The sequence below is a fragment of the Mugil cephalus genome, chromosome 4, assembly GCF_022458985.1.
Source record: "Mugil cephalus isolate CIBA_MC_2020 chromosome 4, CIBA_Mcephalus_1.1, whole genome shotgun sequence".
NCBI lineage: Eukaryota > Metazoa > Chordata > Actinopteri > Mugiliformes > Mugilidae > Mugil > Mugil cephalus.
In genome coordinates, this window is record NC_061773.1 from 15,147,703 (window position 1) to 15,653,217 (window position 505,515).

The 505,515-nt window shown below is 41.3% G+C and overlaps 35 protein-coding genes and 1 pseudogene across 57 annotated transcripts; 20 read left to right on the forward strand and 16 right to left on the reverse strand.

Moving 5' to 3' along the window:
• The first annotated feature begins 6,164 nt into the window (after nt 1-6,164).
• On the forward strand, nt 6,165-8,010 carry LOC125007065 (nuclear factor 7, brain-like). The gene has a single exon (XM_047583636.1). The coding sequence runs from the start codon at nt 6,226-6,228 to the stop codon at nt 7,660-7,662; it is 1,437 nt and encodes a 478-aa protein (XP_047439592.1). The 5' UTR covers nt 6,165-6,225; the 3' UTR covers nt 7,663-8,010.
• Nucleotides 8,011-11,808: 3,798 nt separating this feature from the next.
• LOC125007054 (nuclear factor 7, ovary-like) lies at nt 11,809-13,731 on the forward strand. Its single transcript, XM_047583622.1, has one exon. The coding sequence runs from the start codon at nt 11,809-11,811 to the stop codon at nt 13,243-13,245; it is 1,437 nt and encodes a 478-aa protein (XP_047439578.1). The 3' UTR covers nt 13,246-13,731.
• A 1,277-nt stretch (nt 13,732-15,008) lies between these two features.
• Nucleotides 15,009-22,641, reverse strand: gmppb (GDP-mannose pyrophosphorylase B). The gene is made up of 10 exons (XM_047583798.1): nt 22,541-22,641; nt 20,841-21,038; nt 20,673-20,753; nt 20,281-20,329; nt 19,905-20,047; nt 19,212-19,370; nt 19,037-19,115; nt 16,964-17,091; nt 16,699-16,881; nt 15,009-16,622 (listed from the first exon to the last, which is right to left on the reverse strand). Exons 2-10 carry the CDS (start codon nt 20,967-20,969, stop codon nt 16,491-16,493), a joined length of 1,083 nt encoding a protein of 360 aa, XP_047439754.1. The 5' UTR covers nt 20,970-21,038; nt 22,541-22,641; the 3' UTR covers nt 15,009-16,490.
• Nucleotides 22,642-24,335: 1,694 nt separating this feature from the next.
• pde12 (phosphodiesterase 12) lies at nt 24,336-29,354 on the reverse strand. Its single transcript, XM_047584051.1, has 8 exons — nt 28,430-29,354; nt 27,345-27,772; nt 26,892-26,997; nt 26,489-26,633; nt 26,079-26,157; nt 25,866-25,988; nt 25,251-25,456; nt 24,336-24,919 (listed from the first exon to the last, which is right to left on the reverse strand). Exons 1-8 carry the CDS (start codon nt 28,990-28,992, stop codon nt 24,800-24,802), a joined length of 1,770 nt encoding a protein of 589 aa, XP_047440007.1. The 5' UTR covers nt 28,993-29,354; the 3' UTR covers nt 24,336-24,799.
• Nucleotides 29,355-30,631: 1,277 nt separating this feature from the next.
• atp6ap1la (ATPase H+ transporting accessory protein 1 like a) lies at nt 30,632-39,582 on the reverse strand. The gene is made up of 8 exons (XM_047584054.1): nt 39,378-39,582; nt 34,971-34,993; nt 34,705-34,778; nt 34,241-34,309; nt 33,821-33,975; nt 33,652-33,702; nt 32,540-32,777; nt 30,632-31,116 (listed from the first exon to the last, which is right to left on the reverse strand). The coding sequence occupies exons 1-8, from the start codon at nt 39,473-39,475 to the stop codon at nt 30,856-30,858; spliced, it is 969 nt and encodes a 322-aa protein (XP_047440010.1). The 5' UTR covers nt 39,476-39,582; the 3' UTR covers nt 30,632-30,855.
• A 1,277-nt stretch (nt 39,583-40,859) lies between these two features.
• rps23 (ribosomal protein S23) lies at nt 40,860-44,224 on the forward strand. Its single transcript, XM_047584056.1, has 4 exons — nt 40,860-40,982; nt 42,198-42,357; nt 43,714-43,834; nt 44,036-44,224. The coding sequence occupies exons 1-4, from the start codon at nt 40,979-40,981 to the stop codon at nt 44,180-44,182; spliced, it is 432 nt and encodes a 143-aa protein (XP_047440012.1). The 5' UTR covers nt 40,860-40,978; the 3' UTR covers nt 44,183-44,224.
• Nucleotides 44,225-45,206: 982 nt separating this feature from the next.
• Nucleotides 45,207-56,780, forward strand: LOC125007313 (dynein axonemal heavy chain 12-like). 2 transcript variants are annotated; one of them, XM_047584049.1, is made up of 13 exons: nt 45,207-45,379; nt 46,912-47,041; nt 47,623-47,663; nt 48,621-48,746; nt 48,835-48,993; nt 49,568-49,813; nt 50,604-50,775; nt 51,245-51,350; nt 51,452-51,631; nt 52,678-52,806; nt 52,899-53,027; nt 54,036-54,189; nt 54,282-56,780. In XM_047584049.1, exons 2-13 carry the CDS (start codon nt 46,917-46,919, stop codon nt 54,494-54,496), a joined length of 1,782 nt encoding a protein of 593 aa, XP_047440005.1. In that variant the 5' UTR covers nt 45,207-45,379; nt 46,912-46,916; the 3' UTR covers nt 54,497-56,780. The 2 variants fall into 2 exon arrangements, with proteins under 2 accessions (XP_047440005.1, XP_047440006.1); XM_047584050.1 differs by having other exon boundaries at nt 45,208-45,379; nt 46,836-47,041.
• On the reverse strand, nt 56,526-85,880 carry ip6k1 (inositol hexakisphosphate kinase 1). 2 transcript variants are annotated; one of them, XM_047584052.1, is made up of 9 exons: nt 85,687-85,880; nt 72,448-72,695; nt 70,504-70,649; nt 69,839-69,965; nt 64,195-64,435; nt 63,460-63,641; nt 62,102-62,277; nt 61,101-61,334; nt 56,526-59,953 (listed from the first exon to the last, which is right to left on the reverse strand). In XM_047584052.1, the coding sequence occupies exons 3-9, from the start codon at nt 70,618-70,620 to the stop codon at nt 59,417-59,419; spliced, it is 1,614 nt and encodes a 537-aa protein (XP_047440008.1). In that variant the 5' UTR covers nt 70,621-70,649; nt 72,448-72,695; nt 85,687-85,880; the 3' UTR covers nt 56,526-59,416. The 2 variants fall into 2 exon arrangements, with proteins under 2 accessions (XP_047440008.1, XP_047440009.1); XM_047584053.1 differs by lacking the exon at nt 85,687-85,880 and adding an exon at nt 85,285-85,641.
• A 2,369-nt stretch (nt 85,881-88,249) lies between these two features.
• ccdc66 (coiled-coil domain containing 66) lies at nt 88,250-100,291 on the forward strand. Of its 2 annotated transcripts, none has more exons than XM_047581880.1 (21): nt 88,250-88,397; nt 89,297-89,355; nt 89,598-89,620; nt 89,768-90,010; nt 90,538-90,781; nt 90,865-90,973; nt 91,118-91,212; nt 91,384-91,439; nt 91,739-91,831; nt 92,803-92,937; nt 93,018-93,235; nt 93,322-93,406; nt 94,283-94,441; nt 94,552-94,630; nt 95,053-95,127; nt 95,732-95,936; nt 96,065-96,281; nt 96,461-96,513; nt 97,423-97,610; nt 98,042-98,166; nt 98,408-100,291. In XM_047581880.1, the coding sequence occupies exons 1-21, from the start codon at nt 88,387-88,389 to the stop codon at nt 98,489-98,491; spliced, it is 2,556 nt and encodes an 851-aa protein (XP_047437836.1). In that variant the 5' UTR covers nt 88,250-88,386; the 3' UTR covers nt 98,492-100,291. The 2 variants fall into 2 exon arrangements, with proteins under 2 accessions (XP_047437836.1, XP_047437837.1); XM_047581881.1 differs by having other exon boundaries at nt 88,256-88,397; nt 89,771-90,010.
• Nucleotides 100,292-101,862: 1,571 nt separating this feature from the next.
• tasora (transcription activation suppressor a) lies at nt 101,863-129,082 on the reverse strand. Of its 2 annotated transcripts, XM_047583708.1 has the most exons (29): nt 128,584-129,082; nt 125,230-125,375; nt 124,483-124,575; nt 123,637-123,709; nt 123,415-123,506; nt 122,313-122,444; nt 121,999-122,129; nt 121,102-121,133; nt 120,903-121,008; nt 119,850-119,953; nt 119,324-119,427; nt 118,692-118,764; nt 117,881-117,955; nt 117,471-117,667; nt 117,104-117,391; nt 116,105-116,288; nt 115,681-115,809; nt 115,355-115,509; nt 114,553-114,724; nt 113,422-113,937; nt 111,924-113,167; nt 110,876-110,998; nt 109,562-109,721; nt 109,301-109,409; nt 107,777-107,952; nt 107,520-107,669; nt 105,731-106,502; nt 105,101-105,137; nt 103,757-103,900 (listed from the first exon to the last, which is right to left on the reverse strand). In XM_047583708.1, the coding sequence occupies exons 1-28, from the start codon at nt 128,855-128,857 to the stop codon at nt 105,125-105,127; spliced, it is 5,823 nt and encodes a 1,940-aa protein (XP_047439664.1). In that variant the 5' UTR covers nt 128,858-129,082; the 3' UTR covers nt 103,757-103,900; nt 105,101-105,124. The 2 variants fall into 2 exon arrangements, with proteins under 2 accessions (XP_047439663.1, XP_047439664.1); XM_047583707.1 differs by lacking the exon at nt 105,101-105,137 and having other exon boundaries at nt 101,863-103,900; nt 128,584-129,081.
• A 3,364-nt stretch (nt 129,083-132,446) lies between these two features.
• On the reverse strand, nt 132,447-163,332 carry arhgef3 (Rho guanine nucleotide exchange factor (GEF) 3). Of its 3 annotated transcripts, XM_047583763.1 has the most exons (12): nt 163,082-163,332; nt 156,557-156,623; nt 149,284-149,346; nt 142,902-143,009; nt 142,276-142,518; nt 142,093-142,155; nt 141,913-142,009; nt 140,591-140,667; nt 140,220-140,477; nt 139,451-139,621; nt 136,115-136,304; nt 132,447-135,498 (listed from the first exon to the last, which is right to left on the reverse strand). In XM_047583763.1, exons 1-12 carry the CDS (start codon nt 163,114-163,116, stop codon nt 134,825-134,827), a joined length of 2,046 nt encoding a protein of 681 aa, XP_047439719.1. In that variant the 5' UTR covers nt 163,117-163,332; the 3' UTR covers nt 132,447-134,824. The 3 variants fall into 3 exon arrangements, with proteins under 3 accessions (XP_047439719.1, XP_047439721.1, XP_047439720.1); XM_047583765.1 differs by lacking the exons at nt 156,557-156,623; nt 163,082-163,332 and adding an exon at nt 152,663-153,063; XM_047583764.1 differs by lacking the exons at nt 149,284-149,346; nt 156,557-156,623; nt 163,082-163,332 and adding an exon at nt 144,013-145,633.
• A 1,054-nt stretch (nt 163,333-164,386) lies between these two features.
• On the reverse strand, nt 164,387-193,724 carry il17rd (interleukin 17 receptor D). The gene is made up of 16 exons (XM_047584058.1): nt 193,568-193,724; nt 180,511-180,565; nt 176,384-176,506; nt 174,083-174,201; nt 173,227-173,347; nt 172,085-172,129; nt 171,662-171,813; nt 169,819-169,884; nt 169,602-169,656; nt 168,995-169,105; nt 168,645-168,829; nt 168,372-168,487; nt 167,624-167,869; nt 166,982-167,536; nt 166,607-166,896; nt 164,387-166,510 (listed from the first exon to the last, which is right to left on the reverse strand). Exons 1-16 carry the CDS (start codon nt 193,685-193,687, stop codon nt 166,386-166,388), a joined length of 2,484 nt encoding a protein of 827 aa, XP_047440014.1. The 5' UTR covers nt 193,688-193,724; the 3' UTR covers nt 164,387-166,385.
• A 3,628-nt stretch (nt 193,725-197,352) lies between these two features.
• LOC125007025 (kelch-like protein 10) lies at nt 197,353-202,996 on the forward strand. The gene is made up of 5 exons (XM_047583581.1): nt 197,353-197,730; nt 198,932-199,421; nt 200,191-200,802; nt 201,272-201,421; nt 202,428-202,996. Exons 1-5 carry the CDS (start codon nt 197,516-197,518, stop codon nt 202,782-202,784), a joined length of 1,824 nt encoding a protein of 607 aa, XP_047439537.1. The 5' UTR covers nt 197,353-197,515; the 3' UTR covers nt 202,785-202,996.
• A 445-nt stretch (nt 202,997-203,441) lies between these two features.
• Nucleotides 203,442-216,148, forward strand: appl1 (adaptor protein, phosphotyrosine interaction, PH domain and leucine zipper containing 1). The gene is made up of 22 exons (XM_047583839.1): nt 203,442-203,688; nt 204,694-204,792; nt 204,875-204,934; nt 205,870-205,941; nt 206,086-206,173; nt 206,550-206,591; nt 207,948-208,006; nt 208,672-208,818; nt 208,922-209,004; nt 209,107-209,268; nt 210,049-210,237; nt 210,607-210,649; nt 210,752-210,808; nt 210,900-210,991; nt 211,095-211,274; nt 211,491-211,543; nt 211,866-212,040; nt 212,651-212,687; nt 212,776-212,916; nt 213,000-213,050; nt 213,137-213,226; nt 213,488-216,148. The coding sequence occupies exons 1-22, from the start codon at nt 203,635-203,637 to the stop codon at nt 213,638-213,640; spliced, it is 2,127 nt and encodes a 708-aa protein (XP_047439795.1). The 5' UTR covers nt 203,442-203,634; the 3' UTR covers nt 213,641-216,148.
• LOC125007195 (ADP-ribosylation factor 4-like) lies at nt 215,562-219,017 on the reverse strand. Its single transcript, XM_047583843.1, has 6 exons — nt 218,779-219,017; nt 217,966-218,046; nt 217,760-217,869; nt 217,602-217,673; nt 217,243-217,365; nt 215,562-217,005 (listed from the first exon to the last, which is right to left on the reverse strand). Exons 1-6 carry the CDS (start codon nt 218,843-218,845, stop codon nt 216,919-216,921), a joined length of 540 nt encoding a protein of 179 aa, XP_047439799.1. The 5' UTR covers nt 218,846-219,017; the 3' UTR covers nt 215,562-216,918.
• Nucleotides 219,018-222,589: 3,572 nt separating this feature from the next.
• On the forward strand, nt 222,590-226,785 carry LOC125007194 (C-reactive protein-like). 2 transcript variants are annotated; one of them, XM_047583841.1, is made up of 5 exons: nt 222,590-222,833; nt 223,973-224,173; nt 224,945-225,243; nt 225,733-225,860; nt 226,386-226,785. In XM_047583841.1, exons 1-5 carry the CDS (start codon nt 222,734-222,736, stop codon nt 226,579-226,581), a joined length of 924 nt encoding a protein of 307 aa, XP_047439797.1. In that variant the 5' UTR covers nt 222,590-222,733; the 3' UTR covers nt 226,582-226,785. The 2 variants fall into 2 exon arrangements, with proteins under 2 accessions (XP_047439797.1, XP_047439798.1); XM_047583842.1 differs by having other exon boundaries at nt 223,973-224,145; nt 224,941-225,243.
• Nucleotides 226,786-227,632: 847 nt separating this feature from the next.
• dennd6aa (DENN/MADD domain containing 6Aa) lies at nt 227,633-247,020 on the reverse strand. The gene is made up of 19 exons (XM_047583840.1): nt 246,315-247,020; nt 244,760-244,798; nt 244,604-244,646; nt 241,971-242,083; nt 241,796-241,876; nt 240,852-240,957; nt 239,321-239,400; nt 238,186-238,245; nt 238,011-238,066; nt 237,230-237,352; nt 236,895-236,990; nt 236,407-236,501; nt 235,624-235,689; nt 235,471-235,535; nt 235,293-235,382; nt 234,966-235,129; nt 234,732-234,834; nt 233,751-233,825; nt 227,633-232,681 (listed from the first exon to the last, which is right to left on the reverse strand). The coding sequence occupies exons 1-19, from the start codon at nt 246,543-246,545 to the stop codon at nt 232,550-232,552; spliced, it is 1,818 nt and encodes a 605-aa protein (XP_047439796.1). The 5' UTR covers nt 246,546-247,020; the 3' UTR covers nt 227,633-232,549.
• A 4,083-nt stretch (nt 247,021-251,103) lies between these two features.
• slmapa (sarcolemma associated protein a) lies at nt 251,104-308,770 on the forward strand. 10 transcript variants are annotated; one of them, XM_047582379.1, is made up of 26 exons: nt 251,104-252,694; nt 269,721-269,868; nt 270,843-270,915; nt 280,189-280,225; nt 281,181-281,243; nt 281,547-281,642; nt 282,358-282,429; nt 282,517-282,657; nt 282,747-282,884; nt 283,139-283,307; nt 283,597-283,647; nt 285,824-285,970; nt 288,897-288,962; nt 291,923-291,982; nt 292,155-292,229; nt 293,440-293,520; nt 294,063-294,122; nt 294,333-294,458; nt 294,546-294,620; nt 294,709-294,809; nt 295,319-295,523; nt 295,643-295,760; nt 297,737-297,908; nt 299,141-299,275; nt 301,088-301,175; nt 306,543-308,770. In XM_047582379.1, the coding sequence occupies exons 1-25, from the start codon at nt 252,497-252,499 to the stop codon at nt 301,169-301,171; spliced, it is 2,691 nt and encodes an 896-aa protein (XP_047438335.1). In that variant the 5' UTR covers nt 251,104-252,496; the 3' UTR covers nt 301,172-301,175; nt 306,543-308,770. The 10 variants fall into 10 exon arrangements, with proteins under 10 accessions (XP_047438335.1, XP_047438334.1, XP_047438336.1 ...); XM_047582378.1 differs by lacking the exon at nt 301,088-301,175; XM_047582388.1 differs by lacking the exon at nt 285,824-285,970 and having other exon boundaries at nt 251,105-252,694.
• Nucleotides 308,771-310,640: 1,870 nt separating this feature from the next.
• On the forward strand, nt 310,641-371,827 carry LOC125007211 (filamin-B). Of its 2 annotated transcripts, XM_047583881.1 has the most exons (49): nt 310,641-311,093; nt 334,989-335,098; nt 335,241-335,376; nt 335,545-335,642; nt 337,140-337,287; nt 337,788-337,906; nt 338,001-338,075; nt 338,386-338,548; nt 338,637-338,837; nt 338,925-339,062; nt 339,139-339,265; nt 340,382-340,518; nt 340,842-341,035; nt 341,147-341,260; nt 341,533-341,676; nt 347,465-347,588; nt 349,846-350,006; nt 350,096-350,186; nt 350,324-350,478; nt 350,733-350,850; nt 350,976-351,055; nt 351,195-351,380; nt 351,464-351,778; nt 352,132-352,225; nt 352,818-353,018; nt 353,120-353,293; nt 353,382-353,544; nt 353,763-353,923; nt 356,049-356,340; nt 356,718-356,871; nt 356,964-357,153; nt 357,232-357,479; nt 358,348-358,431; nt 359,561-359,666; nt 359,894-360,034; nt 361,472-361,600; nt 361,857-362,030; nt 362,974-363,132; nt 363,256-363,459; nt 363,544-363,696; nt 363,879-364,001; nt 365,006-365,272; nt 366,139-366,276; nt 366,371-366,486; nt 368,025-368,157; nt 368,273-368,449; nt 368,564-368,782; nt 368,884-369,093; nt 370,240-371,827. In XM_047583881.1, the coding sequence occupies exons 1-49, from the start codon at nt 310,802-310,804 to the stop codon at nt 370,425-370,427; spliced, it is 7,824 nt and encodes a 2,607-aa protein (XP_047439837.1). In that variant the 5' UTR covers nt 310,641-310,801; the 3' UTR covers nt 370,428-371,827. The 2 variants fall into 2 exon arrangements, with proteins under 2 accessions (XP_047439837.1, XP_047439838.1); XM_047583882.1 differs by lacking the exon at nt 358,348-358,431.
• Nucleotides 371,828-371,915: 88 nt separating this feature from the next.
• On the forward strand, nt 371,916-374,060 carry LOC125007212 (E3 ubiquitin-protein ligase TRIM39-like). The gene has a single exon (XM_047583883.1). The coding sequence runs from the start codon at nt 372,306-372,308 to the stop codon at nt 373,689-373,691; it is 1,386 nt and encodes a 461-aa protein (XP_047439839.1). The 5' UTR covers nt 371,916-372,305; the 3' UTR covers nt 373,692-374,060.
• A 2,525-nt stretch (nt 374,061-376,585) lies between these two features.
• On the reverse strand, nt 376,586-378,057 carry LOC125006329 (nuclear factor 7, ovary-like). The gene has a single exon (XM_047582271.1). The coding sequence runs from the start codon at nt 378,020-378,022 to the stop codon at nt 376,586-376,588; it is 1,437 nt and encodes a 478-aa protein (XP_047438227.1). The 5' UTR covers nt 378,023-378,057.
• Nucleotides 377,864-383,181, forward strand: LOC125007043. Of its 2 annotated transcripts, XM_047583609.1 has the most exons (7): nt 377,864-377,993; nt 378,658-378,707; nt 379,654-379,713; nt 380,258-380,457; nt 380,602-380,749; nt 381,065-381,167; nt 382,237-383,181. In XM_047583609.1, exons 4-7 carry the CDS (start codon nt 380,282-380,284, stop codon nt 382,353-382,355), a joined length of 546 nt encoding a protein of 181 aa, XP_047439565.1. In that variant the 5' UTR covers nt 377,864-377,993; nt 378,658-378,707; nt 379,654-379,713; nt 380,258-380,281; the 3' UTR covers nt 382,356-383,181. The 2 variants fall into 2 exon arrangements, with proteins under 2 accessions (XP_047439565.1, XP_047439566.1); XM_047583610.1 differs by lacking the exon at nt 377,864-377,993 and having other exon boundaries at nt 378,674-378,707; nt 379,634-379,713.
• A 1,561-nt stretch (nt 383,182-384,742) lies between these two features.
• On the reverse strand, nt 384,743-388,399 carry c1qb (complement component 1, q subcomponent, B chain). Its single transcript, XM_047581913.1, has 6 exons — nt 388,381-388,399; nt 387,607-387,732; nt 386,733-386,895; nt 386,348-386,576; nt 385,803-385,920; nt 384,743-385,588 (listed from the first exon to the last, which is right to left on the reverse strand). Exons 2-6 carry the CDS (start codon nt 387,607-387,609, stop codon nt 385,379-385,381), a joined length of 723 nt encoding a protein of 240 aa, XP_047437869.1. The 5' UTR covers nt 387,610-387,732; nt 388,381-388,399; the 3' UTR covers nt 384,743-385,378.
• Nucleotides 388,400-389,283: 884 nt separating this feature from the next.
• On the reverse strand, nt 389,284-395,430 carry LOC125006148 (complement C1q subcomponent subunit C-like). 2 transcript variants are annotated; one of them, XM_047581917.1, is made up of 7 exons: nt 395,296-395,430; nt 394,380-394,495; nt 394,186-394,248; nt 393,947-394,097; nt 393,330-393,470; nt 392,218-392,344; nt 389,284-389,871 (listed from the first exon to the last, which is right to left on the reverse strand). In XM_047581917.1, the coding sequence occupies exons 2-7, from the start codon at nt 394,483-394,485 to the stop codon at nt 389,737-389,739; spliced, it is 723 nt and encodes a 240-aa protein (XP_047437873.1). In that variant the 5' UTR covers nt 394,486-394,495; nt 395,296-395,430; the 3' UTR covers nt 389,284-389,736. The 2 variants fall into 2 exon arrangements, with proteins under 2 accessions (XP_047437873.1, XP_047437872.1); XM_047581916.1 differs by having other exon boundaries at nt 395,258-395,418.
• A 3,638-nt stretch (nt 395,431-399,068) lies between these two features.
• LOC125006178 (complement C1q subcomponent subunit C-like) lies at nt 399,069-403,012 on the reverse strand. 2 transcript variants are annotated; one of them, XM_047581978.1, is made up of 7 exons: nt 402,891-403,012; nt 401,805-402,006; nt 401,373-401,546; nt 400,887-400,963; nt 400,638-400,754; nt 399,692-399,778; nt 399,069-399,460 (listed from the first exon to the last, which is right to left on the reverse strand). In XM_047581978.1, exons 2-7 carry the CDS (start codon nt 401,965-401,967, stop codon nt 399,302-399,304), a joined length of 777 nt encoding a protein of 258 aa, XP_047437934.1. In that variant the 5' UTR covers nt 401,968-402,006; nt 402,891-403,012; the 3' UTR covers nt 399,069-399,301. The 2 variants fall into 2 exon arrangements, with proteins under 2 accessions (XP_047437934.1, XP_047437935.1); XM_047581979.1 differs by having other exon boundaries at nt 401,805-401,999; nt 402,891-402,986.
• Nucleotides 403,013-403,272: 260 nt separating this feature from the next.
• Nucleotides 403,273-407,476, reverse strand: LOC125006212 (nuclear factor 7, brain-like). Its single transcript, XM_047582044.1, has one exon. The coding sequence runs from the start codon at nt 407,282-407,284 to the stop codon at nt 405,860-405,862; it is 1,425 nt and encodes a 474-aa protein (XP_047438000.1). The 5' UTR covers nt 407,285-407,476; the 3' UTR covers nt 403,273-405,859.
• Nucleotides 407,477-409,060: 1,584 nt separating this feature from the next.
• LOC125006193 (zinc-binding protein A33-like) lies at nt 409,061-413,349 on the reverse strand. Its single transcript, XM_047582010.1, has 2 exons — nt 413,239-413,349; nt 409,061-413,095 (listed from the first exon to the last, which is right to left on the reverse strand). The coding sequence occupies exon 2, from the start codon at nt 413,076-413,078 to the stop codon at nt 411,678-411,680; it is 1,401 nt and encodes a 466-aa protein (XP_047437966.1). The 5' UTR covers nt 413,079-413,095; nt 413,239-413,349; the 3' UTR covers nt 409,061-411,677.
• A 4,844-nt stretch (nt 413,350-418,193) lies between these two features.
• dnase1l4.1 (deoxyribonuclease 1 like 4, tandem duplicate 1) lies at nt 418,194-428,888 on the forward strand. Of its 2 annotated transcripts, none has more exons than XM_047583089.1 (10): nt 418,194-418,367; nt 424,463-424,548; nt 425,547-425,635; nt 425,751-425,837; nt 426,400-426,512; nt 426,606-426,718; nt 426,813-426,970; nt 427,528-427,624; nt 428,172-428,247; nt 428,336-428,888. In XM_047583089.1, the coding sequence occupies exons 2-10, from the start codon at nt 424,468-424,470 to the stop codon at nt 428,482-428,484; spliced, it is 963 nt and encodes a 320-aa protein (XP_047439045.1). In that variant the 5' UTR covers nt 418,194-418,367; nt 424,463-424,467; the 3' UTR covers nt 428,485-428,888. The 2 variants fall into 2 exon arrangements, with proteins under 2 accessions (XP_047439045.1, XP_047439046.1); XM_047583090.1 differs by lacking the exon at nt 418,194-418,367 and adding an exon at nt 423,071-423,271.
• Nucleotides 428,889-432,633: 3,745 nt separating this feature from the next.
• ccdc51 (coiled-coil domain containing 51) lies at nt 432,634-437,569 on the forward strand. Of its 2 annotated transcripts, none has more exons than XM_047583086.1 (7): nt 432,634-432,774; nt 433,359-433,452; nt 433,530-433,728; nt 433,823-433,960; nt 434,430-434,594; nt 435,044-435,250; nt 435,458-437,569. In XM_047583086.1, exons 2-7 carry the CDS (start codon nt 433,448-433,450, stop codon nt 436,028-436,030), a joined length of 1,287 nt encoding a protein of 428 aa, XP_047439042.1. In that variant the 5' UTR covers nt 432,634-432,774; nt 433,359-433,447; the 3' UTR covers nt 436,031-437,569. The 2 variants fall into 2 exon arrangements, with proteins under 2 accessions (XP_047439042.1, XP_047439044.1); XM_047583088.1 differs by having other exon boundaries at nt 433,602-433,728.
• An 18,622-nt stretch (nt 437,570-456,191) lies between these two features.
• osgn1 (oxidative stress induced growth inhibitor 1) lies at nt 456,192-470,303 on the forward strand. Its single transcript, XM_047582904.1, has 8 exons — nt 456,192-456,329; nt 463,334-463,395; nt 464,538-464,674; nt 464,766-464,957; nt 465,413-465,504; nt 466,055-466,254; nt 466,348-466,691; nt 466,782-470,303. The coding sequence occupies exons 2-8, from the start codon at nt 463,338-463,340 to the stop codon at nt 467,349-467,351; spliced, it is 1,593 nt and encodes a 530-aa protein (XP_047438860.1). The 5' UTR covers nt 456,192-456,329; nt 463,334-463,337; the 3' UTR covers nt 467,352-470,303.
• On the reverse strand, nt 470,019-472,368 carry LOC125006653 (nuclear factor 7, brain-like). Its single transcript, XM_047582905.1, has one exon. The coding sequence runs from the start codon at nt 471,951-471,953 to the stop codon at nt 470,538-470,540; it is 1,416 nt and encodes a 471-aa protein (XP_047438861.1). The 5' UTR covers nt 471,954-472,368; the 3' UTR covers nt 470,019-470,537.
• A 1,768-nt stretch (nt 472,369-474,136) lies between these two features.
• Nucleotides 474,137-476,447, forward strand: LOC125006330 (nuclear factor 7, ovary-like). Its single transcript, XM_047582272.1, has 2 exons — nt 474,137-475,774; nt 476,441-476,447. The coding sequence occupies exons 1-2, from the start codon at nt 474,333-474,335 to the stop codon at nt 476,445-476,447; spliced, it is 1,449 nt and encodes a 482-aa protein (XP_047438228.1). The 5' UTR covers nt 474,137-474,332.
• A 4,753-nt stretch (nt 476,448-481,200) lies between these two features.
• Nucleotides 481,201-485,317, forward strand: LOC125006331 (annotated as a pseudogene).
• Nucleotides 485,318-486,467: 1,150 nt separating this feature from the next.
• On the forward strand, nt 486,468-487,862 carry LOC125006332 (nuclear factor 7, ovary-like). The gene has a single exon (XM_047582274.1). It carries the CDS (start codon nt 486,468-486,470, stop codon nt 487,860-487,862), a length of 1,395 nt encoding a protein of 464 aa, XP_047438230.1.
• Nucleotides 487,863-494,432: 6,570 nt separating this feature from the next.
• On the forward strand, nt 494,433-496,041 carry LOC125006333 (nuclear factor 7, ovary-like). The gene is made up of 2 exons (XM_047582275.1): nt 494,433-495,892; nt 496,035-496,041. Exons 1-2 carry the CDS (start codon nt 494,433-494,435, stop codon nt 496,039-496,041), a joined length of 1,467 nt encoding a protein of 488 aa, XP_047438231.1.
• Nucleotides 496,042-502,099: 6,058 nt separating this feature from the next.
• Nucleotides 502,100-504,340, forward strand: LOC125006334 (nuclear factor 7, ovary-like). Its single transcript, XM_047582276.1, has 2 exons — nt 502,100-503,588; nt 504,213-504,340. Exons 1-2 carry the CDS (start codon nt 502,103-502,105, stop codon nt 504,338-504,340), a joined length of 1,614 nt encoding a protein of 537 aa, XP_047438232.1. The 5' UTR covers nt 502,100-502,102.
• Nucleotides 504,341-505,515: the final 1,175 nt, after the last annotated feature.

Here is a 505,515-nt window from a genome sequence, read left to right on the forward strand (position 1 = left end):
CCTCTTGTGCATGATTACAAAGAAAATAACTATGAACAACTGGAACTGTTCAAAAGCTCCATTAGAGTTTTTAACCCTACTAATTCAAAGTGGTGCTGAACGCAGGGAAGTTGAGCTTTAATAAGGGGCCAGTTTATCAGTCTCAGAGTTGAGCAGATTCCTTCCGTTGCGTTAGAAGAATGTTTAGGTTCCTCTTGGAAAATAAATCCACCTCCCAGTAAGACGACTGACCTTGGTGACACCTCAGGGGTATAACTAACTTCGTTTTTACCACCAAATTCCCCCAAACAACTCTCTTTGTGGGTCTCCCCAGTCTTGCATGGCCACCACAGATATGTTGAAAAAGTAATCCGATTACGAATTACTGATTACTCCTTTACAAAGTAACTTATATACTGATTGCTTGGTTTTAAAAGTAACTAAGTTAGATTACAATTTACTGTTGTGCATTTCAGCAGTTTTAACTATTTCCTGACATGTTGAATGTTCTGACTGTTTATAAAAGATCCAGCATTTCATATTCTTCAACTCGCCAAAGTTCAGCTTTGTTAGCTTCACCTGGTGGGACTTGCTTTGTCTGTGTTACTTTGTTTCACCGTGCCGTGCTGCGACTCAAAATTTTTCCATTCGATGTTGTGTTTTTCAATATTGTTTTCTTTAGCTGACAAACTCAAAATAGTGGCGGTATTTCCAGCTAGAAAACTGGTGTAGTATATGGTCCTCTCCATTCGTTCTCAGTATTTGTTTCCTTTTTGGGGATGTCTATATAAAGTTTAAAGGTTAAAAGGTGATGTGCCAGTTGTCAGTCCATAAAACTTCTAGACCTTGTAAGGAGACAAGTTTTGTTTGTGAATGGGGGTTCTTGGGGATAAGAACCATATATAAGGGGTCTGTAGAAGCTGAATGGCAGAGAGGATTCGACGATTGGCCAGAAGCTCTCTCAGATTGGGCTGTGATTTTTGACATTGTTCTTTCTCGTAAATAAACCTTTTTAAATGCAAGATAAGACTTGTCAGCGGTGATCACTTCTTTCTTCAGCACATCAATATACAACACTGGCATCTCTCGCCTCCCTCCATTTTTGTTACATGTGAATAGTCCTTATGCTGAAAACATGACTTGTTGCGTACGTGGCTTCACTCCTGCAAGAAGAAAGCAAAAATATCTCTTTTTACTCGTGAAAATGGGAAAAGGTAAGGCACAGAGACGTTGAGGAATCCAGGCACACTCTTCGGGCCCGTAGCCCTCCCATCCACGAGGTATTGCCAACCTCGTCCCCTGCGTCGAACATCCAACAGCCTCCGAACTGTAAACGCAGAGTGGCCATTAATCAGCTGAGGAGGAGGAGGTGCTACTGTGGGGGGAGACAGAGGACTCGAGCGGACAGGCTTGATCTGGGACACATGAAAGGTGGGATGAATGCAAAGAGTTGCAGGGAGCTTCAGCTGGACTGCAAAAGGGTTGATAACACGATCAACAACAAATGGCCCAATGAAACGTGGAGACAGCTTTTGAGACTCCACCCTCAAGGGGATGTTTTGAGATGACAGCCATACCTTCTGACCAGGGGCGTAAACTGGAGCTACTGCTTGGCGATAGTCTGCATAGGTCCGGGCCCTATTGGAAGCATGGAGAAGTGCTGCCTAAGCTGTCCTCCACGTGCGGCGGCAGCGGTGCAGCTAGTCCTGGACCGAGGGCACAGCCACCTCCTCCTCCTGACTTGGAAACAAGGGGGGTTGGTATCCAAGACAACATTCAAATTGTGTCATACCTAGAGAGGCATTGGTGAGGGAGTTATGGGCATACTCCACCCATGGCAGCTCCGAACTCCACCGGGAGGGGTTAGTTGAGACCACACAGCAAAGGGCGGCTTCCAGCTCCTGATTAATCCGCTTAGTCCGGCCATTAGTCAGAGGATGAAACCCAGAGGAAAGACTAAGAGAACACCCAAGAGCAGAGCAGAAAGCTCTCCATACCCGTGAAATGATGGTTGGCCAGCAAAAGCGCTGCCGAAGGAAGGCCAAGGTATGACCCAACCTGGGATGACAGGCAAGTCTGGTTGAATGGGCCCACTGGAGGACTTCAGAGTGGACTGATTCTGGGACAAAAAGGTAGTTGGGGAGCCGTTACCTGGATCAGGTCATGTGTGCTGTGCGTGGCGCACACAGGACTCAATGTCCCAGATCAGAGAGGCCACAATGCAGGATGGGGGCAGAATGGGATCTAATTCGGGAGGTGCATCAGCTGTGTACTTTTTGGGACAGGGCATCTGGTGTTCCTGAAACCAAGGCGATAAGTCAACGTGAAATTGAACCTTCCAAAAAACAAGGCCCACCTAGCTTGTCGAGGGTTGAGACGCTTGGCCATCTGGATGTAGGCCAAGTTTTTATGGTCCGTCCACACAATGAAAGGCTGGTTAGCTCCTTCCAACCAATGCTGCCATTCCTCCAGTGCCAGTTTGACTGCCAGAAGTTCCAAGTTTCCAACATCATAGTTTCTTTCTGCGGGGGATAGCTTGTGGGAGTTGAAAGCACAGGGATGCATTTTATGGTCAGTAGGAGAATGTTGCGAAAGGATGGCTCCTACCCCAGTCTCTGAAGCATCCATCTTGACCACAAACTGAAGATCTGGATCCACCTGGGTAAGAATGGGAGCTGAGGTGAAGTGGCCTTTAAGTTCTTAAAAAGCGGTCTCTGTCTCTGCAGTCCAGTGGAAGGGATGGGAGGTGGAGGTCAGTGTAGTGAGAGGGGCTGCCAGGCGACTTTAGTTGTTGATGAAACGCCGGTAGAAATTGGCAAAACCCAAAAACCTCTGCAACTGCTTTCGGGTAGTGGGGGTGGGCCACTAAGACGCTGCCTCCACCTTAGCTGGATCCATTTTCACCTACCCCTGTGTGATGGCATAGCCCAAAAAAGACACAGTGGAAGCATGGAATTCACATTTGATAGGCTTGACAAATAATTTGTTCTCAAACAGGCGTTGGAGTACCTGACGGACGTGTTGCTGGTGAGTGTCAAGGCTGGAGAGAAAATGAGGATATCATCCAGATAGACGAAGACAAACTGTCCGATCATGTCCCAAAGCACATCATTCATGAAGGCCTGAAAAACAGCTGGAGCATTTGCCAGTCCAAATGGCATCACCAGGTATTCAAAGTGACCCAGGGAGGTGTTAAAGGTGGTTTTCCACTCACCCCCCTCCCGGATACAGATGAGTATGCATTTTGCAGGTCCAGCTTGGTGAAGATCTTGGCTCCATGAAGAGGGGAAAAGGCAGAATCGATTAAAGGCAGAGGATGGGTATTCTGGATGGTTATGTTGTTTAATCCCCGGAAATCAATGCAAGGTCGGAGTGTACCATCCTGCTTTCCCACAAAAAAGAACCCTGCATCCACTGGGAAGAAGATGGTCGGATGATACCTGCAGCCAAGGAGTCCCAGATGTACTTTTCCAAAGCCTCCCACTCAGGACGAGAGAGGTTGTACAGGTGAATGCGGGGATATGGTGCGCCAGGCTGGAGGTCGATAGCACAGTCATACGGCCGGTGAGGTGGCCGTTTACAGAAAACAGGGGCCAGGTCATGATAAACTGGAGGTATAGAAGTCAGGTCAGCAGGCTCAGGAAAGGATAGGGGTAAAGACGAGGCAGGAGCAGGGGCTGAATGCAGACAGTTGGCGTGACAAAAATTACTCCAGGAGGTTACCTTACCAGCTGACCAGTCAAGTTGGAGTTATAAACTCTCATCCATGGACAGCCGAGAACCAGGGGAGAGTTGGGGCAGTCAAAGACATGAAAACTCCTCTCCTGATGATTACCCGAGACTCTGAGGAGGATGGGCACAGTTCTGTTAGTCACACAGGCAAGAAATCTACCATTAAGAGCTCTGGCAGTTAGGGGCGCATTCAGTGGTACTGTGTCTATAACCAATTGTGAAACATGGTTGCCGTCTAAAAAACTCTCCTCAGCCCCTGAATCTAGGAGTGAACACAAGGGTACTGTCTGTTCCTGGCATGTGAGGGAGGCATCAAGCTGGGGTCTGGAAGGAGACTGACTATGACTCAACAGTATCTCCCCCACTACTGCTGAGTCTGCCCTTTTCCCGGGTGGAGAGGACAGGTGAGTAGAAAATGACCGGACTGACCACAGTACAGGCAGCTCTCGGAAATGAGCCGGCGTTGCCTCTCCTCTGGCAAGGGTTTGGCTCGACCTAGTTGCATGGGCTCGGGATCTGGAGGACACTGAGGAACAGAGGCAGTCAGGGGAGAAAAACAAGGCAAGGTAGATGGTGCAGCGGGAGGAGTTCCCTTACCTGTCTTCTCCCTCTCCCACTCACGGATGCGGTTGTCTATGCGAATAGTCAAAGCAACCAGATCCTCCAGTCCATTGGGTTCTGGGTGAGAAACCAGCTCGCCCTTGATGGTCTCATTGAGGCTGTTCTGAAAAACCCCTTGGAGTGCCTCCTCATTCCAGCCACTCTCCGCAGCAAGGCAGCGAAAATGGATGGTGAATTCAGCCACTGAGCTCTTGGCAGCGCCTCTCCCACGGACGGGATGATCAAAAATCCTCCTCATTTCTGCTGTGAAGTTGGGGTAGGAGGAAACAAGTGGCGACTGCTGCTCCCACATCGCAGTGGCCCAGCTGCGTACAGACCCCCGGAGACAACTCATCAGGTATGCCACTTTGGCCTGGTTGGAGGCATAGGAACTGGGCTGTTGATCAAAAACAATATCACATTGCATCAGAAAATCTCTACAAGTGCCTAGGTTACTGTCATAGGGTTCTGGAGTTGGCACATGAGGCTCCCGGGCTTGAAGCTGATTGCTGCTGGTCACCGCGGGAGCTCTTGGCCTGCGAGTTGCAACTGGAGATCGGCCAGTGTCCGTGACATCTCAGTTACCTGAGTAAGTGAGTACTTGCAATACCTCACTGTGTTGTCCAAGGACCGTGCCCTGTCCTGTGAGTGCCTAGCGGACGGCAGAATCCTGGTCCGCTGGATCCATACTGGCCAAATTGTACTGTAATGGGATTGGCAGCGAGAGGACCCAAATGCGGACAGGCAAAAAAGTTCAGGTAGAATTTAACAAGTTTTATTTCTTGTTCCAAAAGGAAGACAAGCTGAGGATCCGGGGCGTGGAGGGGGCAGGCTAAGGAGGGAACAAGCTGAAACAGGAGCAGGCTGGGGGTTTTCAGGTGGAGACTGGAGCAGAGCGAGACCCGGGAATTGCGCAGGCAGGCAGGAGTGAACAGTGGCTACGATCTGGCAGCAAGGTGAGGCAGGGCTGAGTAGAAGTAGGCTGAGGTGATTGCAAGATGAGTTGCAGTCAGGAAGCTGCTGATGGGCTCTCCTCTGTCTCAGCACACCTGAAATCACTTACCAGACACACACACTGAAAAAGCAGCTGTAACAAGTAGTGATACACCTGAGTTTAAATGTCTTTACTCCTAGATAACACCACAGGGGCCAGTCTGTAGTGTGTCTGCGTACCTCTCAGAAAGTAGGTAGTTGCACTCCTGTTAATCATGAGAGGTTGTCCTGGCCCAGATGCAGCAAAAAAGGCCCAAACAAGGACATGTTTGTGTTTCATGTTTCATGAACTGGATGAAGTTCTGATGCTGGATTCTGCTACATAAGCAGGACTGGCTGGGGTCTATGATTGTTCAATTCTAGACTATACATGAATTTGAAGAGAGAAAAAGAGGATGTGGTTGGTTATGTTATGTCTACTCTGCATGACCGAGACAGTGTTAGACATTGAGAAGAAAAATTGGTTGTTCTAATGTTTGCAGTGTGTGCATCAGGGTTTTCTATCCTCCCTTTATGTCTCCAAGAACATGTATTCGTAAAATATACAGTTTTTCTCCTTACCAGTGGTAATATTTGAAATAATTGAGTGAGTGAGAGGAACATGCCAAAATAAATCATTGTGCAGCACATGACCTCGAAAGTATCATGTATGCCATGTATGTTCCTCATTCCAAGCCCATATGGGTATTAAATTACTTCCTCATACTGTTTCGTTTTGTCTATCTGTGTTTGAGACAGATCAGAGCAGAAATGACAACTAGAGAGAAAAGAATACTGGGTAGACTGGAAGACTGGATTACAGGGACATTGTCACTTCAAAAGGAGATTTTAAGATGCCACGGATCAAAGAGAAAGTAATTTTTTAAGGAACTTCCTCAGAAAACGGTATTTTATGAGTTTTGTTTTTCACTCTGAGACAAAATGTCTTTCCAGTCTGAGGACGATCTCTCCTGTCCCATCTGCCATGACATCTTCAAGGATCCTGTCATCCTATCGTGCAGCCACAGTTTCTGTAAACACTGTCTGCAGACCTGGTGGAAAGAGAAACCAATATCTGAGTGTCCAGTTTGTAAGAAGATGTCTCTGATGAAAGTACCTTCCCGTAACTTGGCTTTGAAGAACCTGTGTGAGACCTTCTTAGTGGAGAGAGATCGGAGTGCTTCAGCTGGATCTGAGCCTCTCTGCAGTCTGCACTCTGAGAAACTAAAACTGTTCTGTCTGGATCATCAGCAGCCAGTGTGCCTCGTCTGTAGAGACTCAAAAACACATGCTGATCACAAATTCAGACCGATTGATGAAGCTTCACAGGATCACAGAGAGGAGCTCCAGAAATCACTTGAGCCTGTACAAGAGAATCTGAAGATCTTTGACCAAGTTAAAGAAAACTGTGATCATATAGCAAAACACATTAAGGTCCAGGCTCAACAGACTGAGAGGAAGATAAAGGAGCAGTTTAAGAAGCTTCACCAGTTTCTACAAGAGGAAGAGGAGGCCAGGATCAAAGCTCTGAGGGAGGAAGAGGAGCAGAAGAGTCAGAAGATGAAGGAAAAGATTGATGCTCTGATCAGAGAGATAACAGCTCTTTCAAACACAATCAGAGTCACAGAGAAGGAGCTGAGAGCTGAAGACGTCTCATTCCTACAGAACTACAAGGCTGCAGTAGAAAGAGTCCAACAGCGCCCCCTGATGGATGGTCCACAGCTGGTCACAGGAGCTCTCATAGATGTGGCCAAACATCTGGGCAACCTGTCCTACAACATCTGGAACAAGATGAAGGAGAAGGTCTCCTACAGTCCTGTGATTCTGGATCCAAACACTGCTCATCCAGACCTCGTCCTGTGTGAAGATCTGACCAGTGTGAGATGTGGAGACAGACGGAAACTTCCTGACAACCCAGAGAGGTTTGACCAACATCCAGCTGTCCTCGGCTCTGAGGGCTTTAACTCCGGGACTCACAGCTGGGACATTGAGATTACAAATGATGAATACTGGAGCATAGGTGTTGTAAATGAGTCTGTTCTGAGAAAGGTAGAAGTACAGACTGGATTCTGGGAAATATATTTTTGTGATGGAAAATATTCAGCATCCGCTCCACCACTTCTACAAAAAGTACTGTCAGAGAAGAAGCTCCAGAGGATCAGAGTTCATCTGGACTGGAACAGAGGGAGGTTATCGTTCTTTGATCTTGACACCAACACACACATACACACCTTCAAACACACTTTCACTGAGAAGCTGTTTCCTTACATTGTCACCAAGCATAAATTACCCATGAAGATAATACCGGTCTCTGTAACAGTGGAACAGTGCACTGTCCCTATATCAACACGGTCTTGGTTTGGTCTATCTTCAAAATGAGCTAAACTTTATCTTCAAGTTCTAGTGAAAATGCTCAAGCACTAATGTGTACTTGACGTTTCACAGAAGCAAAACCGTGTTTAATGCAGGTTGAAATAGTTTTAGCTCGCTGCAGAAATGTGTTGGTGTCAGTGTATCTGTGATGTCAGAGCTATGTTGTAGAGAATAGGATTGATTTTAAATATCATAATATGTGTTGTGATAAATGGCTGTTAAACAAGGAAATTAAACCCTGCGATCAAGACAAACGTATTTACGCAGTGGAGTGAAAATGATCATGTTAATTAGCTACATTTATGTTGTAACTAGAAGGACTGAGATATTTGTGTGTGAGTAGTCAAGCTCTTCTAAAGACAACATTAAATTTTAAATTCATCATGAAGGACCTGGATGGCTCTTCTTTTTCATGTATTTGTATGTTTTCCTTTGTACTTATTAAAAACTTCATATGACTAATGATTTTCATGGTAAGGGTAACAAGAAGACTAACAGTGGCACAGGAAGTGGTAGTATCTGCAACTATGGACGCAGGGTTGTTGTGTAACCCAGCTGTCACTGTTGGACATGATTGAAATAATAATAAAAAAAATGAATTTTTGAACCTATGTATTGAATAGCTTCATATTGAATGCAAAATGATGATAACGATGTATATTTATAAACCGATATGGTAACACTTTCTATGATGGTTGTATTTATAATGCCCTATGAATGCACTCATAATGTTTTATAAGGTGTCTATAAAGCATTATAATGGTCATTATTACATCTATACATATTGACAAGTCGTCATAACCAACTTCATGATGAATTATGACAACTGGTTATGAATGATTATAATTTTAATCTGAATAGTGCATTATAAATATGTCAATATCTGCCTAGTCATTTGTTAGTTTTATGATGCATCATAACTACTTTGCTTTGCTAAATGTGTTAGTGATGCATAACGAGTTTTGACTTCTACTATAGTCCTTTATATCTGTAGCTGTAAGTGTATGTAATAAAGTTATAATATTGTATACATATCCCTACAGCACACAGTTATAAACAGCTATGCAATATCATAAGTGGTATTTGTCAGCTCTAAGTAAAGTGACAAGAATATGACACTATTATTAACAGATATAAGATACTATGAGTAATCAAAAGGTGCAATGAACTAAGTACTGAGTCTGGCATCTTTACCCCATATGCACAATATTAGAAATGACTATGTCGATATCATAGGTGGTATTTGTCAGCTTTAAGTAAAGTAGAGCAAATGAGGTGTTGTAGATATAAGATTATAAACAAATATGAGGCACAATGAAATGAGAGCCTGGACAGTAAAGACAAAAGGAATGCATTTAGTTCACTTTATTTTCATTTAAACCAACACACATAATCAGAATGATTATCAATGCTCTGAGCACATTACACAAACACATGAAACACGTGAAACAGGCCACAAAAGTGGCACGGCGTGGTCCTAGAAATGTGGTTCTTAAAAGTGCCTTTGGGTTGGTGAGGTGAATCAGGGTCAGAGGTCAGGGGATGGTTTTACAGCAACTACAAGAAGAACAGAGGCAAATCTTTAGTGCTCTAGCTGGGTTTGTTTTTATACAGAAAGGTTTGATTGAAAACACATAAACAGATCACGTTTTTTTTGTTTAAAGCAGCGTAATGAGACATTATGTTACCACATATCATGCAGGCAGCGCAGATTACCCGTAGGTGGCTTAAGATAGCTAGACGAAAGTTACCAGACATGGCTAGTTTTAATTCACAAGTTAGGTCGTTTATATATTCTTGAGTTTAATGATTGAAACCATTTGAAATCATTGCTTTCATACGTAAACCATGTGCTTCGTGTAAGCAAAGTAAGACATTAGCTCACAAAACACTAGCAGGACAGAGACACATCCTACCTGTCCTACAGAGGGCTCAGTGGAGAAAGGGCAGAAAAGCCGCTTTACGACTAGTACATACAGTCAATGCTTTACGACAGTGGGAGGAACTGGGGACGGAGGTGGGTGGGTGGGGTCAGAGGTCAGGGGTCATGTACTAAGGAATGACATTTCTACAATAATAGTAATATTAATAAAAACAATATTAAAATAATATCTGACGGCATTGCCAGTGTAGTGGTATCTTACCGTTCATAGGAAAAATAAATGCGGACATTTCTAGCGACCCTGTATAAAGAAGTGGTTAAATCCCAACTCAGTCTCACAGTGGATGTGAAACTGTCACGAAAATAAATCTATTGTTTGGTGCCTGTCGATTTTTCTCTAATTTTCATGCAGCTTGAAACGAATTTCAAACTGATGTATTTCAATTGGAAGTTATTTCGTGCTATGAGGACGACTGTCAATGTGACACTGCGCAATGAAGGGGTTTGATTTTATTTCATTTTTGAACCGTAATTACAACGGAACAGGACGTTTTATTCACCAGATATTCTTTGAGGAATGTGAAATACGACACACGATCGTGTATCGTATTTAACATTGGTTAATTATTTAGACTAGATATGTAATGGTCTTATTTCGGTTTTTATTGTAACGTCAATTTTGCTGCAGGATTCGGCACTTTGAGATTCGAAAAAAAATGAATGGTTATTTGTTATATCGGTTTCTTTATACATGATCGCTAGAAATGTCCGCATTTATTCAATGCCGTCAGATATTATTTTAATATCGTTTTTATTAATATTATTATTATTGTAGAAATGTCATTCCTTAGTCCATGACCCCTGACCTCTGACCTCACCCACCCACCTCCGTCCCCAGCCCCCGTTGACTGTATGTACTAGTCGTAAAGCGGCTTTTCTGCCCTTTCTCCGCTGAGCCCTCTCCAGGACAGGTAGGATGTGTCTCTGTCCTGCTAGTGTTTTGTGAGCTAATGTCTTACTTTGCTTAAGTGAAGCACATGGTTTACGTATGAAAGCAATGATTTCGAATGGTTTCAATCATTAAAAGCAAAAATATGAAAACGATCTAACTTGTGAGGGAAAACTAGCCGTGTCTTGTAACTTTCGTCTAGCTAGCATAAGCCACCTATGGGTAATCTGCGCTGCCTGCATGATATGCGGTAACACAATGTCTCATTACGCTGCTTTAAACAAAAAAACGAATCTGTTTATATGTTTTCAAGCAAACCTTTCTACATAAAAACAAACCCAGCTAGAGCACTAAAGATTTGCCTCTGTTCTTCTTGTAGTTACTGTCAAACCATCCCCTGACCTCTGACCTCTAATATGCATCACGTGTGCATATGGGGTAAAGATGCCAGACTCAGTCCTTACTTCATTGCACCTTTTAATTACTCATAGTATCTTATATCTGTTAATAATAGTGTCATACTCTTGTCACTTTACTTAGAGCTGACAAATAGCACTTATGATATTGCATGCTGTTTATAAGTGTGTGCTGAAGGGAGATGTATACATTATCATAACTTTATTACATATATTTATAACTACAGATATAAAGCACTAATCCCCTGTATAAAGCACAAAGTCAAAACTCGTTATGCATCACTATACACATTTAGCAAAGCAAAGTAGTTATGACGCATCATAAAACTAACAAATGACTAGGCAGATATTGACATATTTATGATGCACTATTCAGATTAAAATTATAATCATTCATAACCAGTTGTCATAATGTATCATGACGTTGGTTATGACGACTTGTCAATATGTATAGATGGTAATAATGACTTTGCTTTATAGACACCTTATAAAACATTATGAGTGCATTCATAGGGCATTATAAATACTGGGCATTATAAATCAGGGTTCAGCTATAGTGTAAACAAAATTAAGTGTATTATTGGTTTCTAGTGTTGAGAAACTTCTCTTTTACATTTAAAGTCCTTATGATTTGCACTTTTTGCCTGCATTTGCCACATCGTTTTGGATTTAAACATTTTAAATCAAAAAGAAACAGAGTCAAATGAACAGTAAAATATTTACTGATCTGACTCAGATGCGCCAAAGTCAGAAATCCCCAACAAAGCTCCACCCATTATTTGAGTCACCCGAAAAGGTTCTAACAAACCGTTGTCCATCAAAGCAAAAGTAAAACTTTCAACAGCTAACAGACAAAGAGACATCGTGAATTCAGGACTCTGAAAGGACGCTCTTCTTCCCAAAAAATGGCATCTCAAACTGAGGAGGATCTCACCTGTCCCATCTGCCACGACATCTTCAAAGAGCCTGTTGTCCTGTCCTGCAGCCACAGCTTCTGTAGATCATGTCTGAAAAACTGGTGGGGAGAGAAGAAAACACCTGAGTGTCCAGTCTGCAAGGAAATGCTGCTAATAGCTGAACCCCCTGTGAGTTTGACTTTAAAGAACCTGTGTGAGACCTTTGTACTGGAGAGAAAAAAGAAATTATCTACAGAGTCTGAGCTTCTCTGCAATCTGCACTCTGAGAAACTGAAACTGTTCTGTCTGGATCATCAGCAGCCAGTGTGCCTCGTCTGTAGAGACTCAAAAACACATGCTGATCACAAATTCAGACCGATTGATGAAGCTGCACAGGATCACAGAGAGGAGCTCCAGAAATCACTGAAGCCTGTACAAGAGAAACTGAAGATCTTTAAAGAAGTTAAAGGAAACTTTGATGAAACAGCAGAACACATTAAGGCCCAGGCTCAACACACTGAGAGGAAGATTAAGGAGCAGTTTAAGAAGCTTCACCAGTTTCTACAAGAGGAAGAGGAGGCCAGGATCAAAGCTCTGAGGGAGGAAGAGAAGCAGAAGAGTCAGATGATGAAGGAGAAAACTGATGCTCTGATCAGAGAGATAACAGCTCTTTTAGACACAATCAGAGTCACAGAGAAGGAGATGAGAGCTGAAGACGTCTCATTCCTACAGAACTACAAGGCTGCAGTAGAAAGAGTCCAACAGCGCCCCCTAAAGAATGGTCCACAGCTGGTCACAGGAGCTCTCATAGATGTGGCCAAACATCTGGGCAACCTGTCCTACAACATCTGGAACAAGATGAAGGAGAAGGTCTCCTACAGTCCTGTGATTCTGGATCCAAACACTGCTCATCCAGACCTCGTCCTGTGTGAAGATCTGACCAGTGTGAGTTGTGGAGACAGACGGAAACTTCCTGACAACCCAGAGAGGTTTGACCAACATCCTGTTGTCCTCGGCTCTGAGGGCTTTAACTCCGGGACTCACAGCTGGGACATTGAGATTACAAATGATGAATACTGGAGCATAGGTGTTGTAAATGAGTCTGTTCTGAGAAAGGTACAAATACAGACTGGATTCTGGGAAATAAGTTTTTGTGATGGAAAATATTCAGCATCCGCTCCACCACTTCCAGAAAAAGTACTGTCAGAGAAGAAGCTCCAGAGGATCAGAGTTCATCTGGACTGGAACAGAGGGAGGTTATCGTTCTTTGATCTTGACACCAACACACACATACACACCTTCAAACACACTTTCACTGAGAAGCTGTTTCCTTACATTGTCACCAAGCATAAATTACCCATGAAGATAATACCGGTCTCTGTAACAGTGGAACAGTGCACTGTCCCTATATCAACACGGTCTTGGTTTGGTCTAGTTTCAAAATGAGCTAAACTTTATCTTCAATCTTCTAGTGAGAATGCTCAAGCACTAATGTGTACTTGACGTTTCACAGGAGCAAAACCGTGTTTTATGCAGGTTGAAATAGTTTTAGCTCATTGCAGAAACGTGTTAGTGTCAGTGTATCTGTGATGTCAGAGCTATGTTGTAGAGAATAGGATTGATTTTAAATATCATAATATGTGTTGTGATAAATGGCTGTTAAACAAGGAAATTAAACCCTGTGATCAAGACAAACGTATTTACGCAGTGGAGTGAAAATGATCATGTTAATTAGCTACATTTATGTTGTAACTAGAAGGACTGAGATATTTGTGCGTGAGTAGTCAAGCTCTTCTAAAGACAACGTTAAATTTTAAATTCATCATGGAGGACCTGGATGGCTCTTCTTTTTCATGTATGTTTTCCTTTGTATTTATTAAAAACTTCACATGACTAATGATTTTCATGGTAAGGGCAAAAACAAGACTAACAGTGGCACAGGAAGTGGTAGAATCTGCAACTATGGACGCAGGGTTGTTGTGTTGTTGTTACTATTTACAAATTAATTTACAAGTCTGATAAAGGCAAATGTAAAAATGTCTCTCTCTCTTCAGACTCACTCTGACCTGGTGATGGACACTGTGAGCGCTGATTTACAGGGACCAAGATCATTTATTTCAGTGTCACAGTTTGAATTTTTGATTGATTAGATATATTTACATGCACATGATTGAAATAATAATAATAATAATAATAAATGAATATTTGAACCTGTGTATTATTTGAATAGCTTAATATTGAATGCAAAATGATAATGATGTATATTTATAAACAGACATTGTAACATTTAGTCAAAAAATTACTTAAGCAGTTATGCTATTGAGGTCAGTCAGTCTAATATGAATCCAACATGACGTCTGAACTGAAGAAAATTAATTCAGTCACGACAGGACTCAAGTCTCTCTGTGCGTTATTGTTAAAATTAATCAACTATGAAAATTCAACAGAGTAAATAAAGTCAACAGAGTAAATTATGTCTCTGTTATCGGTAAGAAGTGACCAGTGTGCTGTCAACTGTTACTAAATAAAGTAATGCATACAACAAAGTAAAAACAGAGTTCATTGACACAGTTTTAAGGATTTTTCAGGATGTTTCAGTTTCATTTCATTTCAATAACCGAACTAATCACCAGGTATGTGGCTGTGATGGAGGAAACCTGAGGTGAGGACTCTTAGGACGACCTCGGAGGAATTCATGGTAGTGATGTAGCGACAGAAGACATTGAACTCACTTTTTTCCTCTCTTTCCTGTTTGTGTCCTGCGTTTGCACCGTACCCATCTTAAGTTAAACTTCTGATTTAACAAAAAGAGGCCACTTCAACTTTTAGGACTTTTATCCGCCACATTTATTTTTCAGGTACTTTTTATTATTATAAACAGTTTTTATTGTCTTATTGAGGTAACAGAAGTGTCGGGGTCAGCTAGTGTCAGAATTAGCAGAGGAAGAGAAAACAACAAATGCTACATGAATATTAATCTGTAAGGACACTGCAGTGACTTTGTGTCAAAATATACCAAAGAGCTTGTGAACTAAAGGCATCAGAGACGCTGACATTTAGTCCCCAATAAAAACATTTTGAATTAAATCATCTTCACGTGGTAAAAACCAGAGCCCACAGCTTCTCCCTGAAAGACGTTAAATCTCCCAAGACAAACTACATCTGTAAAATATATTTATATATAAAAAAAAGAGATGAGACGTGATGCGTATGTTGTCAGTAGATTATATTATTCTTTCTTAAAAAAAAAAAAAGACTTTACAACAAGAATTTACTTCATTCATTCAGACAGAAGTCATGTCACGTTCAGATTATTGTTCATCGGAAAAACGTTTCCGACTCGCTGCTTTGTGCTGGAGCCGACAGAAACGTGGACAACATCCAGAAAGCTTCGACTGTAGTTATCTAACTTTACAACCTAATTACATACTGGTAGCCTACCTGGCTTTTACAACAAAGACCACATAGTAGGAACGGACTCTGACCCAGGCAGACTCATCCCTTTATGACGTTCACAGATTCTTAATTTCACCCAGTGCCACTAGTAAGACACTTTCAGATCAGGACAGAGTGAAGAGTCTCAGCATCCTTGCAGATGCACGCCCAGGTGTCCGCCTTCCTCAGAGTAGTGAACCGCTGAGGCTGAAAGCAGCCGTTATAAAAATAACATTTCCAATTTAACGATTCCAATTGTGCTACAGCCAAAAATACACAACATTCACCAAGTCCTTCACATTTTTCTAAAGGTGTTTACACTTTGTTCTGATGCACCTTTTACTAAACTACTGCTGCATCATCACCGGTCTCTCGGTTGGGATTTTATTATGGGAGCGTGTTTCTATACCAGTGCAGAGAAAATAACACCTCTGGATCAGCTGGAGAGTTGGACGTTAGCCGGTGAAATCATCAACCAACAAATAGATCCACTGATGAGTAAAGTGTTTTAAAGCAGATTTTTATATATAGTCATGAATCTTGCTTCCGCTCCAGATGTCAATAAAAAGGCTTAAATGTTGTGTCTCAATTATGGCGGCTGCTGCAGCTACTGTCTGAATCCCTTAAACAGAGCCCTGATAGTATGGACGCTCTGTTACAACGCAACTGCTACGAAACAGAGAAGATCTGACGTCTTTCTGACTTCAAACCAACCAGACAGCAGCATCAGTACTTGGATTATTCCAGTTTGTGGTCAGAGCCCGGGAGTCCTAGTTGTGTTTCAGAAAAGAACCCAACAAAGACTCTCATTAGCAATCCTAATGTGTAGCATGTCAGTGCTTCTATAGAGACTATGACCAATACTGCATTTTGTTTTAATAGCAATAATCTCAGTTTGATCCCTCAGGACCTGTTCAATGAATCTGTCCAGGAAGTGTAAATGCATAGTGAATCTAAACAGAAGTCTAAGCCCCAGGTCCTCAAAACACACCACCCCTCCCCATTTACCATCCGCAACATTCAGGACATAAATTTCACTAGTGTAAACCTTTCTGCTGTCTGTGGTTGGACCATCATGTCTGATGGATGTTGCAGCAGAGCAGGGCCAAAACGAGTCCAAACTAAATTTTAAAGAAGTAAACAAAAAAAAAAAAAAGCCTCCTGTTCTTTTTCTTCTCGTTCTCCTCCACCACCTTCGTCCTTCTCCGTGGCACAGATTCGAGCGTTAAGTCCAGTTCATATTAAAGGCGCCGGCGCTACATGATGATCCGCGGCTCTGGGACAGACTCGCTGATGGACTTGTGAGGCAGGACGTTTGCTCCGTTCAGGTAAAGCTCGTCGTTGACGATCACGTCCTCCCCCAGCACCGTCACGTTCTCCATGCGCACCTGACAAAACACAGATTGACCCGGTCAGAGCGTTTCAGGCGACGCTGGTTCGCGCCAGTGGACTCGTCTTACTCACCCACTGGCCAACAGAGGAGCTCCAGCCCACGATGCAGCTCTCCAACCACGAGTGCGACCGAACCCTGGACCCCTTCAGCACCGTGCACCGTTTTATCCTGACGCCGTCCTCCACGATCACGCCGGCGCCGATGGTGACGTTCGGGCCGATGGTGCAGTTCTCCCCGATCTGCGCCGTCGGGTCCTTGGAGAGGTAAAGACAGAGGATCGTCATCGTGGAGTAAAAACCTTCACGTGACGTGAAGCCCTCAACAAGCTGAACTCACCACCAAGACGTTGCCAAGGAAACCGGGCCCCGTGCGGAGCCTCTCCGGAGCGTGTTGTCTTAGCGACTGGAGGTACATACACATCCCCGTCAGGAAGTCTTTAGGCTGACCGATGTCCATCCAGAAACCTGATGAAAAAAAAAAACAAAGAGAGAAAGAAAAAGAAAGAGACGAACGACACAGAGATACAGACGCTAAGTTAGTTACTGAAACAACCTGGAGTCTCCTTGGCATCTGTAGCCAAAAATCATGCATCAGTCAAATCCAATCTGTCCAAATTGTTTTAATCCAAAACCATGTCCCTGTAGCAATAAGTTCTAATCTGAGCATTGTCTCTAAAACAACCATCGTCAGGGCAGAGATCAATAGACAAATAATAACTTAATATGTGTGAGTGCGAGAGGCTTCGCAGCTACTTCCAAATATGTATCACCCCCTAAGTCATGATGCACATAGAACAAACAGCTGTTTGTGGTTCTGATCCAGCAGCAGGGAGAGGATCCATCATTTATAACAATATTCTACTGAACAGATGATGATTGTTTATTTACATCAGATCTCAGGTGCCGGCTGGGGGGGACACATGTGGAGACACATTTTAATGCCAGGTCTGAACACAGGAGCTCAAAGCTGGACACTCGGGATCAGATTTCCCAGGAAAGATGTTAATGTAAGGTCTTAACATCTACTGAGGGTAGAAGGACAGACAGATGTTCTGTCAGGACTACAGGAGGGAGGGAGGAGGGGGTGGACTGATCATCTAGGTGATGAGAGGGATGAGGATCTAGAGAAGCACCAACAGATTCCTCCTCCGGTTGGTTCTGATCTGTTCACATCTGCACCCAGAAACTATGAGGCGTTACACAAAGATCAGTTGATCCGCAGACGCGTTTCATATTTCCTTATTTTTTTAATGGTGCTTCTCTAAAAGCGATTCCTCTCCAGACCTACGTGACGGAGCGGGTGTGAAGAAAAGCCCAAACACTTACGTCTGGTGGAGCTGTGAGCTGCGGAGACCGGAGCGAGCACATGGGTCAACTTCCAACAACAGACTCCATCACACAGACACTAACTAATGTTTCTCAGTAGGACAAAGGTTAACGATGCATTTCATGAGTCACCACCACGCAACGTTCTGTTAAATATGATCTTCTTTGGGCACTTTTTAAAAACTTGCACAAGCTGCTACTCTCTCCATCCACTGACAAATCTACAGAAGCTATTTCAACAAGATGGCTGTGTCAATAAAAAAAAAGAGAAACCTTGTGCAGGTTTAATTGCACAAAGACATTTTTCCTTGAGAATAAACATCTCACAGTAATTTCTTGCTGATAAAATTAACATTTCTATCGCTTTAACTGTTTTAATGTGAATTACAGACAATTATACATTAGACAAGTGAATGCAACACGCTGAAACTTGCTGGGGTTTGTTTGTTATTAAAAGTTTTGTGACTTGTGGATTTGTTGCTCCTCCTCAGTGGTGTTGGGAATATGTTTTATTTAATATACATATTTTTATTATTATTTTTTTTTTTTTTGCCTCTGAGGCTTTTCTTACTGATAATTATAATAGGACACTTTGGAATGCTTGAAATTTAGGAAAACAATGAACAAAAATAAATTTATTCATTTCTTTAGTTTCACCTTCTGTAACAATAATGTCCCAATAACTGATTCTAAACCAGAGGTTCATCCCACATTTTGAATTTTGTACACCATTACTTGATAGTCTGTAACAGCAGGTGGTTTAGTTTGGACAGATACTAAACATTATTTAGAAATAAACTATATTTAATACATAAACTTTCTTTTTTTTCTCTCAGTAAAAAGCCTCCTGACGTCGATCCAAAACAAGCTCGAATAAATTCAATGAAATTATCTGGAACCAAAATAAAACCTTAAAATTAAAATGTAAAAAATAAAACAAAAATCTGCTTTTTTTAAACACAACGGGACTTAATTGTTTTGTGTGAGAGTACTCTACCTCCACCTTTCAGGGGTAATCAAGAGCAGAGTATTAAAAATGTAATGTCATATAGTCAGAGGTGAGTTATGCAGAAGTAATATTTACCCTGCAGCTCCATGGCGTACAGCTGCCCCTCCTCTGCCATGACGGGAAATATTTCTTTCTCTATGGATGTCGGTCTCAGCTACAAATAAACAGACGCAATAGAAAGTCAGAACCGCACACCAAACACACTTCCTTCTTTTCAACTCCCAATACAACGTGTATGTGAGCGCCTCACCTGGATCCTGCTGAGCATGCTGGGATTGAAGATGTATATGCCGGCGTTGATCTTGTTAGAGACGAAGACCTGAGGTTTCTCAACGAAGCGATGGATCCTCCCGCTGTCGCTCTCGAACACCACCACGCCGTATTTAGAGGGCTCCTCCACCCGCGTTACCTTCAGGCAGCCAGAGAACACACGTCAGTCTGACACCACAACACCTTCTCTGCTCCTCTGTGCTGGATTTTATTAATAAATGTAAATGAAATCTCTCCAGTTCCAGTTAAATGTCCAGCACTACACATTTGATCCGACTCAATTCTCAGTTTTAATTACGTCCTCAGATGGGTTTATTCCAGCTTGGGACATTAGCGGCAAGTATACTATTTTAATTTTTCAAGTTCAACCACCAGTCAACATCAACTTTAAAAGGGAATTTGTCTGTTATATATTATGTCTTTATGGACCATTCTCATTCTCAACGAACTGCACGAACAAAAAAAGCATCTGTCACTCTTCATTTATCAGATTTAAAATATTAGGATGCTTTTTTTTTACTATTCATCCTTTGCTTCGAGATCTCGCTGCAGTCTCTACATAACGAGTCAGACTGAATCCTCCTTTTTTGAGGCAAATTGTAAAAAACTTGGCAGGATAAACCTGCAGCTGCTGAATAAAAACTAAAAAAATTTATGACCCCGTCTTTCTCACCACGATGGTTCCCTCCTTGCCGTGGTTGCGGTGAAACTGCAACAGATCTTTGAAGGGAAAATCACAGATGACGTCCGAGTTGAGGACGAAGAACGGCTCGTTGTCGACGTTCAGCAGCTCTCGTGCCAACGCCAGGGGACCCGCTGCATACAGAGGCACGCGCTCAGTTTTAATTCTTTTCTTCATTAAAACGTAAGGTCAAGGCATAAGGAAACTTACACTAGAAAACTGGCTAGGACTCTAAAAACGATACGGCTAAAAGTATTTGGACAGGCTTGGATTAGTCTCAGTCTGGGTCTGTTGTAGCTGAACTTTGCTGTGAGGTTCAAATAGTTTCTCGTCTGTTAGATTTTGCCTGAAGTGAAGAGAAACTCACCGGTTCCCAGAGGCTCCTTCTCATGAGACAGAGAGATATGAATCCCGAGCTGAGGAGGAAGCAGTGAAACACTGAGGATGCTGCAGACTAAGATCAATAATTATATCTGATCACGAGTTACAAGAATTTTAAACGTATAAACAACAACAACTACCTCCTTTTTTTGTTTATTTACTTAGTTCTACTTTTGAAATGGATCTGTGACGATCAAAATAAAACTGATGGTGGATTAGATTTTAAGGTAATGTGATCTCTTTATAGAGAATCAGTGCAGGAAATGGAAAAAAGTTTGACCCTGGCATTTTATAAATTGACATATGATCTTTCATATGATCTTTCAGTCTTGATTCTGTCAGTAGATGCTGAACATCGTGACGGTTTGTTGTACGTACTCTCTCCTCCTGAACTCTCATCTCTCTCTCCAGCAGATCCGACATGTAGCTCACCGCCAGTACCACATGAGTCACCCCAGCCTGCGAGCACACACAGTAACCGATCAACACAAACCAAATTAACACGTCAGCTGTGCAGGTAAATCCCGCCAGGTGTGTCCTCTGTACCTTGACCAGAGCCTCCACCTGGTGCAGCAGGATGGGTTTGTTGCAGAACTCCACCAGCGGTTTGGGGACGCTCAGAGTGAGCGGTCGCAGCCGAGTCCCGTACCCCCCGACCAGGATCAAAGCCTTCATGCTTCTGCCGTTAGCAACAGTAACCAGGGCACGCGCACTTCATCAACAACGATGAGCAACCGTCCTGAACTGGAGAGAGGAGAGTGACAGTGAATGACAAAATGTACTGTAAATGTTTTTATTTCTGATCCTTGTGTTATACTAGTCACAGGTTTCCAGCGTATCTAGGGTGACAAAATCTCATTTTTGTCATGAAAACAAGTGGTTGGAAGGAGGTGGACTTTCACTTCACACAAGATTTCTCCAGCCCACTTCAGGTAAGTTAAGTGTTGGATCATTAGAGATTGTGACACCCAGTACTATGCAGATATCTTTCTCTGATTCAGATGATCAAGGCCAAACTTGAAAAATAGGTTTAAATTATTCTCTAATTACTGGCTCCTAAACCCCAATGGGGGCAAAAATATAGGTGAAAAAATCACCACGAGTTACAGGACATTGCTCTTCTGTGAGTCCACTCTTTGTCTATATGAGCTAAACATAATCTAATCCAATGTAAAACTGAATAGCACGCTCACTAGACAAAACTTAGATTATCCTCGATTTATTCTATCGCAGGTTTTCCAGGTCTCACTTGATCCAGTGGTTTTTAGAATAATAACATTCACTACTTTTTAATATGTTAAGCATGGAAACCTATTTTCCATGTCTGTGTTTACTTTACATAATGTCTGAAACTTGATAGGAAAAAAATCAACTGTTAAAATTAGACTGTTAAAGAAGTTTGGAAACACGTACAGAACGTCTGTAAACTTGGAAAGAGATGAAACTGAAACTCAAATGACATAACACCAAAAGACACGTCATTTCCAGTTTTCCAAAAGAAGATTAATAACCTTTCCTGTGCTTGTTGTTTGTCCTGACAGAGGTCATCAGATTTACCTGCTTATTCTTTTACATGACACAGAGACACTAACAACTAGATCATTGTTTGGGTCAAAAGACAAATGTCCACCTCACGAAACTACCCGTGAATGGACTCCAACTTTGACTCAGCAAAAACTGAAACAGTTTATGGTGCCATTATAAATATGGATTTTTTATGGATGTTTCCTGAAACACCTGCCAGGCTCTAAATAAATTCGTCTTTATATCCCTGAGGAATGTATATGTATCCTCCTAATAAACTAGATCCTGGCACTTAGTCATGGTGTCGCCTCAGATCACAAGACTTTATTCATTCTTTAAGGAAGTCTGGCTGTACATCCGGGATAATATAATTACATATAGATGCATACAGAGCATAGATAAAAGTTGTAACAATTTCACCTAAAAAACTAACCAAACAACAAAAAACACATTAGTTTTCTCTTAAATAAAATACAGTGACAACTTATGAATGAAAAGCTGCATATTTGAGTCTGAAGAGTGAGTTAAGAGTCGAGATATAAATACAGACTGAACTCATGTTTTGGTCTCTGACCCACTAGCTAGCTCACGTTGGCTAAGCTAGCTAACCTGCTTTATTGTCCAGTAACTGACCATATACCTCCTCATAGGCTAATTAGTTAGCACGAAGCTCCTAATTTTCAGAGGTCTGTACGCGAGTGAAGAACTGTGATAAAACTTACTGGGATGTGTCCTCCGAAAGCCTTCAGTAGGTTCCTGAATCACTGAAACTCTGGGAATGACACGTAAGATCATTCAAACCCGAATTCCTTGTTTGTCTTCCGGTGCAGCCGCTCTGCGTCAAGTCACACGTCAAGGTATCCGATTCCGGATTTCAAAATAAGAGACGCTTCAAAGGGCTCAAATCTTCAGATTATTTGTTAATTTACATGTTTATGAACGGATTCCACAAACGTGGTAAATTAACAGCCTAAGTATGATGTTTTATTGAACATGTCTGACACAACCTGTGAGAGCGTGATAATATCAACTGGGACTAACTGGCCATTATTTGAGGAGCACAATGCAAAAGGATTTGTATTTGTAATGATGTAATGATGATTTGTATTATCTTTACAGAACAATCCAGGATTAGGAAGACAGGCCATTTATAAGGTATGTCATTTCTGACTTAAAAAGAAATTGCTAGGGATCTGACTGTTATCATCTCTTTTGGGTGCTTAAAAGCTACTTTAAACACAGAGTTTTTTCACAGTTTGAGGTTCAACAAAAATCATTGAATAATCTGGACTGTTTGTGATGAGATACCAAAGCATCAAAAGTCAAAATAAGTACAAAACCATAAAGATACTAAAGACGTCAATCAAAGTTCTTTTACAAAATGTTGCAAAAAGCAAAGCTACAACGTAAACTTGGTTTTGGTTGAATTCTTCCAAAATCATAAGCCGTCTATTTAGTTAGCATAACCTATGACTATCCTATTTATCTATTATTTATTTATTTATTTTTTTTTATGTATTTTGGGGAAGTTTTTTGGCTGCAAAAGACCAATTACAAGAAGAAAGTACGCTTTATCTTTTATTTTAAAGGTCAAATCGTTCTGTTTCCGGTAAACCTCATTTACCTTGACGGTTTCCTCCAACCGCCGTCGCTGGCTCAGGGATGTTGAACTATCTGGAATCTAATCTGAAATCGTTAAATTAAATAATAAATAAATTAGAGACACGTTTCGGGTGTATAATTCAACAAAACAATAAGTTGAATTGTTATGATTGTCACAAATGTTCCGTAAGTGTTAATAATCATTTTAATTGTTGTCCATAATACCTAATAATGGTATATGCCATCACTTCGAGCCCCGCCCTCTTCCGCACTTCTGGCCAATCAGAGAAAAACAGCGTGGCGAAGGAGGGAGGATAATCGATCACCGATTTGTATAAAATTAAGATGAAAAAAACACAGTTATTGATTTTACAGTCTGGTCGTTCGTGTTAGTTTGTTGACGTTTTACCGTTTCCATGGCGACGTTTCAAATGTCAAACACCTGCAAAGAGTGACTGTATGAAACTTTATTTCAGGAAAATAGCAAATAAATCAATTTTCCGACTGATATAGAATTTTTTTTTCTTTCCATACAGACGACCATAATCTGAAAAGATGAAAAGTCAAATACCTGTTTCTGATCAAGAAATCATGTGGGTTTAGTTTTACTTCATCATTTTAAATTTTAGACGTGCTTTTGCCTCATAATAAGACTGTGGTATCACTTGTAAAATATATAAAACTGAAAAAAAAGTTAAAAAATTCTGCAGTTAGCCAAAAAGGAATAAAGCAGAAAAAGTGATATGACTCTGGTTTAATATTTGTAATTTTTTTCTTCCATGATGGTAACAATATTGGGCCCAACTGAAAAAAAAACTAATAATAACAATAATGCAGCTTGAGTAGATAAATACAAAGAGTATTTGTTGGAAACTCAGTGTGCAACAATGAGCCAATGATTGTAGAAGTCACTGGTGTGGTCCGAAACTTTATTTAAAACAATCTTAAAGGCACCAAGAGCAACACATCTGTCATAAATAATGACAACAACAATAATGGCAATGATAATAAATATAATCATATTAAAAAGTTAATTTGCTTATTAGTCATGTCACAGAGCTTTTCCAGTGAAAGAAACCACAGGAGTTAATATGCAGCTCAGGACAATTATCAAACCAGTATGACGTAGTGATGCCAGTTTTCACCAAAGTAATCAAGTCCTTTTTAAAGAAATAACCTATGTTCTGTCAATTACGTCTTTTTTTCACCCAACACTGAATATCAGTGATGAACATGACCTTTCAATAATCAGGACAGTAAATAATGCAACTCAATCACAACATTTTCATCATGATGTAGTTTAAGACAGTTCTCATGCGGTGTGAGATTATTTCTCTGTTCTTCTCCAGTAAACTTGGAAGGAAAACAAAGGTCAGAGGTCAGGGGTTCCAGCGGAGGTCACAGACCAAGGCGATGTGGTCGGAGGGGTGAGCCACGCTGGGCAGAGCCTCGTAGGTGGTGACCTCCTGGTGGCTGGGCAAAGGAATTACCTGCTCCACCTGTACAAACACAGAGATGTTCACGGTTTATCATTTCTACGCTTTGTTTATAAAAGCGTACAACAGTAAAATGTTGTAAAATGACGTCGTGGCTCTGTAGGTGTAAGAGGTTGCCCACAAACCAGAGGGTTAGTAGAATAATGCCCAGGATGCTGCTCCTAGTGCTTTAACGCTGGTGTCTCAATGAGTGTGTAGATTGTGTCACTGTCACTGGCCGCAAATAATGATGAACACTTTCTGATGTAAAATTCAGACTGACCAAAAATGTTTGCTTTACAGGAACAGTGGCCTTAAAAATGGTCATTATTACCCGGATTATCAGTCTCTGTACCTGCATGCTATCTGGCTGTATAAAGATGTAATCCAGGCAGCCGTGAAACCCTCCCACGTAGTTGGTATACGCCGGCTGACCGCAGGCGCTCAGCAGAGCGGGGAAGGCAGAGAGCAGCTCCATGCTGCAGGACTCCTCTGGACCCGAGCTGCTCCAGTCTTCGTGCTGCTGAGGAACCACAGCCTCCATGAGCAGCTGGAACACACCTGAGACGGGAAGAAACCAACAAACAAGATTCACACACACCAGAATATAACGACACAAAAAGCAGCTCATTGAGTCTGTACTGGGCAAACATGCAAACCTGCAGGTGGGAGAGGAATCAATGACAAGAATATACGTAGGTGAGGAATCAACATTCTAGTCGGTCTAGTCACTGACTGACGCTTGCCTCAGAGCGTCAGTCAGGACACAACACTAGAGACTGTTTGCTCTTTCAGTATGTCAAAAATGCACCACCACATGTAAATGGTGAGGAGGACTCTATGTGCCATGCCACATGCAACTCCTATAACGCCCTATTACAGATGACTATAAACTATTGAAGCCTTTGTAATAAATTAAAGTGACAAACACTGTTGCCGTTGCCTTAAGGCCCATGAGCGATGGAGTTACCTGAGCTCGGGGTGGAGTTGAAGTCACCACAAAAGATCAGCGGGGCTCCAGGCGCAACCTCACGGATCACACGGCTCAGGTGCTGCAGAGCCACACCCATCTGGACCAAGCGAACGTTCCCTCCTTCAAAGCAGATGAATTCAGTTTTTAGTTTCTCGTGCTTGAGATCGTCACTCTGCTGTCTGATCTGTTTAGAGGTGTGAGCCGGTTTACCTTTCGGGTGCCAGTACAGGTGAGTGTTGGCCACGCAGACCTTCCTGCCTGGTTTGTTCAGGTCCTCGAGCACGGTGGCCTGCGGAGAAGCCAACGATTCAGAGAGAGGCGTAAATAAGATTCGAATTACTGACCAAAATGTTGATTTCTAACTCTGGTGAAAATGTCTTTATCATTTTTTCAGCAGAGATTTGTACCATTAACCTCAAACTGCCTCTATTTACAAGTTCCAGCATGATTACAGACAGACAGGGATATTAAAGACGCCACCAAACATACTTTATAGGACGATTTAAAAAAAGACATGCAGTTCTATGCTACTACTGTTTAGCATGTTAACTGCTGTGTCTTCCTCTATGGATCCGCCACATCTTCTATTCTCATGTTGCTCAGCAGGTGAGCAGCTGTACCTGCAGCGTGGTGGACCTCTGCAGGATCTTTTCCTTCAGGGTGCTGTTAGCTGAAACCTTGTCCAGCAGCTCAGAGTGGACGGGGTCGGATGTCAGCGCCTCACTCAGCAGGATGTCATGACGACTCAGCAGTCGAAACTTTGACCTAAAACACAACGAGATTTACTTCACAAAGGGAACGACTTTCATTCTATCATCGTCACACCAGAGAGGAGCAGTGCAGACTAGAAGAAGAACATAAAACAGTAAACAGCTCAGACTGTAAATGGTTAATAACAGACTCTAGTCATGTAAGGTTCAAGTGGGCAACAGATGTTCCAACCAGACATTTACATCTGAAGACATGGAAGAAACATCAACCTTCATTCATTAAATAGAGATGCTGGCTGGTGGTTGATCTGACCTGCGGTAGAACGTGGCCAGTCCTTCATGCTGCTTTTCTTTGACCTTGAAAACGCCGTCCAGACCGAAGGCGTCCAGAGCTGGAGTCAAACTGTCCATGAACACCCCTGAAGAAGATTTGAGACATGGCCAATATTTTAAAAATCAATTAGAGGATTTTATTTATTGATAACAAATCTTTAACATAAAGACTGATTTGACTTGTATGGTAGATTTTACCCAAATTATTCCAGGACAGCTCCTACAGCTACAGCTCTCAAAAAATACTTTTCACATGAATCATTTTTAAATTTAATTTTAGTTTCAGACTGGAAGTAAAGACAGAATCCAATCACCTGAAGTGGCCCGTTTTCTAGCTGGGTTCAATAAATCTCCCTTTAGTAACACATCTCGTAGTATTTGGAGTAATAATCTGAATGACTGTTCGTTTGTTAGAATAATCTGAAGTGGTTACCGTTGTCGACCTCCTGCAGACAGATGATGTCGGCGTTGTATCCGCTTAGCTCCTTTTTGATCAGGTTCTGCCTGTAGTCTAGTTGCAGGGCGTAGGGGGCGCAGTACGGGTACAGCACTGTCTTGGACAGGTCCGTCTGGGCATAGATGTCAGCCAGTATGTTGTAAGACACCACCCTCACGGCCGGCCACTCCGCCTCTTTCACAGTGTACATGTGACGGTTGTCAAACATGCACACCCCGGGTCCAGCCTCGACTTCTCCCACAGAGACCAGCTCCTTGGCCAGACCGCGGCGGCTTCCGTCTTTGGGTACGCAGCACAGTTTGAGCCGGCAACCGATGTCCTGGTTGGACGGGACGTGGACTCGCCCACTTCCAACCTGTGTCCAACCACTGCCCTCACCTGTAGCCTCCTCAGTGGCATCAGACCTGGAACAAGAAAAAAAATGACCTAAAGCTCATTTATGACACAAAGTCTGCAGATTTTTTTCCTCTAAACAAAAATACATTAAGTGGACAAATATTTTGGCATCAGTTTGTGCTGTGGGGGCAGTAGTGACACACCATCGGCCACTTTTCAATTTCTTCAAATAGATAAATTATGAGCCAACAAAAATTACACAAGATGAAAAGAGCAAAACAACTACAAAGACAATGACACTCATTGTTGGTTAGTGCCTCCTTCAGTCACTGTTTCTATGTATGAGGGTTGAGGGCATTTTACAAGTGTGTGTCCAGGGGCCCACTGTCCCCTGATCAAATCCATCCAAATTTACTATATAATCCACTGTGCACTGACCCATTTGAAACCACAGTATAACTACATAAATCCGATTGCTGAGAAAATAGTACCAGAATAGTAACTAACCCTAAACTGGACTGTCGATCAAAATAAATTAAACATATTAGTGAATGAAGTAAATAAAACATGGCAAGCACATACTGAAAGGAAGTTACAAAGTAGTTAAATAATCATTTAAAGCATCTTTTTTTTAACATTTCAAAGAGGATTTTTGTGGCAATCATTAGTGGCCGTTTCAAGCTTTGCATCATATGATCATAACGCCTCATTCTCTGAGTATTTACCTTGAGTTTGGCCTGTTTTCTTTGAACCATGTGAACTCGCAGTCCTGCAGGTTTCCAAACTCCACCTCCAGCTTGGGGCAGACAGGGAACCCGGACAGGATGGACCCCGGCAGCTCGGCGGTGGTGAACGTGGGAGCGTTCCTGAGCACCGTGTACTTCAGGTTCCCCACCTGCAGCACGGCTCCGTCCTGCCACGTCTCTGAGTTCGGGACGGCGTCAGACACCTCGTCCCCGCCGAAGAGCAGCTTCACCACGGTGGGCTCCTGCTGCTGAGCCTCCTGCTGGGGTTTCTTTTTCCTTTTCGCCTTTCCCTGGTTCTTGGCGATGGACTTGGAGATCCGGTCCAGGACCTTCCCCAGCGGCTCGTCCTGGTCCCGCAGCATGTGCTTGTGGCTGCCGTCCAGACAGAAGGAGATGGTGAACTTGGGCTCCCCGGGGATGCACCTCACTACGGCCGCCTCCATCCCGCCGAGGAAGCGACAGGTTCTGGTGACGGTCCTCGACGTGGAGGAGAGCAGGCGGCGGTGTAACAGCGCTAAAACACCGGGGAGGCTGTTAAACATGAAGGAACAGGACGAGATGGAGTAAACTGAACTGGTCTCAGCAGCAGGTAGAGTACCCCCCGACTGTCACGTGACCAAGTGAGCCTGTCCTACAGCCACACCGCTTAGCCAGATGCTAATTAGCGCGATGCAAACCCGGAAAATAAACTCGTTACAATTTTTTAATGCATCTTTGAGCGATCGGTTAAAACATAAACACTCTGCGGACCTCGAAACAAAAACAAATAAGAATAATCACGTGTTAATAATTATACATTATTAGTAAGTAGTTTCTGTCAGCACTTCTCTCCAGTCGACGGAGAGTCTTCTTCTGTGTCTGAAATACGTGAACGGATGAACCCTTCTACAGAACCACAGCGCCCCCACAGGACCGAGGTAGAACTACACCAGGAGCAATGTTACTGTGTGGAGACAAAAGTGTTTCATACAACATCAGAAACAGTCATTGTACAGGTTTTTAAACTATTCTGTATCAAAAACACGACTGTGCTAAATCAATGACACTCTCATAATAAATGTCTTACTGCTATTGGAGTTTCAAACCAAATTAGGTTTTATTGTCATTTTAAGACAACTATAATGCAGATAGAATGAAATGGCATTTCTCTGTGCAGACATAGCTAAATAATTAAAAATACTTGGCTAAATAAGTAAAAGAGTTAGTTAAATAAGTAAAAGATAATATATATATATGTGTTAGAAAAGTGCACGGCGCACATCCCAGATGAGATCAGCCTTTCAGTAGTCGTGCAACTTGTTGAAGAAAGCTGTCTGTTCGTTCAATCAAGTTGATTGAGAGGGTGATCTGGGTTTGTCATTATTTATATTATATTTAGCCCCAGCAGCTTCAGCATTTTAATTAGCTTTGGTTGTTTTTTTCACCAAACTGTAGTTGTCATTATTAGTAGTAGTACTTGTAGTGGTCTGCAAATTTAAAATGTAATTTTTTCCCCTCATTTTGAATTTACGTTCCACATTGCACCTTTTTTTTCCTTACAACTTAAGCTGTTAAATGTGCTTGTTGCATAAGTCACATTATAACCTTATTCTGTTCTGCTACAATTTAGAGACAAATATTTTTATTTTGCCACATTTAGTGATTCAGTACTTTGCAAGCTGAATTATTTGTATAGAAAAGGTACCAACTATAAGTGGAACAATCCATATACGGTCCAGTTCATTTCTCCTTGTTCTTCTCGTGGCTGTTTAGGCTCATGGCTGCACTAATGTCTTTTAAATTATTATCTTTTTTGTTTCTTTATTAAAATTGTTTTTTCCTTTTATCTAGTTGTTGTCTGTTATTGCACACTAACTTCTCTTTAACAGTTTTAAAATGTCACCCTAAATTTCTCTCGTGTGTGAGCATATAATGAAAAAAATAAAATTTTGATACATTTTTGATCATTCTTCACATGAACATGATTTGGAAAGAGGCTATTTTGAAATAAAATCTGTACGTAAAGAAAGAAAATAATCAGTAAAAAAAAAAACAGTTTCTCAGTTGTATCAATGTGTTTTTTAGTCTTTTTTTCATTCAGATTAATTCGTTCAGGAGCCTTTGATGAAGTCGGTGTAATTTGTGCCACATTTCAATCTTATCTCCTGTTGATGAGTCTATACCACTGGGAGACAAACCAAACACGATTAACAACAATAAAAGATCATTTTTTATTCATATTTTTATTAAATTTGTTATAAAGACAAATACATAAATTAAATAGGTAAATTACAAAAGACTATACATATTTTTTAGAAAAAGTAAATCCTAAGCTGGATGTATATCACTTCATAAGTTTGGTGCCAGGAATCAAATCAGTCGTCTCTCTCTTTTATAAGCAGCCTCTAACTATCCCCCTGTTAACTCTACAGAACACTTTTCTCAGTGATGGTTTCCATATCACAGTGCTCAAGCTCTTCTTCTGGGAATTCTGGGAAGTAGACGTCGGACTTGTGTTCGTCGTCGTGCTCGATGTGTTTCAGGTGGACGACCATGTGCAGGGCGTAGGCCAGGACGAGGAGCAGGATGAGGGAGGTGACGAGGCCCATCAGGATGGCTGGCGTCAGGAAGGTAGCGCAGTCAGTGGCAGGGGAAAACTTACCGGAGGAGACGTTGAACGCCTGAATCTAACATGGGCACGGAAGAAAAGATTTATCGTGAGAATCCAACTTACATTTATCTGAGAAAGTGAAAGTGTAACGGTGCAAATCCAAGAGAGATTGATGAGCATTTTGGAAGGCTTTAAATTTTAGGTAAATATTTAAACATCATATTAAGTTACTGATGTCCTGTCATCATCACACACATTCTTAAATCTGGTTTTCATTGGTGGCTCACACAGTAATCACCTATATATCTTTCCATACAGGCCTTTTGGAGAGTCTTGTGTTAAACTCAAAAATATTGTTATTTTTTTTAGTAATTTTTCCTCAAATTGTGACTGACAAATGGGAAATTTTCTGTGAGCTGTTTTTGTTTCTGTGTGCTAGCTGTTAAATGCATCCTCCTGGTTTTAAACTCTATTTCTAAAATATCAACCATTCCTAGAATGATAAAGATAAATTTGGTGACAACAAAAACAATGTGGTGTAAAAGGTCTGAGGTGTTGGATCAGAGGAACGGTTTAACAAATGGGCCGAGTTCCAGACTGACAGAAGAATATCAGCACAGGTTAAATACGCTTTGACAAATTCTTCGTTGCAGTAGTCGTTTTGCACTGGCACTGTTGTGACATAAGATAATCAAATAGTGTCTAATCTTTTTGTGTTCACTGACATGCAAAGCTTAATCCGACCACTGATTGCTTTGGTATTTACATATAGTCCAGTGAGGAAGTGATCAGCCCTGTTCATGTGTTTAATAGTAAACTGCAGTGGATTGTAAAATAAAGAAATAAAGGTTTGAAATTAAGATAATCCTTTTATTTATCCCAGAGTGGCGATGTTTGCAGTGTTGCATCAGCAGGCAGCTTAAGGACGGCAACAAATGTGATATAAAAAGTAGTAAACATTACACACATTTAAAAATTATACACAAAATTAAATACAATTCTGTTGGTTCAATGTTTAGTTGGACTCTGAAAATTTAATCAATTTTCTCTCCTGTTTCCTTGTTCTGCAAGTTTATTAAAGTGACCGTTGTTATCCTGCCTCAGTCCTTACACGTGTCCTTCCTTCCTGCAGCACAGTGTGGTGGTACTGAAGTTATCTTTTAATAAGAGCGGTCCAGATTCCTCCACTGACTGATCTCCAGTTTTTGGAGGCGTTAACATTGTTTCTGCTAAAGTTTGCACAGCAAGTTCAGGGCGCAAATGATTTATTCACATTATGGATTTAGGGACGGCATGTGCTTTTGGCTTCAGTAAATACAAAGGTTGTTTTATTTAAAATTTTGTTTAAAGATCTGACAAATTTTTATATGCAAACTAAATTTGAAGAAATTGAGGAAGCGTAGTATTTGTTTTACTGCTCTGTGTAAATGTTTTGGATCGCTGTACCTTCCTGGTGCCCTTTCCCCCCTGAGTCCCCCCGGGGGCAAACACACAGATACCTGGAAGTCAGTGAAGGTGACAGACCAGCGGCTGGCGTGGTCGGTGCTGGGCAGAAGCAGGGCGCTGTATCGCTGCAGGCTGCTGACGTGGAGGCAGCGATAGGAGGACGAGGCTGGAGCGTAAACGTCACTGGCGTTGAACACTGCCTCCTCAGAGCTGTTGTAGAGCAGCGAGACGCTGTCCACCGAGAACCACCACTGACCCGAGGACTCGTAGAATGTGTTGGACAGTTGCAGGCTGCGACGAAAAAGAGAGAGTCAAACTGTGCATGAGTATTTTCATCCCTTCTGCATAAAAACCCAATCAAACTAATAAAATACTCAAATATATTTGATTATTCAGGAAAGTTTGTCAGTGGGGGCCAGGACACTGTGACATCATTGATGGACCAATGGACTCTGAATTATACCAGAATAACTAGAAAATAATAACTACTGCTAGGACTACTACTCATACTACTACTTCTGATAATAATAATAATAACTAGAAAATAACGTCAGGACATATTTCCATGAATTGACTCTTTAGGGGACTCATTTGATTGTTGGATTGAGTTCTTGAGTAAAGATCCACTGATGCTTCGAGTCATTTTTATGCATAAAATGTAGAAAGTGTCTAAATGAATGGTACATATACCACCAGTGGTAAAGACCTAAGCGTAGCATTGTTCATTTATGATTGTTTTTCTGTCTCTGCAGCCCGTCAGTGGAGCTGTAGACTTTTTAATCCTTAAAGTTTCTTACAAAAATGAGAAACTTGCAGAGCTTATATCAACATCAAAGCCACTTTTGATCACATGTTTCACTTAACTGACATAAAGTCTCACAACTTGTGGGTCATACGTCATAAATGCTGGAGTCTATTTCCAAGACTTTTTTCCTGCCTGTACTTCCACTGTAGTTGTGTTCAGCCATATTATTGCACCGTGTGGCCACTACAGCTCGTACTGATTCCCATTTTACCCCGTTAAAGCAAATTAACCTGCATTTGATTTTCCCTTATGTTTAGTAGGTGACTTGGAAGTTAAGTTGAGTAGTGTTTTTTTTTTTCCAGTGTTTAACACTCGTCATATAAGCGAGTGGTCGTCAGAATGACAGTCAGACTGACTCACCTGATGGAGAGACCTCTCAGATCCTCCACGTCTCCAAACCTCATGACCAGCCTACAGAAGACCAGACAGAGGGTCACACTCCAGGGACAAAAGCTCCTTGTTTCTAGACATATTGTTCTAGTTTATGTACATTAGACGGACAGGTGGGTAAATGGACAGGTGCACATACGTGGCTTTGTCCTGCCGGCAGACGGACTGACTGGTGTCGACAGGTTTCTGTGGAGAGAAGGCTTGTTCCGTCAGGTCCAGCTGTTTCTGTTTATCGAAGCGGAGGGAGAGCTTCCTGGCCTGGAACAAGACACACGGCTCCCCATTGGACAACACCTAGAGGATGGAGACAAATTATATGTATAGTTGTGGAAACAATAGTTTCTACAAAATCAAATCAAAAATCAACTCTTCAAAGTCAAATTGGTGAATTTCTAATATGTAGTCTTACAACAATATAGTATAGAAATATATTAATATTGATATAACTATATAATAATATAGTTATATTTAGTAGATAGATATAAAAGCTGTTTTTAATGTTAATAGAATGCATGATGTGATGTAGTGTGGTTGAGAAATAATGTGGAGGCTACACCACCTTGAGAGGAGGGAAGGGAACTACAGCCCCTGACATCTGAAGCAACTTCCTCCGTGAACCGTTTGGTGACTGGACGCAAGGTTGGTGAAAAAAACAAACAAACAATAAAAAACAGATAATGGTGCAAATAGTTCATTCAACGTTCAGTAACAAAAAATACTGTTGGGACAAAAAATACACACTCACTTGCCACTGCATTAGGTACTAGTGAATTCATTCGTATATAACAAACCTGCACTAAATCAAATATCAAACGCAAATTCTTCCAGTAAGTGTTATTGGGTTATTTGATGATTGTTGAGAACAGAAATCACTATAATCATTGGTTTGGTGGATGCATCATGTACTAAACTGGGTCATTTCATGTAGACTTTGAGGCACCAGATACATTCTTCTTGTAAGGGCCAATTTTAATTATTTTGAATTGTCTTAAAAATCAATAACATTATATGTAAAACCGTTACCTGCTGCCGACTCAGTTGTTGCTCTGAAGGAATCAAACGCTCCTCCGTCTTCATCTTTTCATTGCTCCTTTCATCTGGAAATAAAAAAAACAAAAACAGATTAATTAACTTGCTTTATAAAATGACATATTTTCTTCTCAAAGAAGGGGGAACACCCCGCACAGATGTTTCTTATTTATACCACAACTTCCCACCAGATTTTTCGAACTGAAGACTTTGATTAACTCTCTGCATTATTCATTGAATTTATAATTAATAGCTCTTACCAAGACATGGAGAGATAGCAGCACTGTGAACAGAAACCAGAGGAGAATCAGTCATTTCAGTGCAATTTCTTTAATATTCAAACAGTTTTTCTCCAAAATCTACTTTTTTTTCGACCTTTTTTCAAATCAGTCGTCATTTGAAGATCTAGTTTATGCAATCCCATGGAGGAGATTAAATAAAATTACAAATATGTGTATATCAGTCAGTCAGTCATTTACCAAACCTCAGCTGAGCTAAATGACACCCACCAGTTAATACTGAATATTGGTGAGTTTATGTCACAGCCTATAAGGAAAAATAATTAAATGATGTAACCTGCAAAACTTAAAAGAAATCAAACAAGGGTTAATTTCCTTTTCAACATGAGTCACTCAACGCTCACTAAAGTCGTCACCTGCATTTAACTAAGCAACTTTCAGCTGGCAACAAGTTATTTAACCCCAACTGATGCAACACAACCATGCTTAAAGACACAACCATGCTTAAAGACACAACCACGCTTAACAACACATCCCGTGGTCGTGGAAAAGATGCAAAAACTACTAAAACTGGGTTAAGAACTGTCCAAAGCATTATTAAAAACTGTAGGGAACCATCGTCCTCAAAGAGGAAATGTGGTCGGAATAAAAGCCTGATTGATGGTGACTGACGATCATTTATACTGTACATTTGGTGAAATCAAACTGAAGAAAACCAACAGATGAACAGGACTGTTTAATAGTGAAAGAAAGAACATTTCAATATGTACAGTATGAAGGGAACTCGTGTAGCCTTAAGAAAACCACTAATCAGTGAGGCTAACCAGAAAAAGGCTTCAGTTTGTTAGGGATCATATAGATTGAACTCTGGAGCAATGGAAGGAGGTCGTGTGCTCTGATGAGTCCAGATTTACCCTGGTCCAGAGTGATGGGGGCATCAGGGTAAGAAGAGAGACAGTGATGCCGCCATCATGCCTTGTGTCTACTGTACCAGCCTGTGGAGGTAGTGCTATGACCTGGGGTTGCTGCAGCTGCTCAGATCTAGGTTCAGAAACATTACACCCAAAGAATGAGGTCAGCTGACTACCTGAATGACCAAGTTACTCTATCAGTGGGTTTTTTCTTCCCTGATGGCATGGACATATTCCAACATGACAATACCAGGATTCATCAGGTTCAGATAGTGAGAGAGTGGTTCAGAGAGCATGAGACATAATGTTCACACACAGATTGACCTCCACAGAGTCCAGACCTTAACCTCATTGAGAATCTTTGGGATGTGCTGGAGAAGATTTGACTCACCTCATCAATATCTATCATCAATACAGGATCTTGGTGAAAAGTGAATGCAACACTGGATGGAAATAAATCTGTGTCACCGCAGAAGCTTCTTATCGAAACAGTGAATGCTGCTGTAATCAAAGCTAAGCTAAATATCTGAGTGTGTGACCTTTACTTTTGACCAGGCAGTGTATGGTAGTTAGACGATGATGCCCTGTGCCCATCATAGAAAAGAACAGTGTCTTGTGTATGTGTATTAGGGTTAGTATATTAGTTTTAAATAGGATAAAGCAAGAAAGAGAAAAGCTACACGATGCTAAATAATATATGCTAATATAAATGATTTAAAGCTGAGGAGAATTAACCTTCAGGTTACCCAGAATGCATCTGAGCAGACCAGTGACCCGGCTGCTGACCCGGTGGATTAGTGTTTAAGGTGAGAGACACGGTGATCCGTCTGCTGCAGGGACAGGACAGGTGCACCTCTGCTGGGAGAACTCACTCTGACCTAGTTTGCTGAGGCCGTGACAAATAATGGATTGGATACGAGAATCAAGCTGTTCGTGCAGGATTGAGCAAAACCAATAGAAAGCTTCAACGAGAACTACACTTATAGTGGTCAGTATCTAACCTGCTGTACTGACCACCACACACCAGCAAAACCTCTCAAGAGCTGCAGTTCTGGAGATGCCCTGATGGTATCCTGATGGTCAGTTACGGAGGAGAGTGTAACCTTGTATTTGAATAAACCAGTCTGGAGCCAACTGTGCACTACAAGTCTGTCTGGGGATAAATGTAGAGAAAAACAGACAATAGAGCCATCAAATCCTCCCTGATTCACCGCATCCTGCAGCCCCCCAAAAAAAGAGGCTTTATCTGCTCTTACCGGGTCAGAGCAGTGGATTGTGTGGATGGCACAGATTACGCAATCGCACACAGATACGAGGTTGTGAGGGACGCGCGGCTCTCAGCCAAAAAGGAGATTTTACGGCTTCTCAACCTGCACAGCTGCACACACAGCCGAGAGCGTAACGTCTCCAAAACAATGTGGGCCATAATGAAAAAACATGTTACATATGTTCAGCTTAAATATTCTGCCACTTCATCAGGTGCTCTAGTGAATAAATCCTAATATAACTGCCCTGCACTAAATCCTGTCTTCACGAAGGATCTGGTTTTCACCAGAGAGAGCTGCTGATTCAACTGTGGGGGCTGTGGTTTGTGGACACATGTTCATATTATTTTCACATTGTAGTCATGTAGGCTAACAGGAACCACATCACCACCTTTCTGATGGTGCTTCTTCTGCTCTTGGCTAGAGCGGAGTTTAAACACACGCCCTATTCATTCAGGTGGATTACACCAGGCTTTTAAAAACGAAGACTCAGATGAAACCTTGTCTCAGTTTTGTTTCTTTGGATAAACCACAACCTGGATGACCTTCGCACACATCCTTGCAAATAGAAAGAGCGGCTCTCAGACTGAAATAAAATCAGGTAGTGTCTGGGCCTGTCTGATGTGCAGAGGTGAACTATACCAGGGTTTACAGAGCTGCAGGTGCAGAAGTACAACCTCCACTGTCCTTCATCCAGATGAAAGCGGTCAGCTGACCTGAGTGACCTCGCTGGGAACATGCGGCTGAAGGAGATCAGAGAGAAACGCTGGAGTAAACATCAGGGGACGAGTTTCCAGGAGGGACAGAAAAACAACCAGCTGTTCAAATGAGATGAACGAAGCTGAAATACATGTGGGCAGCAATGCTGGAGACGTGCAGACATCTCGGTCATCTTCTTCTTCTGAATCGGTTTCATGTTGGAGATGACGTTAGGGAAGACAACCCCTTGTTCTAAATCCAGTGGACTTGATGCTCCACAGCAGCAGAATCGCTTTGTTCTGATGAAAACCGTAGACTGTACAAAAGATGGACGCCATGACAGCACCTTAAAAGTGAAGCCAATGCACACAGAACTCCTCTGGTGACTGTCTCCAGTAAAGGTCATTATCTCTTCCATGTTAGTGGACGGGGCTAAAACACTGAAACACTGGAGCACACGTCGAATCTCTCTACATCTCTATTTTACATAGTTAATATGATGTTGTCTGTTTGAGTGTCCATTATTCTGATGAGTTTTGTTTTAGTTAGTTATTTGACGCTATAAAAACAGGATGTGACATCATGATGACTGGACAAAAAAAAATTTAAACAATAAGCACAGTGTGTAATCCAGCATTTCTTTGTTACTGGTGGAGGTAGAGCAGAGTGCAGTGTTAATTAAACAGTGAGTCTAGAGGAAGTGTGGGCAGGTCATTGATGACATGGCGCCACTCTCAGACAGTAGGCGCTCAGACTCCACCTCCAAACCACTGACTGTATATACTAGCTCCAAACTCATACCAGCAACAGTTTAACTAATAGGAGGAACTGAAAACTATATTTTCTATAGTCTATGATGTAAACACATAAATCTGATCAGGTCATTTAATTGTAGTCTCCATAGAAACAGCTTATCTCTGATCAGTGACTGATCAGATTCAACAACTATTGTCCATATTGTATTGTAAACATAACCAATGATGATAGATGAGGGTTTTCAACCGACTTCACAAGCCCATTAATGCTGGTCAGGGGTCTCTCCGTTGGGAACTCATTACGCTCCAGCAAAGATTTGCCAAGTCAATCAAATCATTTGGACGGGCCTTTATGTGGAGATGGGACACAGGGGTGACAGATTCAGCAGAAACTCTTGGGACAATTCAGTGGACATAAATTACAAGGTGTGGAATCATCAACTACAAACCCACAGAGCGTTTTCACCAACTATGCAGCATGAACAGAGCTCCAAGATTTGGTTTTGCAGCAGGCTAGCTGCTGCATTCAGGCTCAACATCCCCAGCAGAGGCAGAGCAGATGTTTCAGCTTGTTCTTCTGCATACGAACAAAATATACATTTAATACGTTTTTTTTTAAAACTAAAAAATAACGCATAATAACGATGACAGGGCTACTCAGATCTGATCATTAGAGACACGCCAGTAATGCTGGAGCTCAATGCACCAAGAGTCAAAGATTAGAGAGTCAGAGAGAAACAACTCAGCAATCATTCAGCTAAAACCACCATTTCTGTCCATTTCTGTCTCTCCTCCTACCTGTCAGTTTGTTGCCGATGGAGACAAGAGGACGTCTGCAGACAGAGGAGGAAGAGGAGGAGGAGGAAGAGGATGCAGCGTTTCCACGGTGAAGCCATTGCTGTGATAACCAGAGACTGATTCCAGCACACTCTCTCTTCCTCCCCGCTCCATCATAATCTACTTTAATCAGCCCACCATCTTTAAGCCCCCCCATGAACGACCGGAGAATCAGCCAATCAGGACAGAGCAGGGACTGCGGAGTGGAGTTAGCCCCGCCCACTGGTTAAACACTATGGTTTCGACTTTATGTCGTTTTCAGACAAAAATCGAATTTGTGCACATTAATGATCATAGGAACAATGACAGATGACTGGACGGAGAAATTATAATAAATAAAGTCATTTTAACATATGGAACATAAAGACACAGTGTTCAGTATTATCTGTTTGAATTTGGACATTACATCAATGGTAGGCAAAAAGCGCTCCATAGACCAAATATGGCCAATATATGTGATAAATATGACAGCCCCTTTTGGACCTCTTTTTTTGATATCAGACTTTTAATTAACTTCCACGGATTCGCTGCTCTCCGTACCCGGATTTGTTTTGGTTATAACAGCGCAGTGAAGAAACAATCAGATGAGTCTGCGCTAGAGTGCTGGATAAAACTATGCTCATACAGTGCTTTTATTTATTTATTTATTTATTTATTTATCTATTCATCCATTTTATACAGCCTCCATGAACGAAAGTCAAAGGTTTAGACTAATGGAAGACACTAGACTAATCTGTCATGCTCCAGTATGATTATCCCCTCCTCCAAACTTTTCCATCATATCTAACTTATACAGTCTCTACAGCTAACTTTATATTTACTTATTTATTTATTTATTTGACATTTAACCAGTCAGCCGTCGAATGCAATCAGTTATTCAAGGAATTTGATGTAAGTGCTGAGATTTGTAAAACTTATGTTATCACTTTTATGCCATGTCTGTGAAGGTTCCCAGTCACCCAGGTAAAACTCAAATGACAATGGATATGTTAATGTACAGATACTTACCTGTAGTCGGAGGAAACTCTTTTGATTCTGTTTTTCGACCACAAGATGAAAATAGTAAAACGTAGCTGACTTGCGATTTAGGCAAAGAAACCAAGCTGATGAGAATGACTTAGTAACTCTTTAAATTGTCCACCAGAGGGCACAGACATATATTTATTTGTACACTTAAAAGCTCTGTACATGTGTTGGAATATGAAATATGAAAAAGTCATCATTGGCCCAGTACTAATTTCACAATTTCAATGAAAATATACAGATTCTACTGTTATAAAAACCAACAATAGCAATATGAAAAATAAGCTATAAAAAAAACAAAATAGCATAATTGTAATAAACGGTTTAAATCTCAAATGCGTGTTTGTTTGTTTCATTGTTGTGCGTTTATATGTATATAAATGTCAAAAATACAATAAGATAAAATTAAAACTATTGTCACTTTTTGACAATTTTACTCAGGCGTTTCGGTAGACTATCCTGATCGGGGTCCTCAGACTAGACATTGCCGCGGTGCATCTTGGGTCCTTCCTTTCCATCCCAGGCTCGCTTCTGCAATCATGGGTACGGCTCAAACTTCACCTAAAACGCAGAATAATTGTGTTAATTTCACACATTTTTCGTATCCGTGTCCCACATAAGTATCTTCTAAGTCGTTTTCGATGTGTTGGTCTCGGTTAAACTCAATATTGACTTATAAAATTAACCGTTTTTTACGGCTCTCTTTCCGCAACGTGGAGCGGCCATAACATGTCTCGGGTACTTGCGGCATGTTAGCATAGTTGGGTTAGCACAGCGTCGGCTCCCTTTACATCCTGGTCTGTATTAAACGGTAATAGCATTGTGTAAAACAGCAGAATAGCGGAATTACTTTTCTTATCCCATGTAGTAATGAAAACATTTGGGATACCATGACTTGCCAAGGGAGAAACTGTCTGTATGTCACGTTAGCTTAGCACCAGCCCTGCTTTCATTTAGCGTTGTGATATGTGAATTTGGCTCCTTACAGTTGACGCTCATATATCGAGCAGTCGATGTAATTAGAGTGTAACTTCTGTGATTTAAATGCGGGTTTGTTCCACGTGTTAATAAAAATATAGTTAATTCCGTTGGACAAACTCCCCAAAAGGCCAGATTCAGCCAAATTCCGATTAACAAACGAGCTATCTCACCTGCGGAGCACTATACTACAAACTTTAAAACCATGAGTTACATTTGTGTGTCCTGTAAGAATGTGTAAGAATTGTAATTTGTTCCTACATTTTCAGAGTTTATAATTGTCAGTTGTGTCCATGCTTGTGTTAACATCTCATTGTGGCAATTTGTCTTGTGACATTAAGATCAGTAAGATCGACCAAAAAGGTTTTGCCATGATTATTTTTAAATTCTGTTTAAACTGAGCTGCTTCCTGACATTTATGTTTGATCGAACTTAAACTGATGAGTGGTTCTTCTTGTTCGGCTTTGAAAGGTGTAGTGACTACCTGACCTGACTTAAGATTAAGTCTGTTTATCAATTGCCCTGATTTCAGGACCCGGTTCTTTTTTAATACCGAGAAATTTGATAATGTTTCTACAAGAAGCTGTGTAATGAATCACTTCTCTAAACATTTAGATACAGCAATGTTTTGTTGATTTTTTTCTTTTTCTTTTTGGACCCCCGTGACAGCTCAGTGTTGTTGTGCGCCAGTACTAGTTTAAATGTTTAAATTGTGTTTTAATATTTCTTTGCTATTTTCAGCATTGAAGTAAAAATAATATTGCCTATTTCATCTTTTAGGAAAGTGTCGTGGTCTGCGTACTGCCAGGAAACTCCGCAATCACCGTCGTGAGCAGAAATGGCACGACAAACAGTACAAGAAAGCCCATCTGGGCACTGCCCTGAAGGCTAACCCCTTCGGAGGAGCCTCTCACGCCAAAGGAATCGTCCTTGAGAAAGTGTGAGTATCATGGGATCTACTGGTGAAACTTTTTTAAAATATTGAACGGCAGATGAAGAGAAGTCTTTCATCGATCCCTCTTCAACACAATCTAATCATAATTTATCTGATGTAGGGACGAGGTAGGAAAAAGCACTGCTGAAATATTTCTCTTTTGTGCCATTGTTATTTTAGAATCTACTTTCTGCCATTTTCATATTCAGCCTCTTAAAAACTGTTTTAGAGCCAAATGGTGGTATCCATTTCAAAATTAGTTAACTATTTACTGCTTGCATTACACATTGAATTGACTGTTATGAGTAAATCTACAATGAGTACACAGATGTCATAAAGGGGACGTCTGATGCCCCTTTCAACAAGATGTTTCTTTCATGACTGAATCTGTTACATGATTTGGTTAAAAATTCTCAATTGTTATACAGGCCCATATTCACCATGTCAAAAACAGCCCTTTTCACAAGGAGCTGTGTTTCTTGCTCCCTCTACCTCCTGAGACTGAGCTCCTCTCCTCGGGAGACTCACCCACACAGAAGCTGCAATGGCAACTGTTAAGAATATCTGTAGAGTACGAAATCCTGGAGCTTAAAGCTACATCAGTCCATACAGTTCACCCATTAAAAACTAAAAACGAGCATTAGAGCTCTTAAATATGTTGACGGAGATTCTTACACAAAGACATAATGCCATCAGATGGCAAACAGAAAACTTGTTAAAATATGAATGAGACAAGCGACGTGTTGTAGCTTCAGTGCGTCTGTGTGTTAGAAGACAAGTTAATAGATTGGTGCCATTAACTTGTCTTCTAACACACGGACGCACTGAAGCCTCATTTTATTCAGGCATCCATTCAAACTCTTAACAGTAAATTCATACAAATAGCTACAGATAATGTTATGAAATCATACTGTGGACTGTGTCTTATTACAAATAGCATCCTAGTGGCCCCAGTTGGTAAATAGACCAAGTGTTTCGAACACATCTGCAAGATTTTGCTCACAAGCCTTTACAGCCGAGCACATTGCAGCTTCATTGTTTCCGATTCTTTTATGAAACAAAATGTGGCATCACTTCGCTAGTGTTGTCACTACCTGTGTACAGGGAATCAGGAGGCTGTCTGAAGCCGTGTAGAGAGCAAGCTAGTTACGTCACAAATGAGGCCACTCGTAACAAACCGACTGCATGACTTTATCAGCTTTTCTGAGCCACACACGCTAATAGATGTAGAAAAAGCTCAAAAGGTGTGTCCTTAAACATTTTATCTGACCTGTGGTTCTATAAAAAAAGAGGGAGAGAAATTGAATAAACCTGAATGTTCACACACAGTTTAAATAAAAAGATATTGTTTCCATCCTGCAGCGGTGTGGAGGCTAAGCAGCCCAACTCTGCCATCAGGAAGTGTGTGAGAGTTCAGCTCATCAAGAACGGCAAGAAGATCACCGCCTTCGTCCCCAACGACGGTTGCCTCAACTTCATCGAGGTAAACAGCAGCATCATATCCACCCTTTAAAAGCAGCACAGTGTGGTTTATATGAAAAGTACTGTAAAAAAAAAAAAAGGAATTATGATTCCTTAATGATCTGCACAACATTTAAGAGAAATGACCTCGGTCGGTGTATGTTCTTCGTGTGTCGTCCCCTCTCTCTAACATCCTCTTCCTCGTCTGCTTGTGGTCCTCCAGGAGAACGATGAGGTTCTGGTGGCAGGGTTCGGACGTAAAGGCCACGCCGTGGGTGACATTCCTGGAGTTCGTTTCAAGGTGGTCAAAGTGGCCAACGTGTCTCTGCTGGCTCTCTACAAAGGCAAGAAGGAGAGACCAAGGTCATAAACTGTCGATGCAGCAAATAAAATAAACACGTTTTCAATTACACTCTGGTTTGTTTGGTGTTTTTATTTGTTCCCAGAAGAGATTAAAGACACACTGCATATTAAGAGTGAAAAAGATTTTTCTGCAGATTTTTAGACATTTTAACTGAAGATCAAAGCATGAGACAAAAGTAAGCACTGGATTTGAATTTTAATCATTCAAAATGCTGTTCAAATTATGACTTTTTGTACAAATTAACCTTTTTAGGGGATTATTTGACGCAATGCAGACTTTGTACTACACATAATGTAGCAGAGGGCGATCAACCATCTGTAGCAGTCAAAGGAGAGAGACTTGATGTAGCATTGTTAAATATCTTGGAGGGGTCTTAGACACAAACCTATCATTTAAAGCACATACTAGTAAAAATCACAAACACCCTTAAATTCAGACAAACTTGTATCATACAAGACTTTCATGTTTCCAAAACATCTATATGCATGTCATGGTATTACTGTTTTACAACCTGGGCACACGCTAAGGAAAGTACAGTAAAACCAAGTCCAGTCTCTTTTTTTAGAAGGCAGTTTAAATTTTAAACTGGAAACCTCTTCACTAAGGATGAGAGCTCTAACTAGAGGTGGCTGTAATGTACCGAGGCGCAGAACTAAATTCTCCCAAATGATCTCATCTGTAAGAAGAACACATTCCTGTTACCACTACACATCCAAAACTGCGACAACTACTGGGAATACGGCTGAAAATTAGCATTGGTGCTAAGTCCGGTGCATTTACACTGCTAACTAATGCGCCAGTGTTGATTAATGTGCATTGATCAATTCAATAAACTAATAATAATGTGTTATAATAGTGTATTTTCTCACAGAGAAGATGCTTTACGGTGTTGGCTCAGCTCCTGGGGGATAAAGGGCTTAATCATGCTATAGTCTGGCCCGCAGTGTCACACCGACTGTCTGCTGATAAACTCATGTGGAGCATGTAAATATAGTAACAGGTGTCAAATCCCCGTCCAGAGCGCTGCTGTCACTCAGCTGAAACTCGGCCTCGCGGACACAAACCATGTGGCCGTAGAGTTCTGGTTGTAGAGACCTCTCCTCTGGCCAACGGTCAGCGACAACTGTTTCATACAGAGGCTACACAGCTACTGCATATAGAGACTCCACAGCTGAGTACAACAGCCCAGCAAAACAACACAAGGTCAGCATTGAAATTTCTTTTGTTTCTTTTTTTTTTTTTTTTTTTAATGAATCAGCTGTTTGTGTGTTTTTCAAATCTCTGGTTAAGGCCAAGAAAATCTGTAGTTTTTACTCAATTGCATCAATAGTTGGAGTTCCTGCTTCCCGACACTGAACAATAGTGTTTCAGAAGCAGAAAAACAACTTTATTTATCCTCAAGGAGTAATCAGGCAGAAGTATCTATAGAGTCGAGATGTATAGTGATGTATATGATGAATATAAAAAATGTAAAATATCAGATTTAGTACAGTTGGGATCATTTGTGAACTTCTATTTCAGGTCTGTTGTTGTTGTTGTTGTAGTAGTTGTTGGTGAATGTTAATGCTCCTGTGGAGCTGTCATTGTGCGAGGAGACTATTGAACATTCAGCACAGGTGGGGCCTCGCTATGACAACATCAACTTTTCAGGTTCTTAAAAATCTTCCCCTGAGATTCTGCTCCACATTGACAGGATTCATCACATCATTTGTGCAGAGAGAACAGCTGAACATTCACGGTGATGTAACTGCACGATCATGTTCCAAAGGTCAAGAAGCCGCTTCACACTTTCAAAGTGGTTTCTGCTTCCTTGAAATTCCTCTATGCACAAAGTGACATCCAAGGTTTGCTTGGAGCGCCGAAGTAATTCATGACTTTGGAGTGAACCGGGCTTTATTGACCTCAACCGGCCATAACATGGTGACCTCTGAAGGTTTTGCTGCACCAAGACGTTAGCAGAAGATCCTTTAAATCTTGGGGTCTCCATGGATCGGACTCTATTGTTGTTCCTCAAACTATTCAAAGCATTGTGGTGCTGAAAGAAGCCAACAGGGAAAATGTTTCCATGAACATAAAAGTTCAGGAACCAGGGTCTCCCAGCAGAACATTAATCAAAGCATCACACTGCCTCCTCTTTGTCTTCTTCCCACAGTGCATCCTGGTGCCACGTGTTCCCCAGGTAAGACATGATCCACCGATCTAAGAAGAAATAATCAAAATTAATTTATTAGTTCTGACGCTCACTCGTCCATTGTCCCAGTCTTCACCAGTGGACATGGGTCGGCACAGACACCCTGGCTGGTCCGCAGCTACACAGGCCCAAACAAAACAAACCGAACCACTGTGTCTTCTAACTCCTTCCTATCAGAACAAGCAGCCACATCTTCAGCAGTTTGAGCCTCAGCAGCTCGTGTGTTGGATCAGACCAAACTGTTGTCGTCCTTGGTCCATGAACATGTCTCTGTTTCTTCTCCTTCCTTGGACCAATGTGGGGACTGACCACTGCAGACCAGGAACATCTCTGACCCAGCTGTCTAGACGTCACAGTTTGGTCCTTGTCAGAGTCTCTCAAATCCTTCCACTTGTGATTTGAAACCAACAGTGGATTTTTTTTTGCAGAGCAGATTCATTCTGATGGTTTGGTGTCCACATACTTTAGGTCCATTTACTGAAGAATGATCTCACACAAGGGTTTGGAGAAAAGCGCTCTTACAGATGTTGGTCCTTTTGTCCAGACGTCATGGACTTGGATCAATTTGTGATGGCGGATGGGGATGACGAGGATGATGCAGCTCTTCAGTACATGATTGAACAGAGTCTGCTGGAGAACAACAGGAAGAAGGAAAGCAGCAAAGATGAGAGAAGGTGAGTCCAACAGAAACCAGGTTAGAATATTTTTTTGGTAATGACTTTGTCTCGATTTAAAGGGCAACAGGGTTAAACCTTTACCCTTTAAGTATATTTGTGTTCTTTTTGGTTGCTTATTGATGTATTTATTGTTAATCATTGTTAATGAGACATCAAAACTAGATAATAACACATACAACAGTGAATAAACAAAATATGTGTTCGCTTAAATAGGTAAAATGTATTGTAAGAAGAAAAGCTGTAAGCTCCAGTTAAATGATCTTTTCCTTTCATCACTAAACAGCTGACAAAGTAATTTAATCAGGTGACCTATGTAAAATATTATTCACGTTATTGTTTATTTATTTGCAAATTACGTGAAATTAAGAACCATATTTATTAATCATCAGCTCATTTTAAGTTCCGGCTCCCAAAGTTCCCTTTATGTTACTTATTTCAATATTTAAATGCAGACACAGTTCAGTCTTAGACAGTGGGGAAGGGAGGGGCGGGGGGGTTTAAGGTTTCATGGAGGCGCTGCTGTTTACTTCTCCCGCTGCGTTCCACAGACCATACTGTCATTTCATGTTTCCCCGCAGGCCCACAGACATCAACACAATCTTCACCGCCATCAAACAAGGTGAGACCACATAAATTCTGCTCTTTGAAAGTAGAATTTCAATTGTGTGACATGTTTTGTGGATTTCATGGCAGTAATATGATAGTTCCTCATTATGAAATTCTTAATATCCGTACTTATATCATTATTTTGTGAAAAACATGGTTTCTTCAACAGAGGTGCGTTCAATGTCACTCACTATGACTGCAGATAACAGTTTCCACACTCACTGGTGACATACTAAGACTTTTTTTTCTCTTAAAATCATAAATGTGTAATCAGGAAAATATATTAGAACACAACCAGCAGCACCATTTTTAAACTTATTTCTCAGGGTTTTTAAAAAATTTTAACAGGAGGTTGTATATACGTATGTGGATATTCAGTCTGAAAGTATATATAAAGGAGGAAAAGAGAGTTAGAATAAAAATAAATGCATGAAAGAAAGTAAGAAAGAAAGAATGATATAACATTGTTAATGGGGTAACGTGTGCTGTCATATAATTTCTAGTAATCTGAAGATTACTAGAAATAAACACCAACATCAAGTGGGTCACAGTAGAATAGTAACAGCTGTTGTCTCTTCTGGATCTCTACATACTATTGGATCAGAACCACGAACAGCTGTTTGTTGTGTGGTGTGATTTGGGGAGAGGATATTTATTTTGGAACAAGACGTAAAGTCTCTTTCACTCCCCAAAAGCAAACGCATTGAGTTCAGTTTATCATTTATAATAGTGTTTGCATGTTTTTTTTTTTTTTTTTTTTCCAGAATAAAATCATGGCCATGTTAAACTTGTTTTTCCCTGACTCCCTTTACCTTTTTCCCTTTACTTTATTTATAATAAAGTAAACTTCACTTTAATCTTGTTAAGGTGGTTCTGGTGCAGTTCTGTAGATAAGTTGGTTTCCATGTAAAACTTACCATCATTTTTGAGCTGGACCACTCTAGAGAGCACCATCCATGTGTCCGTCCAGGTAACGAGAAACTCCTGAAGGATCAGCACAGAGACTCGTTCTTGCAGACAGACAGCAGGGGATGGACGCCTCTTCATGAGGCAGCAGCTCAGAGCAACCAAACCATCCTGGAGCTCACGTTCAAAGGTTTGAATCAGCTTGGTTGATTCTTCAGTTACATGAGGGAAGAATGACAAAGAGGTTCACTGAATCCAACAATGTGCTGGTTCTCCAGCTTCAGGCCCAGACTCTGTGGAGAAACGTACTCTCCGTGGTCAGACTCCTCTCTTCCTGGCAGTAGAAAAAGGTCTAATAGAAAACGTCTCCTTCCTCCTCAAACATGGAGCCACGCCGGACTGCCAGGACCACGACAAGGACTCACCACTGTTTGTAGGTAGGTTTGTTTTGGACTCGGACCTCATTACTGTTATAGTTTACAAGTCTTACTGGAGACTGAACGAATATAATCAAACTAAGGATTCTAGTCTGCTAACAATCGCCCTATATTTCATTATAGGGCGTAAAAAACAAACAAAACTAAAATACTCTGTGCACAAGTGGATATAACCTACAACCAACGAGAGCAACGATGTAGTCTGTGACATTAATTTGTGACAAATACTTCACGTATGTGTTAATCACTGTTAAGTTTGTGCTTTAGTTATTTCCTGTCAATATGTTTTATAACGGACGTGAATGCAGAAGCTAAATAACTCTCAGACAGCAGCCATGAAATGAATGACTACTCTTACTCTTCTGTCCACCATCACATAAAAACCAAATGATTCAATTGGCCTGGCCAATAGGGAGCCTTCAGACATATCTTTTAGCATGTTTAGATGTATTTTGAGGTATTTTCCTTGATTTGCTCCAGTACTTCACATGTACTGGAGCTCCAGGCAGCATTCATGGCTCCAGGGCTCCATTCGTTGATGGATCACCTCATCAAATCCTTTGCCTCTTTGCAGCGATCCGTGCAGACCGCTCTGACCTGGTGAAGCTGCTGCTCTCGTGGGGCTCTGTTGTCAACCAGGAGGGCATCCACGGCCGCCGACCCCTGCACGAGGCCTCGCGGCAGGGGAAACTAGGGCTGGTGACTATGCTGCTTCAGGCCGGAGCACAGCCAGACCCCCGCAGCCACTATGGCCTCACACCGCTGGCACTGGCTGCTCAGGGAGGACACCTGGAGGTGGTGGAGACTCTTCTGAGGAGAGGTGAACACTGAACGGATGGAGGATAATGGTAGATGCACAGGGGTGTAGGTTAGTTAGTTACTAATAAAGAAATAAGATTAACGCCAGATTATTATAAAAGTTATTATCAGGCATTAGTCTAATAAAACAGTTTATATGAAGTTTAAAAAAAAATAGTATATGAAGGTGTAAAATAGAGATGGAAAAAAAATAAATACATGCATGAAAGAGAAAAATACAAAGACAAAACATTGCTAGTGTGGTATTTTGTGGATTATTATTATTATATAGTCATATTAACTCTAAGAATCTCCATAATCGTCATGGAGATTATGTAGAAGGTAATAGTATAGTATAATATGTTACAATACCATATGCACAAACACAAACAAAAGTAAAATGAAATGAGTGCAGCAGGGTTTGGTCATCCAGGTAAGCAATGTTCTGTGTTTTTAATTTTATATTATGAGACTAAACATTTTGCAGATCTGAGCAGGCTGACGAATGACTGGATCCCTTTCCAAAGACAATCCCCAGACCCCTTGCTTTAGCATCCGGCTTAGGCAATACCCACACAAACTGTCAACTTTAAGTTCCTGTGGAAACTCAAGTACTTAAAATACACAGGTACTTAAAACTGGCAGTAAAATGCATCTCCACCTATAATAGAAAACTGACCTCAGTTCCTCTGTGTGTAAATGAGGTGGAGGTCGAACTTAAAATCCAGTCAGGTTTGCATCCAAACGCCGTTCCCCTAAAACCTAATATGTTCTTAGTATGTAAACATGTTAGAATGTTGTTTGTCCCACAGGAGCAGATGTCCTCTCTCAGGCGTACGATGAGGCGTCCATCTTGTACGAGGCGGCTACGACAGGAAATCCAGCCATCATCAGTCTGCTGCTGGAGTACGGCGCTGACGCCAACGTTGCCAAACACACGGGACACATGCCCATCCACCGGGTCGCACACCGTGGACATCTTCAGTAAATGCTTCATTATGTTCTTCCATTCATTGAGAAAATGCTGCAGCATGATTTGGCATGTTCTCCCTGTGTTCGCGTGGGTTCTCTCCGGGTACTCCAGCTTCCTCCCACCTCCAAAGACGTGCTCGTTAGGCTGATTGGTGACTCTAAATTGACCCTAGGTGTGAGTGCGAATGGTTGTATGTCTCAGTGTTAGCCCTGAAATAGGCTGGCGACTTGTCTAGGGTGCATCCCGCCTCTCCCCTGCCAGCTGGGATGGGCTCCAGCGACCCCCGTGACCCTAGTGAGGATTAAGTGGTACGGAAGATTGGATGAGATTCTTAAATGGTTAATTAAGCCAAAAGAGAGGTTCAAAATAAAGTAGGAAATCTAAGCTGAAACCTGAAACATGTAAGTCAGTGTGTGTGTGTGTGTGTGTGTGTGTGTGTGTGTGTGTGTGTGTGTGTGTGTGTGTGTGCGTGTTTGTCAGAGCTCTGAAGCTGCTGATTCCTGCCACCTCTATGTCCGATGTGAGCAACAGCGGGATGAGTCCTCTTCACTCTGCGGCTGCAGGAGGACACACTCAGTGCATTAAGGTGTGTCAGTTTGCAACATGATGACCAACCACCGAAAGTCTAAAAACAGCTCTACAGATCATTAAAAGGGAAAATTGCCCATTGCTCTCGCCTCCCATCAGGCTTTGCTGGATGCTCGGTATGACCCCAACTACATGCTCCATCCGTGGATTCGGCATAGCTACGACGATGAGAGGAAGTCCGCTCTCTTCTTCGCTGTCACCAATAACGACATACCGTCAGCTAAACTGCTGCTGGAGGCCGGAGCCATGACCAACCAAGACCCAGTCAAATGTCTGCAGGTACCGGGGTGGGGCCATACTCCTAATTAACGTTAACGTCAAGGGGACATTTTGGGTAAAAGCTAGGGCTTGGCACTTGAATGGCTCTTTTGAAAGAGAGCAGAAAAAGGTCTTCTTCAAGACCTGATTTCAGAATGTTACAGATGTGACTATGGTTCCATAAGTCTAGGACAAAAATGCGATTCAAAAAACTACAGTCAAAAGATAAATAGTTGGATAGTGTTGAAAGACAAGAGGGTATTTAGAGACAGTACCTGGAGGGCAAAACATTTATGGTGACTAACACACTAGACTCCCTGTAGGGGAAGAATATTTAGATCACCTCTCAACTGAAGAAAAAATAAGATGTAAAAACAATCTGCAAGGTTTGGGCACCCGTGATTCAAATACAGCACCCTCCGTGGTATATGACTGGACTTCGGCGTTGTTTACATTTAACTCGTTTCATGAAAAACTACATTTAGTAGTCTGAACCTAAGCTTAATGTCTGCATCATATTCAGTTATAGGTGCAAGAAAGATTACAAAATGCAAACATGGATAGCTAGTTAACTTTAGCTAAACCAAACTCAGACTCAACACCACTGTAGTAGGTCACCACTGTAGAATATCAGAAGGATTATGTAAAATATAAATTACGGCTACAAATATACAGCAGTTATTATACCTAGCATTTACTGGATTCATGTGAGTTTCCTGAAGTTGCCAGGTTTGGTACTACACTTCAGCTATCAACGTGTATGCTTCCTGTTGAGTAGTTTTGAAGCTCAGTGTGTTTTCTAGAGCCGTCTCCATTTTTCTTGCCGGTGTCTGATTCCAGCTAATTCAAAAATTCAAATGAGTGTCACGAATAGAGACATAGATCAGCCTGTATCAGGCTGTAAACGTCTTAATTTCTGCTGTAAAGTTGGAAATTTTAACATGGAGGTCTGTGTGGACTGACTCACTGTTGGAGTCTAGTGGACATGAGAGGAACTACAGTTTTTGGTACTTCAGGAAATACATGTTTCCAATGCTGCTGATTCAATGACTGATGTCATTATCAAGGTTGCGCTACGTCTTGGCAACTACGAGTTGATCAACATGTTGCTGCAGTACGGCGCCAACGTCAACTATTACTGCAGAATAAACACGACTCACTTCCCCTCGGCTCTGCAGTACGCTCTCAAAGACGAGGTGAACTGACACTTCTCAAACTTTTTACCGCTGAGCTCATTGGCTGCAGGCTACTTAACTTTACTGGCGTTGTTTCCACCCTGTGACGCTAGGTGCTGCTCAGGATGCTGTGTAACTATGGTTACGACGTGGAGCGCTGCTTCCATTGTCCCTATGGAAACGGATCTCACATCCCTGAAGACTATGAGGGATGGACCAACACTGTAATCAAAGACACTATGGTAACAAATTTATTATTCATGTTATATAAAAACACTGATTAGCTGACGGTAAGATATCTGTTGATAACTTCTTCTTTTCCCACACATCCACTCCCAAACAGACGCACCTAGACAGGCACGGGCAGCCGCCCTGATATTATTAACACCGACATGGACACTGGCCCCGAAATAGTATTATTCTTGATGATAGTTGATGATAGCTGTGATAATATTTGTTTATATTATATTTTAATATGTACTTAGAAGTTTAGGGTCAATTAGTGAGATTTTATGGTGATCTGCATATTTCTCCATGGTCGTGCAACAGGTATTCTGGATGTATATGTGTGGTGGAGTGGGGGTTTGTTTTATTTAAAGAGCTGTTTAGGTAGTCAACAAACAAACATAAACAGAAACATTTTTTTTCTTTTCTTTATTTATTTTTTTGTATAATTTTTTGGAGGTTTAAATAGCTGTGGTTGGATAAAAGTGTTTGAAGGTAGTAGGAGGGTAAATATAGGCTCAGAATTTGACAGAACAAATTTTCTGGTTTGTGTTTAGAAATGATAATAATACAAACACAACTGAGGTGAAGTGGTTTAACCCTGATGCTTGACTCATGGGTAATGTAGTGATTCTCCACAACCACATTCACACCATGGGGTCTTTGGCCTCCTACCTTTAAAAGGCACTGCTGTCATCTTTTATGATGATGATGATGATGACATATATTCTGCATGTAATAATAAAATAGGATAGTATAACTATATTACCCTGTTGCTTGACTGCCATGCTCTCACATAGAACAATGGTTTTGGTTGTCAGTCCAGCAGTTCAGGCTGTTTTATAAAAGTAATGCGGTACAGCCTTTTTTTTGTGGGGGGGGCGCTAAACAGACTAGAGCCGCCTCTGCAGCTAAAGCTCCCCGTCCATCTGTGTGTGTGTGTGTGTGTGTTTGTGTGTGTGTGTGTGTGTTTGTGTGTGTGTGTGTGTGTGTGTGTGTGTGTGTGTGTGTGTGTGTCAGTGCAGTTCTGTGAGGTGATCACCGTCTCCTGGTTGAAACACTTGTCGGGTCACGTGGTGCGTGTCATGCTGGACTACTTGGATCATGCCAGACTCTGCTCTAAACTGAAGGCGGCTTTGATGGAGCAGAAGCAGTGGCCCGACATCTGCAGGCTGCAAGGTGACTCACACTATCCGTCCGACCTGAGGGGAAGGAATCAAACGTCACTCATCACGTTTCTTCCTTCTCTTTCTCTCTTTCTGGGCCGCCAGAAAACGCCCGGAGCCTGCAGCATCTCTGTCGCCTGCAGATCCGCCAGTGTCTCGGACGCCTCCGCCTCCGGTCCCCGACGTTCATGAGCTTCTTGCCGCTGCCGGACCGGCTGAAGGACTACATCCTGTACCGGGAGTTCGACCTACGTAGCAGCAACATGGGCTCAGACAGCAGAGGGCGAAAACAAACCCGCCCTTCATCTATCTATGAATGAACAAAGCGGCAGAGAGTAAATTTGTGTTGCGCTGCTTCTACCTTAGAGATCTGCTGCAACCAGCTGATGCTCTGCTCTGGGGTTTAAAGGGGGTTGGACATTTTGTGGTTTATCGCACTCACCTGGTCAGGTGCGCTAGACCAGGACAGGCAAACCAAGAAAGCTTGGTTTTCATTTGCCATATTTTACAATGTCATACAAAGTTTATGAATAATGCATTGCAATTACAACCCCCCCAGGGCCCCTGTCTTTCTACACTAGGAGGGATTTTGCTTGCTTGGACTTGGGGTGCAACACAACATCTTTTTTTCTAAGGCCCCCCAGAACCCAAGATATCCACTACACCTGCCTGGTGATGTGAACCTTTTGGCTCGGCCTTAATGTGTAGTTCATTCCATGTTGTGTAGGGTTCAGACTGTAACCTACCAGTAGGAGCTTTGTTTTCTCCCGCCTTTCCTCGTCCTGTTTGGGAGCCAGCTGTAGGTTTGGTTTGTTACCGTTTCCATTCCTCTCGGTGTGTTGGTTATTTGAATATTTCCTTTCTAGACAGGGGGTGTTTGTTTTTGCCTCGGCTCTCCCTGATGCCATATTATTCTCCTGTGAATAAAACTTGTCTTAAAATGGCTCATCCAATCTCCTCATTTGTTGTAAGAGTCTGTAAAATGTTATTAAATGTTTCCTCGTCAAACTGAAAACGGACGCAGAAATAAATCTATTAGTACAGCAGCAACATATTCATAAAATGGCCATTCATCCGTTATCTGTCACGTGTGATGTCAAACATACGGTCCGAGGGCCAAAGTCCTGCAAGAGGGTCCAATGAAAATTTTAACTGCACCTTTTCAATAAAAGTAACTGCTATTCCTAATTCCTCTGCTAGGGGTCGCAATGTTTCAATAAGGAGCGCGGACACTTACACCCAGAACTAAACAGCAGGGGGCAGCAATGCACCAAAATTGCACTTATTTTTCTTTTTTTTCCAGTTTGTTCATTAAATGTTTTGTAAAAGGACATATTTATTAATGTAAACATTTTCAAGATTTGCTTTGCACTAAAACGTGCGTTGTCTTCATTTAAAGTTAATAATTTATTGTGTTAGTCTTCTAGCCTCCCGGAGATCAAGTTGAGCCGTATGTGGCCCCTGAACTAAAATGAGTTTGACCCTCCTGATCTAGAGGGTCGAGACCTGTCGCAACTGTTAATGTGCGAAAGGCTGGAGTCCTCCATGAAATTCCTATTTCTGAATTAATATTCCAGTGAAATATCCCCCCAGACTCCAAGTAATTGTTTCCTTGTCTAATTCTTATTTGTTGTTATGTTGCCTTGTTGTACATCTCTAGGTACAGAAAAAGTTAAAATAAAATCAATCAGGATGCAACATGTGTACATATTTATCCACACAGCGTAGTAGCAAACCATGATATTAAGGAAACTTTGTCAAAAAAGAAAACTTAAAACCATATGTTTTGCAAAAGGACGTGATGTGAAGGTATTTATGGAAAGCACAGTGCTGTGATGTGATGTGATGAAGATGTAGGATTAATATCTATTTATGAACTATTACACTTGTATTTTATTTAACTATTAATATGGATAAACATTCATTAAGAAACTTTCACTTCTTCGGTCTATAAAAATGGTACATGATGGATTCACAAATCTCAGAGGTGTTATTTATTGCTGCACCATATTTATTTGGGTCACACCAAATTATAATCTACATTATTTAAGATTTTTTTTTTTTTTTTAATATTTCCATTGTGCCAATACAAATCTACTTGTTCTTGTTCTCAGATCCTTTTGCTTATTTGAAGGTATATATTCCTAATTTTAATACAATTTTTCTGTTTTTGCAAAGTAAAATGTTAAATCTTAAAGCTTTAAGGAGTCTCTAAAGGGTCTTTTCAAGTCTTCAAGGAACCCGGTGACACTGGATCCTGCGACGCTCCAGAGGTTTCTGCAGCAGCAGCTCTTCACCTGTCGAGAGAAGCCCTGAATGTGTCAGGAAACACGACGCGAGCCCAAAAGCTTCTGGAAAGATTTAATCTCATTTACTTTCACTGCTCTAACAAACAGTCAGGATGATGTCAGATGCAGAAAATGCTGCTAAATAAGTCCAATCAGTCGCTGAGAGGCTAATATCCATGATCTGAGAGGACCGTAACACGGTGACTCAAACATGAGGACGTTGATGTGCATGCAGTTCTTTAACCAACTCCTTAAATGTGAAGTGAAACAAACCAAAGACTAAAGATGGCGTCTACGTTTTTTTTTTTTTTTTTTTCCTAACACACACACACACGTTGAACAGAGCTTCCCACCAGAGCAACAGCTCCACCACAGTCTGAAGTCTGGAAACAAATAATACTGCTCCTGACGTTTCACACACCGTGCCTCTGATCCACTTACGTTTCTTTACATTTTATACATTTAGGGGCGAGACATGTAAAAGACAAAACATTTACCCGCACACATGGGCAAAGGTACAATAAAAAAATAAATTATCACCTTGATAAACCAAAAATAAAATATTCATATTTGCTCTCTTTCTGTCATTCCAGCTCCTGGGGTTGAGTTCCTGTTGCCGTCCAGCAGGAGGCGCTGCTGCATCAGGGCCAGCCACAGGTCAGGGTGAAGCATAAATGGACAAATACGATTGGCTAACGCCGTCATATCTGGGCCAATCAGAGGAGACACACTGTGTCCAACTCTGCTGACAGGTGCAGGATGGGTCTCTTCATATATATATTTATATTTATATTGTTTTTGAGACAGGACTGGGCGATAATTTATTATTATTATTATCTACAAAATAATCTTCAACAATTAAAGAATTTATTTAGAATATTTTCCAAATCATAGCTGAATAAATTAGCTGTAAATTAAAAGATATACTAGATTGCTCTAGTTTGTTTTTAAAAAATAATGATTTATATCACATCCATATTTATGTGTATATAATTTATATAAAAAATATTATTCTTATTTTTCAGCCATATCACCCAGCCCTAACACACAGAATAAAGCCGGTGTTACTCTTTATTTTTGTTACTGTCAACAAATCTCATGAAAAGATCCAACAGTGTGACTGAATAAAAAAAACACAACAAGGTCTGTGAAGTGATTCTGATCAAGTCAAATGATCCATCGTTTTCATCTTTTTAAAAGCTCGTCTCATCTGTGCTGACATGAAGATGAAGGTTCAGACAAAACTTGGTCTAATTAGTAGCTACAACGTGGACGGTAAGTCCTTAAAGGAATTTCCTGAAGTGGTCAGACGCCTCCTGTCAGAGACACGACTCTGACAGGAGTAGAGCTTTTGTTTGGGACTATTTTCTGTGGCGGGCTGATACACATTTGTTGCTCTAGTGAGTATTTACAGCAACAGGACAGTGTGTTTGGGTGTTTGTCATCATTTCTGGACATTAAATCTACAAGGGCTTTTAGAGACACGTTAAAAACTGGTCTTTTCATGTTGACAATAATAAAAATATGTCTTCGTATCACCACATCAGATTTGGAGAAAGTGACACTTCGGACGTTACACAATGACCCAGAGGATGATTTTCACAGGACACGACTACTAACGTTTCTGAATTATTCAAAAACTGGACACACAGCGTTTTTTTTATTTTTTAAAAAGGATCTATATTCTCTCCGTTAACGCCTACGTCTACATGTTCCTGACGATGCCGTCTCTCGTCGCTACCCGATGCTTGGATGTGTTTGAGAGCGTTTCAACGGTAACGCTGAAGGAGTCCAATCACCCGTCCACGTTTGGAGTGAGGAGGAGGAGTAAAGTGATGGCTGGTCCCTGGGACTCAGCTGATTGGTCGATTAGGACGCTCTGTCAAACAGCTCCTTAGACAGCCGTTCCCAGGATGTTTGAGCCAGCTTGTCTATCTTTGTGAGGACCGATCGGAGGTTTAGACCTTGGGACTGAGGACGTTCGTTAACGAGAGCTGATTGTTACTTCACTGTGCAGACGTTTTCAAATTCTGAAGGAGGAACGTTTGTCTGAGTTTAAATCTGTTCCGAGACAAAATGTTTTTAGTCTCAATGTACTGGAAACAAGATGCTTCCAATTTAACTGTGAAATTAGTTTTCAGTGAATTAGTTTTCCCACCTGAGAGCAAGTAACTCTTCACACCAGCAGGGGGCAGTATTCTGTATTCATCACCGAAAAGGGGAAACGCGTAGAGCTGCTATTAGCTGGAAGGCTCGGAAACTAGGAAGAGCCGCAAACTGTCGCACGGAGCCGACCTCTACTGAAGCCGCTCTGAATTGCCTCAAAGCTGCTGACCGAGGTCCCACTAGTGGCATCAGCACAACTTTCCACCATCAAACTCATTCTGCACAGAGAGGAAACAACAAAATCTTAAAACATCAACTGGTACCGATGGGAAGAACTTACATCCTGTAATGTCACAGTGGTTAGAGAGCTGCTCAGAGCGAGTTAATTTACAGACCAACGCAGCGAATACGAGGTTAAATGTCCTTATAAGGTAATGTTGTTGTTGTTGTTGTTGTTGTTGATGTTGACGTTGTTGAGGCCTTTAATTGTGGCGGCTTTTATATCAGTCCTCACAAGAATAGAAGTCCAAACTGTGTGTGTTCTCAATTCCTTCTTAAACTAGCAGACGCTTTGTCTCCACTGTCCAATTTCCTGTCCATCGCTATAGTAACCATTTCCCTGCATGACGCTCGGTGCCACGGTGACGTCATGGCGAACCCTGCTCCATATTTGCGGCCGAGACGAGCCAGTTCTTGAGAACGATCCAACCTGAACAAACTCACAACCAGCTGTGTGTGTGTGTGTGTGTGTGTGTGTGTGTGTGTACTGTGTGCCTATCTTTGTGAGGGCCTGTTAGACTTTGGGTTGTCCTCACCAAGACACAAGTTAACCTGCGTGTGTGTGTGTTACTGAAGTTCCTCGTCCCGCAGGCTCTCCAGGATCTGGATTAGGCTCTCCAGTCCGAACACGTAGCCCCGGTCCGGCCCATCATGCACTGCGGTGTCACCGCGAAAACCCTTGAAGGTGGAGTGGGCGAAGTCGATCATACGAACGTCCACCAGGGGGGGCTGCCGCGGTGGCGGCGGCGGCGGCGGGGGGGCGGCAGGAGAAGGGATGGAAGTTAAACTGGGGGCCGGGGACGGGGAGTCTGGACGCGGGTGAGGTGAGGGGGGACGAGGGGCGAAGGAGTGGCAGTCTGACTTGGTGGGCGGGGCTTGTGTGGGAGGATGAGGGGAGGGGGCGGGCGCAGCCATCAGTCCAGGTCCCTGAGAGGACAGCGATCCTGGGTTTGGGTTCATGTCCGTTTCACAAGGAGCGTCAGGGGGCGCAGTAGCGAAGGGCCCGGGGCCACAGTTGGGCTCACTAGGGGCCACAGGGGTCTTCTTCTGCCACGCTGTGTGCTGCTGCTGCCCTGAGCCGAGGACCGAGGGGCCCTCAGGTTCCTACAGACAGAAACAACAGGAAACGTTTTCATGTGTTAGTTAAGTCACGTTTGTCCACTCCAGCAGGAACAAACACAACTGAGACATATTAAAACAGAGTTTTCACTGGAGGTTATTATTACACTTCAGCTGTGTGACAGTGTTCATGTACAGATGTTCAATCTGTGCAGTTTGGTGAGTTTAACCTGGAAGCCAGAACAAATGTTTGGGAGGGGCTTCGTGTGGTGGAGGACAGAAGAGTATCAGCGATGTAGTCATACGTCAGTGGAGTTTAATTCAGTTTAATTCATTATCAGCTGGAACACGCCCCATAATAATCGATTCAGGAAACCAGTCGAGATGAACGCACACTTGATGGAAGCAGCAGTGATGCTGCACAAGTCTCAGCTGGAAACAATCCCAAAAGCAGGACGAGGCAGAAACAATCAAGAGACAGGTCTATAGAAACACCAATAATAATGATGATCATAATAACAATAATAACAATAATAATAATAATAATAATAATAATAATAATAATAATAATAATGATAATAATGATGATGATGATGATGATGATGATCATGATCATGATAATAATGATGATGATAATAATAATAATAATTATAATAATACTAATAATGGGCGGCTGGTTTATTCTGGGGAACATTCTGAAATATACATATGAATAAAGAAGCACATTTGTCCACTCACTTTGACGAACTGGACAGATTAACCCTTTTAACCCTTTAACACCTGAGCCTCAAAATGTCCATCTGGACTTTTTTGCTATATAAAAAGGTCAGATTAGTGTTTTTCTAGAATACCTGGAAACTTCAATAACTGGCAGATATTTACAATTGACTTCATGTTATGAGATTAATAACTTCCCGGAGAGGCGCAAGTGAAATTACCGTAATTGACTGTGAAGTGCACCTCCTCAGCTTTCAGAAACCGCTATTTTTCCGATAGCTAAAGTGTGATCCATTTAAACAGATCTTCTATAAAGTCATATTAACTACGGAAGTCATGCTATTAATCACAATTAATTATGTTAATTGACTGACAGATATCTAATCATCTCGCTTAAAACCATTAAGTAAGCAGCTGTTTCCTGTGTTTGATACTTTGAGATGATTGTTAATTAGCGACGGAGCACCGGTCTCACCTTTCCCTCGTAGATGATGAGCAGCGAGGACGAGTAGAAGCGATAGGACGCCTGTCTCTCCAGCACCCCCTTCAGGCTGCGAAGCTTATTCAGGATTGGCTCAAAGAGGTCCCGCCTCAGGCCCTTTCCGTTGTGCATGTACTGGTAGAGCGCCTGGCGGAAGCCGTCGATCGACAGGCCGCGGCCGTAGTACTTGTTCCTGCAGAGGTAGTGGCCGGTGTTCATCTGATACACCTGCAGAGAGACGAGGTGGGACAGCCCTCAAACATGTCACTGACAACGGCCTCACGATCGTTCTATTTTCAAACTAAAATCAGACCACAGCTATAAATAAAAAATAATTTATCATTTTAGCTTATTAACCTTGGCTGGAGCCTACATTTCATCATACAGCCGCAGGAAGTGTGCCAAAATATTATCATCACGATTATTAGTACTATGAGCTACTGATCTTTGTAGGCCAACTACAGGATTAAATATAGATCATCTGATTCTCTTCCCCAGAGACATAATCTATAAAAATAGAATAAAGACTACACCAATCAGACATAACATTATGACCACCTTCCTAATATTGTGTAGCTCTCCTTTGTGCCTCCAAAACATTTGTGACTCATCAGTGAATGGACATGGGTTTTGTGACGGTGTCCTGTGGTTTCTGGTAACAGGATGTTGGTAGTGGGGGGACTTTGGGTTCTACGGGTTGAGGGGAGGAGCCTCTGTGGATCATCAGTTTGAGATCTACTAAATTTGGAGGCCAGATCAACACCTTGTGCTGTTTTTCATGTTTTTTGAGTTGTTCCTAAACTGTTTGTGTGTCTGTGTCAGGATACGTCCTGCTGCTGGAGGTGGCTACTGCCATCAGTGTTACTTACTGGTTTTAATGTTGCGGCTAATTTGTTTATATTAATAATTATTCTAAATGTGCATGAGGAATCCCGATACTGTGATAAAAATGTTACAGCTCTGTGGCTCTGTTGGAGCTGCCGTCGTCTTTTTACCTGCATGCCACAAACTCTGACCCCCAGCGTTGCTGAAGTACTCTGTTCACATTTCTTCATCTGTCTGGCCGCCTTCTCCTCGGAGGCATCGTCCCCGTGCTGCCTGGTGCCCATCTTCAGGTCCAGGATGCAGGGGTAAGAGAAGTGATGAACCACATTCTCCAGCAACAGGAACTCTGGGTAAAACGCTGCAGTTAAGGAGAAAACTGTCCCTCGTGTCGACCCCAACTGAATCTAAATAAACATCATTACAACAAAAGTCCTTTTTACAGTGAAAGTTGAATAAGAAACTAGTCACGTTATTAGGAAGTTTAATTTCTTTCTTCAACTTTCCAAAATTTACAATCTGATGTTCATGTCGACTTTCCTTTTTTCTTTTTTGTCAGAACCACCTGTGTCACTTTAATGTGTCAGCCTATAAATATCTTCATGGAGGAGCTTTATCTGAGCTGAATAACAAATTTAAAATGGCTCTGTCAACGCTGGTAAAACAAGAACCGTCCTCCACATGTCAACAGCAGGTTCACACAGACTCATTCACCAAGTAGCATTTTCCCTTTTTCACATTGTCCGATAATAACCCTCACATTTGACAGGACTGAAGGCAGATTTTCTATAAACAAAGTGAATGTATCATGTGTCTGGGAGCACTGGAGCTGACAGCAGCGTGTTGTCTCTGTTTTGACTGAGGGCAGATGGACCTTGTTGAGGACAGAGTGTGTTGCTCAGTTACTCTGCTCTCTTGTTTTTTTCCAGACAGCTGCAGGCTGCTCTCTTTGAAGCTGCAGATCAAAACATGACCTTTAACCCAATGACCTGAGACGCCGCGGACCACTTTTATTCTTTCCCTCATCTGCTCAGTGGCTCTCACATCTGCATGTCCTCATACTGTACGACAACCTAGCCTGGAAATTAAAGTTCCCGCCTCCAGTTTGTCCTGGACGGAAAGCTGATGTGAAGTCTTGCCGATGGGAAATCATCATGCGTTAATGCAAAGATATGGAGGGCCAATTAAATGGTTTGGGTGGGGCTTTATGTGGTGATGGACGTGTGTCTGTGAAGATTCTTGGTTATCCAAAAAACAAGGCTAAAACAAGGGCAACTGGACTTGATGAGTTTTCATCTTTAAGAAGTTTCTTCAGTTATAAATGAATAGGGGGGAATTTAAATTTTTATCAAAAACATCTGTGGGAGGAGCCCACCTGAAACTCACTCGATCAGAGTCTGTTAACGATATTCAAAACACTCAAGAAAACCCAACAAATCCAGTTGTCTTGTTTAAAAACAGCTACAATTTACATAGATTTATTTCGGTGTAGATAAACATCATTAGTACGAGACTGGCCGAAGAAGGATACTGAAGAGTTTACGGTCCTTAGATTCGGACCTCATGCGGCTCAGCTGCTGTTTGTGGCAGCGGAGGCTCCAGGGATTGTGGCTGATCTTCTCTGATGTCAAACCACTGTTCCAGTCCAGCATCTGGAAAGGAACGTCCGAGAGGATCTTTGGGTCGAGTCGGGGACTCTTCAGCTCTCCAAGACTGCAAGGACAAGGGAAGAGAGTCATTAGGTTTGTAAAAACATTACTGGGAATTCTCTGCTGTTGAATCTCTGTTGATCTAAAGTCTGTATTTAGCATCAATGCTAATGAAGGCAGACACTGGAAAAATTACTTCTTTACCAGTTTTTAGTTTATGTGGTTGTTCATATGTTGGGCTGTATGTCTGTGAAGGTTCACAGTCATCCAGGTCATGGTAATCTAAAAGGCGTTTTAAGGTTTAAGAGCAAAAAGACAACTGGCTTGTAGAGTTTTGAGAAGACGTTTCTTCACTTGTAAGGGACTGGTGGTAAGTTGAAGTTTTCTGACTGGTTTTTACCCACAGTTTCCTATTAAAACGCCCTTTCGGTTCTTCTGCTAAAGTCACACTTGTTGACTCATGTTTTTGACCCCAGCATTGCTATTATTAATCTAACGCAGCAACAGTAACAGAGAGAGAGTAGGAGCCCTCTTGTTGGTGGTCAGCAGACCAATCAGTCGTCCATCAAGGGGTGAACTATGAGCACTGTCAAATTTTACTGGTGGCTCCCTCTTACTTGTCAGAGTTCTCGGTGTCGTGCGGCTCCCTCCGGTCTGACCGCTCCTCCTTGTGTTCAGAGGAGGAGGAGGAGCGATGGAGGCTCCTGCGCGAGTGTTTCCTCCTTGGCTGTTCCCTCTCTGGGGGGTCGCGGTCCTCGTGCTCTCCAGTTCCCCCCTCCGTGTTGCTCTCCACGTAGGGGTAGGCCACCAGGTTGATGTAGCCGTCGGAGTCACCTTCAAAACACACCAGCACCACACCTGACAGGATGGAGCAGAATAAAGACGGGATGTTCAGAAACATTTCAGTAATAAAAGACAGAAGAAATGTTATTTAACTTCTAATATGCTCTAGCCTGGCGTATCTTGGATTTGGATTTCATTATGAGACGTGTTTCAACTGCCACAGAGTAAGAAATGCCTGTGCATGCAATGGGATAGTCCTCCAACCAATCAGAGCTTTTACTGGTAAGAAATTCAACGACAGACATGAGACGACATGCATGACTACTGGTTATTAGTCCTTAGTTCATCACCACGTAAAGCCCTGCCCAGACAATTTGAGGGGCTAAGCAGATCTTTGCTGGACCAGAATCAGTTCCCAACAGAGAGACTCCTCATCAACTTTATGAGAAGGGGAAGTTTGGTCTCGTTTCTAGCCTCTGAAATTTGGATGTGCGCCACTCACGGATGTTCTTAACAAAACCTAAACTTCCTCCCATCATTCAAAACTGAAGTACTAGCTACGTGGTTTTCAGACCATCGAATAAAGTCCACCACAACGTTTTGATTGGACCGGCAGATCTTTGCTGGTAAATAATCAGTTCCCAACAGAGAGACTCCAGACCAACTTTTGACCACAACAAATTTCTGTGCGCGCAAGTAGTTCTGCCTTCCAATCTAAAAATACTCTGGAATTTCTAGACTTTATACAAGTTTTAACGCTCACAGCAAATGCAACTCAACAAAGGAAGAACAATACATTTTTAAAAGTCAGTCCAAAGTTAAGTCAATCTCAGTCCAAATTATATCCAGTTTTATCACTTGTCTCAGTGTCTTATTGTAGTGAAGCAGGTTGTGTGTTAATATAATAACACCAGAGATGATCCAGACGACTCTCTGATTAGCTAACATTGGCTAGAATTCATACCAGAGAAAATCTTTCATATACTGATCATTGGTGCATTTTCAGCTCATGGTGGACGAACATCTGGCGAACACACTCTTAAGTTGTTTTTGCTGTCATTTGTCCTCCGTCTGTATATCAAGATAAAGACACTACTTTTGAAATGTAATTGAGAAACTGTGGGTAGATTAAATAAGCAGACAGAAATGTCTTGACAATGATTGATTGAAGACATTACAGTATTTTTAGCTTCACAAACAGGGCAGCGAATCTCAAGCCTGCTAAACTGAGACACTGCACACCCTCCGCATTTGTCCAAATTTAATTTCGCTGTCAGTTTGCTCACAAGTGGAAAAATCCACTTTGCACATTAAGCCCAAACTGAAAAATAGGAAGTGATCACCGTGTCTTCGCCAGCTCCACGGTCACCACCCAAAATGGAGTTTAATCTGATAACCGTGTGGATGAAACAACCTTGACCGATTCGGAAAGTCGTCGCCTGGCAGCTGTCCGTCTGTTGGTCTGTATGTGCTTATTTAATCAGCAGGACAATGGTAGTGGGTAGAGATCTAAATATAGAAATCTTATGGGGAGCTGTTGTCATGGCACTGGGGCCCAGAACACCAGCACAGTGGACTGGTGGGAATACAGATATACTACCAACTGCAGGACACTACTGGGAGGATGTCCAGCTCATCTGTTGTGAAGTGGCCCCACAATCCTAAAGATTTTCGTGATAAAACACAGAACAATTTGCAATTTTTTTATGTTTGGTGTTTTATTTATCCTCTGACTAGACTATAAAATATGAAAATGATATAAATATTTACTTTATAATACCAGAGACAGTGGAGATCATCATCATTTGAGGACTGGGTCAAACTAATGTTTTGCACAAGATGAACGAATCAGCCTGGATGACAGACAAACTTCCCCATCCACAAATCTTTTCGTGATGGAAAGCTGGTCGGAAGTCTCTCTGTTGGGAACCGATTCTGCTCCAGCAAAGATCTCAATTAAATCGTTTGGTTGGGGCTTTATGTGTTGATGGTGTGTGGTGGAAATTGTCTGACAGCACTTTGGACACATTACAATCAGGCAAAACTGAAAGCCTCAAAGTTTGAAGCATATTGTAATTACAATAGGACATCACAGTACATCAGCCCACAAAGTGGCAGGGAGGATCTCAAAAGTACTATCAGAGAGACATTCATCTCTTATAGTGTTAACAAAGACAGAGTTTGTCGTGCGACTGGCTGGCTTTCCAAAGTCAAGAATACACATGACCACTAGCCATAAGTATTCATGAAGATGACCATAACTGTACATCCCAACTAAACTACATTCCTTTTACACTGTGTCACACAAAAATAGAAAAAGGCCCCTTTCTTTGACATCAAATACCTAGACAGTGTCTCCTCTTGCATAACTCCTGGGCACTCGTGTCCAGTAAATCATCAGAAGGGTATAGTAATTACCTCAACAGAAACACTATCTTTGTGTTTAAAAATAACACAGTAAGAACAACAAACAGCAGACCATTATGAATTAATGATGAACTAGTAACTTCACGTCCACAATGGACGAAAGATTAAAAGCGACACAGTCATACACAACATCTGAGGGTGGTGCAGTTGTAACTAAATGGCTCTGATTGGTTGAAGGTCTGTCCACTTGATGAAGAGGTATTTTTGAGTCTTGGACCAATTCACGAAAACATCAACAATTAGCACTGACTCTCTGATCTCATATCACAGCTATCATGAATTGTTATGGTATAGTAACACACTGACATTCAGTAGCTACAACGTTTACCTTCTTAGTTTGGCATGGTGGCATACTAAACGTTGCTGAATAAACATAAACCTCACCCCAAACAATTTGATTGGCCTGGCAGATCTTTGCTGGAACAGAATTAGCTCCTAATGTAGAGATTTCAGACTCATTTTCTTACAAAAAATAGTAGTAAGCTGGAAGTTGCTCTGGTTCCCAGGCTACGTCTGATTCTGATTCAGAAGCTAAACTAACAAGACCCTCAGAGGATGCCGTCAGTTCGTATTTGATTACGATATGACGCTGTTAGTACAACAGAAATGTTAGCTAATATTAGCTGGTCTTAGATAAAGGTGCAAGCACACTCCTTATTTGGAAGTTTTTGGCTCCAATCAGTTACAAGCCATAAATACGGCCCTCAAATATTTTCCAACCAATGGATGGCGTGACATCTTGTTATCAGTCATATTTATATACAGTCTTTGGCCTATGATTTCCTTAAATCAGTATGTAGTGTCAAAATGACACTGTGCACTGCTGCTTTCCAGGCAAGTGTTTCCCATGGTAGACAATGACGTCAAAGAAAGGTCAAACTAATGAATCATAACTGCGACTGCTTTCCATTTGCTTCAGGACCGAGGTGCTTTTGTCTGCTGGCTCACAGCCATGATTTAGAGACGCACCTAAATGGAACAGAGCCATTATTAATGGTATTAGTTAGACCTGCTTCATCTACCATCAAACTACCTCTTTATATACACGCTGAAGAGGACAAGATGTGTGTGTGTGAGTGTGTAAACTGGCTGTCAGCGTTTGTTTGGATCTTCCACACCAGCTCAAACTGTTACACATTGTGAGTCTGAGACGAAGAGCAGAGCAGCTAAACCACTTCACTTCCATTAAACATCCGTACATCCTTCCTTCTCTTCTCTCAGTGTTCCTCTCCATCCGCTAATAAACACGGGACAGATTATTTAGTGGTAACGTTTGAATTACTAAAAGGTCTGGAGTCTGCTAAATGGGAACCAGAGCTTCTTTCAAAGCAACAAAAGTTCAGGTTTGGGGGCCAGCGAAATATGCAAGTTGCAAAAATCAACATTTATACTAAAAGATATGAGCCATGTTCAGGTTTAGGGATGATAAAACTAAGACCTTACATCTAAGATATTAATGTAAAATATTCAGTAGTGTCTGTTGCAATATTTGCTGAAATATAAAATTTTTGAAGCATGACTGTTAGCATAACAGTTGAGCTACATGCTCCCATAAATTCCAACTAAAATGCTTCCTCAGTGTTCACTAAACAGTACTGTGCATGGTGAATCCTTTGAGTTCTAAGATCAATCTTTATTTCTGTCAATGACGGGCTGAGATGCAACTGAACATTTTCCCTGCAGCAGATCCTCCTCTCAATCTTTGCAAACATTTAAAAGGGCAGGAAACCAGAGCAGAAACTGTATCTGCTACGTCTGAGGCATGTTAGAGACGGGATTTAGGGATTTAATATGTATCTTTTAAAGGAACTGTTCTGCATTAAATTGAGCATTATAAGGATATGTGAACACCCCGGCCCGGATGTCTGTCTGAAATTCCCCACATCACAAAATTTGGTCTGGAGCTGCTTCATTCAGAATTTAACAGATCTGCTTGAGCCTGTGTGTTGATGGACAGAAGAATAAGTATAACACTATGAATGAAACTTGTTGAAAAGGTTATTTGTCCAACGTCTACCAATATTAGCACGGTTGCTAACATTAGCTGTTGCCTCGCCTCCACATTACCTCTACGCTCTGTCTCCAAAGCCCATCCAACTAACCCAGCCCACATAGTTTTTTTGTGTTGGAAAGTTGTCTCCGTTCGGGACTGATTATGCTCCAGCAAAGATCTGCCAAACTATTTTCATGTGGCGATAAGGAAGAAGAGTAACAACAACATAGTTGTGCATGTCCTCTGAGAGAAGTCGAGTTGAATTTGTTCACAAATGGCTCTGACTGGTTGGAGAACTCTCCAGTTGGGTGCAGGGATGTTGTTATCTGTATTGGTTGAGAAGGCGCCTCATAGTGAAACCTAAATGGCACCAGGCTACAGATTTCCACCAATTACAGGTGGTTACTTGCTTGTTAACAGACTCTACAACCATAGATGTGTCTAATAAAACCAAACTCCCCACTTGTCATTTAGAGCTGAAGGCATGGATGAAAAGTCTTCAGGAAACCCAACTACTCCAGTTGCTTTTGTTTTTAGTTGTTTTTTCCCCTCAAATTGCAATAATGACAAAATGGCTATAATTGATTAGAGGACTATCCATTTTTTTCCTCTGTGTGAGTTGAAACATGCCCAATAATGAAGTCCAAATGTTTCCTCAGCCTAAATCCTAAATAAAAATAAAAATGTATGGCTTTACATTTACTCTTGGAGAACTGCTTATTATTGTACTACTGCTGTTTCCCAAAGTAGCAGCTTGTCAACTGACCTAATTAAGCGCTTCACATGTTTTTGTTCTCTCTGTTAAAGTCTGTTGGGCTTGTTCAGATCATGTCTAATTATCCTTGGGTCAGATCTGACTGTACTCACATCCCCCCGTGGGATTAGGTCTCAGATGAGTTCAGGCAGATATTTCACTCATCAGTTTTGCATCATAAAGACCACTGATATAAAACAACTTCAACAAGGCAGTTGCTCTACATGTGATTAATGTGTATTGAAAGGTGTAAGTACACCTTTAGGGTACATTCACCAATAATTACCAGTGAGCTGTGACTGACCTTTATACTCTGGAGAGAACTCCTTCATCTCTGGAGGCAGAGATTCGTAGAAGCGCTGCTCTCTGCTGATCAGAGGTTTACACACAGTGTGATCATCGTAACGCATCATACTGGTGTGACCCCCCACCTGCAAACACACATGCAATTAGGTTATAAGGAGCACAACAGACTAATATAAGATGTTGATATCCAACGAATAATTAACAGAAAAGTGAAAACAGTCTGGTCTTAATTTCTGGATGTACTCCAGGGGTTTATTTTCCTAAAAACACTCCCTAATAGAGGAGCTCCAATCATCATATTTGCAGACGATCACTGAATCCAGGATCTGTCTAAACAAATACAAACAAATTTCTCTGGAATAAAATTAAATAGATTAAACTTAAATATTATTTTATATATATATAAACAAACAGAATAACATAAAATGTGTCCAAGTTTGAAAATAAATATAATTTTATTGAAAACAGAAAAATAAATTCAGGAAGTGGAAACAAAAATTAGCTTGACTGGCAGAAAGACACAGTGTTGACTACCATTTGGGCGGCGTTGTTACAGAGCAAGTCAGACGGACGAGTGTAAACACGTCTCACGGCGGCCGAGGCTCCGTGTGTAGGTCAGAGGAAAACTATAAATCAGACTCCACACAGGTCGATCTCACCCACCTGGTGTATGAAGGGCTCCAGTGGAACCCCTCCTGCTCGCTGTCGAAGTGAAGCCCCTCCCCCTGTCCCCGCCCCCTGTAGCTTGCTGTCCATGTTGTTGGTGTGAGGGAGGCACATGGCTCCTGGCGGACGCACCGCGCCTCCTCCTGCAGAGAAGAAGATTTTATCCAGGAGGATAAAATACAGTTATACAGTTTATACAGTTTGGAAAAAGACGAAATGCAAAATCAAGCAGCATATTTAAACTCTTCCCCTCAGTAATCCTGTCTTGCTTAGCTTCTTCAATCAACGTAAAGACATCTTCACAAACCATGAGCGTACTACTACACTGCCGTCAGAGAAGCAGTGAGCATGTTAGCTTCTTATCCTGAGGAGGAAGCTTGAGATGATGCCAGTCTTGTTTTATTTATTATTCACTACTTGTGCTGCTTCTGCTTCTACTTGAGAAGCTCTACTTGAAACTAGTGACACTTGCAAACTGTTTACTCTAGCCACCTACGGTTAAAAGATAACAGAAAGCTTTAGTAGCTGCAGCTTCTTAAATGATGTGTTTTATAGGGGGATAATTAGGATAATGAGGCCCTTGTTTACACTGGTGTGGTTTAGGTTGTTGCCACGATAACAGAGTAAGTCATGGCAACACTTCATGAAGAGTTCAAACTTTTCATATGACGTGAAGTCACAACTTCAGAATTTGCATTATCATCTTTTGACCTCATTTGACCTCATTTGTTGAGTGTGAACACATAATGATTCCACAATGACCTGGGTTACATTAAACACCACCTAATAAAAAGGGGTGACCTGTAGGAAAATGAGTTTCCTTACCTCATTCATTCAGGACAAAAATAGACAACCACTTTTATAAACGATAACCAGAAAAGACAAAAACACCTTCACGGATGTCAGTTTATTAGTAGTGAGAGCCTTTAAAATACTTTGTCCATGCAGCTGTTAACTAAATGACAAACTAAATAGTAAGACTACTGAAGAAACTAATAATATGAGTACACTAGTCATTAATGTATCAGCATGTGGTTAATTATTGATTATTAATGCGATCATATTGAGCTGTGTGGAGTTAAGTATATGTCCTCAATAATCCTGGTGTCTTTATTTACCTTATCACTGTAGATTTTTCTGTAACTATCACAGCTTTGTCTCTAAAATAACATCAGTGTGGATATGAATAAATAAATAAGAATGAATAAATAAATTTTAAAGCTCTGCTCCCTACAACAAACAGCTGTTCATAGTTCTGATCCAGCAGTATGTAAAGATCCATTGGAGACGGCACTTATAAGACTCTACTCCGCCCCATGTGATGGTGGTTTACATACTGAGATCAGATCTCAAGCGCTGACTGAGGACGCATGTACAGAGGAATTTTAATAGCAGGTGTGCCCACAGGTACTTAAAGCTGGACACTTGGGTTTGGGTTTCCAAGTTCGGATGTTAATGCAGGGTCTGAATGGGACCTATGAGGAGACGATAAATGGGAGCAACTAATACAGTTGCAGTGCAAGAAATATGCAAGAGGTTTACCAAGTCAAATGTTTGGAACGTCCACTAGGCGCAAAGAGATGGACAACGAGCAACTTGCTTTGTATATGAATGGGATTTAACTCAAGATATTTGACGGTCATTTTCTCTTCATCTGCTTCCGTCAGCCTCAGTCAGCCAAATGTACCTTGACTTCTTCACAGTCACGTTAATCCAAATTTGATCTTTAATTTAATGTGGATTTTAAATTTGTCAGAGATTTTTACTAAATTTGATATATATTACTTTTTTTACTTAATTTTTATGTAAGTAAAAAATATAATTTAAAATATTTTATATATAGTCAAAGGAAAATATGTAAAAACCTTCGGTGAGGTCAAAGGAAGTCAAAATAACAGGTGAGGACATCGACATCCAGTTGATGGAATAACTCCGACTTACCCTGGGCATGGGCTCTGGTGTGCAGTGACGGGGAGGAGGGGGCACAGGGCACCACGGGCTGCTGGGAGCGCACGCCGGCCCCGGGGGGAGGCGGCGCCAGACCGAAAAACCACCTCGCAAAGCCTCCAATCAGAGTGCTCCAATCCACCGCCGGCAGCACTGACACCAAATCGGGACGGGGGGCTGGGTAGTAGAGACGGGGAGATGGCAGGAAAAGCAGGGTGTCAGTTCGGTAGGATCACCACTCCCTGCAGAGACAGAAAAGTTCAATGGTTTAATTTATGTTGAAAGACGCGTCCATTATTTATTATTTTGACAATAAAAACTGTAAAAAGAAAGAGACCTTACACTCTATAATTTTTCACCTCAAATGTTAAATGCATTAATGCACCTTTAACCTGACCAGTACTGATTTGTGTTAATGATTTAGAAACAAATGGTACGTCTGTGGTATGTCCAAAAAACAAAACTGGAACAAAGGCAACTGGACTTGTTGGGTTTCTTGACGTCCAGACTTAACCCGCTCACACAGTTTGTCTGGAGTCTCTCCATTGGGAACCAAAATAGTTCTGGGCAGGACTTTATGTGGTGATGGACAGAGGAGCAACAGCGACGTTGTCATACATGTTATCTGAGCACTGTGGTTTTGAATTAGTTTACAATGGATCTGACTGTTTGAGGGACTATCTAGCTGATGCAGAGGTATTTCTTGTCTATATTGGTAGAAACACATGACTTCAAGAAACCCAACAAGCCCTTGTTTTTAGTTATGTTTTGTTGGATAAACAAAAATATTGTAGAATGGGAGCAACTGTTCGAGAAGACAAGTTCTTGGGGAGGAAATCCCTGACACACTCTGCTGCATTACTTCAAGCAATCACTAATACTCTTATTAACAACAGCTCCAATCAACTGCATCTGTATTGGTCAACCTTCACCTTGTAAAAATAACACCAACAGTTGACATTGAATGTATTAGCAAGTGAGCTTTCACCGCTCTCTCTCAAACACACATATTTAATTCCCTCTGCAGCTCAATGAGGAAGGTCACAAAAAGTCCTGCTAATGACTAACTAAAAAACTTGTTGTTTTCTGTCACAAACTTTAGGTAAGAGCACAGTCAAAATCCCAATAATTAATTAACAACAAATGTGTCCTTCATTGTGTTCTGCTCTCAGATGCTTTTTGCTGATGACATGAAACTATTCTAAATTGTAAAATACACCATGATTTAGGTTTATTTTCCTTTCACAAATACCAATGAGGAACACAATGAAATCAAAGCCTGTCTATTGTTGAAGAACATGTGCAAAAAAAAAAAAAAAATAGCAAAACAAACAACAATTACGAGCGATTAGCATGTGAAACAATCTCAGTGGAGATGAAACCAATGAATGCCAGATTTGTTTTTGAATTACCACATCAAACGGACAAAAGTAACGGAGCTTATTTCTAACATTTAGTCCGGTGGATGTCATGTAAATCACCCTGCATCAATGTGTGACCTCTGTAAAGCTTTTGTGAACGATCTCAGTGTGAAATGCAGCTGTGTTATCGATCTGTTAAAGGGAGCATCCACCTACTACTGGAACTAGGGCTGTCACAATATCAGGTTTTCACTTCACGATTATCATGGACAAAAAATGTCACCATAACGGTTCTATCACGATATCAACGAAAATGTAAATAACAATGACAAAATCCAGGAAATGCATCATTCATTTTATATCGTTTTCTCCCGTTTGGGAGATGAATTACACTCAAAATAACAGTAGAAAACAGGGGCAGATAAAAGACAGACACTGTGTTCAAGTGGCATTGGATCCTTTCCACGATATTATCATATGCTAATTTTTAATACCATGATTGTTGTCAATACTGTTATACTGCGACAGCCCTAACTCGAACGTTAACAGAAATCTGCCGGGTTTTATAGGTCTATATGTGCGGAGACAAACCGCTGGGAAGCAGCGCTGCAATGCTAACCATTAGCCTCTGCTCTAGAGTATTTATTGAGCTCCGGTGTGAAACACAACAGATGAGGACACAACGATGTGTCCCAGCATCTGACCACCAACCAACAATCAAACAAATCCCTGGAATAGTCTGAACACTAATGTTGTTGTCTCTTGGTTTTGAATTTCGAAAGCCGGGAGACCCTCTCTGTTGTGCTAATGTGGTGGGTTGTTTTATTTTAGTAAGTGTGCAACTACCTGTGTCTTCGTTTTGTTGGTCATTTTCAGCATTCGTGGCAGTAGAAGCTACACGAACTGGACATGGATGTTTACACTGCAATGTGGCTTTGGGGCTGCAATGCCTCGACGTCAACATATCAACATATTCTATGCAAATACGTCGACAGGTCACAGTGTTTACTTCTAAAGTGAGGAAATTCATCAAATAGAGACACTCAGATTCTTGAAAGACAGTTGACATTGTTTATCCTTTTATCCAGTTGAGAGCAGTAATATGAGCAGTAAAACTACTCCCAACTGCAACTGAGCCACTGAATATTTAGACTATAACAGTGAATTTATTTGTTCTTTGTCTGATGGTTGGTTGGTGGTCAGAGACTGTGAGTTATGTTTGTATGTATACAAGTTGTAAGCGCATTGTTTCTGCACATATCAACAAATAAAATTAACCAGGTAGATTTCCATGAATGTCAGGCTCTAAAGCAACCTTTAGCAGTGGTTAGCATCACAGCATGAAGGTTGTGGGATCCAAGCTGCTGGTCTGCTGGGATCTTTATGGAGTTTCCTAGCATTTGCTGTGTTTCCTTTATCATAGACAGTGTTAAGTAAATGTGAGTATGAATAGTGAACATCTACTACATGATATTACAAATGCATTTCTAATCACCATCAGCACAAGTTGCTAAATCAAACTCAATATAACCTCATTAATGACAGTATTGTAAAGACATCTTTCCTAATTACACTTAATAAATCTGAACTTTTGACAAATGGTATCGTTTGGTAAATCGTCCATGTGTGAAATGGGTTCTTCACTCATACAATTTGTGCTCAAACATGTCATTATCATGTTTGAACAAACCGAAACTAATCGATTTGTCGACTATCCGAAAAAATAATCATTTGTTGCATCGCAACGTGTTCCTGTAAATTTACGTAATAGGTCGACAAGTGGCCGGAGCCCTACAACAGAATAACACCAACAGCTTTGGAGTAACGTGTTCAACGAACCACCACACCCCAAAGCTACCCCACAATGACTCATCACTTGCCTGAAGACAAGAGAGGAAGACTGGAAGTAATGAAAGAAGAACAAGACATTAATGATGCCTGTCTGTGTGTGGCAAACAGGCATCTGGTCAGTGTCAGAGCTGTGGTGGGGCACGATGCTCGCTCGTATCATCACAATCTGAGCTTCAAATTAAGGAGTAAAAAACACAGTGTGCATAACACAACGACAATCACAGCGGCCATAATATTTGATTTCATTTGGTTTTGTTTTGTTCTGTTATCGGATTTGGTATCGATCACGGTGAAATTTAAGTAGCACTGTCGTCAGCTCATATATTTCTGGTAATATTTCTGTGTTCTGCATCAGTTGCAGAACATACAAATGCATTTCTTTTATGACCCTGTGTGTGGATTATCACTGTAATGGTCAGTTATTTAAGCACTTTGTCACTAAAATAATGGAAATAAGCATTTTGATGAGCACTTGACTATTTTGGACATTTTACTGAATAAACAGTTAAACTGTAGGTTAATCAAGAATGATTTTGTTTAATTAAAGATAGGCTCCTTACTTGAACAGCTCATAATATGCAATAATAAATGATTGGGATTAGATTGGGCAAAAAATTCCCATCCGACATTGAATCAGAAAATCCTCTTATCAATTTTTTAAGTTCATGCCATTTGCTGCATCCAAATTTTGCTCCAAAGCAGAGACCACTGTCAGATAAAGGTAAATACTGAACAAATATCAGAAATATCTGTTTTATTTTAAACTGAAACTGTTTAACAAGATTTCTTTGAATGAAATTAATCAAATTAGATTCAGATTAAAATAAGTAGCAATATCCAGTCGTATTATTGTGACTTTACCAGTAAGGTTTGCTAGGAGTAATTGTTGAGATAAGACACCTCTTTATTTATCACACAGTGGGGAACATTGCAGCAGAAACTTAATATAAAACAAACATTTTACTCCTCACTGTGTTAAACTTATAAACAACCAACACACAAACAAACCGAGCTACTCACAAGAGAAGCTGCAAACGCCAGACGCTTCCTGACAATGAGGAAAAACTCAAACCTCCAAACATGTCATCAAGGTAAGAAATGACTCCGAGCGCTGAGTTCCTGTCGCACAAAATCCTGCACTCGCACTGGGCCCCACACGAATGGCTGCTCGGCAGACATCACAAATTTAACCGCGGTGGAAATTCAACATGCAGGAGTCAGACCTCAAGTCACAATCCAACCTTGACCAAGCCTCGGTTGCATGCCGCGGCTCACGCACACAAACCGAGTGTAAACAAGGTTTCCCCACGAGCAACGAGTTCTAAAGTTAGAAGAAAACTGTAAACACCAGGGCACATCTGCGCTGCAATCAGTGAAGTCACCCTGAAGATCCACATTCTCCTGCACTTGACAGCCCAACACTGTGAGATCTGTCCACTGAGAAGCAGATGTATACAATCACTGGACAGTAAAAACATTATAACAGTTCTGCACTAAATCTGGTCTTCACAGAGGTTCAGGATTATTAAAACATCAGATGTTTTACAGCGTAGAAAAGGGTAAGCAGACCGATTCTGGTGTTCCTTTAGTTTAAATAACTGAGAGAGCTGTTGATTCAACTACACTTTCGTTCTGGAGGCTGTAGTGTGCGGGGCTTTTAAACTGACACTTGTGCCTAATATTTTGACACTGCAGTCAGCGGGCTGCACAAAAAACTTTACTGTTTAACTGAATCCAGTTAAACAGCACCACAAACTACATCCTCCAAAGTTGGTGTGAATTCTTGCATCAGTATCTGAAGATTTTGTGTTAATTTTAGTTGGTGCATTTTTTGTCAATATAAAATAAAGTCAGAGTTTGAACGACAGTAAATCTAGCACATCCCTCAAAGCTGCATGATTATTTAACCATCTCATTTCCCTTTAAAGTCCTAAACTGACCGAATAGTTACAGTCCCTGAATACTGTTGAAGTGTTTGGCAGTTGTGTTGATGGGTTCATGCGGTTTAACGCCTTTACATTCAGCTCTGAGGAGTTTTCTTCTTGCGAGGCCACCTGACGCTGGCCGGGATCAGAATGGTCCATTTGTTGGTAGTAGGAAAAGAAAGTTGCAGACGGTGTTTCCTTTGGGCAAACATTGAACTTTGTGTTTGTGTTATCTGTCAATCAAACTAATCAGTTGCTCCTTTGGTCGCTGCCTCCAAGTTCAGACAAGTTCAACACAGTTCGCCCGAGTCACATCTCCGTTTTTCTCCAATCATTGCTACAACTCTGTGAATTTCATTAACATTCACGGTCTCTCTCTCTCTCTGTGCCCTTGCGGACTCAACATGTGATGATGGGTTTTGTACTTTGTATGTATTTCACACCCGAAGAATGTAGTTCTTTGTATTTAGAGTCCTGAAAAAAAAATGCAAAGGGAAACTTGTAACAGTGTGTTCAAGCTACATTCAAATCTTCAGCAGCAAAAGAGCAACAAGCTGCAATTCATTTTTAAGGGAAGCTGGTAACATGCGTTGGACACTTGTTGCCGTGTGATCGGTGAGAAGCGCGACTTGAAGATTAAACAGTCGATCTCAGCTCTGGGTCGTTGACTTGTTGCGGTGATCAGCTCTCTGATAGCGGATCTACACGTGTTTGCTGTGAATTCGTGGCAGTGTCCTGTATCCACTGTGTGATGCAAAGGGCTGGGAATAGGCCAGAGAAGGTCAAAGTCAAGGGCAGCTCACCTCCTACTCCTCTACTTTATGCACCTCGGTGTCACTCAGCTCGGTGGAACAGATGTGGATTTCTCCTACACACCTGGAGCCTGAATGACCGAGCATCAAACTGACCGCAGGAGTCAGTCCACAGTCCAAACAAACAAGCAGACAAACAACTCAGTCTCTAATTGCCCCTCTACTGTCGTTCCAGGTGTGTTGAAGAACGCGAGCAGCCAGCCAATCAGCTTAGAGGATCTGTGTGAGCATGGCTTACATCATCAGCTCTTGGCTCCCTACGGCTCGACAACATCAACAGACAGATTAAGACGCTATTTATGACCGACTGGCCATGAGTGTGTTCTTACTTTTATGAGGGCGCGGGGACATAAGCAGTGCGGAATAATAACATTGTGATGCCATGTTTTCCTTGGGCCCCACAACCTTTCTGAGTATTAAAACCCATTTAGACTTTTAGGGTGTGTTATTTATTATTTGTTAGGAATGTTCCGATCGATCCAGCCATTTATGAAATGATCAGTTGGGGATCAGGCGTCAATTAAGCCTAATGTTTTTGTAATTATTTATTTTAGGTCATCCATTAACCTTCTGTTTCAATGGCGGTTAGATAGCATGAAAGATGACACCAATCCCAGAAGAAGAAGAAGAAGAAGAAGAAGAAGAAGAAGAAGAAGAAGAAGAAGAAGCGAAACCGCATGACTAAACATGTCTGAACATCTTTGTAAAATGAGGTCAGTCAGAGAGTAATTAGTAAACTGTTCAATGTGGGCGTCTGGTGACTTGATTCACCACCTCCAAAAAAAAAATCCCACGACTGAACCGCAACCGAAGCAACAACAACAAGCAATGAACGTTTAAAGTTTCCCGGAGACGGTGTTGAGGAAATACACAATCGAACTGACATAAACAAAGAGCGGTTACTGTCACTGCAGCAAGATTTAACAGTTGATGCGATGATACAAGAAATACAAAAAGGCCCGTTCTCTGGCTCTGGATGACCAGAACATTCCTAGTCGGAGGAGTGGAGAGCACAGGTTTTCTGGAGCTAAGGTACGAGCTGCCCTCTCCACACGGCATTAACTTTGACAGAACTATTTATTGGACTGAATCCAGTCGCATTCAGCAGAGCACAAGGAAAACAAGAGAAGCTTTTATGAATCGGCAGGGGGCACATTTTGTTCATTTAAGATAGAATCCGGACATGGATCTGTAAATACTCAATAATAAAAGATCGGGATGAGATCAAAGAGCAAAATACTTGGTTATGGTTAAAGTGAGGGGCGAATGAAAGCATTATGTCAAAGAAACGCCCTCACAAAGACAGAAGCACACGTTTGTGTGTGTGTGTGTGAGAGAGAGTGAATCCTGTACTTAAGTCATTGAGAGATGAGAGAGCCAATTACAAACTTCCAGGAATACCTGAGTAAGTGAATAGTAAGTGAGTAGTTTGGCACCGGGTTGTTTCGGTGTTGAATGTTAAGAGTTAATTGGCCGCTTTGCCGAGCAGAGAACACGCATTTCTGTACTTCTTGTGTACTTCATAACATCAATTATTAAAACTTGCTGCAAAGACAATAACTGCTCTCTATTTATGCCACGGTGATCAAGTGAAGTAATTACAGAGTACGGCAGGTTTGTACTATGTTCCTGATCACTTCATTCTGAGTATGCCAATCAGAGTCACTATTCGATTTTTGTTCATTTCATTTGTTTTGTTATTTGTTTTTTTTGCACATTTAGTAAATAAACTACATTTCCTGGTGATTCATGGCTTTCAAAGGCCTTTCATTTACTGTAATCTCCTAGATTAGCTGTGCAAGTGTATTAAGCTTACAATAGGCTTAAAATTAAATCCAGTGTATGTTTGTAAAATGCACTAAGAAAAGAAAATTAGTAGTGGAGTCTTCTTCATTGAGCAAAAAAAGTAGCTCTGTGGTTTATAGTTTAACTTATAACACATGTTTGGTCTGTTTAGTCCCCCCCCCTTCACAAAACCCAAACTAAATAAATCAGCATTAAAAGGATTCATGAATTAGTAGAGATTTTAGCCAGTCCTAGTCAATTAGATTAGTTTATTTAGTCAATAAAATAGTCAAACACATGACAAAATGTCAGCACAGGTCCACATCTTAAATGTCACTAGTATGGTTTGCCTCAGAAACAGCAAATGCTCGAACACAAAAGGCAGTAAACATCTAATGACACAAATTTACTTGATGCATTTATGGATTACTTCCCTAAATCAATCCATCCTGTCCTTTTCTGCCACACCAATCACTTGTCTGTGCTCCGTTCACCACATGTTATTCCACAGTAAGGTTACTCCATGCGCTTATAAACCACAACCGCACCTGCTTCACCAGCATTAAAATCATCTGGGTTAATCGGATTATGATCGGTCAGACGTCAACCGCATCGACATGTTTGGACAGACCACGGTCATCGTCTACACTCCACAGAAGTGTCTCAAAGACGTGACCTGATCTAGGCGACGGGTTGTAACAGTTTAGGCTGTTTGATGGAGCAATGTTGCATCTTAACAGAAACAGGGTGTTTGTTTCATCAAGTTCTGTCCACTTTCTGAAGACACTTATGACCGGGGCAAATACTTTTTTAAGCCGCACTGTCTGATAAGTCTGAAGATTAGTCCAGATCTTCTGATCTGATTACCACCGGACGATAATATCACCTGTTATCGCCCTACGAAGCCGTTGGTCGAGCTGGTCGGGCTATTTTGTTTGACCTCACGAAAACTAAACCCAGACACTGCCGACCAGGAAACACAAGTATGAGCTCCTATAAACAGTCTGAGGATACTGACACACCAAGCTGAAGTACATCCTTGTTACAGTTACATGGAATCTTTTTACAAACCAGTGTGTATTTAACACAGTTCGGAAAGAAACAACCAAATGTCTAACGTGGACAGTAAAGTTATTCCAAAATATAGTTAGCAGTTACAAAAAATAAACTTCTTTATCTTTTATACTGTAGCTCACAATAACAACAGCAAGACCAAAACACGCATGTTTCATGTCCACTGAAGGAAACTGAAGGAAATCTACATGAATAACTTGTTTATTAGTTTCCATCTTCAGTTTCAGACTCAGGAGCAAGACAAATGTTCCAGCTAAATAAAAACAGCATCAAGACGTCACTATCAACACCCTCATCGTAATGCCCTATCTCAGCTGCCTGGGTGTGTTTTACTGCTGAGTGGTTGATCAGTGTAGTGTAGCAGAACCAGGCTAAACAATGCTAAATATGGGATGATGGCTGCTACTGCTGACACAACTCCAGTCACCCTGGGAATCATAAAAATACCAAGAAACTCTAACGCAGTGTGCAGCAGACTCAGGGCGGCAAAAGGACCAACAGGGATTCAAGTGTAATCAAGGTAATCAATCAGTGTGGGATCAATAATGGTAACAGCAAAAAGAAAGTGATGGGACGTAGTGAAGGAAAGGAGGCGACCATTAAGGAACAGGAAACAGAGGAAGGAAAGAAAATTATCATAAAAGAGAGAAGACAGTCAAGATGGGAGGTCAGAGGAAGCAATTAAACAAAGTATTGGATATAATGATAATGACATGAGGAGGTTTTGTGGTAACGGAGTCACCAGTTTAGGGAATCAAGATCCAGCTTTTGTCACAGCATCGTGCAGCCGTGAGGGGGGGCGAACCCAAAAAAAACATCTGTCAGTTTCAAAAATCACAAAATACAACAGGGAAAAACACAAAAACAAACACGCACAGCTGCTGCTCATGTCAACAGCTGCCGAGCGACAAAAACACACACACACACGAGAACTATATGTCCTGTAACAACATTTGCCTCGGCTGAGACGACACCTCACGACCTGAGACTCCCGGGTTACCGCGGCAACCAGAAGTCACGTAGTCGCCCTGCATGCCTCGAGGTTTAGGTCAAAGCTGGTCGGCGCAAGTGTAAACGGATTTCTACTACGGACAAGATGGGAGTCCAGTTTAACCCCTGCTGCAGTGGTATCAATAATAAATATACAGTTGAATTAATTTATTATTATTATTATTAATTTATGTTCTGGACTGTGTTAGAATTACCAACGCACCTAATAAATTGAACGCTGGGTCGAAGAAGAGTTTCTGCTGCTGTTGTAGAGAAACTGCCGACAAATAAACCGCTGAGTTGTACACAGATAGTTTAGTTTAGTTATATTATTTAAGACACTAAGACTAAGGCTGGTTAGTGTCTGACATTATTTCTAAGCAGTAATACTTATTTATGTCGTACTGTCACCTGATTTCTGATTACCATGTTGTTTCCCAGGGCCGCACAGTGAAATCTTTTCAGCTTCGGCTTGTTTTTATAACAACAGTCCAGCTGAGTCTTGTTTACATTCTGTGAAAGAGGCCGCATCATGTGGATAATATGTTTTTCTACATACTCATGAAATGATAAATAGTAATAAATAAAGAGACTTGTTATTACTGCTGAAATATGCAACTCAATATATCAGTATATGTAGCTATTTTGCATATAACAACATGTATGTCAAAAAAATGAACCACATGATGATATGAAGAAATATGTTATATTAAGAAATTTTATTTGTGTAAGAACATGGCACTTAACTAGACAACCCTCAATGTCACTCTACTTCAGGAAAGTGGTCATATATGTCGCACGCAACCTCCAAATGTGGTCTGAGGTCATATCACTCAAATGTGTCCGGGGTGTGGTCACACCTTTACTTGGAGCTGGTCACTTGTGACAGATCATTCAAACACCCACGTCTGAACACGGCCAGAGAATTGTGACAAACATAACATTTGCCACGGATTGAAGAATAAATAGTACACAAAAGAAAGGTGGCATGAAAAAAACACAACACACAACTTAAATAAACTTAAAGATGCAACTTCTAAAATATTTCTGCACTGTAATTTGTATATGTACTGTATATCTGTGAAAACTTACAGATATACTGGTCAGGCTCTGGTATTGGGTTCAGCATTAATATTTTTAATCAATAACCAATCACCACAACACTCCACTCACCAGTCCAGCTGATATTTCAGAGTTACTGCCTTCATAACTTTTGCCAGGAAAGTTTTTCTCAGCAACCGACCCCGTGGCTATTCACAGCTCTGACACCTGCTATCTAGTAACCATCCACAAAAGCAAGTACAGCAACAAGCACCGCCTACACCTGATATCAAAACCGTCAAATCAGTACCCTTGATGTCTCAAAATATGTCCGGGAAAGCAGAAATCCCTTCTGACTTTCACACACAAACACCAGCATTGCTGATGATAATGATCTCAGGTTAAATCCTCGTTTAACACGCTCACAAAACGGGCGTCAGACGCTGGTTAGTCCCTGTCAACCACAAAACCAGGCAAGTTTGTTCCATAAACATCACCACTACCACAAATCATTAAACTACACTGAATGCAACCATATTTGCTACAGAGAAATGTCGGCTTTAGGTTTACAAAAATTCAATCCTTTAAGTGTTTTTCACTAAATTAAAAGCATCTTTGCAGCTTTGCATGTAAGGCCATAAAAGAGTGAAACAAACATTTTCTCCTTTCCCACTTTCTAATGTAATATGTCTCTGTTACAGAGCTACACAGCTTTCTTTGATTTAAAAACACTTCTCACTGTTGTGTTGTATATTTCATTTTATTAATATTTCATTAAATATATTGGTGTTTTTTGAGCATATCAACAACGGTATTCATCCATTAGAATTCATTTGAATACTTAATTTCGGCTTTTGTACTTACAGTTATCCTGTGTGGTTGTATATATCAATAACCGTCTACAGTCACTACACAGTTAAAGCTCCACTTGTACATCCCACCTGTTAATGTTCTGTTTATATATCCCCTCGTGTTTTCTGTGAGAAGCGGTTGGAGTAGTGAAAGTAATCTAGTGGTATCTGCAGGAGCAGATATTGTCTGTCGCACAGTAGGACTGGGAGAAACAATATTTCACTCCTCAGTACGCCCTCATTCACATATTGTGGACGTATCAACAATAAATCTTGAATTATAGCTGACAAAATCACACAATACTTCTTAATATTAGTGAGTGTATACTTATCAATAATGGAGAAAATTAGAGGCAACAAAATATAGTTTTCCTCTTAACTTTCAAATACAAATACTGCACATGAGATACCTCTTTGCTTCTTTGTTATAATATAATACTTACATTTACACGTGTAGCAATACAAGCTTGTGAATGTAAAGCAACACAATGTTTCATGCATAATAAGGTCACAGTAAGGTATAATTTTGGTGCATGCTGTATACATGAAAAAGGTCTCTACTCAATCAATATAAACTGAACATTAAAGCAAATACATTCGTGTTCACTAGTGAATCTAACGAACTGTCAAAAGGAGTGATGTTGATGTCGCAAATTTCCCCAAACTGGGGCTAAATTATCAAGTAATAATCCTGTAACAACAACACTGATCATACGTATGGTGTGTATCGTGTTTCTGTAGAAATACCTGGACACACGCACAGAGAAAAAAACGTAGGAAAAAAAATAACCTCTCTTTTCATCTGTTATCTAGCCAACATCACCACAGACAGGTTGTTTACAGGAGGATCTTAAGCAGTACACAAAAACATTCACATCTTCTGCAAAGACACCAGTCACACGGAAGTGAGTCCGCGTATTAGCTCATGATAATGATAAAGCAGAGTAACAACAAATAAACTTAGCAGGCAGCCAGGCCATCATCAAAGACATTATTAACACAAACCTGGTCAAGGCTAATCCCCCACAACATGTCATGATAATCTGACACTCGGAAGTCTGGATACAAGGAACAGCAACCTCCGTTGAGATTATATTTACACCGAGCTGGCTTCCAGAGAATTAAACTTTTAGAGACCCACCTCTTAATGCTGAAAACGGCAGCAGCCCAGTCTCCGGTGATACCCTGCGTGTGCCAACGTTTCTAGACCCGGGCGGGTACCATGTTATTTAGCCTTAGCTGTCAAGACTGGCCGGCTTCTTGACCTTAGCCTGACAACATGCTAACTAGCCAGCTAGGTTCATTTATAATCCGCTCCGAATCAAAAATAAACCCGCACATCGTTTCATGTCATCTTTAAATCTCCCCTCCTCTTCGTTAGCAGCGGCTCCGCAATCGGTCTATAGCGGAAACCCGACTAACCCGAGTCTTTATTTGCCGTTTAAATTAGCCTAGCATGCTAAGGCTAGCTGGCTAACGTCACGGTTTACCGTTACGCAGTGTCTCCGCTTAAAGGCACGGAGCTGTCACGATAACTACACACCTTCGGGACTGTAGTGCAGACACCAGGGAGACTGTCGGAGGTCACGGCGGATGTGTCTCAGAGAGTAAAGAGGATCATGGATGTCGGCCCCAGGCACCTAGAGTAGTTAACGGCGAAGAAAAACAACATCCAGGAGGCTAACGTCATTACAGCCGAGCTAACCCGCAGCCAGTTTAAACCTGGCGCCACCTACAGACCACAGATGGAACTGCACAATTTACTCATGTTTTCATCTGGATAAATTTCATTTCACCAAGTATCCAAACATACAAGCACCCTGACTCCGGATTGGCATTATTTTCAGTGTACTCAAATAATGTACATGTATAATACAGTAAGAAAATGTTTTAAAAGGTGATCTGTTATATAAGATAAAAGTGGCAATGTTTACAGTGCGAAGTACATTATATTGCCAAAAGTACTCCCCACTCTTTCCAGATAACTGAAATTAGGCATCCCATTCACTTCCATGGCCACAGCTGTATAAAATCAAGCACCTAGGCTTGTGGACGGCTTTTACAAACATTTGTTAAAGAGTGGGTCACTCTCAGCATCTCAGTGAATTCCAGCGTGGTACTGTGATAGTTCAGTTGTAACATTTCCTTGCTACTAAATATTCCACAGTCAACTGTCAGTGGTTTCATAACAAAATGGAAGCGAATGGGAACAACAGCAACTCAGCCACAATGTGGCAGGCTAAAACTGGGCATAGGGCACAGTGTTTGCCAATCTTCAGAGTCGCTGCAGACCTTTAAACTTCATATGGCCTTCAGATTAGCTCAAGAACAGTGTGTAGAGAGCTTCAGGGAATGTGTTTGGCATCTGGCTGAGCATCTGCATCTAAGTCAAACATCACCAAGTGCAATGCAAGGCGTCAGAAGTAGTGGTGTAAAGCATGCCGCCTCTGGACTCTAGGGCAGTGGAGATGTTCTCTGAAGTGACAAATCACGCTTCTCCATCTGGTAATCTGATGGACCGATCTGGTTTTGGAGGTGACCAGGAGAACAGTACTTGTCTGACTGCACTGTGCCAAGTGTGAAGTTTGGTGGTAGGGGGATTATGGTGTGGTGTTGTTTTTCAGGAGCTGGGCTTGGCCCCTTAGTTTCAGCAAAAGGAACTCTGAATGCTTCGGCATAACAAGAGATTTTGGACAATTCCATGCTACCAACTTTGCAGGGACAGTTTGGGGATGGCCTCTTCCTGTTCCAGCATGACTGTGCACCAGTGCATAAAGCAAGGTCGATAAAGACATGGATAAGTGAGTTCAGTGTGAAGAACTTGACTGACCTGCATAGAGTCCTGACCTCAACCTGATAGAACATCTTTAGGATGAATTGGAACAAAGACTACGAGCCAGATTCCTTGTCCAACACCAGTGTCTGACCTCACAAATGTGCTTCTGGAAGAATGGTCATAAATTTGCATAAACACACTCCTAACTTGTGGAAAGCCTTCTAAGAAGAGTTGGAGCTGTTATAACTGCAAAAGGTGGGTCGATGTCATATTAAACCCTGTGGATTAAGAATGGGATGTCAGTTAAGTTCATACGTGTGTAAATGCAGGTGAGCGAATACTTTTGGCTATATAGTGTATTTGTATGTTTGCATTGATTAAAACAAAAAGAGCAGAGCATTGCAATAAAACAGTGAAATACACTCACTTGCCGAAACATTGGGTACACAAGTGAAACGAACCCCCTTTCATTATAATATTCTTGCTTTGTTGATTTAGAGGAGAAGTTATTCCTTCTGTCTACATGTTTTCTGTTCTGTGCATGTGTCCAGGTCTTCAGATTTGAATTGTAAAGAAACATAATTTACATCATAAGTATGTGATTGATTGCTTGATAATTCAGCCGAAGTCTGAAGCTTTATTTCCTGATGCAAGCTCAGATGCTAGCCAGAAATTGCCTAAATGAATGCAGATCATAAAAACCAAGAATACAGATACTGTATGTCTTTTGCAGCTCCCAGTATGGGGGTATTTTAACATGACGATCATGCGTTAAATCTTACCTTGATGACAGTCATATTGACATATGACAGAAATTTAGTTTATGTTGAGTGAGTATAGAGGTTATTTTTGTGTCTAAATGTTTTTCAGTGCGAGGATACAATACGTAAATAAATTATATATAAATTATTGTATGTATATATATATATATTATATTTAATATATTATCTTTATATATAATTATATATATATAGCTGTTATTGTTGTTGTTTTTCTTGTTGTTACATTTGAGACTAATGCTAATTTTGAGTGTCAGACTCTATTTTTAGTTTTATGTTGTTGAGCTGATTATGTAAAAAAAAAAAAAAAAAAGCAGCTTTATGACATGAGACCATGACATGTATTTTCTTTTACATTTAACCAAAACGCTTGAGGTCTTCGACCTTGTCGATTTATAAATTCCCAGTTAGCTTAAATAAAACGCTCTCTGACGTCACCGTCCTAATGAAAACGTTTGATTGGCCCTCTCATTTAAATGTGATAGAGAATTAGCCAATCAGAGACGCCGTTCTTGGTCGTTGCCAGCAACGGACGTACACAGTTAAACATCCCGGAAGTGGCTGTGCGGTCAGTTAGAGCAGGGTGGAAGCGCTTGTACTAAAGTATAATTTATGCACTGATATTCCGTTTATTTTTATAAGGTTGTCGGTAAACGTGCAGCTGTCTCTGTGTGTATTTTCTGTTGGCATGAATCTCGGGTGAGTCTTTAACAGTAACAATAGCTAGCTAGGCTAATGCATTTAGCGATGTGTCGCAGTGTGATGGATTATTTTGTTACCAGCGTGGGGGCAAACACACAACATGTCTGGTCATACAGATGATAGAAAGATATTAATGTGTAGATGTGAATATGTTCAGATGAACCGTGTGGTTTTTTGTGGAACCGTGTGTGTTAGCAAAAGATGAATGAAATTATTATTAGCTGAAAACATGAATGTGACTACAAATCACATGAACAAGAAAGATTACGGGAGTCCAGAGTCTGGAAAATGTGCCCATTTATTAAGTACACTCGTCTGTTTTAACGAGTCCAGTTGAATTCAACAATAAACTACTCAATGTTCAGTTTGAGTTGAATCTGAACTTGAGCTCCAGTAGATCCTTTGTTCATGACCTTGTCTCTAGTTTTTCTCCTTCCTTGAAACACTGTTGATAGTTACTGACCACTGCAAACCAGGAACACTTGATCCAGTCATGTAGTCATCACAGTTCTTGTCAAAGTCTCTTAAATCCTTCAAATTGAACATTTTCCTACTTCATCAACATCAACATCAACTTTGAGTGTGAAATATTTACTTGATGCCTGATATATCCCATCCACTGACAGGAGCCATGAGAGCCAGATAATAAAGTTAGTTTTAAAAGTTTTGATAAATATTAGTTAGGACTGGCCTAGTTGACCCTGAACCATCCTTATGTTATATTGTTATAGGACTACACTGCTTTTGGACTTTAATGTCTTCTCTCTCTCTCACTATCCATGCATCTTATGTGCTACTCCTGAATAATCTGCATTATTCTCTTCACCTGTCAGTGGTTATAATGTTTTGGCTGATCTATTGTCTGCGTTGCTGATGATTCCTCTGTTTGTGAACAGAGACGGTCTGCTGTTCGAACTTGAAAATGGAAAACCCCGGTTGATTTTACTCAGTCACGGTGAGTAAATTCCTTATGTTGCAATGAAAGAATAAAACATTCACTCAGATATTCTCACCTTTAATGTCTTAAAGTTTCCACTTTGTTTTGATACTATTGACCTGAAGTCATCATTAGAGCTGTGTAAAACCATTCAGTATTAAATATGTGAAACATTCACACTTAAGTCTTATAATCAAAATCTTGAAGAAGATTGAGTCGGGCTACTTACGGTTTTCTTTCCCATTTATCTTTTCCTGCAGGTGCTGATAAAAAAACAGTAAAGGTAGGTGTCATCTGTCCTATCTGGCCATATACATACAGTACCATTTCTATATATAACAGCACCCGGTTGGCTGTGAATAGTAGCATGTGTTTGTGTTATAAACTGTCCTACGTTACAATGATGTGATAAGTCGTGATGTGTCTCCAGCAGCCTCCCTACAAGCCCAGAGCAGCCAACGTCTTGAGCTGCAGGCAGCCGTCCTGTGTGGAGGAGGTACACGCAGAGGAGCGTCCACCTAGGCAGCTGGCAGGGAGGCACAAAGAGGCCAAGCATAAGGCTGGAGGAGCTGCTGCCTCATGCACCTCCAACACTGAGTGGAGGAGCACCACCTTGACTTCATTAAAGTCACAGGATCATCCCAAAGGGACTGGAGTTAAATCAGTGCCTAAGGTAAGGCTCAAGTTATTCTTGTGAAGTGGTAGCAAACACAATATCTGATCAACAGGTTTGGACATGCCTACTCCTAATTCTCAATAAATAGCAACATTTGGAACAGGCGCTGGTCGTACAGTGCTGCTTAAATTATTTGCATCCTTCAGAGCTTTCTACATTTCGGAATAAAAATGACTCATCATCAGCAGATGTCCTGAAACTAAGTGAACCAATGATTTCAATATCATGTGTGAACCCCAAGTGGAGCCACAACAGCAACTAAACGTTTTCAGTAACTGCTGATTGGTCGTCTATAGCTGGAGGTGTACTGTGGTATCTGGCTCCAAGTCCTACTTTAAACTTAATTTTCAGAAAACCAGCAACACTTCTCAAGAGCTGGAGATGCTCTGACCCGGTCCTCTAGTTTGGTCCTTGTCCAAGTCTCTCAAATCCTTCCAGTTGAACATGACAGGAGCCATGATAACCAGATAATCAGTGGTTATAATGTTATGGCTGAGTTGTCTTTATTTGTGTGTGTGATTAAGGGGAAAGCAGACAGACAAAAACACACCGGTACTGTTGGATCCCAGAGAGTCAATGGCAAAACGGCACAGAGCAGCGGGAGTCAAGATGGCAGAAACGCGGGACGTAACGACGCGCTGAGCGGTGGAGACGCAGGACTGAAGGACAGCGTGGTGTGTCTGACCAATGAGCAGCTCCAGCAGATCCTCAGCTCTGTCCAGGCGTCCAGCAACAACCAGCAACCAGCAGAGGATCAAAGGACGCAAGGTGGTGATGGTGGATTGAGCAGCCATAGTGGCGACCTGATGGGGAACTAGAAATTATAAACTTGATTTTCCTTTCTCTGTTAGGAAATGAGGCTAGCTCAAAATGTGACTCCTTGGGGAATGGAGGAGGAGGAGGAGGAGGAGGAGAAGAGGAAGAAGACAGAGGAGGAGGCTCACAAGACAAACATGACAGGTGAGGTACCCGTCATACAGATATTTTTCTGGATGTTATCCCATGAAGAGGACTGTGAAATATTTATTTTTACAACATGTTAGTGTTTAGAAATCTGTGTTTGTGAAATGTTGGTTTAAAGCGGATGTTTCTGCTTTTGTTCAGGCCGTCTGGATGTCTGCTGAGCTGGATGGAGGGACGACAGTTAGACGACAGGAAGGCCATCGACGCCAAGAAGGCTCAGTGGAAGAGAGAACTCGGTATACACACTCAAATATCTGATTTATTGTAACGTCAAAGGGAGTTTCAGCTCCATTTTAGCTCCTTTGTTTTTTTGGCATTTTTATTTTAAGTTTCTGGCAATAAACTAAAAGGAAGCACTTTATTAAGTAAATTAAATGAGATTTTTTGTTGTTTTGTGTGTTTTGTAGATGAGCAGGTGGCTCTGAAGCAGCAGCAGCAGCGTTCAGCCCCTAGCAGACTGCAGGTAAGGCCCATATTTCACTATTAACCTCTGGAGTTTGACTTGGTTTGTTCCATGAAACTTCTCCTCATATTGGAAACACCAAACCGTAAATTGTAATTATTTTCTAGTATGAATTCATCATTCTGTAGATTTGTTGGTGATAATATAATAACTTTCATCTGGCAAGAGAAACGTATCTGAAAAACTCACATAAATCGCCAATTAATAACAAAAAAAAATTAGTAACAATGTTAATCACTTATCTAAGTGATTTTGTTATTATTATTGTTAATATATATTTCATGGTCTGTGTGTTTCAGATGGAGGAGGATACTCAGAGTGTGTTGTCGGTCCAGAGCTCAGTCAGCCACAGGGAGCAGCCTGCAGCCATCAGATCCAGCCTCCGACTCGGGGTAAAACTTTAATAAAAGTGACACAGGAGGAGGATTCACTGAATTATCTCATCCACTCCTGCTTTCAGGGAGAAGGAAAACTGTCATTTTTTTTAATAAACGGTCAAATCTGTAATTAATATATATGGTTATGCTGCTGAATTTTGAACTGTCCACTTGAGAATCCATCTGCCTTTTAACTCACCTGTAGCCTCAAGATAGCTTTTGTTATGTAGTACAATGCACAAAACCTCCAACCAATCAGAGCCAGTTTAGTTTTTAACTAATTCAACTCCATGTCTCTCAGGTGATTTATGACGTTTACGTCTGTTACTGTTCTGTCCATCATCACATAAAGCCCTGAACAAACAGTTTGATTGGTTTGGCAGATCTTTGTCGGAGCATGATCTTTTCTCAATGGAGGGACTCAGATAATCTCAACCGCTGGAAGTAAATGAAGAAATATAATGAAGAATCTGAAGTAAATTATGAATTTTTAGATTTTACTCTGAGCTGGTGACACAGACACAGAGACTTATTATATGGTGAAATACTTCCAAGGCTTGTACGTTTAGGTTGGAGTGAAGTAAACAGATCTTTGACTTAAGTAAAAAACATCAACACAAAAAAGATTAGTTATTTGATTTTTAGTAATTTAAATGCATTAAAGGTCCAGTAAAGAGGATTTAGTGGCATCTAGTGGTAAGACTCCAGATTTCAACCAGTTATTCTCCCATCACTGTTTGTTTTCTGATATTCACTGGCTGAACCATGACACATCTCCAAAGATTGAAGTCAGATTTATTGTACAGCTGTGGGACAATGTCAATTCATATAATCAACATTCATTTTCCAAAATGGTGGTGACTGAATGATTATTATTATTTTAAGCTAAATAAAATAAAATAATTTTGTTTTGTGCAGATGAATTTAATGGTCTTCAATCAAACATTGCGAAGGGGAAAATAACAATTGTTGTACTGTCTGTGTAGGAGGTCAGTCCCATGGAGGAGGTGCTGAGTGTCGAGAGGAAAGAGGAGCAGAGGAGACGCTGGCTGGAGGAGCTGGACCGTCAGAGAGAGGAGACGAGTGAACGCAGGCGACGGGAGAAACTGCTGCAGAATCAGGTGCAGTAGACGACACACAGGGTGGTGGGTTCAGGAGATCCGGTTTTAACTTCACGGGTAACGTTGGGGCGTTCCTGCAGACGGAGGACCACGAGCTCTGGGCCACACACTTTGACTCGCTGCAGAGGAGGCCTCTGGTCCGGGCTGCAGCTCCGTCAGCTCCTCCTTGTGGCTCCGAGCGAGGAGAGTGGGAGCCCTCGTCCAGTCTGTCGCTGTGGGAGGCCACGAGCAGCTTCGGAGCGGAGAGCGTCGGGGCAGCCAGCATTGATACAACCAGCGGATACCCGGCCAAAACCAGGTAGGAGGGAAGGTCCTGACTCGCTAGGAGCCAGCTGGTCCCTAAAGCATTTAAATATATATTTAGTTTTTCTTTGTTTCATACAGTTATCTGAGGACCATGACCTCCCTGCTGGACCCTGTCCAGATAGAAGAGAGAGAGAAGAGGAGGCTCAAACAGCTGGAGCAGCAGGTGAGAGGAGGAGCAGAAGATGAAAAAGGAAGGGAAGGAAGGACGGTGGTGGAAATGATCAGCGGCAAATAAGAAATCAGTTCACTGGTATTTCTGTGTGTTTAATTTAGGGCTCACAGCACAAAGAATACACAGTGTAGATCTGTTTTATTCTTCTTACCTACTGGAGGTCACACTAGCTGCTTTTCCATTACACTTTTTCACAAAATAAAATCGATATTTCTGAAATTTCGATGAAGTACAATTGCGCTTTGTACGTGTTTCCACTGAAAGGTGTTTTGTGAATGGGCTGTAACTCTTGTGAAGTCTTGCCTCGTCACATCCCGTAATTCTCTTAAATTCCCATCATGCGAGACTTCGTTTTAAGGAATGGACTTCAAATGAACTGGTCACATGACCCCCTGCATCATCTCTGGTGACGCGGGTGATGGGGAATTTAGGAAAACAAAGTGTTTCCATTTTTGCGATAAACTGTCACATTGATACATCTGAAAAACCATGAGAGTGAGAGTGTTTTAGTGATATTTGACAGGTTTTTCAAAATGTAGGTGGGTTTTGTGCATTTCTAGGGGTAATGGAGCAGCAGTTGTTCACTGCTTCTTTCAGCTTTCTGTCTGGCTCCCAGACACAGGCACAGAAAGAACCAAAGCATGTTACTGAACATATGACATATACCTCAATAGACTTAGCATTTAAAAGGCCAAAACCCAGCCGCACAAAGAAGATCGTAACTGAGGTTTTTAATATAAGTAACCACTGTTCCTAATTTGTCCACTGTTTTAGTAAAAGAAAGAATTAAATTAAATTGTACTTACTTCTGTTGAGAGATGTCGGGTTGCTCATAAAAATGTTTTGTTTTTCCACCTCCTCCGCCAGCGGGCGATCGAGGCCCAGATGGAGGAGCGTCGACGGCAGAAGGAGCAAGAGGAGGCGAAGAAGAGGCAGGAGGAGCAGGAGGAAGAGAGGAGGATAGCGCTGGAAAGAGAGATGCTGCAGAGACAGTACGAGCTGGATGCACTGAGGGAGAGACAGAAGGTCAGAGAGCATTTTATTTTCTTTATTCATCATTTTTCTGCTCGTTGCCTTTGGTACGTTTTGCTTTCTTGTTGTTGTTGTTGCACATGTTTGACTGTGTGCGTCCTCAGGAGCAGTCGGTCAATGAAGAAGAGCAGCCAAAAACAGGTCATGATGATGTTAGAGTGCAGGAAACGACGGAGCCCAGCGGTGAGTCGAGCTACTGCAGCACTACCGCTTTATTACAAACCATGTTTACGTTGCAAATGGACTCTGGTGTATTTGCTTGTGTAGACCAGTTTGTTTAGGTTGATGTGGAGTAAACAAATTCTTGACTTGAATGTAAAGCAAGAAAACAAAAGTAAAGTAAAGTAAAGATGTCCGTCATAGTTTTACATGAAGCTATTTGACTCTTTGTATTTTCTTTGTACATTTGACTCAGTGTAGAGGATTTACTGACATCTAGGTAGCAGACCACAAACAGACAGTTACTCCTACATCACTCTCTGTTTTTGTGAATAAGAGAACGTACAGTGGCCATCAGGTGTGATCTCTATAAACAGATATCTGAATATGAATCTGAAAAAAAAGGAGGTTCTTTCATCTGTCTTCTGTTTGTTTGTGTTCATCAGTTACCGCCCGAGCCGAGGGTTTGGAGGACACCGACAGTCCGGCCTCTTCTTACAGAGACACAGCTGTGCAGACGGGTAACACAACCAATACTGAAACTATCACAGCCTGATTTAAATTCTGTTTCCATGAAGCCAATCTTCTTAACTGGCAGTTCATTAGGTACGCTGGTGAATTCATTCTAATGTAACAGTCGTGCTCTAAAATCTTCAGCCTTAGTTTCAAATAAGCGAGAGAGCTGTTGATTCAACTGGGATTTCATTTGAGGCTGTTGTTTGTAGCTTGTTCTAAAATATGTGTCATCTCCTCAATTGAATCCAGTTTAATGGCACCACAAACAACATCCTCCAAAACAACTTTCTGACTCTGTTACAGCTGAACATTAGATCAGTCATGAATGGATTCACTAGTGCACCTAATGAAGTGGCCAGTGAGTGTACAATGGTTAACTAATATATAAACTAGTAATAGTACTTACTAATATATCACAAGCCAACGCATGGATGACATCAGAACAGAAACATAATAAAGTTGGTTTTAATGTAAAACTAAAAACGTCCTACTATCAAAACATCTGTCACATCTGGAACCACTGGTCGTTATTTTAGATCCGGCAGTCAAAGCTTTATAAACTCATGAATGAGTGTGTGGTACCGTGTTTTCAATCCTCTCTCCGTACAGAAGCAGCTCCCAGTCTCCCGCACAGAGATGAGACTCCGGACGTCCTCAGCGCTCGACTCCAGCCGCCTCCGAGCGGCCGGAGCCGAGCTCTGAGGACGGGGAAGGAGAACGTCTGCGTGTCGGCGGGAGGTGACCCGTACGAGGCGTTTGCCAGGACGGAGAGGAACAGGAGAGACAAGAGGAGGCCAGAGTGGAACACGCAGAGGTAGAAACTGGATTCTGTTTCATAAGAGTGGAAGTAACTGTATTCTATATTTCAGGTGCTTTGATTCAGAAATGTGGAAAATTCAGAGTGCCACTGTTTATACTTAAAACTTTCCTGTGATGCTTCAGACCCAGCCGGCGTTTCGTCCCGGCCTCGGAGCGCTACCCAGCTGCTCTGCAGAGGAACAGGCAGGAGAGTCGACTGAAGAGACAAGCTGAGCTCCTCGCTCTGCAGGAGAGGACCTGTCTGTCCAGGACTGACCCTCCTCCTCCTCCTCCTCCTCCTCAGCAGCAGAACGAGTCTCGTCTCGGCCTCTCACAGACCAGGACCAGTCCCAGCAGGAAGGTCATCCCACTTCTTCATACTTCCTTTTTAAAAACAGATCATCATCAAACAGATCATTCAGCTCTATCATTGTGTCGGTTATTCTCTGAGTGGAAAAGAGGAAGAGACTGAACTGTTAGAAATGTAGAGGAACAGATCGTCCTTATTAGGCTGAACTTTGTTATAAACCTTTGTTTCAGGTGGAAACTGGCACCAACGGACACGACAACACCAGCAACAACAACAGTGAAAGGTGAGCAGCACCAAACAGCACTGGCTAAAAAAAACACATGGTGTCATTTACTGTGTTTTAGTGAAAGAAGATCCGTTTCTAAAGTTTCATGAATAGAAACTAAATTTAAGGTGAGGATATCAGAAACAACTTGGTTTTAATTTGATTCATTCTCATTACATTTTTGTGTCTTGGGTTTTTAATTTTGTTCAATTATTAGGTCACAATTTCCATCTAATATAGTGGAATAATACACATTTAATTTCTGCACTAACAGGTTAGATTAACAGATTGATTTCAGCTTCATGTCCTCAGGGTCCGTGGTTTGAAAACCAGAGGCGAAAACTGGAAAAACAACTGTTACTTGATTTTTATTTTTGAAATTCTAAAACCAAATAAAAATAATAAAATAAGACATATCCTTCATTCTTTTATTGTCTAAAATAAAAGAAAGAAAAGTTAATATTAGACTGAATTGTCTTTCTATTAACACGATTAAAAAATATTTATATAAATAATAAGCGCGTGAAAAAAAAACAAAACAAAAAAAAAACAGCCGTGTTTTTCCAGTGCTCATGGATCATGGATCATTACGACGGCCCAGAGCGTGTTCATCGCAAGATTTTTCTGATGTAAAAAAATATTGGTCATCGTTGTCTTCATCACTGACAAAAACTTGTGCTTTTAGACTCGGCTGTCATCTCTTTGAGTTTTCTTTTTTCATTTGTTAAAGGACGAAAGGTAAATTCAAATGTTTAGCATTTTATTGTAGTCTGTTAAAGCCAGATGCATTTAAATGCATCAGTGAAGTCAGTGGAGAAGGTTTTTCATAGATACTTCATAGACCAGTTCAATTTATTTATTTTATTTTTTTAGACCTTGACGACTATGAACCTTCACAGACTTTTAATGTGTGGTCATGTCCTCCAGGGGGCGCTCTCCTCCCATCCCTGCAGCCAGACACAGAAGTCAGGGTCAGCTGGCCTCCTCCTCTCCTCCTCCTCCTCCTCCTCCTCCTCCTCCGGTCCTGGAGTTCGTTCCTTACGTGCGGACGGATGAAGTCTTCAGCCTGGACCCCCTGGAGCCCGCGGACACCCCTCCACCTCTCACTCACTCAGGTTAGACTCTTTAAAACTTCATCGTCATCACAGCAACTCATCATTTACTTCACAAAAGTTTGAGCCCGAATCTCATTTTGAGTCATTTTACTGTTTTCTCTTCTCCACTGTTCCTCTTTCTCTTATTACTTCCTCTAACCCACCCACACCCAGTATAATTTATTCTTTATTTTCATTCTTGACCTTATTTAATTTAGTTTGTATCTCCTCTCCACATCCACACAGTGTGGGGGTTGATTCAGTTCCACTTCACCACCACTCTGTGAATTATCATCATCATTATTATTATTATTATTATTATTATTCCGAGGGCCGCTCCTCGTTAGGAGCAGTAGAGGAGGAGGGGAGTGTATTTCAGGGCGGACAGACAGGAAGTAGACGTATTGTGTGAGTTTGTATCTGAAAAAAAGCGACTCTCTCCTGGTCGACAGCTCCTCCACCTCCACATGGGCACCACCACCACCACCACCACCACCTCCTCCACCCAGAGCTGCTGCGAAACAAACAAACCCTCCGGCAGCAGGAGATCCTGAGAGGACTGGCTCAGCTACGACAGGTAACACCCACACAGACGGGTTGACTCCAGCTTGTGCCTGTAGGAGTCTGTTAATGTGTACGTGTTGTAAATAAAGGTTATTGAAAAGGCGCGTAACTCCTCGTTTCCCTCTGTCTCTACAGAGGACAAATGAAAGAGACACGTTCATGTGATGAAACTGTGAGATTATTTCACTGTTTCATGTCTGATCCTAAACTAATGAGAATGTCAACACATTGAATGACGCCTTGTGTGTTTTCAGGGTTTACTACAGAAGCAGAGGGAGCTAGAGACAGACCTGAAGCGCCATGACAACGAGCACCGGTCGCCCCCGACAACACGGTGACCTGTGGGTCGGGATGAAGAAGTTTTAATTCAGCAGGAATAAATACAGTCTCATTGATGACAGAGGATCAATCGCCAACTCGGTGGACAGTAAATGTGCCAAAACGTGATCTTCTGAGGGATCTGATCACAAGTGTCCAGCGTTGAGTGCGTCTGAACGGCTGTTTGTTGTGTGTGTGTGTGTCACGACTTGGGGACATGAAACATGTTGTTGAACCATCTTTGAAGTCTCTCTCTCACTGGAAGCGCACACGTCATGTTAGTTATTTTAGAGACAGGGTTCTGTCATAATCTGGGCTTTATCTATAAGATAACTAAATGACTAATAAACTAATAAATGAATGATAACTATAATATTTTTGCTTTCACTGAGAGACAGATTTCCCAGCTTGTTCCACATTAATAACAACATCTGTTCCTGCTTCTGAAACAGTGAAAACAGCTGTTACACTATTATACTGTGTCACAAAATTGTGTTTATTTACATACAGAAACTGTGTGGTGTCTTATGTCAGCTGTACATACTTGTACTTAACCTCCTGAGACCCAGCGTCCTCATATGGGGACATTACGTTTTACATTTGTAGCAGCTTATCCTGCTTCGTCCTCATAAGGAGAAACTTTTGTCTTGTTAGCAAAGGGTCAGTACACTTGTTTATTTATGTTTATTAACTTTTCTAGTTTGATATGACATGCAAATTTAACAAATTAACAAGTACTCGTTTGAGGACGTTGGGATTTCATCGTTTCCAGTTTTATATTTCGGTTCAAATTGGTGACTTAAATTGTCTTAAACACTGAAATAATCCCTGAGTCCACATAATTTCTTCCAAAACTACTTCCAGTTCAAAGATGATGCTTGTTTTTTTTTTGTCTTAATCTAATCTTAAAGACATTAAGATAAATTCCAAACAAATGGGTCTCAGGAGGTTAAAGCTGAGATGGGATTTTTCAGGAGACGTGTTGAAGTCTGAACAGGGTCCCAGTGTTTAGGCTACACATGTTTTCACCTGGCCGTGTAAATACAGACACTACTTTCCACTTTGCAAATGTTACATCACAACACGGCTGAAATGGGAGCTGCCATTTTGCACTGATGACTAATTTTCCAGGTCATGAGGTTCACTAGTGAATACAGCTATTGTTCTGATCATTTTGGAGGATGTTTGTAGTTTGTGGAGCTATTGAACGTAGATAGAATTAAACACTAATGTGTTTCTGTTATTTAGCGTAGCCCACTAACAACAACGTTAAAATATTAGGAACATGTGTCAGTTCAATATTACCACAAACCACGTCCTCCACAATGAAAATACAGATGAATCAACAGCTGTTTCCGTTATTTAAACTTCATGAAGACATGTTTGAGTGAAGAACTGTCTGCTGGACTTTGTGAACACATTGTGTTTGCTCATATTTGGTCCTGGATAACACAACTCCACCCTCCATCATCTCAGTGTTCCCTTTAAATCTGCTCCGTCTTTTTCTACCTCTCAAAATTCAACACCATCAAACAGACAAACGTTTCTCCTGCTGCTCACGGACTGAACTTAAGAGGTTGTGCAACACGCTGGGAAGACTTAATTGTAAAGTTTGTTTTCAATGCACTTTGTTTGAGAATGTCACTGGACCAGTCTGTACATATTTCCTTTTACAGAGAAGCTCCATCGACTTGTTTACACCAAGACTAAATGTCCTTTTTTTAGCTTCTGCTGGTCGAGGAGTTTCTGTTTGTGTGTTTTTTATTGTACTTTTTTATTTATTGTAAACATAATAAATAATGTGTTAGTGTTTTGATTGACGTTACGGCCACGGAAATTTAATTCAGTACATTTTTTAACAACTTGGAATGAAGTGATTTAATTGAAATCCCAGCACAGATTATAATTATTATAAAACAGGAGCTTGGGTTTAGTCCTTTAGGCTGTTTGACAGATTAAAGTTGGTTTGACGCTTTAGGTTATCGATTTAAAAACATTTAAATTCAAATCAGATAAATCAAGGTAAAGATTATCTATCTTGGATATTTTCAGTTATGTGAATTTACAATTGAATTTTTTTTTTCCAAAAGAGAGAATATGATTAAATCTAGTTGATCCAGCATCGTCACGCACTCTTTACTGAAAATGTATTAAAAGCAGTTTAAACCGAATGCTTTTTAAGATGAGCTAACGATTATTATTTTACTAGATAATACTTATTTTATCTTTCTTATTATTAGTACGGTAGTTGAATAGTGTTACTTTTATGTGCAACTAAGCTAGTGTGGCCAAATCATTTCCCATGTCAATTAATAGTGTCTATCTGAGGTTCCTCTTGTGTCCACTAGAGACTACGAACGTGAGTCACGCTCCATAGACCTGCAGTAGGACACAGGAAGTCATGAAAACTAGATGAAGGGTTGATAGTAAAGACAAATGTAGGAGCTTTAACAAACATGATATGGTCGAGAAAATCCAGCTTTACAGTAGAAATAAACACGTTTACAGCCAGCTACAAATCAGATCTGGTCTGTATAACCACGTTTTTCATTCACAACTCCAGGCTAATTCAAATATGGTGAAAGAGGCGGAGTCCTACAACCAAGAGTGACAGTGAGCTTAAAAACTTCAAGTGAAGTCACAGAGGGTTCATATATCTTTATGTCCACTCGTGTTTTACACATCTTGTATTTAGTTTAAATCATTATAAAATAATTCTTTCAGTTCATAACTTTCTATTCACAGAAGCAGTCGTCGTCTCTGGGCTCCATTCTTGAGCTTGAAAGGCTTTTAATCTGAATAATATAATATTAAAATCTGTTTTATATTAGTATGAAATGTAAATATGAATAGTTTAATTCTCATTTGTTATTAGTGGATTTTGGCAATTTTATAGATATATGAAAAAATAAATATAAAACCAATCTGCCTTGAAGTGTTTTAGCATATTAACTAAGCAGGGCTTTTACTGCCAACATTTTCATTCGAGGCTCCATGACGAAAATCTTCTTCAATCAAAGCTTCCAGTGTTTTCTGTCAAATGAAACTGGGCTTCAGACTCGTTGTGGGGCCTTGAAGAGTCTTCGGTCTCAGAACAGAATCATCTTGAAGGGAAACTGGACGTAGGTTTGTTTTCGATCAAAACCAAAGTCAGACTAAACAACAACAGTTAATGTTTTGTAGTGGACGGCTGAGGTTCTTTGTCATAAATGTAAATAATTAAGTTTAGTCTGACATTAAAATGTCTTTCTCTGTTAATCCGTGTGCTGCGTCCGTACTTTACGGCACTCGAGATCAGATCACAGGATGTCACATGTCAGTACCAGGTCTGAACGGAGCTCGATCCTCCAAACTGCACTAGTTCAACCAGAGACGGAGGCAAAGAAGTGTCTCGTTTGTGCAGGCAGTTTTAATACAAAAACCTGTTGTAAAAAAAAAAAAGAAACAACAACAACATAGAAAATGATTTTCAAGTTAAAACCAGTTACAGAGTCTCAACCTACATACAACAGACTCAACACAGGGTAGCAAACCAAACGTTCAGTACAAAAAAAATAATGTCTTTTTACAAGATATAAACAGTGTCCACTGGAAGACGTTTAAGGCAGTCTGTCTTTTTTTTTTTGTTTTTCTCACAGTGTCAGCTCCCACAAATAACGTCGTCGCTGTAGAAAACGCCTTTAAGAAATAAGAAAAATTTACTTCTGTGTCGGAAAAGAAAAGAAACTCTCTCCTTTCCCGGAGAAATGAACTGTCTGGGTTTTGGTGCATTCATGAAAGCTGGGAATTGAAGAGCAGTGCACGGTAATAAAAGAGAAGTCCTACTAAAAAGCTCCTGAACAGATTAAACCTGAACACCAGAAATTAACATATGTACATCTCAGTGTGAATCTGCTTCTTTTTCTCTTGTCTAAATTTAAATAAACTATCGTGGTCATTTTTTTTTTTTTGTGTTTTTTTTTTTATTAAATCTCCTGTGTACGTCTAAAAGCTGCGAAACCACCTCGTCTCTCAACGAAATTAAACCGGTTTCTACAATGAGGCCCAACACACTGCAAGCACACAAACTTCTATGAGGACTCAGTCTGCAGAGTTTTAATAAAAACTAACCAAGGGATCATTTTCAGTTAAACTGAACTGAAGCGATGCTCATATATTTGATCTAGTTTCAGGGACATTTTCCTGTTCTTTGACATTTCAGTCACTCAAGGGTTCACAAGAAATTACAAGATTGTCAGAAAATATCTGGCTGAGAAACAAGGTGAGTCAGTGAAGCCAACAAATGTTTGTCAATGAAGATGTGTGACAGTCGCAGCTAATGTTGATTTCTGTTGTGTCGAAAATGAATCAAATAATCAGTTACCATGACAACTTCCCAAAACGCTGCTTTTAACCTCTTAATTGTGAAGATTTAAAGCTTTTTAAATCTGAAACTGACCAAGTCTCAAAGGGTTCATGTGGGAAAAAAACAACATTTTTCAGATAATAATTTTTTTCCCACACATCTTTTCAGTTTGTGATTAACCATTTAGCAGAACTCGTTCTTTAAATCCTTAAAACATGGATCAGATTTAAAGCCACGGTGTCACACATTTGTCTCCCTGTTGTGGCGTTTCAAGCAGCTACACAAACACTGTGTAACAAATGTCTCCTGATGTGACGTAGCTGAGCTAAAGGAACCTGCTCTAAACGTCCTGATTAACATTCTTTTGAACCCGTTGTTTAGGAGCACGTAAATCGTGTTTTTCTTATTTTAAATCCAACATCAGCTCTTTCCTAACTTAAATATAATATGAAACAACTAGAGCCGAGTTTGTATTTTAAAGTTAATGAACCCTGAGTGAGTGAAACATCCAGACTCACAGAGAAGCTCTGGAGCTGCAGTGTGGCGCCACATTGTCATCCTGTCTTCCGTCTGGTTCTGTTGTACCGTTTTCTACCTGTTCAGCTGACGTTACATCCCATTGAAGCCGCCCCCTCGCTGGCCCCCCCTGTACCTGCCGCTGCCCTGACCTGCAGAGCTGTGGTACCCTCCCAGCAGCCTCGACCCGCTCAAGTCCCTGCCGGTTGGCTGGAAGCCCCAGACCAGGGTGGCGGCACCTGCGGGGCCCAAACCACCCTGCCAGACGGGCGCGGGCCCCAGGAGCCCCCTTATCCCCCCCAGGGAGGCCAGGGGTCCCAGCATGGGGCCTGCAGAGAAATGCTGGCTGTGGAGCGGAGGCAGGTGTGGAGGCTGCAGGAGGCCGACGCCCCGCGGCTGCTGGCTCTGGGGATGGAGGTGGGGGAGCGACGACGGTCTCGGCTGCTGCAGGTGTCGCTGCCGGTCCGTCGCCGTGGTGACACTTCCTGCTACCTTGGTAGCAGCAGCTGAGGTGTTGGCCGGCGTCGGTGATGCTCCCTCTTCTCTTAGCGGCTGTTCCTGTGTCTCTCTGCGGGAGGGACACACACACAGGAAGTCACGGAAACAATCTGGGTGGAGGGTTGATGGTAGAGACAAACGTCGGGACACTGTCCAGTTAAAGATGTAATTTAATCATCCCGGTCACAGTGTATCTAGAAAACAAGCTGAAACCAAGACAAGTGGAGTTGCTGAGTTTCATGCAGACGTTTAACAAAGTCTTCACTTTTACATGTCTTTTTATCTGTGACCTGAAAGTCACATGACTAGAGTACATGAACACACTGAAGTAGTCCAGTCATCATTCTTTCAGATTTGTTTTTGTGGAGATATTTTACTCTTCTTGCAGCTGTTTGTGTTCGTGTAGTATTTGATAACTCTAATAACGCCCACCATGTTTCTATTATAAAATAAGTATCTATTCTTGGTGCCAACAAAATGGCTTGAATCGTGTGGCTTTTAGCGTTCACTTAATGTAAGTTTGGCATAATATTCACCAATCAGCCATAACATTATGACTCCTGCCATTGTCTCCATGACCATGTCTCTGGTTCTTCTCCTTCACTGGATCACTGCTGACCAGGAAAACCCCTCAAGAGCTGCAGTTCTGGAGATGATGTGACCCACTCATCGAGCCATCACAGTTTGGTTCTTGTCAAAGTCTCTCACATCCTTCCACTTCAACACTTTCCTGCTTCCAACATCAGCTTCCAGGACAAAATGTTCAACTTGATGTATCCCTCCCACTGACAGGAGCCAGATAATTATAATGGTCATAATGTTATGGCAGAGATGTTCGCTCTTTTTCAGGCACATTTAAAGAAACAGACACAACAACAAACCAGATTAACATGTAGTGCAATAAGCATAGAGGGCATACAACGAGGAGATTAACAGATTTTAAAGCAACATTATGAAACTATTTCAGTTTAAAACAGCGGCTCTGATGGACTGAGCCCCCCCCCCGATGGTTTATGTAGGTCAGGCTAATCTGGTTGTTGGCTACAACTGCTAACAGGTTGTGCTCCACCTCTCGTCTCAACACGCTGAGCAGCACAGGAAGGAGAAGCAGAAGCCAGTGACGTGTGCTAAGCTAGACGGCCTGAAAACAGCACATACGGTATAAAACCAGGAGCTGGAACAGAGCAGGGCGCAGTCTGAGACATTCAGGGACACTCGGAAAGATAAATCTGAGAACAGCAGCGCAGCGGCAACAGAAAACGACACTTACCACAGGGCTGGACGTCCACACATGTCAGTATCTGTTGCTGTGGACAGTGAAATGACTGGTTTGTATTTGGGTGATTATTTTGTGTTTCGTCTTATTTTGTATTTTGTGTGTATTTGGAGTTCCCTCGAAACCAAGCAGAAATCAATATCGGTATCAGAGAGGTCAAATCAACATCAGTTTGAGTCGCAAAATTGACTTCTTTGCACCAGGAGCCTGTAATAATCACCTTTGGCCACAGAGGCCGCTGTTCCCACCTCTAAACAAAAGTTAAATAGTGGTTTAATTTAAAGTTCTTGGGAGATGAGGTAAAATCTGCTCAGTTTCACAGCGTAAAAGAAAAACTCAAGGCCCTAAGTGTGTAATAAATGTCACCAATGCTCTCCAATCTTGTAATAGAATGTAATGCCATGTTTGTCTGAGGAAAATAAATACACAAACAACAGTTATACTTGCCATAAAGTTAAAGTTCTACGTTTGAATTATTCGTACTATTTATGACTTTTTTTCTTGGTAACATCTTTGCTGGTGAGTGATTATAACAGTGATTATGAACCAGGGTTCATGTCTCAGGATGTTAAAGACACAGATTCCATCACATTTCTAATAAAGTGTAGCTTTTGTTCGACTTACCTCGACCTGTGTCCTGCTGCAGGACACGCCGTGTTGGCGGAGGACGTCGCTTCCTGCTGAGCTGCTTTTGAAAATCTCAACTCTCCCTGTCGATCTGAGTTCGTGTCTCTCTGGTCGCTGGTGGAGTTCGTCCGATGGGAAAAAAGAGCGGACGCGTCTCCCGTCATCATCAGCAGAGAGCCGTCCCGACGCCCTCTCCTCCTGTGTCCCTCAGCGGGACGGTTGTCTCTGTCCTCCTCCTGCTCCATCCGCTCTGGCTGCAGCACAGAGTGAATTAACTCCAGAGTGGCCGACACCGCTTCCCTGCCCTGAGTGAGTTGGACTGAGGAGGTGGGACGTCCCTGAGCCAGAGGAGGGGAGGTGGGACGTCCCTGAGCCAGAGGAGGGGAGGTGGGACGGCTGCCTGGACAGACGGGGTGAGGGAGGAAGCCTTCGAGCTCTGCCTGAGACTCCAACTTCTGCTTCTGCTGCTGAAGGTTGTGCAGCTGAGCCTGACGCTCGGCCCGGAGCTGAGAGATGGCCAGACGCAGGACCTCGAAGTCCGTCTCCGAGTGGTGCGGCGCCCCGTCCTTACAGAAGGAGTCCGGGACGAGCTGGTCGGACGTGTGGGGGAGAGAGGAGGGGAGGTCAGAGCTGGGCTGAGGGGGGAGGTGCTGTGGTTGGCTGCTGCCGGAGGAGGAGGAGGAGAGGGAGGGGAGGTGCTCTGGGAAGATGGAGGGAGATCGATCAGAGCCAGACACAGAGTCCCCGTGACTCAACTGTCTGCTGAGACCTGAGGACAGAGGACAGCGCTGAATAAAGGCACGCGGGGACAATGGCACAGGACGAGAGACGGCAGAAGAAAATACAGTGGGACAGGGGGAGAGACAGGAGGACAGGGGGAGAGGTATTAAGAAAGAATGAGAGACAGGAGAAGAAAATACAGGAGGACAGGATGAGAGGCAGTGGAACAGAATGAGAGACGGGGAGAGACAGGAGGACAGGATGAGAGGCAGTAGGACAGAATGAGAGACAGAATGAGAGACAGTAGGACAGGATGAGCAAAAGGAGAAGAAAAGACAGCAGGACAGAATGAGTGACATTAGGACAGGGGGAGAGGTATTAAGACAGAATGGGAGACAGTGGGACAGGATAAGAGACAGGAGGACAGAATGAGAGACAGTAAAAAAAAAGTAGGGCAGAATCAGAGACGGGAGGACAGGATGAGAGACATTAAGACAAGATGAAAGATAGGAAAAGAAAAGACAGGAGGACAGATGACTGACATCAGGACAGGGGGAGAGGCAGTAGGAAAGAATGAGAGACAGTGGGACAGAATGAGAGTCGGGATGAGAGACAGGAGAAGAAAATACATGAGGACAGGATGAGAGACAGTGGGACAGGGTGAGAGACAGGAGAAGAAAAGACAGGAGGACAGGATGAGAGACAGGAGGACAGGGGGAGAGATATGAGAAGAAAAGACAGGAGGACAGGGGGAGAGATAGAATGAGAGACAGTAGGACAAGCAGAATGAGAGACAGGATGAGAGACATTAAGGCAAGATGAAAGATAGGAAAAGAAAAGACAGTAGGACAGAATGAGTGACAATAGGACAGGGGGACAGGATGAGAGACAGGAGGACAGGATGGAAGACAGTAGAGGAAAAGACAGTAGAACAGGATGAGAGACATTAGGACAGGATGAGACACGGTAGGACAGGATGAGAGACATTAGGACAGGATGAGACACGGTAGGACAGGATGAGAGACATCAGAAATGAGGGACAAAGAGTTGAGGAGGACATACTGACCTTTAGGAGCCAACAGATCGTCTATGATTGGCTGCTTGTCCTTGATGTCATGGCAACCAACCAGTCTGGTGAAGTTGTGCAGAATGTCCTCAATACCAGCCACAATGATTCCTCCACTGGAATAGGCGGAGAACTTCTCACAACCGTCCTCTGATTTAAAATAAGGGACGAGGGAGTCAGATCAGTAATTCATTCACACCCATGGAGACATGTCGGTGTTAGAGTTGATGAAGAACCTGCGGAGGACACGTTCGTACCCGTGAGGAAGACGGTGTGTCGGTACTGAGTGTATCGGGCCTGGAGCTCGATGAGACAGTCCAGGTCTGGGGAGTGATTGTTCATGTCACAGTGGTGATATGGGAGGAACTCTACAATCTGCCTCTTCTGATAAACCGACAGCAAATCCAGCAGGTTCGCTGCATCCCTCCTGAACCTGACAGACGGACGGACAGAGACAGACAGAGACGGACAGAGATGGACAGAGACAGACAGAGATTAACCCACCTACATTCAAACCTCATATACTCCTCATCGGAGCTGCAGGATGTATTAGAGTCTATGTTCAGCACTTTTCTTTAAACACTGGAACTGACCTAAACTAGTTATTCACCAAGTTGTTATAATAGTTGGAGAAAGTAACATGTAGTTTGAAACGACCAATATCTCAACACTTACACATTAAAAAGAACTGAGAAAAATCATACAATTTGGTATCACATCAAAATAAAAACCAGCTCAAAGCGGTTACAGATGGTTACACCTGAAAGTATAATGTGCCTGCAAACGTGTCCCCAGCCAGCACTTGAGATCTGATCTGTTCTTCTGTTTGCAAAGTCGTAAACACTAGCTGCGTTTTTCCATTACAAAAAAACAACTGCACTTTGTACGTGTTTCCGCTGAAAGGCGTTTTCCGAATGAGCTGTAACTCTCGTAAAGTCTCATCTCGTGATATCCCATAATTCTCTTAAAATTCTCGACACCCAAGACTTCACTTTGAGGAAATGGACTTCAAATCAACTGGTCACATGACCCCCTGTGTCATATTTGCCAATATGTTTGACACAATCGCACCCATGTCCCATATTAAATACTGTCATTTGTTATCTCTAGTTCAGACTTATTTCTTATATGTCTAGTTAACAAGAGCAACACTTTAACAGGTTCTTGTTACTAATGACCAGACATCACTTCTGTCTTCTCAGGTGATTGTTTATAATAGTGGATGTGTGTGTTTTGAATGAATGATGAGTTAAACTCTTCTTCCACAGATCACCCCTGTTTATTAGATGGTCTTTAAAGTGACCCAGGACTCGTTGTGTGTTCACACTAAGTTAAGTCAAATAAATCCCAGATCACATCTGGTCAGTGGAATATGTTCATACTTTAAGATGGTTATTTGTGATCTGATGTTAATATGAGGTCTGAACAGGGCTTCAATGTGTTTTTATTTTCCCAAGTCATTATGTTCCATGTTGATAAACTCCTACCCATAAAGACAGAGCGCTGTAACAAAATCAAAGGGGGCTTCAATAAAATATTAGTTGAGGAGTGTGCACAGTTGAAGTTCTGACATTAATGATTTTGGTCTTTTACATCACAAAAACCTGGCATTTAACAGGGGTGAGTCGACTTTTCATATCCACTGTATGAACCGTGTGCAGGAATGTAGTGACACCATCAGGAAATAAAAGACAGACAACTGTGCAAAGACGTCGAGACTAATAAAGTCAAATTACTGATTAAGTTTAGGCTCAAACTATAGATTTAGTTAGAAACGGTACCTGGATTGTTCTTTCAGCTTTTTGTGGGTTTTGCAGTGAATCTTCCACCTCCACACACTGTCCAGAGAACTGTGCTGTTCCAGGAACATCAGCAGAGCAGCAAGTCGATCTGCAGAGCGTCGTCACAATAATCAGAAGAAACAACCGTGATGTATTCCTCTCATAAATCACACAGGAACAGTGTTAGGACAGATTTTTTTTAAAATTAAATCCATCCAGTGACACACTGTTATTGGTTTTGGTTCCTAATCGCAGACTCACCGTGACTGATGACGTCAGGATTGAGGATCAGCTCGTCTGAGACGACGCAGCCTCCGGAGACAAACAGCTCGTTGTAGCTGTTGTTCTTGATGTCGTCCAGAGTGTCGATTCCCACGAACGCCACGGACGAGTGTCGCTTCAGAGACACCAGGCCTGGGATCTGACAGACACACAAACACACAGACAGACGATGGGAAACACCGGGTTGGTTTAATAGTAATAAATAAATCATTATAGGACATGATTCAACCAACACATAGAGCAAAAATAGGATGGACGGTCCTTCAGCCAATCAGAAGAATCTTTTTAAAATCAACTCGTCAGTCATTAGATCTTCATCATCCAAAGGTTTTAACTTGCAGAGGTCAAGATTTAGGGGTAACAAATTATGAGCATGCAGCTTTTCCCATCTATAAAACTTAAATAAAATCATTGAACTGCTCTATTACAGTGTTTTTTCTCTTGGTCACTTATCCACATACTCATGTTTCATTTGTTTCATTCAGAGTGATGTGTTTATTTTACTTTTTCCTCAGAAAAATGAGCAAGTACATCGACCTCCAAGACACACGCCTCCCTCTATTCTGTTGCTCTTTAGTCAACTATCAGAATTAAGGCGTTTTATTTCTTTTAAACCAGCTCATAAGGGCATCCTGCATCTCCTTGCACTTAATACCATTTTGTTATCTTTGCCTTTTGTTCATTTTTAATTGGGCAAAACAACATAAATCCACATCCACAGTGACAAAGGGTGAGTTGTGGACATAAGTGGTGTGAGGACACCGACTGTGGGAGCAGGATGGCGTCACCCGTCTCACAGCAGATGTTAGAGCTCATCAGACGGCCCCGAGGGGCGTTCAGGTACGACTGGTTTGCATCAGTGCCACTAGGGCCCAACTCAATTAGTATTTATCCATGAAGGTTAGTCAGTCAGTCAGTCGCCCAGGTCATGGCGTGTACAGTTACAAGATTTCAAACCGTAGTGAACACAACAGTTTACAGTCGTGTTTATGCTGAAATGTATAAAATTGGGCACAAATACTTTTCAGCCTCACTGTTTTCTACCTGTAGTCTGGATGTTTGATCAAACTGAACACTTTGTTCATTCACAGAACTGGTACACAAGCCAAACTCCCAATGCTTTTCCTAAAACACGTTTTTTTAATGCAAATAACAATAACCAATAACCAATGTTATTAATTACCAATAACAAACCTGTTGCAAACCACATCATCCAGCCCGTTAGGACTGTGGTATGTAAGTGTAAAAGCATCTTCAGGGTCCAGATACTCATCAGTGTGTAGAAGTAAATACCTTGTGTACGTGTCCTGCTATGTCCTTGTTCTTGATGATGACCAGCAGTCGACTGTCTGACGTCTCTTGGTTCAAAAAGGAAACAGGACTCTGCTCCACGTTGCCCTGCTTTAACAGGTGATCCTGCAAAATGACAGTATGGACACAATGTTTAACCCTCTTATTATTACACTAATAATACATAGTCATACTACTTTAAATTGTACTCTAGAATTTGTACTAGTTTTTACTGTGGACATGTGACACTGTATAGGTATTTTTTTTATGTATACGTTTAGGAAAAAAACATTTAAAATAAATAAAATACATATAACCATTTGTTAACTTTGCATTTTCTTCATTTAAATCCATTATATTTTTGATGTAAAATTAACTTGTCATTTAAAAACACGAATGAATGTGGACGTGTACTGTGCACACTGAACCTAATAGACTGAGGTATAGAGCACTAGGCTACTCTGGGACCATGTTTACAAGTATTTGTTAATTTTAAAAGATCAACTTGATTCAAATTTTGTTTTAGACAGGAAACCATATATGCGCCCTAGAAGATCATTTACTGCTGATACATTACAGCAAATGGAAACACGCTGATATATATTTCATCTAGTACAATATTAATATACTTTATTTAAACTGATAATTAATTAATAATAATGTTATTATCACGGTATAAACATCAGGCGATGAATTTTAAAATGCATAAGTTGGATATGCTTCGTCTTGTCTCCATTTAAAAATGTTTTGAGAGAAAAAAAATGTATTTGCCACTTTTTAAAAAAAACAAAAAAACATTCAAATCATTTTTATGTCATAATTCATGCAACAGATATTATAAGAATATATGCAACAGATATAAAATAAATCTATAATTATTGATAATTTTCAAAAGTCACATTCCTGAAATTATTTTATCAAGGGTTTTAAATACCGTTTTTGCCGTTTTTTTAAATTAACGTAAATAATAACAGACGTCCATATGCGTCTCGCCCTCCCTGCTCATCCCCTGATTATCAATCAGCGTGAACGGAGACGTCCCACAAGTTACCTTGACGTCTTCGTAGACCTGGTCTCCTGGCTCGGTGCAGTGGAGGTAGAACTGCAGGGAGTTCTTCTTGATGTCTTTGATGATCTCCACCAGGTTGTTGAACACCTCTGGCTGCAGCTGGCTGATCAGGGAGGTCAGGGCTGTGGCCGGCGGCGCGGGGACGGCGCCTGGGACGGAGGCGGACGTGGAGCTGGAGACGGGCTCCGAGGGAGAGAGGGCGTGGGGAGAGTCCGTCCAAGTCTTAGAGACACCGCCGAACCCTGAGAGACTCGCATCGCGGCTCGTAGCTTGACCTTCCGCGCCGTCAGTGCAGTGTCCAGCCCTGGCGGTGTTTTGTGTCACAGAATGACTTCGTTGTGGTTTCCACTGGGACTGAGCTGATGTGTTAGGGGAACAGGGGACGTCCGTGTTGGGCAACTGGTAGACAGAGCTGGACGCGGAGGTAGGAACGGAAAAAGATACGTAAGAAGTTGGAGAACTTCTGCAGTTTGTTGCGTCCGGCTGCCACGCTTCAGTTTTTTTTTGCCCGTCGGCGGCCGTCTGTCCACCGAACGGAGCGGGGACCTCGTCCTCCGCGTCCGTTTTAGCGTTAGCTGCTCGGACGCTGGCCACGAAAGCGCTGACCGTGTTAGCCAACGTGCTGTCGGCGCTAGTCCGGCTCGCGTCGGGCTTCTGGCGAGGCCACGTGTCCTCAAACTCCGTCAGCATGTTGTTAATGTTGTCCTGCAGTGAGCTCACGTAGTCGTGCACTGCGGGACAGGGGTTGTAGAAAGACACGTACTGTGAGAACGGGGCCACGGAGACGTACGGGAGCGTGTGCTGCGGCGCGGCGGCGTCCGGGTTTAAAGTGGAGTGCGGCGACTGCGGGAAGCTGTAGTGGACGCTCTCCTCCTGCAGGAGGAGCTGCACGTCAGAGGAGAAGTCGCCCAGATGTTGGTCGACGATGCTGTCGATGTCTCTGCGGGGACACGCGGCAGTGGAGGAGACGGAAGGGGAAAACAAAGAAACCCCGACCTGTTCCTTCACTTTCCCCCTTTGCTCCATTTCAGTAGATGAATCTGTCACCTCCCCCTTGGTTTGTCCTTTCTCAGCTGCCTGTTTCTCTTGCTCGTTCTTCAAAAGTGAGTCAGCGGGAGGTGGCGAGGAGTTAGTCCTCCGCTGTGGAGCTGATGCGTTGGATGGACGGTTGGATAAATAAATAGATGGGTTCCCCTGAGATTTCTGTTCCTTGTAAATGGAAACTCCTGAAGGAGGGAGACTTGTGTTAGACTGAACGACTAAAGAAGCATTTATTTATTTTTGTTTTTTTTACAGTACCTAACTATTATGTGAACTGAGGTGGAAAAGAAACTGGGCCAAACTTGAATACTAAGCTCTGTGTGTAAAGTGGCAGACCCACACAACAGATTATCCAAGACAAATATCATATATATATATATATATTCAAACTGCATAAAAGTCTAAAATGAAGAAATGATTCAGTAGAAAGTGGGGTTACCTGCAAACTCCCTGGAGGACTCTGGTGCCAACTGTTCCTCGTTAGCACCACTTTGGTTCTTATTAAGCGGGATGAGCTCATTAGGCTCCAGGGGCTGGCAGCGTGAGAAAGAAGGGGGAGGGCTGGTTTTAGGGAACACACACAGGGAAGAGGACGTTGCTAGGGGAGCGGGCTGCGGAGACGGGGGCCTGAAGGGAGACTGGGGGGGGCTGGGCTCCGGGGACGGGCACTGAGACGGGGACGGTGGGGGGCTGGGCTCTGGAGATGGACACTGGGACGGGGAAGGCGGCGGGCTGGGGTCAGGTGACGGGCACTGGGATAGGGAGGGAGGGGAGCTGGCCTCGAGGGAGGGACACTGGAAGGGGGAGAGAGGAGGGCTGGGATCAGGAGACAAGGTGGGGCTCTGCCTGGGAGGCTTGGTTGTCGTACTGATGCTTGTTGCCATGGCGAGGTGGTGGAAACGGGGGTCCTGAGGGATGTTCCTGTCGCTGTGGTTGTACCGCTCCGAACACAGACCTGAAGACAGAGTTCAAAGTCAACAGCTGGTTTTCTGCCTAGTCACAATCAAAAAAAAAAACACATCAGCTGATTTTTACACAAGGCCTGAAGTAGACAAAGAGAGTCCAATCAAATCAAACCACTTTCAGGACTTTTTTTTGACAAAATGAATCCTAGAGGTGGACTGTAGGAAAACAGGATCCTATCTGTTCAAGTGTTTCCAACCAGTGTAATGAGACTCAGTAGATCAGGGATTTATCACAGTTTGACCTTCAACACATGTGTTTGTCTGGTTGTCACACCAGATACTAAAAACAACTTTTAAGTGGAAGAGTAGTAGATGTTTTCTGATTCAATATTTGCTCCATGTGGATGTGTTTTTTTTTAGCATCTCAACTTCTGGAAGCTAATATGACACAAACGCTATAAGTGCCAGTTTATTAGGTACACTAATGTAACAATGGCTTGTGAGGGTGAAGTTCATTACTCTAGACTTAATCAGTTCAGTTTTTTCGTTTGCTCTCATATGATATGATGGGATGAATGTTTGTTAATTCACGTGTCCAGAATTAGTCAGTTTTGTCTTTCTGTGTAGCCTGTGTGTCTTGCTGGTTTGCTGGCAGGCAGACAGACCTGTTATGGGGATGAGGACCCACGGGATCTCCCCGTCTTGCCCCTCCTCCTCGTAAACTCCTGCTTTCCTCCCCGTCCCTCCTCTTCCTGCTGCTCCGTGGTGATTCATCTCCCCGCTGTGGGAGCCGGGACTGAATCCCTCCAAACTGCTGACGCTGCCCGCCGTCTGTTCCTACAAACACAATGACCCACAACACCTTTCAACCTCACCTGCTCTATTTCAATGGTTTGTGTTTCATGAAAAAAAAAAACACTTTGCTTGTCCAGATACATTAACAGCACGTTGTAAGAAATAATATACACTGATCAGCCATAACTTTATGACCTATTATGTCCTAATATTGTGTAGAACAGATGCTAAGTGCTAACATGTCAGTGCTGCTTTTCAGTGTCTTCACAAGTTTAGCGCTACAAAACTAAACAACGTGGGTGTTAGCGACCTTTAGCAGCGTTAGCATCACAGCAGGAAGTAACTGGGGTCTTTATGAGAAGTTTCCATGTTCTGTCTGTGGGAATTTCTATTGTAGACATCGTGTTCAAATATGTTGTCATTACCGATTAATCATTTATTGCAGCCTTAATCAACACCAAATTTTTCAAAATGTTTAAACCCGAGTAGTTACTACACTCTGAGCAGTGAGCTGCCATAAAGGAGTTTAAGGACTTTTTGGACATAGCAGGGATTTGAACCCGTGACCTTAACAAACCCGATTCAGCTCATCTAACCACTAGTCCACTGCTTCCCTAAAATATAAAATGACGACGAGGAAAAAAAGACACGATAAGAGATTTTCTGAGTTACCTCCAGCTCCTCCTGCTTCCTCAGGTCAATGTCACAGTTGGGTGGGAGGCCCAGCTTGGTGGCCAGCCTGTCGAACGGAGACGACTCTCTTTGCCGCTCCTCCTGCATGTCTGAAAGGCTCGGATTTGTTAGTCCCCTGGCAGCCAGGTTGAGGCCTATAGGTGCGCAGAGAAAACAATGCAAAAACGCTCTTAACGTGATCAAAACGGGGGATTTTATGAGGATTTGTGATATAAAAGAGTGTTTTAATGTTCAACTGAAATAAGTTGTGGTGTAGGAGGGAGTTGGCGTGTGTTGTCCTGCAGAAAGCCTCCGTGTTGAGTCACCTGTCAGCAGGCTGATGAGTTTGGCTGCTAGTTCAGATCCGTCTTCTCGCAAATCAACGTCCCTCAAACCCACCGAGGCGATCACAGACGCAAAAGACACAGGAGAGGAGGGGATGTGGCTTCCCTCGACTAGGAGCCACAACCAGGAAGAAAACATCACAACAGACAAATCGTTGACTTCAACAATAAAATAAGAACTAACTTGTGTGTTTGGACAAAATGGAAAAAACAAAACAAGAGGAGCCCCAACACTGGACTTTAAGGTCTTGAGCTTAGACACAGTTTACACAGTCGTCATTTGAATGATCCAATATTGACTCATTAAATCCTTGAACTAATCTCTGGAACAAATGACGACTTCGGGTTTAATTTCTTGAAACTTAAATGTCTCTAAACAAGATCATGTTTGTTTGACGACGCCCACCTTGGATTTTGTTGGGTCTCCCGGGTTCCTGCGATGCTTTCAGGAACTTAAGGGCCCTCTCCGCCGTCTCCTGTTCCATTTTCCTCTTCCTTCCTGCCGCCTTCGGTCCTTCTCCTTCCTCCCTCTTGACCTCGTTTTCTGCGTTCCTCTTACAGGTCAAAACGAGGTCGATCAGCTGCTGCATCTGAGCAACGAAGAAAACACGTCAGTTCACTCTGATCGGTGGATCCGCTGAGAGAACCGATGCGGGACAAGAAAACTAGAAAGAGCACAAACGGCAAATTCAAAAGCCTGTTAGAAAGGCAACCAGCCTTTAAGCTAATAGCAGTGCTTCCCGTTCCAGATCCAGCAGTTTGTTGGTTGTGTCTTTGCGTTGTCAAACGTAACGTTTCAGCTCAGACACCTCGTAGTCAATAGTTCTCTGAGGTGTCCCCACCTTTTGCATGGACACTCCTCCTCTACGCTGGACGAAGTTGCTACTCTTGGCTACAGATTTTCTGAATCATTTGTATGTAAATTAATTTCTTAAACTATTTAACTAAGTTATGAATGAGATTTAGAACCACAATATTTTCACTCTGGCTTCTCATCTTTACCTCTCGTGTTTGTGCAGCTCTTCTGTCATCATACTTTTTAAATCCAGTAATGTTTCAGGTCTGACAGTGCTCTCAGAGCTGGAGCAACTTTCATGTCTAATTTCATAATCTGATCTCATGATATCTGTCGTGTAAAACAAGCTTTGTGAGACCACACCAAGAGGACGTGTCAGTTTGATCTGGAGATTTTATGAACCGATATGTTTCAAACCAAAATCGAACCAAAACCAGTATATTCTAACCCAGCCCTACTCCTCACTAGTCCGTACGTAACTGAGCCTGACGTGGGTCCCTATTTATTTATTTATTTATTTATTTTCACATCCAGCAACTTTGCTAAAGATCTCACCACAGACGGACAAACATCAAGCCACCACATCATCGTCCTGATGTTCACTTTCACCTTCTGAGTGTTGCTCTGCCCGTCCCTTGCGTTGGCTGTCGCCTCGTGCCCCGTCTCCTCTCTCTGGCTTCCGCAACTCTTCCTGGGCTTCAGCTCGTGATGCGGCTGCTCCGGGCCACAGTGAGCCTCCACCACCTGCTTGGCCCGGGCCAGCGACAGCAGGTAGAGGCCGGGGCTGTACAGGTACGAGCGCAGGTAGCCGTCCACGTTGGCCCGATGTTTGGGAGAAAACTGGTTTTCCCCTTCCTCCAGTCTGGAGTCGTACTCACCCATGGGGTACTGTCGGACCTGGAGAGATTTAGCTCTGTGTTAAAGTGTTACTTGTGAGTACACAACGGAGGTGTGTCTAAAGAGATGTTGTTCAGACCTTGCCGTCTTTCAAACCAACGAGGTATTCTCGCGCCTGGCGCTCCACGCCCGCTGACAGCTCAGGTGGGGGGTTGGCGCGGGCTTTGACCAGGGCGTGGTGCAGCGCCGGGATGAACTGGTTCAGCCGCGGCATCGCTACGGCCCCAGACATCTGTGACTCCGAGGCGTCATGGGAAGAGGAGGCACGCTGCGGTGCTAAAGATAGAAACAGTGTTAACGTCAACATTCGTACCACGGTGATGTTTTCCAGGTTAAAGCTCTGTTGACATGTTCACGGTTTTTAACGTGGCTCGTTTTAACGTGAAAGTTACAAACCAGTTTTAGTTTTAGATTGTTTCTGGAGCAATCGTTGATAAAACTGACTGTGGAACTTTGAGCAACAAAATGAAACAAACTGAATGCGCTCACTGGATTTGGCGATATCTCTGGTCTCTGGGAACACGAACAAGGCCTGAAGACTCCTCTTCCAGCTCTCGCCTCTCTCTGAAAACACATGAACATCATCATCGTTTGCTCTTTAATGCACCGTTCTATCAAACATAAGTCACTGACATCTAACAACATCTCTTTAGTACAAAAAAAACATACTTTTAACAGTGATATTGTTTAAAGCTAAAAATCCACTGTGTATTTACATTATCTGGTACTAGTTTCACACACAAATATGAACACATCCTATACACCGATCAGCCATAACATTGTGACCACTGAATATCTGGAATCTGATTACACATCAGGCAGCAACTTGAACATTTTGTCAGCCTGTGGGTCCTGTGGGTTGAGGAGAGTGGACTCCATGGCTCCGTGGCCATGGAGTGGGGGGACCTGGTTTGGTCTAGGTGCATTGTCACAAGACAGAAACGGGCAGTGTCACTTACCTCTAGTCTGAGTGGCTTAAATGTTGTGGCTGATCGTGGTATAATTAATGAATTTGTCCATCTGGTTTCTGTATCAACATCTACTCTTTTAGATTTAGATTTTCTGCCACATTTTACAATTTCAAATTTCTTACAGTTAATTGTGTTAAACTGAGATCAAAAACTTGAGCTGGCTTATGGTTGGCCTAACTTGTTGACTTACAGGGAAAAAATGTGAATCAACATTTTACGATTTTATTAATGCATAGTGTGGTTGTTATATTTTAATAATCAAATGTCTTGGCAAATATTATCCCGAACATAATTCACAAGAACCGTCCATCAGTGTAACAATATCATACCAGTGGGTGCGGCCATCTGAACGCTGGACAGGAGGAAGAGAAAGCCTCTCTCTGTGAGTGGAATCACCACAACCTGCAGGAAGAACAGACCACTGTGGATAAACACTTCCCATCTTCATTCCCTTCTAAACCACCTTTTTTTCAAATAAACAAATAACCCCTGTGAAGGTATCACTACTACTTCTAGAACTGATTTGATTCATTAGGAGAAAGAGATCTGCGGTATTTGCACTGTACGTTTCCTCTACGTTCACATCTGTAATGTGTCCTCGCTTTTGTGCAGCTCTTGTCTGATACTCATACTCTCATACTTTTTAAATCCAATCCATCCTCTTCTTTATACGTGTCCTGATGTCAATATCAGATCTTTCACATCAAGACAAATTTCAATGGAATTTTTTTTTTTTTTTTTAAAGAAAGCCTTAAATTTAATCACAATAATGTACAAGTAAACGGCACTAATTGCATTTTAAAATAAAGGTGTGATGTTGTCTGCAGGCAATTGAAGCTTCCAGCTGCTATTTAACAACTTATCTGCTCTGTACATGAATCCCTGCTAATCCTCTATGTAATTCATCCTCCTGTTTTGTCTCATCTTGGCAACTGATTTACAGCGTTAAAAATAAACCCACCACTCTCTTCAGCTCCAGTTCCTGCAGCAGACTCGTCACACTGGTCGTAGAGCGATTCCTGTCAACCGCCTCGAGAAGACTGCAGCAATGTCCATCTCTCACAACTACACACACACACACAAAAAAAAAAGCACTGACGTCACCAATGTTTAGACAATACACCAGTGACAATACAATACCCAGTGAATGGAAAAGGGACGCGTTATTTCCTCATACCTGAAGAGATTTTGCCAACTCAGAGTTAGGGGAGCTCAGATTACTGTTCACAGGGTTTGTCCGAAGACTAAATACTTGTTGCCTAACTTCTATTCATACAGTGTGGTTCCAATACGAGGTTAAAAAAGTAATATAATGTCTATAATGTGCTTCCTCTGGAGTAAAACATATACATATATATATTATAGGGGGCCGCTATATTCTGCTGCTGAGGCCTTATGTCATCTGATCAGATGACATAAGATAGTGGCTGTTTATAACTTCTGCATCATGATGTGCAATGAAAGTCCAAAGGTTAATGTGACCTCACCTTCTTGGCTGCTGCTGTAGAGGTCGTAAGAGAACAGGCTGGATGGGAGGAGCTTGGTGACCTGTTCCAGCGTCAGCAGGTGACTTATTTCCAACTTCTCTGGTCTGAAAGGTGAGATACACACGGAGAAAAGGGGTTGACTGTGGATAAAAGACTCGAGAGACAGATCGTCCTCCAACCATACGTTTCCAAAGACGGTCACAGGTAAAATTGTACGTCATCTGTAAAGATTTGGTAACTAACGTTTTCTCCTTATGTAGCTAAAGATCCCAAATGGATCTAATGATTAACACCGTTAACATGTCATCAATGTTCTTCTGGGAAACCTGGGTCTTGGTATTTATGTGCAAGCCCCAACGGCAACAAAAAGTGGATGTTTCTTACATCCTGGTAGCAGGTTAGTGAAGCACCTGTCCATCCAGGTGATGTAAAAGAAAACAGGATCGATCCATCAGCTCAGATCATGTTCTTCCATGTGTCCCCACGGCCAAGTTCTGTTTTCAGCTTTACAGTTTTGTGTACATGAGTGTGCAGCTACACAGTGCCAAACGAAACAAACTCTGATTCACTGTGTGGTCTGACTCTTCTCTCTTCGGAAGCAGCGTCGATTGCTTCAGCAGTTTGAGCTACAACAGCTCGTCTTTGGTGTCGCTCGTGTTTTTGATCGGTACTGACCACTGCAGACCAGGGACACCTCACAGTCGTCTCTTAAATCCTTCCACTTTAACATTTTGCCTCCTTCTAACATCAACTCTGAGGACCAAATGTTTAACCTGATGCCTGATAGGTCCCACCCACTGACAGGTGGCATAAATGGCATTCACTTCACCTGTGACTAGTCATAATGTTATGGCTGATTAGAGTATCACACAGATATCTACTTATATCTGTAATGTGTTTAACGACTTATAGAAAGCCATTACTATACTTTATATTGTAATTAAGTGTTAATTAATATGAGTGATATTAATTAACACGTACCACTACTTTGCAGCACGTGGGCACATGTTTCAGTTTAGCTCGATCAGTCAGAGAAGCTGGTTTCGTACTCACAGCCTGTGTGGCAAGAAGGGAGGAGAGAAGGAGCGCAGGGAGATCTGGAAGAGAACTCTGTCACCTTTCACCAAATCGCCAGCCCACACTGTGAACTGAGCACGCTCTGAAGGAAAACACCACAAGGAGAGAGGGAGATGAAAGTTCATCAACATCTTGTTGTGTCTTGTGTTTCGATCTGTGACGACCCCGTACTCACCTTTACTCCCGTCCACTGACTGACTGTTCATCCTGCCAGACAACACAAACAACATATTCTTAAGGGCTGCGTTAAAAAACACTAAACAAACACGCGTTTCTATTCAAACTGATCTTCACTGCAAAGATCTGACATCAATTAGAGCTGCAACAAACTGATCTCGGTTTAAAAGAAAATGATGCTACTGTTCAATTCAATCTTCATTTGAAAGATTTGATGATGATTCATAAAATCCACCATGCACCCTTTCAAGAATTTTCACATTAGATCGTGCAAAGAGATGAGTCCAACTCAAAAAGCATCGTCAGACCTTAAAGCTGACAGAATTTAAAACGTATGAAAACAGAGACGAGCTGGACAAAAGAAAATCCTGCAAATCTCCAAAATAAATGACAACAGTAGTTTTGCAAACATCAAAACTAAGCAAAACTTTTTTTTTTTTACTTTTGAAACCAGAACATCTCTGAATAAACTGGATTTATTTTAGTATTTATTTGGTCTTTCTGATAATCCTGTTAATACATTTTGCTCCATTTGAAACAAATCCTAAATAGTTCACAAGATTTATGGACTAACTTCAGTTTTTACTTTCCAGATTAAATCAAAGTCGATTCTAAAGTGTCTTTTGTGGCATCATTAACATTGAGCAGTTTTGTGGAGTTTAAACTAAATTTGTCCTTAAAAAGTGTTTCTTGATATTGTTTCTGTGATAATAATCACAATGAGTCAGACTTAAAAATAATACGTTCACACCTGACATTTGAAATGCGTCTCAAGGTCCGATCACCGTGCGGCGCCAACACCAACATAACTGTGGCGCTGTAGAATATTATAACATCCGCTGTTTCTAATGAATCTCTACCTGCCGTTGGATCAGAACTTGCCAGATCTCCGTACCTGATGGGTGCCAACGGTTTGCTGGGAAGTGGAGAGTCTTTTCCTTTAATCTGAAAGGTGGCGACAGCGTATGGACACACCTGGCGAGGCCGCGACCGCAGCTCATCAAATTCATACTCGTAGAAGTATTGCTGGAATAAACAACAGTTTAATTACTTTTTAAATCTTCACGTTGTTTTGGTCATTAAATAAACATGTGTCAGATAAGAAGGTTCCTGTATGACCGCCCAGTGCCCAAGTACTCTAACCCCTTAGTGTCCTGAAAGTAGACAAACTGAACGCCCCATGTTGTTGTTTTTATTTTGTGCGTGTACCTGTGTGAGTTCGAAGGCGCGGTAGGAGTTGACCGACGTGATTTTGCTGGCGTTCTTGGAGACGTGGCTGTCAAAGCGAGGTGTTGGGTCGAGAAGGTTCTTCATGTTTTCATAGATGCTCTTCACTTTTCCCTGAAACCAAAAACAGAAAGGATGTCAAAAATAGATTATTAGTCTGCGGGTGTGTCCTAAGTAATTTATATTTCACTACACAAAAACTGTCCACTCATGTGTTGGACAATACGTCCACATGTCTGGACGCAGTCTTTCAGGTGAAGAGTCTGTTTTGGCTTTTAGACGACTCAAACGTCATGAGGATGCAGTTAGATGCACTTTATTTTAACCAACTACATCCTCCCGTGCGTATGCGGCTAAACGGTCACAGAGCAGGTTGTTGTAAAGGACGCGCTGCAGCACTGGCAGTCTGAGGTGGACAAAACACAGAAGAGCTGAGACCTAAAGAACGGATCAGATTTAACAGTAAAATACGCCTGGACCGTCCTCACATCAGCGCGTGTGACTAATCTCTACTAGAGCTTGGTTTTAAACAAATCATCTTCCCTTTTCAAATCAATCTCATTACAAAGATTTGATTCTGATTTCTTGCATCCACTTTTAAGAAATCTCACACGACTGGTCGAACATGACTCGTCTCCAGAGAGCGCGACGTGTTTAATCCGCACATGAGGGAGATCTGAAACATAACAGGAGCTCCAGCTCTGGGATCACAGTCAGCCCTGAAAGATCATTTGATTCAACAAGTGTAGACAACAGAGAAGAGCAGAAAAAAAACAGAGATAAATGAAAGATGTGAAACTGGAGGGAAAAAACTCTTGCACCACTAAACTGATGCAGTCGCTTAAAATTGCAAGGAAACAGCAAATTCACTATGTTGATAGCGGAGCATCAGGTGAACCAAGATGGAGGAACGACGTCGTGGACTGAACTTTCTTTTCGAATAGAAGTGGCGCTAGCTCCGTTCATACACTAGCTTTATTTATACGTTCTGCTTGTTTCACTCTCCGTTTACCGCACATTCCTGCCCGTAATAGACGATCTGATAACAGCAGTAATGACAACAACCACCATCAAGCTGATTTACCTTCATCACTTTGAAGATGATGATCTCCCCTGTGGCTCCAGGGGTGAAGGCGTTCATCTGCAGCAGGTCCGAGTACCTGGACAGATACACACCTACACACATTTGCAACAAAATTAGGCTCACGGGTGATTTTACTGCCACCTAAACTGAGTTTATTTTTTGTCTTTGCGACCTCTTTCTTTAGCATCCAACATAGCATCGGTGAGTGTTTGTTCTTCTTACCTTTACTTGGGTTTCCCAGCACCGTTATCCAGCTCTGACTCACCAACAGGCCTTTCTCACAGATCTGGGGCAGCTGCAACAGTGAAGTCATTTAAAAATTAGACGTGAGGCTCACTGACAGATACCTGTTCCTCCTAGAGAGAAGAATTTATTTTCAGAACAAGGAAATAAGTGTCTCTACTGGTACGAAGTGTCTATGCCACAAGATAAATGCCATAAATGGTTATTTGGATATGCTCTCTGTGATCTGATCACAAATAACCGACCGGAAAAAAAAAATATATATATATATATATGTGTGTGTATATATATGTGTGTGTATATATATATATATATATATATATATATATATATATATTTATCACCTTTATAAATATCTGACCTCAAGCTGCTGCTAGAGATCAGTGCCCAACAAAATGTTATTGTAACTTGTGTGCGATGACAATAAGGTTCTTCTTCTAAAAAAAGTTCCAACCACAGTTTGATGTTCTGCATTTAAACAAACACCCACTTAATTATAATAGTGGTCGTCTCTAATGGACCTACACCTATGGCTGTATCAGAACCATGAACAGCTGTTTGTTGGTGCGTCATGAGGTTGGCAGTGTTATTTTTCTCCATCCAACACTCGATGTTTGTTCATACCACTGAACGAATGAGGTCAAATGTGTTTCAGATCACCTCAACATGTGCTCTGAGATCAGCTCCAGTATATGCGTCCTCAGTGAGTTCACATCTGTATCTTGAGCTGGTCACTTGTGATCGGATCCCCAATATAACCAGGTCTCAACTGAGCTGAAACCTCATGATGTCCCAACAATTCATTCAGCTCCGTGTTCAGCTCACCTTGGCAGAGTCAGCTAACAGGAAACAGTAGCTCTCCTCCAGCTCCTTGTCTGTCCTCCCCTCTGTCTTCATCTCCTTCCTCTTCTCCACAAACTGAAACGAGCCCAAACAAGCCATCAATGAACCAATCAATCTCTCACAGCGTATTGCAGTTTGCTTGCAGAATTTCTTGGTTGAAAACAGACTTTCATTTTATTCAAACATAAATACAAACTCTGCAGCCCAGTTTAACAACAATGGGAGTTACCACCGACTGTATAAATAAGGACTATGAGTCCCCACTTCCTTGTACTGACCAAACTGATGTTTTTTTTTAACAGCAAGAGTAGAGTCATGTGAAGCCACATAATTAGAGTAGTTAATATTACACTCTGCTCTACCTCCACCAGTTACAATAAAACATTGAACTATACACTGAACTTATTTTCAAAAACTGTTTTTACAACTCTCACGGTCCCATGGGTCCGCTTTACAGAGGTTGGCATGGCAACTGGTGGTCATCAAATGACTTATCCAGAAAATTAACACGTGAACATGCATCAACGTTATATTAACTACCCAAAATGACAGAAGAAATTCTTGGAAAAAAATCTATTTGACCTGTATTTTAATATTTTAGTTTGGCCCAAGTCCCGTCCACTAACACGGAGGGGGCGGAGCTTATGATCCATACTGCAGCCAGTCACCAGGGGGGGCTCTACTTGCATATATCTAATGGCCACGATTTTCCAACTGCTCATCGCTCACCTCTTTTTCGAGCAGCTCACTGTGGACAAGCCTTGGTTTGCTGTACGTGAAGCAGCCTGAAGAGGTTGTGTCAAGGTAGCTGGAGGTCAGGATAGTCATCATGTCCTCATATTCCCTGGACTCTGTGGAAATGTCCTGGAAGAGAGCTGAAAGAGAGACAAGAAACAAATGTGATGAGTTTTCCAGTTCACTTACACGTGTTCACAAAAGACACACACGGGACTGCAGACAGTGCAGCACATTCGTGAGAGTTAAACATCTATGCAGACAAATGTCTACTCAACCCTGGCTGTCAATCTGTCGTCCTAATCGCTCCAATCTTTTGGTTTCTGCAGAGATTGGCAGATATGTGGTTCATGGCTGAGCTAAGCTTGGTTTACACTCTCACTACGGGTCTACATAGAGGTCAAACTCATTTTAGTTCAGGGGCCACATACAGCCCAATTTGACCTCAAGGAGGCCGGGCCGGTTGCCCAATAGCTTATAACCTGGTAAATAACGACAACTCCAAATGTTTCCCTTTGCTTTAGTGCAAAAAAGTACCGCTACATGTAATGAAAAACTGTGAAACTTCTTATTTTGTCAAAGATTTCCAGCTAATATCTCCAGTGTAATTTTTGCAAATTCATCCCACGGGCCAGATTGGACCCTCTGGCGGGCCGGTTTTGGCCCCCGGGCCTTATGTTTGACACCCCTGAAATAGAGCCTACACTGGTGTAAACATTCATAGTTGGCATTGTTATGTAATACAGCTGCTAAAACGCTAGTTGTGGGTTTATCAGCTGTTTTTATTTCATTTCTTTGCATACTCCAAACAATGCTGAATGCAACTGAGCAGCTCTAGTTGGAAATGGAGCCAAATGTTGATTGATAGATACTTTTACTGAAATCACTGCCACTTTAACAAGATAAGACCTCTTAGTAGATGGTGTACAGGATGCAGAAGGAAGGAAAGCTTTCTGAGCTAGAGAGACGTGGACAAAGAAATACATTTCAACAACACCACAGCTTGTTTGTGTAACCACGATGTGTAGGTAGATTTCTGAAATTCACTTCATTACAAAACTGTTAGATAAGTAGGACTCGGTGCAAACTTCTCAGACAGGGCCTTCACTAAACTACTGCAAAGTCTTGTCTAAAATATGATCAGTTGGTATGTAGGTGATTAAGGAGACAAAAACAAATGCATTATGTCAAATATTCAGTTCTTCTAACAGACAGGGAAGATTTCTAGGATGATACCTTAATGAACTACCCTGAATTAAAATGTTCAGGTACAGGTGAAAGGAAGGACCTCGTCATTGACGTACATTAGGCAGATTGTTCAACGTTTTGTGTCCTCCATCCTTTGGCCTTGAGAGGACCCAACTTAGAAGGACGGCCACACAAAGGAAGCGTCTATTGTTTAGTTACGCGTTTCTCAAAGTCATAAAGTCACACAACACCTTTTTACTCCTTTACTCTGTGCTCTGGTTATTGGGAATAATGGTGCCAATCTTTTATGCTGCTTTTCAGTCTCATGGGTGTGGACGAGGAGCCCGCGAGAGGAGTCGCTAGTCTGCCTCAATTAAAGCGGGAGCGACACAGCCTTTTTAGCAGTGAGTCCTCAGGAGATCAAATAATGTGCGGCAGCTGCCTCCCCCGGTGTGGGAGACGGCCCAGAGGAGCTTCAAACTCCTCAGAAGTGTGTTGTGGACGTGCAGTCACATCAACTGATGACAGGAGCAGACACAGCAGTAGAAGATGTTTTAAAAAACTAGTGTGTTTATAAGTTCCTGAAAGGAATTGACTGTTTCTCCATTTACACTCACAATCAGGAAACAAAACGCACTTTAGAAATGATGAACACGCCTTCAATGTATTTTGTTTTGCGATTGCTTCATAGAGTTGGAACCAAATCGCATTTAACCCATTTGGATGTTTGGGGGGGGGGGGGGGGGGGGGGGCTCAGCCATGAATATAGGTCAGATCAGTGACCTGCTTCTGCTGCTTCTCTAACCACTTGTAAGGAATTTAACGTCAACGTTAACCTCTGTCCATGGGATGTCTGATCAATCTGAAGGGACAATAAACCGCCTCTCAACCTCTTGAACAATAAAACAACATGCATGAGTAGTTACACAAGGAAAAGGAAAATAAAAAAATGAGGTGACGGTGAAAAGCTTAAAACAGAAATAGGTGCCAACTTGCGGCCCACGTATTGTCATTTTAACGCAAAATGAACCATATCGATACAAGCGATATTGTCCATGATAGACGGTGCCAGGATTCATCAGGCTCAAATTGTGAAAGAGTGGTTCAGGGACATGGGACATCATTTTCACACATGGATTGGCCTCCACACAGTTCAGACCTTAACCTCATTGAGACGTTTTTGGGATATGCCGGAGAAGGTTTTGGATGGAAACAAATCTTGTGACACTGCAGAAGCTTCTTATCAAAACAATGCCTGTAATCAAAGCTAAAGATGGTCCACTGAATATTAGTGTGTGACCTATTGTTTTGGTGGTGACTTCTTTATTTTTGACCAGTCAGTGTCTGACGACTGGTGATCGCTGTGTTTAACATCTGATGGAAAGCTGAAGCTTTTACTGTGAAGGGTTTTCAGGGCAAATGAGTTAAGTTGTAGGAGGTTAAATTTGGTGATGACATGAAAATGTTTTTTTAAAAAAAGACACCTTTACACGTGAACATCACATTTCCATAAATATCTATCCTTGTACGGAGCTTGATTAAAGGGAAAAACTAAATATAGTGTCATAACGGGAAGTTTTATCTCATTTTACTGTCAGTTTTCAAAACACAGGAGCAATGAGCACCACTGCCTCAGATGTAAACAAGCTTTAGCAAACCGTCCTAAGAGGGAAAGTACCGTCTAAAACAAAGGCTGAAAACACCTTGTTGTATCTACATATACGTTCGTGAAAATGTTCACTCAACTACCTAGAGAAGTTGAACTAGACTAATTATTTCCCGTGATAAAGTTCGTGATAAATGGCTAACGGCTAGCTATTAGCAGCCTGCCTTGAGCTAGCCGATAGCTCAAACAAGCCACAACTTGTTTGGAGGTTATCCCATTGAATATCTTGATAACAATGGATATAAACACGTTAAGTAGTGGATGCCTGTAGCGTTGTCTCATGAAACCAAGCGTAGACATCTAAATGGCAGCAGATCTGTCCGATAATGGACGTTTTAGCCGTCCGATAATGGAACCTCTCAATTGCCTCCAAAAACTTCACTTGATGGCAACGGCTGAGACTTAAGCTAGATTAAATTATTAAATAAATATTTGTACATGAAGATGTAATTGAAGCATATATTTAAACGCATGAATAAGGCGTGACAACTTACCTCGGTTTTCCTTGGTTTTTTTCGGTATAGGGAACTTGAGGGGCCCCATCGGCATATGCCGGTGGTGGACCATTTGAGGTGCCGAGTTCCTCATCTCCATCCTTCCTGCGGCGGCACTTAGTCTGTCCGCCCAGGGTTGAGGCTCTCTGGTCGGGTACACATCGACCACCTCGACGTCTTGGAGGCTAGCGTTAGCTCCGAGCTCCGAGGCAGCAGCAGACCCCCTCCTCCTCCGCGGACGACCCGCCTCTCTTCGCGGTAGGATGTCGTCCATTGTCGGGACACGGACCGAACCGACTGCGACTTATCCTCCCGACCGTGGCTCCCTCACCGTTTCTCGGTTCGAGTCCCGCGGTGACAACAACGCTCACCTCCCGATCCTGCAGAGGAGGGACTCTGACCAACACACAACCCGCGCCATGTTTCCTGGAGATCAGATCTTCTTCCTCACTGAGATTTAACTGCAGCGGGTTCGTTAAGTGTTGCTCTACCGCCACCTTCAGGAGGCATTTTCCGCTGCCGCTTTAATCTGGTTTCCATGGTAGCTGGATAGAAACAGAAATTGAAAAAAATAATAGAACAAATAGAAGAGGAAAAATGATCAAGTGTTAATCAAAGAAATAAAAAGAGAAAACACATTGAATAAAAACGACCCAAAGAAAACTAAACATTCTTTTTTTAAATGTCTTATCTTCACAAAAAGCTGTGGTATGATCAATGCAGTCCGAAGGGTTAAGCATCCTGTGGAGGCCACCTGGAAAGTAACACAGCTTGTTGTTTCAGAGGAAATTTGAACAACAACAGTAGTCAGTGTCACCAGCGTTATGCCATATATGCACTTTATTGTTAAAGCAGGTTTAAATGCATTAAAAAACTCAAACATTGTTGTTGCACTATACAAAACCAAACAATTAACTTCACATGTTAATTTACTATGTTTTGAGTGTAAAGTTTGAAACTTTATACTTGATTCTTTATACTTGGTTTGTGAGCACACAACACACAATGACAATCTTATCCAAAATAGTGACTTCCTCCCCTTTAGTGGAAGTTTTACCCCTGCGCACAACATGGCACCATTTTCTGGGTCTAATACCAATCAAATATTTAATGGTATGGTTGTGCTCGTAGGAGGATTTGAAGGTTTTTCTGTGAAAATTTCAAAACAGTAAATAATCACACAGTGACCCTGTATCCAAAGGTCTCTACAATCTGATGAGGCATAATTCTGTGCAAAGTGTGTCTTTCTGGCCATACAATAGCACAAATGATTGAATGTTCTATACACTGACTTTGGTGGAAACAAAGAGATGGGCAAGGTGTTGTGCAGGTAAATTCAATCTAAGATACATGAAGGTTACCAAGAGTCTATGAAATGGAGTCAGGATTTTGTTTTGTGCACCAGTACTTTATCATCGTCTTCTCCAAAGAAGCCATCAGAGATCCTGGGCTCATCGGTTCTCTTCTAATACACAGTTCACTTCTGCAATGGAGCCCAGTCTGGGTCAGTCTCCATCATCTCGTATATAGGTTGACCTACAATAGTGTGAGAAGATTAGTGTGTGTATCAAATGTCTGTTCAATACTACATATAGCACTGTGCAATGAGAGTTAGCATGCAGTATCACAATTGGTAGCAGCATTTTCACCAGTTTCTGCTGCTTTCTCTCCACACGTGTTGTTTCGCTAGTTTAACATTAACTAAGCACCAACTTCATGAGCGTAACATCTTCTTCCATAACTTTACGAGACAGCCGATAATAACATGGTATTGTTATTTACATAACAACATCCTACCTTTGTAAAAATGCTGGGAGCAAAGACACACCCCGACATCTCTTTGTTGTATTCTCTACCTGCTGTAGATAAAATATAAATGTTTGTTCTAGAGGTCTGCCGATATTGGGGACATTCACAGGAGCGGGGAACAGTTCAGAACCATCTGGACATTTATTGTTCCTCTAAGGTTACATCTATCCAGCCATCACACGGCACATCAGTACCATTAGCTGCAGCAACTGCTAAGGAGTGGCCAATGAGCAGGGTCCCTGATGGAAAAATACAGAAGTTAAAATGTCACACAACATATTCTCTCTTATCCTCTTCACCAAACAGTAGGAGGAAGGTCCCACAGATACAGCGTGAAGACATCCAACCTATGGCTTCTTTGTCGTGACTAGTTAAATTCCAATGAGGCTGACAGCCTGTCTCTCTAACAAGGTTGTCTCCATTCTAGGACAGGATCTACCGTATAAAAGTGAGTGCAATGTCACTATCGTCAGTCGATTCTGTACTTGGTGTAGTGAATGTATCAGGTCCTTGCTGCAAGAAAACTTTGAAGTGAGACTCCAGTGACTCCAGTCATTCATGATGAAAGAATTTCTGTAACAGTCTCAATGGGTTGGACTCTGACTTTGTATAATTCTTTTTCTATCCAATAGCTCCCCACTATTGTTCCAGAGTCAAAAAGCAGCTGTATGGGAACTCCTTTGATCGCACAGGGAACTGTACATTGTTTCCCAATGAGTTGCGCAACACATTTTTTCTGGATTTATTTTGGGTCTTTACAGTTACAGGTTCCTCAATTGAAACAGTGTTAACTTCCGCTGAGGGGGGAGCGGTGGCTACCTCAGTCGCTCTCCATCGACTGCACACCATTTCTCGACCACTGTCCTTTTAGACAGCCGATGGGTCAATGTCCAGCCCGGCCACAGTGGAAGCAGTGACAGCGTGTCATGTTTCCACTGTGTGGAAGTGAAGTTACTAGTTGATGATTAATTAAAAATAAAAAATGGTTTGCATTTTGTTCTTCTTAATGTGTTATTTTCAACCACAAAGACTGTTTCTGTTGAGGTTATTATTATTATTATTCCCTTCTTCATCATTTACTGGACACAAGCATCTTAGACGGAAGAGGAGACACTGACTAGGTGTTTGTTATCATAAAAGGAGGACTCTTCCTATTTCTGTGTTACCGGAATGTGGGTTTAGTTATAGTGATCTTCATGACGTGTGTATTCTTAGCTGTGAGAAGCCGTGATAAGCGCATGACAAACTCTGTCTTTGTAAACACTATAAGAGACGAATGTTTTTCTGATGTACCTTTGAGATGTTGAGACGTTGCAGTGGTCTCCTATTGTAATTACAATATACAGAAATACTCCAAACCTTTCAGTTTTGTGTGATTATTTTGTGTCCAGAGTGTTAACCTACAGGGACAGTTCCACCACAGAATTGGAGATGTCTCTGTGGTCTCCCTCTTAAAGAACAGCACACTGTGAATGGATTGGGATCCTTTTAGTGTTACAGAGATTAATTGGCATAAATAACTGTGTGGGAATTGTATTTTATTGAAAGTTCAAATTTGGGAAATTTTAGGGGATTTAAATTTAAAGGAAACAATGATTGAGGTTGAAGTTTGTTGGTTCTAAGCTTAGTCGGGAGTTCTTGAGGAACTTGCATGAGAAGGAACAGGGGGCTAGACTGTGTTGTGTCGCTCTCTGACCCTATAACATGCGGAAATAGAGGCAATAACCTCCAGACGAGGGCAGTAACCCTCGGGCCATAAATTCCTTCGGTATGGGTTAAAATATGCATATTTTAATTTTAAGTTGTTTTTAACACAACCAATCACGCCCAAAGCAAAAGAAATGTTTAAGAAGTTCCAATTTAGTTTTTGTTGTTAAACAATAATAATAATAACAATGGTAATAATAATAATAATAATAATAATAATAATAATAATAATAATAATAATAATGAATTCTGTCTATTATTCCACATGCCAGGGTTACATTTTCATTTTATCATCACATGGCACCGTATTGTTTTTTTTATTTCACCAATAACCATCCATTTGGTGACATCTTTGAAAACAGTTTATTGATGCTTTGGTTTACGGACACACACACACATACACACACACATTACTTGATATCTCAGCTAAATATAAACTTTACATTTTTACACAACGGAGAAAATAGTTTTGCCCAGGAACATTTTTTCTGAGTTTTTATGAGACGTGCTATCTGTTGTCTTTAACCGAGTTTACATTAGATTTGATTGTCTTGACACAGGAAACATATTTCAAGTGTGTAAGCACATACAGCAACAATTAGACATTCTTGGCTTTGTTCCTACATTCATTTACACATCTGCATACCCTCTATACATTTTTACATACGTACAGTTCATGCACAACAGGCTCCTCCTTCAAGACTTTTTAGATCTTCATGACAAAACACTGCATTTTTGACTTGGTAGCTGCTTTGTAGTAACACCTACACAACAATGTGGTAATAGTGTACGGATATTGAATATTGCATGATAAGACTGACTGAGACTGCTCTTTTTATTTGTGTTTTAAAAAATGATTCAAAAAGGTTTGGAGTAGATAAAAAAAAGACTGAGTGAGCAGGAGTTAACACTTCACTGTCGAAAACAATAATTGAATTAGAACCAGAGAGAAAAGTTTAGTAAACTGACACTCATTTTTGCTAAATGTGTAAAAACAGAAAGCGGGTTAAAAAAAAATGTAAATAGATACACCAGTCAGCCACAACATTATGACCACGTGCCTGACACTGATACATGGACTCCTCTAGACCTCTGAACGTGTGCTGTGGTATCTGGCTCCCGGACGCTAGCAGCAGATCCTTTAAGACCTGCAGGTTGAGAGGTGGAGGCCTCGATAGGAATAGTTTGGTCCCTTATCAAAGTCTTCAACATGAACATTTGTCCTGCTTCTAGCATCAACTTTGAGGACAAAATGTTCAACTTGCTACATGATACAGCCTAACCACTAACAGGGTAATCAGTGGTCATAATGTTACGGCTTATTAATGTATGTCACTTCCACACGCACGGCTGGATGGGAAATCCCAGAATTAACGGAGACTGTTGATTTTGTGAAATCAGTTTTAGAGGCTGACCAGTGGCTAGACAGCCCTACATCTCCAGCGTGACTCAGTGCTCCATATTGTGAGGTCATAACGTGTTTTGTCTACACTGTAAACAAAACACCAACTGTCTTCATGAAGATTTAGAGCAGGGCTGCTGTATGTCACTTGTCAGTTCATTGGGTACACGAGTGAAACCTTCCAATGCAAAGGTCCTGCTCTAAATCTGGCACTGTAGTACTACAGTACTTTAGTTTAAAAGAACTGCTGTTTTCATTGTGTGGGCTGTGGTTTGTGGTACTGCTGAACTGTGTTGCATCGGCTCATGTTCATATTATTTTGACACTGTAGTGAGAGGACTAGGCAAAATAGAAGAAACACTTTTGTGGTTAATTCAGTCCAGTTGAATCACCACCTTTCTGACATTAAAATAGACACGAAGGAGGAATTCACTCACGTTCCTAATGAACTGTCAAGTGAGTGTATGTCACTATAGTCTGAAGTTTATTTAAATTTTCAAATCTATTTAGATTTATTTGCTTAAAGCTCCCTTTCCGGTAGAAAAATACAGTCTGTAGTGATCTGTTCCTGTTTTCTGCATCTGCAACTGCATCAGTGATGCTACCGTTCTCTTTCCAGTGAGCGGTGCCATGTTTGAGTCCAGTATCCATGAAGATGATCTAACGCAAAGGAGTGGACGCTGACGGAAGTGCTGGATGAAACATTTTGGTTTAAATTTACACACATGACAGCATTACAGGAATTAACTAGCTGTGGCATCAGATAATAAACGCTACTCTAATAACATCTTTTGAACAAGATACAGACTTGGTCGTGGCGTTGACTGTTCAACCTTTTCTGTTCCTTCGGGGTGTTGAGTTTCTTTGATGTCATGTTTGGTTTTCCTTGTTTCCAGCTTTATTTTGAAATGGTTCACCAGCCTTTGTCTTCCAGGTAGCTGTACTTCCTGTTTTTGTCTCCATTCCCTCTGTTGATCCTCTGCAGTTGATCTCGCTTCTTTTTAGTTTTTAGATTATTTGGATTATCCCTTCTCTTTCTGTAGAGTCTTTTGCTACCGAGATTGAAAATCTTTATTAAACTGAACTTTATTATTCCTTTCAGTCTTGCGTTTTTGTGTGTATTTTGCTGCTGTGCCTTGCGTGTGGAGAAATAAATAACATTAATCAGGAATATGTTTAGGGAAAAAGTGGTTGATGAACTGTCTCTGGTCTTTAATTGGGAGGACTGCAGGACTGGGTCTTTAAAAAGTCTGACGTGTTCTTTAAATCTTGATTCCTCAGTCTGATCGGCTGTAGTTAAAGTCCCGTTATTTGAAGCTAGCATCAGCACCGATGGGTCAGCTCCTCTTCGTGTAGAGAGTTAGCATCGCTGGTGTCCATGCCGACCTCCTCCTCCTTAGTACCACTCTGCTCCTCCTCCTCCTCCTCCACCATCACCTTCTCTTCCTCCTCCTGACTGGGACATGAGAGCAATGAAGTGGGAGCTTCAGCATCACTTCTGTTGAGAGTCTCTCCTTCTTCATCCATCTTCCAGCCTGTAGAAGCTCCTGGTCTGTCCCCAATCTGCCCTCCACCACCCTGGCCCGCTTCCATCTCCTTCTCCATCCCTGATTCTCCATCCAAACCCTCCTCCACCTCTCTTCCTGTCATTATCTCTGGAGTCAAACCAATCCCACCCTCTTCACCCAAACTGAGATCTTTCCCTACATTCAGACCTCCCTCTCCTCCCTGACCCAGACCCGTCTCCACCTCCCCCCAAGTCCCCTTTTCGTGTCCAAGCCCTGAATCGTTGCACAGACTCAGACTCGTCTCAACAAGCGACGCTACATGTCCACCCAGCCCCGTCTCTGGACACTCTCCAGTCAGCGCTGCAGCTTCCTTGGCTTGTCGGATGCAGTTGATCCACTGCTGTTTGTTGAAGGCGTCGCTGGCCTGGAAGCAGTGGCTCTGCAGCTGTCCTCCTCCGCTACGGTGCGAAACCCGGAAGAAGTTCTTTGCTGTGAGAAGGAGAAAGCGAGAGATCATATGGTTGGATGTTTGTGTAAATCTTTTTTATTTGTATTTTGTAGCATAAAGCACAGATTCTGTTCTCACGTTCCATACAGAGAGTGTGCGTCCACATTCACATATTAAAGGTTTAAAATATGATTTTAATGTGTGTTTGTATTTTCAAAATGGGATCAAAAAGAGTTTCATCTAACTCCAGGAGAGTATTTGGTCGTTAAAGATGCCAGTCATGCATGTTTCTAATGAGCAACAGACACAGATGTTCCTGTTTAAACCCAAAAAAATACTGTTTTTGGATAGCTATGTAAAAATAGGTTTGATTAACCTGATGGTGTCATCCAATGAATAGAGGTGGACTTAGTCACTAAAGTACTATTAATTGGAAGAAGAAGAAAAGTATTGAGACACTGCCCAGATTAATCTGAACAATGTCTTATTACAGGTATCAGGCCAAACTATTTTAATTTGGTATCATGTCTCCACATGTAATGACTCTATGAGGCACGGTCAAACTGTACCACAGACTTGTCTCAAAGCTGGACACTTTATCTCAGATGTCACTTTCTGCTGCGGCATTAAGACAAGGTAATTTCTACTAGTACTGACTTCGCTCGTTGTTGCTGAACGCCCCCCTGATGGACCCGCCCACTCTCATCTCTCCATCCAATAAGTCCTCCAGGTCCAGCTGGCGGATGGGGATCGGCTGGCGGCACAGCTGGTAGCAGACTGGCTGGTCGTTCAGGGACAGAGATCTGGTGATGACCAGGACGTCCTGGAACAGGAACACGTGGAGTTTCTGGAAAGAAAGAGAACAGACTCAATTGATTAATTATTTTTCCCACAAATGACAGTTTGGATCAGGTTTATGTTATAGTTTAACATTACGGAGCTTTAAAGAACCCAACATCACGTTACAAAGCATCAAAAGATAAGAAGATCTTCACCATAATCTGTCAAACAGTACGACCCCTTCACAAAACATTGGGATCACCAGTGAATCCATTCACTAACATAGCAGTCCTGCTGTAAATCCTCCTTCATGACCCCCTTCTCTCAGTTATTTGAAACTAATACCAGAACCTTCATGTGTACAACATTTAGAGCAGGTTTGTTATATTGGAACGTTTTCACTCGTGTACTTAATGAAGTAGCCAGTATAAGTGCATAGAGATATATGCATAATGTCTGTCTTATCTGCACCTCATTGAGATTTATACCGACCAACAGAGACCAGCTGACTTATAACCATGCTAGTGCTGGAGAGGCTAACGATCTGAATGCCATGATAATTTAGTTTTATTTAGTTTATAACAATGTTAGTTCATATACTTCCTTTCAGACAGAACCATGTTAGCTGTGTTCAGTCTTTGTGCTAAGCTAGGCTAACTGGCTACTAGCGGTAGCTTCATATTTAATGTTGACACAGATCCTCTAATCTTTGCAGTTAATTTTGGTCTAACTCCGTCATCACCAGTTCTTTTTTAATCTTTTTTTATTGATCACTGATTCTGTCTAACAAACAAACAAACAGAAACCAAATCCGAAAGTGTTCAATTTTAAAATCTACCTGTAGATAAATACAGGTAGGTGAATAATCCCAGTGAACTGTGAGTGTACTTAATCTTCAAGTAAATATTCAAGATGAAATTCTGCTTTATAGGATATGTGCAGCTCAATCACTTTAATCAGATGTTTGGATGAAGATGTGTGAATATTTCATTTCCTCTGAACACAACAAGTGGTGTCAAATGTACATTCCTCCCTCCCGACTTTGGCGTGTGACGTCATCCACTCTGCCATAGCCCAGATACAGACTCAACACCTGAGGGCTTTCACTGCTGTCTCTGGGTGATTTCAACCACGTCACCATGGCTAAAACACTACCAATCTTCACACAGTATGTGAACTGTTCCACCAGACAGGAGAGGACACTGGACTTGATGTATGCTAACATGAAGGACGCATACAGCTCCTCCCACCTCCATCCACTGGGCAGGTCAGATCACAACCTGGTACACCTCAGCCCCTCTGGTAAAGAGCCACAGACCAGTCACCACAAAGACACTGAGGAGATGGTCGGAGGAGGCTTGTGAGGCACTGCAGGGATGTTTTGAGGTCACGGACTGGCAGACACTATGCGAGCTGAACGGAGAGGACAGAGACGGCCTCATGGAGTGCATCACAGACTACATCATCTTCTGTGTTGACTCCATTGTTCCAGCAGAGACTATTTGGTGTTAACCAAACAACAAGCTGTGATTGACAAAGGACATCAAAGCCATCCTAAGTGAGAGATTTACAAAGACACCTGAAGATGAAGATAACATAAGAAAGGCTAAGGAGGAATACAGGAGGAAGCTGGAATGGAAACTCCAGCAAAACAACACCAGGTCTGGAGGGGGTGAACACAATCACTGGTCTCAGGCCAGCCGGCAGTAGAGCAACGGAAGGCAGCGTGGAACGGGCCAACAAACTCAATCAGATTTGATACCACAGCCCCTCCACCCCCTATGAACACCGTCACCAACAACTCCTCCATCAACACCTCTATTGTTCTGTCTCCGACAACACCCACTCCACCCACTCCACAAACCTTTGGCGCTGACCTCCCACATCATGAAGACCCCGGAGAGACTCATTTTGGAGCAGCTCCGACCTGTGGCCAAACCACATTTGGACCCCCTGCAGTTCATCTGTCAGCCCCAGCTTGGAGTCGAGGATGTCGTCATCTTCCTGCTCAACCACATCTACACCCACTTGGACAAGACGGCGAGCACTGTGAGAGTCGTGTTTTTCGACTTCTCCAACGCTTTCAACACCATCCGTCCGGCTCTACTGGGTGAGAAGTTGACGGCGCTGAAGGTGGATTCCCCCCTTGTGTCGTGGATTGTTGACCGTGAGTATGTGCACCTGCAACACCCCTTTTTCTTCACCCTTCACACCACAGACTTCAACTACTGCACAGAGACCTGTCAAGGAAATGACTCAGCGGTGGCTGGATGTATCAACAAGGCTGACGATGTGGAGTACAGGGCTGTTGTGAACAACTTTGTCACATGGTGTGAGCTCAGTGTGAAAGACAAAGACAAAGACAAAGGAACCTGGACCTGAGGAGGACCAAGGTGCTGGTGTCTTCTGTTTACATCCAGGGGGTCAGTGTGGACATTGTTGAAGACTACAAGTATCTGGGGGTTCACACTGACAATAAGCTGGACTGGGGGAAGGACACTGATGCCTTGTACAGGAAGGGCCAGAGATTTTTCAACATCTGCAGGACTATTCTCAGGATGTTCTACGAGTCTGTGGTGGCCAGTGCCATTTTCTATGCTGTTGCGTGCTGGGGCAGCAGGCTGAGGGTAGTGGACAGCAACAGACTGAACAGACTGATCCACAGGGCCAGTGACGTAGTGGGAGTGAAGCTGGACCCTCTGACGGTGGCGTCAGACAGGAGAATGCTTCACAAAGTGAAAGCCATCTTGGACAATGAGTCAAACTCACTCCATGACGTGCTGACCAGACACAGGAGTTCTTTCAGCACCAGACTGATCGCACCACGATGCACCACAGAGCGTCACAGGAAATCACTCCTGCCTGTGACCATCAACCTGCACAACTCCTCACTCTGAGTGTCAGACACTCTCAGTCAGTTGGTCGGATAAATTCCTTCTGTGCAATAACCCCTATGTTTGCTAATATTGTGCAATAACTCATGTTAAATCATGTTCACTTTCTTTTAATATACTTGTACATATTTCTTTATATATTTATTGACTCTGTCAGTACCCCATATTCAATGTTACTATAGAGCAACAACTCAGAAAATACATGTTCACTTGTACATATTTTTTATAGATTTTTCTGATTCTGATTCTGAAGTGCACATGACCTTCAGCCTAAATGAATGGGTTAAGGGGATTGTAGAACAGTGTAAAATCTACTAACGAGTCCTCTGTTGTTCTTCAGCTCTCCGTGACAGCTGAGGGTCTTGGACCGGTCGATGAGTCCGTCCCTCTGGCCGTCCTCCGCATATAACAGGCGGTCCTTGTAGTACTGACACTCGGACTCTCCCGTCCGCCGGTTGATGTCTGCCACCACGCTCTGAACCATTAGCATCTGTAGAGGAGGTGCAGAGACACTGATCTGTTATCATATGGCCTAGTGACTCAGTAACTTTTACCAGCTTTTAATTTCTTTAACTAGAAGGAGTGACATTCAGTCTCAGTGCATAGTACCGGTTATACTTTTCTGCATTTCTGCACAAAAATAACTCTAAAAATCCCATACACTTCCTTCCTGTTTCTGATTTGTTCTGGTCTGCTTACCCCACCAGAACCACATACTAATGAACACTAGGTAAACTTTGAATGAATTTAACTTGGAGGATGTGTTATTATTTTTTTCTTAACAATATAAGTTTTAGGTTATTTCCATCATCAGGAGGGCGTGTGGCAGCTTCTTAATCTCACCAATCAAATGTTTTGCAGCTGTTTGTTTTGCTTTGGTTTCAGGTTCATACACCTAAGTCTGGGTCTGATAAAATGAACACCCTTTTCACCTTTGGAGCTAGCAGAGTGAAATTGTTTGCTTTAAGCCAGTTATGCAAATCCACATATCTTCTCCGAACTTGATGCAAATGATTTAGCAAGAAATCATTTGCATCACGACGCAAATGATTCTTTGTCTGTGTGTCAGTGTTTCTTGCTTTCCTCACCGCCTCGTCCAGGTGCTGCCGGTCTGGGTGGTCGTTGGCCGTGTGCTTCAAGATCTCCCTGAGCAGCAGTGGGTATTTCACCAGCCGGCTGCGAGGGATGTCCAGGAAGTTCCACAGGTCCAGCTTCCTGCTGAAGGGCGACTGGAGGCAGCGCTGCAAGAAGTCCTGGACCCGCCGATCCTGCTTCTTCTGGTCCAGCAAGGCCTTGGCTTTGACCTGGTTACTGCAGTACGGAGTGTAGGAGCAGAGACAGGGCAGCTGCACGGACAAAAACACAAACCCAGTCACTGCCGAGTGGCTTTGATTCCCTGAACTTTAAACTAAATAACACCTCAGGACATAACATCCGAGCTAGTCAGAAAACCACTCACCCAGTCAGTCAAGATGTGTCCGACGTGTTCTGTGGACCCGTCGGGTTTTCTGGCATCTCGGAGGCGACTTAGCAGGTCTGAGGAAACCACCAGATGTTTTAGTGAAAACTGCCTGAATAGTTTTTGTTACTCATGCTGATGTAGAATTTATTTAACTGTTCAGTTCTATTCTATGCTCTGTGCTAAATCATGATGAGACTTCACCTGAATAAAGATGACCAATTATATGGTAACAGAAAAGTGACTTTCAGTTTTGTTATAAGTTTCATACTAAATCCTGATGAATAAGTTTAACTCCCAAACTACAGTGTTTGTTGTCTGCCTTACCTAAACTGAAATCAGTTTATCTTTAGCACCAAATTATTGCTTTCAGATCAAATTAGATTAGCCTGATGGACAGCATGAAGTTGTAAACAAAGCACAACTACATTTCAACTGCATCCACTCGGCAAAGAGACTCAGGAGGTTTCTGTCCACATGTATATGTTAGTCGCCCTCTGGTGGCACCTACAGGAACTGCAGCTTTACATGGAAAACTCTTCACCAAAGACTCCTTTCAGACCGTGAATTCACATTCAACCTTGAAAACTGAATCAAAAGTCTCCCACTCAACATACAAATGTGAACACACCCAGGACACATGTGACAGATCTGATTTCAGACCACATGTGAAATCATTCATTTGGTATGTAGTTAATTATTGCTGGCGTGGCGTCTTTATTTACCTTTACTCACAGATATTTTTCTGCAACTGCCTCAAACAGCTCAGCAGTGAAATTGAGTATGAAAGCTTCCATGGTTCAGGTATAATCTGAGCTTTGTCTCTAAAATAACTAAGGTGGAGGGTGGATGGGGTGGAGATCAATAATAAATAATAAACAAATAACTTTATGTGGGAGATTTCAGTGAGAGAGACTTCACAGTCTGTTCCAAAGAGATCCATTGTAATATTCTACCGACCAAGTGACGTCAGTTCTGTTTTTGCATATAGGGAGTGAAACTGATGTCGAAGCAGAGTATTATTTTCCCACTGATAACACGCCCGATAATGAAATCCAAATGTGGTGGTGCAAGTCTCTGTGGTGTGTTCAAGTACAGCCTCAGTTGGCCTCCGTTGGTGGCGGGTCTTTGAAGTCTGTTTTGAAGTCGAGTTTGCACCTTATACATTAATCTGACAGCATTAATTTCAGACATGCTGAATACAACTAAGATGGGCCACCGTAACATAAAACTCAATAAGGTGCCATCACATTAAGTCAAAAAGATGTTTTACAGCAAACTCTCAAACATCTTGTGCTCTTCTATCAGACTCCAGCTCCTACCTTCATGCAGCGGTATCAGTGAGTCCAGAGTCCCGAAGATCTGGTTCAGCTCCTGCTCGGTCATGATGGACAGCTTCAGCATCGGGTCATAATAGGCCTGCAGCACACACAAATACTGACATGAGAATACGCAGATCATACTGGAATGAGTGTAGGTGAAACATCAGAGGGTTTGTCCACCTTCTTGGCCAGCTTGAGGTCCTCCACCAAGTCCTGCTCACCCTGAGCCAGCTCGAATATAGCCTGCAGAGAAAGAGAGTAGTTTAAAGGACTATCAGACAGAAACGTAATGAAGGCAAAACTGCAACTGTTGATGTTTTGTGAATGAACGGATGCAAAGTCCAGAAGCAGGTAGATTTTCACCTCTTGTCGTTTTATCTCCTTGGGGCTAAGAGGTTGCGTCGCTCCCAGTCGGACGTCGAACGTCTCGCTCCACAGCTTGCTGTCACGGCGCTTGGAGGCCGGAGCCGCTGCTGTGGAAACCCGCGGGGCAGTCGCCGAGGACGACGCGTTGGAGACGGTCGCTGAGATGACACGCGTCTTCATTGTGGAGGAGGAAGGAGGAGGAACGACTGCTCGACTTTCGTTCCGAAAACTGATGGAGCGCTGCAAAGAGATATACTGTTAAAACAGAAAAAACACCACAGATATTTATCTCTTACTATAATTTTCCTTTTTGCATTTTATTTTCACCGTCTGCAGCACAGAACTACTTTAGTCGGCCAATTTTTTAGGAATAACACAAGATAATGTACTACGTGGTGGTATTTAAATCAGCTCCACCTACACCAGTGTGATGATGACATTAGTATATTCGAGATTTCAAATTTGTACCATAACATCTGTCCAGACTTTGATTAATTAACAACAATAATTCACAAAACTCATAAATCAAGTTAAACTTTTACTAAACTGAAACATTAATGACTAATCACTTTGCAACTTCAGTGACTTAATTGAATGAAGGAGAGATCTGATTGGTGGTTCACCTGCAGGGTCTGACCAATCCTCTTCAGCGGTGTGGTCTTGACGGGCGGCAACAGGCTGACCAGAGACGTCACCCTGGATACGGCCTTACTGCGTTTGGTGCTGGGCTCCTGGAACAGAGAGTTTATTATTATTATTATTATTATTAGATAGATAGATAGATAGATAGATAGATAGATAGATAGATAGATAGATAGATAGATAGATAGATAGATAGATAGATAGATAGACAGATAGATAGATAGATAGATAGATAGATAGATAGATAGATAGATAGATAGATAGATAGATAGATAGATAGATAGATAGATAGATAGATAGATAGATGTTTTTCCCTGACATGTTTCCATTGGACATGCTGTAATGGGTTTCAGAGTGTGATAATATTTGAGCTGATTCAATCTGACACTGATCGATTCAGAGCAGTTGGCCACCAACAGCCTGGTTATTGAACTGCAGCAGGTTCAGCGCTGACCTTTAAACGGTGGCTGACAGAGCTCCAAGCGTAAGTTATACGGAGAATCTGTAGCACATGTTGAGACTGATGAAGATGTTTTGTTTCTATGTTTGTGTTTTCTCGGCCTCTGCACCTCCACATGTCTTACCTTCAAACTTTTTGTCTTTACTGGCATGTAACACAACAGTGCATCTCTACAGGAAGTGAGTCACCCTTTCCTTAAAGGAACAATAATTACTCTTTTTTCTTTCTCCTGCAGTGGCTTAAATACCTTTTAAAATCATTTTACTCCTCACTGACAGTTTAAATCTATAATCTGAGTGTTGAGAGAGAGACAAACAATTAGTTGGATTAGAAATGGATTATTTTAGGTTCGACTTGATTAGATTCAATTAGAAATTACATTGACTCAAATGAGGTTACATCATTACACTCATTTAGATGGCATCAGATTACAGATTATATTTGTTGTATTTAAACAGTTTCAGATCAGATTGTATTGGCTACGTTTGCCACATCCGACAGTATTAAATCAGAAAAATGAACTGATGGCATAAAAAGTATACGTATTAAATAACTAATAACCTAAATAATTCCTGTTCATATTAATTAATTCACATTACCAGGCTGCACTAAGAGCAAATCCTCCACCTTACCTCCACCTCTTTCCCCATGTTGTTTTTCTGTCTGCCGAGCTCCACAGAGCATCCGAAGTTAAACTGCCGTACCAGCAGGCTGAGGGGCCTCTGCCCCAACACCATGCTGCTCAACCCAAAGCCCAGAACAAGGTCTGGACCTTACCCGGTACCGAGAGAGAGAGTGCATAAACACTTTTCAACATGGACTCCAGAAAGAGTTTGAATCCAAAAGGTCCAGAGGAAAGTCAGGAAATAGTCTGTAAAGTCCAGGGAGAGTTTGAAAAAGGCAGAAGATCCAGAGCAATAGTGCGGTACTGATAAAATAACAAAGAGCACAAAAAGAGTCTAGAGAGTCTGGTGCAGGTTGTATGTCCAGAACTAGTCTTGTAAAGATTGTTTTGTGCTGTTTAGGTGTTCAAAAATACTATTAAGCTTCCTGTTTTAGTTGTGCTTTTAGAATAAAAAAAAAATATATAAAGGTAGAAGAACAAAATACCCGCTGGGACTCTATGGAAGGTCTTGTTGTGGAAGTGCAACCTGGACGAATCTGGTGCCAGTGCTTGGACAGCCCCTGCTGGTAGTGTCAGATTGAACACCAGGTCGATAGCAGTTAAGTATCTGGATCAAGCCCGCAACGTTTCCACAGTCCAGCTCTGGCAAAACCCCAAAAACACCCAGTGCCATCAGAGAGTCGTCCAGAGTATCCAGAGTATCCAGAGTGTCCCTGTTTGGTGCTGAATCCAGATGTTTTTACAGAGCTTCTAGACGACACTGAGTTCTGGTGGAGCTTCACGTTGAGGGAGAAACGTCTGAGAAATGTCTGAGGCAGTTCTACCTCAGGAAAAGTTTAGTCTGGAGGAGTCTGGACCGTCTGGATGCCTCAGTCCTTTGTTTTGCGTCTGGTGGCCGCTCGCCCGTCCCACTTCTCCTCACGCTCTCTCACTTATTCACCGCCTTCCTCACTCTCCGGCTGATGAATTTCCTTCCTTTCTTTTCACCGTGCCCACTATTTTCATTTTGTTCCCTGCGCCTATACTCATGTGTATTTTTCATTGTCAACAAAGCCCATGAACACAACGCCAACAATAACCTGGGCATCCTCCCCTCCCAACAGGTATTGTTGCCTGATATAGCTCGTCCCTCAGCGCCACACAGCTCTACTGACCCTCTACATTTGCACTAATTGACCTGCTGCTGGATGTCTATATAATAATTTCCCAGTTGTGAGCTGCACAGTTATCAAATCAAACGTCCATTTCGACTCAACAGTTCGGGTCTCACGAGTTAGGTGAACATATAAACAGCTCCTCTTAAGTCTGACCTGTTAGTGTTAAAGGCAGAGCAGCCTGCAGGCGGCCATGGCAGTGTCCTGGTTTCCCAATGGATTTCAAGTCAATTACTGTGTGTGTGTGTGTCACTCATGTGGATTGTGTGGTTAATTATTTTCCAGAATTTGTCTCATGTCCCCATGTGAGCGCACATTTAACAAACAGCACCGTCCATTGTTCTGAAACAGCACTACATAGCGATCCATTGTTTACAACAGCTATTACAATATGCTGCTGCTGGTATTTAGAAATAAACTTATGTCCTGTTCAGACCATGCTGTTTTATTTGTGCATTATATGAGACCTGCACAAACTTTAATTTAAACTTAAAACTAAATTAACCTTTTTGTTAAATTCAAATTTTTGTTCTGTTTTATTTATTAATTAAGTAGTTAAAAGGCTCTCATCATTACTAATGAACACACATTAGTTATGGTGCTTTTGTCTTTTCAGGGGATCACTTATAACAGTGGTTGTGTGTTGTTGTTGTTGTTGTTTTTTTATCCTGAAACTCATCCTCCACAGTTCGTCCCTGTTGAGCAGGCGATGAGATCCAGGACCCAATGTGTGTTCACACCACCGGAGAAATTAGGTTCACGTGTGGTCTGAGATCAGATCTGTCAAATGCACCCTGGGTGTGTTCACACCTGTGATTTACATTTAACAATTACACGATCGGATTTCTGTCATAACATTGTACTGTGCCCACAATGATGTATGTGTGTTTATTTGGACACAGATCTCAAGTGCTGCGACCGCACATTGTTATTGGATCACAAGTTAGTACCGGGTCTGAACAGAGCCTAAGACATCAAAGAAAATGTCACATTAATATGGCGGTTGTTGGTTTGCGTTAATGTCAAAATAATAACAAAGATTCTCAGTGTATATCTCTGTGTACTCACTGAGTTTTGTACCGGAAGACGACATGAGGCAACCCCAGGAAGACTATTACTGACTGACAGTTTTCCTACATCACATCACTCTGAAATGGATTAAATGACTTAAGAGAAATGCTTAAAATACACGGAGCGGCCGCAGGAAGCAGGAATCACACCCACATTATATCATCCTCAGACTAGTTTTTCCTCTGGTTTCCTTTAAAAGCTGTGACTGTAGTCAGAGTCAGAGCATCAGTGCTGATTCCTGACATCTCATGGTCAACTAACAAAAGCTTCTCCTCTGACTCAACAATGGCTGTAAATCATGCAGTTGGTTCGGGGACGCCCAGACAGGAAAAGACTCGACTGTCTAGGACAAACCCAACTTATTTCATCAGCTGACTCATCGATTACACACTAAAGAGAGTGATTGTTGTGTTTAATAGATGTCAAAGTCAACAATTAAGATGTCAAACCAACACATTTTAATTAAAACATTTGACTGTAAAAATAAATATAAATAACCATATACAAATCATCCATAACATTAATATTGTGTAAGCCTGGACTCCTCTGTGTGGCCCAGTCGTCTGGTCATCACAGTTTCATTCTTTTCAAAGTCTCTGAAATCCTTCCACTTGTGAAACGTCCCAGCCTCGAACATCAACTTTGAGGACAAAATGTTCAACTTGCTGCCTGAGACGTCCCACCCACTGATCTGTTACGGCTGATCTGTGTAAGTCAACATAATCTAGTTTGTAATTTAGATCCAACACTGACTGCTTTCAAAGAGATCACTTTTCACATTATTCTGCACAATTATGTGCAGATTTATTGTGTTTGCAAAATAATTGTTTATGTATCATCTGTGTCCTCGTCACTGTGTAAGGACATAATAATAACCGCTTAGAAACATCTCGGCGGAGTGAGAGGAGATGTTTTTCAGGATCATTCTAGTCTCTGATCTCATTATTTCATCTGTTTTCCAGATGCATCTTTCTTCCGCCGCGGTTCGGTTCACTAAAGCACGTCAATATCTGTTCTGTTCCACAGTGAGAGCCCGAGGGTTCGCTAGGTCTTAATTAAACAGTAGGGGAGGAAAAAAAATCAATGATAGCGCTGGAGCCAGAGCAGAAACCTCCACAGTGAACATGTTGCAGCTCTGAATGACAATGACAACCCTCAAACCTCCTCGTTTATAACAAATCAATTAATCAAATCAACTGCTATAAAAGCTGAACTCGTCAGAACTCATCCACTGGTTTATCTCTGGTTGAACTAAATCCATTCCTCTGTTCTCTCCTGCTTTCTTCTATTATTTTCTCTCCTCCTCTTCCTCCTTTGACCCTTCTTCATCTTCCCCTTTTTCCTTTTCTCCTCCTCCTCCTCTTCCCGCTCTATTGTTTCTCCTCCTTTAACTCATTCTCCTCCTTTTCCTCTCCCTTGATCCTCCTTTAACTCAATCTTAATGTTTTGATGTAAACACATAACTGAGCAAATCATTTTATTCAGTCGCCATGAAAACATTAAATCTCTAATCAGAATGATTGAAGAAACATTGATCCTTGTGTAACTTTTTTAAAGCACCGTATTTACACAGACTCTGTAGTTTCCTTCATTTCCCTGTTCCGAAGTTGTTAAAACAATAATAATAAGTGGTATGTATCTAAAGCTGCTAAATAAATGTGCCAGATTGTATCATACTAAACTAAACTATACTATACTAAACAGTCCTGCATTAAAGTACTTCAGTAAATGTACTTTCTAGTTTAGTTACAATATACTTCTAAAAACATTACAGATTTACACCATAAATCATTTCTAAATGAATTAACCTGTAATTTAATGTTCTTGGTCTGCAGTCCAGATAAAGACAGAGCTGCTGTTAACATGTCGTGACCTGTGACCCCTGAAGCACTTCAAGTAGGTCCTTCAGTTTCAGCAAGAACACAATACAACAGAAACAGAAACAATTGAGCCGAATTATTAATTACTAATTAATCACGGGTTCAATATCCGGCAGCGCTGCGTTGGAACAAATACAAGACTGGCGGTGGTGTGTTGGGGTCTGTTTGTCCGTCTGTGTTGAACAACGTGGACTTCCTGTGTTCAACTGAGCAGAGAAGGGAAACGCCCGGGAAGGAACGAGCTACTGGCACCGCGCTAAAAATACAAGAGGTCTCCACCTCTTGGAGGGGCCCAACATGAGGGTGGAGGACCGCCGAGGGGCCATGGATTATGATTCAGGTCTGTACTTTTCTGACAGTTCAGGAGAATCTTTTTTCATTTATCGGGAACTGCCTGTGAATCAATGGAGTATTTGTGATTCAGAAGGGTCAGGCATCCAGGTCACGGCGTCATTGTAACTAAAACAATCGTGGTTTATTTAACATGTTTCATCCAAATCGTCTGTTTCTAAATTACTGGAGGAGAGGTGCACACCTGAACTCACATGACTTATCTGTTATCTTTTAGTTTGTTGTTCTGGTTACAGATGTTTCAGTAATTGCCTGTTTGTCGTCTACAGCTTTCAGCACTTCTTGTTTTATTTCTAAGTCCAGAACCACTTCAGTTTTGAGATGTTGGTGGGTTTCCTCATGTAAACCGTTTGCTTTGCTGTAATAGGCACCAAATTCTGCAGCTCTTTGTAACTTTTAACTTGTTGTTCTGGTCTGTATTCATGTTATTTTTATGTGTATCAATGTTTTATTATTTTTGGCATCTTTGTTTAATGCGGCCATTTCTAAAACTGCAGATTTTTAGGTTTTTGTTAAACACCTTGTCATGTTGAATCGAGTGAAAATTTAAACACAACGTACGGGTTCAAACATCTGAGGACAAACATCCAAACTCCTTAACACAGACTACAACCAATATAATAATAATAATAATAATAATAATAATAATAATAATAATAATAATAATAATAAAATCCATCAAAGTGCTACAGAATGTAAAAAACTTTGGATTTAAAACATAGGCAGATGCAGTGCAAACCGCACACTGGAGTAGTGAACACCCTGCCCACCCACGCAGTGTCAGGATATGCTAAGCCTCGTAAAAATAAGAACATTACTTACGTTGATGTCCAGACTGCAGAGACTGAGGGAGTCTGCATCTCTGCTGGCTTGCTTCCTCTTCTTCTGCAGCACAAAAAGACACAGCAAGCATTTTGTTAGAAAGACAACACGTGACTGTGTGCAGCAAATTACATTCTTAATTTTAAAGTAAATAAGATTAATAAAAATGTGAAGGTTTAATGAATCAGGTGAACAATATCCTAACAAGCTACAAGTGAAAATCAGTAAAAGTTCAAGTAACTGTGATAAATATGGGCGGAGGAACAGCTCCTCAAAAGTGAAGCCAGAGCAAGTAGAGCTCCCCCTGGTGTCTGGCTGCAGTATAGGTCCCGAGCTCCACCTCCATGTTGGTGGATGGGACTTTTTTTTTTTCAAGGATTCTTTCTGTCATTTTAGGTGATTAATAAAACACTGTCGCATATTCAGTGCATATTAAGTGTCATTTTATTCTGATAAGTTTAGTTGCCATGCCAACCGCTACGTGAAGCGGTCCCGTGTGACCATGAGAGTTGTAAAAACAATTTTAAAAATAAGTACAGCGCATAATGCAACATCTCCTCGTAACTGGTGGAGGAAGAGCAGAGGGAAGTATTAATTAAACGAAAACACGCTTGAGTCTGGAGGAAGTGTGGCCGGGTCATTCTCAGACTGTTGGACAGACTCTGGCTCCAAAGTTGCATGATCCCCGGGAAAACAGCAACAGCTTGACCAGTGCAGGATTGTCCATATTTACACAGGCTATGGTGGTGACAATCACTCATTACTAATTATTTTTGTCAGCTAATCGGTACATAACCTTTCAGTAAATATATGCCCAAACTGACCTGATTTTCAAATTATATACGTATGTTGAAAAAACACAGCTGCCAAATTAAATAATTACTATTTTTACTTTCACAAATCAATTTATTCTGAAGCAGCATTTTTAGGATTTGTTTTATAGTATTATAGTATATAGTATATTTATAGTATTATTTCTTCTCCTATTAATCTAATCTCAATCCGTTTTGAAGGGTTTTCCAGCCCAGAGTGGTGTCTGCAGGCTGCTACAACATCTGACTTTTCAGAAGTTCAGACAGACACCTGATAGTGTCCTGAGACATGTCCTGGTACACAAAAGTTCAGAAAATCAAAACTGCCCTAGCTGACATCTTCAAATTCTATTCATTGTCCAAACAGCCCAATAAACTCAAAGTCTCCTGATTTCAATTCAGACTGACACAGAGTTTAATACCTGAGTGGAGTCTGCAAGCCACTATGACTTCTCACTCGCCAGAGAGCTGGACAGAAAAAGGACATAATCCTGCTAGTCAAAACCCAGGGCAAATAACAATATAAAGTACTGCATCTACTGCAGCTTAATGGTTATAAGATAAGGCAACTCGGATATCCACTTTTTGATCACTCACAAGTGAAGCTGTTTAAATAACCCCTGTAGTCGCTATGGCAACCCACAATTTACTGTAAGCTGTGGAGGTGCCGCAACGTGCTGAAAACAGTTCCCGTATGCTGCCACAGCAACCAAAACAGGAAGAAATGACAGAAACACCTGACGAGCCAAGAAGAGGAGAGGAAGTGAAGGAAATAAGGAGGGAGAAGAAGGACGAAAAGCAGAAAAAGTACTGGAAGACATGGGCGTTCAAAGAGACGAGGAAAGGACGTGAAATAAGAGTGAGAAGAGGAAAATGAGGGGAGAGGAAAAGTGTAAAATGAGGAAGGAAAGCAAAGGAATAAAAAGTTCAGATATTGGGGAGGTAAAGAAGGAGTCTGGAAGAAAAGGAAAAGTGGAGGGGGATGTGAAATGAGATAAGGAAAGGAAAGGAAAGGAAAGGAAAGGAAAGGAAAGGAAAGGAAAGGAAAGGAGGTATGGTAGAGGAAGAAGAAAAAGGAGAAGACAAAAAAAATAAAAGTGGAAAGGAAAGGATCAGAGCCAATGGGTGGATATGAGAAGGATGGAGAAGAGATAAAAAGAGAACAGAATGTGGGATATGGTCAAAGAGATGTGGAGGACACGATGGGAGAGGACAGAAGGAGAGAGGAAGGAGGGTAGAAGAAGGGAGAAGAGGAGTAGAGGTAAAAGGAGGAGTAGAAGGAGGATGTTAGGATCAGCAGAGTGCAACAATAGCAGGAAGTCTGCTGTTTGTTCAGTGTTGTGTTGAGACTTTGTTGTTAGCCGGACGTTATATAACCTGGCAGACTGTACCTTTAAGTCACCATCGCTATAGAAACCAGAGCAGGAAGTGTCACAACCGGCAGTCCATATAAGGTCAATGACCTTATCTTCTTTATCATCGTAATGTTTATGGGCTCTTTATCTTTCATCCATCTATCCATCAGTCTATAATCATCCATCTATCCATCAGTCTATAATCATCCATCCATCCATCCATCCATCCATCCATCCATCCATCCATCCATCCATCCATCCATCCATCCATCAGTCTATAATCATCCATCCATCCATCCATCCATCCATCCATCCATCCATCCATCCATCCATCCATCCATCCATCAGTTTATAATCCATCCATCCATCCATCCATCCATCCATCCATCCATCCATCCATCCATCCATTCATTCATCCATTCTTCAGTTCTTTTCAACACAAACACTTTGTTGGGGTAGAACGTTAGTTTAGCTTCCAGGATATTCCAGTCCTTCACTTCTTCTCTTATTCCACTTTTCTATACAATCAGTTTAATCTCAGGTGCCACTGCTCTTAAAAACAAATAAATGCTTCCTCTTACATCTCTTCTATGCACTTTTAAAGTATGTTCATGAGTAACATCATCAGACATCAGCTCTGTTCATGAATCAGTTCCCAACGGAGAGACTCCAGACCAACTTTTACAGGACGCTGGTGAAAACGAAGTCGGAGCAAAAATGTGTCAAATGTAAAGTTGTTCTACATTTTTAATTTCTTTTCTTCCTCTTGGAAGTTGGTGAAGTTGCACCAGAAATAGAATTCCCTCCATGGAAGTCCAGAACAAACCACGGAAAAATACACTGGAGTGTTTTTTGAATATAAGCAGGAGAAAAAAGCAGAAAACAAGCTTATGATGACCTGGATTGATCCTTTGATTCTTCATTAAACGTAGTCTTTTAAGAGTAGATTTAGTAACATACATTTTGTTTTACTAATGATGCCTCCAAATCAAGTTCAAACCAAATCCTCTGGTTGCTCTGTGTGCAGTCCCTGGAGATGAGGAGGAGGTTGTTAACTCTGATCAAATGACATCCTCTCTTTCCCTGCTCAAGTGGAGATACGCTGGTTACAACAATTTGGGCATTTTTTTCGAAGCTGAAACAGAAACACGTGAACAGACAAGTAGTAAAAGTTCTCAGGAGGTTTGGACCTACAGGTCAGGTCACACTCACCCGATAATAAACAAACAGACAGCAACCCATCATCAGGATCTGTTCTGCTCCTCAAACACAGTTAATCACTTGTCTTCTTCTTCCTTTTTCTTATTTTCCTCTTCCTCCAGGTCACTTTCTTTTCACCCCAAAGTCACATCAGCTCTCCGTCCTTTATCACCTCCTTACATCCCACTCAACACTGGCAGTTGCTTCTCCTTTATTCCTCTCTCCTCCTCTGAATCACCTCCTCCACAGTCACATTGTGTCAAAACCTCCTCTTTCTCCTTAAAACTCGAGTTTGCCCTCTCCGCCTCCCTAAGTCCTTCTCGGCCTTCTCGTCTCTCCACTTGCTTCGTCCTCCTTCACCTCCTCAGGCACAGTGCAAGCCTCCTCTCTGAGTGTATCTACAGACCCTCAGGAACAGGAACCCCCTCACAATGTCTTTGTGTATGTGTCCACTCAGTTCCCACTGGACAAACAGGAAGTGACGGTCGCCGGCGTGGGGGGGGGTCAAGATGCCTATAATAAGGACCTACAGGAGACGCGGCAACAATGCCGGCGAAAACACTGTGTAATCACTCTGATTGATACAACTCAGTCAGACTAGTGAAGTGTATTCAATGGATTATGTTGGAAAATGACACAACTCCAAACAACACGAGGACAATAATTTTTTATTTTGCTACATTGGTTGTATATGATGACAGTTATTTTTCTAAATCGGGCTAAAACAATTAGGTAATTGACTCTGCATGCAACTAGCATCACTAATATACTAATACTAATACTAATACTACTAATACACTAATCACTAATGCCGTATTTGCATAGGACTAGTTTTACCTGGGGACCTCTGGTACTTTGTAATAATCATGGAGGTCATCTCTGATCTTAATCGCGTGCGAATCGTCGCGATTCTTAAAGTAAAAATTACACCGGAAATTACCTACCATAGATAATGCTCGAAAGACAGAGGTTCTCTTACCAATCGACATGTCTGTGATTTAGGAGTGATTTTTCAATTAGACTTGTTTGATTTTTTTGATTTTTCTGCCTCTTGTCACTTAAGAATTATGAAGGATGTGCTATAATTCAAAGTTTGGACTGATGTTAGCGTGCAAAGTCGAGATGTTGCTGAATTATTCACCTGTTTAGATGGATGAAACCATTAAACCAACCATCTGTAAAGGTGGGTCTGATGTAAATACTGGCAGGTCATTGGTAATTTCTTCTCTGCGATAATAGTGTCAAAAATATATTTGTTATCAATCCATTATAACTTGCAAAGTAATTAAAACCGTCTCTGACACGCAGAAGAGTGAGACGGAGAGTAGCAGAGCCATAACGACAGAGCGTAAATTTGACTAAAACACAGAGTTTGTTTATCCCGTGTGAATGCATCATGTGAAACACAGACGTAGGAGGTAATATTTGAATCACAGGACGTCTTCAAGTAAAAGTCATCCCGTTCGAATCGGTCTTTAGCCAAGTGAGTAACATCCCTAGCCAAACTTTCTAGACTAGTCACAGTCATTGGCTAATGATGAACATCCCTGTTTTAGCAATCCGCATTCCTAAGCTAGTCAAGAGCCTTAGATAAGTGTTACTATGCTAGCAATGAGCAACCCTGGGCGAGAGAATCACTCCCTTGCAAGCAATTACAGGGCTCCAGGTTAACTTTTTGCATTGGTTGCATTGGTACACCTAACTTTTTTTTTAGGTGCACTGGCACAAAATTTAGGTGCACCCACATTTTTCATTGCATCACCTTTAGGCTCCATAACTTTTAATATAACGTGAATGATTTTCAAACACGAATAAGATATAGAGAAATCCTTGTCTCCTCGTCTATTACCCTAATGAATTGGGCACATGCCGTATCATCGCTGTAGGTCGGGTTTTACGTTTAATCCGTTCTTCTTCATCAGAAGAATTTCTGATTTAAATTTGGTGAAAGGCAGCTCCTCTTTGGCAATGTTGTATGCAACATTAAACTTGATAATCATCTCTGATTCCTCAGAGGACCCGATTGCTGCTGCCTGCCGCTGAAATGCAGCTGGGAGAGGGACAAATTTCTCTACACACCAGTCTCAGCATGTGTTTTTTTTTTTTTTTGACATGCTGTGTTTTTTTAAAGTTTAGATACAAAACGTCGTTGACCCAAATGCACTATTACCGTTCATTTTCTGCACTCATGACAGTATAGTGCATTATATTACGTCCTTTATTGTACCTTAACCAGGGACACCGTTTCAACCATTCCTGCCTGAAAGAATGCGTTTTCAGCTTTTTACTTTGAGTCTCAGGGCCGGGCTCTTTCTTTTCTGCCTCTCTTCATTTTGCCTTGTTTTGTCTCGTTTCTTTTCCTTTTTCCCTTCCGCTGCTGGATCTACCATGATTGTCAGTTCAGTCACAGGAGAACACAAGTGCGACCTAGAAAAATCCTTAGGTGCACTCACCCTGAATTAGCAGAAAATATATTTATTTCAATTATGAATTATTATCTTCATCATTACCAGGGCTCTTAAGTTTTGAATTTAGCTTGGGGTGAGATTTTATTTCTGATCCTACTGATTGGTCGCTGATATTTTCTGATTGATGATTGAAGCAGAGCAGCCTCATCTATTCATAGATCACTAATCTCTTTTGAAGTCTGTGTGTGGCGAGTTTTATCATTTTTTTTTTTCAGCGTGAAAAATGTTGTGTGGCGTGACAGCGAGTGAACTTATTGAAATACGTGTGTCTCGATCATTACTGATCATTACCTACAAATTATTGGCCACATTAGCCAGGTCCATGTGCTTTTAACCTCTTTTTGCCATGTTTAAATAAAGGCTTTTCTATACATTCCCTGCCAGAGAGTGCCTTATTACATATTTAAATCAATCTAAACCTGATGTTTTGTGCTAAATGCTAATGTCAGCATGATAACATGCTAATAATCTCATCTTCTACTACCACTTATCCTCACTAGGGTCACAAGGGGCTGCTGGAGCCTGTCCCAGCTGTCATCGGGCGAGAGGCAGGGTACACCCAGGAATTAATACACTCATCCGCTCACACATTCACACCCTGGTGGTGGTAAACTACCTCAGTAGTCACAATTGAGCTGGGGCAGAATGAAGGAAAGACAGTCTGCACCAATGGTCTCTCCGACCAGCACCAAATATCACTCAAAACAGACAGACAGACTAGGGATAGGGCGGGATCGAACCACTTTTGGTTACTGGACGACCGCTCTGCCTCCTGAGCTACCTTATTTATATAGCAACTTTAAATTAAATTAATTACAAATGTTTGAAACTAATCAAACAATCCAAGCAACAACTAAAGTATGACACAGTTCAGGGCGCAGTGTTTCTGATATGTAGCATACCATTTGTAGAGCAGGACTGGAAACTGAGTGGACTTATTGCACCAACTCGATGCAAGAAGACTAAAGGACATTAATGCAGATTAGAAGGCAGCAGTAAGCGTCCCTAGGCTCATCACAAACGTATCTAAGCTAGTAACTGACCTTTCTAGGCCTGTCATTATTAGGTGATGACCACCATCCGTGTACTAGTGATTAGAGTTCCTAGACAATTAATGAGACCACCAACATTATTAAGATCAACACTCCAGCTGATTACATCTCCAGGCCAGAAATAATTATTCTGACACTAATCAATAGCGTCCATAGGCTATAGGTAAGACACCAGCAGGCAAGCAACAAGCAGATGATGCAACCATGCCTGGTAATAAGCATTAGGCCTGCAAACACCATCTACAGGCAAGAAACATTTAATATATAACTAATAATGTGCTGTTAAGGAGCACATTTTAGCATGTTTTTTATCAATATATGTGTCAACACACTGCATCATCTTGCAGAGGTAATGCAGTGGATAAAAAGAATCAGTTTGTTCTTACCCCTCTGAGGGACCAGCCGTCAGGAGAGAGAAGAGAGAAGGACGAAGTTTTCTTCTGCCGCTTCGACCTGGAAGAAGAAAAGAACATGAAGTTCTGACTGAAAGTTATCGAAATAACTAGTGTTTGTACTCTTTAGAAAAATTACGATTAACTAAATGGTTAGTGAACAGTGGAAATCTCTTCTGTTAGCAGCCATTTACTCACATTGAATATGACTTTGGATATTTCTAACCCTAATCTACTTTTGATATGCTCAATTTACAGTAAATAAATTTTATAAATGTTGTGGGAAAACAATTTACAAATTGTTCACTCACTAAATTAGATGGAAATATGTTCCACACTGATTTAATTTTAATTTTACTTTTCAGTTAACTAGCACTTAAAAATCTTTTAAACTTATCTTTTTTGTACTGGATACACGTGAAACACAATTAATGACCAACAGCTGTTTAATTTTATTTATTTATTGTTTTAATAATATAAAATAATCAGGACTCTCACATTTTATTTGTTTTAATTTGAAAATTATATGTATTTTCTGTTTTTCTTATTAACCAACTTTTTCATTTATTTTATTTCCCTGTATTTTTCGAAAATATTCGTTTTCATTTCACTTTATGTAAGTAATAAAATATAATAAAATATATGTCCGATGTGTGTAAATATAAGTGAATTTATTAGAAATCTTAAAAAATGAACTCTGTCCACCCTCTTCCTCTGTATGGCCACAACTAACAGTTTACTAGCTCCACCTGGTGGTTTGTTGTGGCCAGTGCACTCTGAACAAACCTTGTAATGGGTGAATCGTTCGAGCACGAGCAGTGATTTCCAACTCCATAAATTTGGTTAAAATGTCCATAAACATATTCTACACAGATGGAAATAAATGGCTTGGGACTCCAAAAAGAGTATTTACATCTTCAGTGACTATAAACTAGCAGCTGACTATAGACACGCCTCCAACCTGTGTGTGTGACCACGGGTGTGTAAAACCAGAAACAAGAAGGAGCTTAGCAAATGATGGATAAATGACAATAACAACAAGCGTCAGCCCCTCCAGGAGCTGGGAGAACACAGATACTCCAATTTTATAACAGAGGAAGGAGGAAACAGAAAGTTAGAGACATCATCTCACAGCCACGGCTGTTTGAAATAGGTGAATCGGTAACACAGAGACGGACAGCGGTCCTGTTCTGTTTCCTGCCCTCGGTCAGCTCAGGAAACACTGGTGAAAACTGGATCAAGTTATTTTAACCCCCAATTCTATCCCGAAACACTTAATATGGAACATTAAATCCCAATCCCAATATGATTTTTTGTAGGTTCATAAAGGTTTTCCTTGTATTCTTCTAGATATGACTGGATTCAGTTCAATAAACAGTCCGGAAAACCTGTGCTCTCTACTCTTTTCTCTTTTTTTCTCCCTTCTTTTAACCCCGTCAAACATCCACATTGAACAATTTACTAATTTATCCGTGACTGACTTAATTTTCCGGAGAAAAGTTCTTCCACACAGCAGAAGGAGACTTCACGCTACAGAGATGAGATGTGGTTTTGGTTTATGGGAGTCCTAAAACAAACAACTACAAAAGATGCCTGGATACCCAATGGGGAGATCCGTGTCTGCAGCAGCCTAGAAGCCAGCACAGCTGACCTGCCTGTAACAGAAAAGACACTGCGTTGGGAACTGAGCAAAGATCCAGCAAAGATCTGCCGAACCAGTCAGATTGTTTGGGCCGGGCTTCACGTTGCGATGGACAGAGCAATAACGTCATACGCATCATCCGAGGGGCAGGGCATGGCAGGTCACAAAGTATTAGCACTAGAACTGATATGGTGGTGGTAATAAAATGCGTCTGCACACATCTCAGACGTCCTTCAATGATGACGACGTTTTTTCTGGTTTTGTTTTTTACGTGGAAAATAAAAGGTCGGTGTGTGCGCTTGGCAATCGGTTTGAGCCGATAATCGAGCCACGTATCACATTCTGAGCTGCTACAGTGAATGAAATACAGCGGGAGATAAAGCTCACAACACAAACAAACTGAACCACCCTGCCACCTAACACGTTATGTCAACAAAGAAGGAAACATGAGTTTGTGCGAGGTGTGTGTACAGTTTAAAAGTGTGACTCATTCATTCCATTTCCAGCTCAAAATCATCCCACCCTGTATTCACTCATTCACACATGCACACACTTCCGTTTCCACCACTTGAGAGGACATTACATTGACTCACATTCATTTCCTAGAGACCTTCACGGTGACCACGTAACTACAACTCGCTGTGCTCTAACCTTAAACCGAGCCTTCGGGATAAAAGCTCTTAGTGTTAATGGGTCTTCATGCATGTGAGGCGACTCCCATCCCACAACATTTACAAGTGCACACGCAGATCAGAGGTGTGTTGGGCTGTTCAGTCTTTCACCCCCCCTCCCTCCATCTGTTTTTAATATCTCTCCTCCTTGTTCGGTTTTCAGCGTTCAGAGAGAAGCTGACGTTCCTTTAGCCTCAGCTCAACACACGCTCCACCTCTTTCTGAGTTAGATGGAGTCAGGCACTGCCAAGGTGCCTGGAAACTAGCTGGGGACGTTACACTGAGCCTCAAAAGCCAAATTAGATCAGGCAGAGCGAACTGAAAATCACTCTTCAACAGATAGCGGTAAAAAATAACGTGACACTCGGATACAAGTGCATAAGGTACACGAGTGAATTTCTTCTAATATAACAGTCCAGTATTAAATGCTTCTTCGTGAGTGTTTAAATGTTCAGTCAGAAACATGGTAATTCAGCTACATGATCATACTGTTAATTAGTTTAGTCCACTGACTACAACGTCACAATAATAGGAAGAAAACCTATGATTTAAATCAATGCCGAAACCCAGAAACTTCACCAGGTCCAGCTTTAGACCAGGACCGTTTGCAGAATCATCTTGTAAAATACCAAATTCTTGCTACTCCATAAAATTTCGCTCTGTGTTTCCAAACGATTCCTGGGTCCCATTAAAGAGCACCCACTCATCATATATTACAAACGATCGCCCAAAAAAGACAAAAGCGGTGCAGTGCAGCTGTTAAATAACTAAAAAATGTACTAATCTAAACAAGGATTAATTGAGGATATCTAATATGAGTGCACTGTGTGTGAATATGTCATCCACAAACATATCTGCATGTGGTTATTTACTGAACCATGGTTGTGTAATAATGACTAATGTCTGTATTTGTTATTTCTTTCTCTGCTTCAACAGCTCAGCATTGACATCACTGTGAGTATGGAAGCCTCCGAGGCTCAGGTGCGATTTACGCTTTGTCTCTAAAATAACTAACATCGGGGTGGAGCTCAATAAATAAATCCAGCAGTAGGTGGAGATCCTTTAGAGACAACAGTCATCAAACGGTGTTTGTGTTAATTTACATGCACAGAAACTGAGACGTGATGGCGGCTGGAGCTCGACCCCTCAGTGGGGCCTTGGAGGCTGGTATACATGTTTACTCCTACGCGTTACAGCGCACACGCAAACTCTCGTAACTATTTTCGCGAGGAGCTTCCACTCACAGTAAACCCTCATAACGCATCCCCTGTCCCCTTGCCCCAACACTGAGCTCTGTAAACCCTACCCTATAGCCAAGTCTTGACAGGTTCTAACCCTCTACAACAAGAACACACACACACACACACACACACAGAGGCGTCTCCTATAAACCGGCAGAGCAGCATACTGCAGATGGAAACATGATGATTAGTAGACAGAACAAAGCAGCAGAACAAACATCTTCATTGTTCCTCGACAGCAGCAGAACCACATTCCTCCCACGATCACAGCCTTCGACTCGACGCTGACCCACGTTCGACAGCGGGGTGTTTAAGTTTCCATATTAAAACGGTACATAACATAAACACAGAGCCGCGGGCAGAGTCTCACCGGAGGATATATGGACTGTTGGCATTCAGGCTTCACAGCAGAGCAACGTTTTGGACCATCACTATAGACCCTTACTACTTAACAGCTCTGCCACTGTGAAGCGTACGATCAGCTGCAAATATAAACAGACGGAGGAAAGTTTGTGCCCCAGCATTATCTCCAACAATGAACTGATTCAGCAGGAGATGACGACCAAGATCTTTCCAACGCTGCTGCCCACATGGATCCTTGTTACTAATTTAAAGACAAATAGATGTGCACATCATGTAACACAACAAGGCCCTATGAATATTCATCTCAATCTCTTCTAACCCTTTAAATCCTGAACGTGTCACTGGTGATACATTAAAGCACGCGGTATTTTAATTACCGTAACTCACAGGGGTCTGCTCTGTTGACAAAACTCAAAGTGTGGCTGAACTGGGAAGTTGTGCTATTGTCTGGAAGACCTTTGTGACATCTATATAACTAACTTTGGTTTTAACAACAAATTCCTCCAAACAGCTCTCTCTCTTCCTGGGGCTCTCCGGTCAACCTGCAGCCGACAGCAGCGGTGCCTCATTAATTACCGTAATGGCAGCTTTTTTAACCCCCCCGAAAGCCCAACTTCCTGTTGTTCAGCCACACTTTGAATTTTGTCCATTGGTGAGTTACGGTAATTCAAATACCGCAAGGTATTTTTTTATGCAGAGGTGGATGTTCTGGTCTTACAGGGCAAACGTCTATTTAGAATCTGGTGACACATGTATTTCCTTTCAACACCTGCTGATCGCAACAGTAAAGTCGCTGCATTGTCCTGTAGAGTCATCATTCATACTCACATGGTGATGCCAACACCTGCTAAAGGTGCTAACACCCATTTAGAGTGTAACATTGATGGAAATCCACCTGGTTTAATTGTATTGTTTTACATGTGCAGGAACGAACTGCTTGAAAGCTGCCCTGCCACGTTAGCCATGAGCCTTTCCATTAGTGTCGCCATTAGCATTAGCATCACCATTAGCATTAACTCTACTCTAGAGTTCTTTATCTCAACGACAACTGATGAGACAATGCTATCAACCATCAGACAATAAACTGAGAAATTTACTGTAAAAGTCCAAATATTTTTAATAATATTTTAAATAATTTTTGTAAGTGTGCAACCACTTCCTATTTTTCTTTTTCTTCGTCTTGTTTTGGGGTTTTGGCAGGTTTGTTATTGATTGTGTTGTTGCCCTCTGTAGGGTAACGTTATTAATGACGACAAATGTCTCTCGTGTGTCTGGGTCTTATTTTGATGAATTTAATCGTTGCATTGCTAAAGGAAACCAATGGCAGACAGAAGGATGCCACTGCAGATCAAAACCACAGTGAACTCAGCGAATGAGCTCCATCCTTCATCCAATTAGTCAGACGCCCTAAGCCTGGAGACCAAACCAAATTCCCCCGTCCATATTTTTATTTTATTATCTGGGCTGGTCTGTAGTCATTAGGCTCAGAGCTTCCTCGGCTGAGCACTGGTGTAAAGACCAAGGTAGACAAACATTCCTGACACGGAGGAGCCCTTTATACAAGGATAACATCAGCTCTGATCAAACATGTTGAGCCACGCCAGCTTCCCTGCATCACGTTTTAAAAATCACTTGTGTTAAAAAAAGAAAAAAAAAAAGAAAGAGCTGTCTACCAGGAGGAAGTATCTTTGGGCTTTTTTAGAGCTCTGTGATGATGATTGCGGGACTTTGAAAGGACAAATAACGTGTCTTGTTATGTCTTAAATCTGACATCCAAGAGCCCCTCAAAGGACTATTCCAGATCAGATTTGGTATCATCACTGCGTTGCTGAGGATTGTCTCGCAGACTGAACAGCTTTAAAATGAAATTACCGATAGTGAAAAAAAAAGTGAGGACCTGACTTTTGAAAGTGCTGCACATCTTATTTTAAATCCTAAAATTTACATTAGGATTAAATCTTGGATTATGACGGCGTTACATCTGTGAGGGTCCTCACACAGACAGAATTTACACTGTGAGGGTATTGTGTTTATTTTTGAGATGGCTAATATGAGTTGTAGATATTTAAGGAGACATTTGTTGTTCTGGACAGGTCTAGATTAGGATTAGGATTGTGGGTAGAGACATTGTGTCAACGACACTCCTCACATAGATTCAAAAGACATATAGAAAACCGTGTGTTTCATTTTGGGAGGATCTTTAGAGCTTTATCTTTTTTTAGTTTAAGAGGTTTAATAAGACATTTGTAGAAATGTGAGGACGTGTTTTTGAGGCTCAATTTAAACTCAAGTCTAAATTATGATTATTAGAATCAGGATTAGGTCAGTGAGGGTCTCACAAAGACAATAAAGACACTATGTGTCTGTTTGTACAGACTAGAAGTCCCTCTGAGACAAACTTGTGACTATGCAGCTATTAACCCTCTTTCTGTCTCCTCTCTCTCTCTGACAGGACCGTGTGTTTCAGGGTCTCTCTACCACACTTCATATTATCACAGCCATTAACCCTCCTCCGACCCACACACACCTCATCTTCCTTCTTATTTCACTTTTACTTGATTCATTAAATTGATCTGAGACGCTCAGTGGACATGAACCTCACCTTGAACCCCGCTGACATCCATCACCTGCCTGCATCGGACTGCAGCTCCTCCCAACGATCCTCCAACAGACTCACAATCAGCTGATCCAACAAACGGACAAACTAACAAACACTAACTCACTCACTCACTCGGCTGCTTCCGGATCTTTGTTTAACTCTCCCGGTGAATAAAAACTAATGAAAAGTTTTCTCTTTTTTTCCTAAAGTCAAACCTCAGACTGAGCTCAACAACAAACTGGGAGTCGCAGTGAGTCCTGAATCCTTCCCTTTTTTTTTTCAATCTTCAACTTCCGGTGACGATCTTCAAAATAAGTGTCGTTTTATTTCGAGTCAGAAATATCATTAAAAAAAATAATATATATATAAATATTATTAGAATTACCGATTTTTACCAGCTAGTGACTACTTTATCAATTAAAAACGTTTCATTAAATTAATTACTAAATAAATGAATAAATAAAACAACGGTGAAAAGTTAAGAATTCGTTTATTTTGAAATAATAAAAATATGAATAAAAATGATTAGTTGAGACACGCTGTTTAAATATCGCGAATACATTATCAACACTTTTAACATGTATTTTAGAGAGAGAAAAATAAGGCTAAAAACTTTTGGAAAAGAAATATTATCAGAATTACGAATGTGTCAATTGATTATTTAATTATTTATTAAATTAAGATTGACTTTATCAATTTATTTGATGTCAAATGTTACAGGTTCAATGTGTTGACGCTTCTTTAAACTTCACTTTCAGCACAAAAAGCGATCGTGAGAGTTTAGTTTTAGCACTTGTTTACACCGACAGTATATAAACAGTTCTCTCAACAATGAACTGGGCATCGAGGTTGAGCTTTTTGTTTTATTCAGTGTAAACAATCAAACAATGAAACATGAGGCAGAGTCATTGCTCCCAGGTCACTTTGTGCTTTTATGTTGAAGGCAGACTGTGTCTGGACTCGGTGCCTTTGAGCCCGTCCTTCTGTGAGCTTTAGTGGCTCCTGTTGTTTCAAGTGTTGCTGCCTCGCAGCTCAAACACTAAAGAGCTGTCTGCTGCTCTTTATGTCAGTGAAGTTTGGTTTTTTCCAGGAGAAACTAAAACCTGCAGATTGGCTTCAAGCTGAAGAGACGACGGCGACGAACAGAAAAGAAATTTAAATACTTACTATGCTGCAGCGTGTCTCCAAAAGCTCATACGGTAGTCAAGAGTGATGCATGAATCCCTCTGAGTTTGTTATTTTATTGTCATACTACAACATAAACTACTTGTGGGCTGTGACCAACAGAAACGATAAAGAGAGCAGAGGTTTTATGAGATGGATTTATTTCCTACATTAAAGTACTATAAAACAGTACATGTCCAAAATAAAACTATGTAGAAAAACACTAGCTATACAAAACTGAAACAGACCAGACACTTCCAGAGAAAAATAAAGGTAATATTTACAGAGTAGGAAACTAAACCTTCTCTTCCAACAAAGCTGGTGGTCGACGCTCGGCCTTCGGCAGCAACTCCAACATTTGAGACAGAAAACTGAATTTAATAAAACTTAAAAGTCATGGTTCTTGATCCAGAGACAAAAAAAAAAATGACTGCAATCATTGAGAGTCCTTTTATTATTATGAAAAATAAACCAGGAATGAATGGAAAGAGTTCAGAAACCAACTACTGCCAGGAAAAGATTTAAAAAGCTGGGGATCGTTCAAAAACAAATCTCCAATTAAGTGAAAATTTCTCTGAATTACGACTTGAATTACTGTTTCGTGGTTTTGCTTAAACATGCTTTTATTTTCTCTGATAGAAATGGGCAAAGTGTCACTTTTCTGTAATGCCCTTGTCTTTGTGCCTCCTGCAACAACATTAGAAAAGAATAGAAATATGTATGCAACTAATAAATGTAACATTAATAGTTAATACTATACAAGCTCAAAAACAGAAACCATGCTACAGACAAATATCTTCTAGGATGAGTTTGAATATTATGGTGTGGATTTTATGACTAAAAATATAAGGAAAGTTTTAGTTCAGATAAATAACTCTCTTCCTCCGTTTTACATCACATTATCAGGTTTTAGTACCAACAGTTAATGATTAGACAGGAGTCGTCACGGCTGCTCTGACGAACTCACGACGTCTCCAATGGTGGAAGAATTTAAAATAATTGGATACATTGATAAAAGATGGAGAATAAAAAGCTTTAATACGGTTTCCCTTTATAATGAAAGATGCTTCTCTTGATTAAAAAAAGGCACATTTACATTAAAACAGTTTTCTCCAAGTTGTTTCATGTTTAGCTGGTGTTAGAATACTGATGTTAGAATATGTCCTGTACTGTAGCCACGCTTCGATCCCATTGGATGTTGTTGCAGGGAAACATCTAAACCCGTGTCTTCTTGCACTTTCTGTATCAAAAAAAAAGTGTCCTAACAAACAGTTTGGCACCAAACATCAGCTCATACACAAGTCAGCCGTCTACCAGCCAATCACAGCGCAGAGTCAACGCCGTCTTTGGTTTGAACAGCTTTACCAGCATCTGTAGATCTCGTCCTTCAAAAACACTCAAAGCACCTGCACCTGTCAACACACACCAGTGTTGTGGATGCTATGGTTGCCATAGTCACTGGGAAGTAGAGCTCTAGGACTGTGACAACTGGACGTAGTGTTTTAGGAAGTGGTAACCATAGTTTCTGGAAAGTAGTGTTTCTAGAACCCAGTGGTTTTCATAGTTACCTGAAAATAGTGTCCTTGAATTTGGTGGTTACCGTAGTCACCAGGAAGTAGCGATCTACGACTCAGTGGTTACCATAGTTTCCGGAAGCAGTATTCAAAAAAAAGTCTGTGGTTGCCATAGATACCAGGGAGGCAGTGTTGTCGAATACAGTGCTTACCATAAATGCTGGGGACTGGCAATAGTTACCATAGTTACTGAAACGTTACAAGTCACCTCAGGAAGCAGCGTTGCCCAAGTTACCAAGGCAACCGAGGGTTCTAGAACCCTGCTGTCCTCTGCCAGTGTTCTTCCATCCAGTGGTTACCATGGTACCAGGGCCGCCACCATGGTCACGAGGAGGGGGAGTTCTAGAACCCAGCAGCAACCGAATCTGTTCTTTAGCGCAGTGGTTACCGTAGTTACTAAGGACCAGTTCTAGAACAGTTCTCCACAGTGGCAGTTAATTTTTCTAGTTACGTTTCCACAACGATGACAAGCTCCTCCTTCTAATTAATAAGTATATTAATCAGTATATTCAACATTTTAGTGATGATGTCATTGGGCCAGCCCTCATCTGATTGGCCGGCACCGTCCCCTACAGTGATGCCACAGGTGAGAGAGCGTCGCTGTGTTCCAGGTGAAGGTGGTGGTGAAGCTCGGCTTTACAGACGGTGGCGGCGCTGCAGTGTAGCGAAGTGACAGCAGGAGGCTCCTCGTCACCTAGGAGACGACCAACATAAATCACATGGCAAATTATAATGACGTTTTATACATCAAACACCCAGAGAGGTTCTAAGATTTGAAGGTGAAACACACCGAGGCCAGAGGAGGATGACTCGCTCTCAGCCAATGAGCAGCAGTCTGCCTGGTCATGTGACAGATCCTCCATCAGGGGGATGGAAAGCTCAGAGGAGGGAACAGATGAATCGTAGATGCCTGAATCGCGAGGAGGTGGGACATCTGGAGTGGAGAGACGACCATCGTCTGTCTGGACGGGGGCATGACATACACCGTCCTGGAGGATGGAGGGGGCTGAGGAGGAGGAAGAGGAGGAGGAGGAGGAGGAAGACTCCTCAGGTAAAAGCCCTGATATTCCAGACGTGGACCTGAAAGAGAAGAAAAGAAGCAGCAGTCAGACCAAAGAGTCTCAGTTTATGACACCAGGAGGATATAATTTAATTTAATTTTTACCTTGATGATGGTCCCATCATGGACAAAGAGCAATGTGGCAGGACTGGACTGGGACAAAGATCTGGGCGTGAACCCAGACCAGGACTGGGACTAGGGCCACGGTGGAGGCTGGGACTAGAGCCAGGGGCCAGGAGCAGCTGGTTAGTCCGCGCCGCTCCGTCCTCGTCCTCCAGAGAAGGCGTCCTCACCACCACCTCGTTCAGCACCAGGCCAGAGTCAAACCTCTGCTCCAGCTGAGAGGACGAGGGGGAGCACAGCTGCTTTGGGGGAGGGCTTGGAGCCGGGCCAGGGGGGAGAGGAGCGTGTTTGGAAGAAGACGAGGAGGATGAAGAGGAGCCTCCTGCAGGAGCCAGCTGCTGCTCGAACCAGTCGGGGTTCTGGCTGATGTGCTGGTGCATGTTGCAGATGGACACGTAGAGCGAGCGCCCAGACTTGCTCCTGAAGTAGTTCCTCCTGGAGATGTTGAGCGGCTGCTGCTGCTCTCTCTCGGCCAGACTGGACGGACTGGAGTGGAGGCGACTGAAGAGTTGAGGCAGCTGGTCCATCAGCTTGAACCTGGAGAAGATAATGATGGATCAGGATCAGGCTGCAGCTTAATCTATTAATGTGTTATAACCTTCCTACTGAGGGCGGCGTCTCTACCTGGGAGCCAGACTCAGGACGGTGGGGATGTCGCTCTCCGCCGAATAGTCAAAGTAAACGTTCATGTAGCGGCTCAGCTCCAGAGCCCCGCCCCTCTCCGTCTGCTTCGCCAGACGCAGCTTCTCTGCGATCATGGCCACGCTCGCAATGAACATATCACCTGACCCGCCGGCTGGAGAGTAGCCGCTGTTACCGCGACGACTGACTGGCGTCTTCCCTCTGCGGCTCTTCTTCTCCACATAGTAGCTGCAGGAAGAAATACATAGAATATAAAATCAGATAAATTAAAAAGAATAGCCATCACATTACAACCACACTGGTTATTATGTTGGTTATTTATTTATTTACCTATACTTTACAGAAATAAAATAAAATACAGTATATACACTGAATGGGAGAAAAAGATGAGATGAATAAAGAAAACAGGGAGAAGAAACAAACAATATCCCAATGAAAAATACTTGAAAAAAGGGCTGTACAAGCAAAGACAGTTAGTTGAAACCTGTCAAACAAGCAAAATAACTCCTTTAAACATGCAATACACTCATTTAAACATTAATGTACTTGAATAAAACAATAATTAGAAAACAGCTTCCAACAGAGAAGAAGTACTGCATGTCCCACTCCTAAGCACCATCTAGTGGCCACTGGTTGAACTACATCTGAAAGTCCATCTGAGGAGTTTATCTATTTATGTCTTTAAACGTTAGTACCGTATTTAAATAATAAACACAGTATATTATATTACCGTAGGCCTTTGGAGCAGACAGTGATGATGAAATTTGCTTCGTCCAGCTGCCTGCTGAGCCACGACATCTGACCCTCTTTGCACATCTCCAGGTGTTCCCACAGGTCCAACACCACCTGAGCAGGCGGTAACAACAATTTTTACAATTATAAAATAAAATAAAAGAAGGAACCTCACTCGAAAGACCTACTTATTTTTATATTTTTTATATTTTTATATAATATTTCTTCCTTGTCATCCAGCCATTACGTGATTTGTGTATCAGAGTCTCACCTCGCAGCCACAGAAGTCCTGCAGGAAGTAGGCGAAGCTCTGGATGACGCTGGTGTGTTTCGGACAGTCTCTGTTGGAGTAACAGATGAAAACTTTGGGGCGGGGCCACGGTCGCTCTGCGTTCAACGCCGCGCTGTGATTGGACGACTCGCTGCTCTCCTCGTCCAGCTGACTGTAGATGTTTTCTAAAGAGAGAAAGCGAATTAAAATGCAGCCACTAAATTTAGATAAACTTAAAATTAAAAACCCACATGTTGCTGATAAGATTCATCCTCTCGGTACCATGACTGTCACAGAGGGGATAAGATTTGTGAAAATGGTGATGTGAAATTCAAAGTCTTCTCTCTCACCTTGCTGTTTCTTGCGACACATGACAGTGAAGAGTGTGGCAAAGGCCGACATGATGACCAGAGGCACCGTGATGGCCATGGCACGGATAGGCCCCGCCCAGGGGGAGTGGACTGGAGGACGAAGAAAACACAGCCGGCATGAGACGTCTGACTCAGACAACTGATAGCTGTGTTTCATCTCATAAGCAGTAGCTATGATGCTGCATCTAAACCATCTAAACCAACACATAGATGAACACTTCTTAAACTGGACCCTCTGGTGTAGTGAGCCTTTTTCTTCACCCCGTACCTTTTCTGTTGATACGACATTAACCAGTGTCCAACATGCGTCCCTTGCCTCTTTTTACCCTTGCTGGCATTATATTATTATCTCCAGAAAAAGTGTAATGTCTTTCTATAACTCATGACTCCTGACTAGTGTCCTCCACATCCTGAGGAGACTCACTTTATATTTAATTGTCATTTCTAATCAATAAAAACATGTCTCCTTGTATTTTATGTTACTGTATTGTTTCGTATTTAGCACACAAACATATGATAAACGTATAGTGTGTGTGTGTGTGTGTGTGTGTGTGTGTGTGTGTGTGTGTGTGTGTCTGTCTCTCACCCTGGCTGACGTGGTACTGAGTTTGCCTCCGGGTTGTGTTAGTGTCATCTCGCAGCTAACAAAGAAGAAAAGAATAACGGAAGAGACAAAAACAGTAAGTCCAAAAGATAATTAATTATATTTGTATTTTTTTTGTCAGTAAATTGTCAGTTTTTTTTATTTTAAATTAAGAGTAGTTAAACCAGCTGACTTCTGCTGTGAACATGTGTTTATGTACCTCTAGAGCGTAGGTCCCTGGAGTGACGTCCTGGAGGATGCAGGTTGTTCTGGGTTGGTTCACGTCCTAAAGACAGTTATTTATATTAAAAATACACAATAATAGACTAAAAACTATAACTAAAAAGACTAAAAAAATAAAATAAATGAACACATTTTGCAAATGTTCAGTTAGAATTACATCCACTCTACGTCCGCTACTTTCGCTACTAAAACCTCAACCTTTTGTCAACTCTACTAATCACAGTGGCTGATTGTATCACTGAACCACAAACTGATGTCTAATCCACAGGTCAGTGACACAGTTTTAAGTTCTTTGTCTGTTCTCTTGTTAAGTAATTGGACAGTTGTGCAGAGTTCTCTCCCAGTCTGTCATTCTTCACAAAGCTACTTCTTTCAACTTCCAACTAAAATTTGAACGGTTCGGTCGGGAGGAGGCAGTAACAGAACGTGCGTCTGCACGAACAGGTAGAAACACGTAACATCGCTGGATGACGCCTCGCACAACCAATTCAACACAAATTAAGTGTCTGTCGTCGTATCAAATAGTCGCATTGGAAGTTGTAATGAAGAGATGAACTTCGACTTAGCTCATACTTTCTGGTCATGCTCGAATCCAACAGGGTTCTGAAAGAGCTTTGTCAAGATCATATCAGAAGTTCTAGGTGTAGCTTAATCTCCCCGTCCGCTCATTGCCATTTTTGGAGTTCCCTCAAGTTACTCCGAATTCAGTAAGCAGACATTAAATGTTTTAGCATTTGCCTCTCTGATTGTCCGCAGGCGTATCCTTCTGCACTGGAAGTTGCCTAAACCACTAACGGAACAATCTTGGCAGACTGAACTAATGTCATTCCTTAAATTAGAAAAGATCACATTTTCACTCCGAGGGTCAACTGAGAAATTCTATACTATATGGCAGCCTCTTATCTCATATTTCCATAATGTGGCTACAACCCCTACGGTGTAGGAGTGAACAACACATTCTGTTTTTTTTTTGTTTTTTTTTGTCTAGCTGTGCTCTTACATCAATGTGAATGTACAAATATAAGGTGGTTGATGAGATATTCTGTTTGGAAAGGGAAGACCAACTTTCTAAAGTTCATGTAACATGATGTGATGTGTTTCAATAAACAGATTTATATAAAAAAAAGAGATGAACTTCATAGATGAAGAAACACAGACAAAACAATCTGCAAATAAAGTCTCAAATGGTTCAGACTCTGTTCAGACTTGGTACTAACATGGATCCCGATAAAAATCTGGTGCTCTGTATGCAAATAAAAAACTGGCATCATTTGTGGAGCTGTTCAGTATCATTACAGCTGTTGTCTCAACAATGGATCCCTATCTAGTGCTGTTGCAGAATAATACACTGCACAGTTTGTTGCGTGTGTGTCATGACTTGGGGACAAGATACAAATTGTTTAAAAAGCTGCGATGTCTGTGACTACTTTTCATTTTTAACTGATCTAAACCACTCTGGATAAAACTATTTTTTTCCCCAAATCCATTTAAGACTTTGAATCCCACAACTACCTGTCACAGCATATGACTTTAATAGTAAATATAGAAAAATAAACTATATACTTCACTACTTTAAAACATAAAATGTCAGTAAACCACTGTTAAAAACCAAATGTGTCTTAAGACACAAATTTTTTGTCTACCAAGATTCTTCCGACTGTCGTTCCTCCATTTCTTAGTACTTTGTGGGAGAACAGTTTTTAAGTTAACTCTAAACCATACCTGCTCAAAATCAGTAAATCGTCTAGATTTATATATATGTAAAAATGTTGGGGTACTAAATCCTATCCTTGCGGTATACCCGGGACAGTCGGTCTTACCGGTTTGCAGCGCTGCAGTTTGAAGGGTCCGTCCTGCCGCAGTTTGTAGTACAAGTAGTAGAAGTGGAAGCCGAAGGAGGCTGGAGCCTGATCGAACGACACGTGGAGGTTTGACCCGAGCTGAGACACGTTCAGGGTCTTTGGCTTCCAGTCTGCAAAGACAGAAACAACACACACAAGGCATTTGAATTATGCAACAAAATTATGTGAGAAGAAAATTAGATGTGTAAATATCGACAAGAGCCACGGCATTTTTTAATCATACTTAATAATCACAGTAATAACTGTACTTTAAGATTCAATTAACTGAAGTACAGGAACAATTAAGCTGTTAAACAAACCACTTATTTTTAAATGATTTCAACATTTCCTTCCTGTTTTTATTTGATGTTTGATTGAACATAAAGTGCTGTGGGAACTTACATGGTTTACAGACCAGGTTGTCTGAGCCGAGGAGGATTTCACACGCTGTTAAGAGAAACACACAGAGAAATGGTTAAAACTGTTTAAGTTCAACAAATGTTAAGAAAGAGTCTCAATATTATGGCCTTTTTTAAAAACATTTTTTATCATTTTCCCGTTCATATCAAATGTCTGTGTCGAGTGCTGGAAATGTCCAAGAAGACGTCAGTGGGGCTTAGCATAGAGTGAAAAATAAAACTGCTGGTTTCTGCTGAAACAAGTAACCCTAAGCTAACCCCATAATGAAATTCAGATGACTTGTTACCAGAATTAAATTCTGATGAGAACTGAGTCTGGCTGTAACTCCTCTAAATCCTCCTTCATGACTGATCTCATGTTCAGCATCAGAAAGGAGGTCATCATGTACTTTGAGGTGCTGTTAAATTGGATTTAATTAAACTTTAAAGTGTTTCTGTTATTTAGCCTAGCTCACTGACTATAATGTCAAAATAATAGGAACGTGTCTCAGGTCAGTAGTACTAGAAAACAACAGCCTCAACAATGAAAACCTTATTTTAAACTAAAACTAATGATCAGTTCACTAATGTACCTAATGAACTGGCAGCTGAGTGTATATGAATCCTTACAGACATTTCCTACATCTTCTCTTGTATCCAACAAGTTGCTCATATAAAGATGAGCCTCCGATTGAAGCTGAAATGTTTACATATGTGCAGCTAAAGCTCAAAGTTTCTCATTGTTTTTATCTGACTCGTGTGAAATTAATGGTTTTATCCTGAAAGATTCTTTTAAATAGAATTTCATCATAATCTATCAGAGCAAACTAAATCTAATCTTAGAGAAACAAAGTAAATTTGTGCAGTTTTAATAGTTTTTGTTTATCTTGAATGAAATGTCGATTATTCTCCTGACGTTATGAATCACTGCCATCCTTTAAACCCCCTCAAATCGTATTTAAAACCTACCTGGTTACTTTAACCTGCTTTAAAGTGTTGTGATTTTAGTTAGCATAGCTAACAGTTAAGCTAACAAAGCTGTCGGAGTGAAGAAAACACAAGATCTGAGCTTCAAACTCTTTCAAAACCTCGAGCAGCAGCAGTGAAGCATAAATAAATAAATCTATTGATCAGTGCTGGACTCACAGTTGGTCTTGAGGAAGGACGGAGGGAAGAAACTCTCGTTCATCAGAGACGGGAAAGGAACGACGCGGACCATGTAGTCGGTGTCGAAAGTCAAACCACTGAACGGCTGACTGCTCATCTTCTGTGAGGAAAATATTAATACATCAGGTGTGAACAACACAACTGAGCCGATGAACACTGTGACAAAAGACTGGTGACACATCAACAATGGACACGATCACTGTGGGACGGGACAAAATAAGGCGATGCACAATCATCCATAACATTATAACCAGGTATGACAGGGGAGGTGAATAACACTGGTGGGTGGGACACCTCAGACAGCAAGTCCACAAAGATCATTGAGAGGGAGGAAAAGTAGGAAGAAAATGAAGAGTTGGACGAGGAGGAGAATGAAGAAGAGGAGGAAGAGTTGGAAGAAGTGAAGAAAGAAAACGAGGACGGGGAGGAAGAGGAATAAGATGGAAGGAGGAGGAAGAGACAGAAGAAGAAGAGGTCAAAAAATGATCCACTGAAGGAGAAAAACCAGACACAGGGTCATGGCCCAAGGATCACTGATGGACATGGAAAGTATAAAAGTACCCTCCATATAAATCCCACGTTTCCCAGAGGAACATTAACGAGGTTGTCACCAGTTCACGGATTAATGGTCTTAATGTTGTGGCTGATCGGTGTAAAATGGGACATAATAAATAACAAAGAACGGGACGATTAACATAACTTCATCACTTCACCTAATACTAGCGCTGAAGTACTGATAACACTCGTGTCACTGCAGGAAAATACATGAAGGTAAAAGTCAAGTGGGTTCAAGTGTAAACACACTTGACTTCGCTGTCGTCACGTCTGCTCGTACCGTGCTCCTGTAGGAGAAGTTGAGCTGCCGCGGGTCTTTGAGGATGAGGTGCTGACACTGTTTCCCTTCTGGATTCTTGTCCTCCAGATAAACCCTGAAGCCTTTGACGTGTTCGATGCCTGTGGAGACGCAACAAGAGGTTCAGTCTCATCAAATCCAAACCAACCCATTCAATACTTCCAGTTCATGTTCACTTTTCCTTCCTTCCTTCCCTCCCTCCCTCTATGTTTCTCTCACTTTCCTTCCCTTGTCTCTGTGCTTCCTCCTTTCATCCCTCTGAGGCTGTTCAGACCTGATTATTGGTTGTGTGACGGGTTCTGTCATTAAAATGTGTACAAAATATGTATCATGTCCCCAAGTCATGACCCAATCTTTCTTTTAACCACTGACGCTGCATCACAACCACGAACAGCTGCTGGTTGTCTTTGTGTCATGACTTGGGGGCATGATACAATAAAAGCACACAAGTTGCAATTTATTAAGTGATCTCAGGCCTTACATTTGTTATTTTAGAGGCAAAGCTCCACCTATAACCCAGGACGTTTCCACACTAGGTAGAGATTCCTCAGAGACAACAGCTGTTCAAATATTCAACCACATGATGTCGATGTTTATTAACAAACAGAGAAACGGATCTTAAAGCGTGTTTGAAAAGTCTGACGTGAACAAAGTATTTTCAGACGGTTTACGTGTGATGGGTTCACAGAGAGCACGTTCAAATAACCCAGTTTTAAATAACCTCCAAACGAGGCTGGAGATCGGATCGGTCGGATGCGTCCTGGCTGCGTTCACACCTGAACTTTAAGCTGGCAAGTTTTAATCGGACGTCTCGAATAACCAGGTCTGAACGGGGCCTTTGTTTCCTTCTTACGTCACATTTCTTCATCTTCTTCTTCTCCTGCTCTCCTCCTCTCACTTCCTTCTCCTCATGCTTCTCTTCCCTCCTTCTGCTCTTAGTTCCTCCATTTGTATTTATCTCCTCCCCTTCCTCTCTCTCTGAAAACTCATCTGTCTCGTAATTACACCTTTACAACGACCGGACACGTTTTTCCTATTAGCTCCGCGAGAGAGCGAGCAGCAGCAGAACAGGTTTTTCTGTCTCGAGGCAGATTTCTGAACGCTTCCCTCACCGTCGTAGATGTTTTGCATGTTAGCAGCCGCCGCGTTGTGTACTCAGTTCTCGTTTACTAGCCGCATACCTCAAAGAGCGCTGTCTGCAGACATGTTTTTACACAAATGCTGCACTTTCACAGTTGATGTCCTTGAAATTACAACTAAAACGTAATGTAGAAAACCTGAAGGAAATAAATAAATATGGAACTTGTGTTTGTTTCTGGTACTTTGATGAAGACTGCATCACAAGCATGTGCTACACTTTAGCCCCAAAGCCTGTTTTACAATTGCAATTGTTGTGATTTAACCATATCTTCCTATTTTCTCTGGGAATAGTTGTGCACAAATTCCAAATGTACATAAAACCAGGCAGGTTGTAACATGCAATGTTGAAATTAATTGCGTTTTTCCTCTAGTGCCACAATCTGACCACATTTATGGTTCAGAGACGATTAGTTGTGAGGTTAGAAAGTCTTCAGGTCTGTGTACAAAACAATTTGTCTTTATTTCAGCTTGGTTCTTTCTCTTATTTTTGGATGAACCATGATCTCAACGACTAAAAACCTTCTTCTGTCAGTATGAATTATACGTGAAGTTTTTCTAGCAAAAACTGTAAAATATTCAGTCTCCTTCAAATGGAAACATCACAGATGTTTGTCCATATAAAACTAAGCTCTAACGAAGGCAACTGGACTTTATTTTTTAAATCAGTGCTGTTTGTTTCTATGCACTCAATAAGCAGAAACAGAGACACTGAGGAGTCTTTTTCCAGCCATGTTTGTTGTTTTTTTATAAACCGGCCCTTGTCCTGGAGTCATTTTTATTTATTTATTTTTTTCAATTGGAATCAAATGTTCAGATTTGAGGTTGATGAGGAAAATGTCAGGAATAGTTCTGATTGTCTCTGTGTGAGAAAACAACAGGCTGTTCTGTCACAGAAAAGGAGAGAGAGGGGTTCACCTTACACTGAGCGAACACACATTCCTTCACGGTCAGATCGAGGTATTGTTGAGTGGGATGTGATCCTCTTTCTCTGCAGGCCTGATCAAAGCGAGGCCCAGAGTCGGCTAATCTTACAGATTTAAGAGCACTGAGGGTTTTTTTTTTTTTTTAACTTTCTTCGTCCCTAAACTTTCCCCTCTCCTCTCTGGTAAACAGGCGGTGAAGAAGTCAACAGACGGGCAGTACCTAGTGGACTTGCGGACCAGTGGACGACCACGGCGGCCTGGTCCTCACAGGCCAGATGACTGAAGGAAATGTTGGCGACTTCGTGGATGACATGTTTTCCCAGTGGGTAGTTTAATGAGCAGTCTGCAGAGACACGGACAGAGACGAGAACAGCAAATCAGCCATAACATTAAAACCACTGACAGGTGAAGTAAATTACATTATGACCAGCTTGTGGCGATACAATGTTCTGCTGGGAAACGTTTGGACCTGAGGACGTTAGTTAGACATGTAGCTCCAAACTAGACCAGACCAGCCACCCCCACCTCATAGCAATGACACTGCTTGATTAAATTATTATTATTATTATTATGTTTTTTCTTTGACGTTTAGCCCCATCTAGATGAGTAACCTTGGCTTTTATTTTTTATCTTTTTATTATTTTTTCTTTTTCAATTGCGCTACTTTTATTCCATAGCTGCTTTATTTGCTGGTTTATTTAGTGTATGTATCATCATTTTTACCTCTGTACAGCACTTTGGTTCAACCGAGGTTGTTTTTAAAAGTGCTTTAGAAATAAACTTTGACTTGATTTATTTAAGTCCAAGTCATACTAATCAAATATTGAGTCATAATGTCAGACTGTTAAATACACACCATTTCCTGCTTCCACTTGTTAAAAATACAATGTTTCAGCAATAAAGCTAAAAAGTTTTCTGTATGAAAAGTCCAGACAAAGTTGAGTGTGGAACGCTGCTTTTAAATTTCTTAGTAAAAAAAGGTATGAATGTGTAATAAAAGGTGCTCTGCTTTGAATTCTCCCCCACTGTTTTATGTAAACTGTAATGATTCTGCAGCTTTTGGATGAAGCGGCATCTAAGATTTATGCCTCTGGGTGGGAGCTTTGAGTGAGAGGAGGGATTTGACATCTGAGCCGCGCTGTGATCGTATACGTATGTGTTCCAATCACAAAGCCTCAGAGAAGTTGTGTTGGCCGTCTTTAAAAACTCAGAAACTATCTTGGGAAAGACAAAGATGGAGGGGCAGAGGAAGACGAAGGAGGAGGAGGAGGAGGAGCAGCCAGCCATGAACGGAGAGGGATCGGAGGAGAAAAGACGGACTTAGGACGTAGAAAGAAAAGTGGGCGTGAGCTCAGACATGACTCACTGCTCCCCTTTCCTCCAACCAACCACCTATTGACCAAGGTGAAGAAGAAGAGGAGGAGAAAGAGGAAGATGGGGGCTGAGAGAAGAGGAGGTTATAAAAGGATGGAGGCTGAAATGAGGCTCGGGGAGCATGGGACGCGACACGAGTCACTGCTCCTCTTCTTCTCGCCTCCTCATCCTCCTCAAAGCGGGGTCATGTTCAGGGCTAAAGGAGAAGGTCACGGCTGGACGCTCCTCTTCCTCCTTCTTGATCCTCTACAGGATGTGAGGAGGAAGGAAGAGGAAGGCCACAGGGTTACTCCTCTTCCTCCTTTCTTCATCTTCATCTCCAGAGTTTCTTTATAAGACAAAGAAACGGAGAGGAGAATGAAAGAAGGTCTGAAGAAGATCTCTATTTGGTTCCTGATCTTCCAGTTTAAGAGACAAAGCTTCTGATGATGCTATAGTTTTATGTTATTACCACCTATTAATCAGAACAAAACGACCTATTCTGACCACCTCAACCAGGACTAAGATGATGTTAAGAGGTGGTGTTAAACCTTTAATAACCATCTCGTCCATGTTCATTCCACGAGGAGTAAACATCAGGAGGGACAGAAACATGGAGGTAGAAGAACGACCAGCTGGAGACATGGAGACATCTTAGTCATCTTCATCTCCTCTCTTCTCCTTATCCTCCTCCTCTATCTTCTTCTGTGGCTCTCATCTTCTTCTTCTTCTTCTTCTTCTTCTTCTTCTTCTCTCCTTTCCCTTATTTCCCTTTCTCTTCTTCTCTTCTTCTGTTCTATTTCCAGTAGACTTGATTCTCCACAGCAGCATTTTATTGTCTTTGGTAGCAGGAAAAAATTGCCAAACAACCAGAAGTTTTTTCTTTTTTTTTTCGTTAGAGACCTACAAGAGGTCAAAGGTCACTCTGCTTTATACTCCCAGTGATTTCACTGCAAACAGAAGGAGAGGAAGCCTGCGACTCTCCTCCATCCTCATCCATCCTCCATCCTCCGAGCAGCTGGAGGAGAGGAAGCACTGAGGTGTGTCACCCACTCACCACACACACACACAATGAGTGGGCTCTGATTGTCATGCTAAAACACCTCAGTGCTTTAATATGGCTTTAAAAACCATCAAGTGGATTTAAGGATGCATCATCGTCATCACTTTAAAGTCACATGACCTCCTGACCTCTGACCTCCCTCGTATTATTATTGACATGATGTGTTTTAAGGTTAGAGTAAAGGAAAAGAGAAAAGGGCAGCCTCGGAGGAAACAAGCACCCATCCCTTAACGCTTAAAGGAAATAGTTTGATCCATTGAGTTTCCTGTCAAGATTTAATCTTTGTTTACGCTCCTGCAGGGAGTTTTCTGTTAACAATGATTTAAAAGTAAAAGAAACTGTTGATTGGCATATTTTAGATCCAACTTCCTAAATCTTCATGAACTGTTCGACCTTCTCCAGACTAAACTTTATTCTGATAAAAAAAACACTGTAGGCAGATAAGTTTGTCTCTATTTTAATATAAATATTAGTCAAATATTTAATTATCTGATCAAAGTCTTTCAAACACACTGCTCTACTTTATCATATATTACATTAAACATAACAACTTAAAGGTTTTGGACTATTGGTCCGATTAAACATGTTGTTTTAAGAAGATGAGCAAAGTTACGATGAACATTTTTCAAAAACAAAATGATTCATAGAAAATATAATGTAGTGTGTGTCTGTCTACAGTGGATAAGCTCCTAGTAGCCAAAAAAAATTCATGATGTACTTCTTTGCACTAAAGTAAGGAAAATATTTGGTGATGTCATGTTTGGTTATTTATAGATTATTATGTTACTGGTCCAACATGCTTGACATCATATCAGGCTAAAATGAGTTTGAGACCTCTGGTCTAACAAGATGTGGTCTTACTTGGACAGTTTGAATAAAGTCAGAAACCAGGATAAAGAAATATATTTTGACTGATGAAATAATCATTAGTTGCAAAAGTAAAACTGAATTTTTATGTAAATATGTTTTTGCATTTATATACATTTATAGCAGCTTTTATACTTAAACATGTTCAGTTTAATTACTTAAATTAAGCAAGAAATTAGATTTAGAAATCAATAAAATTATAAACTTAAACAGAAGAGTTGCATTTAGAAATGTATATAATATAATAATGTGCATTAAAGAACTGGATTGGCTGGTTTAAAATGGTCACAAACAATGGTCACACGGAAACTTAAAATAGTAAAAATTGGAGTTTGTCTGAAAGCACACACACAGACACACACACACACACACACACACACACACACACACACACACACACACACACACACACACACACACACAAAGAGGAATCTGAAAGTGCTTCCTCGCCCATGGTCACGGAGAAAGGCAGGAGGCAGGGATCGGCCACGGCTCAGGAACTTGACTTTTACAGACAAAAGGACAAAAGGAGGAGGACGGTGGACGACCAAGAGGGACATGTGGGGATGCAAATGTGGAGGTGAAGGGGTATAGAGACTTTTAGACAAGACGGAAAATAAAATGTAGTATCTGCTACACTAAACTGTCAGCTTTAGGACCCAAAACATTTGAATAGAAGTCACCTTTTTGAGTTATAATTCTCCCACCTTATCTATTTTCTAGCCACACTGTATTTTGTTTATGTATTTATATCATGCGCTATTGTATTTTATATCTATTTTTTTGTTCTTACGTGTAAGGTGACCTTGGGTTCTTGAAAATGTATTATTATTATTATTATTATTATTATCATTATTTAAAAGAATTCTTTGAGGCGATTACGACTAATGCTTTATTCTGAGACGGGGAGTTCAAGCTGAACTATATTAAAACTTGTCCATCCCATCCAAACGTTTTTAACACAAACTCTAAGTACAACAAACTAGAAAGCCAGAGGAACCTGAAATGCAAAACGTCTTGTTTGCTCACAGAGAGACGGCCCAGGAGGAATTAGAGAAACTCACTGTCTGCTCTGAAGGTGACGGCCAACCTGCGGCCTCCATCTGCACCAGACTGCACCTAAAAGAAAGAGTGAGAGGATTAATACCAATGAAATAATCAGTGGGCTAAAATCTTTCAGCACAGGTTTGGTTAGAATCTTTCTCTAAATGTCCGTGAACTTTCCGGGGATTTAAAGGTTCCTTTAAGCCACTGGTCATCTGCATTTCCATTGTTGTCTCAAGCCTGAGCCAAGCTGAGAACTCTGGACAAATGAGGCCTGTTTAGAACTTGTATTAACATCCGACCTGGATCATCCGATGCCAAGTGGCCAGCTTTAAGTATCTGCTGCCACACATGGCATTAAAATGCATCACCAGCCAGCACTCAAAGGTCCCATCTCAACTTACGTGCTCTGTATGTGTCATTTGTTCCCAAGTACAACATTATAACAGCTGCTGTCCTTAGTGGATTTCTACCTGGTGCTGGATCAAAACCACGAACAACTGTTTATCGTGCGTCACAACTTTGAGGAGACGGTACTTATTTTGGAACAAGCTGCAAAGTTTCTCTCACTGAAAGCAAACACCCTGAGGTATTGTTTCTTTAATGTATTTATTCTCCACCCTGACGAAAAGATCAGACGTCCAATATTAAGAGTTCGGGATCAGGAAATCCGGAAAAATCGACGTCACGTTGACCCAAGGACACAGAAAACGTAATCTGGCTTTAACGTGATTTTCAAAGTGTGAATCATCCATAAAGGAACAGTTGATGGATGTCAACCGTAGAGAAAGGTCATAAATTAATCTGTTTATTTAACAGACAGGACCTGACATCCTCCACCCACCACTACACTCCACTCCACCACTACACTCCACTCCACTAGTCTCAAAGACTTCTCACGGGGCAAATGTTTAAGCAAGAGCCACTTTTTTTTTTCTTTCTTTTTTTACAGGTTTGACCTTGTTTTCATGTTGCCCTGCGCACACACACACACACACACACACACACACACACACACACACCTTCAGGCTTGTTACAGAGGTGTCAGCCTGTGGTCACACACAACAACCACACTTACACACCTGTATCCAATCAGACAGACACCCAGCTGTGTGTTATAGAAGGTGTGCCATGCTTGTTAGCGGCCACTGTACCTCAACAACCCATCCATACAAACACACACATACGCTTCTCATTATGTACTTGTGAAGTTCCTCATTGGCGCACCACGTTCCCGGGGCCTTAAAACAAACTCTAAAACCGAACTTAACCATCAAACAGGCCTTTGAAGATGTGACGAGAACAAAAACGTCCTCGAAAACGCTGAAAAATGCGCAGTTTGATCTTATCATGTTCTTATTAATTATACACTTTGCCTTCGGTTTGCCTGCGCTGACGACCTTTGACCTCTGAAGGTTTACATGCTGTGCTCAGATGTCCTGCTGGCAGCATGAATTAGGAGGCTAATTAAAATCAAGGCAAGTTTTTTCACTGGCCGCACAAAAAAAAGAAAAGAAAAAGAAAAAAGAAAAAACAGACTTCCTGATTAGTTGCATTGAAACGTGGCCCTTCCCCCTTAAAAAAAAATCTGCAGCGTGGTGAAGAAAAGATCACAGTGGATGTGGATGTGGAGGAAACAAACACATGCACAAACTTGGAGGATGTTTAATAAAATCCAGAGAGATGGTTATTCTTCTAAATATTCAAAAACACAAATGCTTCTGAATATTTGGTGAAAATTCCCTTTTGGATCTCAATTACACAATTAAATTAAGATTCAAACAAAGACCAAGGACAAGGAATAGTTCAGGAATGTTTCTTTAGCTACTACTACTGAAGGCTTCTCCGACACCTAAACCCTGCACAGTAGCTAAAAGACAGGACTTTATATGCTTTACTTACTTTCCACTTCATTAGATACAACCAGTGAAAATGAATTAATTCTAATGCACTAAATCCTCCTTAATGAGAACGGCTGTTATTCAAGTGGATGATCACTTTGGAGGATGTAGTTTGTGGTGAAGTCAAACCGGACTGAATTAAACACCAACGTGTTTCTGGTATTCAGCCTAGCAAACCGACTATAAACGTCAAAATAATAGGAACACATGTCCATTCAGCACTACGACAAACCACAGCCTCCACAGTGAATCAGCAGTGTTTTTAAGCTAACGCTGAACACCAGAACCTTCTCGTCTGGTGTTTCTTAACTTAATTCTTATCAGAACAAGAGTCTGGTAACATCTGAAATTCATTACGGGGCGTGTTTCCACTGATACAGAGAAAAAAAAAAAACCTCTGTACAACACTGGATAATCCTACAACAATTCAAAGGCATTTTATTGTGAACACATTGTCACTGTTTCTCTTCTGTCCATTGCCACATAAAGGCCCACACAAACAATTTGACTGGTCTGGCAGATCTTTGCTGGAGCATAACCGGTTCCCAAAGGAGAGGCTCCAACTCCCCCGTCTATAAAAAATATGTGGAAGACAGAGTTGGTCTGGCTTCCAGGCTAGTAACCTTTATGAAGCCAAGATGCAGTGCAGGACTGTTAAAATGGGATTCGTTTAATTAGTGTACCTAATGAAGTGGCGAGTTAGTGTGCACAGAAAGTGCTAATTCTCACAGATTTTCATCTATTGTTGCCTGGTTTTAACTGGATTTTGGGAAATATTTATTTAAAAAATGTGTAAAATTAAGTGATTTCCACAAAAACAAAGAATGCACAAGTTAGTTGGACACAGGAAATGACAGAAATGGAAAAGGCCGACGCTCTCTCCAGAGTGAATGTGATGTTTATCGCAAACATTTTCTACCGGAGAAAGTTGTAAATTTCATTATTTCTTTTTCCTCTTCCTATTTTCCTCGGTTTATTTGAAAGAAAGCAATTAAATGCATTTGCTTTGTGAGTGGTATGACGGCTTTTTCGGTTTTACAAGAGCTCTGTTTTCTTGGTCGAACACTTGCTTCAGTTTCGGCGAGGTGGTCAAAATGGCTTTACATGGACAGGCTGAGTGTTATTTCAGGAGTCCCACTGGGTTAACAAGAAGCTTGACTGAGAGGTGGTGTAACGATCCACTTAAAATGACATGTCCATGCAGCCACTTTCAACCAGGACAGACCGAGGGCTTTTCAGTCAGATGTAGAGGGCTGGTGTAAAGCACCGATAACACCTTCATCACAAAAATCTGTTCTGTACAAAGTTTGAAAAGATTAACAATTCTTCTTCTTCTTCTTCATCTTCATCTTCATCCATCTTATCCCCTTCCTTGTTGATCTTCTTGTCCTCCTTCTTCTTCCTCCTCCTCCTCTTCTTGATCTATTTCCCATAGACTTGATTCTCCACAGCAGCAGAACAACTTTCTCAGTAAACATCCACAGCGATAGATGTTTTGACGTGAACACATAAATCTGATCAAATCGATATTTATTTAGTCTCCATGGAAACGGTTCATCTCCGATCAGAATAACTGATGAAACACTGATCCACGTAGCTGCATCTTTCCGACTTTATAGTTGCTCTTTCAGCCGTGTCCTTCTGGAAAACCTATTAAAGTTCTATAAGGATTAATTCTAAAAAAGCAGCTATTATATTCAAGCATATTCAAGTGTTCAGAGCAGCAAGAGACAACTAGTCCAGGTTGTTCCACTGATCTGTGTCAAAAACCACCACCACCACTTTGAGCCAAAGTTTCATTCTTTACAGCAGACAGAAAGAAGTTTTCTTCTTTCCTGTTGCCAGGTGTTTTTCACTAGTAATAGTCATTATGTTCGCCACAAACACACACACACGCCCCGAGGCCTGAACAGAATGAGTCACATCAGTAAACAACTGGGAATAAAAGAAAGAAAAAGGATGAAAAAGAACGGCTCATTACGACCTACAGTGAAAGAACTGAGCAGCAGCTGTTTGATTTCCAACCACAAAGAGAATGTTGCAGCTTCAACACAACGGTTGACTTTTTTTAAAAAAAGACAACATATAAATCTATAAACATAAAGGAGGACAAAACCTCTTAAGAATTTCCTCTGGGAATCCCCAAACGCACAAAAACAGACACACAATCCATTCCTGTGGTAATCAGACAGCTAATTGCAGGCTCAGTTGGGTGAAACACCAATTAATCAAAGCGCAGGAGGGAAGGAAGAGGATGATGGGTGAAGTAATCACGGAGCCTGCAGGGAAGGAAATAGGGAAGGAAGGAACGAGAGAAGAGGAGAAGGAGGGATCTGATTAAACAGGAACTCCTTCAATTACAGCTTTCAGGGTTCAAGTACCAGACTTCTCCTCTGCCTGGTTGTGTTTGGGCTGACCAGACCAGTTCCAGATGTTGGGACAAACTCCCAGCTGACCTTTAATCAACATACTGATCATGAGCTGAGGTACAAACAGCTTGGAAGGTTCTGTTTGGGGAAGCAGGATTAGAGCTGGGAATTTAAATCACAAGGCTCACACAACATTTTACTTTAAGTTAAACTTTATAGAGTGAATTATTGATAAACTATTATTTGGGCATCAGGACTGACGCACAATTGTGCCAACCTCGGACAACTACTAAAATATTAGCAGTTATAATGACTTGGTATTTTCACAATGATCCTTTAATATTCAGTACTGGCCGATCCGAATCTCGATCCGATACTAAATGCCCTAAAGTTCCTCCCTTGTAGATTCCTAAAAGATTTCCTCGTCTTCCTTGTATGATCTTAGACGCGACTGGTTTCAGTCCAATGAATAGTTCTGTCAAAGTTAATGTAGTGTGGAGAGGGCAGCTCATACCTTGGCTCCAGAAAACCTGTGTTCTCTACTCTAGAAATCACAGAGGCTCCAGACCAACTTTAATCCACAAAAAGAAATTGTCATTAGGGAAATTGGGGGTGGCTCCAAGCCTAATTTATTGTCCAGGTTCAGGTTCCTTTATTTAAAGCCGTAGATAGATTTGTTTTGCAGTCAGGTGATGACATCATTTTACACTGACGAATCCAAAACTCACAGACATGTAAGGTGAAAACGAAATATTATAAGTAGACAGGCTCCACCATTAAGAATACAAATACATAAAGGAACGGCGGTGGTAAAATAAGTTTAAAACACAAGTATAAAGAAACTAAAAACCAATCAATACAAAAATAAAATTTAAAAAGTTCATAAACAAATAAAACTTAACAGGGAGAAATTTCTATCTGTGTATCACTGCGTTTTACACCTTGGGATTAACAACCTTCATCCAGAGGGAAGATGCTGGAATTGGCCGTGCAGATTGTGGGAGTGATCATTTAAAATGCAGGTGGCTAACCTCTGTACCTACTGCTGCTACTGATAATAATTAAATGATTAGAGATATCCCAAGTCACAAGGATCCGTTTCTGGTCCATTATGCTCACACATAATTTACACCCTGAGGCTCTGCATTAATGAACTCGTATGCTGTACTGCATTTCTTAGAAAAATAATCTTAGCATGAGCCTTATTTTTAATTCATTTTGTTTAATGCAGCAACTTCTGTGTGAAATTTAAGGCTGTAATTTCACGTGTCAGCAATGACACAGGTCCAGAAATAACTTGTCCAGTACATAAAGGAAAACAATGAACTCATGTTTTTTATGTAAACTCTTGGTACATTTTTAATGTTTAATGTTTAAATAACAGAAAAACCAGCAGTTATTATATTTTACATTAACTATTATTTCTTATATTTAAAGATAACTTCTCTCCATGACGGCTCGATGTCATAGAAACTGCTGGTATTTCGTCCATTAATTCTGTTTCACAGAGATACACTGACCTATAAATTTGTGGCACCAGAAAACCTTAACTTTATATTTATTCTTTAAAAGACCACTGAGAATCTAGTTCAACACAAAGTGCTCTAACATTGTGTGTGTTGGTGTGAAGCTGATGAGAGTTTCATTCATGCAAAGGCCTCGGGGCTAAAAACTAAACGCCCTCTTCCTCTTAACGTCTTCCTGTCTTTTACACAAACAGCCACCTTCAAACACTACCATATGGGACGACATGGCTGCCCTGGGATCCAATCGGCTGCTGATAAAACCAGATCTCAAAATAATCTTTCTTCCCATCTCTTCCCATCACTATTAGCTGTTTGAAAGTTCAGCGAAGGAAATATAAAAACTGTAGGATAAAAAAACAAAAGCATCCATTAACACCTGATCTCATAAGCACAGATGTAAACAAACCTGTTCGCATTGAGGACACAATCTGGGCTTTATCTCTAAAATAACCTACATCAGGGCAGGGATCAATTAAAAAGTTATAAACTTTAAAAAGTAATAACTTAACGTGTGTGCTTTCAGTGAGAGAGAAAGACTTTGCAGCTTGTTCCAAAATAAGTATCCACACCCCAAGTCATGATGCAACAAGCAGCGATTAAAGGTTTTGATCGAGTGGGAGGATCCTCTGTTCTAATATTTGCTGCTGAAGATGTCTGTGTTTACCTGCATGAACCTCGTGCGTTTACATTCACAGCTTAATCGAGCCATGCTCAAAATTCGACTTTTGAATGCAGTCCTTGGACTGGCTGTGGAGCATGCGCACACGCGTTATCCAGTTAAAAGTCTGATTAAGGCGTATACATGTCAGTGAAAAACAGTTTCCAATCGCTCCGATATTAGTCAGGGTAACGCATTTACATGCGCTTAAGTTGTCCAGTTAAAGCTGGATTAAGGCAATAATTAGTTTTCTTTATGTGAACGTACTGACTGAGCTCAGATCTCCAGTGCTGTACTGGGGTGCGTACAGAGGTGACTTTTAAGGCCAGGTGTCACTTGTGTTTGGACTGATGTTAATGCCAAGTCTGAAAGGGGCCTAAATTTGATGATGCTTTCTCCATTTTAATCTTTTGTCCTGAGCCACCAAACTAAAACCGCTTCACTTTTTAATGTTTTGGAGTTTCAGTGCGGACTTAGAAGGACATTAACTTTGTCCCTGTGTGGAAAGTAAATCATGCGGGGTTCACACTGATGGAAAAACCAGATACTGTCAGATCAAATGCTGACACACGGTGAATAGCTTTTTAGCATCTTAGTCTTAAAACCGTCCAACAGACCATCCACAAATTCCACTCCGTATATTAATTATTCATAATGCCCCTTTCCGGTAGTTATATTTGCTGCTGTCGTGTCAGAAAGTTGCAAGGCCTCAATAATAATCATTAAACTGATAAATGGTCTATGAAGAGCTGGAATACACTTGCCGTTGACTGATCAGCTGCTCAACAGAAACATGAAATCATCTCAGCATTGCGGCAAATCCAGGAAGAAAGAGCTGGAAACAAAAGTGAGGTGCAACAATGCAAACTCTGTGTCTGAGAGTGTGTTTGGGAGCAGCCAACCAGAGATTTCCCACCACAGGAACAAAACCTGCAGCTTCCTCCTCCTGCATGACTGCTCCTCAATGACCCCCCCACCCTTCTTCTTCACGGTAACTCCTCCTCCTCGCCCAGGAGGAGCTACTCCACTCCCGCTGTGATGGTTTGTCCATTTAAAAAGACTCTTTCTTTCTCGCTCTCGTTACAGGACAAATCCTGACTTTCTTAAAAAAAAAAGAAAAAGAAACTGGTGCCGGGTCTAAAAAACTTTGCACATGTGCAGTGTGTCCGAAGAAGTCATGTGACCCACAATTAACACCTGAATGGTAGATGCAACCATGAGTGCAAATCTAAGGGAACAAGTCACAAAAAATGCAAACCTACAATAGGGATGACTTTTTTATTATCTTAGCATAACAACTAGAAGAAACCACAAACTAAGCTCCAGCAAAAGAGAAAAAATACACCTTTTAATTACAGGTCCATCCTGAATCCAGACAAGTTTAGAGGACAGAAGATCAAGGACACAGCTCAAATGTGGCTTTGACCTCTCAAAGACTCTGACAAACAAAGGATACAAGTAGCTCCAACAATTCACGCATTGAATAAAGAATAATACAACCATTATGGCTACCACAAACTATTTTTATTTTTTTTTTTAATCAAAAAGTTAAGAATGGAAAGATGTTGTTTGCCACCTGACGTTGGCCACTTGATTAGGTACACTAGTGAAAGCATTGTAATACAATAGCCCTGCACTAAATCTTCTTTTAATGAAGGTTCTGTTATTGAGCATTAGCTTAAATAACTGAGAGAGTAGTGGATTCAACAATGCTTTCATTGTGGAGTGTAGAACGACCAAATTGACACATGTTCCTATTACTTAAACGTTGTAGTCAGTGGCTGAATAACAGAAAAACAAATGATCATCCAGTTGAATTACCACCCTTTCTGATGCCATTTCAATATCAACTGAACATTAGATCAGTCATGTGCAGGACTGGTACATTAGCATGCCTTTATGTTCACTAGTCTACCTAACGTTTTGTCAAATAAGTGTATTTTAACATGATATGTCTGAATGAAGACCCATTGCAACCTTTAACTTTCACATAATATGGAAATGCTGCATGTTGTTGATTTGCTAAGACTGATTCCAGTGACTTAGAGTGTAAAGTTTCTACCTGGTTTAGATTTATAGGCCTATATGGGCAGAATCAAACTGCTTCTGTGCTATCCATTAGCACAGCCATTAGCATCTGCTCTACATAGTCTTTGTTGCTCAATGGTTGTGCTGCTGTGGTAACTACTTCATGTTAACAAAACACTCAACTCCCTGGGACACTTTCAGTGCTAATGCAATGCAATACATTGCAATGCATCTACATATTTCATGCAAAACATCATATTCACATGAATAATGTTTGAGTCGTTATAGCCCTCAAGTCCACTATTGAGAAAACAGACGTGCATGTGAGTCAGTTGAATATATGGGCGACACAACAGATGTGTCTGAGAAATAACTTCTTCCTTGGGTTGTGTTTACATGTAGCCACTTATTTATTTTTTTTGCATTTCATATTAACAGTGCTTTCCAGTTATATGTTATATGTGGCATAAATAAATACTGTTCAAAGGTTTTAGGTAGATTTAGATGCTTTACAGGTTCAGAGTCCTTTCCATCAAAACAATCAAAACACCATCAGGGATGTGATTCATCAAGAAGCAACAAGGACACAGAGGTCATGCCCCCGACCACGTCTGGATTACACAAAGAGAGAAATCTAAAAGCTCTCCAAGATACTGGAACAACCTACCGTCTTTTATTGCCACATACTTTTGACTATTGAGGACATTTCCTGAAAGGAACTTTGTAAAACTAATCTTTCCCTCAGAAATCCTTGGAGGACAACTATGAAAAATATTTCCCAGAGCTGTTTTTTTTATGTAAGAGGTGGCCACTCCAGCATCCGTCCTTCACCTTCAGCCCGTTTCAGACGCCAGAAAAACCAGAGAACACACGTGTTTCGCATCCGACGCCCGCCCAGCCGTGACGCCCTCTGAGGCTTTCTCTGATGCCAAAAACACACCGACGGCCTGGAGGACGATGGGATACGTGACATGGTTACAGAGTGGAAACCTGATTTAAAAATGACGGCAGGATGGAGAATCCAGAGCGGGACGGAGAGAAAGTGGAGGAAGCCGAATGATTTCCTGGTGTGTCTTCCTCCGCTGAGACAGATGTGATGGTTCCAACAGATGTGTTTAAACAGAAAGTCTTCATGCACCTAAATCATCCATCACCCGGGCTTTCTCAAAACGCACAGTAAAAAGAAAGTTTCCTTCACATGGTTCAGCAAGTGAGTGCAGCGTTCAAAGCATCGGCACTTCTTCTGGAGAAACTTAATTACTGTCCTTGTGGTTAAATTATATCTTTAAGTCTGTATGAAGATCTGTGAAAAGAAATTACTAAAAACCCTTTTATGGCTCCAGAAGGATCTGAGCTTCTACCAGCTTAACGCTGAGGAATCTCCACGTTAAGTACATAAATAAGACATCAAATACCAAGGGAATATCACAAAATGTTTTTGTGAAATCCACTACCAGTAAAATGGAGCAGACTATGCAAATACTGGCGATGACCTGGAGGTAAACCGGACCTTTGCGGAGCTGCACTAAACTTTTGCAGAACGATGTAAATGAAGCAAAACAGAGAGAAGAGGTTTTAAAAGAGGGAAGTAAACGTACGTTTTTGAACAAATAACATTTTTAAAGCGTCTATCGACCTCTGAGTTTCTTCTGTTTTCCTGCGCGTCGTATTCGTGCCATTTAAAAAAAAAAAAGCGAGCAGGACAAAGGGCCGTGAAAGCACCGTCACACTGGGGTGAGATGAAAGGAAAGTTCATCCCAGACAATTCCGCCCGAACAAGGCTACGTTTTCACGGGTGTGTGGTTTCAGGTACAGGTGAGACAATGAAATCTGATCCAGCAAAGGTGAGATTATTATTCAGCTCCGTCTAAATGGATCGGGAACGCTCTCAAACATCCACGCCGACCTGTAAGGTTAGAAAACGCACACACAAAGAGAAGGGAACGAGCGCTAATAAGCTAACACCTGTAGAATAGCAGGTCCTCACACCCCCATCCAGCCGCCTTTGATGTGTGAGTTTCTGAAAGAAGAGGGGAAGCAGGAGGGCAGGGGGTAGTTTGTGTGTGTGTGTCGGGAGGAGGGAAGGAGGGAAGGGTGGAGGGGTGGAGGGGTGGAGTTGCAGGAAGGAATGTTTCAGCAGAGTAAACAGTGTGAAGCTTCCTGTAGAAACACTTCAAAGCCAGAGAGAGGAAACCAGGATAACACACACACACACACACACACACACACACACACACACACACACACACACACAATACACCACACACTCTAGACAGATCATCAAAGGCAGGTAGGAGTCATCTATCAACACAGGAAAATGAAAACCTGTAGAGTGTGAACACTTACAACGATGCAGTTTTTAAACCTAGAAACTTTATAATTTTCTTACCTCTGTGGTTCTCGGTGTTTAATTGCAGAGGTGATTTGATTAAGACTATTTGTACAGAACACTTTAATTGTTCATTCAAAAAAAAAAAAAAAAAGCAAAAATGCCAAACAATGAGCCAGTTCATTTAGAGACGTGCATTAGTTTGGAAACAAATGGTTTGGACATTTGTGATGCCTTTGTTTATACAGTAGATTGTCTTTTTCCTGTTATATATAGTATGTTTGGTGTTGAGTGCCTGTACATTGCTGCTGCAACTGTGAAATTTCCCACTTTGGGATGAATAAAGCATTCATCGATCCATCCATCTTTCCACACCATCGTCTAGTCCACTTTCAGTCCTGCCTCGTTCTGGGTCTCACTACAGGTTTCTCTTGACTACTCCCACAAAATTAAGCAGCAAGATTTCTAAATCAAAACACTGATTTTCTTTTAGCACTGTCTATATAGCTCCACCTTACTAAAACAACCTAAAATGAGACTGCATCCAACTCCGAAGACATCAGGTTTTGTTCTATCAAAGTATAATAACCGTTTTTGTTTTTTAACATCACATAATCCACAGATTGACAGTCAAAGCCTGAGCTCCAATTTTCCAAGACAATTTAACCGCTGGTGTACAAACTCACAAAGATTTCCACCCAGGTGGTCAGAAAGGTTCGAGAAGAAACACATAGATGAGAGATGTTGCGAGAATACTGACCGACAACTACACTGATCATTCAAAAAGGCCAAACACTGCTCAGCATTAGCTTCTAATTACTGCGGTTTTCTGCTCTTCTCTGTCCAGTACGACAATAAAGTCAACAACCTAAGGATTTGGACTCAAACAAAACATCTAAAGATGTCACGTGCGCTTCTGGGAAACTGTAATAACCTCCGGTTTTAAACAAACAAAACACCTGTTAAAGTGGAAAATAATCACCCAAAATGCATCCGCACAACATTAGCTCCACTCTTCTCAGTAACTTTTTAAAGAGATTAAAGATTAAACCAGCCTGATGAGTAGAAGACCTGCCAAGACCAAGAAATTACTACATGTTGACAGAAAAATCTTTCCCACGTCATCTTTGAAAAGGGCACTTCGATGAGTTAGCAGATTCATGGTAATGTTTCAACGTGTCTTAAGAATTTTACTAAAGGTCAATTTTGCTTCCTCTCCAGAATCAATACATTTTGAACTACAGAGCAAACAGTGGTTGAATCGAGACCAAAGACGTGACTGTTGTGCAGAACCAGATCAGCAAGTGAAGAGGCGCATCAAATGTTTTTAACAGGTCGCACAAAAGGCAGGAAATGGGCTTTATTATCTCCCACTCACCTACAACACAAAACTATTGACTTCTGGCCTTTGTTTTGCAAAAAAAACGGCCCTCGACAATTTAACGTTATCGATATTCAGCGCTGTTTCATGGATTAAATGAGACACACCAGATACGGAAATAATACTTTAGAGATGCTAATATTTGCAATGAAGTGGAAATTTTTATTATTCGCTTTTTATTTAGAAGAGTTTGATATGAAGCAGAAAAAGACGAGTCTGCGTATCCACAGACCGGACAGGTACGACTTCAGCTACTTATAGGTGTTTAAGCAAATCTGAGCATTTAACTTACGAAAAAAACAATAAACACGAATGATGAAGCAAATGTATTTAGTTTTTTTTCTTTATTTCTTTCTTTTTTTAAGTTTACGACAGCTGCATCCTGTCTTATCTGATTAAGAGGACTGATAACGACGTGGATTTGTGAGACAGGGGGAGCTAGGAAGTATTTGACTGCACTCATGTTCTTGCCGAATTCAACAGGGCATCAGTCTTAATCAGAAACGATTTTAAGCCTGTTTCTCAGGTGTGCAGATTCATTATGAAGTAGATTTTTGCTTAAAGTCGCACTGTTTTAACGTAGAGCTTCGTGCGCGCAGTGAAGCTCGAGCTCCTTAGACGCGACAGGTAAGAAAGGTGCCTTGACTGACGCAACGTGAGATAAAAAAAAGAAAGAAACACGGCTCACTACATGAATAAAACTGTATGTCCAGACTCATATTTCTTTAATTAGTATTTTATTTTAAACCAACCGCTTCTCTTCAGCAAAAGTCACCAAAGAAAATCGACACTCTCGAAATCTTGAAAAGTTTTTTTTTGGGAGACTTGCGAGAGCAAATGTCGTCAAAGCGAGAAGGTGGACGCTTCTTTTTTTGAGTGTTTTACCTTGAACCCGCATCGCTCCTGGTTCCCTCTCCGGTTTCCCGAGGTCGTAGATCCACAAGAGAAATATAAAAGCAGAAAGAAGCCGCAGAGAGAGGCGAAGACACTGCGAGGGGCCGCCATTCCTCCCTCAAGTCTGAGCAGCTCTGAGCTCCAGGAGGAGGCACAGCGTCTCTCTACGTGTGTGTGCATGTGCATGGGCTTGTTTGTGTGTGTTTGCGGGGACCTGTGGGAGGGGTGGAGGGGGGGACAGGCATTTTTTGGACAGGACAGACTTTTAAGGGACAGTTCCTGTTTATTTATTTAGCTCATCTGTTGTGGCTATATGGGTAACTTTGAACTATTCAGTTCAATTCAGTTTTATTCATATAGGACCACATACAAATTGTCTCAAGACGCTTTACAGAAAAAAAAAGAGCCTGAAACCTCCGGAGCAAGCCTGAACAGAATCTAATAATACAAGATATAGCTGATGATGATCTTATGTGACAGTTTAAGAGTATAAGAGGAATCATGGGCAGGTTGGAAAATTGTTCATTCAGGTAGGAGTGGACAACTCCAGGAGGCTCAGATAGATGAGCTCCACAGTCCCTTTCAGAGACGGGAGGGAACCTCAGGGATACCATCTGGTTGGTCTCAGTTAACAGACTCCTAATTAGAGCAATGGTTCAGTGGGGCTGTTGTGGCGCAATTAAAAAATGCCCAATGTCCAACTGCGACGAGGATGAAATTCTGCAACATCTACTAATAGATTGTTACAGAACAAAAGAAATCAGGTACAAAATGAAAAACTGTGGGTGTTAATGTCAGTCAGTATGTTTACATGCACATGAAAAAAATGAATTATTGCCTTAATCCGACTATAACTGGACAGTGCCGAAAGTGCATGCAAATACGTTATTCCGACTAAAATCGGAATCCATATCCAATTAAGACTTATCTGTACCTTAGGTAGCGCACACATTATGTACGAGATTAAAAAAGCTGAGCTATTATCCATCTGGTTGTTGTTTGAATGCTGATCTACGTCATGAATGACTCTTGTTTATTACATGAGGTAATAGGTCAACCAGAAAGGCAGCCATATTAACCTGCTGAAAAGACACATATCGCCACCTAGTGTGGAGGAGGAGGACATGTTCCCGTCAGTTATTCAGTTTTCTCCATTGCATGTAAACTGGGACAAGATCCGCATTCAGAAAGTCGAATTTCGAGCACAGCTCGATTAAGCTGTGCATGTAAACACACTGAATGACAAGTCTGTCATGTACGGACTGTTAAAAGAAACTTTGTTGATTTGATGAGACGGTTGTTCTGGTGGATGATGGGTATCATCAACTTCCACATATGGAAGACAAGAGCAAAATTGTTACAGAGCAGAAGATGGTCAACAACCATGTGGTGTTCAGGAACATCAGGGACATTTTAGCTGACCTCAGGAGGAGGAAGATGATAGACTCTAAGACCAACAGCCCTCTGCCCCAGGATCTCTTAAATACATAAAGCAAATGTGCTCACTGGCATAATGTTGTTTGGGTTTGTTATTCACTGTATTTTAACACTTCTACTTCTCTTGTGCAGTTGGCTATGAATGTATGGAAATTATCTGTGTGTTTATATTTTATATCTGGGGTGTTTATGTGTGAATATGTATGTGGGTGTTGAAATGTGTATGTGTATGAAATGTGTTCTCTTTTTTTTAATGTTGTTAAAAAAAGGAAGGGGAGGGGAGAGAAAGGAGGGAGACACAAAGGGTTAGTAATAGAAAATAAATTATAAGAGATAAGAGGACAGGAGCTCTTGGGCAACAACTATTTGAACAACTGGGGCATGTGCCACAAGCTTCCTGTGTCTTTCCAAAGAAAGATTTTATATTAATAGATTGAGATGTTTGTCTTGGAGCTGACCTGTGCTCACTGAATTAGTAACTTAACAACTTGTTCCAAAATACTTGTCATGTCCCCTCGTCAGCTATTCATGACTCTGATCCAGCAGACATCCATTAGAGACAGCAGCTCTTATAATATGGACCAAATGATGTTTATTTGCATACAGGCTGTTAATAGTGATCTACAGAGATGTATTTTAAGGTCAGGTGTGACAACAGATACTTGAAGCTCGGGTGCCTCAGACCTCATTTGGTCTTGTTAGCTTCTTCCAGAAGTACCATGTCCTCATGACAGGAGACACACAAAACAAACAATTCTGTTAATGATACATGCTTTTTTCCAGTTTTTTTCAGACATATCTCGGTGTTTTGTGACTGAACAGAGCTAAAACTTCGATGTTCAATCGATGACAATGTCCTGGGCTCCACAACAGGAGGGTTGACACTACCGGTCCTGATGGCTTCACCCCTCATCACCACCCCACAGCAAAAAAAGAGAAGAATCTGGCCTCCACAGGTTCACTGGTTCTTTAGCAGCTGGTGTTAAGGACCTGTTCTCCCAAGAAATAACTTTCCTGTTGAAATTCTTAGTTCTCTGACCCATCTAGATTATTGTTGAGTTGAACCCCATCCACCATCTACCACCTCTACCCTGAGTCCTCCACCAGCTTCCTTAGTTTTCATGAGCGGCCACATCATGAAGCAACAAGTCACGCAGTCAGAAGTTTGACTTCATAAAGCAGTGGTTTGAGGTGAACCAGCGTTTACAATCAAGGCTCAATCAGCACACACATTCTCCTTGAAATGGGTGAAAAAAACAGAGCTTGTGATTTTTCTTATTGTGAACCAGCGTTTACCACCACCAGTGATGGAAAGTGATCACGTTTACTCAAGTAGATGACTGTACTTTATTACTTGGGCATTTTCATTTCGTTCTACCTTTACACTTACTCCACAACTTCAATTTGTAAACATGAAAAAACAATCAACAAATGTAAATGCTTAAAATAATGTGTTTTTTTTAAAAAAAATGTTTGACTTATTGTTATTTTTTGAGAAAATTATGATTTGAAAAAGATGTTTTTTTTTTTTAAATCTGACATTGATTTCTGCACAGATGATGTGTTAATCAACAGAGGCTATGATAGTAGCAAAGATCCTGTATATGTGATACAAGACTGCTGATTTTTTTAATCATAAAGTTGCTGTTCAGAGCATGGTGTGACTTTTTGCGGACATTAATGTTTGTTTTTCCTAAAACCAAACAGCTTCAGTTCAGTTAACTTGTTCTAAATCCTACAAGATGTATATATTTCTCTTCTTTCCCAAAGTACTCTTGACATGGGTCTTTCTTGTCATCACCACGGTGTTTCTCTCTTGTGTCCTATGCTCTTATTCATTGGACAGCCTTGTGTGATGCTCCCTCTTGTGGTGAAAGTTGATAAAAGCGAATCTTCAACTTTGAAAATAGAAGATCTCTATCTGGGAAAAAACACACCCACTTGCCGGTTCATTGGGTACAGTGAATTTATTCCAATGTAACAACAATAAATATTGGAAACAGTGCCAGAAAATTGTTAATTCAACTGGTTGATCATTTTGGAGGATGGAATTTTTTTAAACTAATGAAATGATTGAGATACATTAGCCACAAACAGTCCATAAAACTATAAATTCTCTACCTCTCTACCTAATTACTACCTTTATGACACTGTTTCACCATCAACTAAACATTAGATCAGTCCTGAAGGAGGATTTAGAACAGGACTGTTATATTAAAATGTTTTATCTAGTGTACATGACTATGAATGTACAGTATGTGTGAAGACGTTTTACTAGAAGCAGGCTTGGTTTATAGGAAGAACCATATTAGCTAAGTGTACCTAACAAGCAGACATGGTTGCATGTTTGTTTTTATACATGTGTGTGAGTGTGTAAATATCTGTAAATATGATGTCAGTCAGCAGCTGTGACATCACAATGAAAGATTCTAGATTCTGATGATGATGGGTTCTGAGTACTGAGTTCTGGTTCTTTGCAAACAAACACCTGACACAATCCAAATGGACACACTGAACCTGACCTCAAAAATGAGCCAACAAGAAAACACCTGCGCCGCTCACAGAGCTGCCATGGAGAAAAGGATGAAAGACATGACATCTACAGCGTTGAACCAACTTCGTCTGGAGAGAAAACTGTGTGACGTGGTGATCAAAGTGGGCCACGCCGAGTTTGACGCCCACAAGGTCATCCTCTGTAGCTGCAGCTTATACTTTCGGTGAGTAGGTTAGCTCGTGTGGGCAAAGACTAATATTTAACTCTTAAAACGAGGTGGTAACCAGTGGCAGAAACCATAGTTTAGTCCATTCAGGTTTTACCTGTGGTCAGTAGTACTTCTCCTGAATGTTTGACCTAGACTGTCCAGATGTTTTCAGCTTCATCTGCTGTAACTGGAAATCCTTTCTCAATTTAAGAAGTTTATTTGTGTGGGATAAATTAAAGGAGTATATTATCACATCTTATTAAATACACCAGTGAAACCAAACTCAGTCACTAAGTGTTTTTTCATGTCGGCTCCAATGTTGAGTTGATGCTTACACAGTCTGGACTGGATGATCATTTTAGGAGGATGTAGTTTGTGGTGCTATTAAACTGGATTGAATTAAACAGTAAAGTGGTTCTGTTATTTACCGTAGCCCACTGAATATTAAAAATACAAAATTAAAATAGTCAAAATATTAGGAACATGTGTCAATTCAGGGGTACTACAAACCACAGCCTCCACAATAAAAACATAGTTGAATCAACAGCTCTGTTATTTTAACCAAATGCTGAATATCAGAACCTTCCTAAAGAGAAGATTTAGAGCAGGACTGTTACATTTGAAGGATTTCACTAGTGTACCTAATAAACTGGCAAGTGAGGGTAGTTTGAGAGATAATTCTGTGTCCTATGCTCTTATTCATCGGACAGTCTTGTGTTATGCTCCCTCTTGTGGCGAAAGTTGAGGAAAACGAATCTCTATCTGGGGAAATAAATAAATAAATTTTAATAACTTTTTATACGTACTGACTTTTAATGTCAGATGTTTATATTTCTAGTTTAGTGTTCAACCTGTTGCACAATGTACCTTTGAGTAACACAGTTTCAGTCCTGTGTATGTCCTGCACATATGGCAGAACTGACAATAAAGTTGACTTTGACTTGACTTTGATCTTCCCGCAGGTACATTTGAAATAACAAATGTTTCCATGCAGCCATCCATATAACTATACAACCAAAAGTTTGGCTCCTTGAAATAAACTAGCTCACAATCTACAAAGCTAATTCCAATTAACCAATCAAAGGATGTGGCTGGCTCCTAAGATATCTGGATAACCACTGAAATCAATGGGGCTACGTCTCTGATTCTATGAACTACAGACCTTAACATAGATGTTATTACTTTCTAAAACACTGATCTCCTCTTAATCCCATAGTACTCTCTTCACCGGTATGTGGGCAACCCCTGAAAAGGTGGAGTTCACTATCCCGGGAGTGTCGCCCCAGATGATGCAACACATCATCAACTACGCCTACACCCACTCTGTTCCCATAACAGAGGACAACGTGGTGGACATCCTGGCTGCTGCCGACCAGTTCATTGTGCCAGGGATGGTTCAGGCCTGCAGCTTCTTCCTGGAGGACCAGCTGTGTATGAGGAATTGCATGGGCATCTGGAAGATGGTGGACTTCTACCACTGCCCTGAATTCAGACACAGGGTTTTCCTCTACATCCTGTACCACTTTGAGAGGATCGTTGGCGTCTCGCAGGAGTTTCTGGATCTATCAGAGGAGCAGCTGGCTGCTGTGCTTGAGAGCGATTACCTCAATGTGAAACGAGAAAACGCAGCGTTCGAGGCCATCCTCCGGTGGATCAACCACTTGCCTGAGCAAAGACACAGATGCATCTCTGCGCTGTTGCCAAAGGTTGGTTAATGGATCAGTGACTGTGGCTGTGGCTAAAGCTTGGTTTATACTCCAACTGCAACTGGTCTAACCTTTGGGGGCTTTGTAATCATGCCACCAAAACACTGGGTAGTGACTACTCAGCTTTGTTGAGTTTCACTCCGTACTTGGCAAGTGACACTCAGCGCTAACAGTGACAGTTACAAACAAATGTTGGATTATACACTGCACTTCTATTTTTAAGCAAGCACCATTATGGATTCAGACTTTGTAAATGCTAACCACCCGATGTCAACGTTTTCCCCAGTGAGCTTACGTTGGAAGCCCCTTCAACAGGGGGTCCACGACCCCTAGGGGGTGGATCGCATTTTCTTTGGTTGATTAGACATTTGTGATGTATATATATATATATATACAGTATATATATATATTATATATATATATATATATATATATATATATATATATATATATATTTTTTTTTTTTTTTAATTTTCCCCCCACAAATAAATTTCGTTAAAAAACACAGTTCTTAAAGCCAACTGTCAATCACAGCTGTCTGTGATTATGTCACATCCTGTTTGTACAGAATCACATTACAAAAACTAAACTTATCAGAAAAATGGTACCTTAAATGACAGAAACCCAACTTTGAAAACAAAACAAAACAAAACAAACAAACAACAAAAAGAAAAGGATTTGACTTGTAGTTTAGTGTTAAGTCCCATCCACTAACTTGGAGGGGGTACGACTTACGGGGAGGGTCTAACTGAACTCCTCCTTTGTCCAGGTGCGCCTTGGCCTGTTGTCGGCTGACTACCTCCAGCACAACGTGATGAACAACACTATGATAAAGAACAACATCGAATGTGAGCCTATCATCAATGACGCAATGACTAGGTTTATGGTTTTTCATGCTAGTGGAGGTCCGAAACACTGCTTCAGTAACCTGCTGAGCCGCCCCCGCCTCCCTGCTGCCATTCTGGTGGCCACTGGAGGCAAAAATGGCAGCACTGCAGCTGTCAAAATTGAGGCATACGATGCCCGAGCAGACTGCTGGGTTACTCTGAACACCGACATTTTACGCGCTCACCACGGTGCTGCCGTCATAAGCCGCTACGTGTATTTGGTTGGTGGCTGCGACCAAACCACTCACCTGGATACGGTGCAAAAACTCGACCTCCTCACCTGCACGGAGCATCCTGTGGCATCCATGAACTCCGCCCGCTGCTACGTCAGCGTTGCCGTGCACAACGGGTGCATTTACGCCATAGGAGGCTTCAACGGTGAAACCTACTTGAACACCGTGGAGTGCTACAAGCCTGAGACTAACCGGTGGACCATGGTTGCACCAATGCGCGCAAAGAGATGTGGGGCTGGTGTCGCAACTTTGAATGGAAAGGTGGGTAAAGCCGAGATAAGTAACAATGCGTGAGTTAGTTTAATCTCAAAACCCCTACATTTTGCATAAAAATGTCTCAAAATATCAATATTTTAGTAGTAAATGGAAGTTTTTGCTGCAATTGCCTTATCTGATCTGGTATGGTCATCAGAATCAGGTGACTAATGTAAAAATAATTCTGTTATGACAAAATATTCTGAATAAATTAGAGAATACTATAGGATGCAGAAGTAATTTGAATGAATGAATGAATGAACAAAGTAAAAAATATTTTTGTCTCCAATTCTTAAATTATCAGCAATCAGTAAATGATTTTGTATTACCTGTTATCGTGAACAATTTACACATCCATGTTCCTCTAAGCATCTTTGTTTTTAAAAAGCTGAAAATTATGTTACAGATAATGCGTAGGAGCATTTATTTCACTTTTAACAATAGAGGAATTCATAAGAAATGCAACTGTATGCAGGTGTACATCTGTGGTGGTTTCAACGGACACCGCAGCATCTCCACGGTTGAATGCTACGAGCCAGAGAGCAACCAGTGGACCTCGATCCCTCCCATGAGATGCTCCCGAAGCGGCCTGGGGGTCATTGGCTACAGAGACAGAATCTATGCAGTAAGTGTGTGACAGTAATATATAGTATAATATATAATAGTGTATATAGTAATATATTTATATCATTATATGTCTTAAATATGTCTTATATATTTAATATATCTTAAATTAAGATATTTAAGATATGAAATATCTTTCAATTCTATGTATCCATCTATCTAGCTATTTAGCATTGTGCTCTTAACATTTAACGAACAAGTATCTGTTAGTATCCTGCACAGATTTCCCTTCAGCATACTCTTTGGATGAGGTAGATGGCTATGAGCTACCTTAATTCTGACAGTCAAATGAGCCCTGTACCCTTCGCCATAACCCAACATGCACAAGTCAACAAGTCACAACTACACAGACCACAACAGTTGGTTTGAAATCTCAACGTAGCAGCCGCAGAGGCACAGGAAATCCCTTGATTCCAGTCACCATAGTTTGAAGTGCACAGACAAACTGACTTCTAAATTTTACCCAAGCAGTCTGTACAACCCCATAGTCACCAAGTACAGTTTCAGTGGTCCAAAGGCTGTTTTAAAACCATGAAATGCACGTTTGAAAGAACCAAACATGTTGCCTTTTTCTGTCTTTCTTGCTAGCACTTGGTTGTTGATGCTATAGCGTAATGTTAACAGCAATTGTTTTAGCATAGGAAGCAAACATCAATGAAACATACCATTAGAACATATGGCATGTGGGTATTTTTTTTTACCAACAGTATTATGGCTCAATCCACACAGACAAATGCATGGGTCTGGACTGGTGTGGGATCCACATCATATGCCTCACGCACAGCTTTTAACCATTTTCCAGTTCTTAATTGCTCCTGTTCTCCCTCTTGATTTCTGTTTGCTTTGACGGTTCAAGATTTGTTTGTCTAATTGATGGTTCATCAGCCATTGTTCTGGTTGGCCCATTGGTTTGTGGGTCGTCAACCAATCAGGCCAAGGCCAAAGAAAGGTCAGTTATTTCATTTAATCCTTTTCCCTTTACTGAAACACTCATATTTTCCTCTCAGGTTGGCGGCGTTATTGCCAGGAACCTCCACCTACGCAGTGCTGAGGCTTACAACCCCAGCACCAACAGGTGGACCAGTGTGCCATCCATGCACATTCCACGCAGCTACTTTGGCATTGAGGTGGTGGACGACCAGGTGTTTGTGGTCGGAGGACACGATGGCTCCAGCGTCCTGTCATCTGTTGAGCGCTACGACGAGGAGGCCGGGATGTGGTACAGGGCCTCGAATGTTGAGATTTCTCGTAGCAACCTGAGCTGCTGTGTACTGCACGGACTCTACGGCCTGGCCCAGGGCTTGTTCCCCCGTGGTCCCCTGAAGGTCCCCAGTGAAGAGGAGGCTGCAGGTGGATCCAACTGAGCTTCAGCCCGTCCTGACACATCGTCCATCGTTACATTTTAAATTATAGTAATATTAAAAAAATTGCATGACAAAACAAGTGCTGTTATTATACAATTATTTATTTTCATGTTTTTATTTATTTATTTTTTATACAGTAGTTTGTGTTCCTACCACTATCTCTGGTTATAATATAACATTTGACTTCACAGATTGAATAAATAAATGAAAGATTGAAAAAAGAAAGTTATTTGAAATTTAAACAAACAACGCGACTGAATGGAAACTGGAGATTACATGAACAAAACAAAGTAGCATTTCTCTGATGATTTATTAATTTACTGAAATAATCTTTCGTTTAATATTTTCTTATAATCTTGTTCACACTGCCCAGTCATTGAGGGAGGAACATTTACATATATATATATGTACATCTATAACAAAATAGTTGTTGACTTGTTAAAGTAATAAGGCTCAAAAGTTGTACATGTTACAAAAACTGGGTCAATCCGACAAAAAAAAAGTCTAAAGTCCAAAATGTTATAGCCAAACATAAAGTATTTGCATTTTTCACGGGGACCATTCTCCATTTTGGCTCTGAGTTGTCTGCGGGTGCAGTGACACGGCGATCCTCGTCAGAACCAAAATGGCGCCAGTTTCCCTTTAAACAATAAACCAATGACATTCCTGGCCGTTTCCCCTCTCCAATCAAACTCCAGATAGAGGGTGGGACACGTGGACGTGGGAGGAGTTGTTTTGGGGTGTTGTGAATTCTTGTAGCCAAGAAATCTTGAGTGGGAGTTGCCGGACCGATTTCTTTTTGCGTTTTGTCCGTCGATTCGCAGCGAATCTCAGCGCGCCAGCCCCAGCTATGCCCGGGATAGAGAAGCTACCGATAGAGGAGACGCTGGAGGACAGTCCCCAGGTAGCAACTCTCCGTGCGTCTGTCTGTCTGTCTCATCTGGAGGCTTCAGCTGGCATGCTAACATCGGCCAGGCTAACAGTCTTTTGTAGGCTACCTCCAGCGGCCCCGTGGCCACAGCTGTCAAGCACACAGCTGTATTCAGTATCAGCGAGGTCGTGACCGTATCGATCAGCTGGTGGGAGATGCTTGGTGGTAAAACGCCAAACGGAGGCGCACAAATCAGCGCTGCTTAGCACAGATATGAATAGTTAGCTTGCTACTTCCTTAGCTTTCTGGCTAGTCGTTTCGCCTCCCTGTAATGATCTCACTTATTCGTGTAGCACAGCAGCGATTTCGCGTTGCTTCTGTCTCTTATCGTCAGATGCATATGTATGTACGTATATATTCAGGGCCGGAGGCTGTAGATGTGTTGAAACAAAGCTCCTCACACTTCCCTGCAGCAACACCGGGACACAACACCTGCCGTAACGTCACGTAACTGGGCGTGGTTTGAGTCGCCTGTCTGCATGGTGCACGGTGCAGATGCAGGTGCAGAAACAGGGGTTGATATTGGTTCTTTGTGTTGGTTTTAGCCTGACACTGTCTGTCTTGATTGTAAAGTCAACGCTCTAAGTTAATTGTGGGATTTCCTTTCCAGCCATAACATTACGACCTCTAACAGGGTGATGTGGATAGCACTTGTTTATCTGCTTCAATCCTGCTTCTGTGTGATGTGCTGGACAAACAAGTCCGATATGCAGCTAACGTCTCGGTGCTAGATACCGCAGCACTCCTCCAGAGGTCGGTCTAGAAGAGTCTGCGCTTACACGATATTACTCAGCTAGTCATAACGTTATGACTGATCGATGTGTGGAACACACCTTGACGACAAGTGGCAGTGAATTTACATAGAAGTCAGTTACACAAGACGTCATTTGAGGCCATAACTCATTTCAGTTTTATTGTCAAGTCAGATGATGAATCAGTGGCTTTATTTTCACCGGTTTTATTTTGCTTCCTGTACAGACTCGCTCTCTGCTGGGAGTGTTTGAGGAGGACACTGCTGCCATCTCCAACTACTGTGCGCAGCTGTACCAGGCCATGCAGAGGATTTACGATGCACAGGTACCAGCAGCGTTGCACGTGTGTGTCGAGTCCTATTCTGGATCAATATCTGCTGCAGAACTTATTCTGTTTTGTCTTTCAGAATGAGCTCAGTGCTGCAACACACCTGACCTCTAGACTGCTGAAAGAGTACGACAAACAGGTTGGCCAATTCAAACTACCCACTAACAGCCCTGTCATAGCTCAAGCTTTAGCACAGAGGTGAATTTAAGTCAGTCGCCATTATTGAATTGATTGTTTTAGACCATTAAGGAATCTGGAAGGTTAACTGAGGAGGTTTGGAGATACAGATATGACCCGTGCTTGGAGAAATTCAGAAGAAAATATTTTGGTGAAGGTCTCAGTAGCCGTTGTTGAAAGTGAAGCAGGAAGTCGAAACAAAAATTAGCCCGACTGGTAAAAAAAGGACACAGCTCTAACTAGTGTTTGGATGGCGTAGTTACAGAGTGAGCCAGACGGACAAGCTAACATGTATAAATGTCTCACACCAGTGGAGGGTCTGTGCGTAGGTCAGCGCGGTACTATAAATTAGGCTTTACAAACTACACACTGTTGGCTTCTTCCAACAACGAGAATGATTCAAGAATGTGTCATTCACCAGTGATGCAGCATCATGGTTAAGACTACCACAGGCTTATACAGAACCATTTAGCAGCAGTCACTAAACGTAAAAACAGCATCCATTAGCGCTGTGATGCTAACTGTTAGCTTTCCAGCGTGATCCATTCAACAATATAGCCCTAGTTTTAGCTATAGTTGTACACACCTTCATAATATCAACCAACCTATGTTAAACTAAGCATCAGCTTATTCCTACTAGCTACCAGCCTTATTAAACAGGCCACACGGTGTTACCAACGTAACAGCAATGAATAAAAGAGTCTTATCACTCCAGCCATTACCCTTTTAACAGAAGACACTGGTTTTATCTGTTACCTCACACACATCTGGCTTCACTCCACCTCTGGTTATATGTTACACTGTTAGATTAGACTGTCAGACACACTGACAGTTACACACACTCTCTAGTTATTATTATCTAATCCGTTCATCTGCGTTTTTTTCTGTTGTCTGCAGCGTTTTCCTCTAGGTGGCGACGATGAGGTGATGAGTTCTACCCTGCAGCAGTTTGCGAAAGTCATAGATGAGGTGAGAGAACAATCGAGACGCGTCCACTCGTAGCCATGTTTACTTGATTAAACATTCTGATCAGAAATTTACTTTACAAAAAAAATAAATAAAATTAGTGTTAGGATCCCCGTCCATTAACGCCCCCTCTTCTTCTGTTTCCAGTTGAGCTCCTGTCATGCTGTGTTGTCCACCCAGCTCGCAGACGCCATGATGTTTCCCATCACTCAGTTTAAAGAGAGAGACCTGAAGGGTAGGACACACGCCCTCTCTGATATTTCTCACATCAGACACTAACCTGTGCTTTGTTGTTGACAAAACACTCACTGCACGTGGACGGATAATATTTCAGCCAAGTGTGACTCTTCAACACGTCTTTAAGATTTTCCAGTGTGCCCACTGACGCTGGAGTCAGGAGGCCAAGTCAAAGCTTTCCACACCAAACTAGGAAGAACATCCGGTCTTATTCACATTTGTCAATATTCCTCTGGTGGACGTGAGGAGCCCAAATATGGGAAAACAGCCCAAGCAAAAAATTGGTTTCACTATCGTGGTGTTTCCATAACAGAAGTATCAACATAAATCCACCGCAATGTGTTTTTTTTCTCTCTCTCTCTGTCTCTTTCCAGAAATCCTCACACTCAAAGAAGTCTTCCAGATATCCAGTGATGGTGAGTTAATGCAGCGAATTATTAAATCTTTTCATTTCTTTACCGCTAACATTTCCTCCAAGCCCTCGTAGTCATCTTACAGGATCTGCCCACTCGTAGCTTCTGTTGTGACATTTATACGGTTCCTATCGTGGCTTCATATTCACCTTCAGTCTGGTTGTTGAAATAATGTTTGCCTGTTATCTGCTTGTTGTTTGGATGTAAAGTTATAATCAACAAGCATCTTATTCTAATTTCTGACAACTTAATATAATTTTCTGGCAAATAACCAGAGTGCAGGTTTATACAAGTTTTCCATTTAATTTTTATTAGGAATCACATGTCAACACTGTTGCACACAAAAATATTCATCACATCGTTACTCATTTTGACCCAGTGCTCCATTTTCTTTCTTTTCACCTCAACAGAGCATTTTTAAACACATGAACATGGGGTGTTTTCTACGCTAATAATACATGAAAATAAAAAATTGTATAAATCTCATTTAAAAAAAAAAGAGAGACCTAAACAAAAGCAGGGTGGAGATAAACATTTTCCATTTTGGATTGCTGAAGTCTCATTGAGAAAGTGATTCTTTTAATCACAAATATATCATAGATGATATCATACCATTCATCTATACTTGGGATTTCAGGTTTAAGTCATGATATACAAATAGATTTCACCAGATTTATTCCTTTAATATTTGTAAAAAAAAAAAAAAAGAAAAGAAAAAAAACAGAAAAGGTAGGATTTTCTTGTTAAAGGCAAAAAGTTAAACCGTGTTAAAACGCGTTTCCACATTCGTCCTCAGCCAGCACTTGAGGTTTGATCTCAGTTTCTCTCTAAAATAAACACCACAATGCAGCTGCATTCTCTAATAATAAGAATAAGAAGTTAGAAGTTTTTGTTGTCGTTGTCTGGTTAAAAAAAAAATAAAAACAAGAACATAAGAAAATGCAGGTCTGTAAATGACTAATGTCAGAGCAGAGATCAATAAAAAAATTAACAGTAACTTAACACGTGTGGTTTCAGTGAGTGAGAATCACTTCACAGCTTGTTTCAAAATAGGTGTCATATCCCCAAGTCAGCTTTTCGTGGTTCTGGTACAACAGTGGGCCGAGACCTATTAGAGACAGTAGCTGTAATAATTCTCTACTGCACCACACGGTGTCGCTGTGTTTATTTACATAGAGAAAAAACTGAGATCAGATCTAAATTGGTGGCTCAGGACCTATGTGGAGATGCTGTTTAATGGCACTCTTAATGAAGTATTACATTCTCTGACTTGTGTTACTGTTAAAAAATAAAAAATAAATAAATTTACTATTTTTACAATTAAAAATAAGTCTTTTGTTTGTCTGTTTCTGTCTTCAGATCACGACGCAGCTATTCACAGATACAGTCGTCTATCCAAGAAGAGAGACAACGACAAGGTAACGTCTCCAGTGACAGAAACACTTATCACTTTTTTTTCATTCATCACTTCAACAAGTCGGTAAATTGTTGTTTTACAGGTTAGTTACTACTTCTGTTATTTTCTGCAACCTTTTCTCACAAGAACCTGACAGTTTGTTTCCATGGATAGCAGAAATAAAGCTCTGAAACGTTGGTTTAATTAGTGTTGATTTCATCCCATCTATAGTTGGTTATGGTTGCAGTTAATTGGAATTTAATTGCTAAGTCCTGTCTCACATTTTCTTGTAATTATTTTAAATTACAGTCACAAAATTAAGTAGAAAATATTAGAAAAGTACGATATGGGCTAATAAATAAAACTTTACCAACTTGTGGTTCATTTAGTTTTTAGATTAATTACACTGATTTCCTTCCGAGCAGCCATTTCATATTGTTTTATATAAAATCAGCTCTCAGAGACGTGGAATATTTTTGTTGTTCAATATTGAGTTTGTGTGAAGACACAACTGCAGAGCTGTGAAGGTTTCAAGACTTCTCTAGTATCTGCGGCAACCTGAAAGCTTCCTGGGAGGAACATGGTTTGCAGGAAAATGTGCAAATGCAAATATCCTGATGAAATGAAGTTATCTCAGGAGATAATGTCATGTGCTTCTTCCTGGATTAAGAGTCGTGTGCGTTGCAGGTGCGGGCGGAGGTGGTGGAGGACGTCTACACCTCCCGCAAGAAGCAGCACCAGACCATGATGCACTACTTTTGCTCCCTCAACACGCTGCAGTACAAGAAGAAGACGGCTCTGCTGGAGCCACTGCTGGGCTACATGCAGGCGCAGGTACCAACACAGTCCGTAAACGTCCCTGTTCGCGTAGAGACACGCGTCACACTCGTCGTGTGGCACTCGATGTTTGGCTGCATCTTTGTTCTCTTCTGTTCAGATCAGTTTCTTTAAGCTGGGCTCAGAAAACCTCACCCAGCAGTGGGAGGACTTCCTGGGAACCATCGGAACCAGCGTCCAGAAGTAAGAGTCCTACGTCCACCGCCGTCCTCCCGGAAGTTCGTCCTCAGACTGACAACACGGTCTGATTTTCATGTGATTGTGTGTGTGTGTGTGTGTGTGCAGTGTGCGTCGGGAGATGGAGCAGGAGGTGGGGCAGATGCAGGAGACCATCCAGCAAATGGAGAGGTCATGTGATCCCCTTTACGCGCCATGTGACCCTGACCCCGCCTACTCACCTGTGTGCCGCAGCTTGACCAGAAAGCAGGGCTACCTGCACATCCGCAAGTAGGGCACAAAAACACACTCAAGATTTCACTAATATTTCCATTTGTTTTTCATCTCAAATCTTGTGCGAGAATTTATTTATTGTTTGCATTTGTGCATGCGGGGCGACACCTAAACATCCATCTATAATTGAATCTATATCACTTTATATTTATACCACTTTTCTTACAGGTCACAAGAGTTCACTCATGAAATACGCACAGGAACTTGGTCAATGGTTAAAAAAAAGTGGCAAATAAAATTAACAATTGATTTTCATACCCTGTACATTGCTTTAAATTTATTTATTTAAATAAATTTTATTTATTTATTACAAATTTTAGGATTTTGCTCATCCCTTCTCTCAGTAATCATAACTTTAGTACTGATTAAGTCAACAGCTGAGCACTAAAGGAATTCTGTGAAGTACAAGTCATGTCTGTAATTTGCAAATTAAAAATTACCCTGTTGACTTTAAGCTGGGGTCAGAAAATGGCTCGTACCTTCCTGTTTCAGGTTCTCACTGGACTAAGATTACCAGAGGTCACCAAGTTAAAACTAGTCCCCGGGGCTTTAGTCTATGGTTGAAATGTCCTGTTTTAACAGACAATAAAATAACACTAAAATAATTACACAAACAATCCGCTGTAATCATCCATCACCCACTTCCTGCATCACCTTTGACGTCTTCTGTGGTTTAGATAAACTGATGTTTATTTAACTGCGTGGGGCTCAGCTGTGTTGTGGCTGTGTTTGTGTTAAAGTTGACGTTGATGTTAACGCAGCTCTTCCGTCTCGCAGTAAGACGGGCCTGGTGTCGTCGTCCTGGGAGCGTCAGTACTTCTTCACTCAGGGCGGAAACCTGATGCACCAGGGCCGAGGCGAGGTGGCGGGCGGTCTGGTCACAGACCTTGACAACTGCTCCGTCATGGCCGTCGACTCTGACGACCGCAGATTCTGCTTCCAGGTCACTTCCTTCGATGGCAAAAAGTGAGAGCTCTTTTTTTTTTTTTTTTTTTTTTTTTTTCAGACCTGGAAAAACTCATCTCAGTTTTAAGTTTAAGGTACTCTGTTTTCAGATAAACACCAACATCATCAGGATGTTAACAGCTAATACGCAGAATCATCCCTGTGGAGTAGGAGGTCTTTAATGTGACTCGGGTCTCATTGCATGTACACAGCGCTAAATAAATGAAGTCAAATGTCTCCTCAGTGTGTTCTGGATGCGTTCACACCTGTGCTTAAAGCTGGGGCTAATGAAAGACATGAACAGGGTCTCAGACGCTCTCGACATTTCAGGTTTTCAGATTTTTCTTTTTAGTATAAACATAACTTTTTTTTTGTTTCATGCTCCATCAGAGTCGTGACGCTACAGGCTGAGAGCAGGAAGGACTGTGAGGAGGTAAAACAGTTTTACCTCATGCAGAGTTGGCTGCTTTGTGTTGGCGGTTGTGTCCACTCACTCTATCTCTGCTCTTTCTTCTTCTTCTTCTTCCTCTTCTAGTGGATCGCCACCATCAACAACATCTCCAAGAGGATCTACCTGAGCGAGAACGCGGAGGTCTGTGTCCAACATCTCACAGGTCATAGTGGACGTTTCATATTTTATATTGGTTTTTATTTTACTGGGAGATCTGTCGTCCCATTGGCAGGAGGTGGCAGCCAGAGTCAACCAATCAGCCCTTGAAGCTGTGACGCCATCGCCGTCCTTCCAACAAAGACACGAGAGCATGAGGCCCAGCAGGTAGACTTACTTTTATACTTTACTAGATCCCACAACCGTAGATCTTAAAGCTTTAATGAGCATGTAACTGCTGTTGGCCAATTAGATTCTGTCTTAATTCCAGTAAAGGGCGAGCGGGTCGGGCGAGCAGCATCAGCTCTGTGGGCTCTGAGCCGTCACCTGCTCTCTCCGTGCTCTCATTGGACGCTCTGGTTGCCCCGGACACGCCCATCCAGTTTGACATCATTTCCCCCGTCAGCGAGGAGAACTCGGGACAGAGCAAGTCAGCGGCGCAGTCCGGCAGGTAGGTGTGCTTAAATAACATGAGTCTGGGCACATGCAGTCCTAAGTCTCCGAGGAAGGAGTTAAAGTCCACGTTATGTCTTTTGAAGAAATGGAAACACAATCGTGTGTGTGTGTGTGTGTGTGTGTGTGTGTGTGCGTGTGTGTGTGCGTGTGTGTGTGTGTGTGTGTGTGTGTGTGTGTGTGTGTGTGTGTGTGTGTGTGTGTGTGTCCACAGGAGGAGTAATCCGTTTGGAGAATCAGGGGACGGCGCATCAGAGGACAGTGAAGGTAACATCTGTCTTTCTGGACCATCATTGGTGTTAGCTGTTAGCACCTCAAGCTTTGTTTGATTCATGACAATGTCAGTGTAGGTGGAAGCGGTAGAAGTTTGTTTTCTTCCTGATTTTTGTCCAGAAAATATTTTCCTTTGCTTTCAACCCGTCAGTGTTTTTTAAAGTTTTCTTTTGGTCCAAAGAAAGTTGATTTTATTCCTTTTTTTGTAACACTTGGTAATTCACAGGGACCTGAGTGTATTAATCTTGATCCGTGTACATCTCCATGCTCTTTTAAGACGCCTATTAACAACTCAGTCTTCCTGACTTCCTTCCAGACTCGATCCTCCACCAGCTCTTCATCGTTCGCTTCCTGGGCTCCATGGAGGTGAGGACGGCCGAGTCGGTGGACGTCATCTCTGAGACCATGAGGCAGATCCTGGCCGCCAGAGCCATCCACAACATCTTCAGGATGACCGAGTCACACCTGCTGGTCACATGCGACTGCCTCAAGTAATCATGATGTGCAATCATTTGCGCCCCTCACAGTTCAAACACACAAATATTTTCACAGCATGATCATCTAGAATGAATGGGGCTTCTCTCAGCTAATAGCAGCTCTTCCTGTTTCCCATTTTAAACGATGAATATAGACTACTGCCACCTGCTGGTGAGAGGTCAGAATGCAAGAAAAGTGTAACTAGACTAGGGCCAGTCTGTCAAGTAAAATATTTAATTAATATTTAATTAATTAATAGAATTTAATCCCATTAATTGTGTATTATCTTAATTAGTTTTCATGCATTTCTCATCATGGTACTGTATAAATATAGGTTTGGTTTAAACCAGTGCATATTAGAAATATTGCAACAATTGAACAGATTTAACATAATATAAAAACAGAAAAAATAATCATACATTTTTAAAAATAAAATGTTGATAAAATGTGGGAGTGACAGTTCAAACTATGTACAGCAGGCGTTTAAAATAGATTAAAAAAGGAAACTAGCGTCTATATATTGTGCATTAATGTACAGTTCTTGTTTGGGAATCTACAAATGTTGGATGCAACGATCTGTCCTTGTCAAACACTTAATATCAACATGTGTGTTTTTATTCTCAGGCTCATTGACCCTCAAACACAAGTCACTCGACTCAGGGTAAGACGTGGTCCCACTTTCTCCGTGTGTCTCGAGGTTTAAGCGTCCTCTCGTCTTCTCTGACCCGGTGTCCTCTGTCCCGTTGCAGTTCCCTCTCTCCAGCGTGGTTCAGTGTTCGTCCCATCAGGACAACAAGCGGCTGTTCGGTTTCGTCCTGCATTCGACAGGCGGACGGGGCGACGCCCGAGCGGTCTGCTACATCTTCGAGTCCAACAACGACGGAGAGAAGGTTTCTGTCCGTCGCTTTGCCTCACGTGTCTGTCCGACTCTCCGCTCCCGTCTCTGACCTTGTGTCTTCTCCGTGTGTTTCAGATCTGCGACAGCATCGGCCTCGCCAAGCAGATAGCCTTCCACTCTGAGATGGTGAGACTGAATCTGATTGTCTTACTGGCCGCTGTCACTGCTGCAGAGTTGTTGTGGATGTTTAGTTGTTTGCTTGTGTTGTGTAGGACCGTAAAGTGCTGGAGAAGAGGAAGGAGGAGGACAAGGCCAAAGAGAAGCAACAGGAGGAACTCAGCAAGCAAAGACAGATAGAGAAGGTGAACTTTAATTAAACATAACTAATGACCTGAGTGATTCGGACACCGTTAACCCCTCCCTGCTCCTCATCTCAACCCGGCACACACGAGAAGATCAGTCTATCTCCAGTCCATTCACGCTCACACCTACGACTAATTTAGAATCACCAATCAAAAAAATCTTATACATCTTATCATTTATATCTTCTACACCCCATAGTACTGGGTTCATTTCATTTAATTTCTAGCCTGAGTGTCTTTTTCCCTCTGTTTGACTGACAGGATCTGGAGGAGCAGAGTCGCCTGATTGCTGCCTCCACTCGTCCCGCCAACCCGCCCGCCCCTGACGGACAGTTCCTGGTCCTTAGCAACAGCCAATCAGAGGACAGCGATGCTGGGGAGGAGGGGAAGAAGAAGGGTGAGTCTGAAGCCTAGCGACCCTCAGAGGACTCATGTTTTACCTCCCGGACAAGTCCCAGCTCAGGAATCAGAGCAAGAGAACATCAACCAACCACCCGCCCGCCCGCCCGGGATGCCTGGGGACCGGAAAACATGCGCTTCCTCTGTGCTTAAACAAACAAACCTAACGCACCCTCGCTATAAGAGGAGGAGCGGACTTGGACTTTTCAGTGTGTAAAAGACGCTTCTTTTATATCGGCTCCACTATCAAGAGAAGACGTTAAACATAGATTAACCTGTAAGTTTCCGTTTTTTATTTGGGTTTTTATAAGAAGAGCAAACAACGGCGACGCACGATAAAAAAAAAAAAAGCAGGAGAACAAGAACCAGGACGTGATGGAGACGTCAGCAGTATCAACACGTCTTGCTCAATTGCAGCAGGGCAGCTCCGCTTCTCACCCGTGTTTAATGATGCTCTTAAGAGGAAGGAAGACGCCTTCCTGTTACTGCCAGTCACTGGTTTCCATTCATCACAGATTAGAGGTTAATTACTCGATTAATTCATCAACAGAGGATTAATAACCGATTAACAGCCATGTTTCAGGTAAAAACGCCAAATATGTACCAAGAAGCTTCTTTTTGTTTGAGGAATGTGCTTTTTTTATTTTGCAAAGAGACGGGAAATCACGTGGGAGGGAGTGGACGACACGCATCAGAGGGCACGCACGCCCAAGTTTCTTTCTTGAACTTTTACTGTTTCTAGAGAAATGAGGTCACACTGTTCAGACGCCACAACGACGAAGAGTTTGATGATGTGATTAATTGTCAGATGGTTTAAATAAAAGCTGCAGAAGTGCATGACGGTGACCACTTAAATCTGAGAGGATGTGAGAGCAGATCGGAGGGAGAATGAAGCGACTGCGCGGATGTTAAATTTCATCCATGTTGTTGCGTTTTGGTCCAGAGAACGACAGCATCAGCTAAAGTCGGAGACTCAAACTGAGACGTCTCAGGGACTCAAGACTTTCATTTTAAAATCTAATAAAGACCAAAAACAATCTAATATACTAAAAATATCTGATAAAAACGCTAAGAGGTAATACGACAGAATATTTACGACACTATTTTAACAACACTAACCAGAAGTTAAGTTGGTTACATCTGTTTTTTTAAGTCTATTGTCCAGGAGACAGTTGAGTTAGAGGTTGATGGAAAAACATTGAAGTTGTTTTATCAATTTAAAATATTACACTGAGGAAAGAATAAATCTGTAGTCGCTCCATTAACGACACCTGCTTCCTCCATCAGGTCGTCATTTGGCCAAAACACGTCCAGAAAGTTTCTTTCTCTTTCACTCGATTTGACTCGTGATTTCTGCTTTTTTCTAACCTGCTGCATAACAGTGAAATTGTTTTAACAGTTGCCGAGAATGAAACTGAACTCCAGTTGTTTTAACGCTCCTCTCTGATTTAGCGAAAAAGTTCTGTAACTAAAACCAACGTTGGAGGAAAGGTTCATGCTTCTGTTCGTCTCAGTAATAGAAACACACTCACAAACCAAATCATTAGGTACGCTAGTGAAGGTGATCTGATACAGGAGTCCTGGTCTAAATCTGGTCTTTACCTTTACTAACACAGATTTTTCGTTACTGCTTGTTCTAAAATGTGTATCATGACCTCATCTAAGGCACGATGGCGGTCTTCAAAACAAACCCACAGCTCTCCCAGTTATTTGAAACCAATGCTGAATACCAGAATGAGGATGAGATTTAGTTACATTATAATGAGCTCACCAATGTACCTAATGAACTGGCAACTGAGCGTAGTTTGGTTCAAGCTAGCGTTTAGTGTGTTTAATCCAGAATGCCTTCCACATCGTTTTATAGGAAATTTAATGCACTAAAAAGATGGATTCGAAAAAATCTTAAAGGTTTTTTTTTTTTTTTTTTTTTTTTAATTAATGTTTCTTCTTTTATTTATTTCTGTATTGTGCCCAGAGCCAAAATGGCCACCAGGGAGAAACGTAATTGGTTGTGAAAATACAAATGACTAGTTGCGTGACAGTGAGGATCATGTATGTGTGTTGAACTGAGCACACATTTCATAAAGATCTGCAGTTTGACAAAGGAGACTTCAGCTTTCTTATTCAACCAACAACCTACGAGGACATGTCTCATCTAGTGTTAAACGACGTGTCGTAAAAATGGTTTTTCATGTTTTTGATTGATTTTATTGTAGAAAAATAAGCTTTGTTTTCAGTGTTGTGGGCGTGTTGGGATGTCTCTTTGTGTGTGGGGACGTTAGAGGTTTGGAAAAGCCTGAAACACACCAGGTGATGGTTTCATTTTTGCTTGTTTGTTTTTTGGGAAGCTGTTCTCCTGCTGTAACCAAGTGAAGGACTCGTGCTGAAGGAGCTGCACTTTACCAAGAAAATTAAAAAAAAAAAAAAGTTTTAGAGAGCTGTAAATATGTTTCAGTGATCAATGTTCCAGTGTCATGACTAATAATGAGAGGCTTTTCGGGGATAAATAAAGAACTAACTCCACCCGCCTGAGTCCGTCAGTTTGGCTTAATTCAATGTTTTATTTGTAAAAGACAAATCTGTAAATTTTAATTGTCAGGATAAACTATTTTTACTCCCTCATGAATAACAAATACTAGTCTTTCTCCTTTTCCATTTTTAGTCATTTCCAATTTCTCAAATTACTGCAGGTGAATAACAATCTTTACATTTTTACCTAAAGCAACTCGTTCCTGTGATGTGTTGCCACTGATCATGTGATTCATTCAATTAAGTTAAATTCCCACAAATTTGAAACCACTGACTTTTTCTAGAATAAAATCAGATAAAGTAAATACAAATTTAAAGTAACTCACCATGATAACATAAACTTGTACCATTTGAATTTATTAAATTCAATCAAATCAATTCGATACAAAAGGCAGAAACTGGACACCATAGTAACTTTATTATAAAACTAATCACTATTTAATATAAATATACATTTATTTAAGATTTAATACATGAAAAATAAAATGATGACAATCATTCCACAAACGGGAAACAAAGTGCAAAATGATAACAAATGAAAAGGATCAGTGCAGTTGAAAATTAAAATCTGTTAAACGGTGCTTTTAAGAACCAAAAACTGAACCAGATTCTTCTGAGAGATGGATGAGATGAGATGGAGAGGATTTAACAGCTCGCGTCTCCTTCCTGATTCATCGGCTCCGCTCACAGACGACCAGATGGAGGCGTTCAAGGACCGAGCAGATACCAGGGTAAAGCACAGCGCTCGATGAATGAATTGGCCTCTAATGTTTGAGGATCTGGTTGGAGAGCCAGTCCAGACCCTCGGCCAGACCGGTACCACTGACGGCACACGAGGCCTGGACGAACCACTGCAGAGACACACGGGCAGGAAAAAAAAAAAATAAACGGACTAAATAAAATGATTGGATCAGATACATCTGTTCACATTAAAACATCAATCAGAGCAGGAGTTTATTGACAAAGCGGTTCTGCTGCTGAGGAGAATCAAATCTACGAGAAACTGAACAGGAGAAGGAGAAGAAGGAGAAGGAGAGGGGTGAGGAGAATGAGGGAAAAGTGGAGAAATGGAGGAGAAGCGACCTCACCGGCTGTGAGACTCCTGACAGGCGGAGGCCCTCTGCGACTTCACTGACTGACATGGCTCTGGGTAAATCCTGTTTGTTGGCAAAGACCAGTATGGCCACGCCCCTCAGCTGGTCCTCCTCCAGCTGTGACACAACCAGGTGAGTTTAACCAATCAGTGAGGACTTTGTCAGAGATAATTAACAGATAAACAACGTATTAAAGTAGTGGTGTCAGCTCATTGTTTCTGTTATTCAGCCTAGTCCACCGACTAAAATCTCATATTTTTAGGAAAATGCGACAATTCAAACCTGATGCTGAACTTCCATGAAGACACGACTATATTAGAAAGTTTCTACTCAGTTAAGAGGAGTGGACTCACCATCCTGTGCAGCTCGTCTGCAGCCTCTTTAAGCCTCTCGTTGTCGTTGCTGTCCACCACAAATATCAAGCCCTAACGAACAAGCACAGGAAACATGTTTAAACGGCCTCCTTCCTCACACCGAATCCTGAGTGTAGCATCGGCAGCAGTGATGTCACCTGTGTGTTGGCGAAGTAGTGTCTCCAGAGAGGTCTGATCACAGTCTGACCACCGACATCCCAAACTGTGAAACTGATGTTCTTGTAATCCACTGTCTCCACATTGAACCCTGCAGCACACAGAAGCATATTTATTTATGTTATGATTGTTATATCACTTTATGATTTCCTGGTACCACAAACAGACAGAGGTTAGAAACACCGACCCAGAGTCGGGATGGTGGTGACGACCTCGGCCAGCTTCAGTTTGTACAGCAGGGTGGTTTTACCTGCGGCGTCCAGACCAACTGCAACAATACAAGCACACACTGACAATGTTATTACAAAAAATGATAATAATAATAATGATAATAATAATAATAATAATCATTTAGTTTGAGCTCAATGGAGTTGCTAACCTTATACTAACCTTATACTTGTTTCTAACAATCTGATTGGTTGTAAACTGACATAAATAACAATTTGTTTTAATTTTACTTGATTTCCTTGTATTTGTTTATTGTACATTAATATTTATTGAAGTCAGAATGAATCCAGGCAAAAGTACGACAAAAGTACATATTCACTTTCTATTTCTGTTTTACAAAATCTTCACATTACAGGATATAAAACAAGTGAATTTTATTCATTGTTTTATTTAATAAAAGACATATATAATCACAAAAAAAACACTAAAAGATATTTGTACATTAACCTAATATTTTCTCATTTTTTTATTTTTAAAACAACAAATGCGGCTGTCAGTATCTCAGCTCAACCTCCACTGAGAATTCAAGATCACTTTATTGATCCCCGCAGGAAAATTATTTATATACCAGACACAAGAATAAAAATAAAATAATCTAGAATAAAATAAGAATAAGGTATTAAAGAATTAAAAAAATGTACAGTCCAATTTACATGAGATATACAGACATTTTAGCCAAAGTGTCTCAGTGTGAGGTTAGATGAAGTGTCCTAGTATAAGGTTAGTAAAGTACTATATATAATAATGAAGTTAATTTAGAGTCAGAGCTCACCCATTAAAATCCTGACGGGTGTCTTGGAGATGAACCTGGAGAAGATTTGTGAGATGATGACGCCCATGTTTCCCCGTAGATATGTAGCCTGCTCCGGTACAAAGTTTCTGTGTGTCTCTGGCTCGGTGTGTGTCGGTGGTTTTTATAGCGGAGCGGGTTGTTGTGGTCTGACTGTGTGTTATCCATGTTGTCATCCCGGCTGCTGTCAGACCTGGACACGGTGGAAGAAGTGTCGACAACACCGGAAATAATACCGCTGCACCGGAATAAAAATAACAACACTTCCGCTAATCAGGTGTAGGTAAAAAGAAAAAAACAATCTCGGCAAAGCGGTATGCATTTATCGTCACCAATAGCACCGAGATATTTATTTATTTATTTATTTATTTTTATTTTTTTTAAATCTCTGTATGCTATTTCAGGTTGCACGAATGAGGCCACCTACAAGTTTGTGTGGTTTATTTGTAGTATATGCAGTCAGTGGGTTCATCCTTCGGAGCAGTCGCAGTTTTCGGCACAGTCTCTTCAAAGTCGCAACACTGACAACAACACTGTGTTTGTGTTGTTAAAAGAGAAAGTATTTCTCTACTCTTTACTTGTTAGTCCGAAACTGCAGCATTTTGTAGAAGCCCTCACAAGCGCTAGTTGTGTCTCAGAAGGTCGAGTTTTTTTTCAATCAGTATTGTATTTAGACCATTGTCCCTACATTTCAACCTTTCCTCTCGAAGTGCATTATTATTTATTTATTTTTTTGTCATGGGTGGCCTAATCTTCCGTACTTCCGTATCCAACAATGTAGCTTAGCAACGCTGACCCATAACGCTGACCAAGTTGTAGTTTTTACCTGTTACCATAAAGCCACGCCCAAACTATTTGATTGGTTCTGTAGATTTATGCTGGAGCATAATCAGTTCCCAATGGAGATTAAATAAAGTGGAAGTTGGTCTGGCTTCTAGGCTGCCTCTTTTTTTTTTTTTTTAACCGAGGGAAATTTTCATTTAAATAAATATTTTAAGACACAAAATATGAGCTACAACTTTCTAAAAGGCTGGCGTCTGTTCAATCACTTCCCAGCATGCAGGAAGACAGAAACCTGTATCAGGAAGGACCCGACCCACCCAGCACACACAGTGTTTGTCTCCCTCTGGTCTGGCAAGAGGCTGTGTATAATAAAGAGTAGGACCAACAAATTGAGGAACAGCTTCTTCCCAGAAACTGTAAGACTGTTAAACTCTGGTGATGCTGTGTGATTGCACAACTCAATTGTTTTGCACATTCAATTCCCTGCAGAAACTTGAACTATTCATGCTGCTCTGCTACCGTTACTCATGCTGCTTGTTGCCATTTCATCTTATGTATATATTTTTTTCTACCTTGCTTATATTATTTATAAAACAGTACTAGTATCATATACTGTACTGTGTCTATATTATATTTACTTAGTATCTATATATTATAGTTACTATGGTTACAATCTGGGACCTGACTGCGTAGGTCCCAGACAAATAAAAATCCTTGAATCTTTGAATCCTTATTGGCTTTTGAAATTCTTTGGGGCAAAAGGTTCAATTTCAAAGCCTTAAGTCTCTCCTGTGTTTTCGTCATGTTTTAGTTTTGTGTCGACTGTTTCTCAGCTCACATAAAAGCTTTTTAAAAGCCTTTCCACTCCAATTCAATTCTCACTGTGCGAAGATACTAAATCTTTCTGTTGTTACTTAGTACAAACACACAACATTCATGACAAAAAAACCACAGAGTTGCAATACAGTGTTGACGTGGCCTTTGCGCACAGATTGCGCAATGATAATAAAATCATTGGGGAGTGAGACATCACATCATCCTCTTTTGTTCCACAAATGGCTGACGCAGGAATTTACTGCACTTTTAGTTCCTTATCTGAGATGACGGGTCATAAACAAAGGGTCACAAAGAAATAGATATCAAGGAGATAATGTGAGTGTGGGAATCACTTTGAGCTGCAGGTCTTTTATGAAAGGCATGACATAATCAGAACTAATTCAGTGTCTTTGTCCCTCTGCACACTACACAGTGAATACAAACACTGTTATTATTAACAGTTATTTGATTATTATTCATCAAAAGTTATTATCTGTAATGCTTTCATGATATCAATCGCTATGATACTGTTTAAGGCCAGATTTCTTTGTGCATGCTTTGTTTGTTTTGTGGGAATTTTGTGATAGTTTTTGTGGAAGTTTGTGGTCATTTCGTGTTTGTCTCTGATGTACATTTTTTATGTTGTTTTGATGGCTTTTGGTAATTCTCTAGTATTTTTGCATTCGCTTGTGGTTGTTTTGTATGTTTTTGTGAGTTTTTCCGTAATTATTTCATTATTTATTTGTGGACGCTCGATACTAGCACCTTCCTGATGGATTATTTTTTAAAGTGAAGTGAAAGTTTGTCTAAGTTTCGACTTCAGATACATTAAACATGCTGCTGCAGCAATTTACATGGTTGCATACTGTTGTTAACTAGCACCTCTGCAAAAAACATTCAGTATGTTGACACGCACGTGGAAAAAACAAATTATTGCCGTAATCCGACTGAACAACGTAAGTGCACATAAATGTGTTACTCCAACTAATATCAGAGTTATCCTAATCAGAGAAGACAGATCATGGATTGGAAATAAATTTTCTCCAGCATGTATACGCCTCAATTGGACTTTAACTGGATATCGCATGTGCGCATGCTCCACAACCACTGCGCTGGTGTATGACACCGGAACAAAAACATCCAAGAAAGCCGGTCACAGAAGAAGAAGGTAAACAGATCCCCGAGTATCCGGTGCTTCTAGACGAAGTCGAGACGTAGGGAATGTTGACGTGGCGTCTTATAATTGGTTGGACAACAGGAAGAAGCGAAAGTGGAAGAGAGGTTAGCAGTTAGGTTGTTATCAAGGCAGAACAACTTATCAGTTTTGTTTTGCCCTTTTATTCTTTGGATAAATTGATAAAAGCTGTATTTCTATTTGATATTTTTCAGGATAAAACTTCTTAAAGGTGTACAGAAAAGAAGAAATGAATTTGATTCCACTATGGTTCATAAAATTAGTGTAATAACTCATCTATCAGACGATGTAGGTCAAACTTTGTGCAAAATTCGTCCACCGCCAACGACACAAAACTCTCCTCCGTCTCTCCTTCACTCTCATCCAGATCTCAGTGATCCATCACCTAGCGAAGCATGTACAGGTACACGCACACACACCGAGCTGGACAACATCCAATCAAAGATTGAAAATCCCGCCCGCTCGACAACGGCCAATCAAATTTATTTTCCTTTCTCGGGTAAACTCATGCGGCCACTCGTGGACACTCGGCGCGACAGACGGGACAAACGGCCATTTCTGTACACCTTTAAATCTTTTTACGCCTACTATACAAATTAATGGATTGATTAGGTAAATTGACCCTTAGGTGTGTGTGCGACAGACTGGCAACTCTGATGACAGCAACCCCCGCGACCTCAGTGAGGATAAACAGTAGCAGGAGATGAGATAATATAATATATAATATATGTGGTTGGATATATCACAAAGGAAGTCAACATTTTCTCCTCACAATTTGGGTCAGAAACAGGAACAAACACAATATTTTCGCAGTGAGGTCCTTGTCAAAGTCCCTACTGACACTTGTCCATTTTTGTTGCGTCTAACGCCAACTTTGCGGACAAAAAAATGTTCACTTTCTGTCTAATATACCCCACCCATGACTACTGTTTAGTGTTACAGGAACTCTGCCTGTGAGTGCTGTGAGTGCTGAGACAAAGATGGAAGCTTTTCCTGTCTCCCCGGGGAGGCTCCTGTGATGTGAAACGAAACTTAAAGTGCTCTGAATGAGGAACTGAAATCGGAGCGTAGCTTGGTCAGAAGGACAGCAGACGGGTCCACACTTCCACGCAGCGAGGACACGCGGACCCTGCAGTGAAGACGATGAAGATGAAGACCAAGCAGCTTTTGTTTCCCGTGGTGGTGGTGGTGGTGGTGGTGATGGTCACTACTACGACTACTGCATACCCAACAACTACACCAGGTAAACAGACGTTTGCAATGTTATTGTAACACATAAAATTGAAAGATTTAAAAAATTCTCACTTTAATATACACATTCACACTCATTCAATTGAATAAGGAGGTGTGTCCAAACACAGCAGCATTTTACTAAGGTAATATTTAGTATATTACCGCAGCTGATGAGTCATTGTGCTGGTTATTTTCACTATGGGCCGAACCCATGTTGTGACTGCAGAAATTCACAGACGATGGAGAATCCCTAGAAGGTCACCATATTTTCAGAGCCCAGCAGGCAAGGAAGTGAAAGTGTGCGCATATTCTGGGTGTTTTTGCATTTCTTATGTTTTGGGTCTTTGTGGCAATAGTGTGTTTCAGAATGACGGTGAGAACATACAAAACAACCACAAAATCTGTGATTGTTGGTGATTGTCTTCTTGGCCCTTGTGGTTATTTTGAGAATGTTGTCCGCTTCTGTGGTGTTGTTTGAATGTTTCTGTGATCATTTTGCGGTGGTTTGCATTTATTTATGATTGTATTGTGAGAAGTGACCGACCGATTATCGGTCACCGATATATCGGGGCGTATCGGTGAAATGTTTCGCCGATAGAAAAAAAAAAAACAAAGTCTGACATTTCACGGTGAGTTAGTTCATGAAACAAGCAACTGTAAACATGAAAACATCATTGGAACAACAATTATAGGCCACATTTCATTGCCCCTTTCAAAAGTGTCCTGGCCAAAATCTCCGGTGTAAAATAACTGCGAGGCAACTTTGCTATATCATCGCAGATTTTTTTGGGAGGGGGTGTTGATTGTTGTGGGTGGTCATTCGTTATTTTCTGTAAGTTGGTTCCTTATTATCTAGTTGTTTTGGATTTCTTTTTGGTTCCCTTGTATGAGTGTTTTGTGCACAAATCAGGCCTGTGAACATTGTAGAACGTAATGTAATGAAGAAACTCAAGGGTCTAAAGATTCCACAGCTCAAGAAAATCTCAACAAGAGTAAAACGGGAGTTGGAGGGCTCAGATATTGAGAGGTAACAGGAGACGTGGCCTCATCACCTGCTACTGGGGCAGAGTGACGAGGCCTTCACGGTGGAAGAGTAAGATTTCCTATCATGCTGACAGTGTTTTCGTTTCTCTGTGTTTCTTTCTTCAGGTTACCCTGCGCAGGATTTAAATGGGAAGATGTTCACTTTGAGTCTTTACAGAGGAGGAATAACTTTCTTTCCGCCTTACTATTCTTCACCCTCTTCAACCAGAGGATACTACACCACCACCCGTCCCTGGACCTCAGCGTATCCTACTACGTATCCTACTGCGTATCCTACTGCGTATCCTACTGCGCATCCTACTAGAGGTGAGTACATTCACAAACAAAATATTAAAAAGTGTTACCTGTGTCAGTGTCTTCTGGTTATTTTTTTTGTAAATGAGGGATGCAGATAAAATGATATTGTTTAGATGACTGTACATTAATGCTGCATTAATTGATCCTGATCACAAAGGGAATGACTTAAAGAACAACAGCCATGTGTCAAGTTAGTAAATTATATGTACAGTCACTTTATCATATTATTAATTAATTCTGTTTTACAGAGCAAATACAGAGAAATAAATAGTGGAAAAAGTAGCATGTTTTTCTCCATGTGTTTAAAATCAAGGAAAAATATAAAACCCCAAAATTGTGTTTTTAAAAAGGGGATTTTGTTTTGTCTTTTTTTGCAGTTCTTGTGATCATTTTGTGTTTGTTCATGTTCTCTGTTTTGCACTTCTAGTTTAATGGTTTCTTTTTCCTTTTGGGTCGAGTTTCGGTTTCTTTGAAAGTAGTTTTTTACGTTTTTGTGATTTTGTGTATGGTTGTTTTGTTTCTATTTCAGTTTTTGTCTTTTGCACGTCTTTTGTTAGCACGTTTCTGCGTCCAGAAATGAACACTGCTCCTTAAAGTAACTTAGTTTCTTAATTTATAGTTTAATGTGTTGTAATACGAATATTGATCACATCTGTCTTGGTGAACTGGTCATTAATTGGTTGACTGGTTAATACAATAGGAAAGATTTCACTGAAGAAGCTTTTATTTATTTAACTTTGGTGAAAATGTGAACCGACAGTCCCTCTGTGAACCCCACAGGTGTTTCCGTGTGTCTGCGCTATGTCACCGACTTTGATGGGGGTATGTCAGGTTCCACTTCATTGTTCACTCTGAGTCCGTCCACCAACCCTCTGCGTCTGACACTCAGTTCCACCGGCCTATATTCTTTGGCATTTAACGGTTACAGCAGCATGTACTTGAAACCCAGCATCCAAATCTGGCCAAGCAATGGACAGAGCATCTGGACCAGTGTCTGCGTGACGGTGGACTCGGCAAAGAACGTGGCCCAGGTGTTCAGCGGATCGAACATGAGCCCCAGGAAGCTGATTCCTTCTAAGGTGAGAACTGGAGCTGAAAATGTTTTTAAAACTATCTTCCTAATATTGTGAAGATCTCATTTGTCCCTCCAAAACAGTCCTCAGAGAATGGACATGGGCCTCCCGAGGGTGTCCTGTGGGCCCTGTGCATTGAGGGCAGAACATTTTGAACCTTCTATATATTCTTTTACCCTATTAAAGCGTAACTGCAGCTCCTCCACCATCTTCTCCTTGTGCTTTAAAATTTTTATGCAGCTCCCAAATGTTGAATTGGTGCCACCTGCTGTTCATCCCAATGAAGTGGTTCCTAATGTTCACATAATCGCAGCAGAAGAAACATTTTCTTTTACAGATTTTGGTTCATCTGTGAGGGTGGATGGAGGATTTCTGCAAATACTGATAAATGGATGTAGACATGCACAGAGCCACCTGTTTGTGTACATCTCATAACATAAAATCTGTGTGTGTGTGTGTGTGTGTGCGTGTGTGTGTGTGTGCGTGTGTGTTCAGTATGTATGGTCAGGTGAGCCTGTGATTGATTTAGCAGGTTTCAGTGGTCAGGTGACAGACATCCAGGTGTGGGATTATCCTCTCCGCTACAAAGAGGTCTTCTACTACTTGTCTCCAGGTTTCTTCGGGTACGACTTACAGACATTTTGACCTCTTTGGATTTGACTGCAAAATCAGTTTCCTGAAACAAGGTTTTAAGTGTGGATTTGTAACAATGAAATTTAGTTTGGTAGCTATTTTTAGTAACAGCTTGATGTCAGGTGTTTAAAAATATAATATATATAAATTATATACTTATTGTACTATACGAACATGGTAAATGCCTTAAAGGCACCAATGTCACCATAGATGGTGACTTAAACTTTTATTCACAGAAAAAAAAAAATCAAGAAGACATTTATGTAAATATCAGCTTCTCTTACGTTAATATTTCCATTCATTCTGCTTTAGACTTCTATATTTCACAGCGCACTCTGAGGTATTTTGACATGTCAGAGAAGCAGGGAAAAGAAGTGAAAGAGTTCTAGTTGCACAAACAATAAAACCTGGATTTTGTGACAGTTTTTTTTTTTGTTTTCACCATCTATGTTTTTTGCTTTTTGATAGTTTTCCCTTCGTCAAAGACCTGCCACTAACAAATTGTTTGTTTTTAGGCCAAACCCTGGGTCCGTCCTCACCTGGTCCAACATCAGGTTCTCCCTGAGAGGAGACACACTGATGGAGGACAGGTACGAGGTGCAGGCTAAAGAGCCGGGGGAGAGAGGCGAACGTCGCCTGAACAGGAAGAGGACGACCTTGATGTTTTCCAGTGTCAAGCAAAGCGATAAAGGGATAAAGGAAGTGGTTTAATGAAAACCTAAGATCAGCGTTAAAAGATAATTAAATCATAAATGAATTAAGGATCACACATTTGTCGACGCATTACATATAAACATTTAATCTGATAAAGGTGTGTGATTATATTTTCCACACTGTCTATATCTATATGCTAGTGTGCTAATTTTCACTAAATGCTTCTTTAATTTCGTGAGTCATTAAAAATAATAAAGCCTGCTTGACTGATTTGTTTATTTATTTAATTTTTTTTTTATCAAATTCTGTCTGTAATTGAACCTGATTATCTTTAGGAGAAAAGTTCAGCATTTTGCGTTTACTTGTTTCAATGTAGGAGATTTTTCTGTTTCGGATGAAGAGAAACTTAATTTGGCTTCACTCATTCTGAGGAAACAGAAGTTAAATTAACAGAGTGTTCAAACTACATCTTAAAGTTTTGCTCCACTCTCATTTTCATCATCGTGAAAATTTTCAACTGAAATAATATTTTTAGAAATTGCTGGTAAACATAGCGGAGCATAGTTAGCTAGTGTGTAATTATTACCCCAAGAATATTTTTAAAAATTTGCTAAGAAAGAATATACCAAGCTATTTGTTGTGAACCTATACTCCTTCAGATAATAAATAATAACTGCATTTTAATATTAACCCAAAAATATTCATTTCATCTTTACTGACATAGATGATACGTAGATAAAATTACTGAGTGCAAGCTAAGCTTTGCAAACATTTGCAACAGGCTAAAATATTTAAATGTGAACAAATCTTACTCTGGATAACTGTAGCGTATTTTTTTTTTTTTTATTAAAAGCTCATCAATATTAGTTTCACCTTTGCTAACATAGCTAATACTTAGCCAACAGTAGCTGGAGCAAGCTAAAGCTAAAGTTTGCTACAAGCTCAAATATTTAATTACAATTCTATATTCCATGGGGTGATAAGTCCATTTATGATCTTTTTTTGTTGTTGTTGGTTTTAGTTTTTTAAAGAACTATAGGTTGTACCATTGTTAGCATGACTTTTCTGTAGCACGGTCAGACACAAAACTTCACAGTTGTCCAAAATGGCTGGTGCGTATTTTATTTTTTTTATTATAATACTGTATGAAGCAGAAGCAAACACTGTCAAGGAAGTCGGTTAACATAAAACAGTTACAAACATGTTTGTAGTTTTTAAAAGAAAATACAAAAAAAAGAGAAATATTGAGAAATATTGTGTTGTCTGATAAACTTTGATCCAAATTTGAGTCCCTCAGGCTGTCAGAGTGCTTTAACGTAGTGGTTATGGCTTCATGTGTTGTATTAGCTTTTGTTGACATTGTGAATTTGTTTTTTTGAAAGTTTGGAGATTTGGCACTTTGATGAAAAAAATGCCTTTTAAGTATTGTTAGCATTAGCTGAAGGAGACAGTCACATGCTAACAAACTAGCAGCTGTCATAAACAAACCAACAATATTGGTATTGGACAAAATTAGTGATATAATACAGACAGTGCAAAGATTTTTTAAATCTCAGTGAGGCGTCCTGAAAGCCTTTTTAAATATAGTGGTTATGTCACAGATCATGTGCCATAAATATTCATTTATATTTGACAAAAACTTCATGTATTCTTGACTCTAAAGCCACGTTCACACTACTAGCAACAAAAGTGGAAAAATGGGACCAGTTACATTGTTGGCGAGTTGCCCTGTTGACGGTTTAACAGTTGACTTGGGATGAAAATGGACTTGATTGGTTGACGTCTAAGAACAAAAGTAAAACTGTTTAAAGTGTCTGTTTAAAGCTTCATATCGTCAGTGTTGCTACCAACTGGCCGACCAAAGAGACTTAGCTACAAGCCAATTTACATCCAGCTTGATACTGTGTTATACGTTAATCAAATCTTCAATTAATTAATTAAGAGGCTTTGCTGGCCTCTTAATTAGGCTACATTAATGACCTCTTTATGACTGTTTGCATGGCAATAATTTTCAAATAATGCCAACACTAATGAGACATTTCCAGGATCAATAAGCCTAAAAAATAAAATAAAAATAAAAATAAAAAATGTCCCTGTGCGCCTCAACAACATATTCAAGTAAAATAAAAGTTACATAGCATAATTCTCATTAATATCTGTATTTACTCGCTGTCGTAATACCAAAATAATTATAGTACATCATCATATAGGGGCAATCGTTTCAGCGTTATTGCAACAGTCGTAATTCCCAACAGAGTGGAATAGGAGAATAGCCTTTTTACAAATATAAAACTTACATGGTTGCCCAACAACCAGATGTCACAGGTTTTTCCAGCCAGTACATATTTGTCTTTACAACTGACCGCACGCGTTACTCTTTTCTATGTCGGACCAACAAAAGCCAAGCTTTGACTGCAATTCTTAAAAACTGTTTACAACTGCTGCTGTTGTTGTGGGTGCAACGGAGGAAATAACGTCTGGTAAGATTATCTCGCTTCCATGTTATCTCTAGACTCGATTAGCATATCTGGCACTAGGAGTCTCAAATAACTTCTAGATGTGGGCGAAAGGGCCTTCGCAGAGCGGCTGTCAAAGGCGACTGTCTTCAACCTGTCTTCATCCTGTTTTTATAATGTCAAATAACTATAACAAAACCTGAACACACATCAGTATTACATTGACCACTTAAAAAGAAAATAAAAAAAGAAAGAAGTTTGACGTGTATTTTAGTGTTTCAGCTCGGCCCAAGTCCCATCCACTCACATGGAGGAGGTGGAGCTTATACTTATACTGTAGCCAGACACAAGGGGGAGCTACTTGGTTTGGTGTCACTTTTGAGGGGCTGCCATGTTGTCCATTTTTTTTTTGTTTGTTTGTTTTTTAACAGTCTGAGATTCAAAAACATTGTTATGTTTAAACGTTTGTAGGAAGGTATTTTGAGCAACAGTGGCAGGGGTGCTGGCCATGCAGCCAAAACCAGTGGAAACATTTCTCAAAATTTAATTTAGATTTGGAGAAACTGTCACTGTTTCAATCACGCCACAACAAGCTTTCAACCGTTTCCCTGTTCTCGCTCTCTATTTGACTCTGCTTTATTGACATGCTGGAATTGTTTGTCTATCCAGACATACACCATGTTAGGAGCCCTCTGATTGGTGGGTCAGCGGCCAATAAAAGCCTCAAAGAGTCAATTCAGCAATACCAAGGAAAAACAAAAATCAAAAAGTGTCAGCAACAAAAGTGAACAGTGAGTTTGAGGAGTCCATCAAACAATTTTATATTTTAAAATGAAAACCTCAGATAAGTGGTTGTGCAGAAACCTCAAACTATATTTATAGAAGCAAGTCATTTATCCTGTGAAGGTAAAATGTAGAATAATAAATGAGACTACCTGTTAAACTGTTATTGCTTTTACATTGTTAGGTATGCGAGAAATATTTAGGAATTTAAATTAAGTTGGTTTGAAGAGGAAGAATATTTGAGCTCAATTATTATATAATAGCACAGATTTTTTTTTCACCTTTCATTTGAATTTTTTTAATTTTTTTTTTTTTTTATCTTGGACACACTTGGTTGTAGTTAATGGGCTAAATGAGCTAAAACATGCAGCAGTGTCAGCAGACCTAGCAGTGTGGGTTTCTCTCTCATTTGTTGTTAACAATACATATCGATAATCACAAGAGCTCAGTTTTAATTAGAAGAGGCAGCAGAATAAACGCAGACAGCAGGTTTTTTAGCGCTGCTCTCATTCCCGTACGGCTCGTTTTAGTGTTTGAGTTTCCTGAAGTTTGTGACTCGCTGGTGTTTACTTTTGCAGGTATTTGATGCAGGTGTGCGAAGGTGGAACTGACGTAGGGGCCGGTGTTTGCAATGACCTTAATTTATGGAGTCCCATTTCTGCCAAGAAAATAAAAAATGGAAAATAAAATTAAAAAGAAGAAGAAAACGTCAAATGTTGAGTCTCAATTATTCATAACTTTCTGATATCCAACCTCGTAAATAATGACATTTGATATAAAAAATTAAGGCGATGGCTAGTTAAAAGTTTTTTTGGAAACCTGACAGCAAACCTGAAATATCTAATTAAAAAAACAAAACAAAACAAAAAAAACTTAAATTACAGTTAACTGACATGAAATTGGGAATATTTGTCTGAAAAATACAAATCTTGATTTATTAAATGAACTTGAGCAAAAACTAACAAAAAATTTAAAGTAAAAATTTAAGATAAATAATTAATCAAATACGGAATAATATATTTTGTTTTGGCAGAAATGGGCCTCCATAGTTACACCATGTTCATTTATTGTTTTTGCAAAGTTTTATTTCTGAACATCTGAATGACAGGGAAAAGGGCCTTAAACACCTTTACTTAATAATTTCGATTACGTAATACAAAAATAAAACCACTACTGCAGGATTAAAGGATTAGAATTCAGCTTAAACAAAAGCCTCGGTTTTAGCAGAGTGAGGAGTCTTTAAGGCTCATTTAGAAAGTTAACCCTGTTACTGTGGCAAACAAGCGGCCACATATATGTTTTTTGTTGTTTTGTTTTTTTACATTCAGACATACTGAAAAATAAATACCGGCACATGAGACATATTTCTCACCAGCGTTAAATCAACCACCCAACGGTCAGTTTTACATAACTGAACGTTCAGCGCTGACGTCAACAAACACGTCAGCTGGGCGAGAAGGAGCAGCTTGTGTTCATATATGAAACATGTTTATCTAGTAGTAAAACTTTATAGATGTTCAACAGTGCAAACTCCATTTGAAACACATGCTCCTACAAAATAGAATCTAATTTTTGCCCCCCCCAAAAAAAACAACTTCAAAACTGCATTTCTGTCAATAATTCATTGAAGTTTTTTTTAAAACTTCTGTAACTGCTGCGAAGTGAAAAAGCAGTATTGCATCAAGTTTCAAAATAAAAGCCCATCCCTGTCTGGAAAGGAAATAAAGTACTAGAAATAAAAACAGAAACTTTCTTTTCAATTAGTATGAATTCAAGGGTAGACGCTAAAATAATGACCTATTAGCTGAGGACTCTTGATTTGATATTTCACTATTTAAGTCACGTCTGGGACAGTTTTCTCTCACAACTGTGACGCATCATATCCTAATTCTCCTTAAATGTAAATTAAAAAGACAAATGTTTAAGTTAGTGTCTTACAATTTTCTTTTGACTGTTTCTAAAAAAACAAGCAAACACCTTTTTACGAGACAGTGACGGGCAGGACTTGGAGTCAGTTTTGAGAATGACACACAAACATTGTGACTGTTGTGACTGAGGCTGCACAGAGGTCATGTGATGTGGATGCAGGGACGAGACGGGCTCCTGAGGATCCACACAGAAAGAGACGAGTTATTACAGGGTCGCTGGTGCTTGATGCTCTGTGTGCGTTTTAATGGACAACGTTTTAGTAAAATTTGTTTCTAAAGCACTGCTCGGCTCCGCTCGGTCCAGTTTGTTTGCATAAAAGTGTGTGTGTGTTTGTGTGTGTGTTAGTATAATGGGCACACCGGTCCAGTTAGCAATGAAGTGCACTTTTTTTTTTTTTTTTTTAGATTCAGTTTTTAAAATGGATGAAAAACTCCAATATTCGTCCAGCCAGACTGTCGAGTTAAAAAAATTAAAAATTAAAAAGGCTAAGAGGTAAAAACTGCTGACGGAGTCAAAGGACAGAGCAAGGGTCATATCTTTACGCTCATCTCAATCCAGGTCGCAACAGGCCCAGGCGGACGTTTGGCGACGCATCGAGCGCTCCTTCGCCTACGTCTCCTTGGCGTTTTTTCTGAACGCTGCTTCAGAAGAGTTTGTCCTGCAGCTCGAGCTCATTTTAAAACCACGTGATCACCGAGGCGTCGGGGAGCCGCTTAGTCCGACTCCCGCTCGCTGAGGCCGCGCGGTTTCCACGATAAGACCCGAGCAGACCTCGAACTGATCCAAAAGCCGCTGCCCCAAAACTTTAAAACAAGCTCAAACTGGGGTTAGCGTTGCAGTCTGATAAGGGTTACGGGTCAGGGCGTAGAGGGCTTGTGGAGGATGCCCTGCAGGTCCTCGGGTAAGGCCAGGATGACGGCCTCGATGTGGGCCCTCAGCTTGGACACGGTCCCTGGACGCACCGGGAGCTGCTCCTTCTCCGCCTGTGTCTGCAGCAGAGAGCAATGAGTTAAAACGGAGCACTTAAAAGAAGCTTAACCTCTGCAAAAAACTTTTATTATTTTTTTTAAAATAAGTAATTTGTCACAACACATGTTTGTGGAACTGTATGATGAGAGGGACAAGAAGCTTCAGAGGACCTAAACAACACAGTTGTTGTTGCTCATGTGGCTGGAAAAGGTTTCAAAACCGTCATTAAAGAGATTGGAAACAACAAATCCACAGTCGGAGGGATTAAGAACAACTCGAGGAGACTGAAGTCGGCTCCAGCAGATGACGGAGAGGTCTCAGCGTAACCTCTAAGCATCTAAAGGCCTCTCCCACATTGACTAATGTCCATGTTCATGAATCCACCATCAGAAGAGAAGAACACTGAACCACCACGGCACATGGCAGAGTGGTGAGGACAAAGACACCGCTTTCCAAAACAACATTTCTGTCCATCTACAGTTTCATTAACGTCATGGGGACAAGACAGAAGACTATTGGGTAAAATGTGGCCAGACACCAGGGGGACAATGCCAAAATAGAAAAGTTCAGTTCAAATGCGAGACGTCACGTTTGGAGATGAAACAACAGTTCAATCCTGCATCAGAACCTCATCCCGTCCATGAAACGTGGGGGTGAGGTTCATGTGAGGAAACCAACACCTCACAACTGGTTTTGTTGAGATGAATGGACTAAAATTACTCCGAGCTGCTGTAGACGACTGATCAGCTGTTTAGTTGCTGTTATTGCTGCACAAGAGAATTACACCACTAGACTGAAAACAAGGGTCCACTTACTTTTGCAGCTGGTACAGCTAAGGATTAAATGCACAAGTATGATATACCTTCATTTGTTTACTTTGTGATTAATGTTCTGAGTCATTTTTATGCAGAAATGTGAGAAGTTCTAAAAGATGCAAAAACTTTTAAGTCGCACTGTATGGACATTGTGTACTATACAAACATATACAATACAATACAATATTTCAGTAGTAGCAAGATAACTAGCAGCAACAGTACAGTGTAAACAGTAATGTTTATCTGCCACCCTCTTTAATGAGTTGGTACTGACCAGTTTATCTTTCAGCTTCAGAACCAGGTCAACAGTCTCCACCTCTGTGTGCTTCTGGACCCTCTGCAGCAGATCCTACAGAGAGACAGGGATGAATGAAGGGCGGTGTCAAGTATCAGGTTAATGAGACCTTAAACTCTGCACTGTACATTCAGAAAGAGAAACAAATATTTAAAGTATGTGGGAAGGTTCTCAGCCGCCGAGGACATGTTAGAACAAAAGTAAAAACTAAGGTAAGTTTTCTTGCATCTTAAAGTTGTAAATGTCTGGAGGGGAGTTTAGGTCATTTTTAGTAACATCTGTGGGCGTGTCCATTTGAAATTTACATGACTAAAGCTCGTTAGAGATCGACGTGAGTCCAAACTTAGTAAAACCTTGTGACAGTCATAGCACAGGATGTTATACACCCACCTAATAAACTCTGCAGTGCACCACTACTACACAAAACCAGCTTCAAAGAACAGTTGTTAGGCTGAATGCTATGTCTCCTGTTTCTGGACCAAAAAGTTGCACTTGAACACACCACAAAGACTTCAGCCAATGATCAGCTGGTATATACATTCTGCAGCTGAGAGGAAATAACTCTCCACACCAGCAGGTGGCAGTAGACCGTAAAGAAAGAGGAAACAGGAAGAGGTGTGAGGTGTCCTCTCCTGAAACATGGTGTTTATCAACAGTTTATTCATTCTGGACGATCAGGTTGTCGTGAAAATTATTGTGGATTCAGACGAGATGAAGATGGAAAATGAGAAGAGTGATTTGTGTTGAATGTTTTTTTTTGTTTTTTTCTTGTGCCCACATTTGTTGAAGCTGAACATCCAATTGTAGCAAATTGTTCTGACACATGACAGAATCTAGGCTGATAGATACTCATCGACTTCATCGACACCAGAAGAACCAATGGTGCGTCACTGATGGAACGCTGATCAGAAACCTGCTGCAGCATCACTGTCCAGTAAATACAGAATGCCTCCTCCTCACCTCCTCACACAGCGCCTCGAGATGCAGCGCCTCCAGCTTCTGCGTCATCTCTCTCCTCCTGTTGCGGAACCAGCCGTCAAAGTTGGGAGACTTGAGGAAATGCCTTCAACGAAAAACCCACACAGGAGTCCATTAAGAAAACCTCAGCGTTCTAGTATAAATATATTCGACCGAGTCGACTAATAAAACAGGAGCTTCGTGTTTTGGCCCGTGTCTGAGGTTTCGAGGTTGCACCTGTAGAGTCCGATCCAGTCTCCTTTCAGTCTGGACGTGAGCTGAGGTCCCGCTTTCTCCAGGGTCTTCATGAAGTCCTGCTGGATGAACGGTCGCAGCTGAGGAGGACTCTTCCAGGGACTGATGGACTTCTGGAGAGGCATCAGACTGGCTACATACCGCTCCTGCACAAACACAAACACAAACACGGGCAAAAGAATCCGTTAGTTCCTCAGACGGAGGTTTGAGGTATTGAGAAAACTTCAGAAAACAAGACCGTTTACGTGTCCACAAAATGCTTCACAAAGACAGGATCAACTGCTGATCAACGATAAATAAAATGATTACCAGTGGAATGATGAAGCTTTGTGTCAGTTCCAAGAAGTAGCGTCGAAGAATTGCGTTTTGCGCAGGCGAGGGTCTTTTCTGTTGAACACCCTGAAAAACAAATATAACAAGTATGACACAAACTACAAAACTATTACAAATACATATATATAAAGTATATATGAAGTCTTCATTTCACCTTCTGTAGCTGTTTGAGAATTTCTTCATCTTTGTTGAGATACGGTTTATATGCTGTATAAACACCTGCAACACGCAGACATGAAACCGAGGTTTGTGGTTCAGCTTTTTGGTTTATATTCAAAAATAAAACACAGAATGTTAAAATCTTTACCAGGTTTAGAGTCCAGGGTTTTGAGGTTTTTCAGTTTCTTGACTTTCATCTGCTTGGCCATCTCTCCTGGGAGGAGCAAAGAGATTCAGAGACCTCGTTCAGACCTGGTTTTAACAGGAGCCCTGATCATCCAATAACAAGTGGCCAGTTTAAAGTAGAGGTGTTGGGTAACGCCCGACGTTAACATGCATCTCGAGCCAACGCTGGAGATCGAGTCGTACCTTTGAACTCTGTTTCTAATGGATCTCTACCTGTCACTGTGTGGGGACACGATGCTAATGGTAGAAGATAAGCAGCAGCCACATCATTATTCATGTGTGTATTTACTGGTCACAGGTGTCACCTGTATCACCTTTATCTTGGGTCACATGAGTGATTGTATCTAAAATGCGCGAGTACCTGCACTTTTAAGCCGACCACCTGTGATCAGATCACTAAGGGCTCGTGTTAAAGGGTGGACAAGGCCAGACAGCTCCGGGTTTTATCCAGAACAACATTGTATCAGAAGCTTTAAACCTTTAAAACTGAATGTCACAGTTTGTGCTTATCAGTAAAATTTTAGCTGATACGTTGTTAGATATTGAAAGGTCCAGGTAATCTAGAGAAACGGGCAAAAGCACTTTCTCTTTTTAGATACAGCATGAGGAACAGATAAGAAATTTGCAGCTTATGTTAAAGCGATAAGTGTGGTGTCCGTGTACTTTTTACGTCGAGTTTCTGATTCCAGAGTGTATTAATTAATTAAAGGCTTAGGTCTCATTTCACTGCAGCAGAAACGTTTACCTGCTTGCTTCATGTCTCCGATGCGGATGATGTGCGGCCAGTGCTGCAGAGTTTTTGCGAAGAAGGGATTGGTCACTCCCAGAATGACTGACGGCCTGCAGAGAGACACAGACGGAGACAGATCAGTCCACTGTTACGAACCTCAGCAAACACTCATCATTTTCATCCCGACGTTTCTGTCTGTTGTCTATTTTTTTTAGCTCATATTCATTTGTTTAAATGTGTTTTGCAAATTGACTTGATTTGAACTTGGTTGCAGGATGAAATGATAGTTTTCCAGCCTGGAGAGGAAACAGGATTGTCCATGAAGATGCATTGGTTCTGTAACAGCGCGACCAGATGGGACCAAGTGTTTCTGTAAACCTGACGCACCATCTGAGAAGTCATTCTTGGAAAGTGTTTGGAAAAGAGTGGATGAACCATGCGTGACTCACATCGGTCAGTAGGTAAACAGGAAAAAACAACATTTGCTCGTATTCTGCACTCACGGTGCCTGTGTCCTGGTGGTGTACTCCTTAAACTCGCTGTCGTGGATGGTGAAGTACGGCCGGAAGTCGCTGCAGTAACGCAGAGGCGAGATACAGCTGCAAAACGAGGAAATATAAAAGTCATTTTAACGTTTGAAGCTCGGAAAGCGTCCTTGACTCGTCCACAAAAGAAGACATCGAACAAAAATCTGAGACTTCACCATTTATTATTATTTGTACAGTTCTCCAGGAAGTTACGACACAAATTCAGAAAAAAACATGCTACATAATATCTTTAATTTCAGATTTGCTGTAGAAGTTAAATCACCACATCATTCTGTATCTGTCTCGCTCACCTGACCAACGCCAGCACGGTATCCGAGGACTCCGCTGGCGACGGCGCCATGACGACGAGCGCCTCCCCGAGCAACACCAACTCCCAGAGCATCTGGATGTGGAAGAAGACCGGGTAGAAACACCTGGACAAGAACGGGAGAGAAATGTCCTCATTTAAGACATTTTCCTTTCCAAACAAAAGAGTTACAGCGACATTAAAAGACTGTCGCCAAACATCCATGTGTGGATGAAGAGATCATTTTCTGTTATTAGAACTAACTCATTATACTGTTGTAGATGTTGAAAAGGGGAAATGAACTTTTTGTTGATTGGTCTGCTGACGACAAACCAGAGGACTCGTTGTCCAACTTCCTACGTCAAGACTATTGTTTCTGCAAGAAATTTTTTATATTTTTCTTAAATCTTTAAATATTTTCCGTCTATTTAATGTTTCCTTTTTAGAGTCATTTGATACCCGCCTGTAGCAGGGTTAGGGTTAGGACACGGTTACTGTTACATGCTTGTTTGACCTAGATACAGAATATGCTAATTCACGTGGCTGTGTCAGAGAAAAAACAAAAACAGTAACACTGACCTTTTAGTAATGAACTTGGTTATTTATACCAGTCACACTAACCCTGTATGAGTCAGCAGTCTGGTTTAAGAAACTGAAATATGTTTTCATTTTCATTTTTAAAGGTATTTTGGTCAGGAGGTGGTTTTTGTTGAGCAGTTGTCGGCTGAACTATCAAGCGGTTGCAGTACCAGCACTGAGCAGCAGGTGGTGACACCTGGTCTCACCTGAAGAGGTCGACTTCGTGGATGGTTGGAAGCACAATGGACACCAGACTGTCACTCTGGAAAACAGACACACGCTCTTTCAGCTCTAATGTTTGCAGAAATATTAAGGAAAGGAAAAAAAACAAAACAAAACAACAACTCCTTTATGTAGCAAACAGACTGAGTGTGAGATCACCTGGGCCGACTGGACCAGCTGCGAAGTTCCTGGTTTGTCGTAACAGGTCGGGATGCGAACCTTCGAGAGACAGTTCAAACACTCCTCAGTAAACATTTATGAACAGAATACAGCATCTTTATTTTCAGTGTAGTGCTCACGGCAAAGTTAAATGCAGTTTATGTGCAAAGTTAAATGTAATAAAATGTAATATAAAATACACACAGACATCTGTTATTTTACCGTCTACTGTTTTCCCCTAAGGAATACGAATCGATTATGCTTTAGTAGCATCTAATTCATCAATCTAATACACACTTTACAGTGCGTCTGATTTTCATCGACCTGTTTCGTCCACCTGGTGGCAGCAGAGAGGCAAGAAATGCAAAGGAACACAAGTAAAGCTAAAACGAGGGAAGACAGACTTGTGGAGTTTCTTGAAGACTCGTCATTCATTTATAACTAAAGCAGCACTCTACAGGTTCCCCTTGGATCACCTTGTTTGTCCTTTGGGGCCATTAAACCTGGACTTCTGAATATTAACTCAAAGTGTGAATATTAACTCACTGCTCAACGTCACTAAAACTCAGGTTCACATTCTCTGATGCTGTAAAATCACCTGTGGATTACATCAGATGTTATTATATTTCCTTATTTTTTTATTTTTTGTGGGGGCCTTTGTGTCTTTATTGGATTAATCAGTCAGACACACAGGCACAGGAAGTTATGAGTAAGAGTCGGGAGCCTTGGCACCTTTTTAAAGGTCAACCTACACAAAGTGTGAAAGCCTAAAATTATTTTGATATGAATCATAACTTTTTTCCAGCGAAATGTTGCAAAATTCATGATTCATTTTTAATTGATCAATTCGGCCACAAGTTCAACCATTAAAACTGAACTCAAACGTTTTCTCATATTAACAAAGAATGGAGAAACACGTTCAAATTTTACTTTTACCTAATGAAACATTGATTCCGTGTCGTCAGGAAAGATGTTGTTTACTTTATCCTGTCATCAGTGATTTAACTGTAATGTGAAATGCAGACGTATTGTGGTCGATATCTGATATGAAGCCGTCGTTCTGTTGAATAGTCACGTCTGTTCTTTGCCTCAAAGTAAAACCTCTCTCAGCTCCGTGAACCGTGCGAGGGAGTACCTTGATGACCACGCCCATGATTGGCAGCGTGAGGATCCGTCCAGGATGAGGCGTCGGCCAGCGGTCAATGTCATTGCAAGCTGCCAAAACAAATACGCGAATGAGAGCGATTAAAACATCGTTCAGACATAAACATTCACGTCCATCAACTCTCAGCTGCCAGTTTATTAGGAACGAGCTGAAACCCTGCAGTAAATCCTATTTGTATCGAGCTAAATAAACTGCTTCGCTTTCCCTTTTCAGTTTGTAGACAACCGAGCAGCCGTTACCCTTATCCCACCTTAATCCAATAGAAATGTTGTGGATGGACCTGAAGCAAACGGTTCATGTGAGGAAACCCACCAACAACTGAGACCTGAAGCCGTTCTGTTCTGAGGAACGAGATAAAATTACTCCGAGCTGCTGTAGACGACTGATCAGAAGTTACTGGAAACATTTAGTGTAATAAGTATAATATTTTTGTTTCTTTTCTTTTATTAGACTCAGAAAATGACTGGTACCTTAGCTTCTTTTTGTTTTTTTACAGTGGAAATTTGGTCTGGAAAAGGAAATATCTGCTCGGCCGATCAACTCGTTTTTTTTCTTTTCCTCTGCGTCAGTTTAAACACGCCTCGTAATGAGATCCAGATTACGTGTTGCCAGACTCACAGTCTGATAAGATAAGAAATGAGAGGCTAAGTTGAACCTAATAGTCAAATCGATGTTCAAGTTGGTGTTTAGTGTCAAGATGGACTCATAGTAGAAGGATTTCACTAGTTTAAGTTAAATGTTTTATTCTTCTAAAACTGTGTGAATTTATGGACATTGCTTCCTTCAGCCCCTTCTCGAACTTGCACCGTATCAGACTCTATTACCTATACTGTTTGTTTTTGTGCTTTTTTGAGACAAAAATCAAGTCTTAGCTTGTTTCTAATATTTATGCTGGATGTTTCTATTCAACTTCTGTGAAAATAATAATTCTACCCCCCCAAAAAAATCCACATGTTCCTTTTAAGTAATGACACTTCCATCACAATCTTAAAAAAAAGTAAATAAAATGTTTATAATCTAGTGCAGGATTTTTACATTAGAATATTCACACTAGTGTAACTAATGAACCGTCAGGTAAATGCGCATTCTGTGTTCACATTAATGAAAATCTAGTGAAAACAGGAAAAAAACATCCGCACTGATAAAATCAGCATGTGAAGCCTGCAGACACAAAACAAAAGGGTGACCTCCGGCTTCGCCCCGAATCGACGCGTCACGCTCTTAGCAGCTGCATCGAGCACATACAGACAGACAGACAGGCAGACAGGCAGACAGGCAGACAGGCAGACAGGCAGACAGACAGACAGACAGACAGACAGACAGACGTACAGACAGACAGGCAGACGTACAGACAGGCAGACAGGCAGACAGGCAGACAGACAGGCAGACAGGCAGGCAGGCAGGCAGACAGGCAGACAGACAGACAGACAGGCAGGCAGACAGACAGACAGACAGACAGACAGACAGGTGAGGACAGGTAAGGACAGGTGGTGAGACTGACCTGCCTCCAGACAGGGCTCCTGCTTCTCAAAGTATTCTGGAGCCATGATCTTCAACAGCGAGTGGAAGAAGGTCACAAAGGGCAGTTTACTGATCAGGACCAGAGACTGAAAGACAAGAGGAAGAAACTTTCACGTAAACTGGGACAAGGACCACATTCAAAAGGTCGAATTTGGAGCACGGCTCGACTAAGAGTGGGAAACAATTGGTATCCTAACGATAAGCGTAAAAAGTAGCTCTTGCTGGGAAGTCAGATCAAAGAGGTGTCTATGCAGGAGCGCTTCCTGGACTCAAATATATATATATTGGATGGGACAAAATCATAAGTGGGGAAAAAAAATGTGTCTAAGACACATTAATAATGGATTTATTAATACGACTAGGTCATTACAAACCACTAAAAAACTCCTACGTGTTTCAGCTACACGCCTTTGTGAAATGTTTTGACTCGCTCACTTTATTGTCAACTAATTCAATTTCACGCCGCTCATGTGACCTGTATGAATAAGTTACTCTTCCGTCAAACACCAAATAAAGCTCCATCCAAATGATTTGATGCTTTAAATCCGTAATTATCTCTCTCTCTTCTTTCAATCACTGTAAAATAAAACAATAGTACTTCAACACTTGCTCCGATGTTCGCCCTTAAAAATTCTTTCAGCGGCTCGATGTGCAAATCTCACCTTCTCCCAGCAAGTGTTAAAATCTGCAGAGACTGTTTTATGGAAACAAATGTGGCTATAAATAGAAGTGACTGTAGTTAATTAGCAGTGAGAACAAGATCTGTGACTGTGATGGAATTATTGCTCTGGAAAATGTTACACTCCATTTAATACATTGGATTATTTGAGTAACTTCATGAGCAGAATTGCGAATTTCAAATGTATTTAGTTGTGTTCTGGCTGAGGTGAAGAGGATGGAGACGGCCTGAGGTTAAATACTGACCTTCTGGAAGTATCCTCTCTTCAGCGATTTATCTCGCACCTGACGGAAGTACACGTAACCATAGTAATGGCCCTGTTCCCGCTGCAACACACACACACAAAACTCCATTAACACGCACAACGATGCAGACATATGTCTGGATTTCACTATAATGAACACGTCTGTGCATCCAAACCTTCAGACAAGGCGGTGCGTCTCTGTCGGTCGTTTCCAGGAAGCAGCCGAGCGACGACTTCCTGTTGGATCCCTGGCGGAAGCGGAAGCAGAACTGCGTGTCGCCAAGGCAACCTGGGAGTGCAGCAGAAAGACGACGATGGGTGGTTACCAGGGGTGTCTCCAACAAGTTTTCCTTTGCCCTCTGATCCCAATCCCGATCTTTTAATACCGAGCATCCGACAACCTGAGTCCCGATCAGATCTTTACTGAACTTAAGTTCCTCGCTGGTAGATTCATAAAGGATTTTATTATATTCTCTTAGTAGCAACTGGATGTTAATGTAGTGTAGAGAGGGTAGCTCGTACTCTCTAGACTCTCTAACTCTAGAAATGTTCCAGCCATCCAACGCCATAAACTCCCTGAACCTCTTTGACATATTTTCATACAACTTTTCTTTTAAACATTCAGTGTTGTTGTTATTTGTGATGCAGCCTTTGCCATCTCTATTTAGTGACAGTGAATGATGATGCTACTACCACCTTGCTAAATGTCTGTCTAACATCATTTCCCAGAAAAAAAGTTATTCCATAATGCAGACAAATTTAGACACATGATTTTCATTGTTCTTTGATTTTTTTTGGGGGGGGCAGCTTCGACACAAGTCAAACACCTTTAAAATAGAAGAATATGATGCCACATGGACACAGTTTTGGTTTATGGTAAACTTAAAACAAATAAATATCTGATCATTTTCAAAAAGCCCAGATAGTAATTGGGACATTTATAGTGGATGCACTAATTCATCACCGCCAAACTCTTAATTTCTTAGCCTTATCATGGACTTTATACAAAGACAGACGAAAGGACAGCTCTCCAGACATGGAACCAAATATCTTGATCGATTATCTCCACCTGCCTGACCTCTACAAAACAGTTCCGCCTCCAGATGAGCTGGGATCTGCAACTGTCACCCTCATCTGTAAAGCATCTTTAGACACTTTCTGCACTAAAGACACGTCACTGCTGATAAACACAAAAACAACGCAAAGTGACTCTCATGTCACAATCAAACCAGACTTCATTAGATAAATCCCAAAACTAATTAGGTGACAGAAAAAGTCAAAGACATTTTGCTTTTGTGTATTTTCAGTGAATTCAGCGTGCATCGGTTGGCTCTTGTATGGCGTCCTGATTTCCTTGGACAAACAGGAAGAGGAAAAAGGAAAGTAAAGGAAAGAAAGGAAGTGCAGAAGGAGTCACTGATTGGCGTTTAACCTCAGTGTGACCTCTGTACATCCTCGGGCAGACGCCCAGAAGGGTGTGAGAAGATAAAACGAGGGACTGATAATCAGACGCACTTTGGATGAAAGACTAGAAGGCATTCCAGTGCACAGCGTGCACATAAACACTCCAGGAACAACGCCACGATATTACACAGTTGGGTTGGATTCAAGACCCTGCATGGTACAGGAAACCAGAAACTCCAAATATGCTTAAAGCCAATGAGTCAGTTACAGAGACAACAAATCCTGGGGACAAATCAGCTGGGTGCCTATTTCTGAATTATCAAAATGGATTAAAAGCCAATGACGCCAACTCTAATCAGGATGTGAGGCTGAATTACGGGAGAGCGTGAGAGAGCTCACAGTATATTACATCAAAGCAGCCCGGTCAACGTTTCGTCCAGATCCTGCCTTTACACCGAGGACAGCAGGTTCCCCAGCTTCACCTCCTGCTGACTGACATTTAACCAACACACCTGCAGGCAAACAATCCCACAGACGTTTGTGCATGAGTAGATGTGTAACCTAACCCATTCCTCACCGTCTCTTCAGTATAGACGTGCTGAAGAGAGTTAAAAATCAACTAGTACTGTATGATGTAAGTTGAACATAATTGGAAATAAAGAAAATCTTTCTTGTTGTTTTCCACATGACAAAAAAAACGTAATTTGATGAATGATTCAAGCCAAAGATTACTGAGGTGTGATGGTCCACTCATATTCTATGCCTGGTTTACCCTGGTCTATTAACATTGGCAACCTGACTAACAAACAGGTTCATCGGGTAAACTATTGAAAAATAATCCCTTCTAATAGAACAGTAAGCCTTAAATAAATGTTCCTTTGTGACTTATCTCAGATCAGTGGATCTTAAAGAAACACTATTAAAAAGGGCTAAAGACTAATTCTACACTGGACTGAAAATCCCTCAGAGAATATCTGAACTTAATAATGTTTAGACCCGTGAGCTCTGACACCATTTATATCCGGTTCCATTTATTAATTGTTGCTCTAGTAACCTATCACACACCCATGTCTAGTCTCACTTACAGATGCGTAAATAATTAATTTCTTTGGTTCACTGGTGTACCTAATGACCTGGCCGGTTGAGTATATTATTGTCTGTTTGTGTTTTAATTACACAACAAGGTATCTGCAACAATCCGGTTCTGAGCTTCTGTCCTGTTTTCAATCTGAAGACTGATTTTGTTATTAAACCCAGCCATGGTTTAATATGTTTACATTACAATTATATTTGGTTGGACAACACATCAATTGAACCTTGACTCCTCAACCTTTAAACGGTCTCTGTACCGTGTCCAATTGATTGTGCTGCATTCGTAGACACTGGTTTAAAAACAAGAACTCACCTGAATTGGAGTCTGGAAAAGAAAGGTAGCAGATGCTCGTTTTCTGAAAGGAAAAACAACAATATAGTGTTAAGTATAATCTACCATCCTCTATCAGAACTCTATGTCTCGGGGCCTATGGTGAATATCTTAAACAAACACTTCAGTCAGACTCACCTCTTTCTCCGACAGTTTGGAATGATGGGGATAAATGACCTGGAATAAAAAGAGGAACATGGTTACTATGACAACAGGAGATCGTCAACACACACCTAAAAACCTTGTGGAGCTCCGACAAAAACTTAACATGAACCTTTTTCTCGCCAGGACATTTATCTGTGTCTTTAACATCAGTTTGAAACCGTGTCCCTCATTTTCCTTGTTCCATGTGTCCCCCAGGCAACCAAACCACCTGTCCATCCGAGGTGCTCATGTGTCCACTATAGGAACTTTCACCAGTGGACAGCAGCCAGCATGGACACCCTGAACGGTTTGCAGATACACAGCCCCAAGCAACTTTAATCAACTTCTCCGGCAGTTTGAGTTACAGTGTCTCATCTGTTGGATCCGACCGCTTGGAGATCAGTTTCATTGGCCGTTATCTCTGGGTCCAGGAACATGCCACAAGCGCTGGAGTCCTGGAGATGCTTAGACACAGTCATCTACTCGTCAGTCTGGTCCTCGTTAAAGTCTTTCAAATCCTTCCACTTGACCATTTTTCCTGCTTCTGACATCAGCTTGGGCGACAAAATGTTTTACTTGCTGCCTGATATATCCCCACTTACTGACAGGAGCCACATGAACAACCATAATGTTACGGCTGGTAGCTGTATGTCAACTGATTACAACACAGAACTCTAGTTTTTCTGATTTAATCGTTTTATCTGATCTGAACAAATCATCACCTTTATTTGAATTTTAGGCAAAATTCTTGTTTCACATCTAGATTTAACATCCAAATTAAGAGCGTGATTATAAAACAAGCTTATACTTATTTTGCTTAAAGAACAACAAGTTACAGTGAAACAAGAACAGCAAGAGTCTGGTATCCTAAAAACGTGTCCTGGAAATGTCCTAAAACTTTATCAGAATTAATCTGATTTTTAATTTTTTAATTTTAATATTATTCACACCCGTAACTACCATATCCAGTCAATAAATCATAATGACTTGAGCCGTGCAGTTCATTAGAGGAAGTGAAAGAGAAAGGCTCTTGCGTCTGGTTTATAAAATAGTTTTATTTAGCACTGTTTTTTCCTAGATTCCAATGAACACAACAGGTGTTTTATCTGTTTACATTGGTGACTCGAGTGAAACTCAAACTATTTCAAGGCGTTCACTGATCAATTTCAAACTGATTTAGGTGTTAAAAAGTAAGTGTTTTATGACTGAGGACAAGTTCTAATAAAACGCCTCCGAGAGAAGTTGTTGCCTCTGTGATGCTGCGGCTGCTGGAACCGACTAACTCCAGGGAAGGAAACTCAGCCGCTTCACCGTAGCTAAGATGAACAATGGTGGTGCAATAAAGACAGGGTCTCGTAGTACAAAATGTCTCTACTTTTAGTAGCATCGGTGTCTAAACATGTCAACAATGTGAGATCGGAGAACACTGCAGCAATGTAAATCAGAGAGAGTTTGTACACTCCAGGAAGTAGTCGGGGCCATCAATAACTGCTAACTTAAGGCATCTGTAGCCTCGGTGAGTTTTCCGTGACTCCGGCTGCCTCCTTACCTCCACCGCCTGCCCGAGCTCCAGGTCGAAGCCGACCACACAGATGCAGTGCAGCCAGGCAGAGAAACGATCCCAAGGCAGCAGGAGAGCCTCTTCCGGCTCCTCGTCGCCTCCGGGCCCGGGGGGCAACGTTATCTCCTCGGCCGGGGAGATGCTACTAGCGTCCTGGTCGTCCAGGTCCTCCGGCTCCTCGACCTGCTCCCCCAGCTCCTCCGGGCCTTGCAGAGCCATTGCTAGGGCCCGACACTGACGCACAAACGCTCCAGAGAATGTTAACGGTCTCCTGACCAACTTTACTCGTATTTCTGGTCGCAGTCCCCTCGGGTAACAACAACAGGAGGCAATGCAGCGCTTTGGAAAGTAGCCGCTTAGCCAGCACCTAGCATTTGAGCACTGGCTCTTAGTACGTGCGTCCTGTTGACAAAACGTGCAACGTCAACACGCACGGTTCCTGGCGCACCGAGTTGCCGAACGTACGTGCGTCCTGTTGATTGAAAGTTCTACGTCATCACGTACGGCCGTGGTACTTGAGTGGCATTCAAGTGCAAAAGAAGCTCCGGACCAGAGACCGTTAACAAGTTAGCAATAACAAACAAAGAACATTAATATGAAACTAAGATTATTAAAACATGAGAAATAAAATATTTACTGGAAATTGAAATTAGGTGATGTTTTACCAAGTAATTCAGATTTTCCTGGTATTTGCTAGCCCTTATTTTTATTGTTTTGCTCCATCCCATTTGTTTGTAGTTTATCTGTGTAAAAACGTGAAGCTTTTGCATACTAAAAAAAAATAAAAATAAAAAATCTGAATGAAATTAAGTTTTACTTTCTTAAATAATAATCATAAATGAAAATGATGAGCAATGCTATGATCTACTTGCTGCTACTTGAGGGACAGAAAATCAAACAGTGGCATTCTTCATCAAAATTGATACAGTTACCGTATTTTATGACACCATCAAAGTTGTTTATGTTCTAATTTGTGTTGTGTCTTTTTTTCTTCACTGACCATTGCACCTAATAACAGTGGCATTTGTGTTTATACTTGCTCTGTTTGCACTGTACATGATGTTTACACTGTTCGTATTGTTTGCACGGATTGTACTGTCTACATTGGCTTACATATGCTCACTTCATGCTCGTTGCCTAGCATTGTACTTAGCCATATATATTCTCATAGCTCTTCTCATCTTACTCTGTACTGCATCTGCTATGTATGGTTAAAATGACAATTAAAACCTCTTTGACCTTGAACTTTATTTAAAGACATCCTTCAGTCCTATCTGTTGGATGGGAATTATTCCCTTCACATCCACAAGTATAACACACATTATTGAACTGAATCTTCATTTAGAGGCTGGCTCTCTGTCTGAGTGAGGTGGCAGTAAATCAGCTTTATCTAAATCTTTTAATGGCTCCATCACTGAGCAAGCAGATGGATGAACAAACTGGGGGAGGCGGACAGGCCCGACCCCCTGATGTGACACAAATCCCACTTACTGTAGGTAAAAAAGTAATTCACATTTAATTCTAAAATCACTCTATCACACTAAACTAATACAAAAATAGTTATTAAACTCTTATGTTTTCAATTTCCTTAGTTTGATTTATGCCACACGCAAACAGTTCTTGGTGTTTAGTTTTAATTTAATTTATTTTTTTTCCCTTTTATTGAGTGAGAGTTCAAACATTTGTCATCTTCCACAGACAAAAAAATAGAAAAGGGGTGAATAAACAAACAAGTAAATGGAAAACATGAATAAATAGTTGCATATGGAACTTAATTTAATGTAATTTAATTTAATTGTTGTTTTATTTTTTTCTCATAAAAATTAAAAGGGGTTCTAATGGATCTCATCATTTAAGTGCTTTGTCATGTACAGTCACTGTTGACAGGTCATAGTGGGCTAAGAAACTAAACACTACAAGATTCTGTTAAACCTGGTAATAATAGTGGAGCTCAGCGACAGCTGGTCCCCTGCTCAATCTGCAGGAGGTCTGGATAGGGACAATACCATGACCAAGATCTGGACCTGGGAATATGTCGCAGGAAAGCTGCGAGACCTTCAGAACGTCAGCCAACCAAAGTGTCTGGTGAGGTTTACATCATGGCAGCTTGCGTTAATCCTTCACTCTGGTATATCTGGACTGATAATCAGCCTGATTCTGAAGGGAAGCCTCTCAGAGTTTAAGAAGGACAGCGCGTACAAAAAATTACATCAGAGACAGAGTTCTGTAATGTTTGTCAAGTAAATATTAAGCCGGACCCAGTGAGACTGATAAGCTAGTAGGCTGCCTCCAGACCTGTGCTAAGCTAAACTAAGCAACGCAAAACTAAGCTAAGATAAGCTACGCTAATCAGATCCATATTTATCATATAGAAATGAGAGAAAACAATTATTCTAATAAGAAATGGTCTTAAACACAGACTGCAAATACCATGCAGGTTCCGACATAACATTATGACCACTGATTACATTGATTATCTGGTCTCCTGTCAGTGGGTGGGATATAAAAAGTTGATGTTAGAAGCAGGAAAAATGTTCAAGTGTAAGGATTTTAGAGACTTTCACAAGGTGTGACCTGCAGCTCTTATGGGGTGTTCCTGGTCTGGAGTAGTCAGTAACTATCAACAGTGGTCATGAGACAGGGTCATGGACCAAGGATCATTGATGGACATGTAGTCGTATTCAACAGACGAGTTACTACGGCTCAGACCGCTGATTCTGATTGAAAGGAGTCATAACACACAGTGGATCACTTTGTTCTGTTTTGTTTGGGGCCGTGCAGCTGCAGACCAGTCAGGGTGTCCACGCTGACCACTGTCCACTGATGAAAGGTCCTACAATGGACACTTGAGCACCAGAACTGGACCACAGAAAAACAAGATCAGAAGGTGGTCTGGTCTGATGGATCATGTTGTACCCGTAGAACACATACAGCCTTGATGCACGTGAGAAAAACACATAAGGTGTTTTGGTAAAAGTTCTGCTCTGAGACTTTGGGTCCCTCCATTTGTAGGGATGTTACGTTGACATATACCACCAACCTAAACATTGCTGCAAACCCTGGTTTAATAATAGTTTGAGGAAAAACAACAAGGGGTTGACTTGGCCTCCAAATTACCCAGAATTTTGTCTCTATATTTATTATTTATCATTAGCTGCATATTATATTCTGCAACCATGCAGAATGCTCATAGATCACAGACAGCGTTTAAGCCTTGAAACTCAGTTTCAAATACAAATTGTATCAAATTAATAAATGATCCACTATTTTTAAAATGACCTTTCATTTCTTCCAGACTGAAGCCAGGTCAAAGACTCGAACGCTCGATTCATTTTGATGTTTTAGGACATGTTTGTGAATTGCTTTCTTGCAGCTTTATCTGGTTGACTTGACTCAATGTGCAGCCTTACAGAAAAATTAAAAGGTTTCAGTCAGACAAAGCTCAAAAAGTACGATAATCATGAATATTTCAGCTCCTTCTCCTTTTAAATGACGACAGACTTGAACAAAATGGCGTTCTGAGCTGTTCTACTGTCTCATCCAGCATTGATTTTGGTCTCAGCTGTCGCTTCTCTGGAGAACAGCAGGGACGTTTGTGGAGCCATAAGCAGAATTTGATCTCCTCCCCACCCAGTGGCCCCAGTCCCTAAACCTAGCGACCTGAATAAAAAAACACTGATGGAAATTACCACACTGAAATGCAACTAACACAATTAGAAGATCGGAGACGAGCTCAGAAGCACTCCCTGAGTTTGTTGCAGCAAATCGTTGATAGTCTTAATCAATAGCACAGCGTTCCTTGTATTTGTAATGCCTCTTAACTCTCTATTACATGGTGTTTGTATATGACAACAGTTTTACTAAAAGGCTGCCATGCAAAATCCATGTTTTCAACTTTAACTGTGGAAACTGTCCTTTTACTCTGAAACTGTCGTGTTTGCATTCCACCCATTCCACCCAATGGACTATAATTGAGTTACACAGCACCAGGCTACTCTGAGACTTTACTGCATTTTAAAGAGAAAAACATATTCATTTAAAAACGTTTTTATTCCGGTAGTAATGAATAAATCTGTCTGAGAGGATAATGTACTAGATACTTTAGAACAGAAACTGCAGTGTCATTATTGACGTGCGTTATAAACCTCAAATAAAATTCACTCTGTAAATATAAGGCTAAAGTATAAATTGGGTTTGTTTAGTCTAGTTTTCATAATTTCATATCGTACAACTTGCTCCAATATGTCACATTCAGTATACAAACGCTTTAGACGATACTCACACGCTCTAAACACGCTCCATATCTGTAAATATCCTGTAAACGATCTGTTAATACTGTATACACTGTCACAGCTGTACAGCTGCGTAGATACTGTCACCTTTGAATACACCTGCATTTTGTAATATAATAACATATGATAAAAACGACTTCTTTGCTCTTCTGGTGAAATGCTGACTGTATTTCATTGGCTATCTGGATTTTTATTTTTATTTTTCTGCCAGTTTCCGTGATTGTGTGGCATTTAATTTGTCGTCACAAATTTAAAATAATTTTTAGTTATTGAGCATTTGCAAAAGATAAAAACTTATTACATTTTTAAATTAATTATGATGAATTATATGTATTTTTTAATCTTTTTTGAACAAACGGAGCTGTTGTTGCTGCAGTCTATCTATCTATCTATCTATCTATCTATCTATCTATCTATCTATCTATCTATCTATCTATCTATCTGTGTGACTCTGGCCGTGAACTGCTCTCTAGTTTCAGTATGGCGACTTCTTGAGAAGGAGGAGGAGGAGGAGGAGGACAACTTCATCTAGATTCCTCCCAGAAAACTGCAGGAAGGCGACAGTCGTAACATAAAACCACCGCGGACCGCGACAGACGACGACAGCACAACTTGTGGCATTCGCCGAGGCTTTCCCCGGAAGATAACTGGGCCGGTGTGATGCGTGAGAGGAGGCGCAGTCAAGAAACTCTCCTGATTTTTTTTCCGCGTCTGTTTCGAGCCCTGACTGTCAGGTAGCCGGCTAGCTGGCTGCAGGGCTGTGAGGTAAAAATAAAAACACCGCCACCCACCACCGCGCTAGCACACGGCTTTTGTTTTTTTCTCCACGGGACAGGGATGGCATATCGCATCCATTCGGTAAGCGAACTGGTCGAGAAGGGTGGAGAGGAAACATTTGAGGACCTGGATGATAACTTTGGCAGCACTCACTAGCATAGCCTAGCCGAGCCTAGCCTAGCCTAGCCTAGCTAATTAGCATTTCCAGTTGCACAAGACAACCCTCTAATCCCCCAGTTCACCCTGACTGGAGTGTTTTCACCGACTAAATCCACACGGAGAGCGGACACTGGAATAGTTTTCGTCGGTTAACCGGGTTTTAGCCACTCCGGGTCTATGCTAGGTGTCGTTAGCCTGGTCCTGTAGCTTCTCTGGAGGGAGTGGTGGCGTTAGGTAGCTAGCTAAGGTTCCCTGTATCAGGGAAGGTCACTCAGATCATGACAAGCTCTAAATCGACGAACAAATTACAGATTACACCCGACTGAACGCATGTAAACCGACTGGAGTGGTTGCTAATTAGGGGTGCCTGTTGCTAGCTTGCTGCAAGACAAGCTTCAAAGGCGCGCAATAATTTCATGATCTGCTCCTGGTTGAGATTAAATTGACAGTTTCCTGGGTCGATCGCTGGCTGCTTCTGTCTTTTGGGGACTCGAGATCCAGTCTGGGACCGAACCGGTTTTCCATCGCCTGCCTCTGGATAGTTTGATGGACGTGGGGGGCTGTTTGCCAGGCTGTCAGTGCTATACTCAGTCATGTATGTCTTGACACATGGCACCTGGGTCTGTACATAGTGCCTGTTGTCAGATATAAACAGTCGTTATGTAGCTTTGGTGGACAGTCAGTGAAGAGAATGTCTTTTTTTATACACCATGGTTTTTGCTATTATCACTTTTTCCAAGCACAGGAGGGTGTGCACAGTGGACAATGTTTATTAGTTAGTGCCTAGACGATTTAGTGGGACTCTGAATTCTGCCTGCATCGAAAGGCACAAAGATATTGTAGATTATTCATTGGGGGATTGCGAACGGAAAACCCGCCACTCTGGATCAAGAAAACTTGCCCCTCGTGTCTGGTTGGAGTAACACCCTCAAGCCGAAATCAATGCCTTCAGCGCTGGCCGTGTTCGCCTGCCGACCCAACTCGCACCCATTCCAGGAGCGGCATGTGTACCTGGACGAGCCGGTCAAGATCGGCCGGTCGGTGGCTCGCTGCCGGCCGGCCCAGAACAACGCCACCTTCGACTGCAAGGTGCTGTCCAGGAATCATGCCCTGGTTTGGTTCGACCACAAGACTGGCAAGGTAAGGACTGATGCAACAACAACACGCTCACGTTTCATTATTATGCACATAAATCTTCACACGGTTGGACAAGTTGACCCGTTCCTCAACCTTAAAGAAGAATTTGGGTTAAATTCCAAGTGAATGGCAGTGTTGTCACACGCACGTACACACCCTGAAAAAAACCTCCCAATCAGATCGAGTTTGTTTAAGGATCTGTTGACATTATGCTTGTTTTGGAGGGAAGCGTCAAACTCTGGAGTGTTTCCTCAAGCACAGGACTTCCCAAATACTTCTGTTGTGGCAGAAGAGCAAAGATAAACAGTTCTGCGTTTAAATATATCGACCCCACTTGAAGGCAACCTCCGTTAACCATGTCCATGTCCAAAAAACCTCGTCTCCAACTGTGATGTTTGAACCTGAATGAATGAATGTCTATATCAAGATAGTTCATTATTTCCTCTTCCTGGTGCTATTCACAACCCACTCAAGGTTACGATCCTCGCTCTTGTTTTCTGGTTCACTCTGCCTGAACAACCAGTTCATGAGGTTAACAGTCCTGCTCTGACTCTGGTCTTCATGAAGGATCTGGTGTTCTGCATACGTTCGTAGAGACACTAGTGTGTCTTGTTAACTGGCTGCTGAGTGTGTAGATAAAATCTATTAACACTTGTCTTAGGGATAACACATGCTGAAAAGTTTTGTTTTGTTATCGGACTTTGGTCTTTATTTTCTTCACTTCACAAATAACCTGCAAACAAATGTGCAACTTTACTGCCAAATAAAAAGAATAAAATAATCTTTAGTCTCATAAATTTCATTAAATCTTTTTTAGATTTTCTTGCAGTCGCCTTTTTTAATGTGTGTCTTGTGATGTAATTGTACAAGGCATGACAGAAATTTTCTCGTTGAATTTTTTTCTCTCATAAATGAACAGAACAGAATATAAATAGTTGCAGAGCTCCTTTCCCAGACAGGGTCTCAACATAGTCCAGGTCTAAATACTATTTAGTGCAGATACTCTTTTAAGGAACTCCTCGGTCCAAACTAGGATTAGTCTTAATCCCTTTTTTCTGTTATTTCTTTAAAATCCACAGGTCTGAGATCCGAAGCAGACCGATCCAATCTGTGCGTCCTAGCATCTGTCGACGTGCGTTTGTAGTTTCACTGTAGAACAGGTTGAACAGGCCGAGACAGCCACGGGATTACCCAGCTATGTGGCATGCAGGGACTTTGAAATACCCCGAGTGTATTTGTGTGTGTGTGTGTGTGTGTGTGCACGGCATAAGCTATTTATAACAACACCAGTAGCGTCATCCTTTCCTCTCTTCAGGGATAAATGTCCACACATAGACACACACATTGGCTTATAATGATTAAAAAAAAAATCCTCTCAGTTACCGCTTCATGAGGTAGTGAAAACTTTCTACTACAACAGGCCTGTACTGTGTCTTGTGTTCGCGAAGGTCCTGGTTTTCAGCACTAGGCTCAAATAACGGAGAGATGAGTTGGTTCAACTGTGTTTTCATTGTGGCGGCTGTGGTTTGTAGTAGCATTGAACTGACACGTGTTTGATTTGTTTTATGTTTTGTTTTGACAGCCCCATTGTAGTCAGTGGTCTAATCCAAATAACAGAAGGAATTTTGTGTTATATCATCTCAGTTTAACAGCGCCACAAACTACATCATCCAATTTAATTTGACGCTGTGTCATCATCAACTTAACATTATTTGGATTAGAATGACTTCACTAGTGTCCCTAATAAAGTGGCCATAGAATATATAATGTCTATAAAAACTAAACTGATCTGTGGTTTGGCATTTTGACAATGGATGGTAGTTGTTTCAGCAAATAGATGAACTTAGACCGACGTCCGTGTCTCACAACACTGGAAACGGTGGAAAGTTGGTCTGGGGTCTCTGTTGGGGACAGTTTATGCTCCAGCAAAGATCAACCAGGTCAGTCAAACTGTTTGGCTGTGGAGTTACGTGGTGATGGACACAAGTAACGGGGACATACTGTCCAGTGACCAAAGAAATGTCTCTGATTGGTTGGATATGGTGGCGTATTCTGATAAGACTTGAGACCAGCTACAACACGCTAAGTTGAAGCTAATTATGTTTTATTTGATGGATGTTTATAATTTAATTCAAAATTAAATTTAGCGTAATTGTTTTGACCAAACAATAGACTCCGTACACACTCCTTGAATCAGCAGGTCTCAGTTGAAACAAACAAGACTGTTATTAGTGAGTTTATGTAAAATTTTAGTTTCTTTTGCGATCAACATTCATTGTCACTGATCCTTATTTGAAGAATTAATACACTTCATATCTAAAGTGTGGTTAGAATGTGTGTCATGTGCACAGTGCATGTCACATTAAGGCTACAACTGAAGCTTGTTTACATTAAATGACAAAGACGGTATAATTATGCTGTATTGTGTAGGCGACATCCTGTCTTGAGAGCTCTAAGATGACACTGACCAGTCAGAGTCAAATAAGCTGCTTAACTCCAGGTTTAAGTTGTGACTAATCAAACAAGTCTGAAATGTGAAAACAGCGACATGTCTTTCGCCAGGAGAAATGCAAAATCTCTACGGTCCTGTGTTCCCATTGCTTGCTTTGCTTCTCATATGGAATAGACTGAATGCGGCGGCAATTTTTTCGGCGAGTTATTTCTTTAGTATTTACTGTAAGATGACCAGATTTCTCCAATTAAGTCTGGAGATATTTACAGCGGAAGATGAAAAAAGAATTGAATTAAATTACCAAGATGAAATGAAGAAACGGGGACAATTACAGTTTAATTTATTTTGCCGTATTTATTCATATTTAAATTGCTATGTCTCTAACGTCAATAGCAGCGTTGGGGATGGCTTTTTCGGGGTTGTTCTTCAGGTGGTGGAATTAATTTGTTGTGTTGTTATCTGTAGCTATTATCTACTTTTGCAAACCTTGCATGTGGGACACGTTTGTTCTACGTCCACCTTATGATTTCCGAAATAGTTCCATATTGATGAGAAGTCTTGTTTAGACACAGGTGAGCTACGGTGAGTATGTTGCGCACGCTTCTATGTCATCAACTTACGTTATTGCTTAACTTACGTTATTGCCCATTCCTAGGGTGTCAGGCAAAACATTATTACCACCTTCCTAATATTGTGTAGGTGTCCATTGTGTCTCCAAACCAATTGTGACTCATCAGAGAATGGACATGGGCCTTCTGAAGGTGTCCTGTGGTGTCTGGAAACCTTACGTTGTTAGTGGGTCCTATGGGTTTAGGGGAGGGGCCTCTTGTTTTGTTTGTTTCTTTTTTTTAGTTGTTCGTAAACTGTTTGTGTGTGTCTGGTCTGGCCTAGGTCGGTGCTACGTGTCTAAGTAACATCCACGTGAATGTCGGGTTCAGAAGTTTCCCAACAGAACACTGACTTATCACAAGACAATTAATTTACTGCTGCTGTCGGTGGTTTTAATGTTGTGGCTGATTGGTTGTACACGCTGTAAACGCAGATAAACTGATCAGTTTTCCCTCTTGTCTTGCAAACGCTTACACAGACTAAAGTTTAGCAAACAGACCTGGCTTGCCTAACCAACACCTCACAACTGTTGGTTCCTCTTGCGACAAGGACGTTTGTCACATGACTGTGCAGTTTTGGTTCGTTCGGAAACGAGCCCACAGTTTCGCTTTGCTCTAATGTGACGTTGGGTTTTCCCTTGAGATGCGTTGACCTTGGCGGATCGGAAGTGGGACGAGGCGACTGTCGGTGTGTACTGCTCTTATTTACTCTTTGTGAAGTGTTTTATCTGAGGGAGGCGAGCGCGCGGAGGGAAACCAGGTGCGACCGGTCGCATCGTGTGATTGATGAAACAATCGCTTGGCTTAGCGATCCGGCAGATTGCTTCATGATTGATTTCGGTGGGACGTACATGAGAGCCTGGTCCTACTCCTCAACTTCTCTTTGAATCCGAGGAACCGACATAAAAAACGCGATCACATCTGCTCAGTTTTTTATTGTTTAGGTCACATGCAGCCTCCACTACTGTGACGGAAGGATGAGCTAATTGACTCGAGCACAGCTGGTGAGATGAATGTCTGAGAGGCCCTCGGAGAAAATAATGAAGTGTATTTAACCGGCGGCCATTACGGGGAGGTCAGAGCAGACCCAGCTGCTCTTCTCTTAACCTCGGAGGTCCTGGGACCTCGGTTTGGGAACCGAGCTGGGATTTACCCAGTCGGACATCCTGCGTTCACTCAAACTATATAATGCTAACATGACATGTCAGTGCATTGTCATTTCTGTATTTTTTTTTTGTTTTTTTTTTTGCGTCTTCCTTCCTCCTTTGAACTGTCCTTTAAACCAAAAAGCGATTCAATTACTTTGTGATTATGTGGTAACTGTATTGGATTTAAGGGACATAGATTCTCTTTATAGCTACAATTCAAGTTAGTTTACATTAAATGAAAAAGACAATACAATTATGCTATGTTATAAGTGTTGTATGTAAGGGTTACATTAGGCCAGAGACACTTCCTTGCCTACAACTTTTATTTTATTTGTTGCACTGGTCCCTCCGTTGGGAACTGATAATTCCACCAACCAAGATCCGCCAATCGAAGTGTGGAGTTGGGTTTTATAACAACAAAATGGCTGCCGTCAGGTGTTAGGAGCCAGCTATGGCGTCTATTGTAAAATATATGGACAGCAACAGTAAAACATTTGTTAAAATGTGTTAGATGGTTACGCTACCAGAGGATCTAACTGGCACTTATTCCTGATTTGCTCACTACGGATCGCACTATTTTAGTCAGACTAGCGGACATAACACAACACTGAGACCCAGAATTAAGCAGCAGGTGGCAGCGTTGTGCGGAAATTAATTAAACTTGATTTTCTTTAAAAATTACAGGTTGTTCATAAAATGTTTTGTGAAAAGATAATTAAATGTAAACATTATTATGATGGAATCTTTGCACGAAAACAGCTGTCGTTATTTATAGGCTACTTTGCTATTATGTTACTGGTCCGGGCCGCGTGAGATAAAATTGGGCTGTACGTGACCCCTGGACTAAAATGAGTGTGACCCCCCCTCTGCTCTAGAGTGTGTTGCCCTGGTATTTTTAAATCCTGTAGCGTGCGCATGTTTTAGAGCGAAGAATATACGTGTGAGGTGATGCAACCTGATTTCAGAATCATGCAGGATTGTAAAACAACCGCAGTCTGAGCTGAGCTTTAGACTTAAAGCGTAATCCAGCACAGAAAATATTAGGACAGGGTTTCAGGTCCAACGCATCGTTAATGTTGCAGTAAAAAATGCCTTTAATTAAACCTCAGAATTGAGGCAGCATTAAAACCACCAGCCTGTCAGTGATCCACTCAGAAACCACTTAGCGGTCTGTCCGTCGAATACGTAGCGGATTAAAGCAGCTTTAGGACTCACAATGGAGATCTCTGTATTCCAGGTTCATTACTTAGCTGTCCAGTCACTCAGTCATTCATTCATTCATTCATTCATTCATTCAGTCAGTGTAAGAGTGTGTACACTGAAACTTGACGTGCCAGCTGACCTGTTCAGACCTGGATTATCCTCCTCTAGAGTTACTTGGTTGTGTTAATCTCCTATGTTCGGTTTTGTTATTTAGCTCTGTTGTTGCAGATAATTTAAGCTTTTGGGCAAATTGTGGTTCTGATGATGGATGATATGTTTATTAATAGGGCTGAGTTTAAAAAAAATCTTTTTTGATTATAGTCGCTTTTGATATTAATATATAAATTCATTCAAATAAAAGCTATTTCCTCTTGTTAGTTCTTCTTAGCCTCCTGGATTAGCAGCTCTTCCTCTGAGTGATGAATCCAGACTACTGCCACCTGCTGGTAGGAAGAGTTACTTCCTTTCACAGGTATCGAGCAGGCTCGTACCAGCTGGTTGTTGCCTCTCGTCTTATCTGTTACAGATAAACTTCTGCTGAGCAGGCGATTCTGCGTGAGTGGCCCTTGAGTTTTGGAAATCAACCCTTCGTTTTTCAGCATTAAGCAGTTTGTGGAAGAAAAAATCAGTTCTCTGAAACACCTCTTTCACAACTGAGCAAACTTGTTTTGAAATTGAAATATCTCTAAATAAATTGGGAAATCGGAAGCGATACTTAGCCCTGTTATTTATATTAGCAGGTCGGCGTACGCTTTTCTCAGGGAGGACGCTGAGAATGCTTTTTTTTTTTTGTCCTGCTACCGACTGCACAAACTGCTGCATTACTCCTGCAGCGCGACACAACGTAGGAGCTAAATTTGTCTCCTCTCAGCCTGCATGTTTCCTCGCTGCCTCGCCGCCTGTTTGCCCCCTGTGGAATATCACACAACAGTGTCTGCACGGCCTCTCTGCAGGCCAGCGTCATGTTTGGTCAGCTCGCTTCGCAGGATTTAGATTTTGAGAAGTGAAAAGAATGCAGGGGAAACCCAGACAGTAATTAAACTATAAATGAAAGGTTTGAGAGCCTCATGAGAGCTTTGAAGCTTCTGGTTTACACAGGTGTAAATACCGGGTTAGCAAGTAGGAGCCTGTGCTGGGTATCTCAGAGGGAGCATCCAGCTCAAAAACATCCGACAACATGGCCAATTATGTACGTTACAGTTCATTTTTAACCCGTTTTTAAGCCGGAAGTTGTCAAAAATAAACAGCACGCGTAGGAAATTGTCTAACCCACCACAAGTTAAATTCTAGGAAGATCTACTGTTGGCTAAGAGGCTAGGACGCTAGGAAGATTTACCGTTAGCTGAGAGGATAGAAAGCTAGGAAGAGCTACTATTATTTAGGAAGCTAGGAAAAGCCACTATTGGCTGGGTGGCTAGGAAGGTTTATTGATTTTCTCGTTAGTGGCTTGAGAACAGGAAATGACCAATGACTTAATGCTTCACGTCACTTGGTAGTTTCAGCGTTACAGCCTAAAATGTAGCATGCTAACATTCCCCGTCACAGCTTTGCTGCAGTGGTATGCCTACATCATGACTTCTTGTGGATTTAAGGTAGTAAGTATGTAGATTTAAGTAGCTTTGCAATCTTACATTCTTATCTCAACAGCAGCTATTTTTTCCTGGATGTTTCATCAGTGAGACTCGCATCAGGCGTCACTTGTGCGAGGTGAAATGTCATGTTATTGTCGGCCTATGTAGATGTAGGAATCGCATATACTCCCCACACTAGAGGAGTCATTGGACTGCTGAGCCCTCAGGTGGGTGCAGATATATATACAGATTCTCCCTTTACCTCGACTGCAGCTGCTGGTTTTAAAGGACGCCATGACACTCGGCACAATTCAGAGGCAGAGGCCTCATCAGGGGCGAAGCTTCTGGCTTTATCTTCACACTCCTATGAGTTTCAATCCAATCATCTCTTATGGTTAAAGTAGTCGATTAATCACAAAATAATAAACAGGACTTCCCCTGTGCAACTTATATTCAACCATAATCATAATCACACGTTTTAACATGATGTCTACGAATAAAGAACCCAATTTAAATGTTGATCTGATTTTACTGTTCAACGTACGAGTTCAGATTGTGTTCACTGTAATCAGCAGAGACGTGTCATTAATTAGGATGCACAGTGTTGAGAAGGATTGAACTGTAATGTGGACTACAATCGTGTCATTGGCCTGCAAAGGTTGCTTCCACTCACTTAAGGCTCTTTTATAGTATTGCGGGACATAGATGTCGTAACTACGCCAGTGAAAGCCATTCAACGCTAGTCAGCGCTGTGTCTTTTTTGTCAGACGGGTTCATTTTTGTTTCTACTTCTTCCCTCACTTTCGGAAATTCACACAAGATGAGTCGTACAACCTTTCCCCGATGCGTTCCATTTCTATTTATCCAAAACGATCATTTTGAAAATTGCGGACGTGGAGAAGCAGTCGGAAATACCGGGAAAAAGAGGAAACACGCTTCTATAAAGCGGACTAGTCACAGCTTTTACGGTCTGTGTTGCCACGGTTCGTAGTTTACACTTGTACATTTTGGCTGACTGTTTTCAAGATAGTTTACAAAGTTAGAAAGTCATAGCAGCCGCGTTGTTGGGATCGCTCTCCATTGCGCTGCTGTAGCAGCCTATAAACAACAGTCACTTTGTGATGACACTGTGCCCTGCGTATGTTGTATATCAACGTGATGAAGTATGTGCCAGAGCCGGAGCCAACCACGGCCCTTGACCCACTTGGGTTGGTGTAATGTAAGGGGACGGAGGCGGAGGGGAATCCCAGCACGGTACGGGACAACTGCACCTTTAATGAACCCTTGGAAACATTTGGGGTGGGAAGTTACTTTAAACGTGGACAAGGTTTTATTGAAAAGTCCCTTTTTCCGTCTTTATTACAGGGATGACCCAATCAAGGTTTTTTGCCCCCCGATCCTGATCTTTTAATATCAGCTACTGATATTCATTGATGCGACTGGATTCAGTCCAATAATTATGTCGTGTGGAGAAGGTAGCTCACACCTTGGCTCCTGAAAGCCTACGTTTTGTTTTGGGCCATATGGCAAAAATATCATATCACGATTTTTTAAAAATAAAATCATAATTTTGATTTTACCACCATCTTAAATTGAAAAATGAAAAAACAGACAATTAAGTCCAAAGAACCTTTCCTAACAAACTTTATTTTAAATAGTCGCAGTTTTGTCTGCATTTGTGATGCTTCCTCTTCAGATGATTGAACAGTTTCGCTGTGTTGCCACCCGACGTGCGAACCGGTTCTATGCAAACTTTGCACAGAACATTTGCCTGCGCTTCATCAGTTGAGGAAAATCCAAACCAGTTCCATGTAATGGAAGTGGATTTTTTTTTAGTGACCAACTCTGTTTGGCTTTCAGCCGTGGCTCCATGCGGCTACCGCTGCACAGGTAAACAAGGAGAAAAGCGCGTCACTGCCCGTAATTCGCTGTGATTGGTGGGTCAGGTTGACGACGTAATACGTCTGGTGCGTCGGTGCATCAGCGTAGAACTGCAATTTATAGAATGTGCCCTAGACGACCCCACGATCTCTGCAGTTTGACGGATCGTCTTCACGTTGTAATCGTTCACGATTTGATATCGTCATATCGCCCGCCCCTAATGACCTAAAACAATGACGCAACTAAAACAAAAAACTTATGTACCAGCCAGTTAAACGATTCCTCCTCATGAGGAACTATTCTATTAGGATCATAGTCAGTGAACACGATCGACACTGGAAACTTTCTTGTTTTAAACGTCTGTAGAAACTATTTTTGCATTTCCGAGATAAAATTCCCAATCTTCATAACATCCTATGAATGCGCCAGTTCTCACTCCAGACTTTCACCACTAGCATTCCTGCATCACTTCCACCCACCAGCAGAACATTTCTCTCGGAAACACTGCCTCCCTTTATCCTTCTGTGTCCTCCTCCCTTTCTTTCTCTTTCTCCTTCTCCTCTCTCCTTCATTAGTGTCAGCTAAACGAGCGCCATGTAATTGTGTCTGCATTTAAATTTGCCCTCCGCCTCCAAAAACAGTGCGACCCGTCAGCTGGCAGCCACTTAAGCAGTCAGCAGGTCGACACATGACACCAGTTTGGTTGGACACACAAACACACACACACACAACATAAACACGAACAGTTCACACAGTACATCTCAAGACACACAAAATCACACAAAACTCAGCACACACACACACACACACACGTGTTAATAAAAAGAAAACAGTTGTCATCTGACAGTTAAATTCTCTTAAGAGTCACACTAAAATCATCACAAAACTCTTGATGCAGAATGAAATGAGATAAATTAGTTGTTGTTCAGTTATTTTTTTTAATTCGTTTAATTAATTGGCAGCCACAGTTTCCACTTCTGTGCCACTTCTGCATTTTAATTCCACCAGCCATAACATTATGACCTCCGGTTTTCACGGCTCCTGCCAGCGGGCGGGATATGTCGCACAGCAAGTTGAACGTGTTTCTCCTCGAGGTTCGACGTTAGAAGCCGGAATAATGTTTCCACATCAAGTCATGTTTGTGTGGAAATTTCTTTTCATCCACCAGACGAGAAGGTAGATACAATCTGCAGGCTTGCTACATCCAGAGATAAGGTGATTTCCTTTGTTGGAGAGGTAGATATGACCCGCAGTTGTCGCGCCGGAAGCCTCGGGCCAGTTCAGACACGTTTCTGACTCAGAAACACAGATTTGACGAACATGTTCATGAAATCTCATTGCGAGTCAGAGTAGAAGCACCTATGATAAATGTTAATAAAAACAACTCGTGTGGAATTAGGTGCATATGTGAACAAAACGCGACTACACTATATATCCTGTGTGTACTGCTTTGTTTACGGCCTTTATGGGCAAATTATTTATTTATATCTGTACATTTAAATTAGCTTTGATGGATTAAGCTAATTATTTTGGATGGAATAATCAATGCCTGTAAATGGACACATTATTATGAATAACAGCAAGACGGGAGCAATATATCAGTAATTAAATGTAATAAAGGTTAGGTAAAAATATAACTGAGAAGATAACATGGTAACATAGTGTATCTTTAGATAATTTATTGGTCAGAACCAGGAGTCGAGTGGAGGGTCGGATGATAAAGTCATGGAAGGTCTGTTAATAATTACTGAAATATGAAGGGGCTCTTAGCGGGTTAGGATGTTAAAGGATTGGTCACGCCACAGGACTGACAATTAGGCCTCTCCATATTTTATTAATGAATTCATCTGCCATAAATCTGTCAGACTGACACTGTTGCAGCAGGACGTGAGGGACAGAAGGACGGTCGGTCAAGTCTGTCTGTGGCGAATGGTCTCTGATCAGCGGTCACCTCACCAGCCCCGTCCCTGTGTCGAGCCCCAACTTCCTGTGTTACCGTTGCTACGTTAGATAAACAATAACAATAGCTCCCACTCAACTTGAAAAGAATCAAAACTCCATAGTGTCTAAAAACTACATTATTACAGGTTTTCACATTTTACCTTTTCTTGTAGGCAAGAAAACAAATTTAGGTAAAGAAGCTTGTGACAGGCTGAAGATGTCATTCGTCCCTCAGACCATAACACCTCCCTGTGAGGAAACAATTAGACTTTGGTCATAGCTGCCACTTCTGTTTATTTTTATATATTTATTTCCTATATGATATCTTTCATATCTGTTTCTATGTTAAGACGCTTCCTGTCTGACTGTGTGTTTATTTAACACATACCTAGATTTAAATTGATAGGACGTCTTGTTCGTTTTGTTCAAACCAGGTCCAGCTCCATCTCCAGCTTTCATGACGTTTGAGTTTTAAAACTTTTTATTAGATTCTTATTTAGATTTTTTTATATTCAGAGGTTTCTATTTCAGACACTGAGCCTTGGTGCAGAGTGGGTTACAGAGCGTCTCTGAAAGAGTTAGCCGGTCCTGGTGAGCGTCGCGTAGAGAGGGAAGGAGAGAAGCCTGGACTCCTGCCACCGTTTCCAAAAGAGGCTGTTTGCTGCTACTGGCAAACAGAAAGAGAGCGTTTTATCAGCGAGCGTATTCCTGCTGCAGAGCCTGTCATTTCCTTGAAAGGTTAATGTTTGCGTATGTGATTAAATGGTCACACTACAACAACAACTACGAAACAGGACAGGTAGTGAGAGTCAGTCATTTTAGGGTGAGATTTGCAAAAATTGTAAAAAAGTGGAACAAGTTTGTTGACACTGAAATGCCAAAAGTCCTTCTTCCGTTTGAAAGCCGAAATGTCGGCTTTAAATTTTGATGAACTTTGCCACGCTCGCTTCTTCTGTTACCTGCCGGTCCACTTCTTCGACCCAAAACGTGACTTTTTCTTTTAAAATCCATATTAAGACACTCAAAATCGATATTGTATAGGTAGAAAAGATATTGCGTTACATTGCCTTATTGATATTTTTTCTCACCTCTAGTATTTCCACAATATTTTACCTGTAGTTTCACATTTTGCATATGCCTTCTGTTGTAGTCTTTAAAATGCTTTCAGGTCTGCCAGTGCTTCTGGTTTTGGATCTCCATCCCTGCGTGGATTTATTTCATCGTCTCAGGAAAATGCAGGAAACGGGACATATTTAAAGAAAATTCATCATCGTATCTCTCAAAAACAAGACTGATGTGAATCTGAAAACTATTTTTTTGAACGCAGCCCTTATTTGGCATCACTGGTCTCACAGGATTGCACAACATGTGAGGGAATTCCCAAACATGAGAGAACAGTCAGACCTGAAAGCTGATGTTTGGATTTAAGAACTATGGCAAAAACAAATCCATATCAAATATACGCCAACTAGAACTAAAATATTGTGTGAAAATATTGCAAATATCTGTAACAATTTCTTCCAAAACTGAAACACAATCAAATCAATTCAGGAATTCGGTAGAGATGCCCAGGATGGGTCAGGACATCATTTCATCAGAGATGTGACTTCTCAGCCTCCATTGTGGTGTCCTGCTGCAGTGTCTGGATGCTTCCACATGTACAACGCCAACGCCGAGTTTGCCAGGCGGTTTTTTCCTGCCAACAGTGTCTTATTCCTTCACACACACACTCCTGTATAAAGGGTGTTGCAGAGCTGTGTGACAGAGTTCCTGTGTTGTGTCGGTATTCATGCCGAGGCCATTACCGTGCCGTGGAATACCGATACCAGACTCTTCTGTCAACACTCCTCGCCCCCCCCCCCCAGCTGCATGGTTGACTGGCCGCGTTGGCTCTCTGGTTGGTTTTAATCACAAACCCAACGTGGAATAAAAACCCGACTGGCTAAAAGCACCTGTCAGCCTCAGTAAGCATCAGTGGAGAGCAATCAATCTAATATGAGATTCCAGGACAAAGTCAATTCCATAAAAACATGCGGCTCCACCAGATTGTCATCAAGTAGGCCTGCGACAGCGTCCATTTTCACTGATGAAACGTTTACTAAAAACCCCTTATCCAGTCGTCAAAGGTGAGGAAATTCATTAAACAGAGAGGCAGATCAGTTCACCTGCCAGAACCCCTCAAGAAGACGACTAATGCGAAGTTCACAGTGCTGCCATTGCGTCCTAGACTGTAACAGTTCTTCTTTTGTCCAGGCTCATACACAACATCTTCTCAGATGTCTGTGATTTTAATTAAACTACTTGTTAATCTACATTTATTACATCGAATCCAGCGTGAGCCGCCCGGTTTCACTCGCCATTGTATGAAGTGTAGAGTGAAACTCAACACAGCTGACGAAGTCGCCGCCTACTGTTTCGTGGTGTCCTGTAATTTCATAATGACGCGAAAACACAAGTGCATCACAAGTGTACGTCCTTTCGACGGTGTAACCCGCCCACGCCGCAGCTACGCTCATTGAGAGCCGCGGTTCTGTATGTAGCTGAGCCTCTGAATTTTTGGATCGTAACAGTGAGTTTAGTTGGTTGGTTGGTTGGTTGGTTGGTGGTCAGGGCCTTGGACTCATTGTTGTTGGTTTTAAGAAAAGAAGAGCAATGCTAATCCCTAGCACGTCAGCTTTGCTTCCCAGTGCATTCACAAGTCGTGAGCAGATTGTTTCATCCTCATATAGACTCATAAAACTAAACCAGGCAGATTTCCATGAATGTCCCGCTCTAAGTGGGTGTTAGCAACGTTTAGCAGTGGTTAGCATCACATCATGAATGTTGTAGGTTCTGAGCCGCTGGCCTGTTGGGGTCTTTATGGAGTTTCCATGTTGCCCCCTGTGTCTGCTGCGTTTCCTTTCACGTAGACATAAGTGTTAAATGTTGAGCCCTGGCAGCATGGCTGTCAAACATGTGGCCCGCGGACCAAAACTGGACACCAGAGGGAGCACGGATTTGCAAAGGTGTGAAAATGACATCAAAGAGTTTTTCAATAAAAGTAACTGCTGCTGCTAATTTGTCCTCTCTCTTAGTAAGAGTCACAGCACATAAAAATAAAAGCCATGTGTCAGAATTAGCCTTATTTCTCAAGAAGCTTCAGGTTGTTTTTAAGGTTTGATGAAACAATAGTTCATCAAGTTGACATTTTTATTCAGATTGCGTTGCATGTGGCCGTGAACTTAAATGAGTTTGACACCTCAGATCCACGGGATAATACAGACAACTGTGTCGTTACAATCTGCCCAAGTCATTGAAGTTGTATCATACTTGATGTGTGCGAATTAATGATGTACTATAGTAAAAACATAATTCTTAATTACACTCAATAAATCTGAACTTTCGTTGAATGGTATCATTTGGTAAAACTTTCAGTTTTTCATGCATAGATATCGTGTTCATCATCATGTTTGAAGCTCAAAGCTCTGTTACGTTTTATTAGCTACCACAAGATTGATTGACAACTAAGAAAATAATTAATACATGAATTAAAATGGTCATTTGCTGTAACCGTAATAGCCTCTGTATTGAGAATCGTTCTGTGACAACACAGAGGTCCCATTCATGAGAATGAAGGAGCTGCAGTGTTATTGCCCGTCACAGCTTTAGTGCTGTTTAACTTGCCATTTCACCGTCGTCGGTGGCGACGTGGTGTGTCACTAATAACTCCGCGAAACAAGCAAAGGTCAACGTGCCGAGTTTGTGTCGAGAAAATGAGGCGTCGGAGACGAGCGACACAAACTCGACTTTCCCCGGACTCGGACTCGACCACCGCTCGGGTGGATGATGTAATGTGTTCTGTGTGTAGATATAAGTGTGTGAGAGCCATATGTGAGGCATGTGACGCATTGTGTGTGTGTGTGTGTGTGTGTGTGTGTGTGTTGTTGCTGGGTGAAATGCTCTATAGTTAGTCCCTCCCTCCCCTTCTCCAGGTTACCATGGGGACAGGAGGTAACGGTGTGCGGGGCTACCCGGAGATGTGAATCGGTAGCTTTTTCGTAGCACGCTGCCGTCGGATAAACAGCGAACCAGTCGCTTCTCCTCATCCCTCCCACTCTCTCGTTCTGTTTTCCTTTCTGCTGCTTTTTTTTTTTTTTTTCCTCCGTTAGTCCCTCCATCTTCTCTCTCCAGTGTTCAAGTTTCTCTCTGGTAGAAGGACAGTGGTGTTCAGTCATGACGGAGAGCCGATGAATGAAACTCCAGGAACGGAAAACAGACAGATCAGATCGCTAACTGTGTGTGTGTGTTTGTGTGCGCTGTTATTTCATATATGCCGTGTCTGTGTTTGTCCTTGTATCTGCTTTAAAATCGTGGCCTGTGTTTGTGTTTGATTGTTGTCTTTTAATCTTTGTGTGTGTCTGTGCTGCTGTGTTGTTGGTGTGTGTTTTCTGTGTCATATGAATGAAAGTTAATGTTGATTCTTCTGCTGTGTGTGTGTTTTCATGGTTGACTGTGCTTACGTGCTGCTAAGTGGCGTCGCCGTGTCGTCAGTGTGACTATATATTTGTGGACTGTAGAAGTACAGAACAGCTTCAGGATTAACCTCTTATCATTGCAAAAAAATAAGAACATAACCAAAGTAAATTGAATGCTGTTCATGATAAATGTGGAGCTCATTCATGGTCTTGGTCTCTTTTGGAAGCAAAGACTCAGAAGTTTCTATCACAAAAGTCAGAAGTGTTACTGTTCTTGAATAATCAATCACACAGTTAAAAAAATAATAAGTTGTTGGTTTCGCCTGATTTCTTTTGGTTTTGGTTGTGTTGGTTGAATCCTATTTTGACTTTTATCAATGAAAGCAGAAGAATTTGCATTTACTCAAACACAACTTGTGTCCAGAGCTCTGATTGGTTGAAAAAGCTACTGCTGTCTCATATACGACCCCGCTGCACGTTAAAGGGTTAAACAACTGATCACGTTGTACTTAAATGCTGCTAGGAGGAAAGAAGTGGCAACAGCTGTGGGTTTGAGAGGAGACATGGTGCTTGGGGCTCAGATATGTGACGAGGTGGACATGTCTGACTAAAAATCACTAAAGATTAACATCACTTTCACTTCACCAGAAAATCTCACATCGATTCAAATCAATCTGTACTTGAAAGATCCGTAGATAGAAAACATGACAGAGGCTTAAACTCTGAGGCCCTGTTCAGATATTGCATTCACACCCGTCTTAGGAAATCCTCGTTTGTACTTTGACCCCAGAGTTTGATGGCGACACTCATACATTTATGCCTGTGATGTGCTGCTTAGAAGTGTTTCAACCCCTCTGAGTTTCCTACATTTCTGCATAAAACTGACTCAAACCATCAGTTCATATAAATCCTGACAGTAGCAAAGAGAACCCCGTCTAATAAACGAATCAAAATGATACTCTTGCATCTGTTCATTCAGGAAAACGAGCGAGTTGCAAAATGAGGCGCTCCTCTAGGATGAGTTAATTTGGAGGCGAAAATTAGAGCCCATATGTTCAGAAGTGTTTTCAGTCAGTGTGATGAGGTGCTGTTCTGTGCCCTGTTTAGTTTAGAAACACAACACGACTTTGTGGAAGTGAGTTTTGAATCCGTAATTCACAGTCAGACAGATTGAAGACGACTGTTAAACTTCACAGGAGTAATAATAGTCTGAGAGGTCACAAAGGAACTCAGGGAAACTTCTTAGCAACTGAAGTGCTCTCTTACACTGACTAATGTTAACGTTCATTAAGGACCTGAAGAATCAGTTCATGTGAAGAAACCCAACAACATCTCAAAACTGAAGCGGTTTTGTTCTGAGGAACGGGATAAAATCCCTCTAAAACGGATGAGAATGATGGATCAGTGTTTACTGGTAACGTTTAGTTACATTACAGGAGATACTGGAAATAAGGGTTCATTTTCATTTGCAACTCACAGATACAATATGTACAAATGATTCATTTCCTTTAGTAAATAAATGTAAATAAAAGTAATATTTATGATTATTTTGTTTGATTGTCTAGTTTTAGGAGGAGCAGTGTGAAAATCTGCTGATGCTTTGAATCATTTCTATGCAAAAATATAGTAAATTCTGATGGAGCAAATACTTTCACTTTATAACATAAACACTAGTATGTGACACATAGTCTCAAATGTTCCGTGCCTTTCGTGTTTGTGAGATTGTTTTCCTCACACGGCTCTGATCTGATCTGTTGTGTTTGTGTTTCAGTTCTACCTGCAGGACACTAAAAGCAGCAACGGGACCTTCATCAACAGCCAGAGGTTGAGTCGCGGCTCGGAGGAGAGTCCGCCCTGCGAGGTCCTCTCCGGAGACATCATTCAGTTCGGCGTCGACGTCACTGAGAACACACGTAAAGGTGCCAACACACACCACACACAGTGTACATTCAGACTTCTCTTTCTCTTTCCAGCCTTGTAGTTGAAAACCCTGAGATGATTAGACGTGACGAACCCTCAGAGGTGCCTTAAGGCTAATTTTTGCCTTTCGTCCACACAGTGTTTACACACACAGTGCAGAGCAGATATCGAGGTCAGATTTTCAGCTTCGCTAATACTCACACTGGAAACCTAAAGGGCGTTCAAGTTTTATTTTAAATTCTTTTCTAAAAGCTTTAGCAAGAGTAAAGAATTAAAATACACTTAACATTAAATAAAATTATATAAAGTAAGCGTCAATAATATGCACTAATTTATCTAGAGGTAAGAATTCAGTAATTTGTGGTAAATCAGTTAAAGTACACTGGTTCATTCATAACATAATCCTGGTTATATGTAGAGAGATCTGGAAAACCTTTTAGATTTGTGTACTTTAGTCCAGTCAGTCTCAGACTGGCCTGTACTGTCCAGCTGCTGTATGTGGACAAACAACACCAAGCACTTAGTTGTTGCATCTTGGATGAGTCTTGTCCGAGATGATGGACAGATGTAGCTCATTTGATAGATTGTGGGGGTCAAATAATTGTCTCCTTCATGTTGAAATGTTTTTGAGCAATGCTTCCTTTAAACGGCGTCTTGTCTAACGTGTTCACAAAAAGAGTCCATATGATATATGTTGTAACTGGAAGTTTACTGCAAGTCCAAGGCCAAGAGTTGTGACATGTTCAAGTGTCTCTGAGGCGTCTTTGTAGTTTTATGACATGTGTGACTGAAATACTGATATCAGCAGTAGCCTCATCCCCTCTTACCTTCGTTATCCTGACAAACTGTTATAGTGGCTTCATTTAATAAACCTTCTTCAGTCTCTGTATTTGCTGATGTAGGAAATCCATGTAAATGTTAAAGCTTTATTCAGGCTGACATCATTGTCTCTGCTGTCTGTCTGTGTCTCCAGTCACTCATGGCTGCATCGTGTCAACAATCAAACTCTTCCTACCTGATGGGATGGAGGCACGCAGACGAAGCGAGTGAGTTCTCTCCTTTATTTCCCAAGACTGTTACATCATAAGGCTTTCACTCGTTTTCACTTGTGTTCCTAACTCAGCCACCGAGTTAGTGGTCATTATCAATCCCAGTTATGTCACAAACACTGACATTATCTCATCATTGACTCAGTATAATGTTCGCTGTAGTGACTGTTTCACTGTTTCCTTGAAAGCCGCTGAGGTCCAGCTGCAGAGGAGTTGTACAGACGCCAACTTTCAGTTATCAAAGTATTGATTGTTGAGACAAATTCAGTTTATATCTTGCTTCTCTTTAGCGTTGTTCACTCTCCACAAAACAGTTTCTGCAAAAGCACAAAGCAAATCGCTGAACAGAAATAAAAACCTGGACGTCCAGCGCTGATGCCAGTAAACTTCATGAAGTAATCGTTCCTGATTATCCAAAACATCACAAATACGCTCAGTTACCAGTTTGTTAGATACACACGTGAGAAGTTAAAATATAACAACCTGCTTTAAATCTTGACTTTATTAAGGTTTTGGTTTTCAGCCTAAGCCCATGACAGCAATGCCAAAATAATAGGAACATGTGTCAGTTACAGTATCTTTCTCAGTTATTTGTCTAATGCTGAATACCAGAACCTTCATGAAGACAACATTTAGTTCGGGACTTCTGTTAAATGGATTAAATTCATTAGTGTACCTATTGAACTGGCGGCTGAGTCCATATACTCAGACAGAATGAACCGGTCACAGTTTGACTCGGTCTTGGGTCGATATAAATTATGCCACCGTTTCCCGTCTGGCTGCTTTTATACGCGCACAGACGCTCGATGTCTGCTTGCGTAGTGATGAGATTATTGTCAGTCTAGTTGTTGACGAGCTGAACAGACGTTGAGCCGACGAGGCCGCGAGGGAAATGTTGCATTTGTGTTGATGTTTTCGATCGGCGCCGTATGAAAAGTATTGTGGGTCAAGTGGTCGTTGGGAAGTTTGCATTGATTCCTGCTGAGTGTGTTTTTGTGTACAGTTAAATGGGCTGACCAGCAGCCGACCCAGCGTGGAGCTTCCTACTGTACTAGGAGTGACTGTGTGTGTGTGTGTGTTTGTGGTTGGCTCTTTCTGTGTGGCATGTGTGCGTTTGATGCCGGAGCACGGTGCTGTGGCAGGCACTGCCATCTGCTGCCTTTCTGTCCAGCTTTCAAACTGGAAAACACTACACAAGCATCCTGACCTGCATGGACACAGACTGAAACGTGGCCTCCCGGGTTCGGCTTAGCTCCGGCTGTCAGTGCTGGCAAACGAAGAGTCGATTTCCAAAATTAAAAGAGCACTTTTGGGGAAACGTGTCGTCTTCACCAGAAGTTTATCCTGAACAGAGTTGGCATTCAGTAGAATTTATTGGATCTTTGTTGAACAGTAAGTCAGAAAAACTACAGTTAACGTTCAAATCTGAAATACCGGTTGATGGGCTTCCAACAGGAGATCCTAAACTATTCGCTCAAGAAAATATGATTCATTAATCATCCTCCATAGAAAATATGTAGGAGGTTATGCCATTATGCTTAAAGCCGTGACACTCAGTGGTCGATGTGTGTTTCTCCCATAGACTGTAAAAATGTGGACACCATGAAGCCAAAGCAAGTAGAGCTCCCCCTGGTGGCTGGCTACAGTATAGGTCATAAGCTCCGCCCCCTCCATGTTAGTTACTGGATTGGTCTTAAAACTAAAATACAAAGTAGGCTTCAAATAAATTCTGGATTCCGTCATTTCGGATAGTTTGTATAAGCGTACCAAGTTTTGTTTTAGTTATTCAATTTAATTCAATTTTATTTATATAACAACACAAATTGTATCAAGATGCTTTTATTTGATGCTGTGGAAACAGGATGTGTAATACTATGATTCACAGAATAGGAATGTCAAAGTTAAAAACCTGCTTCAACCTGCAAAGTATAAACCAACTAAATGAGTGGTTGTGTTGTAAACTACAGACATCAAGGATCTGAGGGATCTTTTCAGTTTTTTCCTGTGAGTTAAACTTTATTGAGATTGTGCATTCATGTTATTAACTAGTTAACTAAAGCAATATTTAATACAACATAAGCTCTGCGGGGGGGAAAAAATCAGCAACTGAGTAATAAGCATTTACAAAGGTAGATACTATAGTGGTGCTTGTTAATTAAAAAAAAAAGTGCAGTGTATAAATCATTTCTTTGTAACTGGTGGAGGTAGAGCAGAGCGTAGTATTAATAAACGAGTTACAAGAGTTGGGGAAGTGTTTGCGGGAGGAAGTGGAGAACAGTCGTAGATGGTTCCGTAACGTTGTCGCTATCAGATCCATGACGGTGGTTTTTCAGCACGTTGAAATGGTTTTTCGGAGGTTGTCGGTCAGAGGGATCGTTCTCAGAAGAGATGGAAGTGAAGAAAGAGAACAAAGTCAAGACGGCACAGACAGAAGACTCTTCTCATTTTTCATCTTTATCTGAACTTTCAGGAGTTTCCACAACAACTTGGTCATGTAGGAGGAAGATACCGTGAAAATTGTTCCCATAAATTAATTAATATGCAAATTGTCACCAAGGTAACCATTAGGCAATCAATAAAGAAACTTACAGTTAACAGCCAAACTATTTTTGGTGTCGGGGCGTCAGTGAGAGTCTACAGTGCTTTTCTGATGTGCTCTGCGCCGTTGTGTGTAGTTGGACCTGTGCGTTATCATCCAGTTCATCTTGTTGCATCAGTGGAGGTAGGAGCTCTGTGCGATGGGTTACGAAGGAAAAGCAGCTCTTCCTGTTTCCTAATCTGAGTGATGAATGCAGCCTACTCCCACTGGCTGGTGTGAAGAACGTTTCTTTGTGGTGCTTTCAAGTTAGGACTGCACGATTATGGCCAAAATGATAATTCAGATTATTTTGATCAGTATTGTAATCACGATTATTAATCACAATTATTCATCACGTTTGGGGAAAACATCTGTATTTGTATTGCACTTCTTTTAAACAAACAATATTCAAACAGTTTTCAGTGCAAAACTTAAAACTTTAATGCAGAAGAGAAGTTTTTTTTAGACGATTGAACAGATCAGCTGTGTTACCCTGCGGGGCAGACACTACTCTGCTGCCCTCTTTGCATATAACTTGTTCTCGTTCCACGTCACTCGCCCGCTTTGGATTTACAAAACAAGTCCAGACAATGGGTGTGGATCCGTTTCGAGGCGCTAGCTCCTCACCCAGGTGCACCTCGCCTCCAATCGCTGCCCTGCCTTCTTCTCTCCACATGATGACTTGTTCTCGTCAGCACACAGAGTCACTCGAGGCTAACGCTGCGAGGTGCGATCTCTTGTTATTAAGGCGACTTAATGAAGCCTAATTAGTCTCCTGGTCGTTGCTTGACTACTGGTTGAGAAACAGCCACCGTTCATTGCTGGTAGTTTTTTTTTTTTATGTCGGCGTTGACAGAACAGTGATTAACATCTTGAATCCATACATTACAATTACTTCAACGGGTTAACATTTTACTAAACAGATAGTGTCTTTAATGAAGGACAGCTCAGCTTATCATGTACCTGTGCAGCTCTGTCACTCAAACTAGAACAGAAGAATGTCTTTGGTATTAATCATGAGGCATCATGAGTTCTGCCAAACACAACTTTAAACACATGTACATTAGAAAAAATTTATGTTTTCTCAAAACTTGATTCTGTCTCATTAAGGTTTCAATCTTTTATTTTAACTCCTTAAAAAACTAAGAGTTTTCCTTTAAACACCTGCATTTTATGGGTGTATGACCAAGCTCATACATTCACTTACCACTTCATTAGGTACATTAGGTTATGCAACGGCCCTGCACTAAATCCACCTCCATTCACGCACTCAAATCAACATCTTAAACCGTTCACGAACTCAAGATTTAGTCGAGGCCTGGCTGCGTTCACTAGTGCGTCTAATGACCTGGCAAGTGAGTGAAAATCTAATGCAAAACACCCACCGTGTCGTCACCGGCCGGGGTGCAGCCAGAAAATGTTTTGTAAATGATCAGCAGCAGCTTTCTGCCCCGATGATTCAGTGTGAAGTTATTTATTTTTTCGTGTTATTATTCATGTGGTGACACAACAACACAAATTTAGAGCAAGTTGCGTGAACAATCTCCCAGCGCGGTCCCAGATATTGTGCAGTTAACCTTCCCTATCTCCTGTGAGGGATAATTTGACTCTGAAATAAGTCCGACCTGTAGATATGACGCCTCCAGTCGTTGCTTAACAACAGAATAGCCGTCCTTTGTTTCCCTTATCGACCTGTTATCACCATCTGTATTTCCTTAAAGCTGTCGCACATACTTGTGGTCATGTGGTTTTAAAAGACCTGTTTCATTTTCGTGACAGTTCCACTTGGAAGTATTATCCCATCTAAAGCTAATAACCCCACCCGTCCCCGTCCTGACGTTCCAGGTATGTGTCAGTTATCCGAGACACCCTACAGATCATAGAAGTAGTAAAGACTCGTAGGTGCAGCAGAGAGGGGAACTTGTTTTCTCACACGGAGCTCCCAGAGGGGTGGGGCTTCAGTAACTTGCACAAGTTAAAAGAAGAAAATCAGCTGTTTTGCTCGGAGACGGGGTGGAGCCACGAGCAGAAAGAAAGTTTGTGTTATGTGATGACTAAACTCACACACAAGCGGAAAAGCAGCAGAGAATCAGTAACTCTGAAAATGAAGGAGACGGGTAGGCTTGGTTTTTCTCACGGGAGCAGCTGAGTCGGGCTGAGATAGAGACCGTGAACTTTGGCCTGTGGCAGATCAGCGGCCGACACATCCAGGAAGAAGACTTGACAGGTAACGTCTCCGCTCTTCGAAACCTCAGCCAGGGATTTTAGACTCGAGGCGAGACTCATCAGGCGAGAACATGCTGCTAATGTTTTATGGAGCCTCACGGCTAAACACGGTCACTTAACCGAAAGTTAAAAAACAATAAATCAAGGTTGAATCTCTGCTGTTAGTATGTCCAAGTGGCTCTGAGTGATCTGCCTGCTCTTATACGAGGAGTTGTGCTTTGTCCTGGTGACTGCTGGGTTTCTGAATGCAGGTAAAACACCAGAGATCAAGTGGAAAGCATCCTTCACTCGCCTGGTTCTCTGCTGTGTTCTGTAATTACGGCTTCAAAAAACTGGCTGTGCTCTGTTTAATGGACTAAATTTAGCTCATGGTCTGCGGCACAGAGCTGTGGTGCATAATAAGATTTGCCAGGGCAGGTTCACAACCTGAAGGAATTCAGTTCACAATGACGTGAAACGGAGAAAATCACATTCTTGTGCATTTTTAGAAGCTGAAAAAGTAAATAAAATAATTTGGTCCAGTTGTAGTTTCAGTGTTGTTAAATCTTACTTGGAAAGAAGTTCTTCATGTTGTTAAGCAGTAATGTAATAAACTTTAAAGTATAATCGTAGATTTACATAAAGAATCAAACTGATCTTCATTTGAAAGATCTGCTGTTGATTCATAAAATCCTTGGATACGTTTCCTGCATCCTCTTGAGTTCCCACTGCTTCGTCATGAGACGTGGTTTCGCATGATTAGTCTTGTGAGGTTAGTCCACGTGTGAGGGAGATCCAAAACACGACGGAGGCTCCAGCTCTCAGAGAGTTGATTGGATTTAAAAAGCGTGATGACAGAGAAGAGCTGCACGAAGGAAAAGACACATGAAACATGAAGAGAAGTGGAACCAGTGATGATCTCTGTCACAGCTCAGCCAAATCCCTAGAAATCTGAAATATCTAAATCAAATCAGGACCTTGTGACTCAGAATCTGCCTCAGCGTAGCAGGTGGCAGCAGTCGTCAGCAGTCATAGTATTCATCATTCAAAATGGGAAGCAGGAAGAGCTACAAACCGTAGTACAGCGTTGGGCCGCAGTCGTTTTGTTTACTTTCATCACTTCCTGTTTCTCTTCTCATGCTCTAGTTCTCCAGGTTCCTGAGCCAATCAGCGGAACCGGACGGTTAATGGAATTAAATTCTTTGCTTTATGAACTGGCGAAGTAAAAGCTGATAAAGAAATTGAGCGTGTTGCCTCCTGCTGTGATGATGCTGGAGTCAGAACCGCCAGCAGCAGCAGACATGAATAAGACGACGTTATGCATAGAGATGGAAATTACAGCGTGACAGACTGACATGACTGAATGAATGAAGCTGGAATCATCCTCCATCCTGGTGTCAGTAGCCGGCATTTAGAAATATTTTATGACTTATTTCCTGTAACTAGTTGCTTCTTATTGGGTTTCATGCTTCATAAATGGTTTTGCCCCTCAGAATTTTATGCATTTCCCCAAAAACATTACTCAAAACAAAATTTGTCCAAAAACTGTCTCAAAAAATGAGTCATTTGTTTATATCTTTGAGTTGTAAAAGTAAGTGAAGTGAGGCCTTTTGTCATGTGGTAATTACAACAACTGCTACTATTAGTTTCTTCAACCACTGACTAATCTGTAGATTATTATAATGTATCAAACCATTATTTGAAGTAGTGAAAGATCGGCTGCATTTATCTAAAGCCTCATTTTATCAGCGTATTGTCATAACAGTCGCCAGTCAAGTTCCTTGTAATTACCTAATGGTTAGTTCAGTGACATTATGTAAACGATGAAGACGACAAGCTCCTTAACGTCAACAGTTGTCAACATTAACCGCACAACTTGTGTTGGTTCGTTCTCGTGACCTCATTTTGATGTAGTGAATTTGTAGCAGACGAATCTATTGAATGATCAATGATTTTTATTGTGGTGACTGTCTGGTGTTGTGGTGGCTCAATGGGTGTATTGTTGGAAGTCATGGATCTCCTTTCGATCAAACCCTAGTTTTTAAAATGTAATTCGATCACTTCATGCTACACGTTTGTTGGGAGAGGAAGGAGAGCGCCGTTGCTGGAGTTGTTACCCATTAACAGAGTCGAGTTATACTTCACCCAGAGTCAAGTTTACCTTCATTCCTGAACTCTGACTGTAGTCAGAAAGTAATCTTCGACTGGTCGTCACTCCCTCTGGAACAAACCTTGTGGTGCCTTGAGATCTCAGTGCTGTGGATAAAAACAACAGTGAGCGACAGGGCAAGACTTCAAGGTGACCCTCCCAAACCCCCCACCCCTCTACACCGTGACTCAGATCATCTGTTGGTTTTAAAAATACTACGGTCACAACTTCTACTCACTGTTAATACGTGAGTGAATTCAACAGGAGTCCGTTGACTCATAATAGGACGAAGTTGTCTTTGAATTTAGTTCTAATTTAGGACGTTAAAGGGAATCATTACTTTTCTTGTTGCAGAACCACAGTTGGTAAATGGTTTATGTGTAGATGTTCTACTATGTTTTACTGGTTAGCTTTTTGCATATGTGGTAAAAACGTCTCTGGAGATGAACATAATCCGCATTCACTACGAAACAGTTTGACTTTTTCTTCTTCGTCTGTGTTAAATGTAAGAGAAAAGGAGGGTGTGGTTCAATCAGCTCCTCAGGAATACTGAACCTGGATAGTCGATAGAAAGTTGAACAGAACACATTAGAAACACATAAAAACAGCAAATACAGCTCTGCTTTCCTGTGGAGTAAAAGAAATATTTTTAATAACAAAAAAATAATTAATAAAAGTACAATGTAAATCCCCAGGTCCAGCAGCCGGACCGAAACCAAGCTGACCACGTATCTGTGATTCTTGCATCACCCAGTAAGAACAAGAAGAAGAATTTGTTCAGATTAATAATAATTCTTTCTCTGCGGATGTACCCGTCCATCCGTTCACACTGTGGTGTGTATTCTCGGAGCCGTCGGCTGCTCCTTGGGTGGCTTCAAAAACCGAACCTCTTACTTTTAGGCTGAGTACATGTGAATGTACACAGAGGAACCAGTGACTGAAGTGACCTCCGGCTAAAAGGGTCAGTCCGTCAGATAAACACTGCAGTGGCTGTTAAGTGTGTTAAATTGGAAATTGGAGCGTTGTTGCGGTCGAGTAAATGAATCACAGTGAATCACTGAGCTGGAGTGAAGCCTGAGCTCCACCAATGTCCAGAACTTGAAGTCACAGCTATAATAAACCCATCAGTGCATTTAATGAGCTGTGAGCTTTAGTCGACTGTCCGTGCAAATTGAGACGCAGATCATGAGATTCACATCACCGACACGGAAATATGTTATGCTCACATTCCCATGAGATTAAAAAAAAAAAAAGCATGTTTAGTTTTTTGTTTTAAGGCAGAACTAGAGCTCACGTCCAAACCAGTTCTGCCCCTAAATGTGTCGCCTGTGTTTGATAAAGGGATGACTACACCACTGACTGGACACAAACTCATATTATTCATTACCTGGTAAAATCATTTTTCTCCACTGTGAGTCACCAGCATGTTGGTCTCAGATGTGAAGGCACAAATATTTAAAGAGCCACCATTTAAACTTAGGTTGTGTTTTTGTTGGTCCACTGCTGAGAAAAATCACTTGATTGTTGTAATCATCGTTCTAGTCTTGTGATAATGACTAATACAAATAATGTTGATACTTTTAATTAAGAAAACTATATTTTAACCATTACTGCTTTTGTGAACTACCCAGTGTCAGTGTCCAGGTTTTATCAGGTGCTAGAATTTATTTTAGTGGCAGCAGTACATTTTTATTTATTTATTTTTTGTGCATATTGAACTTCTTTTCTATTGTTTTTTTAATTCATGTTTCCGCATCAGCAGGCAACACGTACACGAGAACGTGCACACCTGTTTATTCTTCTGCAATATTTACTTATCAGTAAAATATTCCTTTACTCTCTCAAGCAGTGGATTTTTTTTTTAATTGTACTACTATCCAGGTTCACTATTCCTCAGTAACGGGTGGAGTAAAAAAAAAAAAAAAAAAAACATTTTAGTGTTTTCTTTTAACTCTTAACTAAAAACACACGCTAAATAAAAAAAATGTTAAAATAAGGAGCTTTTTTTTCCATTGGCTTCAGACACACACTGATCTGGGATTGGCTTTAAAATTCCATTAATAAATGGGGAAAAATGAATGGAAAAAAACAAACAAAACAAAAACCCAAACACATTTATAATGGAAAACACATTTTACATTGTTGTTCAGTGACTGTTCCGAGAGTTTTTTGGTTGTTTTGCTCTTGGAAACAGGAAACAAACAAGGAGGTGAAAAACCAGAGAGGCCTTCAGTTACCTTCTTCTTGTTCCTTCTGTCGCCGTGGTTACTCCATGTGTCTTTCCTCCCTGCTGTTTCCATAGTGACAAACTGTTTTCTCCCCTCTCGTCCTCTTCCAGTGTCATCCAGGCTCCGATACCACTACCTGTAGACAAGGTAAGAACTGGGGTGTGTGTGTGTGTGTGTGCGCGTGTGTGTGTGCGCGTGCTTGGTTGGTTGTGTGTGCGTGTGCGTGCTTTGTTGTGTCGATGTGTGGGGTTGTGTCCCGTCCTGTTTCCACATGTACATCTCAGTGAAGCAGCTGAGGTGTGTGTCGGCTTAGCGCACAGACACACACTCACACACACACACACACACACAACCACACAGTGAGAGTGTAGTAGTCAGCTGACAGAGGAATGCAGGGGCTGCTGCCAGTTTGTGCTGCGGCACTACAGAAATCTTTCATGGGAATCAGGAGGGAAAGTTTAATTACGGGCGTATACAGCGTTGACAGCATTTTCTTTTCAAGCAGGAAAGGAAGATGAGCTGACTCCGTCCTTTGACTCGACATATTTTTATGTTCCGCTTATTCAACATTTTTGCCGCACTGCTCCTTTAAGATTGGTGCAGTTTACTGCTGATGTTAATGAGTTTATGATCTAAATACTTAAACAGGCTGTGTGTTTAAATGTGTGTGGCTTTGTCCTTGGCCTACCTTTGTGCGTGTGTGCTTACGTACGTGTGCAGCATATACTTTGGACCTCGGTTTCATTTTATCTTTTTGACTATCTTGAATTCAAACAGGACACTAAACAAACTCACTGCACAGTTCATTAGGTACACGGATTCACAACAGTTCTGCACTAGTTCTGCACTAAATCCTCCTTCATGAGTGATCTAATGTTCAGCTAATGCAGGAGGTAATTGAACTGTAGTGTTTTTTGATATTTAGCCTGGCACACTGAAATGCGGTGGCCAAAACAATAGGAACATGTGTAGGTTCTGCCCAGTGCCGTTAATTTTCTGTCACTGATATTTTAAAGGTGTTCTGAATACCAGAACCTTCGTGATTTAGTGGTTTTGTTTTGGGAAAGTGAATGTAATTGTCCATGTTGTGTTTGTTTTCCAGGTTGCAGCCAACACTCCCAGCATGTATTCTCAGGAACTGTTCCAGCTTTCCCAGTATCTGCAGGTAATGCACTGACACCTACTGGCTGTGGTCTGGAACTACAACAACAATAACGCACATCCATTAGACATTTACACACTTATACATGAATATACATATGAAAATACACATTAATGCACATAAATATTCAAATATATTATTCCCCCCCCCCCCCCCCCCCCCCCCCCCCCCCCCCTTAGCCTCTCTAGCCATAACATTATGACCACTGACACTGATTATCTGGTTCTCATGGCTCCTGTCAGGGGGTTTGGGAAAAGTGTTCCTGATGTATTTTCTCACCTCTCTACCCTCCCTGTCTCTCTCCAGGAGGCCTTACACAGAGAGCAGATGTTGGAGCAGAAGTTAGCCACTCTACAGCGTCTGTTAGCCACCACTCAGGAGGCCTCAGAGAGCAGCTGGCAGGTAGGAAACACAACCTTTCTTTCTTTAGCTCTGCACTGGATAGCTGTGAACAAACTAGTGATTAGAGAAGTGGACTGTTCGTGGTTGGTTCACTGATTTGAATCCTTTCTCCATCCATGTCTGAAATGTCTTTGACTAATGCACCTGACTTCTGACCTGCTCCCTGTGTGGCTGCCTGCTGCTCCGAGTGTGCACTCTATACTTTGTGTGTTGAATGCTGGGAATAAATTCCCCATATCAGCACATACACCGTTTGACTCAGAATTTTCTACATTTATGCATAAGAAAGACTAAAAACATCAGCGTATCACAGGTACTGAAAGAAATTCAGGAAAATGAGCCAATATTATTTATATGTGATGTGCAAAAATAAGTGCACCTCTAAAATTATATTATTAATTAATGCAATGAGACACAGGTGGTTCATTTGCATTATTTCCATTGTTAATGACGGATTAATTTGCGTTAATTGCACATGAACAAGTTTTTATTACTTTTATTAATCTTGGCTTCCCAGAAAGAAAACCCTCTGTTTGTGGCTGTGATTTGGGCCCAGACTGTGACAACTGAACGTGTTTGTGTAAATTGTTGCTGTTAAGAGGAAATTACTACTTGAAATTGTTTCAGTATTTTAGGCTTTGTTTTATTTTAAGCTTAAAACTGAAAATGTCCATTTGCAACAGGACTTAGTGAGACTCTCATTTTCATTATCTAGGCTCTGATCGATGAGGACCGTCTCCTCTCCAGACTGGAGGTGATGGGCAGTCAGCTACAGGCTTACTCCAAGGTAATAAACACACACTGGTCTGTAAGAGTGTTCCTTATAAATAAATAGATTTAAGATTAAAAAAATATATACATATATGTCTCACAGTCCCAGACGGAGGAAGGGATCCGCAAAGAGCTCCTGGCTCTTCAGGAGGACAAACACAACTACGAGACAACGGCGAAGGAGTCTCTGAGGAGGGTCCTGCAGGAGAAGATCGAGGTGGTCAGGAAGCTGTCGGAGGTGGAGGTGGGACACGAGCCGCACCCGCGCACGAACGAATCATTTGTCACGTTAAGGTTCAGATGTGAAATCGAAACGTTTCTTTGCGTCTGCAGCGCTCTCTGAGTAACACAGAGGACGAGTGCACCCACCTGAAGGAGATGTCTGAGAGGGGTCAGGAGGAGCTGAGGGAACTCGCCAACAAGTACAACGCTGCCGTCAATGAGATCAAAGAGCTCACCGACAAAATTAAGGTGCGTGCGCAGACACAGGAAACTCTGTGATGTGTTGCAGATTTATTTTGCAGATAACATTTAAATGTTCTTTGATCTGTAATCTGTCTTCATTGCTCTTCTGCTTCCCAACAAAAACACCTCATCTTTTCTGTTTAACTTAACTCTTTATCCTGGTTAATCGTTTTTACCTCTTCCCATTCTGACCTGCTCTTCTTTTTGTTTCATCCCTCCTCCTCCTCCTCCTCCTCGTCCTCCTCCTCCTCCTCCTCCAGGCGGCGGAGGGTCGTCAGGAAGAGCTGACTCAGCGGGGGGCGACGGAGAAGAGGGAGTTGGAGCTGCGGATTGAGGAGATGGAGGAGAAGGAGCAGGTTCTCCAGGCTCGCATCGAAGCTCTGACGGCTGACAACGACTTCACCAACGAGAGGCTCGCTGCCCTGCAAGGTACAGCAACGCTTCGAAGGACACGAGCAGTTAACACAAACCCAATCGACTGGCCTTAACTTAACCCTCATTCATAATGTAACTGTGTGACAGATAACGAGAGTACACACGCACTCGAACACAGCCCTGTTCTAACGTTTAACAAGCTAACAAACACACGGTAACAGCAGTTACCGTAGCAACCACCGCTGGGGTCAGGAAGTCCCATCCAATCCTCCCGATTGGTCAACGACAGCTTCTGTCAATCAACGCTTCTCTCTGTTGTTGTTGTTGTTGTCGTTGTTTACAGTGCGGTTAGAACAGCTACAAGAGAAAAGCATTAAAGAAAACAACAGTCTGGGTGAGTCCACACGTCTCAGCTCTGATCTGGGACACACGTCCTCTCTCTCTCCGTTGCATTTTTTTATTTATTTTTCTAAACCTCTGTGGTTGCTTACTTCACTTCCTCATCCTGCACTAATGATGCATGACAACTTGCATGAGATCCACGTTAACTTCTTGTCGCTCGCTGCTCTTGTCGCTCTCTCTTTGTTCATCTGTCTCACACAGTGGGAATCTGGCTTTCCATCATCTTTTTTTTTTTCTTGTTTATGGTTGCGTGTTATCTGCCCACCAAGTTTTTTTTTTTTTTTTTTTAGCTTCAGGGCTCTGAATGCAGAATCCATAAGAGTCTGTCAGTTATTCAGAGAGACCGGAGTGTGACGCTTTTTTATGGTTTACAGTTTGATCCTTATATGTTTGGTCATTGGACATATTTTTTTGGTTTATTTTTATCAAAACATATTAAAGTTGTAGTCAAAAATAGATAAAACATTAACGAGAATCAGTAAAGCTGTGAAAAAGACTCACTAAATCCAAACCAAAAACCCATGTTATATCCAATATTTGTTTATTTAGTTTATCCAAATGCATTTGAGCCCCTAAATATCGCAGACTGTGCCCAGAAATGGTTGTAATTCCTACTTAAATGTGGGTATAAATAATATTAAAGGTGTGGAGCTGCAGTATAAACACACAAACATGACAAACAGGCATTAAAGGCTGACTGTGTGCCTGAACCAAAAAGTCGCACTTGAACACACCATGAAAACAACAGCCAACGACCAGCTCCTGCGTATATTATACACCTGTGTCAGGAAGTAACTCTTCATACCAGCAGGTGGCAGTATTCTGTATTCATCATTTAAAAGGGGGTTCAGGAAGAGCTGCTATTAGCTGGGAGGCTATGAAGCTTAAATACACAACAAGTCAGATTAGTCCACATGTGCATGAGATCCAAAACTACGTACACATGTATTAAGTATATATATTTGTTACACAGTCAGGACTTGGGAAACCAGGTCTGGTTGTCCCTGTCCCTGATTGTACTTCTCTGCTTGATTGTGTTGGTGTGTAGACGCTGGTGAAAGTTGTTCATAATTCATAATACTTTTACAGTTACATTATTCCCTGGTATTCTGATATTGCTGGATATTAACGGTTGAGAGTAGGGGTGGTATAGACAAGTCGACTAGTCAGTTTGTTGACCTCTCTGCTAAGCTTCACGTCAGCTAGTCATTGATCACGTGGCGATAACAACATGGACGCCTCAGAGGAGCTCAGAGCCCAGTTGGTCGTTGCAGCAAACTAGCAGCGGTTCATCAAGTGCTGGGAAATACTTCACCAAAGGTGAAGCCCACACTACCATGACATGTAAAATGTCTAAGTCAGTCCTAAAATAAAAACAAAAGTACTACTGAAATGTAAACTCATCTAGCTAACGCTAGCGGAGGAACAGTCCAAATCCAATTTATTGGTAAATTTCATTTAATTTCATAGATTTTGTTTTTAGCTGCAGTTCACTGAGAAGGCTTCAGAGTAATGCCACCAACCCGACTGCACCATCCTATCTTACAATGTGCTGTGGGGTACTATTAAATGTCATTGATGGTGCTGAGTTGCAGCCTGTTTTTATACAGGCTATGCATATTTGCAGCATTCAGTATGTAGCATGTGAACCGTCTGTTCTCAGCTCCTCAGCTCAAGAATATAGATTTCGAGTATTACTTTAGTTTAGAGCATTTTTTTTTTTTATATTAGTCTTTCTGAGACTAAGAGTGTCACTTGTGGTTTTAACTGTGGACTCCAAGCCACGGTGACGCTGCCTGCATTAACGCCAGGCCAGACATGGCCTCATGTCTTTCCAGTGACGAGGTGGTGTGTGTAAACACTCGATCTGGTGTTTGGTGTTTGTCTCGGGGACATGGTGGCAGGTCTGAACGGGGCTTGTTGGACAATCTATTTTTTTTCCCCCGTGGTTTCCAAACTCTCCACTGCTGTCTTTTCTTCTTCTATGGTAAAAGAAGCTTTTGGTCACTGATTGACGTCTGGTGATTGGATGACGGCACTGAAAATGAATGTCGCCCTCTCACTGCGCACTTCGCCACAGTTTGTGAAGGACTGACTCTGTTCTGAACATGTGTCTGGCTGCCAACGCTTCGACCAAATCGTATATATCTGATCTGGTCACATGACAGATGTCGACATTGTCTCCCACGGACCGGTAGAGGAGCCTGTCCAGGACAAACAAAGCCTGCAGACACCTGGGAGCCACGAGGAAGACGAGGATGAGGAGGATACAGACACCGATGAGGGTGCAGTTGGTGAAGATGAAGATATTGATGGTAGTTTGATTATCTTAACCATAATAAACCATAATAAACACAAATTTATACGTAGGACATTAGTAAATTAATACATAAAAGAAAAGTTGACCTGAAATTAAGTTTAGAAACTGACTTATGTTAACCTGGTCATGTGACAGTTCATTTCACTTCAGCCACACTTCAACGTTAATATTCATCAGTTTGAGGTGCAGGTTAGTGCTCAACCCATGAGGCCTTAAGATAGTTTTAATGTTTTTGCATCCGCGCTACCCCGCATTCTCAAGATTCACCTCCCCAGAAATGTAACTACGCATTACGGCGACACAGACCACTATATTGTGATTGGTCTGAAACGAGTTCCCTCGTCGTTGTCTCTCAGTTTGTAGACAGACTCTGAATATTCCTCCTCTTTCTGCCATCTTTTATGTGTTGCGGTGATCAAAGTCACAGTTACGTGAACTCCACAACATGAGCTGCTCAGTTCCAGTCGCCACTGTTTGATGTACGCAGAGAAAGTAGTGTTTTAGCAGCGTAATTACAGCAGAGTGGTTAGAGTGCTCTGGTAGAATTGTTGACAATGGCCAAACCCAGCGTTTAAAGGCGTCCAGAGTGACCTGATCACAAGTGACCAGCTACATTTGTCACCGTTCAGTCATATCCTCACGTCAGCACTGTTCATTGTTCTGAAGTCAGACCAAGTGTGGAAACACCTACACTTTTTTTAAATACCTGTGCATAAATTGAAAAGTCGTCCAACCAACTGTTGTGAACAAATTGACCTCCATGACGCTCGGATGACGTGTATGACAACGTCCCTGTTTCTCTTCTGTCCATCACCACGTAAAGCCACGCCCAAACGTTTTGATTGGTTCAACAGATTCAGTTCCCAACAGAGAGACTCCAGATTAACTCTCTGCTGCCAGACTTTTGAGGGAAGGTGAGGGAAGTTGGGCCGCCTTCCAGGCTTGGACACTTATGATCAGATCACCCAGGACAGGACTTTCGATGTTCGCCCAGTGTAGAGCCGAAGCAGAATCATAAATCTAGTTTCTCTCCCTAGTTTTGAAGAAGACGCTTCATACCAGGTCAATATTTCTTCCATCTTTGAGTGTTATTGTCTCATTTTAAACATACTGTTATTTAGCAGCTGTTTCAAGGACTTAAAAAAATCGCACCTTTTCAGAAATGTTTTGTCACTATTATTATTAATATTGTCATTATTTTTTTGAAGGTCTTTTGGTAAAAAGGGTTTTATTTAAACGCCCCGTGTTGCTGTAGTGCTAAGGCCTGTGGGTGAATTCCTGGCATTGCACAACGTTTAGCAATTCTTTCTTTTGGTCTCGTGTGCAGCGTAAAAACTCTCACGTCTTAGTTTGTGAGTGTTGCCTTGGAGCGACTGTTGTGTCCAGAACCACTGTGTTATAACTTGATCCGTCTGAAAACACCAGCTATAAACGGCTTTGATTTCTGCCCTGTCTGTTTACCAAGCATCTGTTTGTCCTTGTAGTCCTTTTACCTCTCTGTTAGCTCTGTCATGCTTCCTACATGCTTGTATTTGTCCTTTCTGTCTCCGGCTCCACTCGTCCTCTCTAATCCAGATCTGGCTTTTGAGAGCGTTTTTTTGTTTTTATGGACCTGAAGCCCGTTCCCACACCTGTAGGAACGGTGAAAGATGGTTTTTGATTCTGCTTGTTTAATGAATTTATGAAGTCTTATTTTCCATTTTCTTCACTATACATACATCGATCAGCCATAACATTATGACCACGAACACTGATTATTTAATTATTCCTATCAGTGGGTGATAGGTGTGTCTGGTAGCAAGTTGGACAGTTTGTCCTCAAATGTTCAATGGAAGACAACCAAGTTAGAGCATCTCCACAACTGCAGCTCTTGTGGGTTGTTCCTGGTCTGTCCTGGTCAGTACCTATGTATACTGGTCCAAGGAAAGACGATCCAGAGACAGGGTCATGGACCGAGGCGAAGGATCATTGAGAAGACAGACCCTGCAATCCAACAGATCCTAAGCATCGCTGCAGACCATATACACCCTCTGCTGGAAAGAGTATTTCCTATAATCTCTGGTTCAGAAATGGTTTAAATGGAGTTTAAAGGGGACATCCATTGTATGCAGTTCTTAAATTTAGAGCTTTTTCTTCATTTAGTTGGGTGTGTCCAGAATCCAGAATAAAGATCATCTGTTCTGAACATATGACACGATCCTGAACACTTGCCGTATACGGCCTCGTCCCTCCTTCCCTTTGCAACAATGATAGCGAAGCCGCATTTCGTTTCAGTTAGCACACAATGAGAGGCAAGTGGTACTAGCATGCAAGCTGCTCTGTGTTCGGCTGTAAAGGAGGGGGTTCGCACAAAAACTCGACTCGCTGTGCTTTTCACATGGTGAATAGAGGCCTGTTTAACACAGTCATTGGGAATTTTTAACCAAAGCTTGTAACAGAGGTCAAGTCATGAAAGAAACATATCAACGTGTGGAAATGGGCAGCAGACTTGGCCTCCAAATCCCCCGGATCTCAGTCCAATCCAGCATTTGCGGGATGTTCTGGACGAACAAAATCTGATCCATGAAGGTTTCACCTCTAAACCTGCAGGACCTCCAAACGTCTTGCAGGAGGCCTCTGCAAGTCGAGATGATTTTTACAGTAAAAGGGGGACCTACACAATATTAAACATAATATTGGTCATATGTGATCATAATATCCACATGTGTGAGGATAAGTGGTTGTAGGAGATGAGATGGTCATAATGTTGTGGCTGATTTGAAGCAGATATTTTTCTTGTTTGTTTTTGACGCAAATAAATCAAATATGCGGCCAAGCTCTAATCCAGCACTGATGAGCAGAATCAACAAAACCTTAAAATAAATACTCGACTCCATCCTGACAGTCGTCATAGTAACATCAGTTCTCTGTGTTTCTATCAGACAATTGTCATGTTAACAACAGCGGAGGAGACTCGACTAGAATCCAACAGTTGATTGAGTGTCCGCGTGAGTACAAACATCATTCCTGCTGTATTTACACTTTAATTTAATGACCTCTTCAGCGAGGCTCATGGCCCTTCCTGGAAAAAAGATGTAAAGATACCTTGAAAACCTTTAGACCTTTAATGTAATCTTTCTTTTGACTATCTCAGTCAAAGTCATAAGACCAGACTTCAGACATTTTATGTCAAACCCAGGGGATAAGTAGGAAATTGAAGAGGTACTCATTTTCCCAATCTCCAAATAATTTGATTTGGATTCTTGGAGTTAGAGACGTAATGTAGTCATTCTGTAATTTGGCTAATTCATAACATAGTACATTTTTTTTTCTGACTGAAATGTGCTTAATTGATGCTTCTGCACCAGAGGACCCTTCCCTAACATGTGATCTGTGATGACATCTCATGATTGAAGCCCATAACACAGATTTGTCTACATGAAGAAACTCTGTTAATGGAATGAACAGATATTCAAGCAGCAGCTGAACAGACAGATTTTATCGACGCCTACTTGCTGTTGAGGCGTAACTGGTTTCTTGTCAGACAGGGAAACATTGCTGGCATCTTTTGATTCAGAATCTACCTTTTGAGATTTTGACATATCTACCCTGGAAGTTTTTATCTCAATGAAATTTGCATGTCCTTAGAGCAGCATCTCCCATTACTCCATTTACGTCAAATAGAAAATGTCTGAAAAGGGGTGACGAGGTGAATAGTACGACATTTCTAAACACAGCAAGGCATTCTTTATTCAAGTGGATTGACTATTTAAAGAAGTTACTGGTGTCTTGCTGCTGGTTAAACTTTGGCTGAAGAGATTTTTGCTGCTCAGCTGAACTTGTCTTGAGGAAATGGTTTTTATCGTGCTCTTTTTCTTCTTAAATCGGTCTTAAAATCTTTTTTGCTCAACATACTGTTATTTAACATATTTGTTATGACCTTAATCATCTTACCGCTCATACTAATGCACTTCAGGTATCTAGTCTGTCTACATTTTTGATGTCATGATACCAAATCTCTCCTACGTCAGTGTGTTTCTGGTAATTTGATATATATCGTACACATTGCTGCAGTGATTCCCAACCCTGGTTCTACTGTCTTAATAAAATCCCATAAAACTATCTTTTAAGTTGCCCGAGTAACACGGATATCGGATTTTTGGAATACAAAAAAATAATGCTGCTGAGATTTCATTCATGTCACACAGGATTAGATGGTACAATCCCTTGTGCCAAGATCCCAAGTGAACACACATTTAGAAGTGCAGTCCAACTGAAAACCTACCAGAATGCTAGCATTTAGCTACCAACTAGCAACTAACAAGAGGTCATCAGCTAACTAGCCTAGCCAGCGTCTGTAGGCAGTATGCAGCAAATCATTGGGGTTTTCAAGTAGAGACCTCCCTTCACCAATGTTTCGTTAAGTTAAGTTAGGCCCATGACACCTCAAGAAGGCTTAACAGTGAGTTACTGCGTCATAGACTCACCCCCCCTCCATGCAGCCACCACACAACCGAGAGATTAGCTTAGCCCTTTTTACTGCTATTCAACAAAATACACAATTGTCTGACAGGTGTCTGAACTGCCTCTCTTCCCGGAAGGGAAGGGGTGCAATGAGGATACAGATCCTAGTCCGGGTACGTGATGAGGGTGGGGGAGAGTTGGGGGAATAGGGACACAAACAGTAAACAGTTTACTTTTAATCTTACCTCGCTAGCTAGTTCCTAGAAAGTTAGGCTAGTTCATGTTACGCCTAGAGTGGGTTTTGACTCATTTTAAATCTCCATGGTCTAAGAACTCAAGAGTAAATTAGACCCTGGGGGGCCTCCATAACATTAACGTTGTATGGGAAACCCTGGTGCTGCTTAAAATTATTTAAAATTGACTCCAAACATCAATGGATTTTGACAGGAGTTGTGAAAGAGGGTAAAGAGATGTGACGGTGAAAATCTCACCTTCAGTTTTCTTTGAAGGGTAAACGAGCATGTTGGCCCTGGGTGTTCATCAATACCAAGTTAGCAAACTTCAGACTTGCAGACTCGATAGTTTGGACTTGAGTTTGATTCTAAAATATAGACTCAGGAGGATGCTTATTTTGCAGCTGGAACAGTAATGTACTTGATGACACCCGTGAAAAACATTCTGAGATATCTGGCTGTACCAAGTCCTCACAAGTTAACCTTTGATGTGTCTTTGACTTTAAAAATGGGCGGGGCTAAAAACACATGCAAGTATTTGGATTGTATTTGGTTAGCAATACAACAGGAGAAGTACATATTGATAAATGGCCCGTGTCTCCTTGACATTTTCCCATTTCCACAGCTTGTTTTTCTTTTCCGTTTGGTCTGAGGGCCAGTTGGCAAACCACATTAGTCCATTACCGCCACCTGCTGGACTGGAGTATGGATCAGTAGATTTACAGCAAGTTGTTGAACCACAGTTTCTTTGTTTTGGTTCCATCCATTTCCCAGAGAGATCACTTGAGGTGGTGTATTTAGTATTCTTTGAGCTGCCACGATAGCCTTAATTATAATAATAACATTCGTTAGGATTCATTAGAGCAAGTTTGAAATTGGAAGAATATCTGTGAAGATTCTCCTTAAGTTTGTGATGCAACCTGATTTCAATATCCTGTCAGTGGAGCTCAGCAAAACTTGTCACGGATACTTTTCACATTCAGCAACAGTAAAGTTATTAAACTCTGACGTATCGTCTCTACGAACCATGTGACTCATTAGTTCACAGAGGTTTCTACACTAAACACTGGTACTAACCAACCAGCTACTAAGACGACTGATTCACAATAAATTCATGTCCGACTGCTGGTGGTTGTATTAACAGATTGTTGAGTTGGACATTTGAAGAGTTTGACTGTTATAAAACGAATGATTCAAATATTGTGTGTTTCCAACTCATTTAAACTAACTTTATTTACTCATTCCTCTGGTTTTCTGTTTTCTTTCTGCAGCGGTCAAACAGCTGAAGGAGACTGTAACTTCTTCAATCCACAAACTGGCCAACTTTGATGGTAATTTAAAAGATCAATCAGTGAGCATTAGAAATCAGAAAGAAGACTAACTATGGATGTACAGCTGACTTGGAAAGTCTTAAGATAAAAGGCTGAATTATACAGTATTCTGTCTTCATCGATAGGTATGGAAATGTAGACCTGACATTTGTATCTGCATGCTTGTTTTTAGAAGTCATGGATGCCCACTTACAAAACAACCAGACATCCGAAGACGACATCCTGGCCAGCCCCGATCGACTCAAAGGTGCAGTATTTTCACAAAAGTGCTGATGATAGATAAGAGGTGGATATCGGCAAGGACTTCTCGATACTTGAGTCACGATATGGAGATATTGCCATATTCTACATAGTTCACTGAGAAATTTAAATGTAGCTTAAAATACACATTGTATATATGTGCATCAGTTGACAGTGATACTTCATTGGACAAATTGAGTCAACAAACAATATTGAAATTGAAAGTAAAGTTGCACTTTGAACATGTTTCCGTTGAAAGGTGTTTTGCGAATGAGCTGTAAGTCAGCTCCTGTAAAGTTTCATCTCGTGATATCCGATAATTCTCTTAAATTCTCGTCATGTGAGACGTCACTTTGAGGAAGATGGACTTCAAATCAACTGGTCACATGACCCCCTGCGTCATCTCCAGTGAATTGAGAAAACAGTGTCTCCAGTGCAGTTTTGCGATAAACTTTTATATCGCTACGTCTGAAAAACCAACTCATGAGAGCGTTAAATTGTTTTAGTGATATTTTTATATCTGAGCTGCTAAATTTATACTTAGTTGAGTTGATTATTTTTATTTATGTCATGTGTTCACAGTCGACCATGATAAACTGTCCAGTGTGTGCTACATGCTATGTTAATAATTGTAAACTGACAAAACTATAAGAGGCTCCAAAAACATTGAGAAATATTAAAAGTCTGCATATATAATCACCTGGAAAGTAGTTAACAACTGAATTGTGCTCCGGTTTTTGTTTATTAGTTGTCAAAATGCATTCATTACTGTGAGAATGAATTGTTTTGCCGCTTGTGTAAATGCAGCATGAGATCACTACACTGACTTTCTTTGTGTGGAGAATCACAAAAGGTGAAACTGCTAATGCAGAGACATTCTTCCACGATGACCTCTGACATTTGGTCTCTGTCTGTTTGTGGACTCTGTGGACACAATGCTCAGACGGGAGTTTGGTGCAGAGATGAATGTTCTGTAAAAACCAACAAGTTTAGTCTTGATTTGAATCAAGTCAACGATGATACAAAGTCTGGACAATCAAACATAAGATGTAAAAGAATGAGTATTTGTGTGTTTTGGAAAATTCTTTTTTATTTTATTTCTTAGATTTGTTTTTTGCCTTGTGGTTTCATACTGCATTCAGTATTTTAGCCTGCTGGGTCCTGGTTAACCTGTGTCTTTGTCCTTGCGTGTGTGTGTTGTGTTTGTCCCTCCATAGGGAATCAGATGGACGCCAAAGAGTCGGACATGTCAGACACTCTGAGTCCCAGTAAAGACCGCAGCAGTGACGACACGTCAGGTCAGTAAAACACGCTCATTTATCCTGTAGCCAGACTTTTTTGTTTCCAATCCGAGTCCAGATTCAGTATTAAAAAAGGAAGAATTTCTCTCCTGGAGATTTCTTTCTTCTCTTCCTTGTATTCTCCTCGATGTGACTGGATTCAGTCCAATAAATAGTTCTGTCAGAGTTAATGTAGCATGGAGAGGGCAGCTTGCACCTTGGATCCAGAAAACCTGCGTTCTCTACTTCTCCTCTTCCTCCTCCTGCCTCTAAATAACTAGAAAAGATCAGGCTTCACTGTGGACGTCCCTAGTTTGAATGACTTTCGAATATTTAGTTGTGTTAAATGAAGCCATTAAATTTGCACATCATCTACTTAAAGAGGTCATAAATTATTCCCATAGAACTAAATAATACCACGTTTTGTCTTATGTGTTCATTTAAAATGATCATTAAATTTAAATGTAGTTATTATCTCAATATTTTCATTGCTAGAATAATCAGCATTACTTTCATTTTAGTGTTTCATGTTTTTATTTAACTGTGTTTGTTGGTTTTAGACGGAAACATGGACGACCAGGAGCTGATTGAACCACAGAACAGAGTAGCTCTGCTTAAAGGTAACCGTGGCAACAACAAAAAAAAGCTTCTGTCAATTGATTATAAACCCACGAGCCGAGGCTTTTGATACAGTTCCGCATTAATTGGCCATTAGGGGGGGCTGTTTGTTTATTCTGTTGGCTGCTAGTCTTTATGCACTTTATTTGTGTTGAGTTTTGTCTTGGAAGAAAATGCAAAATGTTGAATGACTCTTGTGTTTGTGCGTTCAGCCGAGCTGCAGCGGGCCGGTCTAGAGCCTGGAGACACGGAGCAGGTCATCCACCATCTCCACAGAGAGCTTCTAGAGGCCCAGGAATTAGCCAACACCGGCAAGCAGAAATGTCTGGAGCTACAAGGTAACACAAAAACAAATAAAAATGTAGTCACTGCTCCAGTTAAAGTTTATTAAACATAAACTGAGTAACACATGGGTCTCTCTGTAGCTCTACTGGAGGACGAGAGGAGGAGTAACTCCCAGCGGACTGAGGAGTCGACCAAACAGATCCAGTACCTGCAGAGTGAGTCTAACGCTGACGGTCGGAATGAGACGCTGTAACGGTGAATGTGTTGCGATCTTAACGCTTGGGCTTGTTTGTGTGTGTTTAGCTCAGCTCGGGAAGCTGCAGGCCGACATGGAGGCACTGAGGGAGCAGAGGGAGAGCACCATCTGCAGCACCAGAGAGGAGCTCTACTCGGCCCAGGAGGAGGTATCATTTCAGCAACCGCTTCCCTTCGACTCCACTTTCTAAAAACTCCTCCTGACTCTCTTACTTCCCCTCTTTTTCTTACTCCTCTCCATCTTCTCTAACTCTACCTCAAATGTCAACCGACTGAGCTCTGATTCCTTCTGAAGTTCTTCCCTCCTCCAAAGCCCCCTGTGACTCTTCAACCTCTCTGGGACTCTTCCCAATTTCTCCTGCGTCTCTTTATTCTATTCTCCTTCTCTCAGCTCCTGTCAAACTCTTATGACTCCTCTCAAATCCTCAGGGACGTCTTCTATGCCTACCCAAATTTCTTGACTCAGTTTGGCTCCTTTAACTTTTTCCAACTCCCCTTGGACTCCCTCCCGCCCCGTTGTGACCCTTCCTGTACCTGTCTGACTCCCTCCTGACTTTTCCTCCAACTCCTCATAGACTCCTCCTTGTACTCAAAGCACCCAGACGTCCTTTAAACCGGCTTAACCGCCCCCCTTTTGTTTCCCCTTTCTTCCCCTCAGATCCTCGTCCTGCGACACGCCATGGAGGCGGCCACGGCGGAGCGGGAGCGTGAGATCGCCGCCCTGCAAGCGGACCTGGGCGGCGTCCGCACTGAGCTGGAGCACTGGAGGAGCATGGCCGCCAAGTACGAGGAGGAGATCAGCCGGCTGCAGGAGGCCTTCACGCAGCAGCAACAGCAGCAGAACACCGCCTGCCAGCTGCAGGGTGAGAGCAGCCGACTGAAGTGTACAGACTCTGTCCCTACCCTGCTCTGGTTTCAGCGCTTACTAACCACGGCTCCTCGTCCTCTCTCTCTCTCTCGTTGTCTCCTCGTCGTCTCTCAGAGGAGTGCGTCGCGTTGCAGCAGCGGTGTGTTTGCCTGCAGCAGGACTGTGACGGCCTGCGAGCTGAACGGAAATCTCTGACGGACAAACTGCAGCGTCTGGAGACTGAGCTGAGCAGGTGTGTGAATCCATTTGTCCAGAGATGTTACACAGACACTGGTGATGAAAAGACCGTTGGTAACATGCAATACATGCCGTTAAAGGCGACAGTTACTAAGGACAAACCCCTGAGCCGATCCTGATCTTGTATCTTGAATAAATGTCCTCCCGTGGAGTTACATGGAGGCTTTTCTTGTCTTCCTTGTGTTCTCATAGATGTGACTGGGTTCAGTTCCATAAATATTTCTGTCAGAGTTAATGTAGCGTGGAGAGGGTAGCTCGTACCTTGGCTCCAGAAAACCTAAACCTGTGTTCTCTACTCCAGAAATGTTCTGGTCATCCAGCGCCATAAACTTTTTAACTGTCTCTTGAATATTTATTCCCCTTTTGCCTTGGTGAACTCTTCTTCTTCTTCTTCTCCTTCTTCTTCTTCTTCTTCTTCTTCCTCTTCTTCCTCTTCCCTCCTCTCTTATCAGATAACTAGTTTAATCATATACTAAAATAAACATATTTTAAAAGAATTACATGATCTACTCTTCAACAGGGGCTCCACGACCCCTAGGGGATCCGTGGAGGTACTCCAGGGGGGTCGCAAAATCTTTGGTTGATTGGACATTATTTATAGATTTTTTTTATATTTATTTTCCCCCACACATTTAAATTCCTTTAAACAACCATTAACATGAGTCCAACATATTTTAGTGAAGGGATAAATGTAGGCAGAAGACATTATCTCTCAGTTTGTCCTCCACTCATCCAGTGATACAGGAGCTGTCTCAACAGCGCACAGTTTCACACAGAGCGCCACGCTAAACCTGTCAATCTAAGCCTCCTGCATGCGGTAGGCCCCGCCCACATCACTGCTGAGCCAATCACGAGGCCGCACATTGCACGCCGACTCTGTCAGGTTCCCCGTAATTGCCCGAGAGCCTAAGAGAAGCTAACAATATGTTTATGTCAAGTTTAAAAAAATGAAAGTTCATTCTGTGTATTATTTGAATAGTTTCATATTGAATGTAAAATGATAATAATAATGATATTTATAAATAGCACTTGGCCTAGTTTAATATAAAACACATATAGTTGGTAGGGGCTCCCTACTTAGTCCCTCATAAAGTGGCCTGAAAAACACTGAAGGCCCCTGTTATTATGCTCTTCAGAAAACTGGAACATATAAAGAAGCTGGATGACTTTTAAATTGGATATTGAAGTCTAAAAGTGACTGAGCTGTGTCAGTGACTCAGCTGACGCCAGCAGAGCCAAGTCAGATCAGGATCAGAATTTGAATTCAGCAATAAAGGACAGGCTGGTGATAAGAGTGATGGGAGGAAGCGAGACGTTGAGCTGATTCAGGCAGAGGAGGACGAGCTGAGGACAGATGAGTGACACATGACTGAACCACAGCGAACAGTCAGCAGGAAAACGGACAGAAATTCACTATTCTCCACGGAGAGGAAACATCTGAGCATGTTTTCATCAGAGTTTAGAGCTCAGCGGGATTTTATCTGAGCTTCAGATGTATTTTCACTAGTGCCCAATAAACAGCGGACGCCACTGGCAGCAGATTTTAGGAGTAAAATAAAGAATAACTTGTATAAAATGATTGCTGCCCCGTCCTTAACGAGATACTGTTCAAAGTAACATGTTTATTGATGTTCATCATTTGTCCATACTGTTATGCACATTCAAGCAAATGCTACGACTTCGGATGTACAGTTTGTTGTTAATTTGGTGGCGTTATATATAAAATTAGAGCTGGGTATCTCTACGGATTTCCTGAATCGACTAATCTTGTTGAGCGATCTCTCGCGACAAGTCATCGTAAGACGACGGAGACATTTCTAAAGAGAGGATGCAGAAATGAGATCTGATCGATTTCCCTGTTTCCAGTTCCTGCTTCTTATGTTAACGTTGTCATTATGTGTAAATAAACATGGGACCTTCTCTAAAGTATTTGAGTGGTTGTTGACTGGTGATGTGTGCTTGTGTTTGCAGCACCAGGGAGCAGAGTATTGTCCTCAGCAGCAGTCTAGAGTCTCTGGAGAAGAGGGAGGAGGTTTTGCAGGACAAACTGGGTTCTCTGGAGAACCGGCACCTGCAGGACGCCAGCAGGCTGAAGAACCAGCTGGACCAGGCCCAGGCCCGGACACACACGCTGCAGAAAGAGGTACTTTCCTATCTTTATACTTACATCTCTGTGAATGAGACGATACTACGTGCCTAACGCGCTCTTTAAAGTGAGTCCAAGACGAGTACAGAAAACCTGGCACAGACCTCACGCTGTGGTTTGGCTCCGGTTTATCTCATGACAATGTGAGTCTCCGCAGATACACGTTTTAAACTGCTGAACTGCTTGTAGACTCATTGAAGAAATTATCAAACATGAAACCAGAGAAACGAGTCTTTATACAATGTTACAGCCTTTGGGGCAAACAAGAGCATTAACATAATGTTTGGTAATGAGAGAAGTGAACTTTTCTTTGAACAGTGAACACACTTCATCCACTCTCATTCTCACTGCAAACTATTACGTTACAGCGAGTTATTAACGAGAGCCTTTTTAAATATTCTGTCCTTGTATCTGTTAACTAAATAACTCCAGATAAGAATTAACTACCAAAATAGTTTAATACTGTTATTAATGTCTGTTATTCTGTCATAAAATACGTTTCGCTATGTGTGGTAATTAGCGATGCCGTCATGGTAACTTGTTCCAACATATGTGTCATCTCCCCACGTCATGACACACACACACACAACAAACAGCTGTTCACGGTCGTGGTCCAGCGTCAGGTACTGATCCAGCTGTTAAAATATTCTAGTATGCAGCGGCGTTTATTTGCATTTACACTAAACTGTGCACATCTTGGCTCTTGAGACACGTTCTGTCCTGTTTGCTTCCTTGCGAAATGACATGAGATGCTTTGTTCACATCCTGTTGTGTCTTCTGGTGGTTTCAAATCTTGTATTGTGTGCAGGTTAGGGATAGAAGTTACAAGCTGATTTCTAAATTTTAGTCTTTCTCAGTTTATACAGGCGCCTACACACTAAACCACTCGTTCACCTAAACCAGGTGGTCCACAGAGTTAATGTAGAGGGGTCGCAAAATCATTGGTTGATTAGGGAATTTTTATATATTTTTTAAATTTTTTCCCATAAATTTAAGTTTCCTTAAATGCACATTAACATGAATCCAACATATTTTAGTGAAGGGATAAGGAATAGCTTAATGTTGAGTGAAAAATAATGATAATAATGTTATAAATAGGCTGAGTTTAATATAGAACCCATATAGTAGGTAGATACTTGACCTCTCCATCAGTTTGGGCTCCTTAACCCTAAACTGATGACTTCAGTGTGTAGGAGCGATGTGACGATGGCCTTTGTGTGTCCATGCAGTATGAAGACACACAGTCCCAGCTGCTCGACCTCCGTCAGCGCTACGAGAGGACGGAGCAAGAGAAGCTGAACATCCACCAGGAGCTGGAGCAGTGCAGGAGCAGCCTGAAGCTGCTGCAGGACAAGAGCAGCTCTGTGAGTACACGCCACCACCGCCGCCGTCATAAAGTCTCATGTGTTAAGACCAAAGACCGGGGCCGTTGTTTTCAATCCCAGATGTTTCCGCAGATTTTTAATTTTATTTTTTCAGGAGAAGGACAGACCCTCTGTGTGGACAGTCTTGGACTTGCTAGCATGTCCACCAGTTCACAGCCGCCCTCCTCACAGCTCACTTGCTAACTGGACACACAGACCTGTCACAGCACCGTTGTTGCTTTTATCTTAACAAAGAGCTAAATCCTGTAAACCTTTGGTAAAATAATCAATGACTAAGTTAAAAAATCCCCCTCAGCAAACCCTGTATTGGAAAAAGTTGTTTATTTGCAGCTGTTGTTTCATTTTTCAGATCATCACATCTTCTCGTCGCCGAGGCGACGAGGTGCAGCCTCGTTACGTCTCCCTTCGTTTTCACCTGATTAATAACCTGATGAATAATGACAGCTGTTAGTTTGTGTAAAATTCTGGGAAACAGACCAGATAATCAGCGAGGCGGGGCAGCCTCCTCTCCCTCCTCTCCCTCCTCTTCCTCCTCTCCCTCCTCTTCCTCCTCTCCCTCCTCTCCTCCTCTTCCTCCTCTCCCTCTTCTTCTATAACCTCCTCTCTCCTCTACCTGCCCACGAACTCTTCACCCTCTTCAGTCGTTTTTTTTTTTTTTTTGTTGCGACAGCAGCTGTTTGATCTTATCCGGAGTAAAGGATCATTCCTCTTCATTGGAGCTGTGGTCTTATTGTCACAGTTTTTTCCATCATCGTGTCTTTTGGTTTTTAAAACCATTGTCCTCAAAGTTAAAGGCTGAGATTTGAAAACCTAAAGACAAAACTCCTGGTTTGACTAGATCTTTTTAGAAGGAAAACATCTGTCAAGGCTCATAGACGCCCGTCCTGCCGTCTTTATTATGAGACAGCACCGTCCTATTCATCGTTCCTCGTGTTCAGATTATCCTTCAAATAAAGCGTCACCATTTAGCTGAGCATTTTTGAAATTTAATAAGAATCAGAGAGATCTTCTTTCACAGTTACTGTACCTATTCTACCCACAAGGCAAACATGTCTGGTCTTTTTCCCGTAGTGGATCCTGGTTCACCTCTTTTCCTTCCCTGGACCATTTTTGATAGACACTGACCACCGTGAACCAGGAATAACCCACAACAACGCGCTCAGTCCTGGAGACGCTCTGACTCAGTCGTCTGGTCGTCACAGTTTGATTTTTTTTGTCTCTAAAATTCTTCCACTTAAAATTTTTTCCTGCTTCTGACATCAGCTTTGAGGATAAAGTGTTCAACTTGCCACCCACTGACACATCATCCCCTCAGTGGACGTGAATTAGATTAACGCAGCCTCGTCTGGAGACACGAGAGCCCTGAGACAACTGTCCACACGTGCAGCGGACAGAAATGATGGACCAAGCTGTGAAAATAAGACCCTGATTATGACAAAAGAGGCGTGTCCTTTACTCCTCTCCACTCAGCTTTTAATTAAGCTCCAGGACAGAAAAGTGAAACGCGGTAGACGAGTGTCGCTGTTTCAATGAGCTCGGTGACGGATGGCCGTTCTTCTTCTGTGGTGTTTTGTGAATGTGGCTGCTGAATGTGTAGAAACGGCTCTGTAGATACAAGCCTCCCTCCCTCCCCTTTCTGTTTCCTTTTCTCTCCCCCCTCCCCTCCTCCTCCTCCCCCTCTCCTCCTCCTCCCTTCCCCTCCCCCTCGCCGTAGCTGCTCCATCCTCCATGTTGGTTTTGGTTGATTTGCCGGCTGATTTCTTCTTATCCCTTCCCTTCCCTCCCCTCTAGCCATCCATATTGCAGCCTGTCCAAGCCATATTCATGGGCCTTGTCCTGGCTCTGCTCTACTGGTGTTTCGGCCAGTTGTGGTAGAAAGGTACACGCCGACATATCATCAGTCTCTCGTCTCTCTTGTTGTCCGTCTGTACGTCATCACGGGAAGGAAAGAGGACGGGTGAAGACTTCGTCCTGGTCTGTGATGAATTCAGGGTCACAGGTTTCTAGTTTCTAAAAATCTGAACTTATAGGAGAGAAAACTCTCAAGCTACAGTACAGTAAAGTACTGTTTAATATTATTATTATTATTATTATAAATCATTCATTATTATTTTTGATTCATTGCAGCAGTTAGCTCACTTCTTGTCTCTGGACCAATTTATTATTTTTTAATTGTCCCTTAGTTTGAGAAACATCTTCATAAATGTTGTGTCAGAAAGTGGCCTCCAAAATTCAGCAAAAAAATAATAATTAAATTGTGATTTAAAGCAACTTTTAAGAAACAAATCTGTCCAGACTTTCAGTGACTGTTAGTATTGAGGTCCAATTCACAGTCCAACATGACGAGAATCAGAATAAATTAGAAATTTACCACCGTATTTCATACTTTCTAGTAATTTTAAATAAGGAGAAAATAGTGGATTTTATTTATTTATATAAATTGCAAATGTTACCCTGAATTCTGACCACCATGACGCTCTCTTCACCTCCTCAACTTCCTTCTTAAGACTGAACCATCATCTGTGTTCGGTCCTCATCTTCTGGTTTGAGCAGCTGTAACTGCATGGCTGTCGTCCGTCCGTCCGTCCGTCCGTCTCTCACTCAGTCAATCACACTGCTTCTGCTCTGCTGATGCTAACGCTGAACTCTGTCCCACCATCACTCAGAGCCTCCATTTAAAGGCAAACCTCAGGGAAGCGTCAGCCATAAAGAGAACGTCACAGTTGCTTTTAGATTTAACTTTTCAAAGTCATGAATCACGGTGAGCCAACATTCAAACATCATCATACATTTAACCACAATCTGCTAAAAAACAGTCGTCAGGTGACGCTTCCTTCACACGGCGTCGTGTTTACAGTGCTCCTTAGATGAACGACGCCCCTTTGTGCTGTTCACAGCCTTGTAATTAAGGTCTTTTCAGGGATGGTGAAGGTGGATGGTGAGTCAGTACACCGTAATTTAGTCATTTTGTCTCGCAGTTTTAATTAGATAATAAGTCTGGAGGGGAACCAGGTAAACTGGACTCGTTGGGTTTCTTAAAGACTGGTGGGAAGTTGAGATAGGAATAAAGTTTAGATTGTTGAGCACCTAAAAACTGTCGTTCAGACACAGTCGTTTAATTTTCAGGTGGACGACACCCACAGACCATCGAGACGCCAACAGACACCGAGCAGTTATTATGGCTTATGTCTCGTTTTAGTACATGAATGTTAAACATTTTGACAACACGACCAGGAAAGAACATATTTTATAATATATTTCATAATTACAAAAAAAAAAACTATCGTGTTTTCCGGACTACACAGCGCACCTCAATATAAGCCGCACCCACAAAGTTAACGGGAAAAAAAAAGGAAATGTACATATATAAGCCGCACTGGGCTATAAGCCGCCGATATCTACTGAACTGATTAATTTAACTCAACATAACTGATCAGTTTCTGAACGGTGCCTGTAACACAAAAGTAAAAGTGCTGATCCAACAAAACAGAAAAGTTATTGGTTTATTCATCCTCCTCCTGCACTGAAACCACTGAAGTCGTCTCCTTCAGTGTCGGAGTTGAACAGCCTCAGAAGAGCTTCGTCACAAACCTTTTCTGTGTCTATGTCAGTGTTGCTCTCCGTGTCGCTGTCGTCCCGGGGTAAAGCTGGCTGAAAATGATGCTTTTCGCATGCGGCCAGTTTTTGTGAAGGATTTATCGCAAAAAAAAAAAAGAAATCCACAGAAAAGCCACATCTTTGCATAAGCCGCATGGTTCAAAGCGTGGGAAAAAAAGTAGCAGCTTATGGTCCGGAAAATACGGTACTTACATATTAACTCACCATCCACCTCCAAGACTTCAGAAGAACTTACAACTCAAGGACTCTGAGTTTACAGAACATTTCACTTCACTGAATACGACTAAAGGGCGTCGTTCATGTGGACACGATAAACACAGTTTAAACCTTTAAGTTTTAAAGAAAAGGTATAATTTGTAATCTGAAACCTGCTCCACTTGGCAGGAAAGTCACTTCATAAGGTCACGTATATACTTCTTCTAGTTATTACTTATTATCCCCTTAAACAAGCAAAACCAGTCACAACCAAAACTATTAAAAACAACAAAAGAAAACACAGTAGAATAGTAGGTTTGCTTGGGACTATTTTCTGCTGCGAATGAATACACTTTTATATCGTTTGTGTACTTGGTAGTGATGGAATTTGTCTAATTGAGACTGAAATGAGGCTCGATGGTCTCAGAGGAAACAGACGATAAAGTCACATCTTGTCAGTACAAACATTTATAGGTGGTTTTGTTTCAAGATTTAGTTACAAGAAAAACAAAAAGGCAACTACACCTGTTGAGTTTCACCATACTGCTAGAAGTATTAAAAGTTTATAATTCAAAATTAAGACCTTGAAAGTATTAAAAAGTGTTATAACTTGTCTTAAAATTTTAATGTATTTTTGAGGTGAATTTTACGTTTGAGTCTAAAAAGTGTGTGAATTTATTCGTTTATTAAAAAACAAAGATGAACCGTTAACTTAAACACTGGTCCACTATGGGCGCGTTTGTAAATTGTCTGAGAGCGCCAGTGTTTATACACTAAACATGTGTTCAAACTTTGCCTTCGATCTTTTCCCTAATTGTGTTGTATCATAGTCGTCTATGGTCTGTGTCGTAAACTAAAACTGTTAAGTTGAAAGTGTCACTGATGTAAATGGTTACAATTAAAAGTGACAGTGACGTATTAAACAAAATATATTTAAAAAGTCTTAAAAAGCTGTTGAAATTAAGTTCAAGTTTCCTGTATATACCCTGATATATCACTGTCATCATAATTACTATTAATCATCATCATTTAGGCAAAATTAAAAACATTATATGAACTCAAAGCAAAGTCCTGAGATCTGAACACAAATTACTGTTGGAAAAAAATCACCTGCTAAACCTGAGACTTTAAAAATAACAAGATTATTTCAGTGTGAAGCCAGAGGTCAGTAGCTGATAGGTGAAGTTTAGGGTAAAGGTAAAGGTGAACGTTGAAGGTGAGGTATCCCTTTAAAGAGTCAGCTCTGACATTCACGTCTTCATAAAAGTCACTAACGCCTCCTGAGTTCATTCATCTCTCCTCCCTCCCTCTCAGGGTTCTGGTGCTTCATTATTAACTTTTCGCCTCATTTTTCTCTCGATCTTTTGCAGCAAAGTCTGTGATTAATTTATGAATCAGCTTCTGAGTCAAGCTGCTCGACTCTTTTATTTTTCCATCTCGTTCTTCGTTACCTGTTGACGGGTTTGGTGTTTTCTTTGCACTTATCTCCCTCCAGCCTCTGATGCTTTCTTCTTCATTCATTCAAGACGTCCATCATCCTGTCCATTGTGTTGGTCTTGTGTTGTGTTCGCTGCTTGTTTGTTCACTCGGTAATGCCCGACCAGTGTTTCCGTTGTTTTGCCGTGAAGGAAATCTGGTCTGTAACTTTTCTGTTTCTCTGCCCAGGTGACCTCCTCGACCTTTGTCGCTATTTATTTTACTTTCTGCCTCAGCTTTTTATTGTTTATTCTGTCTCTCCTTCAGTCCCAAAGAAGATATTTATTCTTTTTTTTTTCTTCAGTGCATACAGCTTGGGTTCTCACAGTGGAGGAACCTTGACTTATTTCTTTTATTTTTATTTCTTCTTAAAACAAATGTGGATGCAGAAACGCACCTGGGCCCTCAGGTTCAAAGGATTTGTCACTGCAAAGTTCATACATATATACATATATATACAGTCAGGTCCATAAATATTGGGACATTTTTGGCTCTATACACCACCACAATGGATTTGAAATGAAATAAACAAGATGTGCGTTAGCTGCAGACTTTCAGCTTTAATTTTAGGGTATTAACATTCAAATCAAATCAGGTGAACGGTGTAGGAATTACAACAGTTTGTATATGTGCCTCCCACTTTTTAAGGGACCAAAAGTAATGGGACAATTGGCTGCTCAGCTGTTCCATGGTCAGGTGTGTGTTATTCCCTTATTATCCCATTTAGAAGGAGCAGATAAAAGGTCTAGAGTTCATTTCAAGTGTGCTCTTTGCATTTGGAATCTGTTGCTGTCAATATGAGATCCAAAGATCTGTCACTATCAGTGAAGCAAGTCTTCATTAGGCTGAGAAATCAAAACAAACCCATGAGAGAGATAGAAAAAACATGAGGTGTGGCCAAATGTTTGGAACATTCTTAAAAAGAAAGAACACACTGGTGAGCTCAGCGACACCAACAGACCCGGAAGAGCAAGGAAAACAACTGTGGTGGATGAAAAAAAAAAAACAAAAAACCTTCAGATCAGTAGGAAATCAACACAAGAGTTCGTAGACGAGGCCCCTGGTGTGTGTGTGTGTGTTTGAAGAGGCTCGGCCGATAAAAGGACGACACAGACTTTACTGACAGGACGTATGTTTGATGAATGGACCCCGTGCTCTTCATTGAGGTCAGATTATATTTGCCGTGTCAGCCACAGACCGTTAATGTAAATTACTGGGTTGAAGCCAAAAAGATAAAAAAAAAAAAAAAAAAAAAGCTGGAAGTTCAGTGGACACGCTCTTACTTATCATCATCTACGGAAGCTGTATATACACGTATTTACATAAAACATAAAATGATTTCCAGCGGATTTGATTTTCCACAGCAGCAGAACCACTTTGTCAAAAAACTTCCGTTGTCATTGATGTTTTGAACAGATGTGAAATCTGATCAAACCGTTTTATTTAGCGTCCATGGAAACAGTTCACTTCTGTTCACAGCGACTTAAGAAAGAAACACCGTCCGTGTTAACTGTGTCATGTGCGCTGCTTTTTCACTTCAAGTCTCGGACACTTTCTGTTCATTTGATTCCTAAAATAAAATCTGTGCAGCGCGTTGTGAACGGCTCATTCACAGCAGAATTCATAAAAACTCATTTTGAGACATTTTAAATTAAAGCGTGATGCGTTCAGGTGCAGCAGGATTTAACGCAGCATTTTAAATTCAACTTAAAATGATGTGTTGCGGATGATCTCAGGTATCTGTAGATATATAGAAAGAATAATATCCTCTTTTGGACTGACCTAGCATGGCTTTCTTTTTCTTTCTGCGATCCTCTTTATGTTCCTTCCTTCTTCTTCTCCTCCTCTTTATCTTCTTCCTCCACTCTCTCTTTCTTAGTTTCAGTCTTAAACCTCAGACTAACTCTTTGTTTCCGTGTGTTGTCGTCATCTCTCTCTCTCTCTCTCTCTCGGACAGAGCGGCTGGAGCCCCTGGATGCCGGTCATCGCAGTGATGGTTGCCGTGACGGCCGCCGTCCTCTACCCCAACCTGTCCAAGAGCAGCTCCACCTAGAGGACAAACAGAAGCGCTGTATGGAGAGCGTCACTGCTTTACTTGTATAAAGTCTAATTGTACATAGTTGTAGAGGGAATATAAAGGTTGTGGTTTCTACAGAGGACTCAGATGATTCTTGGTTTATTTTTGATTTTGTTTGTTAGTTTGTTTTTCTGGCGACGGGGGAGTTTTGTTTTTATTCTCTCTCTCAGCTGTGGTGGGGGGGCTTTTTTTTTTTTTTTTTTTTTTTTTTTTTTTTGGTTTTCGTCTCTCTGCTGATTTCTGGGTAACAAAGCGTTCTCCCGCAGGCCGAGCTTCCACAACACATGTGTAAAAACGACAAACAACAACAAAAAAAAACTGGGAAACGAACTGGGACAAACGCGTCACTTTCCAGCAGCCTCCGCTCAGTCAGGAGTAGAATTTACTGGTCGGACATTTTGATGCCAAAAACAAACAATATATATAAATATATAAATACACGTACATATTTCGTTTTATTAGTTTTGGTTCAACACTATGAAGCCTGAGTATTTTTCAGTTTCTGTATTCGAGGCTGACACAGAGCCACTACAGTAAATCTATATCACATTCCTCCAATCAGTCTGGAGCTGCAGGGAGTCACACAAATCTCTAACGAACATCCAGGCGTCTGTGCTGTCGTTAAAATCTGCGCCGCTGAGTCTGTTGGAAAGTTTCAGGACGTCCCGCTCTGCTCCAGTGTCCGGCGGCCATGTTGGATGACTTCACATGGCGTTGTCTCTGTGTTTTCTTTTTTTCCCCGGGGAGTTCGGGATGTTTTTTTTTTTATATATATATATAACTAAAACCAGAACTTGAAGCCAAATTATTAAAATAAAATCTGATATATTTTATTTTTTTTTTCCTTACTTTTGATTATTTTTTTCTTGTGGGGAGGAAGGGGGAGGGGCACAGAAACGGGGGGTCAAAGTGCCTCTGATGTAACTAACACCACAGTTTATGTACGTGTGTGGACAAACGCAATCTCACACACACACACACACACACACACACACACACACACACACACACACTCTTCACCCAGACACGCACTGACGTTATTTGACTGTCGGAGGCCTTTCGATGTTGGTGAAGCTGTGAATCTGCCACTCACACAACCACTGGAGGACATTTTTATTTTTCATTAAATAAATTAATTCATCTTGAAAAACCAAGACATTATCTTTAAAATGCTTGTCATAGCAGCTCTTGCGAGGGAAAAAAAAAAAAGTCTTTGTCGTGTCCACAGAATGGATCGCAGCTACTTCATGATTAGGTTCAGATGTTATTGTTATCAGACTAGACATGAAGCCTGTGAGAAAGTCGGCTCTGACGCTCTCGGCCCCCGGAGGACGACTCAGCAGCTTCACAACTTTTGTCTGAATTCTGTGAAAAGACACGAAAACGTGAGCTGACATGCTAACGTTAGCTCAGGACGCTGTCTGAGGCCGTTGCTGAGATGCTAACTACACGTTTAGCCGTGTTAGCGTTCATCAGATTACTGGGTTGTAGTTGCAGCTGGGGATCGTTTCCGAAACTCACATTTCAATGAGTTGAAACCCAGATTTATAGCACAGACTAAAAGCTAAACTCTTGTCCTGCAGCTGTTCAGTTGTTAGATGTGAGTGTTTTTGTTAAAGACTGGAAAAGATTTTATTGTTTTTCACCTTTAGGCCACGGACTCTAAAAAGACATCACATGCTTCAGACAGTTGAACACGTCAGGCCTCGGCTAAGAATCATTTTAACAAACATTAAATTATCTCTTTGTGTGTGTGTGTGTGTTTGTGTTTGTGTGTCGGTTCACACTCTGGACTCTTGAGCAGCGTTTTGCCATCGTTCGTGTACTCCGTCTGGTCTCTGTGTTTAAAATGAAATTTAAAAAAAAAAGAAAAAAAAAGGACAACGATCAAATAAAAAATATTCCTGATGTTTAAAGAGAAAAAACACTACAGTACAGAGAGAGAGAGTTGTAAAATAAAATGTTACTGAATGACGTGCTACTAGACTTATTTTGTTAAAATTGTTTAGAGATATGAGAGGAGGCTATGTAGAGGTAAAGAGGAGGAGGATGATTGTGGAATATGCAGAGCGATGTTTGGATTAAAGTTGTAGCAGCTGACCCACCAACACCTGCTTCCTGTGTCTTCATTCATTAAATCTGCATGAGACGACGTGAGAATCTCCTCCAGGCTGACGGGAAGTTGTCTGGTTTAAATGATTTCACTCTGCTCGCTTGGTTCTTCAAAGGCAACACGCTCTTATTTTGACATGACGGCAGGAAGTAGAGTTAAACCCAAAGATTTTTATTATTTATAGTTTTTCTTTCTCCTCCTTTTCTACTTATTTACTCCCATTCTTCCTGTTCATCCCTTCCTCTTTGTTTTTCCCCTCTCCCATTTTTCTCTTTTTTTCTCTTATTGCTTATTTTCCTATTTTTTTCTTTGTCTCCATTTCTTCTTCCTCATCTTCCTACTTTTCCTTTCATATCTTTTTCTTTTCTTCAAGCTTTTCTCTCATTTTCCTCCGCATCTTCCTCTTCTTCTTTTCCTTCTCTTATTTCCTCTCCCTCTCTCCTTTGTTCTACCTTTTTTTCCCCTCATATTTCTACTTCATCTTCCTCCGTTGTCTCGAACTTTTATTCAGAACAATAAAACTGGAACCAGACGTGTTTATTTATTTATTTACTATTATTTTTTTTTAGAGAGATGAGACATGGGCTGGAAACATGAACTCATCTGTTGTTGATAAAACAAACTATTAATCACAGAAGGACTTTGTCTTTCCGTTTCTTTAGCCTGAGGTCAGACAATATCAGACTCCTTTTATCCTGTATGAGGTTACAGGTGATCAGAGAAGAAGAAATATGATGGGGAACTAAAAAAATGTTGTGATAAAGATAAAAGGGGTGCATATTTTTAATTTATTGAAGATGATATCAGCTGCAGAAGACAGACCAGTTAGAGCGACGCTGGTGCAGAACAAACTAGGAGCTAAAAGAGACTGAACAACGAATTAAGATGAGTAAAAATATATCAACCTTTGTGTCTTAATTACACACAGCATAACTATATAAATGTGTAGTATTTTTCTTCTCTTTATTCTGTCCTCTTTCTTCTTTTCCTCTTTCTTTTCCTTCCTACTTCCCATCCTTCTTCCTGTTTTCTCTTCTTTCTTCTCCCTCATTTACTCTTTATTTATTTATTTAAAATGCTGTGTGGAGATGTTTATTGATCCGTCTGAGTCTAAAGGTAAAAAAAAGCAACTAATCAAACTGACAGGAAACCAGATCAATGAAGAAGACTGACAGTCACACAGAGTCTACAGGGGGTAGGATGCACCACTCTGACATGTTTTACAGGAACGGAAAATCTTCACATGTCTACATAAAATAAAACCTCGGGTCTTGTCCTTTTTCCAGACTTTTTTCATTTGTTTATTTGGTTCTTATAGGAAAAATTAACAAACAAAAAACGTAGGAAGTCCATTAGTGATGTTGGTGAAGTGATGAAATGATGAATGAAGGTCGGCGCTAACATAAACCATTACATTTTTTTCTGAAGTTCTTCTTAGTTCTATTTTTTCTAAGCAATAAAACATCTAATATAACATAAAAAACTACAGGCCCCGCATTATTTCATATGTCGGTTACTATAGAAAATTTAATTATTTCCATTTAATATGTATTAGTAATTATTTGTGCGTTCGTGTTTATAGTTGAGATGTGTTTTGGTGTCTCTTGAGAGTTATGTTAACCCGGGTTTTTGGGGTTTTATTTACGTAGGAAATATTTATTGATTCATATTTGTGTGTAAGTAATCGGTCAATAAAAAGGAGTTTGGTTTATTTATTTATTTATTTATTACTCAAACCAACGGGGGCGCTAAAACGTAGCAGTTTCAAGAGCTAAGGAGAGAGAGAGAGAGAGAGAGAGCGAGAGAGATAGAGAGGGGAGGGGAGAAGAGGGTGGGAAGTCCGAGCAACCTTTGAATGCAGCAGCACCCTCGGTCTCGGTGAGTTGCAGAGAAAAGTTCAAACCAAGTTGGAGCAGCCTGGAGGAAACACGGCGGGAGGACAGAGAGCACACTCACCGACCCGCACCATTAACAAAGAGTCCGAACAAAGTTTAGTATCGAGAGCCAGCGGGAAGAGCTGTAAAAGATGCCGGCTACAGAGAAGGACCTGGCCGAGGACGCTCCGTGGAAGAAGATCCAGCAGAACACCTTCACCCGCTGGATCAACGAGCACCTGAAGTGTGTCAACAAGCGGATCGGGGACCTGCAGTTGGACCTCGGGGACGGATTGAGGCTCATCGCCCTCCTGGAGGTCCTCAGCCACAAGAAGATGTACAGAAAGTACCACCCGAGGCCCAACTTCAGGCAGATGAAGCTGGAGAATGTGTCGGTGGCTCTGGAGTTCCTGGAAAAGGAGAGCATAAAGCTGGTCTCCATAGGTGAGTTATTGGCGGTCGGTCCATTCATTTCGTTTCCCCCCAGTTGTCCCAAAATGAGCTTATCTGTCAATATAGAGTCCACACACCACATACCAACTGGGAATACTAATAATATGCATCCCAGTGAAGTTGTCTCCCAGTTTCCCCAGTTTAAAGCCCCAACAGCCAATCTTTCTCTCGCTTAATCACGGACTTCATTTAATAATCCAGAGATTTAAGATTTAATTAATTTTCCCTTCAAGAATAGACCTCAAACTTCACAGCAATGAGTGGCTTCTGGATGAAACGGCTTCACTCTTTAATACGGCATACATGCAACACATAAAGCAACACATATTTGAAACAAAATTTCGCATTTTGTAAGGGGTTCACGCCTTTGCTACCGCCCACCTTGCTGCATCTCGTTTAGGTAGATGAGACCACATTTCTGAAAGTTAATGTTTTGTTAAAATAAGTTTATCTGTTACATATATATAAAGTTTACACTATAGATAGACTGGGAATACTGATGTGTTTTGTCCCAATGAAGTTTTTTCTCAGTTTATCCAGTTAATAGCATTAACCTCAACCGTTTTGTCTCGCTCTAAGCACGGACTTTATTCAATAATCTAGAGATTTAAAGTTGAATTGCTTTTCGATGCGAGCGCAGGCATCAAACCTCACTACAGTGAATATCTTCTTCGCGAAACACACCCACGCTTTAATTCGGCATGTATGTGACTCACACAGCGACAGTTGTTTAATATAAATTTCCATATTTTGTAAGGTGTTCACGCTGTCGCTACCAACCGCATGGCTGCAGCCTGTTAGATAGGTGAGACCAAAACAATGCAGATTGAAGCTTTCATTGCTTTTCCATGGGAGTGAAAATATCAAACTACACTAAACTACACTCATTGAGTAGCAAGAGTAGGCCTTCGTTGTTGAAAGTTCTTTGTTACCAGGTTTGTGTGCCTGTACTTGAAACACCTGAATCCAGCTATTGTGTACCTGAAGGCGTCTCAGGACTCATGAACCTCTAAAAGTCATTTAAAACATATCTTTCTTTCTCTTTCGTTTTTGTTAAAAGAGATGCAATGTCCTTTACATGATGTAAATGGATTAAAATTGTGCAAGTTGTTTTATTGTTTATTTAGTGTTTGGTGTAAACAGTTCATTGTAAATCTCTAATCTGACTGACCTCAATCAGGTTGAAGAAATGTTTTCCAGGTAAATGCTGCTACTGTACCCTGGAGAATTGAGGACATGGTTGACTGTGACCTCATCCTCAGTCTATCTGTTGTGTGATTCACGTCTTTATTCGCTCATAAAAAGATAAAAAGTGATATCATTGTCTCTGGTCTGTGGTTACCTGTGGGCTCGGCCAGGTGTCTGTCTGCCGACAGTCTGCGTCACATCCTCTTCCTCTGAGTCACTTAACTTTTAATAAAACAAAAAGTTTCTTCCAGAAGTCTGAATGTGTCACACTTCCGCTGCCAGTTCAGTGGGTTGGTGCGAAGGTTTTATTCTCCGTCAGCATTAGGCTGAATTCTCTGAATAGGAAAATAAAACCAACCGGTGAGACACTGAGGCTACCTGGTGACGGGAATGAACCGGGGTCGGGGAGCGTTCAGCGTTCAGCGACATAACACTGGTGGTGGAGATTTGATTTTCCACACTAGAAAGGAAATGACTGACGGGGTGGGACACACACACACAGACACTCGGACACAGATGTGTCTCTCTATCTTTGAAAGGACTTTCCATTGACATAATGCGTTCCCTATATCATGTTGATTGTATGCACGCTGCTGCTGGTGTTCAGATGCACAGATATAAGCCAGGGTCAAATGTGCCTCAGACCAGTCTCCATATATGGTCATATGTGGCTCCTCTTTATTAGGATATTTCATTGAAAAGTCCTTCACCTCGTCTTGAAGACATCTTGGAAAAGATCCAGTTTTGGTGACAGCAGGTATCATTAGCCCGTTAGATGCCTCACCTCCGTGACAGGCAGGAGGAGGAGGGAGCGTGGGAAGGAGAGGTTTGCTGCTGTCAGACAAAGAGATGTAACTCATCATCCTTTTCTACTAAATGTGTGTCGATACTTAACTGTGGTGTAAGGAAGGGGGGCCCCTTAAGGAGGCCCCCCGGCTTTTGTCTGTGACCCATACTGAAGTAGGCAGAGGAGCATTTTATGTGTCTTCGGAGACAGTTTAGATTTACTGTTTAAGCTTTTCGTAATGGTCCAGTGTTGCTCCCTTTTAGGGGTTGAGCCACTTTGGATTTTTTTTTAAAGACGACTTTTTAAAGTCGAACTCGACTGGTCGGTGACATAAAAACACGGCAGATAGTAACGCCTTGCAACAGTACAATCTATGTTCTTGACCTGAACACATTTATCAGTACACGGTTCGCTGCAGATATGTTTAGCCTGAACAAATCTCTGTGTGCAGCCGCTAAAGGTTTCATAACTTTGAACGGTGAAATTTACCAGCTAATTGTTGATGTGCCGCCTCCATCTCTCTGTTACCGCAGTACGTTTGTTAATTGACAGTCATTCAGAGGATTAGCAATGTTCCTCTGGCTATGCTGACTTTAGCGGATGTCTTTTCAGATGAGTGTGCATTGCAGTAGTAGTTTTGTTAGATGAACTGCTGCTGTAATGACCCACTGGGCTCCTCACCTGTCTTCTTGGAGGCGTCCATGTTGTCACTGCTGCTTGATTGTCGTCATGGCAAACAAGTGAAGTTGGCTTTTCTTGTACAACCCCTGCTGCCTTCACTGTCGGCTAGGAGAGATCCCAAATACGGGAAGCTGCATGTTCTCAGTCCATCGCAGATCTTTAACTTGACTTTTTACGAACTGAGTATGTGAAAAAGTGGAAACTCTTTCACTTGCTACCAGCTGTTCCCGTGTGTTTGGTGAATATGCGCAGCACATTAGCCCGAGCTGCGACCATGGCTGCACATGTGGTGAAGCTAACTCCTTGTCAGACCTCTAATTTAGATCGGAGCTGTTTCCATGGGAGTGAAATTAAATGATCTGGTTAGATGAGTTCACATCTAAACATCAATCACTGTGGAGCATTCAAATCTACTGCAAATAAAACCGAAGGAGGAGGAGAAGCGTAGGAAGGAGAGAGAAAGAAAAATACGTTGGTGGATGAGAATGAGGAGAAAAGGGAGGAGGAAGAGAATGAAAACAAGGAAGAGAAGAAATATTCCCCCCCCCATGTTTTCCTAGAAAATCTGAATTGATTGGGTACAAGGAACACGACCGAGATCTTTTCATACCCTTGCGTGCTCTGCATCTGATTGATAACGCCCTCTGATTGTTCCAGTCAGATTATTAATTGAATACTAGTCTGGTGAAGGTGAAAAGTGCAAAAAGTCATTGATTACGGTTCCATTAAGTATTTTTAACGTCTTCCTCTTGTTTGCTACTGGTTTGGAGGTTTTCGGGACGGATTATTAACCTTTAATGATTTAAAATTCGCCTTTTAAATGAAAATCAAATCAACAGAGTCATGATTAACGCCTTCATATTCGCCTTAAATAAAGTGAAAAAGTCGAGAGTTGCCTCAACGAAATCACCCCTGTGTGAAGTTCGTTCTGTGAGTACGAGATTGCAGAACCTTGTGTGTGTACGTGTGTGTTTGTGTGTACGTGTGTGTTTGTGTGTTCTCTTTACGGAACTGTCTGGACGTTGGCCAAGCGCGTTGCAGCCAGGTGCGTTGTATAAAAAGGGCGTTGGCCGTCCTCTTGTGTGGGTGTGTTGCATGAGTAGCGTGGAGATGGGTGTGTGTGTGTGTGTGTGTGTGTGTGTGTGTGTGTGTGTGTGTGTGTGCTGAAGTATTGAAACGAGGCGCTGATCAGTCTGAACAGAGCACCTCTCTGATTCTGTTTGCAGACGCATTAAACTCTTTGTGAGGTAGAGCTTCTCCTCCTGTTTGGACTCCACCAGCTCCTGAGAAAACTTATTTCTGCGGCCGCGCAGGTTGTTCAGCTTTCAATCACTCAGTAGTTCTGCACTATTTTTGTGCAGAGCCAATTAAATAATTCAAACTGTTTGGCCGCTAGATTTGCTACGCGGTCACACGTCAGACGCCGATCCGTCTGAAATCCGATCCGTCAGTGTTTATACCCCTGCATCATGGTCCTGCTCTTATAGAGACACTTCAGCATAGTTTTGCGTTGTTCCAGGGATCGAACCGCTAACTCTGATTCGTTTACAGCGTTTACTCTACCTACTGAGCCCCCCGCCCCCCCACAACGTGTCCTTCATGTGACATGACGTCCTTCTCGTTCAGGTAGATTCGGTTGAATACAAATGTAACGTGAGCCTGCCCTCTTAAAAGGCCGGTTGCTGCTTGTAGCTGCTGTCACACATCGGTGTGAGCGGCACTGAGAGGAACCATGAGAAAACGCTGAGAACAGGACTGACGGGATCTGTAGCTTTCAGCTGTGACTTAAATCTGACGGTGTGACCGCATTCTCCTCAAGACAAACTGAACAGACTAAATGAAGTTAGCTGCAAATATTATGAGCAGCTCAAACTGCAACCTAACTATAACCTAAACCTAGGTAACTATTGGTGTGTCTCTGTAGTGAGACTAGAATAGAATTCATCTTCATTGTACATCTCAGCAGACAGTGAAATTGCAGAGAGCATCTCTAAAAACTTAATATTATCCATTTTACGAGGGATGTCCTGATCAAGTGTTTTGGTTACCTTTCAGATCTTTAATTATTTAGTATCAGTCGATCTGAGTCCTGATACAATCTTCCTCCCTGGTGATTCATAAAAGTTTTTCTTGTTCTGCTAGATATGATGGATTCAGTCCAATAAATAGTTAATGTATTTCCTTTTTGTAAATCATGTTGATAGTACTGAACAATGATCTCCTATTGACTGACTGACTTCATTTTCCAGAGCAAAGTTCTCCCACACAGCCGACATGTTTAGTCACGTCTCCTTTGTTGTCTTCGTCTTTGTCTTTTTCTCCTGGAGTTTTTGGCAGCTGTCCATCCACCGCCAAAACAGAAGAAGACGCTACAGGGACGTGGGTTTGGTTCACGAATCCCAATTTTCGTAAACATTTCAGGGCATTAACATCGCAACGGTCCATCCACACATTAAGCCATTTTTTGCCCCTAGTGGACATTGAAGACTCTGGTTGCTAAGGTAACCAAACTGCACATTTCCCAGTGCAGACCAGATATTGCCGATGTGTGGATGGAGCACGCTCTTCTTCTGTTTAAAAAGACAGTCTTCTCTCAGCCTGGTGAATCTGGTGGTAGAAAATGGAGGAAGGTGTTGTCGCTAGTGGATGTTCCAGACTTTTGTAGCCTTACCGGTAACACTCTTGTTCAGTTCCCAACCCAATATGCAGAATATAAAAAAAAATATTGCCCCCCATAGCATCTGGGGTTAGATTAAACTTTAACCTTTGATGAGGTGCTGACCCTCAACCATTAACAATAATAATGGCACCAAAATTATTTTGATCAATTTTGTAATCACGATTATCATTCATTGTGTTTTGCAAAAAACACCTGTATTACTGTACTACTTTTAAACAAACAATATGTGAACAGTTTTCAGTGCAAAATTAAACTTAAAATAAGAATAAATGCTTAAGAATCTAGCAAAAAAAAAATAAAAAATACCCAAAAGTTTAAAAATGACCAAGGGCTAAAAGAATACATATGCTTTTAAAGAGTGAAATCACAAAGTGCAACCAATTGGCAAAATTACAGGTTATACAGAACAGGCAATAACATAATAACATTAGCCTTAGGCCTATAGGTTTTTGCCAAGACATACCAGCTTATCAACATTTTTTTTTTCACCACAGTACACCTCATCTCCTGCTACTGTACCTTCTTCTGACTGGCTTTTGGCAGTCCACCGAGTGAAGCTTGGCTGACTACTGGCAGACAAAGTGCCTGATTGGATAATGCAGCGGAGCCCGTATTTTAAATGTGAATATCGTCGACGATCAGGTTCATTTAATTGCAGCAGCCAAAATCGGGATTAAAATTCGATTAACTGTCCAGTTACCACATTTGTGACGTCATTGATGGGTTTTACTCTTCATCCTTTAAGCAAAATTTGCTGGTAGTGCGTCAGTAATAGATTATTTTTAGATGGTTCCATTAGTTTTAATTAGAATTTTAACATTTCCTTCCACCACTTGACGATGGATCAACTTCAAGCATCTGCTCGTTGTTGGTATCTAAATTTTTAGCTGATAGTTCTAGGCTCTCGCTTCTCATAGTTATCAACGAAATCATAGTATCATAAAGAAATATTTGTAATGTCAGGAAGTCTCAGTCAGTGAAGACAGATGGCAACACAACAGCATAACAACAAACAATGGTGATTCCTTCCTTATTGCAAAACCTGCCCTCATCAGTGAGTCCTGGCTTGATTTTTATTGGCATAGACAAGCGATAAAATCACCTTAGCGACAAATAAACATGTAAACAATGATAAACAGAGACCAACACGTCAGGTGGAGACAGCTGAGCAGCAAAGCCTTCAAACCAGGCTGAAACCAGACAACCGTCAGCTGTCACACTCCAATGAGGCGACCTGGCTGTTGTTGACACCCACCGCCATGGCAACGAGCGTCCGAAAGAGAGCGAAAACGATAGTGTGTGTTTGCAGAGTGTTAGTTAATGTGTCACAGAAACGAAGGGAGAGTCGGCAGCGAAAGAGACGTAAGACGACGTGATGTCAGGAATCCGGTGAACGAGCCGTCCAAGGGTTTGGCCACCAGCAACCTCATAGAAACCTGCCTGCATGACAAAAACTCTTGTTTTGTGTTGTTGTAAAAATACCTAATGAGTTTCACACAGCGAAGTTGATTGAAATTACGGGACATAAAATCTGTAACTCATATAAATAACATTTATACTAGACTTAGACAGACGTTAATGATCCATGAGGGAAGTTACTTGGTCACAGAAGCTTCGTTGCGCATAAAAGTAACACTGTTAAAAACCAAAGATAAATAAAATAAGAATAAAATAAAAGATAAATATTATCTAGAAAAAAAAATAAAATAAATGGTGTAATCAAAAAATTTACACAATAAGCATTATGAATAAATTTACAAAAGCAGTTGGCAAAACGGTTGTTTGGCCAGTTGCATAGCAACAGCGGCATGTGTCCTCCCGTAGACGCACTGTGATCCTTCTCATGACCCACTCCTTCTGGTCTCATCAAGCGCACACAGTCCATCCACTCTGTTGACAAAAACCTCACTTCCCCGTGAGTAGAGACGGCACAGCCGAACAGAACCACCTCCTCAGTTCCTCCACTTCCAACTCCGGCCTGGCATCCCCAGGCAACAACGAGCAATAACACAATAAGGATAACCCAAAAAGGTAAACATCACTTTCCAGCACTTAGGAGATTAGATTAAATACGATTTGGGGAATTTCCAAAACCACGTCCCTGTAGCATCAAAATGTCTTTTTCCGCGATTTAAGTGACGGTTAGCTAGCGTCAAAGCTGCCAACAAAGCCCAGAAGATGATCACGTGAATCCACATCTTCACTGTGTGGAAGACCTTTGCTCTGGAAAATGAAGTCATTCAGACAGCAGTGTGCATGTTTGGTGAGGTGGTAGTAGGAGGTCATCGTTCAGTGCTACCAACTTGATTCAACACCTACAAAGTTAATCACTCAGTTGAATGTATCAAAAACAGCAGAGGCCGAGCTGAAACGACAACAAACACTGAATGTTTAAAAGAAGAGCAAAGTGTTAGCTACCCCCTCCTCATTAACTCTGACAGAACTATTTATTGGACTGAATCCATCACATCTAGGAGAATACAAGGCAAGACAAGAAAAGCTCTTCTCAGCCTCAACGCAGGGAAAACGTATTTCATTTAGGTGGACTCTCAATATCTCCAGAAAAAGTATTACAGTCACTTTAGTCCTTTAATCCTTTAGAAAAACTCTTCTTGTTATTTCAAGTAGTCCATCAGCCGCCAACTGCAGAGAAAGTTGAGCAGGTTTGTCCTCTTTCTTGTTGGGCTAAATTAGATTATTTTTAGTAGGATTAAACGATTTGCCTCACAGTTTTTTTTTTCTCCACCTATGTCACCACAGAACTCTCCCTTTTATTGTTTTTTTTTATTTAGGCCAAGTACAACATCCTCTGATGTTTTTTCAGTCACTTTGTTCTCATCACGTGGTTAATACTTAGTCAGACACGAGCCTCTGTTTCTCCTGAATGAAGACGGTGAAAGCAGGCTCAGCTGAAACCGTTGCGGCGACAGTTCGTTCAGTTTCATCACAACAGAAAACAATCGGTATCAAGACAAAGAGAAAGACCTCACACAAACACAAACACGCACAGAGGCGTGATTGATAACGCCATGAGGAAACCGTCTCAAGGTCAGTCCAACGAAGTGAGGCACATTCCGCTTGTTGTCAGGGCAACCTTTGTAAACAGAGCCTGTGATTGGCTGGAGTCTCCTCCAGACGAAGTGTCACATAACACCCTTGGGGGTGCGTTCAGGTGCTGTGAGAAAGATGGGAGATAAGATGATGTGGTTAGCAGGTGAAGCAAAGGGGCTGTAGATAAGATGGGAATCACAATCTTAGTCGAGATGTATCTATGTTACGAGCAGGATAAACAGTCTTTGAGTTTGTTTCCCAGCATGTTTTTTTTTTAAGGAACTAGCCTTTGAAATCAATCAATCAACACATCAGAGTAATCAGAGTATCTGTGAATGAATCCAGACTTGTCAAGCTGGCTTAACCATTTTATTGTCTTCCTGTCGTCCATGCAACTTCTGTCCTGCCCGGACAGAAGTCCTCCAATTTCTCCTTAACTAATTACTATGTATCGTGCGCTTTATTTTCTGAATTCACAGGCAGTAGACCACATTTTAACCATAGACTGTATAAATATGGACAGTGTGTCCCCACTTCCTTGCATTCACCAAACTGTTGGTGCTCTTTTAAACTAAAACGAAACTTAAACAAAAAAATTACACTTGAATGTGAATCAGCATTATTTCAGCTATCTAAAATGACAGAAGCCGTCATTAAAAAAAAAAAAAAAAAAAAAAAAGTGTATTTTAGTTCCAACCGCTATTATGGAGCTTACAGCTATACTGTAGCCAGCCATCGGGGGGAGCTATACTTGCTTTGGCCTCACATTTTTTTTTTTTTTTTTTAGGAACTGCCTGTCTCTATCTTTATGGTGTTTATATCTAATCACGAGATACTATAATCATTCGAAATGGGTCAATATTGACATGAAGGTATACACATTAAATCTCTATGGTAGAGGTAGAAGACTGAGCATATGACCGTCTAAAGGGAATTAAATGGATGGAAGTGGAGTGTTAACATTTTTAAGGATTTCCTTGTAAAAGTTGCGTGTGCAGCCAAACAAAACCTCCATAGTTCCAAAAATTTGTTCGTCTTTTTTGATTTTTCTTCTTTCCTGAAGAGTAGTTTTGAAGTTCATTGTAATGTCTCTGGCCGTCACCATCTTGGCAGTACCTGTCTCCACCGAACTTGCTCTATAGACATATTTATTTCTGCTGTACATATGGACACTTTGACATGGAGGTCTATGGAGATTGACTCACTTTTGGAACCAGCCTCTAGTGGACATCAGTGGAACTGCATTTTGAAACACTTCCCATGTTGACTTTTGAAAATTGTTTCGGCTTTGAAGGTTGTTGAACATGAATCTCGTAACACGTCATCTGGTGCATGACTGCGCTCTTCTGTCAATCCCCACATGCCCACACAATTTGATTGGCCCGGCAGATCTTTGCTGGAACATAATCTAGACATCTATTCTTGGTGTTTCTATGCAGCCTTCAAGTTCCCACACCTTAGATTTCAGATGAGCTCAGAAAAACTGGACCTTTTCCATCCTGAGAATTAGGTTCATTTAAATAACATATTTTAAGTCGTGTGTTAGAAAAAGTTTGTTTCACACCGTATATTAAACTGGACTCCCAGTGTAGTGAAGAAAGAACTTAAGCAAAATAATACAATTAAGCTCATGAATCATTTTTGTTTCCTTCAGAAATCAGACCCTCAGAGGTTTTTCTCATGCACATTAGCTGCCAAGACTGTTTGAAACTCTTGCTTCATCAGTTTCAGCTCTTTAGTGTCAGAGCTCTGGCCTCTGCTCTCCTTAGTTTTTTCACTGCTACTGAAGCTCAACTGATCTGAGTCAGCTGGTAGAGGAACATAAACATGGGTCTTCCAGATGAGGTGGCCTCAGCCTGCTGTTTACTGCCTCCGAGGTGATCAGTGTTTCATCGCATCCTAATTGCTACCAGATCACAATACATGTTGGCCACAGTGAAATCCCAGCTAGACGAAGAGCAACTTGATTCACAGGCCCGAGTTTTTATTTTTATTTTTTTGAAGCTTTGGTTCTCCACAGTGACTGATGGGTTTGGAGGAATTAAAGGAGCGTGACTTGTGGCGTTGGAACAAAAAAACACATTTTTGGGGGCTAACAACAAAACTGCTTTCAGCTTGTAACTCGCACGTAAAGAAAGAGAGCTTGTGCTACATCGCCATAAAACCATCGGGTGTGACACAACGGCAACAGATTCCTTCCGTCCTCCTCTTGGTGGTATTTTGGTTTATTTGATTAGATGTTTCCGACTCTGGCTTCAGACTCTCAGAGGCCCTGTAAACTTCGAACCATGTAAACTACTTACATTATTCAGTGATGGTTTATTAACAATAATGAACTTGCAGTGGCTGAACTCCTGGACCAGAACATTATGCTATCGTAATGTTTAGTTGGCCAACAGAGTTACAAACTGGAAGAAGTCTCTGGTTCCGGTATTTATTTATTTTTTGCATAATTTGGTTAAATGATTTCCTCACTTTACTCTGTCTGTGACTTATATAATGACCTTAGTTCATATACTTCATGTAAGCTCTTGCATGTTTTGCAACTCTTGTAGAAAGATAGTTTTTATTGATCACATAGTGGGAACATTTACAATGTTACGGCAGCAGAGGTGTCAGGACGGTAACAAACAGGATCAGTACAATGAATTAACTAAGTGTAAAATTAAAAAAATAAATAAAAATTAAGTAATAAAATACTCCATATTAATCTCCTGAGACCCAAGCTTTTGTTTGCTTTGCGTTTTTAATTTCTCAGTCTAAATGAAGTCTGATTAACATCTTAATGAGAACAAAGAAACTGACACAAACGCAGCGACAGCAGATTTTGAGGATTTTCTCTTAATTCCTCCACGGTATTTGGGATTAGTAGGTCCTAAGAAGTATAAAAACTAAGCATCATCTTTCAACAGGAAGTAATCGTTTTTGAAAAAAACAAAAAAACAATCTCCTTGTATGTGGACACTGGGATTATTTCATTATTTATATTATGATGAAGTCACCAAGGTGTGAACTGTTTATTTTAATACCTGTACATGGCTGAGCAAAACTAGAATTTGCGAACAGTGAAGTCCCAACGTCCTCAAACGAGTGCTTGGTAGCAAGGTTGTAGCTCGTTGCTGTTGCTGAAATTTGTTCAATATGTGGGTTGTATCAAACTAGAAATGTTAATAAGCATAAATAAATTGGTTTCAGTCGTAGAATTTGATGGGGTTTGTCTTGTGATCCGTGTGATCCGTATCGTCCGTAGAATGAATCCAATGAAATGCCATGCCATATTTTTACCGACTAGTGTATTGATCCTTATTACCACTAGATGACAGACTAAAGCGTCCACTGACATGGACAACGGGTTTAAATGGCGTAGAATAAACTACAATAAAACCTAAAACTTAATGTCCCCATATGAGGACGCAGGGTCTCAGGAGGTTAAGCAGAACAATATCTAAAGTACTACTTTTTTGGTTTTATCTAAAACAAAAAACTAATATTTTCAAACATAGTTGGTCATTTCTAGTCTTGTTGATTAAACTGGGACAGTTTCATGACCTGAGATGACCTGATAACATTCTGTATTCATATCACACACACACCAAGCGCCAGCCTTATCCTGAAAACAACCCAAAATGACAAAACAACCTAAGACATGTCATTCCTTCGCAAAAAACCTCATTCAGGTGTGACTGACCCAGAAAGCTGCACTCAGTCTGAGGACTCCCAACGACTTCGACTGGACATTCCCTCAAAGCATTAAGTTTGATCTGGAAGCTATTTAGGGTATACGTAGAAATAAAAGGTTTGTGTTGTTTACCTCTGCTGTCGGCGTCCCTCCCCACGCTAATGTGTTTGAGACACAGGCCTCAGTGTTGCTGCAAAAAAGGGTAACACGAGAGAGGATATAGCCTTACACACAAGCACACACACCTCCGCTCTGCAGAGAAGGCTCCATTGTTGGTCCAAATGCTGCAGCTTTTTGTGGGTTTTTCCAGTGTGGTGGAAGGTTCTCAGTCATCCAGGTTGTGGTTTATCAAAAAAACTAAACGAGAGCAACTGGACTTGTAGGGTTTCTCCAAGATACCCTGCAAGTTCTTTATAGTTAGAGGAGCAAATGTCACCTGAAATCCATGTTCTAAATGATTTTCATTCAACATGTCTCTCCGTTGGGAAGTGATTATGCTCCAGCTGAATCTTTTGAACCAATCGAATCATTTGAACGGGGCTTTATGTAGTGACCGACAGAAGAGCAACAGTGACATAGTCACACATGTCATCTGAACACTGTGGAGTTGAATCAGACAAAACGGCTGACGTCTCAGAAGCGAGATGTTTAGATTGTGCCATCACATCTGTTTGAAAATGAAAATGATTTAAATGAAATGAGGATGAACCCATTTGTTGAGAAACATACGTTGCATAATTAATTGCTCTGAGTGGTTGTCAGACTATCCCGGCGGTGGATGACTACATGACTGTCCCACTTGAAAGTTATTTATTTTCTATATAGTGGCTGAAACGCACCCCTTAATGAAATCCAGATGGCGTGGTCCCAGACTCACATTCTCATAGCTGGCTACGCTACACTAAGTCTCCATCACTGTCGTAGCAATTTAGAGAATAGTACCCAAATAAAGCTGGGGTGAAGAGTGTTAGCTCCATGCTAACATGTTAGCATGACCAATGGAGCCGCACATATTGGGAATAACCCAAAAGCGTCCTTTTATGAATTAGCTTAGCACAAAGCCTGCCAACAAACTTTGCCCAAAAACTAGATAAAAGAAGACGTGTGTTAGCTGTGGCTTCTTGGTGTCAGTGTAATTTGTATTGATTTAACGAATGAGACATTAGTCGTGCTGTGTAGAACAAGGCTTGGTGCTTCCTCCTGTTTCTCACATCGTTAGAGCTGCTGATAACCTGATGACTCATTACATATGTATTAGTCACCTCTTATAGGGCCAGTACATGTGAATGATATAGAAGTACGATTAGAGCTGATTTAGTTATTCTTATTATTTAGTTATTGCTGTGTCAATGGACGAGGCTTGTGATGCGAGACGAGTACAATAGAGTCGGATGGAAAATAGTTTTGTGCTTCAACACACCTGGGGGGCGTGGGGGTAGAAGAACATGTGTTTGTCTGTCTGTCGCTACCAGCCATCCTGTTGTCTCATGTTCATGAAGCCCAATTGTTGTCATTGTGAATTGGTGCTGAGCTGTCTTTGATGTCAGGGATGTAATAACACAGATACCTCTGTTGTCTGGACGTAGAGGCCGCAGACATGACGCAGGGTTCAGGACGTTCACTGTTCACTAAATACTTTGCTAGTGACGATGATCAGACTGACAGGAAGCTGATGGAGACAAATCCAACGCACACTAAAGCCCTATTGAGAAGTTGGGTTTAATTAAATGGTTGACAGTTTAATTTAGGGGTTTGGGGATTTTGTGTGTTTGTCTGATCCTTACTAAACTGAGGTTAAAACGGTGGAATCCATTATGTCACGTGGTGTCCTCACGGGGGTAGAAGTGCAGACATGTGTGGTTGCGGTGGTTTATGAGGATTGTTGGGTGATAATCACGGCGGTGAACCTCCTGCAGCCTGGCTCGGTTACAAACGTCTCAAACTCTGCTCCCAGTTAGTCCTCTTTTCATCTCTCGCTTCTCTTTTGTTCTCTTTGGTTTCAGACCTAAATACTTTTTCTGGCTCTGACAGAACATATTTGTAGAAAGACAAAACGACCTGGAAGACTAAACCAACCTCTAGTCTGTATTAAAACTTCAGCCAACAGTTGTTTTCTGTATTCATCATTTAACCTATTAGTAAATACATTATGTTCAAGCCAAAAGATACTTATTAATATAACTTCAGAGCCAACTTGCTGATGTATTGACTTTTATTTACTGTAATGAACTTATTATCACGCTTTATTTTAACCTGTTGTAGCCAGACTTCACTCAAGTCCGAATGTGAGTCTGGTAACATGTGGTGTGTCATTAAGGGTGAGTTTCAATCAATACAGAGAGATATTCTGCATTTCACGGTAGAATAAAATGTTCATCTTGAGTGAAGTATTTCCACACATTTGATGAACCGCTGCTAGTTTGATACAATGACCCACTGGGCTCCTCACATGTCTTCTTGGTGGCGTCCCTGTTGTTATTGTCACGTGATCAGTGACTAGTCGTCATGGCGTCTTTGATTGGTCCGGCAGATCTTTGATTGGTTTCTGAATGGATTCACTCCAAACCCTAATTTCTTCACTAAATTTCTGTGGTTGTGGGAACTTCCTGGTGGCTTCCAGGCTAATCGTTGTTAGACATTTAAAACCTTTGTTTGTATTCTGGCTTTTCCTTCAGTCTTTTTATTTTATTTTGTTCCACTTGATATTGTTTCCGCCGTCCTGAAAGTCTAGAAGTGGTTGTTCTTAAGTTAAGTGTCCTGATTTGACCAGATAGTTTCACTCCAGGGTTCTTTGACTCTCTCCGTCATGGCCCCCCCTACAGCCTCCTCTTCACCCTCTTCCTCCACACATGGTAGCTCCGGTCGTGGTGACATCATAGTGAACCGGCAGGGTGAGGTCATGCTAAACGCTGCAGTGTGTTTGTCAGTGTGTGTCCTGTTTATGCATGCAGTTGTCATGCCAGATGTTTGTGTGTTAATGACAGGGCAGCGCTGTGCTGGTTACTCTTTGTTCAGACCCATTTCAGCTCCGTTGTTTTTTTCACTGCTGTGTTATATTTGGTTCTCCTTCCTGGTTGCAGCTGAGGCCGTGTTCTGATGATAGTTAAGTCTGACAAAGCGCTTTTCAGTGGCGGGTTCAAATCATTTCTTGGCCATTAAAGCTCTACTACATGTGTCCACCTCTGAAATCATTGTCAGAGCTGTGGGAACTCCTGATGAGTCTCAGCCTCTGGTCCTCTGACTGTTTCTTGTTAAGTTACACTCAGACTTCAGGAGTTTTGTGTCAATTTGTTCCACATTTGCTCCCACCTCCCCCCAACACCACCACCACCACCACCCTCCCAGCAGAGAAATCTGGTCCAGACATCAGTCGGTGCCGAGGTTTTCTCAGATTATTTAGTAATGTGAGGTGTTTCAGGAGCAAACCTCCTATCTCACCTGCTGACATATATATATTTTTGCACTGCAGAGTTTTATGAATTTACAAGTTCTTCATCTGTTTCCTCTTCTTTGTCTTGTAGCTGTTTATGTGTTCTTTCATTTCCTCTTTGTCTTCCATCTTTTCATTATCTTTTTCTCATCTTCTCCATCTTCTTGTTCTTTGTCTTCTTCTATTTATGGATTCATTTTGTCTTCTTCATCTTGTTCTTTGTCTTTTTTCTTCTTCATTGTCACCTTTGTTCTTTATTGTCATCCTTGTCCTTTGTTGTCTTCTTTGTCATTGTCCTGCTCTTTGTTGTCCTCAGCTTGTCCTGTGCATTTTTTGTCTTCTTCTTAATGTTGTTCTTTATCATCTTCTCCTTCTTTGTCTTCCTCTCGCAGGTATATTATTGCTGAACACCAGACAGTAGCGCTGATCAGTTCACAAAGTTGTCGCCAAAGTCTCTGTTTAATTGGTTTCCCTGTGAAATCACATGTAGTGGTGCCTTCCCTGGTAGTTTGTCTTCCTGTAGTTTGTGTTTTGCTTTTATTTTCAAAGGTTGTTGTGTGCTCATGTTTGAGATCAGAGAACATATTACCTAAGATATTAAAGTTTGCAAATTAATTTCAAAATCATTTAGGAGTTTAAAACTTCCGCAGTCTGAGCCCAGCTTTGGTAAAACTCTCTGAGAAGGTTTGCTCTGTCTTTTGATCTTTCTCCCTCCCTCTTCATCTCTGCAGCTGTTTGTGTCCGACCAAAACCAGATTAAAGACAGAATACCGCTCACCCCTCATTACCAGAATCAAAGACATTAAAAGCCTCTTGCCGTCTTCCCCTTCTGTCTGTAATCTGGATTTTTCTTTTGGTTGGGATCGGCCCCTCTGAGCTCCTGGTGCATGACTCATGTGACTCTTATTAAGCGGCTCCGTTACTGCAGCAGTGCATCAGGCGGTGATGTCATCAGTGGGTGCCACGGCTCGGGAGTGCTGACGTAAAGTTTAACAGTTCAAAAGATGGACCTCAAAATTTTCTGGAAAAATGGGAGCACGAGTGATAGCTCCATGCTAAAAGGCCAGCATGGCGAATAGAGCAACATCATTGGAAAATAAGCCATAAGTAATCTTTATAAATGAGCTTAGAAAGTTCTTCTACATAGCAGACATGTTTGGTCTTGCGATTTTGATTCCTCTTCTTCTTCTGGGATTTTTGGCAGCTTTGAAGACCTATTAAAGGGCGCCTAGCTACCTCACTATTAAAACAGAAGAAGTAGTTTTAAATCTACAAAGCAGACATTAAACAAATGACTACAAAAGATACGAGGATTTAAAAAAATCCCTGGATTGACTCAATACCGATTGGGACATACCTTGTTTTAGGCAGCCATTAGCCAAAAACCAAAACATTTCCTTTTTATTATCATGTGATAAAAACGTTAAAACTTTTTTTTATCTTTATCTATGCCATATCCAAAAAAGGTTAAAGAAAAGCAACTGGACTTGTAGAGCTTCTTGAAGACGTTTCACCATTCATCTAAGTAGCTTCTTCAGTTCTAAATTAAACAAAAGCACTTGTAAGATTGCAACACTGATTTCGAAAACACTTCCATGGGCCAAACCTTGACACTGACGTGAATGGTGCTCGTCATCGCTGCCAACATGAGATTAATGTCTTGCCTCAGAGGAATGATCTCATACACCTGAACGTGTCTGTGTTTGCACGGTGTGTATTTTTTTTTTTTTTTTTTTTGGTTGGTGTGTGTTGAGTGAATGACGTGTTAATAACTGACAAGACAGAAGTTTGAAGAAGCTTCCAGCTGAATGTGTCTTTATGATTTAGTTTGTTGTTTAAAGTGTGTGTGTGTGTGTGTGTGGGTCTGTGGCTTTTGTTCCTCAGTCACCGTCTATTGGGTGGGTGGGGGGGATTTGGGGGCTGTTGGTTATGATCTCACCCCTGAGGAATGTGTGTGTACCATGGGTCGAACAACACACACAGGCATATAATCACACATGGTAGCTCCATATCCTGTTTACCACTGCAGGTACCTCCTATACATCTTTTAAAGGGCATTTCCACCCAAACTTCACTTTCTCCATCAGACATTGTTTTACAGCTCTTGTAAATGGGATTTTTACAGCATTTTATGACCTTGTTTGGTGGATGTGTTTGTGAAGAAAAACAGGAAGTAATGGGGTGAGGGTATGACATGCAGAGAAGGGTGCGGGCCAGAATCAAATCTGTGTCACTGCAGTGATGGGCTGCAGTATCGGGGGCACCCCAGCTCACATCTACATTTGTCTTGTTCTCTCACTGAATTCCTAATTATGATTTAATGAAATGGCTTATAACATAATTGTGACGATGTATTTTCTTTACAGTGGATTTATTACTTTTAAGCAAATCTGCTGCTCAGCCTTTCAATATCGTTTGCATGAGTGTACAAGTTCTGAGCCTAATAAATATGCATTTGGTAAGTGTAAACACAAATGTTGAGTCTGTGACTTCATAAATGAGGGGTTCAAACCTACAAGTACTTCCTTTAATGCAAATAATAAAACAAGAAATGTCAGGTAAGCCAATAATGTAAGGATTCCCGTCATTCACAATGTTGAATGACGTTTAGATGAATCAATAATGAATAACTGAAGATGTGGCATCTGTAAATGTGTTGGACGAAGAAGGTTGCATTCGTAAGTGTAAGGATCTGCCTCAGGCGTCAACTGTTCTGTTCTTTACAGCAGTAAATTATTAGGTAGGAAGCTAAACATGTGTGTCGTCATGCTAAGGAACATCTGCTGTTACGAGCACAGTTGTGATGTTCAACTTTGAGGGCAAAATATGTACCCAGATGAAGAGACAAATCAAATAAAGAGTCATAAAACAAATCCCGATGAAGCAGAAGCAGAGACACAGTGTTGCTTTGAGGAAAATTGGTAAAGAGCAACTTCTGCAATGTCACACATATAGTACCAATAAATGGTCAAATTAAATCCTTTTAAATTCTGAAATATATATTTAAATAACCATCCATTCTGAATGAATTGGATAGGGCTTAACTGTGTTGTGTAATTTGTGGAGTTCCACAAGGTTCCATCCTGGGTTCTCCCAATTTTGTAAATTTTAGATTATTTTAATTGCTTTCTTTTCTTTCTTTCTGTAAGTTAAATACTCTCAGACTTGTTAAAGGTTAGCTAGTTGGTCGGGTAAGGAAGTTTAGCTTGTACAGTCACTAAATAATGAGTCTCATCACAAACACATGAAATCATTACGTATATTACATTTATATTGCATGTCCCACAATATCAATCAATATAGAACTCTATTGCCAAAGTGGTTCTACGTGTCAGATGTATCAAATTTTATTTCATCAGATTGGACTTAAACATGTTGTGAAACTTGAACTGAAATGGTGGAGTTCCTCAGGGTTCTATCCCAGGCTTCATTTTGTTCTCCCCAAGTTTTAGTATATTTGATTTGCCTTCTTTTCCTTTTTCTCTTCCTTTTTTTCTTGTTCCCATGTGTAAGTTAAGTAGTTGGATGGCAGAATGTTTTTGAGCAAATGGTTTTATCAGATTTGGCCTATAATATATATATAAATATGTTGGACTGAACTTGTGGAGTCCCTCAGGGTTCCATCCTGGGCCTTATTACATTTTCCCTTTCTTGAAAGTTTAAAATATTTGAGCTGCTTTCTCTTTCTTTCCTTCTTCCTGTCTGAGGTAGTGCACCATTTGACTTATTATGGGTCAGTTAGTAGGTTTTTCACTTTAGCTTGGGATCACACAGGCCAGGTATTTTTGGAGTCTGCTGCAGACTCATTATGTAACTTCCTGTACCAGTGAGGGTGTGCCACGCTGATAAGAGAGGCATTTTGTTCCAACCCAATTCACCTTTGCACACACACAGTTTAGCTCAATCACTCACTCACCCACCCACCCACCCACTCACCCACTCACCCACTCACCCACTCACATTCTCACTCACTCACATCCTCACTTTCTCATTTTCTCCTCAAACATTCACTCTTTCTTTGTGTCTCTTTCTCTCTCTTAATGCAAACTTAAACCCTCTCAGCACTCACTCCGCCATTAGCGTCCTTGTTGTCTCTCTGTTGTGGTGTCTCCATAGTAACAGGTCAACGAATCAGCAGGTATCGGCAAGACTCGCGGCCTAGATCCGGGCTGCATTAATCAGGGAGCTTTTGTGAATGGAGCTGTGGACAAATAAATCTGTGAATGAGTGAGGAGGTGCATCTCACACTCTGCATTTTCTTGATCGAATCCTTACAATTGCCTACAATGTTTCCCTGGTGCAAGCTAAAACCTAAAACGAGATTACCTACAACTTAATGCATCCCAAATTAGATGACATGCTCATGGAATTAACATTATTGACAGTTTACCTGTTAATAGTAATGATTGGAAGGGAAGCTGCCAATGTTTTTGTGAGCTTGGTGAGCTCAAGTAAAATCAGGACTCTTAAACCTGCATGACTGTATTTGACAAGTAATTTCCTTGACGACATGGAGCAAGTATTTGGGTGTACCTGCCCAGGTGTGTGTGCAAGCTCCTAAAGTTGAGTATTTGTGGCTGTTTTCTTTGGACCAAACCAAGAACATCACTTCAAATAACAGAGATACCCTTGTATTGAACATTAGCTGAAGAGCTGAGTCTTTGTTTGGAAGATAACCATTGGTACAGATTGCAAAGAGCAGACATGCCAGTGGAAAAATGATGAGTATGGAATGAACAGATCAGAGTGTAATATGCGGGAGTAATGCAGCAGATTATTAGAGCAGTTAAAACCCTCTGTAACTCACTCACACAAACAAAGCGTTAACTCTGGAGCTGGATGTAGCTAGATGCCATAAATACCGTCTTTTGTTGTTGTTGTTTTGCTTCTATTCAGTCTCTCTCTTACTCTTGACCTTTATGTGGCTTAATAGGCCACCATGGCGATAGCCTCGTTAATCACAGAACAGTATCAGCCAAAGAGCACAAACACCGTCCAAAAATAGTGTTTATATTATAAGTAAGTTTTATCCCCCCAAAAAGACATAATACTTGAAAAGGTCAAAGATTAGAAGTTCAGCCAAGCTACATATCTGAAATGTTTCACAGTGACTTCCAGGATTTTTGTCAGGGCCCACAAACTTAATACACGCTGGTTACATATTCATGGATAGCTTTTCTTCAAAGCGATCAATTATCCCCATCAGAGATTGACAGTGCACATGGATGGCTAAATAAAATGATCTATAGTGAATGATGTTTTTGGATACAGGCATACATCTGATCAGAAGTTTATTGACAAAGTGATTCTGTTGCTGTGGACAATCAAACATTTATCAAATCAGTGACCTGAACTTGTGGAGTCCCTCAGGGTTTCATCCTAGGATTTTTTATTTCTCCTCCTCGAATTGTTTCAGTAGAAGTAGATGACCAAGATGCTGCTGTCCACATGAATTCATTCATCTTTTCAAAAGGACTGTTATTTTTTCTAGCCCCTGTAGATAAATTTCTGTCCCTCGTTTTATCCACCCCATTCTGGTTGAGGTGGTCACATAAGGAAGTTTTATTCAGATTATTGTGAGGGTACTAGAGTTCATTTAAACTCACTTATTGCTTCTCAGTCTGTGAAGCTGCTCATAATAAAAAAAAATAATGAGTAACAAACCAGATCGAAACGAGATAAGTGAGGAAAAATAGTTACTTAAAGGTACAAAGGTTTGTCTTTTATCCACGCCGTGCATCAACTCCACAACCTGTTTGTTCTTCCTCTGGTTTCATGAAGAAAGTGTCTGATTTAGTGGGAGTGATTTCACTAGGGGAGGATGCCTGCGGGGGTAAAGTCCGCTAACTAATGCTGCTGGTGCCTGAAAGGATGTTTGACGCTAACGCAGGTGTGGCCTTACAACCTTACAGTGAAAAAGAAAAAGACAGGACACGGGAGCGGAAAGAGAAATGAGGCATAAAGACTTCAAAGAGGAGGAGAGAGCAAAAGGGGACGAGAAAAAGTTCTCGTGAACAAAGAAACGTGGAGATAGCTTTGAGTCTGACAAACAGGGAGAGAGATTAGAAATGTGGAAAGCAGGATGTCGCAACCGCTCTTGTGTGGATATTCAACATACAGTCATTACACTGTGTGCAATAGTGTTGTGTCACTGTGGGTGAGGCAGCAGCTAACCATCAAAAACTCCACCTATAAACCTGAGTCGCCGCAACATGTTTGGACCACAGCTGTTCTGCTGACGGTGGAGACGCGCTGGAACTGAACCCGGTGGATTTCCCACACTGTGGAGGCACGGATCAAATCTGCTGAGCTCAACACGGCGTCGAGAACTGGCTTAAAGCTCCAGTGTTGCATAAGCAAAGCAGAGACAAACAGATTTAGTAACTAGATGTGAAAAGGCCCCGGGAGGAGAAGTGTAACTTTGATGAAATTAACTTTTTTTTTTGGTTTGGTTTTTGAGGGCGGCCATTAACGACGCAAAGAGGGTTACGGCCGACATTCAAAGAAAAAAATTTTACACCAAAGACGCATATTTGATGAGTGAAGAGACTGTTAACTGATGCTGAGGTCAGCAGATGATGGAGCATGTTGTACATTCAGGGAAAGTGTCGGAGCTGCACGGTGCGTTGAGGGATAAATAAATTCTGCCAGACTCAGAGATACATTCACACTCCATCTGGATTTGATTATGGGGGCGTTTTTCAACCAATACAGAGAAGGGGAAAAAAGTCAAGTAAATGTAAGCGGGTAATCCTCCAACCAAGCGGAGAAACAAGTATATGACATCTGGTTACTTAAACGCTGTGAATTGTTTATCTTTTTTGGTCTTTTATCTGTTTACTAGAAACATAGTGCTGGTAGTGAACTCTAAAAAGCTTGCTTCTCCGATGGCAGCCATTTTGTTGTAAGCACATTTAACCACACGATGCTCAGATTACTAGGTTGACTAGGTTGTTGTTGCTCTTCTCTCCATCAAGCTCAAATTGTTTGGGCGGGGCAGATCTTTGAGCTGCAGAATGAAGCCCACAATCCGCAGTAACTCCAGATTCCTAAATTCTCCTAATCCCAATTAAGCTATTTGAGAAGCATAAAGCCCAGTCCCAGCGATCTGATTGGCCCAGAAGATCTCTGGAGGGGAAGGCTCACCTCCCAACAGCGAGACTTCTGACCAACTTTCTAGCTCATGATGTTTGTGGGAAGGGAAAGTTGAAATTCAACAGTCTCAACAGGTCTCAAGAAGAGCCACTCATTTGATCCTTGTTTGCGCACTGCAAATAAACTGTCAAAGAACAAGTTTACATCTTAATAATCCTATTTTATGTCCATCTTCCATGGTTTCAGTTATTAATGATAAAGTTCAACCAACCAAGACTTTTGTTGGCTTGTTTTCCTCACATCTCACCCACTTTTAAGTCTCTAGCGAACAAAAGTAAATCTCAGTGTAAAGCTGGAAAATGTGTCACTGTGAGAAAGCCGGATTCAAAAATTCCCTCTGAGCTCGGTCTGCTGCACCCAGAGATGACCTAATATTGCTGTGAGTGTGGCTGGTGTTCGGTACCAGCTGGTACAGTGAGGTCTGATTAATGAGGAACGTTACCCAGCAGCACTCTGTTCTCCTCTGCTAAGACAAATGCGAACTTCATAGTAAATTGTGGTTGAACTCTGGTGTAAACTCCAAAACGAGCTGCTCAGAAGGCGACGGATTAAAGCGGCTGTAATCATGGATGTTGGCGATAGGTCTGAAGTCATCCGGGTCACGTTTTATCCAAAGAGCTCAACTGGAAAGGAGAGCAACTGGTCCCTAGGGAGTTAATGTTTTTATTATTTTTATTATGTTTTTATTATTAACATCTGTGGGTGGTGTCCACCTAAAATTCACATGACTTGGGTCTGTAATTAGGAGATACTCACTTGTAGTTGGAGGAATTTGTTTTGGTCCAGGATCAAAACAGGATTTTTGCCGTTAACAGAACCTAATCACGTTAACAACTGTTCCTAATAATAAAAACCCAAACTCTCCACCAATCATTTAGAAACTGAAGAAACGTCTTTATGAAACTCGACAAGTCCAGTTGCCTTCGTATCTCTTTTGTTTTGTGAGACCACAGCGAGATTTCAAATGAGAGGAAGCAGGAAATTACATATTTAAAAAAAAATCTAAATGAGAATTTTGAATCGATACCAGATCAAGATCCATTTAAATCGGAAAACTCAGCCGCTAATAACTCTAAATATCTCAAACCTTCTGTAAAAAAAACTATATAAAACAAGGATTTAAGATCAGATGAAAGAACTGGGGCCTGTTGCTTAATAATGACGTAGTTTTTTGTAGATAATGAACACAAACTGACTGTGAAACTGACCTGAAATGTTTCCATTTTCCTCCTCAGACTCTAAAGCTATCGTAGATGGCAACCTGAAGCTGATCCTGGGTCTGATCTGGACTCTGATTCTGCACTATTCCATCTCCATGCCAGTCTGGGAGGGCGAGGACGAAGAGGTACCATCCACCATGCATCTCTCTGTGTCTTAACTTCATAACATCAGTTCCTCTGCAAATAAATGCCAAACTGTTCTTAAAATAAACTTGAAATGTAAAAACAAGAAATGCAAAACGGGACCATTTTTCTATGTGTGTTCAGTCAGAATCAAAGACTCCTAAGCAGCGTCTGCTGGGCTGGATCCAACACAAAGTCCCTGATCTTCCAATCACCAACTTCAGCCAAGACTGGAGGGATGGCAAGGCCCTGGGAGCTCTTGTGGACAGCTGTGCTCCAGGTACGGTTCAAGGCTGTAAAGCTGAGGTCAACACTGGGTAATGAGAAACATTACTGAGTTCTGAGAACTGAAACCAACCACTTGTTGTTGGTTCTGTATTTTGTTGAGCTCATTGCTGCAGAGTCGTCCAGCAGAGCTCTGACTGATGTTCTTTGTGACCCCTTGCAGGCCTCTGTCCAGACTGGGAGACCTGGGATTCAGTGAGACCAGCGGACAATGCCAGTGAAGCCATGCAGCTGGCCGACGACTGGCTGGGCATCCCTCAGGTTAGGTTCCCTCTGGCGTTACTCCACGTTGATCTGAGGAAATGGATTATTTACAATCAGAGTAAAGTTGTGTAGGGTTTCAAGATTATGCGTTTTTAACTTTTAAAAGTGTGATTTCAGAAAGACACGCACTCGTAATACTGCAGATTTTTCTGTCATCTAACGGTTCAAGGTTTTCCACACCATTAACATATCAGTCAGTCTGCATGAGGAAGAAACTCCTACTGCTTTGTTTTTTCTCCAGAGGTCAGGGTTCACCTGCAGCATCTCACACAGACTCTGTTTGGTTTCCTGAAAGTTTGCAGAGCAGGAAACAGTTATTTTACACCCCTTTTTTTTTTTTTTTTTTTTTTTGTCTGAAGCTGAGACAATGCAACAGTCAGATTTACCAGCTGAAAGGGAAACGGCTCATAATGAGTTATGTAACCAACAATCCCCAGGAAGTAATTAGGAACGTGTTAATGCCACTGAAATGAGTGGCCGTTTTGATTCCGGGTGTTTTTAGAGGGATCTCATAGTGTTTCACCGAAGACACTAAAGCTTGATCTCTTTCTCCAAGAGAAACAGAGCATCTTTGTTAGCCAGATGTTTGTGTTGTTAAACCATCTGAAGTGTTCAACACTGCTCGTTAATGATGCTTGACTTCGGTGTCCTGGACTGAACCCAAGCGTTGGAGTTCATCACAGCCACATTTACTCCATCAATCATTACTGATATTCTTTTACGTCACACCTCTAATGTTTAGATCGTTTCCTTGACTTCAGTCCCACACAGCGTGATGCAGTAATTAGTCAAACGAAGACATAGATAAATAAAAAGCGTGTTCACGTTTAGTTAACGATATGCGCTCACTCCAGTTTGTTTTTGTAAGAATATCTGTTGCTTTGAGTTCAAAGTCAACTGTAATATTCTTCATGCAATCCCTGTTCAGGTCATTTGTTTTACTGAAATGTAACGTGATCAAATGTAATGTGGACACACCGACTCGCACACTTCAGTGTATTTTTGGCTCTTTGACTCATGGTTCAGGTTGAAAGGAATATCCTGATAGCGCAGGGAATCTGTGTGCTTTTAGCTTCTGTACACAGACCAAGGTTTTAAAATGGAATCGACCTCAACCCCATCCAACATTTTTTTTTTTTTTTTGGAGGAAACTCAAACTGTGAGTCATCAATAAACATCAATGTCAGGCACAGATCCGGTGCTAGTTATGCTGGTGACCCAAGGTGACATCCGCTGCATGGCAGACCTTAAAGGTTCAAAAGCACACTTAAATACCATCAGTCCTGACAGCTCCCGCGATATTAATTATAAAAATGTTCAAACACTACAAAACAACGCAATATAAAACAGTGATCTGATCTCTAGGCACATTTCAGGTTGAACACACACATGCTCAAAGCTGACCACCTGTGATGTGTGTCAGGATGTGTCAGATGCCCTGACCTGATCTTTAGGGGGGGAATAAAATCTGACCTGTGTTGTTTGTGTGTTCAGGTGATCGCTCCAGAGGAGATCATTGACCCCAGCGTGGACGAACAGTCAGTGATGACCTACCTGTCTCAGTTCCCCAAAGCCAAACTGAAACCAGGAGCTCCACTCAAACCCAAACTGAACCCCAAGAAGGCTCGAGCATACGGACCTGGTAAACACACACACATACACACACACACACACACACTGGAAATTTAGTGTCAACTTCTAAAAGGCGGTCATTATGTTGGTTAAAATACAACAACTGGTATAATAAGTGGGGGTAATGGAAACCCTTGACTGACAATGAGAGGAAGTGAGCAACTGTTAGTGTGAACAATAAGCTCCACTCACATCTAAAACACACACACACACACATACACACACTAGTATATACTGGTAAGACCATTTGTTCTCTGACTTGGACTGTAAACCTGAGAAGGAAATACCTGGAGATCTACGCAGAGGCAATGCAAACTAACACACACAGCAGCTGTGTAGCTCTCTCTTTATGAAACTATGTTAAAGTGGACAGTTAAAAACAACACCACCACCGATATCAGAATGATTGTTCAGGTTCGAGTATCCATGTAAATGAAGCCAGGAGTTACTGATGAACTGTAGATTCACCCGTTCGGTTAGTGGATATTTACTGATTGTGTTCCTCTGCAGGTATCGAGCCCACGGGGAACAGGGTGCTGCGTCCTGCTGTGTTCACGGTGGACACGTTCAGTGCAGGTCAGGGGCAGGTCACCATCTACCTTGACCATCCAGACGGCACCAGGGAGGAGGTACGCCACGCCTGATCCTCCTCCTCTTCATTAGAGCCTGTATTAAATCAAATGTACTGTAAGTGGCACATGATTTCTCTGTTTGTGTTACCAGCTGAAACCTGAGCTTAACGAGGGGAAGAGGACCTACAGCGTCACCTACATTCCTCAAGTCATGGGACCTCACAAGGTAAACTTTTTTCTTGTTTTTCTTGTTTTTAAAAAAAAATAAAAAATTATTGAATTTGGATGCAGTTTGAATAAAATCCAAGAAGGCAATAAAGTGTCTACAACACACTCCAGTTTTTGTTGTTTTAGTGCTGTGACCTGAAATACAGTGAAATTATCTCAAATTTGATGGAACAAGAAATTCATAGCACGCATTTTAAATTAAGTCCTACAATTCTTATCTCATTAGTAGAAGGATGAAAGAAGAACTGGCTTAGAAGAGATGGTTTTTCCTGTTAAAAAGAGGCACATATTTGTTGTTGTTTTTCTAGGTGACGGTGTTGTTCGCCGGCCAGCAGATCCCCAAAAGTCCATTTGAGGTGGACGTGGACAAGGCTCTGGGCGACGCCACCAAAGTCACAGTGAAGGGCCCCGGAGTCGAACCCGTGGGAAACATCGCCAACAAACCCACCTACTTCGACATCTACACTGCAGGTGAAACAAGTCGGAAAAGAAAACGGCGACGATCATTTAGAAACAAGAACGTCGCTAACGAAGTTTCCCTCTTCCTGGTTCTCTGTAGGAGCCGGAACAGGAGACGTGACGGCCATGATCCGAGACCCTCAGGGCCGCCAGAACGTTGTGGAGGTGATGATGGAGGATAAGGGCGACAGCGTGTACCGCTGCACCTACCGACCCACTCAGGCCGGACCTCACACCGTCATCGTCACCTTCGGAGGGGTGGCAATCTCCAAGAGCCCGTTCAACGTGGACGTGGGACCTGGTGAGTTCTCTTAAAGGCGTCAACCACATCGTTCACGTAGCGATCAGGACCTGCTCACGTCATGTTTCCCGTCTCTTTCTCTGGCAGCCTGCATGCCGGGGGCCTGCAGGGCGACGGGTCGGGGTCTCCAGCCCAATGGGTTGAGGGTGAAACAGGTGGGGGACATCAAGGTGGACACCAGGAACGCCGGCAGTGGAGACCTGAAGGTTGTCGTCAAAGGACCCGGTGAGTACAACTCAAACTGCGGAGGCTTTAATATACTGCAACGTACAACATCAACAATTTCTGTGTGTGTGTTCAGATGGAGTTGAGGAGCCGCTGAAGCAGACCTCCAGTCAGGATGGCGTGTTCTCCTACGAGTATCATCCTACCAGTCCTGGAAAATACGTCGTCTCCATCACTTGGGGCGGTCAGCACATCCCCAAGAGGTGAGCTGTGTGTGTGTGTTTGTTTCACTGTGTTACCACAGCGCATGACCTCATCTGATATGAATGCTTGGATCCTCCAGGGAATGAAGACTCTTAGTCTGGACCTCGCGTTCTCGTTGTCACCTCTGTGCAGAGCACATAGTGGACATTAGTACGGGGAGTTCCTCACATTTCTGAGCAGCGCGCCAGACGGAGAGAGAAGCCAGAGTCAGACCTGTAACCCGTAAATAGATAATTAAATAAAAATAAAAAAACGGGAACAAAACTAATTCAGTCTTGATCCAGAACAGATGTCCTCACAGGTCGTACAGGGTCGAGAAGTTCCCACATTTTACGTTCTGACGTTAAGACGTTCTTCTTAAACGAGTTTCATATTTTATTTAATCCAGTGGTGGTTGTTAGCTTGTTAGGCTAATGTAACACCAAGGAAACGGTTTAGGTTTCTCCGCTGGGTGAAGACTGAGATGGAAATAGAGAAACTTCTTAGTACCGAGTTTATGATGCATGATCTTGATCTTGAGACTCATTACCGTCTGTCCTTGTCCAGATGTGGAAATTGAATAAAGTCCACTGATGATTTAAATCAGGAAATGGTAAAAGCTAAAAAGCCGCTTTATATCTGCAGAAGTGAAACAAAAATTTAAACTTCCTCTTCTATCATGTTAAGAAAACTTAGACTGAAGAATTCAATGAAAGAATACTTTCAGGTGAACGTTCACAAATTTGACGGGAATGAAAGAAAAAAAAAAACAGCAGCGTGTCTGAGTAATGCAGACGGTAAATCTCAACTGACGGTTTTATTTGCTGTGAAGCTGGTTCCCATCGAGGCGCAACAAACATGAACACACACACACATACACACACACACACACACACACACACACACACACCTACAGTCACTAAAACTAACTGCTGAATATTGGATTACATTTCTGCGGGGCACCGAGGTTGTTGATTTGTGTTTGTGTTGACAGCCTCATGAATGATTTCATACCCCCCACACCCACCTCCTTGGAGCTACAACTGCAGTTTTTGGCTCTGTTGTTTTTTTTTAATTTCTCGTTTGGATTTGATACATTTTGACTGCTGCTTTGTTTTTTTGTTTTTTTAATCCAGTCCCTTCGAAGTGAAGGTCGGTCCGGCGGCCGGGCCGCAGCAGATCAGAGCCTGGGGTCCTGGCTTGGAGGGAGGCATCGTGGGTAAACCTGCCACCTTTGTGGTTGAATCCATCGGCACTGATGTGGGAGTGTTGGGTGAGTCTCTCTTTACAGCACCTTTAGTTTTAATTCACCACATAAGATCAAACTGTATCTGTCAAACACCTAAAACAAAGCTAAGAGAACGTCAACAGTTTGAGTTACGCCGAAGACGTTCCACCACTGATCAGGTGGCATCTTCAAAACTTTAAACAGTTTCAACTGCTCAGAAAACCTCAAAAAAGCATTTGAATGAGTTGCCAAACATCTTAAAGAGACCAGTTACTTTTGAGACAACTTATATTTAGGACGTTAACGTCAAACTGTCAAACCTTATCCGTGCTTCACTTCCACTCTAACCTGATCTGCTGTGTCCTCAGGTTTTGCCATCGAGGGACCGTCTCAGGCCAAAATCGAGTGCGAGGACCAGAATGACGGGTCGTGTGACGTCCGATACTGGCCGACAGAGCCTGGCGAGTACGCCGTCCACGTGACCTGCGACGAGGAGGACATAGAACACAGTCCCTTTATGGCATACATCGTTCCTGACAACAACACCAGCCACCCAGAGAAGGTCAGTAAGGCTCAAAGTCGGCTCTGACTGGTCCAACAAACTTGAAAACTGTTGACGGGTCTGGTTATGTATTGGGTGGAGAATAATAGTTTCTGTTTGTTGTGGTTGTAGGTCCAGGCCTATGGGCCGGGGCTTGAGAAGACCGGCTGCCTGGTCAACCAACCTGCGGAGTTCACCGTCAATGCTGAGCATGCTGGGAAAGGCCCTCTGAAGATCACAGCTCGGGTCAGACACGGGAATCCACACAACCTCACATTACTAACTTAGGAAGACGCCAAGGAGGGTTAATACGATGAATATGACTGATCCTCACATGAGCCTGTTTATCATAACAACTACACAAATCATCAGTTTATCTGGAAATTATTTTTTTGGGAATAACCCGAAAGTTCAAAAGAACAACATTTTAATTTCCTGTCTTTTCAGCTTTAGATTTGGACGTATTTTTTTTTTTTGAGCTTATTGAGAACTCTCTTGTTTTTGTGTGTGTTTCTCAGGACTCTGAGGGACTTCCTGTGGAGGTGAAGGTGAAGACTAAAGGTGACGGGCTGCACAGCTGCTCCTACACACCTTCCTCGCCTCTCAAACACACCGTGGCCGTCACATGGGGAGGAGTCAGTGTCCCCAACAGCCCCTTCAGGGTAAGCACCCGATCACAGCTCCCTGACACTGCAGCAGGTGACATTGCCTCGGACAAACCCGAGGTCCGGTCAGAGCCTTTATTTAAGGCGGAACGCCTCGAGGTTGTGAAGTCAGAGTCGTCTGTTACGGAGGAAAGCTTTGGGAAAGGGATGTTGAATTATAAAGACGGAAGAGGCAAATCTAAGAAGCCTCTGATTGTCATCACTACATATGTTGAGGAGAGGTACAGCTACTAGTTTTGTTACCCAGATCACTGATGGATCACTTAAAACTGAGTAAAAGAACAAATTTAACCATAGCTGCTGAAAAAAGACCTTAAAGACTAAATAATGTCTTGAAAGAAAACACACTTTAATTAACACACAAGCAGTTTTATTAGGGAAAAATATAAGAATTAACTCAATTGCCTAACTTATAAGTTAAATTATTATTTTTTTACATTTTGGGGAATGTATGAGTCTAAAAAGAAGATTAACACCAGTCTCATGTCTATACATCAACCACAGAGCTGGTGTCCTTGTGACCCTAGTCCAGCTTAAAGGCCGTAAACGGAGGTAAACATCAAACTGTGCTCTGTCCAAAGTTCTTTTTTTTTTTCTTGAACAGTTTTTTTGTTAAACAGCAACTGGTGAGGGTTTGTCCAGTCTGATTCCAGTGGATATGAGATAATAACTCAGACCTCCCATTAACATCCATCCTGAACAATCAGGTCTCAAGTGTCCACTTAAAGTACATGTGTGAACACACCCAGGACGCATTTGACTGATCTGATCTCAGACCACATGTGGGGGTGGTCTGGGACTCATTCCACCTCGTTTCTTTGGTAGCGTGAACACACAGTCACATTAAAGATCTCCCACTCAACAGAGGTGATCTGCAGAAGAGGAGTTTAACTCATTCATTCAGAAAAAAAAACAAAAAAAACAGATTATTATAAATCATTGCCTGAAAAGACAACTGGACTGTAAGTGGTGTCTTTCCATCAGTAATGAGAGCCTGTAGCTGTTGACTAACTAAATCGACAAGGGGGTCTGAGACCTCTAGGGGGTCCATGGAGGCACTGCATGGTTATGGGTCGCATAATCTTTGGTTGATTAGACTTTTTTATATATATATATATATTTTTCATTTTCCCCCACAGATTTAACTTTCTTTAAATGCACATTAACATGAATACAACATCTAAGATGATAATAATGTATATGTATAAATAGCACTAGGTCAAGTTTAATATAGAACACATATAGTAGGTAGGGGGTCCCTACTTAATCTCTCCATCAGAAAAAAAAACAAAAAAACATTGAAGACCGCTGAACTAAATAATAAATAAATCTAAACAAGAATTAACCAGTGTGTCCCCACTTTCAAACTTAAACAGACACATTTCTGTTGTGTGTGCAATAAACAGACAAGACACAAGCTGCTTCTAGTCTTTGTGCTAACCTACGCTAACCACATCCTGAACCTAGTTTTAAACTTATTACACAGACATGAGAATACAGCCTTTTATTTTAGGGGTTAAAACTCTTTCAGCGCTGGTTTTTAGTCTGAATGGAGACCTCGTTTCATTTCTCCACCTCCCTGTCCGGGTCTTAATAGTCTTAAAAATGCCACGTATCTCCTTATCAAAATGCAAAACAAAATTCAAACAAACGCTTATATTGAAAGATGTCCAATTGCTTTTTAATTGAGAGTCAACAAGACATTTGTTTACCAAAGGCGCAGCCAGTATTAACAGACTGAACTGAACGTGTGTGTTTAAGGTGGTCAGCTACTATTACACAGAGTCACAACATTTTACCATTAATATAAATGCCCAGCACTAATGTCCAGTATTTCACCATTTAAACATTTGTATGTGATTTACGTTTGCATGTTCTATGTAAAAATTATTCAGCCTACTAATTATTTTTTTTAATCAAATGTTTTTACTTTAGTGACGATTATTTAACCACACCATGCACTAATCATCTTTTCTGCACTGTAACTGCTGTCCATGCACTTTTTTGGTATTTTTTTATCTTATTAACACTTTATTTTGATTGAGCTTCATCAGATCATCACTCACCTGAACCTCTCTGGTCCCACCTACAAGTCATTGAGGAATTAGATAAATAATCGGTAATAGCCTAAAGCGTAATCAACATTTTAAAAGAGTAAAATACGAATACACCAATACTAAACAGAGTCAGTTTAAGACCTAATTCCTCTAAAATCAACTCCAGTCCGTTTCCAGAATACCAATTTTTTTTCACTGGATTTATTGACATGATTCATAAACTGGGAGAATGTGACTCCTAGAACTTGGCAGGACTTGATCCGTTACTAAAAGGAGGCATCGCTCATCGACTGACTGGACAGTGGTGTATAGACTCAGGTCTCATCATGTTCAGTATTTCAGCTCAACTGATGCTGACAACAACATGCCTCTGTATGCAAACTGGACAGTCCTCCAACCAACCAGAGCCATATTGTTGTAAACTTCACGGCTTTGCTGTTCCTCTTCTGACCATCACACCAGAGCACACGCTGGAGCATAATCCGTTCCCGACGTAGAGACTCTAGGCCAACTTTGCAGCTTTGTGGGTATTGTCCAACCTCTAGTCTAGTGGTGTTATGACTTGTTACAGCTACAGCACGGAGGGCTACGTTGTTTATGAAGCCATCCAACTATCCAGCTAAGCCAACTACTGGAAATGTATCATGTAACGACAATTGGCAGGTGGCAGTTTGATGCTTCACATCACTGGCTTCCATTGGAAAATTTATATTTTTCTTTTTTCTAGAATGAACGTAACACAAAAAATTTTAACGTACTGCCCCACTTTAGGTTTTAAGTCTTTTTGTTAATTAATTCAAGTCCAGTCCAAGATTATTATTATTATTAATATTGCTGGTTGGTGAAGCCAGTGAGGGATCAGGTCCCAGTCACTAGTCTTTCACTGAATTGTGTTGTCCTTGGCAGAGACGGCAGATTGGCTTTGACGGCATAAATGTGTTACACGGTGAAGCTGATTAAAAGCAGCCTGTGAAACATTTGGAAGATATAATTAGGCTCTAAATGTAGCTGTTTGTGAAGGTTGTAAGTCATCTAGGTCATGGAATCCATCTACAAGAGACCCAACAAGTACAGCTGCCCTTGTTTTCACAACGTTTTTTTGGATCAAGAAATCCAAGAAAATGTGAAACAGACACTTTCGGATTTTATATTTGCAATGTGGGAAGGATGGGAGGTTCAGATAAGTGAAGCTCTGCTGTTATCTCAACAGCACATGGTTTATTTTATTTTTTTGTGAAGTCCCTTATGTCTGTGGAAATGTTTTCACTTTACATTGTATTCAAGAAGTTAAAAGCATCTTCTTTTAGTGTAGAGTGAAAATGGTTTCTCTCAGTTTGTATGTTCACTAACCATTCTTCTATGCACTGTAACCACCACCTTTAATTTTGTGTTTTCCAACCATAGTGTGAGTCATTTGCCTTCTTTGTTGTTACTGACATTTGTTATCTGCAATAGTTTATCAGCTGACTTCCTTCCATTCGCCCTGTTAGGTGTTAATTGTTTCACATAAATAAATCTTGTGAGAAACTTTCAGGGATTGATTTAATTCTGCCAAGAGGTGTCAGGGGTTGGCATACGCATTCCTTTCCTTTGAGTTATGAGAAAGAAAAGTCCAACAAAGTCAAGGCAAGTTGATGCAGTTTTCAGAGACTTTACTATGAGATTGTGTATGATGAAATCAAACTGTTGAGACTTGAACCAGTGCTTCATGAGCTTTTCTTGGCATTCAGTTGTTTGTTTGGGCCAATTACTGGTGTATCCATACAGGTCCATAAATCATTTCTCCAGGTTTGTAATTACATAGAAAAGTCTCTCGAGACTCAGTTTATATTCGCTGTTTTAGTTCATCAGTTTTATCGTGGGCTGCCTCAGCTTGTAGCCGGCTCCGACTGCACCTTTCTCAGATTTCAGTGTTGATACAGTAGGTGGATGGAAAGCAAACAGTCACGCCCAGCTCTCTGTGCTGCTGCAGCGCTAACGCCTTTTAGATAAAGCAGAGCCGGAAACCTGACGTGACCATATCTGTCTGCTGCTGTGCTACTTAACAACGTGTGCCACGATCAACATCAGTTTGTTAGTTTCCTGGTTATTTGAGTGATTTGATCAAAAGTGACGCATTTGGATGATCTGATCACCCAGACCACATTATGTGGTCGGTCAAAATTTCTAGTTATGATCTGAGCTTTTAGTGGGCCTCTGAAATAACATCACAGCAGATATAAATAAGAAATTATGTTGTGTGCTTTCAATAAGAGAAACTCCACAGCTTGACAACAAGCAACTCTTCATGGCTCTGAAACAGCAGCAGGTAGAGATCCAGACTTCAGAGGCTGTTAAAATATATTACAGACCAAAATATGACCGCGTTTATTTACATAAAGAGTATTGTGAGATTGGATCTCTAGATGCATTTAAATGTAAGGTGTAAAGACAGAGTTTTCATCTGGTTGCTTGCGATCAGATCACTGAATACACACTCAAAGGTCTGAACAGCCACTGAGACACATGAATTTGCATTTAAGCTGTTCTCTGGTCTACAGTGAGGTGTGTCGGTGTTTGACAAATATAACTTAGGGAGCCTATCATGGCTCAAGTGCTAGCATATTTCTCATTTAATCACATCTTGATTCTTTGTTCAGTCTGGAAGGCAGCTGATAAGCTTTAAAGAACATTTCTTCTATAGAAAAACCTTACACTCACACTGTTGACTTTAAATCAATTTTATTTGCTAAAATAAAATAAAACTTTGAAAGGTTTTTAGGATAATGAATGTCTTTGCATGGATTTTTAACATTATTTTTTGTAAATCTGTAACTAACATTCTGACTGAAACTTACAAACTGTACTTAAATATAAATACGCTGCTTCTGTTCACTTTTATCACCTAGAGTGGACGTTAGGTTGGTTTCCAAAATAAATTCTAACTTTTCATGTAAATGTTTTGTTGTGTTGTTTGGTTCATTTGCTTCAAAAACTCACAAAACCACCCATTTGTTTCTGTTTTTTTTTTTTTGTTTTTTTTGTTGTTTTTTTTTAACCCATAATTTGATGAAGCATCCTACTTATTCCACTGAAGTGCTAGTTTTTAATATAGTTGTTTACATAATCTAAGCTTATTCAAAGTGGGTGACTGTGTCTGAAAGAAATATAGGCAAATTATTTCCTTCAGACTTTTACAAATCTAGGCAAGAGACTGACTAAACAAAAACAATACGACAATAAATACACATATATAAAAACTACATTTCTTGGGTCTAATTTACTGATTCATCCACGCAGTTTGTACGCGTAAACTGTTGTAAAGTTGTATGTTTTTGTTTGCTCTGATTTGTATTTTTTTTGTTTATTACAAAGTGACGACTGATTTAAATTGTTTCAAAGGCTCCTCAGGTTACACTAATTTAATAGTTTTGAATAAAATTGCACAGACCTTTCATATTGAGATTGCACTGCACAAGATACAATTTAATTAATAAATGTGTTGAAATATAAAAGTGATGCATAAATGCAAAAGAAAAACAGTGGGTCCAGGTTGGAGCCCTGTGGTACTCCATCTTTAGTGTTGTCATTGTAGTGTTAAGATAAACAAAAGTAATTACCTGCTGTGCATCTCATTATCTGACAGAGAAAATCCATCATGCTTTGTCCTCAAATAGATGTTGTAAGTACAAAAAAAAAAAAAGCGATTTTGATAAGTGAGTCACTTCCTGTCCGGTGCTTGCTTGTAGGTGAACGTGGGTAAAGGCAGCTACCCCAACATGGTGAAGGTGTTCGGTCCTGGTGTGGAGAGAACTGGACTGAAGGCCAACGAGCCGACACACTTCACCGTGGACTGTTCAGGAGCTGGAGATGGTAACAAACAAAACTTTCAAATAAATGTCTAACTCTAACCCCATAACCTTAATGTGACCTTTGCCCTAAAACTGAGTCTCAACAGGTTTTCGCCCTTAAAAAAAAAAGCCCCAACATGACCCTACAACATTGTTGTTCTATGAAAAGATGACCAAGTTTAAAAAAAGAAGAAAAAAAAGCAAAACCACATGCACTGTAACAATTAAAGCTTGAAATCCCTTTCTAGAGCTACACATTTAAACTAAAGACTTTGCCTCGTGCAGACAAATATTCCTGTCTTTGCACACTCCTTTCTGTGGTATGTCCTGCCAATGACCTCAAGGCAGAAACATCCTGACAGGAAATGTATCACCTTTACCTTCCTGTGCAAAGGAACAAGCATACAACGTTACTTACTGACAGAAGAGCTCAAATATTATGTATTTACAGTAGTGCAGTCGTAGTAATACGTCTGGTTCACTGCTGCATGTGTTTAAACTGCCAGTCTAGTTTGGAGAGGCTCAACAAGTTGAGCAGAAAGATATGTGAGATAAAGATAAGTACATGTATGAACAGAAGTTAATGGGTTATAACACTCACCCTGGTCTGAAGACAACATTTTTGTTGGACCAAACAATACAGGGTACGGGGAGTTCAGTTTGTCTTGAAGAATGCAAAATGTCAGTCAAAACTGCACAATTCTGCACCACACTGCCACAAAGAAACAAAGTTTAATTAAAAAAAGATTTTAATTATTGTTTAAGGATTTTTTTTTATACTTTGTGTTCATGCTGTGGATCTGGGATTTTTCCAAGTAGTTGAGCCCATTAGCGTTAACTTCTCTTCTTCCACATTTAACAGCTTTCGGATCACTTTTAGAATCTTAGATATTATTTTAAGCCTATAAAATACGAAGCCTAATGTGATGAATAAACTACTTTAACAGTATCTGAAGTTGCTAAAAGAAAAACAAAAAACAAACAATAAAAAAAGTTATTTAAATTGTGGCGCTAATTTATCTGGAAATGTTGAATTAAGGACATGGATATTTTACTTTGATTTTCCATTTAATGTTTTATTTACTGATACAAAGAGAATAGTTAAAGGTTTGAATGCCTTTTTCAACTCCCCCTACAAATAAAAGAAGATTGACCCGAAGTGAATGAGTGTTAGATGATTAAGCGGTGGTTAGTTTACCTGATGTTGGGTTTGGTGCTGTTATGATGAAATAGTAACACACAGACTTGTCAGCAGTTTCCTGTCCCGGATGAACAGTTTCTGTTGTCTGTCATAGTTTCTTGTCACATCCCTCTCATACTCTGAATTCCTGTGCTGTGATTATCGAAACAGATTGTTTATTTTGGAGCGAATGACAGTGTAGCATCCCGAGGCAAAAGTATGGTGGCCAGAGAGAGAACTCAACGCGCTGAAACTTAAGAAAACACATGCAAAAAAGACGAAAGACAAGCAAGTTAAGAAAGTGTCCTCATCAGTTTGACGACACATGCCATACATGCATACAGAGGCAGGATGTTCTCTCTCATCCGGTCTCTACCTGACCGGCCTCATATGAGCTGCTCGCGGTTTGTTCCTGTTAAAAGGGAGGTTTTCCTTTCCATCCTTGCTTTATTGCCTCTCTGGGGATTCTGGGCTCTGGGTTCTGTAAATACAGTTGGCATTGTTCTGGACGCTGGATAAATAAAATCAAACTGAATTGTTGTTCAAGGTTTTATGATTTTTGCAGTTTCAGCTTTTCATCAAGGTTTTTTTGTGGGTGTTAATACTCTGACAAAACAATTACTTATAAGCTATTTTATCAATTCAAATAATGTGACAAAACACAATTTATTGGCAGCATTAACCCTTTAAACCCTTTGTGGAAAACCCTTTACAGCCCATGTGGTGTCTTGATGGTAATTACAATTTGTGCCGCTCCCTCATGGTTATTACACTCTTATAACATGTAGTAAATGTTTTATTACTGCCAGATGTTGAAAGTTCAAGGTATTCTAGAAAAATGGGCAGAAGCACTTCCTGACAGGACATTTTCTGACCTTATTATTTATCTTATTTTTATTTATTTTTTTGCCGAAATAAGCAAAAGAAAAAGTCCCGATGTACATTTTGAGGCTTACATTATTAGGTTGTTAGGTTGGGGTCCCTTGGAAATATTTTCCTTCGATTTTGCTAGTGCGTTTGTCTAGATGCTGGGGCTGTGAATATTTGTGTTGTCAAATTAATGAAGACTTTTCTAAATTTTGTTGTCTTGTTCATTCAGGCGACGTCAGCGTGGGCATTAAGTGCGATGCCAACATGATCGGAGACAAAGAAGCGGACGTCGACTTTGACATCATCCCCAACGCCAACGACACATTCACTGTCAAATACGTCCCTCCCGCCGCTGGAAGACTCACTGTTAAAGTCCTGTTCACTGACAAAGTAGGCACACACAAACTCACTGAGGGTTTGTAGGTTTTAACATCTGAACTGTTCTGTGGACCTACAGTGATTTTGTTTCTTGCACACAGGAAGTCCCACAGAGTCCCTTCAGCGTCAAAGTCGATCCTTCCCACGATGCATCAAAGGTTAAAGCAGAGGGACCTGGACTGGCTCGCACTGGTATGTACATTACATCGACTTACATTTAGTCACTTGAGACTTAAACTAACCTTAAACCCAGACGTCATGCTAAAATGTAATGGTTTACGTTGACCAGTTCTCACAACTGTCTCCCTTGCCTCCTCGTACCTGTGCAGGTATAGAGAGCGGGAAGCCGACTCATTTCACAGTGTTGACCAAAGGAGCAGGAAAAGCACCGCTGGACGTGTCCTTCTCCTCCTCCGTCAAAGACTTTGACATCATCGACAACTACGACTACTCTCAGACCGTCAAGTACACACCAGGGGAGCAGGTACGACATATACACACCCCTGCAGCATCAGCATCTGATCTGCATCTCTAAATACCAGACAATTATTATGACAAATACACACATGCAAAGCAAATACGACAGGTAGGAAAAGGCAGCACATGTGCAACAAATTTCTCTGCGACTTTGCCATCGCGAAATACTGATATAAACATTTACGCCAATGTGATACACTCATCTTATGTTATGACATATTTTCAGCAGAATTAAATGAACCACGTTGCATGTGTCCACAGGGGGAGATGACAATCGTGGTGAAGTTTGGAGGTGATCCCATCGCCAAGAGTCCATTTAAGGTGGCAATCGCTGCCCCACTGGACCTCAACAACATCACTGTGGACAACCTGGATGGAAGTAAGACCATCTCATCTAGAAGAGAAATCATTCACACAATGAGTGTTCAGTGTTGACTGGAACCTTCCAGAGGCTTTGAAAAAAGCCTTTTCTACGTCATTGTTAAACTCATAAATGTATTTCAGGAGTGGAGGTTGATCAGGAGCAGCAGTTTATGGTGGACACCAAGGGGGCGGGAGGTCAAGGCCACCTGGAGGTGTCGGTGGTGAGTGTCAGGAAGTGTTTCATTGTTTTTTCACACATATTTCAGTGACCATACCTAAATTAGCTGGTTTGGTCTTTGAATTGCAGCATGTCAAGAGCTTTTTGAATGTCTCTCACCTTGTGGTGTTGTGCTTTATTAGCTGAGTCCCAGCCAGCGTGCAATACCCTGTAAAGTGGAGCCTCAGGCCGGTAAAGCGGACAAAAATCTGGTCCGTTACACCCCCACAGAGGAAGGGGTGCACGCCGTCAACGTGTCCTATGATGGACACCCTGTCCCTGGGAGCCCCTTCCCTGTGGAGGCCCACCTGCCTCCAGACCCCAGCAAGGTAAGATTTTATTAATCTTCCTTATATTCTGCTCAATGAGGTTTTTACTCAGTCTTCAAGTTAAATCGGTGTCCTTGTTTCAGGTGAAGGCGTTCGGTCCCGGTCTGAAGGGCGGCTTGGTGGGGAACCCAGCTGAGTTCACCATCGACACCAAGGGTGCTGGCACTGGGGGCCTGGGGCTGACGGTGGAGGGTCCGACTGAGGCCAAGATCGAATGTTCTGACAATGGTGACGGGACCTGCTCTGTGTCCTACCTGCCCACCGAACCCGGAGACTACCTGGTTAACATTCTGTTTGAGAACGTCCACATCCCCGGCTCGCCATTCAAAGCCGACTTCCAGATGCCCTTTGATCCCTCCAAGGTGGTGGCCTCGGGGTCTGGCCTGAAGAAGGCCAAGGTGAGGCTCTCTAGAGGAAGATGGAAAATAATTTGGTTTTTTGGAAGCTTGAAAGAAACGTTGGTGTATTTAAGCAGATTGCAAATTTGCTTCAATACAGACTCATGGGACTCATTGAGAGTCATCCACAGAAAAAATAATACCAGTGATTTCTCAAGTCAAAGTAATTCTGACCTATTTAATCATGAAAAGGATTGAATGTAGTTGGAAAATTTGGGGAAGATTTTGCAGAAAGGTCTTCCCACATGGCTGAGGTTGAAAAGTTGGAGTTTATACAAGTCTACCAGGTTCAGTTAGTTCCCAGATGAGTTGATGAATCTGAAGTGTGACCCAGGTTGTTGTGTCCGATGCAGGTTGGAGAAGCCTGTGTAGTGAATGTGGACTGCTCCCGAGCTGGACCGGGCCAACTCGTCCTGGAGGCGGCCCCAGACTCCTCCTCTGACTCAGGTAACAGCAACACTGCTCAGATTAGTCAACGAAAACTTATATTTATCCAAAAAGGCATGTTATAGGTTAGAAGCTGTAGAATAAGGTCATTTTATATCCAAAAAAGAAATTGAAACAACTGGACCTGTAGGGTCACTTCAGGTCCTGTTTTTATTCCACTCATTCATTGGCAAAGTAGAATGGAATCAAAACCGTTTTCTTCAAACACAGGTCAGTGTCTGTTCATTAACAGACCACGGTCATGTGACCTGATGATGAGCAACACACACATGTGTTCCTATTTAAACCCAAACTCCTCCAAGAAGCTACTTGGATAAAACATCTTCAAAAAAAACTCTACAAGTCCAGTTGCCTTTGTTTCATCTTGGCTTTTGGATAATAGAAGTCATGATTGTTCACTTTTTGATGTGAGTGAATCAGGTCGATGCAGCTGGTCTGGTCCTGTCCAATGATAACAAAGTCGGTCTACCAGCTAATTACTAATTTATTCTTTGTCAAATTTCCAGGAGTCCCATGCTGGAATACTTTTTGCTCAGATGGTATAAACCACCACAATCCTAGTTTTTAAATTGTGTTGTGTTGTGCCTTCCAGGCATGAAAGCAAAGACGGAGGTAGTGGACAACAAAGATGGGACCTACACAGTGACCTACATCCCCTTGACCTCTGGCATGTACACCCTGATGCTGAAGTACGGGGAAAAGGCCGTCCCTGGTTTCCCTGCAAAGGTGATGGTGGAACCTGCTGTTGACACCTCCAACGTTAAAGTGTTTGGACCTGGAGTGGAGGGAGAAGGTGCAGTATGGGCCATTTGAGCAGATCTGTTTAGACTGAGACAGGCAAGGTTTTAAGTCCTCCACAGCGGACGTTATAAAGACCAAGTCTCTTCCCTGCAGCTGTTTTCAGAGAAGCGACCACATGTTTCACAGTGGACGCCCGTCCTCTGACCCGGCGTGGAGGAGACCATGTGAAGGCGGAGGTCAGGAACCCATCTGGAGCCCTGACAGACTGTGTGGTTACCGACAAGGCAGATGGCACCTACGACGTAGAGTACACTCCTTTTGAGAACGGTAAGTCAGGAGATTCCGAAAATCCAAAAACTGAAACCAAACCTTTCTGTGTTTTAACAACTGCTGTCGGTCTTGGTGAATATTTCAGGTGTTCACAGCGTCCAGGTTCTGTACGATGACACTCCGGTTCCTAAGAGCCCATTCAAGGTTTCTGTGTCGGAGGGATGTGACCCAAGTAGGGTGGTGGCAACCGGCCCTGGGCTCCAACAAGCCCTGACCGATCAGCCCAACAACTTCAACATTGTCACCAGGTAGTGCTGATGGCCAGTTTGCATCAAAGTTGAATCCTTTCAAACCATTTAAAAAATCTTTATTTGGTGAATTGCTTCAGGTAAAGGAGGTGGATGAAATTGAATGCCGCAGAACTTAGCAGTCCAAAATTGAATCTGCCATTAGATCCTGTACTCATATTGTTTGTGCATCTGATTTAAAGTCAAGGCTGTTACTGATTTTGAGTTCCTTTTACCAGAGGGGCAGGCATTGGTGGCCTCGGCATCACCGTGGAAGGTCCGTCAGAGTCCAAGATGTCTTGCAAAGATAACAAAGATGGCAGCTGCAGCGTGGAGTACATTCCTTTCACGCGCGGCCTCTACGACGTCAACATCACCTATGGAGGAGAGCACATCCCAGGTGAGGTTTGGATTTTTGTCAGGATTTTCACAAAAAAAAGCTTGAATTTCTCCTCACTAGAAAATCTTCGAGGGGAATTTTTCAATTCTCAGTTCAGAATTGAATGCGCCCGGCAAAGATGTGCCTAGCCAATCGAATCTATTTCTATTGATGGACAGAAAGTGACACCTGGTAGTTTGAACGCAATGTAACCCCACCAGTCTGGATCACACATGGTTTGTTGGAACCTGATTTTGTTGTCCTGGGCCAATCAGATTATCATACACGTCATCTGAGCGCCATGGAGTTGAATTCATTTCCAAATAAATTTCTCTGATTGGTTGCAGTTTTCCTTCCTGGCATTCGAAAGCGTCTTGAACTATCACTTGAGATCTGATCACACTTTTCGCTCTCTAGGCAAATAAACACAAACATTTGTGGTGCAGTAGAATACCGTGCTGCTGCCATGAAAACAATGAGTTGCTATCTGCCACTGTTTCCAACTATGCACAGGGCTGACGTAAGGATATGACTGAACTATGTCCAACAAATGTAGCCAGACACCTGTGATCAGGTCAGCTCATTTTAACGTCAAGAGAAGCAGCAGCAAGCACCTTGGAGTTAAATCAGCTTCCAACTAAATGGCTCTGATTGGTTGTTGGACTGTCTACTAGTTTAATATGAAATCCAAAAGGATTGTTAACAGATTCATGGTGTAAAGGCAAAAGTTCCTCTGAGATATGTTGCGGCTCATATTTTTATATTTGAGGCGGTTGAGTTTTAAGGTGTTTGTTTTGAGCGAAGCACTCTCATAAAAAAACAAAAAGAACATGATAAGATTTGTGCTTTAGATTTCGATCGTCATTCAAATGGACAGAGGAGGTTCGCCAAGATAAAACACATCTGTTTGTTTCCTTTAATGTCACTTTAATAGCACTTTGTTGGCTTTTCTCTCATTTCCGCAACCGCTGATGTTAAAAGACGTGGTTAATGTTCTTCAGCTGAGGTTATTGGCTGATAAAACATGCGCCCAGTGTGTCGGCTTAATGTCTTAAAGATGTGGTTGAAGTTACTGGGACGAGTTAAAAAAGCCGCAACTCTGTTAAATTGACTTTGTTCAGGAAAAGCTCAGCGTGTTTCCTTGTTGGACACCTTTAGCAGACTTTCGCTGTTAGTGTTTTTTTTGTGTGTGTGTGTGTGTGTGTGTGTGTGTGTGTGTGTGTGTGTGTGTGTGTGTGTGTGTGTGTGTGTGTGTGTGTGTGTGTGTGTGTGTGTGTGTGTGTGTGTGTGTGTGTGTGTGTGTGTGTGTGTGTGGTGAAGTTGTCAGCTGGAGGTGCAGAAAGCTATCACTTTATCCAGGCAAACTACTGCTGCTGTTATCCAACGTCTGCTGTGAGCCACGGTAAATTAGATTTGAAGATCACACACCAGTGATTTCAAGGGAAATTCTGAACAGTATTTTCCAGCGGTGGTCAATAACTTTTATTTTCTTTCGTGATCAATCCGTAGGTTGTTTCTCTAGAGTACATGTCAAAATGATAAAGTACTGAGTCACTGAAGATCTAATGTAATCAACCAAAAAAGTCCCTGAAGACTTTAAGAACAAGTTAGTTTAGTTTGAGCTCTACATACTAGCCTTCTGAATCTGGGGGGAATGTTGGAACGATTCATTTGGATGGATCTACTTAATTTTTATTTTTTTTTAAAAAAAAAATGTTTTTAAATAGCTAAGCTGTATGTCTTTAATTTTACCAAATATATATTTTAGCCATCTAATAATTACTGTAACTAACTCAAGATGCCGTTTTTATGAGTGGTGCCAGTACCGACCACAGGGTCTGCCTGAAGACGTTTCAAAAAATTGTTATTTTGAGTCATTTGTATTCAAACAAAAAAGCGTAGCAGCCAGGACATCACAAAGCAGACCACGTATCTGGAGCTGGAGGATATTTTTGGTGTAAGCTGGGAAATGATCTGATTGTTATGGACGTTGCAGTTCAAACTATTTAGGTGGAACATTGGCTTATTATTGTCCGATTGATCAGAGCAACTTTATTTTTCCATCGATCTAATTCGCCATGAATGTCACTCAAAGTAGATTTCGATTATTATTAATTCTTATTGCATCCACATTTCCATTTTCCAGGAAGTCCCTTCAAAGTCCCAGCAAAGGACATTGTCGACTCCAGTAAGGTCAAGGTGTCTGGTCCCGGAGTGGGTTCAGGTGTCAGGGCCAATATCCCACAGTCCTTCACAGTGGACTGCAGGAAGGCAGGCGAGGCTCCACTGGTTGTGGCCGTCACTGCTCCGAAAGGTGTCGCGGTGCCCGTGGAGGTGAAGGACAACGAGGACGGGACTCACACAGTGTCCTACACGCCAACCGTGGAGGGGCCACACTCTGTCGCTGTCAAGTATGCAGACGAGGACGTCCCACGCAGGTACACAACGCGCAACACGTGATCAGTACTTCTTAAATTGTGGGGAGGTGCGAGGGGGACTTTTCACTATTGGTGATTTTATTCACTCTTGAATGCTAAATAAGCCTCCAGTCACTAGGTGGCAGCAGTGCTCACAAGGACAAGGAGGAAGTCATTAAAAAAAATTCTGTCCCCTTGGGTAGGCATGACAGAAAATAGTTGAGAACCACTGGTTTAAAGACAAAATCTGAACTTTTTACATAGTTTGTTGCGTTGTAGGAAAGTTTCTGCACTCACTCGACACTATCTTCGTCCCACATTACATCAATGAGTTAAGAGGTTATGAAAACAACTTTTGCTTTGGAAGTGTCTGTACTAACTGTGTCTGGTCTATACAGTCCCTTCAAGTTCCGGGTTCTGCCGACTCACGACGCCAGTAAAGTACGAGCCAGCGGCCCCGGGCTGACCAGCGGCGTCCCCGCCAGCTTCCCCGTCGACTTCAACATTGACGCCAAAGACGCAGGCCAGGGCCAACTGAGCGTGCTCATCACAGTCAGTAACTTTTTCGCATGCAGTCATCACCAGACACATGGACGAAGACGTCACAGTTTAACAATGTCCCCCTTCCTCGTCTCCCACTCCAGGATCAGGACGGCAAACCCAAGCAGCCCAGTATCCATGACAATGGCGACGGTACATACCGGGTGTCCTACATCCCCGACCGTGCTGGACGGTACACTATCGTCATAAAATACGGTGGCGACGACATCCCCGCATCACCTTACAGAGTCCGAGCCACGGCGACCGGAGACGCCAGCAAGTGCACCGTCACAGGTACATGACGACTGACGGGGAAAAAAAAGATTAAGTAAATCAAATTAAAATGAACCTAACAGTTTGTTCTTCCCCCAGGTCCAGGTGTGGGTCCCACTGTAGCCATCGGCGAGGAGCTGGGCCTGGTAGTGAATGCTAAGGGTGCAGGGAAAGGGAAGGTGAGCTGCGTGGTGGTGCAGCCCGACGGCAGCGAGGTGGAGGCCGAGGTGCTGGAGAACGAGGACGGCACCTTTGACATCTTCTATACGGCCCCAGCACCCGGCAACTACATCATCTACGTCCGCTTCGGAGGGGAAAACATCCCGCGTAGTCCCTTCAAAGTCATGGTGAGGAAAGAACTCGAGAGGAAAGCCTTCACAAAACCTGGAGGCAAATTAAAAAAAAAAAAAAATGATCTGGCTTTTTTTTTTTTTTTTATAGAACAGACCCACAGATGTTGTGTATTCAGACCAGCTCATTCATGAAACATAAAGAGACCATTCTTTATGATCTCCGTCTTGATTAATCGAGTTAAACATTTGTGCCTCTAGGTTACAAACCAGGATTTATCCACGAGGCCGCAGCAGCGTGTTTCCTCCACTTTGTTTAAGTGTGCGTTTGTGAGATTCTTCCAACCGCTTACTACCACATGAAGTCTTTCTAGATTTAGTTAACGGAGAACTGGTATTAGTCTGTCCAGCTTCTCTCCCTAAAAAGTTGATTCGGGCCAGTTAGGCGAGGAGCAATGCAGCAATCAGCCAGAACATTAAAACCACTGATTGGTAAAGTCTGGGAAAGCTTCTGTGAAATCTAAACATTGGGATTGATGTGGATGTAAGTTAGACGTGACCCTACCGCATATTAACGACACTGGATGGGAGAATGCTTCCTCTTCCCCACAAGAAAGTAAAAAAAAATGCTCAGGAAGGCTGGAAAACATGAAAAAAGCCAAAATCCAAACTCTTCAGATGCCAAAATTATCAAGAACCCACAGAGGAAACTCCCCTCAACCCATAGGTCCCTCTGTTGACCCCACTATCAGGTGCCACATCCACAGGAGGGATCATCTTCAATCCAGATGTAATATTCACATTTCCTCTTTCATTCCAGTTCCAGCGACTTCAGTGGTCCTCATGTAAAGAAACCCTCATGTTAGTGGGCTGAATGGAGCCTGTGTGTGTCTGTGTGATTAATCCATTACTGTCATGTCCTCAGGCCACTGATGAGGTACCCATGGCGAAAGAGCAGACGTCACGACAGCAGCAGGCCGCTCCCCCCGGAGCTGGCTTCCAGCCATGGGTACCTTAATACACACACTTGCATACACACAAACGCACCACAGAAATGTACATACGCATGTGCAGATCCTTAGATTGTTACCAATCACTCGGTTTTTATCAGGGAGGCCTCTAAAATCATTCGTTCTCAAGGGTTACAGATCTTTGACGGATTGCTTCAGAGTTGATTTCTGAGTGAAAATGATTCCTGATTTGATTAAAAAGAAAGGGGAGCAGCTACATCATATTTATACATCACGCCAGCAGAGCTGGATGAAGTTGTTCAGCGCGTCTTTATCGGTGCTCAGCTGATGTCACCGTCGTCAGTGGAGCACAAACTACTTTTTGTTTCTTTTTAAATTAAGTACATGTTACAGCTGGAACCTATTTCAGCTACGGCTACAGAATAAGATGCTGATCAAACTGCCCTTTAACACCAGTAAACACACACACACATATTGCATCCTGTGTTACTTTCACCTTAAAGACGAGTCTTAGCAAGTTTTTGTTGTCAAAAAGAAAAAAAAAACAGCTTTAGTTTTCCATAAGAAACTGAGCCCCACAGCTGAATAAAAACAGACCTCCCAGACACACACAGACACACACACACACACACACACACACTGCTCCTCTCTCTTGCAGGTGAAATGGCTGCTGGTTAAACTCTTCACTTCCCTCTCTCTCTCTTCTTTCTGAAGTGTACTCACTCGACCGCTTTGCCGCCTCCGATGTCATCGCTTCTCTTTTTTTTTTTTGTCTCAGCCAATGGGATCAAAACTTTCTAACGTTCACCCGTTTTGCGATGCGTCCCTGAAGTCGTTGCTATGGTTACAGGGTCTCAGGTTTGGTATTTGCGGTGGCGCGCTCTCTCTCCCTCAGTGCACTCTTCATCGCTGTGGCTGCATCACAGAGTCACCTCATCAACATCATCATCATCATCATCATCATCATCATCATCATCCTTCTCCTCGTCCTCCTCTTCTTCTTCTTCCTTCCTGCTCCGTTTGCACTACACTTCCCAGGATGCCCCTTTTTTGTGTGGGGGGCGGGGCTTGGATGCTGCAGCAGCATGTCTGCAATTCAGGTTCCTGAGAGGTCGTTTCAGAACTTGAGTGAAACTCAGTTCGTGTTTCTGTCTCCGTCTCCTCCAGGTGACGTCAGACAACTACCAGCCAATCAGCAGCAGCGTCAACGGCAGCGGCTTCAGGCCGTTCGACATGGTGATACCTTTCTCCTTCAGGAAGGGAGAAATCACCGGTAAGAAACTGGACAACAACAAAAGATTTAGCATGTTACCCGTATCTGTAAGGCATGCAAACTGCAATAAGTACACTGTCCTCGAAATAATTTGTGGAACGTTGGTAGAAATATCAAAATAAAGGACAGAAATAAGTTCAAACAGATAAAACCGTTTATGTAGGTGAATACGATAAACATTTCATCACGGAAATGACTAAGAAAATCAATCTTTCTTTCTCCCTCAGGTGAAGTGCTGATGCCTTCAGGTAAATCGGCTCAGCCTCTGATCACAGACAACCTGGACGGGACCGTCACAGTGCAGTACTCCCCTACTGAGGCCGGCCTGCATGAGATGCACATCAAATACAATGGCACACACATCCCAGGTCAGCACACACACACGCACACACACACACACACACACACACACACACACACACACACTGAAAGAACGTATAGCGTTCAAGAGCAACAGAGACTTGGTCCTGCATGTCATCTAAACACTGGGGAGATGAATTGGTTCACACCTAAAATGTCTCTGATTAGTTGGAGGATGCTCCAAATGTGTGCACGTTTTTTTTTCTTGTTTCCTCCATTGAAAGACGACCACAGTAAAATTCAAATGACGTGTTACTGGAATCATATTCTGATTAAGAGTTTGAGGCTCGTGTTCAGGGTTCGGGAAGGGAAAATGGAGACGCCCGATGTCCAAAACAAGAACTGCAACCAGTTCTTGTCAGACACTTCTATCTCCCGTCATGATGTTCAGATACCGAGGAAACAAAGAGCCGTCTGCGTGTGTTTGTTGGCACCAAAATTAAACTCTGTTAGGAGTTTAGGTGTGGTATGTAAAGGGTGGCTTAAATATTTACGCGTGTGGATTTTTTTTTTTCAGCTAGTAGGAGAAAACTATTAACCACCAGTGTGAACTGACATCAGCCCCTGAGAATGTGTGTCTGGTGGTTTCGGCTGATGTGACAGCCCATGGAGTTAGTGTAATCTGATCCTCATATAACACACTCTCCTCCTCTGGTTTTAGTATTTCCACCAGATGTCAAATCTTTTGTTTGCTGAGAACTAATTCCCTTCAGACGCTGCTGTGTGTCTTTGTGGTCAGACGCTGATGTTAGATCGAAGATCCAGTTCATCCCCTGTGGTGATGTAGTTGTGGACGAGGTCCTGGTTCTAACTCAGGGAGCGTCTGAGTTGGAGGAACACTACAACAATACACAAACACCTCCCTAACAGTTAATTCGTTAACAAAGTGAAGGAATAAATAAATGATAAGATGCTGATTCACCCATGTTTTCGTTGTGGAGGCTGTGGTTTGTAGAACTATTGAACTGACGCATGTTCCTGCTATTTTGACGTTTTAGTCGGTGAAGCCAAGTGACAGAAACACTTTAATTCAATCCTGTTTAACAGCATCACAAACCACATCCAGCTGAATCACCACCTTTATTTCAACATCACCTGACCATTTGAGTGCAGGGCTGTTGCCTTTATTGGTGTACCGAATTGACTGGCAAACATTTAAGCCAGTAAAAAATCATTTGGCTCCAGTCTCAGCAGGACTGCGTCTGATGTTGTTTCCGCCGCGTCCACATAGAGGATGATCTGACCTGGAGAGTAAACGCACTCTAATTTTTATGAACTACGCTCACAGGCAAACTCTAGAGTCATAATCCAGCTAAACACTAGTAAATCTGAAAAGGGAAAAGTGCCGTGCAATAACATGGAATGTCTTTTCTGAATGTTCACTTCAGTTTAGTTAATAATAAAAAAAAATGTTGTACTGACTGTTGTGTTCACATGTGTTGCAGAGTCTCCGCTCCAGTTCTATGTGAACCACACCAGCAGCCCCAACGTCACCGCCTACGGACATGGTCTGAGCTACGGCGTGGCCAACAAGATGGCCACGTTCACCGTCTACACGGAGGACGCCTCTGAAGGTACGTCAGCAGAGGGAAGGGAAAGACGGCCGGAAACCTGTCAAGCTCAGCAGGACTGGTAGTTCCTGAGGGTTATTTACATTACTGGTTGATTATAACGTCTACATTCCTGAGTCACTAGCTATTGCTTTCCCTCAAACTGTGGTAGTGATGGAGTTTGCTGCGTTGGTGTTTGTTTCTTTAAATGGTAAATTATGACTCGAATCAACACTTTTTTTTCATTAATGTCCTCGATCAATAAATTGCATGTGTCCAGGAGGTCTGGACTTGGCCATTGAGGGTCCGTCCAAAGCCGAGATCAACTGCGTGGACAACAAAGACGGGACGTGCAGCGTCAGCTACCTGCCCACGCTCCCCGGAGACTACAACATCCTGGTCAAATACAACGACGAGCACATCGCCGGCAGCCCCTTCACCGCCAGGATCACCGGTCAGTCTGGGCACCGACCCATCACACCAGCAATATGAAACCTTTACAACAGGAAACACATTTTATTTTTGTTTCTGCCTTCCAAAGATTTTTTTGGTATGACCAAAGAAATTGAGATCTTCTCTGAGGATGTGAGCTGATTAGTGGGTTTGTCTGTTAAATATTTAGGAGTGTAGCTCAGCAACTAGTTCACTGTTCAGAAATATGAATCCAGCTGTTTTAAACTATTCAGTGGGCCTTTTTCACAGTTTTCCTGTGAACTCAACTACCGTCAGTGGATTATTTTTCCTTCTTAAAACAACCCTTGATAATAATTGTACTTTGCTCTGTTAGAAAGGAAAGATGTGGTTATTTTAGGTGGGTAGGTTATCAAAACATTTATCCATGATCCCAGTTTAATAAAGGACTGCTGCAGCCAATGAACATGTTTACACTAAAGAAAATGATCTCAAGAGATATAAATGATTAGATCAGTCAAATACGCTGTAAATATTACAGATGGTGAAGGTTTTCCTTATTTGTCTTTCTTTACCTTTTCATTATTGTTGTTATTATTTAACTACTGGTGATTTCGAGCTTTTGGAAGGTGTTGAACGATCTTAAACTCTAGAAATATCTCCACCAAAAAGGTTTTTCAGCCACAGAACAGATCAAATTTAACCTAATGTTCTTGGATTATTTCTAGCTTTCATTTATTTTTATTTCTTTTTTTTTTATCTCAAATCACATCAGTTTACATTCATTCTGTAGTAAACATCATCCGTTGGTTCTTTGTGTTATTTGTGTTTGTATGAAGCAGATACATACATATCGACATTGAATGAAGAAATGGATTATGATCGATCAGTCTCCACCGCTGTTATTTATCAAATCACAATTCACACTGTGTTCCTGACGTAAAGCAGCATCCTTAAAGAGTGTCTATCCCCTGTGTGTGTTTCAGAGGACAACCAGCGTCGCTCTCAGGTCAAACTGGGCTCTGCTGCAGATTTCTCTCTGGACATTAATGAGACGGACCTCAGCCTGCTGACCGCCAGCATCAGGGCGCCGTCTGGACGCGACGAGCCCTGCCTGCTGAAGAGGATGGCCAACAATCACATCGGTAACACACACACACACACACACACACACACACACACACTTAAAGACAAGACACTGAATTAACATCCCTGTTTATTATGTCCACCCTCACCTCTTTCTCCTTTCTGCTTCCCTCCTCCTCCAGGTATCTCCTTCATCCCCCGGGAGGTGGGCGAACACAAGGTCAGCATCCTGAAGAACGGCCGGCACGTCGCCAACAGTCCCATCACCATCATGGTCGTCCAGTCCGAGATCGGCGACGCCACTCGAGTCAAGGCTCACGGTGACGGCCTGGTCCAAGGAACCACCTTCAACAACGCCACCTTTGTGGTGGACACGCGAGAGGCCGGTGGGTAGAGCCGGAGTCTAGTTATAGCTTTGGGTTCACTTTGTTAAGTGTCACTAAAGTTAATATGAGTCCCTGTGTGTTCAGGTTATGGCGGTCTGGCTCTGTCGATTGAAGGTCCCAGTAAGGTGGACATCCAAACAGAGGACGTGGAAGACGGGACATGTAGAGTCACCTACTGCCCAACCGAGCCTGGGAACTACATCATCTCCATCCGCTTCGCTGAGGAACACATCCCAGGTAAGAACGAAAGGAAAAACAAATATTGTCAAACAAAAGTTTTGTAAAATGACATTTTTTTATATTGTACCTGTACTTAATTGCACCAAAACAAAGAGAAATTCTAGGTTATTGCGCTATGATGTAGAATCACTGAGACATGCAGCTCAGACATCTGAAGGAGAGTGTTTGTCCGTCAACAGGAAGTCCCTTCACGGTGCGGGTGACGGGCGAGGGTCGCATTCGGGAGAGCATCAGCAGACGCCAGAAGGCGGCGTCTGTCGCCAGCGTCGGGAGTATGTGTGACCTCAGCCTCAAGATACCAGGTACACAGACACAGACACACACATCCGCTACGCTGTCCCTGTGGGGACGCAGGTCTTAACCTTTGAAATCAATCCGGATCTGTTGGGACCTAACTTTTGGTCCCCGTGACGACTCTGGATCCTCGTGTCCTGGTGTGGAATCAGGACACAAAAACAAAACAAAGCTTGTTATTTAAAAGTTGAGTCATTTGAGTAATTGCAGTAAAACAGTGTTTGCTGCGTAAACCTAAAATAACTCCCGTGTGAAAACGTCCTGCGTCACCAGAGTTGCGTCCTTCGTCCTTTTTCTGTACTGTTTCCTGTTTCTTAACACTGCTCTGTGGTGTGGTCTGTCATCTTTCATTTGTCTTTTCCTATTTTCTTGTCCTCCCGTCATTCCCTTTTCTCGTCCTTCTCTCTTTTTTTATTTCCACGCTTCTGCCTTTTTTCCTTGCTTTCTTTTTGTTTCTCCTCCATCTCACTTTCTTCTCCTCCTCAGCTTCTCTTCATTTTCTCTCCCTCCGCCTTGCGCCTTCTCCTTCCCCTCTCTTGTGTCCCCCCTGTCTCTTCATCTCTTTCCTCCAGTGAGTTGGTTCCTCCTGGTCTTGTCTCGGCAGCACCTTTCTCGCGCCTCCTTCCGCTCCTACACCTCCCTCTGGTGGTCTGGACGACCCGGCGGTGGCGCGGCTCGTCCCTCTGCTGACGCCCAGGATCAGAGCCTCTCTCCTGGCCGCGTCCGCCTCATTTCTGGCCTCTCTGGTCTGGTGCTGGCGGGGGGAGGAGCCAGGGCAGCGAGGGGCGTTTGGGTTGTTGACGGACACTGCTCGGTGGGCGGTGTCAGGGTGGAGGGTGCGTTACGGAGCCCTGGGACAAAAAAAATATTTATGTATTGGTGGGATTTATTGGATTTATGGGATTTTAAAGTTAAGACACAGAAAGTTTACTTATTCCATCTTTACTGGCAAACCGTTTTATCAAAAATCAAACTAAAAGCATGCAACTAAAATCTCTGTCTGTCTTCGCAGCGATCGACATGCAGGACGTCACCTCCGAGGTAACGTCCCCCTCCGGAGCCACTAAGCCTGCTGAGCTGGTTGCCGTGGGCGGCGACACCTACTGTGTGCGCTTCGTGCCCACAGAGATGGGCGTGCACAGCGTGAGCGTGAGGTACAGGGGCGTGCACGTGCCGGGCAGCCCCTTCCAGTTCACTGTGGGGCCCCTGGGAGAGGGCGGGGCTGCCAAGGTGAAGGCGGGCGGTCCGGGACTGGAGGGCGCACAGGCAGGAGAGCCAGGTACGCACAACACCTGGAGTGTGGCGATGGTGTGGGTCATTTATGTCGAACGGGTGGTCTGTCCAATTGGTTCTGTTAAAATGTTAAAAATCGATGCAAATCTGGAACGATTCAAATAAGGCGAGACGAAAAATGACTCGCGATACCTTTTTTAAACAGCAGAGGGCGTAATCTAGTCTTGAGTTCACTTGATCGATCCTCTGACACCTGAGCTTTTGTTTGGTGTGTGTTTTTAATTTCTCCATTTGTCTTTATTTGGGATTCACAGGACCTAAGAAGTATTAAAAACGGGGATTATTTAATTTTATTGAACAAAATATAAAACTGAATTTTCATGTCTGAACATTGCTGTGCAAAAGCAGAGCTTTTTGTAGTTTTTATATATCGTATCATTAACCTAGTATCCTAAATTGTATCGAATCATGAGTCGAGTGTATCCTTACGTCCCTAGTTAGCATAATGAAAATATCTATCAGAGTGACACCTTGTGGCTTTAATCAGTCATCAGACCACAAAACCAAAACGCTCTAATGAAAATCAACAAATGTTTTCGATGCCTGATGTTCCTGTTGAAGTGTTGCCCAGTCGCTCATTGATGTTGTAAGTCTGTGTAGAAGTGGTGAAACCGCTGTATGCGATTGAGGCTGAGGATTTACTGCATCATTGGAGCGCTGAGAAAAGTTGAATCCAGCTGAAATTTTGCCATGAAGCTGCAATTAATTTTCAACGGAAGCCAGAGAAATGAAGCTTCAAACCAACATCACGTCATAGTTTATCCAAAAAACACTAATATTTAACCTTCAAAGGCCTGTTTTAGTGGGAAAGAAAGATTCTGCATTTTCTTACCACTCGTTTTTTCTCACCAGCTGAGTTCAGTATCTGGACGAGGGAGGCGGGAGCTGGTGGTCTGTCCATCGCCATGGAGGGACCCAGCAGGGCCGAGATCTCCTTCGACGATCGCAAAGACGGATCCTGCGGTGTCTCTTACGTGGCCCAGGAGCCTGGTAGATAACACAAGCACACACTCGGTTCACCTGTTTGTTAAAGCCTCTCTGTTACACTCTCAGTTACATTCCCTCCCCCCTTCTCCCCCTTCAGGCGATTATGAGATTTCTGTGAAGTTCAACGATCAGCACATACCAGACAGCCCCTACCTGGTTCCTGTCGTCGCTCCCGTGAACGACGCCCGCCGCCTCACTGTTACCGGTCTTCAGGTGAGACATGAGGAGACACCTCCACACCCAGCCTGCCCCGCTTGGCTAAAGGGTTCTGGGGCACAGTTGCATAAAAGCCCGAAAAAGAGGGTCCGACTGGTTTGGGCTTGTGTTTGAAGACAGTCACGTTAATTTGGAGTCACAGAGGTCTCTGCAGCAACCATAACCTTTGCTAATGCACAAATCCTATGTTTTTATATTTAAATGGTTAAATGTTATAGAAGAGTAACTGGGATGAAGTGTATTTTCAAAAGGTGTTAGTGTGGACATGTTTTCAGAGCATTCTCTGCCGCAAAAAGTGCATTTGTCAGTCCACAACAAACAACAAAAGGCTGCTGCATCAGAGCCTCGATATTTTAAACAGCCCATATCAGCCGGAGCCTTGTAGTTTTACAGATACTCATGAATGTTCTTTATGCAACTGGCCTCATGGAAATGACCAGGCCAGACAAACAGTTGAGACACTTTAGAGGGAGAGAGAGCGTAAAGTGTGATAGTTGTAAATGTTTTCTTCCTTTTTGGACATATTCTTAATTTGCCAAAAGTTGAAAGATATTAAATGGAGGAAAGATGAGAATATAGAAAGTAAAATAAAACTGGAACAAGGTGTAATTATGAGCCTTTCTGTAATTATACATATTAAAGATGATGGGGAGATTTAGATTTGGTCTAAATAAAATGTTGTGATGGTCTCGAGATTGAACCATTTGAACTCAGTTAGTGGATTTAATGTCCTCGAGGACATGGACAAGTTTATTGCTCTCAGGAAATTACCCCTCTCTCGACTGTATTGCCTGGCTCTGGTCATCCCTCCTTTTATGTGGTGTGGAACTGTTGGTGTTTCGCTTGTGTTTCATTTAAAGGCCTTTAACAGTATCATCACCATCACCATCAGCACCCTGGCTGCTAGCTGCAGCAGACAGAGGCGGGCCTCAGCAGACTTCATGTAGTCCTCGTTAGAGTCCGTGGTTTTCAAGTTTTTTTGTCGGTAGCTGGAGACGGACCTTTTAAATCTGCATCACTCTTAGAAGAAGAAGACAAAGTAACATATTATTCTAAAGACGTTTGGCTACCAAGTCTCTTACAGACCCTTTTATTTAGTCAAATACATTTAAAGTTGGATTATTGTTATAATAAATTCATTAATTTAAAACATGTAAACTAGAACCACGTAAAATGAAAATGATTTTTTGTTGTTTCTTGGAATGATTATCTTTCAATTTGGGAAACAATATGTTAAAGATTAAACCTAATCTAAAGTATTTCAGGAAGTATCAGATTTATGACTTCCTTTAAGTTCCTATAACACTGTTAAGAGAGTAGAGTACGGTCAGTGTCTAGTCTGTGGCCCTATGTCTGCTGGAGCTGCAGCCAGTGGAGCTCAGGTAAGAGAGGAAGTCCAGTAGAAATGGAGCAGAGAATATGATAATAGAATATGGTAGAAAAGGCTGGAGTAGAAACAGTCGTGTGTGAGGTGCTCAGATCCACAGTGTGCTGCATCACTGTCTTCGCTGTGAAACCGTCCATCCTGTCTACAGGAGTCAGGTCTGAAGGTGAATCACCCAGCATCCTTTGCGGTGCGTCTGAACGGAGCCCAGGGCAAGATGGAGGCCAAAGTCCACAGCCCTTCTGGAGCCCTGGAGGAGTGCGCGGTCACAGAGCTAGAAAAAGGTTTGTGTTCATGCACAAAGATCATGACACAGAATATCCTCCTGAATCTTACGCCTCATGAGACGGAAAAATGTTTTGACTTCTTGTGACGAACCTCTCCATGCTTGTCCTCTAGACAAGTACGCTATCCGGTTCATCCCCAGGGAGAACGGCATCCACACCATCGATGTCAAATTCAACGGCTCTCACATCCCAGGAAGTCCATTCGAGGTCCGAGTTGGAGAACCGGGACAGACCGGAGAGCCCGGTCTGGTGTCGGCTTATGGATCTGGGCTGGAGAGAGGCACGACAGGTGGGTCAACCGTCCGCCTGCCGGCTGATTAGCTGGGGAACACTTACAAGTTGAAATGTAAAAAATGTTGTGTTCTTAAGCTCAAACATATAGTGAATGTTTTTAATCTTGCAGGTACCCAGTCAGAGTTCATCATCAACAACACAAAGGCGGGCCCTGGGGCCTTGGCCGTTACCATCGAGGGACCGTCCAAGGTAAAGATGGACTGCCAGGAGGTTCCTGAGGGCTACAAGGTGCATTACACTCCCATGGCACCTGGTAACTACCTGATCAGCATCAAATATGGCGGACCAAACCACATCACTGGCAGTCCTTTCAAGGCAAAGGTTACGGGTATGTCGCTGAAGTCTCTTAACTTGTATCCTACGCTGTAAACCAGGACTTTAATCCAGTGGAAGAGTGATTTTAATTTTTTATTTTTTTTTTGGGCTCAGGTAATCGGCTGGTGAATGTGACAAACGCCAGCGAGACGTCAACCCTGACCATGGATCCAGCGGTGCGGGCCTCCAGCAGCGGCCTCACGCAGAGCGCCATGCCCAGGCCAGCCGACTCCGACGCCAGCAAGGTGCTGAGCCGAGGACCTGGTCTCAGCAGGGCCTTCGTGGGCCAGAGGAGCAACTTCTCCGTCGACTGTAGCAAAGCTGGTAAGGATGACCACAATGTGATTTTACTGTTGACCTCACAGCATGTCCTCTGATCAAATGAGTCCAGAAGATTGGTCCTCTGGTTGGAGATATCTCCACAGTTTAACCCAGTTATTAATTTTAATTATTCAACTCTAACCTCTTGCTACAGTATAAAACCTAAGGAATATTTACAACGCAGTTTGGAGTCATACATTTTAATCTCAGTATTATCTGTCATAATAGGATGTCTTTGAAGGATTGCCATTACTAGGTGTTGATGGTCCCCTGCAATGCAAATGGTATCGCAAACTGTATTTATAAACTGGAATCGGGAGCAACTTACCGTGTGACTGCTGTCAGTTCAGCCTTGTGTTACAATAATCCTACTCTGGCAACTGTACAGATTATAGTCTACAGATATGTGTCTTTACTGTTGTGAGGATACAAGAACTGAATTTTTCATAATGAGCAAACTGTGAGCTTCAGCTGTTCAGCATCTAATGTCTTATCAGATATTTAATTTCAAGATGTTCAAGTTTTTTTATTGTTGCTTCTAGTATTCACATTAGGCTCATTCAAGTGTTTTATTTGAGAGATTCTCAAGATCTGATGGATGTTATTTAAAGAGTATGACCGTAGAGAAGAGCTGCACAAAAGGAAAGATGGATGAAAGCTGTACAAACAATGAGTAAAATATTGTAGAAACATTTCAAATCTCCGGGGCCTATTATGACGTTTTGTGAAAGTCTTGGACAGACTTTAATGATCCGCAAGGGAAAGTAATTGGTCACAGTAGCTTAGTTGTTACACAAAGATGATCTGTTACACAGCTGGATAGAGTAGGGAATAAAAGAAGTTCTGTATTGTTCACTATGGGAGCGGTGCTGAATCAGTCTGCTGGAGAATGAGCTCCTCCACCCCTCTAGTGTTTGGTGTAGTGCATGGGATGGATTGTCCATAATGGAGAGGGAATCAGTAATGATGCCCAGACTTAATTTACATTGACAAGAAGCTAAAGTTTGTTCCTCACTATCAATACTCAGCCCTGCCAGCAAGTTTCTATAAAACGATGCAAATACGAAGTGCTGGGAGTGCGTCTAATGCCGAGTCACAACACAAGTGTTAGGACGCTTCACTCATTTGGTCTTTGGTTCTTGTTCCCAGGTAAGAACATGCTCCTGGTGGGCGTGCATGGCCCTCAGGTCCCCTGCGAGGAGGTTCTGGTCAAACACTCTGGGAACCTGCAGTACAACGTCAGCTACCTGCTGAAGGAGCGGGGCAACTACATCCTGGTGGTCAAGTGGGGCGAAGACCACATCCCGGGATCCCCCTTCCACGTCACCGTCCCTTGATGCGCCATCACTCCTCCAGCACCATTTTGCATCCCTGGTTGAGTTAAAGACCCATTGCCTGCACTACAAATAACTGTCCAATGAACAAGCTGCTCTGCAAAGATGCTTCAAGGATTTATTGCTTGACACAACTGACCCATATGTTGAAATGTTTCCTGGACTGAACCTAATGAAAAGTGTCAAACACTAAAGAGTAAATGAACACATTAGTCAGTGGAGTTGGAAGCAAACTGGAGCTGTAGAATAGCGACGCGAGCTGATTGGGAATTAAATCTAATCCGCAGATTACTGCAACCCCTGACATTATTAATTGACACATGTTGCACTTGATGTTAGCTGTTGTACTAAATTGGTAAATTAAAGACTGGTAGTTTTAAATAAGTTTTTGGCGAGAATGTCCCTACAAGTCGACTTGGTGCATCTTTTCAAAATGTTAAACTGGATTTGGAAACGGTTTGGAGTGAGAGAAGTGGAGCCAAACCTTTGGAAATTTAACTGGAATTAAACAGCACTTTTCTTCACTTAAACTGCACCAGGAGCAAAGTGACAATAATGTTATTAATGGTTTGATTATGTATCAGGGAGCCAAATGGCCAACTGCTGGTTTGAATCCTTCAAGTCTCCCCACATGGCTAGCTGCCATAGGAAACTAGCCAATAATAACCAGATCTGTGGTGAACCTTATCTTGAAGGAACTGTCAAAAAAAAATGACTAAACATCTCAATTAAAAGAAGAAAACTAGAGCTCTCTGTTTTAGCTTCTCATCTCTTTGTTTCATTAAAGTGTGGATGGACAGAATCTGTCCCAACAGGAAGTGTCAAACTGTTCGCAACTACTGATGTTTTATTGTTGATTTCTTTCTATTTGAACTACCAGAATCCATCAAGTACTTTAATGTTGCCACAACAAATCGATGACTGTTAAAGCTGCCTTCACACTACTGTTCCTTCCTGCCCTGTCCCACAGACTACTTAATTATGTGCTATAGCGTTTTTGGATTCATTGCTACTCCCTGTTGTACCTTCCTGTGTTTTCACATGAACAGATCTGACCTTTGATCACAATATTAAGTCTTATCACCACCTATCATTGATACTCTTTGCAGTGAAAGCCAAATCAAACACGCAAATTCATCACTGCATGAAATGTAAGAAGAAAAAAAAAAACAAATCTGAGCTGGAGAATGAGGTCAGATTTCTGGTTTATGTGTAAATCTTGAAAACATCTACACAAATCTGTCTTTGTCTTATCACTGCTACTTTTGATACTTAAGGGATGAAAGGATTTTTGTATGGGGGTGGGGGAAGCTTCTGATTTTGTATTAGGTGTTGATGTGAAACTAAACCCCAATATGATGTACATTTGATAATTAAAATAAACTGGAATTTAGACGATTGAATTCAGTCTTTTATTGTGGTGCTGAAACCCTGATCTAATTGACTTATTTTTGAAATAAGAATTGTGCCGTTATAATGTTTTTCTTTACATCAAAGTGGTAAGAGGAAGTATTGCTCAGAAAGCTTAAATCCGACAGCCTGTATAGCCAGCCTCTCTGTCTCTGTGTCACCGTTCAGATGAAGCTCCACCTATCTGGCAACAACCTAACGTATGCAAGCAAACCAGGAAGCAAAGTCAGTTATTCCTCCGAGAGAAAAACAGAGTCTGCATATGGGAACCAGATGATAAGATTCACCTTTTGGATAAAAACACAACCTCATCTTATAACGGGACATATGAGGAACAATGAAAGATCACTTCTACCGGCTGCAGACACTGAATTACATCTTTTTCAAAACCACAAATCAAAGTGAAAGTGACTGATTCATTTCCTGTTGTATCGTCTATCTGGTGAGTTTTCAGCTTCACTCAGAGCAAAGATGTCTTCTCGTCCCGAAAAGGATCTCTCCTGTCCCGTCTGCAAAAACATTTTTAAAGATCCTGTTTTCTTGTCATGCACGCACAGCTTCTGTAAGACGTGTTTGAAGGACTGGTGGGAAGAGAAAAAAACTCAGGAATGTCCGATTTGTGAGAAAGTTTCTCCACAACAGGATCCGCCCTGTAACCTGGCGTTAAAGAACCTGTGTGAGGCCTTTGTGCAGGAGAGAGAACGGAGAGCTTCTACGGGGTCCGAGTCTCTCTGCAGTCTGCACTCTGAGAAACTAAAGCTGTTCTGTCTGGATCATCAACAACCAATATGTGTCGTCTGTAGAGATTCAAAAACGCACACTGATCATAAATTCAGACCCATCAATGAAGCTGCACAGGATCACAGAGAGGAGCTACTGAACACCTTGAAGCCTGTACAGGAGAAACTGAAGATCTTTAAAGAAGTTAAAGGAAACTTTGATGAAACAGCAGAACACATTAAGGCCCAGGCTCAACACACTGAGAGCAAGATTAAGGAGCAGTTTAAGAAGCTTCACCAGTTTCTACAAGAGGAAGAGGAGGCCAGGATCAAAGCTCTGAGGGAGGAAGAGAAGCAGAAGAGTCAAAAGATGAAGGTGAATATTGGTGCTCTGATCAGAGAGATAACAGCTCTTTCAGACACAATCAGAGTCACAGAGAAGGAGCTGAAAGCTGAAGACGTCTCATTCCTGCTCAACTACAAGGCTGCAGTGGAAAGAGTGCAGCAGCGCCCCCTGATGGATGATCCACAGCTGGACTCTGGAGCTCTCATAGATGTGGCCAAACATCTGGGCAACCTGACCTACAACATCTGGAACAAGATGAAGGAGAAGGTCTCCTACAGTCCTGTGATTCTGGATCCAAACACTGCTGAACCACACCTGGTCCTGTCTGAAGATCTGACCAGTGTGAGACCAGAGCCAAAGCGTAAGGTTCCTGACAACCCAGAAAGATTTAACTACTTTCCAATCGTCCTCGGCTCTGAGGGCTTTAACTCAGGTACTCACAGCTGGGATGTTGAAGTTGGAGACAGTACAGACTGGAAAGTTGGTGTGTTAACGGAGTCTGTCCAAAGGAAAGGAGAGACACAATCTGGACTATGGCGGTTAGGATTGTATAAAGGTGAATACTCTGTGCGCTCGCTGCCAGAATTTTCCACCGTTCTCTTTCTGAAGACGAAGCTCGAGAGGGTCAGAGTCTGTCTGGACTGGAACGGTGGGACGCTGTCGTTCTCGGATCCTGACACTAACACAAACATCCACACCTTCACACACACATTCACTGAGAAGATGTTTCCTTACTTCAGCAATCTGAATAAAGTTCCACTGAAGATATTACCTGGAACACTACCACGATAGATCAGGAGTTTAAGGTCAAAGCAAGAAATATGGACGGCTCCAGGATGTCGTCGGTGATTAAGTACATAGCATGTACACATATTTAGATAACAAGAATTTATAAGGATGGCAAGTTTTAGTTCTATGTATCTAAAATGTATTTACATTGGTTTGTGAATTTAACAAATGCTGAAACTGCAAAAATAACAATTATTTTGTTTTCCAATATCCACTCACTTGACTTATTAATAAGGTCTGTGTGCATAAGTAAATATCTGCAAATATCATCAGCAAAAATCACCTCATAGTAGTGTAGTGGCAAACCTTGAGGTAATCAGTGTGATGACTCGTGTATTTGCATTTCTAACTAAATAAATGTGTCTCATCTAACGAGTATTGTTGCTTTGTTCATTATAAAAGGTGATATTCAATGCAGAAGTCAGTCTCATTATGTGTTCTCAAGATGCTGACAATATCAAAATGCTTTAATAATTCCTAGCACTTTGTAACTCTCTCTACTTATACAATGTTTGTTTTTTCAAAACATTCTCAAAGGAAAACTCAAAGGAATGTACTTCAAACCTCTTGCCATATGGAAATGAAACTGATTGCTGGTCTGGTCAAACGTTTCCCTTTTCCAATTCAGGGGATGAGATGAACTGGGAGTACTGGTATATAACTGGTGTGATTTGCTGCAGACTTCACAGACTTAGTTTAAATCATTAGAGTCAGATCACAAACATATAACGACTGCAAAGACAAGAAAGGAGCCACGTCTGAATTAAATTCTGCCTCATCTGACTTCAACTTCTTTCATCCAGAGTGAAAATGGTAGCTCGTTCTTCCTCGTTGTAGGTTTTCTTGTTGTTAAACTCAGTTGTTGAGTTTACACGGACTCTGGTATCCCTCTTTTAATAATCAGATTAAAACTTCCTCATTCTGCCTCCTCAATCAGAACAGACTGAACTGATAAAGAGTAAACATCCATCAAATGGAGGATATTAACTCCAAATAACCATGTAAACACATTTGATTGTTCTCTGATTGGAATAAATACTTTCTGCATGTTTTCCCACTCTGACCATGATGAATAATACACTGTGATTGATGTTGGCAAATCCAGGTATGTTTATACTGATATATCAGATGATGAATCCAGATGTTTGACTCAATGAATCACAAAACATATTAACGTCCTATCAGGTCTGTTGTCAGAGCTGGAGGTTATGAATTAAAAGTGTACACATTAGCAAACAGTACAATACAACACGGTTTTAGTTTCATTTTAAAAACACCTGCTTCTTCTGTCTGTATGTACCGGCATCACACATGTAGTATATATTAACAGTCACCTAGACTCATACAGGGACAGTAATTTATTAGTAATATGATATAAAATGATTAAGTTTAATATAAGCGAACGGTTGTGCATTAGGGTAGTTAGGTAAAAACGGGTAAAAAACGCAGTTTGCTGTGACAAACTTGAACAAAAACCACGCCGAATATAAGGCGACACCATGTAGATAAAAGCTAAAACATTGTTGTTAAATACAAATACTTAAATATGATGAAAAAGATCATTTACAACTTAAATTATCACATTCCGCTTGTCTCGGTTAAACGGTCGTTTCCTCACGTATATAAAACGGATGAAAATGACGGTGTGCTACGTTAACCTCAACAAAACCCACGCCGAATATAAGGCGGCATCTAAATGATAAACACTCCACTGTTTTTTATTATATTATATTTATATAATTTAAAATTTATAATTACATTACACTCGTCTCTTCAGTAGTTCACGTTGCGATCTGCGCGCTCACGAGTGCGCGCTTTAGAGTTAATGCGCGTCCACGCGCGCATACACAAATTCGTGTTTCTATCTTTGTGAGGACCAGCGCCTAGTACCTAAAACTTCAACTTTAACCAAAAATCTAAACATAAGCAAGTCTTAATAAGCTATAATTAACCCTCAAATTATGTGGAACCCAGTAAAACAGACCTAAAACGCCAGTCCTGAAAAATAAATGTATAATTATTATTACTATTATTATTATTAGTAATAGTAGTAGTAGTATAGTAGTAGTAAAGAAAATTTCACACACATTCACATTCAGAGAAATTTAAATTTAATTTCACTGAACTAGAGCCCTACTGTATGAGCTTGTCTTTACCTTTTCCACTATGGTGCATATGTTAACGTCACGGACAGTAAAGTATAATAATAATAATAATAATAATCCCTAAACCTAAATATTCAACTTAGGTTTCAAACAAAATATTCATATCTGAGAAAAGTTGGGTAGCTTTGCCTAAATAAATGACACAATTAGATGTCAGATAATCAGTATAGTTGCTGACTAGTGAATTAATTAAAATATGTTTTCAAACCTATAATGAGCATATTGATGTACTGTAGTACACAGTATAGAGGGATTTCAACCACTATTAAAACTTACAGCATACGTAATAATAATAAAAAGAAGTCTCTGGCTAGGATCAAGGTGCATTTTATTATATCCCTTTAACAGCCTGTGATTTATGCACAGTAAGTAGGACAACACAAGTCAAGAAAATGGAGTTATTCCGACAGCAGGACAGGGCAGTGCAAAAACATACATTTAAAAAATAGTATAAGGTTAGAGCAAAAAGAACTAAATTAATTCATAATAGACCATGTACATGATATATTTTAAATTGTAAGATTTTAAACAGTTAAACATCACGTTTAAGACAATAATGAAAGTTTACTTCCAATGATACTCTCAATACTCAGCCATTATATAATCATTTAAAAGGTACATTTTCAAACTCTGACCAACCACATACATCACCAACATCATACAGATAGACTGTTTTTAAACATTATAAGCAGAAAACAGAAAAATCAGTTTTAACATCCTGTCATCAGAGAATTAGATTACTGATTCATTAAAAAGCCACCGACTCTTCCAGTCTCCTTTCCTCTCAGGAGTTTCCTTCACCGGTTGCGTTTTTAGGGGCAGAGACCCTCCATTGCTGAAATATGGAAACATCTTCTCAGTGAAAGTGTGTGTGATGGTGTGTATGTGTGTGTTGGTGTCAGGATCCGAGAATGACAGTGTCCCTCTGTCCCAGTCCAGATGAACTCTGACCTTCTTCAGTTTCGTCTTCATTGTTACGACAGCGGCTCTATCAGGTGAGGAGCGGGTGGTGTATTCATTCTGAAAGAAGAGCAGTCTCAGAAATCCAGACTGTGGCAGCCCCTTCCTGTCAATGGACTCCGCTGCCACACCAACTCTCCAGTGGGTGTTATTTCCGACCTCAACGTCCCAGCTGTGACTCCCTGAGTCGAAGCCCTCGGAGCCGAGGACAGAGGGGAAGAACATCATCCTCTCTGGGTTTTCAGGAAGCTTAATCTTCGAATGAAGCCTCACACTGGTCAGATCTTCACACAGGATGAGGTCTGGATGAGCAGTGTTTGGATCCAGAATCACAGGACTGTAGGAGACCTTCTCCTTCATCTTGTCCCAGATGTTGTAGGACAGGTTGCCCAGATGTTTGGCCACATCTATGAGAGCTCCAGAGTCCAGCTGTGGATCATCCATCAAGGGGCGCTGCTGCACTCTTTCCACTGCAGCCTTGTAGTTGAGCAGGAATGAGACGTCTTCAGCTTTCAGCTCCTTCTCTGTGACTCTGATTGTGTCTGAAAGAGCTATTATCTCTATGCTCAGAGCATCAATATTCACCTTCATGATCTGACTCTTCTGCTCCTCTTCCTCCCTCAGAGCTTTGATCCTGGCCTCCTCTTCCTCTTGTAGAAACTGGTGAAGCTTCTTAAACTGCTCCTTAATCTTCCTCTCTGTGTGTTCAGCCTGCACTTTAATGTGTTCTGCTGTTTCATCAAAGTTTCCTTTGACTTCTCTAAAGATCTTCAGTTTCTCCTGTACAGGTTCCAGGAGCTTCTGTAGTTTCCCTTTGTGCTCATGTGCAAATTCGTGGATGGGTCTGAACCTATGGTTAATGTGTAATTTTGAATCCCGACAGACGAGACATGCTGGCTGATGGTGATCCAGACAGAATAGTTTTAGTTTCTCAGCGTGCAGATTGCAGAGAGGCTCAGATTCTGTAGATAATTTCTTTTTTCTCTCCAGTACAAAGGTCTCACACAGGTTCTTTAAAGTCAAACTCACAGGGGGTTCAACTATTAGCAGCGTTTCCTTGCAGTCTGGACACTCAGGTGTTTTCTTCTCTTCCCACCAGTTTTTCAGACATGATCTACAGAAGCTGTGGCTGCAGGACAGGACAACAGGCTCTTTGAAGATGTCGTGGCAGATGGGACAGGTGAGATCCTCCTCAGTTTGAGATGCCATATTTTTGGGAAGAAGAACGTCCTTTCAGAGTCCTGAATTCACAATGTCTCTTCGTCTGTTAGCTGTTGAAAGTTTTACTTTTGCTTTGATGGTTAACGGTTTGTTAGAACCTTTTCGGGTGACTCAAATAATGGGTGGAGCTTTGTTGGGGATTTCTGACTTTGGCTCATCTGAGTCAGATCAGTAAATATTTCACTGTTCATTTGACTCTGTTTCTTTTTGATTTAAAATGTTTAAATCCAAAAAGATGTGGCAAAGTGCAAATCATAAGGACTTTAAATGTAAAAGAGAAGTTTCTCAACACTAGAAACCAATAATACACTTAATTTTGTTTACACTGTAGCTGAACCCTGATTTTCTTCTCCTCTCCATGTAAAGAGGATATTATTTCAGGAACTTACTGCTGCCTTAGAGAATTAATAATCATTAAAGCATTAAACCTCATTAAAACAACTTATCCAACAAAATTTAAATGTATAAATGGTTAAATATAAGAAAAAATGAATCTTGGCCGTTGTTCATCAGAGGCTAAAGCCTTTAAACACTGAATGAGAATAAGATTAATTAGACTGTGGTGGATGAACGGGGAGTGTTTTTGTGTTTCCTCGTGTTACAGTATGTTATTTGACCCGCAGCTCATTTCCACCGTGGGACGCGGACCCTGCGCAGCTCAGACAAACCAAAGGTAAATGAAGACGTTTTGGATTAGAGAAATATTTGATTTAATTGGGTTATAAAGCAATTTATCTGCTATTTGTGGTTCTGTTTGTGGTGCTGAGTGTAGCAAAATGTTACCACATGAATGAATGGGAATTAAACAAGGATTATTTTTATTTGTTGTACAACTCTTTTAGAGGAAATAAAATAAGATAAATTGCCACCTAAAGGTTTTACGCCCCTCGGAATTTTCTGCGAATTTGAATATGTATCTTTTGTTGGCATCTTTGTTGGTCGACTGCTCCTGTGTAGGGTAACAGTTGTTTTACAGCTCCTCCATTTGTTTTCAATCCGGTTGTAGATGTTGTTACGTTTTCCAGCCTCATAAGCAACAACAAGTCCTTTTCTGAGCTCCTCAGAGAGCTCATTGGTCCCATCATACACTCCCACACGAACGTGCTGTGAAGATCAGACTGAGACAAATCCTTTTAAATTAAACACAAAACGAGACAATGAACGACACCTGAGTCTCATCACATTAACTGGAAACACTTCTGAACACATGGACCCTAATTTAGCTTTGAAATTAATTTGTTATATTTGAGGTGCACTTACTTTTGCCCTTCACAGATATGTAATATTGGCTCATTTTCTTGAACAATCAGATAGAGAAACATATTATTTCAGTTTCGTTTGTTGGATTGCGTTCTCTTTGTCTACTGTCAGGATTGTGTGAAAATCCACAGATGTTTCTTAACTATTTTTTATGCAGAAATGCATTTGTGTTTGTTTGTGTTTTTTCTTTTGCTTGTATTTTCTTCCAGTGGATCGAGCTCTGTCAGCCACTGTGGTTGTTACTTTTCTAGCCACTGAGGCCAGTTTTCCTACTTCGTTAATTCTTTTAATAACATCCTGAAAAATTAAACATTGCTGATTTTGTGTTATCACCAACAGTTTTTTTTCCCCTCCATAAGCATCAGCTAGTTCCTGAAGTTCAGTCAGAGCTGAGGCAAACTGAAAAACTGAAAAAAAAGGTTAGTAACAGGATTTGAAACTTTTGAAGATGACTTCATTTAACCCCATTGTCCTCATTAGTAGACACTTTAGTCTATCACCCAGTGGTAACAAATGTTAAAACGTATTTATTTATGCTTATAGATGTTTCTAGTTTGATATGACGTGCAAATTTAACAAACGTTGGGAGTTTATTTGCATTATTTGCAATTCTGTCATTGCACAGGTATAAAAATAAACTGTTTCATATACTGTCACACACTGGTGAATTCTTTATAATATAAATAATGAAATAATACCAGCGTCCCCATATACGGACATTGTATTTTGTTTTTGTTTTTTTTGTTTTTTCGAAAACTACTATTTCCCGTTCAAAGATGATGCTTAGTTTTTATCCGTCTATACGTCTTACTAATCCCAAATACCGTGGAGGAATTAAAAATGTATAACAAATAAAAGCTCGGGTCTCAGGAGGTTAATTGTCTGCCAACATTATTCCAGAGAAAAATAAAGACCTCAGAGAAAATCTGCTGTGATGTTAATCAGACTTCATTTGGACTGCAGCTAAATCCAGTTTCGTGTCAGGAGATGAGAGGCCTGCTGACGACTCAGAGCCAGAACTGCTACAGGGAGCAGATCCAGAAGGAGATGATGACTCGTTTAGCCTGGAAAAGCCGCTACGCCAAGCTCTACCCGTCCTCCTGCAAACAGGAAGACATCAGCGCGGAGACCACGCGACTCCAGCCACCATCTGCTGAGCCTCAGTGAGCTGCTTTGATCACAATAAACGTGTGGCTTCTTTATTGTACTGAATCCAGATGTGTGTTCCTTCTATCCTTGAACATTGTTCACTAATGCTAATGCATCATGAAAGCGACACACACTAATGTTTATGCTCCATCCACCAGGGCAGCTGTGCCTCCTGTTGTTAGGGAGCAGGGTGACCTTCCTCCTCCTGTTCTCCCTGTGGAAGGTGAACAGCAGCTCAGCGCTCCTCCTCTGATGAGGCCGGTTTCTCCACAAACTAGACGTGCTCTGTACCAGGACTCTCACCACGTACGCATCTCTGTGACACAAAAATCTCCCACTCATTGTAGTTTACTTTAAAAAAAAAAATACTATGTATGAAACACGACCACACCACAAAAACAACACATTAACTAGTTTAATGGGAAGATACGTAGAAAACGGATGAATGAAGCGAGTGAAGGAGAGGATGGGTGTGGAGGTTGTCTAAATTAGGGACCCCAGAAGAGAAAAGGGGGAAGGAGGGAATGGAGGATAAATGGTCGAGGTTGAGGCTTGAGACAGACAGCTCCTGAACCATAGCTAGCTACATATATTTAACAGAAGTCAAAACGTTCTCTCCAGGGGAAAGGTCGGAGTCTGTACCTGCGGAGACGTGGACACATTAGACCTGAGGAGAAGTTTGACTTCCCCCTGCTCTCGTCCTGGGAGTACGGCTGGAGGTTAGGTAAGACTGAGCAAATTTGGTTTTCTCATTCGATCTATAGAGCTCTGGAGGTCACGTCGCTTTTTTTGTTGACGCCGCCATGTCGGCACAAAAAGTCTATACTCTATACATCCAGTTTCTTAGTTTGTCGGCTAAATACAGTGTCTCCTAATCACTGTGACGCTGTCATAACGACAACATAACGCAGCGAGCTAATCACTGAGCTTAATAGTCTCTGTTTACACAGCTTAAATTAATGTCTAAATGCACCACAACATACAGGAAATTATTCCTATTATACAAGTGCTTTGTACTGTACTATGTACAGTAACATAAACCCAGTAACAAGTAACCATTTAATCCCGAATTTCTTTCTCATTGTGAGTATTTTTAGTGCTGAATGAGCAACATCCCTTTGTAATCCGTGTTATAAACACTAGCCTGTATGAAAAGAAATCTGTTAGACATCGTGTTAAAGACATCCTAAATAAACAAGACATTACGCTTGCACTAAGCCTGGATTCTGTCCCCCATAAAAAGTAATCGCTACACAAGGCAAACCTGTTTACTGAGGGATCTCACCGCTCCGTCCTCTCGTTTTATTGCATTAATCCACCCATTATTCTTTGGGAATACTATAAAATGATTTCCACTTTGCTTGATTCTGGCATCCTGGGGCACAACAGCCCCAGGTTAATGAGTTAGTTGCTGGCAGTTGAACAACTGAATAGTCATTAGAGAAGTCCATGTTCCTGCCAATATGTGGCGTTGTGATTAACGGTGAGGAAATAACTGTGGACATTATTTTCTTGGTTTGTCTCTATAGTGAAAACTCTTATATAATCAGAGTTGTCTGTAAAGGTTTCAAGTCATTCAGGTCATGATATATCCAAAAAGAAAAGCCGAAACAAGGGCAACTGGAGTTGTAATGTTTCTTGAAGACATTTCATTCAAGCAGCTTCTTCGGTTCTCAAAGACTTAAAGACAAAACTCCAAACGTATGTTCTCAGTTCCAGCTTGAAAACACTGCAATAGTCGATCTGACATTTGACTTTTTCTCCAGATTCATGGCGTCTGCTCTTGCCCACAGGTGACTATACTCTGGATTACAGAACTCCGTCCAGCGCCCGGTCGTCGGTGGTGAAAAACACCTTCTACACTAGGAACGGTGTGTTCAACAGGCCCTCAGCCACCGACCCCCTGGGCTGAAGTCCAGCTAACAAACATCCATGTGATGTGTTCAGATCAGGGTCAGGGCTTTGTTGGTATCATAAACCACCACAATCGTCAGATTTTAGGGCAACAATAACCTTTCGTAGTCTTGTTTGAATATGGCTGATGCACTATTTTGCTGTGTAATTCTTATTTCCATCAAATCCCACCCAAACAATCTGATTGGCCACGTCTCACACCAAATCTTTGCAGGAGCGTAATAAATTCCCAGCAGAGAGACTCCAGACCAACTTTCTACCAACTTCTAATAAAACTGTAGGTGAGGAAGTTGGTCTGGCCTCCAGGCTACAGCAACAATATAAAGATAAAACAAAACTTTGTAGTTTTTTTCTATTTGTTGAAGAGCTTTAATTCTGACTTCCTCAACAACAAAACTCACTGATAAAATCTGTGACAAATATTAACCTGTAGCTCAGAGGTTTTGTTCAATCAGGAACGATGATGTATGAGATGGAGGAGATAAATCTTTAACCATGTCTGTTTACCACCCACTCAGCTGTAAGGTTAAGTGACCAACAACCTGACACTGTGTAATGGATAATTAATAGACTCCTGGTCTGAGCTACAAAGAACCACAGGAACTTTATACACTTGATACCTGAGAGTTTTTTAAACAAGGAGCCACCAGAGGAAATGTCACACAGCACCACGTTAAATATTTGATTCCTAATCACTCATAATTATTTCTGTCTTCCAAACAGTGTGTTTCTGTTATAGATATACAGATGTAGCAAAAACTTATGAAAAACCTAAATATGATTATGTTTGGCTTTGTGTTTCATTAAAAGGTTTGAGCACCATTTTTTCTGTTAGTGCTTCTTTCAGCTCCAAAAGCTTTAAAAAAAAAGGTTTCAAACGTGTCTGCATCCAGTTAAACATATGACACATGACTATCAAAACTCAGATAACTGCTAGCAATTGATATGAATAAACAGTGACTAAGTGGCATATTCTTACGGTTGTCAATGAAGTTGGGAGAAAAACTTCTTCTTCTTATATTTTCAGCGGATTTGATTCACTACAGCAGCAGAACCACTTTGGCAAGGGTGATCAATAAAATATATGTGTAGCCTTATACACGCAGAAAATTTGATTTCTGTATTTAGCTACAGTATGTCACAGGCTACACTACAGGAGAATTACACTAGAGGGCACTAGAGGGCACTCCAAAGACCTCAGATTCAGAGCCGTGTATTAGAGAGAGTCTGGCCAACTCAAGTCATGGGCGCCATGTTTCTACCATGATTCTAGAGCGAAACCCTATGGGGCAGATGTGCTATGTTGAAATTAATGTCTTATTTTCACCATTAACGGGCCTCTAAATGTTATTGCCAACATCTGTCAATATGTAAAAGGCCCTCGCTTAAATATCCTCACGTCCACGCTTTATAGCCCAAACGGCCCATCAGCTGTGTTTACCTTCTCCTCAGTCTCCTGTGTTCCTCAATCACCGTTACAAGTTTGATATTAGTCAGAAATAGTGAAAATTAAACTAGTCTTGCTGTTATTTAGTATTATCATTATAACATTAGAATGCTACCCATAATAACTTAGTAGTAACTGAGGAAAAGTAACATGTCAGTTAAATTTGTCTATCTACATGGACATCAATTACATGCACACATGTGTTTCACAGTATAAATGATGGTAGCTGCTATTTTTTTAAGCCTTTAGTCTAGATAACTAGCTAATATAAGGCTAGCATAAAGCTAGCATAAGGCTTGGTTAACTTCAAACTTCATTCTTTTGTAAAGTGGTGTTGGGCGTTTTTGAGATCAATGTTCACGTTAATAAGGGTATGACTTTATTTTTCCTGTACAAAATCTTAACAAACGTCAAAGAGAGACATTGACATTTACCTCACACAACAGGGAGAAATCAGCTGACATCCAGTTCTTCCTTTTAGTCTTCTCCTTTAATCTTCCATAACTTTCTCTGTTTTCTTCACCAGGGAAACGATGGAGGTTCCCCCATGTTTTCCCGATCCTGTGGCAAATTTTAACTTTTAATCTTTGTTATTGCCACTTCTCTATGGGTGAATATTGGTCAGATGTATCGAACATGGTGCCCATGAAACACCAACTCAGAACCAATCAGTATAGCAGGACAGATATATAGCTCTGCTCAGATTCTTACTTCTTATTTGGAAATCTGGACTTAATTGGTCGGTGATTGACAAACTTGATTAGCCAACTCCAGCGTGTGACATGTGACAAACTACCAGACTATCAGTGGCGTCCACATTTCTTGTTTGAATGTAACAATCTCCAACTTATTTCTGCAGGTAAATGCTACTCATTTCTCACCAGATAGATTCACTGTGCAACGGCAATGATACACACAGATGCAGAACAGCTGGTTGCTTGTGCGTTTTGTATCTTATTTTATTTTCTGTGCAGAACTGAAAATAATAGAGGCACGATATGCAAATGTATAGCTAAACACACGTGTATATCACTGGCAGATCATGGTCCCTTTAGAATTTATTAAAATATGCAAATTAAGCAGCAGAATTGGGAATGGGGACGGTCTGTCACCAGTAAATGAGGGACAGACATATGACAGACCTAAAACGACTAAGATTTAATGTTGATTTTGTTTCATATCTGCAGGATTAATAAGCAAGTGTTCATGACTTGTGTCCAAGTTTATTTTTTCCATGCAGAATCGAGGCTCCAAATGGAAGCAGGTTATGAAAATACAAGTAGGCTATGTACTGTATCTCTGGTCAAAAACATGGATTACATATTCTGTGTCTTTAAAATGTACTACAAAATATGAAAACAAAGCCAAAAATCATTCGCTGATCAATTTGATGGCCCAAATACCAAAACAGTTTGGAGACACAGGATATGTAGCTAGTGTAACTGGACAAAAAAATGCAATACTAAGCAAATCTTTTTTTTTTCTTATACAAGACACTTATTCTGTGAAATTTCTGTAAATGTCCCAAACCATTTGTGTTTTCATTAACTATGATGTGATGATCAGCTGAGGCTTTAGGAGGTAGGGAAGATAAGGAAGCCGGTGAATGTGTGGCTGGTGCTGCTCTGGGTCGTCACCACGTTGTTGTACTTGGTTGTTTGCAGCGAGATGGTGTCTCCGGGCTCCAGCTCAAGCATGGCCGACCAAGATGTGATCAGGAAACCTTCAGCTGTGTCGCACAGCATCACCTGACTCTCATCTCCCTTCACCAGCTTCAGACACACCTACGAGAGCACCAGATAGTCAGGATCAGGCCTGAGCACGCCGAACCAAAAGAGCTACTGGCAATGTTGTGGATCAAGACTGCAGCCAACTTTCTGCCCCTGAGAGGAAATAACTCCACAGAAAGTTCACAGACAGGGACGGCTAGAGCCGGCCAAAAACGGCGCGTCACGGCCTCAAGCACTACTTACTGTTGTGGGCTTCAGTGTAACTCACCGCTCTCCTTGCTGAGATATGGTAGCTGAAGAAGTAGACGCCTTTGATGGCGCATGTGAACGTCCCGTTCGTCAGATGGTCTCCTTGGAACTGTGGGTCAAGGTTGGGCAAAATCTGACTGTGGGGCGTTTAAAGACATATATTATTGGTTATGTTACAAACATTTGAAAAAACAATGCTTATATTTAATAAATCCAATTATATATAATTTTCCAAAATAATTTTGGGTGGGAAATGTCATCATCACTTATAATAAAACAATTTAAATTTACTGTATTTTCTCTGCATTTTAATTATATTATTTAGCATCGATAGCTGCCAATTGTTCACTTTTGTTTTTACTAGATTGTTGTTTTTTTACAGTGTAGAACTGAACAAGCTACTTGGAAGGAACATCTTCAAGAAGTCCAGGAAGTCCAGTTACGCTTTCTCAATTAATACCACATGCCAACCCTTTTTTTGTTTTTTAAATGAAAGTATTTAGCATCTTCTACATGAAATATCAATCCCACTCTTTCACTAAGACTTCAAACCTTCACACTGACCTTACGAAATGGATAGGCGTGTCCAACTCTGGTGTTTGTGAGATTTGTTTGTAGGAGAAGAAAGATTTCTGCTGGTTGGAAGGATTAAAGGATCTTCCTTTCGGCCCTGGTCGTCCTGTAGGTCCTGTAGGACCCAGCGTGCCCACATCCCCCTTCAGCCCGGGCCGTCCCGGAGGGCCCCGTGGGCCTGGCGCTCCCTTTTGGCCCGTGATGGGCTGACCTGCATCACCTGGGTCATATGTAACAAGGACATTAGTGTCAACTGAAACTGAGATGCAGCAAGATAATCATCTTGGCCAAGAAACTGCCGCAGACTAAGCAAACTTGTAGATTTTCTCAACTTGTGCTCTGGTGTAAATGTTTCTGACGTGCACTCAGAGCTCACCTGTGTCCCCCTTATCTCCTTTAGGACCGTCCCTGCCATTTGGCCCGTGTGTGCCAGGTATCCCAGGAATCCCAGGATGTCCCCCGCCACACTGCGTGGTGACTGGGGAGATGTGAACCACAAGCAGCAGAACTGCAGTACTGCAGCTCAGCCAGTAGGGGGCCTGAGCACACAGAGATGGATTATACTGTACAGTAACTCCAAACTGGTAGATGAATATTAATCACTAGACGCATCAAGACAAGCAAAGAGCCTAGCAAAGAGAGCTTCATATTGTTCCAAAGCATCAAAACACGCGATCAGTTTATTAGTGATATGTACAGAAACCACATTTCCACGCACACAATTAAAAATGAACGGATTCAGAGTTAAATCTTCAGAAGGAATTATAAATCAGATGTGGAGGGGTGGTGCAGACCACTTGATAAACCGTAGGTAAACATCACCTCCTAACCATGCACACACTCATTTCTCTCTGGTTGTGATAAATTCATTCTTACTGAGCATCTTGTGACATAATGATTTTCCAGAATGGACAGAAACATGGAAACAGCAAAACAAGATAAAGAGACAAAGATCAACAAAGCCAGAACATTCATGGCTACCTACTTGAATCAATTCAGTGTTGTCAATAAAGTTGGGATAAACAAAAAAAAGAAACACTTTGCCTGTGTCCTGTAGCTGATTCTTTCCAGTGTTAAAAGTATTTTCATTAGAAGTCAAATCAAGCTGACTAATGTGACACATTGTGAAACTATAAATGTGGAGTTGAGGAGTTCATGCTTTAAAGCTTTTAAAGGTTGAAGTGTATCATATCAAAAAAGTATTTAAAAAAGTATTTATTGTTCATTAGTAAATTAAAACAAGCTCTCACCATTTGCCGCTGAGTAAGTCTCTTGTCCTGTGGTGCAGCGATAAGTTGACGGAGAGCGAAGCTGAAGAGCTGTCGTGCTCACGGTGCACGGCTGCAGCTCAGTCAGGGAAAACACAGGAAGTGAAACTGGTCGAGAGAGTAAGGTTATGAGTAATGGTCTCTGGGATACAAACACTGGCTGGTCACTGCGGACGTACAAAATAAAATCTTTACAATATAATGTAATCTAATGTTTTTCATTTCACCTCATCTTTTTCACCCCATCTCATTTTCTTCATCTACTCCAGGGGTCTTCAACGTTTTTCAGTCCAAGGACCCCAAACTGATGGAGAGATTAAGTAGAGATCCCCCTACCTACTATGTGTTTTCTATATTAAACTCTATAGCTTAGTGCTATTTATAAATATACATTATTATCATCATTTTGTATTTAATATTAAGCTATCCCTTATCCCTTTACTAAAATATATTGGATTCATGTTGATGTGTATTTAAAGAAATTTAAGTTTGTGGGGGGAAATAAAACAAATAAATAAAAATGTCTAATCAACCAAAGATGTTGTGACCCCCCTGCAGTACCTCCGCGGACCCCCTGTTGAAGACAGACCCCCTTCATCTCAACTCATTTAATTTTCTTAATCTAATCTTTTTGATTTAATCTCATGTTCTTCATCTCAACTCATCTCATCTCCTTCATCTCATAGTTTCATATCTAATCATGACTTCATTAAAGTTGTAAAATATACAACATTTCTTTGGCATATGAATACAAACCTTGAGTAAATGCGCCACAGGCTTGTTTGAACTCCCGGTGCCGTGGTCATCTGTAAAATGATCATCAGAGGAAGTGAAACTGTTTGACGTGAAGTCAAAGAAAACTCCTCCTGATGAAGAACTGATGATGAAGCATCACTGAATGCATCCAATTAAAAAAAAAAAAAAAACTGAACTTTCTTACAAATTAACATCTTGTTCTGTTTTTGTGTGAACTTCCTCTTAGTGTTTTCCGGGCAGTGTGTTCTTAACCCCAGTCTGGATGCCAGTATCTGTTCCACAAAATATTTAATTTCCTCCATGGTATCTAGCTGATGTGTATTTTTTTTTAAATAATTATATCCTGTGAAATATGCTAGTTTATCACTTTCTCTCTCAGATCCTCTTTCCGTTCCCTACACGTTGTCTGTATTTGTTTTCTTGCTCATTTTCAACCTGAAGTTTCATCAAACATTTTCATAAACTATTAGTTATGCATTATTTTTACAGTTTTTACAAAGGCAAAAAATAGTTGTTTTTTTTTTTTTTTTTTTTTAAACACTGCACTATTTAATGTATTTGTGTTTTGAATTTGTCTTCCTATGTGGTGCTGTTGGCTCTATCTGCACTGGATTGACATGAACAAGATATTCTCTGGAGAGACGCTTGATGTAACTTGCTTAACAAACACACGATCAATGAATGTTAGCGGGGTACTCAGCTTGATTTATAATCTTGCAATGGCTGTATCTAGAGGCTACGTCGTAGCTTATGAAGGAATTTACCACAACTGTCTTCAAAACTTCACATATATGCACGCTGTCAATGTTTAAATTAAAGAAAAATAACTTCTCTTTGTCTTCTCATCAAGACGTGACAAAATAGAAATAAAAGAAAATCAGTAAACATGCAACTACAGTCAGGTTGTTTCTCCGCTCTCGGTTGGTTTATTGGGTATTAAGTGGCAGAAGGTAAAATCAATGACACAATATCTTTAAATGTGAACTGCAGACATTTAATGGACATTATTGATAAGCCTGTTAAACAAAAGCAGTCACTTACGAACACATTTAGAAATCCATCCTGTGATATACATAACACACACCCTCATTAACGTAAACTGTCGGTCTTTCCAAATGAACTGTTCATTAAAGGGCTTTGAAAAATGAAATAACAAAACCAGCTCAGTGAAATTACCTGAGCTCAAGACTTACTTCCTGCTTATAAACAAGACTAACTGAAAATATGGGGCCTGTATTACAAGGTGTTACGGACAAATGAAGACATCGAAACCAATATGAAGTTTTTTTTTTTTGTTTTGTTTTTTTAACGTGTGAAGGGTGCTGTTAAACTGTTTGGTGTTTCTCATCCCGTGGGTCAGTGTGGGTGCAGCAGGAAGCCCGAAAAGATGCTGTAGCCGCTCTCAGTTCCTGTCATCCCCTTGTAATCTTTAGTCTCCAACCAAATCTTCTGACCCGTTGAAAGGTAGACCGCCAGACCGCCCGCCGTCACCTGGAGACACAAGCAAACCAAATTTAGATCACTTTAAAAACATCCAACCGCTAAAAAAGTCAGGAACCAGTTCTCAGTCATCCAGGTCATGGTAATCCAGAGGTCGTTTTAAATGGAGAGACTGGATTTGTAGAGTTTTGAGAAGACATCTCGCCACTCATCCGAGTAGTTCTTCAGTTCTAAGGGACTCTGGTTCCTACAGAAACAAGTTAAACGAGTTTCTGATGGGTTTTTACCAACATAGTTTTCCTATTTAACCTCAACTTCCCACCAGTCTCTTAAAACTGAAGAAGCTTCTCGGATGAGTGGCGAAACGTCTTCTCAAAACTCTACAAGTCCAGTTTCATTTTCTAAATGCCTTTTGGCATCTCGTCTCATCTTTTTCATCTGATCTCGTTTTCTTCATCTTATCGCCCATGTGGACTGATCCAATCGTTGCCTGATCTTGTGAGACTAGTGATGTGAAACCACAAGATTTCAAATGAGAGGATGCAGGAAGTGGCATATATTTATCTATCTATCAGTCTTGATCCCTATGTACATGAACCTCCTTTGGGATAATTGGGCCAAAGTTGGAAAGAAAGGTATTTTTTCTCATGTTTAATTACATTGTTTAGCTATACTAGTGGGGATAGAACAACAAGCTGTAATTCATCTTCAATGGAAGTCACCTGGACTGGCTTCAACTTTTTTCAAAGACAAGCTGATGCATCGTTAATAATGGGTATTTGTTTGAAAGCTGATTCAACAACAACTCACCGACAGCGTAGCTCGTCATCTTTTGACAATCCTATGTTAATGTGGATGGATTAACATAGGATTGTCAGATCAACTAATGTGCTTTCTTCGTACATAGCCAGTTCTTTGTAGCTGACTCGTGCAGGCAGTTAGCATCAATAGTTTAATGTGTAGCACAAATAGTCTGAATGCACTGGACATCAGGAAAATGCACAAAAACCAATAATACTGTGGTGGAAAAAAGTTTTTGGACACACTTAAAATTGTACACAATCTCAAATATTATCGTGAAATATTTGTGTCTGCATTAGACAGACACAAACAAATACAAGTTATATTTATTTTGTTTGATGACTTTATTTGTCTGATTACTGTTTACAAGAAAAACTAACAAAACTAAATTTGTGACAGTTTCAATATGTCAGTTCTCAACCTTGTCGGTATTATAGTCAATGAATAACAGAGCATGTGTTCAAAACTGAACAAAAAATAAATAACCATCACATCATCAAATTAATATTTAGTGTTCCTGCCATTAGCAGTAGAGCTCTAATCCTGGCTGGCATGTTCCCCACAAGCCTTTCACACTGTTGAGGGGTAATCTTGCCCCGTTCTTCTTGAATTACTACTTTTAACTCTAAACTTTAACTCTTAAATTCTTTGGTTTGGGCTTTGAAACAGACCTTTTGATAATCCACCACAGATTTTCAATGGGGCTCATGTCCGGGGATTTAGCTGGACACTCTCAGACCTGGATACTGTGCTCCTGCAGCCAAGTTCTACTGGCCCTGGATGTATGAATGCAAGGAGCATTATCTTGTTGAAACATCCAGTTTGGACCTTTTTGAACAGTTCATGTGGAGAAGGGAGCATGTGGGTTTCAAGAATGGCACAATATTTGGCAGAGTTCAATGTGGCATCACAGACAGTGAGATGACCAACACCAGTGGCACTCATGCATCCCCAAACCATGATACTGCCTCTGCCATTTTTGACAGTAGGTACTGTACATGCTGGAGATTATTATCTTCACCTGGCCTTCTGAGTACCCTCACATTAGCAGAAGAAAGATAAAGCTGGAAACAGGACTCATCTTACTACAGAATTTTCTGTCCAGGTCATTGATCAAGGGCTTCTTGACAGCCTTGTAGGACCTTAAGCCATGATCTAAAAGTAAACCACCTACAGTGCAGGTGGAACACCGGACACCAGTTTGGTTTGACCACCAAGCTCCTGTGATGTCATGGTTTTCCCTGCACATGTGGATCAGGATGCACATGTGATCATTTCTTGCTTAACCCTTGGATGCCCAGATCTTGGTTTGTCTTCCAAGATGTTGGTTCATCTGTATTTCTTATGTTGTTTTATGGAACCAATCAATTTTTAGTTTTTAATGGCTGTTATGGGATTTGTTTAGTATTTTGTCTGTGAATGTACTAAAAGAAATCGCACTTGAAAAACTAAGAGTGATTCCTAATGCAATATGTCACAAATGCATGGGGTGCCCAAAAACCTTTTTCCACCACTGTCTATAAAACAGCACAAGACACAATTAAATATACATAACATAATGTAACAATAAATTCATGGTATTGTTTATGTTAGTACCTGTCTCCTGTTGCGGCGGAGATCGCAGAACGAAGTCAGCAGTGTGTCGTCCATCTTCATCAGTACACAGAGACGTTCATTTAACGAGGCGTGGTACACAAAGTAGTATGTTCCTGGGACCCGACACCTACAACACCATGGAAAAACTACAGTTACTGACTAAAAGTGGTGTCTTTTATTCTGACTGGGACAGAATCTGGCACTGTCAACGCAATGGACAATTTCTTTTTTGTATTTTGCATTAACGTTTGCACAGACAATCCCAGTCCCCAAAGAAGGAATCATAACAAATTTGATTGAATTTTGTTCCAGTGCCATCAGCAGGTAAGAACTTGCACTTTTAGTGAATAATATAGTATAGTATAGTATAGTATAGTATAGTATAGTATAGTATAGTATAGTATAGTATAGTTTAGGCTTCAATGGACAAAAATTTGAATGGGAAATAAAGGTTCCCAGATGGATAGCAATCACTCATTGTTGTTGTGAAATTTAGTATAAATATTCATGGACACACTGGAATGACTTGTGATCCCTCAATCTGTCACCATCATCATGACTTAAAAATGTACACGTGTGAATTATTTTGTGGCCAAAAACCTACAAAATCAATGAGGTACTCATGCTGACATGTTAGCTGTAGCTCAGATGCAGTGTCACAGAGCTGCTAGCATAGCTGCAGACTCTTAAGGCGTGAACACACCAAACTGACAAAGCTGGTACACATGTTCTGAACCTGGTTCAGGTGACGTTTTTCATCCACAATGGGAAACAGGAAGAGTAACTTTTAGCTGGGAGGTCCAGGAAGCCAGGAAGAGCTACAAACTGTCATACAGGACCATCCTCTCCTGAATCATGCTGATTAGTTTGTTTACGCTTCATTAAAGAGGTCTCTGAGGCCGGCTAGTTCCCTCTACGATTCAGCATGATGTATTGGCTCAAAATTTGATAATAGTTCCCTGACTAGTACCAATGGTGTGGGTCAGTCCAGAAATAATAGAGCCACATAGACTAACCACTGTGCCAACTGTGGCCCAACTGAAATTTTGATGGCCAACTCCTCTTTGATGTCATGTTGTCATCTACGATGGAAAAACATGTGATATTCTCACTTAAAGTGTCCTGCCGTTGCGTTGTAGTCATCGTTGATGTTGGTGATGATGTTGGTGAACCGAATGACGCTGTCTTTTGGCGGGTGGTCTCGGGTTCCTCGGGCCACGCTGAAGGCCGCCTGCTGCAGGACTCCAACAGTCCTGCAGACAGAAAGACAGAACTCAATGCTTTTACACCAGAAAAGTTTGTGTGAGCTTCAGAACCAAACCACATTTACACCAATTTGTAGTTAAACCACTGCCTCATCATAAAACTGACCTTTTTTCATTTTCAGCAAACCATTTACTTTTTTTTGCCGGCAAATGCTTAGAATCTATCTGTATTTACTGTATCTGTATCTATCTGCTCTTTAAACTAGATACACCTATGCTGCCGTCAATAATTTGTGCTTAAAGTTTTGTATGTTTTTGATTCTTTTCATTTAAAACAACTGTTATTTTGTAGGTTGACGCAGAACAGAACCGGTTATGTGTTGGTAGACGACACCGTGATGACCAAAGGCAGATTAACTTTATTAGGATTAGATCATCCTTCTTTTTGGTATATAAAGTCTTCTACACGGGAGTGTTAGGTGTAAGAAGCAATTTAAACCCTGTTGTTTTGTCTGGCTATATACCCGTGCTCCCCTGGTTCTCCTGGAGGTCCTGGATTTCCTGGCGGCCCTTGTGGTCCAGGTTCTCCACTCTGACCTCGTTTACCGGCGTAGCCCGTCAACCCAGGCTCCCCCTTCTCTCCCTTCTGAGGGCCGATGCCACCCCTCCACCTACCTGAGGATTGAAACAACAGTGCTAGTTGTTGGAGGATTGTGAGGCTGAGCTAATGCTAAACTAGCTGCTGGTTGTGTGTGTTGGATACCTGGCTCTCCTTTCTCCCCTTTCTGTCCGTCACGACCATCTCTTCCAGGAATCCCGGGAATACCTGTGGGAATAACAGGAATAATCATCAGTGAGATAATTTATCATTTATAATAAATGTATTAATTAATGATTAATAAAAGAAAAATAAATAAAAATACACTACCCACATGTGTCAACTATTAAAGTACACACCTGGCATCCCGGGCATTCCTGTTGCTGGACAGGTCTCCATGGCGACCAGCCTGGGTACCACCGAAGAGATCAGGGCTCCGATCACAAGAAAACGAAGGCTGAGCATGATGGAGACCCTGAGAGGGATGAGAGGAGAGGGAAGGACAGAAGGAGAGAAGAGACAAGAAGACATGTAATAGGAAGGAAGGAAGGAAGGAAGGAAGGAAGGAAGGAAGGAAGGAAGAAGGAGGTGAGATGATGGGAGAAGGTGAGATGAAAGAAATTATTGTAGTAGATTAGGAAACAGGAATAGATAACAAAAATATGGAGGAGATGAAGACATTTGGAGGATAGTTTGTTGGAAAAGAGAGGAAAGAGAGATAAAAGAAGATTAGAAGGTATAAAAGGGGAGGGGCAAAGAAGGAGAAGGGAAAGACAAGAGGAGATGAAGAGGGAGGGAAAGGGAGAAACAAGGACAAGAGAAAGGTAGGAGATGAGAAGAGGAGAGTACGTTAATAAAGAAGCAAAGGAAAGGAAAGAGGACAAATTGCAAAAGATTAGGAAACAGAAATTGGGCACACAAAAAGAGACCAGAAGTTAGGAGAGATGGGAGAATAAATAAACCAGGGTTGGAAAAGACAGGAAGAGGAGAAGACGATAAAGCAAGTTGGCAAGAGGGATGAGGAGTGGAGACAAAAATAAAATAACAAAAAATGAGCAGAAAAGTTAAAGGACGACAGTAGCGAGAGGTGATCGTGGAGGAAAGAGAGGAGGAGAAAGAATGAAGAGGAAGACAGCAAACAAATCAAAACTGATTTTAATGTAAATAAAAATCATATTAATTAACTTCTTCTTCGTTTACTAATTTTATTAATAAGTAATAAATGTTTAAAACTCACCAGAATGATCAGACTGGAACAATAATAATAAAACCCACCACTGCAAATTCAAAGCAAACTGAAGCTCCCAGCGCTCCGAGTCCTGAAGCAGCCGGAGGAGGAAGACGACTCAGAAACCAACGATTCAGCAGCTTTGTCGTCACATCTCATTTTCTGAACGCAGAGTTCTGCAAATCTGGGAGGTAACACAAATCGAGAGAGAGAAAAGAACTGCAAGCTCTCAGCAGGCTTAAGAGATTTACATTGACCAGCCATAACATTAAAACCACCCACTAGTGAAGTGACAAACTTTCATCAATGAACATGGGTCAGCATGGACACTCTGACTGGTCTGCAGCACAGCACAGCTTCAAACAAAACAAACTGAATCACAGTGTCTTCTGACTCCTTTCTATGTCTTCAGCAGTTTGTGAAACAGTTTCTCGTCTGTTGGATCCGACTACATGTCCATAAATGATCCCTGGTCCATGACCTGTCTCTGGTTCTTCTCCTTACTTGGACCACTGTTGATAGGTACTGACCAGGAACACCCCACAAGAACTAAAGTTCTGGAGATGATGCATGTGAAAAAAAAAAAAAAAAAAAAAAAAAAACAGTGAACAGAACCGAAGACAAAAGGACAAATACAAACATTCAGAGTGACAGAGCTAACAAACAGATAAAATGACTAGAAGGACAGACAGAGCACACACAACACACAAAGCCAAAGTCTAGTCTAGTATAGACAAAGTCAACGATATCCCACCCATTGACAGGAGCCATGAGAACCAGATAATCAAAGTAATTAGTGGTCATAATGTTATGTCTGATCAGTGTGAAATAAGTATTGAAGCCTAACACAGACATTGTGGTTTAACCCATAAAACAATCTTCTCAGAATCTCACAAACAATCTTCAACTCCAAACTCTTGTCAGAAAACGTTGCATAGACCCATGTTTTTAGATTCTTTTGATGCAGACCCTGGTCCATCTTATTCATCTGTGACACAGAGAGCTCCATTAGTATCCATGAATGGTTAAGAACTCAAGAATGAGATTCACGGTTTCTCAGTCGCTCGTGCACCTGCTGCCTTAAACATGCGCGAAAACCACAAATGTGATTGATCCCCCACTGAAAATACTCCCCAACAAATGATTTACATCGTCCTGTTTGTAGCCTCCTAAAGTATCACTAAATACCACAGTGTTTGCCTGTTTTATGAAATTGCTGTGTGCTGTTTTTGGAAACCGAAACAGCACATTTATACAGTGTTTTTACGAATAACATATTCTGTAGGAGTCAGTGCTGCACACTCCGGCTCCGACTCCGGCTGCACACTCGAGCCCAGGACTTTTGTCTCCGACCTCCAACGAGTTCAGTTTCTGACTCATGACAGGGTTTGTTGCTCCAAATGAAAAAAATCATGCTTTCGCAATTTAACCAGAAATTAAAACTTCCAAAAACACACACGATAACAAAAGGAAGAGGTCAGTTGAGGATGTGCCAAAGTGGCAAAAGTTGACGGAGAAGGAGAAGTTCAAAAAACCAAACATTTTTCACTTCCTTCAGAGGGGTCGCACGAAACTTTCCTGTGTGATGAAGCTGAGAAAATTTGACAGTTGAGATGAGGTGAGGGATATTTGAGACTTGTCTTTGCAGCACTGAAGAGAAGGGAACTATTAGGACAATAATAGTTTAGCTTAGCTGATCTTCTGACACGACAGCAAACACCAGACTTCCCAAATGTCAGATTAAAACTTTCCTGCAAGATGTTCAGAGCTTTTTGTGTTTTTTTTTAGCACACGTCTTGGTCATTTTATTTAGGGCTGTTTGCAGCTGTTTGGTTGAGACAGAATAGAAAGATTACCACAGGGATGGAAAAAACACAGCAAGTCTGACAGTCAGCCATGATTTTATATTTAGGATTTCTTCAGTTTAAGTGACATTTTGAACATTTTTACTTCTTCTTGTAAAACTAAAACATAAAAGTTTTATCTCTTATTGTTCTAATCTAATAATCTGCACTAATTTCAGTGGTTCATGGTGACAACATCCAAACATGGATTCAGAGGCCCTCAAGGCTCTTCTCACCTCTCACCACCACATCAGCGTTAGAAAACACAGGACGACCCTGATGAGGTTACTCCCCCCAGATTGGTCCCCAAACAAGATCTTGCCAGATCTTGATGCACAGGTTCTCCAACACCTGGTTGAATGCACCAATAAAAAAGCAGCAGCCTACCAGGATAAGGAGAAAATGATGAGCTGAAGAAGGTCATTGGTCTGCTGCTCCACACGTATGTGGTCCACCTGCACCAGTTGAGTGACTAATGGCGCCAGGGGACAACTTTTCACCAGCCTCACCCTGCAACTGTCATGTCCCGTGACCCTTTCTGGCTCATTCTGAGTAACCTCCACACGAGTGATCCAAAGGCAATTGCAGAAAATGATGCAAAGAAAGGTACAGAAAATGATGACGCCATCCAGTGGGTCAGATCGCTCCTGGGCATGCATCCGCTGCCTGTCCTTCTACCACCACAAACAACACCTGGCATTGGATGAGAGGATGGTTGCCACCTGTTTGTTTTGGTCGACATGAATACACAGTGGAATACATCCTTTACACAAGAAAGGGCCCCATGTCTGTCTCAAGGAATGTGTTTTCCTTTGATGTAGTTGTGCAGCTGGCCCCCTGCTCTTCCGCCACTTTATCTGGGAGGGATTTGGTGTTTGTGGCACCTACTAAGAGGGGAGAATCGGCATGACAAAAACCAAAGAGAATGCACTGGACAAAAGGGCATTGAGGTGCAGCATCCGACGGATCACAGATGGAGACCTTATGTTCATCAAGTGGAAGGACACCCGCGAGGTCTCCCTCTGCTCCAGTGCGAAGTCAGTCTACAGCGTTGACATGTTGAAGCACTGGCAAAAGACGGGTGAGCAACACCCACCGCTGTGTGTCTCTATATCCACACTGAAAGCAGTGACTGAATACAGCAAGTATATGAGAGGAGTTGACACCTCTGATCAAATGGTTGGAACCAGATCAGTCCACCACAAAACTAAGAGGTGGACCATCACGGTGTTGCATCAACTTCTGGACGTTTGTGTGACCATCAGCTTCATAATCCACAAGGAGGTGCGTGCCAACTGGAGACACATGACCTGGCTGCAATTCCAAGAACAGCTGACCGCACACCTACTTTGAACACCACTGAAATGCTGTCCTCCTCATCCACCAGATACCCACCACTACCCTGACCCCACAAGCAATGGGATTCCAGATTTCCAATGGTCGACCAAGGGGTCAGCAAAGTTTGCAAAGTTTGCAAAAGGTGCACGAGCTGAATGTGCAAATTTTGCAATGCGACACTGTGTCTGCAGCCACACAGGAACTGCTTCAAGCAATTCAATATTGAGCAACCACAATCTAATGTGTAGATATTGTGTAACATTTTATTGTGAAAGTATGAACTTATATTGTTATGATTATAGTATTGTTGTTATGTTGTTACAGTTTTTATATTTGACATGAGAATGTTGAGATTGTATTTTTAGTGCACTACGTATGTAAACTGTATGAAATTCTCTTCAGTTTCTTCAGCCATCACCCTCCTCTCCTGTGGAACCAGCTCAGGAACCAGGTTTGGGTTGAGGACTCTCATCTGCCTCATGTCTTTTGTGCACATGTTCCTCTCCTCCAGTCGTTCCTTCATGTTTTCCCTGATTCAGTCTACCTTGGATTTTGATCTTGTAAAGCATCTCGCGACAGATTCTTATTGGTAACATATAAATAAAATTCAGCCAAATTAATAATACAAAACACAAAAATAAACACAATTAACTTTAATTTGGTTTTCACAGACGGATTCAATGACTGTTAACACTACAAAATGAAAACAAAAAAAGCTAAGATGAACACCTCCAAAATCATTTGCAGGTTTAAAGCCAACGTGTTTTACAAATATAGCGGTACTGTTTGTACTGTGTTATTGTTTCAAAACAAATATCATATGCTAAACTGATAAGGTGGCGCAATCTCCAACTCCACGCTGCAGTGAACTTTATTGAGGATCGGAGAAAATCAGGAAGCCGCTGAAGATGATCTGTTTTTCTCTCGTGTCTCTCATGCTTCGTGCATCGACTATCTGTTCGTCTCTAAAGGACTCCAGCCAAACCTTCTGCCCGGCCGTCAGCTGTAAGACCACGCCACCGGACAGCACCTGAGACATAACAGAGAGAGAGGGAGCATGAACAAAGAGCAAGGAGAATTAATATATGTAGAAAAAAATGTTCCTCAGGAGATATTTTTGCTTTTTTTTGTCACATAAATGCATGAAACATATATGATATATAAAAAATATAATATAACATCAAGTTATCACATCATGTCATCTCAAGTCAGGACTAATCAACAATTTGTTTACATTCTCTATCAAAGATTTGAAAATGACCTGTTCGGATTGTCTGTTGGCGTTGTAATCACAGAAGCCCAGCTTGTTGACCAGGGAGTCAGAGACTATGTAAATGCATAAGCTGACCTGCAAACACACAACACACAACACACGACTATAATGACGATAATGGAGTGAAAGTTAGTCAAGTTAGAATTCTCTCTGCAGGTTGTTTTTTTTTTTGTTACCAAAATTAAAGCACATTTCTGTCACATATATTTAGGAATAGAAAATAAAACAGTTTGAGTGTTGGAGTGGACCACACAGGTCAGCATTCTCAGTGATCCTTCATCCTTGGTCCATGACCATGTCTCAGGGTCCTGCTCCTTCCTTGGACCACTGTTGATTGGTACTGACCACTGCAGAGCAGCAACAATCCGCTGTCCTGGAGCTGACCCAGTCATCTAACCATCACAGTTTGGTTCTTGTAAAAGTCTCTCAAATCCTTCTACTTGAACATTTTCCTGCTACTAACGTCAACTTTGAGGATAAAGCGACAGGAGCCATGTTAACCAGGTATTCACACAACCAGTGATTCTAACCCGTTGGTCATAATGTTATGGCTTATCGTTGTATGCATAATTAAAAGAAGAGGAAAGACGTTCTCAATACCCAGACCTGTGTTGAAGAAGGCGAGTGAAGCCAAAGACAGAAAGGTCCAATGCAAGCGTGCAGAAAGCGTGATGGAGCTAACCGAGGAGATGAAAGGCTGCTGGTATATCACTGACAGGAGCCATGAGATAATCAGTCATCTCATATTGTTATGGTCAATTGATGTACTGCTATTGGACCTCCATGCCCTTAAACATGCCTACATGGAAAACCCAAGGCAGGGAGAGCAGCAGCGAAGACGCCTCGGACACAGAACAAAGTTGGTGTAGGAGCTGGAGCGGAGGCAGGTTGAAACAGAAAGGATTTAGCGCTGAAAAGAGTGTGTGTGTGTTACCTTGGCCACACTCTGGAACGTAAAGTAGTAAACACCAGGTACCCTGCAGGTGAAGTAGCCTGCGGCAGTGTCAAAGTCACCTGGTTTGTTGACCACGGTATCCTGGTAGGTTATTATCTAACACACACACACACACAGTAAATATAATCAGGTTCAACTCTTGGGGTTATCCAAATTCATTATATTTGTTCAAGTTTCTCCAGATAATACACTGAAACAGCTGAGAGAGCGACGGGCGTCTGACTAGACCTGCTTGGGCTGAGGATAGCTGTTCGACGTCCTGATCACGGAGAAGGCTGACTGGGCCTGCTGAGCGGAGTGCTGTCCTGTGAGGAGAAGGTACAAACATCTTAATAAAGTAAATAAGATGATGTGCATGTGATCCCTCCTGGTTTGTGAAACAAAGTCAAACAGCAAAGGATAACCGAACATCTTTGTCTCCGGGTTAACATAAAACCACTTTACACAGATGTAGGGAAAATATAAACAAATGATTTGTCGAATGCTCTATTTGTGTGTGTGTGTGCTGCAGTATCACAAAAGGCCTTTAGGGACACATTATTTTATTACAGGCAACAGAAAGTTTGTAGACGTGACCTAGAGGAACTGTTTTGTAAAAGTGCAAAGAACCAAATCAATCAGATCGGACATTAAATGGACTTAGCTGCTGTTGGTTTTTAAATAAGTAGTATGTTAGCATGATATATGCTGTAGAGTCAGGAGTTGTGTCATTACCGGAGCCAATGCTCTTTCCGTCCGGGCCGGGGCGACCGGGGCCGCCAATGGGACCCGGTGGCCCCAAATTTCCACGGTAACCTTTGGGACCTACCACCCCTTGCAAGCCCTGGCTACCAATCTCGCCCTTCAGCCTCAGCAGGTCGTCTGGGTCCACAGGTCCGTCGATCACAGCTGGAGACGGACAGACGCATGATTAAAACCACCAACAGCAGATGTTTCGGTCCACAATAACAAAAATTCAAACGATTATTTAGAAAACATCAATCTGTGAATCGACATTCACTCTCTTTTTGGTCTCCACCACTTCCTCAGGAACATATCTGCTTCTCAGACCTCTCTGTCCACCACATGTTAATTAATAACAGGAAGCAGGACCATTCGGCCTGTGACTAAATTCAGGTTTCATGCGCTCTCATTAGCAATTTTCACCTGGCTCTCCTTTCTGTCCCTTCACTCCGGGCCATCCATCTCTGCCCGCAGTTCCTTTCTCTCCTGGCCGTCCATCCGTTCCTTTGCAGCTCTCATCACATCGGCTGGTCAACAGCAGAGAGGCGACGCACACCAGAACAGCCAACTCATAATAACCTCCCATGGTCCAAGGCGTTCAGTCAGGAATGATAAACTCTTGGTACTGAGGATGATGGAAAACAGAATATTAGAAAGAGATTCAAAAAGGAAACAAGTATTTGTTCTTGACACACTGAGGTAACTGCGGTCTGGAGATTTTAGTAACCACTTCACAATGAATAACCAACAATCAGCAACAGTCAAGATAAAGCAGCAGACATTATGTGGTCACTATTTTGACTAAATTAACCTGTAACGTTGAAGAAACAAGTGATAAAGTGAAGAGGGGTTAAAGTTTAAATATTCAACTAAAGATTACAGTTTTGTTGTACTAAGAGCTAATGATGGCAAAGCAAGCTCTTCAGATGTCAGATGTCCGACTAAAGGAAAGAAGATTTATCTACAACCGACTGTATTATCTCAACTAAAAATGCTTCATTTGTGTCTCCAGGTGCAATTTGAAGACAGTTAGTTCAGACACAGAAAAATAAAACAAATATCTGAAGTTCATTTCGGATCTGAAGAAGCTACTTGGAGGAAAAACGTCAAAAGTCCAGTTTGCTCTTGTTTCAGCATTTCTTAAAGTTTATGTTTTATTCTCCCATGTGAAAACAATCTAAAATTGATGTCGATGTAGATGGTGTGGACAGGACTGATATTTACTTGCATGCAAAAGATTTGCGTGTACATAAACAAGAGAAATAAATACTTATGCACACAGCAGCATTTGCAGTGAGAAACAGTAAGACATTTGCATAAGTTACAAGAAAAGCAGGACCATGTAATATTGAGTATAGACAGCCACCAGCGACAGTCAAACAACTTGCAGAGACTTGAAATTTGCTACTAATATTCATCCATCTCATTAAATGTTATGTCTTAAGTAACAGTTAAATTATTCTGCCACTAAACACTGAATTAATAGTTAAATGTTCATGTTCTACTCACCAGTCGAGTCTTGAGAGGTTTCAAGTGGCAATAGAAGGACGGTATTTCCTTCTTTTGCGTTGGACTTAAAAAAATGTTCAGTGACACACACACATGCACACACACACACACACACACACACACACACACACACACACACACACACACACACACACACACACACACACAGAGAGAGAGAGAGAAGAGAGAGAGAGGGAGCAACACGAACTTGTGTTTTCTGTCTGAAAGGACTTTTCTAAATTCATGTCTTCAGAGGTTTTCACCCTCAAATTATTATTATTTTTATAAAGAAATTATCCCACAGCTTTATTTATATATAAAAGTCACAACTTAATAAAACAAACACACACACACACACACACACACACACACACACACACACTGACTCAAGAAAGAAATCTCCAAGGAAATGAAACTCCTGATCTGACAGATTTCAGATCAGTCTGATGCAAGTTCAACTCTCGCAAATAAAAAAATTGGTTATTTTTTAAAACTAAACACAGAATTAAGAGCCATGTTTCCATGGTAACAACTGAAGACACCCCACTGAAGAGAAGAGGAAAACAGATTATTTTTTTATTATTATTATTATTTGACCACACTATTGAGCGAAGTAGAATAAATTGTGTGTATGGAGGAATTGCACCGATAACCAAGATGCACAGAGGAGGAAAAGAAATATAAAAAGGTCAAGACTTCGGAAACACTTGAACTACACATGCACACTACAACGTTAGTCAATATGAGAGAGGCCTTTAGTTGCTTAGAGGTTACCCTGGGTTTATTAGTGACCTCTCAGACTACTATGGGTCCCTTTTTTTTTTTTGTAGTGATCTTTGTTGGTTGACCACTCCTGTGTAAGGTAGCAGTCGTCTTAAGTCTCCTCTGTTTTCTGACTGCGAGTTTATGAATTTTAAGTTTTGCGACCTTTTCCAAGCTCCTCTGAAAGCTCATTTGTCTGTGCCATCATACACTTCCACAAACATGTGCTGTGAAGATGATATTGCTACAAATACCTTTTTAAACTAAATGACACTGAACAACACCTGGGTCTCATTACACTAATTAGAAACACTTCTGAACAGATGGACTGTGAAAGAGAAATTTAGTCTTGAACATAACTTGTAATCCTGGAAGTGCGCCACACAGTTATGTAACATTGGCTCATTTTCATGAATAAACACTGAAGTGTAATATTTCAGTCTGCTCTGAGCATCTCTGTGAAAATCTGCTGATGTTTTGAATTATTTTTATTCAGAAATGTCGAACATTCGGAGCAAAGTCAAAACTTTTAAGCAGAACTCGATTTATCAGCCAGAAGACGAGTGAGAGTGTTGGATTTTAACTGTACGCGGAGGGAAATGTCCCAAAGACAGAGTTTGTAGTCATAAATTTGAGACATATTAAGTGATTAGATTGGACATTGAAGGAATAAAAGAGATAACTAGAGAAATTTATAACAAAGGAACACAAGAATAAAATGAGATGATGCACATGAAACCGATTAAACGGCTGACATCTATAGGGTCTTGGTGATCCTGAGGTTTTTGCTGTTCGGGTGCCCACGTGTGGTCATTTGATGTAACTACAGCAGTTACTCATTAGACGCTGCTGCATACATTAACTATGAATTCAAATGATTGAAGAATTCTTGCAAAGCAGTCGTCTTATTGAAACTGACACTTTGCATTAAAGCAGGTGGAGCATAATCTAATTTTATTTTTGTGTGTGTGTATTTACCGTACACTGCAGCTAAAATCGAAATGTATGCAAGACGGAAAATTCCACATATCAAACTCTGTGGTATTTCCATGTGGTCCAGTTTAATTTAGTGACAGAACTGTTTTGTCTCTGGATTCTTATTTGAATTTTTGTAACCATTTCCTCGTCGTGTTGCAGAATTATCACCGGTCACCTGCTAGATCTCCAGTCAGTTTAGTGTGCGTCCCACAACCAACCATCGCCAACATTCAACCTCAGCCTCATCTTTACCTGCTGAAATTAAAAATCAGTATCACTTTTCACCACAAACCACTGGCGCTTTGTTCTGCTTTCCTTGTGACGCTGAAATTCTTAAGTCTGGGGTTTCTGGTGACATATATTAATCAGTGTCAAAGAATAAATGTGTGAACCAGATTTAGCAGAAAGCTAATTTCCATGTGTAGCTCGAACACAGAAACACACACCAGCAGATTTTCCTAATAAACTCCCCAGCAGTCACTTTGAACTGAAAACAAGACCAGTTTTATTTCATGATACTGCATTGAAGTCAAAATCTCTAGCCACCACCCCACAGCCCCCCATCTTATTTCAGCTTACTTTTTAATATAAATCACAACCTGAATTGGTGAGAATCTCCACAGACATAAAAGCAAGTATTCCTTAGCAGCTAACAATAAATACATTTTTAAAAAAAAGCTGGAAAAAAAAAGATTTGATCTGCTTGCTTATCAAAACTTTTTTATATAAAAATAAAACAAAAGCTAAAGAAAGTCTCCACTTTCATCTCGTTGTCATGCTTTGGTTCCTAAAGTAGCAAAAAAAGATAATTTCCAAACTTTTAACAGATTTTTGAAGATGAAAATATTCTGCTCTGATTTTCCAAAATTCTCTTAGCACCATATATCTATAGCAGTCTGGAGGTGTCGTGGGCCTCACCAGCGAAACACCCAAGAAGGAGGGCGTCCACTTGATAACCCAAAGGATGCTGTCACTCACATCTAGTCTCTCGAGTTTATCTACTGGATTGTCGGGATGAGACAGAGAACTGAATCCTGCCTTAGAGTTTTAAGTGTGTAAGTGCAAGCACCCCAAACAAACAAAATACATATTTCAAGTTGTGTTAAAAGAAAAAAAAAAACTTCGTATAAAAGCAGCTTATTTGCTTCTGTGTGTATCTGAACAGTTTTGATCTGAGGTTCATGCAGAAAGCACGTCTAAATCTGGATCATCTTCACCATCCTCACAATCTAACTGAAGGGTTCTCGTGTTATAGAGATCTTGTTTGGTAAAATCCTCAGTGGGAGCTCATTTAAAGTCCCCATGCATGGAAACATCCTGTCAATGAAAGTGTGCGTGAAGGCCTGGATTTGTGTGTTGGTGTCCGGGTCAGAGAACAACAGCTTCCCTTTGTTCCAGTCCAGGTGAACTCTGATCTTCTGGAGCTTCTTCTTCACTCTGAGAACAGTCGGTGGCTCTCCCATCACTCGTGAGCTGTATTTGCCGTTGTAGAACTCTATCTGCCAGAATCCAGATTTTAGCCGGCCCTTCTTGTGGATGGTTTCTGCTGCCACGCCCACAAACCAAGCCATGTTGTCTCCAACTGCAACATCCCAACTGTGAATGCCCGAGCTGAATCCCTCGGAGGCCCGGACAGAGCGATGGTAGTCGGTCCTTTCTGGATTTTCAGGAAGCCGCCGCCTCTCTCCGTGACTCACACTGGTCAGATCTTCAGAGACGATGAATTCTGGGTTGGCAGTGTTCGGATCCAGAATCACAGGACTGTAGGAGACCATGTTCCTCATCTTGTTCCAGATGTTGAAGGCTAAGTTGCCCAGATGTTTGGCCACATCTATGAGAGCTCCTGAGACCATCTGTGGATCATCCATCAGGGGGCGCTGCTGCACTCTTTCCACTGCAGCCTTGTAGTTGATCAGGAATGAGACGTCTTCAGCTTTCAGCTCCTTCTCTGTGACTCTGATTGTGTCTGAAAGAGCTGTTATCTCTATGCTCAGCACATCAATATTCACCTTGATGATCTGACTCTTCTGCTCCTCTTCCTCCCTCAGAGCTTTGATCCTGGCCTCCTCTTCCTCTTGTAGAAACTGGTGAAGCTTCTTAAACTGCTCCTTAATCTTCCTCTCTGTGTGTTCAGCCTGGACCTTAATGTGTCCCGCTGTTTCATCAAAGTTTGCTTTTACGGACTGAAAGACCTTTAGTTTTTCCTGAACAGGTTCCAGGAGCTTCTGTAGTTTCCCTTTGTGCTCATGTGCAAATTCGTGGATGGGTCTGAACCTGTGGTTGATGTGTAATTTTGAATCCCGACAGACGAGACATGCTGGTTGTTGATGGTCCAGACAGAACAGTTTCAGTTTCTCAGCGTGCAGACTGCAGAGAGGCTCAGACCCGGCTGAAACTCTCTGATTTCTCTCCAGCAAAAAGGCGTCACACAGATTCTTTAAAGCCAAGTTACGCGGTGGTTCACTCCTTGATGATTTTCTCTTACAAATCGGACACTCCTGTATGGGTTTACCTCTCCACCAGGTCTGCAGACAGTCTCTACAGAAGCTGTGGCTGCACGACAGGACAACAGGCTCTTTGAAGATGTCCTGGCAGATAGGACAGGAGAGATCGTCTTCAGACTGGAAAGGCATTAGGACCCGTGACAGAATCATGTAAACAGGAAATCACTCTCGGCTAATTGTCTTCCTTTGCAAAGTTCCCTGAAAGATAGAAAGATACATTCCCTCGTTTTGTATTTGTTTTTTTTTGCTTCTTAAATTTACAGTTCAGAAATGCAGCGTGGTTAAAGTTATTTGCTGCTCTGGCATTCCTCCCCCGGTGGAAGTAGACTGTTTCAGTCTCTCTCTCCCTCTCAGGGTGTGTGTATTTGTTCCTTCCTGGTTAAGGAGCAACCACAGTGTTTCCTGGTTTGTCTCGGAGGTGGAGCTTTGTCAGGTGATCTGTGTCACGTAGCTCTGCCCTTATCTTAAGGCACAAGTTCCCTTGAGCTGTTCATTAATCTAGTACATCAGTAACACTCTTACTGTTTGTGTGAAAATAACAGAGAAGACCTCTGATTTGCTGTTTGAGCACGGTTTTCTTTAGCCTTTTCAAAGATCTTCAGTTTCTCCTGTACAGGCGTGAAGATTTTCAATAGCTCCTGTCTGTGATCCTATGTGGATTCATCGGTCAGTCTAAATGTATTTATTTATTTTTTGTGTATTTTTGAATCTCTACAGATGACACACACCGGCTGCTGATGATCCAGACAGAACAGTTTCAGTTTCTCAGAGTGCAGACTGCAGAGAGGCTCAGATTTTGTAGAAGCTTTCCGGCTTCACACAGGTTCTTTAACACCGGGTTACAGGGTGTTTCATCCTTTGATGATCTTCTGTTACAAACCGGACACTGCTGTATTTGCTTCTCTCTCCACCATCTCTGCAGACAATTGAATCATTTACCTCCTCTCCCTGAGTTGTGAAGCTAAATCAGGTAAACTATTAAGGTAAACAAAAACATGCAGTATTTACGTGCTAATTTGCTGTTTATTAAGTTAATCTGCAGAGACTCTACTCTAAACTTTAGAGTCTACTCTAAACTCATGGCTCTCATCAGTGAGTGGTCAGCAAGTTGAACATTTTGTCATGCAAGATGATGTTAGAACCATAAAAAAGGTATTTGAGAGACAAGACAAGAACCGAACTGTCATGGTGACGTGTCTGGGTCAGTGCATCTCCAGAACTACAGCTCTTGTGGGTTCTTCCTGGTCTGTCGTGGTCAGTACCTACCAAACGTTGTCCAAAGAGGGAGAAGAACTACAGACAGGGTCACAGACCAAGGATCATTGATGGATATCTGGTCTGATCCAAAAGACCAGGTACTGTAGCAGATGCTGGTTATGATGTAACCTGTGATCCTGGCCTCCTCCTCAGGCATCTCTTTTTGTTTGGGGCTGTGTAGCTGGAGGCTGAGATCAAGTCAACATGTAACCAAAGCAACCAAAACTAAAGTAGGATCATGAGCAAAATAAATTTCAGTAAAGTCACATTTTAAAAAAACAACAACAAATGAACGCAAATTACCAAAGATCCAGATGGTGAAACATTTGTTTTAAAATACACTTTACAAATGACAACTTGCCTGTCTTACCCCACCTCTCGCCCTATGCCAGCTGGGATAGGCTCCAGCAACCCCCACAACCGTATGAAGATGAGATGAGATGAGATTACAACTTGCAAATGTTTATAAAGTTAACTTTTTGACATAGCTACCATTTTAGAGGGTAAAGTTGATGTAGCTTCATTATTATTGGTAATCAAATACATTTTTATTTAATTTATTTATTAAATTTTCAATTATTAAAAAAACAACAACATTTAGTTTGAATTGCTGACCACAGAAAATTACTTTGGAAATTACCTAACAAATTCAGGGAAAAAGATAACATCTTAATGAATTCAACATAAGTTTTTGTTTTATTTTATTTTTATTAGCTTTATGAATAATAATAAATAATAATTCACCGCTTTAATTCACCATTCACATTTATATTTTTTTTCCCTCATTTTTCAATGAACTGAATGATTAGATCCCTGTGAATAAAAATCTCTCGAGGTAGCTAGCTGAGCTAGAGAAAAAGATAACATCTTAATGAATTCATCATAAGTTATTGTTTTATTTTATTTTTATTAGCTTTATGAATAATAATAAATAATAATGTCTGAATATGCTGATAGTTCAACTGAAATGCCAAAGTTGTAAAAGTATAAGAGAGTATCTGGTGTTCTCCCCATTTCCAAAACAAATAAGTTCAGAAATTAAGTTATGTGTAATAATGTCAAACGACAGAGGGAAAATTTATTGAACACATGCAGAAAGGGAGGTGGAAAAAGGCATGGAAAGCCAAGACACCAGCTGAAATCTATCAGTGATCAGAAAACCATCCTGCCCCTTGTCAGTGCAAATGAATATCAGCTGGTTCAGTCCAAACTGATGGCCTATAAAAAGGTGTGTCATTACTAAGGTGTCACACAAAAACATCTCATGATGAGTAAAAGCAAAGAATTCTCTCAAGACCTTTGCACCCTTGCAAAATTATTCTGATGGCACTGTTTACTGTTTGATTTCTAAACTTCTGAATGTTCCAGTGAGCACTGTTGGGCCCATGAACTGGAAGTGGAAAGAACATCATTCAACTATAAACCGTCCACGACCAGGTGCTCCTCACAAGATTTCTGACAGAGGAGTGAAAACAATTATCAGAAGAGTTGTCCAAAAGTCAAGAGCCACTTGTGGAGAGCTTCAGAAAGACCTGGAATTAGCAGGTAAAATTGTTTCAAAGAGAACAGTGAGCAATGCACTCAACGGCCATGGCACGTATGCACGCTAGACTGCGTACACGCTAGACCACGCAAGACTCAGGCATTTCTGAAGAAAAAGCATGTTGAAGCTCATTTTGCTGCACAACATTTGGACAAGCCTGTAAAATACTGGGAGAACATAGTCTGGTCAGATGAGAACAAAATTTAACTCTTTGGATGCCATAACACACACCATGTTTGGAGGACAAAATGCACTGCACATCACCCCAAAAACACCATACCAACAGTGAAGTTTAGAGGCGGGAACATCATGGTGTGGGGCTGTTTTTCTGCATGTGGTACTGGCAAACTTCATATAACTGAACGGAGGATGAATGGGAAAATTCTTGAGAAAACTCTGCTGCCATCTACCAGAATGATGACGATGAAGCGAGGGTGAACATTTCAGCAAGACAATGATCCCAAACATAGAGCCCTTCTGTTATTTTACATGTCAATAGCACCTTTAGAAATATGTTTACTATGAAAAATTGTGATGTGTTCAATACTTATTTTACCTGCTGTAAGTAAACATCCAGTTTGGCTGATCAATTGGATTGTTTGCTGAATTTGGACTTTAGATGTAATATTATTGAATATCTTTCCTAATCTTTCAATGCCATTTTAAAAAATACAGTTGACGTGGCTTTAGTTTATACACTTTAGCTAGCAAGCCTAGCCAAGAGTAAAGTAGCACATCAGCTGTCTAGCTAGCTAAAGTCCTAATATTGTAAAAAAACAAAAACAAAAACAAAAAAAAGCTTTTATTATTAGTTTAAAAAAACTCGGTGAATTAATTTTATACTTTTCTAATATTTGTTTTGCTGTGTAAATTTTAAAGTTATGATTATTTAACTGTTTCCCCAGTTGTTGTTTGAGCAAAAACATCTTAGATAAATTTGGTCTTTTCTGCTTTAATTTACCGTTCACATTATATTTTTTCCCCCTCATTTTTCAATGAACTGAATGATTAGATCCCTGTGAATAAAAATCTCTCAAAACTGGCTAGTTTGCAGAGGTAGAGGTAGCTAGCTGAGCAGTTGGCTTATTAGCATAAGTAGAATTTTAAACTAAGCTAATTTGATACTTTTTACATATTTGGTTAATTCTTCCACAATTCCTTTCTACAGTCCATGCAAGATTACATATTAGATATTTGTGAACAGACCACTAACCATAATCTGTAATCTTTGAAATTTAGTTAGCTAAGATAACTTTAGCTTCTGGTTAGCAAACCCCCAAATACTTACTGTAATTGCTAATGTTTGTCGTATGAAAAGCTGAAATCACAAGATATTCATACATAGAACAGCTGTAACACTAATTATCCTTTGAACATCGATAATAATTAATCACAAGACAAGTCAAATGTATTTCATTGCCCTGTTTGTATCATGCATCAGTCAAAACACTCAACCCACACGAAAAAGTCAAGGAGTTACATATTAATGACGGAAAAGCGGGTTACACTGCAGGATTAGTGTGAAAATGTGTTAAATACGTGTAGTATGTATATATTATTATTTCTTGATTTAGTTCAATATTGAAATGCACTGTAGTTGTTATAAATCCAAGTTAATAAAAATGGCAAGCTTCAAACGTTTCAAAGTTAATACAAGTAGAATCAATAACACATATCTTAAATTAACCTGTATCTACAGTATCTATTCTTATCTATTACGGTTAAATCTCCCGATTGTCATCACTAACTAATGTGTTTCACTGTAGCAAAGACTGTCACTGGAGCTATAGTAAGTTGTTTTTCTTTCTTATTGCTGAAGTATGGAAACAACTTCTCAGTGAAGGTGTGCATGAAGGCATGAATGCGTGTGTTGGTACTGGGATCAGAGAACAAAAGCTTCCCTCTATCCCAGTCCAGATGAATTCTGATCTTCTGGAGATTCTTCACTGGGAGAACGATGTGGGGTTCTGATGGAGAGGCTGCCACATATTTACCATCGGTTAACCCAACTCTCCACAATCCAGACTTTATGTTTCCTTTCCTTTGGACGGACTCAGTTGCCACACCCAGGACCCAGTCTGTACTGTCTCCAACTTCAACATCCCAGCTGTGAATCCCTGAGTTAAAGCTCTCTGAGCCGAGGACAATGCGATAGAGGTCAAACCTTTCTGGGTTTTCGGGAAACTTTTGTTTCTTTTCATATCTCACACTGGTCAGATCTTCAGACAGGACAAGGTCTGGATGAGCAGTGTTTGGGTCCAGAATCACAGGACTGTAGGAGACCTTCTCCTTCATCTTGTTCCAGATGTTGAAGGACAGGTTGCCCAGATGTTTGGCCACATCTATGAGAGCTCCTGAGACCATCTGTGGATCATCCATCAGGGGGCGCTGCTGCACTCTTTCCACTGCAGCCTTGTAGTTGAGCAGGAATGAGACGTCTTCAGCTCTCAGCTCCTTCTCTGTGGCTCTGATTGTTTGTAAAAGAGTTGCTATCTCTCTGCTCAGACTTTTTATCATCTCCTTCACTGCTTTACTTTTTTGCTCCTCTTCCTCCCTCAGAGCTTTGATCCTGGCCTCCTCTTCCTCTTGTAGAAACTGGTGAAGCTTCTTAAACTGCTCCTTAATCTGACTCTCTGTCTGCAGAGCCTGGACCTTAATGTGATTTGCTGTTTGTGCACAGTTTTCTTTGGCTTTTTCAAAGATCTTCAGTTTCTCCTGTACAGGCGTCAAGGTTTTCAGTAGCTCCTCTCTGTGATCCTGTGCAGCTTCATCAATTGGTCTAAATTTGTGGTTGCTGTGTATTTTTGAGTCTCTACAGACGACACACACTGGCTGTTGATGATCCAGACAGAACAGTTTCAGTTTCTCAGAGTGCAGACTGCAGAGAGGCTCAGACCTCGTAGAAGCTCTCCGTTCTCTCTCCTGCACAAAGGCCTCGCACAGGTTCTTTAACACCAGGTTACAGAGTGTTTCATCCTTTGATGATATTCTCTTACAAACTGGACACAGCTGTATTTGCTTCTCTCTCCACCATCTCTGCAGACAGACTTTACAAAAGCTGTGGCTGCATGAGATGACAACAGGGTCTTTGAAGATGTCATGGCAGATGGGACACAAAAGATCCTTCTCTGAACAGGAAGCCATTTTCACCTTGAATCTGCCTAAAAACACACACCAGGAAGAAAGTTAAACTGGAAATACCCCTGCAGTAACAAGTCCACTTACTTTCACTTTCATTCTCTGTTTATTTTTCAGTCAGTGTCGGGTTTATATTAAGTATTAATACTACCATTGAATCATTTACCTCCTCTCCTTGAGTTGTGAAGCTAAATGTTGCAGTCAACCTCGAAGTGTTCGTCTTTTCCAGAGAAGAGGGAAGTAGTTTCCTGGTTCCTGGTTCACGGTGACGTGAGATAAGAGGTGGAGCTCCGTCGGGCCATCAATATGATTCAGTTAAGGTTTCAGAGGAGAATCAAACTGTCACAATGCTTGGAGATTGGCTCATCATATCAGCATGCCTTTCTTGGGAAAAGCACTAAGAAATCAGGACGAGTTCTGTCTTGCAGGTTGTCTGAAAACACAAACCAGGTTTATTTACACTGGCATTCCCAGGTTTTACAGGAAAACTGAACAAAGGACAAAAATAAAAATATTATTAATATTATTAATAATAATAATAATAATAATAATAATAATAATAATAATAATAATAATAATAACAATAATAATATTAGGGGTGTATTTGTATTCAAGTAAAATTCAAAATAGGTGTAAATTTTTATTTTTTGTTACACTAATTTAGGATAAGTGTTAAATGCATTAAATGCTGCTAATATAGGTGATTTAGGCTGACTCGAAGGGGCAGAACATGACTGATGATGATTTGGTGCTTCGGTGCTTCTTCAGTGCAAATAATGTTTTTTTTATTTGTTCGAAATAAGTGTTTGTAAAAAACTGTTATTTGTGCCTTTCTGAATACTGTATTCAGGTTCAGCTCCAGACCTAATTATTATTGTTGTTATTACTGTTAGCTTCCAACTCACAAACTGCTCAGTTAAAAAAATATTGTATTGTTTTTAACCAAAGTGGAATCATATCAGAATTACAACCTATGCATTGTAAAAAAAAAAAAAAATTTAAAGTCAAAAGGTAAAAAAAAACAAAACAACAACAGCCAAATAAAGTGAAGATAACATAACATGAGGGCCCAAATATAGTTTAATTTAACAACATCACTACTTGCACAAGTGTCTACCAGCTTGACACATCTTGATTTGGGATGTGGCCTGGTTCTTTCTGGGCCTTTCCAAATATTTTATTGCTGAATCCCTCTTTTTGTTGATTTGAATGTGGATCATCAAGTTGAGAGTTGTCTTCAAACTCAGCTCCGGGCGATTGTGTGCCATTACAAACCGGTACTCGATGCCAAATAAATGCGTCCCTCTATCTTCCCGAAAGCATCTGCAGAAAAGTTGAAAAATGCGATGTTGTTTTGCTGATGAGCTGTATTGTTTTCTTGCTTCACAGTTTCATCAGACCGCAACTTGTTTACTTGTGAGAGTGAATCTATGTTTCTGTGAAAAAACTGCAGTTCCTTTGAAGTTGTTGCCTGACCCTTGGCAGTCTATCTGATTAGTTTTCTTTCTTTCTTTCTTTCTTTCTTTCTTTCTTTCTTTCTTTCTTGTTGTCTTCTCAGCATTTTTGGAAGGATTTCAAATGATATTTCCTCAGCATTATTTATTACTTATCATATCAACCATGACATTTTGGCGGTGCAATGCAAGTTCTTTGTGTAGCATACAACCAATAAGATATAGAAAAAGCCTCAGTTTAAGTTAGTTTTAGGTAATTTCAGTTATGATAAATATAGCTAAATAAATTATGCTAACGCTAAGAGCTTTACTGAGAAGTAATGTCCAACCGGACATTAAAAGGATGAGGAGGAGTGATTGCAAATATTCTGTTTAATGTTGTTGGAATGTAAAAAGTTAATGTCGGCCAATATGCCTAAAGAACAACATCAACGAACTTCTCTCACAGCCTTCCAGACGTAATTTAAGGTATGACTCCATCAAAAAAACAAACAAACAAACAAAAACAGCATCAATTAATATTACCTGACAGTAAATGTGAACCACAACACCAACACCAGTCATCGCACAACAGCTCTTCACCTTTTTAAATTATTTTTACAGTTTAGGCGCTATTAAAGCCAGTGATTCAAACTAATGCGGCTGTTCTCGATGCTCAACTGTCAGTTTTTGCCACTCAATGGCCGTAACCATAGAGACTTCGCTAGCTGTGACGTCACGTACATACCTACTATATACAAATTAAAAGTACTAATATGAATTTGTTAGCTGTCTTGGTGATTTAACATGTGCGTATAAACATTACGTCACTAACAGATAAAGACAAAATTTAGGATTTTCAAATAAAGAACTTGGGGAAACACAACATATAAATGGGATTACTGGGATTCCTCTAATGTCCACTTAGCTCCAAAAGCTGATTAAATACCCAATTCATTTGCCGACTAATATTTAAACATTGATTCTCCAAAGCCAAAACTTTACATCAGAAAATAACCACGTAGCTGAGTTCCACAGGCTGAGGAAATATTGCCTGATTCTAAAGCAGCGATTAATGAAACACATGTCCATTATCGGTAGTGACCAAAGGCCAAACATTAGGGGTTTGTGCTCTAGATATTTTATTTATTTTTTTTGTTTATGTGTTGAAAGTCAAGTCAAGGCAGAGGGCTAGAAGGATAGTAGGAGACCTGTCACACCCTGCTCACTGTCTGTTCACAACACTCCCATCAAGTCGCAGATTCAAAAACCACCAGACACTCGTACAGTTTTTTCCCCTGGGCCCGAACAAAACTCTCCCAGACCCCTACTCTCCATGATTCCCTAAGACACTTAGAACTGTAGCAAACACACCAATCCATTTCTGCATGAACCAGCAACAGACGTTTCTTGCCTGTAATTATTCGTGTCATTGCATCGCATGTAAACATATATTTCCAGTTTATCTTTCTAAATTGTGTGTGTATGTATATATGTATATATGTATATATATATATATATATATATATATTTTCTTTCTTGCAAGTTAACCTTTATTTAATGTTATGTGGCGCTGATACACCAGGTAATATTCCTGTGTACATTGTGCATTTGGCCAATAAAGACATTCTGATAATATAATTAATAATGCTCCACAGTGTGTTGTAGGTTTGGGATAGCCAGGTACAAAAAAAAGTATTTCTCTCATTTCTCTCATTTCCTTGTACTGCAGCTAAAGGTCTAATTACTTTGACAATGAAATTCACCTCCGCCTCCTTCTCTCTGTATACTCAAGATGTTTATTGACATGTGTTGAGAGATTTGGACATTCCTCTGCTAGCATTTAATAGTAACTTTGTTGTATTTCAGGACTGACGTACATGGTTTGAATGTCACGGTAGTATAGGCTTCATCTTTAGTGAAGGATTTCCCACACTCGATGAACTGCTCCTATTTTTCCTGCAATGACCCACTAGGCCCTTCACCTGTCTTCTTGGAGGCGTCCATGTCATTACTGTCACATGATCAGTGACTAGTCGACTTCACTGCTTTAAGCGTCATGGTCCAACAGTGAAGTCGACAAACAGACTAGTCGCCTACTCTTTACAGCCCCTAAATCACATTAAATTAGATCTTAAAACTGTTCTGTAGTGTTGTGGTTGTAGTTGCTGCCACCACCAGACTGTGCAGTGTGGAAAACACTAGATGTAATTAAACTGTAGTCGAGTTGCCCAACACACAGATCTCACACATACCTCAAATACCCTACCGACCACAAAATTTAAATGTAAGCTCAAGAAAAACAAAAGTCGTTGTTTGTTTTGGCTGCTCAGCCTCTGTCTACCTTCACTGGGAATCATCGTTTCCATTTTACGCCACTGCTTGCATTCTCAGGTTGTTTTTATTTGTTTTACAACGTCTTCTGGTATTTTTCTTGTTGGAACAGGACACTGGTACAGATTAACGCTACACAAGTAACTGCTACTTATCAATCAGATGTTTACATCATATTAAGTACCCTCACTTATACTCTGTACGTCCCCTCTCTGTTGTATTGGAGTGGAAATACATTTGTCTTCCAAGGTGTTTTGTAGTGTCTGTGTTGCACTGTTTGTACGGTCTCCATAAGTTATTTAACTATGTACTGCATCTCCTATACAGTTAAAAGTATTTTAACACCTCAGAATTTTCCACATTTCTGCATTAAAAAAACAAACAAACTCAAAACATCAGCAAACTTTCACATGAGTCCTGAAAGTAGACAAAGAGAGCCCAAACAGACAAATGAAAACAAAATATTATACTTTGTATAATTTGGGAAAGTGAGCCAAAATTACACATCTGAGAGCTGTAAAAGTAAGTTAACTCTTGTTTTTAGTATCTGCCATGCCCCCTTGGGCAGCAGTAACAGAAACGAATGATGACCTTTTTCAGCCTGATGATCAACAACTACTCTTTTGTTGAAACTGCTCAGAAAGGTCCTTTGTCTATGTCATCTTGCTCTTCCACAAACATGTGCTGTGAAAATCGGACTGTAACAAAACACCTGAGTCTCAGTACGTAGAGGGACTCTAATTTGGAATTAAAATTCATTTATAGTCCTAGTCATTTTCTGCACAAACAAATGCACAAGCATAATATTCCTATTTCATTCCTTTATTTGGTTCTCTTTGTCTTTGGTCAAGGCTTGTGATTTCATTTTTATGCAGAAATGTCAAAGAATTCTGTGGCCAGCGGCGCCGTATATGCGGTTTAAATGACAAGTAAAAGTCTTCTTCACCTATTGTCAGGTTAATCTCATGAGATCACTTAAAAAAACATACACTTTATATTATTATTACACTTGCAGCACAATAATGCTGCACTTGCTGAGATGATAAAGCACTGTGTATCTCAGACTCATAAGTTTATGTGTATTTAGGTTAAACCATTTCCTGTGGTTTCCTGCAGCGCTACTCAGCAAGACTCTCCTCCCTCTCATGCACACTCATTATGCATTTTAATATGTTTGTCATTGCTTTCAGAAAATACGGCCAACCTTGAATGATGTGTCCAACTGTAGCTGCCAGTCGTCAGCCTCGGCTCCTTTTTACAGGTGTGTCGCACATAAAACATTACAAGGATGGGCAGGTGTTGAGACACATGTTGAGGTTTTTTTTTTTCCTTCCTCTCCAGCTCCTGCCATTGGTTGGCATTCGTCCAATCACCCTCGCAGAGTATTTTGCCCCAGGCTGCCAGGGAAGTCAACATCGCGAAGTCAACAAGGTTCCTGCCTTCTCTGTCTTCATTTGACTCTTTGGTGTAAAGAACCTCGTCTGACCTTAAGCAGCAGCGTATTCACCTCGTCTTCCTCCTCTTTCAGGTGAGAAACGGCTTGTTTGTCTTTGCTTACAGTGAGTTTAATACCTGAGAGGCTTTACATGTCCCTAAACAATGACAGAGTCTGGCTGGGAAATCAGGTGGAAAATTACAGTAAGGTTTTTGGTGGAGGAAGTGCTACAGTCTTTATGTTAACTGACTAAAACGACAGCGGAATAGTGAAGTTCATTATGTTAAATCTGACTCGTGTATTACATTTAATATAATTGTATTTATATTTATATTTAGCTTTTTTTGGTTGTCATGTTTTTCTATCAATAATTTAAATTTGAGATATCAAGTAACGTAGAAACTAGAAAAAACAGGCTGTTCATTAGAGGTTTAAACATTTTGGAGATAGACTTAAGTACACAAGTGAATTCATTCTGTTGTAACAGTCTCAAGGTAAATCTTGTCTTCATGAAGCTTCAGTATTCACTTCAAATAACTGAGAGGGCTGTTGATCCATTGTGGAGGCTGTGGTTTGTAGTGCTATTGAATCGTGTTGCGTTGCAGCGACATGTTCCCAATATTTTGACATTTCAGTCGGTGCGCTGGGTTAAATAACAAAAATGCTTTGGTGCTGTCATGACGATAGAGAGATTCAGTGGAGGACTGACTTTATATGTGGAATAAAAAAGCAAATATTTTTAATATCTTACTTTGATTTTATTTCCTAACGTCCCTGCTCCTCCCAGTAACTTGCTAACTTTCATTAGTCATCTACTGCTTAACAAGGTGTCACTCATGTTTACTTTGGTGTGTTTCATGCTCTTACTTCTGCAGTAATCCTCAGTCTTGTCCTGCCGTTTGGCTTTAACGGTGTGCAGCCAAAGGACGATGAACAAAGGGATAAAATGACAGTGAAACCTGAAGCCCCCAGTAAAATGCAGGACTTGTATGTCCTCTATAACTCTGAGCAAATGTTTGTGCCTGACACAGTGTTTCACTGCAGGTGGCCGTTTTAAAGATCAGAATTTCTACCCACATCAAACTTTGGTTTAAAGGTCTAAAATAACTTTGCCTGTTCTTGTAGCTTAGGGTCTCCTTTCTTTTCCTGTGTAGCATTTCAACGCAGGAAATGCCATGATGTTGTTACCCAAATCTTCATGGCTCATCCTGTGTACACTGGCTATTTTAGGACATATCGCTACCATCATGTCTGTGCTTATCATGTTTAGCTACACCTCTCAAGAGATTGTGTAATTTCATCAAGCAGAAAATCTTTTGATATTTAGATATATTTGCTTGTTCACGGAGTAGCAGATGGCATTTCACTAATTTCTAAGCAGTTCAATTCAATGGAAAAGGACAGTGGCAGTAGAAATGTAGTCAGCTGATTTGCAGACGCTTTAGCATTCCTTCAGTGTTATTAAGTCTTTGCGCTATTTTTAGCTTTCGGTGTCAATCAACTCTTGATGACGCATCTGGCTCTTTATCTGCTAAATGCTCTCTCCGTTGTTGCTGCAGATTAAACAGATGCTGTGAGAAACCTGAGAGTGAACCAGAACATACAAAGATGGTGGAGGTCAGGGTGGATAGATGGGTCTACTGAGGGATGGCCTTGCACACAGGAGACTGCTGTGTTTTTTCCTATGTCCTACCTAAGGTCACATTTAAACTCCAAGGATGAAGGTGTTCTAGCCTTTATATTAACTAACGCCATGACCTGAGTGGTTTTGAGCCAGAACATGTATTAGTGTCAGATCCTAAACAACATTGTTTTTGATTTAGTTGGATAGATGAAAAGTTTTGTGATCATCAATATGCTATGAGTGGCCACCGTGAATAAATGTAAATGGTTTCAGAGGCTGAAGATGACCATCGTGTAGCGTTACAATGAAAACAAAAGTCCTCAGAATAAACTGTGTTTTCATCGAAGAAAGACAATGATGGTGGCCCTAAAGTCAAAAACACATAGTGTATGTGCATCACGCACCACCATGTTTTCTCTGGCTGCTGCTGTGTCTTGTTAGGCCTGAGCCAGAGAGAGCTCATGTTTCATCTGCTCTCATGGGAAACATCTGGCCAACATCCGGCTTGCTTTGCGTGTGCTGTACCAATCACAGCTGATTATCCAATGGGGGTTCGAGGGGGTTCGATCCTGGCTGTGCCAGTTAATAACGAGCCTTGGGAACTGAAAAAATTAAGATTCCAAGCTGGTGTGTATTATGATGTTTTCGATAGGACGTCAGGTGCAAAGCTGTCATTTAAACATTAGTAAGTGTAGAGGGAATGTTCCCACTGACAGAACAAACCTTTGTTTACAGCCTGAAGGAACGCTGTTTACGAGCGTTGGCAGTCTGGAGGCTTGTGTTTGACACGTGCTATTAACAGTTCCTCTGTACACCGATGTAAAACTTAAAATAAAGGTGAGGATCATAATAAAGATGGAGCTGAATGCTGATACCAGTAGTACAGGTGAGCAGTCCAGTGAAACTCAGTACCTCCAGTGAGGTACAGCCAACAACCAGCTGGTACATGGGTTCATGGGTTTGCCTGCTATTAGAAGACGAATATTATTAATTCTGACACATTCATTTGTACACTCAGAGTAGTGGACTACAACTCACGTAACCTAGGGAGGAATTTGGGTGTTAGGTGCTCATCAAGAGAGCCCTTCACTCCAAAGCTCCTCCTCTAACAGCTACGCTGGAGTTCCCCCAAACGATTACAACAATTAACCAGGGATTGAACCAGTGACCCAGTTAGACACTTTCCCAGCTGATCTATTTTAGCTCAGCTAGGGACAGCTCGAAGACTAGGAAGCTACTAACAAGAGCTACTGCTGGAGAGAGCTGACCTCCCCTCTCATGGTGTCATGTTGTTGTGGAAATATTTGCGGATATGAATGTGTTCAAAAAAACATGACAAAGGAGAAGTCCCTTTGCTTAATTTTCTCTTAGTTTGTCACTTCTGTTTATCTTCTCATGCTCTGGTTTTCTGTGATGATTAGCAAGTTGGTTTAACCTCTCCAACCAACTCGTTCATCCGGTGACTCAACACAATGAATGGTCCGACTAGTACCAGTGGTGCAGGATATCCTTTTCAGACTAGAGCCACAGAAACGTCAGCCGGGGTTATCCAAATAAACAAGCTGAAACAAGGGCTAGACTCATTGCGTTTATTGAAGACAGTGTTTTGTTTTTAAAAGACTGATGGGAAGTTGGGGTTTCAGTAGAAACATCTGCGGGTGTTATCCATCAGAATAGTGCATGGCTAGGGTCTGTTACTGACCACGTGCTGACGCTGTACTCAGTAGCTGGGTTTACATGGAGCCTAATAGTCCAATTAAAATCGGTTTAGAAGCCGAACCCGAAATAAAAATGCTCCATATAAACACCCCACCTGGAATAAACAGGCCCAAACTGAATAGGTAGAATATTCCTTTTCCCGATTATAAGTCATGTCAGGCTCCGTTCTGCCTGAGTATGCTATGTCTGACGCTCCCTCAGGTGAAAATATGACAAAATATAAACAGAGCACACCGAACTTTCTGGTTTTCAGAGGGGGCATGAACGGGCAAACATCTCAAAGTACCAACAAAAAGACTGTACTCTTCTATTCTCCTCTTCTGAATGATGATTATACTGATTAGATGAGAGGCTGTTTTGATTAAGTGTAGTGGTACATGTAAACACCAGATCAGAATAGATCACCTCGCATTTCAGCGGGAGTAAGGAAGTCATGTAAGGTCAGTCAGTTTATGGTACAGTAACAGTATTATTGTTTCACAAGAGGTGAAACTTGGCGGGCCATCACTGATATCTGATCCCAGTGTTTACAGCGTTGGTATTTATCACACTGTGTTTGTTGACGTCACGTTGATTGTATCAGCGGTGATAACCACTGATCACCCGTTTGTGTAACAGCACCAATGCAAACTTGTTGGACGACTTCCCCAGTTGCGGCTACCTAGACCTGAACTATGAGTCTCCTGTTAAACCACAACTCGCAACCAACAAGTGAGACGAGTGAGAAACGCAAACAGTTGAGCTCCACACTCAGGTTTCTTGGTCCGTTATTATCTTGTTGCCATTTTTTTTGTTATGTGGGTAACAAAAGCTGTAAAAACGTTCCTCGCTATATTCAAATTAAGTTTGACATTGCATCAAATGCGTTGGTGGAAATAATGAAACATTAAAATGAATGTGTCAAATGTTTATATACATAACAAAAATTCAAACAATTATATGTTTTAGTTGTAGTTTTCATGTGATACGAGCAGAATGTACTTAAAATATCAAAATAAAATTGGAATTATATTGAGATTAAATTACTGGAATTTATATGAGATGGTGAAACTTTGTGGTTGGAGCTGGAGAAAGTGGGTGTAGTTTTAAATAATAATATGTTGAAGATGGTACAGAAAAGACACAGAGAGAGGACAAGAAACTAATGGATAGATTTAAACGTGCATATGAGGAAAGCAGCATATACACAGATTAGCCACAACATTAAAGACGCACAAAGTTCTGCTGGGGACCTGCCATTAATGTGGATGTTACTTCGACATGAATCACCCACCTAGACCAGACCAGGCACCTCCACCCCACAGCAATGATGGCTGCAGCCACACCCAGCAGGACGCAGCCTGACACAGACACACAACGATGGTTCAGGAACAACTAAAAAAAAAAAACATGAAAAACAGCTCTAGGCCCCTCCCCTCAATGCATAGGATCCAAAGGACCCCACTAACAACATTCTGTTACCAGACACCACAGGAAACCCTCAGAAGGCTGCTTTGGAGACACAAGGGAGACCTACACAATAATAGGAAAGTGGTTTTTATGTTTTGGTTGATTGGTGTTTTTTGTTTTTTTGGAATTGGATTGCAAAGTTCTTTTGCTGTCTTCAAAAAGTTGCTTTGGAAGAAAGGGACATCTCAACATATCTGAACAGCAAGTAAGAATACATCCAAACTGTACACCAATACACCTCAAGAAGGTGTTATAGTCAAGACCTGCGGCTTATTTAAAGGATTCCAGCATGACATGATATAACTTGAAGGTTATGGATTGACTTTGCTCTGCAGTCAGTGACTTGTTAGGGTGGGTGGGCTCCATAAGAAGCACTGACAGACTTAAAAGCGGAATTTACAGTGGTGTCAGTGCAGTATGTGCCATGTTGATGTAAAGCAGATGGGGGATCTAAGAAAGGGCCTCACAAAGACTTTGACCAAACCTGTTGGAACCTGAATTCTGTTGGTTTTTCTCATGCAGATTGTATCTCGGCACTGATCAGCGAAGAATGTAGAAACCAGCCACCCAGTCACTTGTCCATTAAGCTGGAAATAATCAGTAAAAAACATTTAAGGCGGTTAATGCCAACTTAAAAAGCAAATGAAACAGCCGAGGCAGTGTGGACTTTAAAACTTTTCAGTTTTACAAATAAATCAACTTAATTAACTACTAATACTTATTCTCCTAGTTTGTTTAGTTGAGTTTATGTTGATTTTCCTCAGTAAGTTCTTCTTTTGGCCTCTTTCATTCAATTAATAGTTGTTGCAGTTATTTTGAGAAAGTACAAGAAAAACTAAAATTACTCCTGTTATGTTTTTATATTTATATTATATATTTTTCTTTTTTTTAAACATATAGTACTATGGTTTTCTCCAGGTAATCCGGTTTCCTCCCACCATCCAACGACATGCTCATTAGGTTAATTGGTGACTCTGAATTGGACGTGGGTGTGAGTGTGAATGATTGTCTGTCACTCTGAATTAGTGATAGACTGGGTGCATTTCCCGATTCATTCTTCCTTTCAGCTGCATCACCGTTCATATCATAATTTAAAATTTCTGCTTGTTCCCCGAGGAAATGAAGTTAAAATACACTCTCCATTCAAAGTAAAACATTATTTTTTCTTTACTCTGTGTATCTAAACCACAAAACATATTTGCTCAGCTCACTGCGCGCCGGCTTTATGATCTCAGGCCTCAGGCAAACTCATTTGAGAAGCTGCCCTCTTTTAGGAAGCCCTGTTAAACACACAGGCATCGCAACCACACCTGCCTGTACACGCTCAGACACAATAGAGTCATTAAAATGCCAAAAATATTCCCCTTCTTTTTTTTTTTGTTTCTGTTCTCCTCAGGCACCATGAAGATAGCTTCTTTTAACATCCAGAAGTTTGGGAAAAACAAGGTGTCGGATCCAGATGTGCTCAACACCGTGGTTAAGGTAAAAATAAAAATACACACACCTATCACACCGTGGCGGACTTACACTGCCACGTCCTCCATTTAATCCCTGTTCAGACCTGGCATTAACATTGTGAGTAATCAGTGTGGCCAGCCTTTAAGTGCAAGTGCGAACACACCCATTACAGAACCAACTGCCCAGACCAGATAAGGAGATGGCCTGGGCCACTTTACACACAAAAACCTCGTTGACACCTTCCCCAACCTGGGCGATCTGAGTATAAGTAGCCAGCTTTAAGTTTCTCTTGTTAAAATATGTCTCCACACACTCCATCATCTGGGCCGCAGTTAAATATTATAACAGCTGCTGTCTCCAGTGGATCTCTACTGCTGTTTCAGAACCACAGGAGGAAGAAAGAAGAAAACACAGATTAATTACTAATAAAATGAAATGCAAATTGTGTACTTTTCAAATGAATCAGCTGACCGGTTGTTGGCCATCTGATTGGTCTGGTTTGGCCACCAGCAAAAGAGCTCCTTCCCTTTTTCAAGTCCCAACTTGCAAAAGACTTACAGAGCGCCACAGGAAATCATTCCTGCCTGTGGCCATCGACCTGTACAACTCCTCACTCTGAGTGTGCATAAACCCATATTTATAACCATATTTATACTGATAATGTACAATAACTCATGTTCACTTTATTTTCCTATACTTGACCACATTTCCTTATATATTATTGGACGGTTAGTAACTAACTAACAAATTCATTTCCCGCTGTGCAATACCTCATATAGAGTAACAAACTGGGAACACGGGTTCACTTATACGTATTGTTATATATATTTCTTATATTTTTTTTTACATTGATGCGTGTATTCTTACCATAATTGTCTACTTACTCTCACTCATTCTTATTGCCTACACTGCTCTTTGTTCTTAACACTGGTACACTTTGAGAAGGAGCTGCTGTAACAAAAAGTAAATCCTTTATTAGGTTTAAATGGAGAAATTCTGATTGTTCTGTTTCTGTCTCCCAGATCGTCTCTCGATATGACATCATTGTGATCCTGGAGGTGGTGGACGCCAGCGGGACGTCTGTAACAACTCTTTTGGAAGCTCTCAACAAGTGAGTGTTGGCTTCATTCATCCTCTGGTCATCGCAGATGTATGAATTTACACTTGGTGTTGAAAGTTTACTTGTATTTAAGCATTGATTAAATGAACTGTATCTGTGTGCTCAGATCCAACAGGAAGCATCACTACACTCTGAAGATCAGCACTCGTCTGGGCCGAACGCGCTACAAGGAGCAGTTCATGTTCCTGTACAGGTGAGAGTTCACCTTTCATAAGTGGGTTTGACCTCTGCACAACAGCTCACCAGAACAGTTTTTATAAGAAGAGAGCATTTAGAAACAAAAAGCAGTTTGCCTGATAGGAGTAAATATTACAGAAGTTTTACAGTCCTTAACAACTCAGTATGCTGACTAACCTGGAGTGGGTTGGAGAACTCTTCTGTGGGGTGAATTTCTTATAACGTAGCAGGATGTGTTTGAGGATGGCCATGGCTGCATACAGATGACAAGCAAAACCGTTCTTAATGAGTTTGTGAGGTTGAATATTTTGATGGTTAGACATTATAGAGTAGAGATGAAGATAGTAGAAATGAATCAAACCACCTGGAGCAAAGAGGCTGATGGAGCCAATGATTGAGACTCTCTGGAGATCGAAAACGAGGAGGAGAAGAGGAGGAGTAGCAGAGTCTGAAAGACAAAATGACACAAAATGACACTAACATACATACATTTTTTTTACCTTATTTTTTTTTTCAACATGTCACATTGCCACAGACTTGTAGTTTAGATATTAATGTAACACAAACTGTCTCCGTAGGGACGACATGGTCGACTTGGTGGGTTCTTATCAGTTTGATGATGAGTTGTCTGGGGAAGGAGATGTTTTTGCCAGAGATCCATACATCCTGAGATTCAGATGTCTCAACACCGGTAGGAAACATCATGTAATAATTTTGCCTGCAGAGGAGCTCTTCTCAGCTGCAACTGTCAAAATGTAAAGATATGAGTGTGTGTCCACCACAGTGCTGAAGGACCTGGTGTTGATCCCAGTTCACACCAAGCCAGAGGACTCGGAGAAAGAGCTGGACGAACTCTACGACGTCTTCCAGCACATCAAGAAAAAGTGGAGGACTGATGTAAGGACACACCGTGATCTAATGCTGCTTCCGCAGCTCATGGTGTAGCTTTTTGTCATGAGAGTGTTTCTAATTTGCCGCCTCTCTGCTGCAGAACGTGATGATCCTCGGTGACTTCAATGCCGACGGCTCGTACGTCTCCAAGAGAGACATGAAGAAAATCCGAATCCGTAGTGACAAGAACTTCCACTGGCTGATTGGAGACGATGTCGACACCACGGCGAGCACTGGAAACAACCACACATATGACAGGTAATATAAAAGTAGTTCAGATCCTTTCTCCCATCAACATTTAAATGGATAACATTTGAAAAAGAAATAACAAATCATACTGCATAAAATGGGTATTAAGATCCAAAACTTTTTTTTGAAAAATGTGGAGATGGGAGATGAATGAAGATGTTTCATCGATGGAGCTTCTTCAAGGGAGTTTTATTAGTTTTATTAAAAACATCTATGGTTGTTGTCCACCTGAAACTTGTCTGACGAGGATCATACAATCCCCAGTTTCATTTAAAACTTAAGGAAGTACTTGGATGGAACATCATCAAGAAACTTTACAAGTTCTGTTGCCTTTGTTTCAGCTTGTTTTTTGGATATACGGTGACATGGGTGACTTTGAACATTTGCAGACAATAAGGTGGAAAATCTACACCTTTGGGTTGTTTCTTTATAATCTGTGCAGTTGTAGTTGGTTTTTGTAGCGTGTTTTTTCATGGCTGGCTGCTGCGAGATGAATTTCTCTTTCCAGTTTGAATAACATGAATAAATCACATGTTGTGTGTGTGTCTGTGTGTGTGTGTGTTCAGGATCGTGGTCTATGGAGACGACATGCTCAAGGCCATCGTACCAAACTCAGCCAAACCCTTCAACTTCCAGGAGGCATTCAGACTCACCGAGGAGCAGGTCTGGTATTGCTCCGTTCATACTTATCACGAGGGTCAAAGGGGTGAATTCAGGGAAATGTTGATGTCACACGCGGCATTCATATCTCTGAATACATGCATGTGATGTGTCATTTGCATCAACACGACAGTTGGATTTTACATATTAATCGATAACGCCAAATCTTTGTGGTTATGATTGTTTGGATGCTGACAAAAAAAATGTGTTTGCCTAAAGGATGAGATAGAGGAAAGCTCCTTGAATGGCTTCATAGAATAACAAACTGTTAGTTTATTAATGGATGCTAAGCTAATGAAATGTCAGCTGTCTGGTAGTCCAACTTTACAAGTGTACTAACCCCAATCCTAAGGGATGAGGCAGAGAAAAGTTGGTGGAGTGGCTTCATTGTAACTACTATGCATAAAATAGCTAAAAAGCTAATAAGCTAAAAAATTGCCATGATGTAATAGTTTGAGCTGGTTTGGTTATGTCCTCACTTGGCTCACATTAATTTTCACTGTTTGTCAGTTAATAAATAACATTTACATCAATAATAAATATTTTCCAGGCCCTGGAAGTGAGCGATCATTATCCTGTGGAGGTGGAGCTGAAGTCCATAACCAACACAATAGACAATCCTGACGGTAACTCAGATAAACTTCATACAGTCATGCTTACATACTCATGTATTTTTATCCTTCATTTTAAATTATTATTTTTTTTCTTCTCCAGGCGTGGAGGAAGAGGAGAAGCCGAGGCTTGTGGTCGTGGATGAAGATCTAATGGAGCTAAAACGTGGAAACCTGCTGCTGGAGAGAGAGAAGCTCAACCTGGAGATCCAGATTCTCCGGATGAAGATGGCCAAGAAGAACCCTGTTTAGATGCAGCTCGGAACCAAAAGACAGAACATTTAACTCCTACCTGAACTCATCACATTACAGAGAGCAACGTGGTGGTTCTTGGTTTGCTTTATTGTGCCCATGAGTGCATGTTGGATCGCTGCATGTATCTGATCCTCTGGATGATTTCTAGGATGAGTTTTGACTGAATGATAGTATCAAGTTTGCATATATTGTTACAGCCATTTTTTAGTTTTAGTTTTTGCCTCATCATAAGAAACGTTGTGTAATTCAGTGATGATTCTCAACTCAGAACCAGATGTTATTTTTTTAAAGTTCACATCTATTTAATACCAATTTTCACAGTGAGTCCTCACAGTTCTGCACTGAAAAACTGGAGAAACGTTTTACTGTAAGTGCTGCACTGTAATAAAACATCAACCAGGTGCCGTGTCAACGCTTTTCACTCCAAACTCATATTAATGAGTCTTTGAACATATAGTATCTTAGTCTAAAAAGTCATTGTAGACTCAAACTGATGGAACCGTAACAGTAGAAACATTAATTCCAATTTAAAAAAGGACAATTTTAGTTGGATCAGAAACCCCCAATTATTCTTAATCACAATAACAACCAGACTGGCCGATAATTGAGTTTTGTTCAATATGCTGCACGGTTAATTTAATTCCTAATTTTAGTGTTTATGCCATGGGTTGGAAGGAACCTGCTGTGAAAAGGTTTCTTAATTTGTAAAAGTCTACCACTGTCTGCAAAAACTTGGCACATCACCACTGCTGTAGTTCAAAGTTTGCTTAAGTTTAAGCTACAGATGTTTGTTCTTATCAGGAGGAAAAGATCTGTGAGGACTTGAAGATACAGATCACATGCGGATATTGAAAAACGTTTAAAAAGAAATGCTTATCACCACTGTCAAACTACTCATAGCTTTACATTTGAGCCCCTTTTCAATAAACCAAGAATTAAAATGACAAGTGGTAATTACAAAACTTTATTGGTATCTCCTTTATAATACAACAAAAAAACAGAACAAAAAAACATGAGCTGATGTTTCATATCAAAGTAAATACCATTTCTAAAGATGCAAATCTGCATTTCTGTACTGGGTGTGAAGACTTTGCTCAGGTGGTAGAGAAGAATAAACTGTGAAACCTCTAATTCAGCATCATTGGGAAACTATGATGTGCGTTCTGGGCCTGACTCGTAAATATGTTAAATATACTGTAAAATTTATTTCCTGTTCTCCGCTGCAGAGGCAGGTCGGAAATCTGGGTCCATATTAAACACAACAAAATAACATACACCCCATGTGAGGTGGGGAGGCCAGGAGCAGACAAATAACATCAGCAGCAGATTTCACTTCTTGCCAGATTTTTTCAGACCACCGCCACCTGGTGGAAAGAAGAGACAGAAAATTAAACATTAGTTCAACATTAGTAAACTGAAATAAATCTCTGTACAGTAAATCAGAGGTTGCTTTGCGCAGAACTAATAATGTTCTATGCAACAGCTACGGAAACTAAAGCTACATGTGTTTGTTCCTAGAAGCTTGTGCTTTCAGTAGACAAGAGTCCAGCAAAGTCCAGTCATCAGTAACATTTAGCAGACGCTCTTAAATAAAAATAGTGTTTCCCTTCTTGAGACAATGATGCATTAACTATGCAATCAAGAGGTTTTTAGCATATGGATGCTGTATGAATGGGCACAATATTTTTGAAAAACTGCATCTGTAATAGCTTTTCACTGGGCTTGTCATATAAGATACTACTTGAAATGGTCCCGCTACAGATTGTGATGTAATGGGCGTTTGTGTACCATCGTGGCCTTGTGCGTCACCTCGTAGTTCACAACATCTCTCTAACTCGTCTAAATGTCTCCATCTAAGATGCTGTAATAATTTGACAGTGCTGCTGCCTTCAGTCACAACAGCTTCTAAACACATTTTGCAATTACGGACACTAAACCAAACCAGTTACAAACTACTGACAAGACTTGGATTCTTTTTGTCCACTTGCTGCAATCATTGTGGGAGGTAAATGCAGGTGGCAGGACAGAGCACACCGTGAACTATACGGGAGCCCAGAGGGAGCAGGGCAGCGAAAGTTAATTAAAAGAAAACCATAAAACTTCATCCTAAAGGAAACGTTTGATTTGCACTGAATCAAATAACAAATGAAATCTTCCTCACTGCAACACCAGCTTTTCAAATCTTAAATCAGATAGCGGCTTGATCCAGTGATGGTGATGCTAGTTACAGAGACAGTTGGACATGCAGCTTAAAGTTTAGAGTCCTGTGGGGACAATTTGACAAGTGAAAGGACAGAGAACTGAACCGCTAACACTCCCGGGTCTTACCTAGAGGTCCTTTTCCTGCCGCTTTGGCCTTCAATGCCTCCAATGCCTTCTGTTCTTCCTTCTGCTTCTGCTTGAAGGCCAGATCATCCTGCAAAGACATCCAGTTTGTCTTCACTCCCATAACTGAGAGATTTGTTCCTCTTCTACTAATATTTTACCATGTCTGCACTTAAATGACTTGTTGCAACTGTCCTAAAAAAATATTTCCCAGGATATCAAGTGCCAACATGAGATCAACAAAAATTTGACTTAGTATTTTTATAGCACTCGATTCCTTTTTAATTTTCAAACATATATACAATAACAACTTCAAACTGTCATGGTGTATGATTTATTCGCCACCATCCGCACAGCCAAGAAAATCATCAGTCTAAGAAGACAGGGCACCTACGTCATCCGCGTCCTTGTTCTGTTTCTTGGGGGCCTTCAGGGGTTTCTTTTTACCTCCTGTGGGAAAATAAACGAGATAATGTTATAATATCGTAAAAGATTACGAAAGAGCTCAAGTGCTAAAGGACAAGCCATTTCATTTAAATGGTGCGTTTAGGAAACCCTGAACATTCACATTCGCTTATTCAATGCGCATGGCTTTGAAAGTAAGCGTAATTACACGCCGAATAACTTGAACGATCTTAGTGGTGCGCACATGGCTAAAACATCGTCGTCATTTACGTATTTATCTCAAGAAGACAACAGAAAGTGTAAACGTGACAAATCGACAATGTAGTTTGGTGAAAGCAGAGAACGTTACCGGGCTCGCGCTCTCTCTACCAGCCGTTAGCATTAGCTTGCTAACACGCCCAGAGAAATATGACAATCTGAGTTCAGTTACACTCTGAATATCTGTATCTCGTAATGAAATGAAAGGATCTGACTCTCGGATGAAAGTGCGTCTCACCTTCTCTGCCAGACATATTTGTAATGTTTTTTTTAAAGGTATACAGGAAAGAAGTAGACGTATATATGTGTCAGTTAGAGTGGACTGTCTTTCTAATCCGTGCTGCCAGGACCCCGGCGAACTCAAAACCGGAAGTAGATTGGCCGCCGGGTGCCTGAACGAAAACTCAACCAGCTGGCAAAGGTCTATGGTTTGACCGGTAGAGATGGGTTTAAGTACTTCTAGAACAGAATTGAAGTGTACAATCAAGGAGAAAATGTATCAAATGTGTCAAAAAAGGTGGGATACAGAGAGCAGTAGAAGAAGGCACTTATATCAAGTGCAAAAGAGTGTTAAAGTTTAAGATTATTTCGTTTATATAGCACCTTCGAAGCAAACAACATTTGCACCAAAGTGCTTCACATTCAACATGTCATAAAAAACATGTAAAATAGACATGAATATCTATGTATCAAGAAATGAGAAGCTTTTAACATCCAGGGTTTTTCTCTTCTACTAATATTTTACCATGTCTGCACTTAAATGATTTGTCGCAATTGTCCCAAAAAAAATATTTCCCAGGTTCAGATGAATGAGGGCGAAATAGGAAAGAAGAGGTGGTACTGATAAAATTTGCCGGGAAGCATGATACTGGGCTGTGTGAAGGGTTTCAGGAAATGGAGACAATTGAAGGTTATGTTCTAATTGTGTGAATACATGTTTACATTTGTTTACCGTTTAAGGGCAAGGAACCATATAAAGTAAATTAATTAATCTTGATTTTCTACATGCAATTTTCACAAAAGTAAAACAGTTTTCTGACATCCTACAATAAAACTCTAGGGTTGAAATTTGAAATTTTTTTATGGTTTTATTTTTTAATGGTATTTTCTTAAATTGTGGAACCTCAGCTAAAATTATTGTTAGAGACAAAGCTCCGTAACAAAAGGTGGCGGTAACGCACCGAAGAGACAGACGAGAACCACCAGTACACACGAAGAAGAAGAAGAACAAGAAGGAGAAGAAGAAGTAGCTGTTTCATTTGACATCAAAATGAAAACTAATCAGCTAAAGGACGTCTGGTATGTGTGACATGTATCCTCTGACAGAGCTGAAGAAAATACGTATGTTTATATTGGCCGTGTGAATAAAACTACGAAAGGACACGACAGAAGACTTTTAAACTAACAGGAATAGAGTGAGAATAAAACCGGTTAGCAACGTGGAGCTAAAGGCTAGCCAGTTAATTCATGATTTTAACAGTTCCTATAAAGTATTTATTGTTTTCCTACACTCCGTTGGGTTATTAATCTGATGCCGTAGAGAGTGTATATGATGTATAGAGTCCATATTAATCGTGTTTTCGTGTAGTTTGTACATTTAGTAGCAGGTGCATAGGAGTAGGAAGTTAACCTTGGGATTCAAATATAATTTATTTTAGTTATAAGTATCAAATCTTTAATGAGCAGAACGTCGGGAACCTTATAAACTGCACTCATAACAGTATCTCCTTTGAGATGTTAAAATGCATTTAAATGAAAGTAAGTTTCAGCAGTAAAAAGCAAGATACAGTATTTTTTCAATCGCACACCTCTAGCTTGTTATTCTAATGAGATGTCTTAACCCTTGTTTGTCTAATATAGGTTTTTACTTGTTGTCATCACAGGTGCATGTCCCACTAGTGTTTGCTCTGAAGCTGCAGTGACGGTGAAGTTGTGACAGCCCTGAAGCTGCTCTTCTGACAGCTGCTTCTCAATGAGGTACAGTTCATGTGCACTTTTTGTTCACGGTTCTGTGTAGAAGTATAATGTGACTGACAACGGTTTTGCTGTTTCAGGTACAGAGGAGCTCAGGTGTATCTCTGGGCTCATGGCTCATGTTGTCTGTCCCGCTTCACCCTACCCGGCAGAAATGCTTTGGTCCGGACCTATAGCGCTCAGCATCAGCCTGGCTCACCTCCACCTGCTAACCCCTCCCCTCCTGATGGGAAGGGGGGAGCTGAGGTGATGAAGGAGCGCGCCCTGGCTGCCTTACAGGTACAGAAACGTCCTCTTCCAGTTCATTTTGAACACTGTAGAAGAAAACACAACTTTTTTCTTATCTTCCTTCTCCCCTCCTGCTCTCATCCAGCATGCAGGTGGGTTGGGGCGGCAGTGGAGTCAGAAGTCGGCTCAGACGGTCACAGTCACGGTCAACTACTGGTGGGAGAGGTACGAGGAGTTTGTGGGGCTGAACGAGGTCCGCGAAGCGCAGACAAAAGTCACTGAGGTCAGCAGACAGTAAGACGAATCTCCACTTCCAAGTTCAATCTCCCCACACTTATTTAGTGACTGAGGAAGAAAATAATCTGAGAAACACAGATTAATTGCTTTCTAAACGTTGGACTGCATTCATGTAGACATCTCTTTAAGTATCCTAAAAGTGTTAAAAAAAAAGCAACAGGACTTATTGAGTTTAGAGAAGACGTTTTGCCACTAATCTGAGTAGCTTCTTCAGTTCCAAGGGACTGGTGGGAAGTTTGAGGTTTAAATAGGAAACTCTGGGCGTTTAATCCATCCACAACTTGCTTTACTAGAAATTGGTGCAATATAAACCCACACGGTTCCCTATTAAAACCTCAAACATCCTACCAGTCCCTTGCTTTCCTTGCTTTTTGGATATACCATGACCTGGATGACTGAGAATGTTCACAGGCGTCTTGTTTGACTGCTGTTTTAATGATGTGTGTTTCTTCCAGGCTGAGGCTGCATTCATGATCGCCAGGGGGATGGTACGAGAGGCACACACCAGCCTGGAGGCCCTGCAGGTTAGGCTGAAGGAGGTCAGAGACCGGCTGGACAGAGTCTCTAGGGAGGAGGCTCACTACCTGGAGCTGGCCACACTGGAGCACAAACTGCTGCAGGTTAGTGGTGGGGCCTGGAAAAAAAAATGTTGCTTTAGGTTTGTCTTTGTAATCTATGTAATCTATCTAGAAGTACAATTGTTTTGCAGAATGCTGTTTAGAGTTGGTTACAACTCTGATTAACCATGCAATTTTTAAGAGCTTTTACAAAATAGCGACTGATTCATTCAAATGTTCAAACACATTTCAAGAAACTCGTATCTCGATTTCTCATAAGTGCAACTAGAAACGCTATAAAGGAAACTACTGCACAGATACAAAAAGGTAACAAAATAAATACTTACTGCAACACAAAGCATTCCCCTTAACTGACATGTGACACTAAATGATAATTTTATGTTCAGAGATTTGCACAACTGATTTAGAAAAATGCTTCCATTTTGTGTGTGTGTGAACTGGGGAAAAAAAAACACATTTGATAATAAACCACCCGTTCCTCTTTGCCGCAGGAGGAGCGGCGTCATCGAACAGCATATGAGAACGCAGAAAGTGCCGAGAGGGAGAAATTTGCTTTGTTTTCGGCGGCCGTCAGGGAGAGCCACGAGAAGGAACGAACGAGAGCAGAACGAACAAAGAACTGGTCCGTCATCGGCTCGGTGCTCGGAGCCCTAATCGGGGTCATGGGATCGACGTACATCAACCGCATTCGCCTCCAGGTGAGGTTCAGTCGGCTGATACAGACTCTGGATGTGAATGTGAATCATTTTGTTACCGACTGAATAAGCAGCTTTTAGTGGAGACTGAGAGCCTGAGCATCAGCCGTAACCCAGTGACTGCCATGACTGTAGCTTGTTATTGGTGCGTTTGTTTCTTGCTCTATGTTATATCTGTATCAGAACCATATTCCCCTATCTCATCCCAAGGAGCTGAAGAGTCTGTTGCTGGAGGCCCAGAAAGGTCCAGAGAGTCTTCAGGAAGCCCTCAAAGTCCAGGCAGGAAACCACCGTTCACAGCAGGACGAGCTCCGATCGCTCATCGACAGCCTCAGGTTCGCTCTGAGTGACGTGTTCTCTCAGAAGAACGGCGTTCTTCAGGCCAAAGGAGGTCCGACCCCAGACCAACCCACTTTGTCTCGGGCAGCCTTGAAAGACCTCCACGTCAGCAGCCAAAGGACAGAGTCCTTCCTAGAGTCTCTCCCTCCACAACTGGGTCAGTTAGAGAAAGGACTCGGTAGAGTTGAGAGTGTAATGTTGACGGTGAGGAAGCTGCTGGAGACCAGGCCGCAGGCTGAAGCCCGGTCGGGCCAGCTGGCGACCGAGAGGCCAGAGACAGGGGAGCAGTGGGAGTCTGAGGCGGTGGTGAGGGGACTGGAGGAGACCCAGAGGACGCTGGGAGAACGAATCAGGACAAACACATTTTATAACGCTGTGTTTACCTACACCGCCACGGCCATCACTGTCTCAGCTGTATATCTGCTACTTAGGGGAACCGGTTAGACATGAGGCCTTCAGTCTGAATCTGTTCAAATGCACTGGGATCAATAATCGAAACGAATCAATGCAGAATTATCAGGTGTTTGGGTTTATTGTCTGCTTTGCTGTTGATTGTACTACTTAAGCTGAGAGTGACAATTTATTAATAAACACTAACTTATTAAGGAATTAAATTAAGAAAACAATAATAGAGGACACACTATTACAGATGCTTTTTCCAGCCACATGGGGGCAGCAGAAACACGACATTCACCACTTTCTTCTTACCATATGGTGAATTTATCCCGATCCAACCTCCAGATTGATTTTAAAAAAAACAAACAAACAAAAAACCCCCCACCATATTCTGCATCCTCTCTTTAGAGATGTCAGTGTGGGTTTTGTGAGACTGTGCAGTGACACTAGTTCATGTGTGAGAAAACATGGCAGAAGCTCCAGGTCTGAGAGCACCGTTAGACATTAAAGATGATTGGATTTAAAAAGTGTGATGACAGAGAAGAGTTTCACAAAAGCAAAGACACACAGCAGTCGTGACACTGGATGGAAAAACTAACTAATCTCTTGGTTTTAATTAAATAGTTATAAGGCAGAAATATCTCTAAATACATGGAATCAGGACCCTGTGAATCTGTAGTGATACCCCGCCTTAAGATCCTGTCTTGTTCTGTGTTTCGTCTCCTAAAAGAAATATTTAATTCTTTTCCTTCTAAACCTTCAACTAAATTCACTTGGACGTCTCCTTTTACTGGGTCTATTGGCTGTTAGGGGCTAGAGCTTTTTTGTTGTTAGTGCCAAAAACAACAAAGTGAACAAAAGTAGTAACTTTGTGCCTGACCAATGAGCTAGTTGTCTGTTATGTTGAGGAGAGCTTCCAGTTGAGCTATTTCTCTGTAGGTTTGTCGTGACACACAGCTCTGTCCACATTATTGTACTCAAAATATTAATTAAAGGGCATTATGAATATTTAGACATGTCCCTTAATCCCCATAATCTCTTTCTGCTAACCAGTGGTTAAAAATGTAAAAATTGTAAACTGGCTTGGGTTTAATTCATGGTATAAAAGAAAAAAGGTGGAAAATGCTTGTATGAACAACAAATTTGTTAAAAAGATGCTAAAAAGTGTTATCTTCTGCTTAGAAAGCTGAAAAAATACTACGGTTACATGCGACAGTCAAACTGATCAAATCTGGACGGATTCAGACATAATTCATTGCTTATATATCAAACTTGATATAACTGAAGCGTGTATGTGTCCATGTTAGTTCGGTGCCTAGTGAGATTTTAACTTTGGTTCAGCGTCATCAGGTGAGGACCAGCTGATCTTCAGAGAGACCACTTCTCTTCATGGTTCATTTCCAAGACACGTAAAGAGCACTCATGACGTGCTCATTCAGAAATGCTTGGTTAGATTTGTGGAATAATTTAGATCAGAAACCTTCGTCTCATTTTTCAGGACATGCATGTATACAAATATGTGTCCATAAAAAGGGAGAAGGAGAAGCAACTAAACCGTGAGATTTCATTAAAATCTTCTGAAACGGCTCTGACTTTGACTTTTTGATTTAATCTATTCCAAACTATTAAAAACAGAGGAACAAATGAAATACACACATTAGAACTATTTTAATTAATTTTAATTATCATTTTGTCTAGGTTTATTTGATCTTCTTGTGATTTTGCACACCAAGCTGGGTGGTAATCACTCTGATTATTAAATGAAATTAAAAGAAAATATGCGTCACTTTCAGGCTGATTTTGTAAGGTGACTGGCGGCCTGCAGGGGGCAGCAGCCGGATTGATTTGTGATTTGCTTTGTTCTCTCTCTTTGCAAAAGTCAAGACAACTTTGTTGATATCTCTACTATTTTCTTTACTGGTGCTGTTTATTGACGAAAGTTCTTGGAGGGAAACTCTAAAGTGAGTTTGACTTTGGATGTACTTTTTCCTCCTCAAAATCTTCTCAAATTCAGTCTGTACCAGCCTCACAACTTTAAGGCCAAAATAATCAAACTTGAGCGCTATAAATCAGAGACACCTCAATGAAAAAAAATAAAATAAGTACAATGAGCTTTTATGTTGTACCAGAAGGTGTCTGAGAAGAGGTTTCAGAAGGGGTTTGGGTGGAAATACTAAACTAATAAATATGTAAGTATAGATAAAACCCCCGTGGATCCACAGGGGGGAGCACTGAGCTTTCTAGTGTTAGTAAAATAGGTGCAGTGTTAAAAAAATAAAAACTTAAAAGGGAGTAAATACATAGAAAGGCAGCGTTGCATTTAAGTCATAGGTTTATGTCTATGTGGTCCCTGGTATTCCTCTAACAATCAGAATAAAAATATTTTTTTTTCCTTTTATTTCTAAAACTCAAACTGGTTCTCACGGCCGCACACATGGACGCCCCAGCGCTTTGAACCGACTGACCTAGGTATCTTGTAACGACCCTGACCTCCCCTCCCCTGCCCTCCTCTCCACTCCCCTCCACTCCCTTCCGCAGGTGAATTTTTCCACTCCCTCAGGTAAACAATGTTTTGTGTCATGTGATCGGGTAAATTAGTCACCAGTTAGACCCCCTCTGTAGCTCTGGGTTCCCTGGGCCCAGTGCACAACGCCAGCCATCATGAACCTGCACTCAGATAATAGGCAGTAGTTCGGTGTAGCCTTTTCCACCTGACACAGCTGACCAAAATAAAGCCAATTCTTCCAGGGCAGCAGTATGAGACGGTAATCCATGCCTTTGTCACTGCTTGGCTGGATTACTGTAATGCATTGTAAATGGGGGTTAGTGCATCCTCCTCCTCGCCTCCATATGGTAAAGAAAGCCTCTGCACATCTTCTAACCGACACACACTGCACATTTCAGCCGGTGTAGTTTCAGTCCACCGGCTGCACGTACGTCGGATTAATTTTGTTTTCTTTTAATTCCCTCGAGGGCCTCACGCCGCCACACCTCTCCGAGCTTACACCTTCACCCACTGTCTTAGGTGATGTGATGAGCTGCTCCCGAGTGTGCCAAAGACCAAACAGGCTTTCGCTGTTTTGTAGAGAAAATAGTTGCAGAGTTGTAATTTAGGCGTTTTTAGCAGAACTGCTAAGCGTACTTACTCTTGTCAAATAATAGGATCGGCAATGGGTGTGGAACGGGAACGACTGCACACAGAGCTGTGCTTATATAATTATCGTTATACAACTTTTTAATCAAATCAAAGTTGAAACAGTATACATAATTAAGAAGGTGGTTGCTTTCGGTGACAGGGGTGTGCCATTATAGATAGTACCAGTGTCAACTTTCCTCACAAAGTTAAACCACGACGATCATTTTAGCCGTCTCCACCATGACGCCTTGTCTCTGGTGACGACAAGGCAAGAGTTTGATGTCTCTGTTCTGCAGCGCTGTCACTAAAACATGTCGGCGTCATTAAAAGAACTTCATAACCATTAAGTGTCTCAGCTAAATCTGGTTCTCATTTTAATCACGATAGCAAAACATACAAATGAATGTGAAAGCGAACGATAACTTGCAATCTGGGCGACACAGACCAGAGAGTTTCAGCTTTGCTCAAAGACGAATCGCTGGAAGTCCTAATAGTTCTGAAAGTAGACAAAGAGAAGCCAACCCAAACACATTAAAGAGAAATATTATACTTGAGTATGTATTTAGATGAGAACCTTCATCATTTCTGTGACATGTAAACGTAAATGAACCCTTGTTTTCAGTATCTTGTGCAGGAATAATAAACGTTTTCGGCAACTGCTGATCTCTATGGCGGCTTGGAGGAACTGTTGCTCATTCTTCAGAACAGAACTGCTTCTGGAGGGTTTCCTCACATGATCTGATCGCTCTAAGTTTAAACCAAACAGTTCTACAAAACATTTACCCCGTAGTCCTTTGACTTGTCCTCTGCCTTGTCCATGTGATGTTTACAAGTTGCTTTGAAGTTACCCTGGGTTCCTTAGTGACCGCTCCGACTATAATGTGTTGTGGAGTGACCAGGCACTTTAGAGATTGTTTTATTTTGGCATGATGAGCGACAAAAAACCTTTTTCTGAGTTCCTCAGAAAACTCATTTGTCAGTGACATCATCTGCAAACATGTGTTGTGAAGATCAGACTGAGAAAAATCCACGATTATTTTAAACAAACTGGGGCATTAAATGACACCTGGGTCTCACGATATTGGTTGGAAACACTTCTGAACATATAGGCTCTAGTTTGGCCTTGAAATGAACTTCCTACAGGTACAGTGAGTTTTGCTTCTCACAGGTGTCTAATATTAGCTAATTATCCTGAATAAACACGTAACCCTAATATTTCTGTTTGATGTTTTATTAGCTTCTCTTTGTGTACTCTAAGGCAGGTGTCTTCAACGTTTTTCAGGCCAAGCTGATGGAGATATTAAGTAGGGACCCCCTACCTACTATATGTTTTCTAAATTAAACTCGGCCTAGTGCTATTTATAAATATACATTATTATTATTAAGCTATCCTTTATCCCTTTACGAAAAATATGTTGGATTAATGTTAATTTGTGTTTACAGAAATTTAAAATATATATACAAAAAATGTCTAATCAACCAAGGACCCCCCAGCAGTGCCTCTGCAGACCCCCTAGGGGTCGCGGACCCCCTGTTGAAGACCTAGACTCTAAGGCTTTAGAGTGAAAAATTGATGGTGATCTTTTGAACTATTTTTATGTAGGATAGTCATATTGTTACAAACACTGTACTGTACTGTACCAATGATAGCAGCCCAGTTCCAATACCACAATCTATTTAAATTATGTTATTACATTTTAAAAAGCAACAAGGTTTGTACACCAACACACACAAAAAAGAAAATTAATTTATTATGACACACCAGTAGTACACATTCTCCTTCCTGTTGCGTTTTCTGGGTCAATAACACAATGTACTCTATACAGAAGTAGCTTTTGGATATTTTTATCTATTATTACACCAACAACAACAACATAGAGGAAATGTTTTATGGTCCCTGAGCGGAAAGGTTTATACACTTTGACCCTAATTGCTTTATGAATGTGAATAACACTGATAACACAGTCCACTTTGCTTTGGCTGTAGTTACAAACTTTATGTGCCATTGATAACTGGGTGTAACTTCTGTTTGGTCATTTCACGTCAGAGAAGGAAAAGCAGCTATGACATCAGATCTATGCAGGTTAAAGATTTCATCAGTCTGCTGCTGCTGATCAATAGAAATTAAAACCACGGTTGGAAGTAGTTATTAAAGCTGCTGTAATGTCAGTTCTAGAAATATTTCCACAACTATGTCCACCTTTAACTTCGCTGCTCATGTTGTTGGTTTACAACCAAATACATGCAAAGTAGCACACACACCCATCAGCCTCAGATATCTGGTGACAGTCAGTGTTAATACAATCAACAATCATGATGTGTTGAAGGAAACAACAAGAATCCTGGAAATGAAAAGAGATTTAAAGTAATGTTAAGATTTCTGCACATGGCCTTTATGGAGAGACTCAGACTTGAATACTTGATATTTCAGACATGACAAGTTTTTCTCTGAAGTACAGATGTGAGGATACAGGACAGTCACTCTGGAGCTGGAGTCGGTGTACCAAATTTTTTATGGCTATAATTGTTTTACTGGTGCACAATTATTAAATAAATAAGTTTTTTTAAAACAAACAAAAAAAAAATAGGAAAGAAATGTTTAAATCAAGTCTGTTGTTGCCTTTCACAAAAGAATGATCCCAGTCTTATCTACACAATGAAACTTATGGTTTGTTACCATAATTCCGCGCTGTTTTTCTGTATTGGTATCGGATCGATATCGGCCGATACTGAAACCTCAAATATCGGTATCAGTGGTGAAAAAGGATGATTGGTGCATCCCTAGAAATGAGTGAGGTAAGAACACATCTGGGTCATTGGGCTGCGCTTTGTCAGCGATTGATGATGTTTTACTTTACTTCAGCAAAGTACGTCATAAAATTGAGGTTGTTTAAACTTGGTACCCGTCCATAAATGTTTTTCTTCCTAAACGACTCGAAACGACTCGACGCAACTTTTGAATTTTGTTAACAATCCGTGGTTTTGCGTCACCACAGCAGATTTGATTTGGTGAAGCGTCATTGCGTGAGAGGAGCGGCAGAAAAAAATTTAAGCCCATTAATTTTTCATGTTGTGCGTCTCGCCCATAGACTGTATAAAGGTGGACGGTGAGAACTGCTCCAAAAAGGTGAAGCCAAAGCAAGTAGAGCCCCCCCTGGTGGATCGGACTTGGGTCAAATTAAGACAAGTGCGCGTCAAATCTTTTCTTTTCTTTTCTTTTCTTTTCTTTTCTTTTCTTTTCTTTTCTTTTTATTTATACTTCTTTTCTTTCTTCTTTTCCCGAGGATAATTTTGTGTTTTAGGTTTTAATGTAATATGTGCAATGTCAAAGTGGTCCTTTTCTGATCTTGTTGGTAAACGTCATTTGGCCAGCAAGCAAGTCGAGACACGTTTCTGCACATTTATGCAGTCTATGGCCTCGCCCCACGCGTAGCGACAAGTGTTGGACGTCAGTCAGAGAGGTCTACCACCAACTTGTCCTGCCACCAATTAAACATGCAGAAAAGTTGCAGACAGTGGTCCAAGTAGTATCAACCAGCCAAAGCTACAGATGGTCACCAACTCCCAGACATTAAAAAATAACCGGCTGTAGACTTGGTGTCGACCTGAAGTTCTGGACGAGCAACATCCCTGAAAGAATTACAAAATAACAGAGCTAAAAAGCTGCACTAATTTTTTTTTTTTTTGCACTAAATATTAAAACTTTACATAACAGCAAGGCACTACAGGTTACAACAAAGTACGTGTGTGCTGCTAAAAATGTTCTGTACTCGAAGGCAAATTCCCTTATTTAGGTCAAAGTGTGATGCTGCGTTTGCTGCTCCTGAGTGATCCTGTAATTCCCCCCTGGAGCCAGCCACCCAGAGCAAAATAAAACACAAGGTCCGATTCTGCAGAAAGTTTCCCTTACTCACAGATCGGCACAGGCTACCAAGAGGCTTACATGGGGAGAGAACATAGACCAGCGGGACAAGTGGAAAAATGTTAAGAACAGGTTAATCAGCAACAAAGGTGAAGAAGAAGGACTGGACCATCTACAGCGACTTCTCTTCTCCCATTTATAATTCACTGAAAGACAACTTATAGAATATGAACCCTGAAGCCTGAGGGGCTGAATTATAAAAAAAAAACGACTATTGTATTGTTCTATTTTCTGTTCTATTCAAGTTTGAATTTCAGCTCTGGGGTCAGCAAGTTCAGCAGACTGCGGGATTAAACAAGTGGCTTGTGTGTGTGTGTGTGTGTGTGTGTGTGTGTGACCTGTGGAGGACTGTTCATTGACACAGGGTCAGGGGGTCAAACATGTGACGGAGAGTGTGTGCAGACATGGTCTTGTCTCTCTGTCTTTGTGAGATCCAGTCTGAGCGATGACGGGGACATTTTGTCTGAACGTTTGAGCGTTCAGGAAAAACTTCCTCAATGTTCTGTGAGAGGGGGAGGGGGTTTCGTTCAACGCTTGAGTCCTCCACAAAGAGACTTTAACCAGGCTCAACTTTTGCTGCCATACGGTGAAATGTGCGTGGAATGTTAGTAAGATGCAAAAGCATTCACGATTGCTCTGTGATTTCGGAGGTGTTTACAAAAAGCTGTCATGTTACTCTAAATTTGAACCTGACAACAGATATTCTTCTGCTTTTGAATGTTGCAGCTGCATAAGGATGAAGTATAGGCAACCTGTTTGCCCTCAGAGCATCAGAGCAATTTATAGTTCCTGCATCTTCCAAATTTAATACTATACTATAATCAGGGCCCAATATGCTTGTTTAAGGTTTTCCATCATCCAAATAGTTGTATATTCAAAAAACCTCTGGGAGGTCAGGTCTTCAAGTCTAAATTAACAGTAACAGTGCAACTGCTAAAGCCCTTTGCTTTGGTCAGATGTATGTATGTATCTATGAGAGACTTTTACTGAATATATTTTAACACATGAATATATTTAATTTATTTGACCTTATACTGAATTAAACATAAAAGTACATTTTAAATGATATGACAATGTGTAAATGTGGGAAAACTGGAGAGCCTGACTGAAACCATGTCACAATGATACAAAATGATTTATTCATAAAGAAATGAAAATTCAGTTCAGTTCAGTTCAATTCAATTCTAATGACTGTGATTCAGTCCATTGACCAGATGAACAGTGTTTCAGAACTGGAGCTACGCAGGCTGAAAAGTGGCTAAAGAGGTGACAACCACACAATGCTGACAGAGTAGAGAAACCTGTACATGATTTTCATTGCTGTATTGTTGCAGAGGTGCAAACTGTGGCTGTGAGCTTATTCCATGCTCCACGAGGGTATAGAATTTCGTTATTCATGACGTTTCAGTTTTCACTTTAGTGTCTGACTTGTCTGTGCTCTAAATGGTAGTTACACATCAGTACATTCCTTTCTATTCATTTGTGTAATCATTTACTTGCTTGTTTGTGTGAAGCAGCATCCAAACTGGTAATTACACTTGTGCTCTTGTAATTGGCTGAGAGGTGCTGTTCTAGCTAAGGTTAGATTTCAACTCTCTCAACTCCCGGTCAGTTAATGAACTTCTGCAATTTCCACGTTATTTATATGTTTTTTTTTTTCATTACCAGTGTTATTTTTGTTCTCTTCTCTAATGACACGTTCTATATTATTGTACAAATATACAAATATTGGGTAATCTTGCCCAGGTAGCCATTCAAGCTAGAACCGCCAATGACGACATGTCTAGTTAGCTTGATGCTAATTCACCCATTACCCAGTTGCCTTTCTGTAACATTTGTGGCACATACCATGACCTGTGTGACTAAGAGCCTTCACAGACATAATTTAAACATTAAACATGTCACCTATTACTGCCACTGATGGACTTTGAACCTATCTGTCCATAAAACATTGTCCTATTAGTCTTCTGTCTTGTTTACATGATGTTTAGCAAGTTGCTTAGAAGTTACCCTAGGTTCCTTTGTCAGCTTTCAGACTATTATGTGCTTATTAGTGATCTTTGTTGGCCAAACACTTGGCTCATGGATCATCCAAACCTGTTGGGAAACGTTGTGTCCTCATCTGAGATTAATCTGCCATGTTCTTCAGATTAAGAACAGTTTTAAACTTGAACTTCTCCACCCTCAGAGACATGGGTGTTTATAAACCTGTCCCTTAGCAACACTGTTAGCTTTCTAACTGGGTTTGGAGCAAACAAGAGTCCATTATGAGAGACAAAGGGGCCGCCTGGCAGGTTCCCATGCTGGGCTGCAACACACGCACACACACACAAAAGGAAACTCAACATTCATCTTGTAGATGTGTCGACACAAATCAGAACAGCAGAATCATGGCAACCAATTGAGATAGCTCCTTTCATTATGCAGTGGTTAGTGACGTTTGAAGACATTTGAACTTAAGACAACGCCTCATCATGTGCTTCCTGCCTAGAGAAAGAGGTTTTATGTCTGGTTTAAATGGCTGGTCTTTCTCTGAACCAGACCTTACTAAACCATAGACAATCTTTGTTAATCTGTATCTTCTATGCATTTCCACTTAGGCGCACTTCTTCCTCTGGTTTTGCAAAAAGGTTAAGAATCTAGTTTGAATCTAGTCTAATGACTTTTATGACTAAACCAGTCAACAAGCAATGGATCATGGTGGTGGAGAGAGAGATGACATGTTAAATCTGGCCTCTTTTGCAAGTTTGAGCATGAGGAAAGGGAGCTAGGGCGAGGCTGCAAATTGTTGCTATCATCATCATCATTATTATATTTTTTAACATATAATAATTCTCAGTAAGTGAGGGCTTGCACCCCTATAAAAGGTTATACTCATACCCTAGGCAACTGCCTATATCGCGCATGCCAAAAGCCGGTTCTGCCTGCCTTAACTTTTTGCTGCTATCTGGATTGTCCATGTGGAATCCTATGAAGATGCAACGTATAAAAACATCCACGTTAAACCGTGTTCAAAAAACTCCTTGAGGGGTAGAGCTGATTGGTTTACTTTTATTGCAAGACTGACTGAAACAAAATTATTGTAGGAGGTCTGAACAAAGAAACCAAACTTCAACCTGCAGGGCTGAAAACTTAATGTCCACTAGAGCCTGGATCCAACGTCAGTCCCCACACAGTGGGACTATTTCTTAACATGAATGACCCCTCGACCCTCTTACAGTTTCAAATTAAAAATGGATCAAAATGACAAAGTAGCAGGGCACTTATGCAGTGTTCGAGATATTTTGCAATTTGTTTGTTAGTCACTGTTCGTTGTTTAATGAAAATCATCCTGACCATGCTTTGTTAGTTTTTCAGAATATAGTATAATTTTTATTTATTTTGCAGGACAAACACAAATAAATAAACCATGTAATATAGTTTAAGTTCATTCTTAATTCAGTGTGAGCTGTGTTGGTGTGTGTTTGTGACTCTGCCCATTAAATAAACACTTCATTTCGCAGTAAGGGGATAAGTGAACGGTCTGCTTTGTCTCAGTGTTGAATCGTTGCTCATGTACAGACCTGGTCCTACTTCACTGGTGTGTACAGAGGTTCCTCTTCATTATAGAAAATCACCAGAATATAGCACAAGTAGTAAACATCTGAAGTTTACAAGCTTCAGCACATGATGGACAACTTGCGATGAATCAAGCTATATAACTTATAAACTGCACAGACAGCATGTAGCATCTGTTAACAAGAACAATCCAGCAGAGATGGAATGCAAGGATAAATGAAAACAAGATTAGTCAAAGTACCAGGCACAGGTTCATATGTCTGAGGCCAATGAGGGTTTTTCTTGTTGGGAAGTTAAACGCCCTAGAAACAGTTGCAACATACTGCCAAGACACTTGGCAGCACAGCAACGCACAAAGGAACTCAAAATAACCACACAGAGACTCAAAATGATGTAATAAATAAATAGATAAATAACACGAACAGACTCATGATCAAAGTCAGAAACTGAACACAAACAAATCCGAAACAACCACAAGAAACGACACCAAGGTACTCAAAGTGACATAAAAAGAATGCAAAATAACCAGAAAAAAAAAAACACCAGCAAATTCAAATTGACAAGAAAATAGACAGCCACAAACAAACTAAACATGGCCACAAAAGAGACAACATTTAGGTCCAAAATCCTAAAAAAAAACATGAGGTGTAAATTGTTCAAAGTAACTTTTTTTTTAATCACATTCACTAAATGTTAAAGCTAAATCTTAATGTTAAATGTCAAATCTAAATGTTAAATCTAAATGTAACTGCTACATCAAAATGTTCGATGTTAAATCTAAATGTAAATATTAAATCTAAATATAAATGTTAAATCTAAATGTTAAATGTAGAGCTCGGTAAAACTAAATAGTTAGCTAATATGCTAATTGATGCTGCCAGGGGAAGTTTGTCCGCAGCAGATGTAGCTGACTCTTTGCTAGATTAGTTAGCGATCAATGTGAACTGTACAAGAGCATTTGTTTTAATTCTGCAGCACCGTACTGTCTGCTGGATATTTACAGTTCACATCTTCCTAAAGCTAATGCTACTATATCTGGACAGAAATGTCTCCTCAGAGCTCTACCAGCTCTGAACATGGCACCCACTGTCTAAAACTAAAACTGCATGTTCGTTTTAACATGTGCAACTTTACAAACAGTGCCCCATGGAGGAACTCAAAATGGAAGCTAAAAACAAAAAACAACTCATTCAAATGGACAAGAAAATAATACAAAAGAGCCACAAAGAAACTCTTCTAAGCTAAGCTAACCACACGCTGTTGCAACACACAGATATTAGAATAATATCCATCGTCTCATCTCACTCAGTGAGTTTGCATTGCAGCCTGTCTCCCTAGCAACAAGCCATTCTTTGTACGAGCTGATTGATGCACGATGGCGCATTCGTTGCAGGTTTAACATTCTCCACATTTATGTCTTCTTCAAGGGATATGCAGGTTCACGCAGGCTAATATAGATGTGTCATCTCAGTCATCTGAGTTACGCCCAACCCACTACACGTGGTGAGGCTTCAAGCGCAACAATTTAAACTCCGGTGAACTCCGGTAAACTCCAGCGGCAATTTAAATACAAGTGCTGGGAACTGGGAGTGTTTCAAACCTGAGAGGCAGTGAGCGAGAGATGTGGAGTAAAGCTCAAACCGGTGAGGCAGTGTTTTAAAAGCAGAAGTTATTGTGATTTGGTCAATAGTTGGGGCCTATTAAGGTACTACTACTACTCCACTCCACTACTACTACGAGTCCACTGTGTCAAACCATAGACATAATCCAGTTTTATCATTTCTTTTATAACGAAAATGTTTATAACTGCAAAAGAGAAAGTTGTCAGAAGTTGAAAAAAAAAGTCTGTTCATACCACAGAAATACCTTTGTTTATTGAACGATCATTTCAACTCTGTACACTGTACACATCAGAGGTTCACAGCCACCACACTCTACCGTGCACGCCCATTTTTGAAAGATAGATAGGTAGTTTCATGACTGTTCAGGACCAACTGCTCTGATAATGGGCGGTGGAGGCAAACATGCTGAATAATTGTTACATAACATTGCTGTGAATTATGATCCGGCACTGATCACAATCACAGTCCACAAATACGTGTGTCCCAGTCTGAACTTTCATGAAACAGTAATGAGACGGAGACACTGGTCTCAGGTCCAAGCGGTGAAGATATTTTAATGTTAAGTGATCTCTGTCTCTTACTGGGACTCGGCTTTCACTAGGTCTTGCAGGGAAACTTCATCTCTCGCCATTAACCTGGATTCAAATTTAGGGTAATTTCCGTTTTACATGTGTTATATGGGAACTACAAGCCCATGTCGCGCCAACAATGGCTAAACCTCCACCCTCCGCGGTGAATGGAACGCACCATAAAAGACTAGTGGGAAGTTGGGGTTTAAACAGGAACATCTGTCATGTGTGGTTCATCTAAAACTCAGCTTGTTGACGATCGGATACTTGCCTGTTTGTCTGTTGTGAAGGGAGGGTTTCAGCTTAGTATTTTGGATATACCATGACCCGGACAACTGAGATGAAAGCCTCAGCTGTAGAGAGGCGTTCAGTGATAGGAGGGATAGCATGAAGCGCTGCAGTCACTGAACGAACCTGCCATGTCCAGCGTGTGTTCGACAGCTGTACAAATTGTACACTTTGCTGTAATCCTGACTTCTTTTAAGTGTCCAAAAACTTGTGATGCTTCACAAGTGACACACTAAAGAAAGAATGCAGACTTTCCAGCAAGCTAAAGAACTTTGTGGCTTCAGACATAACACGATGTTCAACTCGTGTGCGAAGCAGTGCACATATATTTATGCACATATATTGCCTCAGGGTGCTGCTTTTTAAACTGGGCTTGCACACCCGCAACATGGCCACTCATTACACCTGCTCCATCATACGTTTGTGCCACGCACTTCAGCCGGTCAATTCCCTTCTGTTACAACTGACCATGAAGTGCTGCTGTTCTAGATGAAGCATCAAAATTGTGTATGTCATTAAGGACACGAACTGCATGTCACTGCAGTACATTTCCTGGATATACATAGAGCTATTTTCAGAAATGTCAGTTGTTTGTTCGTGGATTTGGATCTCACAGAATATTAATTTTCAAGATCTTGGCTAAAATAGTACAGATATCTTGCCAAAGAGGCCTCACTTTCGTACATGTCCATGTAGAGTGCAGAAAAGTGTCGACTTTCCCATTATATCTGAAACACAGCTCTGACGAATTTGATTGGAATGAATGGAGTTTTTCTGGGGTGAAGTATAGCTGGTGCAAAATATTATCATTAATCAATCTATGTTGAGCGTTGACAGTGGCCAACTGGCTCTTTTGACATACTGTAGATCTGTCCAGAGTTGCTCACTGATAGGGACTTGGGGGTCCGATTCACGCTTCAGTCTAGCTTTATGAAGCCCAGATTTTGGACCTTCATTTAATACATTTTTGAAATAAATTTCTTAACATTCACTTTACATTACCACCTTCCCTCCTTCTCCACCCCTCTTTGCCCTGACAATCATGCACAAATACATTCAACTACAAAAGACGTAAATGCTAATAAATCAAATGCTAATAGTCAATCAAGCGAGTATTAGATACAAAAAAAATATATAAGACTGGGAGGTTGGGAAAATCCATTTTTGATAACAGGATATCATGGTTTCGTTGTATGAAATTACCGTGCACTTTACATCAGTGAACAGAGGCTCTGGCATTGTGAGTATTAGTAGTAATAGTAAGAGTTGGGCATCACCTGCCATCATATCCTCTACCATCAATATGTAACATAAATTAGCTGGTACACATTACAGACTTACAGGCAGTATTAGTCTTACACCTTGGCTTTAACGTCAACACATGTTCCCATCAAAAGCTTAATAACAGCCCAACAGCTCCAAACTAAACTGGGGTTGACTGACGACCTGCACTTTTGGTTTGCCAGACAGAGAATCAAACATTTAGCTGGCAAACTCCAAGTTAACAACAACAACACCAGTCAAAGTTAGGGCTGCTGCCAATAACTGTAATGTGTTGGTGTTAAGTGATAAAGTAATAAAGTAAATAAATCATACCACTGCAATGCAACTGCATTTCCACGTTAAAAATATTATGTTTAAACCACATACTTTCTACTATTGTGCTGCATTTCGTTTTCGTTTTCGTTTGTTTATCGCAGACAAACAAAACAAAACCCTTTTTACAGTGTTTATTTTTAGTGGCGCTTGGACAAAGTTTAGCGCCTAAAAATGGTCTTGACACGCCAGTTTTTGGATGACTGAGACGTACTCTCTGACCTTGTAATACCTGTAGGACCTGCAGACCGTCATTGCTGATATTGTTTAATGCTCCCGTGCTCTGTGTTTACTCCCACAACAGTAATCCTTAAACCACAGTGCACGCTCACTAGCCTGTTCTAAAGGCAATACTATTAATTAATTTTATTCATTATGAATCTGCCAAGCCGTCTTGTTTATATCTTGTGTATATGCAGCACGTATGCTTTGTCTGGAACGTATGAATTAATCTGCTTGGTTCTGCTTCTGTCCTGGGCCTTAAGCAAATGAACTGCTCCAGGTTTGTACTTGATTAATGGACCAAGGACACTAACACAAGAGAAACCAGAATCTGCATAACACTGAATTGAGTCAATTAAACATGTCTGCTTTATCCAGGTGGGTATTTGTTTGCTTCTCCTGCCTTTTCCTTCTCTGTCTGACTGGCTTCAAGCAGATGGGCCCCTTTGGTCTCAGGCTCTCGTGTTTTTAAAGTATATGTCTTCAACAGAGGGAGAACTAATGTGCGTGGAAATTAAAACAAACATAACGCATTTTGGAGATACTGGATGTCTCAGCCGGTGTCTGGAGATCTGCTGAGCAAGGCACCACAGGGACTTCATCTGTTAATCCCAGCTGTCTCCACAATGCTGTTTTAGCCCCGACAACAAAGTGTTACGTCACGGCCAATCAGTCAGCCTCTCTACACAAAGACACAAGTATTACATAATCTCATTTATGTAATGTTATAATCCAATTCTCACCAAGTGCTGCCGCCTGTGACAAGGTGTGAGACAGACCGAGGCCAGACTGCAGAGAGGAGGAGAGCGGAGGGAGGAGCTAACAAGCCCAATGATTACTGAAGCACAAAGACTGTAAGCAGGGGGAAACAACTAGCGCAGGTCTGTCTGAAGATAAAAAAAAATACACCTATCGACACTTCCTGAGCTGGTTTGGGGACTGTTTCTTGATAGAACACAATGTATTCATCCGTACATCCGTTGTGGCGTCTCAGACTGTCACCTAGCGTAGCTTAAAGATGGACGGCTATAAGTCCTCTCTGCAGACGGCACCCGGTTTGAATCCCACACCGGGTTCCCTGCAACTGGCCAAGAGCATATTCAGTCCCCAGTTGAAATCCAGAAGTGTGCTGCAATATTTGCGCAATCGAATTAAATAAAATGAATATGTGTATTATTTTATTATTTGAATATCTTAATATTGAATGCAAAATGCTGATAATAAAGTATATTTATCAGCACTTGGCTGAGTTTAATAAAGAACACCTATAGTAGGTAGGGAGTCCCTCCCCACTGAGAGCTGTCGTATTTTACAGTAAGTGACACTTCAATCACAAGAAATGAAGGTAAAGTCACAGGTCGGGAGAAAGTTTTTGTAGATCTGGAAACATGTATTTGTGTGGAAGCACAATCTACACATCATGCTTTTAGCAATCGCCAGAACAAATCGACAAATTGTGGAGAAATGGAGTGGCAAAACCTTTGACAGTTTCTTGAATGACCACTAGAGGCAGCAAGTCTTCTGCCAAGATGGCGACAACCGTAGACGCCACACTGAGCTTCAAAACTCCTCAGCAAAGAGATTTGTCTATTCGGTCTATACAGGCAATGGATAAAACATCGATTTCCAGATGTATTTTTTCCCCCTGTAACACCACAGAGGTTTCTAACCTGGGGAAACCTGACAACAGGAGTGAATGAAACATGATGAAGTGACACTGCTCTTTTTCAACAGGTAGAGAGAAAGACTTACTGAGCATGTGCAGAGTAATGCTCATCACTCTTTTTTTATTATTATTATTTAATGTGAGAAAATGAGTGTCGTGCAACTGCACAAATCCTGTAATCCATGTGTGTTGAAACTCAGGTCCGTTAGTAATTACAGGTATAACCTTGAATAGAACCAACAAATACAGTTTCATGATTTATCATCTGTATTTGTCTCAGAGCATGCACGAATCCAGATTTCGGGGATTTAAAGATTTTGTTCAGTGTTGAATCTTGAGCGTCAGTCGTCGGTTACAGCGCCGCACTGATGTAAAACACCTTACGTAGCAGAACTCTCGCTGTTTTCTTTGGGCTGTGTGAAGTTTAAAACCCCGTTCAGTGTCTGCCCACCACTGTACCTCACCGTGTCTCTGTCTCTGCCCAAATGTTCTGTCTGTTCCTGGAAAAAAAGCCGAGGAGGAATGCTTTGTGTACTTTTAACCCTTCACAGGCCCTTTTGTCCGGCTCTAATCTGTTCATCCTCTGCCTGTGATCTCTGCTGTTGGAAGCGGATCCCAGTGACGTTGGCGTCTGACAGACAAAGGAACGGGATTACCCGGTGAATCATAGACCAGCACTGAGTTTCCCAAAGGCATCTTTAGACTCACACCGCTCTGCTTTCAGAGAAAGGGCAGCGGGAGTGTTTTATTTGACACCTGACACATTTCCTATAGATCTGTGAATGACTTAAGTCAGATGACCCTTTAGATGAAATGGAGAGTGACCAGTATTCAGATATGCTCATTAACCATATCAGTGAACTATCCACCCCATTCAGCTGCTGATGTCATGCACGTCTAATACCCACAATCATTTAACAGAACCAAGATTTAAGATTTAAGTCATGTTTATTTTCACTTACACTGTATATTAATATAAACCAAAAAGAGGCATGAATGATGATGCTACATATGTGCAGACAAGAATATTATTGCTACTACTACTGCAACTATTACCACTCTATTAAAATATAATATGACATCAAATGCATTAAAAACAGAAGGTGTACAAGTGGCAGATGAAGATGAGGAGGAAAGCAGTGAGCTGTGTCCACATGCACCACTGTCTTAAGGTCAGTGCCAAACCATTGCATAAAACACTGAAGGGATTTGTCTCTAACTACATTTCCTCAATGTGCATTTAACTGAGATGTGAGTACGTACTCAAAGAACTTGGGAGTCATGCTACCTAGGACGCAGTGCAGGCAGTAGGTGCTTTGTTCAAATCCTGGATGTAAAGGGTTAAAATTAGAAAGAAGTCACCTATATTTCCCATATGAGGAGTTGAACCTAGACCACCTGGTCGAAAGCCAGAAATCCTGACGTTTTAAGAAGAAAAAATTGTTGAAAAAAAGTAGTTTTATATGATCCGCCTTGGACTATACACTGATATGTCAAAACATTAGAAATACTGGTGAAAACAAATCCTTTCCAATATAATAGTCGTGCACTAAATCCTCCTTCATGATTACTAATGTTCAGTTTTTTTCTTTTCTTTTTTGTGTCTGTTATTTATTCTTCCGTATAGCACTTTGGCACTCTGTGGTTGTTTTGAAGTGCTTTATGAATAAAGTTGGATTGGACTGGATTGAAAGAGCATCAGAAAGGTGGTGATTCATCTGTATGATCATTTTGGAGGCCGTAGCTTCTGGTGCTGTTTCTGTTCTTTAGCCTAGTTCACTGACTAACATGTCAAATAAACGCAGCGTGTGTTGGAACAACAACTGACTGATGGAATTTTTTTTTAATGTTGACTGTTATGTAATAAAAACACAGTAGAAAGTGATGCTTTGAAACAATGAAGTCTATGTTCATGACCTGAATACATATGCTGAGGACAGACAGCTCATGAGCTACATACTGTGAGCTGCAGATATGTATAGCCTGTATAAAAACAGGCTGCAACTCTGCACCATCAATAGCATTTAATAGAACTCCACCGCACATTGTCAGGTGAGATAGTGTAGCCAGGTTAAATGAATCATGGGATCATAAATGTCATGTGATCAGTGTCTAGTCGACATGATACTTAAAGCGTCATGTTACAGCAGTGAAGCTGACAAACTGACTAGTCGACCAGCCTGTACAACCACTAACTGAAAAACAAATAATAATTAACAGGAATTATGTCGCCGCCAGGGTGCTGAAAAAAAAACAACAAAAAAAACAAACAACAAAAGCAATCAAAAAAAACCCCCAAAAAACAGGCGCGCCTCATTATTTTTTTTTTGGTTTCCTCCACGATTCTTGTTTTTGAGTATTTGCAGCATATTTGTTATCAAATCCAGGAAGAGTTACAAATGTTATCTGATGGTGTTTCAGACTGGGTTGTGTTGGTATCTACACTATGTGTGCAGGTGTTTGGTTTGTGACACTTCTGGTTTGTTTGCATTCTTTGTTGTTTTAGTGTCTGTTTGTTGATTTATGTCTGTATTTACATGGGCCTCCTGACGGTGTCCCGTGATGTGTGGCAACAACATGTTGTTAGTCAGAGCCTTTGGGTGTTCATTTTTTACATGCAGAGCATCTTCTTCTTCTTCATCATCATCATCATCATCATCATCATCATCATCATCATCATCATCATCATCATCATACTTATAGACAGATCACAACAGCAATCCATTATCTCTAATCTAAATCTAAAACCACCATGTAGACCCCAATAATTACTTTATTATTATTATTTTTAATGTTATGTACTTACATATTCAATTACTCTGGTGCATTTCTTTGTGTTGTGGTGTTGAAATGCTGGATAACAGTTTATTGTTTTGTTTTAACATGATTTTTTTTTTTTTTTTTAGAATATTTTTTGGGTAGACTTTTTTCCTTCATTTGTTCTGTAACAGTTTAATATTATTTATTAATTTATACAGATGTAATGCTTATGTTAAAGGGCTAAAAATTTGATTAATAATAACATATATATTTTCTGACATTTTCTTTTTTATACTTATACATTTTTGGTAACCATATATATTTATTTATTTGTTATTTATTTGTTTTAGCATTGTATCGTGTACATATCTGCTCTTTGTATACAGAAAATATACAGGTTGTGTATTAATTCATATGGATGCAATGTTGAAAATTTGGCAAAAAATCACACAGAATAAATAAATAAATAAAAGTTTGCATAACTAGTTTGTGAACCGGCTTCTGGAGTCTTCTTCAGAAGCCGTAAATAGAGACGATCTTTGTGAGTTGGGCGTAGAAACTACAGTGTAAAATAGTTTTTGACATTACGTGAACCCGAGATTGTGTTTTTTAAATATTTTTCTTTGTTTCTTTACATGAATTATATGTGTGCATCTCGATGCTGAAATGTTGGTTAATGTTTCTGTGAAGAAATAACGTTTTAAGATCTTATTCTTGCGTCAGATTCTGACGCCTGGTGTTGACTCATGCCTCTAAAGACGATCTTTGAAAATGACGACACCGCGGCTGAGGGAGGGGGCGTGGTCACCGCGGAGCGGGGCGGCTCCTGATTGGCCGGTGGGGAGTGGTATATAAGTCGTGAATGAAGCCCTCCGAGCAGCAGCTGTAGGTCAACGGAGCACATGTGCGGAAGAAACCGGGCGAAGAGAAATGTGTGAGTGCTGAAGCTGGAAGAAAGAAGATAAATTCACAAAGTCTTGGTCTCTTCTGAGGACGCAAAGCTTTAACGTGAGTCGGCTACATCCCCTGTTCCCGTTCTCAGTGCTTAGTATCGCTTTATTACGCGAGGTTTGAGGCTGTGAGAGCAGGTGACGTTTTGTGCGTCATGCAGCTGACCGGCGGGAGGTGGGTGGGTGGTCCAGCCTCGGTGTTACATATGCAGCCGCTGAGATCGACCTCTCCCACTGTTTCCTGCTAAATTTAGACAGCAGGGATAATTACATATGCGCGATTATATATGTCCAAACAGTAAAGTGACTTTTAGATGCTTTCTAATGTACCAATTTTTAAGTTTAAAATGCGTGAAATATTGAAAATGATGTTCAGTTTTTAATCTTATCTTCTCACATTATATTGAAAGCTTTTAAAAACTATTTTAAAGAGCCGGTAAAGATTATTTATGGTCGTATGTGCTCACACGTGCAAAGAATTTGCTTTGGTTTGATTTAATAAACGTGAGGAAGGACACAAAAAATACAAAGAACATAAAGAAAGTCTGGTCCTGGACAGCATATGAGCAGTATAGTTTGTGTGTGCATGTGCAAACTGCACAGTATCAAGCTAAATATAGACCGTACTGATAAGGGTTTCATACACATGGAATTGAAGGACATATCTTAATACACAAAAAAGCTGCAATTCTAGATTATATATGCAATGATACTAACCTACGAGTCAAATCTTTATAGATGCCATTATAGGCTGCTAGTTTTTAGTTTTAAGATGCCTGAAAATAATTTAAAAAAATGTCCAAAATATTCAGTTTTTAATCAAATAAACCTTTAAAATATTATAATTTAGAAAAACAACTTCACATTTTTCACCATTTTTCTCAGCAAATTATATATTGCCACATATGCTCACATACCAGTGCGTGGTGTAAACGGTGTAAATGAACCAAGAATATGTTGAAAGTCTGGTTTTAAATGGCAAAGAAATGGTACAGACTGTGCATGCATGTTCTAAAAAAGAGCCAGGGAGTAGACAAGTGTTCACAGCATTTAGCTAAATTCGCAGTTTTTTGATGAATGTTTCACATTTTGTGACATTTGATTTTAAAAACGAACATATATTCAGCAGATCAATTATTTAGCAGAAGGGGATTCATTGTCATACACGCTCAGACATAAAAGGAATCAGTCTGGTGCAATACACATAAAAAAAAAAACAATAAAATGCACAACACATAAAAAAATTCTAGAAAGATTTAATAGCAACGAAACTGCACAAATACTCAGAAAGGACATTTAATATTACAAAGGAAAAGCTGCAATTCCAAGTTATGTAAAGATCTTACTCCATAAGTAAACGTCTTTATAGCAGGATAAGCTGTTGGTTATAAACAATCAATTCATCGACACTTACCTTAAGTCATGAAAGTAAGGACACGCGTTTCGGAGAATGACGCCTTTCAAATATTGCTTCCCGTGCGTTAATGTGTAAGCTGCATTTTATTATTATTGTCATGTAGGACTTTTACTTGTTAAATGACGAGCCAGCGACTGGTGAGAGTGGAGAAACTTTTGCTCAGAAACATGCAGCTGCGGAGGCTTAGTCGCCTGCTGAGAGGTAAATAAATGCTGAACTACCCACAGAGTTGAAAAGGAAAGATTTCAGTATTTAAATTAAATCAGGGAAGGCGTCTGCCTCCTGAACTGGCACTGGAATGTCTGAGCTCTGAGGCCTTTCGTTCACGAAGCCCCCTTCTGGGTGTTTGGGCACTCGTCTGATAACAGCAGACTGATCCAAACTGATCAGCCACAACATTACAACCACCGAGAGGTAGAAGTAAATAGCATTGATCATCTTGTGGCGATGCAAGTGGATGTTACTTAGACACGTTCCGCCCACCAAGATTAGAGTGAGATATGTAAAACAGGACACCATCAGAAGTCCCATGCCCGTCCTCTGATGGGTTTTGGAGGCACAAGAGACCTACACAATAGAAGTCATAATGTTATGCCAGATCATTGTACACACATGTAACAGTGGGTTAAATGAACAAAAGAATGGTTCCAGTAGCGTAGCTGCATTCATCCTCGTCATCATTTAAGGCCTTATTGTGGGCGTTTAGTTTCACTTGAACATTTTTTTTAATTGCTAAAAATAACACAAAAAAATTCTGCAGCTGTAAATGTCTTTTTTTTTTTTACCCCTCATTTCCTGTTATTATGAAGTCAGGTTAACAATTAATTAATTAAATAGTGATTCATAAGATAATCATCAGAAGTACCTACAGAGAGGAGGTCAGAATGTGGCAGTTCGCACAGAACTAAAAACCCCGAAAGTTAGTTTTGAGTTTATGTTTAAATTTAGATATTCGTACGCAGCATGACTGACTTTAGAGAGCATATCAGCCCATAAAAGAATCCAGGAGCCCTTAAGGTCTGCATCGTTACACACCAGTTTATAAGCAATATCTCCGGCTAGACGTCGGCAGCCTTCACAGACTCCTGCAGGTCTTCGCCAGACATAATTAAAATCTCATTAGCCGCCTGGTCCCGGTGCAGATGGCAGATGGGCCGCCCATCCGCGGGATGCTTTTAGGTCAGGGCAGGTGCCATATGGAGGGGTTTTTTTAACCAGTCACGGCAGTCAGACGCTGTTACGTGGAAAGAAAGAGGTGTCTCTTTGTTAAATGAGGCGTCAACTGGGTTAAGACGGTTTGTGTTTGTAGCTTTTTCCCGCCTGCTCCAGTGAACCATTCAGGCTTGGCTTTATGTGTAGTCACACACATCATCTAAGCCGGGGCATAAACATATAAATAACAACCGCTCCGTGGGCTGCGTTTGACACCTGTGATGTAAACGCTCTAGATGTGAATTAGTTTGCAGGGAAATTGCTCTCATTGGTTGGAGGATTGTCCATGTGCGTGTTCTCTGTGTATCAGCTGAAACACACCACATATTGAACTCCTCATTAAGTCAGACTCGCACCATCCTGTAAAATCCTGAAATAAAAGCCGACTTTGATTGGTTTTAAGTCTCATTTTTAAATGATTTTATTTCAAAAAAAGCTTAAAAAGAAATCAATTGGAAGTCTACCAGTGGCAACAAAGCAAAAGTCTTTAGTCTAGCTTTGGTTTGTGGGTGCAAACTGTGTGATTATAACCTGTTACATCATCATCGCAGGAAGTCTGTGCAACCAGCGAGGCTTGCATCACACCATAGTTAAACACTTCCCTGAAGCAGCTAGTGCTGCGTCATTGTTGTCGTAGCTGTTCTGCTGGATAGTTCATCATATAACACTTTCTTCTACTGCTCTGAGTGTTACAAAGTCCAGTATTGTATATGCGTCCTTGGATCAGCTGCAGCTCAAGGCGATCAACCTGTTTTGCCACTCGGGTTCAGTGTTATCTGATTAGTTGGAGAAAACGTTTGAATATTTGTCAGGATCAGCTGATCATGCACGGTGAAACGAAAACAGCCCGACTGTAAAGTAAATACAGGAAGGGAAGGCGAAGAGGGTAGACAACATCCAGTAGAACACTGTCCAAGAGCTCAGGTCACTTTAATTCTATGTAATTATGCTGCATGCTCAAAAACAAGAGCCAGGGTGTGGACAATGAGCTAAACTCAAATATTTCCAATGACAATATCACGTTTTTTTTTTTTTTGACATTTCCTTTTTGAAAATGACCAAGAAGATGATTTCTTGTCGTACGTGCTCAGATATACAAGGAATTTGCCTCGGTTTGGTGCAGTAAACTTGAAAAAAAACTATATAAAATGTACACAATATACAAAAAATATCCAGACGGGCTGGTTTTAAATATCACAACGTCTGAATAAATGAGCAGATATTCAATTCTTCATGTGTTACTATTTTTTGCTCACACAGAATTTGTCTCGGTCTTCGGTGCAATAAACACTAGAAACAACATAAAACGTGGAAAATGTACAAAAACGTTGGTACAGATTTTACATACATGTGCCAAAAAAAAAAAAAAAAAAAAGAGCCAGGGAGTGGACAAAAATGTTCACAGTATGAAGTTTTATCACACTCGGCATGTGCAGGCACATGATATTTACATTTTTTTTTTTTTTTCTGGAGCCAGAGACTAACATAAAAATGCAAATTCTATTATTCTTTTTAAACAGAAAGTCTTCCTGTTCGCTTAGAGAATAAAAAAAAGAAAAAAAGAAAAAAGAAGCACACCCAAGTTTGGCCCTTTAGCAACAATTTCCAAGGTGGAGCTCTGGACTTTTATAGCGACTTCATACTACATGACGTCAGTTTAACAACAAGAACAAAAAAATGGGTGTAGGACGTGCTAACTGATGGGTCACGGCTGATGCCAGCGCGTCACGAATGGCACCATTGATCGATATGTGTCATGCAAGAATTGAAGACTATAATTGTCCTGTGTGAGGCGCAACTATCAGGTGTTATTAGCCGCAGCTGCAGGGAAAAAAAAAACCCAAAGGACAGGTGTGAGTGGAATGATTGTGGTGCAGGAAATAATGAGTTTGTTTCCTATAAAGAGGACACAGTTTGCAGTCAGCATTGGCTCAGGTGTTGGTTTTAGCGTTGGATTAACTTTTAACTTTCTCGGCGTTTAATGTAAAACACATCGCTAAATTCCATTCTCTTTATATAAACACCAAAGACAATGGCCTCCAGTGACTCAGGCGACTGCGCAGCGCTGCAGATCAGGGCGTTAGTCACTGTTTCTTGGCGGACGTTACAAGTATTTAGTGCCAAAGAAACACACACACACACACAAAAAAAAAAAAAAAAACAAGGGAAACTAATTATCCCTTCAAGGAAACCGTGCTACTAGGACTGCACGTAGTCATGTGCACAGACGGTGTGTGTCTGTGTGTGCGTGCGTTTTTTTTTTTTTTTTTTTTTTTGCTCTTCACTAAACTATGAAGCTCACTGGAGTCTGGGCCGGATGCCAACCTCAGCTCTGCTCTTATGTAACCTCCTTTATCTCTCCCAGCTTCTCTTCTCTTTTCTCTCCAGCTCGTTCGTTCCTCTTTTTTCTTCATTGCTTCAAAGTCCCGTTCAGCCCGTCTTGACCTCACATCCTCACCTCCCTCTTCCTCTTTTCTCTTCTTCTTCTTCTCCCCTGGTTTCGTCCTCTCCCTCTCCTCATCGTCCTGCGCTGGCCTGCGTAAGCATGACTCTGCAGGTTGTTCAAGTCGACCCCGCCGCTGCAGCTGGCCTTGGCTCGCACGGGCGCGCGTGTGCACAGGAGTGAGATCACAGTTGACATAATGATCTATATTTTGTCCTCTCTCTCTCTCTCTCTCTGTGTGTGTGCATTGTGTAGGTGACCCCCGTCCCCATTCGGTTGAGTTTTAATGAGTAGGAGCGGCGACAAAGAGAGGTTGTTCCTGCGCAGGAATGTGAAAAAAAATGTGAATAATGAGCCCTGAGTGGAAAGTCCGAGTCGTCACTCCCACTCGTGTCTGTACAGATGAAAAATTTGCACGCCTAGGGCCTGAATACCGGTTTTGGCGGAGAGTTGCGCACGACTTTGGCAATTTAACAAGATGAGATTGCTAAGATCCTTCTTCGTTTAAATCACGTGTCGTTTTAACCTTTAATAGTAAAGAGCTTTAGATTTTCAGTGAATGACAAACAAGCAGAAAGAGGTATTTATCCAACACGGATCTCAGCTTTAATGGTGCGAGAATAAAAAAGAAACTAAAAAAGTGAACTTTATTTTGCCGTTATTAGACAAATCTTTACAGAGAAAGAGAAGTTCATGAATGAGAAAGAGGATGACTTATAGGAAATACCAGGCTGGTTCTGATCCTGAGTCACCGGACTGTAATCTGAATTCTTCGCCCCGCGCTTCATTTAGGTTGCACAATACAATGTGAGGGCGGCCTCTCCATTATGGGACATGTTTCCACCGATGCAGAGACAAAAATACACAATCGGATCGTCCCACAGCCACGTATGTGACATATGCTTCTCTGTTAAAGAGCCTTCGTCGGTGTTTGCTCTTTGCACATGTTTTGCAGTCGCCATCTTTCAACACACACACACACACAGGTATCATCAGATACGCTGCTGTACCAAATTACATAATGACTGTCTAACATCCTCCAGGCTCCATATTTCAGAGTCAAACCTGTCAAGACCAAATTACCGGTAGTTGCAAGTCTAAAGTTCACGTTCTAGACACTGCCTGAAATTGACTCACAGAAATTTAGTGGGAACAGGAACTTAGTTCAGGCTTCAGGGCTATCGGAGGATCTGTATCTGACTCTTGACAAAAGAGAAGTCTAAATAAAATCCAAAGTATTTATCATCATTATTCTCAAGTCGGTGACAAAATAAAGGCCATTCAATGAAGATCCAGACTGTTTGCGTCGGCTCTCATCGTTGAGCCCAGGCTTTATCCAGCTGTTTCCATGAAACACCTGTCTCGTTCAACTGAGCCTGTGCTCATGGTGAAATGTGATCTCGACTCCTGTCAGCGTGCCCTTGAGTCGTCAGTGTTCCGCCCGCACGCAGCTGAGTAAACTGCATCGGGCCTGTTGAAATCGTGGGTCCGTGACTTATTAGTCATATTTTTGGAGTGATTTATGAGTTTAGATTAACAGTGTAAATTCATATGTAATAAAATATGATTTTTTTAATGTCGTAAGAGCTCCAACACAACCCTCACAAACCGAAGTTCTTCAGGTTGAGAGGAATTTAGTCCATGAGAATCTAATGTAAAGAGTCGTCTCCCTGACACTGACTCTCTCCTGTTTGATGTCGGTTTGATGTCAGGCCACCATGGCTTTGTTTGCCTGAGGTCATGTTGCTGTGTTACACCATGAGGAAGTGTGTGTGTGTGTGTGTGTGTGTGTGTGTGTGTGTGTGTGTGTGCGTGTGTGCGTCAGAGGTGAATGGAATCGAACATAGTCATCATTAGGCTGCTGACTGGCCTTAGGAATTATTAGCTAATCCACCTCTGGTCCACTTTCTCAGTCTTATGTAACAGCTGTAACATGAATGATGAACATGACCATATAGTGATAACATTTTTTTTTTTTTATCTTTTGTAGGAAAATGGATCTTCACGATAAAGACATTCTCCCTGGAGACATTTTGCCTGTGGTGATCATCGGTGAGAAACACACAACAAAGCGCACACATTGCTTAGATGCTTATATTGGCTTTGCTCATGTGTAGCTGTGTTGTGTCTTGTTGTTGTGCGACCTGTGGCCCTCAGATTACAGCGTAGTAAATGCTCGCCGTTGCAGAGTTGTCAGAGAAAGGGGCTGGAGACCTGTTCGCACAATGACTTCTAATAATAGCCCACTGGCTGAGTAGAGCTGAAGTAAAGCCACAGCGAGAAGCAGGGGGGGGCAAGTGTTACGCTAAATAAACGGGTGGACGATTCAGCGTTGACACAACAAGACCGCCGTTGTCGCTGTCTCTAGTTTTGGTGGTTTGTCTCACTTATCGGTACTAGTTGGAGCTCTGCCTGTGGCTTTGAAGGACGTTACGTAGGAAGTGACAGTGGTTGGACTCAAACCTGCACCTCAGGCTCTAGGACTGTAGGCTCAGTTCACAGCATGCCCACGCAACCAGTCCCAGGCTGCATTATCTTTGTGCAAGAAAAACAAACGGACGTGATGAAACTTATACTTGCAACTTACAAGTGTAGAGCAGCTGATGGTGGTGTGTAACTCTTCGTAGCCTTATTTCCTCTGAGGGGCTGAATGTATTCACCAGCTGGTCCCTGGCTGTAGTCCTTGTGGTGCATTCAAGTGCAACGTTTTGGCCCAGACACAGGAGACATCGCATTTCAGAGTGATTAAACCAGGAAAAAGTCTGAATCGTCAAGAGCATGGATTTTGCTGAGTTTGTTCTTGTATGAGCTTAGTGTGTTAAAATGTGAATTTGTGAAATCACGATGACTAAGCATATTTGCATGTTGCTGACTTTAATATCAGTCATCCAGTGACTGTGCATGTTTTTAGTGGCTGCGGTCATTGATGCATTTTAAAGGTAAATTATTCAAATATTTTGTTTGATGTTGAGCTTATTTTCAGTTCTCTCTTAGAATTTTAATTTTAAATTGGCTAATGGAGAAGTACGCACATTCTTCCTCACAGGTGAAACCAACAACGACATGTACAGACAGTAACAACAGCTGCAGGCTGACAGTGAAATCTGAAACCAATCACACAGATTAGCTAGTACAACTTGACAACAGCACCAAGACTTACCACCTAACCCCCCCTCTCTCTTTCTGTTTCTCAGGTAATGGCCCTTCAGGGATCTGTCTGTCATACCTCTTGTCAGGTTACACCCCCTACCTGTCACCCGAGGCATCGCACCCTAACACCCTGCTGCAGAGCAAGCTGGAAGAGCAGCCTCACCTTTCGCTGCTAGAGCAGGTACAAAGATTTCTGCTTTTGATTTCACTTTGAATTCAGTCAGTTGTCACAAATGGGGCTCTCACTGACTGTGTTTGTTCTCTGTCTTCAGGATCTGGAGTACCTGTGCGAGGGGCTGGAGGGCCGATCGTCCAATCCCGTGGCGGTGCTCTTCGATTCCCTGCTGCTGCCCGACAGCGACTTCGGACTGGACCACATCTCGCCGCTGGAATGGCGATACGAGCCGGAGCGTGCGGTTCCTCACCTGGTGCTGGGGAAGGGTCCACCGGGAGGAGCCTGGCATGTATGTAGCCACAAATATAGATGTTATAATACTCACAGGCCAGTTCATTAGGTGCACTAGTGAAAAGGTTGTAATGCAATAGTCTGGTACTACATCTGTCAGCAACAGCCTAAAACAACAATAGAAGAGAACAAATGAAAAGAAATTATATTAACTTTCTTTATATACGTTGTTGTGTTCTACTGATTATTTAGACATTGTATGTTTCGTGGAGTTAATCAACAGATCTTTTCATTTTTCTGCCTTACAAAACAATAAACAAATCTCCCAAGTTTGTCCATGAAAATGAAGTTAAATTTAGCAGACATTATAGTTACATCTGCCGGCGGCTGCTTATTTGCACACACTGACTCTGTGATGTGCATGTGGATGTGGATGTGACTCATCTGAATGAACAGAGCAGTTTTATACCCAACAACCTGCGCTAACGTTAGTTCTTTTTTTTGTGTGTGCAGGCTATGGAGGGCTCCATGCTAACCTTGAGCCTGGCTAACTGGATGGAGCTTCCTGGTCTCAAACTGAAGGACTGGATGAGAGACAAACGCAGGTGTGATCATTAGAAAATCATTACATTCTGACTAGTAACATATTAAAACTTCAAAAAAGGTTCACTCAGCTCATTGGTTGCTAACCTGTCGTTGATAATCTGTTTGCAAGAAGATTGCTCTCAAGATAAAGAGCTTTTAGCTTGTCGGCCAATTGGATGAAAACGTCGTTAACCTGGATAAAGCATAGATTTCTAGTTTCTAGTGGCCTAGTGATAGTGTTAGATTTAACATTTCACCACATAATAACAATGTTATTTCTGGTGGAATGAAGTTACAGTACAGGCCAAAGACGACCTGACACTGTAGTGAAAATATGAGTCTGAGCCTTAGTTTGTTTTCCATATGGGATAGGGTTGGCGCCAATTTAATTTGCATAAAATGACTACTATCACAGTAACAACTGGTTTATTTTCATGTTCCTTTGTACTTCCTGTTCACCTCTCTTAGACTCTAGGGTAATTTGGACGCTGCTATTTATTATTTATTTATCAAACCACTTCAGGTCTGTATCTTGTACTAACGGGTGATTTCAATTTGTTTTTATACCAGAAATGTACGAAATGACCGTGCAACACCAGCGGAGATCGCCTCCTACTACCAGCACTACGTTACCCAGATGTCCCTGGAGCACAACTTCGCCTGTGGAACCACCGTCACCTCGGTGACCAGGCAAAACGGAAACCAGGAGGGGTCACCGGCGTGCTGGCGAGTGACGGGACTGCAGCGAAGAGAAGGAGAGGAACTGGCAGGTACGGTGAACGTAAACAACTTGTGATAGTTTCAGAAGAGGATGTTTAGACAATATAATGATAAACTTCCTGTTTATTTTCTCCTGTTGCTAGGTGGTTCCTCTGTTTCCGAGGAGGTGCCTTTCTCCGTGTTGGCCCACAATGTGGTGCTGGCGACGGGAACGCACGACATCCCGGCCCGGCTCGACGTGGAGGGCGAGTCCCTGCCGTTTGTGTGCCACTCCTTCTGGGAGCTGGAGGCCGCCATCTCTCGCGGCGAGCTCGACCAGTCCTCGGACCCGGTGCTGGTGGTGGGGGCGGGGCTTACGGCGGCCGACGCTGTACTGGCTGCACACCACCTCAACACGCCCGTCTACCATGCATTCAGACGCTCCGTCACCGACCCTGGCCTCATCTTCAACCAGCTCCCCAAACTGCTCTACCCAGAGTACCACAAGGTGAGGAGCGCTGCCATGGATGACCCAACTAGTCAATACTTCATTAATTAATTTAGCTCTAACCTCTCTCTTCTCTCCTTTGGCCTCCAGGTTCACCAGATGATGACTCAGCAGCAGCACCAACCGAGCCCTCGGCCACAGGACCACGCCCAGAACCTCCGCTCCACTCCGTCGTCTCCATCCTCCTCCACCTCCTCTTCCTCCTCGTCCTCTTATCCGGGCTACCTGAGCTTCCCCCGTCACAGGGTCGTGGAGTTCCGCCCTGACAGGAAGTGCGTTTTGGAGTCGGACTCCGGCGAGCGGACGGTGGTCCAGGTCTCCAAGGTGCTGGTTCTGATCGGCGCCCACCCGAACCTCTCCTTTCTGAAAGACAACGGCCGTGAGCTCGGCATGAACCCCAAAGAACCGATCACCTGCCGGAGGAACCCGGTTGAAGTGGACCCGTTCACAAACGAGGTGGTTGCAGCAGAGGGGCCGGGCATGTACGCCATGGGGCCGCTGGTCGGAGAGAACTTTGTCAGGTTCCTGAAAGGAGGAGCGCTTGCTATCGCTAGCGACCTCGCCAAGAGACAGAGGGCGGGAGGGGAACTGAGCCCGGACAGATTAATGGACAGATGGGTGGACAGGCAGGTGTCGGAAGCCGAGGTCCTGCACTCGTAGCAGAGTGACGGGACGGGAGAAAAACTAAAACTCTGAACGCATCCGGGACTTGCACTGGTTTGGACAGATGTGGATCTGGTGCGGCAAAATAAAAATCCTCCAGATGTGAGGCAGCCTGAGGAGCAGCTCCACAAACACAGAGAGCTGTGATGATAAAATCAGAAATGCAAAGGGCAGCCATACTGTATGTTGATGGAGGTAGATGCTGTAGTGAAGCAGAGGCAGATGGTACGTTTGGGTCGTCCCTGTCGATAGATTAGCAAATAGCATATCCAGAAAACAACGCTAAAGTAGAGGCGACTTGTTTGTTTCTTCAAGACGTCTTCAGTTAGAAACGACTGGTGGGGAGTTTAGGTTTTCATCAGGAACACGTGTGGGTGGAGCTCACCTAAAACCCACAGGACTAATAAAGAATGAATGACCAAGACCATCAGACACAGTAAAGATGGCAACGTCCATGTTTACCTTTGAAATTCTTTCCTAATGGTAATTAAATGTGCATGTATGAGAATAGAAAAAAAGTCTGATTTTAATACAAATACATTGTTACATAAATACATTTTGATAAGAATCTTTTTACCTTCATGTTGTTAAGGATTTGTGATTTTGCAGTAAAAAACAAAAACTCACCTCATCGTGCCATCTACCTGTCAGACGACGCAGTTTATCACCAATAAGCTCCTTCACAAACACTTAAACCAAGAATTCGTTCCTGGTCTGTAATTTTTGTTTGATTTTAAAGACAAGTAGAACACATTATATTTAAATAACCACATCTACATTTATTAATGGTTTACAACCTGCAGTGGACGTACCAGTCGTAAACTGGATAAAAAAAAATAAATTACTAGTGGACAAAAACAGATGTGGAGAAGGAGAACTGATAGTTTTCCTTTAATCACAAAAAAGTTTAATCAGTATATAAGACCAAACAACCCTATTTTTTAACCCTGACGATAACATGTTGTTAAAAAAGTTTTAACTTCTGTTTTTTTATTTGTTTTTTAACACTACATTGTTCAGAAATAGTTCAAACTAATCTAATAATTTGCTGTGTCTATACATAATTCATGACGTTGCTGTTTGAATCTGTGCTGCTTTTGTTTTTCTGTTTTTTTTTAAATCATGTGACTGTACCTGTCTTTGTTCATCTCTGATGCTTCTGAAAAGATTTTATACTTCACAAAACAACAAAATATATATATATTTTCTAATTCTCTAATGAATATGTTTCATTCTCAGTGTTTCTTTGGCCTCACTGGACGATCCAGTGTGTAATCCGGTCTGTCCGGCTTTAACTTCTTTGATTCCTTTTAAAAGTTTATATCTGATTTTAGAAATCAGGACGACGGACATTGATCTGTTCTAATCTATCTCTGTTGAAACACATTTGATATACAGAGAGTGATCTGGTTATTAACACCTCTTCCTCGTCCGAAAAATGATTTAGAAGTAGTTTGAAGAAAATCAGTTTAATATAAATATGCAATAAAAAGTAGTTTGTATTTTTATACTGTGTGGCGACTTCAGCTCAGTTGTACAAAATGCTGCAGAGAAGCTTCACTGAGCATGATGTTAATCTTATAAAGTCCCTCTGCAGATATTTATATATGTATTTTTACATCTATGAGGCTGTTAATAGCAAAATATTTAAGATTTTAGAACTGTAACTCCGATAGTTGGCCGAAGCTTGGACTTAATCATCGACCGACGTTTGTGTTTGTGCCAATAAAATGCCGACGGCCACAATTTGATTTTATATAATAATTATAATAATAAGTCCCACAAAAATGCCGGCGACCTGTCTGTGGTCCTCTGCTTCATCCTCACTGTACTAAAAACTTTAAAAGAAAATGATAACTTGCCTAAACTGAATTTATCTGGGACTATTTTTTGCGGCGGATTAATTCATATTTGGTTCTTCAGTGAGGAATTGTTGCAGCAGTGACACAAAAAACCTACCTACCCATAAAAATACCAAAACAATAAATAAACGTTTAATTGTAGCAACAGTCCTTTGCTTCTAATTTTAGCTTTATTCAGCTACTTATCAGAATATGTTAACATTTTTGCTATAGTATATATTTCCACTATAGTGCACCTAATTTTAAAGAGACAAATATAGAAGATATTCTGTACAGTATTAATGTTTTCTATATTAGTGACGGGAATAATTAAATATTATCAATGGATCGTTGGGTCTTGTTATAAATACATTCACCAAAAACTCCCAAGAGTGAAGCTCACATCTGTGAGGTTTTTTTTTAATAAAGAAAATTATTTAAAATGTCCTAAATGTCAATCAATGAGGTTAGTTTGACGTGAGTTTTAATCCAGGTGGTAATAGTTGATATGTGGCTGTACATTACTACTACTGTAATTCAATTCAGTTTAACAGCACCATAAACCACATCCTCCAGAATGATCCTCCAGTTGAATTATTTCAGCATCAACTGAACATTAGATTAGTCGTGAAGGAGGATTCAGTGTAGGACTGTTTTATTAGATTGTACCTAATGAGCTGGCAAGAGGGTGCATGTAGATATATGTTGTAGAAGCAGAATGATAAACTGGGAGTTCAAGAGTTTAATCAACTGGATCTTTTATTTTTTCAGCCTTTATTTAACAGTGCAATCTGAGGCGTGTCTTCCATGTTATTTCTTTTTAAAAAATCCTGACGCAATAAATGAATCGTGTGTGTCCATGAAAATGAAGAGACATTTAGCAGACGTTATGGTGTGTTATATTAGAATTCATTCGTTTTGACTTGTGTACCTAATGAAGTGGCAAGTAAATGTATTTTGGGGGGTGTTTATGTTTGATCTGAAATGATTAGTACAGGAGTGCCTTAAGAGACATTATCCACAGCTTTATGTTTTTGTTTTACAGCAGAAATGATATCTGAATGTTTGCTTTGCAGTAAAAAATAATAAAAAAAAAAATCACATCCTGCTCATCTGTCAGTATGTTTATCAAAAAATATATATCAAAAATAATTATTTCTGATTTGTATTGAACAGGTGTCTCTCTCTCATCTTTCTTTTTGGTCTGTTTCATTGCGTGTTCATTTTTACCATCAGATTCATTCACAACAGAATATGACTGAAATGTAAACAATGTAATCTTAGGATCATTTACACTGGACACTGACTCATTTGCTTAATACGACCTCCATAATGTTCCAGATTACTGAAAAACTGGCTTACTGTGTTTCTCTGGTGCGGCGACGTCAACTGCCAACATCTTCAGAGGGAGAACATGCACATTGCTGATGCATGGAAACAGCTTCTCAGTAAAAGTGTGTGTGAATGTGTGGATGTGTGTGTTCGCATCGGGGTCAAAGAATGACAGCGTCCCTCTGTCCCAGTCCAGATGAACCCTGATCCTCTCGAGTTTATTCACTGGCAGGAAAACGTCCGGACCCGGCAGTGAGCATGTTGTGTATTGACCTTCATAAAACCCGATTCCCAGCAGTCCAGACATTATGGGACCCTTCCTCACGACAGACTCTGCTGCTACACCGAGTCTCCAGTGAAAATTGTCTCCGACTTCAACGTCCCAGCTGTGAGTCCCCGAGTCAAAGCCCTCAGAGCCGAGGACAATGCGGTAACTGTTGAACCTCTCTGGGTTTTCAGGAAGCCTCTGCTTCTGTCTGAGACTCACACTGGTCAGATCTTCAGACAGGACGAGGTCTGGATGAGCAGTGTTTGGGTCCAGAATCACAGGACTGTAGGAGACCTTCTCCTTCATCTTGTTCCAGATGTTGTAGGACAGGTTGCCCAGATGTTTGGCCACATCTATGAGAGCTCCTGGAACCAGCTGTGGATCATCCATCAGGGGGCACTGCTGGACTCTTTCCACTGCAGCCTTGTAGTTGAGCAGGAATGAAATGTCTCCAGCTTTCAGCTCCTTCTCTGTGACTCTGATTGTGTCTGAAAGAGCTGTTATCTCTATGCTCAGAGCATCAATCTTCTCCTTCATCATCCGACTCTTCTGCTCCTCTTCCTCCCTCAGAGCTTTGATCCTGGCCTCCTCTTCCTCTTGTAGAAACTGGTAAAGCTTCTTAAACTGCTCCTTAATTGTCCTCTCAGTGTGTTGAGCCTGCACTTTAATGTGTTCTGCTGTTTGATCACAGTTTACTTTATCATCTTCAAAGACCTTTAGTCTCGCTTGTAAATGATTAAAGCGTCTGTGGAGCTCCTCCCTGTGATCCTGTGCCGCTCCATCGATGGCTCTGAATATATGGTCAGCATGCGTCTCTGAGTCCAGACAGACGACACACACGGGCTGCAGATGATCCAGACAGAACAGTTTGAGTTTCTCAGAGTGCAGGCTGCAGAGAGGCTCGGACTTTGTAGAAGCTCTAAGATCTCTGTCCAGTAAGAAGGCCTCACACAGGTTCTTTAACACCAGACTAACAGGTGGTTGTTGATTCTTTGACGATTTTCTCTTACAAACAGGACACTCTTGCATTTGTTTTTCGCTCCACCAGTTCAGCACACAGCCCTTACAGAAGCTGTGTGTGCAAGAGAGGACGACGGGCTCTCTAAAAATCTCGTGGCAGATGGAACAGGTGAGCTCCTCCTCAGATCGCGAAGCCATATTCAGGAGTAAAGTTGCACCAGGCAGCTCAGAGCTTAATCAGATACAGTTTCCTCCCCCATGTACAAAGTTCAATAAAAGTTACTTCCACATTGACTCCTGTTTTGTTTCATAAATCTCACGTTCAGTGTTTGAAGTCAGAAAAATTTACACCACACACTTTCGTCTCAGTATGGAAGTGGTAAGCTTGGTCTGAAGGTAACTCTTACCGCCCGTTTGCCTCTCCTTTGGATCAGTCAGGTGAGAGGTGGAGTTTAATCTGCTGATGCTGCTGCTTTGACCCCGTAAACTCAAACATGGTGCGCAAAGCTAAAAACCTGTGCTCGTGTACACATTATATATTACATTATATGTTTCTCTGTTCTCGTTGACTGATACACAAGAAACTGAGGATAGAAGTTTGAGCTCTGATATCAAAACATGGAAAAACAAAGTCTTCAGTCTGCACACATTTGTTTTCAAGACTATGCTATCGACATTACTTTCAAACCTCTTCTAAGGCAACATTACATTACATAGGTTATGACCACCGACGGGTGAAGTGAATAACACTGGTTCTCATGGCTCCTGTCACTGTGTGGGATACATCAGCCAGCAAGTTAACATTTTTCCTCAGAGTTGATGTCGACTCAGAACTTAGCAATCTTCATGAAGTCTGATCCAACAGATGAGATTCTGTAGCCAGTGTAGGCACAATGATGCTTTACTCAGTATAAAGCTTGGAAACCTTGGGTCCTGCCAGACCTTGTCAAACCTTTTCTTGGAAAAAGTTTACCCTGATGATCAGTGGGATAATACTCTCTGGTCCAATAATGGTTTGAGGAACAATAACATCCAGTTCAAGGTGTTGACTTGGCCTCCAAATCCTTCAGATCTCGATGCAATCCAGCTTCTGTGGGATGTTCTGGACAAGCAAAGTCCAATCCATGGAGGCTCCACCTCTCAACTTAAAGCGGGACGTCAGAAAGCAGGGCCTAAACAATATTTGGTCATAATGTTATGGCTGTTTAGTGTATGTTTTGACACTGATACAACTTTTGTTGTTGTTATCTGCTTGCAAAGGTTAGAAAAGTATAATGAACCAGTGCCAGAGTCACATTGTGGCAGTCACAGCATTTGTCCAGTATGTGTCAGTATTTGTTTAGTTCACAATCTTTTGCTTTCAGTTTTACACTCACCTAAGTAATAACACTTCACGTAGACTTTTGCGTTCAAATTACACTTCATAACACTCATTCCTTGATTAGTTTGAAGTGTAGATAACACTTTTTCAAACTTTATCAAAACATTTTTTTGGCAGTTTTGCACCTTTGTCCTCTGCCTTTCTGCTTGGTCCCTAACAAATAAAGGGCAACACCGACAACAAAATATTGATTCTCCAGTCTTATACATAAAGGATTGGTCGTTGCTCAACAATTATCAACAATTTAAGAAGAAAATGAAGAAGAAAGCATTCAGTGCCTTTTGTGCTTCAAGAAAGTATACAGCAGTGAAATATTGATTCTATAATATAGAATCTACAGTGATGCATCTGTATGATTTAAAAGTTATTTATTGTCAATGGTGTGCTTTTGTTCTCATGTTTTTTTCCGTTTTATTATGAAATCTGCTGGTTTAACTTGCTGCACTTCCTCTCTTTCTTGTGCATTTAGACCGTGAACCCCTCACTCACTAGTCTCGCCGGTCTCTAGTTTTATTAAATTAATTTTAAGTACTAAAAGTTGTATAAAAAGCTGTTGTGTTTCCTTACTTATATTACTTCTTCAAATAATAATTAAGTAAAGAGTGAAGCACATATGAAGCACCATTTTAACAGATGTGTATGATGCACCACCTCCAGTACAGATAAAACACCCCATTTTTTCCACTTCATCACTCCAATGCAAATCAGAAGACGTTTCTCTTCCTGCTGAAATGAAAATGGTAAGATTTCTCTGCTGACAAAACCAACAACTGAGAGAGAGGAGAGCTACAGGAGGGCTTGCTTCAATTTGCCGCTGACATCAAACAGTGAACGTGAGTTTCATGTTTGCTATGTGTTTGCAGCCTCACTCGATGACAAGATGACTTTAACAGTTGACTGAAAGGTTTTGCAGCCAGACATGAAGGGGCACTGTCTCCAGTGTGTGACAAGTCCCCGCGTATTTCATGACTCATACCCAAAGCAGGAAACAGACCCAGTCTTTGTGGCTAAGATAAAGACAATCAGTTCACAAAACCTGCAACGCCCACAGGGAGAGGACAGCTACAGGAGGACCTGCTTCAACCTGATATTGACTTCAATCTGTGAAGGTGGGTTTTCAGGTCAAGATGACAATAACTTCATAGAAAAGTGTTTACCTTCATGTTTTAACTTTGGGCCTCCTGTTTACAGCCGCAATGGCCTCTGCAATGAGACAAGACGTGAGCTGTTCGATATGTCATGAAATATTTAGAGATCCTGTTATCCTGTCATGCAGCCACAGCTTTTGTAAGAACTGTCTGTTTAGACAGTGGAGAGAGAAACAATTACGTGAATGTCCTATATGTAAGAGCACATCTGGAAGAAAACACCCACCAATTAACTTGGCTTTAAAGAACCTGTGTGAGACCTTACTGGAAGGAAGTCAGAAAGCTTCTATAAAGTCTGAGCCTCTCTGCAGTCTGCACTCTGAGAAACTGAAACTGTTCTGTCTGGATCATAACAAGCCAGTGTGTGTCATCTGTAGAGACTCAAAAGCACACACCAATCATAAATTCAGACCCATTGATGAAGCTGCACGGGATCACAGAGAGGAGCTCCAGAAATCACTGAAGCCTGTACAGGAGAAACTGAAGCTCTTTCAGCAGATTAAAGGAAACTTTGATGAAACAGCAGAACACATCAAGTTCCAGGCTCAACACACAGAGAGTCAGATTAAGAAGCAGTTTAAGAAGCTTCACCAGTTTCTACAAGAGGAAGAGGAGGCCAGGATCAAAGCTCTGAGGGAGGAAGAAAAGCAGAAGAGTCAGAAGATGAAGGAGAAGATTGACGCTCTGATCAGAGAGATAACAGCTCTTTCATTCACAATCAGAGTCACAGAGAAGGAGCTGAAAGCTGAAGACGTCTCATTCCTGCTCAACTACAAGACTGTAGTGAAAAGAGTCCAGCGACGCCCCCCGATGAATGATCCACAGCTGGCCTCAGGAGCGCACATAGATGTGGCCAAACATCTGGGCAACCTGTCCTACAACATCTGGGACAAGATAAAGGAGAAGGTCTCCTACAGCCCTGTGATTCTGGATCCAAACACTGCTTATCCACACCTCGCCCTGTCTGAAGATCTGACCAGTGTGAGTTTCAGAGAGAAGAAGAAGCTTCCAGACAACCCAGAAAGATTTGACCACTTTCCAATGGTCCTCAGCTCTAAAGGCTTTACATCAGGTTCTCACAGCTGGGATGTTGAAGTTGGAGACAGTACACAATGGATTGTTGGTGTAGCAAAAGAATCTTCCACAAGAAAGGGACCAAGCATTATGTCTGGATTATGGGGTGTATGGTTATGTAATGGTACATACACCGCATTGTCTCCAACAGATCCCTCCTCTTATCTCCTTGTGAAGAAGATGCAGAAAATCAGAGTCCATCTGGACTGGAACAAAGGAAAATTGTCGTTCTCTGATCTTGACACTAACACAAACATACACAGCTTCTCACACACTTTCACTGAGAAGATGTTTCCACTCATTAGCACCTGGAAAAATCTGCCACTGAAGATGTTAACAGTGACATCACATGATATGGCCAGACGGTTTGCTGATTGTGATGATGATGATAACAATGAAGATGGAGGTGATGATGATGATCATGATGATGATCGTGATGATGGTGATGATGATGATGGTGATGGTGATGTTGATGATGATGATGATGGTGATGGTGATGATGATGATGATGATGATGATGATGATGATGATGATGATGATGGTGATGATGATGATGATGATGATGACGATGATGATGATGATGATGATGATGATGATGATGATGATGATGTAGGTTTATGTTTTGTTCAGAGTGACAGTGGGGATGATTCCAATTTCAGAGAGTAATGCTTTTAGTTTAAAAGTTGTTTATTCCAGGTAACCTCACTGTTGAACCCTATACTGACAGTATCTGAAGCTAGTCCCATCTCACTGAATTACACATTGACCCTGATAACATATCACTTAAAGACAAAACATCAAGGCAACATCTGTTCAATGGTTTACTGTATCCACTTTATCTCCTCTGTCTGATGCTTTTTTTGTGTGTGTGTGACAGTGAAAAACTTGCATTAAGAAATCTCTGAAATCTCTGAAACTTCCTTAATTTCTATTTTAAAAACCTATGGATACCCTTAGCTGCCCTGTGTTATGCCTGATCCTCAGTGGTCTGGCCTGTTCTCCCTCCTGTGCCAACATAATATGTCTATTCTCCTTTCTAGCAGATAAGGAATTTACTTCTACCCGTTTTTCCTCAATTGCAGCTGCTAAGCATTTCAGCACCTGGTTGTGATGCCCAAGACTAACCCTGCAACATGTCAGAATGTGGCTAAGTGTACATACACAAGAACACACTGGGCAGGCAGCATCCTCCCTAAACCCATGGATAGAAGGAACCACTGGTTTAGGTTCAGGGGAGATGGCAGCACATCATAAATTGCCCCTATCATAAATCTGATTCAGCTAGCCTCCATGCTCCACAGCTCTCTCCACTTCAGCTTCCTTTTCTCTACACTCTCCCAGTTCACCCACTGTCCTTGCTTAGCCTGTGACACTGCCTTAGTGCATCTTAATGCTTAACTAGTTACCAGGGAAAGTAACTTTAAAACTTTAAAAAATACCTTTGCAGCTCTTGTCTGAGAGCCAAGTTTGATGACAGCTTCAATGAGTTGCCTCCCTCCACATATTGCAGTGCATCAAATTTAATTTTTACAACAGTGTTGTAACAATGGAAATAGCAATTAGTTAGATTACCCTATACTGGAAAAATAACACCGTTAGTAACGCTGTTTATTAGGGCTACGGGATAACGCCCGAGGCCCTATAGTTATACAGCGTGTTTCTACTAAATTTGGCTCCTCCTCCTTTTTTTCGTTTTTAAAACATGCAGTTCGATCGGGATCGGCGTGCTATTACTTTTCTTACGTCGTGAAAAACTACAACAAATTTCCCATTGAAAATAAATGGGAGGACGGAAAACCCCAAACGCAAAAAAGCCCGTTTTTCAAAGGTCTACTGCTCAGGCATACTTTCACCTTTCATTTAAACTTTAAAATGTAGACACAAGCCTTGTGTATTGGTTTATTAATCCTCGTTTTGATAAGTCTTATAGTTTTTGATCAATCACTGTTCAATGACCATGAAAATTTCTGTTGAAACTCGTTTTAGAGTTTGCGGAATGTTACTACTTAGAGTGAGAGAGCGTGTGTGAAATTGGTTGAAACTTTTCTCTTTCCATGCTCGTCCCGGCCACAATTTACACACTAGACACAAGATTTAGTCCACAGTTGTAGACAAACTTGTTCTTTCTCTCACAACATTGTCAAAGCAGTGAGACGAACAGAATTTAAACTGCGAGCCTCTGTTGGCGGTAAAGTATCTGTCTGCTCTCCATTGACTACAATGCAAAGAATTTGACAGAGAAGTAGAAGGGACCTATGTTTTTAACTCGCGAGTGTATCCAAAATATTTACTCTAGAAGGACAAAAAACATATCAAAATCTTCAGAAAGGTCTTGCAATACCCACGGTCTGCTTGTTTTTCTGACAGGAGGTACCGTTTTGTCACAGTAAGCTCAAATGTGAGACCAGCGAAAAGTGGGAAAATTAGCTTGTTTCTCCATGTCTGTCTGCGTCCTGGCGCTTCTGTTGTCATTGACGACTACCTTGGGTTGCCATGGCAACCCTGAACCACAGGCCAGAGCCACAGCCGAGACCAATTAATTTAACAGGGACTCCTCTTGATGTCTTTGCTGTTAATACAGCTGATCCCTGTGTCCTGCACATTTATGTTACAACAATACACACCAACACACACACCTCCCCACCAACACAGGTAACATTGTAATTACAGTTACACACACACACACGTGCGTGAGCATGCCACACACATACAGAAACATACACACACATGCACACACAAACACACAGGTAACTTTATGTTATTGCAGTTACAGATACACACACGAAGAGTAGTAGGACGCACACAGATGTGTGCGAAAGCACGCATTACTCTCTCACACACAGGCTAACTGTGCTAACCATAAGCTAACTGTGCTAAATGAGGGTTGAGTGTGCTAACTGTGCGACATGTGGGTTAACTGTGCTAAATGTAGGCTAACTGTGCTAAATGTATGCTAACTATGTTAACTGTAAGCTAACTATGCTAAATGTAGGTTAGGTGTGCTAACTGTGGGTTAACTGTGCTAACTGCGGGTTAACTGTGCTAACCATAAGCTAATTGTGCTAAATGTAGGCAAAGTGTGCTAACTCTCATGTTGACAGAGACAGTAACCCCGGCAGTAGCTCCCCGAAGCACTTTCAAATTTCCCAGAGGGAAATTTCTAGTTTTAAAGATGTTATTCTCATCATTGCTTAACATATAACAAGCCATTGATGAAGCTGCACAGGTTCACAGAGTTTTGACTTCTGTCCCCAAGAAGTTTCAACACCATTCACACCTTGAGCCTCCAGGCTCCCATTGACAATAGCCTCGTTAGAGCTCTATTCACAGGGAAATAGTGACCCCAGTTTCTGTTCAAGCAATTTCTGGTGGGTGTTACCCACAGAGTTTTCCTATTTAAACCTCAATTTCCCACTAGTTTATCAGAACTTAAGAAGCTACTCGGATGAGTGGTGAAACATCTTCAAGAAATCCTATGAGTCCAGCTGACCTTATTCAACGCTTTTTGGATTCTGAAACTAATACAACTTTTGTTATTTTACCTGCTTGCCAAAACTTAGAAAAAGCAACCAGTGCCTGAGTCACATTGTGGCAGCCACAGAATTTGTCCACCACCAGTGTCAGTATTTGTTTTGTTCACAATCTTTTGTTCACAAAGCCTGACTGAGAAGGTCTTTTAAGGACAGTCCAGAGGAAGTGAAGAAAACCATTCAAAAGATGGTAGAAGGGGGACTGGACTGAAACAATCTTAAAGTTTTCATTAAAGAGGATTTGTTATTGTGTTGAAAGATAATTATTTTGTTTGTATATAATTTCTCTTTTTGATCACTTATCTTGGTTCTCTCCGGGTACACCGGCTTCCTCCCACCTCCAAAGACATGCTTGTTAGGCTAATTGGTGACTCCAAATTGACCCTAGGTGTGCGTGTGAGTGCGAATGATTGTATGTCTCAGTGTTAGCCCAGCGATAGGCTGGCGACTTGTCCAAGGTGTACCCCCCCTCTCGCCCAATGCCAGCTGGGATAGGCTCCAGCAAACCCCGCGACCCTAGTGCAGGATTAAGCGGTACGGAAGATGAGATGAGATGAGATGAGATCACTTATCTTATATTTAGTTAGTTTAAGTACGTTAGATGCTTTATGTTAATTGTTAGCCAAGTTGCCTCTGTGTGTGTTTTGGATTTGTCCCAAGTTTATATAACACTTGGGACTAATCCATACAACAACATTATTAAAACATTTTCTTCCTTTCTGCTTCCATTATTTTGTGTGCACTATTGTACAGTTTCTGATGAATGCTCTGTTCTCTGTGAATGCTCTGGAACTACAAAAGATGCCTAAAGGAAAAATATTTTGAGCCTCCAGTCCTATACATAAAAGACTGGTTGTTGTTATCGGCCTCCACTTACATGACCTCCATTTACTCTCAGAGGTACAGAGTCAGGTGATTTCTTGTACACGCTCAGCTGTAACTGTAATAAGTCAGGGTGTGTCCATGTATCTTTATGTGCGTAGTCTAAAGGTCTTTGATCAAATTACAAGTCGACTGCTCTGTTTTCCTGAATCTGTTAAAATGAAACTTATATTTACTCCTGTTTTTGCCTTTGGAGTTTATTTCACCCAGTTGTACCCAGTCCTATTTCTATTAATTAAAAGTTATTTATTGTCAGTGTCGTGGTTTTGTTCTGTGTTTTCTTTCTTTTTTTTCTTTTGAAATCTGTTAATTTTACTTCCTGCAGTTCTTAGTGAATTTAATCCATTATTGTCTTCAGAGCACTTATTTAGTGGATATGACAATGCACCACTTCCGATACAAGCCAAGGCCGCTTTTTTTCCATGACTCTGTTGCAAATGAGGAGACTTTTCTCTTCCTGCTGAAGACAACACCAGGGCTTGCTTCAACTGGCTGCAGACTTCAATCAGTGAATGTGAGTTTTCAGATCAAGATGAGAATAATTTTATACAAAAGTGTCTCAATTCCTGTTTCATGTTTGCAGCCTTACTCGATGACAAAATGTCTTCCTCATAAGAGGATAATCTGGCCTGTATAATCTGTCAACATGTACTGTAATCTGTGTAATATCAATCACTGTGACAATTTGTACATGTGACGTATTCCTTCCATTACCTAATGATGGATTTTACTCGTGTGTACATTCAGTACATTCATTTTTGTATCCATTCCTTGATTTATACTTATTTTATGAACATAGTCACTGCTGTGGTTATGTCCCTCTGGACCAGCCATTAGCTACAAAACTCAATTAACTTCTTCTGAACTCAATATGATATCACAACAAACATGATTTCTACAGACAATCATGATGATCACATATTCTGCTACTCTGTAGTCACAAGTTTTATGTAAATCAACATAACTTAGAAAAAAATAAATAAATAAATCACCCCTGAGCTACTTTCAGAACTTTCCAAAACCAGCACACCTGAGAGCAATCTCTGAAAATATTTAATCAGGCCTGAGCCACTCTTGATCAACACTGGTTAGAACAAGTGGAAACACTTGACAATTTGACAAAAAAATTGACAAAAATTAAAATAAATTGTATACTCGTTGTATACTGTATGATGTATTTCGTCGTCCTGTGGGGCGTGCATTCACCACCATAATAACTGAGGGGATTACTGAACGTGAATAGGTTGACAACCCCTTCATCACACTCTACAACTTTCGTTTTCGGTGCCAGACATGAAGGGGCACTGCCTCCGGTGTGTGACAAGTCCCCATATATTTCATGACTCACACCCAAAGCAGGAAACAGACTTTGATCTTTGTGACTAAAATAAAGAGTCCGTTCCCCTTAACACAAAAATCACAACGCCCACAGGGAGAGGACAGCTACAGGTGGACCTGCTTCAACCTGATATTGACTTCAATCTGTGAAGGTGGGTTTTCAGGTCAAGATGACAATAACTTCATAGAAAAGTGTTTACCTTCATGTTTTAACTTTGTGCCTCCTGTTTACAGCTGCACTCTGTGATAAATGGCCTCTGCAATGAGACAAGATCTGACCTGTTCAATATGTCATGAAATATTTAGAGATCCTGTTATCCTGTCATGCAGCCACAACTTTTGTAAGAACTGTCTGAAGATATGGTGGAGAGAGAAACAAATACGTGAATGTCCCATTTGTAAGAGCACATCTGGAAGAAAACACCCACCAATTAACTTGGCTTTAAAGAACCTGTGTGAGGCCTTCTTACTGGAAAGAGATCCGAAAGCTTCTACAGAGTCTGAGCCTCTCTGCAGTCTGCATTCTGAGAAACTAAAACTGTTCTGTCTGAATCATAAGAAGCCAGTGTGTGTCACCTGTAGAGACTCAAAAGCACACACCAATCATAAATTCAGACCCATTGATGAAGCTGCACAGGATCACAGAGAGGAGCTCCAGAAATCACTGAAGCCTGTACAGGAGAAACTGAAGCTCTTTCAGCAGATTAAAGGAAACTTTGAGGAAACAGCAGAACGCATTAAGGTCCAGGTTCAACAGACTGAGAGGAAGATTAAGAAGCAGTTTAAGAAGCTTCACCAGTTTCTAAAAGAGGAAGAGGAGGCCAGGATCAAAGCTCTGAGGGAGGAAGAGAAGCAGAAGAGTCAAAAGATGAAGGAGAAGATTGATGCTCTGATCAGAGAGATAACAGCTCTTTCAGACACAATCAGAGTCACAGAGAAGGAGCTGAAAGCTGAAAACGTCTCATTCCTACAGAACTACAAGGCTGCAGTGGAAGGAGTCTAGCAGCGCCCTCTCATGGCTGATCCACTGGTCTCAGGAGCTCTCATAGATGTGGCCAAACATCTGGGCAACCTGTCCTACAACATCTGGAACAAGATGAAGGAGAAGGTCTCCTACAGTCCTGTGATTCTGGATCCAAACACTGCTCATCCAGGCCTCGTCTTGTCTGAAGATCTGACCAGTGTGATTCTCAGACAGAATAAGAAGCTTCCAGACAACCCAGAAAGATTTAACTACTTTCCAATCGTCCTCGGCTCTAAAGGCTTTAAGTCAGGTTCTCACAGCTGGGATGTTGAAGTTGGAGACAGTACACAATGGATTGTTGGTGTAGCAAAAGAATCTTCCACAAGAAAGGGGCCTCAAAGCACCAAGTCTGGATTATGGGCCGTATACTTACAGGTGCTGGCCAGTAAATTAGAATATCATCAAAAAGTTGAATTATTTCAGTAATTCCATTCAAAAAGTGAAATTTGTACATTATATTCATGCAATGCACACAGACCGATGTATTTCCAATGTTTATTTCTTTTAATTTTGATATTTATAAGTGACAACTAATGAAAACTCCAAATTTGGCATCTCAAAAAATTAGAATATTGAAAAGGCCAATGAAAAAAAATGTTTTTTTTTTAGAAATGTTGGCCAACTGAAAAGAATGAACATGAAAAGCATGCGCATGTATAGCACTCAATACTTAGTCGGGGCTCCTTTTGCCTCAATCACTGCATTAATGCGGTGTGGCATGGACTCGATCAGTCTGTGGCACTGCTCAGGTGTTATGAGAGCCCAGGTTGCTCTGATAGTCGTCTTCAGCTCCTCTGCATTGTTGGGTCTAGCGCATTGCATCTTCCGCTTCACAATACCCCATAGATTTTCTATGGGGTTAAGGTCAGGCGAGTTTGCTGGCCAATCAAGGACAGGGATACCATGGTCCTTGAACCAGGTACTGGTGGTTTTGGCACTGTGTGCAGGTGCCAAGTCCTGTTGAAAAGTGAAATCTGCATCTCCATAAAGTTGGTCAGCAGCAGGAAGCATGAAGTGCTCTAAAACTTCCTGGTAGACAGCTGCATTGACCTTGGACCTCAGGAAACAGAGTGGGCCAACACCGGCAGATGACATGGCACCCCACACCATCACTGACAGTGGAAACTTTACACTGGACCTCATGCAACGTGGATTCTGTGCTTCTCCGCTCTTCCTCCAGACTCTGGGTCTTTGATTTCCAAAGGAAATGCAAAATTTGCTTTCATCAGAAAACATAACTTTGGACCACTCAGCAGCAGTCCAGTCCTTTTTATCCTTGGCCCAGGCGAGACGCTTCTTACGCTGTTTCTTGTTCAAGAGTGGCTTGACACACGGAATGCGACAGCTGAATCCCATGTCTTTCATGCGTCTCTTCGTGGTGGTTCTTGAAGCGCTGACTCCAGCTGCAGTCCACTCTTTGTGGATCTCCCCCACATTTTTGAATGGGTTTGTCGTTACAATTCTCTGCAGGGTGCGGTTATCCCTAGAGCTTGTACACTTTTTTCTACCACATTTTTTCCGTCCCTTCGCCTGTCTGTTAATGTGCTTGGACACAGAGCTCTGCGAACAGCCAGCTTCTTTAGCAATCAACTTTTGTGTCTTGCCCTCCTTGTACAAGGTGTCAATGGTCGTCTTTTGGACAACTGTTAAGTCAGAAGTCTTCCCCATGATTGTGGAGCCTTCAGAACAAGACTGAGGAACATTTTAAAGGCCTTTGCAGGTGTTTTGAGTTAATCAGCTGATTAGTGTGGCACCAGGTGTCTTCTATATTGAGCCTTTTCAGAATATTCTAATTTTCTGAGATACTGAATTTGGTGTTTTCATTAGCTGTCAGTTGTAATAATAAAAATGAAAATGAATAAACACTTGAAATATATCACTATGTGTGGAAGGAAAGTATACAGTATACAAGTTTCACCTTTTGAATGGAATTACTGAAATAATTCAACTTTTTGATGATATTCTAATTTACTGGCCAGCACCTGTATGTGATGGAAGATATGCCACACTGTCTCCAACAGATCCCTCCTCTCATCTTCTTGTGAAGAAGATGCAGAAAATCAGAGTCCATCTGGACTGGAACAAAGGAAAACTGTCGTTCTCTGATCCTGACACTAACACAGAAATACACAGCTTCTCACTGTTTCCACTCATTGGCACCTGGAATCTGTCAGTGAAGATATTCACATGATATGGCCAGACGGTTTGCTGATTGTGATGATGATGATGATGATGATGGTGATTATTGGAATAATGATGATGATGTAGAATTGTTTTTTGATGTGATTGACAGTGAGGATGATTCCAATCCTTTCAGGGAATAATGCTTTTAGTTTTAAAGTTGTTAATTCCAGGTAGACTTAGACTTAGACAGACTTTAATGATCCACGAAGGAAATTACTTTGCCACAGTAGCTTTGTTGTACATATAAGTAAACACTCTTAAAAACACAAGAAAGATAAAATAAGATTAGACTGAAATAAAATAAAAAATAATATTATCTAGTACAATAAACAGTGTAATCAAGAAAATTTACAGAATTAGCTTTATGAACATATGTGCAATAGAAGTTCACAAAACAGTGTCCAAGGTGATGCGGTTGTTCGGCCAGTTGCATAGCAACAGCAGCATGGATAGTGTCGCATGGTGTTTCCTTGCACAGACGTACTGTGGTCCTATGAACCAGGTCTCCAAACTTCTTCTCATGACACACCCCCTTTGGGTCCCATCGAGCGCACACAGTCCATCCATTACACCACCAAAGACCTCACGTTCCCTGTGAAAACAGACGGCACCGCCGACCTGAACCTCCTTCTCCGCTACTCCACCTCCAACTCCAGCCCACCATCCCCAGCACCTCTCCTGAAGCTCAGCGGGAAACACAGGCCTCACTCCGGGCAGCTCAGGGGACACTGACAGCACCAGCAGTCGACCTCTGGAATACACCAACGGACAGAACTGTTCACAGGTTTCCTCTATCCGCTTTATCTCCTCCGCCTGCTATGTTTTTATTCTCTGATCCAGTGAATTTATGAATTTATTTATGAACGTTCTGCTTTTGCTTGATAGTTTTAGATTCTTATTTTATTTTATTAAGATTCAAATTTTAAATGAAAATAGTGGCAGATTCGAGGCCTTTTGTTGTACTTGATAGTTTCAAATGGAAATAAAACTGTTTGGAGAAAAAGAAATTGTGTCATTTGGATGACCATGTTTTACGAAATAATTTATGAGACAGATTTTTTATTTTCTCAGGTTCTTTCCACTCTTATGTTAGTGGGTGTAGCCAGTTCTGCTTCAAGGAACTACACAACAGTCAAATATTGATTCTACATTGATTCATCTGTATTAATTAAAAGTAATTTATTATTTAACTTTAGTCTCGCCTGTCTGTAGTTTAATTAAATTACTTTTAAGTATTAAAAGTTGTATAAAAAGTTCAATGTTTTTGTTACTTATATTACTTCTTTAAATAATAATTAAATAAAAAGGGACAAAGCACATATAAAGCACCTTTTTAGCAGTGATGATGCACCACCTCCAGTACAGGAAAAACACCCCATTTTTTCTGCTTCATCACTCCAATGCAAATCAGGAGACGTTTGTCCTACTACTGAAATGAAAATGGTAAAACCAACAACTCTGAGAGAGAGGAGAGCTACAGGAGGACTAGCTTCAGTTTGCCGCTGACATCAATCAGTGAACGTGAGTTTTCAGATAAAGATGAGAATAACTTCATAGAAAAGTAACTGTCCCATTTCATTGTTTCATGTTTGCCATGTGTTTGCAGCCTCACTCGATGACATAATGACTTCCCTATCAGAGGAAAATCTGTCCTGTATAATCTGTACCTACCTACCTAATTACCTAATTTCCCTTCAGGGATGAATAAAGTAATCTATCCATCTATCTATAATTTCAGTCACTCTGTTTGTGAGGATTAACACATGTGCCGTGCTCCTTCCATTTTTCTAATGATGGATATTATTCCTGTGAGTAATGGCAAGTGACTTGCCATTATTTTTGTATCTGTCCCTTGATTTATACGTTTCAAACCAGTATATGCTCCTTACAGACGTATTTCACGACTCATACACAAAGCAGAAAACAGATACCGTTTTCTGTGGCTAAAATAAAGACAATCAGTTGCCATTAACACAAAAATTACAACGCCCACAGGGAGAGGACAGCTACAGGAGGACCTGCATTAACCTGATATTGACTTCAATCTGTGACGGTGGGTTTTCAGGTCAAGGTGACAATAACTTCATAGAAAAGTGTTTACCTTCATGTTTTAACTTTGGGCCTCCTGTTTACAGCTGCACTCTGTGATAAATGACCTCTGCAATGAGACAAGATCTGACCTGTTCAATATGTCATGAAATATTCAGAGATCCTGTTATCCTGCCATGCAGCCACAACTTTTGTAACAAATGTCTGGATGGGTGGTGGAGAGAGAAACAAATACGTGAATGTCCCATTTGTAAGAGCACATCTGGAAGAAAACACCCACTATGTAACTTGGCTTTAAAGAACCTGTGTGAGGCCTTCTTACTGGAAAGAGATCCGAAAGCTTCTACAGAGTCTGAGCCTCTCTGCAGTCTGCACTCTGAGAAACTGAAACTGTTCTGTCTGGATCATAAGAAGCCAGTGTGTGTCATCTGTAGAGACTCAAAAAAACACACCAATCATAAATTCAGACCCATTGATGAAGCTGCACAGGATCACAGAGAGGAGCTCCAGAAATCACTGAAGCCTGTACAGGAGAAACTGAAGCTCTTTCAGCAGATTAAAGGAAACTTTGTGGAAACAGCAGAACACATTAAGGTCCAGGCTCAACAGACAGAGAGTCAGATAAAGGAGCAGTTTAAGAAGCTTCACCAGTTTCTACAGGAGGAAGAGGAGGCCAGGATCAAAGCTCTGAGGGAGGAAGAGAAGCAGAAGACTCAGAAGATGAAGGAGAAGGTTGACGCTCTGATCAGAGAGATAACAGCTCTTTCAGACACAATCAGAGTCACAGAGAAGGAGCTGAGAGCTGAAGACATCTCATTCCTGCTCAACTACAAGGCTGCAGTGGAAAGAGTCCAACAGCGCCCCCTGATGGATGATCCACTGGTCTCAGGAGCTCTCATAGATGTGGCCAAACATCTGGGCAGCCTGACCCACAACATCTGGAACAAGATGAAGGAGAAGATCTCCTACAGTCCTATGATTCTGGATCCAAACACTGCTCATCCAGACCTCGCCCTGTCTGAAGATCTGACCAGTGTGAGTTTCAGAGAGAAGAAGAAGCTTCCAGACAACCCAGAAAGATTTAGCCACTTTCCAGTGGTTCTCAGCTCTAAAGGCTTTACATCAGGTTCTCACAGCTGGGATGTTGAAGTTGGAGACAGTTCAGGCTGGATTGTTGGTGTAGCAAAAGAATCTTCCACAAGAAAGGCGCGTCCAAGCATCAAGTCTGGACTATGGGCTGTATTTTTATGTAAGGGTAAATATAAAACATTGTCTCCAACAGATCCCTCCTCTTACCTTCTTGTGAAGAAGATGCAGAAAATCAGAGTCCATCTGGACTGGAACAAAGGAAAACTGTCGTTCTCTGATCCTGACACTAACACAAACATACACAGCTTCTCACATACTTTCACTGAGAAGATGTTTCCACTCATTGGCACCTGGGATCCGTCAGTGAAGATATTAACAGTGACATCACATGATATGGCAGTTTGTTGATTGTGATGATGATGATAATTATGAAGATGGAGGTGGTGATGATGACTAATAATGATCATGACATAGCATGATGTTTTATTCAGAGTAGGGATGATTCCAATCCTTTCAGGTACTAATGCTTTTAGTTTTAAAGTTGTCTACTGTCTGTGTGCTGCTGTTTTTTTTGTGTGACCGTGAAACGCTATCTGAAATCTCTGAAAGCTCCTTGATTTCCGTATTTAAATGTGTCCGACTTTTATAACTTGTGTGACCACAAAAAACTATCACAATATCATCCTCTCTATCTTCAACCAACGGACAGTCTGACTGTGAGTTGAGGCCCTTCTCCTTTACATCAGTATGACTGTAGGAGTGGGAAATCTTCTGCAGGCCTCTTCCACTTATCCAACCCATGTATCATGCATCACCTAGTATCATGTATTTAGCTCTATTCGGATGCAGGAATTTGTCTGCCCACTGTGTTTCTCTTCTCTGATCGAGTGAATTTCATGTTTCAGATTCAGAGCACGTAAACCATCATCATTATCATCATCATCAACAAAGCAACGTATCTGTTGCAGAAATATTTCCTCCATTGTTGTTAGAGGAATTTCTCTTTGGATCAGTTTGATGTGGTTTATTTGGGTAAAAGAGCAGCAGTAAAAAGACAGGTCAGGCTAAAATGTTACCAAAGTCGACTCCTGCTCCAGTCGACTGTCACTGTAAAACCAGTTAGACACAGAAAACTGAACTGAAGAAAAAACATGAATGAGATAATGGACTCCGTGTGAGTGGATCAGCTTTGATCATAGCACTTGGTGTATTTATTTACTAAACACATGTTGTACTTTTGACGGTGTTAGATACTTAAACTGCATCTATTTTGTAGTTATTGTTTTGGGGGGGTTGCTGTGCTTGATAGTTTCAACTGTAAATAAATCTGTTTGGAGAAAAATAAATTGTTTCATTTGCATTACTGTGTTTCATGAACCAATTTACGAGATGTATTTTTTACATTCTCACTAATTTTCTTCCACTCTTATGTTAGTGGTTATAGTCAGTTTTGATTAAGAATTATACAACAGTACTTCTTCATTATTACACAGGATAAGATGTTACAATTCCTTGTGCCAAGATCTGGGGCAAAACACATTTAGAAGCCCAGTCCCACTGGTAAACCAACCAGCAGGCTAGCAGTCAGCTACAAACTAGCAACCAACAAGAAGACACTAGCTAACTAGCCTAGCCAACAGCGGTAGGTAATAAGTGATGGGACATGTGAGTACATGTCAACCAACGCATCTCCCTTGTGCCAAGGGCAAGGGCAAGACAGATTTGGAAGACTAGTGCAAATGGAAAACCATGGACACCTTTGGCTGTGATGTGCTATGCCTTGCAAAGCTTCTGATGAATACTCTGTGAATGCTCTGAAACTACAAAAGATGCCTAAAGGAAAAATATATTGAGCCTCTTGTCTTATACATACAAGACTGGTTGTTGTTATCGGCCTCCACTTACGTGACCTCCATTTACTCTCAGAGCTACAGAGTCAGGTGATTTCTTATACACGCTCAGCCATCAACTGTAATAAGTCGGGGTGTGTCCACGTATCTTTATGTGCATAGTCTGAAGATCTTTGATCAAATTACAAGTCAATTGCTCTCTTTTCCTGAATCTCTGTTAAAATTAAACTTATATTTACTCATGTTTATTTCGCCCTGCTGTACACAGCAAAAATTGGAGTGTTGAAATTTCAGGGTTAAACATGTTAGAGTTGATTTCCACTCTCACAGTGTCATTTTAACACATTCTGATTCAAAAAGTGTTCAGTGTTGGAGTTATTTGACAGAGTTAGTCAAGCCCAAGCAAATTAACTCTCTACTAGGGGTGGGAATTGATACATTTCTCTTAACAATTCCTGAGTAGTTCATTGAGTTGCAAAAAAGGAGTTCTGCACAGTCTTCTGCTCGAAAAGCAACACTTTAATGTTTTCTCAAATTCAAACATACATAGTAGAAAAGAAAATTAGACTGATACAATAAATAATAATAAAAAAATTAATTACAACTTGGGTGGGTCGTCAGAGGAACTGATTTCGCCTGAGAGAAGGGAGCAGCCAAAAGGCATAAAGGCATGGCCTTCCAGTCAGTTCTCTCTCTCTCTCTCTCTCTCCGGGCAGCCCCCATGATGGTTTCTATATTGGTTTAGGTTTGGTTTGTTTCTACGTTTGTTTCAGCACTCATCGACACCCTCTCACGCAACCACACTTTACACTACTGATCCTCTTCATATTTACACACTTCATCTTTTTAGTTAATTTCTGTGGTTAATTTAAATAAATCACATTTGGTTGACTTTATCAGTGTGTGTGATCTCCCTGTTTGTTACCACCCTGAGCCAGGCTGTAACAAGCTAAGCTTGCCAAAGTGGAAATACACTGAATTCAACAATTCTTATGCAAAAACACAAGCATATCAGCTTTTCATGGGAGGATCCTAGAGCACTCTGTGCTTATGGTGTCTCCTGCTGTAATACATTTCAGAGGGAGTAGATGACGCCTGAGAACACAAATATGTGTGTGCTACACGATGCAGAAGTGGCAAAGTGTCCCTTTTTTGCCACCACCACAGAACAGGGTCAGAGGACATGGGAACAGCAGGAAGTTCTCTGTACATTTTTATTTCAAAGTCAACTTGCTCACCAATGTTCTGGGTCTCTTGTGGTGTTACCTGCTCCAAGTCTTCTTCCTCTCCAAACAGCTCCTTCAGGGCTGTCTCGGGCGCTTTACAGGTACAGTCTGAAATTAAAAGGACCATGAATTATGTTTTATGTGCATGGTCTGAATCGATTATCATAAATATATCATAAGGTCATTATAATAAACTGTACTTACATGGCCTTCCTCCACATCCTCCTCAGCCTGTCTCTGGCTCTGTGTGTCTTCTGGCACTGGTACCTTAAGTATAAACATACTGTTTGAGTTATGGGACCAGAGAGCATCAAAATGGAATTGTACCACATACTAATACTACAAATACCTCTTCTGTTCTTGTGATCAGCCCCTGTTACTGCTGTGGTCTTTAGCCGGTCCCAGATGGCATCATCATTTTCCATTTTCATCTTGAACCTCGGGTCCATAACTGTTGCCTCCTCAAGGAAGGCCTGGATCTCTTCATCCTTAATTTCAGAAAGGAAGAAACATTCATGTTCAAAAACCTGGGGACACTTTTACAAGTAATTGATATCCACCATTCACGAACTACAAATTTAATCAGTCACAGTACCTGATAACGGGCGAATAGATCAGTCCATATCTTCTCTTTAATGTTTCTTGTAAACACAGAGTCCTTTGCCTCAATGATGGAGGTGATGATGATGATCTTATATAGCGCTTTTCTACCTACTCAAAGGTACTCAAAGCGCTTTTACAGCGCTTTCACAGTCAGAGACAACCCTAACCCCTAACCCATTCAGCATATGGCACACTCGGGGGATCCAACCACTAACCTTTCGGTTCATGGACAACCCGCTCTACCTACTGAGCCATAGCCGCCCCAACGATGGAGGAGGTGATGATGATGATGATGATTCCAATTTCAGGGAGTAATGCTTTTAGTTTAAAAGTTGTTTATTCCAGGTAACCTCTCTGTTGAACCCTATACTGACAGTATCTGAAGCTAGTCCCATCTCACTGAACTACACATTGACCCTGATAACATATCACTTAAAGACAAAACATCAAGGCAACATCTGTTCAATGGTTTACTCTATCCACTTTATCTCATCTGTCTGCTGCTTTTTTTGTTTGTGTGACAGTAAAAAAACTTGCATTAAGAAATCTCTGAAACGTCCTTAATTTCCATCTTAAAATATCTCTAACCCACAGACTATTCTGACAGTGAGTTGAAGCCCATCAGTATGACTGTAGGAGTGAGAAATCTTCTGCAGGCCTCTTCCAGTTATCTACCTCTATCTGTCATGGTTTATGTCTGTCTTTTATTTTGTAAACATGTTTTGGAGTTTCCTGTTTTATTTTGTCAAGTTTCTTAGTTTCCTGTCTGTTATGTCTGCCTGTGGATATTCCCGGCTGTCTGCAGCGCCTTCTGTTGGAGTTTTGTTTGTTTTCATTAAAAACCCCTTTTCCTGGATTCCCTGTCTCATCTTTATTGTCCTGCATCTGAGTCCTCACCTCAACACCTCTCAACCTGACACTATCAATATGTGGGTGGGCTATAGCTCTCAGATCTTCTTGTGATATTCTGTGTATTCACATATTATGCCAGCCTACTCAAATATCATAATACTTAGTGCAAACGATGCTTATGCTTCCTTATTAGCACTCTGTGCACCCATTAAGATGTTTTATAATTAAATCAACCCATGTATCATGCATCACCTTTTATCATGTATTTAGATGCAGGAATTTGTCTGCCAACTGTGTTTCTCTTCTCTGATCGAGTGAATTTCATGTCCCAAATTCAGAGCATGTACACAAACCAATGTATCTGATGCAGAAATATTTCCCCTGTTGCTTTTAGAGGAATCTCTCTTTGGATCAGTTTGATGTTGCTTATTGGGGTAAAAGAGCAGCAATAAGAAGACTGGTCAGGCTAAAATGTGACTGAACATTTATTTACTAAACACGTGCTGTCCTTCTTGCCGCTGAAATAAACACGTTCACATTAACACAAAACCCACAACGTCCATGTACAGAGGACAGCTGCAGAAGGACCTGCTACTGATTTCAACTGGTGAACCAGAGTTTTTGGAGAACCACAAATTTAAGATGAGAATAACATTCATTTCTGTTTTCAGGTTTTAACTGTGTCTCGTGTTTACAGCCTCACTCTGTCTTAGAGGAAGATCTGACCTGTACAATCTGTCAGGGAATATTCAGAGATCCTGTTATCCTGATCACTAGTGGTCAATGAGTGGATCAGCTCCGGTCATAACAGTGGCAGCAGTGGTGGACCATCAGTTCAGTACATTTATGAACGTTCTGCTTTTACTTGGAAGTTACTTTTATTTTATTCAGATTTATTATTCAGATCAATTTTAAATGAAAATAGTGGCAGATTCGGGGCCTTTTGTTGTATTTGATAGTTTCAAATGGAAATAAAACTGTTTGGAGAAAGAAATTGTATCATTTGGATGACTGTGTTGTACGTAATCATTTGAGACAGATTTTTTATTTTCTCAGGTTCGTTCTACTCATATGTTAGTGGTTGTAGCCAGTTCTGCTTCAAGGAACTATACAACAGTCAAATATTGATTCTACATTGATGCACCTGTATTAATTAAAAGTAATTTATTGTCAGTGTTGTGGTTTTGTTGTCGTGTTTTTTCCTTTTTATTTTGAAATCTGATTTTTTTTTTACTTCCTGCACTTTGTCTCCTCCTTGTGCATTTAACTTGAGTCTCACCTATCTGTAGTTTTATTAAATGATTATTATTATTTTTTTTTGTATTAAAAGTTGTATAAAAAGTACAATGTTTCTCTTACTTTCATTACTTTAATAATTAAGTTAAGAGGGACGAAGCACATATGCAGCACTTTCATAGCGGATGTGACGATGCACCACCTCCAGTACAGGGCAACACCCCATTTCTTTCATAACTCCATTACAAATCGGGAGACGCTTGCTGAAATGAAAACGGCAAAATTCTTCTGAAGACAAAACCAAGTTTGCGAGAGAGGAGAGCTACAGGAGGGCTTGCTCCAACTTGCCGCTGACGTCAATCAGTGAACGTGAGTTTTCAGATAAAGATGAGGATAACTTTATAGAAAAGTAATCGTCCTATTTCCTATTTCATGTTTGCCATGTGTTTGCCGCCTCACTCGATGACAAAATGTCTTCCCTATTAGAGAAAAATCTGTCCTGTATAATCTGTAATTTCAGTAACTCTGTGAGGACTAACACATGTGCCGTGCTCCTTCCATTTTTCTAATCATGGATCTTACTCCCACGTATGTTCAGTGACTTGCGATTATTTTTGTATCTATCCCTAGATTTATACTTTTCAAAAAAGTTTCTTCTGTGAAATGATTGAAGAATTCTTTCGTCATTTCATTAAATCTGGCAACACAGATAAACCAGTGACTGTACCTTCCAGACACAGGCCTCTTCACTTAGTTTACATTACCTTATTGCCATTACTTTGTTGAAATGTTATTTCACATTTACAGTACTCTTCTAAAAATCAATCAAAGGAGAAAAGATCCAAGTGGGAATACGTTTTATGAGCACTGTAAAACAGAGAACGCTCCAACATGATTTAGTCCTTTTGTATCTTGTAGTCACTGCTCTAGTTATGTCCTGTGTTTTCAAAAGTTTTACAGTAATATCTTCTTGTGATTAGATAACAGACCCTGGTCTCTATAGCTAAAATAAAGACAACCAGTTCCAATTAACACAAAACCTGCAACGTCCACAGGGAGAGGACAGCTACAGGAGGACCCGCTTCAACCTGATACTGACTTCAATTAGGAAAGGTGAGCTTTCAGATCAAGGTGACAATAACTTTGTAGAAAAGTGTTTACCTTCATGTTTTAACTTTGTGCCTCCTGTTTACAGCCACACTCTGTGATAAATGGCCTCTCCAATGAGACAAGATCTGACCTGTGTAATATGTCAGGAAATATTCAGAGATCCTGTTATCCTGTCATGCAGCCACAGCTTTTGTAAGAAATGTCTGGTTAGATGGTGGAGAGAGAAAGAATTACGTGAATGTCCCATTTGTAAGAGCACATCTGGAAATAGACATCCACCAATTAACTTGGCTTTAAGGAACCTGTGTGAGGCCTTCTTACTGGAAAGAGATCAGAGAGCTAGGCCTCTCTGCAGTCTGCACTCTGAGGAACTGAAACTGTTCTGTCTGGATCATAAGAAGCCAGTGTGTGTCATCTGTCGAGACTCAAAAACACACACTAATCATGAATTCAGACCCATTGATGAAGCTGCACAGGATCACAGACATGAGCTCCAGAAATCACTGAAGCCTGTACAGGAGAAACTGAAGCTCTTTCAGCAGATTAAAGGAAACTTTGATGAAACAGCAGAACACATCAAGGTCCAGGCTCAACACACAGAGAGTCAGATTAAGAAGCAGTTTAAGAAGCTTCACCAGTTTCTACAAGAGGAAGAGGAGGCCAGGATCAAAGCTCTGAGGGAGGAAGAAAAGCAGAAGAGTCAGATGATGAAGGAGAAGATTGATGCTCTGAGCAGAGAGATAACAGCTCTTTCAGACACAATCAGAGTCACAGAGAAGGAGCTGAAAGCTGAAGACATCTCATTCCTACAGAATTACAAGGATGCAGTGGAAAGAGTCCAGCAGCGCCCCCTGATGGATGATCCACAGCTGGTCTCAGGAGCTCTCATAGATGTGGCCAAACATCTGGGCAACTTAGCCTTCAACATCTGGAACGAGATAAAGGAGAAGGTCTCCTACAGTCCTGTGATTCTGGATCAAAACACTGCTCATCTACACCTCGTCCTGTCTGAAGATCTGACCAGTGTGAGTTTCAGAGAGAAGAAGAAGCTTCCAGACAACCCAGAAAGATTTAGCCACTTTCCAGTGGTTCTCAGCTCTAAAGGCTTTACATCAGGTTCTCACAGCTGGGATGTTGAAGTTGGAGACAGTTCAGGCTGGATTGTTGGTGTAGCAAAAGAATCTTCCACAAGAAAGGGGCCTCAAAGCATCAAGTCTGGACTATGGGCTGTATTTTTATGTAAGGGTAAATATAAAACATTGTCTCCAACAGATCCCTCCACTTATCTTCTTGTGAAGAAGATGCAGAAAATCAGAGTCCATCTGGACTGGAACAAAGGAAAACTGTCGTTGTCTGATCTTGACACTAACACAAACATACACAGCTTCTCACACACTTTCACTGAGAAGATGTTTCCACTCATTGGCACCTTGAATCTGTCAGTGAAGATATTAACAGTGACATCACATGATATGGCCAGACGGTTTGTTGATTGTGATGATGATGATAATGACGAAGATGGAGGTGATGATGATGATGATGATGGTGATGATGATGAAGATGGAGGTGATGATGATGATGATGATGATGATGATGATGATGATGATGATGATGATGAGGATGATGAGGATGATGATGAATAATAATGATCATGACATAGCATGATGTTTTATTCACAGTGGGGGTGATTCCAATCCTTTCAGGTACTAATGCTTTTAGTTTTAAAGTTGTCTACAGTCTGTGTGCTGCTGGTTTTTCTGTGTGACCGTGAAACACTCTCTGAAATCTCTGAAAGATCCTTAATTTCCATATTTAAATGTGTCCGACTTTTATAACTTGTGTGACCACAAAAAACTGTCACAAAATCCTCTTCTCTATCTCCAACCAACAGACAGTCTGACTGTGAGTTGAGGCCCTTCTCCTTTACATCAGTATGACTGTAGGAGTGGGAAATCTTCAGCAGGCCTCTTCCACTTATCCAACCCATGTATCATGCATCACCTAGTATCATGTGTTTAGCTTTATTCAGATGCAGGAATTTGTCTGCCCACTGTGTTTCTCTTCTCTGATCGAGTGAATTTCATGTTTCAGATTCAGAGAACGTAAACCATCATCATTATCATCATCATCAACAAAGCAACGTATCTGTTGCAGAAATATTTCCTCCATTCCTTTTAACAGAATCTCTCTTTGGATCAGTTTGATGTTGTTTATTTGGGTAAAAGAGCAGCAGTAAAAAGGCAGGTCAGGCTAAAATGTTACCAAAGTCGACTTCTGCTCGAGTCGACTGTCACTGTAAAACCAGTTAGACACAGAAAACTGAACTAAAGAAAAAACATGAATGAGATAACAGACTCAGTGTGAGTGGATCAGCTTGGATCATAACACTTAGTGTATTTATTTACTAAACACACGTTGTACTTTTGACGGTGTCAGATACTTAATCTATTTATACTTAATCTAGATACTTATCTATATCTATTTTGTAGTTATTGTTTTTGGGGGTTTGCTGTGCTTGATAGTTTCAACTGTAAATAAATCTGTTTGGAGAAAAATAAATTGTTTCATTTGCATTACTGTGTTTCATGAACCAATTTACGAGACGTATTTTTTACATTCTCACTAATTTTCTTCCACTCTTATGTTAGTGGTTATAGTCAGTTTTTATAGTACTTCAGTACTTTTTCATTATTACACAGGATAAGATGTTACAATTCCCTGAGCCACAATCTGAGGCAAAACACATTTAGAAGCCCAGTCCCGCTGGTAAACCAACCAGCAGGCTAGCAGTCAGCTACCAACTAGCAACCAACAAGAAGACACCAGCTAACTAGCCTAGCCAACAGCGGTAGGTAATAAGTGATGGGACATGCAATTACATGTCAGCCAACACATCTCCCTTGTGCCAAGGGCAAGGGCAAAACAGATTTGGAAGCCTAGTGCAAATGGAAACCCATGGACACCCTTAGCTGTGATGTGCTATGCCTTAAAAAGTTTCTGATGAATACTCTGTGAATGCTCTGAAACTACAAAAGATGCCTAAAGGAAAAATATATTGAGCCTCCAGTCTTATACATAAAAGACTGGTTGTTGTTATTGGCCTCCACTTACATAACCTCCATTTACTCTCAGAGCTACAGAGTCAGGTGATTTCTTGTACACGCTCAGCCATTAACTGTAATAAGTCGGGGTGTGTCCACGTATCAATATGTGCATAGTCTAAAGGTCTTTAATCAAATTACAAGTCAATTGCTCTCTTTTCCTGAATCTCTGTTAAAATTAAACTTATATTTATTCATGTTTATTTCGCCCTGCTGTACACAGCAAAAATTGGAATGTTGAAATTTCAGGGTTAAACATGTTAGAGTTAATTTCCACTCTCACAGTGTCATTTTAACACATTCTGATTCAAAAAGTGTTCAGTGTTGGAGTTATTTGACAGAGTTAGTCAAGCCCAAGCAAATTAACTCTCTACTAGGGGTGGGAATTGATACGTTTCTCTTAACAATTCCTGAGTAGTTCATTGAGTGGCAAAAAGGAGTTCTACACAGTCTTCTGCCCGAAAAGCAACACTTTAATGTTTTCTGAAATTCAAACATACATAGTAGAAAGAAAATTAGACTGATACAATAAATAATAATAAAAAAATTAATTACAACTTGGGTGGGTCGTCAGAGGAACTGATTTCACCTGAGAGAAGGGAGCAGCCAAAAGGCATAAAGGCATGGCCTTCCAGTCAGTTCTCTCTCTCTCTCTCTCTCCGGGCAGCCCCCATGATGGTTTCTATATTGGTTTAGGTTTGGTTTGTTTCTACGTTTGTTTCAGCACTCATCGACACCCTCTCACGCAACCACACTTTACACTACTGATCCTCTTCATATTTACACACTTCATCTTTTTAGTTAATTTCTGTGATTAATTTAAATAAATCACATTTGGTTGACTTTATCAGTGTGTGTGATCTCCCTGTTTGTTACCACCCTGAGCCAGGCTGTAACAACTCCTTTTCTAGAAAGGGATATAAGTGATAAATGAAACAGTGAACATACGTACATCCACTTAAAATGAATAGGCAAAACGTTTATGAAATGAAAAAGTTACTGCGAGCTAGGCTTGCCAAAGCGGTAGTACACTGAATTCAACAATTCTTATGCAAAAACACAAGCATATCAGCTTTTTCTGGGAGGATCCTAGAGCACTCTGCGCTTATGGTGCCTCCTGCTGTAATACCCTTTCAGAGGGAGTAGATGACGCCTGAGCGCACAAATATGTGTGTGCTACACTTTGCAAAAGTGGCAAAGTGTCCCTTTTTTGCCACCATCACAGAACAGGGTCAAAGGACATGGGAACAGCAGGAAGTTCTCTGTACATTTTTATTTCAAAGTCAACTTGCTCACCAATGTTCTGGGTCTCTTGTGGTGTTACCTGCTCCAAGTCTTCTTCCTCTCCAAACAGCTCCTTCAGGGCTGTCTCGGGGCGCTTTACAGGTACAGTCTGAAATTAAAAGGACCATGAATTATGTTTTATGTGCATGCTGAATTGATTATTATTAATATATCAGAAGGTCATTATAATAAACTGCACTTACATGGCCTTCCTCCACATCCTCCTCAGCCTCCTCAGCCTGTCTCTGGCTCTGCGTGTCTTCTGGCACTAGTACCTTAAGTATAAACATACTGTTTGAGTTATGGGACCAGAGAGCATCACAATGGAATTGTACCACATACTGTGATTCAAATACCTCTTCTGTTCTTGTGATCAGCCCCTGTTACTGCTGTGGTTTAGCCGGTCCCAGATGGCATCATCATTTTCCATTTTCATCTTGAACCTCGGGTCCATAACTGTTGCCTCCTCAAGGAAGGCCTGGATCTCTTCATCCTTAATTTCAGAAAGGAAGAAACATTCATGTTCAAAAACCTGGGGACACTTTTACAAGTAATTGATATCCACCATTCATGAACTACAAATTTAATCAGTCACGGTACCTGATAACGGGCGGATAGATCAGTCCATATTTTCTCTTTAATGTTTCTTGTAAACACAGGGTCCCTTGCCTCAATGATGGAGGTGATGATGATGATCTTATATAGCGCTTTTCTACCTACTCAAAGGTACTCAAAGCGCTTTTACAGCACTTTCACAGTCAGAGACAACCCTAACCCATTCAGCATAAGGCACACTCAGGGGATCCTACCACTAACCTTTCGGTTCATGGACAACCCGCTCTACCTACTGAGTCATAGCCGCCCCAACAATGGAGGAGGTGATGATGATGATGATGATGATGATTCCCTATTTAGCACAGAAATACACAGCTTCTCACACACTTTCACTGAGAAGATGTTTCAACTCATTAGCACCTGGAAAAATCTGCCACCGAAGATGTTAACAGTGACATCACATGATATGGCCAGACAGTTTGCTGATTGTGATGATGATGATAACAATGAAGATGGAGGTGATGTAGATGATGATGATGATGATGATGATGATGGTGATGATGTAGCATGATGTTTTATTCAGAGTGACAGTGGGGATGATTCCAATTTCAGGGAGTAATGCTTTTAGTTTAAAAGTTGTTTATTCCAGGTAACCTCTCTGTTAACCCTATACTGTATCTGACAGTATCTGAAGCTAGTCCCATCTCACTGAATTACACATTGACCCTGATAACATATCACTTGAAGACAAAACATCAAGGCAACATCTGTTCAATGGTTTACTGTATCCACTTTATCTCCTCTGTCTGCTGCTTTTTTTGTGTGTGTGTGTGTGTGACAGTGAAAAACTCGCATTAAGAAATCTCTGAAACGTCCTTAATTTCCATCTTAAAATATCTCCAACCAACAGACAGTCTGACTGTGAGTTGAGGCCCATCAGTATGACTGTAGGAGTGAGAAATCTTCTGCAGGCCTCTTCCAGTTATCCACCTCCATCTGTCATGCTTTATGTCTGTCTTTTATTTTGTGATCATGTTTTGGAGTTTCCTGTTTTATTTTGTCAAGTTTCTTAGTTTCCTGTCTGTTATGTCTGCCTGTGTCATGTTTTGTGTTTCCTGTTTTATTTTGTTAAGTTCTGGTTTTCCTGCCTGTGTTTCCTTGTGTGTCCCTTGATTGTCCTTTGGTTTCAACCCTGTTGATTGCGTCTCACCTGTGTCTTGTCATCCCTCAGCCCTCATGTGTATCTATAGCCCTGCCTTCCCTTTGTTGCTTGTCGCGTTGTTGTGTTACGTCGTCCACGTTCCTTGTCTCCACGCCCTGTCATGATTCTTTTGATTTTTGTACTTTGGATTTTCCTGCCTGTCTGCAGCGCCTTCTGTTGGATTTTTGTTTGTTTTCATTAAAAACCCCTTTTCCATGGATTCCCTGCATTGTCTTTATTGTCCTGCATCTGGGTCCTTACCTCAATACCTCTTTAACCTGAGACTATCAATATGTGGGTGGGCTATAGCTCTCAGATCTTCTTGTGATATTCTGTGTTTTTATATATTATGCCAGCCTACTCAAATATCATAATACTTATTATTTTGACTTTTTATTTTGAAATCTGATTTTTTTTTTTACTTCCTGCACTTTCTCTCCTCCTTGTGCATTTAACTTTAGTCTCAACTATCTGTAGTTTTATTAAAGGATTTTTTTTTTGTATTGTATAAAAGTTGTATAAAAAGCACAATGTTTCTCTTACTTACATTACTTTAATAATTAAGGTAAGGGTGACGTATGAAGCACTTTTATAGCGGATGTGACGATACACCACCTCATGTACAGGGCAACACCCCATTTCTTTCATAACTCCATTACAAATCGGGAGAAGCTTGCTGAAATTAAAACGGTAAAATTCTTCTGAAGACAAAACCAAGTTTGCGAGAGAGGAGAGCTACAGGAGGGCTTGCTCCAACTTGTCGCTGATGTCAATCAGTGAACGTGAGTTTTCAGATAAAGATGAAGATAACTTTATAGAAAAGTAATCGTCCCATTTCGTGTTTCATGTTTTCCATGTGTTTGCAGCCTCACTAGATGACAAAATGACTACCTTAGAGGAAAATCTGTCCTGTATAGTCTGTAATTTCAGTCACTCTGTTTGTGTGGATTTACATATGTGCCGTGCTCCTTCCATTTTTCTAATCATGGATCTTACTCCTACGTATGTTCAGTGACTTGCTATTATTTTTGTATCTATCCCTTGATTTACACTTTTCAAAAAAGTTTCTTCTGTGAAATGATTGAAGAATTCTTTCGTCTTCCGGGTGTAATTAAAGCTGGCACAGATATACCAGTGACTGTACCTTCCAGAAACAGGCCTCTTCACTTAGTTTACTACCTTATTGACATAACTTTGTAGAAATGTGATTTCACATTTACAGTACTCTTCTAAAAATCAATCAAAGGAGAAAATATCCAAGTGGGAATAAGTTTTATGAGCACTGTAAATCAGAGAACGCTCCAACATGATTTAGTCCTTTTGTATCTTGTAGTCACTGCCGGAGTTATGTCCTGTATTTTCAAAAGTTTTAAAGTAATATCTTCTTGTGAATAGACAGTTAACAGACCCTGGTCTCTGTAGATAAATTAAAGCCATCAGTTCCAATTAACACAAAACCTGCAACATCCACAGGGAGAGGACAGCTACAGGAGGACCTGCTTCAACCTGATACTGACTTCAAAGGTGAGTTTTCAGATCAAGATGACAATAACTTCATAGAAAAGTGTTTACCTTCATGTTTTTACTTTGTGCCTCTTGTTTACAGCTGCACTGGCACTAGCTGTGATAAATGGCCTCTGCAATGAGACAAGATCTGACCTGTCCAATATGTCATGAAGTATTCAGAGATCCTGTTATCCTGTCATGCAGCCACAACTTTTGTAACAAATGTCTGGATAGGTGGTGGAGAGAGAAAGAAATATGTGAATGTCCAATTTGTATGAGCACATCTGGAAGAAAACATCCACCAATTAACTTGGCTTTAAAGAACCTGTGTGAGGCCTTCTTACTGGAAAGAGATCAGAAAGCTGAGCCTCTCTGCAGTCTGCACTCTGAGAAACTGAAACTGTTCTGTCTGGATCATAAGAAGCCAGTGTGTGTCATCTGTAGAGACTCAAAAAAACACACCAATCATAAATTCAGACCCATTGATGAAGCTGCACAGGATCACAGAGAGGAGCTCCAGAAATCACTGAAGCCTGTACAGGAGAAACTGAAGCTCTTTCAGCAGATTAAAGGAAATTTTGATGAAACAGCAGAACACATTAAGGTCCAGGCTCAACACACAGAGAATCAGATTAAGAAGCAGTTTAAGAAGCTTCACCAGTTTCTACAAGAGGAAGAGGAGGCCAGGATCAAAGCTCTGAGGGAGGAAGAGAAGCAGAGGACTCAGATGATAAAGGAGAAGATTGATGATCTGATCAGAGAGATGGCAGCTCTTTCAGACACAATCAGAGTCACAGAGAAGGAGCTGAGAGCTGAAGACGTCTCATTCCTGCTCAACTACAAGACTGCGGTGGGAAGAGTCCAGCAGCGCCCTCTGATGAATGAGCCACAGCTGGACTCTGAAGCTCTCATAGATGTGGCCAAACATCTGGGCAACCTGTCCTACAACATCTGGAACAAGGTGAAGGAGAAGGTCTCCTACAGTCCTGTGATTCTGGATCCAAACACTGCTCATCCAGGCCTCATCCTGTCTGAAGATCTGACCAGTGTGAGTTTCAGAGAGAAGAAGAAGCTTCCAGACAACCCAGAAAGATTTAGCCACTTTCCAGTGGTTCTCAGCTCTAAAGGCTTTACATCAGGTTCTCACAGCTGGGATGTTGAAGTTGGAGACAGTTCAGGCTGGATTGTTGGTGTAGCAAAACAATCTTCCACAAGAAAGGCGCCTCTAAGCATCAAGTCTGGACTATGGGCTGTATTTTTATGTAAGGGTAAATATAAAACATTGTCTCCAACAGATCCCTCCTCTTATCTTCCTGTAAAGAAGATGCAGAAAATCAGAGTCCATATGAACTGGAACAAAGGAAAACTGTCGTTCTCTGATCCTGACACTAACACAAACATACACAGCTTCTCACACACTTTCACTGAGAAGATGTTTCCACTCATTGGCACCTGGAATCTGTCAGTGAAGATATTAACAGTGACGTCACATGATATGGCCAGACAGTTTGCTGATTGTGATGATGATGATGATAACGATGAAGATGGAGGTGATGATGATGATGATGATGATGACAGTGATGATGATGATGATAACGATGAAGATGGAGGTGAGGATGATGATAACAATGAAGATGGAAGTGATGATGATGATGATGATGATGATGATGATAATGATGATGAAGATGGTGATGATGATGATGATGATGATGGTGGTGATGATGGTGAGGACTGTAATAATGATGATGATGTAGCATGATGTTTTATTCAGAGTGACACTTGGGATGATGTTAATTCCAGGTAGACTTAGACTTAGACAGACTTTAATGATCCACGGAGGAAATTACTTTGTCACAGTAGCTTTGTTGTGCATATAAGTAAACACTCTTAAAAACACAAGAAAGATAAAATAAGATTAGATTGAAATAAAATAGAAAATAATATTATCTAGTACAATAAACAGTGTCATCAAGAAAATTTACAGAATTAGCTTTATGAACGTATGTGCAAAAGAAATTGACAAAACAGTGTCCAAGGTGACGCGGTTGTTTGGCCAGTCGCATAGCAACAGCAGAATGGATCGTGTCGCATGGTGTTTCCTTGCACAGACGTACTGTGGTGCTATGAACCAGGTCTCCAAACCTCTTCTCATGACACACTCCCTCTGGGTCCCATCGAGCGCACGCAGTCCATCCATTACACCACCAAAGACCTCACGTTCCCTGTGAAAACAGACGGCACCGCCGACCTGAACCTCCTTCTCCGCTCCTCCACCTCCAACTCCAGCCCACCATCCCCAGCACCTCTCCTGAAGCTCAGCGGGAAACACAGGCCTCACTCCGGGCAGCTCAGGGGACACTGACAGCACCAGCAGTCGACCTCTGGAATACACCAACGGACAGAACTGTTCACAGGTTTCCTCTATCCGCTTTATCTCCTCCGCCTGCTATGTTTTTATTCTCTGATCCAGTGAATTTATGAATTTATTTATGAACGTTCTGCTTTTGCTTGATAGTTTTAGATTCTTATTTTATTTTATTAAGATTCAAATTTTAAATGAAAATAGTGGCAGATTCGAGGCCTTTTGTTGTATTTAATAGTTTCAAATGGAAATAAAACTGTTTGGAGAAAAAGAAATTGTGTCATTTGGATGACCGTGTTTTACGAAATAATTTATGAGACAGATTTTTTATTTTCTCAGGTTCTTTCCACTCTTATGTTAGTGGGTGTAGCCAGTTCTGCTTCAAGGAACTACACAACAGTCAAATATTGATTCTACATTGATGCATCTGTATTAATTAAAAGTCATTTATTATTTAACTTTAGTCTCGCCTGTCTGTAGTTTTATTAAATTAATTTTAAGTATTAAAAGTTGTATAAAAAGTTCAATGTTTTTGTTACTTATATTACTTCTTTAAATAATATTTAATTAAAAAGGGACAAAACACATATAAAGCACCTTTTTAGCAGTGATGATCCACCACCTCCAGTACAGGAAAACACCCCATTTTTTCCGCTTCATCACTCCAATGCAAATCAGGAGACGTTTGTCTTCCTACTGAAATGAAAATGATAAGATTTCTCTGCTGACAAAACCAACAACTCTGCGAGAGAGGAGAGCTACAGGAGGGCTTGCTTCAGTTTGCCGCTGACATCAATCAGTGAATGTGAGTTTTCAGATAAAGATGAGAATAACTTCATAGAAAAGTAATCGTCCCATTTCATTGTTTCATGTTTGTCATGTGTTTGCCGCCTCACTCGATGACATAATGACTTCCCTATTAGAGGAAAATCTGTCCTGTATAATCTGTACCTACCTACCTAATTACCTAATTTCCCTTCAGGGATGAATAAAGTAATCTATCCATCTATCTATAATTTCAGTCACTCTGTTTGTGAGGATTTACACATGTGCCGTGCTCCTTCCATTTTTCTAATGATGGATCTTATTCCTGTGTGTAATAGCAAGTGACTTGCCATTATTTTTGTATCTATCCCTTGATTTATACGTTTCAAACCAGTATATGCTCCTTCCAG

Bases quoted from the DNA above. Each gene is read 5' to 3' on its own strand.
- LOC125007065 (XM_047583636.1), top strand. From the start codon at position 6,226: ATGTCTTTCCAGTCTGAGGACGATCTCTCCTGTCCCATCTGCCATGAC.
- LOC125007054 (XM_047583622.1), top strand. From the start codon at position 11,809: ATGGCATCTCAAACTGAGGAGGATCTCACCTGTCCCATCTGCCACGAC.
- gmppb (XM_047583798.1), bottom strand. From the start codon at position 20,969: ATGAAGGCTTTGATCCTGGTCGGGGGGTACGGGACTCGGCTGCGACCG. The intron at 20,754-20,840 runs GTACAGAGGACA...GTGTGCTCGCAG, and splicing joins AGGTGGAGGCTCTGGTCAAG to GCTGGGGTGACTCATGTGGT. The intron at 16,623-16,698 runs GTGAGTAAGACG...GTGTTTTGTCAG, and splicing joins GCTCCTCTGTTGGCCAGTGG to GTGCGCATGGAGAACGTGAC.
- pde12 (XM_047584051.1), bottom strand. From the start codon at position 28,992: ATGTTTAACAGCCTCCCCGGTGTTTTAGCGCTGTTACACCGCCGCCTG. The intron at 26,634-26,891 runs GTCAGATCAACC...GTTGTGTTTTAG, and splicing joins CTGGCCACGTTCTACCGCAG to GTCAAAGTTTCGACTGCTGA. The intron at 24,920-25,250 runs GTACAGAGACTG...GTGTTTGTACAG, and splicing joins TACAGCCAGATAGCATGCAG to GTGGAGCAGGTAATTCCTTT.
- atp6ap1la (XM_047584054.1), bottom strand. From the start codon at position 39,475: ATGGCTTCACCGTGGAAACGCTGCATCCTCTTCCTCCTCCTCCTCTTC. The intron at 34,779-34,970 runs GTAAGAGCTATT...TTTTATTTCCAG, and splicing joins TGCTATCTCTCCATGTCTTG to ATGAAAGGAGCAATGAAAAG. The intron at 33,703-33,820 runs GTATGTGCACCT...GGTCTTCTGTAG, and splicing joins TGCCGGCAGGACAAAGCCAC to GCTGGTCATGAGGTTTGGAG.
- rps23 (XM_047584056.1), top strand. The intron at 42,358-43,713 runs GTGAGTATCATG...TCCATCCTGCAG, and splicing joins GGAATCGTCCTTGAGAAAGT to CGGTGTGGAGGCTAAGCAGC. The intron at 43,835-44,035 runs GTAAACAGCAGC...GTGGTCCTCCAG, and splicing joins GTTGCCTCAACTTCATCGAG to GAGAACGATGAGGTTCTGGT.
- LOC125007313 (XM_047584049.1), top strand. From the start codon at position 46,917: ATGGACTTGGATCAATTTGTGATGGCGGATGGGGATGACGAGGATGAT. The intron at 48,994-49,567 runs GTAGGTTTGTTT...GCCTCTTTGCAG, and splicing joins GGACTCACCACTGTTTGTAG to CGATCCGTGCAGACCGCTCT. The intron at 51,632-52,677 runs GTACCGGGGTGG...GTCATTATCAAG, and splicing joins ACCCAGTCAAATGTCTGCAG to GTTGCGCTACGTCTTGGCAA.
- ip6k1 (XM_047584052.1), bottom strand. From the start codon at position 70,620: ATGTGCCTCCCTCACACCAACAACATGGACAGCAAGCTACAGGGGGCG. The intron at 63,642-64,194 runs GTAAGAGGGAGC...TTGTCCTTGCAG, and splicing joins GACACCGAGAACTCTGACAA to TCTTGGAGAGCTGAAGAGTC. The intron at 62,278-63,459 runs GTATCCTTCTTC...CGTTTTACCCAG, and splicing joins TAAGGACCGTAAACTCTTCA to AGTTCCTGTTGCTGGAGAAT.
- ccdc66 (XM_047581880.1), top strand. The intron at 91,213-91,383 runs GTATACACACTC...TGTGTTTTGTAG, and splicing joins TCAGTGGAAGAGAGAACTCG to ATGAGCAGGTGGCTCTGAAG. The intron at 93,236-93,321 runs GTAGGAGGGAAG...TGTTTCATACAG, and splicing joins GGATACCCGGCCAAAACCAG to TTATCTGAGGACCATGACCT.
- tasora (XM_047583707.1), bottom strand. From the start codon at position 128,857: ATGGACGACATCCTACCGCGAAGAGAGGCGGGTCGTCCGCGGAGGAGG. The intron at 122,130-122,312 runs GTACACGCACAA...TGTTTATTCCAG, and splicing joins GCGCCTTCGAACTCACACAG to CAATACTTCTACGAGTATGA. The intron at 109,410-109,561 runs GTGAGTCTGCGA...GACGCTCTGCAG, and splicing joins TCCTGACGTCATCAGTCACG to ATCGACTTGCTGCTCTGCTG.
- arhgef3 (XM_047583763.1), bottom strand. From the start codon at position 163,116: ATGCAGGCAGGTGATGGATGTCAGCGGGGTTCAAG. The intron at 142,156-142,275 runs GTGAAAATCTAC...CTTTCTCTGCAG, and splicing joins AGGAGATAAAACGACAAGAG to GCTATATTCGAGCTGGCTCA. The intron at 140,668-141,912 runs GTAGGAGCTGGA...TGGTTTCCTCAG, and splicing joins ACTGATACCGCTGCATGAAG to ACCTGCTAAGTCGCCTCCGA.
- il17rd (XM_047584058.1), bottom strand. From the start codon at position 193,687: ATGGCGGCCCCTCGCAGTGTCTTCGCCTCTCTCTGCGGCTTCTTTCTG. The intron at 180,566-193,567 runs GTAAAACACTCA...TCTTTCTTTTAG, and splicing joins AGGAGCGATGCGGGTTCAAG to GTGCAGTCTGGTGCAGATGG. The intron at 173,348-174,082 runs GTACGAGCAGAC...TTTTCCTCACAG, and splicing joins ACTTCTCCTACAGGAGCACG to AAGATGAGCAGTCAGCCGTT.
- LOC125007025 (XM_047583581.1), top strand. From the start codon at position 197,516: ATGGACACACTGAACCTGACCTCAAAAATGAGCCAACAAGAAAACACC. The intron at 197,731-198,931 runs GTGAGTAGGTTA...TTAATCCCATAG, and splicing joins AGCTGCAGCTTATACTTTCG to TACTCTCTTCACCGGTATGT. The intron at 200,803-201,271 runs GTGGGTAAAGCC...AACTGTATGCAG, and splicing joins TCGCAACTTTGAATGGAAAG to GTGTACATCTGTGGTGGTTT.
- appl1 (XM_047583839.1), top strand. From the start codon at position 203,635: ATGCCCGGGATAGAGAAGCTACCGATAGAGGAGACGCTGGAGGACAGT. The intron at 212,917-212,999 runs GTTTCTGTCCGT...CGTGTGTTTCAG, and splicing joins CCAACAACGACGGAGAGAAG to ATCTGCGACAGCATCGGCCT. The intron at 213,227-213,487 runs GTGAACTTTAAT...TTTGACTGACAG, and splicing joins AGCAAAGACAGATAGAGAAG to GATCTGGAGGAGCAGAGTCG.
- LOC125007195 (XM_047583843.1), bottom strand. From the start codon at position 218,845: ATGGGCGTCATCATCTCACAAATCTTCTCCAGGTTCATCTCCAAGACA. The intron at 217,870-217,965 runs GTCGGTGTTTCT...TGTGTGCTGCAG, and splicing joins CACCACCATCCCGACTCTGG to GGTTCAATGTGGAGACAGTG. The intron at 217,366-217,601 runs GTGAGTCCACTC...GTTGTGTCACAG, and splicing joins CAGACGAGCTGCACAGGATG to CTGGAGGAGGACCAGCTGAG.
- LOC125007194 (XM_047583841.1), top strand. From the start codon at position 222,734: ATGAAGATGAAGACCAAGCAGCTTTTGTTTCCCGTGGTGGTGGTGGTG. The intron at 222,834-223,972 runs GTAAACAGACGT...TTCTTTCTTCAG, and splicing joins ATACCCAACAACTACACCAG to GTTACCCTGCGCAGGATTTA. The intron at 224,174-224,944 runs GTGAGTACATTC...TGAACCCCACAG, and splicing joins TACTGCGCATCCTACTAGAG to GTGTTTCCGTGTGTCTGCGC.
- dennd6aa (XM_047583840.1), bottom strand. From the start codon at position 246,545: ATGGCTCTGCAAGGCCCGGAGGAGCTGGGGGAGCAGGTCGAGGAGCCG. The intron at 238,246-239,320 runs GTACTCCCTCGC...TGTCTCTCGAAG, and splicing joins TCATGGGCGTGGTCATCAAG to GTTCGCATCCCGACCTGTTA. The intron at 232,682-233,750 runs GTCAGTACCAAC...TCTCTGCTGCAG, and splicing joins TGAAGCTGAAAGATAAACTG to ACACAGGCGGAGAAGGAGCA.
- slmapa (XM_047582378.1), top strand. From the start codon at position 252,497: ATGCCTTCAGCGCTGGCCGTGTTCGCCTGCCGACCCAACTCGCACCCA. The intron at 281,643-282,357 runs GTAGGAAACACA...TTCATTATCTAG, and splicing joins CCTCAGAGAGCAGCTGGCAG to GCTCTGATCGATGAGGACCG. The intron at 297,909-299,140 runs GTACTTTCCTAT...GTGTCCATGCAG, and splicing joins CACACACGCTGCAGAAAGAG to TATGAAGACACACAGTCCCA.
- LOC125007211 (XM_047583881.1), top strand. From the start codon at position 310,802: ATGCCGGCTACAGAGAAGGACCTGGCCGAGGACGCTCCGTGGAAGAAG. The intron at 341,036-341,146 runs GTCAGTAAGGCT...TTGTGGTTGTAG, and splicing joins ACACCAGCCACCCAGAGAAG to GTCCAGGCCTATGGGCCGGG. The intron at 350,007-350,095 runs GTAGGCACACAC...TCTTGCACACAG, and splicing joins AAGTCCTGTTCACTGACAAA to GAAGTCCCACAGAGTCCCTT.
- LOC125007212 (XM_047583883.1), top strand. From the start codon at position 372,306: ATGTCTTCTCGTCCCGAAAAGGATCTCTCCTGTCCCGTCTGCAAAAAC.
- LOC125006329 (XM_047582271.1), bottom strand. From the start codon at position 378,022: ATGGCATCTCAAACTGAGGAGGATCTCACCTGTCCCATCTGCCACGAC.
- LOC125007043 (XM_047583609.1), top strand. From the start codon at position 380,282: ATGAGAGGCCTGCTGACGACTCAGAGCCAGAACTGCTACAGGGAGCAG. The intron at 380,458-380,601 runs GTGAGCTGCTTT...TCCATCCACCAG, and splicing joins CCACCATCTGCTGAGCCTCA to GGCAGCTGTGCCTCCTGTTG. The intron at 380,750-381,064 runs GTACGCATCTCT...CGTTCTCTCCAG, and splicing joins TGTACCAGGACTCTCACCAC to GGGAAAGGTCGGAGTCTGTA.
- c1qb (XM_047581913.1), bottom strand. The intron at 386,577-386,732 runs GTGAGCTCTGAG...CATATGACCCAG, and splicing joins AGGAGATAAGGGGGACACAG to GTGATGCAGGTCAGCCCATC. The intron at 385,921-386,347 runs GTCAGTGTGAAG...AACGCCCCACAG, and splicing joins ACGCCTATCCATTTCGTAAG to TCAGATTTTGCCCAACCTTG.
- LOC125006148 (XM_047581917.1), bottom strand. From the start codon at position 394,485: ATGCTCAGCCTTCGTTTTCTTGTGATCGGAGCCCTGATCTCTTCGGTG. The intron at 392,345-393,329 runs GTGAGAATATCA...ATGGTGTTGTAG, and splicing joins GCAACGGCAGGACACTTTAA to GTGTCGGGTCCCAGGAACAT. The intron at 389,872-392,217 runs GTACTAACATAA...TTGTGTCTCCAG, and splicing joins TCCGCCGCAACAGGAGACAG to GTGACGGCGGGCGGTCTGGC.
- LOC125006178 (XM_047581978.1), bottom strand. From the start codon at position 401,967: ATGGGAGGTTATTATGAGTTGGCTGTTCTGGTGTGCGTCGCCTCTCTG. The intron at 400,964-401,372 runs GTAATGACACAA...TTCTCCTCACAG, and splicing joins CGGAAAGAGCATTGGCTCCG to GACAGCACTCCGCTCAGCAG. The intron at 399,461-399,691 runs GTCATTTTCAAA...GTTATGTCTCAG, and splicing joins CCAACAGACAATCCGAACAG to GTGCTGTCCGGTGGCGTGGT.
- LOC125006212 (XM_047582044.1), bottom strand. From the start codon at position 407,284: ATGATTCTGTCACGGGTCCTAATGCCTTTCCAGTCTGAAGACGATCTC.
- LOC125006193 (XM_047582010.1), bottom strand. From the start codon at position 413,078: ATGGCTTCCTGTTCAGAGAAGGATCTTTTGTGTCCCATCTGCCATGAC.
- dnase1l4.1 (XM_047583089.1), top strand. From the start codon at position 424,468: ATGAAGATAGCTTCTTTTAACATCCAGAAGTTTGGGAAAAACAAGGTG. The intron at 427,625-428,171 runs GTCTGGTATTGC...AATATTTTCCAG, and splicing joins TCAGACTCACCGAGGAGCAG to GCCCTGGAAGTGAGCGATCA. The intron at 428,248-428,335 runs GTAACTCAGATA...TTTCTTCTCCAG, and splicing joins CACAATAGACAATCCTGACG to GCGTGGAGGAAGAGGAGAAG.
- ccdc51 (XM_047583086.1), top strand. The intron at 433,961-434,429 runs GTCAGCAGACAG...TGTTTCTTCCAG, and splicing joins CGCAGACAAAAGTCACTGAG to GCTGAGGCTGCATTCATGAT. The intron at 434,595-435,043 runs GTTAGTGGTGGG...TCTTTGCCGCAG, and splicing joins TGGAGCACAAACTGCTGCAG to GAGGAGCGGCGTCATCGAAC.
- osgn1 (XM_047582904.1), top strand. From the start codon at position 463,338: ATGGATCTTCACGATAAAGACATTCTCCCTGGAGACATTTTGCCTGTG. The intron at 463,396-464,537 runs GTGAGAAACACA...TCTGTTTCTCAG, and splicing joins TTTGCCTGTGGTGATCATCG to GTAATGGCCCTTCAGGGATC. The intron at 466,255-466,347 runs GTACGGTGAACG...TCCTGTTGCTAG, and splicing joins AGAAGGAGAGGAACTGGCAG to GTGGTTCCTCTGTTTCCGAG.
- LOC125006653 (XM_047582905.1), bottom strand. From the start codon at position 471,953: ATGGCTTCGCGATCTGAGGAGGAGCTCACCTGTTCCATCTGCCACGAG.
- LOC125006330 (XM_047582272.1), top strand. From the start codon at position 474,333: ATGGCCTCTGCAATGAGACAAGACGTGAGCTGTTCGATATGTCATGAA.
- LOC125006332 (XM_047582274.1), top strand. From the start codon at position 486,468: ATGACCTCTGCAATGAGACAAGATCTGACCTGTTCAATATGTCATGAA.
- LOC125006333 (XM_047582275.1), top strand. From the start codon at position 494,433: ATGGCCTCTCCAATGAGACAAGATCTGACCTGTGTAATATGTCAGGAA.
- LOC125006334 (XM_047582276.1), top strand. From the start codon at position 502,103: ATGGCCTCTGCAATGAGACAAGATCTGACCTGTCCAATATGTCATGAA. The intron at 503,589-504,212 runs GTGAGGATGATG...CTGTGAAAACAG, and splicing joins TGATAACGATGAAGATGGAG to ACGGCACCGCCGACCTGAAC.